The following is a 472,334-nucleotide window of genomic DNA, read 5'->3' as shown; positions in this document are numbered from 1 at the left end:
ATGGTAGTTTCGGGATCATTAAGTGTGATCACTCTGACACCTTCGTGATTCTCCTAAGTGTGTAATATCACATCTTCTCTCACTTTAGAGGTGTGAACGGCCAGTAGCCGAGTCGATCCTGTCTCTTACTGGCAGCCTCCACTGACAGTGGCTAAATGCAGATGATCATGGGTGGACCAGCAAAATTTACATTGGAAATATATTAGTAGTATTTGGAACAATGTTGCTCCTGCTGTGAGAGTAAAACCAGGCGAGGAAAGGGTGACGTTGCACTACAGCTACTGCTACTATGTAAGGCAGTTATGGGTCACATAATTGCTATTTTGTAAACTACTGGAAAAAATTTGAATAATGTGTACCCTGTGGCAGAATAAAGACATAAATGAAAAGGTACTTATCTATTAAAGTGCTTTCAAATAGACAATCACCTAAACCATCTAGTACTTTGATGAAGTATTTTTTCTGCCATAAAGTTTTATTTGCTGTTTTCAAAAGGAAACACATGGCTATCTTGTCTACAAAGACTATAAATAATTTAGGTTTATGTAGCATCTGTCTGATCCCATTTTACCCACATTATAGCCTATTGTTAGCTTTAAACTTTAATGAATTGTAATGGTAGGAAAAAAGATTTTGTTATGAACTGGAAACAAATCTGAAAGGATGGAAATGAAGAGGGATGAAATGGAAATGAAGTGGGATGAAAATGAAGAGATGAGGTGCATGATGCATCAGGGAAGCCAGAATTAAGAAGGAAGGATGAGGAGAAGATAAAGAAGCAAACAGGAGCTCAGAGGGGAAGAGGGCTAGTTGGAAAGAGCGCAGTTTGTCCCCGAGTCCTCCCTGACAGGCCAGCTGAATGGGGCTTCTGTTCTCCCTCTTCTCATGTAAATCGGCCCTTCAGTCTTGCAGCCATCCGTCACTGCACAGAAGGAGCCTGGCAGGCCCTTTACGAGCCTCCCACTCGCATAATCCCCCCTGCCACAATTGCGCCCCCAGCAGGGGGGTGAGCTGTGTTGGGGGAGGAAGGGATGGGGGGATGACCGTGGGGGTTGCCATCCAGACACGGTGAAAGTGTTGGAAGGGCCACCTACACTGAGGACGCATAATCAAAACAACATCCAACCTGGGGGGAAGGGGTTTCGGGGGGCTCTTTCGGTTTCACTGGAGGCCAGCAATGGTAAGAGCAGAGCAATGCAGCTATAGAAAGCCTAGGACAGGGGAACAGTGTGGAATGAATGAAACGGAGGAAAATGAGACAGGAGTACATGATGCGGGAATTAGCATAGAGTTTCTTTGATGGATAGATGAATGAGACTGCGTCTTTGTGAGCAGCACATGTGTGACAGAGGATGGTGGTGGTGGGGGTGATGATTTGGCTGAAGTGATCAGAAGTTGTTAGCATGGAATTAAAATGACATACACGCAACACCACAAAGCATTGGCATGCAGGGAGAGGAATAACACTCTTTTACAGAGCCAGGCGATTTGGTGGACTGAGGTGCCTTGCTTAGTACACTGTCCATTTAACCTTTTCTCACCACAACCTTTAACTGCTTGTCTGCCCCCCGGTGGACAGTGTTCTAACAAGGTTTAGTGTAACTTGACAATAGTGAATGTTCATGACTAACATTTATATCAAGAATTTTAAACATAAGCTTCAAATCTATAATGTAAGGTGCTACAAAAATCAACTTGGTTAGATTTCACAGTAGGTCATGTAAATGACAAAAGCAGAAAAGATGTCTCTGAAGCTCCTTGGTGGGAGGTGCAATGGTTTCCCATTGTCTGTGTCTTATTCGTATCCCACACTTCATACATAAATAATTCGAAATACAAATTATGTCTGGTGTGGTTTGTCAAGAGAGCAGACAGGGTCATGGCGCAGCAGAAAAGTTAAGCATTTCATCTTTTTTCAATACACCTAATTCAACAGTCAGACACCTCATTATGAAAGCCATCACAAGGAGCAGAAATTTTATTTATTTTTTTAATAGAAGAGTAAAAGCACAAATAATTACAGTCAAGACTCATGACCTCAGTGCCTTGAGCTTGACACTCCTTTGGTACTTTACCCTATCTACAATCTACATAGCCGCATTCACTTCTATAAATAGACTAAACATGATGCACAACTAATTAATGGAAAACAGCATTCCTCCTGCATGTGACTTCATACCAGCATGTTCCATAGAGGACACACCAGTTACTTTCCATGTCTGCTTTGTCACCGATTGTCCATGCTGACTGGTCATATGATTATCATCAGGTCCACCCAACAGTTTATAGAAACAGTATTTAGATTTCAATTAATAAAAAGAAAATAGGACCCCTAATTTCCTCATTTCTCAGCTATAATAAAGCTTAAATCACCACTGATCTGAGTTTTTGAACCATTTTGTACTAAAAACTCAGGCCATGCCCTAGCCTGGTGCCTCAAAAGGACTCCCAAGAAAACATGTTTGACTTGTTAAAAAGAAATACCTTTATTTAAGAAAATTAAAATAAATACTATACAGAATCCAATGTAAAAAAGTTTAATACACGGCTTCTGTCTGAAAAAGGTTATCACATTTTAATAAATTCATTTAAAAAAAACAGCACTGAGCAATGTAAACTGCACAGCCAACCCTCCATTCCCACTCCACAAGACAGGCTTCTTAAACCAGGAAAAAAAAGTAACGTTAGAATCTCTACGTAATCATTTGTAGTTTGGTCCTTTAAAAGACCCCTCCAATCTCTTTTGGTGAGGTAGGTTACTGGAGCAACACTCCTCAATACAGGACTCACACAGATTCTATACAATACACTATGTGGTGATAAGGTCCCAACACCTAGCCCTGTGTGGCATGGGTGAAGTGAGAAATGTCTATTTAGAAGGAAATGCTACTGTAAAATGGCACTATACAGGTTAAAGATGTAAAAATCATGTCCATAATACAATGCTTATTGATTCATCAATTTCTAACAGAAGTGACGGCAGTGTTTGTTCAAGCACTGCAAAAAAATAAAAGCACAAAGGCTTACACTCCACCCTGAAAACACAGAAGAGTTAATACTTTGAATGCATGACAGAACTATACCAAAATACCCGGCTGAGTAAGATGAGTTTCAAGCATCACCTTATGTTTTCAGCCATATTTCTCCATAAACTATTAGAGCAGCCACAACGTATGGCAAAATGGAAAGTTAAATAAACAGGTCCACTTCAACCATTTGGTGCTCAGCTCTTTAGTCAATAGATACAAATATACAGAACAATAAAATAGATGGATGGAACATGTCATAGGTATAGGGTCACTGCACAAGGTTCACTCCAAATTAATCAATCATCTTTAAATGCTAAAAAAACACAAGAAAGTCTTTTCAAAGACACCCAATATGCATTTTATAATGTCTTGCTGTGAACAGTGACAATCATTGGGGCAGGGTGGTGGATTTAGAGGGGAAAGGAGCATGTACAAGTCCAGACAAACAGGAGACAAAGAAACGAAGTGGGGGAAGAGAGGAGTGGAAAGATGTTTTCAGATCAAGTCAGCCACATTCATGGGCATCTCCTCCACGGTGGTGTTGTAGAAGGTCTCAATGTCCCGGAGCGTGCGCTTGTCATCCTCAGTCACCATGTTGATAGCAACACCCTTCCTGCCAAAACGGCCACCACGCCCAATCCTAAAAAAAGTAATCATAGTTAGAATTGACAAAAAAAAATCTCTAATTCCTTATTCACCTTAGGATACAGAAATATTTCAAGGATAGTTGTGGTCAATACTTGCCTGTGAATGTAGTTCTCCCTGTTTGTGGGCAAATCATAGTTGATGACCAGGGAAACCTGCTGCACATCAATGCCACGAGCCTGATGGACAGAAAAGTGGGTTTATGGGTTTGCTCCAATTCTATTTCAAGTATATTCTAAATTACAATAAACTGCTTGCATGTTATATCCATGACACTGTCCCTAAGCATTTTAATTTAGAGACAACCTACCAGCAGGTCAGTGGTGATGAGGACACGACTGGAGCCAGAGCGGAACTCCTTCATAATTAAATCTCTCTCCTTCTGGTCCATATCACCATGCTAAGAAACCAAAACAGTGGTCAGTTTATGGTCATCAAACTCACATTTTCACATTACATAATTAAAAGAAATTGTGCCCATAGCATGAAACAGTCTTTAGCTCACGGTGCTGAGTAGACTGGGATGAATATGGACTGCATTTATTCTTCCCTTAGCAGATATAGAACCAAGTGCCACAGACCGACACTGCCTTGCCCAGTTGTTAAGGGTGGACACATCGCCTCTCCCCAGCACTCCAATAATTCACTTACCAAAGCAGAGACTGTGAAATCTCTAGCATGCATCTTCTCAGTCAGCCAGTCCACCTTCCGGCGAGTGTTAATGAAGATAACAGCTTGAGTGATAGTCAATGTCTCGTACAGGTCACACAAAGTGTCCAATTTCCACTCCTGTGACAGGAATAAAGGGAACCAGTTACACACCAAGTACCAATTTAAATGACATCTGTAAATCCTTACAGGAATTAAATTCGCAACAACTGTTGAATATATGGCAATAAGAGTCAGTCGACCGAGATTTAGGCAAGTCTGACTGCACTGACAATGTATGGCCACCAGATGGCGCTTTTCAGCCTTGCATTGGTGCTAAAATTTAATACGCATGTGCAGAAATCAATGGGAGAAGCTCCTTTACCTCCCTCTCCACATTAATGTAGAACTGACGAATACCCTCCAGGGTCAGCTCCTCTTTCTTGACCAGGATCCTTACTGGATCACGCATAAACTTTGTGGTGACATCCAGCACCTCCTGGGGCATGGTGGCTGACAACAGAATAACCTGTAGGAAGACAAACATGTATTAGCGTAACTGTAACTGCTTAATAATGCATTTTTTTTTATAATCTGTATATGCACAATGAAATGTCAACTGCTTTATAGTCGTGAGGAGGAACAGGGAGACCCAGTCACTGTGGAGAGCAGTAGGAATACTCTACCAAAGAACTTTGTTCCCACCACAGCAAAGACGGCCAGGGGGAGAGGGATCTTTGGCCAATAATACACGCTAATAAGCGCACATAGTGGAAAACAGGTTATATGATAGCCTATATAATCAATACGAGTATATATATATATATATATGACATTTTACCTGAATGTCAGTAGACAGCTTCTGGAAAATCTCGTAGATTTGGTCCTTGAATCCGCGGCTTAACATCTCGTCAGCTTCATCCAATGCAAACATCTTGATGTATTTGGGAGCTGATGGAGGAAAATACCCATTTTAGTGCTTTACAGAGCAAACCAACACCACACCAGGACAACATACCTCTGAAAAAAAAAGTGGGGGGGAAAAAAAAAAAAAAAAAAAAAAAAAAAAAACCTACATACTAAACACAGTTAACCAAAAATTTACTAACCAATAAAAATCACTTTGGCTAACCACTTTCCCATAAATCAAGTAACACTAGAAGGGGCAATGCTGTGTTCAGGTCAGTGAGGTCAGATCATGCCCCCAGAGAGCTGTAAACCCTGCACACACCCCAACAGAACGCAGAGATGTGGCAGAAGAGCACAGGAGACTCTGGAGTCAGTTGACACGCATGGATATCATCATTACAGCATTTAAGCCCTTTGATATAGATGCATGTTTTGGTATGGGTGCTTACAGAGATAGCGTCGGTTAAGCATGTCAAAGACACGTCCAGGAGTTCCAACCACTATGTGGGGCACGTCAGCCTGGAGCTTCTGCACCTCGTTACGGACGTTAGTGCCACCAATGCAGGCATGGCAGGTAGCACCCATGTAGTCTCCAAGGGCAAGAACCACCTTCTGGATCTAAGTTTAGATAAAGACAAGTTTGATTGGTTAACCATTTCAGTTTCTAAAATCCATATACATTAGGTTAGGCTTTAAAAGGTAGATACTATATGATCAAGTCAGTTAGTTGTTTAAAGATGAACTCCACAAACCAGATCCAAATACAAGAGGTCAAGGTAATACCAAAAAGCCAATAATGAAACAGCCTTTAGCTCAGAGTACTGAGTAGACTGGGATGCCTGCTTCTCTCTTATCAGACATAGAAAGGTGCCATTGAGACACCATCTTACCCAGTTTATAAGGGGATCTAGATTTCTACAGTTTAAGTGCTTGATACTTAACACAGCTCAGCAGAAGACTAACTACATGTATCTAATTGAAACAACTCATCTGTGGAGTCTTACCTGTTGAGCAAGCTCTCTGGTCGGAGCAAGGACCATGGCTTGAGTGCCCTTCAACTCAATATCAATCTGTTGCAGGATGGAGATGGCAAACGTGGCTGTCTTCCCTGTTCCGGACTGAGCCTGAGCGATGACATCATACCCTAAACAAATAGGACTGAATTAAACACCTGAGCAAACAAGGCTTCCCAAACAAAATAGCGATTTTTTTTTTTTCTGTGCCCATAGCATGAAACAGTCTTATGCTCACGGTACTGAGTAGACTGGGATGAATATGGGCTGCATTTGCTCTTCCCTTACCAGATATAGAACTGCGTGTCAAAGACAGACACTGCCTTGCCCAGATGATAAGGGTAGCAGAAGAGCAATAAAACAACAAGTCTTTACAAATACATACCCTTGATACAAGGGAGAATAGCCCTCTGCTGAATGGCAGAAGGTTTCTCAAAACCATAGGCATATATTCCCCTGAGAAGATTCTCACGCAGGTTCATGTCATCAAAGCTGTCGACAACCTCCTTCCAGTTGCCCTGTAACAGAAGAAACAGGAGATATCCACTTGTTTTAGTTTGAACAAAAACCTGCTCCTTTGTGGAGGTCAAATTAAAACAAAGCTCCAGAACAGGTTCAAGCACAAGTTCAGTTATCTGTGCTGTAAAGTACACACATTGAATATATAAAATAAACATACATTAAACATTTAATTTGAACTCACCTCAATGACTCCATCTGGCTCCATGCCCTCGGGGCCATTGTCTCTAGGTCTGAACAAACAAGAGGAAAGGGTCAAACATGTAATGAAAATCAAGCACTTCCAAATCATTTCATTGTACAGCCCTTATAATTGGCTCGAGATAAGCCAAATGATGGCCGATTGGGTCGTAAATCACAAATGGGTTATGAATAGATCTGAAATGGAGGGAAGATTTTCCCCTGGACAGGAGAGACACGTCGCAGGTTTCTGTAGGAGGCCTCTGTCCAGACCCAGGTTTACAGAATTATTATTTCTTGCCTCGCCAAAAAAATGGAAGTATAACCATTTTTTTTTAAGTGTATTATTCAAACATTTGATCGTTAACGTATAAAGAAGTGAGACATAAATGGAATAAAGTCAGCTAGCCGAGCTAATCGTAGCAGCTAGCTAAAACATGTAGCTAATGTGATTAGCCTGGCTTATATAACTCGATATTACTCAATTTGTGATCACACAAATGTAACAGGTTTAAATATTAAATTTCTAAGTTTATTTGATACAGAATCAGTGTCGGTGTGTTTCAGGCTCAGGCTCTGGCCTACTCCCGCTAACACACTTCTCTTTTGTCTAACCGGTAGGCCATGTGCTCGTGACTCATTTTCGCGAAATATATTTAATCCTGCGTAGCACGGGGAAGCTTAAGAAAGAATCGCACAATAGGGCGCATTTAAAGGTTATATCGTTTCTTTACTTCGCCAAATATCAAGAATCAGCGGGTGATATTAATACACGACACTGAGAGTCAGGAGGCGGCCATGTGCATGAGGCCGAGCCGGCATTTAGCGGAGATGTTAGCATTCGGCTAGCGACCCGGCACATTTTTATTCGTTTTCAATGTCAGTGAAATCCAATCTATACACACCCAGGATATCTCGATACTTAAAGGCTCTCTCAAAGAAAAAATATTACTCAACTAAAAACACGAGCGCGGTTATTCCTAACAGCGGCCTTCTCCCACTTTCACATGTTAACGAGATATGACCAGCGAGGCTATTAACGGGCCACGCCGGCACAGAGCCATCATTTTCGTCACGAAATATACCAGTAAAAAATCGCAAAATCGCCTCGTTTGCTTCCTGTGCTTACGTACAAACACACTAAAACTAGCGTTTCGGTTTTTTACAAAAATGAACCCGACTAAACCGTTTGCTGAAGTAAGCATTTACTCACCTATGTTCATGTTGAGCCGACATTATCACAAAGAAAGGCAGAAGGGCGGAAAAGTGCTAAATACGTGGGCTGTGAAGCAGAGTGGAGAATTTTAATTGGACCAGTCTCCTGTACATCAAAACTGAGGCGGGCATCAACGACTGCTTATTGGCCGAATTCTACCGTAGAGCCAAAGAAATCCCGCCCACACCGCGACTCACGTCGAGGCAGCGTGACATCACCGGAAATGTTGCCTCAGTAATTTCCGACAAATTTCGGAATTTGGTAATACAGACAAAACCGTAAGATCTTGACTCATAAAGTAATATTCAGTAATATCTATCTATCTATATGTATAGATAGATAATGTATAGATAGATATATGTATGTTTGTATGCATACATGCATGTATAGATAGATAGATAGATCTTCAGTACTCTCTGTATGGTCAGACAGTTGTACCATTTTATATCGTTAGAGTTTAATTCTAACCAGAATGGTCAATCCTGTGTTCAAGAAATTTGCTAATCTTAGTCAACAAACCACTACATTAAATATAATGAACTAACTGGAGGCACAAAGCACCATACATAAAATGATTGTCATAGTGGTGTGAACAATTTTAGGCAGGCATACAAAAAGATAGACATAATAGACTGTCCTTTCACTCGTTATGACGCCATTATTTAATCTAAGTATGTCTTTTGAGAGATCTCCAGAAACAGTCCAAATCTCATCACATAAAGAGAAAGAAATTCTATCAGCAGTTAACAAACTGCACATTTTTCCAAAAAACTTGCATACAAACACACAAAATTGACAGAATGACAATATTACAGTCAATAGTGATCAGACCAGGCCCACTCATTATTTTACACAGGACATGGTTTATTGAAAAAAAAAAAAAGTAACATGATTATACTTGCACATTTGAGTAACCTAACACTCTTCTCAACAATTAATAAAAAGTCTCATCAGACCTTTACAGATGGTGAGAATAATCCAAGAAGGCTTTCTACCCCACTGATGAAGCCTTTTACAAGAGTCCAAAAATGCTGTCACCAAGATGTCAAATCTCAAAAAGGTAGCCATAGAAAAAGCCTGGCCTCTGACAACCACAAGAAAAAAAAAAGAACACTGATACAAAACAAAAATATTAAAAAAGTGGGTTCGATAATGTGATATCCTGTTTTATAGTCTCTCTCTCTGCCTTTTTGGGAAGGTGAAGGTTTCCAGCTGTTTCTTCCTCCATCTCTTGCTGCATCACACTTAAACAGTTATCACAGTGAGAGCTTGCAGTGACAGAGCTCTTTGTACATGATTCTTCTCAGTTTAGGCATATCCTGCTGACTGAAGCTGAAGGGCTGTCCCAATGCCAGACACTTACAGTACTAGAAAGGAAAAGTGAAAGTGAGTGAGGTGGCACACAATATGGTGTATTAATGCTCCTGTAAGCTATATTTTAGTTTTTTATTCAAACATGTATTTGGGCATGATCCTAATTCAAAGTCACACCACTCTGGAATGACATGAACTGATATACACAATAGGACACAAGACAAAGGCAACAAAGTTTTCTTGACTCACCTGAAGGACAAAAGCCCCACAGTCACTGTCATTATTCTGCCTTCCTACATTCTAAGACACAGATACAGCACCAGTAAAGGACTATGAAATACAGCAGAGTTGTCTATGAAGCAAAAGTTCCTGTGATTCAATACATTCACACTCACACATAATATGTAATTGTTAGAGTTTTGTGTACACACACACTCTCTCTCTCTCTCTCCCTCCCTCTCTCTCTCTCACACATTCTCTCTCTCTCACACATTCTCTCTCTCTCACATTATCTCTTTCTCTCTTTTGTACATAGCAGTTTGTGGTCATTTGTCCTAAAAGACTGCAACTATGACTCACCATTTTGAAAAAGCCTCTCCACCCAGTGAGGAAATCTCTCTGCTGTTTTATAATAGCTTCTGCCTGGAGGTACTTAAAAATATGCTAGAGGGGTAAAAGAAAGTAGAATGTTTTAAAAATAGAAGCTGTGTGAATGTTAAATGAAGATGTATGTGAAATCACTGAAGTAAAGGAATGCTCATCATTTCAGACCTTGGGACACCGCCGGTTAAGAGTTCGCTGGGAATCGAAGTAAGTGATGAAACGCTGTTTGATATCCACTGACACAAGTGACCAATGTACTTCCAGGTGAATGGGAATCAACAGAAGGTCCTTGCTAAAGATGTCAACCTAAAAGCAAACAATACAACATACACATTTGCCTTATACATACACTTTAGTGCTGAGTGGAGAATCTACACCAGGAGTTCAAATATGTGCTTGTAAAACTACTAACACTTAATGTCATAATAATTACATGGCTGCTGAATGAGGGCTGCACAGACACGCTCACCTCACCTTCCTTTTATGCATGCCTCCCTGTCGGACTGTCCATCTCAGGACACATCATCATCATAGAATCATATTTATTTTCCTATCACAATTACTTCCTCTCTACTCCTAAATTGCTTTTGTTAACATTCATTAGAATATTCCACATGACTGCTCTTGCAACTGAGATTAGAGGGGAAGAAAAAAGCTTACATTTTTTGTCCACCTTTTAACTCCTTCGTAACCTTTAGTTCGCAGCTTATCATAAAAGAAGCTGTTGAAGAAATGGACCTAAAATAAATGGAAAAAGAGTCAAATTTGAAATGAAGACATTACAAAAAGCGGCATGGGCATAATCGAAATCAAGGGCTCAAACATTTTGGAGTCAGGGACTCTTAACAGACAAAAAAAAAAACCCAGACCCCTTCATAGAGATTTATAACACAAATAAACTATTCAAAAGAATTAGTCACAATGCTTAACAGTGCTGCATCATCTTTACATGGTGGGAAGTGCCAAGGACCTCAGGGTTTCCCATCAGACTTTTAGAAGTAATTCTGGCACCAGTTGTTGGCACCCATTTTAATGAATGCATTTAATCAATCTTTTAATTCTGGCCAAAACTCGTTTAACTCCAAACTCTCACCCAGCTTCTTTTTTTCCTCCTGCTGTAAAAAAGACATAGATCCGTTGACCTGCACCTCTTCTCATCCAATTAGCTTGTTAAATGTCATCTTTATATTATTAAACTTATTGACATTGTGCCTGGAAACATTCTCCCATCTATCATCAGACCAAACATGCTTTAGTTGTTGTAGAAATTCTTTTTCTAACATTAGACATCTGTTCAATGCAATTTATAACTTCAAGCTCAAAAGACACTGCAAGTTCCTTGGATGTGGAGAAAATCTCCGACAGAGTAGAGCATAACCACCTCTTAAATACCTCAGAGAGGTTTGTTTCTGGAGCAAAAGTTTGTCTCCTGGATCAGACTGCATTGATTATTCTCTACAAGCCTCGGTTACAACAAACAATATGCACAAGGAGTATTCTCTCTTTACTGCCCTAGTTTAAAAGACAGGGCTGCCCTATAAGGTCCCTATTAGATTTAACTGGCTCTTCATTCTAACCCTGTGGGTAAATATACATTGCTGCTTGAAAGTTTGTGAACGCCTTGAGCAGTTCAGAGTTTTCTGTTGTTTTACCATGATTTTATCATCACCATTTTTCATATATTAAATGACAGATATATGTTTATCAATTTTATGTATTTGTTTAGAGGGAATTGTACATGTAGCCAAAAAACTACATTAAAGATGGAAATAGTGTATGTGCAAAATTAAGTGAACCCCTAACTGCATTAGTAAAGTCAAGTGGGTAACAGATTCAGGTGAAACACATTTGGGTGCTTAATTAATCAGTTGACCAATCAAGTTAGACATCGGTAGAAATGGGGTTGAGCAACACTTATAAAAAGAAAGAGGAAACCAACCAATCCAATGCAGTGCCCACAAAGCCCAACAATGCCAAGAGGAAACCAGATAAGAAGGTGTGACAGCCCATCAGTCTGGGGAAGGCTATAAGACCATCTAGATTCCAGCTCCATCCACCCACTGTAAGACAAATCATCTACAAATAGAGGGCATTCAACATGACCACAACTCTGCCTAGAAGTGGATGCCCATCAAAACTATTAACAAGAAGCACCAGAAATATAACACATGAGGTAAAGGCCAACCCACACATCACCTTTTATAGAGTTGCAGAACTCACTGGCAGCATCTGGGGGAAATGTACATATATTCACAATCAGAGGAAAATTAAACAGACATGACTTATGGGAGGGCTGCTAGAAAAAATCCTCTGCTCTCAAAAAATAAGAAGGATGCCAGAGGCCTTTTGGAAGTCCATTCTCTGGACAGATGAGTCCAAAATAGATTTATTTGGTCATAATCAAAACTGCCATGTTTGGAGAAAAGCCAGCACTGAATGCCAACAAAAGAAACTCCTCCCAACTGTGAAACATTGTGGTCGAAATGTGAAAGTCTGGGCCTGCTTTTGTGCCTCCGGGCCTGAATGACTCCATATTATCCAGGGAAACCTGAATTCTCAGGCCTATCAGCAAATTCTTGAGATTCTCCTGCCATTAGTCAGGGAGCTGAAGCTGGGCCGAAAATTGGTGATGCAACAAGACAATGACCTAAAGCATTCAAGCAAAACCACTCAGGAATGGCTTAAAAGAAAGAAGATTCATACTCTGGACTGGTCTAGTCAAAGTCCAGACATCAACCTAACCAAAATGTTGTGGCTAGGCCTGAAGCAGTTTAATCTCTCTCAATTGGCATTCTGCAAGGAGGAGTGGGCAAAAATCCCCATAGGGGATGTAAGACAGTCAGTGGTTGGAGAAGACGTTTGGTTGAAGAAATGGCTGCAAAAGGAGGTGTTACAAGCTACTAAATAAAAGGGTTCACATACTTCTGTACAAGTCAAATTTTCAGGGTTTTTTTTTTGTTGTTTGTGTCCATCATTCGGAAAGTCTGCTTTACAAATTGGCGTTTGGATGTACATTTAATAAAGTTATTTGATTTTTTTTTTCCCCAACACAAAATCAATGACCATGTCTGAACAGTTCACAAACTTTCAATCAGTACTGTAGGTTCTGAGTAAAACTGACTGGCCTCTATTTATGTGGAGCCCAATCTTCTGTATCTTTAACCTGCCCATTTCTGTCCACTCTTCAAACTTTAAGCCTAAGTATCTGGATATAAATTAATTAAATAGATTCCATTTGAGCATTTATAAGCATAATAACCTTCATACTTGTGGGTTATATTTTCCACCATAATAACAAAATTAAGAAATCACAGACCCCCTGGTCCCTGGATCTCTCTTTTAGAACAACTGCTCTATAATGCTGGAAAAATAGTCTTATTATTTATCACCTTCTCTGGCACGGAATCCATTACAAGGTCTCCATACATGTTCATAACCTGAAAAAATGAAAGAAAAAAGGTCAGAGATTCAAAGTGTTCATACAGTTAGATTTTAAAGAAGTGTAGTTGAAATTTACTATACTTGGTCATTGAGCCAGTTTTGTCCATAGAGAGTGCTGAGATCATCCATAGTGAGAACATGGCGCTTGTAGTTAACACTGAACCCTCGCACCATGCTCATACCTGGGGACCTCTGGTAGGACTGGATTATCTGGTGCACCTCTGCTTTCCTAAGACGATCACCACATGGCCGTAAATACAATGGCTATGTGTACCTAAATGCACTGAATATATCTAGCTGCTATCCATGCCAAACAACTTTCTTTTCTTTTCTTTTTTTTATTAATACATTTGTGTACTAATTGTGCACTGAACATTAATGTCTGTTGAGCTTCACCTGTAAGCTTGAGAGAAGCTCTCATTGAAGATCTCCTGTAGCTGCTCCACGATATCATCAGTATGTATAGGGATCAGACTGCCATATTTATGGAGAGACTCATCCAAAATGCCTGGGAGATTGGGGGCAAAAAATACATTTACCTGATAATATTGTATCGAAGCAAGTTAAATCTGTATAAAAGCAATTTAAGGTACGAAATACAATTGCATACAAAAGTCTGCATAGCCTTCGAATATACAAGTAAACAATAAATAAATAGATCAATTAAACAAAATGTACAGAAACAAGATATTTCAATGTGGTGCCTTCACATATGCTTATTTACAAGGTCAAGGACAGCCGAATTGTAATGCAGAGGAACATTTGCATTCAGGAACCATGCAGATTGCAGACATTTGCACATAATGGTAGATTCAGGACAAACCTGTTGGAATTGCCAGGTTTCTGAAGGTAACTTCCTCCTAATACATTTGAATCCCAATGATCCTAAAAACAAGTGCCTCTCATAGGCTTTTCAGCTTTCCTAATTAAAAACTCAATTTTATGCATTAAAAAATTTGCTCCACATGTAACAGATTGTTGGTTCCTGCTTTCAGAAGCACATCCAGAGGTACAATGAACTTAGAAATAAGTGAATACCTTATAGTCTGGTCTAGAACTGAGGGTTTTTTTTTTTAATCCAAATTTCTGATTGTTGTTTTCACTGCACAAGAGACTTTAAGGTTCTTAAAGCTCCTGTCAAGTCATTTCATAATTCTTTTTACAGTTATTTATAAATTCTGTGGTGATTTTAGCACTGTCTTTCTATCATTTCTTTAGAATGATTTTTTCTGCCTTTTTCTTCAGGTTTATTCAAGTTGAACAAGACTATATTTGGTAGAAGTGGCATCAAAGCTAATCATATTTAGCCACCTGTTTACATCAGCTCTGCTTTTGCCCCAACTACAGAAACTAAAGTAACTTTTCCTGCTAATTGTAGCCTATTTGTGTCGAGAGTGTGCAAAAAAAAATTTCATCTTGAGGAAATCATGAGGATTTTTATCATTTGATATAACCTACTTGTTGTAATATGTAGTAGTAATAATGAGCAGTTCTGTGCAGCTCTTCTTTTAAGGAATGAGAATTAGCAGAGTGGATGTAAAAAGTATTATGCTAATTCAATGCTCATTTTAATAGATTTTATCGAACAGCATCACATGATCTGCTGATCAGTGTACATATCTTTAAACCAGTTTCTAGTTTTAGCTTTATCACTCCGAGATCTAGAGTTTGAATCCCAAAGATGTCACAGCTGTTCACAGTCAAGAGTCTAAGAGAGCAATGGTGGCCATGTTCTCTGTGTAGGAGGCATGTTATACCCTCTCTTCTCTATAAAAACAGCAACACTGTTCATGGGCATCTATATGTGCACACAGAAGAGTGCAGACATTGCTTTACTCTGAAGATGTTACGCTGCCATTTCATGCAGAAGCTCAAAAAAGGTTGGTTGCTGTTGTATGATAGGATTGACCTAACTGGTAGGTTGGAATTAGCAAAGACTAATTTAGGTAAAAAAAAAAACTAGCAGGATGGGGGAAGCAGCAGTGATCTTAACCAGCAGTGAACATGTGAGCCTACATTTGAACTTACATCTGAACTTCACTCACAATAATCATACTCTTCTTCCACGGCTATGCATTTACTTATACATTTTTATATTTTTCCATGTACTTTCTTCCCTTTCCCATTTGTATAATTAATTCTATTTTTGTTATATCATTATTCTTTATTTTTTAATAAGTTCTCAGTGATTCTATTTCTATGACACAGACAGTTGAAAAGTGCATGTCATACTGTATATGGTTGTGAAAAAGTGGGAAAATAAATTATTTGAACATTTCTTTAAAGTATCATTGGTACATGCTTACTTAAAGACAGATGTTAGCATCATATTTTTTTAAACATCTGAAACAATGCTATCAGGGGCTTTAATGAATATAAACCTTTACCTTGGACACAGGACACATGCTCTTTAGTGAGGGCCATCTCCACTCTTTGCATGGAAACTGAGGGGAAATCTTGCCTTTCGCTGTTTCCAGCACTGACTACTGAGCTGGACTGGGGAATGCCGTGATACCCGTTCAAATCGCTAAAAGGAGCTTCTGTGAAGAGATGGACACATTTTAGTTTTTAGGTTTTAGTTTAAAATCATACTGAATACTGCCATAATGAAAAACACCACTGCTCATCTATGAAATATTAGACTTACCTGTCTCACTTTCATTTGCAGTCTGTGCTCTAGAGCTGTTTGACCCTTGATCCCGCCTCTGCCTGCTTTGATAAAGATTATACTGACGCCACCGCCTGGCCCGTCTGTATCCAAGTGTGCCGACCCACTGTGCCCGCTGCCGCCATGTTTTCCAGCTCTGAGCCAGCCGGAAACGCAACCGAGTCGAGGCCCGGAGCCTCCTCCACCGCTTCAGCCTTTGCTGCCTGAGGCCATGAAGCCGAGCCCACAGGGATCTCTCAGGGACATCTCTGGCTTCAGGTTTGTCTTGCTCCTTATTTGATGGTGAAAAGTTTTGGTAGTAATGTGCCATTTGTGGCAACGATTCGTGTGGGTCTTGCCAGTCCACCATTCCCTCCTCCTCCTCTTCTACTGGAGCACATTCAGAGCTGATCTCCTCACCTTCATCCAACTGGTCCTCTTCTAACTCCTCCTCTTCTTCTTCTTCATCAAATCCATCCTCTTCATCCATCTCATCAGTCTCTATGTATTCTCCAGTCCACCCCCTCTCCTTGTGGCCCACTTTGAAGTCCATAGCACTTTGGGCATTAGGAGGGGAATCAGGGCCCAATAGGTGTCCTCCTGCCATACCTCCACCACTGCCTTCATGGCTGACAGTCAAAGAGAGCTCACCCTGCCAGCGGTTTGGAGCCAAGCTTGCCCCGCTGTCCCTCATGGTCCACGGGCACCCTGCTACCTGCGCCAGCTCGCCGTCTGCAACAACACAGGTCGAAGGAATTGATGGGCTGCACAATGCATCACTGATTGAGTGTTAGGGGATGTGGTAGCTTAGTGGTTAAGGTGTTGGACTACTGATCAAAAGGTTGTGAGTTTGAATCATGGTCCACAAAGCTGCCACCTCTGGGCCCCTGAGCAAGGCCCTTAACCCTCAGTTGCTCAGTTGTATAAAAAAATGAGACAAATTGTAAGTAGCGCTGGATAAGGGCATCTGCCAAATGCTAGAAATGTTGGGGGGGAGATTATATACAAAAGAAAGCTGTTTTTATTCCCTTTTACAATAAAGTATTGATAGTGTTGATCCATTTTGTTTCCTTTAGGAGATATTGCTTACTTAAAATATTTATATTGCATGATTTTTAAGCATTTAAAAAAACTTCTAAAATGCTGCAGAAAATTTAGAAAAGGTTGTACCATGAACAGAAATCCCTGTGTGCAGGTAAGGATTCATGAATTTAAGGCTGCCCGTCTCTTTCTACATACTCAAGAGGGATATTAAGAGCAAACACAAGTGATATGGTTTATTATCTTTAAATGAGAATTACAATTAATGAATTATAAATTTAACATAAAACTGATATCCATGCTTGCAAATTACAAATGTATACATTTCATATACACAATGAGACTTTTCAAAGTATTTGGATTGCTATTGTAACAGGAGACTACTATGGTATTGGATTAAGAAAAATAAATGCAGCCGTATATCACAGATCCCTAGCAATACGTACAGTGTTTTGTGTATTGTGAGCAGCCTCAAACAATCCAAGTATTGGAGTGATTTGAATCATGCCAAGCAATGTTTAAACATGCTACATGTATTTTTCAATAAAGTACAAATCATATCAGAACGGCAATATGTATTAGTGTACACCAATCATGCATAACATTATGACCACCTGCCTAATATTGTGTGGGTCCCCCTTTTGCTGCCAAAACAGCCCTGACCTATCATGCACTGTGTGTTCTGACACCTTTCTATCAGAACCAGCATTAACTACTTCAGCAATTTGAGCAACAGTAGCTCGTCTGTTGGATCGGATCACACGGGCCAGCCTTTGCTCCCCTCGTGCATCAATGAGCCTTGGCCGCCCATGACCCTGTCACCGGTCCACCACTGTTCCTTCCTTGGTCAACTTTTGATAGATACTGACCACTGCAGACCGGGAACACCCCACAAAAACAGTTGGAATTGCTCTGATCCAGTAGTCTAGCCATCACAATTTGGTCCTTGTCAAACTCGCTCAAATCCTTACGCTTGCCTATTTTTTCCTGCTTCTAACACATCAACTTTGAGGACAAAATGTTCACTTGCTGCCGAATATATCCCACCCACTAACAGGTGCCATGATGAAGTGAATAACACTGATGATCTCCTCAGCTGTCACTGCTCATAATGTTATGCCTGATCTGTGTAATTGCCATATAGTATTGTCAAAATCATGCAGCAAATTCTAGCTTCTAGTGTTTTTTGTTTTTGAAACCAAATCAAATAGGATATATAGCATAGGTCTGGGACGACTTGTAGTATAGAATTTTTTTTCCCTCTATTCTTGTGGTCAAAATAAGACGACACATGATACATAATCCATTATGTATATTACGTGTTGTATGTTTTCCGACATGAGAGTGTTAATAACTCTATTAGTCAGCTGATCAGTAAGGAAAGAAATTAGAAATGAAAAGCTCATCAATGATGAACCTAAAGTGTTTCACTCGAGCCTTATTGGTAACCGACTTCGACAATCTAGCTAATAAAATAACGCGAGAGCACGCCAAATGAACACTCTCCTACAGATTTGTCAAGAACAAAAGTCCTTCTTGCTCGGAAGAGCAAATTAAATGCGTGCGTGTGTCTGCGGAAGCATCTACTGTAATTCACCCGCTCCTACTAACAGGTTAGCATTTAGCCGCAGCCGAACATGTTTATAAACGTGTCTTCGTTCGGCACGGCTGGATTTGCTCATGAAGAAATGATTGATTTTTCAGATGATGTTATGCACTGTTAAATAATCGCAGTGAATCTCGCCATGACTCGCGTTAAGGATCCGCGATCTGTTTTTTTTCTCAGTCCCTGCAATGAGACGTTAATAAAGCGTGCATAATTAGCAGGCTAGGTAGCTAGCTGGCCTAAACATTGGTCATCACACCGTATCCTTTTGCATATTTGCTTATCAATATCAAGGTAACACTCACCGTCTGAGTGCAGTTTTGTATGGGTTTCAGTAGACGCGTATTAACTGTGCAGTTCACTGGGTGTCTGATATTTTTTTTCGCAGATTTGGTATGAGGAGAATTTCAGCCCTAATCAATGAAGCCCGTCGCCTTCTTTCAACGAAGCTGTGACGCGGCTGTTGCCGAGCCTTTGTTGATGACGTCAGCAGCTCTCCCACCGCGCTCCTGCAGAGGTGATGAGTAGTTTGGAAATCTCTCTGTGTGTGTGTGTGTGTGTGTGTGTGTGTGTGTGTGTGTGTGTGTGTGTGTGTGTGTGGTTTTACATTGCAAATAGTCTTGACTATCTACATCTGACTCATCATGCTAATGTATTTATGTAGTAAGTAGTACCTTTTTTTTTTTAAATAGTAGTTTTGGCATGCAGTTTTGAAAAATTGTAAAGGTGGCAGTGTATTTAACATGCACAATACACTATATTGCCAAAAGTTTTGACACACTTCCAAAAGATTAAATTCAGGTGTTGTCTTTCAGAGGTTGGGCTTGGCCCAGTTCCAGTGAAAGGAACTCTTAATGCTTCAGCATACCAAGACATTTTTGGACAATTTCATGCTCCCAACTTTGTGGGAACAGATTGGGGATGACCCCTTCCTGTTCCAACATGACTGTACACCAGTGCACAAAGCAAGGTCCATAAAGACATGGATGAGAGAGTTTGGTGTGGAGGACCTTGACTGGCCTGCACAGAGTCCTGACCTCAACCTGATAGAACACCTTTAGGATGAATTAGACAGAGACGACGAGCCAGGCTTTCTCGTCCAGCAGTGCCTGACCTCACAAATGCGCTTCTAGAGGAATGGACAAAAATTCCCATAAACACACTCCTAAACCTTGTGGAAAGCCTTCCCAGAAGAGTTGAAGCTGCTATAACTGCAAAGGGTGGGCCAACTCCATATTACATTCATGTGCATATATGCTATATAGCAAAAGGCTTGTAGACAATAACTCAATACCTTTGACTTTTAATACCTCCAGTCTTCTGGAAGCTTTTCCACTATATTGTGGAGCAAGGCTGTAGGGGTTCGTGCACATTCACCCGTAAGAGTATCAGTGAAGTCTGCCACTGATGTTGGGTGAAGAAGCCCTCAGAGCAGTCAGCATTACAGTTCATCCCAAGGTATTCAGTGAGTTTGGGGGTTAGGGCTCTGTGCAGGCCACTCAAGTTTGTCCACACAAAATGTGGCATACCATGACTTCATGGGGCTTGCTTTGTGCATGGTATTGTCATGCTGGAACAGGTTTGGGCCCCTTAGTTTCAGTGAAGGAAAATTACAACACTACAGCATACAAAGACACCCTATTCAAAGACATCCTATACAACTTTGTGCTCAGGTGTCCACAAAACTTTGCCCATTTATTATAGATCAGTTATTTCCTAGAAAATGGGCCTTAAATCCTATCTACAAGTATAACCACAGGCTCATTCCAGCCAAATGTGAGGCTAATATGGATAAAGTTAAAGAACCCTAGAGTATTCACAGGTAATTAGTGCAGGGTTATAGAAACATAGTTACATACATGACCCATCTTCCATTTTAATTTTAATCCAAAGATATATAAAACCAGGATAATGTGTACAAACAACATTATGAGGTACAGGACTCACTTTAGGACTGCCTTGAAAAGTGCTTAAAGATCAACACAGTGCAGCAGTGGCATGTCTCTGTATAAGACAATATATATAAGCCAATATATATAAGACAATATATATATAAGTTGTCGTGTCTAAAGGCCCCTTGTGGTTCATTTGTCCATGCTTGTTTTTTGTTTGTGATTCTAAATTCTGCATGCTCCTATCTAGGGCTTATTTGTTGGCAGTCCCAAAACGTGACTTCATTGACACTTATTAAAGACATTAGCAGAGAGTCACACTAAAGCCTGAGTAAGATGTCAGTCTGATCTCTTACAGATGGTCAGCATATCCACATTGCAGCAGCAGAGACTGGCCAATGTTAGCAGATGAATAGCCAATATATTGCCAGTTTATTTCAGTATGTAAGATTTTACCAGGAATCATTAGTGTATTTATCTGTATTTTCCACATGGGCAATGCAAAGTCAATTAAACTAGCCACAGAGCTTGGACTGGTGAAAGTATCAGTCATGCAACACAACTAATAATGGCAAGCACATGGCTAAAATCTACTCACTTTTCATTCAGTTCATGAGCTGCAGAGCCTGTTGCAACTGAGCTGGTGACCTGCCAAAGGAAACTGTGCTGCCACAGTTGCTGAGCAGAAGAATGCATTTGATGTTTTGGGTTGTGTTGCAGCATCCAAACCTTCTCAAGCCACAGGCATCTTCAGGCTGGCAGTCAAAGCAAGTCTAGAGCCTGGCACAGGAGGAACACTGCAGAGAATGAAGTTAAAAGTGGTGACTTATCTTGTCGGTGGTTATCAACCTGGAAGAACCATCAGATGCAGGTATGAGCAAGGCATACTCATCAGATAAGGTGCAAGAAGGATGCCTGTCCTCTAAGCTACAGGAAGGTTCTGTTTTCCAGACTCTTTGGTGTGCTTCTTGGTTGTATAACATGACTGGGGAATTTAAGACTAGTAAGCTGTTTAATGCCTTTTTTACTAGACATTATAATTTTTTTAAATGTAATTTAATTGTGTTTAAACTCTTTACTGTGTTAGATGAAATGTAATGTTTTTCTAGTTTTTCTAACTTTTCTATTTGCTTTTCTATTCTTTTGTGTGGCTTTTTAATTTTGTTTACTAATTTTTGTTACTTTAATTACTAATTTTTGTGGAATCCTTTCCTTTTTCTCACGTCTTTTAGTGTAATCAACATAACACACACTTAAAACACAAGGAACAATAAAAAGGTGAATTTACATACCGGTATATTTCAACTTGTACAGTGTTCATTATAAGATAATGCTTATAATAGAGTATAATCACTGATTTTAGATTCTTAGAACCGGAAGATTCAGTTTTAGAGAGATATCCATCTTACAGATGTTCCAGGCCGTCTAATGCTGAAAACACAAAATATAAAAAGGTTTGTGTATTTATATAAATATAAATATTTATATTGTGTAACTCTATCTCACATTACATGGAGTGAGTATCCATTAAAAATCAAGAGAGAAAGTTTTTTATTTTATATTTAATTTTTTTCCCTATGTGTTCAGGTTTTACAAGATTATGAATTTACTATTCAAAAGCATTAATATAACCCATACATCTTATATGGATGTCAGCATTGGACATGTAAAAATACGTATAATATATATTTGAAAGATCCTGCTTGTTACTGCTGCCTTTTGTCTCTTTAGAATGAAGGTTTTGACAATATGACATTCTAAAAGGGAAAATAGGTCTATGTAAATCAAACTTTCTCTTAAAACGGAAGTGGGGTCTGAAGCTATTATCTGGGCCAGATTTGGTTGAGACAGAATTCAAATCTGTGTCAAGTTGTGCAGAGTGTTCTTTGCTGTCCACAAGATTTGTTGTGATTTGTCCTAGACAATATAGGAAGGGTATTAGGGCAAAAGCATCCTTTTTAGCCCCAGAAAGCCCCAAAGAGAGTCCTGGAAAGCTTGTCACTGGTCTAGCACAGTTGATTTAGTAGCTGTGCCTTAATATGGAAAGTGGTTACTGAGAACTAATGATCAAAAGATCCCAGAGCTGAAAAGAATGATGAACAATGTTGAATTCTTGAACAAGCAACTCGGCCACCTGTGTTGAACTCCACTTTTCCAGGACTTGATTTATGGCCTCCGGCTTTACCCCCCAGGCACATGCTAATGTGGACTGCAAGAAAAAAAGCAAACAGGTTTTTTTTTTCTAAGACTGAGTGAGTGATGCAGAGAAAAGAAAGGGGAAAGCTGCGAAGAACTGGAAGAATCTAGTCAGACTGGCGTGACCAGATCAGGTAGTTAGGAACAGAGCATGCGAAGTAGAACTTGAGACAAGGTCTCTGTTTTTTTTCTTTCGTTTTATTTTTATTTTTTTCCTCCCGTTACGTTTCAGCATCTAAAATGATAATGATGATGATAATAGGTACAACTGCCACTAATAATACAGTTATAAAGACATTTAATTGAATTAAGTGTTTTATCATGCATCTTTTATAATTATGCATCTTCACGTAAACCAATAAACACATGTATAAATATATATTTGATTGTGGCTAAAGTTTACTTTGGTGCAGTGTTAGAGGAAGTGATCAAGATGGCTGGAGAAGGATGATGATGGCGCAGGTGTATGGCGGTGGGCGGAGACAAGGAAGAGGCGGGGTCCACCGAGAGAGTTTAGGACAACTTTGGTGAGCAACAACTTCAGGTGGAATCTGTTGGGTTACCGCAGACCACTGGATTACTCAAGATCCCAAATACTATTACTAAGGGACATACTTGAGTAAGAATACGACTCCAGAGCGGACTGTGCAACTGTTTTCCACTAAAGTTCGCACACTAGATTTGATCCAGAAATACGAAGGATAATCTGTGAGCTTCAGTTGCCGAAGTTAAACCTGTGAGAAGTTATGGACAGAGGCGAACAGTCTGCTATGTAGTACTTTTGGGAAGAAGATTCCTAGAAGAAACTCGGACTTCCTGTTTATCTACCTGTAAGTAGTTAATTGTTATTGAAGGGTTCACTAAGGGTCGCAGTTTCGAGCGGTGACGTCAGAGCGTCACTCGTGCGTGCTGTTAACGCTACCCGGAACTATAAGGAACACCCTTGTTTCTTTTATTTTTATTAGATTACATTGGTTCATTCGGTCTGCCCCAAACCTCCATAATACGTTTATTTATTATTATTTTAACTTTTCTTAAATAGTACAATACAAGCCTGTGTATATATATTGTAAAAAGCTGTTGTGGCAATCATTGTGGTCACTAATATAGCCTCTTAGCAACAAGACTAAGTAAATACAGTCAGTGTGTTTAGGAGTCAAATGCTTTCATTACGTAAATAACATGAAATATATTTCAACTTTATGATCATTTGCTGTAAATCCTTTCATATGTCTTATGTTTAGTAGTAGTTACCACAGACTCCTTGTAACTATGGAGAAATGCTTTATTTATTCAAATAGAAATCACCAGGAATGCCTACCTACATGTTTTGCCAAATAATGGTATATAGGTTTATATTGTATTATGTTATTTTTTTTCTGATAAGTCCCCATCAACATACACATAAGTTTTGCTCTGTTAAGAGCTCAGATTAATTAATAATACTCATGCTTGAACTCTGGTAATGCTGAATGTGATATTATTTTGGCAGTCATATACATATCTAACTAAATTATAGGCCACATTTGTCGTGACTCATGTTTTTACAAAACCGGTAACAGACCTGCAGTGTCTGTTGCTAACTTGTGCCAAATGTTGGATGCGTGATGATGAACAATGCCTGTATTGGCGTTTGTGGTAAAAGGTGTCAGTGGATTGGATCGGAGAGGAAAATATGACAGACAGATGTGTCAGATGTTTATCATCGTAGATACCAACCTAATTTTGTCAATTAAGTTACATAGACGTCACTGATCTCTCATCTTGTTAGTTTCTGCTGGGAAGAGAATAGCATGGTAAAGTGGTTACTCAGTTTATTTTATTGCTTATTAAAATATAAAAAGATCTACATTCTTGTGTGTAAATAGTAGCAGAAGAACCATTATACACATACAAGTGTAATTTTTGCTGGTTAGGCTTTGCCTTGTTTCAGAAACCTTGATGAATTTTGCTTTTGAGATTAATTTGTGTCTTGTTAAAACAAAACAAAAATCATTTGAATGACCAAATGGCATCTGCCCATGTTATAACCTATTACTAATTAATTATTCTTTTATGAATCTACCACACCTCTGTATCAAGATTTTGGAATCTGACGGAAGCATGTAATGTCTGGTAAACACTAGACACACCTATTTTATCATACACCTTAGGACATAGTCACCTCTGCTGCCTTTTATTTTTATGTACTAGGGCTGGGCAAAATGACAAGATAATGTAGAGATCATAATACATTATTTTCCAATCGCGTAACAAAAATGTGTACAAAAATGATAGTTTCTGATATGTTGCAGCTATTGGTAGTATTTTATAAGAATTAAAGATGGAGTGAAAGATTAGAAATTTGAAATGTTTACTTCTATTTATTTCTGTAGAAGATTTGTTCACACTTTTTTTTTTTTTTTTTGCAACACTGCTCTTTTGCTGGTTTGTTTGCAAGCTATGTGCATAGATGTGTGCAAATATTGTAACTGATTTATAGATATATAGTGATGTAATATATTTGTCCTATCACCCACCCTGGTCTAAACAAGTAATGCCAAGGTCATGCTGCATCTGAGTTATCATGGATCATTAACCATCCTTAGGCTGAGAAACTGATTTCACATATGCAGTGTCTCTGTGAAACTGTGCTGTTTAACACGGTATTTTTCTTCTCTGTTTTTTGGGCGTGGGTTTCTGGGTGTATCCAAGGAGAATCTTATGTTCATAGTGTCAGTTTTTCTGTGCTTGTCTGAACTGGCCCCCATGTCTTTGACTGAGACATCTGCACATAGTAATGTTGTTGCTTTGGTTTCGTAATGTTTAATTATTCACTAAATACTATGTGTGAGGCCTTTGTGCTCTATCTGTTCTTCCATTCACAGGGCTGTTGCCAATGTCTGTATTTGGAAATGAATGGAATTTTTGATATATATTTTTTAACACTTCTTTTTTTTTAATTTAAGATTTGCATTTGAAGAACTTAAGGCAGCCCTTTTCTCTGTGTCTTTCTCAGCCCTGTCTGTGATTTATTGCATTGTTTAAACCAAAAACATCATAGCCAGGTACAATACGATACAAATCATCAGAAATAAACCTGAATAGCAACAACCATGTAGACATAGTGTCCATGATCTTTAGTACTTTGCCCCTACCTGTTCTTACTCTTGTTCTAATTCTAATCTATACTATAATAAATGTAATTTACTACTATTTAATAATAATCATACATCATTGATATCATCACAGTTATATACAGTTACATGTGATAATACTGACCATGACTCCAGCTACTAATGTTGCTCTATCTTTAGTAACTTTGGTTTTTGTGGTCACTCATTAGATAAAAATGGTTTCTGAATTTGTGAAGCTTGCTGAACAATTATGATGAGCAGCCTGCCAGCTGTTGACTACTTCAGTCTTCCTCTGAATTTTTAACAAAGCAGCAGTCATTAGTTTAGTTTTAGGTAAATGCTGGTGCTGTTACCCTTAGGGCATACTTTTTAAAAGCTCTCTGTTATCTGTAAACATGTTATTTACCTCTTTATTGTTGCTTCTGTCCTGTTTGCCATCTGTTGGTAAATCAACCCAATTATGCTTATGCCTTTAGTTTGTTTTCACAAATTGCAGGTATTATATTCAGTTTATAAATTCTTCTTAGGAAAGCCAATTACTTTGGGAAGATACTTATAGTTGTCTTAGTTTAAAAACATTTCAAACACTTTAAATTACTTTGTTGAAGTTCTACTAGATTTATAATTCTGATGTGCTAGAAGATTGGTTCTTTAATGTCCTTTACCATAAAGACATTTGCTGTCAATTGTTGTTAAAATGATGATGATAATGATAATAATAATAATAATAATAATAATAATAATAATAATAATGTAATCATCATTATTAGTAGTAGTAGTAGTGGTAATAGTAGTAATATAATAGTATTGATATTTGATAAATGTTAAGCAGTGTATACCCCTTTCCCAATTTGCTGTCAGTTGCCTAACAAGTTCATAACATAAGTATTGCTGGATTCCTGTCTGTTGCCTACAGCAACCCAGCATGGCTCCTCAATATAGTAACAGCAGTAGTAGAAAATCAGCCACTGCAAAACATAGCTTGCCGTGCTCTAACAAATTACAAAGGCCTTTTCTCCAGCTACTTCTGTCTAGTTGCAATTAAATATCAGCATGGCATTTAAATGTCCTTGGGAGCGAATGTGCTGAGATTTATGACTGAGGTAAGCGTTGGTTTTCCTACAGGACATATATATCTAGACTATTTGCTCTCATTGCTTTATATTGGTGCAAGATAGATTCAACCGATTTTACAGAAGGTGCCTTGTGACCTTGAATCACATTTCTTGTTCCTATTGAATTGTGGTGGTTGTTTTGTTTATAACAGCAATATTCAATGAATTGAACATAGAAAAAAATTAAATTGTTGTGCTCTTTATCTTAGGAGAAATTGCTGTTCTGTAGGTACTAACAGTAACAGTGTTAGGTCCACTAAATTAACAATAAGCCCACTAAACTGTTGACACTGTTTTAATGTTCTGCTTTAGAACTGAATCTTGCTCTGGGCCTTACATATTATACACAGTACCACTGGGTTAAAAGTCTTGAATGTGTTTTTTTTTTTTTTAAGGATTGACCACTTACCAGTTCTTACATCAGTACTTAAATATAAGTCAGGTCAATTAAAGTCTAACTTTCACCATTTAGATTGTCTGCTGTGCTGAACAGAGTCATGGATATATGATGGATCCAGACACTCAGTTGCTATACCAGCTTCTGGCAGAAGTGCAGCTGGAGAGATTTTTCCTGAAGATCCGTGAAGAACTCAATGTGACGCGTATTGAGCACTTGGATTATGTCAAGGACACAGATTTGGAATATATAGGCATCAAGAAACCAGGTTTTTATCAAGCATTATTTCCATAGACAATATGATGTCTAGTTTGAATAGCTCTTTAAAGCTCTTTTTATACATACTGACTATCGTGTGAACAGGGCAAAGACGATTATGGGAAGCAGTCAAGCGTTACAAAATGAATATGCGGCCACGGTCATGGATGTCGAAGGTAAAGACTTGAAACTTTTGTCATGTATTCTCAAAAATAATCTCATGAAATTTGTCCAGACCGTCTGTTAATCATCCCATAACAGGTCTTTCCTGGCCGTGGACAAGAAGGAGGTGACCAGTCCGCTGGTAGTACTGTGCCTGGTCCAGGTCCAGACACAGTACGAGCTCTTACCTGCCTTATCCGGGACAGTGAGCTGGTGTTTGGGGAAAAGCTTGGCTCAGGCTCCTTTGGGGTGGTGAAGAAGGCAGAGTGGCATACACCTACTGGACAAGTGGTGCGTTTGCTTGTTCCTGGTGAAAATTGTTAACATTAATGTAACTGGTTAGCTTTACTTAACTTGCATTCACAATCACAAGTAACAAGGCAAGTCAAGAAGTTTTTACTGTCATTTCAACCATATACAGCTGGTATAGTACACATTAAAATAAAACGGTGTTCTTCCAGGACCATGGTGCTACATAGAACACAAAACACCAAGACAACATAGAACTAAGTACACTACATAGACATACATAAAGTTCATGTGTGTAATCGTGAGCAAAGTGCATAGAAAAAGAATGGTTTGTCACTTGCTAGTGTGAATGCAGGTTTAAGTATCGCAGATAACATGCAGCCTACACGTCCAGATTTATATATACTCAACACCAGAAATATTGGCACTCACCCAGAGAATGGACCTTTTCCCTCTTAAAAATAAATCACATTTATGTTATAATACTTCAAATAAAACATGTCAGGAATATAAATCCCCATGTCCTTGAAAACATATTATTATTTTTCATTTTCTCTCAGGCTTTAGAAACTCTGGCAAGTAATAGTCCTGTAGCCCTGTAATAACTAAAATAAACCTTTGATGTGGATTTGTGGAAGAGCTGAAAAAGTTTAATCATAATCCCTACTTTATTCAAAATTTGGATTCATATATTCATATTGTGGGTATACACTTGTCCTTTAGCTGCTCCCTGTTCAAGGCGCTGCAACAGATCTTCCGGTCCACATATTTTATTTGGCACAGGTTTTTACACTGGATGCCTTTCCTGGCGCAACCCTCTCATTTTATCTGCGCTTGGTACCGGCACTGAGGGTTAACCCCCTAGTGCCTGGCTTGTGAATCAAACCCAGTATACACTGATCAACCATAACATTACAACTGCCTGCCTAATATCATGTAGGCCCTCCTGGTGCTGCCAAAATATCTCTGACCACTTGAGGCATGGACTCCACAAGACCATTGAAAGTGTGCTGTAGCAGCAAATCCTTTAAGTCCTGTAAGTTGTGAGATGGGGCTTCCATGAATTGGACTTGTTTGTTCAGCACATCCCACAGATGCTCGATCTGATTGAGATCTGAGGAATTTGGAGGTCAAGTCAACACCTTTAACTCTTGTTATATTCCTCAAATTATTCCTGAACAATTTTTGCAGTGTGGCAGGGAGCATTATCAGGGGGAACATATCATATTGACTGGGAACACTCCACAAGACCTGCTGTTTTGAAGATGCACTGTCCCAGTCATCTAGCCATCACAATTTGGCCCTCAGTCAAAGTCACTCAGATTCTTTTCAAATTTTTCCTGTTTCCAACACATTAACTTCAAGAACTGCTCACTTGCTGCCTAATATGTCCCACCCCTTGACAGGTGCCATTTTAAAGACATCAATCTTATTTATGTCAGTGGTTTTAATGTTATCATTGATCATTGTATGTTCATATGCAAACACCTGCTTAAGCTAACCAAACATACTAAACCACAATAAAATCACTTCTGCCTTCCCTTTTTGCTCTCATGTAACCATCCTATCTTCTTGCTCATAGGTGAATGTAGCAGTGAAGACTCTCAGGACCAATATGTCCAGGGAGGCAGATCTAATAACAGACTTTCTGCAGGAGGTCACTATCATGCTCTCTCTGGACCATCCCAATATTATACGTCTCTATGGTGTGGTCCTTACCCAGCCTCTAAAGATGGTAAGTTGTGGCTCGCTGGTGCTGTATTGTAAATGTTAGTTGCTCAGTAGGCTGGGTTTTAAGTGTATTGTGGAGTTTTAAAGCTTTTTAATATAAGGAAGATGTTTATTCATTAAAGGATGCTTGGAACACTTGTCTCATCATATATGTTTGTTTTATGCTTAATATTGAATGAATATTGATGCCAGAAGAGGCAAGCCCAAAGACCTCATACCCTCAACCAGCTTTTGATTTTGTCTATTTCAGGTGACTGAGCTGGCTTCTTTGGGTTCTATGTATAACATGCTCCGCACATGGCGGAGCAATTGCCCTCTGTCTCGTCTCTGGCTCTTCAGCACCCAAATTGCTGCAGGAATGGAGTATTTGGAGTCACGTCATTTCATTCACAGAGACCTGGCGGCCCGCAATGTGCTTCTGGCCTCTGAAGAACTGGTGAAGATTGGAGACTTTGGCCTCATGAGGGGCCTGGGTCATGACAAAGACCACTATATTATGGGAGCCAACAGACGTATCCCATTTGCTTGGTGAGGGGTTAACACTTCTTTTGTTACTGTTGATGACTAGAACCTACCGGAAGTTTTATTTTTGCTTTCCTTTGGTACAGAATACTGGCGGAAAAAGCAAAGAGATAAACAAACAATAATAGACAAGCCTAGTTTTGTGGACCATCATCAGCTGCATGGTATTTGTTACATAATTCTAAATGCCAACAACAAGCAAGGTAGTCATCTACATAGGGGCTAAAATATATACTGTATAGTTCTTATTAAAAGTCTTTTAGACATAATTTACTGTTTTCTGCAATGCTCTGTGTTTCAGAAGAGGTGCTGTTAGATCACAGAACACACATACATGTAAATAAACAGTTGAGATAAATGTCTGTAGCAACCACCACATTCATGCCACATTCATTCATTCTTCACACTCTTAATAAATATAGTTTATTCGCTACAATAATATTTCAAGCATGGACACACTCCCATGTATGTAAAGTATTTCTATTTTCAACAGCTATCAGTAAATGATGCAGAAGTTGCCTTCTTGTGAACAAACTTAGCAGATTCTTAAGAATTAGTGCAGTGGCTAAAGATTGGCTAAAGTTCTCTAAATGTAAATGTGACAAACAACTAGTCAACTGAGCAAAGTACACACATTTATGTGAGTAAATACTGTCATAACTGTTAAGAGATATGTATGGCAATTATGCAGCTATACATGCATTCATTCCACAATACATCTTCACAACCCTTCATTTAACATAAGTTACTAGATTTAGTAGTATTTAAAGCAAGGAAATATTTTAATGACACAACTTAAGCTATCCTACCTCCCTCTCTGCAACCATCACAAAGTGATATGGAGGAAGGCTAGTTTGTGAAATGCAACAGATTTATTTATATAAAAATGTCACTTTTATCACTCCCTGCTTGCTAGCTTAAGGTAGCTAGATTGAAATTTAGCTAGCTAGACTCGTTGTGCGTGCACGTTTCAACAATCGGACTCATTCGGTCTGTCAATGAAAATGCATCTTCTAGGCTAGAACTCTAGGCTGTCTGGCAAAAACAGTGACAATGTGTATACTCTTATTAAATATTCTCAGTTAAGTATCTTCCTAAATCCTACATGAAATGAAACAGAGTCATGCCAATTTTAAAGACATTGTTATAGAATTGGTTGTTGTACATTTAGATATTTCAGTTTGGAGCATTTTAAATGTTCGTTATGAATATAATCCATCTCTCCTGTTGTTTATCATAAATGTCAATTCGAATCCTTATCAGTCCTTAATGTACAGTTTCAAACAAATTGACCAGATTATAGGACTCTTCCACTGCCCTTTCTGTGGAATAGCTCTTCTGCCCACTACCAGTTGTTTTGTGAATTGATGTGTTTTTTTTTGTGGTTTACATTAAAAGTAATTTGCCAGAGATGTGGATGGCCCATTATCTGTTAAATAGATGGTGATTGAATAAACTCTCTCTCTCTCTGTCTCTGTAGGTGTGCTCCTGAGAGTTTGCGTGTGGGCTTTTTCTCACATGCCTCAGATGTCTGGATGTATGGGGTTACACTGTGGGAGATGTTCACTTACTGTGAGGAGCCCTGGCTTGGGTTGTCTGGAAGACAGGTTTGTGTGTATGGATGTAATTGTTTGTGTGTATGGAAGTTATATGCAGGAATTTCACACTAAAATTTGACTGCCGAAGAAGCTGACCTGTCACAGTGCTATTAGATCAGACAGACGGGTGCTATCTGGGGCTGTGCTTTAATTGCAGTGTAATGCAAGGAACTCATGAAACCTCACAGAAAACCTGTTTTATAAACAATGGCCACTAAAAACACACTTTTTTCCGTGTGCAGATACTGTTTCGTGTAGAGAGAGAGGGAGAACGCTTGCCAAGGCCTATGGACTGTCCTCAGGAGCTTTACAGTGTGATGCGGAAATGCTGGGCCTGCAATGCATCAGATCGGCCCACATTCTCCCAGCTCACCTCTTTGGTGGCTGAGGTCAGTACTCAGACAATACCAAAACTGTGTATAAAATTGCTCATTAGTTCACATGTTGCACATAGACCAGTGTTCATTACATGTATTTTATATGCAGGAAGTTGGGTAAAAGGCTAGAGTTGTGGTTTTGTTTCAAAAGACTGCTTGGTTCATGCACTCAGAAAAACATGTTTTGATTTGTTTTCATGATTTACTTTTCTTCTTTATAGGCTAAGCCTTTGGAAGTGTGTGCAGTACGGGATTTTGCAGAGGTCAGAAAGCTCACTCTCCGCGTCAATGATGCAGTGACCGTCATAGAGCATGGGTAAGAAATTGGAGGGGACCAAGAAAATGTGCTAGAAATGGAAGAGATTAATTTATTCAGCATTCCAGCGTTTATTTCGAGTCTTTAAGCTCTTTGCAGAAGAGAGCAAGCAAAAGCTTTCTCATAGTTTACACTTGACAGGAGAAAGACTGGAATTTGAAAATTATTCTGTAATTAAGAAGAAAAAGGAGCTTTGATTTAATGCTTGTGTGTGGAACTCAAAGTCATAGTGTGCATATAGAAGGATAATTGTAATTTGATTGGCTTGTCTTTTCATCACTCCCTATTCTCTCCCTAGGATGGATTTGTGTGAGTGGAAGGGTCAAAACCAGAGGACACTCTCTGTTGGCTGGTTTCCTCCAACACTGACCGCTTCTTTCACTCCCTCACCGGCACCACCAACCGGTCCTAATTCTGGAGCTGGTTTTATTTCTACACCAGTCAGAGGAAGCTTGCAGCACACTGGACATGGAGACCTCAATCCAGAACGCAGCTGGGGAATACCAGAACGACCTGACAAGTGAGTGGTGCTGTTTTATTACTTTTACCTACATGAAATTGAATTCTTGGTAACCTGATTTGTTGTGCTTGCAGTCTGATTTTTATCTCTCTGTTATGGAGGTTTCCACTTAAGTAATGAGTATGTGTTATTATTTTAGCCATGGAAACTGGAGAGCTCCTTTGGTGAGGGAGAATCAAGAATCCAATCTAAGGAAAATGGCAGGTTAGAACAAGGATACAATGTCTTCACAAATGGTGCCACCAGTAATATGATGCATTTTTATTCCTTTCCAATAGTGTTGAATACCTGATCCTACCTCCTCATTTTTTTCAGGAATGTCCCGCAGTCTAGAATCTGTCCTGGGCCTTCCTCATAACAATGATCAAGGTGGTAATGGTAACTTTGTTCAGCGAGCTAATGAACGAAAACCCATCTCACCCGCCCATGTCAAAGACACCCGCAGGTTCAGTGATGCAAGTGGAATCAACCCTCCTCCACGGCCGCCGCCACCCAACTTCAAGCGCCCAAAGCATCAGAATATGATTTTTGATCGCCGAGCTGCTGGAAATCCAGCTCCGGGTCCTTGGATTTTTCCTCCTCCTCCTCCTCATCCAAATCCACAGTTTCCACCTCAGCAGCAGGCTAGAGGTCCTACCAACCTAACCAAGATGGCCCATCTGGCCAAATCAAGCCCCCAGCTAGATAGTGAGAAGGAAATGGAGAAAGAAAGAGAGCGAGTGAAAGAAAGGGAACGGCTACGGGAAAGGTACCCACCACAACAGAACCAGGTAGATAAGGAGACCCTGAAAGCACAGGTATGGAAAATTTCTGTCTTTCTTTCTCTTTCTTATTATTAAAAAAGACTATATATTGCTTTCACAAAGCATAATTTACTATTACACATATAATTTACTGTTATGCAAATACAAAATCTGAAGAATCCACCAGAAATGTATTGTATTTAATTCATTTTTTTTTTTAATGTGTTTTGATTACACAGGTCCAGGCAGCGGTACATGGAGTAACTGATGAAGAGGTTGTAAAAGCCCTACAACGCAGTGACTGGAATCCAGTGAGGGCAGAGCAGCAGCTGAAGGTGAGGACAAGCTTTTTTTTTTGGCTTTTTAAATATATTACAAATTCATAGAACTTTCACTCATCCACTCCTGTGCTCCATTTAGGCAGAGCAGCTTTACCACTTGAGGCAATGCTCGCGAGAGGACTGCTATAAGATACTAGCTCGCTACAAATGGGACCTGCAGCAGGCCAGCTGTTTCGTTATGCGCATGGCTACTGAGAGACGCAATGACCGACCTTAGAAACGATATATTTCAACAATATAGAAATGGTATATTTCATAGGGTATATCTTAGTGGAGGTATACTCCTGTGAGTTACACTTCAGGATTCAAGGGGCCTGTGCCAACCAGCAAAAGGAGAGCATGACTAAATTGCCTTATTGACCACTGCTGTGCCACTGTGGTGCTATTCTCTCTTTGTGGTTGGATCATTCCCACGTGTTGGGGGTCATAATCTAACACCACCTCCAGACAAGCTTCAGAACAAGTAACACAATTTTATAATGTGTTAGTTGCATTTTTGCAACTAAATGCAAAAAAAATAAACAATACATGAGTGCAACATGCAGGAACAGGATTTCTGATTCATCACCTTTCAAGTTTCTTTGCTGTACACCTTGCATTTTGAGCAAACAGAAAACAGCTAGTCGTGCCCTATCACCTGTTTCAAAGTGGCTGATTCAGTCAGACATTTTACATAAGATGTGTCCTTTGAAATAAAACCTGTCCGTACATGGCTTAAAAGCAGCTTGCTTAGCCAGCTCCTACTTCCAAATATGTAGCAACTCAGCATTGCCCCCTACCTGCCAAACAAACGAATGGGGCACCCTCATTCAACTTGCAGTATCCAGACCATCCTATGATGAATCACACACATCAGCACTCTGTACCAAAAATGAAGGATTTTTAAAAATGTTTTACTTCAGTATAATTCAAGAAAAACTGTGGGGGGGGGAGGGTGGAACAGAAACTCAGAACTGTGTATAATTTTATATATAAAAATGTAGTTCATTAAAGTGCTTTTTTTTAATATGTATGTAATAGGTTCATAGAAAAATGATTTTTAAATGTGTAGATCTGAATTAAAACTAGTACTTATATGAATGTACATCAATGCCAACAGTAGACAGAACTAGTAGGGTGTCATCAATTCTGCCTCCTCCTTCTTCTGCTATGGAGAAAATAAATTTTCTTTTTTTTTTTGTAATCGCTATAATGTTATGCTTTTTGCTATTCTTGTGTGTTGCAGACAAACTTAAATAATTATCAGTCCAAAAATGATCCAGTGACTTTCATAATGCATGAAATATATTATATTCTGAAGGAGGATCAGAATATAATATATTTTTTTACATCATACCACAAGACTGGGCAAGAAAACAATATTTGTATCATGATAAATAAACCTTTTGAGTACCTTTTATAAAAGTAACTGTTACTTACAGTAGCAAGTAGGTGATTGAATGTTGAAGTACATTTTCGTTCTAAATTGTGCTGCTTTTACATGTAAAGAATGTGTTTTGTAGAGGTTTTAAATAAATAACATTATTCACAGCTTATTTAATGGTACTAGTAAACCTATAGATCATTCCATGTATTGTGTGAAAATGTCCAAATATTTGACCCACCTAGTGCAGAATCCTTTAGTCCTAATCAATCTGCAAATCATGTAAATGTCTGTAAGATCAGGCAACCATTCACATGTGCAAAGTCACAGAACACAAATTATTTGCTATTTGGATATAAAATGAAGACAATGATTCACAGCTAAAGATGAACATTTTTTTAGTATCTTTAGTAATCAAACAAACAGGAGGTGGCGTACTGGACTGTATTAAAGCAGCAGTCATTGTTTTGGACTGGGTTACATTAGCTATTTTAGTCCTTCCATGGAAATTTGTCTTTTGAATACAAAAGCATGTACATATCACACCCAGCAACCTGCTTATAAAAATTTTTACCAGTAGAATGAGACAGAACTTTCCAAATACTTGAAAGAGTGTGGTGCTGAATGATCAGGTTATGCAATTGTACAGTAGCTGTGTAGGAATCAAACTTTTGAATGAATCATTAACATAGTAAATGTTTATTAGTTATGTTAATTATATCACAGGTAAATAAAGCCTTCTCAGAGTTAAGGTTATCATTTTACACTTTATGACATGCATATTTTAACATATAATGACAAAGGTAGGTTAAGTACAGGATAATGTAAGCCTTCTTCAGGGACATACCAATACCAGCATACTTAATTTCTATGAAATCTTTGGAAAGCCTTCATTTAACTAATATATTATGAAGAATTTGGCTAAACTTTAGCTTTTGGTGAAAAATATGGACAGCTCAGACAGCACAAAATTAGTAGCATAAATTAGTTGTGTGTACAGGCAAACATTTGGACAAGCAAATTAAACCACATTGACAAGTCACATTAACATCGGGTGTGTTTACATGGTTCGATCATGTACATGGTGAAGATAAAAACATTGCAAGTTGCTTGCTTTCATACGTTTGTTAAGTAAGAAAGCGGTTCCATTTCCAGTAAAGCAAACTTCCGTTTCCTGTTACACTGGACACTTTTGACCAAGGTCTGTTACTGTGCACTCTATCCTTTTCCATACACTGGTAACACAGTGGGTTCTTTAGGCATGTCATCCTCCACCACAGGGAATACAGAAAAAGAACTGAAATAAAAGAAATAATTTCCAGTAGGCGTCCTCCCAGTTACTGCTCAGATTTTCCCCTCACTAACTGGTACAGTATCCAGATGTGTGGGAGCCAACAATTAAACCCTTAACTGCCCAGGTTTTTATTCAGTTATACATCAGCTGTATTATTTAGTAAATCCTGTAAGTAACTATAAATTAGTGCCAGCTAATAGGAAATATGCAGTTATGAAAGTAAGGAGGTGCATATATAAACCTGTGAGATTAAGAATTGAGGATATAATTAGTATACTAATTTCTAGACTACATTAGATAATTTGTCTAAACCTATATAATGAGGTTATAACATGTCACAAAAGAAATCTTCACAATTTTAGATAAGAGGTATGATGTAGCACTGTTGGTGTAATCAGTAAAGTCTACACAATCTTTAAAAAGTTGAAGACTATTTGATGGTAACAAAAAGTGGTTTTTCAGCAAGACAGCAAAACCTGATTCATGAAAGTCTATACAAATCATACGATACAATTATACTTTGTTATAAGTGGGACAGTGTCAGAAAACTCAACACCACTGAATACAATACAGTTTAAACTAAAAGGCATTAGTATTGTGGGTGTGTCAAGAAAATGGCATGCATATCACTTGTGAACAAACATGGATGTACGTGAAAGACTGGTTTGGGTTGAACACATTCCTTTGTCATACAAATGTCCTTCTGTTTCCTATGGGTCAGATGTGAAATTATAAAGTGAGAGAAAGCAGTAAGAGTCTGTTGAAGGCCTAATAATGCTGGATTTGAGCAACAGGAGATGGATAAGGTATCTCAATCTTTTGTGGTATTTGGGTCATAAAAAGATAAGAGGAATGAAGGCATGTTGAATTTCAACTTCTCTAAGAGAAGACCGTGTTACGTTGGTTGGAGTCTCCCACTTTTTCAAAGAATATAAAATCCTACAAAAGACAAAAGAGAACATGAGTCACAAAACCTGCATTGTTTACATATAAAATACCATGACCAATATATTTGAATATTTTGCTTGTGTGTATTCTGAAATCACAACCTGCTCTCCATTACATCTCATGAACACATGGTGAAACTCACAATAAGGAAGCAAGCTCCCATCAGGACAGCTTTCATTTTCACGTCCATGTCCAAGGGAAACTGGATGCCGAAGTTGTCTGCGTCAGTGAACGCCTCCTTTAGTAGTCCACTCCACTGCTTACTGATTCGACCAATAGACTTTCCTCCATCCTTGCCCTTCAGCTGAGGGAAAAATCATGGATATGAATGGAAATCAGTACAACCAAAGCTTTGTAACATCACAACAGCATGCAACACTTACGACTAGTAAAATTCTTAGTCACAGAAAGATTTTAAAAGTCATCAAGTCTGTCCATTACACTCACTGTAATTTGTCTATGCAACGATTCTATTTAGTTATCTTTAAAACACAAACTTTCATAATTAAATGTAAAATGTACTGTAACTAACATTCTGCTCCATTCATACCTCGAAGTTGACATCACCACAGCAGTTGCAGGCTAAGCAGGGTCCCTCTAGTTTCATCAGAGTCTCTTTGTTGGCACCCTTGATGGAGAATTTTGGGTAACAGGGATGCCAGTCTTGGGTCACATATCCGATGGTAGTGCCAGGGGGTGCCTGCACTTCCAGCTTAAGGAAAGACACATACACAGCAGAGATAAAAAACTGGAACTAAACTAACCAGAGCAAGCAGAAGGGGAAAAAAAACCTCAATCCCATGGCAAGTGAAGCAATTTAAAGTCACAAGTTATGTTGGCTTTAAAACTGTACAGGTCTCAGCAAAATCATAAACACAGTACTAAACCCTTCTTCACCTTTATTACCATAATCTATGCTCTTTTTCTACTCAAGACAGGAAATCTTTCCACTTTGAATTTACAAGACAAACAAATGAGTACTGTTTGTGCTAAATTTGAATAAGTAACAATACCAGTAAAAACAGATCTAAAGTTTAAAGATCCATGGACATTAACACTGCGATCCATAATAAGGATTATTTGCACAAATACACTCTGATGAACAGGTTTCTAATTCCTTGATTGATTAAAGCAGGTATGAGGCTTGAACGGGTTTAAAACTGAATCATGGAGCTCTGAAACCTAGGTTACAGAAGTACAATGGTCTTTTTGGTCTTTATAAAATGTATTGTGACCTGGCTAACATTAAAGCTACTGCATTAAATCATGCTTTCAAAAATCAAATCTTCTGTTTCCCGTTACACTGGACACATACATCTGACCAAGGTCTGTTACTGTACACGCTATCCTTTTCTATACACTGGTAACATGGTGGGTTCTTTAGGCATGTCATCCTCCACCACAGGGAATACAGAAAAATTGAAATAAAAGAAATAATTTCCAGCAGAAGTCCTCCCAGTTACTTCAGTTTTTCTCCTCACTAACTGGTACATTATCCGACGTTTGGGAGCCAATGATTAAACCCATAACTGCCCAGGTTTTTATTCAGTTATACATGGTGTACAAAAGTTAAAGGTGGTTATAAAACCCACCTGAACAACCCTGATAAACTCCTACCTCTTGCATGCAGCAGGGACACCAGCAGGAGGCGCAGCGAAAAGGGCGAATCAGCCGTATGACCTCGCGATCACTGTTGTCTTTAATCTTCATGTCAAAGCTCCTCAGTGAACCACAGCAGTTACGTGTGCAGCAGTCGTTCTTCTCCTTGGCCTTGTAGATCTTCTGGCCCACGCTGTTCTTGATCTCATATTGATTGTTGGTCTCAAAGCCAATGAAAGCTGATGGACAAATGAAGCGGTTCTAAATAATTAGAAGACTACACAATGCCTCACAAAGTAACTATGGTTTTTAGTCAGACTCACTGAATACTTAAGAATTCAGTGGCTGTTTGCTCATGCATTTCTTGTTTGTTTTTTTTTCCATTACCTTATTCTGAATCATTTAACTGAAAGAATATCCTCAGCTCACCTTGTTTGTACTGTAAATAGTCAGGCTAAGAATAGTATAAACAAAAACTCACCTTCCAAAAGCTCTACTTTTTGGTGAATCAGGATCTGGTCAATCTGAAAATTTTAAATGACCATGCTTGGTTATTGAACCCATGAAACCAAGAGAATAATAATAAATTTAAAAAAAAAAAAAATGCAATACTACCTGTGTTAAATATTCTAGACCTGGTGGTACTCCTACTGGCACTGCAGAAGGGCCAGTGTGTAATGGAGCATCACCTAAAAGTACAAAAACATCATTTTGAGTTTGAATGTTAACTGGACACTGGTGAATATATTCCATCTAGCACCCTCTAAGGTCCCATATAATCTTACAGAGGGTTGCCCTTCGAGAAAGGGCTACAAGTAGACCATGATTAGACATTAAAGCAACTTAAACCAGGGGTCTCCAACCACCGGGCATTATTTTTACATTATTATATATATTAATAATTATGATATATATATATATATATATAAAAAAAAAAACTTATTTTAACTAAAATTACATGCATTTCTGTCTGCGATTTCCATACATCAGTAATGCCATCGACCATTTGGCTCGTGAACTTTTTGCGGGGTACCATTTCCAGTCTCGCATGAGAACTCACGTGTAACCTTGTGTTATTACCTTATTTCTTGTGTACGTTTGGTTGTGAAATGCAGTTTATGGACCAGACAGTTGTCGGCAATTCTTCCTATTGTGAAGTCATGTAGTGTGTAACTTCCCCGTCACCGATCCATCGTGCAGTGTGAACACCACAGCGAATGAATGCTACCCTAGATAGTCGTGCAGTGTGAAAACAACCGTGATCCGACCACGTCATGCAGCGTGAACTCGGCATAAATCTAGCTAAAATGAGCTCCCTCAATCAATCCCCCCTGGCCACAGAAAAATTGTCCGGTATCAAACCAGTCCATGGTACAAAAAAGGTTGGGGAACCCTGACTTAAACTATCAGAGTACCCCAGATGCCAAAGTACCTACTGATTATCTAGCATTTGTATGGAACAGTAAACTTTGGTAATCAAAAAAAACCCTCAAATTCTGATCTAAATGAATTCTTATCTTGATATTTGCCTCCATATGCAGTCATCTGGACTGGTTGCTGTGGTGGGCCACCCGGGCTTGGCTGGTACATGACTGGTTGATTTGGGTTGGCTTGATACCCCATATAGAAACCTGCAGGTGGGGGGGCAGAACCATGATCCCCGTAACCCCCTATTGGGTAGGGGGGTACAGAGTCACCCATTTGGGGCATGGGGTATGGAGCCTGGTGTGGAGATGGATAACCTGAACAGAAAGAAGGAACAAGTCAGAGCATTAATTCCAGGACACACAGGTATCATGGTGACTTTACAACGCAAACTACATTGTTGTGTAATGTTCAAAGCAGAACAGGTCACCAAGTTCATGAAGAAGGATTTAGGAGTGGCTTTTCTCATTACTTTCTCAGGTTTGAACACTTTATAAAACGTGTGCTATATTTAGGGATAGAGCTGACAATTTTAAAAACAGAGACAAGTAACTAAACATAATTCTGTGAGCTTGTCTGAGTGATTGTGTGCGTGATTCTCGTGTTTCACAACTCACAGTATAGGAGAACTTTTCAAATTTTTCCTCACTCAAAAGTCCAAATGGGTTTCACTGAATTAAGAAAAGCTTAATGCGTAAATAGAAATTTACATTCATTTCTCTATTGTGGGATCTTTTACACCGAATCCCACAAAAATGTGTTTGACAGCCATTAGCTGCCTGATCCAAAATACGGTCACAAGAGCACAATGGTTACTAACATGAGCCCTAATGGGATTTGAGAAGTCACTTGACTGTCCCTGCAACAGCAGAATGCAGCCATGATAAACTAGAGACTAGACTGCTTTCTCACTGGTGACAGGCTGAGAGTGACACAGCTGTACGGTTTGCTCCAACGGTTCTGCTAAGATGAAAATATCCGAATTAGAGGATTGTTTAGAATACTATGATGTAAAATACTCCCCATTAACGACTCTAATGATTCCTAAAAGCAGCAATTGCACAAAAGTACTTTCTTAGAAAAGTCTTGAGCAAAAGAAAATGTGGAATTCGGGGACTTCTAAAATGTTCCTGCAAATATTCAACACACAAAAAGTGAGTGAAGCATGATGTGTTGCTCCTACTCCCCTTTATAGATGAATTTCCATTGTTGTTAGGGTCAGGTCAAAGCACATTCAAGTCATATAGACATAATGCCACATGTTGTGGAACTAATCCTTACTGACAACTATTCCAACGTATTCATGACTCATTCCATAATGAGAGTCTATTTACTCCATTTTGGCATGGCACATAACATATATGGATGTTTTTTTTTGTTGAAAAACAGACAAAATCAAATGTTGCATAAATTAAAAGTTTTGAAATCAAACGTTCAAAAGCATTTAATAGAATATTAAGAACCAGGAGAATTTTGATGCAACTGGTCGGGTCAATCACCACCACAAAGCCAGTGCACACATTGTAAATAATTATTTTAAAAAGGTCACATCCCACTCGAGGTAATACAGCTTAAAAATTTGCCACCTACGCCAAACCTGAGTCACAAACAATTTACCTGGAGCCGACATGTTGCAGCAAGATGCGCAAGTGATCTACTTGTCCTAGTAGAGACTAGCGTCTGCAATACAGATATACAGAAATAACATTTGTTAAAGGAGAAAGACACTAAAGAAATAACAAATTTAAAAAAAATAAATAAAATCAGTTTTAGAGATTTAAGGAATAAACTGTAGATACCAAGGCAAACTGAATATTTATGGAGAATTGTTTACACTTTTACAGTATGTCAGGAAAACGTGGGTATTCCACAACGGCAGTTAATCAACTCCAGTTTTTAAATAGACTAGTTTAGACTAGGCAGACAGGTAATTCTATGTTAAAGGTGTTTCACTAACAATCTCAAGCTGTAACCTGACTGCCAATTCAAGTCTGCCTATAGTATTCGAAGCACACACATGCACATGATGCATGAGAAGGCCTGAAAATCTATGCCAGTAACAGCACGAGTGTCCGTTTGCAGGAAATACTCATTACACTTTACAACACATACAGAGGTATAAATGCAAAACAGGAAATTTTAGTTCTATTAAAAAAAAGTTCAACAGTAATAATAGCATCAAAATAAATGCACTCTGCTTTTAAGAAGGCTATGGCCAAGTCCCAGCACAGAGACATTAATTGTAATTAGACCAAAATCTGATGGTATTATCAAATAAGTGTTTATCAATTACCCCACTAAAATTTTGGCTTGAGAAGCAGAATGAGAAGGGTGAAAGGCTTAGGACAATGTTAAATGTAAATAGACCCAGATTTCTAAATGTGAACTTGGTTGCTTTTATGTACTGGATAAATACACTATATTGCCAAATGTTTTGGGACACCCCTCGAAATCATTGAATTCAGGTGGGTTTTTTTCAGGGGTTGGGCTTGACCCCTTAGGGGAAGAAACTCCTAATGCTTCAGCATACCAAGACATTTTCAATAATTTCATGCTCCCAACTTGAATGATGCCTTCCTGCTCCAACATGACTGTGCACCAGTGCACAAAGCAAGGTCCATTAAGACATGGATGAGCGAGTTTGATGTGGAGGAACTTCAGAGTCCTGACATCAACCCAATAGAACACCTTTGGGATGAATTAGAGCGGAGACTGTGAGCCAGACCTTCTCGTCCAACATCAGTGCCTGACCTCACAAATGAGCTTCTAGAGGAAGTGTGGAAAGCCTTCCCTGAAGGGTTGAAGCCGTTATAGCTGCAAAGGGTGGGACAACTCCATATTACATTCATGTGCATGTAAAGGCAGACGCCCCAAATCTTTTGGCAATATAGTGTATATAAAAGCTCAATAGTGTAAAATAGGCAAACATGGATGAATAAATAGTAGCGTGACTAGAAAATACAAGTGTGAACTTCTGTCTCTTGTTGATCGATGGATTCAGTATTCCACATCAGTGATGATCCTGTCCCAAACGTCAAAAAAAAACCTGAGGACTCTACGCACCAAGCCACAGCTTCTCAACCCTGGTCATGAAGTCCTCACTGTCCTGTATACATTTGAGCTTAATGCAGTTACTAACCAATCAGCTATAGGCTCTGGCATAGTTTGGCTGTATTTCCGAGTCTCACTAGTGCATACAAGTTAACGTATACTGTACCAACAGGCCAACATTGCTCTAGCCCTCTGCAAACAAAATGTCTGTCACCGTGTTTAACATTATGAATTGAAATTCAGAAATGAACATTTTCATGTCTCGTATGAAAACAAACCAGAAACTCCGTAGTTTTATTTGCTTATTTCGAAAAAATGGCACTGGGAGAGCAATCATGGCCAAAAAAAGAAAAATGTACAGCCAATATCCGGGTTAATTACAAACATTCCAGATAAGCGAGAACAACAAGCATAAGTCTGGTTTCACTCACAGTGTGAATGATGCTGCTCCGGAATTCTAGCAAAAAGATGGTTACAGATATTCATTTGCACAAGTTACATTATTAATAACCTGAATTGTTTAATTGTAATTAAGAATAAACCAGTCGTCAAAACCAAATTTGAATAAACCCGACAAAACGAATTAGGGAAAAAAAAGGAGAGAATAGAAAAACAGACATATTTGCTGAAGTGTATCGAGTTAGCTGGCCTGGGGGGGGGATATCTTCCTTCCTGTGTGTGGGGATGCTGAGAGATCTATCTGTGTAACACACAACACACTGGCTGCGCAGATAAGTCTCTGTAACGACACTGCAGCTTCATGATGTTTACCAAGCATATAGTTTTAAAAGCAATAGACGTAAAAAGGTAATAATAAGGTTGAAGTCTAAAAAGAAGGTTTGCACTTGGAGGAGAAGACGAAGAAAAAAAAAATCTCTAGACGCGATAGTGTACATGTTTTAATTCCCTGATGAGAGTGAAAGCACTACATTCAAGAAGTCTACTTTACAACAGGAAGAAGACGCCATTGTTTAACATACTAACTTTACTAAACCCAGTCCAACACGACCCCAATATTCAGATCTAACCAGCAGCGTTTTCCTGGAAATGCAGACCTCCTCCCCCCCTCTAAGGAGACTGTCTGAACATTCCGCCTTTACATACTACAAAACATGCCTGTTTTATCTTTTGCTTCTTAAAACACTGGAAAACTGATCCAAAAAAAGATTCTTACCGCTTAGCAGACGACTTCAGAAACACAGCGGGGAAGTTTCTCCGTGCCAAACTTTTCAGACGATATGGATGTGAACACAAAACCAGGAACCTGCTTCTTTGATTTGTGCACACGGTGGACCTGAGCTTGACCGATCAACACTCACTCCGCCCAAACAAGATATTTTCCCCCTTCAAGCCCTGCCTTTGTAGCCTATTCCTCCATTTCTGACGCGTTTTATGGGAGAAAAGTCACCGGAGTTTAATTAGCCAACTAGCTGAAACAACAACAAACAACAAAGATCATCCTCTAATTACTGTGTCGGTCGATAAATAAATGAATTAACGCGCCACACCTTCTGCGCTTTCCTATGGTCTCTTCGAAGCAGACGTTATCAAACAACAATCATTTAAACGTTCCTCTAACGCTAAATAAATCAGGCTTGTGTACTTGGATGTTTTTTTTTTGTTTGTTTGTTTACACGTTTCAATAATAGCCCTTTATAACGAATTTGTTCAGACGTAATTGGTGGGAAAGTGCGCCATCTACAGGGCGTGGTGTGTTGCTCTTGTTCACACAGACGCGCCTACACCAACTTAATTTCGCTTAGCTATAATCTTTTCCATATTTTAAGTTTTTTAGGTGGGTGATTTTTTTTCTTCCCCAAGCTAAAATCAAACCTGTTATATAAGAGAATGAGAGACAGTGTGTTAAAGTGTTTAAGGTGTTGGGGATGAGTAGTGTAGGATGGGCTGTGGATGACTCTTGGTGTATAATTTATATGAAACTATTATATACAACTGTTCGTTTTTAGGATAAGTCTTTTCAGCATTTCATACGTTTTTTTGGCTGCTATGAAAGGCTTTTCTTTCTCTTTGAGAAGTTAAATCCATCTAATATATTTGGTATACACTGATCAGGCGTAACATTATGAGCACTGACATGTGAAGTGAATTATAACACTGATGATCTCCTCATCATGGCACCTGTTAGTGGGTGACCATTGGGTGGCCATGACCTGTTAGTATATTAGGCAGCAAGTGAACATTTTGTCCTCAAAGTTGATGTGTTAGAAGCAGGACAAATGGGCAAGTGTAAGGATTTGAGCGAGTTTGACAAGGACCAAATTGTGATGGCTAGACGACTGGATCAGAGCATCTCCAAAACTGCAGCTCTTGTGGGGTGTTCCCGGTCTGCAGTGGTCAGTACCTATCAAAAGTGGTCCAAGGAAGGAACAGTGGTGAACCGGCAACAGGGTCATTGGCGGTCAAGGCTCACTGATGCGTGTGGGGAGCGAAGGCTGGCCCATGTGATCCAGTCCAACAGACGAGCTACTGTTGCTCAAATTGCTGAAGAAGTTAATGCTGGTTCTGATAGAAAGGTGTCAGAATACACAGTGCATGACGGGTCAGGGCTGATTTGGCAGCAAAAGGGGGACCAGCACAATATTAGGGAGGTGGTCATAATGTTATGCCTGGTCAGTGTATATAGACTATATGGCCAAAAGTATGTGGACACCTGACCTGTACAGAATTGTTGGACATTCCATTCTAAGGAATAACTTTAATATGGGGTCCCTCTTCCTTCCCCTGCTGCTATAAAAGCGTCTTCAAAAGAGCTTTATTAGGCACTGATGTTGGGCGAGGAGGCCTGGCTTGCAATCAGTGTTCCAATTCATCCCAAGGTGTTCAGTGGGGTTGAGGTCAAAGCTCTGTCCAGGCCAGTGGAGTTGCTCCATACCAAACTCAGCAAATCATGTCATTATGAAACTCACTTTGTTCAAGGAGGCACAGTCATGATGGAGCACAAAAGGGCCTTCCCCAGACTGCTGCCACAAAGCTGGAAGCATACAATAGTCTAAAATGTCTTTGTATGCCGTAGATTTAAAGTTAACCTTCACTGGAACAAAGTGGCCTAGCCCAAACCCTGAAACCCTGTGCATTCCTTAGTGTTCTCCAGAGAATATGTTTCCACTGCTCCAGAATCCAGTAGCGGTGTGCTTTACATAACTCTGCAGTGTGTTTTACACAACTCTCCAGCTGACGATTGGAGTTGTGTATATTGATCTTAGGCTTGTGTGCAGCTGCTTGGTTATGGAAACCCATTTCGTGAATCTCCTGTTGCACTGTCTTGTGCTAATGTTGCTTCCTAAGCAGGTTTGGAACTCTGTAGTGATTGACAAACTAAAGGAAAGGCTATTTTTACACATGCTTGGCATCCATGCTCTGTGAGTTTGTATGACCTACCACTTCATAGCTGAGTTGTGGTTGCTCGTGAGTCCTTCCAGTTCACAATAAAACACAGTGCAGAAATTCCATAAACTGGCTTGTGGCAAGGAGGGCATGTTATGGCATCATGTCACTAAGCTTTTCAATACAACATATTTCACTGCCAGTGTTTGTAAGATTTCATTGCTTTGTGCTTACTTTTATTCACCTGTTAGCAATGGATGTGGTAGAAAAAAAGTTTAAAAAAAAATCTTATACTAAATATTAAACAGGGTATACCTGCGTTAATTTCCAACCCACCTGACTTTGGGAGGTCTCACAGCTAAAACAGTAGATCTATTTAGTATTGTTGTCAAGGAACTGCCCCTGAATCTTTAAGATTAAGATGTATCAAATACATCATAAGGAATTAGATCTTTGTTTTTTCCGTGATTAAATCGAATAATGGATTACATCATGTCTATGAGCTTGTATGTTTTCGTCCATATTGACCTCTGCTGGGGGTTTTACTCGGGGTTGCCAGAAAAATACCAAAATCATCATAATGAAATGCGTAAAAAACTAAATTTAATCCTAAATGACTTTAATAATAAACTACTGTTTGGTTGTTTAAAACAAATCACAGTTAAGAATTTACCATGTCAGATGACGTTGATGGCCGTTCAAGCAAATGCTTTATTTATTTATTTAAATTCTTGAATTATGGTAGTTTCATGATCACATGCATTCAGAAAGTTAAATAATATTGCAATATCACTTTCCCATTCGTGTATTTGTCCCCACATGGGTATAATGAGAGTCAGTTGATAAAGGATTAGTTTAGCTCTCAGTAGGTGGGAATATTGTGTATGTTTGATAACTGAGTAGATACAGAGAGAATGAATGTAACCCTCACTATGTAAGAATTTCACTTTCACCTGTCTCATTACATTATTACGCAATAGAGTTATTTAATGTGATGTGTGCTTTTAAAAACCAACATCTTGGCAACCTAGCCCAATTTTATTCAGCCGCTAAAAACACGTTTTCTCTCACGCGGAATTCAAACAAACACTTCCGCTTTCCACTTCATAACACTCTCAGTTTTACTGTTTTTATCCATCACAAATATACAAACAAGAAGTGTAGGGAAGATATAAAAGTATGTCACACAGTTTAAAGTAAAAGAACAACGCATAAAATAAAACATAAACATAGATATGAAACAAAACGAATGATAAATTAAAATAAATAAATAGATGAATAAATACCAAGGCAAAAAAAGAGCTATATAAGGGCAGTTACATAAATTTGAAAAGCTTAACAGTTTAAATAGATAGATAGATAGATAGATAGATAGATAGATAGATAGATAGATAGATAGATAGATAGATAGATAGATACTTTATTCATCCCAAAGGGAACTTCACAGTTTCCAGCAGTATCCACAAACACAGGCAATAGATAAAATAGGAAGGAATATAACAAAAATACTAAAATACCCAAATTAGGGTACAAAAATATATCAAATAACAAAAATATAAAATATTACCAAATATAGCAGAATATAACAATATAATAAAATATAGAAAAAAAATCTAAAATACCCAAATTAGGGTACAAAAATATAACAAAAAAATATATCAAATAACAAAATATAGAATATAACAAAAATATATCAAACAACAAAATATAAAATATTACAAAATATAGCAGAATATAACAATATAAGAAAATATATCAGAAAAATACTAAATACAGAGATTTAGAAATAAATATGGAGAATGAGATGAAAAACAAGTAATGTGCAAGACAAGTGTTTAAGGTTACAGACCTATTCGATGTGCAAAAACTGCGTGTTTATGAGTCCTGTGCAAATCTCAGTTTATTGAGAGTGCTGTATAAACTGGAGTGTATTGTGTGTAGTGTGTAGTGTTTTTATTGTTTTGATAAGTTTCTTGTTTTGTGATCGCATATTAGGAAGGGCTTCAAAATAAAAAATTTTAAGATCAGTGTTATAGAAGGTGATATATGATGGTTTCTTTTGAATTATTTTTGTCTTGTGAATATAATACTTTGCTAAAATAATGAACAGATTAATTATGTAACTTTATCGGGGAAAAATATGGGTTTTGAAAGCAAAGTAAAATATCATGGAGTTCTAAATCAATCAATCAATCAATCAAATCTTTATTACAAACTCAAGGTCCAATAATTTAAAAAAGCAGAAAAGAAAACACAAAACACACACAAGGGAACAAAACAACAAAAAACAGACAAACAAACAAAAAAAAAACACATTTAAATCAATGCATTAAAAAATACAAATTAAGGGCTTTGTTTCATTTTTTTTTGGTATATCTATTTTTAAGTCAACCCAAAATGAAATAGAAAAAGGGCAGTGGAAAAATAAATGTTCAGTGTCTGAATTTTACTGTTGTACGTTCGCATTAACGCGGAAGTAAGAAGTCGAAACACGGAATGACGTCATTTCCGAATGTTTGTAGTAGGAAAGAAACATGGACGCTTCCACGAAAGCTTGTCTCTTGTTAGCTCTCTCTGAGCACAGAAAGCTCATGAACAGGTACATGCTCCACATCAATGAAGAGTTGGAAGAACAAAAAAAGCGCACAAGGTACTGTTTTTGTCTTTTATTTGTTATGCTTCTGTTTGTTTCGCAGCGATAAAGCACTAGAGTACTGTTAACAATACTACGTACACTATATTGCCAAAAGTTTTGGGACACCCCTTCAAATTATTGAATTCAGGGGTAGGGGTAGGGCTAGACCCCTTAGTTCCAGTGAAAGGAACTCTTAATGCTTCAGCATACCAAGACATTTTGGACAATTTCATGCTTCCAACTTTGTGGGAACAGTTTGGGGATGACCCCTTCCTGTTCCAACATGACTGCACACCAGTGCACAATGCAAGGTCCATAAAGACATGGATGAGTGAGGTTGGTGTGGAGGAATTTCACAGAGTCCTGACCTCAACCTTTTGGATGAATTAGTGCAGAGATTGAGCCATTACAAAATTGTGACGTCTTGCTTTACGTGCACATGAATGTAATATGGAGTTGGCCTTCCATTTGCAGCTATAACAGCTTCAACTCTTCTGTGAAGGCTTTCCACAAGGTTTAGGAGTGTGTTTATGGGAAATTTTGACCATTCCTCTAGAAGCGCATTTGTGAGGTCAGGCACTGATGTTGGATGAGAAGGCCTGGCTCACAGTCTCTGCTCTAATTCATCCCAAAGGTGTTCTATCAGGTCAGGACTCTGTGAAGTTCCACACCAAACTTGCTCATCCATGTCTTTATGGACCTTGCTTGGTGCACTGGTGTGCAGTCATGTTGGAACAGGAAGGGGTCATCCCTAAACTGTTCCCACAAAGTTGGGAGCATGAAATTGTCCAAAATGTCTTGGTATGCTGAAGCATTAAGAGTTCCTTTCACTGGAACTAAGGGGCAGGGGCCAGGGCCAAGCCCAACCCCTACCCCTGAATCCAATCATTTGGAGGGGTGTCCCAAAACTTTTGACAATGCAGTGTATGTATACATGTAATCGAAACAAGGCTCCAGGTTAGAAATGTTTCTCTCCATGAACAGACTATTGTGTCTTAACAACCATTAACTCTGCAACAGACTGCTATTGAAAGCTCACTGTATTCTGTATATTTTACTGACTGCACACTTTTTTTCTTTTTTTTTTTGCAAGTACACTTCAGTGTGATGAATGTAAATGTAAACGACAGAGTTTAGATGTATGGTTTTATTCACTTTTACTTTCATTTGAAGCCCTTATTTGTTTAGCAGCTTTAAAATAATACAGCAGGTGTTTAAAACTACACACTCTGTGAACCTTCAGTCTTAAAATATTGTTTGTAGAATCTCCGTTTTTGCTCACTTCACACAAGTAAATGTGTTTGTCGTCTTATTTATATAACAGTACTTATTTGTTTAATTCCCTTATGTATAAGTAATATAATATTCAATGATGATGGCTGACTGTGTAAAACATTGAAGCATTCAGAAGGTCTGGTGCACACAGTATGGACCTTAAATGTACATATTTTTTTATAAAATGTAGAATTGTTTGCAATTAAAAAAAATAATGGTCGTTTTAGCAATATTTGATCACCAGAGAATATTGATCTTGATTTTTTTTCTCCCCTCTTAGGATAGCGACAGCTGCTATACTCCGCTCACCACAAAGAGTGACCCTGAAGACTGGGCCCAAATGGGAAGTCATGCCGAACATGGATGACGACACTTTTTTTCATCCTTTCAGAGTCACCAAAAGACAGTTTGATTTTCTCCTGATGGTTCTGCAGCAGCATGGACTGAAACGACAAAAAGCCAGAGGTCAGCCAACAGTACCTGTAAGGATGAAGGTCTTAATGTTTCTGTGGTACATGGCAAACCAGAACGGATTCAGAGACATCTCGGACAAATTTGATGTCTCGGAATCAACGGCACATAAGTCTGTTTTGGAAGTGCTTGCTATTTTTTCCACTCTAGGGCCATCCTTCATCTCCTGGCCAAACCCTGGGAGAAAAAAAAACACCTCGGCTGCATTCCAGAAGCTCTGTGGCCTTAGCGGAATCATTGGTGTGATCGATGGGTGCCATATCAAGATAAATCGACCAAACATAAGAGGGGGAGACTACATGAACAGACAGTCATATTATTCTGTCCTCCTTCAGGGGATTGTTGACGAGAAAGGACGATTTATTGACATATTTGTTGGCCCACCAGGCAGAGTTGATGATGCCAGAATGTTGAGGGCCTCCGACTTTTATACAACCTGGCAGGAAAAAATGGGTGAATACAATTTGCTTGGAGACAGCGCCTACACCGGGCATGCTGACCCATTTATCATCACTCCGAAGACTGATAATGGGGCCCTGAGTGAAGAAGACCAGCTCCAAAACTCCAAAATCAGCTCAGGGAGGGTAGTTATAGACCAAGCGTTTGCAAAAATGAAGTGTAAATGGAGGCGAGTGAGAGACCTGCAAAACACCCGCCTTGAAAACGTGGTGATGATTATAATGGCAGCCTGTTTCCTCCACAACATGTGTATAGGTGACAATGAAGCATGTGAGGAGCACCCACAAGGCTGTCCAAGACAGGCAGATGAGAATGTTTAGGCTGGGTTTACAGTTTATGGACAATACAATTAAAAGTATACTTATGTAAATGTGTTGTCTATGGAGTAACATGTTAGATTCATTAATTTCCCTTGCTTCAGTGAAGTTTGAACCATAGGTGTAACTTCAGTACACCAACCTGAAAAAACCTACCTGAGTTACTATGACAACATATACTTTCAGTCAATTCTGCTCCCATTGTCCAGTTGGGTTTAAAGCTTTAGCTGGATGAATTCTGTTGGCCAGTCCTTGTGTTTTTAGTTCTCAGGAACAATTGTTCCACCATATTGTATGTGTATATAGTGCAAGTGGGTGTGTAATGAAACAAAGTGCTGTTTTTAATAAAGTAAAAATGCTTCTTCTATTTTTTATACAGAGCAATGGTGTACCCTTTTGTCATGAATAACTGTTAGTGATCTTAGATACAGCATTTCACTAGCTTAGTCCTTCAGATTTATCCTTAATGACAGGATTTGAACATTATTTATTTGCAGTGTAACTTATTTATGGCACCAGAATACTCACATTTCAGTAAAAGGGATGAAAAAATCTTCAAATCCAATATGTTCTACTTGTATGTTCACACACAAGGCTGAGTAAAATTGAATACTCATTAAGATAGTGGCCCAAATAATATTCTACAATTAATTTTACAAATCTGACAAGATAATTCAACAAAAAAAAAAAACACACATTTAAAATCAATCTTGTCTAAAACTAATTTAACAGTGGCTTAACACAGGAATAAAAAAAAAAGTCTCTAAAATGATATAAATACCATCAGATATTTTTAGATAAAAATCTGGCTTGAGATTAATCCAGTTACCTCAGGTAGGTGATTTGGTCATGGTCTACTATACGTACCTTTTACCTGAGCTCAACTTTGTATTAAGCATTATTCATTTTTACTACAGAACCAGTTTATCATCATTTGTAGTATTATTAGTTTTTCCATAATGTCTTTATGAGTTTAATTAACCAGCTTTATGGAATACCCATTTGTACAGCTGCTGTAGATGGGTGAATTAAAAACAATAACATGAGGTCACTGCATAACTGCTAGAGAACACAACACACTATACATTGTAAACTTAAACATGTTTACTGGTTCTCGGAATTGGGTCAGTAATTTAACCTGACCATAAAACAGGTTAACATTTCATAAAAGCAAACCTGATTCCTACAGTCTTTTTGGTAACAACAGGAAATGATTTTAATATGAAATGAGCATAAAAAATTGAGTAGCTTTAACAATGTAAATCTAAGGCTATGCTAGGAAACAAGGACAAGAAAACACAAGTAGTAGTAAACGTTGGGGGGGAAAAGGTAACAGCAGAATATCAATGCATGTGTTGTATGTGCACATAGAGGTGGTCACATTTTCTCCAAGAATTTGCACATTAGCTCCTCAAACCCTTTCTGAGCAGATTTCATTTGAGCCAGCATTTCCTCATGGCGCCGCTGACTAGCCGCCTCAGATTCCCTTAAAAAGTCCAGAAGAGTTGAATAGTCCTCTTCTTGCCGTCTCCGCTTGCGCAGAGGTTGTGTTGGTGAAGCTGCAGGTGTTTGTCTTGCTGCAGGTGAGTCTCTTTGACAGTCAATACCCAATGTCTTTCGTCTGCGCCCCACTACACCTTGCACCGTGCCAACAGCAGACATATCAATGTCATGATGGCCATCCAACAGCTCTTCCATCTCTGTGAAAAACTGGAACCGAGTTTTTGTTGGACTACTTATACTATTATGTTCTAGGACTTTCTTGTATCCATCCTCAAGCGTGTACCATTTTCTAGCCACCTTACTTGGGTCAAAGGTCTCCATAAACTGTTTGGAGAGTTTACTGGCCATATCCAACCACAAGTTTTTCTTCTGGCCTTTGGCAGACTTCAGTCGGTAATTCAGCTCCTTTAAAGTTCTCGGGAGACCTCTGCCATCAGCCTCCAGCTGGCTGCGGACCAAATCGATCAGGAAGCGTGTTTGCTCTTTATTAAAAGACTCATTTGGTGGGAAGGGTTCAGCTGAGAGAGCTGTTTCTGTTTCCAGATTGTTTTCTTTAAGAGCAGAACAGAGATATACATCAGCAATCAGCACAATATTATTTTCTCAGACACATTTTATACTGACAGTATATATTTGTATATTGGTATACAGTATACACTGATGAGGCATAACATTATGAGCAGTGACAGATGAAGTGAATAAATAACACTGATGATCTCATCATGGCACCTGTTAGTGGGTGGGATATATTAGGCAGCAAGTGAACATTTTGTCCTCAAAGTTGATGTGTTAGTAGCTGGACAAATGGACAAGCGCAAGGATTTGAGCGAGTTTGACAAGGACCAAATTGTGACGGCTAGACGACTGGATCAGAGCATCTCCAAAACTGCAGCTCTTGTGGGGTGTTCCCGGTCTGCAGTGGTCAGTATCTATCAAAAGTGGTCCAAGGAAGGAACAGTGGTGAACCGGTGACAGTGTCATGGACGGCCAAGGCTCACTGATGCACATGGGGATCGAAGGCTGGCCCGTCTGATCCGATTCAACAGATGACAACTGTTGCTCAAATTGCTGAAGATGTTAATGCTGGTTCTGATAGAAATGTGTCACAATACACAATGCATGACGGGTCAGGGCTGTTTTGGCAGCAAAAGGGGGACCAACACCAATATTAGGCAGGTGGTCATAATGTTATGCCTGGTCAGTGTATATTTTAGTTTGCATGAATGAAAGTTTTTCAACACTATTTGTGGACAAAACTATATACAGTGTGTGTATATACACACACACTATTTATATAAACTAATGCTGTGAGACCCCCCTGTGCTCTTATATGAAGAAAACTAACACAGTTTTTTCAGGTGTGTTGAACAGTGAGTCAGGACACTCTCGAGGTGTTTCAGTAGTTGTGAATTTTGCACATGTATTTAATGCATTGGCCACAGTGGAGGGGAGTGTATTTATGCATGTATTCTGCAAGAAATTAAAAACTCACCAGCAACATACACAGTTACTCCCTCAGTCATGGTTTCGTCCATGTAGCACGCAGTGGCTTCGCGCGCTGCCTGGTACAGCTGGTCAGTGAGAGGTATGTTCCTCTGTGTGTCCACGAACAGACTCATTCCACTGTCTGCCAGGACTAAAGGGGTTTAAACACACGCACATAATGATAGTCAGCGTCCACAGCAGCTACAGTGAACTGCATGCAACATTTCTGAACTGCACTACACCAACAACAGCGAACAATAGTAGCGAGTAGCGTTAGCAACAAGCTAGCCAGTTAACGTTAGTGATATGAGTGATGATAACGCTGATGCATGTCCAAGTCTTAACCGCGCGTGGCATATGGTCAGTGTTCTAGTTTTAACTCTCTCTCTGTGTGTGTCTGTGTTTGTGTGTGTATTAAGGAATCGAAAGCAAATACTGCTATAATCTCACAGAAAAGTAGAAAGTAGAAAAGGACTACTTTGATGCGTTCGACTTACCTCGGAAGTAGGAGCTCGGAAATACGTCATTTTCGACCTCCGTGCAGTTAATCGATTTGCGCCCTAACAGGAGTTGCTCCGCGCATGCGCACAAATTTTTTAAACTCAATACGTGAAATCTTGATTTGTACCACGCATCTTATTTCATTAAAAAAAACGAAATCGTACAATTTATGGATCGTAATTCCAGATAAAAAACAAAACAAAACGCACCTATTAACTCGGAGTTCGGTAATCGGTATAGAGACAGCGCAAGAACAATTAATTGGGTGTATGATTTATACTCCCCATTAGTAAATACATCATCTTAATGTAATTATATGGGATAAACTTTTAGGGATATTTATTTTTTAATACAGTGAAATGAAATTATAAATTGATATCTATAGAATATAAGCTTTCACATATTCGTATTTGTATAAGTATTAAATATATACATCCAACAATTTAACCGTTTAATGCAAAAAAAAAAATGAATGGGATATTATCAGCAATATGCTCATTTAAAGTGAACTGATTAGGCCTAGTTATATAGCCCTCACATATCAGCTAATCTTGTAGCAACCTTATTGGTTTAAATAATGTAGGCCCAGTAATTAGCTTAATATTAACTAGATTGACAGTGTCTCTGTGACTAGTTAGCCCAAGAGCCTAATTATTTTATAGTAATGTACTCACTATATAGTAAGCGTAAAATTGTCTGTTAAATAAATTGTTTCCCAGGATTTATGAACATGAAAAATATTTTTTAATATATAATATTTCTAAATTGATATAGTAATCAGTCAAAAGCCTAAATAAAATAACTGAAGTAATATCGCAAAATGATCTCTAAATAGAATGCACACTCCCCATCACCTTCAGAGAAACTTTTAAAAGGCATGAAATTATTGTCAAAATTATTGTCCAGTTTACAGAGTGAACAGCTTCCCAACCCTGGTCCTGTAGACATTGGTGCCGTCTCTGCTCCCAACACACCTGACTCAACTAATCAGCTGATTAACAGCCTTTCCTGAGATGATTTTACCGTATTCTGGTAAGCAGGTTGGTATAGTTTGGCTCCATTTCCCAGTCTCACTAGCACATACAACTTAATATATACTAAACGTACAGGCCAACATTGCTTAACCCACTGCAAACAAAATGTCTGTTACTGCACTGTGAAGTTCATTTTGATTTCAGATTGTATGTTGACTGGGGAAAAAATAAACCAGAAAGAGAATTGAACAAAAAAAGTGTTTAATTTGCCAAAAAAAGTAATATTTAAAGGTGCTGTCAGTAATCATGGTAAAATAAAGTACAGCCAGTATCCAGAGTAATTACAGGCACATATCAGATAGACGAATTAAACCCAGCTCTCAAACAACAGTCTATTTTCAGTCTGTCTGATTTAAACAGATATTGGATATCAAAATATTTGCATTTTTATCATATAGGGATATCCAGTCATATCCAGAAAGGGTTCTATATCATTTCAACCATACATGAGCCACACCTGAGCCTATGGAAAGCAAAGGTCAACCGATTAAACATGTGGAATCTGGTGTGGCTCCTGATGGATTGAAACGAAAGCCTGCACCTACACCAACCCTCTGATATACTATATTACCAAAAGTTTTGGGACATCCCTCCAAATAATTGAATTCAGGGGTTGGTTTTAAGGGATAGAGCTAGACCCCTTAGTTCCAGTGAAAAGAACTCTTAATGCTTCAACATGCCAAGACATTTTGGACAATTTCATGCTTCCAACTTTGTGGGAACAGTTTGGGGATGACCCCTTCCTGTTCCAACATGACTGTACACCAGTGCACAAAGCAAGGTCCATAAAGACATGGATGAGAGAGTTTGGTGTGAAGGAACTTGACTGGCCTGCACAGAGTCCTGACCTCAACCTGATAGAACACCTTTGGGATGAGTTAGATGGAGACTGTGAGCCAAGCCAAAACTGGGATGTCTGCCTTCACGTGCACATGAATGTAATATGGAGTTGGCCTGCCATTTGCAGCTATAACAACTTCAACTCTTCTGGGAAGGTTTCCACAAGGTTTAGGGGTGTGTATATGGGAATTTCTGACCATTCCTTTAGAAGCACATTTGTGAGGTCAGGCACTGATGCTGGTCTGGCTCACAGTCTCCACTCTAATTCATCCCAAAGGTGTTCTATCAGGTTAAGGTCAGGACTCTGTGAAGTTCCTCCACACCAAACTCCCTCATCCATGTCTTTATGGACCTTGCTTTGTGCACTGGTGTTCAGTCATGTTGATACAGGAAGGGGTCATCCCCAAACTGTTCCCACAAAGTGAAATTGTCCAAAATGTCTTGGTATGCTGAAGCATTAAGAGTTCCTTTCACTGGAAATAAGGGGCCAAGCACAACGCCTGAAAAACAACACCTGAATTCAATGATTTGAAGGGGTGTCCCAAAACTTTTGGCAATAGTGTATGATAGGACAACCCTGTGCTAAATCCACCTGTTTTCCCCCCGAGTCCAGATCTAAAAGCGCTATAGATCTCTGGCTCGGAACGACATGGTCACCCAGAACATGCACGGCCTCTTGATCTCTAGAAATGATGTATAGTGTCCTCACGTGTTAGTAAATCTGGGCTGTAAGCAACAGAATTATTTTACAAATCTAAATTTACAAAGCATCTAAAACCTTTATATATACGAGTTAAAGAGTATAAAAGTTTTATCAAGCAGAAATTAATGCAAAAAGTAATTTAATTACCGTTGGCCGTGCGCCGCCATTTTGTTCTGACGTCAGGTTTGTTTATGTCAGAGAATTCGGGGAAGGTGGATGATGCTCCCGACATGGAATTTCGAGTTCAGTGGCCGTTCAGTTCCACTTTTCCGTGTGGAAGCTCGGGGTTTTCCGACTTCCGAGCACCATGGATTGCAGCTTTTTAATGAATTTGTCAGATGCAGTCTGTGGAAAAGCGCGCCATCTTCAGGCTGTGGTATTTACATGTATGTTTCTGGCGTTTGGCAGACGCGCTTATTCAAAGCGAGTATTTCTACTTCTACAACTGAGCAATGAGGGTTAAGGGCCTTGCTCAGGGGCCCAGACCCGGAATGTGAACTCACTCTTCTGACCAGTAGTCCAACACCTTAACCACTAAGCTACCACATCCCTGGTATATTGCTCTTAATGAAAGAAGTTAGTCACCATCAAAAACATGTCCTCATGGCTAGAATAAGTCTGTTGTTATTCTATTCTATTGTTTAATTTTTATTCTATTTTTATTTGTATATACTGTATAATGATAGTCTATTTTTTTTTATTATATATTATATTATATTATTATATTTTTACACTTGATTTTCTACACTAGAAGAAAGATTCTTCTTTCTTCTAGTGTATTTTCATACATTTTATATTGTAGTTTTTACATTTTTATTTCCGTCATAGGACAGTTGAAAAAAACAAAAAACATTTCACTATATCTCCTACTGTGTATGATTGTGTAGATGACAAATAAAATTTGAATTAGAATTTGACAGCAGAGGTCAGTACGGGCTACTACACACACAAACCTGCAGACACTCTCAGGACCCATATACGCACATACAAATGCCTAGGCATGATAATAAATTACACATTACTCAAGCAATATACCAGGATCAGATCAAAACTCATCATAAACATTATTTTAAAAAAATCCCACCAAGGGAGAAGTGGGGAAAAACCTTTTCTGTGCCAACCATTCATTTAATCACAGATAAAGCATATGACTAATTCCTTATTGATGTATTAATCATGGTGAATTCCAGATTCAAATGTAAGCACACACAGAGCAAATGTAAGAAAAATCAGTGATTTAGCGATTAAAGAAAATTTAAATATTTACTTGATATCAGGGGAAATAATGCATTTCTTAGAAGATTGTAAAATACAAGTATAGTATTTCTAATATTATCCTAATTTTATTGTGGTAACCATTTGTAACAACCATACAACATCAACCCTGTTAGCTATATTTTGAAGACATAGATTTAAATGTAGGAATAAATAAATTAAAAAGTAGGGGTAAATACTGTATATGTAAGTAAGGTGAGTCTAATGAGTCTACGTTTTAACAGATCAGAGAAAATAAAATAAAATGTCAGCATGTTTAATAAGAAACAGTCTTTCAGCCACCATACTGTCTTTATACTTATATATATGAGAACAAATGTGTTGTACTTACTTATTTACCTAGTAAGAGTTAAATAAAAGCAATTTGTTTGAAAAATGTGTACTTACCAAAATGGTAAAAAATAAATAAAGGAAAAAGGAATAAAGGAATGAATGAATGAATGAATAAATGAAATGAAATAATAATAATATATAATGAAGTGAAATGATAATAACTGACTTCTAATATACAGTGGTGTACACACCCCTGTTAAATCGGCAAGCTTTTGTCAAATGAAACCAGTGTCATTCATGTCAGATGTTTCTCCACACACTATGTAAAAGTATAAAGTATAACAGAGAAGTAAAAAACAATCATTATCCTTCTTAGGGAAAAAGGAAACATTTTTCCAAAATTAATGTAAGGACTATAGAAAAACTTACCAGGAAAGCTGCTAGACCAACAGAAACAATAAAGAAGCTGCAGGAATATCTGACAAGTACTGATTACTCTCTGCATGTGACATATATATATATATATATATATATATATATATATATATATATATATATATATATATATATATATGTATATATATATATATATATATATATATATATATATATATATAAATCTTGTATATTCATATATATATTCATAAATTCATTTCAAAATCATTTGGGACAATGGCCTCATGTTTTTCTTTGTAGTCGTGATGTACATGAGCATACGTACACACACACACAAACTCAAACACTCAAATACACACTATTCAGACATGATTGGTCCTTTTTCACAAATTCTTCATGATTTTAATTTTGGAGCATTGGTAAAGGTAAGAAAATACACGGTCATGACTTCTACCTAAATATAAAATAAACACAAAAACATAACTATAAACATAATTTCAGAAATTATTTCTTAACTAAGCCACATAGTACAGAGCTTCTAGCTAATAATGAAAATATTTAACCTAGCAAAAATGACAGATATCCTTCTGATGCCGACCCAGCAGAAAAAAAAAATGACTTAAGATTAGCTGGAAAATGGAAAAGGGACAGAAATGGCAGATGATCTGAATGGGAAGTGAAAAAAAGGAATGGAAAATGGATCAATGTTTTATTGGATTTGAAGGTATCCTATGCACACACATTTCTCTGCAAAATATCATTAATGTCATTGTAATATCTGTCAGTGTATGTCTCACAGTAGACAATATGCAACAATAATGTTCCTTAACAGTACCAGTAATAGTAATAGGAGTCATTTAGTCATCTCATGGTTTATTAGTATCTTATTAAAGTCTCTATAATTATTTTATTATATATTTAAGATTATGATTTGATTATAGCGCTGCATAAAAGCATACATGCCTTAGTTGTTCATTTTGTAGATGCTGAATTACACAAAATCACACAAACTTGCTGGACAAATTCACTACTCCAACAAAACAAACAAATGTATAGATATACAGGATGTTGATGTTTATTCTTCAATACATTGCAAAGATCCAAATGACACACAATTCAAGTATTACCTCTATAAACCAAGCATTTGTAAAATCGTCTACATTATCAGTCCTTGTGGACTCAGTAGTGAAATATGATCTATAGGAGATGCGGTCCCGGCTAGACATGCTTTACAGGCAACTACTGTTCTATATTTGGCTCTGCTGATCGTTGAGGGGTACTTATAGGGCAGAGACCCGGAGGTGGGCGACGGCAGAGATGATCATGGTACCAATTAGAGTACTCGGCGCCATGTATCTGAGCTCAGATTGTGTTGACAGACCTCTGGGCGGGCTCGGTGGGCATTTGTAGTACACCGAGTTTATTTACACCGTCCTTTATCTGTCAACGACCTCTCAGTGTTTGGTGGTCCCACAGGCCAGAAATAGCATTAATTAGGACAGGGAGGGAAAAGAGGAAGAGAGAAAACGTGTGGAACCGCTGGTAGGCCATCAACAGAGGTCTACAGGGTTCTCGACCTCTCTCTTTTCTGTCTGTGTGTGTATGCCTGGCAGTACTACAATCCCTTGTGGATGATAAGGATTGAATCCAGCAATGAAATTGGCAAGACAACATTATCAGATGCTGTGGGCTGACCACACACAGAGTCATCCAGCTGCACATCCCAGTGCGCTTTCATAAGGTGTGCTGAACCTTTAGTTTAAGGTAGTAATATGTCCCCATAAACAGATATATGGGGCATGTTGGAAGCGTCTTTGAAATTAATTCACACAACAATCTTGACTGAATCTTTTCTGTGCAGCTGCAATTGTTTAAAACAGAATCTGAAAATGCATTAAATGTAATAATTGTACAGATAATGCAGTTTTACATTCCAGAATTATTGACACCCCTGAAGCGAACAAGGAAAAAAATATTAAATATAATTAAAGATGATTATAATGATTCATCACCTATACCTTAAAAATAATACATAAAATTATATGAAATTAAAAATAACAGTTTATTTCTCCTCAAAAAAGTGGCAAAACTATTGACTACTATTGAAATTTTTATTTTCGACAACACTTAATAATTAATAAATCATTTTCAATTGGGTAATTTGAAAAAAAACTATTTTCTTTTTTCTGTTTTAATGCAAAAAAAAAAAAAAAAATGTTAGTCTGGAAAAATAAAATTTAGCTGAAGCCAATTTACCATTTGTTTTCCCAGTGGTATTAATATGGTTTGCACATAAAATTGCACATGTAAAATTATCTATGCTTTCCATCACTATGAGGAAAAGCAAAGTGCAGAAGCAGTTTGCGAAACAGATAAAGAATATAACAAATAGTTAAATTGGCCATAAATAAAAATATTTGAAAGTTTTTGCCAGGGCTTGGACCCATGAGCATCCTGACCTCTTGTTCAGTGAGGAAGGCGGTAAAGGAAGTGCCAAAAAAAGAAAAAAGAAAAAAAAAGATTCAAAGAAATTAGCTGATTTTTAGTGTTTTAAAGTTTCAAAATAAACTATTAGGCGCCACATTCATAACAAAAAGCTGTTTAGGAAGGGTTGCACTTCCTTAAAGCAACCCAAAAAAAACCTGAACGGAACTTCAACACGCATGATTGGAGCTATATATGGAATATTTGTCAGAGGAGACAAAATTGACTTCATGCACAGAAAATAAACAGTGATATGCATTGTAAAACATGGATTTGGATCAGTGTTGCATCAGGTTTTTTGTGCAAGTTGTTTAGGGCACAAATTCTTCTGATAAAGTCCAGGATATTTTAACCAAAAAAACTGGCCATCTTGGCAGAAGATTAAGGCTTAACTGTATCACCATTTAATTATTTCCTCAATTCTATATCTTAATCTGCACAGAAATGTCTGCAAGAACGAAATCAGTGTTTTGTAACATTACTCTCTGAATTTCAGTCTGTTGTCTGAACTAAAAAGTTTCAGTCTGCATGCAAAGAGTTTATAAAGTCATGTTTGTTGAGCAACTATTCCTTCTACAATCTCTGAATGTTCATGTTTAGGCTGCAGGTCTACATTTAGCAGAAAATGATGTGCTTCTTATTATTTGCAGACTTTAAACTAAACTATCACTTTTTGCTCAGTTGTATGAAGTTTGTGAATAATTGATTGCTGGCGTTGACCTTCGGTCGTAGTGTTTATACAGCCGTGATCTTCAGGATCATGGCACTGTGGCCCTATTAAATTGTTCTTGAACCAAATTGCTGTCCTCAAGGTCGTTGTTTACTCGCACATTCTCATTTGTGCTTGTTCTGCTTGAACTGGTGGGTGGGTGAATTCACCTCATACACACACACACCCTGGCCATAATCATCCCACCATCCTTGGAACATATAAACCCACCCCATCTTCATGTCTACAAATACTCAATGCTCACTGCAGACCAACAGAGGACAGCATCACTGAGACCAAACTGAAGCCTTCCTTCTGCGCACCAGTTCCTGAATAAGCTGAGAAGGTAAGGCAGGAAATTTGCTTCAAATACATTGCAATTTCAGAAACTTTTATCCTTGTATTTGACACTTAAAAGGGTTTACATGCAATACGTGCATGAAAAATGACCATGTTTTTAGACATGCAATTGGTCATGCTAGACAATTTTGTACTTCGTAACTGAAAAAGAAATGATTAAAAAAACAAAACAGATAATTTATTATATTTTGCACAGTGTATAGTTAATGTGATTTGTATTTCATTATATTTGTTGCAGATGTTGTCACACAGGTGTTTTCTGCCCATCTTGGCTCTGTGTTTTTTAATGGACGAGGTGTATTCATTCCTTCTGCCAGACAGGCTACAGCTGACCCAAGTAAGTGCTGCAAAACATCAATTTCCACATGCCTTTACACTTTAGTTATTATATAAAAAGACTTGCCTTTATATAATTGAAAAGGACAAGGATCAATCATTTATCTCCTCATTTTCAGTCCAATCATAGGGCTTTGCATTCACCATTAATGTACAGTTATGATGATCAGGTTATTAATATTAAAAAGCTTTTTGTTTTTCTTCTCTCTCTGTCCTCTGTAGAGCAGCCACAGGTCAGGTCGAGATCTCTCTTCTCACCTGTCAGAGCTCTCGGATCTGGTAGAACTCATTCCCGATAACGGCGGGGAAATGACCCGTGACTGGGAGCCTAACCCAGCTCGATCGTCCACCGCCTTCTCTGTCCCTGTGGAACGCATTTCAACACCTCACACCAACACACAACATCACAGGAACAAAGACAAGAGGTGAGGAAAGCCGTGCAAAAACAATAGGCATTGTGCTAATACACTCAAGTTCCTGAAAATAGAAACGTTAATGCATTTTGCTTTGTGTTGGGTCAGAAAGGGCCCTTAGTTTTCAAAGTCAACAGATGAATGAACCCAGAGCCCGTTTCACATTTATTTCACTTTCCTTCCTGTAGGCTGAGAGTGACCGTTCCCTTGGACCGCATTGGTAGCTTATACTTACCAAGCAGAAAGAGCAGAAAGGTAAGCATTCTGACTTAAACACCTCAATATGCTTTTACCATTATCTGGAAAAAAAAATAGCCATTGTATTTAGATTTGAACAGATGCTGCTTGTCCAGACGCATCTTGAGAACAATTTTTTCCCCCTTCCCTTCAGGATGAACCAGAGGAGCAACGGGACTAATCCAACACTACTACTACCACCACCACCACCACCACCATAGGATTCATGTAGCATACAGACTGGATGTAAAGGGACAGATTAAGCCTAGTCTTGTAAATAACAGATTACTAATAATAAGAACACTCCGCAATCTAGGATTAGGCTTAACATGTATTTAGAAATTTGTATTTAACATGTGTGGTTTTTTTTTTTATTATTATTTTCTAAAAATCTATTTATTGCTATTTAATGTCACCCTGTAGTGGTATGCAAACTGACAGACACTGTACGTGTGTGCCTATGCTCAATAAAAATCTAACAAAAATATTCGGATACATTGAGCCATTATTCATTCATTGACAGAAGTTAAAAAATAAATAAATAAAAATAAATAAATGTAAAAATAAAACAGCAAAGTAAAAAGTAAAATAAATATAGTGAAGCTTTGGATAGGATACCCAATAAAGAAAAGGCTTTATTTCTGCAGGTACAGTTAAAGAGAACATCAGATGCCAAAAATATAACATTTGCTTGGCTTTTCTCTTTGTTTCCATATTATGTACAGTTCTGAAAGGATATGATATTTACAGAGTAAAATAGGAGAGAAGAGGGTCTTGTGTTTTGGGAATTTCAAAACCCCTCACAAAAAAAAAAAGAAAAAAAAGAAACAAAACAAAAACAACCAAAAAAAATTATAAACAAAACATGCCACAACACTTGCAGCATAAACTCTTTTCTGTACACGTGAAGATCTGGTCTCCAAACTACTTTCAAACAGCAAATCAGCGAGCAGCTCCACGACGAATAACTCTCTGGGTGTGTGATCTTAACCAGATCCTCGACAAGAGATTAAAACCCAAATTAAACTCTTTTTTTAAAAAAGAAAAAAGAAAAAAAAAAAAATAATAATAATAATAACAGAACAAATAATAATTACAACTATTAGGGGTGTTGAGTGAGACTCGACACTCGGGTGGCAGTTGCGAAGCTCTTAAACATCATTCATTCGTCTCTGAAAATGTCCTTCGAAAGTAAACCAAGGAAAATAATTAACGCACGATCTGAAACTGCCTACACTCGGTAAGAAGACAGCCAGCAGTGCAACCAACGGAAAAATGTTCCAATCTGAAAAGTTCCCATTTCAAGTCCAACATCTCATGTTCCCCACACAGAATGACCTCGAGTTGATAGTTGATAGCTAAGTGCTAGGTTAATGACAGATCTGCCATGGTGCTGACATGCACTGAGATTAAAAAAGAGCTAATCATTTAATAAAGACTATCTGTTAATATGGAGTATCACAAAAAAAAAATCACAATTTGAGTATCACGATATGGATGTCTGTGAAAATGATAAGCAACAGAAAGAACAACCTATACACACAGACCACTTCTTCATGTAAAGAGACGAACCTCGGCTGCTAAGGATCTCTGTTGTAAAAAGGTTTTTACATCGGAATACGTCGCCATCTTTTATCTTTTCTATAAAGCCAGCACTAAAAACACTGTCTGATGATTTGGACCGGACTGGCAGAAGAGAGCAAGAGCCTTGTTTACAAGTTTGTCTATAAACATGAAGAAATTCCCATTTTGATATTAACCTTGTATATGATTGTCAAACATATGAAGAACTGATGCGCAAAAAAAAAAACCCATGGGCCTCGAAAGAACATCCCAGTTCAGAAACAGTGTTATCGTCTCATACTTGATAGAAAAAGTGGAGGACGGAAACGTTGCGCTTCCATGGATTTAGGCGTCTTCTCTAACTGTCTTTTTTATGGCCTGATCGCCTCGCTTCCCTGCATTTGTGACAGTAGAATATGTCCGGGACATTGGACTTCTTGATTTTGGCGCAGGACAGATGCACCCATATGCTGCACTGGTTGCACTCGATCATGGGACGTCCTGCAAAAGGTTTCCCGCAGTAGCAAGTGATCAGATCCCACGAGTCATCTCCTGCAGAGTGGAAAGACCAAACATTAGAGATATAGACAGTCCAGCCGTAAAGTCAGTACACTCTAAGACTCTCTATGTGAGCGACAGTGAAACAAGAGGACTATGATTAAGATTTATTGATATACCAGCTTCAATGACTATTTCATAGCAAATACAGATATATTTCTAAGATATTTAATACAATTCAGCTGATTATAAAATCAAACACTTAGAGTTGTACAGAAAAGATTCTTTAAATTGCAACATATTCCTCCTCATTAGTCATATTTTTCTCGCTTAGCTACGTGTCAGTAGTTCATGAGTAGAAACCGATTCTATATGCGGCGCTTGTGTGCAAATTGCTGCTCTGACCTCAATACAAGAAGCTAAGTGCGAGTGTCAGCAAAACAAACCACCGTAAGTGAAGAACTAATAGAATGTGTCAAAGTCAGCTAGCCTAGCAAGGTCTGTTGAGCTTAGCTATGACAGACCACACGACGTCAGAGTAAGTGTGAAGTGAACAATACTATTGATCACAGGGGGAAAAAGATCAAAGCAACACTCGAGAAGATGCATACAGAGACGTTTCAATGACTACCAGAGCAAAATTTCCACAGTCAGGGTACTCATGGAAACTAACATTTCTACTAGTTAACTGTTCTTTTACTTCTGGCTTGGACGATATCTCTTAAATCAATGATTTTTCTCCTTCACACCACAGCTTCACAGTTAAAGTCAATTTGTTTTCTCTTATTCCATGTCGCTCTGTTTACTCTCAGTACTCATTCTACATTCAGTGCAAAACTCCTCTCTCCCACCCATGTGAAGTCTTGCATGTTGTATCTGTTCACTTGTTTGCACACACTATCTTTTTGGATGGCTTTGTGTTCTTTGACTTTCAGCAATGTTTAAATACGTTTTAAATTTTCATGTGACCATGAAAATTGTTGAGAACAGTCCCAAAACTACAGAGGTCAGCAGCGTTTGGTTCCAGGCCGACAGGATTTTAGTGCCAGATTAAATTTAGCCAAATGAAACCTGGCTTTTATGCGGACCTACGGTTCGCTAAAAACCTGAAGTGTCTAGAAAGTCCAGTGCAAAAGAAAACAAATATTAAACAGGATTAAATGTTTCAGGAACTCTTCACAGTGTCTTCTTTTAAATCAGGACAATGATATGTATCCAGGGCTGGTCAAAAAACACCAAAAAGTCCTAAACAAAAAAAAAAAAAAAAAGGTATTATACTGGATTCAAATGTTTGTTGATGTTTCCAAAGGAGGATCTGTTAAACAGGCTCAGTTTCATCCTGCAGTTCCAAACATGTCCAGTAGGTGGCAATAATGTATTAATATTTTAATACCCATAGTGCAATGCAAGCCAAACCAGTATTATTTCGTCACACTAATTTTATGTACATCTCTGGGTTTTCAGAAAACCAATAACAAGACATACTGTAAGCAAAAACTTCTTAAATACATACGATTAAGATGTTGAATGAGCTCTATTTGTCTGGTTGTGTAACAATGACAAGGAAAAAAGTTTTAAGAAAAAAAAGGGCAGTCATGCAGCTTATCAACAGACTAAGCTTGTAGGATAAAGACAGACCACAGTGATTAACACAAGTGCTCTCATGGAGACGTGTAATGATTTACTGCCTCCGTTCCTTTTCAGTAAACTGCTTCTTCATGGTCAGAGAAGCTGTAGTCTAAATAACTTATTTTGTTGTATTCCAAGCAACAGAACCGAGTTATTTCATTTTAAAATATTGCATGTGGGTACATGATCACTTTAATCTTCCTAGAGATGTCTGGGTCAAGCCCAAACAGCTTGCATTGTGAACATATATGGTGTATTACATCGAGTAAAGAAGCTATTATTTCCTTTTTATGTGGTGCAACTGCAAACAACATTAACAAATGATTTATGACCAGCTCTAAAAATATCTACAAGTTCATTAGTCAAGCCTCCTAAACTTTGTTTGTAAACTTTTATACTACCTGCACCATATATAATAATCATTCCACTGTGATCAGGTTAACTATGTGAAAGCTGTCCGATTTCGCCATTTCCAAGGTTATATAATAAAACCACTCACCTGACTCCACCATGATATCCTCATCTGCTATCCACGTTTCCCCTTCACTGGAGCTCATTTCAGCATCTCTGCTTGCTTCATCACGCTCAGACTTCACCAGGCTGGGTCTCGGAGACTGAAGCCCTCTTGGCTGACCTGCGTGCTCCTCTCCATGGCCGAGTCCAGTCTCAGAGTCTGTCTCGCTGAGTGCCGAGCTCTTAAGCTTTTTAAGGCTTTTGGGCTGCTTGGAGTTTTTGCTGCGCTTGATTCTGGCACGCTTTTCCCCGCTGCTACTGCTGCTGTCTCCGGCACCTGAGCCAAGAGAGAGGCGCTTCAGCTTTTTGTCCTTCTTGCGCTCCGCTTTGCTGCTTGCTTGGCCCTTGTAGAGAGAGTCTTTTAACCTCATTTTGTCCAGTAGGGTGCTGTCAGAAGGCAGGCGCTGCATGGTCTTGACACTTTTGTTGGCGCGAGCTTTCTGCACGAAAGTGTGAATGGTGTGTAGGTCCGAGTTGCCATCTCCCCAGCTTGCAGACATATTCGAGCTGGCACCACCTCCCATGCCTCCTTCTCCTGAGGTGCCAGAGCTGTGTGGTGAACTGGAGGAGGCTGGAGACCATGGTCTTTCCTACAAAGGCAACCCAAGACAGTGAGTGCTACACAGCTGAAAGCCTACCTGTCAGTGGGTTCAATACAGTGTATTAAGTATAAAACATTAATATAGATGCCTATAAGACAACACTACATTTAGAAATACACACCGTTTACTATTTGTATCTTATTCTAATTTCACTCTAGAGGACACAAGTTTGAACTATTAGAAGCAGCCACATTCCTTCTGTGATATTTTTCTCCCAAAGAAAAGAATATCAGTGTCATTTTCAGAGAAAGAGGGTGAACATGAACCGGCCACACGTATAACGATTTTATTACTGCAGGTTGCCAGTTGCTGCACTATGATGCTGCCAGTAGGTGTATTCCTACTACAGGTTGTCATAGTAACATTTATAAGCAAGTAATACAACTATAGACAACAAATCAGTTTTCTTGCGGCTAAAAAGAAATATTCTGAAGGGAGATTCGGTGTTTGTGTATATAGATTGCAGCAGTGTGTATATGCATCAAATCATCTGCCTCTACCGTCTTCACTCCCATTCGTAGTCGCTGCACAAATACGCTCCATATTTGCATAAAGTTAAACTTTTCTCAACTTTGTTGCGTCACTAGGCACACCCACTTCTAGGCACCAAAGGTCACCAACACCCCTGTCGCCAGCTCTCACTGAAGATGAATGATCTCCAATCACATTTTTCCACAATATAACACTCGGGGACAAATAAAGTTTTTTGAATTGAATTTAACTGAATAAGTCGCTGTGCGTGTGCAGCATTAGCATATGGGTTTATTTCTCTCTCTTTTTTTAAGGATGTTGCATCTCAGACAGTGTACACAATCATTACTGGGGTTTTTTTGTGTTGTCATAGTAGGTTTGTTGTAAATCCTTCTCAACCACAGACTAATTGTTCATTTTTACACTGTTTCTGTTACACCTGAAATCTTTCCAAAATATACTTAACAGTTTGGATTACATGTACACTATATTGCCAAAAGTTTTGGGACACCCCTTCAAATCACTGAATTCAGGTGTTTCACTTGGCTGCTTAGTTCCAGTGAAAGGAACTCTTAATGCTTCAGTATACCAAGATATTTTGGACAATTTCATGCTCCCAACTTCGTGGGAACAGTTTGGGGATGACCCCTTCCTGTTCCAACATGACTGTACACCAGTGCACAAAGCAAGGTCCATAAAGACATGGATGAGAGTTCTGAAAGTTCTGAGCTCAAGCTGATAGTACACCTTTGGGATAATTTAGAGCAGAAGGGGACATCCCCAAACTGTTCCCACAAAGCTGGAAGCATGAAATTGTCCAAAATGTTTTGGTATGCTAAAGCATTAAGAGTCCCTTTCACTGGAAGTAAGAGGCAAAGCCCAACACCTGAATTTAATGATTTGGAGGGGTGTCCCAAAACTGTTGGCAATATAGTGTATCTGTATATACCTGAAACAAGAGAAGGTGCTCTGTGTTCCCATTTGCATACATTTTTGCTTGCTTACTATGCTCAGACGACATCAGATTTCATTTACAGGCCACGACTTGCTCAAAATAGGAAGTAATATTACAAACTTAACATAATTCGTGACATCTCACATAGCCAGGTCTGAACCCGGGCAAAACCCAGGTTCAGAAAACACATTTTTACACACAAGCAAATCTCTCCTGATAAAGTTTCAGAGAAACAAACCTCCTTTGGAGATGGGATATAACCAGCATACGCCAAGACAAAACTACAGAACTTGTTGAAGTCTTCCACTGTCCTCTTTCGTCTCTCTGGTGGCTGAAAATGACATTAGACACACGTTAGAAACGCAATCACACTACTGATAACTCCAGCGAGATACTAAAGGGTTAAAAAGGGGTTTCTAGATTGTGCGGCTTACCAGAGACTCCGTTTTGCGTTTCAGTAATGAATCTGTAAGAGGAAAAAAAAAAGATAGAAAGAGAGCAAACATGGGTTAAGAGGAGGGGAAAATTCTTTGAATTGAGATTTAGTCACATTTAGTTTCCGTGAAATATTCGTATTGTTTGTTTTTAAGCGACATTAATCTGGTTAGGCGTGTGGCTGTAGCGTTAGCAAGCAGCTTCAAACAGCTCATGCTAACACCCACAAAACCGCACAGAAAAGGACATTATTATTTTAATGTCCACTCGAGCCTTAGTTCAGATCAATTTCAGGACAATTTCACCTGACGTACAATCCCCTTTAGTCTAATCGTCGACTCGCAGAAAAACAGAGGAGTCTAGCGGGATAACACATGGCAAGAGCCTACGCTTTATTTTCTGAAGAGCCTCGGCAGCGTTAGCAGTGCGGCTACACTAAAAACAGTCGACAACTGCTCGATCAAACGCCGATTAAAACTCTCCATCTTCACGGATATCTACTTTATTTTGAGCCCAGCGTCAAAAAAAAATCACCAAGTCCATCTGTGTAACTTATCTAAACCAGCGCAGCTAGCTTGAAAATAAACGCTAGCGAGCTAGCCAGCTAGCTAGCTGCTCTGCTTGCTAAGAGGCGTAACAAGTTCAGGAGCTATAATTAGTAAACGAAAAAAAACACCACCACAAATATATACCGCGGAACAAACCGAGTCAATTTTACGCAAAAAAACTAACAAAAAATGAACGAAACAGCAGCAGATCTTTAATTAAAGTGGATCCAGTGAAGAGGAGGAGGAGGAGGAGGAGGAGGAGGAATCCCTCTCAGCAGCCGCAGAGAGTGGATCTGCTATAGCTGTTTCAGCTCAGGCTAAGCTATACATTAACAACAGTGCGTCTTAATAGATAAGTCACCGAGCACACGGGTTTTAATTAATACAATCCTAGACAACTTTGATTCATTCACCTCCGTTCACTTTTATATAGCTTTGGTCGTTTAAAGTCTAATCGAAATCACTATATATCCAGTCGACGTCACATACTGAGCAATGTTGTCAGCTCGCTATATTTACCAATGATCACGACATTAGTGGATACAAATACAAACACAGATTACAAAAAACCCACAATAAACGCATAACTCTGCAATACTGAGCAGAAAGAAACCCAAATGTGTCTAACTTATAGTCTTCCCTTCCGTTTAGTTAGCATGCACAAACACTACGTGGCTAATAATAACCGGCTAACGCAATGATCACAAAAAAAAATCTAGCAATCCTGGCTGTAGCTAAAGTTAAAGAGTTTCTTTGAAAAAGCGACCCCAAGTTGTTCTTACCTTGGTGTTCAGACATTATTTCGAGCATTGTCACCTCAGCGATGAGGTTCCGCTCAACTTCGATGGCACTCTTGAGCAAACGTTTTATTCCACCGGCTTGTAGCTAGCCTGCTAAACGCTAACACACTTTTCTTCACGCGCACCACAAAAACAACCGATTTCCCCCTTTTCTTGTATTGCGTGAACAAAAAAAGTTCTTTTTAGAAATGTCGCGATTTCCAAACGAGTCCAATGTAAATTAAATCAGCTAGAGAATTAACTAGGCAGATCATTTCTTCGTCCCACGGCGTCGCATAAATAAAGTGAAGCCCGACGCTCCGAGTGCGCGAGCATCCTGCAGCCCCGCGGCGGTGTGTGTGTGGGAGATCTCTCTCTTCCTCAATCACCGATCTGTCCGAGTGATTCGGTCAGTAACTATTATTTTTTACTTTTTAATCAAAAGTGGAAAACTTCTGGAAACTCCGTATGCGTATATGCCTCGCCGCGCCTCCCTCAAGCGGTCGATGTCACCGGAGCAGATAGTACTGAGCTGGAGAGAAAAGCCCCTTGCGGTTGAGCCCCGCCGTGCAGACCCGCTTAGACTATGGCCTTATGGGAAATGTAGTCTCGTGCAGAGTTGGGGGAAAACACAGCGCGAGAAATGGTTGGCTGTAAGGACTCACAGGTGCAAACTACTTTGGAAATCGTGTCATTGAAAATGTTTGTTTGTTTGTTTGTTTGTTTATTTATTTATTTATTTACTTAATATGACATAGGAACCAAGGGGGAAAAAGCCAGGGGTACAGGTGTAGACAAAAAACTCCACAGCATTCTGTGACAATAAACAAAACAAACGAACAAACAAATAAATAAAAAATAAACTAAAAAAAATAAAGTAAATAAATGAAAATGGGTTAGGTTTTCAGAATGTGACAAAATGTGGAATACCCGAGGTATGATATACACAGGGCGGTTAAATGGTCGAATCTGATTGGTCAGTATTGGTGTGTCTGATCTGCGTAAGATAGCACGTCTCGGACAGTAAGTAGTTCCGGTTGTAAATGTAAACGATGGGTTGATATCAATGCGCTCATTCAAAAAACGTTCTTGTCTATGTAGTAACCGCCTCACACACAGTAACATCAGTGCCTGACCTCACAAATGCGCTTCTAGAGGAATGGTCAATAATTCCCATAAACACACTCCTAAACCTTGTGGAAAGCCTTCCCAGAAGAGTTGAAGCCGTTATAGCTGCAAAGGGAAGGCTAACTCCATATCACATTCAAGTGCATGTAAAGGCAGACTTACCAAAACCTTTGGCAATATAGTGTATATTGTGTCTAAAATGTCAGTAAACAGAAAGCGGTCATCCCCAAACTGTTCCCACAAAGTTGGGAGCATGAAATTGTCCATAATGTCTTGGTATGCTGAAGCATTAAGAGTTCCTTTCACTGGAACTAAGGGGCCAAGCCCAACCCCTGAATTCAATGATTTGGAAGGGTGTCCCAAAACTTTTGGCAATATAGTGTATGAGAATTGCACTGCAAGGACCTCTCTAATTTCGCTGTACTCAGTAGAGTGACAATAAAATAGTCTTGAATCTGAATAATAATAATAATAATAATAATTGCATTTATTTTATTTTATTCTATTTAATATTTCACAACTCTTTTCTCGTATTGTGGAATTAACATGCTTACTCAGCAGATAGCAGTTAGCATTTGGTTCCCATTTGCTTATTTTTTTTTAGAAACCATGTTCAGTATTTTAATAGTCAGCACTGTTCCCAAAATGTTCTGGGAACTTTTCTATAACAACTGACAAGGAACCGTCGCCAATCTTTGTTTTAACTTACTATTTTTGTAACTAACCTTCAGTGAACATTCCTGAAATTTTTCATGTTGTCATAACATGATGTTTGCAAAATAGAGATAACCCTAACTACAAATTAATGTTACAAGAATGTTAAAATTTTCAGTTTTGTAAGTAAGTTTGTTTTTGTATGATTCTTTTCTGTTGCTTAACAAGTAAGAGAGAGAGAAAGAAACAGTGGAGCCATGTTACACTAAGAGCATTAAGAGTTCCTTTCACTGGAACTAAGAGGCCAAGCCCAACCCCTGAAAAACAACACCTGAAATCAATGATTTTGGCAATATAGTGTAACATGGCTCCACTGTTTCTTTCTCTCTCTTTTTCTTGTTAAGTTGTTATAGAAAAGTTCCCAGAGCATTTTGGGAACAGTGCTGACTATTAAAAAAAATCAAGGCAAGGTCCATAAAGACATGAATGAAAGCGTTTGGTGTGGAGGAACTTGACTGGCCTGCACAGAGTCCCGACCTCAATCTGATAGAACACCTTTGGGATGAATTAGAGCGGAGACTGCGAGCCAGGCCTTCTCGTCCAACATCGGTGCTTGACCTCACAAATGCGCTTCTAGTGGAACGTTCAGAAATTCCCATGAACACACTCCTAAACCTTGTGGAAAGCCTTTGAGTTGAAGCTGTTATAACTGCAAAGGGTGGGTCAACTTCATATTACATTCATGTCCGTTTAAAGGCAGACGTCTCAGTTTTGGCCTGGTTTGCAGTCTCCGCTCTAATTCATCCCAAAGGTGTTCTATCGGGTTAAGGTCAGGACTCCTTTCACTGGAACTAAGGGGCCAAGCCCGACCCCTGAATTCAATGATTTGGAGGGGTGTCCCAAAACTTTTGCCAATATATTGTATCTGTGTCTGTCTATGTTAAACTCCAGTACACCAGGGGGCAATATGCTGAATAAAGTCATATCTTAATGAATCCCAGAGTAAACGAAGAACACAGAAACAATATATTGAGAATTTTGGTCCAAATACAGTAACAAAAAAAAAAAGAAAGTTTAATGTTTTATTCGTTAATTATTTGTTAATTATTTGTTAGACCTTCATCTGAAGCTAAGTGGACTATAAACGGTACATAACCTGCTTGGTTGCTGGAGTTTATTCACTTTCAGACTGCACGCTCTGGAGCGCTCATAATGCTGTCAGAGGTACTACAGGGAACGGAACCGGGAGGATTCGTTATTATTCGAGGTGATAATATAAATATCAGGCTTAGTACAATTTACATGATACCTTTACGAACATTTACCTTAAACTCTTTGGTGTTGTTTCTTTTCCAGACACCGCGTGTTATTCTGGACGACGTCTGCTTAAGTATTACATAAACTGCGCCTTAAAGAGGTAGTGAATGGCTGCCCTACTGGGTCGAAAATAAATATTTATATTTATATTCTGTAAATTTTTTTTTAGCATAGACAAACACAACTAGACAGACCCATTCCATGCCAGTTTGCTAGAGCACCCCCAGTAGCAGTAAGAAAAACACACATAACGGTGTGAAGAAATGAAGCTGGGCTTGATGTCTTTCTGTCCCAAACTATAGCTGTATGTATCAGTGACCTGTGAGCTCCATTCCGTCTAATACTTTTCAGCCTATGTAGATTAAACACTTCTATAACACGTCATCATTGCTGATTGACAAGGAACATGTGAAATACACCGGTCAGGCATAACATTAAAACCACCTCCCTAATATTGTGTTGGTCCCCCTTTTGCTGCCAAATCAGTCCTGACCCGTCATACACTGTATATTATGTCACCTTTCTATCAGAACCAGCATTAACTTCTTCAGCAATTTGAGCAACAGTAGCTCGTCTGTTGGATCGGATCACACGGGCCAGCCTTTGCTCCCCACATACATCAATGAGCCTTGGCCGCCCCTGACCCTGTCTCCGGTTCACCACTGTTCCTTCCTTGGACCACTTTTGATAGACACTGACCACTGCAGACCGGGAACACCCCACAAGAGCTGCAGTTTTGGAGATGCTCTGATCCAGTCGTCTAGCCATCACAATTTGGCCCTTGTCAAACTCGCTCAAATCCTTACGCTTGCCCGTTTTTCCTGCTTCTAACACATCAACTTTGAGGACAAAATGTTCACTTGCTGCCTAATATATCCCACCCGCTAACAGGTGCCATGATGAGGAGATCATCAGTGTTATTCACTTCACCTCTCAGTGCTCATAATGTTATGCCTGATCGGTGTACACTCAGATGTGTAAGTGGTTCTCTCAGATAAAAGTAGATAAACTATGCACAAATTGTCCATTTGAGGTACAAATTACTTACAAGTAATGAAAAAATTATTTCATGGGTTTTTGTTTGTGTGTAGCTTGTTCTTTTTTATGCTATTGATGATACTTTGTGAGGTAATGATTTTTGTATTTGTATATTTGTATGTATTTGAAGAGTTTTGTATTGACAGATTTTAGTTCTCCAATCTAATATCATGACCAATTTTACAAGTCTATATAGCTGACTCTCTCTCCAGATATATTAAAGTTGTACTGTTCATGCTTGCTTTAAAGTACTTATGCATATCTATTTCTATACTCACTCATTCTCAAAATACAATTTGGGATTAACTCTGTTTTATTCCGTTTCTTTTTTCAGAGGAGAAGCTGTCCATGTGTTGGGGTTTGAAGTTCCTGAGCATGAGTTGTGTGCTAAACTGGACAGCAGTTGCTTGAATTTGTGAGTTAATTATCAATGCTCTAAGTAGTCACATATGAAGTTAGTTTTGTATATAGTATACAGTATTTTGTCAGCACAAAACAGTGAGCAGTCATATAAGATGAAACTACAACTTGCTTTTGAGCCATTAACTTTTTTCTTTCATAGGTTTCACTTTCACAATGCATACACCGACCCTCTGGGCTGGACCAAGCAGTCGTCGTTCACAGTGCAGCACTTCAGTGCAACAGGCGTCACACAACTACTTCAGGAGACACAACATGCCAAAACTTCAGTACTTGTCATTGACTCTTTGTCTTTCATTGTAAGACATCATGACCCTGTTGTCGTCTGTCAGGAACTTCAAAAGCTCAGGAAAGGTTTGTCATCGCAGAAGTACTTTAATCCCAATCCCTTTAGATTAGATTATGTGTAATGCAACTTATATTTGAAAGACAGTTCAATGGATAAATGATTAAGGTCTTTTGGATACAAGTTTGTGATATTCTGTCTGCAGAATAGATGCAGACCAGCCAGGGATAATGTGCAGTTTAGGGGAAGTCCATGCTTTGGAAACATGATCCTCTTTTCTTCTAAACATGTTTGCATTATTCACTGATTATTAGTTGGCCCTGTTTGGAAACCGCCTTAGTGTATGTTGAACAGAAGAAGAAGCCTTAATTTGTCACATATTGAAAAATAAGTGTACCCCCCCACCACCACCTATCCCTGCTTGTTAGGTAGTTGTGGTCAGAGCACAGGGTCAGCCATGATACAGCAGGCCTGGAGGAGAGTAGGTTGCTCAAGGGGCCAACAGTAGCAGCTTGGAGTGATGGGGCTTCTGACCTTCCGAGCATTAACCATTGCCCAATTATTGAATAATATGTCAGTTGACAAAAATATTTCTCTCCTTGACAAGCAGGAGGCTCTGTAAGGATGATTTTTGGTCTCCTACACATGGATCTTCATCAGCAAGGTGTTTTGGGAGCTCTAAGCCACTTAGCATGCACTGTAATTTCTGTTACACCTGGGAACATTGCACGCTATGCTGTGGCCAACACATCACAACGTAAAAAATCTGGAAAGGTTATGCAGAAGGTAATAAAGTTAAAGGCTTATTGAAGTTTGATCATTTTATAGCTGTTGGTGGTATCAGTTTTGTATTTAAATTCTGATGATTTTTCTTTTAAAGGAGGAGTTTTTCACTTTAACAGAGGACTTGACATTATCAATAGAAACTAAACCCAACCAGTCTGGAAAGGCTCAAGCAGACCTGCACACTGAGTCGGAGGTAAATTCATCAGAATTTGTTTCTAAAGCAGAACCTTTACTTCTGTAAACTGTATACACTGGTTGGCAGACATATGTTCTAGTGGAGTATTTTAGATGTTGTTTGCCTTTGTTGGTATGATAACATCCACTCTTCTAAGAAGGCTTTCCACTAGATTTTGGACTGTGGCTGTGGGGATTTGTATTCATTCAGTGACATTAATGATGTCAGGTAAGGAATACTGGGGTTCAGTGACTCTTACAGTTCAGAGAAGTATCTTCTGCTTCCAATTATGTGGCAACAGTTTGATGAAGACCCACAAATTGGTGTGTAGATCAGGTGTCCGCATACTTCTGGTCACATAGCATACATACACCCAGCGATTGTGAACATGTTTTGCAATAGTGCCCTCTTTCTCCTTTCTTTTTTCAGGTGGATCCAATGTCAAATTTGACTTTTAATCTTCGTTTGTCTGAGGTTGAAAGAGAGGCGAAGGAAAAAGTTGCTCTACCCTTTGTCTTCAGTGAAAAAAAGTAAGATGAATCAATGATGGAGGTTCAAACTTTCTTGCTATTCTTATATTTTTCATTTCTTTTACTCAGTATCTCAAGTGTTAAGAGGAAGAGAGGAAAAAATGAATACTGATGCAGATATCAAGTTCCCTATATTTCCCATATACACTCATATTTTTTGTATTACCTCTGTTTAATGGTGTATAGATTGAATTTTATTCAGTATTGTTAAAAAGAATTTAGGTAATGTATATGTATAATATGTAATAAGTAATGTTAATCTTGATAAATGTTTGAGTGTTCTTTCTGCTTTTTGCTTTCTTTAAACAGAAAGTCTGCTCTCTTGAGCCAAGGCAGAGGTTCTGGACGCATTATGTATGAACCTGATGCCAACGATGACTTTGATGAAGAAGACCCAGATGATGATCTTGATGTCTAAAAGGTCTCTTTTGAACATTGTTAGAGATTCCAAGCGTTCCCTGAAGTCTGAGCTCCAATGTTTTAAATAAAAATCTTCAGTACTGTCTATTCAAAGGGACTGTTAATTAAAAAAAATCAGACAGTTTTATAAAGGTTTTTTCCCTGAATTGACAGGATTTTCATAAATACCAAATTACTTGTGTAATATTTTTGTTATTTGACATACACTGGTCAGATTGCTTGACCAGCCATTTAAATCATGTGCTGAATAAAACAGCCTAATGTCTAACTTGTAATTCTTTATCGCTTTAATTTTTTTTGTATATTGCATTGCATATTCTGTCATCACATGTCGAGTAGAGATACACTTTCTTTTCTACATGAGTCACTTTGTGAGTTTTATTTATTTATTTTATTAATGCTTGAACAGCAAAAACAACAAAAGTGCCAGGGGTATACACAGAAAGATATAAATAAATAACTATTAACTATACATGTGTATATATAAAACCTTAACATAACTTAAATGTACTAAATAAATACACAATTTTTACAGCTTTTTTGTTTGTACTCTCCTTAATGGTGTTTATGTAATTATCTAATTCCTTAAATACCACAGAAATAAGGGGTTTCTGATTGCTGGATTTACAATGATGTATACACTATATTGCCAAAAGTTTTGGGATGCCTGCCTTTACATGCACATGAATGTAATACAGTGTTGACCCACCCTTTGCAGCTATAACAGCTTCAACTCTTCTTGGAAGGCTTTCCACAAGGTTTAGGAGTGTATTTATGGAAATATTTGACCATTCCACTAGAAGCACATTGACGAGAAGGTCTGGCTCACAGTCTCCACTCTAATTCATCCCAAAGGTGTTCTATCGGGTTGAGGTCAGGACTCAAACTCACTCATCCATGTCTTTATGGACCTTGCTTTGTGCACTGGTGTGCAGTCATGTTGGAACAGGAAGGGGTCATCCCCAAAGCCTAACCCCTGAAAAACAACACCTGAATTCAATGATTTGGAGTGGCGTCCCAAAACGTTTGGCAATATAGTGTATGAAACCTTTTTTTTTTTTCCATTTCATTGTCTATACCACTTATCCGATCTACACTCGGGTCACGGGGAGCCTGTGCCTATCTCAGGCGTCATCAGGCATCAAGACAGGATACACCCTGGACGGAGTGCCAACCCATCGCAGGGCACACACACACACACACACACTCATTCAAATATAATTAACTTCTTATCATAGTTCTAAAAAGCCAAATATTACATGTCCATTTAGTAAAAGAACACTCTGTCATTTATATTTTATATCCATAAATCAAAAATAATTCAAAAGAAGAGTGTCATATATTACTTTTTATAACACTGATCCTAAAATATATTTTGAAACCCTTCTAATATGAGATTACCAAAATAAGAAACTTCAAATTTATGTAACTGCCCATATATAGCACTTTTTTTTTTTGGTCCTGGGATTTCATTTATTTATTTTTTGTTATTTAATTTTATATTTAATATTTAATTTAATAATTAATTAATAATTTATTATTAGTTATTTAAATTACTAATAATTATTAGTGATTTAAAAATAAATTTTATATATATATATATATATATATATATATATATATATATATATATATATATGTTTATGTTCAAGTTCATTTTATGTCTGTTATTCTCTTTTACGTTAAACTGTAAGACATTACCTTATATCTGCCTTGTACTTTCTTTGTCCTGTACCTATATGTGATGGAAATAACTAAAAAAAAGTATAAATAAACAAATAAATAAATAAATACATTTGTCATTTATGAACAAACCCGATGTGAACTTTTGCGTCTTTACGGAAGTGGCGTATTTAGACGGCGGCGGTGTTGCAGCGTAGTTCCGGGTTTGGTTTGAACTGTCTCTCAGCACTGACTCTATATTAAATGAACTGCCCCCTTCAGTGGTGAGGAGGGAAAAATACCGCATTTAGCGCCACGGTGTTTGGACCATTTGTGTTCTGGTTGTACATTGGATCTCATGTCACCTCAACAACTCTGCTGCTCCAGCGCCGGTTCACACCGTTAGCTAGCTAGGTATTTTTGGTTTGGTTAATTGAGCTGGACAGAAATCCTGCTTCGTTCTCCACAGAGAAACCGCATACATGCACTTTTAGTTCCTGGGGGTTTTCACCGCTGTTAAGTAATGAGGGCAAATATGAAAGGAGATTGATGTTCACAGACTTTTCTGGAAGTTGTAAATAAAAGCTCGGATCTCGTAAGGCTTCAGCTTCTCCCGGACGAGTGCACGGAACTTTTCGGGGTTATGGTTGACATGTTAAAGACTCGTCAGTGTTTGTTCTGTGTCCGCACTTTCTTCAGCGTGACGTCCAAGTTATGGAGTTTATTTCTGTACATCCTCAGGAAACCTCTGAGAACGGTGAGTAAGCCTAGAAATGGGCTTTTTAACAACAGTGCAGCTGATCCTTTCTCTTTTACAGTACTGTTTGCAGGTTTAGCCCACATGTACACTACTGCACTTGAAGGAAAACAAAATCAGAGTTAACAAACAGGTGGGGGAAACTCTCGCACCTGTTAAAATATGGTGATTTAATTTATATGTGTGTATTAAAGTAATTGCTCGAATGTGTTGAGGCAAGTTTTCAGTAATTGTAACTTTCCATCTGCCATTAAGTGTGTTAAAGTACATCTCTGCTCTGATTGGCTAGAAGCACAGGCTCCGCCTTCTCTGAAGAGCCGCAGTGTACAATTACAATTCTGCTCTTGCAAATGGAGCACACACTAAATACACACACAGGACCAGATGACCTACAGAGAAAGTTCAGAGTTTTAGTTTCCATGTTGGCAATTAAATCTAAATAATTTGTTATTCGTGTCACTTAAAACAAGGACGAAACAAATCCAGTCTCTTTAGTAGTGATGCGTTTCAATAATATTTTGTATATTTAATTGAGACACACTAGGTTTAATAACTAAAAGATAAGCATAACTTAATAACTTTTAACGGTTGTCTTATGGTCATATGATTTTCAAATTATTGAATTCAGGTGTTGTTTTTCAGGGGTTGGACTTGGCCCCTTAGTTCCAGTGAAAGGAACTCTGAATGCTTCAGCATACAAAGACATTTTTGGACAATTTCATGCTCCCAACTTTATGGGAACAGTTTGGGGATGACCCCCTTCCTGTTCCAATATGACTGTACACCAGTGCACAAAGCAAGGTCCATAAAGACATGGATGAGGGAGTTTGGTGTGGAGGAACTGCACAGAGTCCTGACCTCAACCTGATAGGACACCTTTGGGATGAATTAGAGTGGAGACTGTGAGCCAGGTTTTCAGTCCAACATCAGTGCCTGACCTCGCAAATGCGCTTCTAGAGGAATGGTCAAAGATTCCTATAAACACACTCCTAAACCTTGTGGAAAGCCTTCCCAGAAGAGTTGAAGCTGCTATAGCTGCAAAGGGCAGGCCAACTCCTTATTAAATTCATGTGCATGTAAAGGCAGACATTCTACTTTTGTAATGGCTTAGAGTCTCCGCTCTAATTCAACCCAAAGGTGTTCTATCGGGTTGAGGTCAGGACTCTGTGCAGGCCAGTCAAGTTCCTCCACACCAAACTCACTCATCCATGTCTTTATGGACCTTGTTTTGTGCACTGGTGTACAGTCATGTTGGAACAATTTCATGTTCCCACAAAGTTGGGAGCATGACGTTATCCTATAATGTCTTGGTATGCTGAAGCATTAAGAGTTCCTTTCACTGGAACTAAGGGGCCAAGTCCAACCCCTGGAAAAACAACACCTGAATTCAACGATTTGGAGGGGTGTCCCAAAACTTTTGGCAATATAGTGTACATGGGCCCAGATTTGAAAGGCACTTATTTAGAAAGCCAAAACTTTCATATAGTAGCTTACAGTTATGATCTTTTAAATCTTTGAATGTTAGTGTTATTTCTCATATTTGAAAAAAGTTGCTCATAAACAGTAAATTTCAAGGTAGGCCATGCCAGATCACATAACAGTATGACATAAATATTTTTAATATTTATTATATTTAATATTTGTTATTTTTCTCATTTTTTATCCCACCTTATTTGCGTGAGATATTCTTAATACATTCTAATAATAAATAGGAAATAAGAGAAAAAAGCACAGTAGTTTGATGTGCTTTTGCAGGATGTTAATGCTTTAACAATGTAATGCTGGTCAAATTATATTTAAATTACTTAGCTTTCAATATTTTGTTTCTTTGAACAAGTAGCCTGATAGCATATGAGAATCATTAATAGTTATCCTGTCTTTATTTGCCTTGAATTATGTTGGTTGTGTTATTAAAGGTGTTAAAAAAAAACAAAAAAAAAAAACCCTCAGTTGGCATGCATCACCTTTAGGAAATGAGGCAGTAGGTGCAAACACATTTTAACTGCCTGAATATATTGCCTTCTGTTGTGACAGGAAACGTTTAAACCACAGCAATAGCATGTTTTGTACGCATATATTTTTAGAGTTCTTTTCTCCCATATAAAGACTGGTTAACAGGGGTAAAGTACCACATCATCATTGTAACAGTTGCCATTTAAGTGAGCTTGGCTTATCCTGGTCTGTGCTAAAGAGCCCAGTTATGTACAGGTCAGAAGCTGCTGAAGTGTGCATGAGTGAAAGGATGTGTGATTCAAACACATCAGCAGAACTATCTATAGCTCATATTACACAGAAACTGAGCAACTGAGAAATTGATTTTCTTGTTTGTGACAGTCAGTCTGTGCTTGTCCATAAAGTGAAGTGTTGCATTGCTCTTATATATGCATACATATAGACATCATGACTTGTCAGTTGTGTAACAGTCTTTAAGATGACAATCATGAAGCACAAATGTCCATCACCTCCACTAATGTTGTTTTCTGCCTAAAGCTGCAGGATGTTTTAGGCATTTTGTCCTCTCTGGTGTCTTGCTCAGTTTCAAACCAAGTTTCAAAAGCAAAAATACATAAACACACCTTCTCTCTTTCAATACCATTTGGTCTTTTAGACTCTCATGCTTGTTCACTCTCTCTTAGTACTGATTGGCTGTGACTCTTGCTAGTCATCTGATTATCTGACTTCTTTCAAGTGGGATATGACGTACAAATTTCCTGCCAATTTCGACCCTAGACTCTTGCAGCAGCTTAGAAACACATTATTCTTTTGGTCATGATTCAACTATATAAGTACATCTTTTTTAAGAAATATCCTCTGCGATGAAGCTTTAATAAATACGAAAAGGTTGACCACTTCTAAGCAGGGGTTGCAGTCAGGTTACAGTGAGCCCAACATCTGATGGGGTCAGCTTGGCTCACAGACTCTGTGTAAGTGCATTCAGTATGTGTCCAGCCCCTAAAGGCTAGAACAAAACCTCCCTTTTAAAACGCCATTCACCCTGGCTACCCCTTCTGTTTGCCCTTGCATTCCCACCAACTCCTGCCCTTAAAGCTAAATTTAGCTTGAGAGAGAAGAATTCAGGGGGAAGGAACAGGGGACAGAAGTATAGACGTCTCCGAAATAGAGGGAAAATGTGACAAGTATGGACTTTTCCCAACACTGAAGTCTGAGGTCATGTCCCTTATCTCTGGTCATTTTTTTTGCCTGTATAATATGTGATTGGTTTCATTTTGATGACATGTCCAGAAGTGAAAAAATGGATGATGCAGCAAAATGTTTGTGTAAACAACACAACTTTGGATAAATCCCAAGTCTGGATGGATTAATAAATAAATAAATAAATACATTAATTAATTAATGGATTGATGGCTATTGGACCACATTTCAGGATTTGTCTAATTGCTTTGTTTCCTTTATATGTATTACATTTCCTTCAGCCTTTTAAAGTAAATAATAGAAATAAATCAATTCTCTTGATTTAATGCATTTGAGCTGGACATTGAATCTGTGTAGTCCAATATTCTATAACAGAGGCACCTTTTAGAAAATAAAGGTTAAAACTATTAAATTAAGAATTTTTTCTTCATCCCTCTTGGGGAACCTATAAAGGCTTGAATATTTCATTTCCATTTCAATTAATTATTAATCATAATAATAATTATTATTATTATGTACAGGGTTTCTAACGTTAGACATCATCAACACTGGCACTTTTGCTAAGAATTTGTGAAGCCTTCATTTGTCTAAGATTATGTATGTATATTATGTATTATGTTTTTTGCTGAATTCTACTTAACAGGTTTGTAAGCTTACTTGTTTCTTGTCTCTTCCTTATTCTAGATTATTCAATATCAGACGGTGCGATATGACAATTTACCCTTGTCACCGTTGTCTAGAACCAGACTTAGTAAGTATCTCTGTCTTTCTCTCTTCCTTTACAAAACTGTTCAGAGTGACTTGTGAACTAAGGAACAATTATATTTCCAGGTCGTTTTTTTTGTATAGACATTTTCACTAAGCAGCTTTAAAGAAATCCAGGACTAGCTCTAGATTTTGAATGATGAAGGAGAACCTTTGAGAGGAACCAGACCCAAAAGGAAATCCAGCTCTTTGGAATTATGTGGCAGTCATATTGGAGCTTGCCCAGTACTGGGCACACAGCAGTAGAATGAATGAATGAATAAATAAATAAATAATTGAATTCATTATATATTCTTCAAGATTCAGAGATAATATCACGGCAAAGCTTGCAACAAATATCTATCAACTGAAAGAGCAACAATACCACAACACAATCGAACAAATCCTTGATCATTTCTAATAGAACATTAGTTTATTGGACATACATTAGAAGACTCACATAATCCAGATGTGAATGGTAATTTGGAGTTATTTTTGCTTTATCCCATTACCTGGAAATGGAAACCTGGTAATATTTCATGACATAGCTATGTTACCATGTCTCTCTGATTGGTGTTTAAAAAAGATAAAAGTTTCTTTTATTCAAATTTTATTTTTTCAGTATTGTGTTTCTGACATTTTCACATTTCTGTAAAGACTCTAGATGGTGACTAAATACAAGCTTTGCAGACAAGAGCTTTGACAGCAGCAGATGTACTCTGTCTCCTAGTAAATACAGCAGTCTATAGAGATCTGAATGGGCAGTTGTTGATTAACATGTAAAGTGAGGTTTTGTTTTGCTGTACTGTTTTCAACAGCTCTAAATGGGTCGCATACTGTGACAGAAGAGTTTGTATATATGCATCAGTTCCTGGTCAATGTGTGTGTGTGTTTTTGCATGTTTTGGCAGATGCAGTAAAGCGGAAGATTCTAGTTTTAGACCTCGATGAGACGTTGATTCACTCTCATCATGACGGGGTTCTGAGGCCATCAGTACGGCCTGGCACGCCACCAGACTTTATCCTTAAAGTAAGGAATGCATTATGTAATGCACACAGCTGAGGACATTGTTCAAAGAAACCTTGTAGAAATTCAATGATAAATTTCAGTGAATTAAAAAAATATTTTTTCTGGCTGGGTAAAAAGATGCCTAGCATAAGTCTACTGTCCTAACTCCTATGGAGATATTATTACATTTGCTGCATTATTTTTAATTATACTAAATAAATTTGCCTTACTGCGTTATTCTAGTGCTTCCCAGTCTTAGTATTATTTTAATTATATGTGCATATTATTTGTTTGTATTGACCAGGTCTTACATACACTATATTGGAAAAAATCATTGAATTCAGGTGTTGTTTTTCAAGGAGCTGGGCTTGGCCCCTTAGATACAGTGAAAGGAACTCTTAATGCTTCAGCATACCAAGACATTTTGGACAATTCCCAACTTTGTGGGAACAATTTGGGAATGACCCCTTCCTGTTCCAACATGACTGTACACCAGTGCACAAGCAAGGTCCATAAAGACATGGATGAGTGAGTTTGGTGTGGAGGAACTTGACTGGCCTGCACAGAGTCCTGACCTCAACCTGATAGAACACCTTTGGGATGAATTAGAGCGGAGACTGTGAGCCAGGTCTTCTCATCCAGCATTAGTGACTGACCTCACAAATGTGCTTCTAGAGAAATGGTTAAAAATTCCCATAAACAGTTGAAGTTCATGCTGTTATAGCTGCAAAGGGCGAGCCAACTCCATATTGCATTCATGTGCATGTAAAGGCAGACGTCCCAGTTTTGGCCTGTCTCACAGTCTCCGCTCTAATTCATCCCAAAGGTGTTCTGTCGGGTTGAGGTCAGAACTGTGCAGGCCAGTCAAGTTCCTCCACACCAAACTCAGAGAGACGATGGCCTGTAGCCAGATTAAATTTCATTAAGATTTTGGTAATCAAGAGTGGATTCCTTCATATTACTACAGGAAATTTTATTCATTAAAAAATAGATTACAGTAACTCATTGTGTCTTGAACCACATCAGAAAGTTGAGCAGTTTTAGCCTCATAGACTAGAGAAGTAAAGCCTGGAGACCAAATGTGTTTTTCCTTATTAACTCCTTTTAGGGCAAATAGATTATTAGATGTTTTACTAGAGTGGGTGGCTTAGTGGTTAGCATGTGCTAACTAGTTAAATCATTAGTATTAGCCACTAGGTAGCATGCAGTCAATGTTTTCTAGTTGTTTAGCAACAGTATTGAACAGTGAGAATATTGTACCCTTGCGTTTCGCAGTCAAAAGAAGTACAAATCAGGAAATACTATATATGGCTAATTGATAGTGGATCCCTGATTATAACACCCTTGCTTGCTGAACATACCATTACAGATTTTGTTATAATGCTCTCTTCTGGGAAGGCTTTTCACTAGCTTTTGGAGTGTTATGTCGATTTGTCTATTCAGCCAAAAGAGTGTTAGTGAGATTGGGTGAAGAGGCCAGTTCATCCCAGTTCACTGGGGCTGAGGTCAGGGCTCTGTGCAGGGCTCTCAGGTTCTTCCACTCTAACGTTGGCAAGTCATGTCATCTTGGTGCTCTATTAGTGCACAAGATTATTGTCATGCTGGAACAGGTTTGCGCCCTGTAATTCCATTGAAGAGAAATCTTAATCCTACAGCATACAAAGACATTCTGTACAATTGTCACTTCCAACTTTTGGGAGTTGTCCAAATACTTTTGAAACATGTTTACTTTATTGCCTAGTTTTTGTTATTGTTCTCAAAACCAGGTATTATCATGCACCCCAAAAGATTGAGTGGTTTGTTGAGTAAAATTTGAGTAATATTTTGCATAGATTTTCATAATTTCAGCGTGCAGCCAAACTCTAATACCTACTTTTTTTTATTAATATCATCACTCTGGTATCTCAAAGCAGCCTGATGTTGCCAGCTTTCATACCCTTCCAATGTGTCTTTTTTTTTTTTAGGTTGTTATAGACAAGCACCCAGTCAGATTCTTTGTGCATAAAAGGCCCCATGTGGACTTCTTCTTGGAGGTTGTCAGTCAGTGGTACGAGCTCGTAGTGTTCACTGCTAGTATGGAAATCTACGGATCTGCGGTAGCGGACAAGCTGGACAACAACAAAGGCATCTTGAAGCGCAGATACTACAGACAGGTGACTGACTGAAATGGCTACCTTGTACACACAGTCATTGCTCACTATAGACAGTTCTATATACAGCACTATAAGGCCACAGTGAGGCAGATACTGGACCAAATTTAGACCCTGCTTACATAAGGGTGCACAGCAAATACATCATTGTTTATATGATGCTGAATTACCTGCCAACTGAGGTTGGGTTCCTCGGTATCCATCCTGAAGTGAATTTAAAACTGAAAGAAATCTCCATGGATTTTGTACAGCTATGCATGTTGAACTACAGCACTACAAAATGGTTGATAGTCAAACAGGGCCTGAATTCAGTCACAGTGCATCTCTCATGCCATTCTGCTAACATTGTTGTTTATTTTGCATTTATAGAAATTCATGCCTAAAGCTGTCAACACTAGAGATATTAATTTCCTTATTTTGTGTCTCTGTCAGCATTGCACGCTGGATCTGGGTAGTTATATAAAAGACCTGTCAATCATACACGGTGATCTTTCCAGTATAGCAATTCTTGACAACTCTCCTGCAGCGTATCGCAGTCATCCAGGTAACATATCAATCTATTGTCTATCTACCCATTACTTACTTTATTTATTTTATTTTTGTTTAAATATAGGAGAGCATTTGTGTGATTGTGTGTGTGGGTGATGGTGTGTGGGTGACTGTGTGCACATAGTCAGTTTAGCCTGAACATTACAGCAAAAACGATATCCTTTTTCCATTTTTAAGACCAGTTTGTCCATATGCACAGGGTTTTCTGGTCATCACATGATCTTGTTAATTCCTCACAAGGATTAGAAACTATTAAATGAGTTCATTGTGTTTAACAGTACTGGAGTTTATAATTTATGTCAAAGCAAAACCATAACAAAGCATATCGATGGTTTTTAACGTGACTTAATGGATTTCAGCAAAATGAGTAGCTTTTTGATGTGATATCTCTTATCAAGCTCCATGTCGCACTACCTGCTAGCTTAAAATACTCCTCACTTATTCACTGGGCACAAAGTCACACAAAGACATGGCTATTAGTGGTGGTCTGTTCAGTTTGTTTCTTAAATATACTAGTTTTGTGATTTTACTGTGATTTCCCTATATATAGGCTAATCTATATTTAAAAGGGTATGATGGGAACCAAAACTCACCATTTATCACACTACTGGTTCCTTAGCCAACTACAACTTTAATATCAGAGCTATCCTGGTTTTAGTAGGTTGTTTTTGTTTATTTATTTAATAAATTTTTGGACAAAGCAGTTTTCCGCCATAATTGATTTAATTGTTGTTCTTACAGATAATGCAATACCCATAAAATCATGGTTCAGTGATCCCGGTGATACAGCACTTCTTAACCTTCTGCCAATGTTGGATGCACTAAGGTGAGGATTTAAGCAGAAATGGCAAAATATCACCATTTTCCTTACCAAATTGTTTGTTTGTTTAAAATTTGTCGTCTTTCTGCAGATTCACAGCTGACGTTCGGTCCGTCCTTAGTCGAAACCTGCACCAGCATCAACTTTGGTGAGAGAGACGTTGTGTTGTTAAACTTCTTCCCACAAAGACTCTGCCCCTCAGTTCCTATCCCTCTTTCATACAACACCAGCATGATTGTGTGATCAGGTGAAGGTACAAACTGAACTTGCTTGAAGAAAGGAGAAAACGCACTGGGAACGTATTCCTTCGGTGTATTTTCCGTCTTTATACTGGAGTCCCTGTCTTGAAGTTTTTTCTGGAATACTGTGTGATGACTGCGCTCAAACCCTTGAGCACAGATGCAAAGCCCTGAAGGGACAGTTTTATTAATACAGTGCCATGGTTTTAATACAACAGACTTGATGAGTCTGCATTTCTCAGGTTATTGGAGATGGACAGTGTTCTTCCCTCATGTGAATATATGGATGAGAGAAAACTGAGCAATAATTTGGAGTCCTTGTTTCTACCCGCCTTTCTTCTTTCTTTTAAGTAAAGTCTTTGTTGCCATCAGCTTGGGAAAGTGAGTGTAAAGAGGTGTTTTTGTTTTTTCTTCTTTTTCTTTCCCCATTTTTTTTTTTTTTTTTTTAATATTTTTTTAAATATTTTTTTTTAAATATTTTTTTTTATATTTTTTTTAACTTATACCAAGTCTTGAGAGTACTTAATGGATGAGCATTGGGGGGGAATTGAACGTTATTAGGCTGTTGTTGACGTTTCATGTTTAAAGACCGGAGTATTTAATGGTTTATATTTTAACAGGACAAATTTAAGTTGGCAGTTTGACCTTTAAATTTTTTCATGACCTTTTTTTTTTTTTTTTTTTTTTTTTTTTTACTGAACAGCATATGTTGGATGCTTTCAGAGAATACAGTCTCCGGTACAAACGTCAAAATAAAATAAAAAAGCGGCATATTTTTCACAAACATTTATAAAGACATGCAAGGGATGAATATTGTGTTGTAAGTCTGTATAAATGTACTCAACAGTTGGATAAGCAACTGCTACTATTTTGATTTTGATTTTATGTTTATCTGCTCGATAGTATGAGATTCTGCTCAAGTCTCAGGGCAGCTCCCTTGGACTCCAGTCCTGAGATTAATAAAACACATGACATTGTGAAGTTTGCTTGGTGGGTTTTTTTTTGTTTGTTTTTTGTTTTTTTATTACCTGCAAGTTAACCATTATTTGAGCTTGGTTTTGTACAGTATGTACCTTCCATCACTGTAGCTCAGAAAGAGTTCACTTCAAATGGAAAGATTTTTAAACCATTTTAGTTACCTAAAACCATATGATGTACAGTTCTGAATTTTAGCAGTGGCCTGAAAATGCTGATTAATCCCAGACAGCATGCCCACATGTTTGGTAATGTGAAATGTCCATCTTGATTTATTTATATACAGAATCTCCAAAATGCTTAGAAAAACGTACCAAATTCCTTAGAAATCGATAGAAAATGTACCCGAGACGATTTTGCTAATTTATTTTGTCTTTAGTGCTGTTAACTGATCTCTACTAAATATTTTAAATATAGGAATGATTTAATAACTTTTTATTTTATTTTATTTTTTTTATAAAAAAATAAGCCAACCCCTTCTTTTTTTTGCCACAATGCTGTACATTTATTTATGGTTTACATGCAGCAGTTATTTGTACATTAGACTCCTATCTGGCATGGCTGAATGAAACTAGGCCAAATCAGAATATACTTAAAATGAAGGGGAATTTCAGTGCTGTTTTTTTTTATGAATATGACGTTCACCAGAACACACAGGTGTGGCTAACATGAGTGATGTATATACAGGGGAGATCAAAATTAGAGAACAACCTACAAGTTCCTAAATTTCAAGGTCATTTAGTCCTATTTGAAATGATCTAAACTGGAGTAAAAGCGTAGTTTTTTTAAGCATGTTTCATGAGTTACATGTGTTTTGAAGCGCAGAATAAAAAATTTCAATGACATTTGAAAAGGAACACTGATCAAAATTAGAGAACACTTTCAGATACCTCCCAGGTATTTGGTGTTAACCTAATGGCACCAGCTGTTAATTTCTATAATTATCTGACAAACCCTATTTAACTGGCAGCCTAACTTTCCAGTTTTCACTGACTTTTCAAGATGGTGAGTCATTCTAAAGTGACTGAAACCCTCAGGCAGCAGGTTGTCCAGGTGAAGGCCAAAGAGATGACCCTTTCAGCCATAGCAAGAGAAGTTGGTTGTTTGTGATTTTTTAGAATATTGCATCATTACAACATCACTTACAGCTCATTTAAGTCCCCCAAGAAGGCAAATGCACGAAAGACAAATGCAAGAGAAGACAGGATAATGCGGAGAATCTCAATGGGCAATCGGTTCAACACTGCAGCTGGGATTGCTCTCCAGTTCAGCGCTGAACAGAGTAAGGATCGGTCTCATCAGACAGTGTCTCGACATTTAAGAGAATTTGGACTAAAAGCCCAATCTGCAGTGACCAAAACTCTCAGTAGCAGAAAGAATCAAAACTCTAGACTAACCTTTGATGAGGAGCATGTTGTGTGGACAGAGAAGAACTGGTCCAAAGTTCACTTTAGTGATGAAAACAAGTTTAATTTATTTGGGTAAATTTTATGTTTGTCATCAAACACTTTATGTTCGTCATCAAACTGGGGGAAGACTGAATCCAAAGGGTGTAAAGAATACACTGAAAGGTGTAGGGGAAATTGTCATGATTTGGGGGATGTTTTCTGCAGAAGGATTTGGGCTCTTGTACAGTTATATGGCAGAGTGAATGCAAATGTTTATCAGGCCCTTCTTCGAGATGTGGTTCCTTCCCTGCATTTATCTCCCAATCAGCCAGAAATTGTCTTGCATGACCCTGCCCCCGTCACACAGCAAAGCAGTTAAAGCAGTTCCTTGAAGCTGAAAACATTAAAATAATGAAATGGCCAGCCCAGAATCCTGATCTAAACCCAATAGAAAACCCTTGGTGACAAAGTCATGGCCAATAAACCCACTACAGTCACTGAACTGTGGAAGAGACTGGAAGAAGCGTGGACTAAAATCACACCAGAGCAGTGTGAGCGACGAGAGACTGGTGATGTCCTGTGGCTGCAGATGTGCTGAAGTCATTCAAAACAAGGGCCTGTACACTTCCTACTAATTGTTGACTGTTGTAACCTTCAGATATGTTAGTTGTAATCTTTCTCTGTGCTATAGTCATTGCTGTTCTCTCATTTTGATCTACAAAATAAAGTTTTTTGCCTTGGTTATTTTGTAAAACACTGCTCTATTAGCATGGTATAGCTATAACAAAGATTCCTATAAATGTTGAGCAGTGAAGATTACATTATTCCTGAAAGAATCAAGTGTTCATAAATTGTTCTCTAATTTTAATCTCCACTGTAGAGCACCACACAGTGTTTAGATGATTTGGGTTGACATTATGTGGCTGAACTACATAGACAACTGATTGTAGGGAATCATATGGGAATCCATACCTCATAGCCAACACTGATTTAGAGTATTATTACTGATCAGCAATTTAAAAATGTGTTTTATTGATTTAAGTTTTTTTTTTTTGCTGGGAATTTTTACTTACTTTAGGGGAAAAACTTGCTTCACTGCACCCATAGGTGACAGACAGGTATGGATACATATTTCACTAGAGCTGACAGAGACGACAGAGGGTGGGTAAACTGAGGGAGGAATGTTGTTATGCTGGTGTTAATGACCCTTTACTTTTATTCTATATTTACACTAAAAATAAAATACATTATCTAGAAATGTTGTATTTGTACAATTAGCAACAGTCTAGCCTTAGCTACCAGGGCCATGAATGTGGTTTGCTAGAGTAATACAGAAGTGTCAATACTGTCCATATTGTGTTTTTTATAATTAACTTACAAATAGTTCACATTTGTTGTGTATGTCTGTAATTTGGTGCTATTTTGCAAATATTTGTTGTTGAAAGTATTTTTATTAGATTGGTGTCATATTCCTGATGAAGAACACGATCAATATGTTTTTGCCTCCCAACATGATAAGTGAAGACTCATTTATAGCATTAATGTGAGCAGCTTTTTATTGTTGCAAAGTACACAGTTAGACTATTCCTTAGAGTGTTTTTAATTGCACTGATGAAAATTGGAATGATGCAACAATTCGATCAAATGCATTTATTAAAAGAATAACATTTTTATATTACTACTATTAATGGTTTGAGACTGTGCACACAGTTAACCGCTGATGAACTCAAGATCCCAGAGCACAGAGAAGGGGAAAAAATGACCTCAGATGGCCGCTGAATGCGCTGCAAGTAGACGGTGTGTGACCAGTTCATTTTTTTTTGTATGTTCACTTACCTATTTGCACATGACTGAGTACTTTCCTTTTTACTGTATCCTGAAATAGACACAGAAGCACTGAATCCTTTCTGTATTTGGTTTCAAATTTTTTTAAATCACTGAATAGTAAACATGTCCATGTAACTGAGTCATTTACATAATTATTTACATTAGAATTATTCTATTACATGAGAATTACTTACATAATGTAAAGAGTGTCTACAGACTACAGATGTGTCTGTTAAGTGTTATACATATAAACTATATTTGATCCATATTATTTTCAGATATATTGTTATTCATTGTATTCATATTCATATTGTATTCAGATTGACTTGGATCGTTCTGAATGTAATTGTAGGTTTAAATACTGAGCACAACTGTTTGAGGTATGTAGCTTTTTGGGTGTATTTGATGACTTGGTGAAAATGAAACCGGAATTACATCTACATTATTTTGCACTCTTGACCAAACGTAACTTTAAAATGACAAATGACACATCAGTGCTGTCTTGCTGTTTTGTAAAATTTCCACTCCCTGTCATAAATATGCTCCACTCATCTTAGAAGTCTAGTAGTTATCAGTTCCTGAGAATAATGGGCACAAGGTAGTGGGAAAATTCATCCATGTTGAGAAGGCACCACTAGGACACTACTTGTACACCAAGTTTAGGATCAAACCCAGGACCTGGTAAATATTAAAAAAAACATATCACATTGTAACTTGGATTAATATGACATTTTGATTCTGCCTTATACTTATTATACTGATTTTGTATACGTATTATGGTTAGGACCACATTAAACTATAGAACAGAAAGCATTTGTAGTGTCACTTGCTTTGGTGTGTCAGCCACTGGTAGCCACCTATGGGCCACATCTCAGCTGTGTAAACATTCTCCCAGTCCCAGATGTAGTTCATATCAACTTTTTTTATTTTAAACATGGTTCACTTCTTGCATAGCTCATGCTGTACAGAGATGAAACAATAACAGTTTTCTGATAAGGACAGTTGCTTATGTGGACCAAATCTAGGCCAAAGGAAAATTGTGGATCGGATTGGTACTGTTCATGTTTTGTTTTCCACCTCTGACCATGGATACAAAGTTGCCAGGTAAGCATGATAAAGCAGCCCAAAACTAAAGACAAAACAATATCTAGTCTAAACTTAAAAATAACCTATATTTCCAGGAGTAAAATCATCTAGTGGCATTGCTTTTCTGCCTCACAGAAATCCCCAAATCCAAGTCCTGAGTTTGGGTTATTGACGGTGTACAGTTTTGTGCGTTCTCTCCATGTTTATATAGATCATCTCTTGTTTCTCTGGATTCCTTCTACCCACCCCCAAAACACATCATGTTTAAAACCAGACCTGTCGTGGTAAAAAGACGGAACTGGCAACCCTGTGTACTTCTCCCCACCCACTTAATCATGAGGACAGCACAAACATCGACCTAATAACTCTGTACCTTTCCGCGCTATGGGGGTTTACAATGTGGGCCATGAGAAAGTAGTGCCTATATCACTAACGTAAATGTAAACCACAAGTATCACTATTTATATTAGATTTAGATCAGATGTCTTTTTTTTAGAGTATAGCTTCAAAAAGCGAGATGGAAAGTCACAGCAAGTCTGTGTGACATCTAAGCTTTAAAAACATTGTTTGACGCATGCGTTGTTATTGTATTCATCCGCGGAAAAACCACCGTCACAAAACAGCGCTGCTAGTTGAACTGTCCAATTTTGCCTTTAGAGATCATCGTTTATAAGCGACATTTAATTACATTGCAGCCTGTGACACTGAGCTGCGATGAAGTTCCAGTATAAAGAGGAGCATCCCTTTGAGAAAAGGCGATCAGAGGGAGAGAAAATCAGGAAGAAATACCCGGACAGGGTTCCTGTAAGTAGCTGTAAACAGCCGAGCTTGCTAACAGCTGGTTTGTTCAAGCCGTCGAAACTAGAGGGTGTAACGTTCGTTTTAAAAAAAATATACTTATACACTTTCTGTTTTAGTTGCTTAAGTGTAAATGGATACGTGTGAGATCTGTATAGGTTTATTAAACACGGGATTGCGTCACTCGAGCTGAACAGCGACCTAAGGACACGAGTAGTTAGCATCCTGTTAGCAGCTTGTTTTTACTCTGTGATCTGCGACATCACACAGGACTTTTATTAGTCAGTGCTAGCAAATTCAGTTGATTTATTTAATTGACATATTTGGCCGATGAGCCAAATAAATCCGTCCAGCTGAAACGTCGATGGGGGGATGGGGGGGTGAAATTTATAAAACATTTGACGTGTGGTATCTTAAGTTGATTCATAAGTGACTGATCCGAAAGATTCGATTCAGGGTCATTCACTTTCAAATCAGTCACTTATGAATCAATTACACTGAATATAAAAGAATCGATTCACGTAACATGAATCGATTCATGACATTTCTGTTTTGTACGGTTATGTTCTGTGTAATAGCAAGACGGCTAGCTAAGGTAGGTGACATGCTAATGCTTTTGTCTTTCTAATCGATATACACAAAGCTAAGCTAGTAACCTTCATGTACCTTTTTGGTATTTTTTGTATATAGTTTAACAATCAGCGTAGTTAACTGCTGCATATAGTAACATTTAAATAAGAATAAGATGTACCTTTCTATATAATATTAACCTTCTCTCCCCCACTGATCACTGTTTGTTGTTCCCCAACACAGTGAGAAAATACATCGTCGACATTATAGCAAGCTCTTTGTTAAGGAACATGTGAGATTCAGCCTGTTTCTTTCTTTCTTTTTTTTGTTACTGACAAACGTTAAGGGATGTAAACACTTTTTATTTTAAGGGATATATCCAGGATAACAAAGAACTTGTTCCACTTAACAAGGTGAATATGAAGTTATATCTCAAAATGGCTGGGATCAGTGCACATAAACCCAGGAATGAAAAATACACTGAAATCCTTGTGCAAAGATAAAACTGGACACTAGGAGTGTTGGAATATATGATAAATTAGGCCAATAATATCATGGTATTTATGGACTGTTTAAAAACACACAGTCCAGTTGTGAAAATTTAGCCAAACAAACAAAAAAAAAGACATAAAATCGTTGTATAAATGTAATGACGAAAGAAATTTCTAAATCTTTTTTTTTTTTTTATTCGTAAAGACGTTTTTGATGACAACGTTTACATAAAACCCTTTACATATCAGCATTTTTATCGTGTTTTCAATGAAATGCTACGCACAAACAGTGATTTTGTTGCTGTAAGTCTCCACGGGCTGTACTGTGAAGTCACCAGTAGGCGGTCCTACTACAGGTTGCCATTTTAACAGTTTATTTCTTTTGTTATAGTGGGTGGAGCAACTAGCGTTCCACAACAAATCAGTTTCCTTGCACCTTTCATGAAACGTTCTAGAGGGAGGTTTAGTCTTTGTATATAAAATTCAGCAGTGTATTTATGCTTCACGTCATGCAGGACGATGGTGAAGCAGCGTGCGCTCTGTGCTACGGATCACGTGCGCTCTGGCGTCTTCACTCCTCTTGGTAGTAGCTGCCTCGAATCGCTCAGTATTTTCATAGACTTTTCTCAGCTTTGTCATGCATCTGGACACGCCCACATCAAGTCACCAACGATTGCTGTTGATCATGTCAGCAGAAGTCACCCAGAGTTGTTGAAATTAAAAAAATCTTTGGTTGAATTGTTGCTTCAAGTGGTTTTGATGTGGACTCCTTTTTGTCTATATTTCTGACATGCCTGTGATTGCTGCACACAAACCCAGGAATGACTAAAACCCTGAATATATATTATATATTTATATATTATATTTCATACTGTCCTACAGTATGAAAGGACCATTAGTTTCTTCTATCTGTAAATTTTCTTTAGTGCTTATCCTACCCAGGGTTATGGGGAACATGGAGAATATCCAAGGGGAAGCCATAACACGCTATGGATAATTTAGAGAATCAGCCTAATATCAGTATGGCTACCGAGAGGAATCCCAAGAACAGGGCGAACATGCAAACACCACACATGCAAAGCAGAGGCAGGAATCAAACCTCCAACCCTGAGTCAAACATATACTGTCTGCTAAACCACCATACAACTGGTTCATCAGTTAGTTAAGCTAAACTGAAGTACATGTACTACTTGTAATCGTTTCCCAACACACCTCAGAACCTATGTGACCTCTGCTTCAGTGCTGGATCATTATAGCACATGTAAAAGTTTCTGCTTTTTGTTTTGCCACTAGGTAATTGTTGAAAAAGCTCCCAAAGCCAGAATAGGAGATCTGGATAAGAAGAAATATCTGGTCCCCTCAGATCTCACAGGTAAGCAATGCAATACAGCCAAAAAAAAAAACACCTAAATATAACCTGTAAATTATCGCCTGTTAAATTGTTAATGATTGTCTATTACTCAAGGTTTAACCTCTTTACCATGCATGTATAATTTACTCTGAGAGAATTCTTACACTGAAATCTGAGACCTGCTTGGCTGCAGTTCATGTCGAGCGATATAATTAGTGAAGGCATTATTCAGCTTCTGATGCTGCTGTAAAAATAATGGCTCCCTCGTTAGCCAGACCAAATCGATTATACAACCAGGCGCTGTAGTGAAACCAGTGGAATATATCGCTGTTTTCTTCACATCCTTTGTGTTGGTCAGAGTCCCATTATCTGTCATTTCTGTTTTTCTGCAGTTGGCCAGTTCTATTTTCTCATCCGAAAACGAATCCACCTAAGGGCTGAAGACGCTCTATTCTTCTTCGTAAACAATGTCATTCCTCCTACCTCTGCAACCATGGGCCTGTTATACCAGGTAAGCCACACCTGAAATGCCCTGTATCAAAGAAAGAACCCACATCTTTTCACATATTGCTTTCTTTTTTAAAAAAAACCTGAGTAATAATATTCCTTTCTCTCTTTTTTTCAGGAGCATCATGAAGAGGATTTTTTCCTCTACATCGCGTACAGTGATGAAAGTGTGTACGGAGAATAGAACCAAAGGGAAAATAGCTTCCCCACCTCCTTTCCCTTCCTTTTACAAGAGTATATAAACCCATATCGGCAGCCTAGAGTTCAGAGCTTCTGACATCAAATGCACTTTTACTCTTTTCTTTATTCCCATTTCATGTTATTTCCTTCAGTCTGGAATTTTTGGTATTTAGTCATTTACTACATGAAGGTCATTTTTCTTTATTACAGGGTTTCCCCCCCTTCTAATATTTGTTTTATAAGTGGCCCCAAGCTGATCCTCATTATGATCCTCACCACTTGGCAGCAGTAGACTATCAGATGAAGCTTAATTGGTAAAAATGAGTTTGTCTAGATTTTGCAGTTAATCTTTTGTTTCACTAAACCTAGTGAATTGCTCTCCCAGTGCTTAGAATATAGATTTTGGGGCATTGCACACTTAAGTGCTGCTGATAAGTGGTTTGTAAAAAAGAAATAACAAAAAACATCTCTTTCTTCAGTTCTGTTTCAAAATATTCCTTCAATATAATATGAATATTTAATGAGAGTTATTGTACCTGGATCATTCTAGGTAATTTGATTTGAGATTGTATATCTTAGTTGGTTTATTTAGCTGTTTTATTCTTTTTTTTTTTGAACTCGGTATTCAGCTGCATTTCTGATACCCTTAACTTGAGGTGACACTATAAACTAAACATAGATAAACCATCACTGTCTACTTGTCCTGTTTGTTTCAGTAGACTCAGTAGATTCTCAGTCAATAAAAATGAAAGTAAGGGAACAACTTTAAACTTTAGTCATGTTTGCGTTAGTTGCACTCTTAAATATATCCAGAAATCAGAGCATTACGTAACGTGTGTGTGTGTGTATGCTTTCACACTCCAATACATCTCATTCACACACACTCATTCATACATAGAGGTAAAAACAGATTGATGTGTTTCGGAGGTAGGATGAAACTCACACTGACAAAGTTGACAAACAGGGTTGACCCGAGGACCCTGGAGCTGTGAGCAACACTACCTGTTACACCACCATGACAGTCTATAAAGTGCACTGAAGGATAAATGTAGTGGCTCAGTGGTTGAAGTTCTATGAAATATATCTGCAAGTGTAAAATACAAGGATGCAAGAGCCATTGTTGAGCTTTTTGAAAGAAAAAGAAAAAAAAAGGTCAACCTACAGCTACACACTTCTATGAATGGATCTGCAAATGAACTGTATGGATGGTATGAGGCAAAATTGCAACTTGTACATTTTCGAAACCCGTATATAACAAGTGTTCCAGCTATAATGCTCACTTCCAGTGGAGATGTAGCACTACACAGTCTGCCAAGATTTACAGTGCAGATTATATATTAAATTAGGACACTGCAATTGCTTTTTATTGTGACTGTGTTTACACCAATCAGGCATAACATTATGTATTCACTGTGACACCTTTCTATCAAAACCAACATTAACTTCTTCAGCAATTTGAGCAACAGTAGTCCGTCTGTTGGATCGGATCACACGGGCCAGCCTTCACTACCCACGTGCATCAGTGAGTCTTGCCTGCCCCTGACCCTGTCACCTGTTCACCACTGTTCCTTCCTTGGACCACTTTTGATAGATACTGACCACTGCAGACCGGGAACACCCCACAAGAGCTGCAGTTTTGGAGATGCTCTGATCCAGTCGTCTAGCCATCACAATTTGGCCCTGGTCAAACTCGCTCAAATACTTAAGCTTGTCCATTTGTCCTGCTTCTAACACATCAACTTTGAGGACAGAATATTCACTTGCTGCCTAATATATCCCACCCGCTAACAGGTGCAATGATGAGATAATCAGTGTTATTCACTTCACCTCTCACTGCTCATAATGTTATGCCTGATCGGTGTATATAGCACCACTCCCCTGCTGTTTGAAAGTTTTCCTCCGCAGCATTTGTTTAAACAGCTCCATGTTCAGAATAAATCAGTGTAAGGTTAGCATGCATCAGAAAGTCTCTGATTCTTAACATACTAGATTAAAAAAGTTGATCAGTTTTACATAATTCTTGTCCTGCATTTCAAATTGTTCATGACTTTAAAGAGTTCAAATAATTTCTACAGTCCTAGAAAACTAAGCTTTGGACCTAGCAGTTTATTCCCTTTATTATTAAGATTAAACACTTATGCTAAAAATGGCATACTATATCACAAGTGGATCTTCCCCAAACTGTTGGGAGTAGAACATTAACTGTCTAAAATGTCTTCGTATGCTGTAGGTTTAAGATTTCCCCATCACTGGAACTTGAAGTGGAAGAGCTCGAGTGTCCTACACAGATCCCTGACTTCAACCCCACTGAATACCTTTGAAATTAACTGGAACACTGACTGTACTCAAGACACACCTTGCCCACTATTAGTGCCTGAGGGATAAGGTGTTGGACAACTGACTGGAAGGTTGTGAGTTCAAACCCCAGGTCCACCAAGCTGCCACTACTGGGCCCTTGAGCAAGGCTCTTAACCCTCAGTTGCTCAGATGTATAAAATGAGATCAAATGTAAATAAGGGCATCATGACAGAAATGTAAACGTGACCTCTTTAATGCTCTTGTGGCTAAATGAACACAAATCCACACAGCCACGCTCCGACATCTGGCCTTCCTGATAGATTTTAGTTTAATATAACAGCAAAGAGACATTTGACCACACATTTTGCCTTGCTAAATTATACCACTGTTTCTAAATATCTATTTTTTCATTACTATTTTCTGTTATGCTGTCGTCCTAAAAAAAACAAATACAACAGAAATCTGATTATAATAGTAAGAAACGCTTCAAACTATTATAACTACAAATCCCAACATCCCATTTCCAACTTCCGGTGTGTACTTCCTGGTTAAAGGGAAAATAAAAGCCTCCAATAAAAATATAATGAAATACCATGGAAACGCGACGCTATGTTGAATTTACATTGCGCTGTATCAGCTGTGTCAAGGTTCAGGAAGTCAGTGTTTTATTTTCTTCTAAAATAAAGGTTGTAAATCTAACCTTTTGAATTACAATTATTTAAACAATGCCTCCTAAAGCAGTAAAAGTGGTGGCTGAACTTTATGTTAGAGCGGTAAGCGGCGTTTTGCCTTTTTCTCTTCTCTCTAACCGAAGACTTATATAATTATTTGATGTTTTATATAGTTATTCCATGCTTATTTGCACGGTATCAGTCAGATTGTGGATTTTCTTAAAGCAACAACAACAAAAAAGAAATATTAGTAAATAATAAATAGACGTTTACATAAAAATTAAAAAGCTATTAGGTAGGGCTGTGATATTGGCTCAGTCCAATAAGAATTTGTACTCCCCTTGTGAGTGCACTAGTCCACTTAAAGCATGAAGCTGAGGCTTACACACCATTGCTAGTGTACTACTTTTATATTGTAGCGCCATTTGGCTTTCAGCCTATATTCAGTGTTTTTTAGGCCACAAAAACACTGTTCTGACAGGTGTGTTTTAGTAGTTTCCATGCTCTGACAGGTGTGTTTTAGTAGTTTCCATGCTCTGACAGGTGTGTTTTAGTAGTTTCCATGCTCTGACAGGTGTGTTTTAGTAGTTTCCATGCTCTGACAGGTGTGTTTTAGTGGTTTCCATCCTCTGACAGGTGTGTTTTAGTGGTTTCCATGGTCTAACCTGTGTTTTAGTGGTATTAGAGCAGGGAAAACACTAACAAGGAATGGGGGTATTTCAGGGCCATATTTCAAGATATTTAGATATGTATCAGGCATAACATTATGACTACCTGTCTTATATTGTGTTGGTCCCGCTTATGCTGCCAAAACTGCCCTGACCCATCGAGGCACGGATTCTACTAGATCCCAGACGGTGTGCTGTGGTATCTGGCACTAAGATGTTAGCAGCAGATCCTTTAAGTCCTCTAAGTGGGACCTTCATGGGCTCTTACAACTTACAGGATTTAAAGGATACTTTTGATAGATACTGACCACTGCAGACCGGGAACACCCCACAAGAGCTGCAGTTTTGGAGATGCTCTGATCCAGTCTTCTAGCCATCACAATTTGGCCCTTGTCAAACTCGCTCAAATCCTTACGCTTGCCCGTTTTTCCTGCTTCTAACACATCAACTTTGAGGACAAAATGTTCACTTGCTGCCTAATATATCCCACCCACTAACAGGTGCCATGATGAGGAGATCATCAGTGTTATTCACTTCACCTGTCTGTGTTCATAATGTTATGGCTGATCGGTGCTGCTGTTTGTAGGTGACCTGTCCTGGAGTGCACCTACCGGCGAAGGATGACATTTACCTCAGTGTGTGCCTGATGAACCAGTACAGAATGTCACAATGTCTACCAGCTGTGTTCCCATTACTGTTTAAGACGAAGATGACGTTCGGCAAGGTTTTATAATTAGTGGACATTATTATTATTATTATTATTATTGTTAATATTAAGGCACTTCTTTTTTAAATTGCACCCATACCTTTGATCTGCTTCACTTTATTGACAGATATTCAAGTACGCCAGTGATCCTGCAGATGTTGCTGAAATGTTACAGTGTACGATATTTTCTACTGCTGTAGATTTACATGCAGATTTATGATGAGCTGCTTTCTGTCTATTACTAATACCCATTGCAAGACAAACACAAAAATGCTTTGTAAGAATGTTTATGTATGGTCCTATTGCATTACATGCTTTTTCATTTACTGCAGGTGAAACTGTTAAAGTTGAGCTCATACAGCTGATTCCTCCCGGTAAATTCTGCCAATTCATGGCACTTGATATATCAGGAACAAAAATTATTGATAACAGAGAGTACTGAAAGTATAGCGAGTAATATTGTGGTGCATTTCTTCTTGCTTGCAGTTGGGGAAGTGTTGGCCACATATGAGGTCGATGCTAGAAGTTTTCTTTTCCCAGAGCCTAAGCTGGTGCCTTCTTTTTCTGGAGGAGACCGTGAAGCGCTAATGACAAGAGACCCTTCTTTCCCTGTAAGTCACATACTAACTGGAATTTATGTGGTAGCTGTTTGGTTAAGGTGTTGGACTACTGATAGGAAGGTTGTGAGTTTGACTCCACCAGAAGCTGCCACTGCTGGGCGCTTGAGCAAGGCCCTAAACCCTCAATTGCTCAGTTGTGTTAAAATGGGATAAAATGTAAGTTGCTCTGTTTAAGGTGTATGCCAGAAAAATAATATACTATAAATATATAATATATAAATATAATATATATACAGCAACATAAATATAAAGTGAGAAAAGAAGGAGAAAATGCAAAGCCTTCAGAAAGCATTGGTTTTCTGCATTACTAGTAAAATGTACTCTGATATTCCTCCAAGTTAAACACCATCTGTCTCTCTCTCTCTCTCTCTCTCTCTCTCTCACACTCACACTCACACTCACACACACACACACACACACACACACACACATTTGTCTTGCAGCAGTAACCTCCATCAAGATCAAGTGACACCATGCTTCACTATGAGGTTTTTGGTGTTAATAAAGGAAAGGCACTACAGAGGAAATGCACTTTTTCCAGTCAGGAATGTGATGATTAATGTCGTCATTCATTCATTCATTCATTCATTCATTCATTCATTCATACACTTCATCCTGGAAGGAAATTAGTACTGTATAATGTTATTAGTTTCAACACATATGTAATGTAATAACGCCTTTGTTGGCGCTTCCCTTTCAGGGTATTTCTCCAAGATTAGAGTTCTCCACCAGGACAAAAATCAGCGAGTGTTCTGAGAGGGATCTTTCCCAGAGTGTCCCTGTGGTATATTTCTGCCTTTCTGCAATTTCATCATATAAAACAGCACATATTACAGAAATAATTTCTACTGCCACTGTCTCTTTATTAATTACCAGAGAGTAATAACACGGAAAAGAGCAAAGTTGTCCAAGCATCAGGGCTGCTACTCTGCACAACGAGGTCTCAGGAGCACAGGGATGCCGAGGTCCCGTTCCCTCTCCCCATTCAGGAGCTCCGGTTCAAACTGGAACAAAACTGAAATTGTAAATAGACATGTAAGTCTTACATGCTCAAATTACACCATTATTTCAGGTAAATTAGCTATTAAAATAATATAATTTCGTCTGTATGCTTGTATATATTGTTGCACTTGTGTGTTATAAACAGAAGTGTCCAGCAGGGGGCACAAAGTTCATTACTGCGGATAGAAAACCATGTACACATGGAGAATAAACAACAAAACACTTACTAATCAGTGAGCAATTTATATACTGATATTCTGTTATTTTGTTCTACCCCAGAAAAGATCAGGGCATGAACACTCATCCCATTTTTTAACCTGACTGTAATAGGAACAGCAGTTTAAAAACCTAGCACCTAAAAACTGAAGAATTGTAATAAATCAATAAATGTAATAACTGTTTTGTATATTTTGCACAGGAAAGTTTATATGAATCCACACAAGTAGCTTGGTAGTGCTATATTCAATAGTAGAGAGCTTTATAATCATTACAAGTATACAGTAGAACAAAACAGCACTGGCATTGGTGCAGTATCTTCTAGAAAGGTGACAGCATGATACAACATAGTGCCTGGACAACATGTAGTGCAAATCAGTGCAAAGTTACAGTACAAATCAACAGCAAGATAAAAGACAAGAAATACATGATGTACAAGCAGTACCACAATTAGCACAATACAATAACAGGCAAAAGATACAGTGTGGAACATGCAGTACATCAAGTAACAGGCTACAGCAACATAGTAACTGGAATGTTCTGTGATGGGTAATGTCTTATCACCTCATATTCACTGCCCAAATGTAACATTCCATGAGTGTTAGGAAGAAAGTGTCTCTTGTCTCTTGATCAGAAATGAAATAGCTAATTAATGTCAAGCACAGCGTTTCTGCTTACCACAATTGACTTAAAAATAGCTACCGCTCTGTCAAATTTATTACTCATTGTATTTCTCATTTAATATTATATTTAATTTCCACTCATATAATTGTTTTAGTATAGATGATTCAGTGAATGGCCGGAATATGACCTAATGAACTGACAACTTGTTTTCTGTTACATCTGATGGTTTTGAAATCTGTCTCCTGTCCATGGTGACAACTATGAGACCTGACGGGAACCACAAGCCTATTCTGGTGTACGTGACAAATATCATAAAAGCAGCCAGAGATCTTGACTATAAAAAGAATAGTTAAAACAGATAAAACTGTCAACCTTGAAGGTGTTTTGAGGTGAAGGTGTGGTTTTAGACATGCAGTTTGTACAGTGATAAACTGTAACTATAGAGATTTGCTTACATATGAACTACATTAGCTTTATGGCTCCAAACTTTGGACACCAGGTGTCTTGACGGTTCAATTTGAGATCTAAACATTGTGTCTTTTGTAGGCAAATCCTGACACACTGATGAACCTTCTGTCTGTTTATTATTTCAGCTCGCTGATGATAACTCCTCAGAGACTGATGAGCTCCTTGACAACACAGAGAAACCATCCCAGTGCAATCATCTATCGAGACATGAGGGATCTCCCAGCTCAGTTGCACTGAGTCGCTCCAAAACGGCCTGCCCGAAGCTGAACAGGTTTGAGTGAATGTGTGTGTTTTTTACATTCTTGAATGTCACCATCTCTTGCTTTTCATTTATGGCTATGTTTCTTCTAGCTATAGTACATGATATATGTTGCAATTATGTCACTCTGGTCAATAAGAGGAATCTAAGGCTACAGTTCATGCAGGTTCATCAATACTGTACAGTTGTCACTTAGTCTTTCTCCAGTCCTGTTTTACAGGACCTGTGCCCACTTTAGCATCTATTCCATTGCTGGAGTGGAACATTTTGGAATTGATATCAAAAGATTAATATAAGATAATGTACAGCTTTCATGTTTCAGGTTTTTGTACGAACCCACACATTTTCAAATAATCTTTATAGAAGACATTCTGTCTGTATATTTACAGAGAAATGCATCCAATCTATAAATAGTTGTCTCCTCATTTTCTCTTAAGCTTAATAAAGGAAATGCAGCTTAAATTATGTGGAGCTTCCACTATAAAGTCCCTGTGAATTAGTGGTCACTTTAAATATAATAATGTATTAGAATAAGTTCATTAATCCATAGATTTGCCTCGCAACCTTAAATATGTTAAAAATTGCATATTTTATTTCAACAGTTCTTTACTGTATTCACCAAATTCATGGGAGGAGGTTCAGGAGCGAGTGCGCAGTCTCCTCATCTCTCCCCAAGCCATGCACAGACTGGCCTATGTGAGTAACACACTCTTACACACACTGATGCCATATATGTGCCTTGTTACATGTTCTTTCCTCTCTGATGGCAGGGTGCAACCAAGTCTGAAAGAGATGAGGTGTTGGAACGCAGGTCCATATCACAACCCTCGACTTTCTGAGAGCAAGGGTAAAAATAGATGTAAAATACTAAAATATGGATATTTATGAACATGTTCACAAGAATGCTTCAATATTAAAATGAAAATGATTCATTATATAATATTATACAATTATATTATACACTCACCAAACCCTTTATTAGGAACACTATACTAATACTGGTTAGAGCCTTCCTTTGCTCTCAAAACAGCCTCCTTTCTTCATGGCATGGATTCTACAAGATGTTGGAAACATTCCTTTGAGATTCTGGTCCATGTTGACATTCCTGCAGATTTTTAGGTGCACTTTCATGCTGTGAATCTTCCGTTCTATCACATCCTAAAGGTGTTCTACTGGATTCAGATCTAATGACTGGGAAGGCCATTGAAGTACACTAAACCCATTGTCATGTTCATGAAACTGTGTTGAAAAGACTTGTTGCTTTGTGACATGATGCATTGCCATGCTGGAAATAGCCTTTTAAAGGTGGTAAATTGTGGCCATGAAGTGATGCAACAATACTCAAATAGTCTGTGGCATTCAAGTGATAATTGATTGGAATTAATTGGACCAGTGTGTGACAAGAAAACATCCCCCACACCATTATACCACCTCCACCAGCCTGCACTGAACTCATCCTGTTGGTGCCAGATTCTGACTCTACCATCAGTAGAAAGACTCATCAGGCCAGTCTGCATTTTGATAGTCTTTAAATGGCCAGTTTTGGTGAGTCTGAGCCCACTGTAGCTTCAGCTTTCTGTTCTTGGCTGATAGAAGTGGAACCTGACTTCTGTTGACCAATGAGATAATCACATGAATAAATATGTGTACAGATGTTCCTAATAAAGTGCTCAGTGAGTGTATATAATATCATGATTTAATATCATTTATATCTCAAAAAAAATCTTCTCAGGAAGCTCTCTCTGAGTGAAATGCTGCTGTTTTATTTAAGGTGGATACTTGAAACCTGATTTTTTTCCACTCTTCTCTCTGAAGCAACCAAAGATCTCTAATACATTACAGCACTAAATTAATTGCGTCACATTTCATTCAGGGGTGTGCACTTGTATGTATACATGTGAGTACATTCTATTGTTCTTGATTAATATGTGATAATGAATCATTAACACATGCTGTTCTACTCATTGTGACGGTTGATTCATTTCCCAGATAATAATAAAAGTATGAGAACAAAATAAGAGGTCATTGAGTTTGAGCTGATTTCCCCTAAGGTACAGAACCTGCTTAAAGTAATAAGATTTGTCCATTTAGTAACCCACCTCTGCACTGTTTAATAATTTAATTCACTATACAATTGTTCACTGTTTATTATAATTTTATTATAGTGAATAAAACAAGCTTTAAAACTGTATCCTGTAGAATAAGCCAGTGTGTATGGCAGACACAGAGAGAGAGAGAGACAGAGAGATCCCTGATTCAGAGCGAAATTCTTGGTATGTTGACTACAAGGCCATTAATAAGCAATGATCTATGACCTGTAGCTGTTCATCACTATCTAATATTGTTGCCCCTGATAGCATTATAATCATTCAGTCAAATAATATTATATAAAGTGAAATATCTGACTTTTCCCAAGTTCAGGATTTATAGAAAGAAGCTATATATTTTATAAATGATTTTCATTAAATCAAGAAATGCGCTAATGCAGCAACCAATGAAGCAAAAAACCAGAGTCAGATTTGTTGTATTTTATTCATCTGTAGTTACATAACATGTGGAATTATACTGTAAGCTAACTGACTGTAATTGACTGAGACTCTGACAAAAATGTGCTTTGAACAGCCTATACAATGTAAATTCTCCCCATATTTTATATCAACAATTTCCTCTACCACTTCCAGCCCGGCTCACAAATCCAAAGTCGTATGTGTAAATCAGGTAATAACAAAATAAATCGATTGGCAATAATACACATATATAACCACATCAACTGTAGTCACATTGATGGGAATATTTTAATAACACTTTATATTCTCTCTGCACCTGTGCAAAGTGTCCCAGTAGCTTTTTCATTGTGTTTCTAAACACCAGGAAAATGAAAACCGTAAAAAAAACCATGGGAATGGCTCCTCGCATTGAGATTCTTCTAAGAAACGTCAGCATTGCTCCATGACTATAGCATGCTTTGGGAAGAGGAGTCCATTTGCCTTCATCCTCCCAGATTGATGGCGTTATCATGCGACAATGGCACTGTAAAATAGCTACTGAGAAGGGAAACAAAATGATCCAGGATTCATTCATTCTTTGAAGGCCACATCTGAGGTGTTCATCATATTGCTTCATGCAATACTTCATTAAAGATTAAAAGCTTCCTCCATACTAAAACATTCAATTTGGCACAAGTTAGTGATCTACAATGCTCATAGCTTATGCCTTTAACAGCAAATGTTTGGACAGAATGGTAAGATTCATGATTTGAGGGAGAGATGCTTTAAAGCAACCCGCTAAAAGCCAATTACAAGGCTGAGCAGTACCATATTGCTTTTTTAACACTACAGGTCATAAATATAATAGTTTTGTTAAGGACATGCTCTTCGTTGCAATACATACAGTATACACAAATCTGCTTTGTTGGCACAGTAGAAATCACACATTTAACATACTTCTAAAGCAGAACAGATTGTTGAGCATTTACATGAACAACTGTTAGTATTAAACCATTAAAAACCACAACGCAGGTAAGAAAAATGTTTAAAAAGTGCCTTTGCATATCTCTTGGCAACAGGACAACACATTTTGGAAGCACTCACAACATTTTTTCCTCAATTCCATGAATGACTTGGCACAAAGTAAGTAGTAGGTTCAGCACAGTAATAGGGCAAATGTGGGGAGAGAACAGTAATGACAGCTATTGATAATGTCTGCATTTGAACGTGTCCTCCCGGAATGAGCCTCCCCCCTTGTAATGGCACTGATTTCATTTTTTCTATACCTCTGAATTCTTCTAGAGGTAATTTAATTCACTCATCCGTAACTGGCTTGGGACTAAAACTGTGAGGTCTCTGTGAAAGAAATGGCATCACTCTTGTCCACAGTGAAGCCACCATTGACGTAGGACTTCTTCTCGCACTCTTCATCATCAAGAGTGGTCTCAAGGGCGAACGGATTGGCCACATCGACATCAGAAGTAAGGTCCATCCTTTCCAACTCTCGCTTTGAGAGCTTCTGGACTATTCCAGCACCAAAGGCGTCCCCCAGTACATTGACCATGGTGCGGAAACGATCACTAAATAAAAGAATGATGGGGATAGAATAAACGTTTCACAATGACAAGATTCAAGCTGAAAAAGAATCTTAAACACATAGATAGTAACTTTTAACAATGCTTAATTCTTCTTAATAAGTGTAGGCTTCAGGGGTGTCCTATTTCTTAAAAATGCTAACTTTTCAATCCAGGCCACTTGAGTATCCCCTCCATCTCAAAGTGCTAAGTATTAAGCTCTAATTTCCCCCTCAGATGGCAACATCAGCTGAGGATTAGTAAAGGTCGGCATTCATGTGGTCCATTAAACCACCTAATGCCAGCCTCTAAGCCCTAAACTGAATTAACACCCTACACACACACCCTCAACACTAAAGGGCATGGGATGCACAAGTTCTGTGTGAGACAAGACTGCCAAAGAGCTTCCTGACATCAAGTCGCCATAATTCCGGCTTTGTAGTCATCTGTGTTTGAGTAACTTTAAAGGTTTTAAATCTGACTGTATTATTCACACCGGATTACAAGATTGAAGTTGCCACTGTTGGGCCCTTGAGCAAGGCCCTTAACCCTCTCTGCTCCAGGGGCGCCGTATCATGGCTGACCCTGCGCTCTGACCCCAACCTCCAAGGATGGGATATGCGAAGAAAGAATTTCACTGTGCTGTAATGTATATGTGACAAATAAAGGCTGTTTCATAATTGTCCAGACAAATTCTCAGACACTGCGTCTAAAACTATTGATTCAACTGTATATAATGCAAATACGTAAACTAACTCTATACAATAAGTAAATATTGTAAAATCCATCACTTCTGAATATATTACTCACCCTCTACTTTGTTAGGAACATTTGAGCAATTATCAGCCAATCATATGGCAGCAGCACTGTCATGCCAAATCACGGAGATTAGACTTTTTCCCCCCAAATTCTGATGTTTGATGTGAATATTAACTGAAGCTCTTGCCTTGCATCTGCATGAATATATACACTGTACTGCTGCCACATGTTTGGCTGATTGGAAATTTAAAATAGATGGTAAGTGAATGTGGCCTAATGAATGGGCAGTGATAACCCTGACCTGGAAGACTGACATTATTCCTTAATGTATTTTCTACCACTCTCTGCACATAGTGTGTAGCCTACTGTTCTGATTTATACAGTTCTGAAAAACACTGTTGTGCTCTATGACAGCTGTTCAAATGCATGTGAATGTGAATCTGATTAGTGATTCAGATACGCACATCAGCCAATCAACAGCCACAATTAGGGTGACATCACTGGCAGGAAGGCCCACTGCTGTCAGCACGATCACCATGGTTACCAGTCCGGCATTAGGAACTCCAGCTGCTCCGATGCTGGCTACTGTTGCTGTAATACTGCAGAGGTAGCATTAATTAAATTACTGCTGAGTCTTCTGGTTTTCCGAAGACATAACAAGACATAAATGATTAAAACTAATCACTGTTGCACTACAATTCCAATAAAATATTAACAGAATTCTAGCTCGAATTCTTTTTTTCAGTTTTAGAAAATACACCTTAGGTGTGAATGGATTTTAATCTATACTTACCTAATTGTCACTATTTGTCCCACATCAAGGTCAAGACCATTTAGCTGGGCAATAAATATGGCCGCCACTGCCTCATAAAGTGCCGTACCGTCCATGTTAATGGTGGCACCCACTGGAAGGACGAACCGGGTGATCCGCTTGTCAATCCTATTATTTTCCTCTGCACATCGGAAGGTGACTGGTAAGGTCGCAGAGCTAAAAGAAAGAAGGTTTAATATTTAATGTAATAATAATTCTAGATCTCACTTCACAGTTTATAATCCATCTTATACATATCGCTGACTTTAATATTTCACGGACATACATATAGTGATTAAAAAGAACAAAACTAGTGATTATATTCCAATTTTTTCCCCCACAGAAAAATCTACTCAGTGTTAAAAACAGATAGAGATCACCCTTCTGTATAGGTTCATTTATTGTATTATGATGACACACTACACACGATCCACCTAGTCCTTTTCATTTGTCACTCATACACTCAAACCAGGCTCACAGTAATATGACCACAGCTTAACTGACTGAGTTACACAACAGCCTTAACTTTTAACTTCTGATTACCAATTACATTTCACACTGGTCAGACACTGTAGAACACATTAGAAGCTGAGGTTCACCTTGAGGAGATCATTAGAGCTGTTACCAACGCCTGTGCCATCCCCAGAGCAAATGTGAATGGATTCTTTCTTACAAAGGCGAAGTAAATCAGGGGTAGGAAAATAATGGCATGGATGGCAAGTCTGTGAAAACAGAAATATAAAAGCATATATTATTATTGTGCATAGGTAGGTAGGTATCTATCTATCTATCTATCTATCTATCTATCTATCTATCTATCTATCTATCTATCTATCTATCTATCTATCTATCTATCTATCTATCTATCTATCTATCTAAAGAAGGGTCATCATTAAGTGAAGTGAAGGCAAGTTGTAATACAATGGATCAGAGAGGAGTGTTCACTTTTAAGCACACCCCGCAATTTTAACAAGGTCATGATAGCACTTTATTTATCTTCTCTCCAGCCATGTGAGAATCGAAATGTTCTTGGTATGACTCAGCGGCAGCAGTTCTCTAGCCTCTTTCCTTTCCACTTCAGTTAGCTGCAGCTACAGAATCTCCTCACAGTTGTTGGGTCAGCAGCATTATTCATGTCATTGGAAATTTAGGGGAGCGTACATTCATTGAAAGGTCTTATTACTGTATCCGCAGGTTGTGCAATTTTAGAAGTCCTTGCCTCTTATCTGGTCACGGACAGGGCCAACCAATATAACACAGTATTGTGGACGTAAAAGAAACCGTGACTACAGTAGTAAATCCACTTCACTGACAATCAATAAGGGAACGTTAGCATTTCAGCAGATACTCACCCACTAAGCACAGTCACCATGTATAAGCCCATTTTCCTGAAGATATCCCAGTCATCTACTTGAATGATCTTAGCAGCAATCAGGAACAGGATACCCACAGGCATGTAACTATAAAGTCAAAAACAAGAATACTGTCATCAGGACTCAAAATTTAAAAAGCACATTTATTAAATATTACTATATTGCATATTATATGATGAAAGATTGAAGAAATAATACTGACCACATAATGATATGGACCAGTCTCATAGTGGCCTCATTCAGGGCATCAAAGAACTCCAGTAGGATACGACCCCGTTCCCCCATTTTGCCAATAACCAGTCCAAACGCAACACAAAACACAATGAGGCCAAGAACATTGATGCCATCTGAATATGTGCCCACTATAGTGTAGTCTTTGGTCAGGTTCTGGAAGTAGGCGGACAGGCAGATATATTATGTGCAAAAAAATATACACTTGTACCTTAAGTCTTCTATCTGTGTTGTTTTACTAGAACTGTGTTTGGGAAAAGCCTGTTTTCTCCTTTACCTGTGCAACAGTTGTGATTATGGTGGTTAAAGGTGGGAATGTTGTTGTAACCATATTGCTGGTGTTTGACACAGGCAGTTCAATCTCCTTGCGCTGAGTCTTGTACTAAAGGAGAGATATAGATGGTTATATAATCCATTCATTCATTCATTCATTCATTCATTCATTCATTCATTCATTTATTCAAGAGATATATCATTTACCTGCTGAAAGCATGCCTGCACCAGATTCTCTGGAAACATATTCCTAATTAAATAAAAAGGACCATAGTTGAGTTTTCATATAAGATATAGATTTCATATTTTATTTAAGATTAAATATAACTGGATAACCGAGGATAAAAAGAAAATGGTTCCAAACTTGTATATAGCCTGAACTGTAGGATGATATAAAGCAGGTTAAAGTAGGAGGTCATATTCTAACAACAGAAAAATAATCAGTAGGTTTCAGATTTCAGTATAAAAAGAAAACATGTCATCTTATCCTTTTATATTATCAGACTTATTATTGGATTTGTCAGTAGAAATGTTATAAAATATTGTTATTGTTAATCTCAAAAACAAGTTGTGTAATGATAATTAGTACAATAGTTGTTGATTTACTGACATATCAGTGGCTTATTACTAACCAACATTTTTTTTTTCAAAATACTCAAAATTAATATTTGATGAAAACATTGATAAGAAATTGATAAGGTTTTGAATATAATTTCAAGTTTATGGAACTCTTCAGGATGTTTAGACAATTTTGGGGACACGACTGCTTTGTATGCGTATGAGTTTAAGAAAAAAGTGGGAGAGGTCATGTGATCAAATACAAACACACTATTAGTCCTCTTTACTTTTTCTCCTTTTTACAAAGAGCATTTATAACACTATGTAACAAATTTTTACGTTTTTCTTGTTCCTGGGAAATAAGTGTTATTTCCCCATTCTTTGTAACCCAAATAAAGAGAAAAAACCCATCTTAGCCATGAAAGTTTGGGTTAGGTATTGGGCTAATTTTAAAGCCCAAACCCAAACCTCAAGGGGCTTAATGGCTATTTTTTTTAATCATTTTCCATCAAGAGTAATTGGAAAATGTCACTGACTACCCAGGAACAAAAATCATGTTACAAAGTGCAATCGGTGTCTGCTTTTTTAAAGTTAATGATACTAAGTGAAAAAGTAAATAGAGATGGGTAGATGTGACAAACGATCAAAAAATGAGGAAGTAGTTACCTGACAAGATCCAGCAGTGTGTCAACTGTGGTGACATTTGGAGTGGATCCAGCTCGGTCAATATTGTCTGCTGTCTGAGAGACTCCAGGTTTAATAGTCGTTACCAAGATTATACCTGTTGGGGATATTAGTTTTTTTTTAATGAATTGTTTTCATGTAGAACACAAATGTTTTCTACATCATTATCATTAAAACTGTTCCTTTGACTCACCAAGAATAACAGCTATGATCGTGGTGGAGAAATAGTAGATGACTGCACGCAGTCCAATGCGGCCTGACACTTCTGAATCCAGAGCTGCTACTCCTATAGACAAAATGCTTTATTGTCTTTTATTCCTAGTGCTATTAGTACTATTTCAAATAATAGCTATCACTCAATATTAAGATAAAATGACTAGACACCTGCAAGAATTGTGCAACAATACAGATTTATTTGCACACAGTGTGTTATTTCTGTGAGATCTGTATACTGTGACTTGTTTAAAGCAAGCACACTGATGAACCTGTTTGGAATTGACCTGCATTATTTTGACCAAATCAATGATGGGAGTCATCAGCACTCACTGTGCCACACATCTGAAAACCTCTTTGAAACAATCAGGAGGTCCAAAGCACAACCATGGTTTGTTATTTGTTTTAAAGAGCACATTATATTCTGGATAAAGTGATACTGTGATAATGATTAACAAACACTGTATTAAACAGCACACCTTGTTTGGAACAGAAAAGCCTTGTCTTACATGAATGTTCAGTACAAGTGTCTACACTGCAACGTTTATCATTACTTAAGCATCTTATCCACATTTTCAAAAAATAACCTAGGGTTTCACCAGATATGCAGCCTTTTCATGGCCTTTCTGTCCTTTCTGTCTATTTGTCCTGTACACTCTGATAAAGGTTGATAATTGGGCTCCATCAGCAGCAGCTGCCGCAGTGAGAGCAGCTCTATTGAGTGGACGATTTGTTAATAGTCACTCTAAGGCAGAGTAAAGGAAATAGCATACATACGTTTGCATACTGGTGAATAATTTAATGAAAGGGAGTGAGTGCCTGTCTTTTATAATAAATAGCTGACTACATGTAGATGAATTGTTTTCTTCCCCTTCCCTCTCTTCATGGAAAACTAATACTGTTCTGTAAACATGGCCTCTGTACAGAGTGTGATGCTACTATATGAAATACTATGTAGCATCATGTAACGTCACGAGCTCCTGTGACTTCTTGTGCATCAGACATAGCCACCACTGACTCAAATTCCTAGTAGCCACTAAGCACTCCCACACTCTCAAGCACCAGACTTTTAATCACACTCACCTGTTCCATGTTATGTTTGTATGCCATTTACCCTATTTAAGCTTTGTGTCTTTCTATCTATCTATCTATCTATCTATCTATCTATCTATCTATCTATCTATCTATCTATCTATCTATCTATCTATCTATCTATCTATCTATCTGTCTATCTATCTATCTAGATTTACAGATATCATTTATGCAGTACAGCATTCTGTTGCATCTGAGATTTCTTAAAGGTGTGGTTTGTAATATTATTTCTAGACTTCATCGTAAAAGCTGTGTTTCACAATATTTCAATGCAACAGATCTTACTAAATATTTTTCAACATGGAAATAAGCTCCACCCCAGCTTAAAAAAATGTTTGGCCTCCTTTTTTTCCCCAAAACTAAATAAGGCAGTGATTGCTGGAGTGGAGGTGGGGTTGTTTTGGAAGAGTGAAAAGGTAAAAAGCCTGTCAAAAGTGGATGCTCACTTCCTATAATTTTTCATTACTTGTTAGATATATTACCTTTTCAGGATTTCCAGATCACCCTCCACCCCCCACCCCAATAAAACAACAACAACAACAAACTTTTTAAGTAATACAACTTAGAGTTAAATATCATAAACAATAGATTGTTACCTGTTATCATGCTGGAGATGATTAAGGGCAAGATAACAAGCTTTAACATTCTCATCAGCAGTTCACCAGGAAACCCAAAGTATTGCTTATCAAGGTGGGAGAGTGCAGCATACTCCCTTACAACCACACCCAGTCCAATTCCTGTTAAATAGAATGTACAAACACACAAACAGAACTTGAATAGTAGTAAAAATCCACACAAGTACTAAAACATTGCATGACCTTTTTCTGGTTGAAGAGTCACAGGGAATTCATTAAAACAAAACATTTGCTTTACAACAATAGGTTTTTCAGAACGATCCCTAGAGACTGTTGTCCGATTAAAAAGTGAAAAGTGATGGGATGTTCAAATCCCAATTAAGCTGTTGACAAGGGGAAACTTTTACAGTGTTGGTATAATTGAATGAAAGCCTCAGATTTACACACATACAAAACTGATACTATATCAACACATTGAACAACACATTGCAGTAATGAATAGCTCTGTATAGTAACTCGAAACTGATAGCACTGATATCACTGATATGAGTGAGTCTCCTACACTGAATTACAGTCATTCTGATGAAATATTGGGAAATTCCTGTCTTTAAAGCAAACAACCTATCAGCACATAGGAGTAACTTTGATATACTGAATAAAATGATTTGTTAATCAAACACCATGGAGACCTAAAGTTTTTTCGGGAATCTTAACTTTGATTGTAAGTAGCATTATCACAGAGGAATGAAGCATAATTTTGTAATCATATGATAAGTCAAAGTATGATGATTGCTTGGAATGGATTGCTGATAATTTTAACATTTCAGACTCATGCATGACATTTGTACTGCTTGTAATCTATACTTCCATGGTTTTGGTGATGATGATCAATTGTAAAGATGCAAAACCCCAGAGAAGCCAGCGGGTCATTATTACTTCTGAAGTGCTAGAAATCTGGAAATATTGCTGTTCTCAACCTTCCACTTTGAAAACCTCCAAGCCTGTAATTTAGTTGCCTTTTTATTACCTTATTTGATGAACCATAAATCTGAAATCTTTCTGCAGTCTATAAACAAGGCTGACCTGCTGGTTTTACAACCCAAAGTCAGCCTAAGTTGCCATCTAGATGAAGGTTGCTTAATATGTTATGATAGTAAGATGGCACAGTGGGTAGCAATGATGCCTCACAGGGCCTCAAAGCTTGATCCTTATCTCAGGTGAGGCTTTAAATGTTCATGATTGCAATTTTGCATTTAACTTCATATTTACAGCATAGTAGTAGCAGAAGTGGCAGTTTAGCAGTGTCAGGATGTTCTCTCTGTGTCTGTTTGTTATCTAGTTCTCTTGTTACAATTCCAGTGGAATGAATACTATGATACTAACTGCCTGAAAGTGTAAATGTGTGTGTCTACTGTGTTAGATCATGGCTTGGCATCTCGTCCAGGGTGTATTCCAATCCCTCAGGTGTTTCTGGGAAAGGCTCCAGATCTACGCTTAACCTGATCAGAATACAATGAGTACTGAAGATGCTGAATGAATAGTTATTTATATAAAAAGGTTTTGTATTTTTTTTTATTTGTAATTTTTTAAATTTTACATATTTTGTAGAATTATAAGATTCAAGAGATCAATTTGAAGGTTGGATACCAAAGCTGGATGTGTTACCAAACAACTTTACTGTTCTACATTGCTTATACATTACCAATGTCATCTATATAATCTGTGTTTCCATGCAAATGTTGTATAAATGTTGTACAAATGTGATGACTAAATCATCACATGCTTGTCTCATACTGCTCAGCTATTATACAATCACCAATATTCATGTTTATGTTGTGTCTGAATAGATGTATGAGTCACTGACAGAGTGCAAAGTGCAACAAAGAGCCAAACACAGCTGTTGCAGCCATCTTGAATCTGGAGCTCACTTTTAGGTGGAACATGCTGCCCAAAATATGATGGAGAATTGATTTGAACCTCAATTTAATTTATATAACATGATCTTTTATATGGAAGTTATTAAGCCATATAAATGACAATTGTCAGCCAAACATTTTTGAGTTAAGTGTGTGATTAGTTAAACAACTCCCTATTTGTTAACAACATTAAGCTCATAGCTCCAGGCACATGTGTTTGCATCTTTATTTCCGAATGGGAAAACTACATAAAATTAATTTTTGAATATATATAACTATAACTTCAATAATAAGCAATTGGTATTGCCAGCATTTTGTGCTTTACAGTTTTTTTTTATATGTCACTCTACAAGTGAACTGCTGCAATAAAGTGCTTCTAAGTTATCAGCTGGGCAATACAAATATGTAGAAATATGTAGAAAAGCAGGATATGCACTTATTAAAAGATGACGTTTGGTATTACAAAATATATTTGCAATCAATTCAGACCATATTCATGAATCATCAGAATTACAGGAAATCAGTAAACACTTGACTGGCACTCAACACAACTGACGCTTATCTTAGTTTTATCTAAGTTGGAAATATTACTTCACAACATAGTGTGTCAAAAATCAGTGATTACCAAATCTGTTTTGTTTAGGATGCCTGACTAAACGTTGCTAGTAAACATACATGTGATCATATGACTTTCACCATGATTTTTGAAGAATATATTATCACAAGGGAAAAACACATGAAAGTGAATTTCACCATGTTAAGTCTTGAAATTGAAAATGACTCTTAATGACTTTAATATAAAAAAAAATACATTATTGAATAATATAATTAACATATTAAAAATAAAACCACATGACCATGTCCATATGGACAAATTAACATGTTAAAATATATTAAATTCACTGGATAGATAGATAGATAGATAGATAGATAGATAGATAGATAGATAGATAGATAGATAGATAGATAGATAGATAGATAGATAGATAGATAGATAGATAGATAGATAGATAGATCTGAATGTAATACTAAAATTAGAGACGACAGGAGCAAGGAAAAAACTCCTTGACACAACATGAAAGAGGAACCAGAATCAAAATGGATCCCATCCTATTCTTGATGACAGCAGGTAGTTAGATTATATATCATTATTCTGCTACAACCGTATATTATAAGTCAAACTGCACTAACTGTATTTAAACGTAGTCCTTTTGGATTACAGCAGAAGTATTTAGTAACAGTTCTAGAATACCCAAGTGAAGTTTTCTGCTGAGGCAGGGGTTAGTCTCGAGCATACACTCTTCCTGGTAAGTGCAATTTTTGGTGTATTCATGTGGGACCACTCCCAGCATGAGAGAGAGATTAACAAGTGAAGGTGACTTAATCATGTAGAGAAGTGTCAACCACATGTGTAATATTAGTATGTGAACCATATGATGATGTGACATGATTTTTCTGCAAGTATTATTATACTGTAGACCATTGCAGTAAATAGTGTGTCAGGCTGCTGTTCTAGACAGGTTCATAGTCCTGGGAATTTCGAAAGACTCACCACTAACAGAATAATTAAGACCAACACTGGATGTTAATGTGTGATGAAGAAGACAGTCACGCTTCTCTGTGGTGGCTGCTAAATGTTTAAACAGCCAAGTGAGACTGGGATACCAACCTTTCTCTCTCTCTCTCGCTCTCTCTCTCTCACACACACACACACACACATACAGAGAGACACGCCCACATACTGAGACCATGGGAAAGCTGATCAGTGATTAATCACCTACGAACACATCCATCTGAAACATCTAAAACACCAGTGCTGTAAATAACACACTAGTTCTTGCAAAGACTCTGATATGAAGCTACAACCAAAGACATAGGAATTGTAATGAAAAAGGCAAATAAATGTCTCATTTTGCAAGCCAACGATGGTGAATAATTTGAACAAATAGCATTCTGTGGAGACATTAAAATGAGAGAGAGGGAGAAGGAGAGTGCTGCAGCTGCAGAAGAATGGAGGTGTTCTCTGTCACTGCACGCTCGCATGCGGCACACACAATAAACCCACAGGAGACAAAGCAACCGAAAGACATCATTATTTCTGGAAACATGCAGCTCATCACTACAGAGCCACCTGTCCTGCCTTACGTTACCTATAATGTTGTAGCAGACTTACCCAGCAGCACAGAGGCGATGGTTGCTATGAGAACCCAGTTCCTCTTCAGCATGCCTTTCACATCTCTGCCTCTCCGCTCCTTCTTGGCCAACATGTCCATGCTCATAGTCCAAAGCAAGGCACACAGGCAAATGATCAACCAAAATGTTCGTTCCTACCTCTCAGTAGCTCAACGATCTCTGTCAAAAGGGTGCACAGGGATGAGCAGAGAAGGAGCTTTTTTACAAACGCAACCGAGGCGGCTTTATAAAGGATGCTGCTGTCAGTTCCAACAGGGTGGGGGGTGGGAGGCAGGAGCAGCGAGCAGTAACTGAAGTGTGTGCAAAATGAGTGTGTGTGTGTGTGTGTGTGTGTGTGTCGAGCTGCTCGGAAGGATTTGGTACTCATGATAACCTTTGGCCAGACTGTACTGCTTGTTTTTTTTTTGCAGTGTGACTGTAGATTATGTACTGCTGAATATTATGCCACCTTACACAAAAGGGTGTTCATTATTCTCCTGTCTGCTAGTTTATTTCTTTCTTTTTTTTTATTTTATTAAAAATTGTATGTTGGTAGTTTCATTAATCTCTATTCGGTCTAATATTAAAAAGAAGCATTGTGAATGTGATCTTGTAATCAAAATATAACCACAAGGAAGAGAATTGACAAAATTGCAAAAAACAAACAAACAAACAAAAAAATCTCTTCTTATTCTGATAACTGAAACACATTTGGCTACATCTTTCTGTTTTGATAAATAGGCTTTTCAGTCTAAATAATTATTACTAATGTAGAGTAAAGCTGGTTTTGGTTCAAATATCCAGGGTTAAACAGATTACTTAGGAAATCCAGCACTGATGTAGGTACCTAGGTAATCCAGCACTGTTGTAAATGACATGACTTAAATGTTTAATCAGTCATTTAACCTTTTAGATGATATTAAAAGGTATCCTCTAAACATATCCAATCCAATATGGGTGACATCTGAAATGGTTTATTTGGGATCTATAATTCTGTAACCTGGCAGCACAAAAAAATAAATAATTAAAAAAATTCCTTGAAATTTTGTAATAAATGATACCGTGCATTCATTAGTAACACCATGGGACAAATCCATACAACTTTATAACCTGCCAGTTAAACATTAAATCATTTTGCAAGGGCACCTTTGTTTTAATGTATGAGAGAATGGGAGAGTGTTGCATGTCTGATAATGTTGTAAATATCCAGCGTTTAGTAGATTACTCTGTTTAGTAGATTACTCAGGAAATGTAATCCAGCACTGCTATAATTTACATAACAGCAAAACAACAACAACAACAAAAAAAACATAAAAACACTAAAGCTAGAAACATGCCAGTTAAACATTAAATCATTTTGCAATGGCACCTTTGTTTTATTTTGTGAGAGAATGGGAGAGTGTTGAGCCTCTACTCATATTTATACAATACAGGAAATAAAAAAAAAACTTCTCATGTGTCATAGATTAGATACATTCTGCTATACATACAATAATTATATTGATTTGGATGACATTGATTTTTTTTTATTAAGAGGATTAAATCTAAAGCATGTGCATAGTTTTTTTTTGTTTTTTTGTAGGGCTACAGTTTACTGCCCTCGTGTGCCAGAGAACATGTTGCAAGTAATATCTGTTAAAGATCCTTTTTATGCAACTTTATTATTATTAAGCGACCAAGCACTAAAGGTGCGTAGACATCATATTGCTAGCTTTTTCTTCTTCTTCTTCTTCTTCTTCTTCTTCTTCTTCTTCTTCTTCTTCTTCTTCTTCTTCTTATGTTTTTCATCAATCAAATGCAAAGCAAATAATGCATGTGCAGTTGTGATATGTGACATTATACAATTTCCCCCCAAATAATTTGTAAATTATCTGTGCAATATGTAAGATATTTCATGTTTCAAGGTGATTCATATGCATGGATGTATAGGCTTATTGTAAGGGTCTGTACTGTAAGGGTCTGTCTCACCTTGGCAGAAAATTCAGCTGCATTCACATCACTCATTTGTGTAATAGCACCCAGACAGATGCAACTGTAGCAACTCTGCTCGTTCTTTTTCAGATAGCTCATAACTGAAACACATTTTGTGAACATCCCTGTGTTTTGCTGAACCAGCTTTTCAGTCTGGACAATTTGAAGTATTACAAAATGAACAAATCTGGTTTTAGTCTGCCATGTAAATATCCAGCGTTTAGTATATTACTCAGGAAATGTACTCCAGCACTGCTATAATTTACATAACAGCAAAACAACAACAACAAAACCCCATAAAAATACTAAAGCTAGAAACATAAAAAAAAATATTAAAGCTGGAAATTTTCTCTGAAATCTTGTAATAAATGATACCATGTATTCCACAGTACAGAACACATAAGACTTTATGGCATTTAAATAATTTTGCAGTGGCATTTTGTTGAAGAAAGGTGTGTCAAGCCTTTAACAAAATCCTACTTATCTTTATATGATGCAGGAAGTAAAAAGCCTGCAAGCATCGTAGATTAGATGCATACAATATTTAATTAGATTTTGGTCACCTTGAATTTTTTTTATTTTATGATTAAAGCTTTAATGTAATTTTGTAGGGCTAAATTTTACACTGCAGTTATGAAAGCTCCTGTTCAGAAAGCAGTGGTAGTGATATGGTGATGGTATACTGCCCCCGTATGGCAGTTTCAGGTAATGCATTATAATAGATCCTTTCTCCTTGAAGCAATACTACTACTACTACTACTACTACTACTACTACTACTACTACTAATAATAATAATAATAAACATTATTATTATTATTGTGCCACTGATTGCTGTATGTTTTTTTTAACTATTGAATCTCAAAGCGATGAGTGCATTTGCAATTGCGCTTTGTGACAAGACACAAATTACATCTCTGTACCAAATAATTTGCAAGTTATTGTGCAAGTTTCAGGTAAGATCTGGGGTTTCAATGGATTATAGATAATATATGGATTTCAATGGATTATAGATATACATAAACATTCCTCAAAAAGCCCACATCTATTAGAGCTGTGGCAATGTTGCAGCATTGCTCTGGCTGTATTAATGTGAGCTATATGGCATTTTCTGATTTGCTTGACTCTTGGTAGATATATGGTTGTGTTATGGCATTCCTCTGTCAGAGCCTAATTTGGCCTGTCATCCTCTCCCATATGTGGGCCTTATTAAAGCCAAGGATATTTTTTTTTTAAATATGCTGAACCTAAATGGGTCACCTTAATATTTACAAAATCACAGGGGGAATAAATGAGCACAAATTGATTAAACCAGTGTTATGTAACCATGTATTTATTCTTAGGCTGTTGCTGTTGCTCATTAACAGCAGAATAAAGCAGAACTATTATGATAAATATACTGTGATAACTTATTGTAAAAATATATGGATGTATATAAGACATACCACAGAAAATCGCAAAAACAACATTATGTTCTAGATGTGAAAAAGAAAGTAGGTTTGGTGCCACAGTGTGTTTGAAGTATTAGGTAGATAGAACTTGTATCATACAGTCTAATGCACAAAATGGCCTTTGGGGGGAACTATTTCATAATCCCACAGGCTTTATCTATGAGACTGGCAGTCTATGCTTGTTATTATGGTTAATGTCAAGAGGTTTGAGGTGCTGCTATGCCATGTGGAATATTCTATACTATTATGAAACAGTTCCCTGGCTCATTAGGATTATGTTGATGTATATTTGCTAGGATATAGCAAATATACATCAGTTCAAATTATTTTTTAAGTCTCAGCAAAGATTTCTAATAAACAAACTTGCTATGACTTACCATGATTATGAATTGTTGTCATGTCACCAGATCTTTTGGGATTTTCATTCCTCTTTCTTTCATTCCTCATAAAAGATAAGATGAAGGAAAAATTCATTCATTTTACTGAAATTTAGACACAAGGTCACTGTCAATGTTTTTGGAGTAAGTTACCATGGACACCTCTCCTCACTAGTTGGAGCAATTTGGTGAACAGAAGAACAGGAAGTAGATCCCAAGTGTGAGAGTAGAACAACCAGCAGACAGTGAGGGTAGCCTTTAAAATTCTATTTACAGGTTCTGAGATATTACATGATACTCTATTTTGACAATATTGTGTAGGTCACATAGATCAATTAATAGGGCAGCAGGAGGTCAGATGACTCTCTCTGCTTTTTTTTTTCTTTTTCCTCAGGTCAGGTTAGCTTAATGGCAACAAATACTGTACACCTAGGAGAGTGATGTTTGTGCCCAGATGCTGTATCCCAGATCTGGGAATATTTTGGCAGGACACAGATGGGCTTCTTGTCCGATGCCAAATCGACTTACTGTCAACTGTCAAGCTGGACAGTAACACTAGCTCAGAATACACAGCACTTCGTACTGTACACATTTCTCCCTTTACCCCTGATTCTGTGAACATTGTACAGAATTCAGCTCAGTAAACCATGCTTCCACTGCTACTCTGGCTAGTCAACTGAAGCTAGTGAATAATATGCTTTACTTGTTCTTTAATGGGCTTCTGTGCAGCACAAATTTATGTGCAAAGCTTAATCATCCTGTACTAAAAAATGAGGAAACCAGCCTCTCTAATGGAGGCAGAAGCATAAGGATTTTGAATATGTCATGGCAGCAGCTAGGTCTCCTCTTTTATCAAATCCTAACTTTAGCACTCTTAATGGCTTATAAATGAAATCATTACATTGTAAACTATCCCTGCCACTCGCACGGATGAATGGACCATGGACAATGTTCATTTTGCCAAGGCCAGGATGTAGTGCAAGATTCAGTACTGCTGCTGTGCTCCTGGTTTAAACTCCAGTCTTCATTCAGCTTTGATGTAGAAGTATCAGAGCTCTCTGCCAACATGGACCTCAGGTTGAATGAGTGAATGAGAAACTGCCACTGATAAAATATCAGAATGTGAGGCTGTACTAGGCTCCTTCTAACCCTCTTGGATGTCTGCTAACAGCTCTTGCATTTAACCCAGGCCCATAGCCAGCACATATAAAGTAAAGGCACTCTTGCCTCTTTCATGGAGTATTTTGCCTACTTTTATGTCTGCCAATGCAACTTGGTGAAGGTGCTTACATTATTATTTACTTCATAGCAGCCTCTTCAGCTGTTCCTGCTTTGAAATGAACACAACATGAGGACATGAGGAAATTTGCCATGGACTTTCTAAGATTTTAAGATTTTAAGAATAGTTACTGCAGCACCCACACTTCTACACACAAACTTAAACCATATGTCCTCTTTGGAAATAGTCAATTGTTACCTACTGTTACCAAGGGTGGGCCTCAACATTCTCTCTTATGGTATAAATTTGAAAAATAACAATAACAAGATGAGCAAAAATTAAAAGGATTAAAAGACTGCTGTGCTCAGCATCTTGAATCCACATTCTATACAAAGCTAGAATAGGACAGAGGATGAGTGTGATAGGCTTTTATAGGCTGCACATGTGAGGTCACGGTCACAAGGTGATGGCTTTGCTAGTAGTAATAGTAGTCAAGGAAATGAGGAAATGGAAAAATTCCACTTGTTTGGAAGGAAACCACCTTGAGCATCCGGAATGAAAGGAAATAGAACAACATACATGTGAAAAGATTCAGTATTGTTAATGGGTTTAATTTTTAAACCAATGTTGAAATATTTACCAATCAGAAAAAAACAAATAACACAGCAAATTTAATGGAGAGAGGAGCCTTTTCATTTATTGGGATAAGTAAGATATAAATAACTATTAAAAAAAACATATCAAAGGGAGGTAATCTGTTGTTTACACATTTGATTCAGACAATACACACAAAATTGCACCTTATTTAAAATTATTTAATTTAAATATTAAAAATGAATATTAAAAATATTTAAAATGAATATCTGATATACACTATATAGCCAAATGTTTTAGGACATCCTCCTTTACATGCAGACGAATGTAATATGGAGTTGGCCTGCCCTTTGCATCTATTACAGCTTCAAATCTTCTGGGAAGACTTTCCACAAGGTTTAGGAGTGTGTTTATGGGAATTTTTGACCGTTCCTCTAAAAGGACATTTGTGAGGTCAGGCACAGATGTTGGACGAGAAGGCCTGTCTCCACCCTAATTCATCCTGAAGGTGTTCTATCGGGTTGAGGTCAGGACTCCTCCACACCAAACTCTGTCATCCATGTCTTTATGGACCTTGCTTTGTGCACTGGTGTACAGTCATGTTGGAACAGGAATGGGTCATCCCCAAACTGTTCCCACAAAGTTGGGAGCATGAAATTGTCCAAAAATGTCTTGATATACCGAATAGTTCATTTCACTGGAACTAAGGGGTCAAGCCCAACCCCTGAAAAACAACACCTGAATGCAATCACTTGGATCGGTGTCCCAAAACTTTTGGCAATATAGTGTTGCACAATACAATAACTGTAAGGAAGTAGTCAGTTGTTTTTCAGTGTACCTATTCTATAAAAATATCACATCGGGAGAATTTAGTAGATCTACTGTGTGTTAACAGTTTCACTGATCTATCAGATTTTCTGCCTCGGACCGCAGAACTGATGATGATTCTCGCTTGCACACACACACACACACACACACACACACACACGGTGGCCGTCAAAATGGGGGCCGGATCACGTCCGTTCGAAGGCGTAGCCCGAGTGCGAGACTTCTATCTGTATCCAATCGGCGTCGAGCTGAGGACCTCGGCGGGGGCTGTTGGCCAATTAGCGGAGAGAAAGGCGGTAACTCGTCTCTTGCGGTGTCGGTGCTTTGAAAGCAGACTGCTCTCCGGCAGGAGGAAGTGCATACTAGTACGCTGTGTTATTTTCATGTCCGTATTGGTTCATTTATACGAATAAACATATTTATATATATTTATATATATATAACCGCAGAAATCTGATTAGCGGGGTGCTGGGATTTTTTTCCGCACTGTCCGGAGAGCTTCCAAGGCTTAACTAAATCGGAGTGGACAGTGTGTGTAGCTGGAGCAGCGTGGGTTAAGGTGGGCCTTGCCCGGATATCTGTCTTGACAAGCAAACTGAAAAGAGCACAGCGTTATCCAAGCGTCACCTGCCTGCTATAGGAGTTGAAAATATACATATATATATAACGCATTTAAGTTGGAGCTCTGAACCCATATACAAGAGGACCTACGACACCCTCGTGCAAATGGGTAAGTGTTGCTTTATTACAGTTTTGCGAATGGAGATGGTGATGATTTTACTCGAGGTGTGATTGAGATTTGGATTTAAACAGTCGATCTGTTTTTACTGAGCATCAGTGCAAATGTTTGTCGTTTCAGTCTAGCTAGGTGAAATATCTTCCTTTTTTTTCCAATCTAGGTACCTTTGCTTGTTTGTTTCTGTTACTGTGGCTGTCAGAGCATCAAGGGAGGAGGGAGAGAAAACATGAAGCAGCAGTTTAACTGTACATGCTCAGTGGGACAGAGCCAGGTTACTGCACAAATAAATCCCTACACGCATGCCTGCTGTTTTACTGTAACGATTACTAGATACAAATCAACCACGCTAAAACACAGGCCAGAGTGAATTTTGTCGTAAATGTTGCTACTGATGAGAAAAAGAGAGAGAGAATCAAACATCAGTGATCTGAGATGAATCGCATATATATGTCATCCCTTATATCTACCCTGTTGGATCATTGAGGTTTAATCAGCAACCTGGTTGTTTTAGACGATTTGGAGATGTGAGAAACCCTTTCAGTGTTCACCCTGCCCGATTTCCCTCCCTTCAGCCTCACGCTGGATGTTTTGCATCAGGAGATGTCATTTTCTACGTGATGTTGAGCTTCTCCATGTATTCATAACAAGCATGAGAGAAAAAAAAATGGATGTGATCAAAGAAAAAATGGTGAATCTGTTTAAAAGAGGTCACACTCATCCACGCCCTGCACACATCCATCTCTGTTGTGACTGAGGGATGAGGGATGTGCTATCTGGAGAGGAGACTGGTGTAGGAAGAGCGGGCCTCAGCTTTCACTTTATTTTAACCACATACTAACCACTTTCCTTGAAGCAAATCACAGCAATATGTACGCCGATCAGCCATAACATTATGAGCACTGAGAGGTGACGCGAATAAGTCTGATTATCTCCTCATCATGGCACCTGTTAGTGGGTGGGATATATTAGGAAGCAAGTGAAAATTTTGTCTTCAAAGTTGATGTGTTAGAAGCAGGAAAAATGGACAAGAATTTGAGTTTGACAAGGGCCAAATTGTGATGGCTAGATTACTGGATCTCCAAAACTGCAGATCTTGTGGGGTGTTCCCGGTCTGCAGTGGTCAGTATCTATCAAAAGTGGTCCAAAGAAGGAACAGTGGTGAACTGGCGACAGGGTCATGGGCAGGCAAGACTCATTCATGCATGTGGGGAGTGACGAGCTACAGATGAGCTACCGTTGCTCAAATGGCTGAAGAAGTTAATGCTGGTTCTAATAGAAAGGTGTCAGAATACACAGTGCATGATGGGGCCGGGCTGTTTTTGCAGCAAAAAGGGGACCAACACAATATTATGCAGATGGTCATAATGTTATGCCTGGTCAGTGTACATTTTAGTCTATTCAGTCACTTCAGTACATTTTCATTGAGCACTTTCTTTCAGGAACACCTGTACACCTACTCATTCATGCAATTATCTAATCAGTCGATCATGTGTCAGCAGTGCAGTGCACAAAAAAATCATACAGATACACTTCAGCAGCTTTAGGTAATGTTCATATCAACCATCAGAAAGAGGAAAGAATATGATCTGGATTGTGGCATTTTTGTTCTGGTTTGGGTATTTTTGTGCTTATCTCCTGGGATTTTCATGCACCACAGTTTCTAGAGTGGATTCAGAATGGTACAATTAAGAAAAATCATCTAGTGAGACGGGATTCTGGGAGCACAAATGCTACAATTGGTTAGGGAGGTCAATAGAGAATAGCCAGACTGGTTCGAGCTGACAAAAAGACTACTGTAACTCAGATAACTCATCTGTACATTTGTGGTGAGCAGAAAAGCATCTCAGAATCAATCAAACATCAAACCTTGAGCAAAATGTTTCTCAACCTGGTTTCGTGAATGTGACCAATGAATGTTCTTCCCAGTAACCAGATCTGAATCCAGTAGAACACATTTAAGATGTGGTAAAAGGGGAGATTCACAGCATGAAAGTGCACCTGAAAAATCTGCAGGAATTGTTCAAGATTCAATAAGCTTTATTGTCATTTTAACCACATATAGCTGACGCAGTACATAGTGAAATGAAACAAGGTTTCTCCAGGACCTGGTGCTACAGAAACATACAACATAAAGATCAAACACAAAAAAAACACCACCACAGAGCTAGGACCGAAGTTTGTCCAAGCCACGTAAAGTGCACAGTGTGCAGCTAGGTGCAAACAAAGCAAAGACTACAGTGCAAAAGCAATAAGTACAATAAAAGACAACACAAAAACACAGGACACTTAGTGCCGAAAAAAAGAACAAGAACATGTGCAATGAAATGTAAATGAAATGAAATAAAATGAGATGATGTACAACTTTGAGACCTGACAACATGTATTGTGCAAAAATACAATAGCAGCGGTTGAGGTAGTTGTGTGACGTAATCATGTCAACATGGAGCAGAATCTCAAATGAATGTTTCTAACATCTTGTGGAATCCATGCTGTGAAGAATTAAGGCAGTTTTGAAGGCATGCTCTGACCAGTATAGTATAGTGTATAGTGTTTCTAATAAAGTACTCAGTGAGTGTACACAGTGTATTCAATCATATTTGTCTTAATATGCCATTGAGGACCTTTAATTATTAATCCAACTAATTACTGCTATGTATATGCCTACATCCAAACTTCACCTTAATCCCCATAACTAAAAGGAAACATTTAGCTTTTTTTTTTTTAAAAAAAAAAGAAAAAAGCTTTAATTAAAGCAAACAAACACCGCAGGTTTGCGTCTCAGTGGTTCAGGGTTCCTGGGCTCAATCCTGAGCTCAGCTTCACAAATGTGCTGGTAGGTATATTGTCTGTCTAAACGTGTAAATGAGTGTATGAATGTTTTTGGTGCTTTGTAATAGCCTGGCTTCTGATGTGCACTGAATTCTCCCTCCTCATGCCAAGTGTTCCCTGGACAGACACCGAATCGGCCGTGACCCTGACCAGGACATAGCAGTAACTGAAGAGGAATGAATACATTTTTGTTAGGAGCAGTTTTACTCACGGAGACCAGCCAGATGTCCTTAGAAGATCAAACCTGACAGATATTTTTAAGCTTGTGGGAACATTTGGTCCCCACCAAAGTATAAAACATGCCCCCCCCAATGTACACACACTCAGTTATATACACTCACAGCCAGATCAGTCTTTTTATCCTCAGCAGATCCTTTTAAGTTGATTTCTTTTTAAGCCTGATGCTTTGTTGGCTTTAAATCACTGTGATTATTAGATTTGGCAGTGGATTTCAGGTGTCCTGTCACTGCCTGACAGAATGCCACTTGCAGTTTAGGATCGAGCAAAGAGCGCTGCTTCTGAGGGCATAACAGTTGTCCTGTCTAATGGATCAGATAAGGCCAAAAATGCACTTGACCTATGTGTACACCATGTCCTAAAGAGTGATCCCTGACACATATTCCTGATTCTTTAAAACACAATAGACCATACTGACCATGACCCAAACTTCAAGCACTCTGCAAATGAAACCCTGTTGAACTCTCACTCATTCCATTCTGTAAGCTTGTCTCTATTATCTCCATCTGTAAAGCATTGTTCATAATGTTTCTGTGTAAAGTAAAACTAGATTAAAAAGGAGAATACTCTAGCATCAGCCTAATGTAAAAGTCACCATAGGGTGCATTGATCTCCAAAATTATTGGTACCCTACATGACATTGAGCCAGATTGATTGTGTAGATAAGCAATTGGTCCTTGTCGCAGGCTTAGGCATTGAAAGTGTTGAGAAGAAAATCCACTTTAATTTAGTCAGTATACAAGCAGCAGCACTGACATTGAGTCCAGGTTTATAAAAGCATGTAGAACTAATGCAATCTGGAAACTCTGATAGAGGAGTGGCAATGGCACAGAGCAGTCACGTCGTTATTTTTACATTGTGATGTACATAAAACAACTTAGAATGTATCTTATTGTTTTCTTTTGCAGATAAATATATAGCTACAGCATGCTGTATGTAAACCCTGGTCTCTATCACTTGTTTCCCTTTAAATCCAGGCTAATCTGGACTAACGTTATGTGTTTTTCTTAAAGCTTACTTATTTAATACTTCACCCAGAAATGGCTGGAACTGGCACAGCTTCACTGATTTATTTTCATCCCATTTATTTTCATCAGAAAAATACTAGGAGGAATTGCAGCATGTTCTCTTTCATCACTTGTCCGTGAAGAATCGCCTCCCCACCATATGGCCATTCTCAAATCCTTCATTTGCTTACCTATTTATTATTTAGTAAAGTCTAGGCTTTCTGTAGTCTGTAGTTCAGCGGGCTTGTGGGCGTGATATTGCTTCAGCAGCAGTTAGGTACTGTGCTAGTGTTTCAGACATGGTTTTTCATTGTAATAAAGGAGTCTGACAGGCCATTTGAAACATGGCTTATTCTTTTCACCTGCTGAGTCGTCCTACTGACCTTAGCTCAGAGATGAGTGAAGTAGGCGCCTTAATAGTCTCTGTACAGATCTATCACTTTTAATGCCTCTACTTTGACAAGCAATCCCCAGCATTGCCATTCACATGATTTTAATTGGCTTCCCCTGTGTCCAAGTGACATCATCATGCCTATTGAAATAACTGAGATTCATTACCTACAGAGTGTGGATGAAGTTATTTGTCCTGTTTTGGTATTACATGTCTTTAATATAATAATGAGACTTAAACATTTCATAGAGGTCTTTATTTGCAGGTTTTCCTTAAATAGAATGTTCTGGAAATATCTGTATGGGATATTTATTTCCTGAGTTTCTAGGAGTGAAACAGCTTATTTAATGTGTTCATTCCAACATGAAATCAGAGGACTTGCTTGAAAAATATGACCCCCCCCCACCAAGTCTTATTCTCAGATGTGCATGATTCGAGACAACAATCATACAATGATTATCAACTGTAGATGATTCTAAATTGTATATTGTTTGCAACTGGTGTATATATTTTTAAAAAAAAAACGGTTGTGTAAATAATTTAATAGTGTAGCAAGACGATTTGTCCATTAGTCTGGTCATTTTTTATCATACTTCACTGTCATGATTGTCATTTATAAATTAACGTTAGGCTTAACCCATGGATCAGGGGCTACTAAATGAAATAGTTTAAATAATTTAATCAATTGAATCGTTTCCTTAACAGTCGACATTGCTTCTTGTGGAAGCTTAATTTCTACGCATCTACTTTTTAATGCTGTAGTCAGAACAATCACACTCGTACATCAATTTCAACAGGAAAACCACTCCACCTTTTTCCTGATGTCTCAAGTTTCCCGTGATTTTTGGCGGAAGCCGGTTTCGTGTTTCCAAGTCAAACAAGTCATTGTTTACATTGTCAGTGATGGCGGCTAGTGGAATTGTGGCATTTATTTTATTTTGTTATTTTCTGCTTACAGGAAATAACATGAAATGGTTAAAAACAAACACAGGCGGATGAATAGCAATGAATTTTTAAAAAGATAATTAAGGGATTAGTGCCCCATCCCTCAAAGTTGACCCTCTGGGAAGATTTGAAGCTCTATCTGGAGATTACCTAAAGTGGGAATGCGGTGCTCTGTACACTACATCAACATTCTTGCTTTTCTGTGTATATTCCATGAATACCTGATTTCACAACATCCTATCAGCCACATTACTTTTAAACTGGTTGAATTAAGAGCAGTATCTTTCTGGAGACATACTCACTTGTATGCGTTGTAATTATTCAGACCACATATTCAGCAATGAAGCGAATTGTATATTGTAATCTGGCATTTCTTGGCATTTCTTTGATATACTGTATACTAATATATCATAACAGTGTATTTTCTATGAAAGGGTCTTCTACTAAACATACAAAGTGCAGTGTTCAGAACACTTCGGTATTATGTACACTTGACCTTTTCCAAGTGTAAACTGGTGAAGTAATAAATTGAACTTGCTGGTCAATATTATTGTTATTTTTTCCTTTTTATTAAAACAGTTACCCTAAACTTTCTGTAGATTTTCACTGAACCCCTGCCTGATATGAAAATTGGGGAAACGTTAGAGATGCTATTACCACGAGGTAGGGAAATCTTTGTGCCTCTAATTAGATACTTAAAAGTTCCTGCATTAACTTATTTACTTAGTCAACTCTTTGGCTTCTTCCCAGCATCTGGAGTGGAATTTGTACTAGTGTGATGAGAAAGTGAAAATCAATATGGTAACGGTGTTGGATTTAAAGACAGAAAATGAGCTTTTTGGATCTCAGCACATAGAGAATTTTGTTTAAAACAGTTTGTGGAGATTAATTGCAGTTTCAGTTCAGTCGCCTCTTGCTGTAAAATTAGGCAGTTTTTTTTGTTGTGTTTAGTTATAAGACTGACTCATGAGGCTGGCTTTTTCCCACTCTTTGAGACTAGTTTTTCTAAATTCATCTGTGTTGCGTTCTCTTAGCAGATAACCTGGACGAAGCCCTGAAGTCACTGAAGCTCTCCTCAACGGACAGTGCGTCAGACAATGTGGAGAGCTGCCTGGACTGCCTGCTCAAAGCTCTGGCCAATAACAGTAAGCATGTCATCCTCCTGTATCACAGCAGATTTTTATTGCATCGTTTCCTGCATTTAGCCTTTTAGGATAGAAACGGACTTACCGCATGTACATTATGCCCTGACAATTTGCATATTGTGTATTGTGCTGTTTGAAAAAGTGTCAGATGGACATCCTTAAGTCTAATGGTCTGATCTGGCAGTATTTTGTCAACGTATGCTGGATGGGTGACACTTTTTAAATATTCTTCTGCTCATATTTATTCAGATGGGTGCAGTGTTTTAGTCTCTGACTTGTTGCTCTGATGAATGTAATTGCTGAATGCTGAAGGCTTTCTGTGGTCTGAGAGGTGCTTCTGTACTGATCCTCAGGGCTCTTATAAATAATGATGGCGCATGCCTGGGAAGGAAGAGTGAAACCGTTCCTTTGTGCTTCTGCATGTTAGTCACTCATTAGTCACAGCATATGTACAGTATTATGGGTTGATTTTCAGATTTCTTGGCATTACAGTTGAAGTGAAGCAGGTCTTTGTGAGATTCATGTAATATGTTCATAGGTGTAAACAAGAAGCATAAATGAGTTCCTCCAGGATTTTTTTTTGAAAATGTAAAGTTCTTATTTGCCATGCAGCTTGCAGAATTTTTTTGTGCTTTTAATGAAAAGCTAATTGAATTGCAAAATTGCAAGCACAGGATGCTTCATTTAAACTTCTACAAGTGAAGACGCATATAGAATTGCCTTCTGTGATTGCTGTACTCACATTCAACTCTCATGAATCGAAGAGGCATTTGGATGTGTCTGAGTGTGTGCTGTGAAGACGTTCACACAGCGTACCTTGTCCCAAATTGGTAGAAATCTGTGGTAGTTTTAAGTAAAAAATAAGAGTATCTGTGATTTCAAAATCACAAATTTCTGAAGGTAGAGATAAATGATCTCAAATTAAAAGAAATGTGATGTTTTTTTTTTTTTTTGTATTATTAGTATTACAGTGTCATGAGATTAATTCTTCCTAATTCATCTTTATTTCCAGATGTGGAAGCCAGTGGAAAGATCCAGGAGATGGGTGTTCTTCCATTGATGCCTACTTTATTGGCCACACAGAACTCCTCCACACCCAAAGTAGCCAATGTCATAGCGGAGGTGGCCAAAAACGGTGAGGACTTCTAATCCTGTTTCACAGTGAGCTGAGCTGTGATCTACCTGTAACAGAAATATATCTACTTGTACACAAACTTTTCGTAATTTGTAAAAACCCACAGCTTGTTATGTTATTGGGAAACCTCAAAGCCCTCCATCCTGAAGGCTTTCACTCTGGTGACTCCCTCCAAAGCTGCTAAATAAACCCAGAAATCTCACGATCATATACATATTCAAATGTAAATACTGCATTTTTCTTACAGTCCCTGTGTAAGCTGTTACTGTAGAAAAGATAACATTAGAAGGAGTGTATTAATAGAAACATTGCAGCTGAAACTACAATCAGAGCCATGCTGGCTTAGAAAATGATTTCTAACTATTTTTGACCAGTCAGAATTGAGCGTTCAGTAATAATCTAATAATAATAAACTTCACTACCCTCTGTTATTGTACATTCACCTCTTGTAAACTGTAGATTCACAGAGAAATGTCATAGGAATCTAAGTCATTTGTAGGAAATATGTTGTATTTTATGGTTATTAACTCCACACAGAATAGTAAAACAATGGCATTTAGTGATTTTCTTTGCTCTAAGAGTATAATCTGAAGGCTTGGGACATTTCTGCAGACTGTAAGTCCCCGAAGTGCAGACACAGCCGTGTTGTTCCTGACGGTTTGGCAGGCTGTCTAGACTGTGAGACTGTTCTTTTAGCGAACATCTACAGCAGAGGCTTGTTGTTGAAGACATTTGGATTTAGGCAGGCTAAATGTTCAGGGAAACTCAAATGCTTTGTTCAGCACAGCAGGGTTTTATTCAATTTGAAGCTCAAATCTTGGTTTTCTTTCAGTGTCGCCTGAAAAGCAGTCGGTTTATTGGAATAATTATTCTTTTCAGCTATCTACGACACTAATTTTCAGCTCAATACAATAATCACACACAGTGAATCAACTCAATATTCACTCCAGCTACTGCATAAGTTTACATCCCGCTATGCCGTGCTTGCCAGCCTGCACAAGCTATAAAACCTAAATTCTGCCGAGTCAGTGCTTGGCCTACTTCCCTGCTTTTAGGCTAATTATACAAGCGCTTCTTACTGCAGGAAAGCTTGGAAAGGACAGGCTGGCAACGAATTGGGTTTGTGAAGGGTAAAAAAAAAAAAAAATGAATGGGCTTTTAGCGTAATGTGTGGTGTCTAATGAGGCTAGCCCGTTGATGTAACATGATTTTGGTAGCATCCTTCTGGTAGCAGCATTGCACCAGGAACATCTGGGTTCTGTCCGTTTGAGGCGTTAGCTCTTCATGGGGAGTGGAGACATTTAGAAGATGCTATAACTGATGTCCCAGTTCTACAGAGCCATTTATGTGACCTTCTTCTGAATGAAAAATGCTTTTGACTTTCTACCCTTTTTACTTTAGGTTTATTTTTTGAACGACGTGTTACATTTTTCATAGAGTTACGTTTCGTTATATGGAACAACCATGAAGCAAGTTTGTTCCTGTTATCACTTATGGTAAAAGCAGCTGTAAACTTTTTTTTTTTTCTTTTCATTTTTTCTTACATAATTACCCAGGAACTAAAACATAGCACTAGGAATCATTTTTAAGCTTTTATTTACCTGGTAAATTACTTAATTAAATTAATCCTGATTCAATATACTGTAAGCCTTTCTCTGGAAATGTATGCTGTATGTCTAGCAGGTCTTGATTAAAAATGACCTGATTTCCTTGATTACCTTGATTGAAATTCAGGCCAAACCCGCTAGTAGGGAGTAGTGACTGGTCTTAAACCAAGAAAAAAAAGAAAAGAAAAAGACAGAAAACTTCCTATAACCTTACATTGTGTAACCACAAAGAAAAACCTTTACTGTAGTACTTTTGAAAAAGATAAACACACACACACACATATATTACTATATTGCATTTGTAATACCTGTTTTATAGATTTCAAACAATTCTGTAGAAAAGCATCTGTTAGTTTACTGCATGCTTTTAACATCACTTTTGACAGGAGAGACAGTTGCTGCATTCTGTTTAACAGCAGCTGTGAGCTGAGCACCAATAGCAGCTCACTGTAGCATAACTGTAGTTACTTTAAAAAATCTTCAAGCCCATACATAAGTTTTGTAGCATAATCGGAGCGTTTTAATGCCTCCCGAGTGTTAGTACAAGTGACGATTGATTTGTAATGTATTTGTCTCATTGCAGAATTCATGCGGAGTCCCTGTGTGGAGGCAGGCCTCATCCCCCCACTGGTTCAGCTGCTCAACTGCAAGGACCAGGAGGTGCTGCTTCAGACGGGTCGAGCCCTGGGAAACATCTGCTATGACAGCCGTAAGTCCTCCTCCCCTGCTGCTGTCGCGTCTATGAGGAACGTTATTGGGGTCTTCAGGAAATTTTAGAGCATTATTGGGAAAATGGATCACAGTCAAGGCTGGGTTCATTATATTCATAATATAGCGAATCAATCTGAAGCCATGGTCTTTTTGTGCCTCGTTTAAGTCTGTCTTTTTGAGACACAGCAAATAACTCGCACCCACTCACTCACCTACTCATAATTGCTTTGTTACTATGGATCTGATTTAATCTGCGGATTCAAAGTGCAGAAATAATAACAGCCTACTGTTTATTGCTTCATTAGAGTTCTGCTTACTTCTCCCTCTAATTATTCACATTGTACGCTTGCTAATTAGACCGGTCCTTTCATGGTAACTTGATATATTTTTTTAAATTGATAATTAGAAATTGGAAGTCACTGCTGCTTCGCTGTCTCTCGATGTGAGTTTTCATGCTAAGCGCATTGCGAAGGGCTACGATAACAGACCAGCGTACAGGATGTGTATACCGATAAAACTGTTTTATCTGCGAACAAGTCTTTCACAGTGTAGACTTGTGTGGGGGTGTGTGTATCTTTAGAGTAGGACCACAGAAGAAAACATACACATGTGCATAGCCAAACACACTGCTATAGTTAACTGTTTGGCTGAGAAATAAAAACTGTGCTGCTGGGTCAAGTGTTTGGAAAAACAGTAAGGGATGAGACTCATTTCTGTTGGAGTTTTGTGTTAAACTTGTTGAGCTGTGGAAGTTGGACTTGAAGGTATATTTTATTAGTGATCATTTTTACACTAAACCTCAAATAAATACCTAAATACATATTTAGGGTTCACCACTTTATATCTAGCTCTGTTTTTCCACCACATATTTTTTATGTCCTGTGTTACACAGTGATCAGCTAGAACATTAAAACCACATTCTAATATTATGTAGGTTCCCCCTTGTGCTGCCAAAACAGCTGAGATACTGTGAACCATGTGCTCTGATATCTTTCTAGCATAGGCAGCATAAACTTTTTCAGAAATTTCTGCTCTTCTGTGGGATCAGCTTAGGCAGTCTAACCTTCGATCCCCATATACATCAGTGAGCCTTAGGCACCATGACCCTCTCACGAGTTCAGCAGTTCCTTGGAGAACTTTTTTGTAGGTCTTAACCACTGCATCCATGCTCCACAAGACCTGCTGCTTTGGAGATGCTCTGACCCAGGTGTCTAGCCACTTAATTTGGCCTTTGGCTAAATTCACTCAGATCTTTACACTTGCCCATTTTTCTTGCTTCCAACACGTCAACTTTGAGAAGTGACTGTTCACTTTCTGCATAATATATCCCACCCCGTGACAGGTGCCATTGCCCTGATGTCTGTGGTTTTAATGTTATGCCTGACCAGTGTATGTAGGACCTACGAGGCACTTTAGTATACTTTCTGTGTGTGTGTCTGTCTGTCTATCTATCTATACTCTTATACTCTAAATTGAGCACATAATTATCTAAAAAAGTAACTAATTTGGGATTCTATCTTACAGTTTGGTTGTGGGGAGCAAAAAATAATTTAAGGCATTTGGCAGAAGCCCTTTTCCAGAGCAATTAATAATAATCATTCAAGCTTAGTGTAAACTTCTGTTAAAATGCAATGTGGTTTTTATCAGAGTGGACATTTTTTGGCTAAGAACCCGGGAATGTTCACTCCTCACAGTGTGCCTGCACGGCAGTAGCGTAACCAGGGGAGGAGAATGGAAATTTCAAATAGCATCTTCCAAGTGAACAGATATAAATAATCAAAAATGAAAAACATATAGAGAGTGAGCAAATCTTCCGAATAACAAATGTAAGCGTAATCCTGTAATCATGAGACACAGAGAAAGCTGGAGCCGGATACATTGCTGCTTGTTGGGCTTCATATATTGTGCTTTTAAATGCACGGACCATAACCATAAGAGGCAATGTAAACAGTGGATAAAGATGTGGATATCAATCTCAGTGTGTTCTCCATTTTAGCAATCCCATGGCACATGGCGGGAGTACTTATGCATCTCTTCAGTATTTTCCCTCCCAAACAGCATTGTCATAAGTTATTGCCTGTATCAGTCAGCCAAAGTGCAAAAGGAAAAACTGATAAAAGAGAAGTGTATGTACAGCATTAGTCTGGTGAACCCCAGCAGTGAAATACATGAATCATGAATGCGTTGGCTAAATTACTGGCAGTTGAATTGCTCATAAATGTCTGAACCATGCGGTTATGAGCAAAGAAAAGTGTTTCTCCGTCACTCCTGTGCCGTTGCTCTGTAGTGAGCTGGCTGATGTAGCAGCTGAATTGGAGCTCAGCTGCGAATGACCCTGGGTCTAAGCCAACACATGTCATCACAGCAACAGCCAGTCCACTGCAGGCCTTTGTTGATTTTAGAACCCCAAGTGAGATTAATCCTGCTCTGTGTCTCAGCCTGGTGAACATGCTTATCCAGTTAATCTGCATGTATGACCTTGAATATTGTATAATATCAGAATATACAGATCAATCAAAAAAAAAATCACGTAAAGACACCTTCAAGGCTGAGCACAAGCAGGACTGATGCTTGGAAACAACCAAAGAGCCTGATCATGAATTCTCTCTCTCTCTCTCTCTCTCTCTCTCTCTCTCTCTTTCTCTCGTTTTCTTTCTTCATGATTCATGCTGTGTTTATGTGGGGGTTGTGGGTAGTGGGCAGCTGTCCTAGACTCTGCGTGGGCATGGGTGAGTGAGACCTGGAGCATTTTTTATGCCAAATGGAATGACTCACAGCTCACACGCATAGCTATAGCTATAAACAAGAGAGAATTCCTGAGTTATAAAACATACTGTGCATAAACACACCTGCTCATGGATGAGCTCTCTCTCTCTCTCTCTCTCTCTCTCTCTCTCTCTTTCAATTATTTAAATAGTTTTTTTTCTCATAAAGCCTTGGGCATGCTTGACATTTTCTCACCAGCTTCATGAGGGGTGTGTGACTTAACTACTACTCATTTGGGGGAAACAGTTTATTTTAAAGAAAAAAATAATAGACAATAATATCAGAGGCATTCCTCATCTTCATTTTACATTTAACACAGTTTTCAACTAAAAACCTTCATCAAGATGTCATTAAAATAACAGAAAATGCTCTCCTCTACAATTGTATTAGGAACATGAGTGCATGTGCACATTTATGCAGTTATCATGCACTCATGTGGCAGTGGATACAGTGCAACGTATAAAACCTTGCAGATAAAGGTCACAAGCTTTACTTAATAGTCACATCAAGGAGCAGAAGAAGTGTTTTTTGGGGATTTTTTTTTGTAGGATGTGATTTTGAAAGGAAAGAAAACTAATGTGGTCCCCTGTGGTTTGCTCAGATGCCTTGAGGTTCTGTGAATTCTGCACTGGGAATTTTGAGATGCTTTTTTGCATGCAATGGTTGTAAAGTGTAGTTGTTTAAGTTACAGTAGACTGCCTATTAGCTCGAGCCAGTCTGTCCTTTCTACTCTGACATCTCTCTCATCAACAAGCCTCACACTGACCTGGCTTGATCTAGGACTGCTGTAATTTCATGTTTTGTAATTCCAGGCTACTAATAGGCCCCTTTGTCTATATTGTACACCACCCACCAACTGGAGAGAGAAAGGCTAAAATGCACTTCTGCTTTTTTGGAGACATGTGAAACCACCATATATTACCCAGGCTATTGTTTATGCAACATCATGGGGCAGCTGAATATGGTTAGGGGAAAGCTCTTTTCTGAATACAGGAGTTTAGAGAGATCCACACAGATTAAGAAAGGCCTTTTGGCATTTTCAATGTTGTATACAGTGGATTATATGGAGTTTCTTGGTCTCCTGTAATGGTAGCTTGGTGATTGTAAGGTTGTGGTCCACTGATAATGATAGTGTATCAGCTTTCTGTCTTCTACTGCCATGCTCTTTCATATTCTAACTGTATACACTGCAAAAAATGGCATCTTGGCAAGATAAAATATCATGAATATAGTCAAACTAATTTAGCATTTCCTGATAGAAGATTACAAATATAAAACTAATAAAAAAAATAATAATTTTGAAGCTTGAAATTGTCTTGCTCTATTAAGCAGATATTTTTGCTAATTTTCAGGGGTTTAATTCCTGTCTCTTCTCTGTGTGTGGAGTTCGCATGTTCTCCCTGTGCTTCAGGAGGGTTTATGTTTGAACACACTTAGTCAGGTCACTTGGGGAAAAAATTGGGATATCATAACCGTATATAAATAAAACATAATCTAAAGTGTATATATTGTACCCAGGTCCAAACAGCAAAGATTTCTGTCCCTGCTTGAGGTTTTTAGTAAGAGCAGACACATGAAGATGTGACACTTGCTTCTGATTTCTTAGGATTTAATCAGACTGAGTTAGTTAAAGCTAGTGATTAGTGGCTGTAATAATCCTGGAGACTACATGGAGAGTGGTGTTATAAAGACTGTGATAGAGTTACAGATTCAACCTGCGATTCCAAAGTGGGATATTTAAATTTTTTATGTTTTTCATGTGGTTTTGGGCTTTGATGCTTGATTCCTGCAGGGGATTCCTTTGGATACTTTGGTTTCCTCCCCCTGCTAAAGATGTGTCTGGTAGGATGTTAGGCATCTCTAAATCCTTTGTGGTGTGTGTGTGTGATTGGACCCTGCGATGGATTGGCATCATTCTCCCCAACCTTTTGCCCCGAGTTCTCTAGGATATTCTCCAATCTCCAGGCTCCATGCAACCCTGTGTATTATAAGCAGTTCAAAAAATGGATGGTTGGATTTCTAGACATAGGCTTTAATAGTCTTATATTTGGTTTGTTAGCATCATATAATAGAAAGTAGTAAATAAATTGAAGTATATTCAAGACATTTAAGATTTCACTTTGAAGATATCATTTTTGCTGTGTAACATAAAGAATCTTCTACAATGAGTCCACAGCATGACACTCTTGAGGTATGTGTGTGTGTCTGCTGAAATACATTCACCCTGCCTGCGAAAAATCTCATCAGCAGCAGACATTTCCTACCGCTTAGCTGCGTTTCAGACACTCACACTGCTTTGGCTTGTCCATAAAGTGTATACACTTGTCTATACACTTTGGAACCAACAAAATAGTTTATTGTCCAATCAAATCTGCCTGAAGAAGATTAAAATGGATTTAAATGGGTATGTTGACTCATATTTATTGTCAAGGTTCGATAATCAGACAAATAAAACTCAAATTTTGTGAATATTATTTATTGAGTTTGAGTATCAGAAATCCGGAGTGCATTTAATGTTTTGCTTTAGATTCATCCCCAGTGTCTGTGACCTGCATCGCTGTCGTCTCCGCAGCTGCAGCTTTGAGTGATGGCCTGTAATTTGCTGGGGGGAGAGAAAAAGATGTTTCCTTCCTCTAGCAGAGTGGAGAAGATGTGTGAAGGAGGGAAGGGAGTTACTGAGTTGAATGGAGGAGTGGGAATGAAGAGAGAAGTGCAAAAAGTGGGGTCGGGCTAGTGACATTCTATCTGATATGATTTTCACTGGTAGTATATATACTCTAGTAGAAAAGATGAGAGGAATGAAGAGGTGTTTTGTATGACATACACAGTACTACTAGTAGTGCAGGTTTTTGTCTTGCAATCACATTGTGTGGGGTGTCACATGTGTCTTCATGTGGGGGATCAGATTTACAGTCTGGAGCTAGCTTGTCTTGTTGAAAATGACTTCCTCACTTCAGGTCATGGCAACATGACTGTAGCCTGACTCCCTGGAGAAACAAGAGACACCAAAAAGAAACCATCAGTATAAAGGGACTAGATGTGCTGTGGTGCATTTTTATGTTTGACTATCTTTTCTATTTTTTTTTTTAATTATTTTTTTTATTTGAACCTTATATACAATTCTCCTGTTCTAATAATTACCTGCACTTATTTTGTAATATCCCAATCCCATCATGTGTAATTTAAGTTGCGTTAATGCCTCCTTTTGCTGTCATTTATGATTTGCAGGTTGTTGTCTTTTTGTTGTCCTGTTTATTTTTACGTGACCTCTTTGTTTTGCAGATGAGGGCAGAAGTGCAGTACACGAAGCGGGCGCTGCTCAGATAGTAGCAGAGCACATTAAGGCTCTGGCCCATAACACTGACCCGGCCACCGGGAAGCTCTTGACTGTCTTTTGTGGCATGCTGATGAACTATAGCAATGATAATGGTAATGACCGAACCCCAACTGGGGGAAACATACGTTTGGATGGTTCCCTATAGATGAATTCTGAGATGCTCAAGAAACTGTCAGTGATGTATTAGGCTAGTTGGAACTGGCAATTTAGTTTCCTCTTTGAGTCTTGGCTTAGTAGCTAATAACTATTTGGCTTTGTTGGTTTTAGTGTGTGTTATATCATGTGGTAGGCTGTTGACAGGTTGTTGAGTGTCAATGCTCAAGTCTCTAGGGGACCATTCAAACGAGGATAAATGTTTGTTCTAAATGATGGGTCACTAATCACACTCCAGAAAGTTATATGCAATAGTCCACTAGTAATATAGTAGTAAAAGTTAACCAATGGCCAGATTTTTGGTAAATAAAAGGTTCAGGGAAGTTATTTTAAAAATGCATATTGTGAGATTTTAAAGCTGTAATCATGTTTTTTTAAATAAATTTTATAAGCTTATTATAAACATAAATAGGATATGTGAGAAACAGGATCTGTACAAGTAAAGTGCTCTACTACTGCATATAAATATTATTATAAATACATATATACTGAACGGGGGTTCAGCGAACTTTATTTTACATTTCCCTGATGCAAAGAAAGCGAGCTCTCCTGTACTAGATGATAATGTGCTAGTGGCGTAGTGGGTCAGCTGTGATTTAAAAATATTGAATATTTACTCTTAAATGCCAAATCTGACCACTCTGGCTTTGAGAAAAGTAAGCAAAGGTATTTGAGCTGTACTCCCCCTTCAGCTGCTGAATGCACATTCCGTTTTAAATTGAGTCCTGCTTCAGGTAGCATCTTATACCTTCAAAACCAAGACAATCAGTGTCTAATCTAATCAGTGTGGTTGTGTGATGGTATCAGCAATGAACGAAAGTCAAGCTAGAATTTTACTTTGACTAAGAATGCATGCTGAGTGTTTATCTGTCTGTTCCTGCACTGAATAATGAACAGACAGGCCAAGCTCCATTTTGTTCTCTGTCTTGCTGGCATTGTAGCTGGGCATAAAATGGTAATTACTTTCCAGCGACTTACCTTTCACAGCAAGCGAGCTAAATTAGGGTCAGAGTTTCTCATTCTGTCCTGCTGCTTGAAAACCAGTACATAGGAAGACTTGAGAAATATGACTTGATTTGTAAAGTGCACACACCACTCAGACCTGTCAGCAACTCCAAGCTTGCACAGCTCACGCTCATAACTACAAGCTTGAATAAATCACAGCAGGGTTTGGAAAGCCGAATGTCTGAATACTAACCTGGGGTTCATATAAGGGGTCCATATGTACACATTTCTTCCCAGTCTCTGACTTTTTCTGTGCTTCTGCCTTCTTCCTTTCCCTTTCTGCACTGATCTCAGTCTTTAGTCTTTTCAGGTGCATCTGTGTAATAAGGCTACAATGGAAAAAAGCCTAATTCAATGAACCGTATTCCTCGCTTTAGTGTACTTGGATAAAAAAAATTAAACAATTTCTTATTGCCAGAGACGTTTCTAATTGCCAGAGACTCATTCCTCTTACTCAGAGATGATTTATAGTCATTCTGTGCTGCAGTAATAGATTAGCTTTAATACTAAAGCAAACCTTTTCCACACTGCATTATGCATTGCATTAAGTGGAAAGCTCTTATAAGTTTAACAGGTACGGATTCCTGATTTTTCCCCCGATGTCAAACCTATAATAAGTATATGAATAGTTGTGCGTCATTTTTATTTGCCATTGCATCCATTACTTTGTAAACACTATATAAACACTGATCTGTTATTTGGTGTTTGATGACAAATAACTGACACTGTAGTTAAAGAATAGAAGATCAGAATGACTGACATTTGTTTTTCTTTAAAACAGTTGGATCTGCTGGAGAGGTTTGGAAATACTTGATTTGTTCTCATACTAGAGCTTGTTACTGTGGTCTCTGATTTAAATAAAATGAAATGAAACTTACAGTAGGCTGTAAGTTTGATGCTGTCGTTTCTCAAACCCCAAATCGCCGATTTAAAGGCACAAATCAGCACAGACAGCGTTGACATTAGGTGTCATTGTCTGAGAGTGATGAAATAAACAAATCAAACAAGTATTCACTCTTGAACAAATGAATGGCAGTAAATTCGGTTAAATTGGAATTAGTTGTTTGTATTGTAGTTGAATGAGGATTGATGTCTTACAAATCCTACTTATCCCTCCTGTAGTCACAGAAATCAAACCAGAGATTCAGACACAGCACACAATAGTGCCACATTTTATTCTATTGTTAATTTTTCGTTTGCTTCATGGAGGCCTTACAGATCCTTCTGTGGACGCATGTGGTGAAAGGGAGAAGTAACATTCCTGGCCTTACACTTGGCTGAAGTGGGGCGGTCTGAAAAAAGTAGCCTTTCAAGTGTTTGCAATTATATTGTGTAAATGAGTTTGTGCCCATGCCAGTGACTCAGTGTTTGTACACTGTGGCTAATGTATTTTGTTTTAATGCTGATGGAGGCTATAGTACTGCAGAGCTTTGCCCAGTAGCTGCCAGACTAAAGGAATGCAGAATGAGGCAAAACCTCTGCTTCTTGTGTCAAAAACATCTGGAAAATTCCTGCTCAGATGGGAGCTAAAGGAGGTGCTCACTGAGGTGTGTGGCAGATGTAGACACGAGATGGAATTCCTAAACATTAATGCTAGAATTTCATGTGTTCTTGTGTGTATTTTATTACGGAGAGACCCAGAAGCTAAATCTGTTGACTCCTTTTGGTTCCTGGCTGTAATCCTGTCAACAATCAGAGCTGTAAAGTGCCCATTTTTAAAGGGATAACTACAAATAATTAGTTGATGACTGCACAGTGTACAGTAAATTAATAATCTGAGCTAGCCAGTGTCTATTGCTGGACTGGTGCATGGTAAAATAGTGGAAAAATAGAAATTAATGAAGAGACCTTAACTGCCAAAGACTTTTGTTTAGTAGGTAATAATCCAGTAAGCATAACTTGGAATGAGATCAGAGAAAATGCTACTTATCAAATCCTACATTGCTTTTTGTTCCGTGGTATATTGCCATTTATATCTCAGTTTCCTCTCCGCTCTCTCTCTCTCTCTCTCTCTACCTTTTTCATTAGGTCTCCTGAATTCTTTAGTCTCTCCTTCCCATACATCTTTTTTTATTGCTGCCTCTTGACTGGTCTCCTTTTTGTCTATTCCTATTCTGTTCTTTCTTGCCTCCTCTGTCTGTCTCTATCAGGGTTGTTGAGTACAGTTTTGCAGTCTTGACTGTGCAAGAAAAGGTTTTTCTTTTCCTCTTAGGATTTATCACCCTTTTACTGCATTGAGGGGGGGATGTGCTTGCTGATAATGTGATGAAATTGAATGTGACAAGGCTACCGATACTGCAGTATTACGGGACAAAAACAGTGCCATCTGATTCGTTTCATTACACAGCATAAAAATACATGTGATATCATGCTGCTGGCGTGAGACATCTGAGACAGAAAGGATAATGTCATTGAAGGCCCTGAGTTGGTCCCTGTGAGATCTTCTGTAACAGTCAGATCATCAAATCAGGGGTTTGAGCTCACACTGGTCTGTATGTTATTGCTATTTAGATCTACATGATTCCTAACTCGGAGTGCTTCATTACCATTTGTGAACATTTCTAAATTTATGTTTAGGTATCTCCATTTTACTTAACACTCAAATAAACAACTGGTTTTAATTCATGTGTTGCAGCAATGTCTGCAATGTCACAATGATGGCTACAGAAACATTTTATATAACATTAACGCTTATATCTCCATTTTGGTGCACTGATGCATGTGAATGCTGAAGTTAATATGGTGTATTTAATCTCTTTGCATCCTCAGACACATTGCAGGCCCAGCTGATTAGCATGGGAGTCATCCCCACCTTGGTGAAGCTTCTTGGAGTCCATGCGCATAACACAGCACTCACAGAAATGTGCCTCATTGCTTTCGGAAACCTGGCAGAATTGGGTAAATAACTGACAGACATATTCAGTCCTCTTTCATTCATTCCATGTGACTCCTGATCTTATGTGTTGTCTAGAGAATGTTCCTCCCCATTTTCCTTTACAGAGAAGCACAAAAGCATCCAGAAATACTCACCTTGCCTTTAATTTGGAAGTATCAGGTCTAAAATGTTACCTGATAAGATGACTGTTTTGAAGATAGAATGCTAAACTCTTCAGTGTTGTGGCCAGACTCTTACATTTCTCCTTTAATCCTTTCCATCTTGATGCTCTTTTCATTCTGCTACCTTACTCTGAAACCAAACCAGTACTGTTTAATATGTTTTTGAGTGAGAACTCGCAGAATGTATGCACAAGTATGTAACATGAATCATCAACACCTACTGCTGTTTGAGCCTTTACATTTCTGAAAAGATGAAAGGACTAAAAATGAGAAAAATCAGAGCAATTATTTTTTCCCCTCGCTTTTTCCTGGAATTGCTTTTTGAGACAAAGCAGAGATGATAAAGGAGAACCTTTTATACACACAATTTGCCAATAATGACATTTTTTCATTAATTAACACTATCAGGGGCCATAAAATGCAATTTGTGCCCGTTTTGTCGTCCATGTTCAGCGTTGACTTTCTTATTATCCCAATAGAGCTACAAACATCTCACACTGAAAGCCAGCCTTATCCTGACTAATTGTATATTTATAAAATTAAATGAAACAATTTATAAAAAATTATTTGTGATAAAACAGTTTAGTTTAAACTGATTGCAAATGTCAAATAAGTCGATTTCCATTCTGATGGAATGGCATGCCATTGTCCTGGTAAAAAGGTTAAAGAAGCAAACTTATTGATTTTTAAGGTTACATTTATAGTTTGTGGAATGTCTGCATAAAACTAGTTAATTCCTGTAACCACTTATAGCATCAATAAAAATCAGTCCCTCACCAGCTTTACTCCCTCCCCCCCTTTCCCATGTGCTGACAATGGAAACAAAAGGCTTCTCACAGGAAACTTCATATCTACAATTACACACATTATTCAATCCAGTTATTTCCCTATGTAAAATCTATACAAACAACAATAACATAGCTCATTAATATAAATCTCTGATTTGTCTTGCAGCTGTTTTATTAACGTATCAACACTTTCTGACCAATCAGATTTGATTTTATATACAAGAGACATACAAAAGACAGACATTCCTAACACTATTCATGCACGTTTAATTGTAACTGTACTGAGATGTTGTATCATTCTATTTCTACCTGGCTGTTTAAGTGTAAACTCTCCAGTCCTCTGCATGGAGTGTGATGTTCATTTAAAGCTTCATTAACACCTCTGTGATGATTCTGATGTCTTTTGATCATTGTGTCTCTTGTAGAATCAAGTAAGGAGCAGTTTGCCGCTACAAATATCGCCGAGGAGCTAGTGAGACTTTTCCGTAAGCAAGCGGAACATGAAAAGAAGGAGATGATCTTTGAGGTGCTGGCTCCTCTGGCTGAGAACGGTAAGAGTCAGACATGAAATGTTTTATGGTAAAGTATATTCCATGGAGTATTAGGGTAACAGTAGTGGGTGAGTGCTGAGTGTATACCAATGTTTGTTTAAAAGTCATTCATTACTACAGTAAAATGTGTCAGAGGCAAGTGGGCCAAATTGTGATGGCTAGACGACTGGGTCAGAGCATTTCCACAACAGCAGGGATTGTGGAGTGTGCCTGAGATGCAGTGGCTAATACCTACCAAAACTACTCCAAGGAAGAACAACCAGTGAACTCGTGAGAGGATCATGAGCACACAAGGGGGAGTGAAGGCTAGCCTGTCTGGTTCAATCTCATAGAAGAGCATCTGTAGCACAAATTGCTGAAAATGTTAATGCTGTCTAATATAGAAAGAAGTCAGAACTCACAGTGAATCATAGATTGCTGCATATGGGGCTGCGTAGCCACAGAATGGTCTGAGTGCTCACGCTGTTTCCTGTCTACTTCTAAAAGCACACTTCAATGGGCATGTGAGCGTCAGAGCTCTGGTCCATGGAGCAATGGAAAAAGATGGTCTGGTCTGATCAATCGCATTTTCTTTTGCAACATGTGGACTGCTGTGTGTGTGTGTGTGTGTGTGCGCGCATCGTTTGCCTGGAAAAGAGATGGAGCCAGAATGCACTATGGGAAGAATTCAAGGCAGTGTGATTCTCTGAGCAGTGTTCTGCTTGGAAAACTTAGGTCCTGGACTTTCATGTGGATGTTACTTTGACATGTACCAGCTCTTACATAACAGTGTAGCAAACGGAGTACACTCCTTAATGACAACGGTATTGCTTAATGGCAGTTGTCTATTTCAGCAGGAAGTAATTTTATTCAGAAGACACTTTAGAAAATATCTTCAAGACAGCTCCACCGTACAAGATTCTGAACTTCTTAACAAGCATAAACCTCAAAACACTTATATAAACTTCTTCTTGCTATCTTACATATCAATGTAACCCTATCTATTGAATATCACCCTATGTTTTAACTACATTCAAACTTTTGCCATAATATAGCCACTGAAACTAACATGGCATTAAAAAATCAATCAAAAGAAAAAAAAAACGATTTCAGCAGGATAATGCATCCTGCCACAAAGATTAAGTTATTTGCTTGACCTTCAAATTTTCCAGACTTCAAGCTGATCGAACTTTAGGTGTGATCTATGGAGACCCCACCCCACAACTTACAGGATCTGCTGCTAATGACTTGGTGCCAGATACCACAGCATACCTTCAGAGGTCTTGTGGAGCCTATGGCTCAACGAACCAGAGCAGTTCTAATGGCATGAGGGGGACCTACAAAATATTAGGCAGTTGGTTTTAATGCTATAGCTGATCACTGAGCTAGATTTTTTTCATAGTCTAGAATAACTTTAATCTGTTTGCTAGTTCAAACAAGTAGAAACACCAGAATTATATACCAATTGTGCTTTGGGTCTTTTCTAGGCATAGCACTGGTCTACAATTAGCCAGCTGCTGGAGTTGTTTGAGTGTAGTCTGTGTTTGGATAATGGGTGCTGTCACTTGCTCTCTCTGCCATCGCGCCCACATTAAGAATCAGGGATCTGCGAACAGCTGCAATCTGCACCAATTTTGTGACGTGAAATCTGCTCTCAGCTGCCGGTTTTTTTTTGGTTTTTGTTTTTTTATCCAGGAGACGGCCTGAATTTTTTTAAAAGAGAGGCATGCACGTAAACGTAACATTCTGGAGAGCTTGTGATCCATTTTTAGATATGAGTACCTATCAAAGAGTGATTGAGAAAGGAGGAGAGAAGCCATTAGGAAATAAATAAAAAGGAAGTGTGGATGCAAGTGTGTGTAACATAGAAGTGTAGATAAGCCACACGAGGCGAGCTTGTGTTAAAGGTACATGTGAGAAATTTGACAGAGTGAGAAAGAGAGAGAGAGAAAAAGAGCAAGAGAGGGTGGGGGTGGGGGTGGGGGTGGGGGTTCATGGCCCTGAACATATAAGGGATGAAATGGAAGAGGAAAATTATTGTGATGGAGTTTCCAAGTGTGTGAAAAAGAAAGCTAGGGTGACCGTCTGAATGTTTCTTATCATTCAGTGCACAGAACAGTGCTCTCAGCCTGCCAGTCTCCAAGACAACGTCCTACTTAAAAGCTACTACATTGTACTACAGGAGAGAGAGCGAGAGAGAGGGAGAGAGAGAAAGAAAGAAAATATTTCATGAGTTATATATTTCAACCAAGTGCAAGAAAAGAAAATCAACAACCAGCCTTGGACCATGTATTCAAATAGACTTTTTGTTTCTTTTCTTTTTTTTTTTTTTTACTTGTAAGAAATTTCTAGTCATGTATGATGGGTTGCATACAAATTTGCTTCTGACTGTGTTTTGTAACTGTTACATAATATAGCGTATTAAATTCTAGACATGTAGCACTGATTAATATGCAAATTACTCATATTGTGCGTGAATAATAAGTCGTCGAAATCACAGAGCAGTGCAAACATACAAAGGCTCAGTAACTGATTATTACTGTTTTTCTTCCTGTTGAATTCATACAGTTCTGTTCATTTAAAGCAAGTGTCTCTTACTCTATTTCTCTCTGTTTCTGTCTGTCTGACTTTCTGCCTATCAAACTCTCTCTCTTTCTGCACTTCTTTCTGTCTATCTCCGATGTTCCATCCATCCGTATGTCCTTCCTGCCTGTATCTCTCTCTGATGGTATCTCTCTCTCTCCGTCAGATGTTATAAAGCTGCAGCTGGTCGAGGCTGGTCTGGTGGAGTGTCTGCTGGACGTTGTGGCTCAGACGGTGGACAGTGACCGAGAGGAAGACCTGGCTCAACTCAAAACAGCGTCTGACCTCATGGTGCTACTGCTGCTGGGAGGTGCTGCTCAAAGCTTCAGCCAATGATGTTTAATATTGATTTTGTAGATTTATACAGGAAAAGAATTGCTGTATTCTCATTTATTATTTTATATTTATATATATATATATATATATATATATATATATATATATATATATATATATATATATATATATATATATAAATTCTGCTTATATCTTAATAATAAGTTAACTACACAATAAATTTGAGTGGGGTTTTCAAATATCCACTTCTCCAAACTCATCGTTTGGTACTGATCCTAAAATCCTCACAGTTACTAAGCCTTCAAGTCACTATCAGTCCTGATACCACCACTGATAATCCCTACTTTGTTTAATCAGATATTTGAATATTGATCATTTTTAGTAACTGTGTGCTGACACAATCTGGCTCTGCAACACACACAAACAGCTACAGCAGACGTACAGCAGACTTGGCTATATTTAGCTGTAGCAGCTTCTTCTGTCCCGGTGGAGAATGCAGTCTTTCTGCATTAATAGTCTCTAGTCCCACATCACACCTGAACATGTGGGCCTGTTTATATTGTTTAACAAATTTGCATTTGAAAAACAGGGCCACACAGTGGAGTTAACGATGTATTATAGACAGAATACACAGTTTGATATGTAGTCTGTTTATCATGTATATGGGTTGTAGACATTTTCTGAAGACTGCTTTAATAGCCAGTTCAGTTTGACACTGTTAAAGCTGTGTTTAACAAATGAATGTTAAATCTTATGGGTTTTTTTTTTCGTAGCTGAGCTACTGAAATACTACTACTTGAACTAAAAATGCAACATTTCAAGAGCAAAGGAATGTTAAATCTACACAAAGAGATAAGAGAAAGAAAAGAGAATGGAGACCTCTGTGTGGAAATGAATGTGCTCCGTTACTCTTTCTTTCTCACTACTTAGTAGGCAGCAGACTGTACAGGCAGCAGAGCGGGGTGAGTTTTTCATCTCACTCTGAATAATTAATGCAGGCTGAATGGGTCGTGGGGTGCTAACACAATTCCACTTCCACTGTGTGGCATTTTATAGATGGAGCGAGGTCTTTTCTCTGTGGTTTTCGAGGAGAACAGAGGGGCTTCTGTTATACTCCCGTGAATTTAGATGCTGCATTTAATCAGGAGAAATGTACTTCAACTCTAATGGAGCACTGCATGGTTTATGTAGCCGTTTAGTTTGTGCTGATGTGGCTGCCTGAGTCCCTGTTATCCTTTAAAGTTCACTGTAGGGGTACTGTATGTAGGCCTCTATGGATGGTAATAAATCACTTAATTTCTTTAGGAGAGCAAATCTGTGAGGATATTACATATCATGTTCCGGTGAATATGGCATTCAATGGTACCTCATAAACTGTCTCACATAGTACTACACTGTATACAATAGCACAGTAACTGTATACAGTAAATTGATGACCAGTAGATTTTGGCTGTGATGTATGCGCAAGGCTGGTGACGGTGATTTCTTTCTTTTTAAGATGAATCCATGCAAAAGTTGTTTGAGGGAGGTAAAGGTAGTGTGTTCCAGAAGGTTCTCTCTTGGGTTCCATCCAACAACCACCAGCTCCAGCTAGCTGGGGCTCTGGCTATCGCTAATTTCGCCCGCAATGGTAAGAGTTCGGGTCTTATTTCAAAAATATTGTAAAGTATATGCCAAACATGTAAAATGCTCATTAATAGACAATACTTTTGTTCTCTTTTGAGTGTGACTGTTTCTTTCCAGTTCTGTGTACATTTGTTGCGACTAGCTTTACAGTGACTAAGTGTTACATACACCAGATACACACAGTCATACCATGTAATGCATTGCTCTGCTGCTCTTTGACCAAATTAAGGCTTGGACACTGCAGTGAGGATTCCTGTGATATTTCTCAGTGTTTATAGAGATATGTTGCTCAGTGAGGTGTATCCGCATGTGCCTGGATAGACTAGAACCGGTTAATGCTCTGCAGGATTCATTTATGTTAATTGATATTACTGTTATGATACCGCAAAGCAGCCGTCACATATTGACTGGAACAGGCACTGCATGGGACTCCAATCGATCTCGAGGCAGGGGACACGCGCGCTTTCACACCTAGGGGAAATTTAGCATAGCCAGTCCACCTACAGGCATTTTTGAGAGTCAGGAGGAAACCTACTGAAAGCCCACGCCTCATGGGGAGAACATATAAAACACTGTGAGGTAGCATCACCACACACTGTGCCACCATGCTGTTATATAAATGTTGTATAATTTTGTTGGCTCCTTCCCTTCAGATGGGAACTGCATCCACATGGTAGACACGGGAATTGTGCAGATGCTGTTGGACCTGTTGGACAGACATGTTGAGGAGGGGAATGTAACTGTGCAGCATGCAGCCCTCAGTGCCCTGAGGAACCTGGCAATCCCCGGTCAGTGTTAACACTCACGTCTTGCTCTGTATATCAGCAGCCCTACAGAGGCTTTAAAATCCTGGTGTGCGCAGCCTTTTACTCATCATTATTTTATTTCCTTCTAATCATCAGTGGTGAACAAGTCTAAGATGCTTTCAGCTGGAGTGTCTGACGTGGTGTTGAAGTTTCTCCAATCAGAAATGCCACCAGTTCAGTTCAAGCTGCTGGGAACTTTAAGAATGCTTATCGACACGCAAGGTACCGATAACTAACTAAATAAAATGCTTTATCTAGCCTTTGTTTATTATTTTCTTAACCCCTTCTGACTACTGTATTCTGTATTCAGGTAAAACACTCCAGAGTTGTGTTCACTGACTACTACAAAAATTGACAAGGTAGCCCTAGATGTAGATCCTTTAGGCCAAAAACCTACAAAACAGCATTTCCTGCATTAAAGGACTGCATAAGCCATTCATTTATCCTATTACTGAGGCTTTGTCAGGTATAAGCCAGTTCCCCTCTGTCCTGTGAATTAGAAAGCCGTTATCCTTTAAGTGAAATGGACTAAGACAGGGATCCATGCCCCGGTGCTGAGATTTAATTGCTATAGATTTTGAGTGACGCTGCAGCAGCCAGCAAGGACGGCAGCACTTTGCATTCACAGCACGCGGCATGTAGCCAGAAGCTTTAGTTTTCAGTGACATATCAGCAGTACTTTAGATACAGCTCTAGTGCACTTAAAGAAAGCAATTTCTAAATGTAAATGATTGGAATTTTATACGCATAATAATTGAAGGCAGTGCTTTTTTTCATAAAGGACAATGATGACCAAATATCCTCAGAATGCTTTTTTTTTTTTTTTTTTTTTTTTTTTTTTTTTTTTTTTTTTTAATTAAATTGTGGGTAGATTGTATTGGCTCTCAAAAAGAAGTGTTCCTGTAAGCAAAAAAAAAAGCCTTAGTTGGAAGAACCAGAGAGATTTATTTTATAATGCTTTAAGTTAATTAGCTGCCCCATAAGCTGAATTAAGCATTGATTAATTGATTAATCTAAATATCTTAATGTAATATAATTGGTTTAAATGCATTTTTAAGGGAGATTTATAGCTAGATAATGACTAAATATGGCAAAACTGTTAATAATAACTTGACTGAATTAAAGTGTTGTTTGTAGGTTTCGGCATAGAACTGATAGATAATGTGTGTGTGTGTTTGTGTCTTTGTGTGATATAGTGGATGCTGCTGAACAGTTGGGAACAAACCGTAAGCTGGTAGAGAGGCTGGTAGAATGGTGTGAGGCCAAAGACCACGCAGGGGTGATGGGAGAGTCGAACCGCCTGCTCTCTGCGCTGATCCGACACAGCAAGTCAAAGGTCAATACCTTACACACATGAGCATTATGAACATGAGAAATTTAGAGATTCTGGAAATTAAATTGTGTTTGGATGTTTCTCGGCTTTGAGCAGGAAGTGGTACGGACGGTCATTCAGTGTGGGGGTGTAAAGCACTTGGTGACCATGGCAACGAGCGAGCACATGATCATGCAGAACGAAGCGCTGGTGGCTTTGGGTCTCATAGCAGCACTGGATTTGGGTAAAACAGACATAAAACTCTCCAGAGGTTAAAGCTTCACCTGATGTGTATCTTTCATTAAGACGCATATCAGCCCATTCGCATCAAATATTCAGTGTCTTAATTAAATACATCCAAGGGCAGGTTTAAAAATGTCCACATTATATCTAATCCCTGACTTAATTAGCTTTCTACTCACACACGACAGCAACGGAAAGTTAGCATGAGAAACACAAAGCCTGCCAGCATAAACGGTTAACAAACCCCTGCCCTAATCTGCACGCATGAGCTCACGGAAACCCACAACTAGCTAAACACTGGCCAGCTTAATCAGTCATTCCTGTTTTGTGAAGCTGAGTCATCTAATAACGTTGAAAATAGTTAAAATTCCTGTGATCCATTTAGCCTCAGATGCCTAAATTGGTTCTTTGCATTTTTTTTAAAATAACATTTTACAGTATAAATTGTTAAATTCAGCTTTGTGTTAAGAGTTTCAGGAATATGTTTAATGCAGATTTGTTAGTAATAAGAAAATCTCACTCTGGATCCTCAGGCTTTATAAACAGGAGAAAAACAAATGGCATGGATCAACAAAATCTGACTAATTGGAAGAGGAATGTCAGTCATTTTCCATGACTGACTGTTTTGTTAAAATCGACACAAACCATGGAATATTGAAGCCAGGGACTGTATTTGTTTGAATTTTGAGTTTCTGTCAAAATTGCTGACCAATTGTTGATCCAAGAAAGGAATCTTTAAAGCTAATTTTAACATAACCCACAGTTGCAAGAATGCATTCTTTTCATTCAGAAATAAAAAACAGCTGTCTCATTCCTGACAGATTCAGCAGAGAAGGATTTTGTGGGAGCCACACTGGTGCAGGTTCTACATAAGCTGCTGACAGAAGAGAAGAGCGCTCCTGAGATCAAATACAACTCCATGATCCTCATCTGCTCTGTCATGGGCTCAGGTGAGGAACATCTTTACCATGGATATGAACTAGATCTAGATGTCTTCATATGATGTAAAAAATATCTGATTATTAAGTCGAAGTACATTGTTCAGTAACTATTATGAATTACCTGTGTAAGTAATTGTAGTGAAACTGATGAGTTTTGATGTGAACAATAACTGAAGCTCTTGACGTGTATCTGCATGATTTTTTATGTATTGTGCTGTTGCCACATGTTTTGGCTGATTAGATAACCGCATGAATGAACAAGTATATTCACTAATATAGTGAATACACTATATGGCCACAAGTATGTGGACACTTGATCTTTACACCCCTATATATTGTTTTCCCAAACTTTTGCCACAAACTTTGAAGCCCACAATTGTCCAGAATGTGTTTATATGTTGTAGCATAAAGATTTTCCTCTCACTGCATAGCAAAATGAGCTTCATGAAGACATGGTTTGCTGAAATTGCAGTGGAAGAGCTTGAGTGCACAGAGCCCTAACCTCTCAACCCCACTGAACACAGATGAACTAAACGCACCTGACTTCAATGCCTGATCTCACTGATGCGCTTGTGGCTGAACTACAAAAATCCCACAACCACACACCAAAATCTATTGGAAATTCTAACCAGAAGTTTATTAACAGTAACAGCGAAAGAGCGACTAAATCCGTAATGTGATGTCCAACAAGTATACGGTGAGGGAAAAATGTATTTGATCCCCTGCTGAGTTTGTATGTTTGCCCACTGACAAATGATCAGTCTATAATTTTAATGGTAGGTTTATTTGAACAGTGAGAGACAGAATAACAGCAAAAAAAAATCCAGAAAAACTCATTTCAAAAAAGTTATAAATTGTTTTGCATTTTAATGAGTGAAATAAGTATTTGACCCCTTTACAAAACATGACCTAGTACTTGTTGGCAAACACAGAGGTCCAACGTTTCTTGAAGTTGGCCACCAGGTTTGCACACATCTCAGGAGGGATTTTGTCCCACTCCTCTTTGCACTGCCTCTCCAAGTCATTAAGGTTTTGAGGCTGACTTTTGGCAACTTGAACCTTCAGCTCCCTCCACAGATTTTCTATGGGATTAAGGTCTGGAGACTGGCTAGGCCACTCCAGGACCTTAATGTGCTTCTTCTTGAGCCGCTTCTTCTTGAGCCACTCTTCTTGTTGCCTTGGCCGTGTGTTTTGGGTCATTGTCATACTGGAATACCCATACATGACCCATTTTCAATGCCCTGGCTGAGGGAAGGATCCTGTCACCTGGGGATGGCGTTCTTGGGGTCATAGGCAGCATTCCTCCTCCTCCAAACATAGCGAGTTGAGTTGATGCCAAAGAGCTTGATTTTGGTCTCATCTGACCACAACACTTCTCTTCTGAATCATTCAGATGGTCATTGGTAAATTTCAGACTGGCCTGTACATGTGCTTTCTTGAGCAAGGGGGACCTTGCGGGTGCTGCAGGATTTCAGTCCTTCACGCCGTAGTGTGTTACCAATTGTTTTCTTGGTAACTATGGTCCCAGCTGCCTTGAGATCATTGACAAGATCCTCCCGTGTAGTTCTGGACTGATTCCTCACCGTTCTCATGATCATTGAAACTCCATGAGGTGAGATCTTGCATGGAGCCCCAGACCGAGGAAGATTGACAGTTATTTTGTGTTTCTTCTATTTGTGAAAACTGTTGTCACCTTCTCACCAAGCTGCTTGGCGATGGTCTTGTAGCCCATTCCAGCCTTGTGTAGGTCTACAATCTTGTCTCTGACATCCTTGGACATCTCTTTGGTCTTGGCCATTGTGGAGAGTTTGGAATCTGATTGATTGATTGTTTCTGTGGACAGGTGTCTTTTACACAGGTAACAAGCTGAGATTAGTAGCACCCCTTTTAAAAGAGTGCTCCTAATCTCAGCGTGTTACCTGTATAAAAGACACCTAGGAGCCAGAAATCTTGCTGATTGATAGGGGATCAAATACTTATTTCATTCATTAAAACGCATATCAATTTATAACTTTTTTGAAATGCGTTTTTCTGGATTTTTTTTTGTTGTTATTCTGTCTCTCACTGTTAAAATAAAACTACCATTAAAATGATAGACTAATCATTTCTTTGTCAGTGGGCAAACATACAAAATCAGCAGGGGATCAAATAATTTTTTCCCTCACTGTACATAGGAGCTATGATCAGGCGTCTGCAAACTTTTGGCCGTATAGTGTCTAGTTTATAAACTAAATCTGTTTACGATTGTTTCATGATGCCCTGCAGCAGCTTGATAAATGAAAGCTGTTCAGTGGCATGAAGACTAACAAATGAAAGACTTGGGATTTGCAGCTGTGTTACCCAGCATGATCTTTGTAGACATTCTGGACAAAGCTAACTAACGCCAGTGAAAACATTTCTACATTGTTTTGGGGAAATATATTTATGTTTAAGTAAAAATGTTATATAATAATATAGGCAAAACAAACAATTTTGGTCAAAACCAACTGAGTTATTATGTTGCCATATTCAGCCATAGCAACCTTTTTATTGCATATGACTAAGAATTATAATTAAAAACACATATTGCTCGAAAATTACGAGCGATCATGAATTTTGATCTTGTACCTTCATTCTTTCTTTTCAGAACCTCTACATAAAGAAGTACAGAGCCTGGCTTTCATCGATGTGGTGTCCAAACTACGCTCCCATGAGAACAAAACGGTGGCCCATCAGGCCTCGCTAACAGAACAGAGGCTAACGGCGCAGAGCTAAAAGACTCTTTCTAGACACAGCACACACTCCATCCACTCTCTGCCTGCCAGCCCTCCTTATACACACTCTCCTACGAATCCCACCGTTTCCCTCTGTCATGTGCCAAGGTATCCAGTCCCACTCTGGCTTATCCTCCTTGCTATAACGTCCCCTCTACTCACCCAGCTCGTTTCACGCATGCGTTCAACACTTCGTAGGACATCGTAGACTGCCTTCTGCAATAGGTTGTGCGAGCGAGACAGGGACCGTGCAACACTTATAAAAAAAAGACCATAGCTGTGATTAAACGAAGCGTTTGCATCTCATTGAGGAAGACGAGAAAAAAAAAACAGACTAGACAATAACTACATGAGGGCTAGAGGAGAAACTAGCGCAGCCATATGTTCATGCCGTGTAAAACACACGTGTTCTGTGTAGCTTGAATACCTGCTGATTTTGACACCTGCATGTTTTTTTTTTTTTTTTTAAGTAGTCTAATTTAATGGTGTGTCTGTGTTCAGCTAGCCAGACCTCGCTCTTTACAATACACTCCTCCCCTTTAATATATATATATATATATATATATATATATACACACACACGAATACCTGCCTTTGACATGTTCAAGTAGAGATCAAATGTGTTTGTACTGTATGTGGGAATCACAGGACCAGAGAGAGACCTCCTTACATTTTAATCCCCCCTCATGGTCCTAGTGCCACTCATGTTCATTCCATGAGTCCAGTTCATTTCACCAGTCCACTTTCCCACAACGAGCTTATTCCATATCACTAGTCTGTTAAATTTTGAAACAGATTACTACTGTCATATGGATATGAATAGCGTCTTGTTAACAATTAACTAAGTATTTCTATTCGCTGCCCTTTGTCAAAGAGCTGCATACACTTAGTCAGGATAGTGAAATTGTTCAATGACAGTACAATGTTAATACCTTTCTGCTATAATGATCTGTTGGGATACAGCACACTGTTTAACATGTCTGCTGTTACAGCAGGTATAATAACTCAAACAGACATGGGTCATTACAGGTCCATATATAAATAATGCAATCATGTCAAGTGTCAAGAATGGACTCAGACAAGTCGGTGTGTGTGAGTGTTTTATGTACTGAGGTGGTTGAAATACTGCCAACAGTTCCATAATCCATGACCCTGGCATTGAGTAACAACCTATTCTGAGTGTCTTAGATAATGTGCTCTCTTGAGTGCTCTCTATCCAAGGTGTACATTTGATACTGTGGTACATTTTTATTTCCTGAGCTTGATTTTGCATGTGTACAGGTTTGTCTTTTAACAATCCACCGAGTATCACAAAACATGCATTTCCACTGCATGTTGGGATACCGTACCACTCTGATGTGGCCACTTTATGTTCGGTAAATGTTATTTATCAGATTTGTAACCTTGAGGAACCACTCAGCAATCCAATATATCTATATTAACTGCATTACAGATATTTAAACTCGACTAGTTGTTGTAAATGTCACTGAATAATTGTACATTTGGAAGATAGAAAATGATTATTAAAGACAATTGCTGGCGATGGATTCATGTTTTTATGTCTTTTTTTTTTTTCTCTTCTTCTTCTAAACTAAATTCATTTTAAACAATTAATTTTAAACCTATGCAATCCTTAAAAGCTGCTTCAGGAGCACTTCAATTAAACTGCTTTTCTATTCTGATAGCTATCATTACCTCGCAGGGAAAATTTTTTCAGTAAATGTTTTGGGCCCTGTGATCAGCAGCTACAATATTAACACCATCTGGCTGAGACGTGTCTGCAAGATGGCACCCTTCCTGTCTGTCAGTTATTTTGCACTGGAACATGTTTTACTCTCTCAGAGAACCGTGTTGTGTTGAAAACGCCGATGCCAACCATTTAAACAGTAGCACACACGTCTAAACATTTGGAATACGTCAGTAGATACAAGGCGTCAAGGCGAATGTGATGCATTTTTGTTTAAAAATGAAAACTGCTTTTTTAACAAAATGTAGTAATAATAATATATAAAATAATTAATATAAAATAACAAGAACACAAGCTGGTTCTCATGAATTGCAGACTGAAAAGTAGAACAGAGAGAGAGATTGATTACTGTGCTCTAGTATTTGCTGAGGTTTTTACATCAGTGAAAATATACTATACACTATACCGATATACAGAACAGCACTACACAAAATATGCGACAGTTTTCATAAACTTCGTTACAAACATCATCCAGACACTGTTTAGAGGAAGAGCCACATTAATGCCATTTTCACATATTTCCCTTCCTGCATCGCCCATAAACTAAGCTCTGGGAAATGTGGATATGTGACTGAGAATGATATCATCCATAATCTAATTTTAGGGCTGATTTTACACCACAGCAAATTCTTACTAATAATAAAATGATGCAATGCAGTCACTAGACTAACTACATACACAATCCCTTCCTCATCATTAACATGAGACACAATGTGAGCAGGTGAAAAAGGCTTTGTTTATTTAATAAAATGGTTTTAGTACAGCACAGAATCAAGAGATTTCACATATTCTGTCTTACAATATTAGTTCAGTTGATTACAGTATGCCTGTGTTAGAGACACATTCCCTTATACATTTAACATCCTTTATATTTAACATTTTACACATTTCTGTTCATTATCTGACATTAATTCATTAATTCCATTAGACTGTTTTAAATAAACTGTAATATTTTCCCTCATGGAAAACCACTATGAAATAACTAAAAATACTTGTTTTTTATAGAAAGTGTGGACTGAATACTTTTTGAATTCGGTTTGTAATCTAAATTGATATTCTCTGCTAATAACATGTTACATCTGTGCCATGAGCAGGACCTCTGAACTTTTATACATCATCATTTGACAATACTTTCATGGTACATTCTGCTGGTGTCAGAGGTTGTTCACTAAAGATTATGGACTTTCACTTTATGGAGTGTACAGGTACATACATTTTGACATATCAGGACACAACAAGTGCTTATCAAAATTGAAATGTGTGAAAAAGGAAATCAGAAGTCACCGTCCGAAAACTGGACCAAAATAGTTTCATTAGTATAATAATAACTGTATATGTGTCTTTAAGAAACATTATCAGTTGGAAAGAAAAATGATGGAACATGATGTAAGAGTGTGTTCTAATATTCAAACATCTCAACACACACACACACACAGCATTTCATACACATGTCTGTCATGTGAAATACTCTAGAAAGATTTGGAGTCATACAATAATACATGATAGTGCAGATTACGTCTGTAGACACGCACAACCTGATGAACCTGGCATGTTGAGTTCTGCTGCTGGGGCCATTACTCCCTAGTCCTGTAAGCAAAAAAAGTAAAGAAAAGAAAAGTGTTAGTTGTGTGATAGTGTAAATATAATAGGATTTACAGTGTAAAAGGGTGTTTAGTTTAGTCAGTTACCTGGGAATGTCTGAAGCAAAATTATCTTCAGGTGAACAAACTGTGAAAGAGAGAAAAAAGAACAAATGAAGAATAAGTAGTAAGTCAAATGTGTTCATTTTCTGCTTCACATCACTCTTCTGATCAGCTAGTTGAAGACAAGTTGCTGTGATGCCAGTTTGCTAATATCTAGTAGGCCAGCATGATTCTATAGAGATAATTTATCTTTTTCACATTAACGACAATGACTCAAACACAACTATTACAAAAACACGTTCTCCAGAAGGCAACACACCACAGTAAGAGCCAGGGGGATGGAAACTTTTGAACAGGATGATCAGTTTAAATATAACTGTAGCTATATTACATTATGCTTACTCTTCTACAATATTTGGATTGATAAATCAAAATTGCTTGCTCACTGATGTAGAATTGCAGTGCATTATGAGGTTCATTGAGACTAATGCATATGAACAACTGAATCTAATTACTAATCACTATAACTAGTGTCAATAGATTCTAAAATGAAACTCGAAACATTAAAATGTACAGTATTTCTGCTGCTGCTTCAGGGCTGAAGCTAGTCATTGCTGGTATAATCTACCTCATATTCTTTTTAAAAAGCCCAAATTTTACACCTATAATGCATTCAGAAAGCATTCAGCCTGCTGAATTTCCTGTCTGACTTTTGAACATTCATTACCTGACTGAGGTAATGAAGTCAGAGGTTCCATATCATGATGCCACCACCACTATGCTTCATCATACAGATACAACTGGTCATGTGATCAGCACTTCCTGGTTTGCTCAAGATGCAACACTTGAGATTCAGGATATAAGTTTTATCACGGTCACATCAGACAATTTAATCCTGTTTTCTGAGGCCCGAGATTCCTTTAGGTGTCTTTTAGGAAAACTTGTCAAGTGCCTTTTATAGCAAGAGCCAGCTGTCAGTCTGGATTACTATAAAGGCCTGTGTGGTAAAGTGCTGCAGAGATAGTTATCCTTCCAGGACTTTGTCTCATCCCCACATAGAACTTCTGGAGTTTTGCTCACCAGCTGTGTACTTTAGGGTCTTCGAAAATGGAGAAATTCTTTATTTTCCTTCCTCAGGTCTATCCATTTCCATAATCCATTTGTGAAGAATTCAGTATGTTTGGCTTTATACAGACAGAGGTGCCTTATGTTTGTATGTAAATGATGCTCATTTAACTGATTTTACCACAAGTCAGATTTTACTCAGGCTGTAGAAACATGTATAGATATTCACCTGAATTTCAGGCGTCACAACAAAGGCTCTAAATGTGACAGGTTTCTGGTTATATGAAAACCTGCTCACTGTTTTATAGCACAAAGACCATGAATCCATTTCATAGTTCTGATTAAATACTTTGTGAATGCACTGTAGGCAATCAGGAACTTTTTTCAATTTCACCGAAAAATCTACTTTTAATCATGTTCTTTGTAGGCAGTGCATGCACTATGGTGCAGTTTTGGCTCTGTACTCCAGCACATGTTGTGAAGAAAATAGGTACAAAATATTAAAGGTTATCCTATAAAAGTCAACAATCGCTATAGCAATAACAAATGACCTGGAAGGCCACAGTGGTGAATCGCTCAGGACTACATTTAAAAATATATATTTAATTTGCTGAAGATTTCAGGAAAATTCTCCAGAATGAAGAATGTGCAAAAGATTACCAAAAACTGGAGAATGAGTTGAGAGTTAACATGAAAAAACAGCCTTTATTTGTCACATATACATTACAGCACAGTGAAATTCTTTCTTCGCATATCCCATCCTTGGAGGTTGGGGTCAGAGCGCAGGGTCAGCCATAATACGGCGCCCCTGGAGCAGAGAGGGTTAAGGGCCTTGCTTGGCGGTGCTGGGGCTTGAACCCCTGATCTTCCGGTCAACGACCCAGAGCCTTAACCACTTGAGCCACCACTGCCCACTGTTAAAATGCCTGTTGATCGGTGCAGACCTCCACTGAGCTTATTTCACTTACTGAAGGCAACAAGCCACTGAAACAAGCAAATGGCTGGCTGAATATTTAAGAGCTTTCTGAATGAACATGCAACAGAGCTGACAAGCAACTATATGTTTAGCTTCCTATTTTATTAGCAGCTGCTAATATACAAGGAGACCATCGCCAAATATTAGAAATAGTAACCTGACTTTTCCAAGCCTAAAAGTTATTGTTTCAGATCCAATGTGCTGGAGTACAAAGCTGAATCAACAACAAAATATTGTTCACATAATTACACCCTTCACTGTAATGCTTATAAAAAAAAAAAAAAGAGTATGGTATGAAACCATTCAGGAAGGCAAGATTGATATGAACATGTAAGAAAGACTTAGCAAAGCAAAGCCAGCTTTTATCAGGCACAACGAGCAAGAGACATGGAGGATCGAAATAATAAGTATGATATTTTAATAGCTTTATCATGTTAAAAATCCATACTGAGAAGATCTGTGGAATATTTTACAGTTAAAGGTGATGCAAAAGTCCCTGTACATGCTGAGCTGCTGCTTAGTTTATTAACCTGCATATATACATCAGTAATAACAAGCTTACACTGAGCTGTGATCTGTGAATAAAACCCAGTCAAATCTGCCCATGTTAAAGTTTTACAATTGTCTGATGTCCCACACCGTACATCTCTGAAAGGTTTGATTACTAATTGTGCCTGACAAGACTGACTACTGCTGAGTTAAAAAAGTTGCCACACTATGAAAGAGAGTAGGGAAGGGAGAGTCTTGCAGGGCTTTCCACATCCAAAGATTGCTAAGTGGCCTACAGTTGCACCCACCAGGTGAGCGCCTCCCTCACAAGTACACTGAGGCTTTCTCGCTGGAGTTGTACAGAGGGCGATGGGTAGTGAAAGAGGGGGGCGGCACCCTGATGGAAGCATGAGGAGAAGTAATGTGATGAGGTGAGTTGGCATAGCTGTGGTCATAGTAGTGTGTCACACACCTCAGACACACATTCTCGCATGTAAATGGAGGAGAGGTGGTGCTGGTCAGGGGGATGCCTTGTTTATCAGCTAGGATAAATAGTTAAAGGTGTAGTTATAGTTAAAGTATGACTGTAATAAGATCCTAATGGTGTCTGCAATGAAGTATTTACAAAATCACTTATTAAAAGAAAATGAACTGTCCATTGCGTCTAGGATTAATTATGTTCATAATAAAGCCACAGAGGTACTTAATTATTTATGAATATTAATATAAAGAAAATGAAAAGGAAGACTTATTTAACTTTCTTATATGATCCACATTCTCAAAAGCCTCTAGCAGTAGTATTCCGTATTTTATATCAAATCTGAATATCTATGAAAGCAGATGGAAAATAAAATATGAAGGTACAGGGTCAGCGTGCAATGAGTTGCAGATGCAGCATGCATATGAATAAGCAAAGAGCTCTTCACTAATTCGAATGTTATTAGCATGATCATGTTCACTTACCAGCTCGCCTGCACAGCTTCAATATCACTCACTAGATTTTGGGCCAGGCACATTCCGAAAATCTGCCAAACAGAAGGCAAATTTAGACATGCTTCTCACCTTTTAGAAACATTAGACCAATTAACACTGTGTGTACATCATTCCTTATAGCAATAGAGAAAATATCATTAAAACTAGAAAGAATTAGAAAGGTAAATAAATATATTCTATGACAATGCTGCTGCCTCTGCCATACTGCACATTTGCACACAGTGATCGTATTCACTCACAGAGCACTTTATTAGGAACACATGTACACCTGCTCATTCATGTAATTATCTACAGAGCAGTGGAAAAAAAAAAAAAAAATCATCTGTAAATATGTGATGCAATGTGATGTCCACATGGACCAGAATTTCTAAGTACATCTTGTGGAATCCATGCCACATTTGAGGCTGTTTTGAGTGCAAAAGTTCACCCAGTATTAGTGTAGTCTTCCGAGTGAGTGCTAAGTGAGTGTATGTTTGCACAGGTTCAATCCTCTTCTTCAAGTCAAGAAAAATAACAGTGCACAAATACATTGTACACAACTGCATGACAACAGCTGAACAGGAAAGAACGACATATGGGTGTGAAGTTTAGGTGTCCACATACTTTTGACCATGCAGTGTATATAAAATTGCTTGATGGGGAAAATTGCGCTGAATCACCTTGTACTTATACAGTGACAGTCATGGCATTTCTATTTGTCAGAGATAAGGGGTAAAAAATTAGCTATAAATACAAACACAGAGGAGTTCATGAACCTTACCTGCAGCAGGGCAATTCCTATAAAGATGCCTGCTACTACTGTCAGGTTGTCCTGTAACCACTTCTCAAACTGAGGCACACAGCCCTTCACGTATATGTAGGTCTTTTGCTCTTCAGCCTGCAGAAACAACATGTTTAATTTACACATTTATTGCATACGACTCTTTCAGAATTGTTGACTCTTTCTTATTATGTTTATAATTGGGTTAAAAGGCAGCACAATGTTAATTTATTTAGTTTGACTTGCAACCAATATAATGAATCTGTGTTATGATTCATGGCCTGCAGGGGGCTCCTCATGCTCAGTGTGAAATATTTATTCCTTGACTTGCAACAGATCAGGGTTAAATCAGGGTTATATTTACTAGCTGAGTAAGCATGGGAACAATCTTTTCAAATCAGGATATGTTACAATAGATGGATTGTTTTCTATTGTTTTTGTATAAAATGTGACTTCATTCTTCTAAACATGAAATTTAAGGAATGGACTGCAAAAGAAAAGAAAATAACTCAACGTACCATTTTAAACCGGACATCATATCCACATTGTGTGTTGATGACATCCTCCTAAAAAAAAGGAAGTAGTTTATAAATAATAGTTCCTTTTTGAACAGCAGCAAGCATTCAGAAGAGTTGACTTAAAAAGCAGTACTGTGGTACATGTACATGGTTCAGCTGGATGAAAAAGGTTTCTGCTTCCAGCTAATGCTTTTCGGACATTCCACTTTTTATCTTCAGTATTCACTAAAATGACATGCGGGTTAAGCAAATCTTAGTTTCCCGGTCATTTTCCCATTTAACTAGAAAGAACACTAAATGCTACACATACCTACTAGGCCAGCCTGCTGAAGTGATTTAATTACACACAGGAATGAAAAACCGATCAGCCGAAATGTTTAATGAAGAGTTACAGCTGATTAAACAATAAAAGGATTATAGCTCGTGGCATATTCTAATGAATGCTCTTTACCTTAAATGGCCTCCTCGGACTCACTTATTTAGAGGAGTGTTTTTTTTTTTTTTTTTAAGATTATGTATTGTAATCTGAAACTGCAATCTGTAAGATAATTCTGTATATCCTTCTGTATTTTGAGATTCGAGTTTTGTGATTTGAGGAGTTTTGTCTGACAAGACAAGTTTTGACAAGTGATGTCTGGTGGGATATAGGCTTGGCTCTCTCCTTATTCCACCATCTAACACCTCCTTCGGAAAGTTCCCACAGTCTCACAGGTTATCACTGCTATGCTTAAGATTTTCAGCTCAGAGACCTGTGTCTAACCTCAGCATTTCAGCTTGTTTCACTGACATTTCAAGCCTAGACGAAGGATCGGTTTAACCTTTTCGAAGGGAAAACTTCTTCAACTGAAAATGATTATGGTTATTGCAGGTATGCTCTGTAAGTAAGATCTGCTGTGTGAGAAACGTGTGTGAACTCATCATCCAGGCATTCCTTATCTCCTAACTTTATGAGTCTGTCTGTTGCCAGTGTGTACTATTAAAAAAACTGCAATAGCTCCTAAGTGGCACAACAGATAAGAAGTCATCCAATATATCTCCTGTCCAGAGATCCTAAGCTTGAAATTCATATCCTGATGATGCAGTAGCCGTCCATGACTGGGAGACTACAATAGAGAAATCTCTCTCTCTCTCTCTCTCTCTCTCTGATACTAGCCAATCATGCAACTGTGTATGCGGAAGAGGGCAGATTTCTTCCGTCTTATGCAGCGGAGCAACAGTTAGAAAAGACATAATGACTGAATTAACATATCTCTCAGAAAGCACATGCTAGTCTTCACACTGCCTGGTTTGTAGCAGTCATGTGAAGTGGGAACTAACTATAGGCAGCTGTACTAGCTTCAAGTGATTGTACTGTAAAAGATCAATGGGGGAAAAAAAGTTTTTTGTTTTCACAACAAAATCGAACGCAAATCAAATACAACCTGGTAAACCATGCTCTTCCTGATATCCATCTGATCTCTCTTCCCCCTCATTTCTCTCTTACCGCTGGGTCCTTGGTGCAGCAGGAGAAGGGAACGCCACACTTCTCTCGGCTAGGGTTGGTGTCTGTGCAGTTGAAGTATACGTTCAGATCCCAGTCATTGGCTCCAAACGCCCCACAGCACTCCCACTGCACACATCAGATCATTAAATGGTTGAAAAGCCCATGAGAACCACTCTTAAAATAAGAGCAGATGTTTACTTAATGCTGAAAGAATTATTAATTAAAAGCTGGGAGTGAAATGTGTTATGAAGGTTTTCAGAGGAGTTTTTAGGGAGGAGTAGGAGTTACTCTTAAGCATAAAGTCTGACAGTAGCTTTCGAGTAAATACACTGAGCAGGCAGATGACCACATACGTAGTATGTAGTGTTTCCTGGTTGTGCCTCAATCAGCCAGTACTGCATTGCTTCTCATAGTGCTGCTGGAGATATGATTTCTTGATCAATTCTATGACTAGAACAACATCTGCATGAGCTCTGCATCACCTTAGATCATCCATCATCAATTGCAAGGGATCTTTATGGGTATGGAAATTACTGGGGGCATATCTTCAATGTTTCAGGGCTGCTACCATTTGCTGCTTTCAACAGCAATTTTCAACAACTGTTTGGCACTATTTTACTCTGAGAAGATTTCATTTAATATTACATATTAGTCAATAGAAGTTGTGCAAAATTTCTATAATATGATGCAGCAAAAAAAACAAACAAACAAACTAAAGGGTCATACCAACAAAGAAGCATTTATTTTTCGTTGTCAATCTAATGCCTTCTCAGTCAATCTATCTCTAGTGTTTAGTATATACACTTCTTAAGGATGTCACTTAAATCAATTGCTATGTTAGCTTATGTTAATACAGAGCGCTCGATCACCTCTTTGACAGCGCCAGGCTCCGCTAAACTCCAATACTGATTTATATTCCTAAGCAAGTCCTGGGGTAGGAGCTGACCTGGCAACTGCAGTCAGATACAAAAGGCCCCAAAACGGAGCTGAGAAGTTGTTTTGTGATGTTTTGTACTATTTGCATGCTAAAGTGTAAAACAAATGTGTGTTTTATCTTTAGAGGAAAAAAGTGGACACATTTTGTGATGTGGCATAAAAATGCTCAAGTACTAAGTTTGCCAACGTACTATTGACAGCTTCCAGTTTTCTAAGGTGGCTTGTTTACCAAGAAATAACTGTTAGTGTCAATTCTGTGAAACAGACAAGTTTCAGCAGTCTGCTGGGATGAACATATCAAATCTGTCAGCTAATAATAGAGAAAATAAATAAGAGCTGTGTTGTGGGGATTCTGCCTATTACAGCCAGCATGATGTGGAGCAGATTACTGTGGTAACTGGCTCCATGAACTGCCTTTGAATACAGATATTCTGCAATCATGGCATCCAGAATTCTTGTCCTAATCTTCCTCTTACTTTCTGTCTCACCCACTCTCTCATTAAGCAACACTCACTCCTTTGCTTCTTATCTGTTGGTTTTACAGCGTCATGCAATGAACACAGCACACACTTTCCACACTTACATATTCCTGAGTGAAGTCGATGAGATTCTGTAGGTCAATATCATCTCTATAGGCTCTGATGTTGTTATTAATGAAGAAGTTGAGCTGGTCTTTGATCCAGTCCTTAAAGACAAAGGCAAGAACCCCAGCCGTCAGTTCCAGGAAGAAGATAATCCCCAGGAACACTGAAAACTAGAGTGGGCAAAAGCAAGAACATGAGATATTATTATTATTAGTTCAAGACTTGCTTTTGTAAAAAAATTATTTTGTGATACTAAAATAACAACAGATGAAATGCTTTATGATATAAAAAACTGCTGCACAGGAAAACTGGAAAATCTACAGAATTTCTGGCATGAGTTCAAAAATTTACTTAGATGTAATGAGTCATATTTCAATATAGGAATGCTGTATGGATTTATTTTTATAACTGCATTATCTTACAAAGTTAGACACTTTAATGGAGGGATCTTGGACATGTCTTTCAAACGTCTTTATATTGTTTGGTGTGTGCATGTGAACTGTCCTCATTCTTGCAAGTCTGTGGCTGGAATTAGTGTCCAGATCTGGAGAGTAAGATGTCCAAGATGTGCACACAGTGATTTTCCAACCATTTTACTGATGATTCAGATGTATACCTAGAGACTACTAGGTTTTGGGCTGAAATATCATGCACTTCTTAATCAATCTTCACAAATGTCCCACAACAAGTCAGACCAATCTCCAAGTATTGAAGTAAGTATCAGCTGCTTTCCCCTAAGCACAGAGAGTTTTGAACTGAAAACTCCAGTTAGTCCATTGTGGTGGACATCAGATGCATCTCAATCAGCTCCCTAGTTCAGTAGAAAGGGGATGAGCAGTGAGCCAGCCATTTTAATTAACTGTCTCAATTACAAAATCCTTCCAAAGCATTAGAATGTTTGTTGGTTGGGTTGGAGAGCAAAGGATAACATGAAGATAAAAAAAGACAGACTCACAAATTTGAGGAGGACTGTGTTCTCTCTGAGAGCGCCGATGCAACCAGCAAAGCCCAGGATAAACATCACACCCCCGACCACCAGAAACAGCCAGACGGGGTCAAACCCACCCAGATCAGTGATGGAGGAGATGTTTGAGAGCACGCCCTAACAGAGAGAGAAAGGGTTAGGTCCTGTTCAGATTGAGATCTAATCAGAAGTGCACAGCTGAGAAGGTTCACATCTGCTACAATATACACACGTGTCCTGATTGTGTCCACACTGACCACATGGTGATTACCTGACATATAACTTCTTAAATTTCAGTTTAAAACAAGCAGAGAATATAGAAATGCTGTTGCACAGCATCTTTTTTATTAAACTGTTGTGCAATTTTACTGACTGGTTTGTCAATAACATCTTATGATCAGTGGACTTTATGAACACCACCACCACTGAGGAATAAAGGAAAAAAAATGAACTCAAAAAAGAAAGTAAAACTTGCAGACACATATTCATTACTATGTAGGAGGGAGTGTAAGAGTCTAGGCCTGTGCTGTCAGTGTTCAGGGAATTAAAAAATTTGACTTGACAACTTTATGGATTAACAGTGTAATGTTTTGTTTAAACAAAAACATCTGGCAGCTGAATATAGACTGCCAAACTCTAAATACTCCCCTCCCAATCCTTACATATTTTAAAGTCCAACAGCAAGACCAACACTGCAACTTGTGTTGTAATATTAAAAAACAAATTTATATAGAATTTCTTAATGAAGTAGTATTAATGTGTCAACAATCCCCCCGCACTTGTACCTTCTTCACTATAGTCCACCTGTTCACTTCAGACAGATGTTAATACTGAGTGTGAACAGAGAAGAATTTAAGTGAGATGTTACAGATGGTCGTTTATGTGAAGGACTGAGTTTACAGTATAGGGAGCATCATTATGTAATAGAATAATGTTTTATATGTCATTCGTAGTGCATTTGTGCACTTTAGTAAGAAATTGGCTTTGATTCAGTCTAAAGTGGTTTCAAAAACAGAGCAGACTAACTCACAATAAGCAACTGCAATATCTGGTCCTTTGACATGAATACTGAGAAGTTTCTTAAATTTCAAGGAGGTGTCCTCAGTGCTTATCTTTACAGTTACATCCTCCCCAGGGTACAATGTGAACTAATCAGTAAAAATGTGAAGCAATGCAGTCTGAAAGCAAGACAGAATGTAGGCAACTGATAAATACAGAAAAGATTTCTTTAGACGCACTGGCTTGAGTGAAAAAGACTAAAATATCTACCACTTGCATACAGAGATGTCTCCTATTGTGCTATAGTCCTACTCTGCACACTTTTAGGTATAAAGCACCTGGAAAGCTTAGGTCTCTGATCATACCCACTCTGGGTTAGCAAACAAAGGCAGACTGACAAAGATAGTGCAAATTGACTTTACTCAAGAGGTGGATTTGATTGAATACACTGCTATAGAAAGACACTCAGATAAAACTGAGATGTGTTTGACACCCCTGCTGATCAAATGTATATCTACATTAAGAAATAATGAAGAAAAAATCAAAACGAATAGAACAATAATAAGAATACACTTTATTATGCAATCATTTTGAATACAGTTGCTTTTAGGTGAGCGTGTGTATGTGTTTTTTTGCCAAATCACCACTAGCTGAATAAAAATTAGCACACCTACTATACTACTTGGATAGTTCCTTAACCTTCAGAACTATTTTAAGGCTCCAAGCTTCAGAAACCCTGTCATATGAAATATTTTGTTGCAGGGTTCAACATGGAATCTATGAAGGGCTTTTCACACTGCACCCTGCACTTAACCCTGGGGTATCGCTAATCCCTAGATTTAACCCTGGGTTAAAGAACTGGTCATTTAGAAGCAGGGTTAGTACTGCTTTTTACCGGGGTTATGAAACCCTGCTCTGAAGCAGGGTTAGCGAGAGTTTTGCAGTGTAGGGATGCACAAAATACTAATTAAAATTAAAATACTAAATTAAAATACTTTTTAGAGAACTGTGTGTCCCAGCTCATGCTTTGTGACTGTACAAAGCATGAGATGGGGCACTCGCTGTTCAGTTTCTTTTTGGGTGCCTGTTGCTAAGCATCTAGTTATAACACTCCAACACAGCATTGTTGCAAACTGTGCATGTTTACCACAGTTTCTTACCACAGAGGGTTTCATAACCCTGGGTTAAAAAATGGTGCTCACTCCACTTCTGTATTACAAGTGTGAAATGTACCTCTACCCGGGGTTAAAAGCAGATTTTAGATAAACGATCATTACCCAGGATTAAGAGCAGTGTGAAAATCCCTTGAGAAGCAGCATTTACAGTGAGCTCTCTCAGACCTGTTGCATAACAACACTTGCTTAGTTTCTGTGCAGTACCTGAACGTACAGCTCCATTTCATTATATTTCAACACTACTTTCATCATGGAAGTTGAACACTCAAATGTGTTTTTTGACATTTTCTCACCTTCTCACTCCATGCCCATAGTCCAATTCCCAGGAAGGTCACCCCCAGTAACTAAAAAAAAACAGAAGAAAGTTTCAGTAATTCAACACTTTATTCTAATATACAACATGCGTTCAGGATTTGACCTGATAAATTCAATTTAACATCTCACTTTACAGACATACTTATAGAAGAAATCTAACACAGTCAAAGAGCAAATCTTGACTCTCTTGACTCCACCAGGAAAATGTAAGGAATGCACCAGGAATAGGAAATGAGACCAGTGGTCTCTATAGAGTGTCAGAATGTACTGAATTTATGATTGTTTGCAACAGTTCACTGTGGTAACAGTCAGGCCTTAAAATAAGGGGCGTTAATGCAAGACATCTGAACACATGTATGAACACATTTAGAGGGCAAAGATCAACTGATATAATTCTAATACCTAGGTGATGTTTGAGTCAAAACAATCCATTATGTTTTTATGGACAACACAGCAAGGTTAAGTTTTCTATAATGAATGTAAAAGGGCGTTTAGGGATCATTTTAACTTTTCATTACATTTTTTATTTAACCTTGTTTGGTAAATATAAAACAAAATTCCTGTATACCTGCCATCAAAAGGACCCAAACATGGTGTTGTCCATTTATTTGATGTTTATATACTATTTATACACTAATGATTGTGATTCTCTCTCCTAATAAATGTTACAACAGTATAAAATCAAGAGTACATCATAGCTGAGTAACTAACATATGAGGGTTTAAACTGCCACTGCCAGATGAGACCAGATGAGGATGCGTTTCGAGTCTGGTTCCTCTCAATGGTTTGCCCTCATATCACCTAATTGAGTTTTTCCCTTGTCACCTTCACCTCTTGCTTTTTAGAAATAAACTCAAATTTTGAATTTATGTATTGAATTCATATATTTCTATAAAGCTGCTTCTTGTGTTTTTTTCTTACAGGTTCATGTATTGGTGAGATGAACAGTTTTGTTTCATTTTTTGTGAACTGCTGACAATATTTCTCCTAAATTCAAAATATAACTATTGTTATTTAGAGTGTATATTTAAAGGAAATGACAACACATCAAAATAACCCAAGATCATGCAGGATTTGCAGGTTTTCAATAGGGTTCAAATCTGGAGATTGGGCAATGGTCTCATTTTTTTCCAGAGCTGTATTTAGAGGAAGCAATAAAGTGTGCCAAGCTCTCCACAAAGTTCCGGTAACCCTAATCTAAAATAGTGTTTCACAGAAATTCAGTTCAAAAACCGTCCCCATGACATGACATGACATGCACACTAGCATATCGAGAAAAGTATGTGGACACTAATATTTGGCCATTCCAATATACAGTGGAACCTTGGCATACGAATGCCCTCATTTATGAATTTTCACCTTAAGAATTAAAATTTTGCAAGAAATTTGCATCAGCATACAAAGCATTTTTGGCATATGAATAGACCAAACTGAATGCTAAGTTGCACATACGTCCAGGAGCCATTCAAAACTTAAGCAAGTTTACAAATTTTACGATGTTTTTTTCCCCAGTCGGCAAAAGCTGTTTCGAAAGAGTCAACCCACGATACTAACATTGCCTTTGGCATGCGTTCAAAAGCTACGTGATTTTTCGCGTGTTTTTTTGTTGACAAATTTGTGGCAAGAGAGGTCTGTTCTATTTTTAGCCCAAACTTGGTGACATGGCATCCTGTCAGGACCCTTGGCATATAATGCTTGGCTTGGGTCAGTTATTTGTAAGCAGCCATACAGTTTACATATGCTTCATATTGGTATTATTGGTAATCAATTTGGGTGGCTGGAACAGATTATCTGCATTTACATTATTCCTTACGGGAAAATTTGTATCGCAATACAAATTTTCCCCTTAACAACTCCCCTTCAGAACGAATGAAATTTGTATGCCGAGGTTCCACTGTACAATTTGCTGCTAGAATAATCTCCAATCATCTGGGAAAGCTTTTACTAGATTGTGGAGCGTGGATGTGGGAATTTGTACTCATTCCGCCACAAGAGTGTTAGTGTGATCGAGTGCTGATGTAAAGTAAGAAGACCTGGTACACATTACTGTTCCAGTTCATCCCAAAAGTATTCATTGAGGTCCAGGTCAGGGTTCTGTGCAGGACACTCCCATTTATCAGCAAACCATGTCTCTATGGAGCTAGATTTGTGTACAGGAATAATGCCATGATGACAGGTTTGGGCCTCAGTTATGGGAAATTGTAAAACTACAGCACATGTGGGTGTGATTGTCAGATGTGCAAAAACATCTGGCCATATAGTGTAGTTCTACAGTGTAAATAATGACATGTGATCAGGAAACCCCCTGACACTAACCAGTTTTTACAGGAATCAAACAATAACCAGGCTTTTAACAGTTTGTTTTTATAATAAATACAGCTGCCGGGTTTTTAACACTTTTCTGTATCACATCAATAAGAACTCAATGTACACACACCTGGTCTGACAGTGAGAACAGCGATGCTTGACCAGTGTGTTTAATGTTATTAGTAATCTGATGCGGTTTGTAAGACTGGCTGGAGTTGTCATGGGAAACTTTTGTCAGCTCATATTTCAATCATTAACATTTCTGACATTCATTCAGGCAATACGAGTTAAACACAAACACCTCGTCCTAGCTATATTACATATATTTGATCTTAAAATATTAAATACATTTTGTATCCAGCATTAGTGGCTGCACTATTCTTTCTGTAGATTCTTTCAGTAACATCTATCAGTTGATATATGCATTTGTGAATATACCTTCGATATTATACTGTATAGCATTACATGAATTACTTTTAACATGTATAATTTTTTATTATATTAGCTGGTATAAATAGTTTTAGTGATAATATGTCCTTATATGGGACTCAAGTTGAACACAGGAACTTTCAAGAGGAAAACAGGAAGCATTCAGCTCAGAAGACCGGATGCTTGGCTCCTCAGAACTCCTTTTCTGGAGTATTTAGAAAAACAAAAGCAAAAACAGAAAAACACACACACACAGAGAGAGAGAGAGAGAGCTATAATCTACAACACTGAGCATGGTGACTGCATGGACAGAGAACGAGTAACTCCTCTTCATATTTCCAAGCTGTATTTGTTTAGAGATCTGCTCTTATTTTAAAGGGTGTGTGCAGGCTTTAGTGGAGACAGGCCCTTTTGCTTGCTGAGGTCTTTTTTTAGCTCATGAAAAGTTCAAAATCCAGATGTCCAAACTGCTCCTCTTTTGTGTCCACTTGTTTCACTTTTAATGGTCTTTTTGTCTGGCATAATGGTAATCTTTTTTATTTTATGTGCTTCAGGTTCAGAGAACACTCATTATTGCATGCAGTTTCAGTTTTACTAATAGGACATTGAACTCAGGATGTAACCAATACCTGATAATATTTTGACATTTAAGAATAACGAAATAATTAAAAAAAAACCCCAAAAAACCCATCAAATCGTACATTTTTTCTTGCAGTACAAGCAGATAACGTGAAAAAGTAACAAACAAAACTGCTTAAAAAGATTATAAACAAAACAAAACAAAAAACTGTCTCATTACCTTTTTGGAGTGATAAAAGAGATTACAAATCTATGCTTTTATCTTTTAACATTAACTTTTATCATTTCTGTAAAAACAGAATACAGTGTTTTAAAAGATTGCTATTGGGACTACATGATAATTGTTCAATACAGGTGTCAATCAAACTAATTTTCTCACTTCTGTAAATTTAGCTCCACAAAACACATGATCAAAAAAGATGAAGAAGAACAGAGACCTGTTTGAGAGACCAAAGGACCTTTTCAAACTTATTAGAATACAATACACTTTCTAACGAAATGTAAACCACGTCAAAATGCTAACAATTTGAAAACAATCAAGTGCTGATAGCATATTACCATCCATCTGTGTTCTGTATAGCATTCCCTACATATTTTCCAGATTTTTAATATAAGCGATTTATGTTTCATTTCATTGCCCTTGGCAGTCTGGGAGCAGATGATAATTGGTGATGTGACTTGCTAAGTTGTAACAAAGAGATTTTTAGAAGGTGCTCAAAACTCTTGTTTTTTAAAAACCATTTTAATGGGCATCATCTTTGGCCAAGTAAAATGTCACAGCATGACTGATGCGTTTCTAGTTTTCTCACTGCTGTTCAGCAATATTGCTCTTGCAGTGCTGTTACACTTCACATTCACATTTCTGGCATTTGGCAGACGCCCTTATCCAGAGCGACTTCTCATTTATCTCATTTTATACAACTGAGCAATTGAGTTTTAAGGGCCTTGCTGGGGGGCCCAGCAGTGGCAGCTTTTGGTGGACCTGGGATTCAAACTCCTGACCTTCCAATCAGTAGTCCAACACTAATCTACCACATCCACTTAAATGAATATCACACGTCATCTGACTTCTGCCATACTCTTTGGGGTGATTTCTGAGGTGGTTGAACAGGTTTGTTGTGTTTTCTAGATGTGCCCAAACTTACTTTTGCAAAATTTTGTGAACAACTGTCATTTGCACCCTGTCTGGCATATTCAAACCAGTTCCATATAACTGATGCTGCCAAATAACACAACTTAAGATGCCATGTTTGAGCATTTCGTGGAGACATTTAAAACTTTAAGAAAACCCCCCAAAAAATCATCATATCATCAATTTCTAGTGCTCTGTGCAATAAAACCAAAAACAACCAGTGCATATTAGGCATTACTTGAATTCCTGTATCTGTACCAGGGATAATTTCTCTAATGATACCCTATGCACACCTTACATATTTTAATGTCCTTAGAGGTCCCTGTGTGAGAGCGTCCTAGAGAGTGAGTAGCACACAGAGCATGAAGTTTGAAAGTGGGATCCTAACTATCTCGAAGCATGCTTACTTAACGATTTAAAAAGCTATGCTAAGGAAGGGAGGAAGTGTCATGGCACGTGTTGGCCCGCATCCTCATTTTCAATTTATAACCTGAAACAAACACAGAAATGAATAGAAGAAGCCTTTATTATTTTTTTTAATCACATACACATTACAGGGCAGTGAAATTCTTTCCTTCACATATACCAGCTTTAGAGGTTGGGGTCAGAGCGCAGGGTCAGCCGCATGATACAGCATCCCTGGAGCAGACAACGTAAAGGGCCTCACTCAAGGACCCAACAGTGGCAGCTTGCAGTGCTGAGGCTCAAATAACAACCTTCAAATCAACAACCCAGAGACTCAATCACTTGAGATACAACTTAAAAAAAAAAAGAATATTACATACCGAAAGGGCCTGAAGTCCAGATTTCACAGCAGACCCTTGTGTCTGTAGCCAGCAGAAAGGTAGTTACTGTAAACCACTGTATACATGCACACTCTTGTTCCTTCATGCTTCATTGTGATTTGCACTTCTGCTTAGATGCTAACTGGATTTTATTTAGCTTGTACTTGTAATCGGCACAACGACAAAGTCGAACCTAATGCAATCGAACGTAATCTAATTCTGAAGCTGACTCTACATCCACATGTCCAACCCAATTAAAGTAGCAAAGGTTTATTGTAATACAATTTTGGTAATTATCATGCATTTTCAATTCCTCTGCTGTAGCATGTTAGAAACTCAGGTATTAATGTATCAGATTCTGTGGGGACAAGACTGTTTCATTAGTTTAATCTGTCTACAGCTGTATTAAATGTCTGGAAACAACAACATGCCCATAACTGCTACTGAGGAGTAGTCTCAATATACTGCATGAACTGCATGCAAAGATATAACCAGATTATCTCCTGTCCGTCTTGTATTATAACTTCAAATAGTGTTTACAGATATTAGGGGACTTTATAATCGTATCAGCCCATTCAAGAGCTCGGCTGGCTTATACTCCTAATCGAATCCTCCGGTTATTGCACTCTGAACACCTCCTGTACTTCAGTGAGCTTGGCAGGACTGTTTGTCTAGTAGGATTACTAGCCTAGGTTTAAGTTACAGGCTTGGTTTCTTTCCTGTAGCTTAGTTACTATTGTTACAAAAGCCAGATGCACCTAACTGCATAACATAATACTCATAAGGAAAATTAACAGGAATAGTCATATCTGAGGTGATTACACAGCATTCACCTAGTGTAGGACACAGCTAGTGTATTACAGAGCAGCTATTTTTAGTGAGAGTAGTGCGAGTGACAATTATACAACCATTGCCTTGATGAGACTTGATGCTAAAACATGTTTCAAATGCTCCACTGTCTCCAGCACCCATGTGCATGAAAGCCTCCTGGTGAAGGAGAACAACTCTTAGTAGATCTTATAAAAATAAATCTTTTGTCCGTCATGTCCTCACGCTCCACCCTGGCATACATTTTTAAAATGGAAACAAAATGGAAAAAGCGCCATGCCTCAGAAACTGTGCATCATGTACCCAGGAAACTGTAACTCAGAAAAACAAAGGAGTGCATTCATTGGAAGGAGCGAGCTAGTGGAGTGCGACACTGGAGACCCGCTCTGACGACATACGGAACATGGAAAGTGCATCAAAGTGCAAGTGTGAAGCTGAAAAAATTGCCGAGCAAAGCGAGAGCAATCTGGTGCAATGTGCACAGTAAAACCATGCTGCATGAACTGTATTCAATTATTCAGGGTTTTTTTTATTCTTTTGTATATGACAAAGCATTTATTCCAAATCATTTCATAATTAAACAAGCTTTCGTTTTCAGTCAGAATTTACCCTTACAGGCCAATTTAATGTATGAACTGTAAAGGATCTGATGAACTATGAAAAAACTCATCATGTTATTGCATGTTATTTCCCCCAAATGTTGCAACATTTCACTGACATTTTGTTGGAAAATAGGACCATTTTATTTTTAACCTTATGAAAAAAGCTTTGCAGGCTTTTTCCCATCCATGCATTTTTAGCTCTAATTAAATATTTAATAAGGTTTGCCTAAGCTTATCAGGATTCTGAGGAAAAAGAGCCAACAGCAGCAGAAGTGTCAGGGCTTACAGGAGGAATGAGGTCAATAAAGGGTATTCCATCAGCCTGCAGTGGAATCATCATAAGCCTTATAGTTACACGACACCAAATCTATACCTGATTTTGGAAACTAAATATTAACATTATACCATTCAAGTGTAACCTGTGCACATTTCATGAACAAATACATTCACTGCAAGACCTTTATCACAAATATGATAAAGAATATTGCACCAGAAATACATGGTACACTATACTAGCCTGATCATAAGGCTACAAAAGAACAAAGTTGAACTGAAACTTGACCCATGTTGGATGGAAACAAAAATCGGCCATATGATTACATGGAAATGATGAGTGACCTGATACGATGTAGGATTAACTGTGCAGTAAAGGTGTTGATGGACAGTTTTCGGTTTTAGCACTATGCCCATTCTGAGGGATGCGTGATGTTACAGTGACACTGTGATGCAGATTTGCTGTAGATAATAAACCATAAGTCATGCATTATTAACAGATTTTGTTAGGTGAAAAGAAAAGTCAGGCCTAATATCATCTCAGGGAGTTTTTTTTTGCCACAGTCACCTCTGGCTTGCTCATTAGGTATAAATTTATACACATCAAATTTTTCTTTGCTTTGTGATACTGTCCATTGTTAAAATATATAAAATGATGGAAATAAATTTGAACTGAATCAAATATGGAAAGAAACTTGTCAGGAATGAAAAACATAATAATGATAGATATTTATTATTATTATTATTATTATTATTATTATTATTATTATTAATATTAATGCATTAGACAGACACGTCTGCCTCCTCCAGCACACCTGTTTTCTACATTGCTTGATTTACACACTTTAGGAGCTGAAAGACAGCAACAATATGGACCAGTTTTGAAAATATTGCTATAACATAAAACAAAACAAAACAAAACAAAACAAAAGCGTAACTATCAACTGCACCTAATACAGTATGTAACCTAAGCTCATGATAAAGCCGATTAACATTGTGCTCAGAAACATGCTCGGCACAGTGAACGCTGCATGTAGGCTGGAAAATACACTCCTGACTTAAATAAAACAATACTAGGGGGAAAAACCTTTTTTAAAAAAAAGGAGGAAGTTAAAAGTTTTATCGGTCCTCGAAGGACGTAGAAAAGAAGATCTCGTATAGGGAGATGGAATATAAAATGGACGGGAAAAAGACGGTGAATATATACGGTCATATGCACTATAATATGAATCGACTTCCATCGATCTGTCGATGTTTACTGTGAATATTTCTTCCAATATCACTATGAGTGTCCGGTGTAACCGAGTTATGGTCATTTCTCATCGTCGAAAACACAGACCCCTCTGACAAAGAAACACTACCGTTTGAATAACATTAACTCAACAAACTAACATCCGAGCACGGCCTTTAAAAGAAAAGAAAAATAAACAAATAAAAGTCAATAAAATGTGCACTCACCCAAAATATTATGTTAAATCCAAATATAAAATATTTGATGCAGCAGCTGACTTCTTGTCCATTGTAATGCTTTCCTGACATCATTGATGCTCGTCCACATAAGTCCCTTCTCCGGCTACTTACATGGGAAAGGAGAGGAACAGTGTAGCAGGTTCAGCTTGATTAACACCGCTTTTTGTCTAGAAAGCGCCACCAAGCCCTGCACTGTGACTATCCACTCAGAGGCATTATTCATTGACGCAGAGACTTTAATGTACTGTATATATTCCCGAGACGTTGCTGATGGTCAGAAGCCTGTAGTGAATAATAATCGCAAGGAATCTCGGCCTGCTTTTGCGCTGAATCTAAACCGTTGTCTTGCTTCTCCGTTTACACTTGACATGGTTGATTTGGATGGGCAGAAATCTCGACCAATCGAAAGGCGCTCTCATATAAAGGAGGCGGGACTAAAGACTGCATCACTGTGTTATTCATATTCGGGTATATTGTACTCCACTATGTGGCTGTACTTATTACTTGCATGTGAAACTTCTCCATCATCATGTGTTTAATAGAATTTTTAATAATAATAATAATAATAATAATAATAATAATAAATTAATTTTATGTTGATGCGTCAAGTTAAGCCTACAATAGACCGAATTGGTTAAATAAGGAATGCATTACATTTAAATTGTCAGCCAGTCAAAAAGTGCAGCAGTCATACATACCTTCAACAATTAAAAAAAAAAGTACTAATTAGTATATAATTAATTAATAAATAAATAAATAAATAAATAAATAAATAAATAAATAAAAGCAAGTTCAATCACAAACAGCTGCACAAATTTATGATCGAATACAGTTTAAATAATGTCTGCAATGCTGGCATGATAATTATTACAAAATATAATGAAAAGACAGATACATATTGAAACTTTCTCTCTCTCTCTCTCTCTCTCTCTCTCTCTCTCTCTCACACACACACACACACACACACACACTGAGTACCTCACCATATGTATAATGTTTATTTGTGATGATCGTTCAGTGTAAAAGTTGATTATATGATTGTATGACATGAGTCCTCCTATAAGAGGGTCTCCAGTGGCCTCTTTAATGCGTGACCTGTAAGGGGACGTGAAATTCAGAAACTCTCCTGCAGGGGGAGACAGCAAGCCATTGGTCCAAACCGCGCAACTCCTTTGAGTGTAAACCGTAGTGAAGAATATTAGTGAGTCGGTTCAGTTGAGCAAAAAGAGTCGACTCTATGACTCACCATACAGCTCATTGCCAGTTTTCCCCGAAATCCACCCAAAGATCCTGGTCTTTGCTAGTCGACTATTTACATTTGTTTAAAACTGGTTAAATCCCAGCTTTTTTTTTTTTTTTTTAGCTGTAATCATTTTTGTGTCAGACACTACAGACATATGTAATGAAAACCATCTCACAAATATCACAATATCATTTGCTAGCTAAGCAACTTGCTGTCATATAGTGCTCTGAAATGTTTCAGGCCTTATACTGTGCATATGAATGAGAAAAGGTGAAATCCCATTTAAAGTACTGACATATGAAAGCTTTTTAGACAGCGCTCGTTTTCATGCTTACATACAGTATAGGTAAGATTTAATGCTGAATTTGCTCAATTTAATGTGTGTTATAATACTGCACTCAGAGAGGAAGGATAACAACTCAGAGCAGAAATGACAAAGCAAAAGAATTGCCTATCAAACAGTAAAGCTACTTCAGCCTCAGTTTTCAGGCAGTTCACATGTCTCCCCACCTCTGAAATGCTTAACCATTCTTCAGTCTTGGCAGATTATGTTCTGGACACTTTAGTTTCTGCATTATTTGCAGTGTGAGTGGTTCTTGACAGTGGTTTGAAGCCGTTGATTACAAACCTGTTAAGAGGACAGTTCGATTTTCCTCTGTTTACTTTCCATTACTCGAAGGCGAACAGTGTAGAAAGCTATATTTATTTTCACATGGTCTATAATAGGTGCCAAGAGAATAAATGTTTACTTAATCATTAGAAAATGGTTCTATTACAGTAATATCACTTTGCTGTAGCCAGGTCCTTCATAAGTTCAGTACTTAATGTTTCCTGACACTTTTTTTCTTCTAAGATTACCACCTAAACTTAACATCATAGTTAATGAAACTGAATATTAATTTAGGTTTATAATGCACAGAATAATACAAATTATACATAGTTAGACATCAGAAAATTGACAACGTCCTTGTAAAATTGTAGGAATTCCTGTCCTCTTGTGGTCGAAAGTGTGAACGTACATCCATGCAGGCTGTCTTTTAAATGAATTCATTGGCATTGCATAAATATTTTATAATGCTCTACTGGAGGATTTATGTACGCTTTAAAACCTTTGAGATGGCATAACAGCTTTTATGATATATATTGTTTTGTCCTTATTAATAGTACATTTATGGAAGTGTAAAGTGTCCACCTGTCATCTTAACTACTGAGAGGTGTATTGATTGTATCTCAGTCTTATAGGAGCGTGAAGTTGAATGCTGCTCAGCTGAAATGTTGGTGTTTTATTTTCATTTACTATGTAGTGCCATTCTAATAGTCAAGTCAAGTCAAAGGCTTTTATTGTCATTTTAACCATATATAGCTGATACAGTACACAATAAAATGAAACAACTTTCCTCCTGGACCATGGTGCTACATAAAGACACAGAGCTACATAAGACAACAGTTATACATCTTTACTTGGAATTTAACCCTCTCAGAATCCGCTGTTAAAAAATATAATGTTTAAAACAAAAGCAGATGCTATTTTTGTAAATATTTGTATGATATCTTCTTCATCTTTGTATACTCATTATATACCTCCTTACAAATCTGAGTATCATGAAATGGTTGAATGGTCATTAAGGGTGGTTCTCTTTTCTCTATTCCAGGTCACATAATTACCTTAATGTTATTTATTGAGTTTTGATGAGACTATAAAATATTTTTATGCAATGTTTTTGCATATTTTATGAAGACCCTAATGTTGAACCATTCATATTATGTCACATAAAGTGTTCAGTCCCCAGTGAACAGCTTGATGGATTTCAGCATCTTGTTATTGTAACCAGATGCATTGCCCATTTGACTCATTCTTAAAAGAGATCATAATAATTGAGGTAAATTCATTTGGCCAGAACATGGAACCATAAACAAGTATTGGGTGATTATATTTGGTATTAGTTATCATTGTCTTAATAATAATATTATCTTAATAACTCATGAGCAAGTCTTATTAATGAGTTAAACGACTTCAGCTAACTTATAATTCTTACTTTATCTGTTAATGGGTTATATTTTACAGTGCCATAACTTTTATGGCTGTGTTAGGTCATAGAATTACAATCACACCCTCTCTGCCAAAACATTAGCTTGGCATTAGTAGACGTTAATGTTTTATTTCACCCATTAATACTTGATCTAATATTGTCTGAGCAAACACATCTTTGTGCCCTGATATCTCTTAACTGCTTTATGATGATGTCATTTGTGGCGCTCCGATACATCACCGTGAGAGGAGACGTCTCCTGTGAGGTGCAGTGTGAACTGGAATGAAGCACAAGATTATAAACAGATTTTGTTTCACAATTCTGTTTTAAATACAACTAAAATGTAGGTGACACATAGTTTTAAATGCAGATACCTTTTGTTATTTTCCAAGTTCTTATCCTTCGTTTCCTGATCAGCCAGCGAATGATTTGCCTGTTCCTCCATGCACAAACCCCTTTGAAATATATATATATATATTTATATACAGTGTAATGTAAAAGAATATGTACTTAAATAGATGGAAAATCAAAAATCATCATTAAAGAAAATTCAATAATTAATAAAACATCTCAGCTACCTGCAGAAGCTGATGTTAAATGCAGTTGGCTGTAGTATCCATTGACTCAGTTCAGTTTTATTTATTTCAACAAGACGTTCATAAAGCTTACAGGTTGTGTCATTTGTGCTTCTTTGCTGTCTCAGCTGTGGATGCTGTTTTAGCAGATGAGTGCTTTCTCCACAGTACTGCCTCTGCCTGCGCTCAAAGATCGGCCGCTCTGTTGGTTTCACCTTGTAGGTCACCAGCAGAGGTTGGCTTAGAGAGCTTGTGTTTAAGCAGTACAAGCTCTGAGTTAGGGCCTCATGGAGCACCAGGCTGCCACTTTCATCCCTAAAGCGCAGCTGGAAGCCCAGGATGTGTGGTCCATGGATGTGATGAGGTAGAGACGCTGTCACATTGAACACATCATAGCCTGATGGGGGAAGCTGGTCCAGGGTGAGCAGGTGCTCAGTGAGGGGGCCACTTATGCTCAGGTTTCCTGCTCCAAATGAGAGGCTGTGTACAGCCACGGTTACTGTAAGTGGTTCAGGGTGTAGGGTTTTTCTCAGTAAGATCAACTCGGCAACAGTCATAGAGGGCTGCAAGTATGACAAGTTGAACCAGATCCAACCAGGTTTGCTATATTTTGTGCCTAGTTAGCAGAGATATGAATAACTATTCCTGCAATAACTTCATTTACTTCAATGAAATAAAAATGTAACCTTTTACATATTATAAAAATCAATGTATTCTGTGCTAAAGAGTAAACGGGGAGTTTCTTACCTTGTACACTACGGAAACTCTGCACCAGAGTCCCATCTGAATCACTTCTCATCCTCGACTCCTGTGTACTCAGTAGATGGTAAATTTGCTTCATATACGGATGTGGCTTTGCTTGCTGAGGGACCGACAGCTTATTGATGTGAAGCATCTCCAAAATGGCCTTGCTAAGATCCCTGTTTTCAAAATCTTCAGGAAGATTCTCTTCCAACTTCAAGCCACTGATTGCATTCAGAGTTATAACCACATACAACAAACAGAAACATCTTTTGCACGCCATGTTCAAAACCTTAAGACAGATAAAGAAGAGATTCCTGGTCTGTACCTCACAAGATGAGATCACAGTAGGAAAGCTGAACCTCATTTGCTAATTGTGGGTGTAGGAAGGATTCACAAAATGCACACCACACAGCCAAACTTAGAGAGAAAGCAATTACCGCTCACACTGAAAATGCCTGGAATGTTACAGTCCATTTGACATGCATTGTGTCCGTGCTGTTTCTGGCAGCAGAGCAAAGCAACAAGTCTTGTTTTGGTTTGGGGGGTGATCACTTTTCTCTCTCTTTTTTTGTGGATTCACAGTCTCTTTTCAACTTTATGAACGTTTTTACAAGCTTTTCTATATGACTATTGTTTATTACAAGTAGAGATACTAAACATTTGATTGTGGAAATCTCACTTTTTTCAGGTAATGTGTTTTCATATAGTATGTGGTTGTTTATGTATTGGTTATGAATTAAGTTAAAGGATAAGTTAAAAGTTAAAGGATTAAGTTCCAGTGTTCTGGGTTTGTGGACTTTTTGGATATGTGTTATTTCCTCTTGGATCCACTGTCAGAAAACTTCCAGGTAAGTGGTTACTCAAAATTTTACCTGTTGTTAGACTGTGATGCCCTGCCATAGACTGTCATCCCATCTAGGCTGTGAACAACCAATGTCTTCCTATCAGTGTTCTTGGTATAGGCTCTGGATTCACTACCACCCTGACCAGGATAAAGCAGTTAGTAATGTACTGGGCCACATGTTAAAACAGTAGATGTCAGTGTTGATTAATTCAGTCACTGTGTTTCTCAGTATTTCATAGTTACTTCTCAAATATTGTGCTTTCTTGCAACTGAATTAATACAGTATGATTCTAATACATATTGAAACACATTTTATTCACCTGAGCCAAAATGTAATGTCACTAAAAGTGACAAAAATAATAATGCAGAAAATAATTAAGTGAAAGTTGGATTGTGTAAAAATGTTTAAAATGGTCTGTTTCAATTAGGTGTTTCCTTTCAATTGTTTTTACTATTTATTTTGCATTAGATACAATCAGAAAGTTTAAGTAGCAAAACACTGAAAGTAGTTTCAGTTTGGAAGTAGTAGTTTCTCTGCACGTTTTGATGATTCCCTTCACCTTGTTTGGCTTCTTTACTCCCTCTGGTATTCTCTACTACTATTTAAGTCAGAAGAGTCAGAGAAAAATGATCAATGTCTTATTCCTCCTCTCAAACAGGGGCTTGGTCGCAGAAACATCATCTTTTAGCGTGACTGCTGACATGTTTTAAGAAAAGGGTTTCCACTTGCTGAAAGGAAATCAGCAGGTCAAACATTATCTTGAGTATTGAATTTCTGAGAATGGTTAGCTTTCAAAATACTTCAGACCTGTTCCAGTAGTCTGCTAAGGGAGCATCATTTCTTAAGTACAAATTCAAAATGAATCAAATGTTTATTAATTAATAATTTAAGAGTTAATAACTCTTCATTCTTGTTATGTATATGTCGAAAAGTAAAATTAAGAGTTATTTAGGCCATATATTGCCATGGATATAATTTCACAATTTTTTTCTATATAATTTATATCATTTTTCCTATATAATTTTTTTTCGTAAACTACTGGATGAAAGATTACGTTTTGTGCTTCAGTATTTAGTACTAAAATATTTAGTAATAAATGATTTATTATATGAGTTTTTAAACTGTATATCCACACTCACCAGTCTGATCCACCACATTCTGATCATTCTCAGTTAGTAATTCAGTTATCTGGGAAAATAGTTTTGCCCCCATTAAACAGAGTGACCTGTTTTTTTCAGTGTGAGCAAGGTGAACCTGGATCTACTTACTTCCTAAAACATTGTCATGTGCCAACAAGCCCCAGGGTGTGAAAGAAGCAGATAATAGGTTGTATGTGCATACAGGCTCCTTTCCTGTAAGTAGGGGAGACTGGGTTTGAGACATTGTATGGGTGGGTGGGGGGTGGGGGGGTGGAGGTGGTATTTGGAGGTGGTATTTGTCCTTTCTGCAAGCAATTGGTGTTGGTATTTGGATCCAGTTTTTATTGTCTAATTGAATTCAGATTTTCAATTCTGAATTCGCAAGAGTGCAACAGCTGTTTGTTTTCTATTTATTTATTTATTTTAATCAGTGATTATTTGGTAATCTTCTGTAATTTTCTTTAAGCATGTTACCAAAAACATTTTATACACTCATGTGGACCTCTATAGAGAATAGTAACTTTTTGCTCGGCAGTTATAGCTTTGCCCTCTTCCTCATTAATCATACACACCACACATACAGAGGAGAATGTTATTCTTCATGATTAGATTTAGTTGAGCTATTAACTGGCAGGGATTTTTAAGTCAAATGGAAACTGGTGTCTAGACTTGACAGCTGTTGGTTTAACCATAACATACTTCATTTACATCCAAACATTTTGGTATTACTGTTGAATAGTTCGCTGATGATGGTTTCAAAAAGAAAGTGTTCATCACATCTGGCTTGGTTCAAAACAGTCAAATCTCTCTCATGGCCTGAGTGGAATTCATTCAGCAAAACACAATGAAAAATCAAAATCTAAACAAAATCATGTTTTCTAGAGACAGCATTAAACCTACAGTAAAAGTGTTCTTTGTTTAACTGTATACACACATTTTGCCTGCATTCCCGCACAGTTATGATGAAAGCTCTAACACTCGTCCTTCAGTCTTTAATTATCAAATGGTGCATGCTTTGTCATGTCCTGCAAACATTCACATTTCTCTTCTCTTTGATCTTACATCGTCTGTGTTTGTGTCTCTATTCTGCTTGCTTCTGCATTTCTGTCTTTGTTAGGAGACTCTGTACTTCCATGCACTCCTCCCTCTGTACTCTGTGGAGTGGGACAACATCTCTGATTCCCTCCCCGTGCTCACACAGACTGCCTCCCTCTTCCCTCCCTCTGTCTCTCTGCAAGCTGCTTCAGGCTTTTTGCTCAATTAAGCAGTTCCTGAGCAGGGTAGAGGAGTGCTCAGGGGCAGTGGAGTGTTTTTGGAGATAGAGAGTTGCTGTTTGTGCTTTAGGTAAGTTTGTTCTTGTGTCTATGTCTAAGATAAATGCAGACCTGATGATGGATTAGTTCGATGTAGTTGTGACTGGTTTTTAGAAAAGTCCACTGACAGCTGTCAAGCAGAGATGTGTTGCTAAAATTAATGTGATCATAAAGTAGAAAGCTCATAACAAAATAATAGAAAATGTTCTTATGCTATATGCTTTATTGGCTTTTAACATTGCAATTAAATAATCTTTGGTCATTGTTTTTTAACCCTGACAAAAACACAACGGCTTTAATTGAGCCATGATATAAATATTTCTTTCTGGGTATTACTTTGATAGATTTTCCATAGACTTTATACACTTTCATGACTGCTCACAACTTATTGACTAGTTTACTTCAGGCGTTTTAATACTGGCTGTACTGGCATTCTTAAGCAAAAGATTAGCTTCACAGGGCCAGAGTCATGTGTAAACTTGAGCAGTGTTTCTAAGACAAGTGCACAACATCCACTTGAATTTGGCACTGGCCTTTTTGCCCAGGAGTCTTTAACATTTCTGCACACTGGACAAGGCTATCCTGGTATTCTGCCAAAAATGGAGGCTGAGGCTATTTAGAAAGAGGAGAAGCAGCTTTTTTTTTGCCTCCCCCTTTGCACCCCTTTGTGTTTTACTCATCTTTGCTTTGGAAACAGTTGGCTGTCTGGGACCCTGTCATTAGTGAGATGAGAAGCAGGGCTCAGCGCTGTGAAGAACAGGCTTCCGATTTTGCAGGCTCCAGCCGGTGTCTCCACTTGTTCCCAGCTGTAGATAGAACCTACTTGTCAAGAGAGGAACAGCACATGTTTTTCTCTGTATGACTTAAACTTGTCTCTTCTGGAACGTATAGTTTGCTGTGCTGTAGCTTTAATTATACCCAACGATTTTACACTGCTAGAGATGTTGTGTGTACATTGTATTCTTTTATGAAAGTATTATACATGAATTCTAAGCAATGCTTTTAGTGAAATCAGCAACATTTTGTAATTTCATTGATTTATTTTTGCATATATTTTGATGTTGGAAACTCTGCCCCCACATGCTTGAATGGAATTTGAGGTTAAGATGTGACAGTTCAGAGAGCGTGCAGACTGTTGGCCACCCACCCTGCCTGCCTTTAGCTTCCCTCTCTCTCACAACTTCTAAATGTCATCATCAATCTGAACCAACATTCAGGTTTGTGTATAAGGGAATCTGTAGCGAATGGTTCTGAAGTCGAGTTACATGTTCCATATAAGTGTAAGATATTTTCATTCCAATGTTAATATACTGCCTTTAATTAGGCAGAGGGTATGGGCTGTTAACTATTAAAATTTTGTAATGTGACTTTAAAATATGTAAAAACATGTCTAAATGTCTAAATTTAGATAATGTACACATTTTTCCACGCTTCTTAAGTCCAAATGTTATTTACAGTTTTTACTATATAATCATATATTCCTTGATTCAGTCTGTTTTCAAGCTTTTTATTAAGTAGGAGGTATCTTATTGAACTCATGAATGGATTTCCAAGTAAGTTGCCCAATGCAGACCTTGCAGTGTCTTTTCAATGATGGGTTGTTAAACTTGGTCCAAACCATAGTGAGATCACCCTAAACAAGGAGAATGGTGTAATCATAGACGACGTCTTTACATGTTGAATCTTGCCCTGAAGAACAATGTTTGTGGTTGGAGAACTGTGAGATCTTGTTGTGCGATCAGGTAAAGTGTTGGGAATGTAGTGGAAAGATGCATTGTGCTTACTATTGTACAGCACATCTGGGCTTTGGACATTCTTTTTTGGTTCCTTTTTAGTATATCATAATCTGACAGAAAAACATTTCTGCTTAGTTTTTAGCTTTTTCTGTTTTATCATCTGCACCAATTATATCTATGATTTAATAAACAGATTCTCATCATATCCACTGATCATTCATAAAAAAAAAACACTGAAAATGGCAGAAGCATGGTTTTTTTCACTTCAGATAGTCAGAAGTTTGCTTACCCTCATCCTAAACCCTAACACATACCTAGATACGATCTGTGCTTCAACAAAACAATTACTTCATGTATAAGAAAGATAGAGTTTTTAAAAAGTTTGTTCATTGTTCTGTAGAACAAAGTCGAGCATCATCTATAATCTTTTGGTTTGGGGAATCTCTTATGTCAGTGGCCTGTGTTGTGTGTGTGTGTGTGTGTGTGTGTATGTTTTGGCAGATTTAGGGAGTTATGTTTATTCTACAGCAAGCCCACAGATTGATTAAGAGTAATCACAATAGGTTGTCAGAGAGTACTTTAAAGATGAGAAAGGTCCCACTTCTAATCTGCCCCAAGCACAGTAAGGAATTTGTCCTTGTTTTTGGTGAATAACCCACAGACCTCACACTTAATCCTCTCTCTGTTATAGGCATCCTGGCCTGCAGTGCTGTGGGGCTCAACTTACATTAGGTCTCTGGACATTGGCTTCACTGCTTATCATGTTGGAGTTAGTGGTGTAAATGTTTGTTGGCGACTTTTCTAAGCTTTTCTTCTTTTACCCAAATCAATTTTGCTCTTTCGGGATAGTTTTCTATGATCCTCAAACACATAGAATGCATGTACCACAAGTTATTCGTTTGCTTTCCTAGGCGCAGTCAAGCTGTGATTAAATTTTTCACTGTGGAGTCTGAATAATGTGATATTAGCATGAGTTGAAAACAACTTTTACTGGTATTGCATCAGTGAAAAGGATTGACAAGGACTAAAACTGATGCTCACTTTTCACCAGTGTTTAATTGATGTCTTTAGGCTCTGAAAGGATTTACAAGGAACTTTACTTTGTGATCTCCATTAGCAACACCTACGTGCCAAAAAAAACCAAAGTCTTTTCTATTTAAGACCCTAAACCACAGATTCTGGTTCAAACCACATTTTTGGCATTTTATACTATCTCCCTGTCTTATCTTAAAATAAGGTGGTGACTGACTTAAATCTGCTGGTCTCCAGAGCACGCTGTGCTTCTTTGGACTTCAGCCATTTCAGCTTCATGGTAGTTTTTTGGTCTAGTCTTGCTGCTTTCCATCAAGTGTAATAAGTCTTGGCAGTGAGGAAACACGAATTACACATTATCCCTGTCTTCAGTCATTATAGTTTGAAAAGCAGCTATAAAATATCATGTTTAGAGGTTGATCTTATAGTCATCTGAAGTCTGTGGTATTTTTTTTAGGTTGAAATCTATGATTGGCTTGGAAAACAAGTGAAGCTCCCGGAAGATGTTTGAGCTTTCTAAAAGTTCTGAGACTTACTGCACTTTTTCTCTTGTTGACCAAATTATACTTCTGAACTAACTGAAAAAAATCTAGTGTGGCTTTTGTTCTTCGCAAAAAAAAAATCATTTAAATACAGTATACTTATATTTAAATAACATTGTGAAATATTCACTGTTTGCAAATAATTAAAAAATTTTATTATAGAAATAAAATAGATGTTAAAATGATAATGGGATTTTTTCTTAAGGATACTTATGTAAGGGGAATTTAAATGTAGTGGCGGGCTGTGCATTTCACACCTAGGCCTTCACTGGTGTCCATCCTGAATTAATCCACCTCTATACCATCTTTATGACACCACGGCAATAGATACTATTCAACCGTTAAATAAAAAGGTAAAAAAAAAGTAAAAAAGAAATTAGGCTACAGTATTTCACACCTCACAAGGAATAGTCAATTTTATTACAATCTGCCTTGAAAATGCATTTGTAAGGATGTCTGTGACCAAATCGATTTCTTCTCCTCTGTCAGCCATTGTGAGTTAAAATATATATATTTTATTTAGTTTTTGCGGTTCGCCGCCTCTGACTACTCCAATTATCCAATCAAAAAACGGGAAATTTCTGCCGTAATCGTATGCCTGCTAGATGGCCCCAGTGACACCAACTCAAAATCTGATTGGTTAATGGAACAGTTTCTGAAGGTCTTAAGGCAGATTTCTTTCACCCTGGCAACATATGATGTCAGCTACTGGCTGAAATATGATTGGATAAATACTCTTATCATAAATATACACTACTGGAAGCAGCATAACTAAGAGAAAAGCTATGAAATGTAGAGAATAGACTATTGGGAATAATTTAATACACATTCATGGATATAATGTATATAAAATATATTAAATGTATTAAAATGCAAGTCAGGGATTCAGATCACTGCTGTTTAGGCCAGCAGAGAAGGCCTTGCTGGCCCAGCACTGTTTAAATGTGTACCATGTGTATAAACAGCCAGGTGTTAACATGTGCACTCAATGAAAAGTATGATGTCATTCCAAAGAAAGACTGGAAGTGGTTTGAACAATAGTTTGAGCTTGAAGGAAGTGTCTGTTTTCCACTATCAGGCATGTTTCTGTTAAGGTGAAAATACATAACCAGCATATTTTAGTGTTATGGGATTCATCACACATGGACAGTTAGAAACAGCAATACATATTCTTCTACTTCTTTCAGCTTTTCCCTTCAGAGGTTACCACAGTGAATCATCTCTCTCCACCTATCCCTATCCTCTGCATCCTCAATACTTGCACCCACTAGCTTTATATCCTCATTTATTACATCCATATACCTCCTCTTTGGCCTTCCTCTTTGCCTCCTGTCTGGCAGCTCCATGTCCATTATTCAATATACACACAATATACACACTCTCCCTCCTCTGAACATGTCCAAACAGCAATACATACTAATGCATACTAAACTTATTACCATACTTCCTACACAATTATTTACTTCATACTGTTGTCCTAGACGGCACACTAGACTGTCAAATCGTCACATTTAGTGTCCACAACAACCTCTGAACCTTTAAATATATTGTTTTTCCATCTCAGTGGAATAATATTTTAACATATTTTTTGCATGACATCTGTGTATTTTCCCAAACACTATTTCATTAGTACTGTTTTTTTTTTTTTTTCATAAATCAAAACCTTATGGAGACTACACTGGTATCTTGTTTAAAGTAGATGTATGTGTTATCATACAACTGGAGTGTTAGAGAAAAAAGATATCAAGTTTCACAAAATCATTTCCACAGGAAAACACAGGAAAATATACTCTATGAATATTATTACTGTTTTATTTACAGATCTTTTCTGAACATAACTGATAATATAAAGAAGATGTCTGAAAAATCATTTCCACATGAGAAACCTTTTAACTTTTTTTCAGCTAAAAGTTTTACTACCAGGCAAAGCTGATAGCAACCTTTTATGTGCTTTCAGACTAGTTTATTAAAATCATATAACTCTGAAACTGGTCTCAGCTTTGCAAATATCATCTTCTGTATCTAGATTTGTACAGCAAACAGTCACATTGTTTTTTTTTTTAGCTGTTGTTGTGTAATGTGACATAACTGATGACGAGTAATTTGTAAGCCATATACATGCAACAGCAAAAGGGGAAGCCATTTATCAAGTCTTTGAGGTTTTGGAAATTAACTCTATTTAGAGAAATTTGTGTTTTCTATGCTGACACATTAGTAAACTCTCTCATGGGTGCTAGTCTAGGACTTGGGGTCAAGGATCATCTTTTAACTTGACACCTCACCTCGTTGAGACTGGGCTTTATTTTCCTGTCTCTCCACAAACACTTCAAGGAAAAGTGTCAGTGAAGTATTTCTCAGATGCAGGAGGAAGCGTGGTCCACTATACTATCAACAAGCTTTTTCCATTTATTTCCTTCTGTATGATGTATCTATATGTTTATTGTTGCTTAAAGTTAAAAATGTTTAAAAACTTTAACATTTCCTTAAGAAGCAAAAACACAGGAAAATATACTCTTTAAATAAATATTTTTACTGTTTCACTTACAGATCTTCCCTGAACATGTGATAATATATTGAAGATGTCTTAAGATGGACATACATCATCCATTTTGAATCAAAACATCCAAAAGGCACTCCATCCAACTGAAAAATATATGAGGAACTTTGAATTTACAAACCAAGAATGGTTCTTCAAAATAGGACCCATATGTGGCCATTTTGGTGTCTCTTTTTGTCGGGACTTTTGCACTTGTGCATGTGCTCCCTGGTGAAGACCAACCATGGCCTGCGGGTAAAGAGAGGAAGGTCAGCTTTCTTGCAGGAAGGAGATCTGCAATTCCACATACCCAGAGAGAAGGATGCCTGTAAGCTGGAAGTTGTCCTTAATGAACCTATAACCCAACGTGTTGGCACGCTGTCCCCTCAGGTACGCTCACTGTTTATATCTCAGAGCATACTGATTTATGCTTAAAAAGCCTGAGCTGAATACCTAGTCCAGCTAATTATCAGTTCTGCCTTAACCGAAGGGAAGTTGTCATTTTCCCTCCGTTTCACCTGGCACAATTTATCTTTTTTGCTCTAAACATCTGGAAGTTTAAGACCCACAGGCTTTCTACCAAAAATTCGTATTTTAAACAGTAATCATATTGTAAACATCATTTAATCTGGCAGATGTGTAGGTGTGTGCATGCTTTACACCAGTTTTTATTGGTATGAGGTGAAGAATTTCTCAATCTCTCCATGACAACATGGCGTGTAAATTTCAAACCATTCAAAATTCAATTCAATTCAAACTGTATAAACAAGGAAGATGATATTTTTTATATTTTCACTGTACTTATGCCATTGTCCAGGCATTGTCTTAAACAAAAACTGACATCTTTTAATTGTGCCAACAATAATTATTAATATGGCCATAAACCATTTAATCTAATGTCTGCATCTGGCTAAAAGCTTGACGAAACTATGCTTTTTTAATATGTTTTTGTGCCTTTTTGTTATTTTATGTGGTTTGCAAAAGCACTTTGGGAATGTGGTGTATCAGCAAACTATGCCATAGTTACAGAATAGGGCTGTGAATGAAAGAATCATTACAGCATTATTGTGGTGCCTCTGCTAATTTAACAAATGTGTTTTTGCACAGCCTTGTGAAAGGGATTTTATGTGCATTTCTTAACTGCTATTCATACATCAGGTTTTTGACTGCCACTATTTGGCTGATGAGGTGAAATATACTCATAACGGCTGTCCGATTTTAAAAGAAGATATCGTTAAACTTCGATTGTACAGGTATGTCTTTGGTTTATGAATGGTGCAATGTTTATCTGCAGAGAATATTTTGTCTTTACTAAGTCTGCTTACAGCCTTCATTTTTAGCTATTTACTTAAAAACCCTAAATGTATTGCATTTTAGATTCACAGAGACAGAGACATATAGCGAACTGGTCTCACTCCATATTGAGATCATGGAACCTGACTGTAATGTTATAAAGTTGGGACCTCAGACATTGCAAGTTCCAGAGTTCTATGGCCTTTCCAATATACTTGATGGTAATGTGATGTCCTTCCACTATGAGCATCGACCCAACATAGAGTGTACTATTAGGGTGACAACACCAGACTCTGGTCTACCTGGACATGGCCAGTTGGTCACTGGTGACCCTGACAAGCTAGAAGGCCCAAGAGGAGATGAACCAGACAGCTTTGTCTCAATTCGACAACAATTAGGTATGACATCTTTAAATGGAAGTTAAGCACTATATACCAAATATGCTGTTTAGAGTCAACACAGCACAGTTTTTGTTGTTATACTTTTGATTCACATTCACATGATATTTTATTTCATTTCCACTATTCTTCTCCAGAAAATAAAGCCAGAGCCAAATGCAAGAGTGAAGACTGTTTGAAAGGACTGAAACTGGTGACGATTACAAAAGTGTCTTGCGAAGAATTCTTAATGATGGGCATTCGCTATCAGCATACAGATCCTCCATCACCTGATATCGATTACATTGCTATCAAACTGGACCTCACAGACACAAGAAGTGGGAGCATAATCCAGGTATATTCTGTATGACAAAAGCATGAACCATTTGTTCCACTTATCATCTCATCACCCATTGTGATATCATATTATATGTTTTAACATTCCAGTCAGAGCAAGCCTGGATACCTGTGACCATTAAAGGTGCAGTTCCTAACCAGCCCCCAAAGCCTGCCTTCATGTCCATGTTCATTCTGGAAGTAGATCAGTTCATCCTGACGCCACTGTCCACAGCCATCCTTGATGCAGAAGATGCTGAGACCCCAAAGAACAGATTGGTGTTCAATATCACCAAGCCTCCCAGTGAAGGCTTCATCACGCATTTATCTGATCACACCAAGCCTATCTCATCCTTCACCTGGGTGGACCTTAATGAAATGCTTATCGGCTACCAGCCTCCCAATTCCAGCCATGTGCAGCGTAGGAACTATGAGGTACTCTCTAGACACTTCACAAGATACCAGTAAAAGCACATTTACTCATTATTGGGATAATCCTGCTGCGTAATGTAGTAATGTAGGAGTTTTTTAAGTTGATTTGGAGTTTGGTTAATTAAGTGTTTTGGAACCCTCTGATAGATTAAACCTCTGCTGTACAGGTCTACATAGAACCTTCAATGCTTTAGACCATTCAGTGGTTACATTTATTTCTTTATAAATGTGTAATCAAACATGTTGGTAGTTTGTCACCAATGCTTTATCCTTTACTCAATTAGGTAGAGTTTGAAGTCCATGATTTCTACTTTGAGAAAAGTTCACCTATTGTGGTACATGTGTCAATTAGGACAGCAGACACAAATGCACCACGAGTGTCATGGAACATGGGTGAGCATTATTTATGCAGATTGACCACAGGTTTAATTACATGCCTGAACAGTAAACATTACTTAAATAATGACCACTGTATTCTATTGATAATAATAATACGGAAATTTCCAAAGGTCTCAGTCTCCTGGAAGGTCAGTCTCGGCCCATCACGTGGGATCAGCTACAAATTGTGGACAATGATGATCTAAAGGCTGTAAGAATCATTACTGTGGATGGCCTTCAGCATGGAAGACTGACAGTCAGAGGTATGTGATAATCAGTAATTCTTCCAATAATGACTGATGAAATTATCCAGAAAAGACCATCATCCCTTCTTTAAACTGCATTAATGGTTGATTAAAACTAATATATTCCAGGTGGAAAAGGGTTCATGTTTACTGTAAGTGATATCAAGGATGGAGTGGTACGCTATTACCATGATGACAGCGATACCACCAAAGATTTTGTGGTCTTTCGGATCACTGATGCACGCCACCAGACCAGACACAAGTTCCCCATAAACATCTTACCCAAAGATGACAGTCCACCATTCCTCATCACTAATATGGTCCTGGAACTCTCTGAGGGACAAACGGCTCTTCTTAGAGGTTCTATACTACAAGCGTCAGATATGGACTCCAGTGATGACTACATCATGTTTAACATCACTAAGCCACCTCAAGCAGGGGAGATCATGAAGTTGCCAGGGCCAGGAATCACAGGTTAAAAAGATTTTTTTTCATAACTTTTTTGGACACCTGTGTATGCTGTCTAACATCTTGAGGGATTAATGTTTTCTTTGTAGGTTATCCTGTAATGCGTTTTCTTCAAAAGGATCTCTTTCATTCCATCATCTACTACAGACACTTTGGCACTGAAGTATTTGATGACTCTTTTGAAGTGGTGTTATCTGACTTCCATGATCCTCCCAATCTCTCAGAGCCTCAGGTATAATTTCTTGACAAATCCAACACCAATCCTGTAAACACAGTCTGATAATCCTGCTATCACTGTTACTAGACGCAATCATTATTTGATAAAGACTTTCTTTTGCTTAACGTGACATTTCACATTGGATTTTAAGACAGTAATATGGTTATGAATTAATTCCTATGCGTCAATATTTATTTTTTAAACGAATTCCTATGTGCCTTTTGCAGGTCGTTGTGATTCAAATTCAACCTGTCCCAGATCAGCCACCTAAAGAGGCCCCAGGAGTAACTCGACATCTGATAGTCAAAGAGACAGATGTGGTTTATTTAACAAAGCAGCAGTTACACTTTGTTGATGTGGAGTCACCTGACTGTGAGCTTACTTACACTGTTACCACCCTACCTTTCTACACTTCCACTTTTGGGTAGGTGGTAATGGATTATTCAAAGATTTTATGAACAATATTACGTTGGTTGCTGGCAACCAACAAGAAAACGTAACAACAAAACAAAAACAGTGCATCAAAATTTGGAAATTTGGATGTTTTAGTTTCAAATCTGACATCGTATAACACAATATGATGTCAAATCTGAAAACAGAACAGCGAAAGCAAAAGCAAGCAGGACACGTTCAGTGCTGATTGGCTACAGTGCGAATCTGAGAGAGTGCAGAAAAATAGAAAGTTGGAGTTTAGAGAAAGGGAATACATGAGCCTACATACATCTATTGATGCTTTTAATCTTGTTTGTTTTAGTCAAGGGCATTTATATCATGTTATTTTGGATATTCTGTCAACCTGGCACACCATTAATATGAGTGTGATGAATATGAGTATGTGAATGCTTAAAACCCACCTAAAGGAAGATCTGTTCAGAAGAAGAAAGAATTACACCTCACTATAATAATATAAGTAGCACCGCATTAAATCAGTTATAACTAAACCAATTATGTAGATAACAGACTTGAAAAAGTGCAATTCTTTTTCCTTGTTATAGTCATATGCCTTGTCCTATCAGCAATGAGCATGCTCAGAATGAACTTAATGATGCATTTTCTCATGTTTTGGTCTATTATTTTGTTCTGCACTTGAAGACTAGCATACAAACAGCCTATATTAAAAAACATTTGTTTACCTACTTCTGTTTGCCAGGGGACATGATGCAGGAAGGTTGTTCCTTGTTGACAGCATCCCAAAACTGGCTAAGGACCCCAATGCCCCTGTTCTTAGACTTTTTACACAGGTAAAAAAAAAGTGTTTTACTTTTCTCACAGTTTGGTCATTCAGGGACATGCAAATGCTAACAGCTTTCTTCTTTTCGAATAGCATGCTGTCAACTACATGAAAGTGGCTTATATGCCTCCTTTCCAAGATATTGGGCCTTATCCTCAGTATATTCAATTAGTGCTGTCTGTGACCAGTGAGCAAGGCCGAACTACCACTGGAATCTGTTTCAACATTACAGTGCTGCCTGTAGACAACCAGTCCCCAGAGGTAGCCCAAAACTGTTTGTTCAGACCACAGAATTTGATTGTGTCTATTAAATACAATATTCTGTATGTTAGGCATTTGGTAGGAAACCTTTACTGGCAGTTATAGCTAGATAAGATAATACTACTCTACATCATATTTATGTAAAGCATAAAGAAAAATGAACAGCACCTACATACAGGTTTGTGTCATTGTGTTTTCTGTGATTCTTAGGTGCACACAAATCAGTTGACTGTGGATGAGGGGGGAGAATGCTGGGTCAGTGCAGATTACTTGCATCTGACTGATGTGGATTCTGTTGAGGACTCGCTACGTGTGAAACTGAAGAGAAGGCCTCAGCATGGAGATGTGTATTTGGATGGTGCACCATTGGATCAAGGCCAGACCTTCACTGTTAGAGACCTGAAAAGCTTAAAAGTTAGGTCAGACCTGACAGCTTTTCAGTCACTGTTTTAAACTATCAGAGCATTTTTTTTTTCTCATATTACATGCATAACTGGTATTATGAACTTATAAATGAATTTGTGTATAATTTATGATGATGGTCATGCATTTTCCCCACACAGATACCACCATGATAGTTCAGAGACAGAGAAAGATAACATTGAATGTATCGCCACAGACGGGGTGAATTCAGTTGAATTTGTTTTACATATTAAGGTAAAAAATACATTAAATCATTGCATTTATTAATAAGCCTGCTATTAAATGGTATTTAACAGTAAAACGTTTCTATTCATTGACAGGTAACACTAGTCAACGATGAAATACCAGCACTGGTGCCAGGCTTGAAGACTGTTCTAGAGTGTGCAGAGGGACAGGAAGTAGTGATCACCATTGAGTACATCTGTGCAACTGATGCTGATAGTGATGACAACAAACTGATCTATCTGATTGCTCGTCAGCCGTATCATGGTGTAGTGCTAAAGAATGGTATAGTGGTAGACCGGTTCTTTCAAGAAGATATAGAAGCCAGGATCATCAGCTACAAACACACAGGTAAAGCACAACTTCATGCTTCTTATTTGCATTATGAAAACAAAATTCACATAATTCCATAATAATGAAAATCTATTCTCGCCAATTTGAAAAATAAATATTTGTCTGTATTTGAATGCATCATGGTGTCTGATATGAGAAAGGTTACTAATTTAAATATCATTCCCAAGGCCTGGAGGTTGGATTGCTCCCTCGTCATGACACCATCACATTTGTCATTTCTGATGAACAGACGGATTCAGTTCCTTCATGCTGCTTTGACAGACCGTCTCTGTTTAATGGTCAAACAAAACATCCCCAGGACTCCTTGCTAATCTATGACCTCAATATTACTGTTTATCCTGTGGACAACCAGCCACCATCCATTGTTATTGGTATACCTTATTTAATCCATTCTAACTGCAAGGCAAACTATCTTTAATTTAATGAAAGTGATTTAAGCAGACCTTAAGCTGTATGAAAGGGTACTAAAGCATAGTGACATTCCATGAATAATATATTCTTTTTAAAATAATAAATACTTCATTTACTTCATGAATTAAGCTACATTTAACCAGTAAAATGGGGATTTAACATAGACTGGATATGGCAAAGATTTGGCTACGGACACTCACTCATTAATGTCCCTGCTGTGTTGAGGATTAGAATTGGCACATTTGTTTAGCATTGGTCATATGGTTTCTGTTTTAGTGATGATTGAGGGTGTTACAGTTTGTGCACTCATATGTTAAAGCACCTGATAGAAAAGTCGTAAAGAGTAGTGTAGATTCAAGGTACAGTAGATGTGCTTAGGTAATCATATAACCTTTATGTTTAGCAGGAAATATATCTATAATTCCAACAAGAAACATTAATAATTAATATGGGATATTTTCCATGAAAAAATCTTTCTCTCTCCACAGGTGAAGTTCTTCAGGTGGATGAAGGAGGTTCTGCCTCGATCACTGTAGCACATATAGAAGCCTCTGACCAGGACACACCTTTGGAGGAGCTGCAGCTTGTCTTGGTGACTCCACCAAAGTTTGGATATATTGAGGACATTTTGCCTAGTCCAGGGTTTGAGAAGAGCAACATGGGAATCAGTATTGGTCAGTGCTCATGCTGTCATGCTTTCCAAAAGGACTGCTCATGAATGAGGATTGTGTTTAAATTATTCTGCTTTAATTAGAGAAAATAAACACAGTAACCAACATTGGTGGCTTTTATCCGCTCTATCTTTCAGCCTCTTTTTCCTATAGAGATCTACTGAATGGACACATAAACTACGTGCAGTCCAGACATCAAAGGATTGAACCCACTGCTGACCAGTTTATGCTTTACATCACTGACAGCGAACACCAATCCTCTGCAATCCCCTTCTACATCATCATCAAGCCAACAAATGATGAAAGCCCAGATTTTCTAGCCAGGAACATTAGTGTGAGGCTAACATATACAAATCAGTAAATATTTGAGTTTTTTGTGGCTAGCACAATGGTGGACATCATATGATTGTATTTTTTTTTTTTTTTACACAATATTAAAATTTTATTCACTTTACCATATTGCAATATACCTGGAAGCTGCTTCTGCAATCTCTATTTTACATTTTCTTACCTAGTGGCTAAAATAATTGTGAAGCACACATCTTGGTTTATGTGCTACATCTGGTTACAGAAATCACTGTCAGTCTTTGTCATAGTAGTAAACATGGAGATGTGTTTTGCAGGTCCGAGAGGGAGACATGAAGGAGTTGGATGCCTCCATTATTAATGCTGTGGATTTAGATGTTCCCAAAGATCGATTAACATTTCGCATCATCCAGCAGCCCAAACATGGGGCTATCATGGGGGGGTTTCATGGTAATGATGTGGCCCATTATAGAAGATCCATCCGGAATCAAGGAACAGAGGCTCAGGTCCAAATCTTCACCATGGAAGATCTCAGAAATGGTACAAAACCATGCAGTGAATGAATTAAAGAAAGAATTAAAGAATGAATAATCAATCAGTCAGTCAGAATCTGGTACATGGGATATGTACAGCAGTTTCTGAACCTCTTGGTGACTGTCCTCACAGGTATGACACTGATGTACTTGCATGATGACTCAGAGAGCGAAAAAGACAGCTTCATCATCCAGCTATCAGATGGAAAGCACCAACTCCAGAGGCACATATCAGTTAAAGTGATGCCTGTCAATGATGAGAAGCCATGCATCATTAGGTATCTGATACAATATGAAAGTACTCTATGTTTTTTCTTTATACACACAGATTTACTTTGAAGCTTTAAATAAAGACTTCAGTTTTAATAACACTCAAGTAAAGTATAAATAGCCCAATATAATACTTATTTAAAGTACTATTACTCAAAGCACAATTACTGACATTTTTTTCCAGTCCTCAGCACATTATAATCATTTGTTAAAATAATTCTTTGATGGATTTGAGCTAATTGCTATGGTGTCTGTGTGTGTGTGTGTGTGTGCTGCAGGAACACTGGCATTGAGGTGGAACCAGGAGAAGCCAGACTTATTTCCAGTGCTGTCCTAAATGCTCATGACAATGACACTCCCTCCACTAATATCATCTACGAGTTTGAGAGTGTTCCTGTTCATGGCATGCTTCAGATTAAGGTCAGTGCACAAGAAAGACTTTTCCTAAACCTACATTTCATTAACAGATATTTTGACTAAATATCTGCAATATGATGTGTAGGCTGCAGTGTGTGTTATATGCAATTCTCAAAAATTATTAAGGATTCCAATAAGAAACTTGAACAGGATCATATTTTGGAACCATTCCTATATGATTCTTATAGTAACAGTCTTATAGCACAAGACATAAAGCTCCTTTTGGACCATTCCAAAGGACTTTCTAAATTTGTTTTCCTATTCAGATTTATATGGAGCATACGATCAGTTCCATGAATTATTAACCGTTATTGACCAATAAAGATTAAGATTAGGAATGTAAAACTCCCAAGTGTAATTTCCAAATAATTTTCCAATAACAAGACATTATTTCCAATATAATACAAAAGCAGAGTTCCAGTAATATTCTAAAAATCAAATAAGATCCTACTGTACAAGAGAAACTGAAATTCAAATAAGATTTTTTAACTATGTCTTTGTGAGATGCCAATGATTGTACATCATCATGTGATCATATAATAGTTTATTATCATAAAATAATAACCATAATTAAGCCTATTTCTCTGGTGGCTTTTCAGGCAGGCCTGGACTGGATGACACTGTCAGCAGGAATGAACTGTTCCCAGGAAGCTGTGGATATGAACTTGCTTCGCTATGTACACACAGCTCAGGCAGGAGCTCACACACAAGACTTTTTTGTCTTTTATCTACAGGATGGAAAGAACCGTTCCCCTGCACAGCACTTCTACATCTCACTCAAGCAGCTAGAGAAAGGTATCTCTCTATAAGGTTATATTAGAAAACATCTAATATAAATTATAGTGGGTCACTTAACAATTTCTGTTCTCCAGGAGACATAGCACTGTTCGTAAAGCCGGTAAGAGCTAGCCGTGGAGAGCATGTAGTGATCACTACAGATGTCTTGCTGGCTGTAGATGGCACTGAAATGCCAGAAGAGCTGCTCTATGTCATCACTGTGCCTCCAGTACACGGTCATATGGAGTACATCAAACACACAGGCATTCCCATACACTCTTTCAGCCAGCTGGATGTAGCGGCTAATCTGGTGTGCTACGTCCATGACAACAGAGCTACCTCACCTAGGGAGACAGTGCAGTAAGGACCATGCTTGTTTTGCTTTTATGTTGTCAATTTGTGACCGCTGTATATTAGGGTTAATCAGACTATTAAAGGAAAAATCCAACCTGAGAGATGTGTAATCATCTTTATGAATAACATGTGATCCCTGTGATCTGTGAACTGACATAAGATTTATTTTGTATTGAATTCTGAGATTACTTTTTGCAATCAACACATTGCCTTACTTTCCCTTTGGTTACTAGTTTCTTACACTACCCACAATGGTACTTATCTATCTGCTTATAACTGCTGAATGGTGGCAGTGGGATTTAGCCGTTGCTTCATTTCTACCTAAAGACTGTGATGCAGCAGTACATCATTCCTTAAGTATGTCAAATACTTAAGGGTTCCACTCTTCCTCTTTCATAACAATATTGCTGTCAGTGCCATTGTACTTCATTGTACTATAGGGATCTCATAGATGGCTAACTAGCTGATCAGAGTCGCTGCACTGCAGACTGAAACTGATTCCAACATTTGCTATTAGTCCAAAGAGATGTTTTTCTTTTAACAGCTTAGTGTCCATGCCTAATGTTTTGTTGAAGATTTCCATCTCTCATACTCATAGACAGAAAATTGGAATCTAGACTAAGGAGAAACCCTAAACAGTTCCCATGTGTTTCCTATCAGGGATGGTTCCTTTAAAAAGCTCAGATCCATTAACTGTTATAAGAATCTTTGAGAAACCTTTTATTCTGAGAATGTATACAACTCTTGGTGTGTGCAAATTTACATGTTGATTTTTCTAAATTGTTTTTAGGTTTGTCATCAGTAATGGAAAATGCACACGAAATGGTACTCTGGAGATTTTGGTGGATGTGACAGACAGAGTTCTCCCGACACTAGTGCAGAAAGCTGGACTGCAGGTTCCTCAGGGTTCCACAATTACTATCACCACAGATAACTTGCACCTGTCTGACCCAGATACCCCGCCTCATTCCCTCGTCTACATACTGGTGCATGCCCCACAGTATGGTTGGCTAATTGTGAAAGGTTTCCCCTTAGCTCCTGGGAGCAACTTCACCCAGCAGAACCTTCAGGACCTGGATGTTGCTTACAGACACTCAGGTGGAGCTTCTCAGATCGATCACTTTACTTTCACTGCTGCTGATAGCACAGCAAGAGGGTTCCTGTCGGGAGGGAAAGTGCAGACTGAGCCAGTCTTCTTTTCTATACAGGTGTGTGCAGTTGAGTGTGAATTTTTGGTGCTAAAGAAGGCCACTTTATAACACATTTTTACTATTACAATCATTGCTATAGTATCTGACTTGTCCGTATAATAAGTAAGAAATAATACACAAGGGGCTATACTGTTACAGGATAATAAAGATTCACCATGTGAATTTGTCAATGATTATCATTTTCATTTTACTAATCATGAATGAAACAGCATGCTTTTTAGCCATTAAGGCATTTATGGTTATGTTTGATGTTTTTGGAGGACCGTGAGAAAGTTGGTTCCTGTTATCGGTTACATTATATCAGATATATAAAAAAAGGCAACAGTGGAAAAAGATACTGTTTGTTCCAAAGTGATGACATCTGAGACTACTTTCATACATGTAAATATCTCAGTATCTTGACCAAATAATGAACTGTTAAATATTAACATTTTAATTTAAAAACAACTGAAATAAAAAAAACAATGAATGAATGAGAGTATTAATACAAACCTGTCAGCCCTGCTCTCATTAACCAACAACTACTGACCAATCAGATTTGAGAATTCAGTAGCACTCTGGTAAAATAATTAATACAAAGCACCTTAGTGTTTCAGTGAAGTACCTATACTATAGTCCTGGTACACTGTAGAGGTTTTTTTAAGGGCAAAATGTATTTTTGACCATAAATATGTGTGTGTGTGTGTGTTTAGATCGAAACATTAGACCGGTCTGCTCCAAGTGTGATGGTGCTTGAGACTCTGTGGAAAGTGGAGCTTCTAAAAGATGGACGTTATGGAATCTTTATCTCATCCCGAGAATTAAAGGCTCAGGATACAAATGTTGCAGATGAGAACATCATCTTCCACATACTCAGAGCTCCTTACTTTGGATACTTGGAAAACATCACCAATGGTAAGAAGATGATGTACAACAGTTCTACAAGAAATGGCCATTATTTCTGCTTATAATGAATGTGCAAATTGTGTAATGGTGTAATGGTCAATCATCAGTGATGAGGTAATTCACCATCAGACTTGCTGTTGTGTCTCCAGGTGCTTTTGTGCGTCAGAGGTTCACTCAAAAGGATTTGAACAAGAGGAATATTCTGTATATAATTAACCCTTCTCTGGAAGCATTAAGTGACAGTCTGGAGTTTGCAGTTTCTGACCCACTGGGCAACACTGGATCATCTCACAAGTAAATGCATGCTTAAAAGTTTGCTTATACACCACATGCTTATAATGAAGACTGGAGGTAGCTCAAGTGGTTAAGGCTCTGATTGTTGACCGGAAGCCCGGAGTTCAAGCCCCAGCACTGCCAAGCTGCTGCCGTTGGGCCCTTGAGCAAGGCCCCCAACCCACCCTGCTCCTGCATCATGGCTGACCCTGCGCTCTGCACTCTCATGGATGGGATATGCGAAGAAAGAATTTCACTGTGCAATAATGTATATGTGACAAATAAAGGCGACTTTAACATTCTGAAAGAAGCAGGTTGTAATTTTAGTGCCCTCTGTTGCCTGTGAGGTGAATTGCAATTGCAATAGAAACAGATAAGAGTCCCCTTTCTTCCCACAAAGCCATGTCCTAAAAAGCTATGTGTGCCATGAGATTGGCTTTTTCAAGAAAAAAACACTTTTGTTTTGACCAGAGCTCATTTCCAGGACAGAAGATCAAAATGTTGCATTGCAAATTACTGTTTTTCAAAAATAAAATATAAATGATGATTTTTGCAGATCTAAATCCCTTTCAATGTTGCAAACAGCACCTCCATGCTGCATAAAGAAAAAAAAACCCATCACTGTTCATCTTGTCATTTCTGTTTCTCTACCTGTAGATTAGAGTTCAGCTGGGCCAGTGTAGCATTGGCCAAGACAGAGTTTCGTGTGTGTGAAGGCACAGGACCACTCTCTCTCACTATTCAGAGGAAGGGCAATATGCAGGATTCATCATATGTTACTCTCAAGGTGAAAAACAACAGTGGCTCCCTATTTTCAGTTAGTTGGAAAGGGAAGGTGCACAATAATAGTGAAGCACACTTCTTTAGTATAAGCAGTATGAATATTTTACATAGTTATATGACTTTGTCCTCTTCACTCATCAGGTAAAGGAGCTAACAGCAGCTATAGGAAAGGATTTCATATCAGCTCCATCAACTCTGATTCAGTTTGATCCTGGTACTGTACATTTGCTTGTTCTTTTTTTTCTTTCTTTGCTAGCACCTACAGCTACTGCATCAGTGCCTTGTTAATAATATACCGAAACATGAAGGTTAAAAAGACTTTACTCTGTACTATCCGTGTGTGTGTCCAGGCGTGGCCAGTCGGGAGTGGAAGGTGGAGCTTGTGCAGGATTTTCTTGAAGAGGCAGAGGAGATGTTTGAGGTGACACTGGATTCCCCAGTAGGTGCAATACAGAGAGGAAACAACAAAGCTGTCATTACAATAATGGACAACAAGAACGGTCAGCTCATAAATTAATAACAAAGTACCAAATAGGTTTCTATGACCTAATAGCTACTTTGTGTTCTTTGTGGCCAGTCTTTACCATTTGAATGCTCATTTAGATCCTGGCTGCTTCCACAGGGCAGTGTGATGAGAAACTATCCCCCAGAGGCCCAGATCTTCAGGGTAAGGTGTTGCAAGTAGGGCCCTACCCCAAACATGGCTCCATTAAGGTAGAGACTTTACCGATCACCTTGAGGGATGTGCCAGAGACTGCCAGAGGTGACAACTTGCCTCAAGTTATTACTCCTGTCTCCAAGAAAAGACTAAGACCCAATGGCAATGGAAAGTCTGTGAGTTGGTATTCTTAAATGGAAATGTGTGTCCCCAATGGGTTATGTATACCTTGCTCCAGTGTTATTTGTGTAATAGCTTATTTTCACACACAGATTCGACCATCTTCAATCATTCGGAGCGGATCTGATGTTCTTTACACTGTAAGTCAATGTATGATGGTTTTTCCTGCTTAAACTAGTATAATAGTAATTGCCACAAATCAGAATTACTTATATATGCATCTAATTAAATTTTATTTGTACTATGATCATATACTATAGCTATAGCACTATGGTCATTGTCATAAAGCAACTTTGCATAAACGTACAACTTTCCATAAACTCAGGATATAATGAGGGTTAGGGGTGACAGTGGTGGGGAAAAACACCCTGAGAGATCCTGATGTGGAAGAAACCTCGAGAGCAACCAGACTCAAAACGAATCCCATCCTCATCTGGGTGTCTCCGGATAGTGCTATCATAATAGTTTCCCTATGACTGTGTACTATAAACTCAAAAAGTGCAATTATCTAACCAGAAAATTTTACTTTGGCTAATTTTAGAAAATCTGTTGTGATGAAGTTATAAACTGTTTGTGGATGGAGACTGTGACAAATACATTCTCAAATTGTAGTCCTAAAGCCATTGTTTTCATGTTTGTACCAGTGTTGGAATTCAGACTTAAATCAATAATGAGCATGCCAGAGGTGATAGCAGCAGGAAAAACTTCTTGAGATGCCATGAGGAAGAAATCAAATGCAAAAATGAACCCATCCAGTTATACAGGATAGTGCGCTGTTTTTTAATTGTAGAAGAGTAAAGAGTAAATTCAAACAGTACTAAACGTTGTTTAGTGTGGCCGTATAAGAATGAATAAGAGTCCTTTGCTAATAAAAGCTGCTATGGAGCCCAAGCCTTTAGCTGTCAGACTTGGGCTGGAGGTCTGGACACCATAGCAGCTATTATAGGCCAAGTACCGTCCAAGAGGGCATCTGACTGGCATGTAACGCAATCAGTCACAGTCTGTTTTGTTCAGCATCATGTTTAGGGGCATGAAGTCAGTGACCCTATAAAAACAGACTGGCGTGCAACCATAGATCTTTCTTTAAAGAAAGTAGTTCAAATTGAGCTTCACATAATTTGGAAAATCCAGTGTTTGGCTGAGCCTCATAAACGCTCTTTGTCTCAGTTGTAAACACAGCAGCTTCCTTCTTCCGTGAGGGAAGTAGAGCATCACAAGGGCTTTGCTTGCAATTGAGTAGAACTTAATCAAATAAAGACTTCGAAACTCTTTAAGTTTTTCCAATTTTGTGTGCCACATGCATCAGATGTTCAGCCAACAGTTTGTTGGCTTGACATTTGAGGCTAAGACTATGACCATTTCTGCATATGGTATATCATCTCCTGTTCCTTGGAGATGACTGCTGTCAGCTAATGTAACATTTTTTTGCAGTATCATGGAATAATGTCACTGACTGTGGAAGATGAAACAGCCATGAACTCTGGAAAGAAGGCTCAAGTGCATGTGACCAGTAGAGGGCAGCAGCGTTCTCTCCCAGCCAAAATCTCCAGCCACCTCACAGCACTTCCTACAAATAACCTGAGAGGAACAGCTCCTCAGGTATAAATCCAGTGTTGAGCATTAACAGCACATACAGAAATGTAATTTATAATAATTTACAACTAAATCAGTACCTGTGTGTGCAGGATATTTATTAACCAATAGTAATTAAGGTATACATGGGTATGTGCTCAGAATGTTTTCTCTAGGCCCGAACCTAAGGCCTGCACTCCACAGCTGGCAGGTTTATTCCATATTAATGCAAGCTTAGGTCAGATCCTGCAATGTAATGGGATTTCCTGGAAACCCTGGGCTGCTACAGATGAGGTACATCAGCCTAAAACAGACGACATATACCAAACTTCAACCCTGTAACATTTACATCAAATTTCACCTCGTCTCATACTTCTGAATGAATTAAACTGATTTTTTAAAGTTGTTCTTTACTATTCCAGGCTGTGAATGCACAGAAGTGTCCACAGGGGTGGACTTATCATAGCCACCACTGCTATCTGCTGAGCACAGAGCGAAAAGCTACATGGAGCGATGCTGCCAGGGCCTGTCGAGAAAGGTGAGATCAAACGTAAAACAATAACCCACAACAGATATTACACTTCTTTTTAGTTCTGCTTTGTGTCATAAGGTCTGGTTGTTATTTTACCCAGTTTCCAAGGCAACCTTGTTAGTGTGCTATCAAAAGCTGACATGGATTGGCTCTGGGACTTCAGTGAGAGAAAGCCCTTCTGGATTGGTAATTTGTTTGGTACTTGTCATACAAATTTATGCAAATTGTGCACATGTCTATGCTAAATAGCATTCTAAGGGACACTTGTGATACTATGTGCAGGTCTGAATGACCGGGAGAGTAAAGGCCGGTGGGAATGGGTGGATGAAGAGCCGGTTACTTACACCAACTGGAGGCGTGGTCCACCCCGACCCAGACTTAAGAGCAACAGGAAGTGTGTTTTGGTCTGGAGGAAGACAAAATGGCAAATCCGAGATTGCTTTACTGGAAAGGGACACCGTTTTGTGTGCTATGTGAAAACATGACCTGCTACTGATTACCAAATAATTCATATCCCCTCTTAAGATCTACTTGTTTACGTCATGATATAAGACCATCCAATATACACCGATCCGCCATAACATTATGAGCACTGAGAGGTGAAGTAACTAATACTGATGATCTCCTCATCATGGCACCTGTTAGTGGGTGGGATATATTAGGCAGCAAGTGAACATTTTGTCCTTAAAGTTGATGTGTTAGAAGCAGGAAAAATGGACAAGTAAGTTTGACAAGGACCAAATTGTGATGGCTAGATGACTGGTTCAGAGAATCTCCAAAACTGCAGCTCTTGTGGGGTGTTCCCGGTCTGCAGTGGTCAGTATCTATCAAAAGTATACTTTAAGTCCTGTAAGTTGTGAGATGTGGCCCTTGGAGGCCCCACATTGCAACTTACAGGACCTAATGGATCTGCTGCTAACAACATCTCGGTGCCAGATACCACAGAACACCTTTAGGGATCTAGTGGAGTGCAGGCCTAGATGGGTCAGGACTGAAAGTGGGGACCAACACAAGATTAGGCAGGTGGTCATAATATTATGCCTGATCAGTGTATATTAGTGCTTATGGTACATGATGAACTTGGAAGGTAAATGGTGTATTATTCTTCAAGTATAATAATATTTAGAGAGGCACAGTACACAATAATGACTATGTGATAAGAACATCAGAAGTTTGAAAGTGGATGCAGATATTAGTACCTCAGCTGTGCAGTGTTATATCAGATCTCACACTGAAACTGAAATGATTTATGTAATGAAAAGCAGCACTGTAATACTGTAAATGTACACTCACCTAGATACATTCTTTCAGAATTATTTCATGTATGTATGTACAGTGAGGGAATATTTGGACAATTTATATTTTATGTAACCTTTACATATATACTGTCCAAATATCTTATTTCCTATCAATTTCATTTTTAAACATATCTTTGTATATGCTTATGAATACAGAAATTTTTGTTCCTATTTATAAGTAGAAAGTCAAAAGACATTAAGTGTGTCAATTTCAAGTGGACATATGCACTGGAAGTATTATAAATAACAGGAAAAAAGGGTGTCTGAATGCTTACTTCCTCTTATTGTCTGTATATATGTATGGGATTTAAACACATTATAGACTTGATGTACTCAAAAAGTCTCGGGCTGATACAATCACAGGCAAACAATACACTCCCTGCTCACTGAATCGGAAGTGTTATCAAACACTTAGTAACGCTTTGTTATTTAAAGCCATCAGCACACTGATGCAGGATCACCATCAGATGAAAATCATTTATTAAACATTTGTTGGTCAGTAGAAATGAAACAATACGACGTACGAAAGACATTACAAATAAAATCGGCTGTTTTCAGTTCCGCTTACATACAAAATAAGGCACGGTTTTATTAGTGTCTGTCTAGTAAATGTACAAAATGTGATCACACAAACAAAAATAAAATATAAAAAATGTACATTAAAAAAAGACTTTCAAAATAAAACTGTACAGTGTACCCATATATTTTGGAGCAAATTATAAGTCATGTTCAAGCAAATCTTTTCGTCATAACCTCTATAACAGACGACAAACTCGAAGGGTCCAGTTCACTCTTTAAAAAAAAAAAAAAAAAAAAAAAAAAAAAAAAAAAAAAATGTGCGACCTTGAATTGATCAATATAAGGAGATCAGTGTGTCAAAGTGCAATCAAAAAAAAAGGATACAGCAAAAACAATCACGACTGCTGGGTAGCGTTCAACTGGTTTTAATGGATGGAAAAACAATCTGTGTGCTTTAGTAAATTAGTCAGTGTTTCTCCTTCCATCTGCTACACATAGAGCAGCACGTTTAACCGGCATGTCTTCTGATTGTAATAACTGGCAGGCACATGAAAGAAAATGTAGTTTAGTGCATGTAGGCTTGCTTAATGGACATAGTGAACTCAGAAACAAACCCATTCCATCTACAACCATGATAGTAGAAAATTATGTAAACTCATTAGGGGAAAAAAAAAAAATCATTAAGCAGTATTGGCTTTATCTTAAAAACAAAACAAGAAAATATGAAAATATATTTTAAATCATTTCCCATTCCAGAGAGGACCATCATACATAGCAGAAATAAATCATCCATACATTTAAATAATCAACGTTCTCATCCAGTTGCACTGGAAACATCCCGAAACATACTAGTGCGATCAGAGCAGCTCTTCCATGCCATAGGTCTTATAGTAGTTTCCTACATTCTGAGTTCCAGGTTAAAATAGACTGACTGAAAAACATTGCATTTTTCATTCTATAATGGCTCATAAATGTGCAAAGATGTTCATTGAATTGTTGCTTGAATGATTCTGATGCAATTAGAAGGTGAGCAATGATGATGACAGCATACAGTAGGTGTCTCCGGTCTTTGTGTGGCCTGAACTCTTTGGCACTAGGTCCATTTAAAAATCACATCTGGTAAAAGAAACAAAGATATTTAGAAAATATGGTTTTACATTTGTGTATGTATTGTAAATAAAAAGTACACACACACACTGCTCCAAAAGCCTCCGTACATCGCAGAAATGAACACTTTTTAGTCTTTGTAAAAAATGTTCTTGCTTAGTATATGTTATATATATTTATTTTCTGCTAGCCTTTAAGAACGCCTTTAACTAATGAAGAATGCATTGAAGTCATTCTCATGGCAGGGAGCTGACTCAAGGTTGTGATGGAAATTACATGAATAACACCAGATGTGTTAACACGAGTTTGCCACGAGTAGGAGAGACGACTGCATGCGTGTTTACAAAGAAATGTCAATCAGCTAGAGGATGTTTTGTAATTAAAAGGTACATTTTGCAAAAAAAAAAAAAAACAAAAAACCCCAGTTAATTTCCCCTATGTATAGAGACTTTTGGGTGTTTGCATACGTACATACACACATCATGTAATAATTACCTTTATGTCTGGTGGGAGTCATGTTCGGTGTCATAGGAAGCCATGTTCATCCAGTCCTTTTACAGACACAGGATTCCATTTTACGATGGGTTTATTGCTGGTATGGGCTGAAAGGAAGGATATTTGGGGGGTCAAATTCAACGTTTAACACTCAGCAGTTTCGTCTATCACATGGAGTTGGATGTCAAAGAATTGAGACTACATGGTAATAATACCTGTGTCTTTCTTGGTCCTGTACAGATCTGGGATCTTTAAGTCTGCAGGAGATGGGGATGCCGTATCCCCGTGATCACTCTCGCTAGACGATGTGTGCTCTCCTGTTTTAGAATCTGACGCTGCATGAAGAGCAGATCTTTTTTTATGGTACTTAGCCCGGTAAGTGTCTGTCATGCAGCTATCAACAGAAAAGTAGGTGGTGGGGATTGCATACTCTCCTGTGACAGTGGGCTCGACGTAGCAATCAGGGTTGCTGGGACACTTGTCCTCGCTCTCGCTGGCAGACAGATCGTTCCTCTCCTGGTCGGACGAGCCGGATTTAGAGCTGCTGTCTGATGAGGAGAGCATATTTGGCTCAGAATTCTCGAGCCATATCTCTGAGCTCATCTTTGACAAAGTTCCTCCTCTATAGGCCGGGGATTTGGGTCTTGTTTGAGTAAAGTCTTGGATTAGATCTCTCCTGTTTTCAGATCTCAGGGCTTGGGGTTTGGGCGGTAATGGTGGAGGTGAGGATTGAGAAGGACTCTGGACTGGTTGGTGATGAACAAGTGGAGACACATCAGTTTGAGATAGAGAATCCTCCTGCTCTGATACAGGACCGGCCAAATCATCAGAGCTGTTCCAATCAGAGCTGCTTGTTTTGCTGAATAATGCAGTCCCACTACTTCCATTCACTCCATCTGTTCTGTCTCTTCTGTTTAGTCTATAACAACATAAAAATATCAATTAATCATGTCCTTGAATTTGATTCAAGTGTTAACAAAAGACATAATTCATATAGACAATATATAAACAAAATAACACAATTTGAAGGTGTTTCAAAGACAAAACAGTTTTAAAACTTTCACCAGTGCTTTACCTGAGATTATATTCATGGGTTTTCCCTTGCAATTCACCTATAAAAAAGCAAATAAAAATATAAATTAGATTCTTAATAATTTGTTCAAATTGATTGACATACCTTTCTACTGGATATAAAATTAGTATGAATAGTATAACTTCAGCTAAATATTTTGCACATTTACAAAGAAATGACAGCAATGCATATGTGCTAGTATAAGCCAGCCGCTTAGCTACCACAAAATAAAATTTTGAATGAATAAACAGAAAACGAGTTTCACCTTACTGCAAAATTCCAAGGATTAAACAACAAATTACTGAGGAAATCAGTTTCCATCAGCTCACCAGTGTAGAAGATTTTACCAAATCTAAATTGCCATAAAATATCAGCATGTCTCATTCTAAAGGGTCGTTCACACACACTGACTCTCAGAGTCAAAGCGACTAGAGATTTTCAGCAAAAGCCATCAGTGACCGTTGGCGACTAGATGTGGGGGGCGTGTCCAAAAACACAACAAAGTTGAGAAGCGTTTGTCATAGAACTCACATTTACATATCCAAACGCCAAATCTCCCTCCAGAATATTTCATTGCAGTGGTGAGAAAACTGATTTGTTGTCATAACTGGAATGCGAGTTCTGCCGTACTGATGGTGGTTTCTATGGCAACCAGTAGTCGTTAAGCCTACTGTCGACTTCATAGTGCAGCCCCTAGCCATAAAACCACCGCATGTGTGAATGTAGCATGACGCACATCATCTAACAGAGCAACAGAAAATGTGAATGCAAATAAAACCACTAGAGGACGCTCAGGATCCAGCCAAAGCACGGCTGAGCATGCACACACTGCAGATACAGCTGAGGTGGACTGGGACTCAATATAAAGGACAAACATAATATACACCGGTTCATTAGGTAAGTTCGTAAACTTACTAAACATTTAATATATAATAAGAATAAATTCCAGCCAGATAAAACTAAAAATATCTTTTAATATAAATAAACCCTTAAACTGATTTAAATAATGGGGAATATGTGTAAATTATATTGTCATTATTTTACACTCATCAGTGCAATGGAGTTTTCTGCACTTTATATCAAACAAGATACAAAAATGAGCATTCTGCAGATATGCCTGCTAAAATAAAAGTATAAAAAAACAAAAATATGTGAGGGGGGAAAAAGCACTACATGTCCAGCATTCGAGCAGGATGGTACGAGTTCTCCCCGGAGATGCAGCCTGCAAACCCAGAGACGTGAAACTGCACTAGCCTGCGCGAAAGAGATGTGATGTGTCAGCACACTGCTTTCCCCCACCTTCTGTTGTTATTATTTTTCTCAGAGCATTAGCAGCAAGTCTGTTTCAGCCAGTGCACGATTATGACAGGACTTTAGACCTCATTTTGGGTTCTGCTCTTAACCTGTTTCTTCCAAGCCGATCATGTTTAAGCTGCTAGGTCTCCTGTAAAGGATCTCTATTTGAAAGCCACAACTTAAAGTGATGGCAGCAGATTTAATGCTAGAAACAGAGAACAAAATATAGACTTTGCACTTGTACAAGTGAAAATTTACACAAACCATTTGTGGGTTTTTGCTGCTTGAAGGCTGACAGGCAGTATATTTTACTTCTTAGTCAAATAAAGCTGTTGAACTGCAGACATATCCAGACAGAAGTACAAACTGAAATACGATCAGTGTTATTTAATCACAGTACAGTCATCACTGCACTAATGAATATTTCTACAGAATCCAAGGGCTTAGCTCCGAGTTTTCTGGGAAGGCCAAAAATGTTCTAACTAGAAATCACATGACTAGGCTGCTCGTGATCGATTTCATAAGGATAAGGATCGAGCCATTAAGCTATAAGAAAATAATTCACTTTGGGTTAGTATTACACTGTGCTATAACAGCATTACTGTGCATGTTTAGATTCCTCATTCACCACAACTATTAAAAATGTAACATTTATTAATAAACAACACCTCATGCTTTTTAACCCTCCATATACTACATGGCCAGAAGTACATAAACACCTGACCATTACACCCATACGTGCCTGTTGAACATCCCATTACATATTCTAGGTCTTTGCTGTTATAATAAAATCTACTCTTCTGGGAAGGCTTCCCACTAGATTTTGGAGTGTGGCTGAGGGGATTCGTTGATTCTTCCACAAGAGCTTTAGTGAGGTCAGTCACTGATGCTAGATCAGGAGGTCTGGGGTACAGTCAGTGTTCCAATTCATCATGAATGTTTTCACTGGGGTTGAGGTCAGGACACTTGAGTTTTTCCATTCCAATCCTGGCAAACCATGTCTTCATGGAGCTCACTACGTGCACAGGGGCATCATCATGCTGGAACTAGTCTGGACCTGTTAGCTTCAGGGAAGGGGAACTGTAAAGCTACAGCATACAAATATCCTATACAACTATACAATCCTGTACATGTTGGACAACTGTATGCTTTTAAGTTTATGGCAAAAGATTGGGGAAGACCCAATTATAGGTGCGATGGTTAGATATAGTCAGCCTTTGGCCATATAATGTAGTACAGTAATAATGTGGAATCCCAACAAGACAAGTTAGGTCCTGTCATCACTCACATAAACTGTAAACAGATGCTCGTTCACCTGCCTTAAACACTCACGATTCCTAGAAACCACAAAGCTCAAAGTCGTGAAGTCGTACCAGTCACAGAAAACTTACTGATCTTTACTAACCCAAAACTCAGAACACTGATCAACGATTATAGTTTCTGCTTTGTTGAACATGTTTTGAACAGGTTTATTATTAGACTTGCTTGACATAGTCCTTGTGAATTAGTCATTACTATCAAAACAATAATGTACGTTAAATGAGCACATGAATATAAACCAATCCTGTGATCAGAACTGCGATTACAGAAAAAAATACTGTAACTAATATATATATATATATATAAATAAAAGGAGAAGCACAAACCAAAACAATACTTTTTCTGAGCAGTGAAAACAATATCCACAGTTTGAGACATGATCTCATCTACACTGCCCCTGGGAGGCTGTTCCTTCATTCATGTGTACACACCTTCACTGAACACAGCCCACAGCCCAGAACACTGATATTCTAATGATAGTCTCACACTTGGAGAAGCATTAATTAAGGACATAAATATATCATGTGAAGAGACAAGCCTGCGGCAGTGCTCTTGGCAATGTGGGAGCTTAAGATAGACTGGCTGGAAGGGCAGGGCTACGGTTGGTACAACTGAAGCCATAAATCAACACTGGTCTGAACTGGGAGAGTGAGATCACTGACAGTGTCACGGCTCAGCTCACTGTCTCACACCTGTTTTGTTAACTCAGTCATACTGAAAATCAGAACCATGAAAATACAAACAAAAACAAACAAAAATGCCAGATAACATGGTACAAGCATATGCAAAAGACATTTAATACAAATGTATTTGATCCTAAATTTTTAAACCAGGTCTTGGCATTTATTTACATTTGTGACGATTTAAATGACAAACTAGCACAAGCTACTGTTCTTCAAAAGTGAAGAAAACCTAACTGACCTCCAACTTAACCGAGATATATTTGGAGGCCAAATGCTACAACGAATCACGTGTCACTAGCGGTTTGGTCCGAAGAAATTCTATTCCAAAAACAGCCATCACTACAAAGCTACAATGAGCAGCTCTCAGCTAGATCAGATTGCTGTCAGATATATGGATCAAGTTCTACTTATAATAATTTTTTGCACACACATTTTTTTTTATTATTAGAAGCAGATCTCATTTAATGTGAAGATGCAATACTAAATCAGACCCAATAAAGGCTATGCCCATTGAACAGGTTGAACTTTCAGTAGTTCCTGCTGACTTGACCTTTAGCTACAGCTGGTGGGACACAAAGTGCAGCTCTCAGCCAGGAAAGTAATGAGCGCAGCACTGAGCTTAAACAAATGCAAGCAAAATACACAGCAGTTAGTATGTGAGAAAAGAAATCACAAGAACAAGCAGCTTTTAAAAGATCCTCTTAAAAAAGGAAAGTTAAAGCAATAACATTCTGTAGCCTAACAAAGGCTATGCTCCGGCAGCTAGGCTAAAAAAACCCAATTACCTTCAAGTTCCTGTGTTTATTTTACATTCAGATTTCTAAAAAAAAATGTGGTTTAATAACAGCAGTATAGTCAGATTTTTATATTTGTGTAATTCTTGAGTAGCAGACATTTTTGGCAAAAACACAAAACTAAATGCAAATGCAAGGCATGAGAGAAACTCAATTATTGATATGTTGCACTTTTCAGATTTTGTGGTTGTGGAGTTTTTTTTTTTTTATGTATTTTAGGACAAAAGAAACACACAAGATAATGTTAAAATGGGTTTTTACTCACTCACTGTAGATCTACTTAAATATTAATGTTAATAAAGGGGATAGTGATTCATGCCAACTGTGAATTTCTGCACAGTGCAAATATCAGCTAAATAAATAAAAGTAAAATATATAAATAAAAAAAAACTGGATTATTTTTATTCTAATGATACTGTATCCTGATTTGGCTTAATTCTATACATTTTTTGCTTAAGTAGACAAAATAATTATCACCTTCTGTGGTGTATATATAGTAAATTTTGTTTATTTATTTTGTTTATTATACAATTACAGACTAATTAGCATTTAAATGCATTTTGATATAAAAATCCTTTTGGCGAAATCTTCATGTAGATGCATATAACGATCAAAATCAGCTATACTGTAAAACTAATCGCTTTTGTTGACTCGTAATACAGTTGTCTAAAATTAGATTTAAAAAGATAAAATCAGATTTCCTACAAAATCCCTCTCAACACAGCGAATACGGCTGATCCAAAAACATGTGAAAGGTTTTATTTTCGTCTGCAGCTTTAAGCACAGGATCATAACGCTCAGCAGAATGAACACACTGAAACTCACACTGCAGACACAAAGGCCCTGAACGGGTGCCAAATTGGCCTGTCAATACAATCTGCAAAATGGAACAGAATAAAATAGAAGGGAGGAACACTAACCACACATACAAATCAACATCAAACATGCAATAACACTGCAAGAACTGCTGAGCCCACAAGCCTTCAGAGTCACAACGATGCAGTTTGGGATTAATTGCAAAATGGTCAATGTTATTCCTATGATCGACTTTATGTGACTTTTATATATCGCATAAGAGAACATCTCACAGAAGATACAGAGAACAAATCTTTAAGGTCAGCAAACAGCTAACATGTCTGAGTACAGAGGCGCTCCCAGGCCAGCATGAGGTCAGCTCTAAATGCTGCTCTTTCCACTTCAATTCATCAAGTCATAACTGTTACATAAACCACCTTCAACAGGACAAAAACACTGAAAGCTCACTGGCGGGACTAACGCTTGGCTGACTGATGCAACCCCAGTTGCCCCTTTAACGCATCAAGTCATATGGAATATGATCATGCGGAAGATCGATGAACAAACAGAGACGATGCAGAAACACTTTTTATTTTCATGTGGGCTTAAATGTCACCTTCCTGACAACCCTGCTCTTGTCATTTTCTGGCCGTGTGGGCACAGCTGGGCAGCACCGCTCTCTAAATCCTGTATCACTCCTGCAGAGAAGCAAAGAGCCACTGCCCTGCGTCGCCATTCGGAGAACCAGAGAACATTTCTTTGTCTTCGTTGTTTACTTTCTGCTGAAACTAGAGAGTAGGTTGTGTTCCTGCCTAATCTGTGGGTGGATGAATGACATCTTTATTGTGAGGCATGTGCCAGGATGAGCAGACAGTGTGCATCCTGCCCTCTCACACACACTCCTCACATCAATCAGGAGGCAAATATCCTAATAAGGATATTTATTAAGCTTACCCTTTTTTGCTCTAGGAAAAATGCTCTACAGTACAACCTTCTATTAAATACAGTTCACCTTATACAATGTGCAATATGGCTTTATGGTATGTGCAAAATATAGATTCTCATAATTATAATTTTAATAATGAAACCAATACATTAATGTGCAATCTTGTTAATATTTTACGCTGTTCTTTATTTTTGTATTCTGTCCTTAATTTAAATTTCAGTCATGTTTAAATATCCTTGTTGCTTTCTGTGTTTCGCCACATTACTGTCATTAGATACAACAAAATTGAAAGTATCTCTCATCTTATACACTTACCGAAAGAAAATGGAGTCTGTGAGCCGTCTGCCTTCGAGTCCTCATACCTCCGCTGGTAATCTGGGTCCCTAAGAAGTACACAATTAATAAACTGTGTGACAAAACACAATAGCTAATCTCCTCATGTGGATTTGCAGGTTACAGGTTTTTCCCCCCACACCCTGGCTTTTCAAGAGCTTACTCTCACACCAAACCATTGCTTCACCTCAGTGGAATGTGATCACCACCTCTTTACCTCTTTTCTCACAACAAAAACTTTTTCTTTTTTTTTTTTTTTATCTATCACTGTGGAGGTATTGGATAACACCTCACATTACAGGCTGTGAAAGATTGATCAAATTACAAACCAATTATAGCAAGAACTGAAACACAAAGCATTTAATTCCACTTGTGTTACACTCCCAGGTCACAACATTTTATTGTGAGACTAATAGTATGTTATCAAGTACTAATCTAAAGAGAAACAAATGGCTTATTTATTTTATTTAAGCTTACATCTTGTTACAGTAAATTATCACCACAAATATAAAACCATGAAAATATAGATAAAATGCACAGACGTCTCTGAAAATGCTGATCTTTGTGATGACAAAAATCATGGAATGGGGATGTGATATGGGGTTTACATTTCTATGCCATGTATTTCACTCTAAGCATTTTAAATTGAGGCCTTAACTAGGCGGGCTTTAAGGTTTTATGATTATTTTAGCTGTGGAATACTGCCAAGCACCACAGACATTCAATTTCAATGAGTGAGTCTGTAAATTACTGCAACAGCAATTCTCCTCATCGAGCTCGACTGCAGGAAGAGAAAGCTTGCACAAAGCTTCAGCACTTCAGCACACTCAGTAACCTGATGTCTGGATGGAGGTGTATTAGGAGTTGGGGTTTAGTAAAAGGAATCATAAAGAAACAAAAACAAACAAACAAACAGACAGACAGACATATAGAGGGACAGACAGACAGAGAGAGAGGTCGAGATAGATCGACACAAGCAGAGACAGACAGACAGATAGAGAGAGAGACAGACAGACAGAGAGAGAGGTCGAGATAGATCGACACATACAGAGACAGACAGACATATAGAGAGACAGACAGACAGACAGACAGACAGACAGAGCGAGGTCGAGATAGATCGACACAAGCAGAGACAGACAGACAGATAGAGAGAGAGAGAGAGAGGTCGAGATAGATCGACACATACAGAGACAGACAGACATATAGAGAGACAGACAGACAGACAGAGAGAGAGGTCGAGATAGATTGACACAAGCAGAGACAGACAGACAGACAGAGAGAGAGGTCGAGATAGATTGACACATACAGAGACAGACAGACAGACATATAGAGAGACAGACAGACAGAGAGAGAGAGCGAGGTCGAGATAGATTGACACAAGCAGAGACAGACAGACATATAGAGAGAGAGACAGACAGACAGACAGAGAGAGAGGTCGAGATAGATTGACACATACAGAGACAGACAGATAGAGAGGTCGAGATAGACTGACACATTCAGAGACAGACAGACATATAGAGAGACAGACAGACAGACAGACAGACAGACAGAGAGAGTGAGGTTGAGATAGATCGACACAGAGACAGACAGACATATAGAGAGAGACAGACAGACAGACAGACAGACAGAGAGAGAGGTCGAGATAGACTGACGCATTCAGAGACAGACAGACAGAGTGGTCGAGTTAGATGGACACACAGACAGACAGACAGAGAGGTCGAGCTTGTTCAACACATACAAAAACAGACAGATAGAGAGGTCGAGCTAGATCGACACATACAGAGACAGACAGAGAGGTCGAGATAGTTCGATACACACACAGACAGACAGACAGAGAGGTCCAGATAGATCGACATATACCGAGACAGACAGACAGACAGACAGACAGACAGACAGAGAGGTCAAGACAGATCAACAGATACAGGGACAGAGGTCAGGACAGATCGACACATATAGAGACAGACAGACAGAGAGACAGACAGACAGACAGAGAGGTTGAGATAGATCGACACATACAGAGACAGACAGACAGACCCCATGGGGTGGCTAGTGTCTACAGCCTTACTCAGGCTGTAGACTACTCAATTAATGAAAGAAATTAACATAAATTTGCAATTTCTAAAATTTCCAAAAATTTAATTTGCAATAGAAATGCAGACACCCACACCCTTACCTCAGCAGGTGTAAATCAGGGACACGCCGAAGCTCTTTTGCACCTACGTTGTCCACCACAGGAGAGTCCAGGCTAGCTGAGCCGTTGCTGAGCCTGTCGCTGCTCTCATAACCAGATTCTATTCGCTGGTTCTTCCAGTTTTCCTTTTTTTGCGTGAAGTGGTTAACAGTCCCTTTAGTCCTTTCCCTTTCACGGCTTTCGGATTCCAGGAAGGTCCTGCTGCCCAGTTCGTGACGCTGCTCATCCTCGTATATAGTCATTAAGCTTTTAGGTTTACTATCTTCACGTGCTGTCCTGGACTCCCGCTCATAGGGCAGCCTCCTCTGGCCAGAGGTCTGCTGACCCAGGCTGGGGAGATGGTGCTCATTGTCGTTGCTCAGTATGCTGTCAACATTGAGGACCTGACGCATAGGCTTCCAACCTCGGTTAGTATGAGTGCGTGATGCTCCGTTAGGTCGCTCTCTCGAGTCATAGCTACTGTCTGTATCGTAACCATTGGAGAAATCGTTTCTCGAGGACACATTGCTGGACGGAGGCTGAACTGGGATGCGAGGCTGAGAATGTGAACGTGGTGCATGAGCCACCCGCCTGTTTGTGCGGGGCGAGCGCTCTGCCCGAGTCGGGCCCCTGCCCTGACTTCTATACAGCCGAGACTCTGTGTTTTTAAATCCGTTCTCAGGAGGAGACAGCGATCGCGAGTAGGATCTCTCTGAGGCTGTGCCTGGGAAGAGCAAAAAAATACAAGAGATGTAAATAATCATTTACTGTACTGTTACCTATTTTCAAAAACTGAATGAGCAAAATCTCAGGCACGCGCACACACACACACAATGTGTAAAAGCTGTTTATGATTGGCACTGGGATCCCATCCAAGCTCATAAAAACATCTCAGTGAAGCAGACAGTAGAAAAGAACAGGAGTAAGTGTAGTGCGATGACAGTTATGTGATATGATACGAGAGTTAATATCGCCTGGGATGCTGTATCAATCACTGGATAGGAAACTACACGGTTTTCACTCTGGCTACATTTGCCATTTAGTTACAGTTTGCTGACAACGCTGGAGAAAGGCTTTAAATCATGCTATAACCACTTTTAGGTGTGTGTGTGTGTGTGTTCAAACTTGTACATAACTGCATTTAACACTAAGAATACTGAATTAAAATTCAAAAGCTTCTCTCATAATTATCATTGATTAAATGGCAACACGTGTGGTCAGAATTACTCAGACTTCAATTTGTGGAGAGAATATGCATCATAAACATTTTGGAGATGGATGTCTATGGTGTATTGGGAATGGCGGATGGATTGCATCCAAAACTCATCAAAATTTCAGCACACATTACATACTACACTACAATACTGACACTAGTTCCCTAATATTTAAAAACAAACAAACTTTGAAGAAGAAGAGGATACATTTATCTGCTACATCTGCATTACAGCAGAAATTCCTGAAATTCTTTTCTTTGCATAATTCAGCTTGTTAGGAAGTCTGGGTCCGAGCACAGAGCATGCCCGTAACACAGAAAAGCATAAGAGACTTGTTCACGAGCCCAACAGAGTCAGCTTGGCGGTGCAAGGGATTGAACCCAGTAACCCGGACCCACAGTGTTGAGGCAGCACAAGCCCTAGAAAACAACTCCTGTGAGCACCAAGTGGGTATAAAAACCTAAACAGGAATGTGAATACTGGACCCTCAGATTAAAAGTCTGATGCTCTGCTATCTGGGTTCTAATAATTCTCGGTTCAGCTTCACCAATACTGGTCTACTTCTAGATACAGATATTTGTTTAGTGGTAGTGGGCTAGCGGTGGCTCAGTGATTCAGGCTTTGGGCTACTGATTTTGAAATTTGTGTATTTTATAAACATGTCAGCAGTAATAAAATGTAACATAGTGCTCTTTGAAATTGCTATCTAATGCTCGATAACATCAGTGGATATTACAATCATGATACAATCTGCAAAATAGCTCATATTTGGCAATTCCTCCACCAACTAGCTAAAAAGCCTCAGAATATTGTACATCAATAACTAGAAAACACCAAGGGGTGCCTCATGTGTAAAGCCCTGCTCAGGCGATTTGTAGCTTAGTGATGAGAAACTACTTAATATTAATATTGGCTTTTAGTCGTTAAATGTCATCCTCATTAAATGAACATGTTACAAGGAGGCACTTATTCCTGCTGGGAAATCCCACTTACCAAAAATGCATGACAGCATCATTAGAAAAGCATTATTTATACAACACACAAGTGGAATACTGGGCTATTTCTTATGCCTGAGACCTAAATGACAGATCAGCGTGAGCAGATCTTTTAGTGCCATAGCCACACACTTTTTCTTGCTGAGCAAAACCTATTTCTATTGTTATACAATAATACTCATTATATTTTTAACTTAAAATGTACCTTTTCGCCAACTCTTTCCTTTTTTTTTCTTTGTACTACCTTATATTGTACAATGTTATCACTGCTATATAAAAAAAAGTGTGTGTGTGTTCTCCATCTCACCTCCTTGTCTTGGTGTTTCTGGCCTCTGGTGCGATTTATCATTGTCTCTCTTTATGATGTTAATGTTGCGAGCTTCTCTTGCTACTTCTCTGGAGAGTTCGCGCAAAAAGCCCTTTGGATCACTGCTCATTTTGACTGCAATTAAAATAATAATAATGTTTTGGTTTAAAGAAACAACTCAACATCATGGTTCAAAACAGCTCAGACTTCAGCAAATGCTTTTAGGTCCATTAAAAAGACAGGTTTAATGCATGTTTATTCCCTCTGCATGGATTTGCTCTTTCTACAGCAAGATTTGTGAGACTCAAATGGTCTGATTTTACTAGATTTATAGTTCACAGGACATGCAAGACAAAGCTTATAAAAGATAAAACTTGCCAAACTGGACACATCCTCAGAGTAACATAGCTAACATAACTTAAATATCACAGTCTGTGTGTGAAAGTAGCTGGTCCACATGAGCTTGTATTCATAACATGTTAATATTTAGTTATAGACTGAAGGAGTCACCTTGTTTTATCACTCCACAAGCAGCATCTTCATGCCCTCATTGTACATCTAACACTGTGTTTATGATGCGTCTTACACTGAACATTACTTGGACAACAGGAAGAAATATCTGCTACCAGACTCTTTCACTACACCCTTGAGGGTTCTGGGATAGCCTGGCGAGACTTAAAAAGGATCAATGTGTGTGTGATGAATGCGAGTGCGTTGCTGCATTTTGCTGTGTGTGTGAGAAAAACAAGTATTGCAGGAATGACGACACAATTGCATTTAACACCTTCTTGCTACCAAATCAAGAGAGAAAACGAGAGGTTTAAATATTTCATATTGCAGGGTGTTTTAAGAGCACTGGGGAAATACGAGTTGTGTTCTGTGTGTTGTGTGCTGACAGGATGGGAGTGTGCAATAGTCTGTGAAATTTTCGGCTTCGAGCATGGCTGCTAAACACTCGCACGGCCAGTCAAGCAGCATTCTTCTCTCTGAGCATACTGAGGAGTGTGTACAAGATTTCAAAATATGAGTCTGCAAACGTCATGCACCTTGTTAAGGAAGCATGTTCATCCTCCACCCTTCCAGTCTCACAGTTGCATTACACTTAAAGTAGAAACTTTCAAGAACTGGGAATTGCTATATCACTTGTGGATTTGTCTAGTCACAAGGTTTCGGATAAAAAATAAGAAAAAATAACCACTAACAGCAGTCTTCTACTCAGAGTGAGGCAAGTCACAGGCATGCGATGGCCTAGCGTGGTATTTTGTTATACAATAATAAAACACTTTGCATTTAATACAGTAGTTACTTTTCTCCTAAACGGCACAGACCCTGTAATAACTCAACCTTGGTTTACTGATTAGCTTGAGGTCAGAAGCATAGGATTAGTTGAATGCTTATGTTATTGGAATAATATTGACTATAATAGAGAAGGCATGATCTGATCACAGGTGGTAATACGAGAGGAATGTCCACTAATAAAAGAAGATGCTATCCTTCTCTATTCTTTATTGCTTTTTTTTTTTTTTTTTTAAAATAGCTTTTTGGATGACCATATTTCCTTAAGCCATTCCTCTCTGCTAAAAACTTCAGGATAAGCTGAGTGGAAACAGATCACTTTGCCTGAGTTATTACAGACAGAAGAACTTATTGCACAACAGATACACTAAATAAAAAGCCCGTTAGAATGATTTCACACTTCATGTCAAGTTCTACTTGGAAAATGGAACTAAAATAGCAATGGGTATAAAAGATTAGTGGCTTTGTCAGAGAGATGAGCAGAATTGTGCCTGTTATATTGCTTAAGATTAAAATTAATCAGCCTTTTTTTTTTACTGTTCGGTGCTGGTTTTATACCTGGTCCTCTTCCCCCGCTGGTCTGGTTGGTCCCACGCTTGAATGTTGACAGAGGCTGGCTCTTCTGCTTTAAAGTACCATGACTTGACAACATAGCACTCAGGTTTTCTCGGGTCAATTCCAGCTTCTTGCCGCCTGGCTGGGGGGTGCCTGTGTGTGTGTGTGTGTGTTCAAACAAAGAAGTAAGAGATAATTAGAATGCAGTTATTTGTAAAGTTAATACATTATATAAATTTAAACATGCTCATCACTGACATTACTTTATTTTAAAGGCAGATTGAAGAGCAATGCTGTTAAGCAGGTTGTTGTTCAGGGTATGCAAGGACAACAAGGTCCATCTCTCAGTGAAAAGTACTAAGAACACTAATACACGTTACTTCCAAATGACTGCAGTTGCACTCTCAGTGCATGGTACATCAGCTTTTAGGTCTGCCCTCTGTCCAGGTCAGCATTATGTACAGTATGTGTCTGTTTTCAAATAAAGCTATAACCTTCCCAGGTGCTGTGTCAGACACCAATGTCATCATTATCATTAATCCGGAACAATACAAGAATATAGCTCTGGGAAATTTGACCATTTACTACAAGGGTTGAGAATTATTATACAATAACACGAAATCCTAAACAGACACACAAAGAGCCAAATGTAAACTGACTGCACTGACACCAAAAGTAGAATACAGTAGTCAATTTGTATGATCAATACATGTGCTCAGATAAACCACATCACTGTTTGTCCTTCTTAAAACATTCAACACAGCTCTAAGCTCTATCGAACCACCTGCACAGGATTCTATTAATTTGTAATGCTTTATCCATTCTGAAGCTCAGCAGTTCATCCTAGAAATCTATAGAACGTGAACATCACCACCAACTGACATGGCTGAATCAGCACTAATTAAAAGCGACTATTTTCATCCCACACCAGCTGAGAACAAATAGGCCACGCTTTACCAAAAGGTCAGCAAGCTGCTGGGTCGCGTGGGGTCAATCTAGGACAGCTTTGATGCTTTCCAAACATTTCTACACATTTGAGATCCTCTCTGTAATAAACTCTGTGAAAGTACCAGCTTCTCAGTGCTTCAAATGTTTTTTTGTGCAATATATTAACACTGTAGATTAGTATACAGCATATGATACTCTACCTGGGATTTCACCATTGACGGAGGGCTTGTTATGGCTAGCAGAGCTGTCAGAGCGAGGGACCTCGGCTCCTCTCACGGCGCTCCCCTCAGGGTCGGAGTAGAACAAGAGCAGTGGCTGAAAGTGTCCTCGGATGCATTTAGTAACAACATCCTTCCATTTGGAGCCCACCTTTATAAACACACCCAGAACACACACACACACACACACTTGAAATATAAGGAGGATTGAGCACTAACTCTGCTATTCTCTTTCATTCATTCATTCACTCATTTAGTAAACACAACACCCTGTTCAGGGTCAGATTGGATTCCGTCCTGGGAACACTGGGCATGAGGCAAGAACACACCAGTCTCCACACTCATTCACACACTCCTTCACACCTAGAGTCACTGATTCATTTGCTGGTGTTTATGGGAGGTTGGAGAAAACCACTAAACCTGGACTAAACCCTACAGGTGTGAGATACTAACACAACCACGGTACAACCATGCAACCTTAAATCTGCTATCCTGCTAACCTGCAAAAATATTTTAACAGATGTGCAATATCATAGACCATGTCAGCTTTTGATTAAATCTTTAACATCTGGTAAGTGGGGCCATGCAGTTACCCAAATATAACATTAGTAGTAAAAGGAGCAGGGATTACAAGATTTTTTAATATATAAAAATTTATATATAATATAATATAATATATATATATATATATATATATATATATATATATATATATATATATATATATATATATATTATATTATATTATATTATATTATATTATATATATATATATATATATATATATATATATATATATATATATATATATATATATATTATATTATATATATATTATATATTATTTTTTATAAGAATCTATATCTATAAATAGTGTGCCTATGTATTACTATGGAGCTTGTTACTTTATTTAACAGAATGGATTAAAGAAACTGTATGAGACTGAAGACTAGAGAAGAAGAGTGATAGTATCCAAAAAACAGCACATGTATTCTCTGAACCCAGTTAGGGGATCACTGAACAATCAGAAGGCACAATTATGTACATTAGAGACATACAGTACATACTACATGTAGTATCTAGGTCTCAAGAGTATTAAAAAAATAAACTTACATAGCAAGGCTAAAATATACATAGAAACTAAAAAGCACTCTGATGCTATGAATCCATGTCCTTATTTAATTAGACATTAAACCCCTGTCCTATACTATGCTGCTTTAAGAAAAAACATACCTGTCCTGAGTTGTCTGAACAGGCAGCAATATTCGATTGTGTGTGAGTGAGTGAGAGAGAGAGAGAGAGAGAGAGAGAGAGAAAGATGGGGTAATTCATCTTTTCTGGGGAGACGAGCACTTCCAGCCAGGCAAGTAGTGAAGTGCACACACAGCACAAGCGCTGTACTGCTGATAGATTGATAAAGAGCTACATAGCTAGCCGACTCCACCAGGCATCTCAGTGCATGAAGCCAAATGCAATATTAGTTAATATTTATGGAAATTTGGTAACAGTTTAGGAATTAAGTTCCAGCACGAGAAGTGAGAGAAAGAACCAGTTCTGCATGTAATTCAGGCATGAGATAACAAGAACTTAAAGTGTATAGTTACAGAATTAAAATGAAAACAAAAAAACAATGTGAGCTGGTTCAATAGAGGTTAATGCATGGATTGTATTATGGAATACGTGTGCATACCATCCATCTATCCATCCATTTGCTGTAGCACTTATATCTAATACAAGGAACCTGGACCATATCCTAGTGCACAAGGTGGGGGACACCCTGGATGAGGAGCCAATCAATCAGAGGGCACAATCACCCCACCCACACACACACACACACACACACAAAACCATTCACACACTACAGACAATTTACAGATTCCAATCCACCTACACTGCATGTCTTTGGACTGGTAGAGGAAACTAGAGTACCCCGAGGAAACCCCCAAAGCAGAGGGAGAACAGGAAAACTCCCCCCACCCCTTTACATTGTGTAGGACAAAGCAACTTTACATTAGGAAGCTGGGAAATGTTTTAGACGATGCGCTTTTAAAAGACTGTGGTACTTTTAAGATGGACAGTATTTCTCGTTCTGTTTTTACGCAACTGAAGCATGTACCTCTTTGACTGTGGCGTCATCAAAGAAGAACCATTTGGAGGACTTGGTGTGGAAAGCGAAGGCGCAGTAGTGTTTGCTTGTGTAGCAGATCATCCCAACCAGCTGCAGGTCACTCTTTTGGGCTTGTTCATCTGTGACATGGTAAAAAACCTGGAGAGAGAAAAAAGGAGGTGGGGGTTGAGGGGCTATGGAGAGGATAAAGAAATTATATCTGCAATGAGACTTCTTTAAAGTTTTAAGAAATTGTCTTCATGAGCTGAGAATTCCGTGTATTTTTTCAGTCTAGTCAGAGGGACACCTTGCACACACACATTCACAAACTCATTCACACATTACACAACCACTGTATGACCACACCACCTTAAATCTGCTATCCTGATTTGATCAGACGTTGAAGATCTGATCACCTTTTGATTAAACCTTTATTGAAAATGGGGCCACACAGTTACCTAAATTTAACATCAGAGCATAAAGCTGTATCGAAGACAGATTTTAAGATGCATGATCACTTTTTTTTGTTATGTATCTATATTATATCTTACATTACTATAGCAGAGTAGCTATACTTGCCTTGCAAAATGATGACTTGTTTGCTTTCTTAAATTACTGGCACATTTGTGCCGCAAACATCTACAGCAAAAGTAACTACTAGTGAAGGTTAATCATGTTAGTTCTTCCTAGAGTGAAATACATCCTCCCAAATTTATAAAGAATCCATCAGAGTTAACAGCTGGCTAAATATGTAGTTTATGCAATGGTCAGGGCAACATATAATCCACCTGTGGGTAAAATTCGGTCCTGGTAAATGCGTTCTGTATGTAATCCATCACTGTCAAGCTTTGAGTGAGATGAAACAGCTCAGACTCCTTCACTCCATTTATTTTATATCTTTTGTCCCTGTGTGTTTAGTAACTGAATTAGAAAACTGAATATTCAATGCATGATACTAAACATTACCGACAAAATTTGTTCCTTAAACCTTTGACTCATTCACTCACAGGTTAGCTTTCTGACATGGTTATACACCAAGTCAGAGGAAAAAGGAAAAAAAAAGCAACTACGGTCAATGTGAATGATGCTCTGTTTATGCATAGGTCGAATCAACACAGTTCTAGAAACAAACTTTGATCAAAATTTTAATAACATTTTGTTGAAGTTCTGGTCTGCTTCAACTGCATTTCTGCAGGAAAAAAAAGTCTTTAATAACAACAAGATTAAGGTCCTGTCTCCATTATGAAACTCTTAAGCCCTGTAATGAAAAGAGTAAAATCAGCTTGCACAAGGCCTGGGTCACTTTGTCCTCCAGCCCCAGTTCTCCATGTGCTGAATTTTATTGAGTCGTCCTAAACAATGGTTCATAGCGCAGGAGGGGAACTATTTTCCTGCACACCCGCCAGCATCACATGAACAGCTGAAGTATGAATTGCAGCCTTTGTAGTCACCCGTGGGCTTCCTGAAAGACTAACTCACAACCACAGCATGCTCAGATGTTGAGAAAAGGGCGTTGGGAAGAATGTGTACTTTCTTGCCCCTGGGAAAAAAAGAAAGTGTTGAACAGGGAACTCTTCCCTTGAAAAGTAAAGAATATTTAAGAATAGAGAGCAGTGTGAAGTCTTGTAAGGAGCCAAGCCTTACACCATACTGCTACATGGAGCTAAAGAGCTGCAGCATAATAGAGAACAAGCAGAAACACAGCAGATGACACCCACACACCACATGACACAAACACATCAGATGACCCTCCATCAAGAAGGTCTGGTCATCAGTGTGGGCCAACTCCACCCACAACGCTGTCCAACAACTTCAGCTTTTTAAAGGGGATTAAGTCAGAGTTTCTCACATATGCTTGATAGCACCAAAATAAACATCATTCAGTCAGTGTGTTAAGTCAGCCTGAACTCCTGTGACATCAAACAAATCGCTTTCTATTCTGACTGTAAACTACAACGTTATAACTACATATACACTGCGAAGACAATAGACAAACAGCTTTACGTTGAAAGACATAAATTCTCCATTGTAGGCTCAGTTGCTGACAGCAGTGTTATTTGGCCTTGTCTTGTGAGAAGCATAATCAGACTGGACTAATCTGCTAGCACAGCCAGGCACTGTGCAGAGTAAACATGAACTTTAGAGTGCCTTTAAAGCTCCTGTATTTGTAGTCCACTGATCAAATAAAAAAAAGCAGGTTTTCTGACTTTGTGAGCAGGATTTCAGTATTACCCCTGAGAGGTTGAGGTGCGGGCTGAGAGATCTGACGACGTTCTCCGTCTCGTCCGACTGCTCCGAGTCCCACACAAACCCGATGGTGACGATTTCTGGCGAGTTCATCAGCACGCGCCGGATCTTGATCACCTGACCACACTTACTCTGGTGAAAGACGTGCACATTTGTAAAGACAAAACACTTTTTTTGTACACAATACAGAGTAGCATTCAAAAAAAAAAAAGTTTCTCTCTAGGCAAAGCTAACACAGAACAACAGAATGAAGAGGAATGAGGTCACATGATTAAGTATTTCTATATGATTTAGCACTACTTCTATCATACCGTATATGACAGTTCTATGTATAAAGCAACCATCAAGCTTGCCCTAATGCCTAGTTAAAAATGCAGTGTATTTTAATATTTTATAGACGTCGTTTCATGTGACAAGTCGCCTTTCTCGGTCATGGAGCAGTGTTAAACTGGAGGAGTTTCGGTCTCTGATACATGCTGTAATGTAACTTGATATGCAAGTACAATGCCTTGCTACAATTACTGCTAATGCCAAATGAAGAACTTGCGCCGATAAATTATTAACAAAAAAACGTTCTTAATTCATTCATTTATTCAGCACAGCTCCCAAGTGATGTAGATTACCCACATTTACACCACAGTGCTGTTCTCAAAAGACTTGATTAATTTGCTAACAGCACGGCTCTGATGATAGCACTGACTGTAATTTAAATGATGGGTTAATATTAATGTACTCGTTAATATACATTATAATTCTCAAAACAGCAGCTCATACACAGGGAATTGTATGTGGATGTAATTTAATGAAGGCAAAATCTAAGCCTAATAATGATCTGCAAAGAAAAAAAAAAGGAAAATGTGTTTGTTTGATATAGTTTGGCAAACATCCTCTTCCAGAAAATAATAGTCATGGAAAGAGTATAGAGTGTCGGCACTTTGTATCTGTGAGTAAGCTTTCCACCGTGGGAAATTCATCAAGTCAGAGGATGCTAAATGTTTTATTTGTTTTTTTGTTGAAAGGAGAGAAAACAAGACCCAAGGCACGTACGCACTACTCTACACCATTTAGTATAGATTGTGTGAATATATAATAGTAGTATAAATTGTATGTATAGTGTTTACTGTGAAAATTCTAACAAGAAGAAGTGCACTTTAAGTACCTGAATGATGCACTTATTCAACGGGGAAAAGAATTTACATGGAATGTCGAAGACTTCACGAACTTCACAGCTTTGGTTACATAACAGAAAGGGATGGGCTACCAGTAAAAAAAAAAAAAAAAAAAAAAAGAAATATGGGAAAGACATCTTAAAACCGTCTTTTAAGTTAGCCGATGTTGTGTGATTTATTTACCAACGTTTTTAAAAAGTCACTGTATTTTTGCATGCATCATTTGCCACTGACTGGGAAACGACTTATTCTTAGCGTTCCATTTGAGACGATACTACTTTTCAAAAAATTCCTACACTAGATGGTAGAGTACACAGTACTTAGTGTAAGTGCGTGTACAGTATGGCATTTGGGACAGGCTAATAACGGAACTGCTGTGATGTCAGTGATGATGGGAACTATCTTGTTTCATGAACGTGGCACAAGTTTAATAAATCACTTCAGAGAACTGCTGTTACTGTGAATTTCATGATGGCAAAAACATGCTCCATTGTGTTTTAAACCTTACTGCACTTTCATTTTATTTTTATTCATGTAACCCAGACAAGAGGTCACCTACTGGGCATTCACGTTGGTCTCCAATCGTGTTGGCTGCCCGGAGCAGTTCACCAAACATGTCAGGACGTGGCCTTTCTTCTCTCCTTCTTAAAAACTGTTGGCTGAGCAGGAAAAATTGATGAGAGAGAGAGAGAGAGAGAGAAAGAGAGCGGCAGAGAGAGAGAGAGAGAGAGAGAGAGAGAGAGACACACCGAGAAAGACAGAGAGAGAGAGAGAGACAAACAGAGAGAGAGAGAGAGAGAGAGAGAGAGAGAGAGGCAGAGAGAGAAAGAGACAGACAGAGAGTGAGAGACAGTGAGTGAGAGACAAACAGAGACAGAGAGAGAGAGGCAGACAGACAGACAGACAGAGAGGAGAGGAGTGGAGTGGAAGAGAGAGAGAGAGAGAGAGAGAGAGAGAGAGAGAGAGGGGAAAACAGAAAGCAAAATAAGCTTTAATACATAATGTGTAAATATCTAAATCTAAAAACGAAACCTGAAAGTGCTAATAAACATCAGAAATGCAACAATCATCCTTATCATAAATCAGATGGAAGCTTGTTTCATTTTTATAAGAGTACAAAGTTCAAATGTTGAGCTCGGGTTTCAGCTGTTGTTCTTGATCGTGTAGAATCACATCTAGAAGAGAATTTCAGCTTACCAAAGCGCTGTGGTGGAAACATAGTTCACTAACTGAGTGAAGGGCAGAGGGTCAGACGAGGCGCCGCAGCTTTGACATACAGTCTGCCAAATACACACACACACACACACACACACACACGCTTAGCTTGGTGCCACCTGGCAACTGCTAAATGCAAATTACTTCTTCAGCCACGTCATTATACTTTAGAAGGGGACTTATGTGTTTAGGTAAGATTAAATTGGTTTCTTCTCTAAGCACTTTCTACACTATAAACACTGCATGTTGAATACAGCATGAATGACAGTCATTGCAAATCTCAATATCAGCAATATAATACCTGTAAACAGTAATCTAGAGTAAGACTACAAACACAAATATGTAAATAAGGTCTTACAGCACTGATGGTTTTTCCTTACTGCCAGTATGTGTGTTTATTTGGACAATACCTGTTCGTACAGAGTCATGGCAAACTTCTGATGTGTGATGCACACTTTAGACGTACAGGCATCTGTATCATCGTCATTAACAATATGTTGGTGGATCCTCTGTAGAATGTTCTCCTTTAGACACAATAATAAACACATGCCGTGTATTAGAAATAAAATCAAATGCAAAACAAAGGGGGAAAGAAATGAGATGATGTTTAAACATATGTTCACTGCTCATATTAGGTATTTAGAAATATATGTATATGCTGAGAAAATCCATTGGATGTCGCAGATGTTTGATGTTTTGGCATAACAAAATAGTTTTCTGTCTAGAATATAATGCGGTGGTAGCTCAAGTTTTTAAGGCTCTGGGTCGTTGACTGGAAGATTGGCGGTTCAAGCCCCAACACCGCCAAGCTGCCACTGTTGGGCCCTTGAGCAAGGCCTTTAACCCTCTCTGTTCCAGGGGTGCTGTATCATGGCTAACCCTGAGCTCTAACCCCAACCTCCAAGGATGGGATATGCGAAGAAAGAATTTCACTGTGCTGTAATGTATATGTGACAAATAAAGTTAACTATGGACATCTTTAGGTTAATTCTTGAACACTATATAGAAATTTGCTGTGTAACCATACACAGATGTTTACTGGATAAGGAGTCAGAGTAAGAAACATGGTGTTAATCCAACTTGTGAATGTCTCTAACGTGGTGAATGTCTCACACAGTGATTATGTTGTTAAACAGCTACTAGTCCTAGTGAAATAGACATTTCAGGTTACACTCAGATGCCAGCTGCCTAAATGTTCAAGTCCCATGTAGTGTAATAGGAATGCAATCTATCTTTCTATATTTCTAGATTTATAAAATTCAACCAATTGAAAAGAAAAGAAACAAGATCTTCATCAGGCATCTATATAGCTTGTTAATGATTTATGGAGGTGAACAGGTTCTACTAGAACAAAGAAGCACACCAGACTTGGGAGACTATGTTAACTACACATTTTCGGTGCCACTGATTAACTAGACACGCTGTAAACAAAAGCTGCCCAAGTGTATTATTATCTACTCGTACACTCTTCCAGGCAACACAGCCATGCCCTTCATGATGGTGGTATTTGTAGTACTTTCTCCTTTGGTTGTTTATGTGTAAACAGAGAAATTTTGTAGACACTAGATCAACAAAGGAGCTATTCCTAACTGCAGCTGTAGGAACAGTGGCGTCAGAAATGACTGACTTCTACTGTACACTGGTTCATTTGCACCCCACCTAAACCATGATAGACAGATTTCACTGAGTATCTTGTTGTGTGGCAGTACTGTAAATGAATGTGTACAGCACTAATGACCTGCTCTGAATAGTACTGCTAAAGTAATGATGATGATGATGATGATTACAAGTCTCCTTGCTAAGCAGGTTTACTGCAATTATGCTGCTTGAGAAAAATCCTATACAGGCTTATGAGAGGACAATACCTACTTCAATCCCTTGGGCTACGGAGACCGAAAAGCCTGAAAGCCTGTGGAGACTGGAACAATGATGTAATACAGTTTACACAGGCCTCCCTCTAATAACTCAATACAATAGTTTGGAAAAAGCAGATTTTACACTGTTCTTATTTACTCTAAAATAAATTGAATTTATATATTCATTACACTGATCTTATTTAAAAAAATATATATATATCTATATATATAGATCTATCTCTCTCTCTCTCTCTGTCATATATTTATATATATATATATATATATATATATATATATATATATATATATATATATATATATATATAGATATATATATATATATATAGATATATATATAGGCATAACATTATGACTGGGTGAAGTGACTAACACTGATTATCTCCTCATCATGGCACCTGTTAGTGGATGGCATATATTAGACAGCAAGTGAACATTTTGTCCTCAAAGTTCATGTCTTAAAGGCAGAAAAAAAGTTTCACAAGGGCCAAATTGTGATGGCTAGACAACTGGATCAGAGCATCTCCAAAACTACAGCCCTTGTGGGGTGTTCCAGGTCTGCAGTGGTCAGTATCTAGCAAAAGTGGTGAACCTCCAACAAGGTAATGGGTGGCTAAGGCTCAATGATGCACGAGGGGAGCGATGGCTGCCCCATGTAGTCCGATCCAACAGACGAGGTACTATTGCTGAAGAAGTTAATACTGGTTCTTATAGAAAAGTGTCAGAATACACAGTGCATGACGGGTCAGGACTGATTTGGCAGCAAAAGGGGGACCAACAAAATATTATATTATATTATATTATATTATATTATATTATATTATATTATATTATATTATATTATATTATATTATATTATATTATATTATATTATATTATATTATATTATATTATATTATATTATATTATATTATATTATATTATATTTTTATATATATATATATATAAAATTGTGTTGGTATTCTCTGTGTATGTGTGTGAAAAATAATTATGAATGTTTTCCAAAATGCCGGTCATCTTCCAGACCTTTATCTCTCTCAGTCTCTCACACATACTTACAAAGCATTCTGCAGCATCGTCCATAAAACCTAACTGGAAACGTTGCTCATCCTTAAAAGTCTCTGCCAGGGCAATGCGCAGGTTGTCTGAAGGTAGTGCTCGCTCTCTGCTGTCCTGAAACTGTGAGAATATTCCCTGTAAAAGAAAATGAAACAAGACCTTAATACAAGCACTAGCATCTGACATTACAATCATTTACACCAAGTATTTGAAGGTTAGTAGTATTTGCACCTTGAAGACAGTACCTTTAATGCACAGAAGATGCAGGCTTCCCCTAAGCAGTTATGGTTGGGAACTTGTCGTAGACTCCGTCTAAAAATGTCGAGTTGCCACAGCACCTGTGTAAAGCATTGTTGGAGATGTTAATGTGGAGATAGTAATTAAGTCACTGTGTGACCTAATAAGTTAAAAAAAAAAAGAAAAACACCACAAAAACCCCAAAAGGACCTAAGTACAATCCCTAAACATTGTACAATACACACAGGCTCACTGAGAGTTTGACTCTACCTACTAATATGATATTTAAATACTCAAATTTTAGTCAAAAATCCATGGTCACATTTTCCTTCGCTTTGCTCTTAATAGTTAGTTCATTGTGTGTCAGCCTGCTCAAAACATCTGTACACAATAGAAAAATCTTTATCTTAAAACCACCATAGATGTTTGCTTCTCTTTTTCCTCTTTCAGGTCACTCCTACTTGCATGTCTCAGGCTGAAGGTCTGACATGTGGGACTGAATCATACCCTGAGTATGTCCACATTGCAATGTGATGAATGACGGGGAAAAAAAAAGGAAGCGATGCAAGAGATGGTCAGACATAGTGCCCATGCACCCACACATCGCCTTCTAGTAACAAGCAGACAGATTGGGAACATGACTAAGCGTACCCTCTGAGTCACTTGTGGGGGATTGAGGGCGGGGAGTCAAGATGGAGTAAATATTTGTCTGTTGAAACTAAGATGTACATTCCCAAGAGAGATAGCAATGAAACAACAAACAGGAGTCTGACATGTAAACAGGCTAGAATATATAAAACAAAACGCATACCTGCACTGCGCTGTTAAGGAAGCAGCTGTTCTGTCCCGGCTCATTGAGAAGTCCTTTGGTAGGAGCCAGGGACAGCATAGATCCTGGCTGGTAAACCCTGCCAAGATTGCTCCCTGGTTTCCTGAAGAACTTTGCCCATGCCATTTGACTGTGAGAAGGAAGTCTGCCTTCCAGCAAAGACACAATTCTGCTGTTACTTCCTTGAACTGGATGAGCCTCAATGGGAGTCTATGTAATTCCACAAGCAAAAGCCGAAGTGTTGCTGAACATCAAAGTAGAATTTTACAACTGCTTCACACATGAGGCCGATGTCCATTGATAGTATCTAAAATTTGGTCTCCAAGTTTACACCAACCAATCGAATGACCAGTGGCCTGACCAGAAAATGTCTTTTAATGGTTTGTTCATTCCCTTACTGAAGTGGATCCAGATTCTTATAAGTCAGTGACCATATCTGACCTTTCACAGTTTAGTAGCTTGTATGGAAAGTCATCCATATCCTGGCTGTTGCTCCATGAGGACTCCAGTAATGAATCCTCATAAAATCCAACCTAGGAGAGGCAAAAAGACATGGATGTTATTAATGATTTAATAATGCTGATGAAACATTTTAACAGCTTTGTTAAAAGACCATACTAATGCCAACTACCACAGTTTTTCCTAAGGTTTACCTTACAAACCACTCATGAGAATCATCTACCTCTCATCTCTGTAGTGAATAAGATGACTCATTATCTTGTATGATGATTTATAAGCACTAACTTATTATTAAGGATTAACTAACTATAACTTCCAAAAAAGAAAAAAAAAACATATTCCTCTAGCAATCTGAAAAGTTAAAACAAGCTCTGACATTCATTGGATCATTTTTAAATCTCATATTTTACTCTAACCAGGCCCACTTCTTTCCAAGTCTGTATGGGTTTCCTCTTGGGTTTCTGGTTTCCTCCCAAAAACACACCAGTAGGTGGATTGGCTATATTAAATTGCTCCTAGGTGTGAATGAGTGCGTAAATGTGTGTGCATGATGTCTTGTGATGGAGTGGCACCCCACCCAGGGTGTGTTCCCGTCTCACGCCCAATGTTTCCTTGGATGGACTCCCGGGTTCACAGCGACCCTGACAAAGATAAAGCCCTTACTGAAGATTAATGAATGAATGAAACAACCAATTCCAATTACTGCAGCTCTCTCTTCTCACGTCACTCTACAATTCTACATGGCTGTATGATTAATTTATGTGAATAAATCTTTTCAAATTCATACAAAATTAGCAGTATTAACAAGTGATGTAGTAAAAGTGATACCATCATCATTATCATCATGGTTCAATTTCTTGCATTCGACTTTTGCCTCCTGTTCTCTCAGTCACGCTCCAGGCATTCTCATTGACTACCGTATTCCAATTAATGCAAAAGAAAGGCCTGTTACAGTTCTTCAAGCTACCTAATGTAAACAGACATTTCTCCATTATGCTGTCGAGAAAGAGCCAAGATCCAGAGACTGACAGGAAAATATTTCAGGTTGGCTTACTGTCCATGTGAAGAACTGATGTCTGGAAGTTTATATTAACTTGCCAAACCATTTGCCTCACAGCACATTTTGGTAAGACACGTGTACCCTTATAAGCTATCCTTTAAACTATGAAGGATAAACAGTCCTCTGTAGCATAGCAGCACTTCTCTTTTTATCCACACAAACCATGTGCACTTCCTGGTTTGGGGTTTAAGCCTTGGTTAACACTGTGGAATGAATGTCTGCTCAGTTTCAACACAAAAACAGGTTTCTTTGGTGTTAACCTTGCCAAAAATAAGAAATTTATAATCCTCTCTCATTAGGAGTACTTTTTCCAAAGAATGGAAATGGACAAGTTGTTCAGGCTTTCAATTTCAACATCTGTTAAGGGTTCCTCTACTGAATAATAGTCAAATTAATGTTTAGATTCGTCTATTCTTCATTCTAGGGATGCACTGATACTGAAACTGGCATCAGGTAGAGGCCCAAACTGTGTTCATTTGAAATGCTGAGTTACTAGCATCTCATACCCCTTGACACCATATCAAAGCATGGCAGACAGAAATCTGTGCTTTTTGAAAACAGCAAAAGGATCAACTCCATCTTCTTTCAAGAAAATTAGCGATAAAAAATCCCCAAATTAAAACTCAGCATGAGGAGTGACAGCAAGCACACAACCATCAACCAACATGGCAGCAAACTCTAGTTAAATAGCCTAAGTAAATGTAAATTACTTACAGTTGTACAAAAGCACTTTTCTGAAATAAAATAAGACCTGCTCTCTATTGTAAGTTAAATAATATAGCGAGATAATGCACTCAATTTAAAATAAACTAGAAGCCTAAATGCATGATCATGCACGTTTGCTATTCAAAGCCACTGTTTTGAACATAAGCAGTGCCAGATACAATTCTCCATGACATCTCTGATTAATTAATACTAAGTAGGTTAACCTTTCAGTATTGATAAGGTTACTGATGAATACCAGAACAAAAAAACCTCAATGTACTTGTACTCAGTCTGAAATAAATTGAATAGAAAGATCCCTACATCTGCCCAAGATGCTTTTGCAATTTCCTGTTTGAGTGTATAAGCACCACATTGTCACACAGTACACATAACGTCTCATTTACCAACCAGTTCAGCAGCATGCTTGTGCCAATTGTACTTGTTCCCAAGAGACACTGGGCGAGCAGTTTCACTAGCCATGTTCTTCTGGGTTTCAATGTTCTTAACTTAACAAACAAGAAGTGATAAACATCACCAAAAGCCAAAAAGAAGGCTCGAAGTCTGAGGCTTGGAGGCCCTCTGCACGCTTGTAACATGGCCACAGCAGACCATAGCAACAGCATTCCAAGGTGAGCGCTTAAGCCTCTCGCTGCTAAAGAGCTCTGGCCTTTAAGATTAAGATCAGTGCTTCGAGACTGGACATGCATCTCCATGTTGGACTTGCAATAAAAAGGGATTTGTTCGGAAACTAACGAGCCAACAATTAAATTCATATAGCTGTTAGAGACAATGCTTAAGAGTGCAGAGCAAGAGGTTTCCAAGAAGAAGAAGAAAAGAAAAACTACCAAGGCAACCAGTAAATCACTGCAAAAACACATTCACTGTCCAGACGTTTGCAAGAAGCAATCATGGTGATAGAAACACCAACCTGAAAACTCATTGGAAGCGTGTGATAAGGGGTGGAGCAGGCAAGCTGAATGAACATTACTGAATACATTTTTTCCAATCCACTATCAGCAGCAGCGCAGTATGCTTTATTTCCCTCACTCAGTAGTGATTCTGTGTAGTAAACAGGTGAAGTAAAGAGGCAGGCATAGCCGCCAAATAGACCCTGACTTATGTAGCAACCAAGCACACATTATCCACAAATTATTTTTGGCTGCCTTGCTGTGCTCACAAATGATTAAGGATTAATATAAAAACAGTAGATTACAACAGCAACAATCCTGTCTACATTGAACGTTCGAGAATATATATATATATATTATATTATATATTATAGAATATATATATATATATATATATATATATATATATATATATATATATATATATATATATATATATATATATATATATATATATATATATATATATATATATATATACACACACACTATATTGCCAAAAGTATTCGCTCACCCATCCAAATAATCAGAATCAGGTGTTCCAATCACTTCCATGGCCACAGGTGTATAAAATCAAGCACCTAGGCATGCAGACTGTTTTTACAAACATTTGTGAAAGAATGGGTCGCTCTCAGGAGCTCAGTGAATTCCAGCGTGGAACTGTGATAGGATGCCACCTGTGCAACAAATCCAGTCGTGAAATTTCCTCGCTCCTAAATATTCCACAGTCAACTGTCAGCTGTATTATAAGAACGTGGAAGTGTTTGAGAACAACAGCAACTCAGCCACGAAGTGGTAGGCCACATAAACTGACGGAGCGGGGTCAGCGGATGCTGAGGCGCATAGTGCGAAGAGGTCGCCAACTTTCTGCAGAGTCAATCGCTACAGACCTCCAAACTTCATGTGGCCTTCAGATTAGCTCAAGAACAGTGCGCAGAGAGCTTCATGGAATGGGTTTCCATGGCCGAGCAGCTGCATCCAAGCCATACATCACCAAGTGCAATGCAAAGCGTCGGATGCAGTGGTGTAAAGCACGCCGCCACTGGACTCTAGAGCAGTGGAGACGCGTTCTCTGGAGTGACGAATGACACTTCTCCATCTGATGGACGAGTCTGGGTTTGGCGGTTGCCAGGAGAACGGTACTTGTCTGACTGCATTGTGCCAAGTGTAAAGTTTGGTGGAGGGGGGATTATGGTGTGGGGTTGTTTTTCAGGAGCTGGGCTTGGCCCCTTAGTTCCAGTGAAAGGAACTCTGAATGCTTCAGCATACCAAGACATTTTGGACAATTCCATGCTCCCAACTTTGTGGGAACAGTTTGGAGCTGGCCCCTTCCTCTTCCAACATGACTGTGCACCAGTGCACAAAGCAAGGTCCATAAAGACATGGATGACAGAGTCTGGTGTGGAGGAACTTGACTGGCCTGCACAGAGTCCTGACCTCAACCCGATAGAACACCTTTGGGATGAATTAGAGTGGAGACTGAGAGCCAGGCCTTCTCGTCCAACATCAGTGTGTGACCTCACAAATGCACTTCTGGAAGAATGGTCAAAAATTCCCATAAACACACTCCTAAACCTTGTGGACAGCCTTCCCAGAAGAGTTGAAGCTGTTATAGCTGCAAAGGGTGGACCGACGTCATATTGAACCCTATGGATTAGGAATGGGATGTCACTTAAGTTCATATGCGAGTCAAGGCAGGTGAGCGAATACTTTTGGCAATATAGTGTATATATAAATATATATATTTTTAAAAAACTCTTTGCCAGTAACTCAGCCAACTGCTAAATTATCTCATTTTGCTTTCGCATCTCTTTATCCAATATCACCAAATATAACTGGTGTCTGAGTCAATGTTTAGCTTCCAATAAACAGCATACTCAATCATTTCTACAGGAACCGGAGGCATCAGAGAGAAAATTATGGCTGCAACAGTGAAATGATGATGATGATGATGATGATGAGTCACAATTAGAGCGGGAAAAACACTATAGCTCTGACAGAAAACAATTATTTTTCCTGTCAGCTCAATTCAGTGACAGCTCCCACTTTATAGTTCCACTGTGAGATCGTCTCGGGCCTTTGAAGGAATGTGAAAGACGATGACAAAAACTGTATCTCATATAAGACAACTAGAGATTCCATAACATCCCTGGTGTAGGTCTGGTCTCCAGTCAGTCAATGTTAGGACTGATTTAGCCTAGTTTTAAGCTCCTACACAGGAAGACTTGCCTTTTTCTTAGATAGATGCAGACTAATGACTCCTACACAACATTAAATTATGACACAGTCACCATGAACATTACCTTATTTTACTCAGGATCCTCTGATCCTGCTCCATCTCACCTTATTTTTCCCTCCGCTGATGAGATGAGGTCACCATATCAGCCCTCGTTTAAACCAAACAACTCTGCCCGCACCCTTCCTACAGAGGGCAAGTCTGCATGCGAGACGACTTCCTGCAGTTCACTCATTAAGCCTTTTGATCATTACACTGAAAACTTCCACTGCTTAGGAAAATAGCCCACTAGTGGAAGAAGAACTAGAAGGGGGAAAAAAACAACTAGCATCTGAAAAGTTCTTCTTTTCTGCCTTTGGAGGAATTTATAATTGGGTCAATTTGCAATTGTATACAAAACTGTGTGTCACATTAGATTACATCCTCGAGGGCAGCATTATGGTACTTCCGTGCCATCTCATGAATTAAAACAAGCAAAGTAACAAACAAACAAACAAAACGAAAATAAAAGTGATTAATGGCACAAAAGAGGTCAATAACAGTAAACAGTCTAAATTAGGAATCACACACTCATATTCGAAGTGAAATATGCCATCACAAAAGGCATGTAATATAGCAATGCTGCCCTGACTTTTAAATGCATTTGGTTTTGTGTATTCAGCTACCATCACTTTATCCTCGCCTGGATCACAAGTGGAACCTGAGCATATCAAGTGAACAATAGGTGTAAAATAAATACACTCTGGAACGGACATAACTCCATCACAAACCCAGTGCACCTACTTGTATGATGTTGGGAGGAAACCGACATGAACATGATGAAAACAGAGTACAGAAGAGCCAAACAGACAGTAACAGCAGCTCAGGATCAAACAACAGACCCTGGTTCATAACATATATGAATGACCTAATTGCTAAATAATAGTTCCTTATTTTCTGATCAGAAATTTTTCTAAGTGATTCATCAGAAGTCTGGCATGTAAATAACTTCACAAATGCAGAAGGCCATTTTTAGTGATTCATTTCTTTCACCAAATAAACAAACTACTATTAAATAATAACTATTAAAACTTAATATGATTATGAATCTGAAACATCCTGAAAAAACAAAGGAGTGTACACTGACCAGGCATAACATTATGAACACCTGCATAATATAGTGTTGGTCCCCTTTTTGCTGCCAAAACAGCCCTAACCCATCATGCACTGTGTATTCTGACACCTTTCTATCAGAACCAGCATTAACTTCTTCAGCAATTTGAGCAACAGTAGCTCGTCTGTTGGATCGGATCACACGGGCCAGCCTTCGCTCCCCATGTGTATCAATGAGCCTTGGCCATCCATGACCCTGTCACCGGTTCACCACTGTACCTTCCTTGGACCACTTTTGATAGATACTGACCACTGCAGACCGGGAACACCCCAGAAGAGCTGCAGTTTTGGAGATGCTCTGATCCAGTAGTCTAGCCATCACAATTTGGTCCTTGTCAAACTCGCTGAAATCCTTACACTTGCCCATTTTTCCTGCTTCTAACACATCAACTTTGAGGACAAAATGTTCACTTGCTGCCTAATATATCCCACCCACTAACAGGTGCCATGATGAGGAGATCATCAGCGTTATTAACTTCACCTCTCAGTGCTCATAATGTTATGCCTGATCGGTGTATGTGCAACTAAAACAACCAACAAATAATGAAGATAAAGTGAGAAATGCAAACAGGTACAAGGTGATCATTGGAACGAAGTTCTGAAATATCCACAATAATTACAGGTTTGCACTTAAACAATATTTGCTCACCAAGTGGTGAAAAGAGCATCGTTCTAGCTATTGGTCCAGCATGAGTGCAACAAACAGTAAGAGTGTCATTGTTTTAAACTGACAAGGAACTAATCTGAGTAGCTGCTGTCAGAATGACAGCTAACAGCATTATGGAATTCACAAGAATCATAAATTACATACAACTTTATGCTGTAAAGTAAAAATGTCAATAGACAATAGACCGACAAGGTTAGTTAAATAAAATAAAGAAAAAATGCACAATGCCTTTACATGCCAATAAAACAGGAATGTAAGAAATATAGGAAGCTCTACTGTAGAACAAGCCAAGACATACTTCTGCTCTCTGAAAAAATATCCTCTTCCTATTCACACACCTATGCCAGATAAAGTCCAGCAAAAGGACATCTAACCTTTGTACGAGTGTGTGTAGGGGGCGAAATGTGACACGCTCCTGAAACTCTGAAACAACACTGAAGGAGCAGCTGGATTCCCGGCGGACAGGAGCGGTACGTATTGGCTTCCAGCAACAATGCAGTGGCCGTTTCCTGTGTGGGCTTCCTGTAGGCTGTGTGCCGTGTTCCAGCATGCAGTCAGCACTTCGAGTCCTGAGAGACTGTACAGGTAGTGTGTTTGTACACGCACGCACACACACACACTTCACGTCACCACGTCTTGAAAGCAAACACTCAAGACCAAGACAAAATCTTTCCTGCACATTCATTCTCATAGACACACCCAACCTCAAGAACAGTACATGACATAACCCAGTGGTTTTCCTCGAACACTTCCGAGAGGCAGAATAATGTCCCCTAAATGCGGCGGGCCACTTCCTAAACACGTTCTCACTTCCATGTGGCTTGATAATAAATGTCAGTACTACAATGCAGCCAACGGCTTTTCTTTCCATTCATTTTCGACGTGATTAATGGGATTGCTCAAACAGGGATTAAATGTTCATTCAGCGTCTTTTACAAAAATCCATACTTCTTTAACAGCAATCAATTTCTTTTTTGTTTTCAGCTTACAAGCAGCCCTGATCATGATGATCGAACACTGTGTTTTATTCCTTGTGTCTCAAATCTCACTAGACTTGATCATTTCAGGCAATCATTCAGAAACCCAGCCTTACTGGAGCGATATGTAGAAATTGACCAGCATCAAGATATATATATATATATATATATATATCACTTCCTCAAGGAGGCAAGTGACTGCTGTGGGACTGCTTGATATGTCAGGACTGTAATGAGGCAACAGCATGAAAAGCATGATCCTAAAGCACATCGCTGCAGCATGGCACATACATCAGCCAGTTTTTCAGCATGCCTGTGCATTCTCTTCACTCTCCCCACATAAACATGCATAAACGCCGGCCACATGAACACTTTTCGAATTTTACAGTAGATTCATACATAAGCCTACACTTTCTTACAGTCTAAGTGGATTGCAGGATCATGATTAAACTTACTTTAAATGATCGGGGTTGTTCTTGCCAGACATGAGAGGGGCCTGGGATTCTTAAAGGTTATTAAAGAAAGGGGGAAATATTCTTGGTAAGTTTATTGTGGATAAATATCTAAATGAAAAAAACTAAATTTATTTGCAGCATTATTTGCCCAGCTTGAAGAAGAGTAACGCAACTGTCTCCCACGTCTTTCACCACAAAATATCTGGGCTGTGGAAATGTTTATGACAAGAGCAAAGCCGAGTTCAATATGTGACTCAATTAAAACACAGCTGCTTGTTTGGAAAAGCCCCAATAATCGTTCATTTACTATTTATCAACTGAGCATAGTTTAATGCAGGATTCAGTTTACTTCTAATGTTCAACTTATGACTTGTGCTTTCTTCATTTAGATATTTGATGCTTTTGGATAATATACACTGGGGTGCTTTTTTAGTAGTTTGGAGCTGTGACAACTTACTCCTGTCACACCTCTACGTACTTATTCAGCACCTTTACTTACAATGTGTGTTACTTATTAGACAGATTAATTCGGGAATAAGCTCCTGAAATATATTTTAAGTATTTAATGTTTGACGTAAGGCGAGATAAGGGCACAAGGCTAGGAGCTAAGAGAAAACTCAAGAAGTAAACAAGAGCAGTTCGTGTCGAAATTCCTGGAGCTCCTGTGGTACATGGCCGTGGTATCGATGGGAGTTTCACAGAATCAACGTGAATAGAGAACAAGTTGTCTCCAAAATGACGCCCAAAAGACACAAACACTGCGCACCTTTACACCACTGAGAGAAAAGAGCAAATATTGGACGAGGGTTAAGAGGCATAATAGTGTATCCTCATTTGTTCCTGTGTTCCTCGTGCTTTGAGAGGAAGCTACGCCAAGCTGTCGAGGTTTCTCACTGAATTAAAATGTCTACAATACAGACAAAGATTATTTTCATCTTTAATTGAAATGATTAATATTGACACAAAAAAAATCCACTCTGTAATATATATATATATATATATATATATATATATATATATATATATATATATATATGTTATGTGATGGTGAGCTCTTCTTCTCAGCTATGCTCGAGCGACAAAACCTGATCACCTGAATCAGGTAGATTTCCGGCTCCGTCACATGCGCAGTGGGAGGCATAACAATGGCGAGGAAAGTTTGATCAAAAGACAGCAAATCAGTATCAGAACATGCATTACTCACCAGTAAACAGGGTAATTTCGCCTCAATTCCGAGAGATTTAATCAGTGAATATTCCCAAGTGTCAGCATTTTGCTTCTCGGCGCCAGCTCCCGAAGTGTCAAAGGCGGAAGAGCCGAGTGCGTTAGTAAAGTTGTCACTTAAGTGAAGTACCAGGATGATCGGCAAGATATAAAATCACTTTTCGTGCTGAAGTAGTGACTTCTCTGCCTTTTCATTTTTTTTTCTTCACATAACTGTTCAGTAGAACCCCCTGAAACGCAGCTTCCCGGTAGGTTTTCAGGTCCCTCTACAGTGAGCGCGTGCGGCAGTAGCGACTCACTGCAGCCACCTGAAATTCAGGATTAGTGATGTTTCCAGCGCTGGAGCTCAAGCCCCGCCCTTCCCTGTATACAGTTCCGCACTCAAACCCCGCCTCCTCGCACTGTACTGAAGCCACGCCCGTGTATACAGCACAGGGCAGAAGCTTCGCCACCCGTACAGTGTGCCATGTTTTCTGTAGTCTCGCGCGCTGACCGCGCACAGCGCACGTGCGTAAGGGAGGATCTTTCTGGTACATATCTCAAAGGTAGTCTACTCATTTCAGGAATGCACATGCACATCCTGTTCCAGTGCTGCTGTACTTTGCTGATGTGTCGGTTCATTCTGTTTGCAAATTTAGCAAAAAAAAAAATAGTATGGCCAAATCGAGAAAAAAAAAATTTGCTCCTTAAAAAAAGAAAAGAAAATGAAGTATGCTCGTGGTCTAACACAGAGCCAGTTCAGGTTCGATGAAAAAAGTTTGATTATTAAAGAAAGTCTGGTCATGGGAGCAACACAACTGTAGGAGGGCGACTGAAAATATAAATAAAACATTAATAATAAATATATTTCGTTTTTCTGTTTTATTTGGTCTGTTTAAAGGTTATGATTTCTGTAATGTAATCTATAAATGACTACTATATAGGAAAATCTTTATCAATTAAATAAATAAAATAAGCAGTGCACATAATGCATACTGTATGATCGCAAGGATATCTGTGTAAAAATGAAAGGTTTTATTATAAATCCTGAAATTTATTACTATAAATCATGTGCATCATTTTGCTGCGTGTAAAGTAGCACATGCAAGTTCCTAAAACTTGGTAAACTACATCCAATAAACCTGAGCTAATAAATGCAACACCTAGGGCAGATTCTTATCAGTCATTTATTTGTGTGTCTGCTGAGCAGGAACGGCTTAACACTTAAAAGCAATCAGAGCAAGTAATATAGAGTGCTTAGTGAGAGGTCATGGTATATCTGAATGGACCAGGCTTTTCCTCAGGAAGCACTTGAGAAGCCCATTGAAGAGTCAATGCATTTCCCCTTTGTAGGGTCACAAACAGGGTACATAAATTTCAGTGCAATGAATGAGAGTCACCCACACTGATGGAAAAAAATGAGTCAGTTGTTTGAGTCAGTATCTGTTTGTATATCAGCTGTCAAGATTTCATCTTGAGGTGTGACTATCGTTCTTAATTGGTTATAAACCCGAGAATAAGCTTCCCTGTTGTGGAATAAGAAAAACAGCATTCCACATTTGTGATGCAATATTGTAGGCCACAGGTATAGCAAGCCTAATGTGTATGCAGGTTTTATTTTTGCATTCTGTAGCCAGGTATCAGAATCGGATGAATATCTTTGCAGCTAATAAGAAAAATTAGGAGTGCAAACTCAGTTCTTTAATAAAATCTTGAAAATTTTTTACCTATGTAGACTTTGGGATAATCTATTTTGACTGTGATAAAATGTCAAACACTGCACTTACACTGTGTTGCACTACACTGTTATAGGAACTGGAATAAAGACCCAAGCATATATTGACTGAGATGCACTGAGACCAACAAAGAGAATACAAAACCCAAATACATTTACTCTTATGTTGTTTGGCAGGTGCCCTTGTCCAGTGTTTGAGTTACAGAAGTACTTAAAATTTTCTATCAATAAATACATCTTCGTTTTGGTTCACTATGTGAGAACTATCAGTCTAAAAATTATATGAGTACTAGAATAAAAAAATTCACAAGACAACATAAAAAAGCATATGTACATCATATAATGCAGGTTTAATGTGGTTGCTTGGTAACCCATAATAATGGCATGGTAGTCTGTTTGATTAAACTACAGGGAGGCATGATAATCCATGATATTTAATTTAAAATAGGTCTTTTTCTCACTGAACAGCTCTAATCCTTGAGTGAAACATTTTGTCTGAACTCAGGAACAAATTTCTGGCATTTGACCACGTTACATCAACCCTGGAACATTGTTAAGTGGTGATGGTGATGTATTTTCCTTTTAATGTTTGCTGTAGCCTTGGTAGCAGAAGCTTTCACTGATACAGCTAGAGCAGACGAGCAGTCCCTGACATTTAGGATAAGATACAAATAATTTTTTTTCCATTGACGCATCATTGAATAAAACCCTTGCCATGCATAGCTTTGTGTGGAACAGATTGCTGGGACAGTTTATCAATTAGACTTCCTTGTTCCTTCACAACTGATGTGAACATGGTAACGTGTGGCTTGGTTTAACATAACTAGCATATAAAATCGAAGCATCAAAGTTCAGTTCAGTTGTGGTTTAACCAGTTTAAAACAGCTATATACATCATTCACCTCAGCCTCAGGAGAACAGGTCGTGCTTTATTAGTTGGCGTTGTGTAGGCTTTAATTGGACTCTGGAGGATGTCATTTCCATTTGCAAAACAAGGAGGGATTTTGACCGTGACTCAGTTGAGCTCTGTGCTGCTTAACATGAATTTTATTTTTCCCATCCCAGTATATATTGCCACAGTATATTTATAGAGTGACTGTACCGGCAGTGATTCACTACTAACAGCTGACATTTTTAGTTATTTTTAAATGCTCATGCATGTGTTTGTTTTTTCTCTAGATAAATGAAAATTTAGCTTCAGAAAGGAATTGCTTTAAAAGCGGAAGCTTTACCTGACATGTTTGACACATTACACCCTGCTGCTAAGTCCGCTGAAACCCAACACCACCGTTTTAACCTTGGATATATATTTTTTGGGCTGAATCCAGGTTAAAAATCACAGTTCACTGTATCTAGATGACCACATGCTCCTGGGTCATTTGTTGACGTGCATGCTTTATATTAGAAAAAAACACTGTGGCAGCATAGTTTACTGTATATTATTTACTATCATTAAAAAGAGGAAGGCAAATAGGATGTTTTTACCTTACTAAAGTTCTATGGTAATATGAGATTTGCAGTGTGTTGAGTTCAGTCTGAAGTCCAGTCATGCTGCTCGGTATGCTTTTAAGACTTAACAGAACATTTCTATGCTATTTAAATTCAGAAAACAGCATTATAAACATAACAGAACTTAGCACAAGCAGAACTTTATTGATTTAATTATAATCGCTGTTAACACCATGTGCCAAAATGAATCCTCTCAACAATAAACCAGAAGGGCAGATAATAACAGAAGAGAAACTTTAGATTCAAGTACATATGTGTACAAAATCAGCATGGTTCAGGTCCAGTCAAAGAACTATCGAATTCTGGAGTCAAGCACATTAAACAGGCAACTCCCAACTCAACCCTTTATGCCTGGTGGGTCTTTAGTTACCTTTGCTTGCTTGCTCATGAAAAAATAAAACACCACCATTAGAGAATCAGCCTGTTGTGAATGACCAAACTGGCCTTCAAAATATTTTCTGCCATAAATTCTTGTGGTGTTCATAGGGATTGGAATCCCAGCTATGATAAATATGCAGTAAAGAACATCTCTCCTGAGTCAGAAGTAATTTCCAGTAATTTTTTTGTCAGAATCAAAACAGCCTATCATATGTCAGTGAAATGTCTGTTGGGAATAATACAATAATGAACTTAGGATCACCCCTCAATTGTGGTTAGATTTTCAAAATTTCCTGCTTCCCTCTGAGCACTGTACAACTCTTGTATTTTTTCCTGCTTTATCACATTTAACATTGAGTCATTAGGCAATTATCAAGTCCAGGTTTGAGGCTGAAAATTGGTGTCATGACCTTAAAACAATTTGCTAGCAGTTCTGTCAGCATCAGCATCTTGAGTGTGTGTGTGTGTGTGCGTGTGTGCTTCAGCATAGTACATTGTATGATAAGAGGTTGTGCATCAATCATACAGTTGCTCAAAGTATATCATTTGTTGTCTGGTTAGATGAATGTGTAATCTACTACCTTTGATGCAGGGGGTCTCAGGCTAATTGGTTGGCTTCTATCCAGCAAGAACTCTTTCACCCATGAGATGGATATATTGTTGGGATACACTGAATTAAATGCAGTGTTCAAGGATTTGAACGTTTTTACTTACATTTTAATGCTTATTGTAGGTAATATAAACATTGCACAATTACAACTGCACAATTTGTAATATTGCACATATAGCTAGGGTTCAGCTAAAATCAGTGTAGGCTGCAGATCAATTGCACAGAGTCTTTAAAATCAATATGAAACTGCAGTCTTACTTAAATGTATATTAACACGGATGAGGCCTTTTAATTATAAAGCATAATTCTTGTGTTGGTGCTATTTTAAGCCATTAGCTAATACTGAAAAAACAGCCATATTAAAGTTACTGTCAAATCACAAAGAGAATTACTGTAAACTCTTCAACTGTAAATTACATGAAGATGCTACTAGCTAAAGAAAATTCATGACCACAATCAAACATTTCTAAATCTGCTTCACTCTCTCAGGAAAAACTGACCTGCTACAGTGCAGCATGAGGTCCATTGAGCTGTGACGGACATGCACTGAACCCATCGCTGTCTGCTTGACTGAATGCAAGGGACAGCAATGTAGCCACAAGGCAAGACACATGTCACTTATCCCATCTTCTCAGTAAAACAGATATGATTTGTCAGGTCTGGAGATTGTAACCTTGAACACACATGCTGACCTGAGCAGCCTGAGTTGTTCATAACAAGCCATTCACTGGTAGTTGTTCCAGTGATTACAATACAGCAAATCACACTCATTAGATGGACATAGATGGAAGATTAGAAAACTGAATCTATTCAGCTGAGTAAATTCTGTTTTTTTCTATTCAACGTAACAACAGGCCAATATTCTGTATTTTTTCAGTATTTATCATAAATAAATAAATAAATAAATAAATAAATAAATAAATAAATAAATAAATAAATAAATAAATAAACAACAACAACAACAACAACAATAATAGCCGGTCTTTATTACAGAAAGATGTTTATGTAGGGCATTTGTTTTTTATTTTTGTCACATATTATTCACATTGTGATACGTGTTTACTTGAGTTTCCATGTGCAAATTGGGCATAATGTGTTTGTAATGCTGTTTTAACATGCGGTCAAACATTACATACATAATCCAGTGTGAAATGTGATATTTTTCAAGGGTGTATAGGTGAATAGTTATAGTGGGTGTAATAGAATAAGTTATACTGTAAGGGGGTAGCATCACATGACATTGTAATTAAACAATTATTTGTAGAAAGGAAAACTCTTACATTACTTATAGCAGATAATGTGTGATACTACCTGCAATGCTTTTCTATAAAAGAACTGAAACAGATACAGTGATGGTCAGTCACTGAGACACTGTAAACAATTTTACATACCATTTAATATTACCTGAATATGCAACCTAAATTAGATTCAATTATATTTATCACACAAGTGAAATTCAAAGTTCTTCAGATTCAGGGATAAACATTGGCAGCCTGGATGATTTGGGCTCCAGGGTGGCAGAGGCAAGAAACAGAGGGGCACTATCATTCACCCAGCCTAGAGCTGTCCTGTTGAAGGAGGGTCGTGAGGGCACAGGGCCAGCCTCATCCTCTGGGGGTGGAAAAGTGGAGGCACTTGGGAGAATGTTCACTTCAGCTGACTTGACCGGAGTTTTAGGAGCATTTCCAAAACCACCAAACGGAGTTGCCACCCTAGGAATCAAACAACAGGTTAGATGTTAATGCTCCTGAAACTAATATGACTAAAGGAAATTACTGCCTGAAGACACATCTGCTCTTTAAAAAAACAGAAAAAAGCATTCCTCTTCGGTCAAAGGCAAGCTTGAATAAATTTGTGGTGGAACATTGTATTCTACCCAGTCAATCCTAAAATGCTGAAAATAGTTCTAGAAAAAGGTTCAAATATTTTCATGCGGCATTTTTTTGGCTCGGAAAACGTAGTTGTTCCCCTATAAAGCAGCATTCATGGAATCTGCCATATCCCCAAGGAGTGTTAAAAACTGCATTTAATGAGACAGACAGATGAATAATAGGTTTTCTTTATAAAGAACAGTACTCACCGATTAAAGCTCTTGTACTGTGGAATCTCAGGTGTGGGCTCAGATTCAGGCATTTGTAAATGCACCATGTCTGCTAGAGAGGGATCACTGATGAGAGCCTGCTCCCACAGAGAGAAGTAGGATTTAGGAACAGCTGTGCGGTTGAATTTCTCTGCTGGAACATCCTTCATGGGACCTCCATAACCTAAAGAATACACATCAAAAGTGGGAAAAGCTCCTAAACTGTCCAAGCAGTGAAACAGCCACGGGTCAGGAAGATATGTTACCTGCAATGCCTTCATGGGAAAAGAATGTACCATGCCAGCAGGCTTCTTTATGAAATACATTTCCTGTGAAAACATTCCCTAATGTTTGCTTATTATTTGAACTGAGATCTTTTATGTCAATGTATCTTCCCTAGAAATAAAATAAATTCCTAAACAATATCCTAGAATGAGCATAAAAAAAAATCTAAATAATTTGTCTTAATTATTACATTTATTGAGGAGAGCCCCTAGAGGATCAGAAAATATTTTGAGAAATTTATATAGTCTCTCTATATATTAATATTATAACAAGCATAGTTAAAATGTGGTAGTCTCGTTTCACAGTGAAAAAACTTTTTTTTTTTTTAAAGTTGTGCTTCCTGCCAATAGAGTTTTTAGACTGATGATGGTATCCCAAGTCTGTGACCTAGTGAACCAGTGTTGATCTATTCATTGATAGAGACTTCAAAGCACTGTTGCACGTCGCTCTGGATAAGGGTGTCTGCCAAAAATGTAAGTGTAAGTGAAATGAAATGATTTTTTAAAAATGTCTGTGCGCATCAATAGATGCAGCCAAGATAATTCACATGTAGCAGACTTTAAAAGCTGGATAAAAGCCTTAAATAACTGATTTATATAACTAGGAAGTGTACAGTATATTTGGTCATGTTTCATATAGCGAGTCGTCAGGAGGTATGAGTTGCAGAGAGTAAGTCAACAATTCTTTGCTTAGTGGTTGATAGCATATCGAGTGTGATATGCTTTTAGCCTGATTTGGTAATGACAAACAGCCACCTGCTTGATATGTAATGACACACTGATACACTAACTAAGATTAAAATTAGTCAAGCTAAGATGTTTGTATTAGTTTTAGCCAATTGTGTACAGCTGTTGAATGCCAGTGTCTTCCTTGTACTCTGAAGTATGATAAAGTATGATGTCCATGCGGTAATCTTTTGTTTTAAAACTGCTTTCTAAGCAGCACTGGATATACTGGAGGCCTAAGACCTAAGATAAAGTTGCTCTACCATAAAGTAAAAGTATCAAAGATATTCTTCTTGTTTAAGAAGGACCTCCATTTTTTAGGTAAAAGCAAACAAATTAAACAAACAAACAAAAAAAACCCCTCTTCATTGACTCAGTATGATGTCTATACATAATGTCAATGCAACCCAAGTGGAAAATGAAAACAACTTAGCTCAGAATGTTCCAGAGGGACATAAATAAGTGTTCAGTATATGTAAGCTTAGGTTTGGTGCCATCATTTGGTCAGACAAGAAATTGGTGGAACATGATCTACATGTCATCTGGGACATGGTTTTACTCCATATTCTCTACAGTTTGATCCCAGAGTAGCTTGAATAATGTTCACAGGCCCAGCTTGCTAAGAACAGCCATATGGACTGTCATTCAGCCACACCGGCCTGAGCCCAAATGTTCTGGTTATTGACTCCTGCTTAATTGTTCTCTAGCGTCAATTTGATTTTGACTCCCTTTCTTCCATACCACAGACGTGTATTGATCCTTGTCCCAATATCGACATTACAGTATAATATGCTTGTATTTTGCCCCATTTTAATTCCACATTTCATTCTTCACTGGATACTCTCCTCCCCTACAGCTGAACAGTTTGAACTTGTTCACTCTAAAGGGCCAATCTCTGAAGTACTTTTATGCTTTGTCCCCCTTGTTTTCCTTCTTCAGTTTGTTCAAATTTACTGACATTCCCAGTCTCTGACATTCTTAGGAATGTGCTATTTATTTACAAGCGGCTCATAAGGAAGTGTTTTCACACAACGTGCAATCAGATGTAACAATGTTTGTTTTAATCCACTGTTGTGCCATGTAGCAATATTAACTCCAAACATAGCCAGATTTTAGCTTAAGAATATGCTTAATATCCTGAACTACAAAGCAGATGTGACTTTATATTGTTACCATATGATGTCCTTGTACATGAACATTTACAGCATTTGACAGTACTGCACATCAGAGTACAGTAAAGCCAGTAAGTACAGCTTACAGGCTCAGTAAATCAGTGGATATAAAAAGATAAAATCTGTTAGAGATACTATTATGGACAGCTGCTGCAATTGGCCAGCTCCTCGAAGATACAGGAAATGCCTGACAAACTTCCTGGAGAGGCTCAGGGCTATTACAAAGGAATGCTCACAGTGAAGAGTGTAGCAGAAATGCTCAACTCTCAACTCAAATCCAGTCATATTATTATATAAATGTAAGACATTATTATATAAAATTAGATTCATTTATTATATAGACAGGCTCCTGTTGGTCTGCATAGATATTGTTTGAGCAGTGGGGTCTATGCATTTGTTTTGTATGAGCACTAACCTGGGGCTATACAGTCAGGATTAGGCATGGTATGTGGGTCAGGTGTGTTTGGAGGAGTTTTTGATGCTTGGTCAACTCCTACACCATTAACTGTGGTTTCAATACCTGGTGCAGGAGGAATCACACCATCCTGCAAGAATGATAAATGAGAGGTGCATTGAACACAGGACAAGTAGGAGAGGACATTTTTTAAAGGAAATATGTTAAAAAGATTCTTGCTTGGAGGTGCAGTTAATTTCAGATTCTTACAATACATGATGCCTTTTGCTTATTACTTTCCCCAAAGCAACGTGAAGAACATTATGGTCAAGAAAGTAAGCTGTTAGAGAGAATGTTCAATGTGATACTCTACTGTTTGAAAATAGTACCCATGCATCCAAGCTATGATATCTAATAATACATGGTCTTTTTCACATGGTGGTCTGTGTATCATCTGCATGTCTGCATTATGGCAACTGAAAAGCATCCCTCGTTCTGGTCTATGCTTTTGCTCAAATCTAATCATTGACATTTAGCTTAATATTTAAGATAGCATTTAAAAAATATATATATGCTTATGGCAGAATAACTGGTAGAGATTCAAAAGCAATATGCCATATAAATGTCATCTTCTATTGCTTAAATTATTGGATTATTTTGATCTATCGATAGACTGGTGAACTTTTCTTAGTCTACTTACAGTCATACGGAGAGATGCATTCTGAATGCTCTCAAATGTGTACTTCTCAGAGCGTTTCTGGCGCATTTTGAAGAGTCGAGATCCCCTGTTTGAAGCTAATGAGAGTTCTTCCAGCATGATTTCTTTAGGTGTGTTTGCCTTTCGGCCAAGATCCATCCTAGACCCTGTGGGAGTCAGAAAATGATATGTTAATTGTACAGATTCTGTAAATGAATAATTTGAATTTGTCAGTTCAAAAGTTCAAGATGTCCAGACTGTGTATGATCTCACAAACATGTTGATTTTGACAGGTAACCTGGTTTATGTGAAGTTAAACAGTATACTTGAGGAGTCATTAACATATAATAGTAATCATTTTAGTCTAAATATACACTATATCACCAAAAGTACATGGGCACCTGACCATCACACCTCTATGTGGATTTTCCCGATTTCCACAAAGTTGAAAACACACAATTGTCTAGAATTTCTTTGCATGATGTAGGATTACAATTTCCCTTCACAGGAACTTGTGCAACCTGTTTCATCATAGTAATGCTCTTGTGCATGAAGCAAAGTCCATAAAGACATAATTTGCCAAAGGGTGGAGTGTCTTGCAAAGCCCTTGACCTTAAGTGTCCTGCACAGAGCCCTGACTTCAACCCCACTGAACACCTCTGGGATGAACTGGAATGGCAGCAATGCACTTAACCTTTGTGCCCAACATTTTTTCTTGACTTTTCTAATGCTCTTGTGACTGAAGGGCCCAAATCTTCATCACCACATTAAAAAGTCTATGGGAAAGCCATCCCAAAAAAGTGGTGGTTTTTACAGCAACAAAATCTACAACAGTGAATGGGATGTTCAAACAGTCAAACAATCAAACAGGAGTGTGATGGTCAGGTTTCCACAAAGTTTTGGCTATATAATTTATATAACTAAAATAAATTCTTAATGTTTATTAAAACTACTTAATATTACTTGGATTTTGCAAAAGATCCATTTAATTTTGCAGAATGGCCAATATCATATCCTTTTTGTATTAGTTATGCACTGTATAAGAAATAAGTATACACCACAAAAACATTTTAGGATATAGAATATATTTCTATTTCCATAACATTTCTATTATGCGTTTTGTATAAATCCGTACAATATTTTACCTAGATCTAAATTCTTTTCCAAGACCTAAACTACATTTGTTCCTTAATCCTTTACTCACTTATGCTTCCTTTAACCTGAGATCTACCATTAGGTTTCCCACAGAGGTCTTTTTTAGGCCCTGGTCTTATTTGTCCAGTTATACTCAACGCTGTAACACTGACTAATTACGGAAGTGTTATAGATCTACCAAACATTGTGAAATATACCCCATTAGCATATTTCAACAGTTGGTAAGAATCTTTATTCGCTCAGCTGCCAGTTTTCCATGACCAGAAATAGTGCTTCCTATGGACAAGTACAAAAGTATTAGTTACTTTCAGTTGTAAAAACATCTCATTGGATTATTTACAGCCCAGCCAGGGTGTGGCAGAGGGTGAATTACAAAAATAAACCTTTCAAACTAGTGGGCTGGCTGTCTGTGGAGAGCGAGCATGTCATCGGCTATTGTAAGAGTCCATAGACAAATGTAAGAAATATTACTGGATTGTGTATAGCTCATTTTTTAATTAATCTAAATTGATAGGCTTAAATATTCAAATCACTCCTTACACTACAAATTACTTTTCACATCTGATAATAATCATGTGATCAGATGTGAAATACACATGAAAGTGTGTTTGTGCCCTGAAAGTGCACGTGATCATGTGTTCATATTGTTCACAAGTCCATTTTCGGGGCATTTTCATGTGTATTTCACATGTCATACATGTTAAAATGAAAAGAATTACAGATAATAAATTATAATTATAATTATATAATTATAATTATAAACAGCGTTTAGCATCAGCCTGGGTTTAATACATGCGAAACAAGACAGTAAAAGATGAGTGTTCAGTAAACACTAGCATATCTTTTCTTCCATCCTTCAGGAACCTAAATATTGTCAACCACACACATCAGTAACTAGTCAGGAACCAGTCTAAATGGCTAGATATGTTTATTTTTGTTAATAGCTAAATAAAGATCATACCATCAGTGCCTTGGATTTCTCTGCAAATAGCTGCTGCCTGCATTTTCCTCTCTCTTATTGTCATTAAGGAGTGCTGTGACATTGTGTCCTGTGGAGAAAAGAAAGCAGTTACAGGCATATGGTTTATTCAATGGCTCTATATCAAAGACAGTAGATATTTTCACCCGCAGTTTAGCATGTGTAAATGTATTGTATGTGTTTAACTGACAAAGTCAGTTCATCCCTTAAAATAACCTCACACTATTAAATGTGATGATCATGTTCAACACACACTATTCAGACACACTATGTCATACAGTCAATCAAAACGCCTGTAAACCTGACTTGTCCAGACAGTGTAGCCAAAGGGACGTTACATTAGGGACATTACATAAGGCCAGTGAAACAGATAGAGAATACAGTAGAGTTGTACATTTATGTCTCTATCATTTGTGCACTGCTATTTTCTTCCCTTATTCCCATCTCAGATTCAGTCCTTGAACATTTAGCCTGAGATCTGCACAACGCAAAGATCGGCAAGCAAAAAGAAAATGGGAAAATATGGTTGAATGAAAAATTTAATAAAGACTCTGGAACCATTTCAAAGTAAGGAACACTAAAAATAAACCTAAGCAGATTTTCACATTTTATTAAAAAAAATAAAAATAAAAAAATAAATAAAATAAAATAGTGCAATAGATTTATCAAAGTTACAGAAAGTGCAGCCAGGGTGAAACAGAAAACAATGTAGCACTTAATTACAAATGATAAAACTCTCTATATGTTATATATAATATGATTAATGATGTTTAAGCCTTACAGTATATGAGTGTAATTTTTCCTATACCTACTTTAGCACAAGTACAGCCGATGATAATTGTAGAGCATGGGTCTGATTCAAATACTCTCTCAATACATACACTTAAAAATACACCTGAACATGGAGGGCCTTACCTGTGCTTTGGAGGTGTCTGTAGGTGACTTTGGTTGTATATGGATCAGAAACAGACTGAGTAATGTGACCCGGCTCGTCCAAGGACCGAGGGGGTCTGCCAAATACACCATGGGGGTTAGGGGGAGGTGGCTCATTGGGTGGGGGTGACTTACACTGAATGTAGTTAAATATAGCATGAGGTCAGACACATATATACTATGCTTAGGTTTAATGAAGCTAGGTAATGTCAGCTGGATAATGTAACTCTCATAGCAACGTTTGTATCAATTTTCATAGATAAATAAAGCATTTATATGTAAATATTTGTACAGTATATGGCTAGAAATTTGTAGACTCCTGACCTTCACACTCATATGTGCTGTTTTAATTCCAATGTTAGTCCAGATTTATTTGCTTTTGCTGTTATAATAACCTCCACTCTCCTGAAGGCTTTTCACTAGATTTTACAGTGTGGTTGTGAGGATTTGAGCGTTCATTAGTCAGATTAAGTGCTGATGTAGCGCAAGGATGCCAAGGTTCATTCAAATGCATCCCTAAATTGTTCAGTGGGATTGGCTAACCTTGGCAAATCATGCTTTCATGGAGTTTGCTTTGTGCTCAGGTGCATTGTCATCCTGGAACTGGTTTGGGCCTCTTAGTTCGAGTGCAGGGAAACTGTAATGCCACAGTCTACATTCTAGACATTCTAGACAATTGTGTGGCAACAGTTTGGGGAAGATAGTTTTGGATGAAGTAACAGTCCAAAATAATCTTCACCTTGGATTTTTTTCTGTAAAAATAATGATTCATAATAAAAGGAATGATTGAAAAGCAAAGATTTCCTAAATGACCTCACGTAAAAACCTAAAAGCAAATTATTAGATAATATCTATATAACATTTTGAGAGGCTGCACTATTCTCAATAATATAATCTCTTAACATTTTTTCTCGTAACCCTTTTTCAAGACTTGGGCATGTTAAATGTCCGGTTATGTACGGAATCTTTCTTTGTCTAAGGGTATGAAAACTCCACTCAAATTTACACATTTGTTACTATTTTTCAAGTTAGGGCAACAAAGAAGAAAAGTATATTTCTTATTGCCCATGGCACAACAGAAAATGAGGAATGTTAACGATGCAGAGGAGAACATTAACAAAAGAATAGGCAACATCTGAACTTCAAATCTCATTTTAATTGTGGAGTTAGAAGTGATTTTCTCACAAATGTTGTCTTTGTCAAAGGAAGTGCTAAAAGCTAACTAACAATTGGTAAAATATACATTGTCAGTTTCAGTGACTTTTGCAAATCACAGTACGACAGCATGCAATGTTGGGAAATTGGTAAAAAGACTGTGACAATTAAAAAAAAAGAAGAAATGCACAAGTTGTCACCCTTGACAAACTAAACTGTGTGCTAAAATAATTTCACACAAACACATGATTTCCTGTGGCTTAAAACTCACATAAACTGAACAAAATTGCTAAAGGGGCTTAACAGGCCTCATTGAACTCCTAGTTAAAAGTTACAATAATGACACCTCATGTAAAAGTGGGACTTATGTAACTACTACAGACAGTAGACAAATTAAAAGAAAAAACAAAACAAAACAGTGGCTGTTATGCTGTGTGGGATATTTTGCTGCCATGGTTTTGGCTGACCTGTCCCTTCAGAGGAAAGGATAACCGAAAATCAATGCAAAGTTACTTTGACTGATCACATTTACTCTATGAAACATTTCTACTCTCATGGGAGTAGTCTGAACCCCCATTCTCAGGGCATGAGAAAGCACTGGATGGTTTGATGAGAATGAAAATTATATAAATCCAATGTGATCACCAGATATTAAACTAACTGAATACTAATGGGAGGTTTTGGATTGATTTGCTCTCCAAAATGCAGTAATGTGAGTAATGCTGTGCCTCCCCTAATACAGTTCCAGAGATGTCCCAATGTGCATTGAGACTGTTCACCCAACACATTACTAAATAGAGTATATTATGCTCGTTTTTTCTTTAATTTGTCACCTGTCTGTCACATAATATATCACATGTGCCACACTTGAGTTTGTGCTGAACTAGCAGTTAGTCTGAACGCATGTGAACCAGTGCATGCATTGTCAACCCTATGAGAAAGAAAATGCTTAATTCAACATAAGCCCATGTAAATTGTGTTAAGACTCTGCTTACAGTAACATTAGGTAGTATTGTAATGTAAAGGAATGTATTTGCTAGTATGAACAACACACAGTGAAGGGTAGTTCATATTCAGTAGATATGTTCTGTAGACATAGCCAATATTACATTTGGTGGTATTAAGCTGAAAGATTTATAACAACAAAAAAGCTTATAGATTTAAAAAACAACGATGTCTTAGAAATGTAGCCCTACAACATATTCAGCATTAACATAAAATGATATTTGTGCAACAGCATCAGTACCACATAATAAGCGTTACTAAACACAGTTTTTAGGCATTGTTCATTTTATTTAATTCATGTGCATCATTTAATGTTAATCAGTCAACACTAAACATGCACTAGCCATTACTGAAGTGGTAGCTTATTTGTTGTTCATGATAACAAATGCATTACTTAATATTACTCAAGGCTGATTTCAGTTACTGAAATTGTTTGCATCTTTTAAAGCACATCAACATGCCACTTATGTGATGTAGAAATCCAGAATGTGCTATTTATATGCCACTAATGTGCTGTGAAAATATGGAACATTTTCCATGTAACCTCTCATCAAGTCTCTTCAGTCTTTCACCGATAGGCCACGTTATTTATATGAGTGATTACTGTTTATATGAAAACATATAGCAAAGCTGGCAGTGTTATACTGTATTTTTTGTGTTGTATACACATTGTATTACGATATTGAAGCATGGCAATGTTTCAAGCATTTGGAAGTTCATGCTTCATCACCAGCTGCTAAGCTATCTCTTATTCTGCACTTTACATTTCCATCTTTCAGACTTCTCTTAAATCCCTTAATATGTGACATTTCAATACTGTTCAAACCTCCTATTTTTTTAATTTTAGAAATTACAGTGACTAGTCATTTCTTTCAAGGATACTTTTAGAAACAACTTTGTACAAAACCTTTCAGAACCTGCTGTATTTGCACTGACTTTTGAAGCCGAAATATTAAAACTCCTACCACGATTTTACCATCTCAAGGTGTTACTGTATGTGCTTCTATATACTGGCTGTCCCAGAGGCCTTCTGTACTGTATTCCAGACACAGAAGAGCCAAGACTGGCCTCAGTCATAGATCTGGGTGGCTGAGACTGTCTAAAAGGTGATCCATATGGTACGGGGGCCGCAGGGGCAGATGCTGTGCTTTTGGTTGGGGAAAGGAATGACAAAGATGGCTGATTCATTCTCCACCCCTGGATCTTTGGTGGAGGCTCATATGCAACCTTGGCCTTCCACTCAGCTGGAGGTTCAGGTAGCATTTTGCGATGGGCTGCTGAGCGCAGATTAGAAGCAATAGAGTGTTGCATGTCCTGTTCGGCAAAGGCTTCATCCACTAGACCCAGTGGGTGACGTGACGCTGCCTCCCATGGGGTTGGTGGCTTGCGTCCCTTCTCCAGGAAGAGTACCTGTCTCTCTGTTAAGTGAGAGGTGTAGCTCGAGAAAGGTGTAGTGTAAGATGAAGGTGTGGGTGATGGAGAAACTGATGCAGACCTGGAACCAAGGCCCAGTGGTGACAGTCTAACTGGCGGAGAAAGAGATGAACTTCTTCCAAGTGCCTGGAAAAAATATTATTTAAACCATTAAGAAAAAAGGCAGTAAATTAGTAAACTTTTTAGAATTAAAAAGTTATCTTCGCATGCATATTACAAGTACATTACATTTAATGAACTATGGCAATCAAATGGCTGGGTTTGGGCCTTTTCTTTGAAGGAATTCAAATTTTATTTTGCCTCAATAATGGCACGAAGGTCTTTGGCAAGTCGGATTACAATTACTCAAACAAGATATTTGGGCCAAAGTAAAGTGCAGAGGTTTTTTCAGATGGCTATTGACACATAAGAACACTACTCCCTATCTCAGTTTTACCCTGGTCAGGATAAAGCAATTGCTGAATGAAGAGATGAATGAAAGAACACTTTCTCCTTATTGCTGAGTAATCCACATTTAGACTGTCTACTGGAAGCTGTAACCTTGTAGATGTGTTCAGTAACAGCATCCAAGGTTCTCCTTTAAAACTTATACAAAATGGTGCTAATAGAGTCAGTGATTAGCCAAAAGAACAGCATTCAAGGCAGAACTTAACCAGAAGGACTCTGCTACCACCTGCTGTTTAAAAGGTGTAAAATTATGCTGCATTTGCTTGCCAGCTGCACCATGAGTCACTGCACTACTAGCTCCTGCTAAGTCAGCATTTTAGTTGGGGTACAGGGTTTTTTCAGGCATGAATAAATGCGTTAATGTTGTGCAAATATAGCATAATTCTTCTTATATTTGGGAGTCTGTAGTAATTATCAGTCTATTTAAATGGTACAATGAAAAAAGGGCTCTATATACAATCCCATTTGTCTAAAAATCTAATTTATTTTGTACATTTTTTATAGTCGTGGATTTTAAATATTTTATATTAATCAGCCAGTATATTCAATGTCTCTATCTATCTATCTATCTATCTATCTATCTATCTATCTATCTATCTATCTATCTATCTATCTATCTATCTATCTATCTATCTATCTATCTATCTATCTATCTATCTATCTATCTATCTATCTATCTAGTCTTACCAAAATGGTATGACATGGTCCCAACCAAATTAATGTACAATGATTGTGACCTCTTCTTCTCCGTGTATCATATTCTTCCCAAAATAGCCAGTGCTCAGCCTAGCAATGGGCCTTGAGTCATATTACTTCAATATTTCAGCAATGACAAGCGTTTGCACTACTCAACTGCATGATGCCATGCAAGTCCATGTTTAAGGCATCTATAATAATAACTTGTCCTCTAAGGTTATGGATATAATGGTCTTTATTACTTACCACAATTTAAAATGGTGAATACCATGATTTGGCCTATCATTTTAATACCTTTAAAAAAAAAACACTTTTGCTAGACCAGTAAGCTATTCAGTGCTAGTCCAGTTACAAAGTAGTGGTGTGGCTCTGACTGTGACAGTTGATTTCGGATAGCAAGCATACTAACCAAAGCATTGAAGAAGGATATGACAATATGAGAGAGAAGCTAATACAAAGCATGGAGAAATCAAGAGATGCATGCAAAGTGAAACGAAAGAAAGCTGAAACAGAATGATGTAGATTCGTTTTAATAGCACTGTGGCAAGTCTTACAGTAGGTGCACTGTGAAGAAAACCCACAGAAGAGAAAAAGGAAGAAAAAACATGGGGAAGAATGCAACAAAAAAGCAAACACGTTACAAAACAATTAAAATGAATGTTTTTCAATTTTTCAGAGTCTTTACATTTAGAAAAGCCTTGCTAGTTATTTATGTTTAATTCATTAACTCTTTCTGTATCTGAAAATTAATTTGTCCCAAAGAATAAGAAATGCAGAAATAAAGAGTGAAACAGAAAAAGCGCCCAGGTGGCCGGAAAAAATAAACCCTTACTTTTTAGTTAAATTGTTGTTAAGTACATCACACAGTATCTACAAACCTTAAAATAAAGCACTGCTCCAACCTTAAAATTAAAACGTATCATTTGATAGCTTACACTCTATATCACATATATATTCCTGCATACTTAGAATGACTAAAAGCCTAAATATATTTTTAACTTTAAAATGACAAATTTGTTTTCCATAAATTAAATAAATGACTGTCTCTGACCGTTTAATGCTTTACCTGCCGAGGCTGCACAACTTCTGTCAAAGACTAACTCAATCGTATGTTGTAATCCATTCATACTTTCTTATAAAACCTTCTGTCAACTTGAACCACTGACATACTATAAATGTTTATTCATACCATACAAACAGGTATAGTTGTAGTTATAATTGTCTGTCTTATTGATTTCAAGAGCTTTCTAAACTGAGTGACTATTTGCCTCATCATACAAACTCAGTCCTTACATATTTCCCTTCAATATATATCTATTTTCTTCATTCGCCATCAGATGAACATCCTAAATCATTAACTTGCTCTTTACAAACATTTCATTAAAGAAACTATCCAAAAAGAATACCAAAACAATATAATATAACAGTTAAATAATTACAGTTAATGTTAAATACTCTGTCATAAAATATTTACTGTATTTTTTGTGAAATCTCTTTCTATATAGCTCTGGTTTCACATGTTGCTCGGCCAATTAAGTGAAACAGACTATTTATTATCACCTTCAGCTGCACTAGGTTTCCACACCTGTGCATCACATTTTTTGGCTGAAAACTTTGGTTTCGGAGCAGTGAGAGTGATACTTCCTGTAGCTGACTCTGCTCTTCCTGCTACTGGACAAGTAGGCACTACATAAGAGGCTGGAGCTGGTTGATAGCATGGTGCTTGGGAAGCTGGATATGGGCCAGCTTGATATGGAGGTGGCTGCTGGTAGGGGATATTTGGTGATTGTTGGTAAGAGTTGGAAGGAGGTTGTTGGTAAGCATGTGGTGGATTATATATTTGCTGATAGGGGATTTGTTGATAAGCATCAGGGGTGGGTTGATAGCTGTTAGGAGTGTGGTGATAAGGCCCATCATGCATAGCAGGAGAGGAAATAGGAATAGCATAGTGCTGCTGGGGAGGGTGGGGTTGCTGTGGTATAAAAGCATAGGAGTCAGGAACTTGAGGCTGAGCTTGGGATTGGGCTTGAGCTTGGGCTTGAGCTTCTTTTTCAGCGGCAAGCTTTTCAGCTGCTTCTTTTTCTGCAGCAAGTTTTTCTGCTGCTGGCCCATAAGTGAAAAGGGAGGAATTTAGTTGGTAAGGTTGATGCTTCATGACATCCAAAACATTAAGTGGTTTGGGCGCTGGTTTCTCTTTGCCTGTGACTTTACTTTTGTTCTTTAAGGAAGGGCTGGAAGAGGGCGGTTGCTTGACAGCACTTAGTGGATAAGAGGGTGACTGTAGTGGATTGTATGCCAAAGGTGGAGGAGCACGACAATTAGGTGAGTATTTCCATGAGGCTGGTAAAGAAGGAGAAGGTGACAAAGATCTTGCCTTGTTAGCTTGCACTGTAGATGAATCCACCACATATTTTTCCATTCTGGATTGCCTCTTAGCAAAAAGTTCAGCACCTTTCCCTCGCAAGGCTGGCATCTCAAAAGCTGGACCCATTCCAGAGGCTGAACCCATTCCTGGCATTCCTGACATGTGTGATGGTACCTTTGATCTAGGTGTATTTAAGTTCACTTGATGTGGAGGAGGTTGAGTGGTCTGAGGTGGACTCCAAGGTTTGACTGGCTGAGCCAACTTTTGACTTTCAGTAGAACCCATGGTAATGGCTCGACCTTGCTGGGTTCGTGGTGTCCATGTACTTAAAACTGTTTGAGATTGAGACTGTGGCTGTGTCTGTTGCTGAGGTGGATGAGACCAGGGAGGTTGTGCCTGAGCTGGAGATTGTGGCTGATTCCAGTGTGTCTGTATTTTGTTCTGCTCTGGTGCCCATGAATTCATTATTTGCTGTGGATGCTCTTGAGGCTGTGGTGCCCATGCCGGGTGTGGTTGTGACTGGGGGGGTACTGAGGTCCAAGGGTTCTGTTGCTGCTGCATTTGTGCTGAAGGCTGAGAGGATGGTTGTGCCTGATGAGTCCATGGGGGCTGCATTTGAGCTACACTCTGAGATTGATTCCATGTATTTACAGGTGGTTGTGGCAGGGTTTGCTGTTGGGTCTGAGAGGCCCAAGATGGTTGAGGCTGTGGCTGACTCTGTGGTTGAATCCAAGGAGCCTGGGGTTGCTGTTGAGAGGCTGTCCAAGGTGGTATTGGTTGAGACTCTTGTTGCTGTTGGGCCCAGGATGGCTGTACTTGGGGCTGATTAAGATCTTGGGACCAAGTACTGACAGATGCTTGCTCTGGCACTTGACTTTGGGCCCATGGGGGTTGGTGTGGTGATTGAGTTGGGGCTGTTCCCCATGTACTAATTTGAGTTTGAGGGTGGGGTTGATGTTGGGGATGACTTTGTGTCACCCAGGAAGGCTGGGGCTGTGATTGTGCAGGAACAGCTGGGTGTGGTTGCACTTCTGAAAGGACTTGAGATTGTGTCACCCAAGGTGTCTGCATCTGTGACTGATTCTGGGCAAGGACTTGTGATGGAACCTCAGCTGAACCCCAAGCCGTTACTGGTGGCTGCTCAAGAGCCTGAGTTGAAGATGGACCCCAAGAACTGACATCTGGCTCTGGCTTAGAATGCAACTGTGGCTGGGATTGATTCTCATGCCAAGTATCTATTTGCTGACCTGACTGTATTTGTGTTTCAGATAGACCCCATGCATTGACTGCTTCTGTTTGAACCTGTGAGTGGGGTTTGGTAGAAGCTTCGTTTTGATCAGTAGCATGTGCTCTGGAGGTCTCTTCCTCTGGTATGGCTGAGGACTCCATTTCAGGGACAGGATCCTTGGAAGTAACAGGGATGTTATTTTCAGCATCTTGAAATTGCTGGCTTGCAATTTCTGGTTGTGGTGACCATGGAGGAGTACCTGGGTGTACGTGTGGTTTGGGAGCAACTGGTGGTGGGGTTTTGTTCTTTAATTTAGTGGACTGTAAAAAGTTGCAGGCCTCTGCCCCCAGGCTTAGATAATCCTCCTCTGTACCAGAATCAAAGCCTGCCCTCTTGTCATTCCTGTTGAGAAGATTCAGCAGCTCTGGATTTGGGGAAACTTTCTGAGGCTCTTTAAAATTGAACATGGGTTTAGCTTTGGTCTTTCTCCTTGTATCTTGTAAGATTCCTGTTTTAATTGCAGGTACAGAAATTCGCTCATCTCTGGATGCAATTTGTTCCCCTTGTCCATCTGAATAATAAGACTGCTCTTGGTTTGCAGAAGGGGAAAATGGGGCTGCTGCTCTATTCTGAACTGAGAATGGCTTGGCACTTCTGTTAATCACTGATGATTGCACTACATTTGTTTGGTGACTAGACTCACCATTCAAATTATGAAAGTATTGTTGCACCTGCTGCTGTTGTTGGCATTGTTGAGACTGATATTGTTGACCCTGCTGGCATTCCTGCTGTTGTTGATAATGATGTTGTTGCTGATGGTACTGCATCTGCTGTTGGAATTCTTGATATTGATGCTGCTGTTGCTGTTGATAATGCTGTTCTTGATATTGTTGGTATTGCTGGTGTTGCTGTTGGTGGTGCACATTTACATCAATATAATTCTGGCTGTCATTTGTCTGAATGCAAGAGTGCTGATTTGGCTGTTGGTACTTTTCCTCAGCTTCCTGTATACCCTCAACAGGAATCCCTTTACTTCTCATGTCTTCATGTTCAGCTGCTATTTCATCAATGCGTTGCCTACGCTGTGCAAACATCAGGGCCCCTTTGCCCTTAGTTTCAGGGAGTGCGTTCATATCCTCTTGGTTGTAAAGCTTGCGTTCTATCTCAAGAAGTCCAGTATCCAAATCAAAGGTTACAATGTTCTTGTGGCCTGAAGAATTTGTGAAAAAATCTTCATCAATTTCAGTTTCACTGGTGGCTAGAACTGTGAACTCAACAGCATGTGTTTCCTTGTCATTATATTCGTCGTCTTCGTCCTCAAATTCTGGTTCATTCTCTCCAGTTCCGTAGCTTACAAGTGTGTACTGCTTGGCCCTTTGTCTATGCTTCTTGAACATCAACAACCCCTTATTATTAGGGTTAGGGGCAGCAGCAGTTAGGAGGAGGGCAATACGCTTGCATTTAGACTTGGCCTCCTTCACCTGCTTTTCAGACAGGCTTTCACTTCGTCGGAGCCCTTGGAAAAAGAGAGTAAAAAAGGGGATTAAAGTATTATGAGAATATTAAGGTCAGTATTAAAGAGATGTTTAAAATGATTTGTTTTGGATGGTCCACTTCATTGATTTATAAATACAGAATGGGTAAACTAAAGCAGACATTAAATAAATTAATTAAAGGATACACAATCAATTAATTATAGTGGTAAATGAATTAAAAAATACTGGTGGCTCTTTTATGCTTTGATATGCTGGCATGGTTGTCTCCATTTGTCCTATTAAAGGGAAAATCAATCAAAGGTTTTCCTGACTGACCAACTTTATCCTATGATGTACCATTTCTATCTTTATGGGAGTGGGCATTTCCAGGATGAGAAGGCCAGATTTATTTAAAGGTGTCACTGAAGGGTCTGAGTGATAAGAATGAAAATCACTTGGAACATTTGCTGTGGCCTTCCCAGTCACAAGATCTCAAGCCAAATTAACATTTTTGGAAGATTTTGAACATTAGACAGCGCTCTTCACCACTACCATGAACAGCTATTGATGTAATTTCTTTTGGAATATTGCTATGTGTACAGTTGTAGGCATTTTTTGAATCAGTGGCAAGTGGTATAGAATCTGTTTTGGCCTAAAACCTTACTTAGATACTTTATGCACTTCATGTTGTTTTTGTTTGACTTTAATTTCTTTACTGTCAAAGCATTTCTAGATTAATTACATGCATGACCTACAGAAATTTGGGTGACTAAGTCCAAATTAGCACCATTGTGGCATTTCAGCCTCAGGCAAAAGGTCGTGGGAAAGTGACACCTTTCAGTCCACAAACATTTCTACATTTTAAAATCAGTTTTAGAATCATTTGATTATAGTTTTACATTCTTATAGGTGTATTGTCAACCTCATGGTGGGGACAGCTACAGATGAGAACGGAACAGTTCCCTTTTCAGTGCTGCTATGATGGTCGTTTTAAAGGATCAGGTAACTAGTCAGTGTCACACATGTTGGTGTCTATCAAAGAGCTCTCCAGCAGGCAGCATTAGTATACCCATGTTTTATTATTATCCTCACCACGTCACCCTCTAGGCCCCGTCCCAGTTCTAGCCATGCATGACGACAGTACATTTTAGCACAGATATTCATTCCAGTTTATTTTCCTTGTGAGTACAACAATAAAAAACAAGACATAGAAAACATGATAAAAAATTCAAGGTAATGACTATAGATATTTAATTAGATAATCAATAATATAATATAATAATATTATATTATATTAATATAATAATCAAAAATAAATTACTCTTTTTTTACATTTATTTTTGTCTTCATGTCCTTACATTTATTTTTGTCCCTAAACATTTCTATATGTAACCATGTTACAAATATGTAACCATAACATTGTTCATATAATTTCTTAGAACATGCTACCCCATTAAAATGTATATAGCAAAACAGATCAAATAAACTTTCGCAAACATGGATATATCTAATCACCAAAGATAATAAATAGCACAAAATTTAAGTGGTTAAATGATAATAAAACACTTACTGGCGTGCCTTGGCCGGTGCTTGTTGGGCTTGTTGAGCTCCCTCTCTGACTCCGAGTCCTCCTCTTCTGATGGAATTCCAAAGGAGACAGAGAAGGAGGTGGGCTCTTCATCCGTGTGCCCTCCTTCCCCCTCAGCATAATCCTGTTGTTCATTAGCTGTTGCCTCAGTCCCACCAGCCCCCACTTTTTCTGTTCCAGAGTCCCTCCCAGATGGCTGTATGGTAACCTCCACCTGTCCCAGCAAAGCAGAGGGAGAACTGACAAGCACACCTCGCTGACCTAGAGGCTCTCTCTCATGCAGTGGTATATAGAAAGGCGAGCTTTGTGCACTGGTTGTAGTGTCATTTTCAATGTTTGTTTGATGGCACAAGTCTTCTGTAACTCCCCGGGCACTTCCTAATGAGGTACAGCCTGTGTCTTCCAAGGTGGTCTGAGAGAGGGACAACTGCAATTCCACTACAGCTCCTGGAGTGATTTCTATCCTGGGGCTTCCATCACTAGCGTTATAGTTGTCTGGTCCAGTTCTGTCCTTAGGAGCTGGAATGCAGAATTGAGTTCGGACCATGGTGTTCCCTGCAGGGCGCTCTGTTTCACTGTTTGTCCCTCCATAATGTGCCTCATCTACCTTCTCAGATTTGTAGGATTGCCTCAATTCCCTCCAGGAAGCCTGGAGTGTGGTGTTAACTGACTGAGACTTTTGTTGAGGGAATAAACAGCATCTGTAAAGGAGAAATAATGGGTAAAGCAAGAGGGGTCTGGTGGTTACATGGGTGTATGCTGTTATTATATTGTTCATACTTGTCTTACAAATTATGTTGAATCATATAAGTTGTCAAATGAGAGGCCATTCAGAAAAGTCATTGTGTTTAATGACCCAGACTTTAACCAATCAGTGGAAACTGTAAAGTCATACTTAAAAAGAGGTATATAAACCATTCAGCAATTGTTGCCAATTGTAATGAGAATAAATGAAAATTGATAAAGGGTGCCACTGAGTGTGGGCTATTTTTGCACAGAAAGCACAATCCACTGGTATATCACCAAACACAAGCCAACTGCTATCTTAAGCTGGGTAGTTAGTTTTAGAAGCCAAACACAAAGCAACTGTTTTGCCATTTGGTTGAGTCAAAGGTCATATCTGCCATTAATGAGACAACAATTGCTCTCTCTATAACAGAAGCAATCAAAATGCAAAGTGGATGTCAGACTAGATACATCACTGGTAGCTGTGATATAATAATAGTCATATTAGTTCTGCCTTTATCCTAGGTCTATGTATCAATATGAGATGAGATTAAAATATTAGCATTGGAATTTAGTGATCTTGAGGAACTTTCTGGTGGCTGCTTTAAGTACCTTTTTACCAGCAGTTGCAGGCAGTCAGTGGCTTTCTCAATGAGAACAATAACCTCTGCAAGGCTGAGGCTGGAGCAGGATACTCCATTAACAGACACGAGCTCATCATCCTTACACAGACCAGCCATGGATGCATGGCTGCCTTCTTCAACCTTTAAAAAAGAACACAGCCAAGAGTAAGCCTATTTTAATATGATAATAAAATCACTGTTGACATCTGAATCTAATAGGTTAGATAGGTATTCTGACCTGCATTAGCAACAAATCAAACCTACAAAAAATGTAGATAAAATAATGTATTTTATTATTTTTGGATCTATATATGATCTAGTGACTCAGACATTGTTATAGTTAAATGGCTAACCCAACAGATCCATAAAACAAACGAAAAAAAAAAACATTTTTGTTGAGCATTTGTGTGGTAGCTTTCACATGTGCTCCTGTTTTACGCAGCACGACAGCTGCATGTTACTTGACCAAACAATTCTCTTGCACACAGAAGGCTGTCCGTAATGGAGGAGCAGTAGTGGCACTAAAGTGTAAAATTAACATTAACCTTTAAGATGACAGAACACATGGCAAATCAATCCTGACAGCCAGCTTGTACAATGTAATAAACAATTCTTCCAAGATGGTTCCCACACCTAACACATTGTCCAGCATATGTGATGGTTACAATCATTTGTCTTGTGGCATTTGTAGAGTGCATTGAAGATGGTTGTAACATAAAAAAACAGACACACTTCTGGAGGTCATTACTTATACACAGTAAAGTGGGTGTGTGTAATTTACCTATACTGTATAATGTATCTGTACAACATAAATTTTCATTAAATATGAATGTCGCTATGTGTCATTTTAACAACCTAGTTGCTCCTAGTAGTTAAAAGAAGTGCTGCAGAGGCAATCAACTGAGATATTAACGCTGTCATAAAAACCATATGAGCTATTTTTGACTTCCTACATGTAATAAATAAAGTCATATTAGACAACTGTGGCTCCTGCTCTTTTTTTTTCTTTCTTTTTTTAATTTCAGCATTGATCATTTCACATCGCATCAGAGATCCATAGGTGAACAAGTAAATAAATAAAACCTGTTTTCAAGTAACATGTAGTAGTAACATGTGTAAGTAAGATGGTTCTCATTACAGGAACAGCTTACCCTGGAACCCTTTCTGTAGCACACTGGTTTGTGCCTCCAGGATTTTGCCAGTAATCAGTTCTTAAGTTCATAACTATATAAAGAGACAGTTAAGGTAGAATACTAAAGTTTCTTTATTTTCTTTAGATTTGTAAAAGACTAATATGCAATTGTTGACATAAAATTCATATTAGTATCGTACATTTGACACACTTTATTTATTTTTAGTTAAGAATCAATATGCTTTAGAGCAAAGACAATCGAGTTCATTTATCAGCTGATCTTTTGTAAGAAATAAATAAATAAATTCAACTAAAACTGCAGACTGCTGCTTGTATAAATATTCAACCCCTTGTAAGAACCACCTTTTGTTGTAATAATAGCTTTATGTTTTTTGGGGTAAGTCCCTACTAGCTTTCACATGGAGTGATGTTGGCCTATACTGCCTGGCAGATTTGCTCATGGTTCTTAAAGTTTATTGTAACGTTGTTAGTTGTTTGCAATTGTAAAACAGTGCCACCGATTCTCAATAAGCTTCAGTTCTGGGCACTGACTTGGCACTGAAAAACAATACCCCTTTTTATTGTTAACTGCTCTTGCATTGCTTTGGGACCGTTGTCCTGCTAAAAAGTTTGTGTATTTGTTTTTGGCAGACTGAATCAAGTTCTCTTGTAATTTTTTCCTGTACTTGGTTCATCCAACAAGAAGATCAGGTTCTGAGGATGCAAAGAATCTCCGAAGGAACACAATACTGCCACCACCATTTTCCACTGTAGAAGTGGTGTTAACTGAAGTATTGCCTGTGTTAGTTTTGCAGAAACTTGGCCAAATACAGAATTTGATCTTGGTCTCATCTATACTATATAGATGACTAATTTGACTAATACTAGCCAAATCTTCACTGGGTCACTCTCATGCTTTCATATACTGTAGCTCTTCTTGAGTGATGGTTTCTTTCTACCCATGCTTCCATACAGTCCTCAATTATTCAGAGCTCTTGAAATAGTCTAGAGCACCATCACTCCACTCTCAGCCTCTGACTTCTTCAGAGTGACTGTTAGCCTCAGTCTGGGTTCCCTTACCAGTCTCTTTCTTGTTTCTGTGTGGGTTTTGATGGACAGCCTTGTCTAGGTAGTGCGTGTGTGGTGTGATGCAGCTTCCACTTCCACTTTATGGAACCAGCCGTGCTTAAAGTTCTTATATATAATTGTTTTAATTTATTCTTATTTTAGTCCAAAGTAATGAAACTCTATTATATTATGTTTATCTTAATTAGTATTCTTCTTAGTCTGTATTTTCAGTCTTTCCATCAGGTGTTTTTTGTTCTGAAAATTTGAGCTGTTTTAATATTTCACAGCTTATATCCAATTAAAAACTCAAATATGTCCTTATTAACAGTATATTTCATCTGGAGCTTATGGAACTTGGGAGACTGAATACTCATGCATGCAGAGTTAACTTTGACTTCAACTCTGGAAACATGAATTTGCAATATTATTCATGAATTGCAATAATATTAATTAAAAGTAATAATAAAATTGTCCACTGAATATGTGTACTTATTATTAATCTAATATACAATTCTAATAAACTCCAGCTGGGTTGAATACTTTGTAAAACACACTAAATGACTCACAGACAAAATTCTAGCTTGTATCAGGTTGGTGTTTCCACCACTAGAGGGCAGTGCTCTTACAAAAAACTCTATTCTGTCATCTATCCCAACTTACAGTAAGTTCATGTATTAAGGCACCAGTTCCCAAATTTGGCCCTGGAGAATCCCATGTCCTGCACATTTTAGTATTCAGTCTTGCTCCCAACACTACAGATTCAACTAATCAGCTAAGAATTCTTCTTTAATTGAAGTGGGTGTGATGGTGCAAACAATAAAATGTATAGGACAGGAGGAATGTGAATTAAGGCATTCTGTGTGGACATCATACAGAGAGCTATAGTGCACAATGCTGAGAACACCAGCAGAGCTCAGAAGTTGCCAATGTTTTTTCAAGTGAAAACATTTTGACAAATTACAAAGCTATAATCAAAACCTTACCACTCGTTTAACCTGAACTTTTTATTCCCCCATAAAACACTTAAACACAACTAATGATACCATTATAACTATTACAACTTCACCAATAACAACCCAAAACAATTATTCACCATCAAATATGGCATGCTTCCAATGACTTTATATGGGCACTTTATGAGCAGCATGGAAAGAGTATACTGTTTTAGATAGTGATAAAACAAGGGTGATGTGGGCTTTGTTTTAACAACAGTAACAGCAGTGGTAAATGGAACAGTTTACGTTACCCATATATGGATCGCTCATAGATGCTGTGTGTGGAGTGATTGCTCAAACAGAAAAGGTTGATGTCTGACCTGCCAGAATCAGTGCTCACTCCAAAAAAGGAAGGGAAAATAGCTACACACTTAATTATATCTTAATGGTGACAGAGAAGAAAGACCTGAAGAAAGCCAAAGCTTTATGGTTATGTTATACATAACATAAACCTGTCTACTGACAAAGATAGCTGGTGATTAATCACCTATGAGAATATATATATATATATATATATATATATATATATATATATATATATATATATATATATATATATATATTTACATATATATTTACATATATATACACACACACACACACACACACATATATATATATATATATATATATTCAAAACCAATTCAAAACTCTAAACTTCATTAAAGTATTTGATTTAAACAATAATAGAATCACTGTTGATCCATTACATATGCACTATAAATAGCATGGAAAACATATAAAACACCTACTTATTAAAAAAAAAAGTGAAATCACCTCAACAAAAACTTGAACACAAGCAAAAACCTGAAAAGCACATTTACAGCTGTTTCTCTTGGCCAGTTTTAGACTGTGTATGTTTGCAATTCTCTGACTAACAACTTCCAGGCCCAGGGCAGGTTAAAAACTAACCACTCTATTCTCAGGCAAATAAAGTTTCTACAGTTAAACACACCTCAGCATTTTAATGCACTGCCTAAGCATAGTTATGCCATAAGGGGTAAATAAAACAGATGTCTAATAGAAGCGTAAGACTGATTATGGATTTACAACTGTGTGTGTGTGTGTGTGTGTGTGCACATGTTTGCCTCAAGGCACCAAATTATGTAATCAGTTTTAGCTGTTTTTCAGTTTAGGAAAATCCAGCTTTGATAAATTAAGGTCAGTCCCTGAGGAAATTGTTGAATGCACATACCCTTCATATGCCTTGACTGCTTATCATATACATAACTAGCACCATTCATAATAGTCAGAACATTTTTCTCATTTAACATGCTATGTTTATGAATTGTTAAGAGAAATATATTGTGAAGCTGAACAGATCAATAGTTTATACTCATAGAGGCAGTATTGATCAGTGGGGGCAGGTGGATCACTACTATGTATATCAGTTGCTTGTTGATAATAATCTTCATTAAGTTTACATTTACATTTCTGGCATTTGGCAGATGCTCTTATCCAGAGTGATGTATGAAAGTGCTTTAAAGTCTCTATCAATGAATACATTAACACTGGTTCAATAGGTCACAGACTTACCATCAGAGTTTTTAAATTCCATAAAATACAATATAACCAACAATTAAAAAGGTTGCTAAATGACATATGCAATATGTATATGACATATGCATATGTTCCACTGATTTACTTGATGTTGTGCTGCTTGGCTCAGATCCACACAGTCATTATTAAACCTAGTGGTCAAGAATGGGAACTACAAGAGCTAATAGAGGGTCAGTGTGACAGGATCCATGTTTCCTTGTGAATATTTTAACTAAAAGAGGAGTTATGGACAGGACACTTGTGACAGGGCTGCTAGGTTTGCAATATTTGGTGGTTAATTGGGTAGTTTAACCATGCTCTGCAGTCCTAAAGAGCTTGTCTGATAGCTATGAAAAACAAGAAAATGTGTCTTCCTTTTTTGAGTGTGTGATTTCATTGGGCCAGTTTCAGGTGTGGTTCAGTTTTATATTTAGCTGACAACTGAAAAGCCTGGATAATAAAGTAATCCAATTAATATTATTTCTTCGCTCTATGCCTCACACACTGTCACCTGGAAAAACTCTTGCTATATCAAATACAGTTTTTTCAACACAGACATGTTTAAAACCACTCAAAATGAACTACTAGACTGTAAACTGTGTGTCTGTATGCTGTATACTCTCAACTGCCTCTAAAGATCATGTCCACCATGGACTATTTCCCCTCCAGGATACCAGAGGGCTCCCTCATAGTTTAGATATCTTCCTTGGTGGCTTCACAGATTACACAGCTGTCTTGTGTTTCTCTTGATTCGTTCCCTTTTTTGTGTCTCTTTAGTTCCTTGATGTTTGTGTTGTGTTGGTGTGATTAGTTATCTAGTTTGCTACTGTATTTTCCTAGTTAGATTCTTATTTTGTACTCTTTCTTGCTTTTCTAGCCTTCTAAAACATGCCTCGATGTTTTTTCTTCAGTTTATATTTTGTTGAAAACATGAAGAAAGCCTTGCATCCACCTTGCAAACACCTCCAAGGATTTGTTACAGATAGTAGTCCATAGCATAAAAGTCAAACGTGACATGCTCTGCTTTTTGACACAAGCTGAAGCTGTGGGATCAAGCAAAAAATACTGAACCCATTCCTGTCCATATTTAACCCATCACTATTAAAATAACAAACAAACAAGCAACAAAACTATGGTGTATCGGTTAATACCTGAATCCAACCTAAAGGGAACGTAGATGTGTCTACAAAGCATAAAACTATTCCTGTGTCCAGTGACAGAATAACATGCTGTTCAATAGTGAGAGAAATAAATTGGCCCGATAAACAATTTGTTATATGTTACACTATGAAATGTGAACTATATTAATCAGCTATGGACACTGTATACTGTATGTACAGTAATGAAAACTGAGTGCCAGGCTCTATCTCTAGATTATGATAAACGAGTAATGACAGTTATGACATCATCTCTGGAATGCACAGTTAAGTTGATATTAGGTTATATGAGATCTCTGTCTGCTTCTCCAGGTGCAGGTTTTTCTTTCAAAGGCTACATTTGTGTTGTGCAACTCGAAGAATGTGAGGAGTTATGACTTCACCACATTTACAACAAAGCCAGAATTCCCCCAAAAGACTGATGACAAAGGAAGAAAACAATCTTCCTTATAAGGAAAACTGTCTCCTACATGCACCCAGACACACACACACACACACACACACACACAGCTGGACACAAGCACATATGCATAGAAACATAAACCTGAGTCTGCTTGCAAACACTTTCATAGTCAGAGAACATCTGAAATGTAGAATATTTCTCATGTTCATGTTATTTATTCGTTTCTGATTTTTTTTCTTCTGTTTGCCCTTCACCTCCTCAGAAAATCCTTAATCAGGTGAAGTTATGTCTTCCAGATGGCATGCTGGACGAACAGAGTAACTCCACAAAACTGTGTGAGGCGTCATTCTATCATCTTGAGCCCCTTCGCAGGGCTGCAGGCAAATATTTACCCACTCAGCTAAAACATCTGATCTCACACATGGCTTATGGAAGAGTGAAGTCAGACCTCATTGTTTTAATTTAGAAACCTCTATCAACTCAAATAAATACACTTTCAGTTGAACAGATGATTACTGTAGACAACACAACTCATTTTTACCCATGATATTACTTTAGAAATACCTTTCTTGGCTTATACAGAGGAATGATTCCTACTTGGCTGACCTGTAGTTGGTCAGCCATTACAGTTTGATCTAAGGCCAGCTAGCCACATCATATTGCATTGTTCTCATCACACAAACACACATTTAAGCCTCATACACAAACTGTTGAACACTTTTATGAACATCATCAACATCTCTTAAACTACAAACATCTTTCAGAACAGACTAGAAAATGCAGTGTGAATATAGACCGAACACTCAAATGCAATACTGTCTTCACTGTTTCTTTAAGACTGCTTTGATTTGTTCTTTGGCAGACATCCAAGTCAGTGGAACACACATCTCTGAAAAGTACAATTCTTTTGACAAGCTAAAGGCAGCTGGCCACAATCACTATGCGAGATAACACTCTCCGAACACCACTGACAATGTGGAACCACATAAGTTGTAATAGTATCAGCTTCAAGCAGCTAGAATTGACTAAACAACCCTAGATTATTGAACTGAACCTTCAGGAAACTGAAAAGACTAAAAAAAGTCATTGTTGCTCTCAAATAATAATATGGAAAGTATTCTGACTCTCAGCATGAGACACAAAGCACAGTGCCACCGCCGTCAGCCTTTTTATTAAATGAAAATAACTGCTTTATCCTGGTCAGGAATCCAGAGCCTAATCCAGGAACACTGGGCGTGAGGTGGCAATAATGCCTAGATGTGACATCAGTTCATTGCAGGGCACAGTGTGAAACTCCACAAAGACAGTAAACTGTGTTTGTTCAGGATTAACCTTGAAGCTTTGAGTGGGGAATGTGGACACCGATCAGCCATAACATTAAAACTACCGGTCTAATATTTTATAGGTCCCATGTTTTGCCGCAGAAACAACTCTAATTGCTCCAGGCATGGACTACGCAAGACAAGGTATTCTGTGGTATCTGGCACCGAGATGTTAGCAGCAGATCCTTCAAGTCCTGTGAGTTGTGAGGTCATGTCATGTCTGTCAAACCATTCCTAAACATTTTTTTTTGCAGTGTTATCCTATTGAAACAGACCACTGCCATTAGGAAATACCCTTGCCATGAAAGGGTTTCCTTGGTCTGCAGCAGTGTTTATGTAGGTGGAACCAATCCATTTAACTTCAACTTTAGTTTTAAGAACTGTAAGGTAATGTCTGATCAGTGTAGTATAATTAAAATGTTAGTGGGTTATTAATGTGAGAGTTTTTAAAGCAACATTTAAGCTTCCTGGGAAGAATGTGAAGTTCTCTGAGAAGCATGATGTTGTCTGCCACAGTGAACGGTCAAAGGCCTATGACTTCACTGTCATTCGTCACTAATAAAATATTAGTGCTGAGGATAGATAGTCTAAAGGGATTTTCAAGGCATCACTGGATGTTTAAAGGTTCTCCTTCGGAAAGGAAAACACTTCGTTAAACAGCTCTACATAGAACTTAGCACATAATGGTTCGAAATGTTTCAAGAGTGAACTCTAATTCTAGTGTTTCACAAGAGCATGACTGTTACGTAAGAATTTTTTTCACATGCAGTCATAGATAGAAAATTTAATTTAACTCTATAAAACTGAGAACATTTAGTGGCTGTTCAGTTGTTTCTCTGGGGGAATTGTTAAAAGATCTATGTAGGACACTAAAATAATGTTTTTTTTAAAGGTTTTGAAGGATATCATATGGTTCTTACAGGGAAATCTACTCTGATAGGCTAACACTCTGTTGTTGTTAGAACCCTTCTCCTAGTGGGACAAATGAAGAAGCAGCAAGGGTTCATAATGTTGTACCACCCAAACTGAATTATATGACTCAGGAATATGTCTTTCATAACATAATTCTATGACTGCATGCAAAAAAATAAAATAAAATAAAAACCTCTTACATAACAGACATGCTCTTGTGTAAACACTTCCTTAATGTCTGTTACAGGGCCCCCAATACTAACAGTTTTCACTTGTTTAGATTTTGATCATATCCATGGGACTGTTAAGAAGTAACATGCTACACTGACCCACTAGCAGCTGTTTATTACCTTATAAGGACTCTTGCTTGAGTGTGATGAAGGAGAGGGCTACTAGCAGTGTGCCATCACTACTTTAATCTGCTCCCATTTACTCACATAAGCTGATATATAGTATGAATACTAAAAGCTATTCTATTAACTTGAAAATGGAGCGCTTGCTCAAGCTTTATTATAAAAAGGGACTATATGGGTTAATCATTGTAGTTTCACATTTGAGCTCATCATGTTAATGCATGATTAACAGCATACTGAGTTTAGTGTCACCTCCAGAACTACATGGCTGTTTGCTGATGGCAATTATCTCTTTGGAAACAATCGTGCAAAAAATGTAATTGACCCAAACCCACAAACCTTTTTCCTATAGTTCAACTTTCAACTATCAAGTTTAAATTGCATGTATGAGTATGCTTCGAAAGAAAAACAGTGTTGTAATCAAACTGATGTCCCGACTACACAGCAGAAATAATTCATAAAATGTTAAACAAACCAATAAATGCCGCGTAATAAAGATGTCAGTCACGTTGTTGAAAGCGTCAATTCCCAAAATAAATGCATTGAATTAAGACATATCATGACTGCAAACCTATATAAAGACCCCGTGTGTAAATAAACGGATCTCACCTGGTGCACCTGAACACGACTGTGCGGCTCCGTGTCACTTTGGCGCAGCTGGAAGCCCCAGGGCGCGCGACCCCGCACCGTCACGCATGCGTAATCCCGCGCGCTCATCCCGCACCACGCGTGTCTGTCTCCGCTCTGAGTCTGTGTTCGGGAGAGGATGTCCAAGGGTTTAGGTGGATGAAGAAACACGTCCAGCCCACCGCTCAGCGTCATTCCTCTGAGACCTGCCCAAAGTCTCTCAGATCGTTTCAAACTAGAGCTTGAGAGAATTGTTAAAGCTTTCTGCCTCCAACATCGACTGATTTTCTTTTAACAGCCTTAAATATTTCCAGACCAAAACTACTGCTCCCTAACGCACATCCTGTTGCGTTAAGCAAACTCTAAAGCAACATGTTAGTTTATTAGCAAACATTACATAGGATATACTAAATATGCTAAAAAATAAGAATAAGAATACTAATAAAGTAAGCTAGCTTAACAGGGCAACAGTATTTTCTCAGAATGTGTGCTCAACTTATTCAACGAACAGCTAGCTATGACTCACAGTCTAGCAACTGCTTTATTGATGAATTAAGTACCAATACTGCTTTACAGAGACTTATATTCAAATCTGGATGTCTATTTCTACTGATTTAATGATTATTAAATTCCTCTTTTTCAAGTCCATCATGGAGCACCCTGCAAAAACTCCACATAGGACAGTCACCCAAGCTGAAGAATCTATAAACCTGCATGTGTTCAATATTTGATGCATTGGAAGCTGGGAAAAATGGTCAAGCATAATGATGTGAACAAATTTGACTAGGCCCAAATTGTGATGCCTAGTAAACCGGGTCATCGCATATCCAAAACTGCAGGCAATGTGGGGTGTTCCTGGTATGCAGCAGTTAGTACCTCCCAAAAGGGATCCAAAGAATGACAACAGGTTTGTGGGTGCCTAAGGCTTATTAATGTGGGGAGGGAAGGCTAGCCGGTCTAGTCTGATCCCACAGAAAAGCTAGTGTAGCATAAATTGCTGAAAAAGTTAAAGCTGGCTATTTTATTTTGAAATCTTGAGTTATTTATTTAAATGTTACACTGACACATACCACCTACCTAAACATTGTTGCCACAGTGAAAAAATAGTTAAGGGATAGTTTGAGGAACATGACAAAGAATTCAAGGTGACTTGGCTTCCAAATTGCCAAGATGTCAGCATCTTTTTGCTTTGCGAAGTCCAATCCACAGAGGCCACAAGACTTAAAAGATCTGCTGCACACAGCACACCTACAGAGGTCTTGTTGAATCCATGGTCAAGGGTCAGAGCTGTTTTGGTTGCACTTGAGGGACCTACAAAGTATTAGGCTGGTGGTTTTAATGTTATGGTTGATCGATGTATAATTAGGCGGTTACACCTCTTGGTTCAAACTAACAAACATAGATAGATAGATAGATAGATAGATAGATAGATAGATAGATATCAAATTCAAATCAAATTCAAATTTTATTTCAAATTTTATTTGTCACATACATAATCATACACAGTATGATATGCAGTGAAATGCTTACACGACTATTTGTTTTGACCCTTGACAAATAGATAGATGGACAGACAGATAGACAGACAAACAGGCAGACAGACAGATAGATAGACAAACAGACAGACAGACAGACAGACAGACAGACAGATAGATAGATAGATAGATAGATAGATAGATAGATAGATAGATAGATAGATAGACAGACAGACAGACAGACAGACAGACAGACAGACAGACAGATAGATAGATAGACAGACAGGCAGACAGACAGACAGACAGACAGACAGATAGATAGATAGATAGATAGATAGATAGATAGATAGATAGATAGATAGATAGACAGACAGACAAACAGGCAGACAGACAGATAGACAGACAGACAGACAGATAGATAGATAGATAGATAGATAGATAGATAGATAGATAGATAGATAGATAGATAGATAGACAGACAAACAGGCAGACAGACAGATGGACGGATAGATAGATATCAAATTCAAATCAAATTCAAATTTTATTTCAAATTTTATTTGTCACATACATAATCATACACAGTATGATATGCAGTGAAATGCTTACACGACTATTTGTTTTGACCCTTGACAAATAGATAGATGGACAGACAGATAGACAGACAAACAGGCAGACAGACAGATAGATAGACAAACAGACAGACAGACAGACAGACAGACAGATAGATAGATAGATAGATAGATAGATAGACAGACAGACAGACAGACAGACAGACAGACAGACAGATAGATAGATAGACAGACAGACAGACAGACAGACAGACAGACAGACAGACAGACAGACAGATAGATAGATAGATAGATAGATAGATAGATAGACAGGCAGACAGACAGACAGACAGACAGATAGATAGATAGATAGATAGATAGATAGATAGATAGATAGATAGATAGATAGATAGATAGATAGATAGACAAACAGACAGACAGACAGACAGACAGATAGATAGATAGATAGATAGATAGATAGATAGATAGATAGATAGATAGATAGATAGATAGATAGATAGATAGATAGATAGATAGACAAACAGGCAGACAGACAGACGGACGGATAGATAGATATCAAATTCAAATCAAATTCAAATTTTATTTCAAATTTTATTTGTCACATACATAATCATACACAGTATGATATGCAGTGAAATGCTTACACGACTATTTGTTTTGACCCTTGACAAATAGATAGATGGACAGACAGATAGACAGACAAACAGGCAGACAGACAGATAGATAGACAAACAGACAGACAGATAGACAGACAAACAGGCAGACAGACAGATAGATAGACAAACAGACAGACAGACAGACAGACAGACAGATAGATAGATAGATAGATAGATAGATAGACAGACAGACAGACAGACAGATAGATAGATAGATAGATAGATAGATAGATAGATAGATAGATAGATAGATAGATAGATAGATAGATAGATAGATAGATAGATAGACAGGCAGACAGACAGACAGACAGACAGACAGACAGACAGACAGATAGATAGATAGATAGATAGATAGATAGATAGATAGATAGATAGATAGATAGACAAACAGGCAGACAGACGGACGGATAGATAGATATCAAATTCAAATTCAAATCAAATTCAAATTTTATTTGTCACATACGAAATCATACATAGTACGACATGTAGTGAAATGCTTTTTACGACTGTCTTACATAAAAGAGGAAAGAGTAGAAATAAAATGTGTATTAGAAAAATGTGTAAAGAAAAAGTGTAACAGATATAAAAGTGTAAAAATATAAAAGTATAAAAACAAACACAAAAAAATACATATATATATATATAGTACAATATGGTATATGTGAAAAATAAAGCAATATAAATAAATATATTTTTAGACTCTATATGTACAGAAGATACAGTATATGAATATGAATATATGTAGATAAAAGGTCTGCTAAAGTCAGGCAAGATAGATAGATAGATAGATAGATAGATAGATAGATAGATAGATAGATAGATAGATAGATAGATAGATAGATAGATGTTTTGAAATTTGCTTGTTTATTTAGTTGACTGAGTTTTGCCTATACTACACCAGTTACATAGCTGTTGTTATTTTTATCTTCCAGGTGGTGTTTTCTATAGTTAGTTTAAAGAAACCGATGAGACCAGGCTTCCGAAAGTTATCGTCTGTGAAGAGCTTTTATATTTCCATTAGTGTCCATTTATTTATATTTTTATATTTCCAAGTAAATGCATTGCCATTTCAGTCTTTTGTCTATGAGGATAGCAGCCCTTCGTGTGTTCCGCTTGCACGCGCGCACAGTCAGAGAGGAGTTCTCTCTGCGCACGTCTGTGTTCGTGCATCTTTGCTGACGTGTAGCGGTTCCCACCGCTCCGCGCATGCGCAGAAGCAGCAAAATAGCCGAGGCCGGTGCCGGGAGTTTGACGTGGCACTCCCGTTAGGCTCGTCTGCGTTCTCAGTAGTCGGGTACGCGCGGCGTCATCTCTACCTTACAGGTAATCGCTCTTCATATTTCTTCGCAGTTACGTTAGTGAACAGACATCTCAGACGCCTTGTGAATATCCTGTGACTATAATGTTTTCGTTGTGTTTTGTTGCGCGTGTTATAATAGACTTGCGCAAACAGGAAAGTTTGAGGCGTCCCTGAGTTCCGTCCGTGTCAGTTAGCTCAGCCGCAACTCTACAGCTGTCTACAGACATGTACCAGAGATTATTATAAAACATCAACTCCTCACATACAGGCGGCTAAACTGATGCTGACGGCTTTTATAATGAATAAACATCGGTATCGCGTTTTTCTTTTTGTTATTGTTTTAAAATTGCTTATCGCTCATCTTTGACGTGGCAGCCGTGGGCAGAGGTACAGCACTGCTTCAGGCTCACTGCTGACAGCATGATACTCCGTGTATTGTCCATCATTCAGTATTTCCTACAGTTATTGCTTTACTTAGGCTCATATTTGACTTTAGCTAAGACATGGCAAACAGTTTGAAGTATTCACCATCTGCACAGGACAGTGTCGCATGTCAGTCAGAGGATTCATCCTGTGGTCAAGGGTTTGCGACTTAAAAAGTTCTCAGACTAAAGCTTTACATTTAAGCCAAGGCAAACACATTATATTTATATACAGGTTTCACTTTATACACACACACACACACACAGAGAGAGTGAGATCACTCTGTTTTATCACTCTCATTATCACAGAATCACTGGTAAAGGTCCATTTACACAAGATCATGAGTTGCCTCGCATTATGGCGTGGACCAATTTCATATCACAGATGACATGTTATTTACCTAAGCTACAGCAATTTAAACGCCGCAACCATCATCACTAAAGGTGGAGACATAAATGTTGACATAATGGGAATGGTAATACTGTATAGTGACATTATCATGTTTGGTGTTACTAAGAATTTTATTAACTCTCCAGGTTGTTCTTCTTTATTTGTGGAATGAAATACATCTAACAGGATGAGCCAACAGGGTTATGTTGCTACGCCTCCGTACTCTCAGGCGCAGGCGGGAATGGGGGGATACCCTAATGCATTTGGGGCTTCCCCTCCACAGTCCCATTATGGGCATTATGGAGCTCCACCACAGTCTTTTCCTCCACAACCAGCAGGTAGAGTAAAATTACCTTCACTTTCTATTTTCAGTTTTCTTTCACTTTCACAAGTATTCTCTTGCTTGCAGCTCCTTGGCTCCGGTGACTTGTATTGTATTTTAATACAAAGCTATATTTTAAATGATGACTTTCTGAATTGTGATTTATAATATACTGTGTGTAATTATCTACACAGTTGTGAAAGGCAGTTGTAGCAACAGCTTGGCATTTGGGCCATTTGTCCAGATGTTTTGTCCTTGTACAACTGCAAGTGCAATATTAGTGGCTTCAATTAGAGACAATGTGAAATGTGAATTTGAAAATCTTCTTTTTGGGGTATAATATGCTTTTTTGCATGTGTTTAAAGAGCCAGTCACTGATTACTTGCTGCTTATTACAGTCTTGTAAATGTTATGTTTCAGGTATGCACAAACCAGCTGGCTCCTCTCCTTCTGGGATGCCTCCACCACCTGCATCTAGCCAATATGGATCCCCTATTCAACAAAATGGCGCACATCCACAGAAGTAACTTTCCTTGCCCAATGTTAGATAAAGGATGTTTTGTGAATTTTATAAGTTTTATCTAGTTAAAATTGACCCTCATGATGTTTTTTTATTATTAGGTACCCTCCACCTCCAGCAGCCTCTGCATCTGCCATGTCTCCCTATGGACAGCCCCCTCAAAAACCACACCACAGCATGGCTCCGGCCACTCCTTCAGCCCAACAAGTAACTAATCAGATGAATGCTATGAACATTGATGGATATGGTAAGTTTAGGTTTAGAGGTTCTCTTTCAGAATATAAAATTTTGCTTGCAATTAAGTCGTCTGTTTATTCTGACTTGTTCTCTTTTCATTGGTTTATCTAGCTCAAAGGCCCTTGCATCCTCCCCAGTCTTTAGCAACACCACAGCCTTTCCTAATGTCTCCACCACCCACAGTGGGACATCCACCTATGTCTTCTCCAGGTACTCAACCTCTCTTGATGGGTACATGTCCACCAATGGCAGCTAGCCCACCCATGAGTGCAACAGGGCTTGCACCAATGGGATTGTCTAATTCACAGCCTCACCCTCCTCCATTGAGTGGAACTGGATTTCAACAGCCACCAGGACCTCAAGGTTTTCCTCCTCAGCAACCAGGTAAAGGGAGATTTGGCAATTTGTTTCAAAACAGTAGTTTAAAATGGATATAAAGCATGCTCTTCAATCAAATACACGCTGAGCTGAGGCAGTTTGTACCCAACATATCTTTGCGACTACAGGATTATATGGAGGACAGATGCCAGGGTCACCCATGGGAGGACCGCAGCCAGGCGCTTTCCAGGGAGGCTTCCCTGGAGGACCTGCCAACATGGCAGGACCGCCTCAGAAGAAACTTGATCCAGACTCCATACCTAGCACAGTAAGCACTGATTGATAAAAAAAAAAAACGTACAGTGAACACTGTAACTGTCTTGGTTTGTGAGACATGTAAACATGTAATTAAATACTCAGTAATTACCTAATTGTTGCCAACTTGGGTTAAATAGTTATTTATAAATATTAAATAGTTCAATCAATAGTATAATCATAATAATAATAGTAATAATAATAATAATAATAATAATAATAATATAACTGTACTTATATATTAATAGATGGGGAAGATTTAAAATGTCATGACCTGGAAAAAAACCCTTCACATGGTTATACAATTATTATGTTTTCTACTTCATATTTCATAAACCCTGTAGTTTTCAGAATTCACAATCAGAGTTAAAGAGATTGTGTTTTACCACTTAAAGTAAAAACAGACAATATTGCTTTTTAAAATATTGCTTTTTAAAAGGCCCCACCTGCCTTGCTTAGCATCCACATCAGTCTCTCGAAGCATTTAGACACAAGCCTCATCATTATTTCTTCAGTCATATGATCTGTTAGTGAGGAAACAATTGCTTATTCATTCAGTCAGTTTTATTCTGTTGTCTTAATGTCTTGCTATTAATATGTTATCATTGCCATTTTGTAGGTTATCTGAAATTCAGAATGCAGTCTGTTTCCTTAAAAATCTCATTACATTTCACTGTATAGATACAAGTGATTGAAAGTGACCAGGCTAGAAGAGGTGGTCAGGTCTACACTACCAATCTCAGGGGTCAAGTGCCGCCCCTAGTCACGACTAAGTTCACTGTTCAGGATCAAGGTGAGTTCTGGGGCGAAGTATGTTGCCATTCATTTACTATGTTTGCCCTTTTCCAGAATGGCTTATTGAAGGGCTTTGTGGTCTCTTCCTTACACTTGTATTGACAACCCAGGGTCAAATAGTAGCATTAAACCGTGACACTGGAACCAGAAGTTAATAAATACATAAACTATAATGAGTCTCTTTACAGTAGTATAAAAAGCATTATTTCTTATGCAAATTATTATGTTGTTTCAGGAAACGCTAGCCCAAGGTTCATGCGATGCACTACCTACTCGTTTCCCTGTACCTCTGACCTTGCCAAGCAATGGCAAGTGCCGCTGGCGGCCATCATCAAACCTTTTGCCACAGTGCCCAAAAATGAAGTATGTGTGCTAGATCATTGTCAGTGGTCCTGACCTGTTATGTAATTACACATCAGTATGCATATGGGTCACTAATAACTTGTGTAGCTATAATTTCTCCTTTAAATATAAGGTAATAGTTGATACTAAAGTTAAAAGATAAGGTAACTTGTAATTGTACATATGATAGCCGTGTTAGATAACACCTTTACATTAAATGCATTATTTTATGGTGTCTTGTATGTGGCAATGACAGTATGTTTGATTGCTGAGGTCTGCAAGTGTTGTGTGGTCCAGGAATCTTCTGTTAGTGTCACCTATCTGTTTGTGACAGCACTATTGCTGTAGGTCCTTTTTAGGTAATGTTAGTGTATTCTTTCACTAGAGGCTAATTAGATTAAGATTCATTCTCTGGGGAACAGCCTTGGTAAAAGACAAGGTGCCAGGCCCCCTAACTGACTAGTAACTTCAACAAATATGATTCGTTTATATTAATTATGAATATTAAGACTATATTTGATCATCTTTGCTAAATGTAATCATACAACATATGTTGCACTGAAACCCCTTCTCTCAATTCTTGTAAACTTCGAATTGAACAACAGAAGACAACAGAGCATACTAGCATAAGTTACAACTTGTAATTACTACACTTTTTATTACTACACAGAGAAGATACTGCTCCCTACATGTGTTTTTTAAGCTAGTGATTTATGTATCAGTTATAAGAAACATAAATTTGTGGGATCTTATATGTACCTGATGGTTTGTATTGCAGGTCAAAATGATAAACATCTTTGTCTTCTCTTAATTCGTTTATGTCAGACTCCTCTATACGTAGTAAATCATGGCGAGGCAGGACCCATACGCTGTAACCGCTGTAAGGCCTACATGTGCCCCTTTATGCTCTTCATCGACGGAGGAAGACGCTTCCAGTGTGGCTTCTGCAATTGTGTTAATGAGGGTCAGTACCACAGGCATACGTCTCTGTTTGTTTTGAAGCTTTTTTGTCTTAGGAACAAGATCAACAACCCCAAATTTTTTTTTTTTCAATGAAGTTATTACTTTTGAGAAAAAAAGAAGTAAAAACATATATCCTTCCTTAGTTCCTGTCCAGTATTTCCAGCACCTGGACCATATGGGCAGAAGAGTGGATGCATATGAAAGACCAGAGCTGTCCCTGGGTTCTTATGAGTTTCTCGCTACGCTGGATTACTGCAAAGTAATACTCTATTTACAGCTCCTTCTCAAAAGTACATTATACACTGGGCACTGCAGTATTATTTGTGCAGGAAATGTTTGAATGATAGAACATTTTACAACAATTGTGTATGGTATAACTTACTAAGCCATTCAGCATTAAATGTAGAATTGAATACTTTTAATATTTATTTACTTTTAACAAATACAGTGCTTGAATTGTTTATTTCCTTACAGAGGTTCAGCATGCCCCAGGAAACATCTAATGGAACTACATTTCTTGGCAGTCATATTGTATTTCTCATTTGCTGAGACACTGCAGCAGGTTGAAGACATGCAATTCAAAGAGAAAGCACTATATATCATATTATAGTATGTTACACAGTAGCTTTATGCAGTGGGAAATTTACAGCATGTAACTTCTTAAAACTGATGCTTTAAGTGGACTAATTTGAATGGCTTGCCCATGAGAATAGAGAGGCATACAGTATCATTAAATCTTTTGCTTGTGGGGCTTCTGTCAATTGTGAAAGTGTTAAATGAAGCACATTCACTTGCAAAATGAACAGGGGAAAACACAACAAAATTCACAAGGCACATAGTCATGGTTTTTGAGGTTCACCTTTGTATTGAACTTGTAGCCCGCATTAATTACTCCTGAAATGTGGTTGGATCTTTAGGTCAGTGTAATAAACAGAATGTTTAAACTAATAATACACAGTGCTGAACACTTTCGAACCTCATTCACAATGGAACATAGACAAAGTATAAGAACCCTTGCATTTAAAAACTGATAGAACCACAACTGCTTAGCAGACATGCACAACGTCTATCATTTTTTCAGTTGTGCATGAACAGCCTCTAAGTTGGATTTAAGTCTGGACTCTCACTTCCAAAATGTGACTGCTGTCCTAACATTCTGCTGTAAAAATAATTGTAACAGTTTTTAATTCATTGTACCCTCAGTGACTATAAGCTGTCTAGGCCCTGAGACAGCTCCAAACCATGTTGCTCCCTCCATCTTGCATCAAGGGTGGGATGAGGTTTTGGTGGGTTTTTGGAAGGTTTTTTTCCCCATCCAAATATAGTGCTGTGCATTTCTGCCAAAAAAATTGAAGCCTTGTTGTAGGACAAGAATATGAATTTAAGATGTGCTGTATTTCTCTGGAAGATCTGTTGTTGTTTTCTTCTATTTATAGTGGGAAGTATAAACATGTTATTTCTGCAAGTCTTTTCCTGTTGAGATTGGGTTCCTTTTCACCTCCTTCAGCACTGTACACTGTGCACTTGTTGTAATTTGCAGGACGCCCCCACCTAGGAAGAATAGCATCAGTATTAAATTTCCTCCATTTGAAGATAATGTGCTTTATTATGAGTTGGTGAACACCCAGGGCTTTATAAAGTATGCGTTGCCTTTGTGCACCTTCATGCAACAACAATCTCCAACCAGTGGCTTCCTTCCCAAATTTGTTTAGCTGGAACCTAAACTGTGAGCATTTACATTGTACATTTAGTACTGGCAAGAAAGAGTAGAAGTGTTTGTTTTGTCAGTGCTTTAAGCAGATTGTGTTTGTTACTTAGACAGCAGACAGTGTTATTACTTTAGATATTGATTCATAAATCTGGTGTTCTGTCAACTTGTACCAATAAAGAAAACCAGTGAGCCCTTAGTGCTATATTTTGTAATAATGTACAGTAGAAATTGAGAGTGCATCAGCTATGATCATCATATTGGTGTTGATATGATTATATTGTACCTAATGGTTCATTTGGTCTGTTTTAAAGTTAAGAGACATTTCAGAATCAAAATGCTTCAGTGGTATTGTCAGTCAAATCAACATGTAATTGATTGAGTGGCCAATGCAGCAGAGGTCAGTAAATACATTTGTCAGTGTTATCTATAATTATCACTGAACTTTCAAAACACAGGTGCCTTTGTGCCTATAAGTGATGTTTTTCTTGCCAATAATTTGACACAGTTATGCCAAGGTAAGTCATTTTTTTCTTAATCTCTTTCTCAGAACAATAAGCCTTCCAGTCCTCCTGCTTATATCTTCATGATTGATGTCTCCTACAACAACATAAAGAGTGGACTTGTCAAACTGATATGTGAGGAACTGAAGACGCTGCTGGAACGACTTCCAAAGTAAGTTAAAATCCTACTTTTATTGGACACTTGTCCAATTTTTTTTCATTTGGTCTGCTTCAAGACATTTTACATAGACTGTCAAATAAATCGGCATATGACTGCAAAAGTAGCTAATAAACATTTAAACATAATTTTAGAATGAATGAAAATGTGTATAGAATCAATCAGAATCAGTGAATTAGTTGTACAATATATATATATATACTTTTGTCATACCCTCAAGAACTCTAGATTAACATACACCATTGAAGCTTGTTTGTCACTCAAACGTAACTTTCATGGATTTGCTCTTATAACACCACTCTGGCATTGTTTATGCAATGATGTGTATCAGCATGAAATCAGTCCTGATAATCAGTTTATCAGGACTGTTTTTATTTAAATCTCAGGTGTAACTCTGACATGTTTTAGCTTCCGTCAGCTAAGAAAGCAGCTCACTGCACCCGAAAAAAGGCCCCCAGTTCCATGCCAAATATGGTCAGTAAAATGAGAGTGAAGAAAAGCAAAACTCCACCAAGCCAAGTACTGCTGTATCTCATCATTTGAAAATTTCTGCCTACGTGATTTTTGGGGAGGCTGATCGAGAAAGGCCAAATCTTTGAAATCCTCATGGAGCACAATGCTTTTGTATTTACCAAATCTTTTGGCATGGAAAAAGACAGGCTTTTCATTTACCACCTAGTACTTCACATGTATATCTCCTGCAAAAGTCCTTGCTCCTTCTCCACCAGCCCCTGTGGGTATGTCCGTGTTTGTTTGGAAAACTGACCTCACCTCAAAAGCATGCTGGAAGTGCACTCCAAATAAGCCTGCGGTATTAAATCTGATTTCTCCCCTCTGTTCCTGGCTTTGCTCACTAGAGTGCATGCATTTAATGAAAAACACATTGGACACCCAACGTTTTTATATGGCTGAACTTACCACTCTGTGAGCTCCCTTAGTAAGGTAGACTCAAAGACCAAGGAGTTGGTAGCTGACCGTGGTGCAGTTTTACATCAGAATTTTACATTTTCTTCTTCTTTGTTTTATCAGGACCCATCACTGATTTGGTTCTGTTCATTATGTGGATAATGACAGAGCTGTTGCCTTTAGGCTGTGAGTTATTTAAACTAGCCCATGATTTCAGAATTATGCTAGAGGAGTCTACAAATCCCAGATACAGGACATGTAGTTTTTCTCTGTAGGGCCAGTGCTTGTTCGCCTCAAGTTTTAAATTCAGTTAGCATTTTCTCAGCCATTTGTGAATTATGTACAGTCATGTGCACAGAATAAAATCTCATAGAGCTTTGTACCATTTCTGTAGCTTTATTTACCCCAGAATTCATTAGTGTTAGAATGTATTTGTAAATATAGCACAAAAAAAATCAAAAGTAATCAGCTAAATTTCTACAGTAAATTCATTTAGTCTATTCGGCATCATTTTATAAAAAGGCAACGCTGTGTGCCATGTTACGTTTTTCTGTCTAGTTGGAACTTGTGTGAACCTTTGACTTTTGCTCTCTGCAGCTGTTTCTCTGTCAGCTAAAAGATAAGGTGGACATGATAAGAATGTTTTTATTGCTTTCTCTTTCCCCTTCTTTTTTTGTTTTTTTAAAAAAATCTCCTCAATTCCTTTATAGCTGTGATTTTACACAAACCACTTCACCCACCATTATTCAAAACTTCTCAAATGGTCAAAACATTTAAACCTATAAGCAAGCTTGTTTGGTCAGTGCACAGATTCTGATGGTATTTCTGGCTCCACTGACCAGCTTTCATAATTATATGTGTTGAGGAAGTGGCTCTGGAACTATAAACACACAGTGCTCTCTTAACCAGTCACTGTGCAAGAGAATATGTTTCTCTCATCTTCCAAGTGGTGTCATACTTGGATAGATTGGTTAATACCAATCAATCATTGCTTGAATGCCACAGCCTATTTGATTATTGTTGCTGACCATGTGCAATTCTTCATGGCCACAAATTACTCATCTTCTAATGGCTACTTTCAGCATGGTAATGCACCATGTCACAAAGCATGACAGTAAGATTTGTGTTTTTCAGTGGCCTTCCCAGTCACTGGATCTGTACCCAGTAGAACACCTTTGTAATATGGTAGAATGGGAGATTCACAGCTGAAAAATCTGCAGGAGTTGCATGACGCAAACATGTCAGCATGGATCAGAATCTCAAATAAATATTTCCAACATCTTTTGGGATTTTTAAAGAGAAAAGAAGGCCCTACCTTGTGTTAGTATAGTGTTCCTAATAAAGTGTAAGTGTATGAATGTGTATTCTGGTGTATTTAGTAAACTCTACATTTTCGCCATCAGCCCAGTGTTCAGCCTGAATAACAGTAACGTTCCCTGATTCTTGATTTTTAGAGAAGAGGGAGCTGAGCACTCAGCCATTAGAGTGGGCTTTGTCACATACAACAAGATTTTGCACTTCTACAATGTAAACAGTGCACTCGCTCAGCCCCAGATGATGGTGGTCTCTGATGTGGCAGATATGTTTTTGCCTCTTCTGGATGGATTCCTGGTCAACTTTCAGGAATCGCGGGCCGTCATCAACAAGTAAGTTTATCAGTTTTATTTATTATTATCATTATGATTTCTTAAGCATGTAACCACCCCTCCCACCCCCAATATTTGAAATATTATGTAATTTGGTTCTATTTTTTTGCAATGCATACATTTTGCAAATGTTTATAAGGATTAAACATTTAATTATCTCTGTTTTTGTTTCCCGTATTGTTAACACAGTCTGTTGAGCCAGATCCCTGACATGTTTGCCGAAACAAATGAGAGTGAAACTGTTTTCGCTCCAGTTATTCAAGCTGGAGTGGAAGCACTGAAGGTAGAACAAATATATGGGCACTACTCTGATTCCATACTGACTCAGTAGGCACTTTATTGTTTGTGACTATATAGTTTAGTGGTCTTCTTCAGCTAAATTACACTTTGACTTAAACACAGTATTTTCTAGATAACCATTTCCTGAGTCCTTCTCTGGTGGTCTGAGTGGCTGTCCTGTGTGTAATAACCCATTAAACCCCATAGCCTATCATAAGAATGATGCATTATTAATTATTTGTTAATCCCTAATTCATTAAAGTGTAAGTCATTGATCATGTCCAAACCCATTGTGCCCTCAGGCTGCTGAATGCAGTGGAAAGCTCTTCATCTTCCATTCCTCCCTCCCAACCGCAGAGGCACCTGGAAAGCTGAAGAACAGAGACGACAGGAAGCTGGTGAACACCGAGAAAGAAAAAGTTGGTCTATTAGTTATTTCTCTGTCTATCAAAGATTATACTTTGAACATATTTGGAATGCTATTTGTGTATTTGTGCATTTGCAGACTCTTTTTCAGCCACAGCGTGGTATTTATGAGCAGCTGACTAAAGAGTGTGTGAGCCAGGGATGCTGTGTGGACCTCTTCTTGTTCCCTAACCAGTATGTGGACTTGGCCACTATGGGTGACATTCCCACACACACTGGTGGCTCCGTTTACAAATATAGCAACTTTCAGGTGTGTAATAACACATGCACAAACACACCCTGTTGATGTAATAAATGTTACATTCACAGCATTTGGCAGACACCCCAAATTACATTTATTTCATTTATGCAACTGAGCAATTAAGGGTAAAGTATCTTGCTAATGACAGCAGTGGCAGCTTGGTGGGCCTGGGGTTCAAACTTGCAAGCTTCTGATCAGTAGTCCAATACCTCTCACTGAACTTCCTCTTCCCCTGTTAAACATTCTGTGATTAGATACAAGAATTTTGATGTAGTGTAAAATGTGTAGTAATCTTCAAAACCATCTTATCTTTCAGGTTCAGACAGATGGTCAGCATTTCCTCAGTGATCTGAGACGAGATGTGGAGAAGACCATCGGATTTGATGCCATCATGCGTGTTCGAACAAATACAGGTAAAAGCTGGCAGTCTCAAACGACAACACCAAAAATTGGTCACTCAGAGAAGCAGCACTCTCTGTGTCTGATAAGTAAAGGAAGAAATATTTGACGTAAAGATCACGTACCTGAGTCTGTGTATACTGTTTGTACGTAAGGTTTCAGAGCCACAGACTTCTTTGGTGCCATCTATATGAACACAACTACAGATGTGGAGATGGCTGCAGTGGACTGTGACAAAGCAGTTGCAGTGGAGTTTAAGCATGACGACACACTCAGTGAGGAGGCTGGGGCACTTATACAGGTCAGTGCAGCACATACACCACCAAACACTAGACACTTTGTATCATCAGACACCTGAACATTAAAGCTATAAACTAAAATTTATGTTTTTTCTCCCCTAAGAATGCATGTTGCCACATTCTAGATTTTTAGCCTTGTTAGTTTACTTATAAGAATCCATTTTATATCACTAAAGTTAATACCTATAATTTTGTATCTCTGTAGGTCATTCTTTTATTTCTTTCTGTAGTAGAAACTGTTATTAATTTTAACAGATAAGTGACCTGCCTCCCTCCTTTAAATTGCAAATAGGCACTATTCTGGCTTTGGTATGAGTGAGAACTGAAATATCACACTGAATACAACAGCAATGAATGTCCTGCAACAAATGTGTTACACATTAAAAAGTAAAAACACAGACACAGTACTCTCTCCCGGTAATGTTTGTTGCCAAACTGATGTGTATCTGAGCGCATAAACAATAGCCACAACAAAAAATGTAGTTCTTGGTGTTGGATAGGTGCCTGGTAAACTTTCCAAGCAGATCGAGTTTTTAAGCTGCAGCATTCATAACAACACACGATTATTCATTGATTCATCTTCCGTAAGTATAATAATAATCCTGGTCAGGGTTGTGGTGAATCTGGAGCTTGTCCCAGGACTTGATGTGGAAATACAAAGGGCAGTCCATTATAAGGCAGCATGTGAGCACACTCATTCATATACTCATTCACATCTATGGGCAATTTAGTGTAGCCAGCTGATGTACTGACATGTTTTTTGGGAGGTGTCATCATCATCATCATTATTATTATTATTATTATTAGCAGTAGTAGTAGTAGTAGTAGTAGTAGTAGTAGTTGCAGTAGTAATATTAGTGGTAACAGTAATATTAGAATGAGATGGCTGAAAAATTCAGGACTGAAAAGACTAAATTATTAAATCCCTAGCATATCTAAAATAAAACTCAAATGAAACACATTTTAATGTCAAGTGCAATTCAGTAGGGGAACGCAAGAACGATTGTATTTTTTTATTACAGGCTGAAACATCAAGCACATGTGGTTGTTTTACCTTGTGCAAGTTCCCCCATATTACTGTACATTGTTACTGAAACTAAAAGGAGTCCTGTGCTACCTGCGAAGCAGCACTTTTGCATGGGTTGATTATAACACCATTCAAAAACACTTTAAACTGACATGCTCATTAGGAAAATCAACACTGAACCACCATGCATTCACAACTCCATGTGATATGACTCTGGAAGTGACTTGGAAAATATTAATTTATTAATCATGAATGTGAAACATATTTAAACATGTATTATAATGAACTGGTTATGCAGAGCTCATAAAGATGTTATCCTGTGTATACATTTTTTACTGTATCTGGCAGGATTGTAAGTGGCATGAACGTAGTTATAGAAAAAGAGTATGTTACTGTTTTGCCAGCTCTGTCCAACTGTATGTCTGTCTTGCTTTTTCAGTGTGCTGTCCTGTACACCTCCATCAGTGGTCAGAGACGGCTGCGCGTTCACAATCTCAGTCTGAACTGCAGCTCTCAGCTAGCAGAGCTCTACAAGAGCTGTGAGACTGATGCACTCATCAACTTCTTTGCCAAGTCAGGTAAAACATTAGGTCTGATTTTTCAGTCAGAATTATATGAGCTACAAAAACCTAGAGCCATTTTTTATGCCTTAAGCTTAACCCAGTACTAGACTAAACTGTAAAGTGGAATAGGCTAATGAAATTTCTGTCTTAAATATTGCCAGAAAATCAACCCTAAACATTGCATTAGACTGAAACTCACAATACATGTGTCTATTTTTCGTTGTCCAGCATACCATGCTATTCTAAGCCAGCCAGTGCGGACGGTGAGGGAGATCCTGGTGAAGCAGACAGCCCATATGCTGGCCTGCTATAGGAAGAACTGTGCTACACCCTCGGCTGCAAGTCAGGTCTGACAAGTCTCAAGAATTCTCAGAGAAAACTGCTTTAGCTTAGCAAGCATCATGTTGGGCCTCACTGTTGTTTGTATAATGCACCTCTGGTTGAATTATTGGATATTAAGAAATTATCAATGCTAGCCATATTATATCTGTATTAACTTTTTGTCATTGTTGTATAAGATTATCTTTGACTTTTTATATCAACTGACATTTTCTTTTCCTTATAATGACACCATGTGCAGCTGATCCTGCCTGATGCTATGAAGGTGTTCCCGGTGTACATGAACAGCCTGATGAAGACTCCAGTTCTGGTGGGCAGCACTGAGCTCTCTACAGATGACAGGGCTTTCCATAGATTCAACGTCATGTCCATGGGAGTGGAGGAGAGCCAGGTCCTGCTATACCCACAACTCATTCCAGTGGTGAGAACACATAAAGACGGAAAGGAGAAACAGAGAAATACACACCACATGTACACCATATAATTGATGCAGTTTCATTGGCTGTTGGAAAACAATGCAGGCTTAAAAGGATGTGATTGTATACAGAGTCCAGTGCCAAAACTGTTAGGCTGATTTGAACTATTACTTCATTTGTCCAAGCCACAACTAAATGGTTCATGGTGTTTTGGTTTGTAACACGGTTCATGCACATAAGTAAATGAACCAAAGAAAAAACCAGAACAAAAAAAAGTCTGAAAATCTCTCCTAAATCTTTTTAATTTATTGGTCATAAATACTGCGATTGGAAAAAAGGTAAACCAACATTTTTTTTTTTCCATTCATGTATTTATGACCAGTAAATTAGAAATCACATAAATTGTGCAGGAAGAGAGAACACCAAGCTGGGACTAAATAAATGTTTTTTTTTCGTCAGCCCAAATATTTAGACCACCTTTCATTTCTTTTGACTTTTGGCTTTGTTTGCATCTCATGGATCAAATTAATGGTCACATCTACAAAACACTGTCACCCACAATGCAAAATATACTCCATTTTTGGCTCACTTCCTGCAGTTGGCTCAGAGTCAAATCACCTCCTTGCTGCAGACACACCACTCACTAGACAGTCTCAGACTGGTATTTTGGTCTGCAGCTAAGTGTGATTTCTCTGTTATTACCTGCGTAAATGAACTGCATCATGGAGAAAATGGTAAATGCACATGGTTAAGCACCCTTAAAGACACAAATGCAAGTACTAGCAACACTGGCAGAATGCAGCACTGCTTACAGAGCAAAGCAGAAAGGGTAAGGCTCGATTAAAAGGCAAATTTTAATCGGTTAATTTAAAATGAGTGGGCAAAGACAACACATAGTTTGTCAGTATATATTTGTATATACACTTTTCCTTAAATGAGTTAAAAAAGTTACTATTAAATAAAACATTTTTGCATGCCTTTGGTCATGAGCTCCTTCTCTGTCTCCATCAGCACTCCATGGACGTGGCAAGTGATTTGATTCCGACAGCAGTGCGCTGCTCTGAGGAGCGTTTGAGTGACACCGGTATATTTTTGCTGGAGAACGGCCAGTCTATGTTCCTGTGGCTGGGCCAGGCCTGCCCTCCTGACCTCATCCAGAACCTCTTCAATGTGCCCTCCATGGCCCACTTCAATTCAGATACGGTCAGATACACCAGCATCATATAAAAAAACATATGCAATCAATGTCAGTAAACTTTGAGTTAAATTTAAATAGTTTTCCAAGCATTGAGCATCTAAGAATTCAATCATTTCTGTGAAGCTGACCTACTGATCACTGACTGATATTAATACTAATATATCTGCAGACTACATTGACAGAATTAGACAACGCTCACTCTAGGAAGCTTCACTCCATCATTTGTGCCATCTCCCAGCAGGGGTGCAAGTCCATGAAGGTAAAACTTTTTATATTAACTCTGTTATGTGTTAACGAAGTAAATCTTAGATTTCTAAAAGCATTTTTATTTAATTGGATACACTAGAAAGTCAGAAGGCTGCATCTGGGATTCTTCCAGGTCTTTGTTGCTGTAGATCTTTAGCAGTATTTTCTTTTTGTAGATGGTGATTGTGAAGCAGAAAGACAGATCAGAGATGCTCTTCCGCCAGCTCCTTGTGGAAGATAAAGGCCTGTATGGAGGAAATTCATACTTGGAATTTTTATGCTCTGTTCACCGTGAGATAAGGCAGCTTCTGTCCTAACATACACGCAGACTCATATACAATCACCAGCCCCTTTATTAGGAACATTTATACACCTGCTCAATCATTCGATTATCCAGTCATCCTGTTATGTACGATGCAAATAATTCGTAAAACGAAATCAAAACTTGTTTGAGCTGACTGGAAGGCTATAGTAATTCAAATAACTACTTTTAAAATTGTGATGAGCAGAAAAAAATATTTTAGAACATACAACACACCAAACCTTGTTGATGATGGGCTACAACTGCAGAAGTTCTCATTAGGCTCCACTTCTGTCAACCAAGAACAGGAATATGAGGCTGCAGTGGGCACAGGCTCACTAAAACTGGACATTTGAAGATTCACTTCAGGCTGGTGGATGTGGTGTAATAGTGTGGGGAATGTTTTCTTGGCACACGTTAGGCCCTTTAATAGCAATTGCTGACCTTGTGCCTCCCTTTATAGCCATTATTTACCTTTCCTATAATGGCTACATCCAGCATGATAATGAGCCATGTCACAAAGTGCATTCATGAATATGAACATGAGTTCAGTGTGCTTCATTGGCTTCCACAGTCACAAGATCCGAATTTAATAGATGTGGTGAAACTGGAGATTCGCAGCGTGAATGTGCAGCTGAGATATCTCAGAAAATTGTGTTACGCAATCATGTCAACATGGACCAGAGTCTCAGAAGAATGTTTCCGACAACAACTGGAATCCATGCCAAGAAGAATGGATGTTGTTTAAAGAGCAAAGGGGACGGGGGTGGGGGTGGGGGGTATGGGGTTTAGTAAGGATTTGTATGGTGTTCCTAATAAAGTGGTTGGTCTGTGTATAAACAAAAGGTATGCAACACAGTACACATGACGAACTTTTTACTGTTTCCAGAGCTGCCTTTAAATGACTGTACAACTCCATCAGGACTTCACAAGTGTTCTTATTTTCAACTTCACTTAAAATTTTAGTTGGGGATTAAGCTTGGCTTGCTTGTATGTAATGCTATGTATTAATGTCTCCTAATATATAGAATAATTTTTTTCAGATGACAGAGCAAAGGAAAGAATTCTCAAAATGAAAGTGACATCTTTTAAAAATGGTTTTATTAAAAGGGTACCAAAGAATGAGAAAAAAATAAAGTAAGTAATAAAAAAAACCCCACCCTCATTTAGGCAGGCCTTTTTGCTTATAATGCTTAAGAGGGGAAAAAACTGTCTATTAAATGAGTAAATTAAATCATTGGATACCTTTAGAAATATTAGAAACATTACAATTGATTTATTAAACTGCAGTTATATTAAGTAATATTTATTCAAACCTATGAGAAATTGTTTCATGTATACCTGTTTGTACTCCTAATTCTTTGGCATTTTTGTCTTGGTCATTCCATTCATGCCGTAAATCTGTAAACAGTGAGACATTTATATTGAGTGTTGAGTGTATAGTTCCAGAAACAAATCATATACAGTGTAAGGGATCTTTTTTATTTTTTATTTTTTTAGATGAACGTTTTTCTTTCCATGCGCACACAACTTGCTTCATGGCTTTATCAAAGTAAATAGAAAACTTTTATCAAGTTCTTAATATTCAGTATACCTTTAATCTTTTTTTTTTTTGGTACATCACCAGAAGCAGTATTTTGTATTACTTCTGTGATATATTTGAAAGATTATGGCTTATATATAAACATAGCTCAGGTAACCCATTTAGAGAGGTCAATGTAACTGCTTACACTAGCTTACAGTGGGGGAGTAGATGAAATTTGCTGAGATAAGGATGCTGTGCCGTATACATTCCAGTTTATAAACATCCCCTTTCCATTAAAATAGTCTTCATTGAACTCAGGAAACTTTTTTTTTCTGTTTTCAGTGAATGGTTTTCATTTGTGTGAACGTTGAAAATGACCAAATGTTCAAAGCTCTATTAAACACATTCTGCATGGCTGACCTAAGTATATCAGACTCGCACCAATACTACACTGATTAGACTATTTTCTGACCAACAGGCAAAACACAAGCAGCCACATACAGTACATTCAGAGCTGTTTATTGAATCAATGTCACCTAATGCCTCTATGTCTTCTAATAGCATTGGGAGGTGTGAGATGCACAGAGAGCCCTAGATCTGCTTTACTCAGTACTATCCCTTACTAACCATCTGCAGCATTCACATAACATGCAGCTGCCAGTCATTTCTACTGCATTCTCAATGCAAAAGGTCTACAGCATATGACATGTTTCCAAAGACAATTGGAGTGATGCTCAATCGTAAACACGTTACAAAGTATGTGAACAAATCCCAAAACGAAACAGGCTTGTGAATTGAATGTGATTTGGTCCTGCACATATAACAAATTTCCAGTAGGTGGCACCATGTTAATGTAAATACAACATCTGTACCACATATCGTGGAGCTTTCATTTAATGCAACATTACTTGAAAAAATATAATCGTATTGACTTTTTTTTTTACCTTGAGAAGACAATAACTGACCTATAATAAAGGTTACTGTTTAATATTAAATTGTCATTGCCATCAGCAAATTTAGGGGAAAAAAACATGCTTTTTAAATCAATATAAAAACTACAAAGTGTATTTTTTTCTACATTTCTCATGTTCACAGTACCAGCTAAAAGATGTGGAAACAATTTTCTAACATAAAATAGCAGTTTTTCCACAAATCAGCTTAAATAAACCAGTGCCTGCCATGAAGCATATTGCTGGTGGTAAGTGCATTACATGGCAGTTGGAAATGATGCCTTTGGACAAGGGCTATTAGATGCTGCTGGGAGACAGAAAACATACATCTGCTACCCAGCATGCTCGCTGTTCTGTCTGTGCTGTAGCAAGTCACAGCTCTACCTACATCTTTGATTCAGTCAGCAGGAGCTAATCAGTTTTAATACCGGAAAACAGGAGAGAGAGAGAGAAAAAAACATCTGAGGGGGAAGAAGGGGCGACTGCTTTGGATTGACATAAAAAGGAAAAATATGAAAGGATGCTCTTTGTAGCTTGCGACATAATGCAATGAAAAGCAGCAATGTTCATTGTTCCTATGCCAGAACTGGCTAGAAATAGAACAAAAAAAAATGTACTTCAAGTGTAAGTCCAAATTAAAGACACTGAATTTGCACAAATTAGTTCCTCTCCTCTGACTTTTGATGTTATGTTCTTAGCACACACACACACACACACACACACACAGTCATAAGAATCATGAATCAAATCAAATACTGTGCGATTCAAATAGTGAAATAGTGCTCTATATCTGGTACAATGTTAGAATCCTAGTAAATAAAATCAATCAGCAATGCCATTGTTTTCGGAATATAGTTACTCAAAACATCAATCTAAAAATAAAGACTTATTGTTTATATTTTCTATTACTCTGATACCGTTGGCAAATATTCAGTTATTAATCAATTATGTCAATATTCAATTATTTAATATACACTTTTAAAAAAAGGAAAAAATAAAGGATATAGCATATATGAAAAAAAAAAAAAGATTTATATATATCAGCCTTTCAACTAAAACTCTTGTCTCTAGAACTTTCTGTAATCAAAATGTCTGTGCCTTTGGGCATAGGTTTCAATGCTTTGACAAATGATAACAACATACAAACTAAATTAAGGATCAACATGTCTGTTAGGGCTCTTATTTACAGACTTACAGTAAAATTAAACCCTAAAAACTGATTCCACATGCATTGTGTATAAAACATGCTCTCTGCAATACATAGTTAAAACTGACTGTTGCAACATTATGGGTAGAAATAAATGCTACTACTGTAAGAGGTAATGAAAACATTTTCATTTTGTTTCAGTATTACTGGTAACATTTAATGGAACATGGCTGGGAGATTAAAAGTAATCCGTTCCAGCATATCCTCCTATATAGGCGGCGTTCGGTATACTCCCATGCACAAAAACCTTTCAAATGGCAGTTGCTGTTAATTAAAAGCATGACCTCTAAACAGGAGCTGCAATGAAATGAACTGAAATGTAGTTTGAACCCCAAAGAAAGGTGTTGTCTTGGTTGAGTTTGCCTTCCATTCAAATACATTTCTCTTTAATGATATCGGCACACGTGGAGCAGAAAGGTGCTTGCATGAGCCGACCAGCCACCGGAGGTATGTCGTCCATTCGGCTATTAAATAACGTTTTCAAAAATCTGCATCGATCTCATGATGTTTTCGTCCTGCAGAAATGCAAACACGAGTGAGTCATTTTAAGTTAATCATTAAAAAGCTTGGTCTCAGTAAATTCATTATTTTTTCAATTAGCTTTGCTCTAGAGTAGGCGACGTGGATAGCGGAGTGAATTTTCCATTTTTTTCTAATAATCATTCCTATTCCCTTAAGTGATGTTGTGAAAATGATCCTGGTAACTATTGTAAGGAAACTTAACTCTATCTATGCACGAGGAACTTGTTAAAAATAATAAACCAGTCTTACATTTTGGCAGCAGTCTATAAACTCGTCAATGGTGACCACACCATCCTTGTTTTTGTCCATTTTCTGTCCGAAAGAAAAAAACATTTTATTTATCATCCAAGACCTCTAGAAATAACAAGCTGTATAATGATAAAGAATGGAGTGGTAGAAAGACTTCTTACCTGGAAAAATATCTCCACGTGTTGTCTTGGAGTTTCCTCTTTAAGAATAGGATATGTCCACTTGCCCATCATGTCATAAATGGCTTTCATGATGTCTAACATTTCCTGTGATGCACATCACAAAGGATTGTTTTTCATTTATTACATTAACATCCTTTTTTTAATTCATGTTATTTTTTTCCTACTGTATAACTTGTAATACCTCTTTTGTTATATATCCATCTTTATTAATATCATACAGGTTAAATGCCCAGTTGAGTTTCTCCTGAACTGTTCCTCGCAGCAGTATAGACAATCCCATTACGAAATCCTGCAATCAGATCAAGCACAATGAACCTGATTCATCCATCAGTGTAGTCTCTTAAGAGTAATTATACCACAGTGCTGCTTTAGGTGTTAATTAATAGTTCTGGCTGCAATGCAAGTCAAATGGTATCGTTTCTTTAGTAATTTATACAGAGACTTGCAACTCATACAAGGAATCAGACATTTTCAATCTGTATGAACAAATGAATAATTTTATCACCACATGTTTGTTATAAGATTAATCAGGGCACTGTTGGGTTTCTGTGTCAAGAGTGTGTTCAGCTGCTGGTGAGCAGGTCGATGGGAAAGGGGAGACGTGTGAGTCCACTTTTGGCAAGAAATCCACACTGTTCCATAATAACATCGAAATGGAGATAAAATTATTATAATTACAATTATTATAAGTAAGAAAAAAGCAAATAATGATAAAAAATACAAATTTTTAAAGCCCTGTTTATTTTCATCTAAGCCAATAACCATTGCTGTGGAGTGTGACATCACACACACAAAAAAAATGCTGTATGTATAAGGATCAAGCGATCCACAACATTAAATACAACTATAAATGGATAAAAGTATAATATGTCATTCTTTAATTACAAAAAAATATATTAAATAATAAAGCACAATGGGAAGTGCTGATATAGGGAAATAATGATCTTTTAAAGTACTATCACAGCACTCCACTCTATAACCACATTTGCCATAATATTTTTTTTTTCCTTGAAAAATACATGCAACTACATTTTACACAACATAAAGGCTGTAAAGCGTTTCATTATTTTTTAAGTAAACATTAAAACCAGGCTGTGAGATTTATGAGAAATAACCAACAGGCCTGCAGACGTTTGTGAAGAAGAAGCTCATAAATTCTCATGATTCTAATTAATATACAAAGCCAATTTTCATTCATTTCCAATGCTGATTACAATTTAACTGCCGACATACTGTAGGCTATGCAGTTTGCTAACAGATGAACTGACATCCATATTTATTATATGTGGAAAGACAGACAATGCACCCAACAACACGGTCAACTGCGATCGATAAATATTTATAGCAAACTATGAACATTCACAAGACCAGTGTTAGAACAACCGATGATCAGTGTGAGGAAGCTTTCAGTATATGCATGCTTTAAATATGTGTGGAAACTTTTCTTACTTCAAAACTCACTGCGCCGTTGTGGTCTGTGTCAAATGCGTTGAACAGAAAATGTGCATACGTGGATGCGTCTGAAACAGAAACCAAGCACTGTAATTTTATTTTATTTTTTTTTTACTGCATTTTCTGTCATTTCTTATCCCACTTCTGACAAGAATATAGTTCCCAATTAATTTTAGTTTAATACTGGCGGCTTTATTTTTGTATTCAGCACAATCAGACTCGGCACTTTTATATATTTTTGTGATTATTCCTCACGCAGAATGCTAATTCATGGTTATAGAATTGCAAAGTCATATTTGAAGACTGACTTTAAAGAATAAGTTGCTCAGCTTGATCAGTTTGGGATTCATTCATAAAACTTATTCCACACTTTTCACTAAAACTTTCTCTTACATCTTTGAATAGCTAGCACACAAGATACAGCAACAACACACTGCAATATAGACAGGATCAGTTGCTACACGGGACTATGCTGATGGAACTATGATTCAGTGAAGCATTTAAAGGAAGGTAATATCCAGAGATATACTGACCTCCTTGTGGAAAGAACTGTGCGTAAATGTCCTTAAATGTGTCTTCATTGACCACACCACTTGGACATTCCTGAAAGAAAGAAAAATCATTATTTAACCATCTACTATAACCTTCAGTTAAAATGTTCTTTTAAAGTTATGTGCAACTGCTGTAAGAAATATTTACACAATAGTGCTGATTGTGTGTTGTATAAACCATACCATGAGCCCATTTTTTAGAAGCTGAAATGTATTTCACTTGGCGGAAATGTAGAGTAATAAGCACAAAGCAATTTTATATGATATAAACTTCATGTATGCAATAATGGCATCTCATACCAAATAGCAGTTCCCTTAAAGACCGAAGAAGCCATTCATGCTGAGAGGCTTTATTCATCATTCTCTTTGTTGTGAGAGTTGATTATTCTTCATTGTATCAGTGTAGCTGATTCAGCAGCCAAAATGAATAGGAAGGCTCACCCTGATTTATAGCAAGAGCTCTCAAATGGAATTGAACTAAGTGCTTAAAAGATAAGGCAGTGTCACTACGGTGTCATTAATAAAAAGCCAGAGAAAACACAAGCATGCTGTGAGAAAGAGCTGGGATTTAACAGAGGTCCATCTTCACTTGACTTATTTTTGTACATAAGAGGACAAATAAAACACTAATTATAAGACCATTTATACCTTTATAATGAAATCAGGGCATTGTAGTAGTTACATCACATAAACCACTTTGGGCACTCAATTGTGCAAAACACCATTGTGTGTCAATTAAAGGATATTGATTCTAGCTGTTGATTGGTGATAAACATAGCGGTGTTTAACAGCTACCTCTATAGCTGAATTCCTTGTACTGAATGTAAACATGCATGCCAAGATCTTGAAGAACTTTTTGGTGTAGTGGAAAGTATGGAAGTAATCTATCCCTAGTATAAAGAGAATTAAATGGAAGAGAAAATATGCACTTCCAACCAAGGAGATGTGAATTAACAGGAATACAGATAAATTACAAGGCTGAGCAGTAAAAAGCATGCATGGTATGTCAAGAGAGAACCGCTCAACAATGCTAGCAATTAATTAGCAAGAGGAAGGAACTGACATGGATGGGAAAGAGCTGAGTGATAAGTGTCTCTCACTATACAGTGAATAGAAGTGCAGACAAAACCCAAGAGATAATGATCCATGATGACTGGTGAGAAATGAATATATAAAGCAGGCCAATACTTTCTCGTGAAAGAAATCTGACGCCCTATAGCATTCTACAAAAACGCACATTATATAAAACGATATATATAACATTCAGTGAGGAAGACACAAATGAAAGAATGTTATTGTCAGCTTTCAAGGATGACACATGTAGCTCTGATCATGATAACAAGCTGTTAAGTGAATAGCTCTGCATATCACTGTAATATGCTTTGACATGCGGACAGATGGAGAAAAAGAACAGGATTCACTGGTGCTCGTGTAGTCGGACATGCACATAGGCAAGAAAGGGAGTAGAAGTGAGTGCTCTATCATGGCGGTATTTATTGCAAATTCTGCATAATGTGTCACTACATGACTTTGCTAGAAGTGCTCTCCAGGATTTATTCATAAGTTTATTCATAAATGCTATTGTTCTGAGTTATAAAAATAAATTAATTACGCAGCATGATTCTAGCTTAAGATTTTTAAAATCTTAACTTATTATTCATATTATTCAGTGATTACTATGAATTATTCAGTAACTACAGTAAAAGAAATAAGAAAAGTTTGTAGTTACAAGAGTGAGGAATGTAAATTTGGACCCATATTCAAATGTAGTAGTTCAGACAAGACATAACTGACAAGTCTAATGTTAAAGTAGAATATTACCATGTTTTGGTTAAACAGCCACAAGTCATGTCTGTTCTGTTGAATGCATTATTTTCTTGTTCTGTTTTACTTCTGGTATATTTGTTAGTAGACCATTTTAATGCATGTAAATGAGAGCAATAATTAGATGCATGACTTGTGGAGCTGTGAGTGTCATCACATGTAGACAAAACATGCATAATAATAACAGAATATGGTAATAGTTTGGTAATACCTCTAGACATTGTACTACACCTGTACATAAGACATCCATTCTCCTGTACAGATCATCCCCATAGCTGTATATCCTTATTGTAATTTATTGTAAATAAATAAATAATTATTCATAACTTCTAGAGGACTGAGCTGATTATTCAGTTATATACATTAAATAATATTATTTGGCAACAACAGGAAATCTAATAGAAAGTATTTGTAGTTACAATAGCGTGTAATGTAAGTCTGGACCCAGTGATGAGGGGTTAGATTCAATTTCCCCATTTGCACTGTGGGTGAAATACAATGGTCCATAAGCACATGTTTCTCAGCAAAATCACTTCTTAGAAACGGAGCGCTTCATGGTTTTATTCACTTAAGTTAGTTCACATTGGTCTCTGGCTCTAAATACCAACAGGGGGCAAATCAATCAAAGTACATTAAGCACTTACTTTTTAGATGCATCTTTCCAACTGTCTGTTTTATGAACACAAAAAAAAAAGATCTGAAATGGTCTTTCTAATTGCACGTCTGGGGCAGAATTTGCTCATGCATTAGTCTGTCCATTATTAGGCTGAAGCACTAACAACAGTTAGAAGCTCCAATTCATTATCCTCTATGGAGCAGCTGGGAAATCATGAGTCTCATAACAAATACAGTACAGTGGCTTTGTAGATAATAATGTACGATATATAATACCTGTGTGCTAACTTATGAGAGTACACTGGCGGTTTGGCTTTCAGCACAACTGGTGGTGCACAACTGGTGGATAATTTGATATTACTATCAAATAAACGGATTAATTTCCTGTTCTTTCTCCACTCACTTGACATGGTCACTACACAGTATAATTAATATAATCATAGACAGCATTAGTTTTCAGCTTTCATGTGCTTCCTCCCTGTGATTGAGCCTAAATCACACAGACATGCACAACAGACTCTTGTAGTGAACACTGTTTAGCTGTGTACCCGTAATGAACAGTTTACTGAAATTTCTAAATTAAATTGCTTCTTCTGTTTACCAAATCTGCCCCATTAGCTAGCATAATTACATAAATTTGGCCCTCTGCATATTATTTCCCTAGTTCCAAGTTAATGCAGGGGTTTTCCTGGAACCAGTTTTAAAATAAGCAGATGAAGGGTTGTTTTTTGACTAAATTTATAGGGCAATAGAACTAGTTGTATATACAGTATATACGTGTGTGTGTGTGTGTGTGTGTGTGTTTTATACAGTATGTCACTATCTGAGAAACTAAGAGTTCATTCAAAGCATGTGTGTTCCTACTTGAAAAGAATAAAGTAGTGGATGTTAAGCAGTCTGTGTGGCTAAATGAATCCCTTTTCACCCAACAATGTATAACTTTCTAACAATTTTGGATTGTTTGGTTATAATTTGAGTTTTGGTGTGCTTTCTACACAGACTGTGGACAATATTATTATACACCTGTAGAATAACAGCATATTAAAAGCACATGGATTCTTAAAATAAAGTAACTACAGGGATATTATATTTACACCAACAGTCTCACTTAACATACTGTACCTATCTGTACAGCTGTACCAATAAATAGAGGTGACAGAAATGGTGAGTGTGTCATTAACAAAACAAACAAAAACAACAATGAAGGCTGGATTAAACAAAACTAAGGTAAAGTAAGTCATGCATGAATTCTGATTAAAACATACATACAAAAATACATTATGAATGTAAAAGTGCACACTTGAATGTGTTCTGTTCATAAAATGTAAGTGTTTATTGATAAACGCTCTGTTTAAACACTTTTAGAATCTGAAATCTTGTAACGTCCGGACGCCCTGTGCGGGGCTCGAACCCGGACCTCCATGGTGCTGCGTGCGCCGGCACGCCATGGAGATAGACCCATACGCAGGATTCAATTAAGCGCTGCTTTATTAACATAAACACAAGACTGGGGGAAACTAACGTGAACACTAGACATGACACTAATCAAAGAAAACTTGAAACAATAGCAGACAAAGACAGGTACAAAAGGATCCCTATTTACAGGGCACAACATTAGGGCTAATGGAGAACAGGTGATACGGCACGAGAACAATAGGACAGACGTGGCACAAGATACACACAATAAAGCAGGCTCCATAGAGTCACCTGCCAGCCCCCTCTCCAGGCCTGGCAGGTAACTGTCCAGCAGTTCCTGACAAATCTTCTTCAACCAGCATAATGTCTAAGTACTGGTATCAAGTTCTATATTTTAAATTAAATTTCATTTTCATTTCATTGTCTGTACCGCTTATACAATCTATTCTCAGGCGTCATCAGGGCATCAAGGCAGGATACACCCTGGACAGAGTGTTTTCACAGTCATGATCATTTTGTGACCTGTCCAGGGTGTACCCCTGCCTTTCGCCCTATGTGCGCTGGGATAGGCTCCAGCAGACCCCCGTGACCCTAATTAGGAATAAGCGGTATAGACAATGGATGGATGGATGGATGATCATTTTGCCTCAATAATGTATTTTAAACTTGAACTGTTCAAATACAGTAGAATATTTCAATCTCAATTCAATTTATTTGTATAGCGTGTTTAACATACATGATAATACATGTATGTTAAACGCACTGTACATTGTAGTTAGACAAAATACATGTTTCTCTGCATCTACACATACTGTACATGTGTCTTTTAACCCTCGATATAGCACATTGCATGTGTCTAACTAATGCGGACAGTATGAAGGCCAAGGCCAAGCTTTTTTTTAAACCATCTTTTCTCCCTATAAGGTCATTTTACCAATTCCAACATACTGTATGAAGCTAATCGTACTGAGGTAAAGTCATAATTGTAAGAAATTTTCTGATCCTTTTAAAATATTAAACCATCATTCTGATAAACTTCTTGGTACATGGTATACTTCTTTTCAAGTGTCTACCACAAATATAATACCTCCTTCTGGGACATATTAATTTTCATACAGATTTGTGGCTCCCAAAGACAATTCCAGGTTTAGTCATTCACACTATAGATACTAAACTAATTTATTTGTATGGACACTACCCAGTATTTTGCAGAAATGCTCTAAAAGTCAGTGAGTTATTGTGAGGAGAATATAGCAACAGTAAATAAAACTTCTATTGTTGCCAAATAATTGCTGCGTCCTTTACTTATTCAAGACGATTTTTTTCGTATTTTTGTATTTAAACATGTGTGTACCAAATCTGTTCCAGATCCAGTGCTAAATGTTCCTTGTAAAATAACCTACGGTAAAATAATAACTCATTTTTTGCTGTGTCCCTGGGTTATTTTGTAAGTCTCACTTCCCAAATGTAATCTGCAGTCATAATCTATGCACCATTGCTCATTATGTCATCAAATATTATTATGCCCTAAACATTTATTTTCACCAATGCTATAACTTCAGAGTAATTGGCTTGTGCTATGCCAGGTAAATAAACACAGCAGCAGCTTATGGTATCTAATTGAATGGCACCCTGACTGTGCCTGAGACTGAACAGGTTCTTTGTTGCTGGATTGAGCTCTGGTTAATTAAACAGGAATATTTGGTGTAGTTGTCATCCTTCGCCTATTTTGCACACAGGATTGCAATTACCATTTAAAGAGCCAGTGCTTCTCTCACTATGCCATCACATTATTTGACTCTTGACAAGTCAAAAGTTCTATTAACATCATTTAGCCTGGAGGAGCAACACACGGTTCATTACACTTTATAAATAAGCAGAGTGTAATTAAAAGTGTTTTTCTGTCTTGTCACCCATGATCATTCAATAATTAGCTTACATAGTAACAGGGTTGAGCTGTGAAATGAAGTCATGTTTGAGCATGAGTCTAATGTTTATACCTCTGCAGTGTAACAGACAAAAGCCAGAACATCATATCTATAGAAAATGCTGTAGTGGAAAAGCTAAAATATTTGGCTAAGAAAAATACTTGAATACAGAAAATCAGAGTTATGACATGGCTGACACCTGAAGTTGTCTCTTATTGTGACTGTGAGAAAATTTCCAAAGCAGTGCGTCAGTCGGTCCGAGCTAGGCTTCAGGACGTTGCTACCTGAGTTATATCAGCAGAATTAGGGGAAAGACAGAACACACTGGGAGCAATATTCACTTGATAATGGGCAAAACTTATCTCAAGCCATTCACAAAGTCTTCAGGTACACTATGATATGCTGTCTAAGCCTATATTATTTAGGTCCGTCTTTTAACACAATGACAGAAGGCACTATTATAACTGTATAGTATTCAGTAAATGCATGACCAAAATATATATCATAGGTAACAAACTATAAATCATTAAATGCTTTTTTTTTTTTGTCAATTTATAAACATCAAAATCAGAACAATAAAACTACTTCGGACCATGTAATTAAATTAGAAGAATAATTTAGAATAAATACCTTTAATAATAAAAATAGCGCAGGCATATTTCTTGTGTTATTGAATTTAGCAGGTTTTTAATTACAAATTTCACTTGTGACCCTTTTGCAGTGCAATTACGTCCCAAGAATGCAACAGTAGTTCAGACAAGGCATGTTTATGTATTTTAATAAAATGAAAAGCAACATCTTAGAGTTGGAAACACAAAGTGAAGAACAGGTACAAGGGTCCCACATTTCATTTTCAAGGCTAAGGTTTGCTATTATAAGCCATCTTGTTTGCAGAGACAGCATTCATTGACTGATATTTAAAAGAGAATTTTATTATAACAAAAGAGCAGAACTCTTTTGATTTCAGTCTTGAGATGTTCAGGACGCAAGGCCAAATGTTCTGACTATAACTGTCATAACGATTTTAAAAGCATGGCTATATATACATCTGCTACTTCAGAGAGGATGGCAAATGCCCATTACTTGATTTACGCCTTTGTGCTCTGGTTGAAAGCCAGATAAAGACTCAAATTGAAACATGTTCTATCTAAAAACGCATCTGTAGACCTGTAAAGACCACCAGATCACTTAGAATGAGTGAGACTGGTGCCCGGTGAACTGCCCGATTAAAAAAGGGAGAGGCTTTTAGCACTTTTAGTACAATCATTTCACAAAATGCTAGGAGTGAACTATCAGTGTTCTGCCATTGACTGTAATTACAGGATATCTAATGTATGTTTTAGGCAACAGGGTGATTAAAAGTAACCTAAATTGGTACTTAGTACTAGCAGACATTTGGTGAAAAGACACTGTGTGTATGCTTTTGGTCGAAGGTGCGACCTCAAGGCAGGGTGCAATACTTTATCCTTTAAAATAGTGTCCACGGGAGATGGTGGTCAGATTGTTGGTACAGCTCCCAGAATCTTCAGCCTCTGGATATGCCCACTTCCACATGATTTCTTCCAGTTTTCTTACATGTTCCAGTTAAGACACATGAACTTTGTATTATAAGCTACTATTTTAACTGTTTTGAGATATTAAGATGTTAGATCTTCAACTAGCATAATGTCTCAGTACTGGTAACAAATTCTATATTTCAAAGTTAATTCAAATTTATGTTAGGAAAATATTATTGTATATGCCCAATTACTGGTTTCGCGAGGTTCTATCTGACCTCTCCTTTCTATTCCATGTATATTCCAATCTTAATAACTCATAAATGGCTCAAAGTTTTAAAATGGTTTTTAGAAAGTTTTTCACAGGCATGATCATTTTGCCTTAATAATGTAAACTTGAACTAGTCAAATTAAAATACAATAGAATATTTCAATCTCAATTCAATTTATTTTTATAGCCCGTTTAACATCGGACAAAATACGTGTTTCTGTACAACTTCACCAACTGTACATGTGTCTTTTAACCTTTGATTAAGCACATTGCATGTGTCCAACTAATGCAGACAGTATGGATGCCAAGGTCAATCGTTTGTTCTCCCTATTAGGTCATTATACCAATTCCAACATGCTAGCTAGCTCTTCCCTATCACACAACAGGCACCAAGGTGAGATCAAAAATGAGCTTTCAGATACACATGAATCCAGTCACTGCATCTTTTAGAACTGTTGCTCATGCTACATCACAGGCACAAGCACTAACTGTTCTCTTCTGCATTAATTTGCTCACAAACAACCATGACTGTCTAGAGTCATTGTGATTAGAGACTATGGCATCCTTCCTTAAGGATGGAGTGGCTACAGTAGTTTTGCTGGCTTGGACCACACACCAGTATTGTTTTGTACAGTTTTTTACTTGTATTGAGGGTATCATAAATTATCTACAGCTAAAAGGTCTTCTCCAGCATACTGTACTGATGCTTAAAGTCTGATCTTATACGTGCAAACAAAATGTGGACATTGATTGCCCATAGCCAGTTTTATTAAATATTCATATCTGATGACTGATGTCTGTCATAATCTCAGTTTATATCATTTTAAGGTTCATGGTTTACAGAGTGCTACTGGCATGCTATATTTACACATCCTAGTAAGCAATTATCTGAATCAATCCTTAAGACATGTTCAAGTTAAAGATGAAGCTCCAGCTCACATTTTTGAAGCCTCGGTAGAGAATCTGTAGCTCTTTGCGAGAAAAGCGGGTCTGGGCCTCCAGCTGCTCCAGGCCTTCTGGTCGATGGCGCACGGCTGACAGCTCCAACTCATCCTCGGTACTGTCTGTGGAATACAACATTATACACATACATCAATCTAAATGATAACTAGGCTTTTCTCTGGATAACAGCACATCTGCAAAATATTATCAAGAATTACGAGATTGCAGAAAGATCTTTAGTTTAGCAGCTGAGACTAATAACTGATGATAGCTACTATTGACATATATACAAGATAAAGAAGTAGACAAACGTCTGTAATTCTCTGTAATTCTCACCACAGGGTGCCTTTTGCCTCTGCATTTTCTCAGCAATTTTAGAAACCTGTCATTCAGCCTTATCCTTAATTCTGAATCAAGCATTTTTGGTGTTTTTGAGGGAAACCATAATGAATGTTAACTTGTTCCAACAATGTGTGTTGGAATGTTTTTAATTCCAATCTTAGCCCCTCCCACATTCTGACCCCTGCTAGCTCCTGCAGACACTCTTGACTCGGGATACAACCAAATACTTATGCATTATTTACAATAAAGAGATAGTGTGTCCTAAACAGCTACACATTAGCTACAAATTTTTAGAGGAGGCAGAATATCCATTTTTTCATTCACACTTTCTAATAAGTTAATGGGTTATGTTTCACAAACTATAAACAAATATAGACAAAGTGGTCCTGATCAGGATAAGGCAGATGAATGAATGAATCTATAAACCCATAACAACACAAACTGTCTCCACTGCAGTTTTAAACCCCACTTCTTTCATAGCTCAAATGAGATTCCTTGTGATATGAATAAAGCACTGAAAACGTTCAGAAATGCAATGCATTTATCTTTTTTTTAATCATTTTTTGGCTACTGATAGCTTTTGTGCACATCTGCTGGCTTCATGCTGACAATGCATTTCTGTCCCTGGGGAATAACATTATGAAATAACACAATTATAATAGGTTTTTGTTTATATAAAGCATTTTGTTCATCTAAAGTTATACTTTTTGAATGGGGATTTACTGAATGTTATTGGAAGCCTCTTTCTTTGACCCACATACTGTATCACCTGCTCTACCTGCATGAAAGTAAAAACATTTCCTCCTTTTTTTGATCTCACATGAGCTCAGACCTAATGCACACAGCCAATTTACTTCTACAGCAGACAAACTTATCTAGAGCAACTTACATGCATATCATTTATATAACTGAGCACTTGAGAGGTTAAGGACCAGGAATAACATTTTGCCAGCATGGGGATCTGGCACACCATCTGATCAGTAGAATAATGTCATAACCACTGAGCTACCACTTACCTCAACAGGCACTGTCTAGTAAATTTATTTACATTCATGCCATTTGGCAGATGCCCTTACATTATCTCATTTATACAACTGAGCAATTGAGGGTCAAGGGCCTTAACTATCAGTAGCAGCTTGGTAGCCCTGAGATTCAAACTCCCAACCCACTGATCAGTAGTCCAACACCTTAACCACTGAGCTACCACTTCCTGTGAGTTTCCAAGTTAAAATGAATCACTTATGTGTTAGAATATCTACAGTTCTGCCAAATACCAGAAAGTGAATCATCATGAATAAACCAAATCAAATCAATGAGTCACTTCAGACTTTTAATGTCTCTTATACATGTGTCAGTAAGCAATCAGACACTCTCACATATGCATACTCATTCTTCAAAACACTGGTTTGATATTCAACAACTTAAAACCACTGATGCGTAAATTCAGCCAATCTGTGTATTTAGGGATTTGTTAATTAGTCAATTATTCCAGTTCTTTGATGCTGGGAGAGCTTAACACCACATTTTCTTTTTAGACAAATTAATCTGCCTCTGAAAGGCATTTTAGACAGTGAATATGTAATAATTATTTTGAAATAAAAAGTTACTAATACAAAAATACATATAATGAAATCAATAATTATAACATTAATTGGTTATGAGCAAATGTACGTGGCTTTTATGCCTTTGACACAGAGTAAATCAAAGGGTGAAAATGTCCTTTCTGGTCAGTGCTCAAAACATATCTTCTCTCTTACTGCTCCAGTGTGTCTTGCTTTCTTCACATCCCATTAGACACCTGATAAAGCTAAAATGAGTTCAGTGCAAACAGCCAACTCTCTTCAGCTGTTATCAGACCTGATAGCCCAGGGCTTTGGGGCTGGTAAGAGGCACTGAACCATAAAACATGTCACCATGGTAGTGAGGTCTCTCACAAGTACAGCTGTATGACTCAGAAGACCAGTTAAAGGGCCATCTTATATTTCAAATACAGCAAGTGAGTCAATCAGCTTAGTATAGAATGCAAGAGAACAAAAAATCAATTGAAACTTCAGATCTGAGCTTTCTTTATTTATGTACAATTGTGAAGAGTGAAGCTGTTGAATAAGTAAAAATAAGTACACAATTAATTAACCTACTGTCTTATCATTTTGTTCTCAATTAATTTAATTGTGCAGAACAGTAAAAAAAGAAATTGCTGTGACTAAATTTGTTTAAAATCTACACTAAGACTATAAATAGTATTAATAGCAGTTAAGCAGTTAATGCTAATTATGACCTTACAGCAAGGGCTAAATGCCACTGGCACCACTATAAGCAAGCAGTTGACAGGTATAGTAGTTAATGCATAAAACTGCTAATTAAGAGACAATAGACCAACATGCAGATTAAAAAAGTCAACTTAGAATTTCATTACAAAATAAAATGTCATTCAGGGTGGAGTTTTCCTTTTAAATCCTATCTTATGAATATGTTTTTCATTTTACAGAAGGTGAGGTAGTGGTAGCTCTTTTGTTTTTGTTTTTTCAGTAGCTACAGTAAAAATAATAGAAGAGGTTTGTAGCGAGAGTGAGTACTGAGAAACCTCTGGACCTGCCCATGGGATCTGGTGGTTTTAATGGGTTAAAACAGTTGTTTAAAATTAACATGCAAGCAGTCCATGGCAGAAAAGTCCCATCTTTTTATTCAGTTATTCATTTCAGAGAAAGTTGTTGAGTAACTAATATGAATTATTCACTAACGTCTGTGGATATAATAAAAGAAGAAAGTTTGTTGTAATGAGAGTGAAGCATAAGAAAAGTATGGATGTGCTCATTTGAATTTGGGGGTTTATGGGTTAATGCAGTTGCTTAAAGGTTGAAAATTAGTTTCTAAAACAAACATGAAGAATAATATCCTTTTGTTGTCAAGTCCACTGATCTCTAGGCCTGGCTGAGAACAGAGCAGCTGTCTGTATGATAAGATCAGAATACTAACGTTATAATATAACACAACCCTGGTGCACCAGATACATAAGCAGAGGGAAACAGTGATGGAGAGAATACATAAAATTGAGAGAGTGACAGATAAAAACAGTCTATGCAGAAATAGAGACTGATAAAGTCAACAGAACAGCGCAGTGAGAGGAGACGTGAGCTCGGAGAACTTGCTTTGCATAGTGGGAGACGGCTTTGAGGCAGAGGAGCAGAGGAAGAGTTTGCGGAGACGTGCTCTGACTCCACTCCTGCCACCTTTCTGAAGACAGAAAGAACCTAGAAGATACACCAGGATTATCAACATGGCTAGCAACGTGACATGAAACATGCATGACAGGTGGATCTGGAGCAGGAATGACAGGTTTCCACTGAGTTTGAAATCAGTCATAGTTAATGTTGCATTGATGAATGAGTGTTGAGTGGCAAAGAGAATTCACTGTTAGTCAGATCCAAGATGCACCATGCCTCGCAAACTTTAGCAAGTCCACACTACTATATACACCAATCAAGCATAACATTATGACCACCTGCCTAATATTGCGTTGGTTCCCCTTTTGCTGCCCTGACCCGTCATGCACTGTGTATTCTGACACCTTTCTATCAGAACCAGCATTAACTTCTTCAGTAATTTGAGCAACAGTAGCTCGTCTGTTGTATCGGCTCACACGGGCCAGCCTTCACTCCCCTCCTCTATCAATGAGCCTTGGCTGCCCATGACCCTGTTGCAGGTTCACCACTGTTCGTTCCTTGAACAACTTTTGATAGATACTGACCACTGCAGTCCGGGAACACCCCACAAGAGTTGCAGTTTTGGAGATGCTCTGATCCAGTCGTCTAGCCATCACAATTTGGCCCTTGTCTAACTCCCATAGTGCCATGATGAGGAGATAATCAGTGATATTCACGTCACCTGTCAGTGGTCATAATGTTATGCCTGATTGGTGTTTACACACACACACACACACACACACACATAAATAAATCATGTTAGAATTTTAACATTTTTTAGAAATTGTTGTAGGGAAAAAAAAGACAAAATATAAAATGACAATAACTTGGTTGGATAAGCATGCATGCCCCTGAACAACTACTTTATTGAAGCATCTTTTGATTGTTTTTTACACCACTCAGTCTTTTAGGGGAAGAGTCTCTCAGCAGGGCACATCGTGACTTTCTTGCAAAAACATTCTAGATCCTTCAGACTGTAAGGACATCTCCTGTGCAGCCTGCTTCAGGTCACCCCACAGATTTTTAGATGGATTCAGCTCTGAGCTCTGGCAAGGTCTTTCAAAAACATTGATTTTCTCTCGGTTAAGACATTGCTTTGTTGATTTGGATGTATGCTTTGGGTCATTGTCATGCTGAAAGGTGAAATTTGTTTTTCATCTTCAGCTTACTAGCTGACACCTGAAGGTTTCCTCTAAAATCGATTGGTATTTGTAGCTAGTTATGATTCCCTCTTGATAATAGCCAGAGCTCTGGCTGAAGAAAAGGAGCATGATGCTGCCACCACCATGCTGCACAATGGATAGGGTGTTCTTTATGTGCTGGCACCAAGCACACCTTTTGAAATATGGAATTATTACCTTTTGGAATTGGTCTTATGAGACCATAGCACATTCTGCCACATGGTATGGGGTGATTTTGTTGAATTTGGATGTTTTTTGTGAGAAAGAGCTTCAGTCTAGGCACCCCACCCCTAGCTCAGACATGTGAAAAATTTTTGAGAGATTGTTGTCACATGCAGAGAGTAATCATTTCTTGTCAGATAATCCTGTAGCTCCTCTAATGTTGCTGTTGGTCTCTTGGCAGCCTCCTTGGTAATTTTTTTGGAGGGACGTGTTCTTGGTGAAGTCATTGCTGTCCTTCATTTTCTCTATTTGTTGATGATGGCCTTTATGGTGTTCCATGGTAAAACTAATGTTTTAAAAATTCTTTTATAGCCCTCCCCTGAACGATAGTCAACAAATGAAATGCTTTATGTATATATTTCTACCTCACAAAAACCATTAGACATCTTAACAAGGGTGTGTAGACTTTCTGTATGCATTCTGTAGTCCTCTCTGAAAGGACTGGAATGGCAAGGCCAATTACTTTGTTTTTGCTATACACAGAAGACATTCAAGTTTTAAGATCCAAAGTTAATATATAGCTGAATTTCAGCTTTCATTTCCTGATATTTACATCTAGATGTGTTAAACAGAAAAGAACATCACGTCTGTGGTGGCTTCTGAGATCACCAAATAGTTATATAAGCAAAAGTATCGGAACAGATATTCTTGAAGTATATTTAAAAAAAAAAAATTAATAACAGCCTGCATCAACAAATAACTGAATCAATTTGGTGATCTACTGACATCACTAAACTGCTACATTCTTCTACTGCACCTTCTTTCAGTTGTATGTTTTGAGGTTGGTATCCTCTTCAGTAGGTTAAATGCTGCTCAGGTGACTTGAGGTCTGTGATTGACTTGGCCAGTCTAAAACTCTTCCGCTTTTTTCCCCTAATGATATCCTTTGTTGTGTTGGCAGTGTGTTTTGCGCCATTGTCTTGCTGCATGATAAAATGCCTCCAAATTAGATTGGATGCATTTGTCTGTTAACTACTCTGCTGCTACCATCATCAGTTCAATCATAAATATGTATTAGTGAACTTGTTTAAGCAGCAGCCATGCAAGGCCAAGCCACCATATCCATCATGTTTGACCGTTGAACTTGTATGTTTTGGTTCGTGAGCAGATCTTTTCTTTTTCCACACTTTGGCCTTTCCATCACTTTAGTAGAGGTTTCAGAACTTTTGTAGCTCATTTCTGTATTTCTTTGCTTATTTCAATCTGGCCTTCAGATTCTCACTCCTAATAAGGGGTTTGCCTCATGTGGTATGGTGTTTATATTTTTGCTCTCGTAGTGTTATTCCAGTAGTGGTTGTGATACCATCAACCCCTGCTCTTTGAAGGTTGTTGGTTACTGACTGATTTGTTTGGATTTTTCTTTATAGCTCTTACAAAGTTTCTGACTTTCCAAATTGTTGTATTCACTTTGCATCCTGGAGTGTTGCATTGTGTGCGTTTGTGTGGATGTGGATCCCTGGGCAACAAGAAAAAAACCTGTATGAAATATGTTCCAATATTTTTGATCAATTGGAAAATAAGTGGGTTCAAACAAAGGGTGCCGTGTCTTAAGTTGTTTAACACATCTAGGTGTAAATATCAGGTATATTCTGATATATCATCTCATACTTTGATCTCAAATGTCTTCAGTATATATAGTACACAAATTTAGAAAATGCCTGCACACATAACATTTCTCTATTGCAATGGAAGAATGCTCTATATAGCATGTTTTATATAAGGTTTATGTTTTGTTTCTTTTCATTTTCTTTCTCCACTTCTTTTTTGTGGCCTACACTTTGAAGTGCCTAACTCTTTTTATGTTTGCCTGTGCAAATATATCCTATCTCACCTAGTGCTAGCATCAGTAGTTTCAGCAAAGCGGGATGGTAAAGCTTTACATGACCCTGAAGAACTGCTGAAAATCCCACTGTAAGGTTTTAAAGACAGAGTGGGCATAAGACGATGAGCTTTCCTCCACAGCTATAGCCATCCATCACCACACACCTGCTCAATTATCAGAGCAACACAGATAGCAAGGAAAAAGACACTGTGATGGAGTAGATGTCAGAGCTGAAAGGATGGTAAACTATTTTGGCAGCTATGTGTAATTGTTTAAATAGCAGATAATTGGAGATTGCTCAAATCATTATTTGGCATGAATGCAGGTTGAACTTGGAGTCCCTCCTGAATTGATTGGCTGGCTGGAATTGACATTGGGCCAGAGTAGAGGAAATTGAAGTACATGCAATATCAGTGTTAATAGACCTTGAGAGCTTATACTGTATACCCTGGTTGAATGTATTGTAAAGCCATAAACACATAATGCACAATAAATGTTTGTTGAAATGCTCTGAAAACACCTACATTAAAGTTCTCTTGGAAAATAAAACACGAAAAAACCCAGCATTCATTTCTTTTCACGGTGTCTCTCAGTAATGTGCTGTTAAATTAAAAAAAAGCCCTATATTATGATAGATGATTATGTTCATTATAAACAAATCTTGCTCACCAGACAGAATATATATATATATTTACCTACATGCAGCAGGTTTTAAATCATGCATACTCATGCACACTCTGAATGCCTTTAATCGTATAAAGAACGGCTGGTGACAAGTTCAAGCAACACAAATTGAATTAGATAAACCTGTTCATGATGATTAAATGTTGACAAGATGTTAAAAGGGAAACTGGCGATGTCTTAATGAATATTTTATGAAGCTGCATCTAGCAAGAAAAACATGCCTGATGCCCATTCAATAAAACAAATAAACAAGAGACCGCTTGACGCACTCATGACGTACTTTTGCCATTCTGTAAAGAAGCCTTGCTAACATTTGACTGAATTCATAATGTTTAGATAGACAGTGTGTGAAATGTCAGTACATGACTCAACCTGATCTTTCAACCTCACCATAACATCACCACTGTCTAGAACAGGGATTTTGAAGTAGAAATGGAGTCAGATACTCCAGGCAAAGGATAAATATTTGGGGGTGAGACACAAGATCACAGCTATTATGTAAATGAATTGTGCATCAGAGTACACTTTCAAGTTTATTGATAAATCCACATGTGCTGTACGTAAGTGAGAAAGACGTGTATCAACTGCAACACACTATGAAAGAAAATTCTATTTAAATACATACAATGACAGGAGTAACTACTTACTGTTCATGTAACAAAAAATGTATTTTTTCAAGAATTTTTTTGGTATTTTTGAAACCTGAAAGAATATTTAACATTCTTGAGAAAAAAATCCTTGTAATCTCCACAAACTGTCACCGGCTTTCCCCCATTTTATACGTCAGCTTCCCTGTAGTCTAATCCCTTAGACAAAATCAAATAGATATCAACAGAAAAAAGGTTGCCGAGATGAATAGGTGTGATAATGGATTTATAAACTACGTAGGCAGTCGACAGAAAACAGAATGCCATGATGCATGAGCACCTCACTGAGGTGAGGTTTGTTGTCAAGTTTCAACTATCACATTATTATAACCATTCCATGGTTCCAAGGGATTCATGAAAGTCCTTCCTTCATGAAACCCACACAATGAAGTGCCTGAGAATAATCCAAGTATTACAGGAACTACAGATACAATATTCAGCAAGCCATCCAGGGCTTCTTCTAAAGATTAAGGGCTGAAAACCTGGATCACTCTTGTCAAGAGGGTAAGCCTTGTCCATAGATGGCTCTATTAATTAGAGTGTTTCTAAACATACATCCCAATCAATCAGGAAATCTTTACTGGACACAAAATCAGTGTTTCCCAATGGCCAACTGAGTTTCTGGATTTGAACCCTACTGAAAACCTGTTGTCTGATTTGAAGAGGGAAAGCTACATGCACAAACCTAAGACTATAAAAGAGCTTTAAGTGTTTATTAGCAAGCTATCCTTGTACCAGTTTCTCTAAACTTATTAGACATTACACAGAGGCTTAGTGCTATTATTCTCTCCAGGGGAGGATTCAGTAATTAATTGGTGAAGCCATTGTTTAGCAGAAAAAAGGCACTATTTTAGAAACCTCTGAAAAATATTGTGTACAAATCAAACTGTGTATATTTTTCATTTTATACTGTCAAGCCAGTATGGCCTGCTGGAGCTGACTACACCAAATCAATTCTTCACTCAATGGAGGTTGTGCTGATTTCAGGTGCTGGGTTTGCACTTCAGTAAATAGCAATTTTCTTCAGAACACTGATGATGATTATTATTAGGACTGGATGGCCATTGACCTAATCACACTGTGTGTTATCCTTCAAAGAACTGCACAATGAGGCAGTTAAATTTTTTCCTACTTCATCAAACACCAGAAAGAGTTCTTCAGTTGGTTGCACTTGGAAAACCTTGAAGGATTTACTGTATGTAAAACCTACAACAATTTCCTTTTTTAGAAAAGGTTCTAGGTAGAACTTCTCTTCTCTCTAGAAAGCTAAATGTGTTCAACATCTATAACCCTTGAATAACTCCCTCTCTCTCTCTCTCTCTCTCTCTCTCTTACTTTTACTTTCAAAAATACTTTAATAAGAAAGAAAGTTTACCAAAGCAGGTAAGGTTAGCTCCTTAGTTTAAAATGAACACTCTGAGATTGTCAGAGAACAGCTCATATTTAAAGAATGTCTGGTTTAAACCAAACCAGTGATGTACAGTATGCACTCCAGATCCCTGATCAGTGTGAATTACCATAGCCTGTGTAAAATCAATCAAAACCCATGCAGGCATTGACATAGTAAATTACCTATGAAGCTCTGTAATTATATAATACAATGTTAAGTCAGCTACAATATATGCTGTATTTATGAGTCTGGAAAGTTTCATTTTTCTGCACTTCAACATCATCTCCAAGTTCTGAGTGGATTTATAACTTTCCATTTCCTGCTGGCATCCATCAGATTTCTCACTGCTCTTCCACATATATTATGTACATAGTCTGGGCCAATGATGCATCCACATTCTTAGGGTCTCCATTACTGTGTACTGTATGATTTACAAACTTTAATGCTCCACAACGGTCCCTGCCTGTTAGAATAGACTAATTTATGATCTGTTCTCAGGCATAACCACCTGCCCATGGCGTCAACAGCAGATACAGTTAGAGCACATGCTCTGGTGAGCCACAATTCAAAAACCCGGTGGGCTTTTAAAAAGCTACAACCAAGCATGATGTAAAAGTACTTCATAAGCACTGCAGGAAGACGGAAACAATATAATCCCCCTCCCCTTACTGTGGCCATGTACACCATATTTAACTATAGGAAACTGTAAGTGTAGGAAACAACACTTACTCTCATTCAATCAGCATGCCTTAGTCTAAAAGCCTTATATTCACTTATATACTTATATTTACTTATAAAATTCATTTATTTTCACTGATGTTCAGGATGTGTAATTCCAAATTCCAGTCCAAGCTGTGCTTATGGAGCTGCTCCAACAAAGTAGCTAAACTAATTCTAGGTGATTTCTCTCACAAAAGATGGCTCTAATTTTGGGTTCTTTAATGTAATTAGCCATCAAAGACACATTGATATATACCACAAAGTCTTTCTCATGGTTAATGAAAGAGCAACTGCACTGTATAAGGCCCGCTCAGTGTTTGGCTCTGCATAGAACCTTCCATCTCTTTAATTGGCAGAGTCATAAATAAGACAATAAATGAGCATAAAATGAGGTGTCTGATTAGTAGCACACTTGATCTGTACACCTCCAGATGGACTTTGGAAAATGACAAAGAATTTGACTACTAATTGATAAATTGTGCAGATGTTCAAAAATTAAAAACCCAAGATCACATCTGTTCTGCTCAGAGATGGACCAGCAAAGACACACTCAAACATAGCAAACCTCCGAAGACACACACAAAAACTCATTTAGTGCTGGGTCGAGAGAGCAGAAAATCATTCGCCAAGGTCCCTATGCCAAATATAACATATAATGAACATGTAATGTAAACCTGTAAGATGGTTTATTCTATAGATTGGAAGCCTGTCAAGAAGAGGACCTAATGCTTACATTAAATAAAATACTGCCTAAAGCATTTACCTGGGGAAGAACATGAAGAACATTCATCCATTCCACAGCTATTTCATTCGATTATAGCTTTTCTTATTGACAATTCAAGTTAAAGTGGAGGAATGTAAAGAATCTTTTTAGCATCAAAGTATTACTAAAGGTTGTTTTGCTCTTCTTGTCCAGTTCTTTCACATCAAATAAGTGATCCATGTGGCAGGACTAAAGCAAGATGCTTATCTGTTTGGTGAAAACTCAGTTTTACTAGTAAATAAAAGCAGGCATGCAGAATAATTTACATGTTAGTTAGGCTCACTGCATGTTTGCACATGCATATTCCCGCAGTGTGTAGAGGGCAGACTTTCAAATTAGAGATGAATGACAGAAGCAAGCTGCCAAAAGCCGAACATTAATAAAGCACAGATGGTCACTAAACCCAAGAGATGTATTGCGTTTCTCAAATGTTAACTACAAGTGACAAAACACACAAACACACACCTGTCATATCCACCATGGACAATTCCCCTCCAGTTCACCAGAGGGCAACCCTCTTTGAATGTGTTGCTTCGTTGTTTCACTGATTTCATGTACACACACCTGTCTTGTATAGCTCTTGATAAGTTCCTCTATATAACTTCTGTGTTTTGTTGCTTGCTGTTTGTTTTATTGGTTGTGGTTGTGTGTGTAGTTAGCGCCTGTTGTGCAATCCCATTTTGAGCCTTATTTGTTTTCAATGTATATCCTTTCTTGTTTTGTTTTTTTTAAACCACTTCACTGACATCCACCTACCTGGATTTGTAACAACTATACCCTGTGTGAAAGCCTTAAATGGGGTTGTAAAATATACATAGAAGTATTATAAAGTCCTTGACTTTATAGTAACATATTTTAATGGAGAATATTGAACAATAGGTTTTGCCATTGCTTTGACCAAGAATATTTAACATGAATTAACTGGCATCAGTTCACAGACAAGAAAAGTATGAACCATATGCCATGTAATGATGACAAATAGTTCATTACAAGCCATGATCCGAAATACAAACCTGACAGAAACATTAATCATGGATTATGAAGAAATTACCTCAATGCTAGAAAATCTGTATTTAAATACTGTTTAAATCTAACAAGCTGTTTACAATCGTATCACTTAGTAGAATTTTGACTGAGTGTAAGAAATTCAAGCCTGTTTTCAATCTCCATAAAATTGCACTGGAAGGATGCAATATGAAAAGGGAATGCTGATGTAGGGCTCTAAAAAAAAATAAATCACTTTTTGTTTGCCTTCACATAGAGCTCAGTTTGATTCTCATGGCTTGCATAATAGCAACATTATTAGAGCTGATGATATACATGACAACAGGCAGAATCACACATAAATTATGAGGACTGAGATTATTATTTAAAGATCAGCTCATTTACATGTAAACATATGTTCTCACTGAAAGTCGTATTAGTTACTGACTTCAAATATTAAAAAAAAAATGTAAAAGTATTAAAGTTGTACCCAAAATCATTTAGAATCGGTTATCCCAGACATGATGAGATTTAGGTTTTAATCCTGTATCTCATATCACTAACGAAGAGAAAATGCAAAGTCTCTTTGAATGATGAAGCCGCAAACAAGCAACAGCACATTAAGATAACACGCTGGCTCTTTAAGATAAGGAAGCTGAGCTTTGAAAAACCCAGTGCGGTAGAAAACTGGGCTAAAATTAGATATGCAATTATCAAGGAAATTTAAATGGAGATGAGACAAATTCACTCAGGGCCAGACATAATAAACACTCCAAATATCCTAAACAAGGAGAAGTAAAAAAAAAAAAAAAAACAGTCATTTAAAATGATAACATGTAAACAAAATATAATTCAAAATTGATCATTCGGAATGATGAATTATTAGCTAAGATATAATCTATAAACACATCTCCAGCCTACATATCACACAGCCTGCACATCACAGAGGATTTCTGGGGACGTGTTATTCCACATTTAGCTTTGAAATGAAACTAGAGATTAATGCTTATGGTGAAGATTCTACCCAGACTGTTTTGATGAAAAATTTTGAATTTGTCCCTTAGGCTCCAATCTTGAAAGCCTCCTTTGCATCCCATTTTAAATATATGTGGTAGGAGATACCAGTGTTTACAAAATCTTGTGTCAAAGCCAGTCACATTGAAACGCTGCAAGAATGTATGCTAACAAAGGTTTAATCCACATCCTTTTTATTTTGAGTCTTGTTTCTCAACAAAATGGAGCCCTTTTAGACATCAAGGCTAAGCTATAACATATCTGGCATTTAAAGCAATCAGTTTTGCTGTTGTACAATCTATGGTCTGAATTCTTGCATTTAGCCTATGGCATTGCAAATGTGGGGATTGCTGAATAAAGAATGCATTCGGAATAAGACCAACACGTATTGTGCTTCAGGTTAGCTTTATTGGAGTACTCCTAAATCCAACTTGCGTGACAGTCCACTTATATTGTATCTTCCCCTTAATGTGGATTGATACTCAGAAATAAGATGTAGGGCCTCATAACTGTGTGTATCTCTGCTGCACACCTGAGTAAAACTGATGAGAATGTCTTTCAGTTCGCTTGAATCTAGCTGCTGAGAAAGTGTCCTTAATGTTCATTTCTCAGACTGGACAGCCATTAGCATCCATTAAGTCCCTGTAATTCTAATGGATTGAGACAGTCCTCACTTAAGCTTCCACAAATGTGTGGGTCAACCTTCTACCGTCTGTCTGATTATAGCTAAAGCCACCTGAGGGGAAGCACAGAAACTAAACTGGAAAGGTCATGTCAGTCTTTTACCTAATGTCTAAAACCTCCAAGCTTGAATTAAAGATTGGAAAAAGGAGTTAATAACAAATTGCCCTTTATGTTGTGTGCAATAAAAGCTACCATAACTTACATTTACACATAAATGTAGTCGCATGCCTCTCATACTAATTCGATACGGTTATGGCTATGATGGTTTTCCGTCAATCTGATCATTAAAATGTCTAATTGTAAATCAAAGCAACTAGTACTGGGGTGTCATTTATCAAAGCATCCGTAGAACAGGTTCTTCATTTGGGAATAAGAGCTGCCATTATACATAATGAAATTCCCATTTATCACACAATACACACAATCCTGTGCTCATTTACATAAAGAAACACCCTCGATTCACCATATATGCTAAAAAACCTTATACGTCATCTTTGAAAAACCTAGTTCTCTGTTCATGGTATGCGTGGTGCAAACAACATGGAGCATGTTGAATAGACAAAGAAGATGAAGTAGAGATACTGTGGCAGAAATTAGAGTGAAACAAAAATGGCGTACATGGTACCTAACTGGTGAAACTACTGGACTACTGATTAAGGTTGTAAGCTTAAATACCGCCATTGCCATGCTGCTACTCTTGGGCTCTTGGAAAAGGCCTTTCTTAACTTTACAGTTGAATAAATGAGATAACTGTAAGCCACTCTAAAATGTAAGTGTAACCTCCCTCTTTAGCATAATTAATGCATCATTTATTCCACTTGTCCACGAGGCTAAACAACAAACATGACAAATAACCTGTATATATTAACTGAGTATCACTTTCAGACTTCTTTCATGAAAACTGGGAGATTTTTATATTTTAACCTATTATGCAATCTGTTCACTAAAATACACTATTCACTAATCACCTTATTTTGTCTTTTCCTATGTGTTTTGTTGAGGCGAGCTGCTGGCACAGACCATCAAATTTTGAACTGGTCAAACAGAATCAAAGTGATGAGCCACTCATCAGTCTCAGCAAGCAGAGCTCCCTGAGCACAGCTGTGAGTGCCAAATCATCAAGTGAGGCAGTATCAGTCATTATCTACCGCATCCCAATCAATCTTTAGATGTGCCTTTTATGATTTTACTTTACATTATATCTGTCCCCTATCTACACCTCGCTGTCAACGCCACAGCCAGCAATTGCTTTGTCGATTATGCTGATGTTATTAAGTGGGATTAAAGTGGAATGAGAGCTCCTCATAAGCAGATTCCTGTATGTGCATCTAAATTTAAATCCATCCTCACACACAAGAACTTGATAAATAATATTCTATGCATAAAAATGTGTGTAAGCATGAGATATGCACCAAATTACTCATGCATATGGTTGATATATTGGTGACGAATAAGAGTTTCATTTTGATATTTACTTAACAACTTTCTTCAAGATAACAATTATAACAATTACTAGGACGTATGTTACCAAAGGCATTGTGTCTATAATATAAAGTTTCTGTGGTACTAAGAGGCCATGAGAAAAAACGCTTTGTATACTGTAAAGCAAACATTGACTATGAAACTAGTGCCAAATAAAGACTTTATTTCAATTAGGGCTGCAACATTAATAATAATGATCATGGTTTCTGTTTTTCTTGGGATTTTTTTTATAATCAATTGCAATTATGAATTATTAGATTATTCTAGCTAAAAAATGTAACTTGCTTATTTCGTAGATTTAAGTTTTGAGTTGTTGTTCTCTTTTCAGCTGCTCCTGGTAGGGGTCACCAGACTGGATCATATGATCTGCATATTTGATTTAGCATGCCCTTCCTGACGCAACCCGTCCATTTTTATCCAGGCTTTGGGACCTGCTCTAAGAGTGTACTGGCTTGTGCATCCCCCAGTGGCTCGGTTGGTTCCCTGCCCAGTAATGGAACACAGGCCATGGCTGTGAGAGCAGCATCTTGACTTATATTCCTTAGTCCTACAACTTTATAACTTGTCTGTCATGTTGCTTTCTACAGTACAGTTATTGTGCTTTCAAGAGCAAAATAACTATGATGCTTTTTATTGCCCAGCAATAATTTCATTTAAGTAAGTAATAATGCACACAATAATGCACCTTGGATTCAATGGAGCCAGACTGAACATTCAGCATCCAAAAACTGCAACACGGCACAGATATTGCGAACAAATTGTGAATAAAACTTGTTCTGATTTGTCAGAGATGGTTTTCTTTTGTCCTACTCCCGGTTCCATTCAATATCCCCTGGCTCTTCATAATTTCCAAGTTCCCTGAGGTAAGTGTTAAAGTGATATTAGAAGTGTGAAGTGTGTAGCTATTACAACAGACAACCCTTTTCTGTCACTACTTATTTGGTTTGAACTCACCATCATGAGTGCAGACTTTTCAGATCATTAGGCAGACAATTTAAATTTCCTACAAATCCTACATTAAAAAAAACATCTTGTTCATCCGGGTTTCCTCAAAGGTCACAAGATGTTACAATGAAGGCCATTTTTAAAAGGACAATCATTGAACAAACTGTGTCTCTGCTAATAATCTACTTACCCATTCATTTTAAAAAAGAAAAATAAAACACAATATGACTGAGGTGAAGAAAAGGTCCTCTCAGGCATATAAGCTTCTGACAGGCCATTATAATAACTCATCTCCTGTGGCTCTTTAGTGTACAGTTCGGACTCAAAGGTGCTGTCAGAGACTCGTGAATCTTGTGCAAGGACGTGTCTAAGACAAAGGCCAGGAGAAAGGGTTCTGTGACCTTCATGAATGCAGTGATCCCTTTGCTAATGGCCGGCGCCACTGTTAATCTGACATAAGCATCCTCTGTGTGTGTGTGTGTGTGTGTGTGAACACAAGTGCTCTGCTGAGCTAGGCAATATTTATCTTCACTGACACACCAATTAGTCCTCACCTCACAGTTTCAGCTATGAGACAATGGCTCTGTTTAGATCTACTATGCTGGGCCACACACTAATCAAATAGGGATAATAACATCCTTAATGTCCTCAGGGAAATACATATTAACACTGTTCAGTTAATAACGACTTACTGGTTATTTTGCATATTAATGGTTAATATGCAACTCAATTAAATTCAATCTTATTAATATGGAATTTTTTTTGTTTTGTTTTGTTTTTTTACATTTTTGGTCTCCTCTCCATTAGTGTAAACATTCACTCTTAGACCAAATCATTTCTTACGAAGTTCAAAACTGCTTACAAATGTAACTGGTTATGCTAATTTAAAAAGCCATATTCTTTATGATTTTAAATTGCAGCTAATTTCACTTGTCAAGGTGTATTTTATTTGGTTTGGCTTTTGTCTTACAGTGCTAATGTTTTTTTTGAAGATTTTCGTTAGGATTTATTCGATTTTCTGTGTCCAGTAATCTAACTCTAATTAGTTTAGTAATTGAACTATAAAGTGAAGTGTTGTCCAAAAAACAACTACCCAACCAAACAAACAAAAATATCCCAGCCACAGCATGTGTGCACATTCAATTAAACTAATCTAAACATCCCTTAATGTAATTTGTCACATCTTGAAACATACTACCGTCCTTATTTTCTCAAATCAATAATCTTATGCCCAGGAAAAGAAAGATAATCCTTCACCTCTACACCATCATTAGCTGCAAGGCGCACTGTCAAAGTGCAATCAGAGACCTTTGTGGCAAAAACACGCCGTTCTGTTTTGGGTTCAATACAAACCCACTTTCTAGCTATACAACCCTAGTGACCACATCCTTAATATTTTTCAAGGAAATAGAAAAATCAAGAGCTAACATCATTTCTGACCACCTTGCCATAGTCTGTTTGAAAGCAAATTGGCATATTGGCACGGTGGTGAATTTCCCTCTGGGATGACTAAAATGATCTCTCAATGAAATGAAATCCAATGTGGCACAATACAGGCTTCAGTTCAGTCAGATGGCTATCTATTTTTCTTTCCTGCTCTTCTCTTAAATGTCTCCTTTCAATGTTGAAATTATCTGTCTATAGCCTTTCCACTCAGTTGCTCTCTAAAGCATCAAGCAATGAATACATTCAAGGTTCTACTCAGAAATTCTATAACGTTTGACAAGTTGTACTTGTCATGAACAGAAATCAGTAAAATATCAACCTGCAGCTTCCTAGTTTCCAACCTGATGCAGTTATCTTCCATGCAATGCTACTGGATCATTGCGATTTATTTTGTTTTTGTGCCTTTTATTTGATCTAATTTCTAAAGTGTGTCATGAACTGTTTTCTTACTACAACAGTATGACCTGCATTTTATGTTAATCCTTAAAAAATGGCAGTGGCAAGACCAGTAGCAACAGTATAAAAATAATTTATTCGGTGATTCATCTTGAAATATCCATTGTTGTCTCTGAATAAATCAGGTATCTGAGCTACTGCTGTTAGTCAGACAGACCAGCTTTCTATATGAATAACAGGATGCAGGCATCTTTAACTAAACCGAGGCAAAATAAACACTCAGAATAGTCAGAGAATTGAGACTGCTAATTGTTTGATATAAGAAATAGGTTCTGTATTTCCGAATTTCCGAACCGAAGTTAGCAACCTTCGTAGATACAGCCAACGTCAGTAGCTAAGTGAAGAGAAAGTAAAAATGGAAATGTTCCGTATGCAAAAAGATTAAGCCTAACTGAGGACACAAACAGCTCTGCTTGACAGCTGGCGGCTGAGCTTTGGCTCATCTTGGCAAGCACTGGCCTTGCTGTCGACTGATATGCAAGAAACGTTCATCATTGGGAATGAGTTTTGAGAAAAAGAGGAAAGAAGTAAAAAAGGAAGGGTTCATTGAGATTCATAACCACCTCTTTCCATATACCGTTACTTTTTCACCGTCAGTCTTGACTATAAAAATACCTTTGGGGTCCCAGTGGTGCTTTTGTAATCCAATGATAAAAGTTGGATTAAACAGGGTTAAAGGTGATGATGCATTTGCCTTAACTATGATAATTACAGCACACATGGTTTATATAATTCACCATAACCATCTCACCAAAACTGTACAAGATATAAAAGGTGCTCGATTTTTTTCTAATGTATAATTCTAAAAAGTAATGATTGCTGGAATGTTGAGAGATTCGAATTTCTAGTCTCTAGCTGTCCGCAGGAGGAAAATGCAGTTTTTGACGAGACAGAGCGTGAAAGATGAAGCCCAACCGAGGGAGCAAATAGCACTGCCTCACAGTTTCAGGCAGGAGGTTAAAAGCATCCCCTGAATCACTGGCCTTGCTGTGTAATTGTGTTAAATGAGCCATTTAAACAAAACACTACAGCTATGACACAGAATAAAACCTGGCAGTGTACTTCCCTTTAAGCAGCATTTCAATACAACATAGTCAAATACACTAACACACATGAGTCAGAAAGAAATTTAAGAACATGGAGACGATTCTGTGCCAGAGATAAAAGCTCTTTGCTATGACACAGAATCTTCTCCATATTAAATAGCATAATCAATCAAACAGATTTGTCAAATGATGGATTACACACGCAAAGAGAAACAGATTAACACAGTGCTTTAAACCTCAAGCCACTATGTTTTCTAAATTGCATTATGTCATAAAAAAAGGCTGTGTATTAACCAGGTTAAAATACTAAGTGTGATTACTTTATGTAATACATTGTAGATGGTCAAATAACTCCAACAATCAGTAGTTAAAAACATTTTAAAATTGGTTTAAATTAAGTTGAGTAAACCAAACCAATGTGAGCAGAAGCCCAAAATCTGAATGTCAGAAGTTTCAGTCATTTCACAGGCTGTCAGATATTTCACAGACTGATTAAGGGAAAAAACCTGCTGTACTCAACCTGCCACATCACGTCAAACACCCTATTCACACTGTAATATTCACATATTTATCCTGCCTGATGGGTAGGCTGACGCTGTCAAGTAAAAAGCACTCGATTTATGCAAAGGTTGACAATTAGCATAGGATGATGAAATGGAAAATTGGAACAGAGTTGAACAGTGTGAGGATGGCTATAAAAACATTTGATAAACTTATGATTATTTACAACTGTCCTTGAGCCCCAATAAGTCTGAGAGAAGGCTCACAGCATGCCAACTACACATACCTACTCTTTAAATTAAACAATATCAATTAGAGCTCTTGAAATGTTTGTGTAAACCTGGATCTCTTCCTTTCAACTGCTTGCCAAAAGTTTTAAAAATTGCCCTTTATTCTATCTCTCATCTTTGCCTCATCTACAGAGACTAATCCATTTGCAAACTCATACACGTATCCAACACACAACTCCACAAACTTCTATTACACTAAAAAACACACTTATTATTCCTTTTATTAAACTCAGCGTACACTAAATAAACACTGCTCCAGCATCTAAACTCATATCTACGCTTACCCTCGGAGAAGCTGATGAGGCCGAGCAGGTGTAGCAGCTTGAGCGAGGCGCACACAATCACCACGATGCCCAGCGTCTGCAGCCCCTCCGTCTCCCACGCTGTGCCCAGCATGGCACCCTGCCCTGACTCATGCCAGCCCCCTGGCTCCTCCACCTCTGCGCTCCAGTTACCCAAAGCCCATGTGCCCTCCTCCACAGACTGGCATGGGCCCTGTACCCCAGGGCACCCACGTGTGCCACTCAGCTCCTGTCCCAAATCCAGGCTGCGTGGCCAGGGGAGAGTGCTCGAGATGACACCGGACAGAAAAGGCACAAGAAACAGGGGAGAAGAGGAGAGGAGAGTTTGACCCACTCTGCTGTGTTAGTTGTACTGTGCTCTTATTTGAGAGACTGTACTCAGGCGTTTAGTCTCAGCAAAGGGGAGGGCTGGGAACGAAAGAGAGGAGAGAAAGAGAGAGGGAGGGACAGAGGGAGGAAGCGAGGAAAGTAGTAGAGTACAAGAGGGAACGGTGCAGCCGCACAGGAAAACCTGATCTTTTTAACATGTACCAAAGGTATGATGCACTTTTTTCTGTTATTTCAAGATTGTATGACTAAATTCTCATCATATATATATATATATATATATATATATATATATATAAAATAAAATATATATAAAATAAAATCTTTATAATATCAAGTTAAAAACATTCTGCTCCCTGACTTTCCCATTTACGGATTGTCTACTCATACTAGATAATGAGAATGTTGAAAAAAAGACATTCTGCCAAATTGTTCACATTATCCTCATTAGGCAAAAGACAACATTGACAGAAACTGTCAATTCACATGGATTCATTTGCTTTTAAACCAAAGATTTCATCGACTCTGCTAGCAAAGCGAAGTGAACACTTATCGATAGTCATTGACCATTTCCTAGAACACTTAAATACTGCCCCCTGCTGGTCATTCAGATTTGCAGTTTTGTATTAGTTGTATGTCTGTGTTTTGTTCCAGGGATAATTCAATTACAAATTTTGGAAACAGTAAATAGTAGATATTTACATAGTATGGCACAGCCGTTAAATATACAGAATAAATGAGCTGTCTCAGTTCTACATTTTACAGCCAGAAATATGTATATACATAAACTACAGTATGTATGAAAAAGTTTGGAAGAAATTTTGCTAAAAAAATGTTAATTATGTATGTATGGAGATTTTTAAGACAGCTTGTAGACTCTGTGACTCTGAATAATCTGTAGACAGAAAGATTTATTTTTTACCAATACAACACACCTCTAGCCTCTGTCCAACTCAAACTCCACCTTTTCATGCCTCAGACTTCCAACAGGTTTACCCATCAGGAAATGTCTATAGGTTATCTCTACAATGTCACTAGGAGTGGTAACAGAAAATTGTCTTGTTCTTATCACCATCCAGCACAGGATACATCACTCATTTGAAAAGTTGTTTTCTAATTAATGATGCCGAGGGAATTGATTTTTAGTCTTCAGAAGACTGTCAGAGTTTCATGGCAGCTGAACTCTACCTAGTACTTGATTCCTATCAGCACTTACTCCAGAGAGGATGGTAGAAAGGAAGAAAGCTCTGGGCTCTATATCACCTACAGCGTTTCATAAAGAGAGAAGGGAAACCATGTAATCCATTTTTGATTACACAATCAATGGCAAAATCTAATAAGTCCTATGAAATCTATTTGATTAAAGTGGAGGGGGAAATATCTAAACTCATGGGTGACAATGATTCAGCTGCCTCACAGCTCCAGAGTCTGGGGTTGGATTCGGAGCTATACCAGGGTAGCTGTGATCTTACTTCTAAGGCAGCGAGGCTTCAGAAAGGAAATCTGGTAGCATCTGTAGAGGTAATGCTTGCTTGACTGAGCAGAAAATCTCACCTCAGCATGCTCCAGCAATTTACATTTTTAGATGAAAAGGAGCAAAGTTTCTCACATGTTCTTCTTTTCTCATCAATGATAAAACTCACTGACTACCATCTAAAAGTACAAGTGAACTTTATTGCTCACATTTCCCTCAACTGAATGTAGGCTGGTGTTTACATAGCTTCTTTAATTACATCACCTCTAGAATTAACTCTAAGTCTTTTGGTAGCTGTCTTACGTACAATAACACCAATAACACATCAAGCCAACCAAGGAACTGTAAAGTGAATGCACTTTTTTCTCTATTTGCTCTCAGTCCCCAGGAGCTCTATTTCCCTGAGGTATTTGAGGCTGCATGCATGTAAAAAAAAAAGGCCCTTTACAAGTCACCCTTTACCATTGATGGGGAAAAACAAATATGTTTCTACACACGTGAGACAAATGGCAACAGATAATACAGAATGAGTTCCATTAAATACAATTTGGGCCAAACAAAAAGTTTCTTGTCAGAAAATTGCACCCACGTGCAGACAGTGAAGGTGATGGTAAAAGCAGGAAAAAGAGTTCAATCATCACAGTTTTTGAAAAGTTTGTTTGATTCTTGTGGTTGTCAGGTTTCAAAATGACAACTTCATAACACTTCATAATATCAACTTTCATAACAAGGAGTTTGGAAGTGTTACAAAAAAGAAGCCCCTCCTGAGAGCATCAGCAAAATTCGGCATTTAAATGTCACCAGAGCTACATTTAGGATCGTGTTTCGAAGTTAAATGAAACCAAAATCAAACTTTTTGGTCATGTAAACAGTCAGCAGCTTTGACCAAATAAGGAGACTGCATACAAGCAACGGCACATGATAGACTATGTAAAATAGGATGGTTGGGAAACTGGAAAACCTATGTGGACATCAGAGAGAACATATGAAATTCATATGAACACATATGATCTCAGGACTGGAATGAAGACCTGACAGATAGATTTACTTCCAAATATTTCCATTTAAGTGTACTTTTTTTTTTTAAATCTGGAGTGTCAGGATTAGGCCTTCCACTAACATACCGAGTCAAGCACAGTTAGTTGAGTCTCTTTCCACTCTATACTTTCAAATTATACCATTGAAAATTCATTAAAAGCACCCAGCTGTTTAGTGTCATGCTCTAAACTGGTACCGTTCTAAAATGAGGAACTGCTGCGCCACAAAAACATCATTCATCATATTGATGACAGCTACATGACATGAAAGAGAATCTATAACAGGGTCATTAAGCTGTGTGCAGACCAGTTGGGTAGTCTTATGGGACTAATTACATGCCACTCAGTAATACCTGTTATGGTATGCAAATGGGATGAAGTCTCCAGTATTTGGGAAACATTAAAATTAGCCTGTCATATTTATAAAGGCACCTGGTGTGAAATGTGAGCAATTAAAGTCTATGATCTGTAGCCGCCCTGACCAGAGCTGCATACACAATACGGTGCAAAAGGACACATTGTTTTTTTCTCTGCACACACACACATTTTTTTTTTTAATTATATACCTGGTAATGAAAACAAAAGCCATTTTTTGTGAATGTTCATCTTCAGATAGCCTAAAGACAGCAATCACTAAGAACACGTACAATTTCTACTCACAGTCTCAAACATTCAACAGTTTAAAACTCTAATGGTGCCCAAACTCAAGTTTTCTTTAACATACCTAGCATTGCTTGACTTTATAGTCTACAGATATAGAAGAGTAATGATTTAGAACTGCACTGTATCCGGTGTCACCCAGAAAAGGATGGTTCCCTTTTGAGTCTGGTTCCTCTCAAGGTTTTTTCCTCTTGTCACCTCAGGGTGTTTTTCCTTGCCAGCTTCGCCGCTGGCTTGCTCATTATGGATAAATGGATAACTTTGGAAATTTCCTATCCAGATTTCTGTAAAGCTGCTTTGTGACACTATATGAATAAAACTGCACTGATTTCAATTCATTTCCGTAGCTTTCTTGTGCTTAGAGATAAATATTAGTGCTATGATTATTTGTAACTCTTTCAGTCTGCACTTGCACTTGATGTGCTGTTGATAGGATGATGAAGTGAACAAACTAAAGCTTCACCATTGTCCTGGTTCTGGAGAGCAGGATCGGGAAACAGGGCTTGATAACAAAGACAAGTATCTCTATCTGTCTCAGTAGGACAGCAGCTCCACTGAGAGAGAATCTCTTTGTGCTCTTCACAAAAAGCAGGCATGAGCAACAAACCAGATGTGGAACAAAGATGGCTGAAATAGCAGACAACACCAGAGACTTTCAGAGAGGCTGTGTATCAAGATATGTGCCTGCTGTGTATGAGGAACTAATCATACAGACATCACTAATACCTCCATCACACCTGCTGAATATGTGATTAACAATCAGCACACTGAATCAGCAACCGTGCGTCTCAGTTCAACTGATTTGCAGCAGGCAGACTCTGGGGAGATCTCTGATTGAAAGCTGAGCCTTCTGACAAAATTCCTCTGAATATGGAAACATATTCAGTGTACATGTAAGTGAGATAAATTGCATATTAATTGGCAGTTGTGTGTATGAGAAAGGCCAGATATAAGATATAAATAAAATATGGATGGTTAAGGTTTGCAGAGAGAGAGAGAGAGAGAGAGAGAGGGAGAGAAGAGAGAACTACAAGTATTCTAGACAGTTCTGAATACTTTAAATTATATTACTCTGATTATTGTTTTAATAATTTGTTTGTTTTTATAATCATGTAAAATAAATGACATAGCATCTTTTCTCTACTAAATAACATTAGATGTCTACTCTAATGTGTATAATGTATACTATAAAAAAAACAAACAAAAAGAAAAAGCCTGTATAGTTGCAATACCTGTGGGGTTTTTTTTTAATAAAAAGGGAAAACCGACTTTATGATTTATTTACACAGACCCAATGCAATAATGCTAAAAACAAAATGTAAAAAGACAACAAATCATGATATAAAGCATGAACAGAAAACTAGTTTGAAATAGTTTTGCATGTGCATTTGTGTCGGTTCATCTGTGGTAAAAATGTTCACTGAGCAAACATTTAGAAAATCAAACACAATGCATTCATGCAAGCACCAGTCAATGTGCAGCAATAGAGCGCTGCCATGCTTTAATGAGACAGACTAAACAACCATAATGGCACACATGCACGGACACTCATACAGAAATAACTGCTGTGTTTATCCGTTCATCACAACACAAATCAGTCATGTGCAATCAATAGCCTGGCCATCTTCAATACACCCCCAAACACCAGACAAGTGCCTTTGTATCTATGTCACTAAGCAAGGTTACTGGCATCAGCTATACAACAAGCCTCCATGATTAGCAATGTTCAGACTACATTACACACATCAATCAACAATCTGAGGACAACCCTATTAGAGCTGGGGCTTAACTTTATTGAGAAGGACCTTGAACAACTATTTTATAATAGAGTAATCTGTTATGAATTTGTCTGGTGTGGGAAATGAATGCCAAGGAATTGCACTCCAGCACAGTTATGTGTAAAACTAAATCATCTCTGTGGGGCTAGAGCTTAATAAAAATAGTGAGAGTTAAGAGGCAAAAGGAGGCAGTGGGGTGCCCTTACAACAAAATGGACTGAAACATTCAACAGCCTGAAGCTGATAAAGGTGTTGACAAGAGCTTGAAACATTATTCAACATAACTGCTGCAAGAATATGAACCACTCAGCATGGCTAGCACTATCGCTAAAGCCATTCATATAAAAGAACTGCTTCATTGAGCTTTAAGTTTAAAAAACATGTAGAACTCAATACCATGTCTGAATGTCGATAAGTTTCCTCCACCCCCAAAGAGTCTACTCCTTTTTATTACTCATTTGTATGCCTCAAATACAATGCCTTGACTTCAATCAGGATAGAAGCTAGTGAAGTAGTTTTTCAGACATTTGACTTTGCTGTGAGTTTTTCCCTGATTAGATCAGTTATAAAAATCTGCTAGCTAGAATGAAAATTTATAAATAATACTTATTAGCATAATACATAAATGGTCTCTAAATTTTGCCAACATATTAAAATTATGAACATTAAGACCGGCCACCTTCTTGGCTCTTTGAGAGGCCAGCTTATTGGTTAACTACTGTGTTTTATTTAAAAAAACACATAAAGTAGAACAAAACTGTAGTGCAGTAGTTGGAGGTTCAATTCAATATACTGACCTAATTCTTTCGAACTGTCCATTGTAATAAAGTTCCAGTTTGACCAATTAAATTTCACTTGGGTGGGCTGTGGGTTTTTATTACTTTATTCTACAAAAAAAAAAGGCTGTAAATTGTGCCGCATGTATTATTTCATTAAAAATTGAATTGCATTAAAGGAGACCTAGCTCAATGATACAATGTACAGATATGTTCTTTTGTCAATTTTGTTCTTTGGTGAAAAGAGCTATTCGATCATTTATTTTTTAACTCTGAAGAGTTTCACTTTAAAATATGAAATATATTTTAAGAAATATCAGAATGTAATAAGAAGGATCATCCACTTTTATCAGCCATGTCTACTTTCACAATGTTGATTTCAGTATTTGCGCTTCCACTAATATAATAAATGTACTGTTCTGTGACTGAGATTGTCTGCTGTATTTTTCTCCTACTGGGTTCACTGATATCCAAGAAAGTACTATTTCAGCAGAAATACTCAACAATAAAAGGCAACCTCAAAGACAATGTTGAGGAAAAGCTGCTATGTACAGCTCATAAGACGAGAAAGCATTTGTTAAAGGTTAATTTTGAAGCAATTGTTTAGACATTAAATGCAAAATTACAAGAAAGTGTAATAAAGTCTGTTTTGGCTGCCATTATATTACACCTGGAGAGAAATTCTGCTTACTATTAGCTGAGAACAGTTGTAACCTAAACAAACTGAAACTCTCCAAGCATACACCTCCTCATAGTTTCTCCTGGTTTGATTATTTCATCAGGAGATGATGTTCCTTTAAAGCAATAGGAAAAAAAGTTTAGTTGGAAAGTTTTGTTATTCAAAGCATTAGTACCCAGTGACTACATAGATTCGATCTGATTGAAAAGTAATGGGTAGTCAAACACAGCCCCAGAAAAGGCTCTGGATCCTCCGCGGCTCTGACAAGAACAGAGGTTACTGAAGATGAATAAATGTAGTCCAGCAAATTTGTCAATTACAAATATTGCTGAAGAAGCAAGTTTGTGTAGGTGTTGTATTGATAGATGCCCTGAATTTTGTATATTTGCTAAATATTGACTTCCTGCCCAAGGTACCAGCAATAAGTTATAATATGACATGCTCCTACTTCACAGTTGGTAAAGAATTACACCAGTAATCACCTGGACAATCATATTTGAATGGCCGATAGAGATTAGTTTGCGGGAACTCTAGAACTTACAAACTTTGCTTTGAGTAAACTTATTAGACTTTAATTACCTCGACAATAGATTAAAGACAAAACTGTTTACTCTGCTGTGTAGCCCTAAATGCAGTCATGCATTCCACTAAGGCCAAATATTGATGTCCATTCATGGGTTTTACAGCATCTGCACAAGTTTAGATTACTTTTTAGAGAAAGAGTGACGGTCTATTTGCTGAGAATATCATTACCAACCTAAAAACACTGCTTTTCGAGTTAATGTGGTACAACTGAGCTATTAGTTCATCTAACAATGCAGCTATGTTGGTACAGCATTCAGGAATCAAACCTCTTTTAAACATATTCTTAGTTGAATCCAATCACCACTGAGAATGATTTTTGCTAAATAGAATATACCTAATGAAATATGATACTAATAGCACATGAAATGATGCAATATTAAAGAAGATGAAGTACTGAAGCCCTGTTGAATGCTCAATTCTGATTGGTCAGAAGTTATTAATTGATTTTCAGTAACAGCATGGTCAAATCTCAGGTTTACATTACGTTATGATTTTTCATAGCAAAGACATGACAAAGACTTTTTCAGTTTCTTGGTAAAATGAAGAGAAAAAACAGAGAGACTGGTGATGATTAACTGTTTATCGCTGCTTTAAACTAAGTTTTAACAGGAAGTTGGTTTGCAGATGCTCCAAAATATGAAATGATGTCATAAAAGCAATGAAACACTTTTTTTCCCTTTAACAGCATGTCCCGATATAATGCATTCCTTACTTATTTCATAATGCTATACAGAGCTTTATTTCTTTTCACAGTGAGGAAGGTAGTATGGCATTAACACCATGCATAAATACAGCATGATTTTTCCATTAAGAAAGTCTTCACAAACAGCATTAAAGAAATTATAGAGGAGCTTCATCCTATATGGTTGAGCAAATGATATCTGCAGAATGCAGAAGCTCACTGGGACAAGATGGATGAAAAAGTACAAATTAATGTTTGGAGAAAGACTGCCTACTCCAGCAGAATTTAATAACACCAGGCAAAAGTCTGTCATTTTACCTAATATTATACATGTACACATGATAATAAATTGTAAAACATTATTAGCTGCCTACACAGTTAATTGGGTTTGTCTCAAAGTGCATGCTTATAAATGACAAATGCAAATCAGTCATGGAACAAATAAAACATACATATGAGCTGCTTCTTCTCAAATAGAAATCCTACAAAATTAGCATGATGTATGAAAAAGGCCTGCATTTTTTTTTCCACGAGTAAAAACCATTATAATGATGAGGCAGTGCTAAAATGAATTAGCTGTCTTATCTAAGTAATGACTTGTATGAAATTTCTTGTGGATCATTTATTGATTGGTTATAATTATATAAATTAAATGGCCATCTTTTTTTTTCATTGTCCTCATGGATCACTGAATATCATGTGACATTTTACAAAATTGGTTTCTCTAAAAAAAAAAAACCCCAAAACAATCAATAAGTGTTATTGTGTGTGCGTGTGTGTGTGTGTGTTTGTGTGTGTGTGTAAGAAAAACAAAAGCTACACCTTCCGATAAATTGTCACTACACAGTGCTGTTCAGTACCTAGAGAACTTAGTAAAGCTTAACCTTAGGAACTACTGTTGTAGATCTGAAGGTAGATTTTCAGCACTTCTCATTTTTCCCTTTTATACTCATTTACTCATACATTCATCTATCCGTATTAAACTATTATGTTGTCATTTGGTTTGTGTAACAAGTACAACCAGCTCCAATGATAAAAAAAAAAAAACACAATCATGAACACTGACCATGTTTGATAATACACTCTACTGTAGCTCCATCTAATGGGCTTGTGAGATAACACAGCTTAATTATATTTTCAGCATTTAATGATGGATTTATACATGCCATGTGTGTAAAACAACTACATGAACACTGCCTATATAGCACTTTAAAAAAATGTTTTTAAGTTTCTTATGATTCATACAGAATACCCATCTGTTTATATACTTAGTTTTGTAATAAATACTTTTATAACATAGTGCCTCTGTATTATAACAGTGTGATGCTTATATGTAATGGCTCTATAAAGAAGATGCAGTAAAATTCTATCCACTGTATAGTCAGTAGTATATATGATAGCCAATTTGGTATAATATTTAGTATATTTACCAGAAAATTCATTGCACTGTGTTTTATCTATGGATAAAAGCACCAAGTGGCCATAGGGGAGCACTGCAGTATTAATTAAAACCATCAATAATTTTTTATTTCTCTACAATATGACAATAATCCTGACTGTAAAATACCTATTTTTAGATATTTATGTATAAAGTTCCAACAAATATGCTACTGTCATGCATCTTTCCTGTAGCATGTATTTAAATCCAAAGCTTTTCCCAGTTTCAGTCATATTATAGCTATACTGTGGACTGGCTAGTGTGATAGTATAGAAAATCTGCAGTATGCAGCTATGAAGAAGTGTTATTTGTGTATCTTTGACCTACACAATACATGAATGAACAGCAGATGGTCAAGCAGTAGCCTGACAGGAGACTGATTGGTTACTGTGTGATCTTATTTTTGGTTTCACACTGATTCACACACAAAGCAACACCTCTCCTGAGAGTCTTATCATGTCAAGTTCACATAAGATGCCTCCTCGAACAAATGACAGAAATGCTTCTGTGACCGAAGTGTTGTGTTTTCAAAATTCAAAAAGGTTTATTTAATTATTACTAAATTGGTACAATAAAATTGCATTTGTGAATAAAGGTTAAAGCACTGTTAGGCTGATGATTGTACCAATCATAACTGCAAACCCCATTCATTATTTTCCATGAGATGATAAAGAATATCTGATGCTAAAAGAAAAAAAAAAGAAAAAAAAAAGAAAGTTTATTGTAATACTATTTATTTGAACTATTATTATAGACCAGGACTCAGGACCAGAACATTACTCTGCATGCTTCTCAAATGGTCACTGTTGTATCATTAAAGTCAAATAAAATATGCTCTGATGACAAGTAATAATAAATGTGACAAGGTGCTGCAGGCTTTTAAGCGTAATTTCTCCATCTGCGTTATCACAAATCTCAGCGCCTTCTACATTTGGCTAGTAGCTCTTATTCATAAGCAGTAGGTCTCTTGGGCATTCAGGAATGTTTTTCACATCACTCTAGATTTGCTACTGGGTCAATTTTCCGCTCTTAAAACTTGTTGAAATGCCATTTTTAATAATGTGGACTTCAATAAAAAACATTGTGATTTGAAAACTCGACTCATTTAAATTATGATTAAGGAAAAAAACAATACATAAAAATAAATAAGTAATTGGTCATCTATACAGCCATCATAGTATCTACAAATATCCCACAGAGCCACTGGGCTGAAAGCCAGTGCCCTGTTTAAAGGCTCGTCTCTGTCCTCATCTCATCACCTGTCATATCAGCAGTGTTTTGGTGACACTGCTGTCACTCAGTGTCACTCCTCCGGAGAGACCGCCATCATTGTGAACAGAGCCATTTCCACACAGTGGCTATTTTTATCAACAATAAACAAAAACCAACCAAATATCAAACTTTCTCTTTAAGATATTCCTAAAGTTTTTCCTCAAGGAATGCATATTTAAGTGCATAATGCTAAAAGCTACGTTCAAAGTGTATAGCTATTTGAATTTGAGTAATTATACTGTATCGTCTAGTCAGGGCATTTTTATAAGTGACTTCCCAAAAGATAAACCAGATCATCAAAGAATCTTCATAATAAGTCCATGATACTTCTGAGAATTGTATGTCTCACACATTGGAGCCAGTCACATACTACACAGCAAAATAAATAGTCCTAAAAATATCTGTTTCAGCAACAGACTAAAATATTAATCAGGATCTAATTAGAAAACACAACAAAAAAAAATACACAATTAAATTAAATATATTAAAAAATATCAGATAAACCCCAACTACATTTGCCAAGTACTTTTTTGAACAGCTAATTACTTTTGAACTAAGGGGGTAATTTCATCTGTATTATAGACTGATCAGCCATAACATTAAAACCACTTACAGGTTAGGTGAATTATCTCATTACAGTGGCACATGTCATGGGGTGGGATATATAATGCAGCAAGTGAACAGTCAGTTCTCAAAGTTAATGCGTTGAAAGCAGGAAAAATGGGCGAGTGCTAGGATTTGAGTGACTCTGACGAAGACCAAACTGTGATAGTTAGACGACTGGGTCAGAGCATCTCCAAAGTGGCAGGTCTTGTGGAGCATTCCTAGGATGCAGTGGTTAGGACCTACTGTACAAAAAGTACTCAAAGTAAGAACAACTGGTGAACTGGGTCCCTAAGGATCACTGATGCTCATAGAGAGCTGGCTATAATAGAAAGATATCAGAACACACAATGCATAGCAGTGTCAGATGTCCCCCTTGTGTTATGTCAGCACAAGGGGGACCTACACAATATTAGCCAGGCGGATTTAATGTAATGGCTGATCAGTGTATGTATTATACTGTATTATACACCATTTTTTGTATAGTCCAGATTTCAGAGCACAAGCAATCCATGTTTTTATCTGATTTATCTGAACAGGTATGTTCCATAATTAAGTACCTAATCAAAGTTAAGTGTCTAGATTATTTTATACCATCTAAAAAATATTGAACCTGACCTACTTTGACTCATGATAGGATTATGCTAATGGAACTGGGCCAACTAATAATTTAAAGTATCATGTCTTGAAGCATTAATGGGTACAGAGATCTAAAAAAAAATCGACTAGTCAGTGCATGTGAATGCCTAATCAATTCATCATTCTCTATACAATATAACCCTGCATAATTAGACTGTCCCTGGACTATATCAACTCCACACCATCCTAGCACATGACCTGTTATCCTGCACTAAACTGCAGGTTAGTTATTTAAGTAGTGAACTAAAAAAAAAAGCAAAATCTGTGATCAATGACTAGAACAAACTTCTACAAAGAAATCCTACAGGAGACAAAATTCTGGCATTATATAAGTATCCTGTGCCGAAGTTTCAGTTTCCTCTACTCCTAGCACACGTTTTTTAAAAAGTTCTTAATGAGATGAATCAGTTTGGCTGAACTTCAAACTTTCTACTGTACTGCATTGAACAGCTGCTGTGATTACATTGAAACAATATATAGTTATAGTTCCAGGATAAGTATTACTTTAAAACAAGGTGCTAAATGCATTTTCCTGAAGTAATTAAGAAACCAGTTTTGTCCAATTTTTATTTCTACGATTATTCTGTCAATCAATTCATGCAAGAAAGCAGCTTAATTAAGTCTAAACTACAGGTAATGTTATCCAGGAATTTAATGTTTGCTAGTGTGTCTTCTCAAAAAACATATATTTAAAGTAAAAAAATAAATAAATACACACAGATTACAGGATACTCAAAGTTTCAAGCAAGTATCAGAAGCGCTCTGCTGGAGCTGTCACGGTGGATTTTAACAAGAGCTTTAACAGTGGAAGACTAGGACATTTTACACATTAAGAGAAAAGCATCGCTAAGTTTGATCACCGCTCAAAGAAGCCTTAAGTGTTACTGTTTTTACACAGCTCAAATTCTAACCATAATTATGATATTTACTGTGTAAACATGACTTAACATCTCAGGACATTGCCCCTTTTGTAACTTCTATTGGTTGTTTGAGAACCTTTCTGACATTAAAATCAACCACCATCCAAAATTTGAATCGATTTTTTATTAAACTCTGGAACAGTATTTTAGAAAACATTGTGAACTTATTGGGAATTGTGACTTATTTTTAAATCCAGATTAAAAACATACTTGCTTATAGATTGTGACAGGACTAAACACTCATGTCTTGTGTGAGGAAAAGCTGGAGGCACAATTTTATGATTTTTAATTTTCATTTTAACAGTATATCACAATTTTCATTACTTATACACCTAGCATAAAGACACTGAGCCTAACCACCTGTAGGTAACAAATTTAATAGAGAGGCATGTTTGCTCTATATAAACTCCAAATATAGAAATTCCACCACAACACTGACAAACCCAACAAGTCCTGTTTTTAAGCAGCATGTTGTCTGAGACTGTTCAACATAACAGGTTATACATAACAGGTAGCCATGTGTTTGCAGAATGAGTGGTTCACACATTCAAAATAAGAACTTCCTCGCTGTGATTGCAGCACCATTTCCCACAAAACAGCTTGTGCTCAATATAAAGAAGCAGAGACGCTTATGGCCAGCAAAATATGGTCATTTTATAGTCATTTTTATAACAGAGAAATGCTGATAAACAACATTATCCTAAAGCACAGGTGAACTTTTCAGAGAACCTTTCTATGTGTGGAATGATGCAAAATTGTTTTTCTTGACTTATTTAACAATAATACACAAACATCTGCCATTTACCCTTATTATTTTAAGACAACTACAATATAAAATATAAAAAATACTCAAATACTACATAGATTTGAAAGACAAATGTTTCTGCCAAATGTTTCTGGTTCCTGGACTTTTGGGTCTCAAACAAGAAGGTATTAACAGAGAATAATTTTATGTTTTTGCTTAAAATACTTCTTTTCCAGATTTGGACATCAACCATTTGATCATATGGTAAGCATGTAATGCAATTAATACTTGTCTAACAACTGCACATTAGACTTGTGTTATTATTTACAGCACAATGCCTGTCATTCATTTGAAGAACTGATGCCAGAAGCATTTACAGATCCTTTATCTTTTATTAATGAGACAAAAACAAAACAGGCTTTGAGACACACCTGTTGACTGTTCATTTGTATGTTAAATGGACTTCACTCCGTAAGTTGTAATTTCTAACTAGTAGTAAAGCTATGGAATGGAAATTTCTTAAAAACCAGAACTAAACACCTTCTTCAAAGTGTGAATACTAATCACATTAACAACAACAAACCACTTTTTTTCACTTACCATCGTAGCTTGCCTCTAAAAGTCCAAACTGTTCCAGAACCTTTACAAAGAGAACAACTACCACCAGCACAGCGATCATCTCCAACCCCTCCAAGTTCATGGTGTTGACTGAGTCATGTCATGGTGTGAGCACAGCTCTGGACACAGAAAGCTCTGCTGTGAACTACATGTAGAGACTCCGTCTCTTCACATCCTCAGTGAATACAGAGGAGAGGAGGAGTGATGGGGAGGGGCAGAGCTGGAAAAGGAGCAGGGAGGGCAAGGTGGAGTGATAGAGAAGACAAAGACTAAATAGATAAAGCTAGAGGGGACGAGAGAAAGTGATAAGGTATCTATGGACAGGTATAAGGTAGGAGGAATTGAACAAAAGAATGAAAGACTATTTTTTCCCTCCCTGTGTAATATTCCACAATAAAGAGGATGTTTCTGGAGAGTTTATCTTATCCCCCAATGGACACACAGAGAATAAGATAATGCTTCAGTCCATCTCCTGAGACCCGGTGTCAGACAATACACAGGGTGTATAGCTCTGAAGCTCTACACACCTCAGGACGCTGTCACATTGAGCATCTGTTACCAAGGAAACTGGTCCTGAAACAAATACAGTAAGGATCCATGCTAGACATGATGACTGTTCCCAAAATATTGCACTACACTTCATGCCAATCTCACTATTATTCAGCATCCCTGTGGGAATTACAACTAATATAAAGTGCAACAATGGTGTGTTTAAACATGAAGCTAAAAAAAATGACAGTACAGCACAATCTTAAAGGCAGTAAAGCAAACTGGATCCTTTTTTTTTCTTGCAGTAAACATACCTGTGGGTGTCCAAGCCTCTCTAAGAAGGTTGAGTCAGAAGTTAAAAGGACAGCTCATTCTTCTTTAGTGCTGTTATAATCATGCTAGTCTGTTGGATTTGATTACAGCAACAGTCCGTTGATTCCTCAGCTAATGAAGCTGGATTAATGCAATTAAATGAGCAGCAACCTTACCTGATTGCCTACAAGGTCAAGCTGTCACACATGATTAATTAATCTCTTTCTGTAACATAAGCACTGAAAAATCTGGGATTACTAAGCAATAGGAGCATTTATATGTGCCCGAAGAATGAAGTTCTGGAACAGCTACCTTTGACAGAAACGTAAATTACAAGCCAAACTTTTATGTGAGAGTTATATTAGCTACAAATAAAAGGCTCTGTTAGCTCCACAAGCATCAAGGACACAAAACCACATTCAGGCTCTGGGTTCACAATGACTTACCCATAAAAAGGGGGCTTTGTGTGGGACTGAGAGATACAATTACCCACCATTACATGTCCTCCAGTCTGATAAGGATGTTCAAAAGCAGAACACATTCCTTTGGTCCACCTTTAAAACCTGTTTGAATGTTTTGATGATTATTTATAGATCAGTTTATCATGGTTGTGAGTTTAATGAATTTGAGGTATACAGATTGTGAGGAGAAAATCAGAATTTCTAATAAAAGATATTCACAATGCCGCTTTTTCCACACATTTATCCTCCAGCAATTTCTCTCATCAATCATGTGCAATTGAGAAGACAAGCAGGGATTAAAGATTAGCTCATCCCAGGTTTTGATTGCCATCATTATGTGCTCCCATTGTATTCAATTATCCTCTCTATGGTCTTAGAGTCATACACAAGTGCATGTTAAGCACACAGAATTTTTTTTCTTTTTACTCAGTAGAACATTTCTGTGCAACTGGCCACAGTTCTAAAAACAAAATATAGTTCACTGTATCAATAAATAAACTTATTCTATACACAATGTCTTGATGTGATTGTTCACATTTTATCATCACTTTACACAAGTATGAAAAGAACCCAACATGATCAGGTACGTAAACACACACACACACACACATGTTCTGGGTGATTGCACCATGCAGCCACACAAAGCCTGCCATCAGGGTCCTTATCTATATTTAGAGTGAGCCCAGCTGCCACAAATAAAACTGTAACAGATAGCTCCCTAATCACAGGAGCCACAAGTGTACCATTTTTGCCACAGTTTGTTCCTCTAATAGTGAAAAAAACCTTGATTGTTTTAAACCGCTTTTAATAGCAAAAGAAATCCCATAATTCAGTTCGCCAATGATAGAATTTGAACATTACTATTATTATTTGAACGTTTTCTACCCCATCACAAATCTTTCCACTCAACAACAATAAGGCTAAAATTCTGTATCGTAATTCTGATAATACTAATAATGAATATTATGATTTTAAGCAGTTTTTTTGTTACATTTGATGCATTATTTGGTTAGTATTAATGAGGATAACTATTAAATATGCAGTAACCATAACCTTGAGAAGCAATAACTATTCATTCATAGCAGCAGCAGCAGCATGTCTAATCTCAGTCAATGAAGATCAGAGATTATTCATTAGTCTATCCATCCATCCACTGATTATGGTAGCCAACCCACCTACTGACACATTTTAGGAAGAAAACCTGACAAGCTGGAAGAAACCCATGCAAACAATGAGCTGAAGAATGGTATACTCTCTTTCCACTGTCAATCACGATGATAATAGCCTTGAATAACGTGGGTGCCTGTGGAAGAAAATGGATAGTGTTTTCCTCCAAGAGCATTATGCTGCTTGTGACTCAGCATGATTCTTCAGCATGATTTGGTTACATAATTTAATAAACAAGGTTGTTAAAAATCTTATTCCTAGTATGGAATGTGAGATTGAGATGAGGGAAATCATAATATTACGATGGCTACCAGATTGAACATGCAAATGAAGTCCATGCAAGAGCGGGTTACCAGGAAAGCAAAATAATATAATCTGGATTTGGTTATTGGTTGAGTTGATTGGATTAAAAGTGTCACTTTCTTATGTTTTTCTGTTGTGCCTTGTATTTACCATGTACTATTCAATAAAGAAAAAAAAAAGGGCTAACGGTGAATACAGATTGTAATGTTCTGAATCTGTTAATGTTCTGGACTGAACTGAGGTGTCAGTAATAAAGGCAAAACAACATCAACTTCTTTTATAGACTCTGTTTTGATTCAAAGCACAACACAACCATTTATTCAGCCTTCACCGTGTAGCTTAGTTATCATCCATCCATCCATCCATCCATCCATCCATTGTCTATACCCACTTATTCCTAATTAGGGTCACAGGGGTCTGCTAGAGCCTATCCCAGTGCACATAGGGCAAAAGGCAGGGGTACAACCTGGACTGGTGCTTAATTATCACTGAATGTTTAATAAATAAATAAATAAATAAATAAATCGTGATGAATGTATCGGTAATCATGTGGAGTTAGTAGTGTTAAATTTAATTGAAATACACAACTTGTTACTGTGTTTATGTTTCTAACAGCTTTACCAATGTGATAAATGCATGTGTTTTCTGTTCAACAAATAAGCCTTATGTAAATATATATTTGATTAATAGTGGATTATTGAGTAAATGTAAAAAAAAAAAAAAAAGTTATATTAAGTTATATATATAAGTTATATAAGTTTTGTTAATGTGCATTAAGTGTCTCAGCAAACCTGAAGAAACTTGCATGGCCAGACATGGTTCTGCTGCCCTCAACTGGACAATGAGGGTCAATAAAAAAAGGTTTTTCAATTTCCTGATTTGTCCATGTGTACCAAATATGTATATGTACATAGAGAGTAAATTAAAAAAGTAGATGAAGAGCACTATAACTATCATTTACAATGGCATAAATCTTAACTGTATAACAGACTATGAAGTTTTTTACATGTATAAAGACACACAACAAAATATTAAGACTAATAAAACAAACTGAATAAGAAATTGCCATTTCCTGTCAATACTTGTTTAAGAGAGTTTCCGCAAATAGGAATAGAAATCTTACTCTTCGGGAATAATATGAGCTTTTAACTTTGATATAGATTACTTATTCAGATGGGAGCTATGCATCAGTAATTCAGTCTCATCTCATTTCATTTCTGAATTACAGTTCTCAATAAGACCTCCATGTTCTAGAGAAAGCTTTTTGTAGCATTAACTGCATTAGCTTGTCAGACACCTAGCAAAAATCAAACAACCTTCTCCCAAAGGTTGGCAGTCAATTACTGCCACCTGTAAGAACAAGCACAAGAAAGGGTTTTTCTCCTTGTATTCCTACAGGGGATCCTGCTCTATAGTAGACCTGGATGATATGGTCAAAATTTCAGAGATAGCTTCTTATTACACAATGGTAGGTGGGTTGGCAACTCTAAATTGCCCCTAGATGTGAATGAGATTTGGAATGAATGTGAGCAGGGTGACCTGCAATGTACTTGTGTCCAATCAGAGGGTGCAATGTTCATCAGAGTGTATACCTGCTCCTCAGCCACTGTTCCTGATCAGGATGAAGCAGTTACTTAAGATTCTCAAAGTATTCAGACCCCCATGCCTTTTCCTTATTTTGTTACTTTACAGCCTTATTTATATTTGTTCAAGCAAACTAAACAAACCTATAAAAACAAAGAATAAACCGTATTTTACAACCAAAATATCACATATGAAGACCTTTGCAGTGTCTCATAAACTGAAATGGTCACCTCTGTGCAAACAATGCTGGACACCTGATGCTAATACAAGAGGGAAAATGAATTGTCCGTCAACTTCTAAAACAGGATCAAATCACCAAGAGCCAGCAATAGCCAGTGCTCGGTCAAAAAGGATGAAGGGCTTTAGTCAGCGAGGTGTCCAAGAACATGAGGTCACTCAGAGGTTCTGTGTGGGGAGAGAACGAGCCAGAACAATAACCACCATTGCAGAACAGCCCCAGTCAGGTCTTAGGATTTGAGCCATACTGTACACAGACCAGTAAAAGACACACTTGCCGGAGTTTGTAAAAGGCATTTTAGTCATCTGTATTAAACACATCTCTCAGAAATGTCATTTTAACCACTTTCATTTTAACCACACCAACTTCTTCAGAAATCACAGAATGATGGATGCTTTAGAAGTTTTTTAAAACGATTTGGTTCTACATAATTCTATTATTCATTTCACATTTACAAAACTATTGAATCAAAAATGCTTCTTTTTTTTACCATCTCTGTGTAACAATAGCAGTGTTCTCAAAAAAAGTATATTTTAATGTCATTTATCACAAAAACAATATTATATTGTCATATTGCTGAGTGCTACTTTAGAGTAGAGCATGTTTATAACAGATATAGCCATATTTTAATTTTTTATTTTGGTCACAGTGCCTGTGGAGGTTTATTGCCTGCAGCAGCTCATAACCTTAGATTTTGGTGAGGCAGAAGGACATTAACTATGGCATAGCACAAACAAATGTTTTTTCATTAAGCCGAGAGATTGTTAAACTGGGTGAGGCACACACAGAAGGATAATATCATTAACCAGATTTCAGCTAAGTTTCCAGTCAGTGGAAAAGGGAGACACATGCAATGATGCACATCTGATGTATAGACAGAGACTACTTCACCTTCACAAAACTCCACTTTATAGTCTTTCTTTCTCCCAATCTTTTCAGTATAAAGTATAAATTCAACAATTTACATTACAATACCATTGACAGCTCCTTTTGACATCCCCTTTGGACTACATAGTTTTATGCAAAACCTTTCATTTCAGATCAAATCCATTGTGGTGTCGTGTCTGATCACAACACATGCTTCAGTAGAATAGTGCATGAGGAAAATCTAACCTTCATACTATCAGAGACAACCCCCAGGACCACAAGAGGGCAAACTTACCTATTGTTTTAACACTGTTTTGTTTACCTTATTTCCCACCTTGATTATGCTGACCGATTTTGTGTCATTTCATTGGACACACTATCTAAGCTCCTGTTTCTTTGTCTAGCTTTTGTTGATGTGTCATGTTTGTTGGTTTGCCAGTAATAGTCTTGTTCCTAAAGTCTATTTTTTGCCCCTTGGGTTTATGTTTCATTGTTTATTTGTTCCCTTTAAATTGAAAAAGTACATCTCTGCATTTGCATCTGCCTTCACGTCTATTAAGTGTACAAAGTGAGTTGAGACGAAATTGATTTATAGACTCAAGATATGAGTCTTTGTTTTCAGTATCTAGAAATTCTAAAGCCCTCTGTTTATTTCTGAATTTTCAAATGAAAGGAAAAAAAATTCCAGATTTTTAATGTTTTCTTGTTGTATCTTCAAATTGATGGTTCTATACATGATAGTCACACTGAGATTAAAACTTTATAACATTTATTTACTGAAAAATTAGCTTTCTTGGCAGCCGCAGAGTATTTGTAATGTAGTCCAACTTGGCATAAAAACGTCGGCCTGTGATCAACTTTCTAATCCGCAGTTTCTCCTCCATAGAAAATGGTCACAGACCGAGCATGAAGCAGTTTGCTGCAATTGCAGGCCTCTATTAGCGCTTGTTGCAGTTTCTATTTGTGCTCATTTTGATCATTAGATGCAATAACAACACTAAGAAGGTTGTAAGTAGGTCAGGTTTTTGTCTTTAAAAATGCATTCATTAATATTTTAGAAAAAATAACACTGGCTTTAGAATATGACTGCCTAAGTAAGATAAAGTGGGTTTCATAACCTCACTTCAGGTGCACTACACGGTCTTGCTGGTGAGTGCGTGTATGAAGAAGTGTGCAGTCACTACCATGCACTGAGTGACAGCTGCTCTCCCTGCAGTGGGCACAAGGGATCGTGTGGGTTCTGTTTGCCCTGTTTATCAGTGTAAACACCAGAAGGACCAGGGTGGAACTGGAGCCAGCAGCAAAGGCCAATCAGTGGGTGACCAAGGAAACAAATTCAATTAGAGGACACAGCAAGAGGAATGCAAGTGGCCCTGACACAGGAGAGCCATGCGCCTTCTGCTACTACTGTACAAATACACAGTGTGTGCTCCTCCCACCTGCTTAGTCACTTTCGGTTACGACTGAAGCTGAAGAATTGAAGTAGAAATGTAAAGTAAGACACGACACAGCTAAGAGCTGAAGAGCTCTCAATAGCTAGAGTAGGACTGTAGTCCCTGTAGTGTTCTTCAAAATGCATCATGTGTTTGCCTTTATGCATTATGCCAGCATAATTCTGCTACATAAGAGGCACCACTGAAACACAGGAGCTCTTCAGAAAGGACAGTGTAGGCGGGTGAGAGGATGGCAGCACCGCCATCTGAGTGGCAGCAAAACATTATGCTCGGTGTTTTTGAAAGCAAGTACACAATATTCAAAGGCCACTGGATACACTCATATGAGGGTGTTTCACTAAAAAAAACAAACCAAAAAACATCTAAATGTCCACACAAGGTCAAAAGTGTCAGATGCTGACCTTCTCTTTACACCAACCCAAAAAAATTACTTAATTACTTGAATTTTTAGGTAAATATATGGCTAAAACATGAGTTGTATATGTTATACACTTTAACTGGGCAAAATATATATATATATATATATATATATATATATATATATATATATATATTCAAGAGGTTTATTGTAATATGCACAGTGAAAACACAACGGTTTAGACCATACAATAAAATTCTTACTTTGCAAATCTCAGTTACCAAAAGAATATAAATAATAGAAATATATGAAAAATCTGATAAAAAATAAAAAGATACAGTAAATACAGATTAAGACTTAAGTAAGGTGCTCAGTGTGTTGTGTGGCAGCAGTCAGTCGGGGTGATGGGGTGTGAGGTAGTGGTGTTAAGTGTTGTTCAGGAGTCTAATGGCTTGTGAAAAGAAGCTTTGTGAATAATAATAACACAAATTAAAGAAATTCTGTAAAGTTTTCTTGGTTTACCATCTTGTGTTTCTCAGTAGGTGCATGGTTTGTTTAAGGTATCAGTGGCCCTTAAGTAGTAATGATAACTTTAAGATAATGTGTTTGTTTGTTTTTTTTAGTTGTTTCAACTAATTAGATTTCTTTTTTTTAATCAAAGGAACAAAAGTTTACTTTTGCACTAGTTAAACCATATAATTCAAGTTTGAGTAAAATTTTATGATTAAAAAGCTTAGTTGAAATTGCTTAAATATTTCATTAGAACAATAATGGTTCCATGTAAACCTTACTAAAATGTAGCTTAGTTATTTATAGCTTAGTTACTCTGACCCACAACAGTGAGTGTAATATACAATATTTTAAAATGGGTCATGTTTCTGAAAAACAAATAAAAGCTCAGCTTTTTACATTTCATATTATACCCAGGGAAATTTCTTTCCTTGCCTTCCATTAGTGAATTGAATACCAGGAGAAATAAGAAAATATCAGCTTATATACATATGTACGTATTTTACATTTTATTTATTATTTATTTTGATTAAAATATGCGTTTGATTGGCCTGTCTTACTTGAAGGACATGAAGGTATTTTAAAATAAACATATACATGTTGCATTTTCATTAGTATGGGATAAATATATATTTAGTAATGAATACTGAAATATAAGTAGTCTAGAGTATCAACATCCACAATGTAGAGATCCCAGGTACTGTACCACACGTACAAAAACAAAACAAAACCCCAAACTTTTAACACAATTTCTCTCTTCTTGACATTAACAATGTTTTGGTGACAAAAAGTCAGACACAGTTAAAGTAAACATAGTTCCACTGGCAAACTGCATGAACACTACAGTGGCTGCAGTGGAAACTGGGTTCCCCTCATTTCTGCTTACAGTGCAAAGAACTGTCTGCTCTGTGATCTATTGCCTGCGAGAGCTCTCCCATTCATTTTACTCTCAACCTGTTCCACAAAACATCCATAAAATATAGGTTAGAAATGAGACACTAAATATAACCTTCCATATAGACACAGCTCTTACTGACGATCAACACAGTGAACAGGACAATATTATCTCTGTAATAAAAATAGGAATTGGTGTTCAGCTGATCTGGACATTTCATTAGTCTAATCTTGGCTTAATAAAACTAATAGAAAATAATAACCACAACAATAACAGGAAGTTCTTGTTATAAATAAATAATAAATAAAACTTGGCTGTATTCTAGCTGCCATTCTTCTCCATCTTTGTGACTCACATTCATTGCAGGATTGGTAGTATATATATAAGTCAGTCTGTCTTATATATATATATATATATATATACAGGCTAAGGTCTGAGGTGGTGTTTTAGAGCCACATACTGATCTTAAAGCAATAACAATAAGTGGCCAGAAATTTAGCAGCACCAGCTATATGTTCAAAACTATATTTCACTTCATACACATTTAACAAAAACATGCTGAAAAACCATATACAAGCCATATACAAAGGTGAGTTTTTGAAGGTGAGTTCCTGTCAATATACTGCTAATATTTAGATAAAACCTGTGATCATGACCAGTCTAAAGCTGTTACTGAAGATGAATGAACGAATGTGTACACAAAATTTTTACATATAATAATTCTAAATCAGCATTATTAATAAGCAACGAATAGAAAACTATTCGTATATTACAATATTAAAAGTATGCATTAAAACGATTTCATCCATGCCACACTCCATCATGTTAAGTAACAGCTCTAAATAACCTACCTTTCCTTTTTCTTCTTTGCTTCTGGTTGATGGAGAAAATGACCATTAGTGCACCCATGCTGCACCTTCTCTGTCTGTTAATGTGTCTTTTTTCCTCTGTATCTGTTTTGCTGAGTGTTTCAGGCGTCCTGCAACAGTGTGTTTCACCTCAGAGATCCTGCACTTCTCACACTTTTCAAGAGACTGATCTGACCGATTCTTCACTCCCGCCTCCTCACTCAGTACGACGCTCTGACACGGACTCTAGACGGATCTGGTCCTCTCTAAACTTTGGCAAGATGATGATCAGTTTTCTAAAAAAGCATTGTTAACTTTGTCTCAGTTGTGTAACTAGATAAATGAGCTGTATGCGCTTTCTGCTACCTCCTACTGTGCATCTCCACTCTTTAACAGACGCTTCACAGGAGGAATGGGAAAGAGGGGAGGGAGGGCAAGAGAAGAGGGAGGGAGAGAGTTGATAGCAACAAGCATATGGGCTGCTTTTAAATTGTCTATGACTAATCATACATATCATTCCAGTAAGGCCATTTCAGCAACAGTAAGCAACTAGTCCAGCTGATTTCAGATTCATATGCAATTCCTCCAGCTGAGAGTTGTGCCATTTAAATCAGCACTATTTAACATCTTTATGTCAGCAACCTTCATCTGCAAATCTGCTCAGCCATTTATCCTTGACAGGAATGTGAGAAGACTGTATTATGCATCAGAGATGGCGAAAAAGTGAGAAAATCACTTGGATATCATCACTAAATGACTAAAACAGCACTGTGCTTTTTAATCAAGATTATAAAGGTTCAGGATTATAAATGCCATCGTTCGTTGTAATTACAATCTTGCAATCACAAGGAACTATGCATAATTTCCGGGAGCTTAGAAAGAATATAGAATGAGATGCAGGATGAGATGACTTTCTCAAAAGTGTGTTTGCATAGATTGTGTTAACAGAAAAGGCAAGTTAAATACTTCAGGGCACCCTGTTGGGATCTCTATGAACACTACTGGTTGAAGGTAATACAATGATGAATGACTTTGACTATAAACAGAAAATAATAAAACTAAAATCTAGACCTCCCTGAGGTTAAGATAAGCTTCATTCAAGTGAAGGTAAGCTCCTCAGAACTTCACAACCCCCCCCCCCTCTCTCTCAAACACACACACATGCAAAATAATTATACAACACTCTTTCACCCACACAGCAGACAACAGAACCAGTGACTCTGGGCAAATTAAGCAGAGTGCCAGTTTTTCTGGAATGTAAATAGGCTCTTGAGAAGGCTTAGTCACTGGGCAATTATTCCCAGGGACCCCACTAACACAGAATGGAAAATGGTCCTCCTTTAACCAGATTCATGCTGCAGCTGTAATCAGTCATTACTTTGTTGGAGTAATGATTGTAGGAATATGACAAGGCTAGATCTAGTAGTGTTTTTGATGTTATAGTGTGTTTGATGGGTTTGATCTGTTATAGATGTTATGTGTTTGATGGTTTTGATCTTGCAGTGTTTCAAGTTTAAGCCTTTAACACACTGCTCAACCACACAGCTACACACATTTATATATATATATATATATATATATATATATATATATATATATATATATATATATATAAATTCGGTATGAAAAAATGGTGATATGACCAGCACTACTCTTCACTCAAGTCACCAAGCTAAACTGTCAAAGGTTAGTAAAAAGGTAAAACACATCCTTGTTTTTGACCTTCCACTCTTGACCTTGTGATTGTATATTACAGTCATGCCCCTTTCGTTATGTAAATTTATGGATTACCACATGTTCATTAAGTCAAAAAACTGAAGTGACTTTCACTAGCAGGAATTCACTCTCTGCTGTCTTTCAGCTGTGACTTAGATTCATAAGCAATTTCATGAGCATCGCATTTTATAAAGATAGGTTGTATTACACGGATTATTAATAAGACCCTACATGAATCACAGTCAGGGTTTATGACCCATATTTAACAAAAAGAAAAAAGTGACAAAATGGACAGCTTCATAAAGTGAGTGGCTATGGGTTAAACCAGGGATGTCCAATCTTATCCATAAAGGCCCGGTGTGGGTGCAGGTTTTCATACCAATCAAGCAGGAGCCACACTTGATTCCACCTGTATAATCAGTTGATCTTGGCTATAGACTCAATAGACTCAGGTGTGGCTTCTGCTTGGTTGGAATGAAAACCTGCACCCACACCGGCCCTTTGTGTATACGATTGGACACCCCTGGGTTAAACTTTTTACTAAAATATGTTAAGTAAAGTATGTAGAATATGTAGGATAAACTGTGTTAAGGATATGTAGCATATTTTATTTTGCTGCATTTCTTTGTAGGCATTGTCTTGTCCAGTCTAGCGTGTGTAAAAGACATTCTTAGAAAGGTTTACAATCAAAATTAATTACATTCTGAGCCATAAAACTTACACTATATTACTATTGCTCCAATGTGTGTCTAACATAACCTTAAGCAGGCAATTTAACTGGCTGGTTGATGTCTATAAATCCTGAAATACAATTATATATATATATATATATAATTGGGGCCCCTAAGTTCCAGTGAGAGAAAATTATAATGATACAGTATGCCAAGTCCCACAATAAAATTAGTGGCAAGAGTTTTGAGAAGACACATATAACAGTGTGATGGTCAGTTGTTTCCATAATTTTGCCCATATAGTGTATAAGAATGCTCTCTACTGAAGTAAATTCTATTTTACAGCAGACGCAGAGTTTGCAGTCTGCTCTTTGGTATTATAAATATTCTAATCATCTAATCCCATACACAAACAGCTATTCCCTTCAATTAAAAGAAAAAGTGTTTTGGCAAAGCAGAGAGTAATGAGGGTGCTAATACCAGATAAACAAATGACACATTTTTTTTTATTAATTCTGAAATTTCAAGTGTTTTTAGTCAGATAAATCTAATGTGTTCATTACAATCACTAACTGGATCTGTTCCCAAGTAAACAGAAGAAAGCAGCAGGACATCCTGATGGATGCCAGAGAAGGAGGCTATATAATGCCACCTGCATAAATATCTTCTTTTGATCTGAAATTCAAATAATAAACTAAAAAAATATAATAACTAATAAAGTAAACTAAAACTGCTAAAGGTCACTGTGTAAAATACTCAGATATACTGCAGCATCAGAGAAAGTTCAGCATCTGATATTCAATTATGTTTAAATTGATTCACATAGAATGATTAAGCAAATACTGCACAAATGTAATGTTGGGGAAAAGAGAACAGAACAGATTCTTTACTTCATTCTAGCTTATGAAATGTGACACAATACTGATGCAAATGAATCCCTGGAATTCCTAACAGCAGAACTGTGCACAGTATGTGAATAAAATATGAAAAGTATGGTACAAACCAGCCAGTAACATTGTTAGATAACTTTTTACATATACCACAAGTTTTAGCATTTTCATCTACTCTCAATCACATGAAGAGTACAAATAATAGTAAGTCAAAGTAAATATGCTAAATTCACCCCAAGCTTCATCTTCTAACCTTAATATCAAGAACATAATCTCTCTACTGTGATGGACTGGCATCCCATCCAAGGTCTATTCCTGCCTCATACCCAGTGCTCCTGGGATAGGCTCCTGATCCACAGTAACACTGACCAGGATAAAGCAGATATCAAAAGTGAGTAAGTGAATGAGATCCTCTCTGTAATATAAGTAGAATTTGTAAACATTGTCTATGTTCATTACAGTAAATTGATCTGAGATTTCTGCTATACAAACTAGAACTGGTACACTTTTAGTAAATATGTACATCTTGAGCAAAGCAAGACATAAAGGTGAGAGTTTTGGACAATTTCAGGAGATAAAATATGTGAATAAAAGATCATCACAAGGTCAGAAATTGTTAGCTTTTATAGGTAACATTGGAAAACATGACACAGGAACACACTCTTGCTAGAAAAGTACAAGAAGCCAATCTGACAGTGTTTTAAGTTACCACACAGGGGCAGTATAAGACAGTTTTTTTCAGTGCTTGAAAAATTCTGGCACAAACCAGTGCATCACCTTTTTACCAGACTTCACATAATACTGCATTCTCAAGCAAAACATTTCATCACACACAGACCTGGGAATCGTTGTGACAGGTGGTTTTGCCAACAATCTGGCTCTTGGAAATCTATTTTATTATAAAGCCCTTGGCCCTTGCTCAAATCAAAGTAAAGTAGTGAAATTCAATATCCAGTGGCAAGCGGCAAAATGTAGATTATTTCAGTTTAATGATATAAAGGGTGTCAGAGACTAAGATCTCTGCCTGATCTCAAATTGGATTGGATTTTTAACTGAATCAGCAAAGAACTTGCACGCACTTGGATTATTTCCAGTTTTCTTGAACACGGCGCATCTGAAGCATTAGGTTTTAAAGAGAAACGATCTTTCTTTTTACATTTAAATCAAAGGACACCAGATAGGTTCCATTTTCTATCTATTTTTAGGCAGGTTATTTTATACTGGTGAAGCTCTATACTCCACAGTGATATGCTGCTTTGTTTTTGTGCCAAAAGCTACACAAGAAAAGCAATAACCAGAACATTGAAAATAAAGTATATACCTCTAGGCTGAGGTAAAGTCAACAAATAAATAGGAAAAGGCACCTATAACATCAGCTGCCACTACTCCACGAATTGTGTGTGTTTTGCCTAACCAGGTACATAAACACTGGGTTGCATCTTTGGTGCTGTCTGTCAAAATTTACTGGGTCCCTTCAAACTGTCTCAAAGCATTTATAAAATAATCACCCATTGCTGTGTTACACATTTAACCAATCCTGTTTCTAGATATTACAAGATTTACATTCTTCTTATAGCCGCTCTTCAGCAAAATAATCATAATTAATATTTTATTTTGAGGTACAGATATCATAAACCTTGTTGAGCGATTAGCAAAAAACTGGTAGTCTACACTGCCATGTCAAAGTTAAGCCAGGAAACTAAGCATTTGATATATTCTGGATATATCATGGCATGCTCAGCCCTGGGCTGACTATGTGATATTATGTTTATGAATTCATCTTATGACAGTGATATCCTTTGTTTTGACCTAGAAATTCTTTCTGCTCTTTTTCGATAAACATGTGCCAAACAGACACCCTGTGACAGTTTCTTCTTCTGTAATTTCGATAATCCTTTTCATAATAAACTCACTAAACCACCAGTGAACACATCAACTACCTCCTCTGTTTCTGCTGAAGTCTTTTGTTTATTAATAGATAACACAGCATACTACACCTTTATTCTGTATAAATACTCCCTGTTGGTCTCAGAAAACCTTAAAGAGATTTGCTATTCAGTCACTGTCTCTGTGTGTTTTTTTTTTTTGGCACAGTCTTCCCTGATATCAGCAGAGGTAACAGCAGCAGCAGGCTTCGTCTCTGAGTGAATGCGAAAATTCTAACAGCTTTACAAACTGAAGCAGATCAAAAGGTATATATAAAACCTCCGAACCTTTCAAATTCAGTCAGTCTTGTGTGTGTTCATGCACAGGAGTGGCAAGTGTAATCACAATGGCTTGTGCCTTGCAAAAGTATTTGCTGAATTTCTTGGACATATTGCTGTTTTTACATCCCTTAGGGAGCAGAGCTGAGGCCAAAATTATAACCAGTGTTGCCAGACCTCAAAATTTTCAGCTTATACACACACACATGGAGTTCACCATGGTGTACATCTTTTTGTCATTATTAAGCACATACACACAACATGACTTACAACAGAAACAGATACACATAATTCTGTCCAAACTGAAGTTTCCTTTATTTGTGGAAACGTATTAGATGTGGAAATGATTTGCTTTTTTAAGTTCTTATGGTCTTGAATTATTTAAATTTTCATACTACCTCCCCACCCCCAAATGATACCTTCAGAATGAATCTAATTGATACATCCAAAGCACAGAAAGGCTTAAGAAATTTCAAAGTGCTTCCAGGTCACAAATTCCACTGTCTAAATTATGTATATTATTAAGAAAGGGCAGTTAAGTGGAACTGTGAGGAAATGTCAAGGCAAGATCTGGAAGACCAAGAAAACTTTTTTTGATAGAACTGTCTATAGACTGGGCAGAAAGACAAAGCAAATATGACATCAAGGACCTTTAAGAAGGTTTTGCTGGCAGATGATTGCTGGTGCATTCTAATTTGCACCTTCCGCATGGAAGAGTCAACAGAAAGAAACCTTTGTAAAACCTTTGTTATCGAAACAATATCAAGAAAAGCCAAAGGCAGTTTGGAAACAAGTGCTGTGGACCCATGTAAAAATGGAATCTTTTGGATATAGTCAACAATGGTACAGTACGTTTGAGAATAAAAAGCAGCATTTGTCACCTTGTGAACATTAACTATTAGGTTTATCTATTATGGTTAGAGGTTGTGTGGCAGCCAGTGGCACAGCAGAGCCTGTACTGATAGATGTAAGTATGGATTCCAGTCAAAACACTGAAAAAAAAAGAGTTTGGCTTCTACAACAGAACAATAATCCAAACCATAGCTGAAGTCACTATAAACAACTATAAACTGTAGCTTTTGAAATGACCCTCACAGTCAAATAATTCCTGTCCAGGTCCCAAAGCTTGTCTTGGAGTACCCACTCTCCTACATATTTTAGTGTTATGATATCTGCCAAAGGTGTTACTGACCTACTGACTAGTAGGGTGCCCAAACATTTGATCACAATGCCAAAATCACTATTTTATTTTTTCTTTTTATCAAATTACTTAAATACACAGCAAATGTGCATTAATATTTGTAGAGAAATGATCGTTTAAGCAGGTTTCATACAGAAATACTTTACTTCTGTTCACTTTGAAAATATGTGATTTGGCCTGGTTTCAGTGCCCACATTTTTTTTAAAAAAAGAACTGTAAATAAATTTACATGAAGAAAAAGCAAAGGCATGTTTAGAACAGGAATTATTAATGCAATATTTATAAAAAAATAATAATTTTGTTACTTTCCCTAGAATGTACAATTAAAGTAATTCTGTATTATATCCTAACAGTAAAAACTATCCTGAAAGAAAGTTTTGGATGTTTTCCGTGAAGAATCTGTTTATTTTTCACAGCATTCATAATTCCAGTGATTCTCACCAGCGCTGTCACTGTGCTTCACAAAAACCTTCACACATACAGCCTTCCTTCTATTACTTCTTCTGACATAGCTGTGCCTGTGGAAACCAAAATGTCAAATTTAGACAGTTTCTTGAATACAAACTCTGTCACCGGCTAACACCATGCATTAAGCTCTTTACATAATGTAGTTATTTTTTTTATAACTACATATTTATTGTTGTTTATTTATATATTTCAGATGCTAAGCATGCATTTTAGTAAATTTCTTAAAAAATCTTATTTTACTATATTTCTTAATTCACTGTATTTCCTGTCTTCAATTTGCCTAATTTATTGTAAACATTTTTACCAGTTTGATCAGTATTGAAATACCAGTTTAATAAGCTATTGCACTATTACAAAAATATTACTTTATATTAGTTATAAGTGCTTTTTCAAACATCTTCTGGAGACACTTATTTGTAACTACTTTCTACTACATCAGAAAATTTGTTCAGCTAACTTGTGGATTAATCTTAAAGATTTATGCTGGTGCTGTAAATACATAAATCCAGTCTATATGGCCAAAAGTACATCTCTGGACACCTGACCCTTACACCTTCCCCAATATTGCTGCTACAATGTTGAAAGCACAAAGCTGTGTCGAATGTCTTTGTATGCTGTAGCATTAAGATTTCCCTTCACTGGAACTAAGCAGATGGGCAAATTGCATTTCTGTCTTTTTCTCAGATTAATCTGTATTCTTGGGAATACAGAAATGGGAAATGATACATAAATGAAAAAATATTTATTGTAAGTAGTTCCTAGACAATGAATTGCTATTTCTCATTATGAGTAATTAATGCTTTAAAAGAGGTGTGTTAAATAGTGTTTTATGTGTTGGGGTGCTGGTTTGGTACTAGCATATTGATCGAGGCTTTACACATCTTTTTTTTTTTTTTTTTGGTCAGTCAACAAACATGGCCATAAAACACAAGTACATGGTGAGAGCATCACAGCCATCAATCAGATGGTTAATCAGGTATATCAGGTACATTAGCATAAATTTCACAGTCAGCCTATGGTGAGGTCTGACAGGCTGGTCTGCTTACCTATTTATAGCTCAGCTCATGTGCCCGAGGGAAACCCTTTCCCCTAGAGATGACTTACAAACTGTAACCAATACATCTGTATGTCTTTCAACCTTGTAACTGAGCACTTAGTGTGCAAAGCTCTCCTCCCCATGTCCCAGTTTCCACACGGAGACAGTAGCTGTGTTACACAGCCATGTAATTCCTAGAGAGTGATGAATAAATATATTTAATTAGGTATATGTTACATCCTTAAATATTATTAGAGCATTTTAAAATGATCAGTGAATTATCAGTTTATGATAGAAACAATGTTGTCTAGCCTTTTTTTATCCTCACATATACAGTATTTAATAAACATCATTTTACAGCATTTTTATAGCTCCTGGCTCACCTGGGCCCACTAGAGAATCCAAACAATAAAAAGGCTATTTAGTGTAGCTTTAAAGTATTACATTGAAAATGGATAACTATTTTAGCAATTGTTTTACAGTACACAGCTCTACAATAATTAAAGCTTGCCCTTTGTAAGTATGCATACACATTTAGCTCCTGCTAGTTAATTTGGTTAAGTATTGATTCCTGAGGATTGTTTAGCTTTCCTGGCAGGGAAAATAACAGTTTAGCAGCATGCCGGCTTAATGCAGACAGATTTGTTACTCATTCAAAGACAAATATGATTCATGATAATGATTTAAAAAATAATTGAACTAATGCTCTGGATTATTTATGCATTATGATATGTTTAGCCAACAAATGTGGTGCTTTTTACACCAGCTTGATTGTGAAAAACAATCAATAAGTGTAACCAATACAAAGAAGACAAGACACAAGATGAATTGTGTTTACAGTATGACAGTATTCCTTACTAGATTTTGTGTTCCTATGTGGACTAATGACAACAGAACTGGCACCTTCTACACCAGACTGAAATTTGATTATGCCGAAAAACAATCAATATGTGCAAACAATACAAAGACAGCTGAGGTGAAAAATAAGACGCAGCACAAGATGAACTGTGTATACAGTAACTTTCTATGTATACGTTTCATGTTGCTATGGGAATTAATGTCAAGAAAGCAAATCAATTCTGCACCTTCTGCATCTTCAGTATCTGACAAATAAGTTATAGAGCTTAGGATCTCTCTGAATGTTTCTCTACATGACCATTCATCTCACGTGTATAAGCGCACATGATGCTCTTGCCTGCACACATAAATACGACCCATTTATCTGCACTGCTCATTTGTAAGTCATGAGCCAGAAGGAAAATCCTGTCAGACTTTTAGACAGCTTAAGGATAAAACTGCAGGAAAAAAAAAAATGCAGCACTGTAGTTTTATTGACACTTTAAACTATGACCTCGACTAACCTTGGGCTATATGATTTCTAATATTTCTTGGTGCTCTCTGGCAATGTGAGAATCCATAAAATGTGCAGCCTTGGTAATGAAATGGTGGGAACATGAGAGATGAGGAAATGGACAGAGTTATCAGACTGAACAGTCATCAACTGGAGCATAAAAGAAATTTAAGATTGAATGAAATGATTTTTGGAAGTTAATATTCATGCAGTGACTGTGAACTATGTGGACAGACTATAATGAACTCTTTTCCAGTAGTAAGTATTTTACAGCAAATAATCATTGTTATTCCATCCAGCCTCACAAATAGAATCGTTTCTATAGAAAATATCTAGCGTGTACAGTCTTGCTCCATGCCTGTACAGTTACAGTGAGGTTGGGGCTGAGAGTCGGCACCTCTGAGTCATTCTGCATCTGCTCTGTGAGCAAAACCAAACCATTGCCATTTTGTGGTTTAGGAACAGGAGTACAACACGCTCATCTGAAACTCTATCAATGTGGAAACTTGCTATAATGAAATCTAGTCACAAAAAGAAACCCTGAATTAAAGTGTGGCTGCAAACACCTCAGTGAATAAATTAGGTACTGCTATTATTGGTATTTATTGCTTGTATTATTGGTAATTTGCTTAGTAATGTTTGCTTAGAATGTGGTTTTCAGTTGCTTAACAACAATATTAAGCATAAAGCATCTATCGAATTGCAATATCTAAATGGTATTTTCCCCATGTGGCCTGTTGATACACAGCTTTCCGGATACATCTAAAATCTACTTGATTGCCAACGTACAAAACTCACAACTCTGCTTTCCTCTGCATATACATTTCTAATGTAATGATTACTTCTACTCATAATATAAAACAGCAAAACCATCCAAACACAGGAAAAGAAGAACATGCATATAAACTATACTTATACTTAAATCAGTTTAGAAGTGAATTGAAAGGCAAACCATAACAATAAATACACAACACACAGTGTATTTCTGTGTATTGTAGTTCTAAACATTGTAATTTCCACATTGCACCTTGATTCAGTTTTCATGTTCTTAAATGCACATAATGTGTAACATTAAACCAGCCTCACAGAATCGCAGTGAAGATTCTCGAACCTTCAGTTCCAGCATGTTGTTTAGTGATTCTTCTAGAAAAACCTATTGTTCAATATTTATTTTAGAAATGATTATACAGGTTCAGAAAAAAGGAATTATTCCTAGTCTCTTTAATGGATATTAGTAATTTTCAGGGATTAGCAATCCAAAGACTGCTTCTTAATTATTAGTGGCTACAATTTGAATAAGAAATATGTAATGAGAAATATAAATTGTATTGTTTTGCAAATTGTGGAATTCATTTTAATCCTGGCTCGAATGTGACTGCACATTTTATTCATGTAAAAATGTTAGGAATGTTATTATTTCTTAAACTGGAAAGTACCTAGAAAGTACCTAGAAAGATCTTTTTTAAAATAAAAAGTACCTAACTAACACATTACATGCTGCCAATTCCAATTCAGCACATCCTTATAACAAAGAGGCAATAATGTCCATTAGCAGCAAAAAGAATTTCTCTATTTAGATTCCTGTAGTGAGGATCAGTCTTACGCTGTTTCTAAAGTTCTCACTCTCTCTGAAATTGACACTGTGTTAATGTATTCCCTGCTGTTCAGTACCTGCAGCCAGCAAGCTACTTTTCAGACTGGGCCTCGTGCCTGAATGACTAATGCATTTACAGCTATTACTGTTGCTCCTAATGCAGTTTTTCTCCTTGATGGTGTTTTTATAGCCACAGTACAAGACCCTGATTTGATGCTCCTGATCATCAGAGTAGTTTCATTTTTCACTTCAAATTCACTCCTTCATTACACATGAAAAAAAACAATTTAACCTGGTACGATTACGTATAGGGTTCAACCTCAAAACGTGCTTCACCGCAGCGCTACATACATTAACATGCTACTGTCATCCACTCATGGTCCACTTTATTAATAACACATTCATGCAGTTATTTATTCAGCCAATCATGTGGCTGCAGTCCGGTGCATGAAATCATACAGATACAGGTCAACAGCTTCAGGTTATGCTCACATCAAACATCAAGAATAGGAAAAAAAAAACTGTGGCATGGATGCTGGTAAAATACAGGCTGTTTTGAATATTTCAGACAGGGCTGATCTCCAGGGAATTTAACACACAACAGTCTGACCTTTAATCACATGGACCCCCTGCACTGATAAACACAGACAAACAGTAACTATAAGCGAAAGCTATGTTCAGTCATGCTGCTTTTGTCATTATATAATAGCTACACTAAAACAATTATTATTATTATTATTAGTAGTAGTAGTAGTAGTAGTAGTAGTAGTAGTAGCAGTAGCCATCAGGCTCCTCAACACCCAGGACCGAATTGCACAAAAAACTCTCTCTCTCTCTCTCACACACACACACACACACTTATACACCCCAGAACTGTACAAGACTAAAGACTTAACTTAACTTAACTGTACAAAACTCTCTGTCTCTCTCACACACATACACACTCTCTCTCTCTTTCACCTGTGTGGACACACACAGACACATAACTGATATTGTTCACTATTTATTGCACTACCTCAAACCCTGTTATTATTTCATTACACTGCTATGTTTGTATTTATGTTTATGCCAATTTCTATTTGCACTATCTCAACCGCTGCTACATCATTTCATTTTTATTCCATTTCATTTTTTACATTTCATAGGTACTTTTGTACCTACTGTTTTTGCACTGTATTGTCTTTGCACTGTTTGCACCTAGTTGCACACTTTGCACTTTATGTGGCTAGGACATAAACCTTGGTCCTAGCTCTGTGTTGTTCTTTTCGTATTTGATCTTTATGTTGTATGTTTCTGTAGCACCAGGGTCCTGGAGAAACGTTGTTTCATTTCACTATGTACTGCGTCAGCTATATGTGGTTGAAATGACAATAAAGCTTCTTGAATCTTGAAAGTAGTACCAGTGGATGTATGCTACTGTATAATACTTATAATGCTGCTTTTTACATTAACATTCCCTGTCACTTTACATGGCAAAAGCAGATGTCACTGGAAGTGGAATGATGTTCTTATCATACCTGAGTGTAATATCACTTCAGCATTATTTGCATTAATAACCGATGATGCCGTTATAACTTGAGCATTCAATGGTATTTTGTACATTTCCTAATATTATGTACAGTATTCTATTATTTTTCATGCATACACATTCTCTATGCATATTACAAGTGGAGATGCCATCCTAATTTCATTGAAGTTGTGATGATTACTTTTCTAATAAACCAATCACCAAAGTTAGCTGTTTAGGATCCAAATCAGTAGCATAACCTCCAGCTGCAGTTTGATGTACAGTAGCAGAGCAGCAGAATGTGAATTAGCCAGAAGTACATGATATTTCCAGAGCTGCATGAGGTGACGGTCCAGAATAAATGCATTTCACTTTGCCATGATACTGAGTGGGAAAACAACTCAAGTGGGAAATGAAAACGCTGCTGAATATTGAAACAGACTTACAAAGTATACAAAATGGAAAGGGACTCCAGGCTTTAGTTAAAAGTAGCATTGCAGCAGACACTCTGTAACAGTTTTCACTGGGTTGTAACTAACAAGTCTCTTCCAGAATTATTCTTTTGACAAATGACCCTGGCAAACACTTATAGCACTAAAACAAATGATTCATAATTAATAGTGGTGAAAACTATTAGATTTAATCACAGCTCAATAGCATTAGTTACTTAACTCTCCAACATCCCTTGAACAAATGTAACTGACAATGCTTATGCTATATCTTATGCTAATATAATGGCATCATATTCAAACACAACTTTATTATTATAGTGCCATATCTTTGCCATCATAATTTATATGGAAAATGATCCTGAGCAGAAATATACTTGAACAGACAGTCACTGAGTTACAAAGCCAGTAGAGAGTCAGCCCAAAAATGTTGCTATTAACAAAAATCTTTCATTTGACTTACTTGTCTTGTGAACATCACGTTAAACAACTGACAGAAGAATTTAAGCTGACATCTATCGCAACAGCCTTTATAAATTATACAAATTATATGAATGTTTGTCATTATTTCAGTTGGATGGCTTATGTAGCCATGATGTAGTGCTATGAAAACTATCAATAGATCAACTGGCATAGACCTAAAAATCCACAATTTCCAGAATACGAATATTGTATTTATAGATTTTGTGGGTGTAATGTTGTTGCTGAAAAGGGTATAAAAAGACAAAGACAGTGACTACTGTAATATAAATGTTTTAATTTCTGACAAAATTGGTGTAGGCTATACTACTGGATTGCTTACAAACACGAAACAACAAAAATTTAATTAAAAGTTCGTCCAGCAACATTTTGACAGAAAGACATGGAGGTAAGTGAGGAAACACTGATGCTGCACTCTTGATGGGCTGATGCATCTGTCATGGAGATCTACAGCAGTGATCGTTAAGAAGCAGTCGAGCAAGGCTGCCAAATAATAGCCAGCGTTTAATCAATGTTATAAAGCATACAGGGCCAGGAGCCCCAGAGTGCCACATTAATGTCAACAAAGACACCAAGCGTTTGGGCCCCGTGTAATGAAGCTTGTTCCATTGATTTCTATTTATACAGGGAAATCCTTTGTCATGACCCTATGCTGTTATTGTATCTTTGGTTGTGTGTGTAGGCATGAATTTATCACAACATAGGGAATATAGGATGTTCATTTATGTCTAAAATTTTACATAGTTATCTCATTGGTGATTCCTTTAACATTGAAAGTAGAAGAAATAGGACTTTTTTTTTTCAATTATAATATTTACCAGCTTATATATTCATGTATTTATCCTACCCTAATAGCAGCACAAAGGTTCAAATTATATTACACTGCTTTACGAAAAAAAATTGCAAAACAAGAAAAATCAATCAAGCTGTAGTTTAGTGCTTGTCCATTTAATTGCAATCCACTATTTAAGCAGCAATGTAATAAGCTCCGTCTAACCTAAGAGTCTAATCTAATTGATTTCTTGTGCAGCAAAAAAGCATGTACATTCACACTACTGTTGTTACTCTGCATTTTAAAAGATTTAAAAGAACTACATAATATTCCCATATCACCACATTCACATACAGATTGAAATATGAAAGCTTATTATACCTACAAACTATATAATAATTACACTCTATTTCTTTTCTAACAAAGAGTGCTATTTAATTACACTATGTAACAAATTTCTACTTTTTTCTTGTTCCTGGGAAATAAGTGTTCTTTGTAACCCAAATAAAGAGGAAAAAACCCATCTTAGCCATGAAAGTTTGGGTTAGTTTTGGGCAGTTTTTTTTAGTAAAATGGGCTCGTTTTCTTAAAAGCCCAAACCCAAACTTCAAGGGGATTAATGGCTATTTGTTTATTATTTTCCACCAAGAGTAATTGAAAAATGTCATTCACTACCCAGGAACAAAAATCGTGTTACATAGTGTTATTGATCACCAGTTAAGTCAAAAACAGAGACATGATGATCATGCTAATGATAAATACCACTGTTCAACCAGTAAAGACCAGTGATGAATTTGTTTTTTAGTAGCAGATAGAAAAAGTAAACTTTTCTATGCACAATAATGACATTGCACTGCTTATACATTGCAGAATGTGTACAGGTCGGCTATTCTGTCTTTACTGTGTATTTTGTGTATCTGTCCTGTACTATTTTGTTTTGTATTGTCTGTTTGTACTGTCTTCTGTCTTGCACTGTTTGCTCTAGGTTGCACTTTATGTGGCTAGGACAACCTACTCTCTGTAGTTAGCTCTGTTGTTTTGTAACTGTATGTTTTTATGTTGTTTTAGGTAGCACCAGGGTCCAGGAGAAACGTCTCATTTCACTGTGTACTGCATCAGCTATATATATGGTTGAAATGACAATAAAAGCTTCTTGACATGACTTGACTTATGTTTAAGCTCACCTTTCACTTTGCTGTTACTTCTGATAATTTAGTAACTAAATGAGCTTAATTTCATATTCTATCCATTCATGAAAAGCATTCTACAATGATAGAGATTCTCACGTTAGGATTAATAAAAACATTTCATACAGAATTAGTAAAAATGTCTTTGTCTTTATACAGTTTTTACAAAAATAGAGGCTGCAGAGTCTCAGTATCCCTCAGAATTAACACATCAATACTCCTCAAGCTGTGACCACAGTGCACATCAAACTGAACTATACTAACTGCATTCTGATTTCATTTCAGTTGAAAAAGAATAGATCTTTAATATAATTCATGTAGTGCAGTAACCAGCACCACAGGACTGCCAATAAAAATCTCCACAGGAGTATCAAGCATAAAGATTTTAAACAACCATGAGGCAACTTCAGGAAACATTGTTTTACAATGAGTCCTGCTGTAAACGACAAATGTCAAGCTGACATGGCTTTAATTTTTTCTTTGTTAATACAATGATATTCACAATCAAATGATGAAAATACTAAGACGGCACAGTACTTGTTTTACTTTGTGGAACATTTGCTAAACAACTTGTATCCTGTTATAACATACACTACTCACAAAAAGTTAAGGATATTTGCCTTTTGGGTGAAATTTATGGAAAATGTAAAAAGTTCACACTACAGTGATATTATATCATGAAAGTAGGGCATTTAAGTAGAAGCATGCAATGGTGATTTCCTCATCTCAAACAATTTATTGAAACAAAAGCCAACAACAGTGGTGGGTATACCACAACAAAAAATGTCAATGTCTCAATAATTTGTCATGTGCCCTTGACCATCAATTACAGCTTGACAACGACGTCTCATGCTGTTCACGAGTCGACTTACTGCTGAGGCATGGCATTCCACTCTTCTTGAAGGGCGGCCCTCAAGTCATTGAGGTTCTGGGGTACAGGGTTATGAGCCTCTACATGGCGACTCAGCTGATCCCATAGGTTTTCTATGGGATTCAGGTCTGGAGAAAGTGCAGGCCACTCCATCTGAGGTACCCCAGCCTCCAGCAGCCGTTCCCTAATGATGCAACCTTGATGAGCTGGAGCATTGTCGTCCATGAAGATGAAATTAGGCCTGTGTTGTTCATGCAGGGGCACAATGACTGGATTAATGATGTTATTCAGGTAGTACTGGCTTGTCAATGTACCATTCACAAGATGTAGGGCAGTTCTGTATTGAGTAGACACATCTGCCCAGACTGTAACACCACCACAACAGTGGCTGATACATAGCGCTCTCCTTGACGTCTCCAACATCGTTGGCGGCCATCATTTCTGCTCAATGTGAATCGACTTTCATCAGAGAACAGCACTGAGGCCCGCTGGTCCCTCTGCTCCCTGGCCCATGCAAGACGATGACGCCTGTGCCTGGTGGTGTGGTCAGGTACCCTTGCAGGTCGTCTAGCACGCAGACCACGCTGATGTAAACGGTTTCGAATGGTCTGACGTGACACTTGGGTGCCTCTCACCTCCCTTAAATGTGCCTGGAGTTGAGTGGCATTCATCATCCGGTTCCGCAGGGCACTGTTCACAATGAAGCGGTCATCAACGTGGGATGTGGCCAAAGGATGTCCACTTCTATGCCTTTCTGTGACTCTTCCAGTCTCTCTGTATCTCTGTCACAACCTGCTGATGACACTCTGTGACACTCTAAGCTCAGTGGCCACTTCCCTCTGAGAACATCCTGTTTGAAGCCTTGCAATGGTGAGGTACTGTTGATCAATTGTTAGGTGTCGTCTTGGTCTCATGATGTCAAAATGTGAACAGCATGATGAAGAGGACTGTTTAAATACCAATTCTAATTGAACCAGAAAATTTATTGGTCGATTCATGGATCAAGCCGAATGTCCTTAACTTTTTGTGAGTAGCGTATGTTATAGCAGCCATAAACACTCAATCCTTCACTTTTACATGAGGTTAATAACCTTAAATACAGAATCTGCAAAGTATAACATCTCTCTCTCTCTCTTAGTATAATTTGTAAAGCCTCAGGGAAAGAAACCACAATTTTGAGGGAAATACAGTAAAGGATATTATTAAATATTAAATAATATGGATTGATGCTTGTCTTTAAGGATTAAATCATTGCTGCAGCATTCCTAAAGTAACAATAGATTTAACCTACAAGAGTGAGCTCTTTAAAATTTCTAGGCTGCTCAATTATAAAAACTGTAAAAACATAAAAAAATAGTGTCCACTGCTTTGAACTACATTTCTGTTTTATAGTAAAATATTGACCTTTATTATATTAAAAAAAAGTCTTCATTAAATGTGCATCCCCTAACCCCCAAACTCCAGGGGATATATAACATAATCAATGCTATGCAACATTACAGTCAGGGAGATAATAATCAAACAGCATTAAATTTTCTACAATTTATGTGTATAATTAATAAACAACTTAAATATATCTGCATATTAATACAACCAGAGAAAGTACATCTAATCTAACATTTTAACCCTGTGTAACTGGTCAGGTGGTGTGGGCAGAATGGTCAGGAGAAAAAGCACTAATGGATCGAATCGATGAATATGATTATACATACAGTATACTTTAAAACCTATTTTGTGTCTCATGGCTATAAATAAAGGCCTGTAAACTTTGCTATTAAAAGTAACCTTTTAACTAACACAAATTTTACACAGTTAATTCTAAGTAGTACAATTGTTATAGATTGTTAAATATGTATTTAAGGAATCTGTGTATATTTACTGAAAAGTTCACTGAAAGAGCCCCACAACCACACAAGCTCTGCAAGTGAGCATTTCCAAAAATACACCATGCATTTCCTACACTGAGGCGCTGCTCATTTTCAAACATTAGTGGGAATTAGGCAAATGAGAAAATTAAGAGAGACAGAAGTGGATCTTGCTGACTGAAAGCTGAACTGAATCAAATGGAAGAAAAAAAAAAACAATTAGAGTACTGACTCCCCAAGGTCACAAGCAAGACTCACATGACTGCATTGCAGCCAATGTTGTATCACATCCTAGAAAGTCTACAATTTTTTTTTTTTTTTTTTTTAGTTTAGCCCTGATGTTATTTTCAGCACATTGCTTATGAAATGGCCACGATGAGATTACAGAAGTAAGGATATTGGTTTTGTGGTAAAATATCTGAAATCTGTAGACTGTTCAGGATCAAACTAGGGATACTGGAGCTGTGAGACAGCAAGAGTACCTGATATGACCGCATGTTGCCACGTAACATTTTTAATCACAATTACAATTCTCATGAAAATATGTGACACCAGGGGTTCAAAAAGGTATTTACTTAAAATTTTAAATATATTACTGGTAAGTGTATACTTTTCTTCTATAAAAAACCTTCTGAAAGGTGTAATTAATCCATTACATTTATAGTGTTCATTATTTACTCTACTTTCCCAGGGTCCCTCTTAGTATGTATGGTACTGATTGTATCCTAGTAGACATTCTTTATATCTAGGCTTGTGGACCCATGACCATCAAACCTATATGTGCTTGTTGAACATCCCATTCAAGATTTAGACACCTCCTTACATCCACTGAAGGGAAAATGTAAAGCTATAGCATGCAAAGACATCCTATACATTTGTGTTTCTTTGGGGTATCAGTTTTGGGAAGAACCCCATATGGCTGATTGTCAGATGTCCACATACATTTGGACATATTATGTATTTCATGTACAAAAAACAATGTCTCTGTCTAAAGCATGCACCATATAATATTTAATGACGTCTCAAAACACAGAGGGGACATAATATCTTCATTAGTTTCCAATTGTCCACATGTAATTAATTATTCCCAGACAAATCTGCCTAAATGATATCTGCTGAGAATCACAATTAACCCATGTATGCTAATGAGCTATGCTTTAGATAGCATCTCAAGTGCAAATCTATTGTTGACAGCATGCTGGAAAGAAGCTACAAAAGGCAACACGAGTAGATACAAGAACCAAAAGGCTCCTGTTCCTTTACCTCAGGTAAGTCATTAGCAATTCATAACCAAAAGAGAAACCTGGGTCTTAGTGAATGGGAAGGATTTCAGTGTTCTAGACTTCTCTGCTTCTATTGTGACTAAACCTGGCAGTTATTTGGCATCAATCCAGTTGGCAATCAAGGAGAATGCCAGCCAGTCAGAGTGACACAATAGCCATGTAACACAATGAGGCAAAGAACACCTCTACTGACAAGGAGCTGTAGCACTATCCCTCAGTTGGGGCAGCATGTAGAAAAGGTTACAGGCATATCTCTCTTGGCTCTGGATGCTGCAGGCACTCAGTTGCCACAGAGGCTACAGGTAAAGGTTAAGGTCTTGGGCATGACAGCATCTGTTATGGATATATTTCAGTGAAGGCTGCTCTTGTGCCTTAATCAGTGTGCTAGGTCTTGTGACAGATTTTAAAAGCAATGAACCACAATATGGATGTACTTTACTTTGTGTGTATGACTCTGAACACATTAGAAAACACATTTCATTTCAGTGATATCTGTTACCTGCTAGACACTGGGAAAGTGGGCAGGGTTACTTTAAGAGTATGATATAGCAGAGCTGTATACAGCTGCCTTGCCTGTTGTGTGTGTAAAGGAAAGACATTTAGAACCAGACCACAAAAAAGTCTTTTTTTTACCTCTTGTATCTTGTATTACTTCCCAATAGTGTTTCAGACTGATGGTATTATTAGTCTGTGACCCAGTGAACCAGTATTGATGTATTCATTGATAGAGACTTCAAAAGCACTTCTTTAAGTCACTCTGGATAAGAGTGTCTGCCAAAAATGTAAATGTAAATGTAAGAGCATACCTTCTTCTACATTCTGACTCCTCAGTTTCCAGAACAATACCAAATACACAGTATTGGATGGAAATCTCAATAAATCACATTAAGCCAATGCATTTACTAAGCTTTTACCTTATCCTGATTTTAGACATGAGGCCATTTTGACTACAACTTACAATGTTTATATTTGGGCTTGGATATTTTCTACTTGCTCTGCCTGATTGACAGCACAAACATCCCTCTGTCATGAAATATGTGTTTACTGTGGATGCTCGACTTTGTAGTATGTTATCCTGTGAGAACAAGTGCAACATGACCTTGCAATAACTGTGAGGAAAACAAAGAGCAGAAACTGAGACGACTTGTGTCTCAGGGTTCACATAAACACTGCAAACACTTACACAGTTACACTGTCCAAATACTTAGACCTATGTCACTCACTTTGTCCTCCTGATGGAGGCCAACATAAGATTGTTGTTGTTGTTGTTGTTGTTGTTTTAAATATATAAATATAGTTTAATACGGTTGCTTCCAAAAGCTTCAAGTGGCACAGATGAATGCCTACACCTTTACCCTAATCATAATCATAACTTTTTTTTTAATAAATAGATCAGTGCCATACACACTGAATCCTAACAATAAATTGTTTTAAAACAAAAAAAGAGGAGCATTAGCTTTCACCACAGACAAACAGCCACTAACAAAATGCATAATCACTAAAAGGTCTCAGTCAGCCCTGCAGCAAAAACATCACACAACAACCAGATGGCAATTTTCCGTTGTTCAAATCACACTAGTTCAAAACCATTAATGCTGCTAAATGAAGGATTTGGGAATAAGGTAGTTAGAATTGCTATTGCTAGTAGTGGCAATGCTAGTAGTATGGCTTGTGCTGAGCCCCTTGTTTTCCATCACATGCTTTAGAGGACTGCAGAGTTTACATTTTGTGATCTAATGCGATTGGAAAAAAAAAAAATTAGCTAGCTAACTCAGTAAAACAACAGTGTGAACAAAATGTACCAAACTGTTTATCTGTGGCCACATGTGTATTGCTATATCTGTTCACTTATCTCAACATATTTGTGTTTTCCAATGTTATTTTTTTAAGCTAAGCAATTCCATTATGAAAATCAACTCCCCTCTCTCTGGCATTGCAATCATATGGTACATGTAAATTATGTTTTAATGGACACACAGTAATGTGACTATCTATCCATCTATCTTCTTTCTCACTTTCACCAAAAATGCAGAGATAAGCTGTACATATCAAGCACTATTGTGAAAATGAAGGCTTGCTAATGGTTAGGCTATGTAGTCAGTTCCCAGAAGGATCTACAGAAGTACTAATAAATGAGCACACAAAAAACCAAAATGCATAATTTTATGTTATTGTTTCAAAGCCCAACAAAAACAAGCACCAATAAAGTGAGACTAATAGTCCAATATTAAATAGAGCATACTGCACATGATAAAACAATGAATGAAAAAACGACAAATACTTAGATTTTTAGTTTCCAGAAATCATTGTGTTTTCTGTGCTGAACTAGAAGGCCCTGAGGGTTTCTTTTCATCTATGAATACAACACACACACACACACACACACTCTGAACTATTATTCTTAAATACAGTTAATTCCCTGTAAAGACATGGGTATGCCCTTGAATATAAACAAGTAAATAGCATGTACAAGTAAAGACTGTGACACTGCTGTTACATGTGCACTCTACACACTCTTAACACATTCTGCCATCAATTCCTCAAGGCGCTACTGGGTACTGAAAAAACGGAGCGAGTAGCCGACCCCTTTCTTAATTATCTCTGTTGTTGTAATAGGATATTGGTTCTGAGAGTAAGAGTATTGGCAAACTAAATCATATCTCAGGCTACAGACAACTGCACTGAAAAGCTAAATCAAATCGTGATTGATTTCCTATTGACAACTATCCACTAAGCTGTTAACTAATCACTATGTATATGAAAGGTCTGCTTGACAAATAATTGGACATGTTTGCTGGCAGTTACGCTTGAAAACAGAAATGGAGAGGAACAGAAAGCCTGCATTGTGATGGAAAGTTTTCTGGCTGCTTATGCACAGTGTCAGAAACATTATGTCCATTTTTGTTTCTTTTCTCTGGAAGACAAAAGACAGACAATATTCCAGAATGTTTGCCAAGTATTTGGACCTACTGCCCTAAAACACTTAAGATGTGTGACAACGCAAAGTCCACAAGGGCATTGCAGAGGACTGAAAAGACAGAAATATCATTTTTTGAACATAAACAAGTAACTTCCCTGCAAAACATATATTACAATGTACACTGGACATTTATTTACATAAAAAGACTAAGAAGCTTTTACAAGCAAACCATAGTTAAACATCTATTGAAGCATTTCTTTTATCTTTCTATCTATCTCTGTATCTGTATATATATATATATATATATATATATATATATATATATATATATATATATATATATATACATATATTGAATATCAGGGTGCAAATACCAAGTAGTCTGAATAAGACTAACTATTAAGCGTTTTTTTCACACATCACACAGCCAGTCTTAAGTTAAATCATCTAAAGGATTGCTGTAAGTCAAACATCAAAATGGTTGCTGTTTAGGTCTGTAACATAATTAAAAAACTTCAATCTTTTCATATCAGAGCCTCTTCTGAAAGCACCTAGTACAAACAATATTTAGAAGAAAAGGAAACTTGAGACAAAGGATTTTGGTCCCCAAACAAGAGAAGCACACAACTGAAAACTGGAGAGAAAAAAAAACATCTAAACTGCTAGACACTCTGGGGAAATATAAACAGAGAAATCTAGTAAAAATAAATACTTGTGTAACAACAATTATAGTCATTATTAAAAATGACAATTTCTTACATATTTTATTTTCTACAGAAAAAATAAAACCAAAAAAACTTATGAAAATTCATAAGTTTTCTCTGTTTGTATGACAAATTGTTCTTGTTAAACTGTAAAGACAACAAAACACTACGAGTTAGTCATGTTAGAAGAGCTACAGAGAGGATTTTACATTCTTTCTAATCAGTCAGTACTATTAAACACAAAGCATGACAAAAGGCATTCAGAATAGTTGGTTTTGTTCAGTAGGTTTAGTTGAGCTGACCTTTGTGAAAGTGCTACCCAGCACAGTATAATGCAAAAGAAATGCTTTAGTTTATTCATCGAATGTTAATTAGATTTTTGTTTCTGTATGCAAATGCATCAGATCGGTAATGCTTCAGGTTAATACGCAAGGCAATGTTAGCTTAGCTATACTCTGAGGCTCATGGGGAATGTGGGCGTCAATAACAAACGTACACTTTCGGTGATTCAGCAATAAAAGAATTTTTGGGCTTTATCCAAACAGCACTACAGCTAGTAATTCCAGTGCTACTTATTTATTATTGATACATGCTGGTTGCCAATGACAAAACCAGAAACCTGCAGTGGATAAGCAGCTAAATCAGACAGTGATACATTTTATACCCTGTATCAATTACATTACATTTGGCAAGGATAATACAGATAATGCTCACACCCAGGATCTCTGCAGCAGTTAGAAACTAATGGATTTCCTCCAACTGTCCATAAACCGTAATATTATAGCATCCTACAGTGAGACAAATCTTTCAGTCTATTAGAGTTTAAAATTATAAGACTAAAAATTTTTCAAGGTTCAGCTACATATAACTTGATATAAAAGCAACTAATACAGTATGACTGAATGATGATAGCAGTTACCTTAACGCTTAACCATTACTGGTTAGCTCATGGCTATAAATAAGATGCAAAGCAAAAAGGAAATGCATACTTCTCCGTCCACGAGTCTTTAATCATTGTTTTCCTGCAGTCAAATCATTAATCAGTCCAAGGAATGCAAAGGTAACAACAAAATCTGTGAATTCTTTCTCTATGAGCTGCCTTCAGGTAAATAATACATATACATTTAATATACATATGTAAATGGCTATGCTCGAATCTGTTACAGGAAAAAAAAACAAACAGATTATTGAATTACAGCAGTTCTGCTACTTTTGAGTGCGTGGGTTGAAATAATTTGCTGGATGTGCCAGTTAATGACCCCTGCATAATCCAATTCTGAATATTCAGTGTGCTTAAGTGCTTCAAAGTGAATTTCTGTTTTCGCAGAGTCAGAATGAAACCTGCCAGCTAAACTGACCTATGAGGCCCAAACACAATTCTATAGCATTCAGTCATACTAACCCACATTCTTATAAGAACCATTTCTGTTCCTCATTGTTTTAGACATTACAGGTTCAGCGTTAAAGGATGTACCAGTGATATGTATTCATTCATATGATGTGTTTTCTCAAAAACAGTAAAGCAGAGGATATTAATCCAAAGCAAAATTCGTGAAATTCCCATCGTCTCCCGACACTCACTCGTCTACACACTCAACCATTTGATACACTCTCCATAGAATAAAAAACATCAATAACGAATGAAAAAGCACAGACACCAAGTGGTTTGTAAGTCATACCTTAGGCAAACCTCTTTGCTGCAATGCATCAACTTACACTGTACATACAACCAAGCTAGCAGTTGCCAAATAAACCACTGCAATATTGATTGCAAAAAAAGGGAGAGACAAAGAACACAGACATGCAAGTTCTAATAAGATTTTCTGTCACATTATCCTGAAATAGATCGTGTTGTGGCTCTAACCTTCAGAAATTCAATAGAATGTAGCCAAAACTAATTTATTTCCATATTCTCATTTCCACCCCAGTCACTGAGGTAGAGCAAAGTTAATACAGCAGCACAACAGAGCATCTGGATGTAGCCTTTTGACCACCTTCGATTACAGCAAGTTGCTAGCGTTTTATTCTTCACATACAGTGCAGAGATTCAGGTGGAGTCTATCTTTATCTTTAGAGCAACAAATTCTATCATAATTTATCAGTTCCTCACAGATTGATAGCTATACTTGAGTTATGATAATACAAGCCATCTATCAAGGTCAACATGGTCACTACATGATCATTGATTTATTTCATGAATTTACAACAAGCGCATCCATTTCTGAAATATGATACACTGCTCAAGCCCTGGAACAAAAAGATATATTTCTATATATTTCTATATATATTTTTATATATTAAATCACAGAGTATATTTTCACATTCACAGTACATTACAGTTGACAATGGATGACAGCGATATAATAACCAATAATGAAATGTTTCAAAAACTGGAGGACTCCCAGTAAGGTTGCTGCAATATGTTTGTCTTCAGGGGTTTAGTTTGTATTCAGCCCATCATGATGCAAGATTGTTTACCTCATCATAATTCAATCAAAGTCATTCACTGACCTAATTAAAGCAATTATGATGGAAGGGCTCGATAATGAACAAGGTCAGAATCAGATTTGACTGCCTGCAGACGCACATGTGCACTTTGTGTACTGAACTAGCTTATGACATGCAAACAATACATTCATTCACAGCTGAATTTAAAACAAACCCATGAATTCACTTAGAATATATATATTCTATATATAGAGAGAGAGAAGTGAAACTGCCTTTTACAGTGACATTCACAGCTATTTACACAAACGTAAGCACTCTAATGAGTATGGGTATGTGGTGTAAACTTCTATCAGTCAGGGAACTTCTCCTAACTTTACCTGTGTTAAGTGTGCCAGTGATGAATCTGAAGATGTACCCAGCAAACTTTAGGATCTCCCTCTTGCATCTCTTCCTGCAGCTCATCACTGAAGATGTTGCTTGCTGTTCCTTTCTTTGTAGGCTCTGTGTAAGAAAACTTTTCCCCTCCTGCAGCCGTGATCCCAGCGTGTACACTTGGCCTGCTGTGTGTGTGTTACAGGAGGTGGCACGCTCATACGGCACGGAACGACACTGCCTCTCCTCTTAGAAATATTTCCCAGAGGTGCAGAGTTCTCCTTCCTTCTCTCCTTCAGAGCTGCGTTTGTCTCTGCGCCTGCAGTAGCCTCGGTTCTCGCAGCTGCCACTGCGCTTTCACACCTCGTGCTCCAAGCTCTCACACTCCCTTTCTCTCTCACACACACACACATACACACTTTCGTAGTAGTCTGACTGCTCATGTGGCTCAGAACCATCTGTGGTGCTTTCAGCCTCCCCCTGACCACTGCTGAGGAGGAGGGACCGGCACGGCCTCGGAGTGGAGGGAGAGAGAGAGGGAGGGAGGAGCAGGAGTGGAGAGGGGAGGAGAGGGGTGGAGGGAGAGAAAGAGTGGCACTTGGTAAAGTATCAAAGCTCATGAATCAGCAATGACAGGTGATAATGGAGCTGTTCTTATAGAAAACCAATGCTTATCTGCAGGACTGAGCTGAGTGGAAGAGCTGACAAGAAGCAAGCAACTGATGCGTTAACTCCATGGAGAACCAAAGATCTAACAGAAGACGGTTGGTTGGACCGGGTGAAAGAAATAAGTAGTATGCACTGAGAGATGAGGTAAATAAAACTAAAGACAACTACATTTAGATCTATTCATGTGGCTGGAGATTTTATTCATGTTGACTTACAAATGAATTGAAAAAGTACACATCTAACCTGGTTCATGCTTGGTGTATGTAAGAAGAAAAGCACCAACACTACATGAGGGTTCAGGTGCGAGAGACAAATTAGCCACAAAGCAGTTTAGTGTAAAAATACTTGTGCAGTGTATATTTTATTTGAAATGTCAGAGTTTGTTCATGTTCACTCAAAACACATGCTGTGTTTTATTTTTTGGCTTTACATATCATACAAAATCAAGCAAATAAAATCAAATGCTATCCGACCAAATTTGTTTATTCAGATCAAATTTAACCCAGTAACTAAAGAGAATATACCTAAATAGTCTCACACACTCACTTACTCAAATGGTGAGCAGGATCAATGTTTATCTAATCTTTTGCCATGGATTGTTGTGCAGAAAAATGCGGAGCCATAGCAGTGTACTATCACATGTCTGGTGAAGTGTCTGAATTTAGTGATGCCGCCTCAACCACAATATGCTGGTATCAGCAGATGTTGTTCACTTGCAATCAGGATGTAATCTGTACTTCATAGTGTGGCGTCATTGGGGGAGATTCATTTCTAGGAACGCAGGGAGAATAAGTAACATTCATTCAACTACACTAAGCACTTTATTCTGGACAGGGTCATAATGGGTTCAGAGCGTTTCCCAGTAACACTGGATGTAAAATTGGAGAATTCACACTGCATGGACTGCCAGTCCATCACAGATATAACAATGAAGAAAATACCAACAGTGCAAGCTGGTAGACTGGGAGGCAGAAATATGAGACAAGCTACAAGATGTCAAGTGCCTGCATGAGGATTTGTGTAAAATATTCCAACAGGTAAAGTCCTGAAGTTATTTACACAGAACAAATCTGCAAAGTGAGCAGATCACTACAGGTTTTATGTGAGTGCTAGCTGGACATCAGTTGTTACTCCAAGATTCATGCTGAAGTGTTGAATCCAGTGACTCATATAACACAAAGTTGTCTTAAGTAGCTTGAGTTGGATGTCAATCCAGGGATTAAAGCCTTATTTAATGTTTAAATCAACTTCCCTTACTTCTTAAAATTTATGAACAACAAGCTCTTTAGGAAATCGATTGGATTTGAACCACTTGCACCTGGCAAATGTTTCATCTACACAGTCAATACCTTAATCCTCAAAGCAACAGAGTTACACATGGTAGGGAAACAGAGAGGACTGGGAATACAAAAGGGGAAAGATGGTGGACGAGAGGAGAAAGAGCGACAGGAAGATAATGATCCAAAGTATGTGAGGGAAGGAGGAAAAAAAACAGACATAAATATATTGACGGGAGTCACAAAGAGGATCAAGTGATAAATACATTATGGCTAAAATAGAAAAAAAAGTACCTAAGGTCAAACTTGATCATGACGGACAGTGTGGAGCATTTCATTTATTGCATTACCTCTTAAAAAGACAGTGGTGCATCACCTTCATCACTAATCATCACAACGTCAATTATCATCAGCCGTTCTCTCCATGAGTGCTGTCATTAACTTCAATTACATCAACCCTGCAGACACTTTCTGATCTCCGAGCTGACAAAACCGCAGCCTTCTCCACTGATTGTTACATTAATGTGTTTCTATTCAAACACAAGTGGCCGCTCCCGTTCATCGTGGCATGACTACACAGAGAAACCGCTCAGCTATGAAATGAGATGCTTTGTGTTCTATGTAAAGGAATCCTGAATACTGCGGGTCATTTCTGATAGAGAAAAGCCTGTTTCAAGAAGAGCTCTTAAAAGGATTCAGATCCCTGTCTGTTTCTTCAACCAGTTATCTGGAAAGAGGAAAAGTTTTCTTTTCCATAAATAGACTTGCATCCTACAGAGAAACGTATACACATCATCAGCTCCCAGGCCAGCTGAACAGTTTATCATTTCACACATCAATGTTTGACATACTAGGGTCTGTTTTTTGTATTTCACAGGATCTAAAAAGACACTTAAAGTGACAAACACATCATTGAAAGCCTTAATTCTCATGCAGAGAAAGAACCAGAATTTATGCTGATTCAGCTTGATGGTGGAAACAATAAACACAAAACAAATATAAGTCACACACAAAGAATGACAACTTCAATGTGATATGCAGAAGCAGAATTTGACACTCTAATTAAGAAATCTAACTCTACACCTAAGAAAAATAATGAAGATATATATATATATATATATATATATATATATATATATATATATATATATATATATATATATATATATATATATATATATATATATATATATATATATATATATATATATATATAAAATCAATTCAGGTAATATGTAAAAAAAAAATCAGATGTGTTCTGATTCACAGTGTGTGTACTAACATTCACAAGCTATAATGAAAACACAATATAATGTCTCATTAACCCCTGAGGCCTGAAGAATGTAATTTGCATGCATTTTGCATTTTCCTAACTCAGCATATAAGTCAAGCATTTATTGAAATGGAATGAACTGCACAGATTTAGACAAGAAGGACTTCCCCATTTGCACCAAAGCATGATATGGCAACAGAAAGTAAACAGATTTGTAAAGACATAAATATTAACTACTACTGTCAAAATGCACACTGCATACTTGATATTATCTTGCTCTTCTTCCTGTCTGGTTGAATCCCACTACATTTGGTGTAGACTGAACACTCATACATCAGTGTAATGGCTCATCTTTTGCGAGGTCACACACACACACACACACACACACACACAAAAGCATGATGTATGTGAAATATAATGTGATTCTAGCACCTTATAGAGTAACCCCCCACAAAAAAAAAAAACATATTTATGACCTTGGTAAGGAAAAAATCAAATATCACTATTTTCACCTGCTGAAGATAATTCAGATACTTTGTATACATTACCTGAGTCTTTGGACATTTTAGGATTTTAGACTTTATTTATAGTACTGCTGGGCAGTTTGATAAAAAAAAAACGTCTTCCTATGTGTCAGAATGCATGAAACAGTTGCAGAATGTAAACAATTTTTAATGTACAAACTGCAGTAGAAAAACAGAACTTAAAAATAAATAGAAAAACAGACCGTTGAGAAAGAAGGGTTCAAGCCATGATTAAAACAATGGATTCAAGGTATGTCTTATAGGGGTGAGCATATTTCTCTATGTCCTTGCATAGGTGAATTGTTATTGCATTTATAATGTCGTTCCACTGCTTGCTTCTCCTCTCATATACACTGCCGTGTGCAAATGCCTGACACTTTACTGGTTTCACTGACACAGTCTTGAATCGTACCATAATAGCATACATTCCTGATATTCCACCAAGTGTTTTCTGTTGAGGTGATTGAATGTGTTGTTACCACCACCTGCAGCAACAATTGTGCGACAAACTTTGCAGTTTATGGTCAGTTGATTTACGTTAGATTTTTCAAAGCCAAAAAATGTCCAAACAGTGGACACAGTGGACAAGTTCTGCTTTTTCTGCACCTCCGATCTCTCTTTCTTTATCATCCATCTCTTTCATGAATTTTAATGCATTCACTGAAGCGCTAGTGTCTTCCAGCTGTTTTACTACCTGGCTATTAGCTAGCATTCCAACATCCCAGCATGCCGTTTGGACATGCTTTGTAAATTTTAATTATTAAGCTAATAATAATAATAATAATAATAATAATAATGTTACAAATTGTTTCAGATTCCTAAATTGTTGTGTGCTGTATTATTTGCCCTGTTAAAGAATGTTCTATATTATTAATAATTCTAAAAGTGCTCTAAGCATTAGTCAGAAGTGTATGCAGTTAACAGGGATCCCTTCTCAATGTACAACACTTCCAACGTTTATTAGCTATTTATGCCTGTAATCACGTAATTCATACGTAATTATAGTATTATCATAGTATTATCACTTCTCTGTGTCTTACATTTACAGACGTCTGTGTAGATCTTATCAATACCCACCCCATACCACCTTCTCTAATGTAGATGTCTTCAAAATGCAGCACTTGTATTGCTGGCATCTAGGTATGATTGCAGGTATCCTGCTTTCCTGGCCTAGTTTTCACTCTAGCCTTGGGGTAATGAGCGGCAGCAAAGCCCTCTGCATGAGCCTCGTGCTGAAATATTAAAGCCATGTCCTGCATCCCACAGCCGCACATCCTGACCCATCTGGCCACTAGCACAGCAAGAGCATGTGAAACACTGAGATGGAGATCCAAAGACAGCATAAAAAAGGGAAAAAAAAGCTGTGACCTTGCAATTTTTAAATAGGTTACTGGGAGCAGCAAGTGATATTTATATAGATACCTGAAATTAAAGGCCTTACAGGAGCAGAAAGGCAATACAGATGTGTAAAGGGAAAGCAAAATGTATGTTGTTCGCTCAAATAAAATAAATAACGCATAAATACATGACTATAAAACATTAATTTCTACAGCATGTTGGCTAAATCACATTACATTTTAGGTCCATTTTAGCAGTGAACAAAAAGAGCTCAAAGAAGGCTTCCTAATTAATTGCACAAAATTAAGTATAAAATAAAATACCTGCCGAAGAGACCCATTATACATACCTAGAGACTACATAAAATATTGCTGACTTTCTAATGTGCTTTCTATTCATTTTAGGCTGTTGCCCACAGTCTGAGTTATAACACTGTAACAAAACCATTTGTCAACAAAAGTTCAAGACACCCAGACAAATCAAATTATACAGACAGAAACACTGTCCTCAGCTAAGAATCACTTAGCAATTAGCTAGAGTTTTCTTTTCCATACTGCATGCACATTGCTGTTCACTTCCCAGAGTGCTATAGATCGGAGAGAGTGCTCAGATTAACCCTCCTGTGTACAATCACAACACACTTAGCTACCACACCCTGGATAATTGGAGATAGCCAACGAAAAAACAACAAAACACAATAGGTTTATAACATTATTAGAGAACTAATAAAGCTTGGCTAGTTTATTAAAGTGAGCAGCTTCCATGATAGTTTTTATGCTAGAAATCCATATTTCCCGTCTACCCCACAACCCTTATATTGCATTACTGAGATGACTTTAAAGAGAGTTGAAGCAAAATTGAAGCACAATTGAACTGATGATGATTGTGTTGACTTCTCATTATTTGTTTTGCTTCCATTTGTATAAATACATAATTGAAGGCAATCTTTGTTAAAAGCAATCTGTGTGTAATTTAATTAGGAAAAACACTGCTTGACTTGCAATTTGCACTGGGCGATGGTCACATAGAAACGAGGCAGGCGCTGCCTAGTTTAGACTACACAAACTTCAGTTGAACGTGCATTGACATAGCCATATATGTTATTGTCCTAACATTTGAGATATTAGAGAAAAGCAGCTATGGTTTCAGTTTGTTTGAATTGGAACCAGAGCACAGTGTTCATCACCCACCTCCTATAAACATTTTGATTTTAGAGAAGGTCAAGTTCAAGGTCTGTTAAAAAAGGCCCATGTTTACCAGCCATAACTGAGTTTAACAGTGAAGGAAAATATTATTACTCACACTCGCATGTTTCCTGTCCTAGTGGTCATTAGTGTCAGGTACAAAACAAAATGGAAACCGTGTAAAACGGTACAGGAAGCAAGCACCAAAGATTAATCAATTAATTAATGTGTGTAAGAAAAACTATAAGTAAAACAGAACCAATGAAAAACTGTATGAGCATTTGTATTGTTTTCAACTTTTAATTTAGTTTTTTAAACTTACAACTTATTTTCTGCAGAATGTAATACTGAAGTTAAAATAGGTCAGAAGTTTAATCTGCATCATAGACTGCTAAGTGCCACCACAGCTGATGCCAGACCTTTTATAGCGTTAGCTGAAGCACAGCTGGGCAAGAACATCCCTGAGGCAAAATGCTCAGTGTCTGCCAGACTATGCGGAGAGTTATCAGTGGCCAAAAAATAGCCTTGTCTCCAGCTGTTTACTACAAACCCAATGAAATCCCAAGGCAGGGCCAGAACCATGTGATAAAGCCAAGTGCATCCATCATTAGTTTTTACACTAAAATTGTATGCAGGGGCCTCCATTTAAATTCTTTGCTATTAATCTGATATACGAGGTGTGTGATGTGCTGTTTAATTAAATATCGGGTTTCCTGCCCAGTCCAGGCATGTGATGAAGGCTGAACACACCTACAAAATGTTCATAGTGTGTGAATGGGTGTGTGATTTTGCCCATCCAAAGGGTCCCTTGTGTGCCCGGAGTCCTCTGAAATAGGCTCCAGGTGTCCCATAACCTTGTATAGGATAAGCGGTATAAGGCTTGAATGAGGGCTTTATGAATGTTACGACACAATGATGCCAAAGCCATCCCTAATAATGCTTGTGCTCATGTTCCTAAAGTCTTGTTTTAACATCTGTAACTCTGTATTAAAGTTTTTGTTTAAATCTAAAGAAATTAGTTCAAAGTCAGATTCTTAAGGTTCAAGTCAAATAGTTGAGAAATGGTTGTCTTTATTTAATTGGAGCGCAACCTAAACTGACAGATTTTTGTAATTATAACTAGCATAAACTTATATATGTGTGATTGTATGCATTAAAAAGAAGAAGAATTAAAATTTATTATAAGCAATGTCACATAACATGCCTTCATTGACACTCTGTCTATTTTAACTGACTTAGTTAACTAAAGAGAGAGTTTGAGTGTGTGTGAGAGACAGAGAGAGAGAGAGAGAGAGAGAGAGAGAGAGAGAGAGAGAGTGGTGTGGCAATGAGAACCTTAAGGCTATGAAGAATGATAATGACTTTGGCTTATCTATCCATCATCCCTCGAGGTAGTGCAGCTCTGTATTCTGCTTAAACCAAACACTCTCTTCTCTCCTTCCCCTCTGGCCAAGGAAAGATATTAAATACAGTTTCCCACACTGGAAAAGTGCACTCATCAATCCAAATCTATCACAGGATTCTCAAAATTGGACACATTATCTATAAAGGATAGAGTTTGGTTTGTTAACCTGTGAATTTAATTTACTATCTTCTGTAGTAACAAAGACAAGGAAACTAGAAGAGAAAAACAGACTAAGTGTTATAGAGTCTGCATAATTGTGATGTACTGCATGATTAGGAGTTTGTTTAAGTTGAGTATAGTCACAATCTGATCATAAAATAGGTGTACAAAAATATTATTAATTACTAAGAAAGTCATAAATTATATTTATTAAGAGTTGACAAATTGATAAATGTGTCAAAAACTGGCTGGTAACATTTTAAAAATATTTGACTTTTTCATTAAAATATTACTATAAATTCAAATAATTGTACAGTAGTAGTAGCTAAGAAGTAATAACAATAAAATAAATATTTAAGAACTATTAATAAATAATTCAGCACTATTGCAGACACAGGAACTTCACAGTAAAATATAAGGGGATTTAGTATAACATATAAAAATGAATCAGAGGCATGAACTCTTTATCAATTCATTGATACCTTCTTCATCTTCTTCTTTCGGCTTTTCCCATCAGGGGTCGTGACAGCGAATCATCTCTCTCCACCTATCCCTATCTTCTGCATCCTCAACACTTGCACCCATTAGCTTCATATCCTCATTTATTACATCCATATACCTCCTTTTTGGCTTTCCTCTTTCCTCTTCTTCCCTGTCCCTAACTGTCCCTCTGATGTACTTGTTCCTAATCCTGTCCAACCTTGTCACTCCCAAAGAGAACCTCAACATCTTCAGCTCTGCTACCTCCAGCTCTGACTCCTGTCTCTTCCTCAGTGACACTGTCTCTAAACCATACAGCATGGCCGGTCTCACCACTGTCTTGTACACCTTCCCCTTGATTCTCGCTGAAAGTTTTCTGTCACACAGAACTCCCAACACCTTTCTCCACCCATTCCAACCTGCCTGCACTCGCTTCTTTACCTCTTAGTTCATTAATACCTCAGCTCTGACTGGGATTTTGAGTCAGGAAAACTATTCTTTGATTGTTTTATACAGTTATTACACAATGTCAAATCAGCAATAAAACATGCCATAAGCATTTTTGTAGCCTGTTTTTAAATGTCTGGCTAATTTCTTTCAGCTTTTTTCTTTACATATACAGATTTGTTTATTTACTCAGGATGGAAACTTGAATGGCTCAAATTTATTCATAAATAATACTTTAATTAAAGCTGACTTCAAAGTAATCAAGTTCTAAAATGAATAAAAACACAACATTACCATATATCCATCTCCTGATCAGGTTAGAAAGTGGTTCCATTTTCTACCTGATTTCAGCCATAAACAGTTTCATATAACAAAGCACATTTCCATAATTGTTCTACTGAGACCATATTATTAATTTGGGGGGGGGGAAACAATAGACTGCAAATATTGGCCAATTGTTTGCTCAACTAAAAATATAACAGTTTTATTTTCTTGCAGGTTGTTTCCAAATTTAATTTATATAGTGATTTCTTTTGATGGGCTCATGATACTGAAAACCTAATTTATCGGAAGTATTTCATGGAAATTAGATGTTTATGAGGCTAAATTGGGGCATGTTATATGCAAGGGACATGCATCTACACCGATGAAGCAGATTCATCAGTTGCATTCAAATCACAATCATTGTTTTGATGACGTACAACAGGTTCTGACTCATACCCTGATTCATTTGTGTCATTCTCTGTGCTCCTTTATATGCATCTTGATGAATGAGTGCAATTGTGTTCAGCATAAAGTATTTCTCAGGCCATTACAGCCCACTGCAGGTTTTGCATTTAGTAACCCTTTGGCTAATGTGCACCACAATCAATAACAAAATGCTATTTAAGGTTTTGACATTTAGGAGATTATGAGATAATTAGTTGTTAGTGGCAAAACCATTGAACACATATTTAAACATGTGCATAAAACAATGTTGCTTAGTCATGAAAATATAAAACTCACATGTCTCACACTGCCTGCTCATACTTCTGACCATTCGCGTGCAAGGCATCAGCGTTACAGGTAACCGTTTCACCATCTGACCGAGAATAGGAGCCCATGGGATGGCCCCAGTGTTTAGTAGCTATGGCACAGATCATGTCTCAGTTCTCTAAATGAGCCTGTCATCACAGCAATGAAGATGTTGCTGCATCTGACAGCTAAGGGAATTAAAGCTGTAAATACAATGACATTGCTAAAGGTATGACCTTCCCAGTAACGACACAGCTTTGCCTCATACTCAGACAGCTTTCCTAATGTAATGTATTGGTATTTGATTAAACCTGTTATGCAGATGCTTTGTCGCATTTATTACTTATCTGGGGAAATTATAAACCGATGAATAGAAAGACCTATGCCATGAGAATATGTACACAAGGTGACCCTCACACTGAAAAAAATAAGATAAAAATCATTTTCAAGATACTAACAGTGAAGGGAATTTTCTTTCTTTTCATTTTACAGGAAATAATATTCATGAAACACATATCAAGTAGACTGTGCTGCAGTTACTGTTATAAATATATCAGCAAATAATACAGATAATAATATTGCCCATCATTATTAAATATATAAAAAGGGTTATTTTTTTCTAAAATATTACAAATATAATTATGCAAATATTTCTTAGACTGCTCTCAGGAGACAGAGATTCATAAAAGATTATAAATGTATAATAAAACCGTTTCAGTTCATGATGTTGATGTGAAATGTTTATGACTGATGTAATGAGTGCAAATCTATTGAAAATAAGCCGTGATGGATTTGTTAACATTCAATAAGATGCCACTGCTCTTGGCAGCCTGCTGTGTTTGTCTTGGTCAGGGATCTGGTTACGATTAAAACTGGATATACGACAGCACCCAGTACATAGCTCTTCTAATAACACAGTTCAAGTGGTTGGTGATAAAGCACATTTAATTACCTTTGCATGATGTGTGCCTTAGGGACTGTAATAATCTGTACAGAGAAGGGGTAATATGTATGAACTTCAAATTATACCATCACCTTCATTTCAGACAGCTTGACAGAAAAGAAATTGTACTAAAATGCAAATGTTTATGTGACTGTGGGATATCAAGTGATGTAACTGTCTTAATGTTTGCCCTATCACAGGACTCGGTGAGCTCATATATTTAGAATAAGACAGTTCATGTTTTCTTCCAAATGTCTTCAGCTGCCCTAGGGTGTTACACGAGTAGCAGATTGCAAGAATGTGAAAGGGATAAGCAAGTTTGCCTTTCAGGGAATTTGAGGGAGAACATAATGTTTTTGCATATAAGGGCTAGTTTTAGGCAAATTAGCTGGCTCAGTGGTAAGTTTCCCATTCCCAGGCAATGCCCAAACCCCAGCCACTGGATACAGTGCCAATCCCAAGCCTGGATAAAAATGGGAGGGTTGTGTCAGGAAGGGCATCCAAGTTGTTGTGCGGACCAGTGCAGACCCCTCACACACAGGGAGCAGCCAAAAGATCAACGACAACAACACTATATGGCCAACAATTTGGAGATGCCTGACCAATACAGCCAGATGAGGGTCTTCCCCATACTGTTACCATACACAGTTGGAAGCATAGAATTGTGTGCTGTAGTATTAAGATTGATGTCCGTGTGCACAAATGTCAGAACCCTAACCTCAGCCCACACATTTAGGATAAACTGGAATGTGGCTATATCCTATACTGATGTCCTCACCTGACATCAGTGCCTGACCTCACTAATGCTTTTATGTCTGAATGACCACATATCTCCACAGCCACACTCCAAAATCTAAAAAAACACTTTTACATAAAAGTGTCAAGACAACTAAATCTGGAAAGGGCTGTCCAAAAAGCACGTATGTATATGATGGTCAAGTGTCCACATACTTTTGGATCATATAGTTTCCAAATTCTGCATTCTGACAAAACTCTTTGGCTGGGTTTATCTTTAAAGACACTCTTTCAAAATGGACTGGAGTCAGTCTGCAGACATTCCACTTTTAAGCAGGTCTGCTGAGCAGTGACGTAAATAAGTCTGTTCTGAACTGTTTTATTACTGATAAAAAGGAAAAGATGACATTTTCTACACTGGGAAAAAATATATATCACGGAGTAGAAAAACAGGTCACCCATTGTTTCCAAGGATGATAAATAACCTAAGATTCTTCAGTGTCTGACATTTGATCTCATCGTAGGTTTAGTAAAAAGACAGCACATGAAGCTGGTTTTGTCTCTGATGCTAAACAGTATAAATGAATATATCTGAGCTTGTATCAAAATCAGAGCTTGTATACTCCACATTGAAAAGGGCCGGCTGGTGTAGACATCGTTTTTCCATGGCCTGATTTGTTTAGCTGAACCTTTGCAGCAGGTTTGGAGTCGTGTCTCGACCTACATTCCCACAGACCAGACTCTAGTCCCAACCTAAACACCAGAGCCATTCTGTCTTAGAAATCTAAACAATCATCTGCACTTACAGATAGCAAGACATGGGATCAGCAGTGATTCCACTTATCAGGACCCTGCATTATGACTCCGACTGTGATTTTGATTAAAGACAGTCATTCACATTACATAAAAGCTTGGAAAGGTTTTACGTCAGTGAAGCATCTGGATTCAAGATAGACTATTCCTGTGATTCACTTTGTATCCAATGCTGTAGCTTAATTCTGTATTCACTATACAAGACTTTATTCATGATTGTATGAAAACTCTATTAGGTTTTCATCATGAAATGACACCTTAATGCTATCTTCAGTGTGACATTCATCATGACTTATCGCATACTTGACAGCTTGCTTGCTACAGCTTTGTCATTCCAGTACAAAGGAAATGACCTCAGCAAACACCATCAAAAGCTAATCCCAGAAAACCCTATAACACAAACACAAACACAAAAAAAAACCACAAAGAAGGCTCATCACATTCTGCTGACAAGGAAATACACCATGGTACACATCCAGTATTCTGGAGGAAAAGTGTACAGGCACCAGCTTGAAAATTCTATTAGAGATTGTGTCAAGCTCCCTAAGAGACAACTCCCTTTGGATTTATCCACATGGTTCCCTGTGGACACACAGTACCTGTCCATGTCTCCAGCTCACAGCTCACGATCCTCATAACTCTCTCAGTTCACTTATATGGTGGACACATAAATGCATTCAGAACTGTTCATTAGTTGAGAAATAAAAAAAAAATGTAATTGTTGACATGGTTAAGCTTTCTATAAGGGGACATCACTGTCAGTGCTTTCTAACAATCACAGCTAAAGCTGTTCCATTAAGCTTGCAGTCACAGAAAATTATTCCTGATAGCCAGCTTTGGGAATTTTGACTCATTTTTCTTTAAGGAGAAAACAGTAAGTAAGAGTAAGAGATTATTAATAGCTTATGCAACAAACTAGTTTTGTGCAACTATAAGTGGATAAAAAAATATATGGCAAGTTGATGTGGTATATATGCTTCATATATATATATAAGTTTGTATATATATATGTATGTGTCAGAGACCTATATGGACTTGTGTACAGTGAACAATCATCATCAATCTTCTGAACGCATTTGTTCAACGTCTTAAGTGTTGATGAGGCAAAGGAATCAATGGTAAACAACCCGTCTTATTAATTATTCATAGCAGTCTGTCCTAACTCTAGCATGCCTGCCAGGATGTTGAGTACATAATCGCACACACTTCTGTATTCCTGCATCCATGCATGGAAACATCAGTGAGTACATCTAAACCTGAGGTTCACCACATAAATTACAGATACTATGTAAAAGAATCAAACCATGTTTTGCAAGAATAAACCAACATTCATCAGAAAACAAGTAGAAACCGACAAGACAGCAGCGAGATGCTTCACTTCACAAAACACTTCACTTAATTGAAAGCGCATATGCATGCACATAAGTGACAATACAACATTGTGATATTTGAAAATGATGCCGCTATAATACACCACATAAAAAAGGCAGCGTATTTCACATTTTTCTATTCATTACATAAAATGCCTTTTCGCTACCTTTGTGTAAAGTGGCCTGGGACAAAACACCTCTGCCAACTGCAATAAAGTCACCTCCATTTAACTTCTCCTAATTAAAAGATCTTAACTAGGGGGCCCCCTGGGTTTAACAGGCTGTTATTTAAAGTCACAACTCACAGTTCATAGTGTGATATTAAAGTGTAACATATTAAAGTAAAGCTCTCACAGCAGGAAAAAAACTTCCTGATGTTATAACATTGAATCAAATTACATTTTAGACACACACTGAGTGAGTTATAATAACGTCTAAAGTAAGCTGAATAGAATTTTATCACAATCACCATAAGCTCATTTATCAAGTTCAAAATATTGTTATAACAATTTATTATTATTATTATTATTATTATTACTATTATATTGTAATATTACTGTATTATTGTTTGTAATGTTCATGTAAATATTACATGATTTACATTTATACAAGAAATTCATAAAAATCCTGTTATTCAGAAAAACAGCTGTGGCTTACTTAATGCTCCTGACTGTGTGTAAATATACACAAGAACCTCTACTTGACATCATATAAATAGCTTATTTTTAATTAAATATAGAGCATTTAGTAGATGCTCTTATCCAAAGTGACTTATAGAAGTAGGACAAGTGCTACTAGTGAAAATTAATATTTTAAGTTATTTGCTTTAATTATGTAACAAATATGAGAGTGAGGAATCACAAAACCCATAAATTACAACTAATAAAATGAATCATTCACTTGTGACAAAAGAATTGCTGACGTATTAATGGAGGATAGGCCCATCTGTCTGTGCATAGCCGTAAAGCATCATCAAATGCCTCAGCTGTCAGGTTTTGTTATTTGTATTGCCGTAAAAGTGAATTAAAATAACTTGCCCTTCAGCTTTTACCCAGATCTTTTATTTCATGCTCCCAGCTTGAACTTTTATATACTTTGAGTGTCGCTACATGCAAATAAGCTGTGTCAACAACACGCCCTGCACTGTATGTGTCATCAACATACACATGCGGGATGGTGGTAACTCAAGTGATTAAGGTTCTGGATCGTTGACCAGAAGATCGGGGTTCAAGCCCAAGCACCACCATGCTACCACCTTTGGGCCCTTGAGCAAGGCCCCCAACCCACCCTGCTCCAGGGGTGCTGCATCATGGCTGACCCTATGCTCTGACTCTAACCCCCAAGGATGGGATATGAGAAAATTCCCAAGAATTTCACTGTGCAGGGATATATATGTGACAAAATAAAGACAGCTTGATATGTGAGTATGATGAAAATCAAAGTTTATTTATACTCATTTATACTCAACTTTATTTAAGATTGATAAATGAGGCTCATAGTATTAGTTTCTATGTCAGAAAGCTCATTAGATCCATGCAATAAAATCATGCTGGATGCAGCAGAAAAGAAGCAGGAAATTCATCAGGTTGTAGAAGATCTTCTGTGGCTTCAATGAATGAGTGACAATACTGTATTGAAAAATCTGCTCAAGCACTGGTGTGTATAAACAGCATGTAGATTCATGTCTGTCTCTGAAAATGGCCAGGTTTCACTGTACCCTGTATTAATCTGCCACTATTTATAGATTGCTAGGTCACCAGTGGAATACGAAAATATGGGCAAAGTAGGTTACCTGAAAAGAGGAAAGAGATTGCATTCTTACATTTCTCTCTCTCTCTCTCTCTCTCTCTCTCTCTGTGTGTGTGTGTATGTGTGTGTGTCTGTGTGAGAGAGAGAGTGTGTGTGTGTGTGATGAGGAAGACTTGTTAGGCTTGTTCAGTATTCAAATGTTATACACGTCTATGCAATACAGTGGAATGCTGCAATACGTTTACCATCCTGTTAGTCAAACGTTTATTTTATTTTATTTATTTATTTTTAATTTTTTACTATTATACCCTCATTGGGGGCTGAGCCCCCTTATATGAAAATCCTAGAATTGTCCCTGGGCCCAAGGAAGTACAACCAGAAAAAAAGTGATAGGGTTTTTTTTAAAGATAATTTTTATATTAAATTAACTCCAAGATTTAAAGATGAAGGTAAAATTCAATGCAATAAAAATCCTACTAGATTTTGAGAATAAATTTATTTCGCATACTTTCATACAAACCTATTTTTTTAGTATGCATACTTAAATTCAGATTGAATACTTAATTCAAGTATGCATACTTTTTAACTTTATTTACTTAATTTACTTTTTTTTTTATTTTATTATACTTAAAAAATAAGTATTTTTTAAAGATTTTTAAGTAACATTAAAATTACTCTGCATACTCAAAAAACAGGCTTGTAGGAAAGCATGCAAAGTAAATGAAATTTCATACTGGATTTTGTGTATACAAAGAAATTAGGGAGAATGTCCACTATCCAAGCAAAAGAAAAACAAGCTGAAAACAAAACCTGGAGAGGAGTTGAAGAGGAGTAGCTATACATACATTCACAAATGGACAATAGACAGTAACCCTAAAACTAAAAAGAAAAAAAAAACTAGAAGATTGTCAATAGATGTTTTTAGAATAGCTATTGACATAAAAGATATAAAGGAGGACAGCTCAGGATGAATAACACCCAGTGTAAGAACACACTACATTAGGAGGGCTGGTGATGACATCCCTAATACTGCTAAGTGTCAACTTTCCATTAGGCTAACAAGAGGGGGCCCCAGGAAACAGGAAGTAGACATGTTAGATTTGTTAGGGTCTAAAGACCTACTATGCAAATGACTCATATGTAAACTATCAAAGAAATGGCTAAAATAAGACATGAGCACAAAATGGGCAGAAAGAGGAACATTTGTGGTGGCATCGGGTGAGGAAATATATATATATATGTAAGAAATATATACACTATATTGCCAAAAGTATTCGCTCACCCATCCAAATAATCAGAATCAGGTGTTCCAATCACTTCCATGGCCACAGGTGTATAAAATCAAGCACCTAGGCATGCAGACTGTTTTTACAAACATTTGTGAAAGAATGGGTCGCTCTCAGGAGCTCAGTGAATTCCAGCGTGGAACTGTGATAGGATGCCACCTGTGCAACAAATCCAGTCGTGAAATTTCCTCGCTCCTAAATATTCCACAGTCAACTGTCAGCTGTATTATAAGAACGTGGAAGTGTTTGGGAACGACAGCAACTCAGCCACGAAGTGGTAGACCACGTAAACTGACGGATCAGGGTCAGCGGATGCTGAGGCGCATAGTGCGAAGAGGTCGCCAACTTTCTGCAGAGTCAATCGCTACAGACCTCCAAACTTCATGTGACCTTCAGATTAGCTCAAGAACAGTGCGCAGAGAGCTTCATGGAATGGGTTTCCATGGCCGAGCAGCTGCATCCAAGCCATACATCACCAAGTGCAATGCAAAGCGTCGGATGCAGTGGTGTAAAGCACGCCGCCACTGGACTCTAGAGCAGTGGAGACGCGTTCTCTGGAGTGACGAATCACGCTTCTCCATCTGGCAATCTGATGGACGAGTCTGGGTTTGGCGGTTGCCAGGAGAACAGTACTTGTCTGACTGCATTGTGCCAAGTGTAAAGTTTGGTGGCGGGGGGATTATGGTGTGGGGTTGTTTTTCAGGAGCTGGGCTTGGCCCCTAAGTTCCAGTGAAAGGAACTCTGAATGCTTCAGCATACCAAGACATTTTGGACAATTCCACGCTCCCAACTTTGTGGGAACAGTTTGGAGCTGGCCCCTTCCTCTTCCAACATGACTGTGCACCAGTGCACAAAGCAAGGTCCATAAAGACATGGATGGAGTCTGGTGTGGATGAACTTGACTGGCCTGCACAGAGTCCTGACCTCAACCCGATAGAACACCTTTGGGATGAATTAGAGCGGAGACTGAGAGCCAGGCCTTCTCGTCCAACATCAGTGTGTGACCTCACAAATGCAGTTCTGGAAGAATGGTCAAAAATTCCCATAAACACACTCCTAAACCTTGTGGACAGCCTTCCCAGAAGAGTTGAAGCTGTTATAGCTGCAAAGGGTGGACCGACGTCATATTGAACCCTATGGATTAGGAATGGGATGTCACTTAAGTTCATATGTGAGTCAAGGCAGGTGAGCGAATACTTTTGGCAATATAGTGTATATGTAAGAAATAAAATTTGATTTGATCTTCACCAAAGTCAAAATAATCAACAAACACAATATCTCTAACCTGATAAAACCCACAGTCATGATCTTTCATGTCTTTATTGAGCACAGTCATTAAACATACAAATTGATGGTGGAAAAAGTAAATGAAACACTAGGCTTCTGGTGTCACTAAATGGCAGTTGGAGTCAGGTGTTAGCAAACCCAGAGTCCAATCAATGAAACAAGAAATAAAGGTGTGGTTTAGAGATAAATTGACTTATATAAACAGTGTGCTATTCACAAGCAGCATAAACTAATGTGAGCCACGCCTCACAAAAAAAGAGATCTCAGAAGACCTACGATCAAGAGTTGTTCATATGCATGTAGCTAGAAAGGGTTACAGAGTAATCTCAAAGACTTTACATATTCATCAGTCCACAGTTAGACAAATTATCTATAAATGGAAACGATATGGTACTGTGGCTACTCTCCATAGAAGTGGACGCCCAGTCAAGATCACAAGGCACAATGCAGAATGCTCATTGAGGTGGAAAAGAACCCCAGAGTAACAGCTAAAGAGTTAAAGGATTCACTGAAGCTGGCTAACATCTCTGTTCATGAGTCAAACATATGCAAAACAATGAACAGGAATGGTATCCATGGAAGGACACCACAAAGGAAGCTACTGCTCTGCAGCACACTTAAAGTTTGCAAAAGACCAACTGGACACTCCACAACACTAATGGGAAAATGTATTGTGGACAGATGAAACAAAAATAGAACTGTTTGGGAAGAACATGCAGTGCTATGTATGGCATAAAAAGAAAATGAATTCCCAAGTTTATCAGGATATCCTGAAGGATAATCTCAAGGTGGCTGTCCACAAGCTGAAGCTCAGAAGAAGATGGGTGATGCAGCAAGATGGAGGAAGAACATTTATTGAAAAGCACAAAAAAGGTAAGAAAAAAATAAATAAATAAACAAAAAATTAAAAAAATTAAGGAAATATCTGCTAGAATTTGTGGATGAGAGCTGAAAAGGCAGAATAAGGAGAGATAAATTGACTCCCAACTGTACTCTTTTAAACATGTGAAGGAGAATTTAAAGTCCCAGAGAGTCAGTAAATTATGAGAGACACAAAATGATGCAGACAAGGAAGATGTTTACAGAAGATAGATGCAAAAAAGAAAGAATCGGATGAAACAGAGCATCAATAAGGGACAAATCAAAGAGAAATGTTAATAAAAAAGAAGAAAGAAGCAGAAAAAAGACACTTGTAAGGAAACAAATTATGGGTCATATCTTGATGGATGGGGACAAGGATGAAAGAAGGGAAAACTCAGAGAGTGTGTTACACAGCTTCCAAGCCTAATCAAAGGGACACAAGGGCAGTATGTGCCTTGGGCTACAGGAGATCTCGATGGGCTGGACACTCACTTCCCTGACAGCCACACCTCCCCTGAGGGGGCAGGAAAAGGTGTTTGAGTAAGACACTATGGGCACTTTACTTGTTGTGGGGGATATCAAGGCACTCCTCGCTAAAAAACTGAGAGGAACAAAGATGAAAAAGGTCTCCACAATGACTGGCCTACAAGAGGGAATGGGTTCTCCACAGATGGATGGTTTTGCCTTTGATAGAATCTGTTTAAGATTGTTGGAAGGGTTTGAAAGGTGAGCAACTGAGCGAGACAGAAAACCCAGCAGCTTATATCCAGAGACAGCTAAAGAGGTTGAAGCAGAAACAGGAGGGGGCCTAGAAAGAGATCCTGTGACGACCACATTGTTCAGAGACCCAATAGTGGGTGCAATGCCACAAACAATAAAGAACAAATTAGAAGGTGTGGTCAGCCTTGTGTGCATGTGTCCCATACAGCACCGCAATATAGTAAGCATGAATAAAAGCCCACGTAAGGGAACTGAAGAGAATACAATAGCAGTAGCAGATTTCTTCTAGTTCTGTGGGGGAAGACAGTTGAGGATCATATTACCCACCGGATGGACAGGGATATGTGCTAGTGTACGAATATTCAGGAGATCACAACAGTAAAGTGGAATATAGGCCAATCTGCTAAGAAAGATACAGACTGCAAGCTTTACACATTGCTTTTCTCATACCATCTTCTGCTAAAATAGTTAAGCATTCACACAAAAGCAACACTCTGCAACTGTGAGATGCTCATATTATTCCTGTAATGAATTCTAAAATGAAATATTTGTATTTATTCTCTGTAGACTATATATAAGATTAATTATTTGACATTTTTTCCATAGTGAGGAAACATTAGGATGAATAATACATCGATTTGTTATATACTGCACAAACTACTATTGTACAGTCCTACCTGGCAAATATAGCAATATTTATTCCATTCTAGTCAGTGGGACCAAATGACAACAAGGCTGTCACTGATATCTCCATATTCATGCCATCATCATTTATTCATTCTGGCCCGGTGAGCATAATCAGTACACAGAGGCCATTAATCAACAGTACAGGCCTTGGAGATGGGGCCTGAGGCTAAAGACGAATAGCCATGGGCTTCTGATGCACAGCAGAATGTTAATGTTTAAATTTGTATGAATGTGTGTGAAATCCATAAGGTTAAAGCTTTGTTGCAATATTCATAGAATATTTTCTACATTTTAAATTTAACATGTATTCCTTTTCACTACAGACCTCTATATACATCCAAGTATACACCGTATACAAAATTGAATGAGTAATTACTTACTTATGGACCTATGCTTTATCACAATAAAATCTCTCCCTGTACATTTAAATCCCATAGATGTGTCAAGTTCAGGTGAAAACTGAAACAGTATAATAGTGGTGTGTGTTATATTTTATCCAGCAAGTCTCGATTCATCTCAGTCCTGTTACTTCAGTGCCACCTAGTGGCCAAATGTCACTTACTACATAGCTACAAATTATTATTTCTGCAAGTTTGCTAAAGCAGTATGGAGATGCAAAGGATAGCACTGCTGTCTCACAGTTCCAGTGCCTGGGTTTCTGTCTATGTCTTCGGAGTTGTGCATTTTCTCCCCTGTCTATATGGGTTTTCTCCAAGTTCTCACCCACATTTTTTAAGATGGACTGGCTATGCTAAATTGGCCCTAGGGCTGTGTGTGTGTGTGTGTGTGTGTGTGTGTGAATATGAGTGCCCTGTAATGGTTTGCCATCCCATTCAGGATGTGCCCTTGGCATGAATTTGATCATTAACACTTGCTATGCATAGCCCATGATATGGTAATCGTTTATAGTCAGGGAGTCTCTAATGAACAGAGACACAGCACCCTCGTCTGGTGAGTTCAGAGCATCATCAGTGAAAAGGTTTGGTTGTTGTACCGTGTGGTACTGAGTCATGTAGAACTAAATGTCAAATCTAAATGACTAAGCAATCCTGCTTGCTTACTGGTTTGCTAGATATGATCTGCCTGTGACTGAAGCCTTTAACTCTTACTGACTCTTCATTAGGTAGAAATTTAATTTTCTTCGATTAAAGTGTATTTATAAAATATGATATGGTAATGTATTCAAGTAAAACTAAAAATACCATATCACTACTGTACTATAATCTCAGTCCAAAACTGCATGTATTTGATTACATAATGGGCTTTACACTATAAGAGCACACACACACACACACACAAAAGCCACTAGAAAAGGCAAAATAATACAGAATGGCAATTAAACAAGGAAACACGAATCTTTGTGGTACTTAATAAATAAAAATGTGCTCTCAAATCCTGCTGGCACTTGGAAAGTAAACCCATTAAGCCTACAGGTAAAAGACTCATAAATGTTAGTGCAAACTGAAAAATGTGAATCTGTTTTTTACTACAGTTACCAGCTGGACTTTGGCCCCTTTGCCCTGGTTCGACTGGATCTATATTATTCCAGTAAAATAAAGGCATTTCTGAAATTATTCATTGAATTAAACATTTCAGAAAATCAGTTCCTGATACACTTATACTAGTAAAAGTTCTAATAGTTCAGAGTTTAGGTAATTTGTTTCAGTCATTCAAACACATATGCTGAAATATTGTGTTTAAAATCTTTACACCAGCACTGTATATGTATGGATAATTTCACGTCTGTGGGTGTCACAGGTTTAGTTTCCCCACACCTCTCTGCAGCCTACAAGCATGGCCACACCAGACTCACCTTCCCAGCAACCACCTGCACTTCCTCGTTCCCAGTCAACATCCTTCTAATTGTTTTTATCTGTGTTTGATTAGTGTGTTCTGTTTAGCACTGTTTTAACACCTCTGTTTTAGTTTGTATTTTGCAAAGTAATCATTTAGTTCTTTGTGTCTGTGACATTACCGAGCCTGTCTGTTTAATCTAGACATTCAACTTTTGACTTTGTCTATTTCTGCTTTTCCTGATTGATGAATGATTTCTATCTAGCCCGTGTTTTCCTGTTTCCTGTTTTTTACTTGATGTATTTTTGGATATCCCGGTGAAGTTGTTGATCAGACATAACATCATGACCAGTGAGAGGTGACATGAATAACACTGATGATCTCCTCATCATGGCACCTGTTAGTGGGTGGGATATATTAGGCAGCAAGTGAACATTTTGTCCTCAAAGTTGATGTGTTAGAAGCAGGAAAAATGGTCAAGAGTAAGGATTTCAGCGAGTTTGACAAGGACCAAATTGTGATGGCTAGACGACTGGATCAGAGCATCTCCAAAACTACAGCTCTTGTGGGGTGTTCCCGGTCTGCAGTGGTCAGTATCTATCAAAAGTAGTCCAAGGAAGGAACAGTGGTGAACCGGGGACAGGGTCATGGGGGGCCAAGGCTCATTGATGTACGTGGGGAGTGAAGGCTGGCCCGTGTGATCCGATCCAACAGACGAGCTACTGTTGCTCAAATTGCTGAAGAGGTTAATGCTGGTTCTGATATAAAAGTGTCTGAATGCACAGTGAATCGCAATTTGTTGCATATAGGGCTGGATAGCTGCAGACCAGTCAGGGTGCCCAGGCTGACCCCTGTGCACCAGCAAAAGAGCCAACAATTTGCATGTGAGCATCAGAACTGGACCACGGAGCAATGGAAGAAGGTGGCCTGGTCTGATGAATTATGTTTTCTTTTACATTACCTGGGGAACACATGGCATCAGGATGCACTATGGGAAGAAGGCAAGCCGACAGAGGCAGTGCTTTGGGCAATGTTCTGCTGGAAAGCCTTGGGTCCTGCCATTCATATGGATGTTACTTTGACACAAACCACCTACCTAAGCATTGTTGCAGACCATGTACACCCTTTCATGGAAATGGTATTCCCTGATGTCTGTGACCTCTTTCAGCAGGATAATGCGCTGTGCCACAAAGCAAAAATGGTTCAGAAATACACTATATTGCCAAAAGTATTCGCTCACTCATCCAAATGATCAGAATCAGGTGTTCCAATCACTTCCATGGCCACAGGTGTATAAAATCAAGCACCTAGGCATGCAGACTGTTTTTACAAACATTTGTGAAAGAATGGGTCGCTCTCAGGAGCTCAGTGAATTCCAGTGTGGAACTGTGATAGGATGCCACCTGTGCAACAAATCCAGTCGTGAAATTTCCTCGCTCCTAAATATTCCACAGTCAACTGTCAGCTGTATTATAAGAACGTGGAAGTGTTTGGGAACGACAGCAACTCAGCCACCAAGTGGTAGGCCACGTAAACTGACGGAGCGGGGTCAGCAGATGCTGAGGCGCATAGTGCGAAGAGGTCGCCAACTTTCTGCAGAGTCAATCGCTACAGACCTCCAAACTTCATGTGGCCTTCAGATTAGCTCAAGAACAGTGCGCAGAGAGCTTCATGGAATGGGTTTCCATGGCCGAGCAGCTGCATCCAAGCCATACATCACCAAGTGCAATGCAAAGCGTCGGATGCAGTGGTGTAAAGCACCCCGCCGCTGGACTGTAGAGCAGTGGAGACGTGTTCTCTGGAGTGACGAATTGCGCTTCTCCATCTGGCAATCTGATGGACGAGTCTGGGTTTGGCGGTTGCCAGGAGAACGGTACTTGTCTGACTGCATTGTGCCAAGTGTAAAGTTTGGTGGAGGGGGGATTATGGTGTGGGGTTGTTTTTCAGGAGCTGGGCTTGGCCCCTTAGTTCCAGTGAAAGGAACTCTGAATGCTTCAGCATACCAAGACATTTTGGACAATTCCATGCTCCCAACTTTGTGGGAACAGTTTGGAGCTGGCCCCTTCCTCTTCCAACATGACTGTGCACCAGTGCACAAAGCAAGGTCCATAAAGACATGGATGACAGAGTCTGGTGTGGATGAACTTGACTGGCCTGCACAGAGTCCTGACCTCAACCCGATAGAACACCTTTGGGATGAATTAGAGCGGAGACTGAGAGCCAGGCCTTCTCGTCCAACATCAGTGTGTGACCTCACAAATGCGCTTCTGGAAGAATGGTCAAAAATTCCCATAAACACACTCCTAAACCTTGTGGACAGCCTTCCCAGAAGAGTTGAAGCTGTTATAGCTGCAAAGGGTGGACCGACGTCATATTGAACCCTATGGATTAGGAATGGGATGTCACTTAAGTTCATATGCGAGTCAAGGCAGGTGAGCGAATACTTTCGGCAATATAGTGTAGCTTGATGAGAACAACAATGAGTTTGATGTGTTGACTTTTCCTCCAAATTCCCCAGATCTCAATCCAGTCAAGCATCTGTGGGATGTGCTGGACAAACAAGTCCGATCCATGGAGGCCCCACCTCGCAACTTACAGGACTTAAAGGATCTGCTGCTAACATCTTGGTGTCAGATACCACAGCACACCTTCAGGGATCTAATGGAGTCCATGCCTCAAAGAGTTAGGGATGTTTGGCAGCAAAAGGGGGACCAACACAATATTTGGCCTGATTGGTGTATATGTACATATACAGTATGTAATGCACTAATGAGAAATTTATTTATGCATGTACCAAGGAAAATGTTTAAAATTTTAAGAATTGCTACAGAAAAAGAACTGACCATTTCAAAACTGATTATTTTTCAATGACAGCACATCCCAAGAAATTTTATTTTTCTCATACCAAAGAAAGTTCCCAACAATTATAATTAACCTATTTACAGCTTTAGCTAAATTGTTTCTGTGAAAAAATTGTGAAAATCTCTAATGTTAGTCACTTTCATTATAATGGTTATACACAGTCATTATCTCACCTCCTAGTCTCTCTCTCTAGGTAATAATAATAAGATAAAATTTTATTTTGTTACAAATTCGCCATCATCGACACCAAGTAAATTGATGGAAACATCCAAAAATAGTGAACAGAGAAGAAAAACGGGACAGAATGGCCTCAGGCTCTTTCCCAAGCTGGTGTAATAGTAAAGGTGTACAGTCCCATGATGTAGAACCAGCAAATCTGTTCATTCTAAATCCTTCTAGATTAATACCTATTGTTCCAAGTGGAATATTCAAAATAAACAAAAGCTGACTAATCAAAAGTCTGATTAAATGCACACTTAGGGTTCAGTTAACAAATCAAACAAATGAGAAATTATTATAACCAGTATTGTAAATCAACCAGCAAACTCAAACTCATCATCATTTGTTCTACTACGACAGTCACACCTCTGAACACACAAAGTCATTTGCTCTACTGAAGACAGCATAAATTTAGAAACACATGGACACTGAACAGATCAATGCCGTGTCAGCGTTAATGCCGGTTTGTTAGAAATACTCTGGTTAAAAACTAATGAATGGTCTAGAGAAATAAACTAATATTTTTAGAGGGCTAGTATTAGCAACATCAGGCTTTATACACATGCATATTCAAAGTGACATAAAGGAACCTGTTAAAATCCAGAAGCTTGACTATATATACATCTTTCCTCTATGACCAGAAAACTTACACTGAATATCCCTACACTGAGCAGCAAGGTTAAGGGGTTAAATACTTTTCATGTAGGATGCTATTTCTGCCAGGAAAAGCAAGAAAAAAAAACTTAGTCATCTGCTATAATGCCGACAACAGCACCTGACACAAGGCCCCAGCTGTTTTCCACACCAGCGTGATTACAGAGAGGATTTAATAACAGTAGAGAGAGAAATAGTGGGCAAATATGAATATATATATATATATATATATATATATATATATATATATATATATATATATATATATATATATATAGCACACATACACATGAACAAATACTAAAGAACAAAAAAGCACTTGAAGTGACTGTAATGATCAGTTGCTCCATACAATACAATACAAACTAACATGCATTTTAATACACTGAGAAAACATGTACTAAATGTAACGTTTGCTGAATTTTAATTATTAATAATGTGACAACTGTACATAGAAGTATTGGGTGATGCTATTATTATTAATTTTTTTAAATTCGTATTATTATTATTGTTGTTGTTGTTATTATTATTCAGAATTATATAAATGAATATATTTAAATGTTGATCAATTGTCATAATACAGTCTCCTGAGATATTCTCAGTATTCAGTATTTTTTTTACTAAATAAGATCAATCTGAATTTATTCCAATAATAATAATAATAATAATAATAATAATAATAATAATAATTATAATTATTATTATTATTATTATTATTTTATTGTATTTTTTTTTTCTTTTATCTTTAATAGATATGGAGACCCTTTTCAGTACTGGAATGTATATTTTGTAGACATACAATTCAAATCTCAAGTTTAACAGGTTTTTTGTTTTGTAATGAAGCCCTTAATTTAAGTCACCATTTAGTTAGCTAAATTATATAATCGAGATACAAGTCATGTGCCGTAGAAATGTTTTTGTATTATGTATCGATTGATATTTTTGTCATGTTGCCCACCCCTAGTTTATAGTACCCAAAAAGCATAACACAGCTAATCATTCTCATCAGTTATTATATTTCTTTAAATACAACCTTAACAATACAATCCATCTTTTTGTAGGTTTAATCCTGATATAAACATTTTTGGGTTATTTTATTCTGTTACTCAACTCTTCATTTTTATAATCTGCCTCGAGGAATCTGCCATAAATACAATATATTCACAGTGTTCCACATTCTAACTGCGATATGGCTAATGGATTGTGACTTGTTCTAACTCATTTAACAAATGGGGAAATGCTAAATTTACAACCAGTGTCCTGCAAAATCCCACCCAGTGCCATGGTTTATTACAGCTGTCACTCCACACAAAGCCCATAGTGATTTACTTCACTGATGGAATCATACAGGGACACAAACTCCATATTATATCAGCATTTATGTGTATGTGTATTGTGTAGGCCTTTAAATCCTTTAAACAGTTTGAGTCTGTTTGGAAATCAGACTTTTTAAAGGCATTATATGTTAAATAAGCTCCTTGTACAGTCTCCCTTTTCCCCTCAATCCTAAAGTTACAGACAAAACAACAACAACAAAAAAAAGACAGCTTGTCATGCTACTAAGAAATCTGAAAATAACAGTACTCTGTCCTGAAGACTTTGCTGAAGGTTACAAAACAACATTAGAGACTCCGTCACCATCTCAACAATTATCAATGTCTTCTTTGTTAAATAACAAAGGTTTCATCCCAATTAATTACTTATTCAGTTTTTTCCCAATTAAACCCATTAGAATAAATAAGCTCATTGTTTTCAAAGGCAACTTTACTGGTTAATTAATTACATTGTGGATACAAGAATATCTAATTCGTGATATTAAAGGAAATGACTTCAAACATGCAATTAAATGCAGAAATCTCATTAATATTATACAGAACTATCATATCTGTCACAATGTGAAGAGATATTTCTCGGTCAAGGAAGTTGTTTAAAAGCCGAGGGTCTAATTTCTCAGTTTGGAAGCCAAGTGTACCAAACCATATTTTAGTCTACCAGAACCAAAAAGGAAAAGGCCATCTTCAGTGTAGCATTTTTTGTTGGCATATTGCACACACTTTCAATAGGACACTTAGGGACACTTTCACCATGACAGCCTTCACTAATTCAACGCTAATAATTACCTCTTTTAACAGGCTGGACCCATGAGATGATGCGTCTCACCAGACAGCAGTTCAGCAGTACTTTCTTCGAAAGCCTATGATTCCTGGAAAATTGGCATAGCTCCTCTCTCCACTGGCTTGTCTTGGCTGGTGTAGACATGGTCAAGCTCGACTGTTTAAATATCCTCAGTATTACTATAAAGAAAAAGTGTTAGATTTAATTTAACTTTTTTTTTTCCCATATCAGCACCGTATAAGGAATAGATTCATATTTGTTTAGGAAAAAACTTATACTGTAAAGGGCATATTCTTTTCTGGGCTACAAGTCTCTACCCTTGGGGATTGTTTGCCCTAACCTAAAAGTGTCTCTCTGCCTTGTAGCTTAGTTAAATCATTCAACGCTCCACGAGCTTGCCCTACCTCTGAACAATGCAAACAGAGCAGACCTAGAATGCTTTGTTTAATAAATCCTGATTCGTAACTTAAAAGTATAAAATAAAGTCATTTAATTAATTAATAAATATATGAAAAGCATATGATTAAACATTATACCTATATTTTAGGAACTATTATAAGTCTGATACAGCATGTATGCTGTATTTCATAGGTAACATTACTTATCGCAAAACTCTATACTAATATTTGTATCCCACTATAATAAAATATCAGTGAAATGTTTTTTATATTGCACTGTAAACATTATATTGTTATGCACACATGTGAACAGAATGAATATGCATTTAATGTAGCTTGACCATGCCCCTACCTTACTGTTGGATGAAGTATGTGTCTTTATCGTCCACTGCTAACACAATCCTCAGGTTTCACTCAACTGACTGCAAACTCCTTTGCCTTTCTTCAAAGCGAGTGAAATAAGAGTGACAGTAAGAGCGCAGGAGAATGAGAGTGGTTCCTTGTGACCAGATCTGCAGCCAATGGACTCTCTCACTGGAGAAAACTGCAAGCAGTGCATCATCATCATCATTAGTGTCCCAGAGAGAGCAGCGGGATCTATTCACGTCAGTGCCTGTCACCTCTGTTACCTAGTGAAGAACTGCATGAACATATATAGACTATATGTTCACACAGATGGATATTTATCTGCCTGCCTGGTACATGTGCACATACATGCACATAAAAGGCACTTAATAAACTCCCATTGCCCACATTTTCACCCTGTATCCCCTCCTAACACACACAGAGGCTCATAACCCCTACTGATCTGCTGCCATAATTAGCAACACTAAGCCCCCACCTACCCTCTACCCCAATTAAAATCACACAGCCTATGTGATCTGAGTCTGAAAAGCTGAAGGAGGAACTGACAACAAAAATATATATGCATAAAAAAAATATTATTTAGTTAGTTGGCTGCTGTAATAATTTGCATTTGCTGTGTGGAAATGCACACACTGGTGTATCAGGAATACCTGTACCCCTCATTAATGCAATTTTCTAATCAGCCAATCATTTTGCAGCAATAAAACCATGCAGCATCGGGTAATGTTTACGTCATCCATCAGAATGAGGATGCAATGTGATTTTTTAATGTGTCATGATTGTTACTGCCAGATGGGCTTCTTTAATTATTTCTAGAACTGCTGATCTGGAATTCTCACAAACAACAGTCTCTCAAATTCACTTAAAATGCTGCAAAAAAGGGGAAAAAAATCATTGTTGTTAAGAGAAGTCAGATAACTTTGAGGTGCATGTGCTACAACAGCAGAAGACTACATCTGATGTGTTATGTGTTCTGATATGCTTTTTTTGCAGCATGGGCACCTAAGACATGCAGGTTTTATACCCAAAGTATTAGTTTTTTGTTGAAAAGACAGTTTTAATAGTAGTTTTAATAACCAAAAAAAATCTTCTATTGGCTTTCATGAAACCAAATCTGGTACATGTTCAAATATAATTCACTTCACAGTAGTGCAACACTCCTTGAATTGAATTAATTGCATCCACATATCGTCTCACTGCTAAGATCTCTGCCAAGGTGAGATCTAGCTGATGCTATAATATAATGATATAATCATTTTCTTTGCTAGAGCATTCAGGTAAAGTAAATACCTTGACAAAGCCTAGCAAAATAAACAACTCTCCAGTCCTAAGTAAAAGTCCACCCATAGATAAACATATCTAGAGAAATACTCTCAATCTTTCACATGCAAAAATGGAGCAAAAAAAATATCAAAGCTGAAAAAATTGCTGACAAGGGCTAAAAACTACACTATTTGACGATTTGTGTTCCTTGTAATAATGAAGGTACACCTTTGAAATCTAGCGCATTAAATATCCTGTTGTGAATATTAAACGTGTTTGTCTTTTTCATTCAGTCTTAAGGATATACAAACTATGTACATTATGTACAAACAAAATAAAGTATGTAGATTTATATAGCCACTATCTCTCTATTTTATATGCACACATAGCCTCACAGTTTTATTAAACACCTCTGTTCAAAAGGTGACAAAAATAAATCCTTCTGATTGAAACTGTGGCTACACCACCACACACCTCTTTAATTACAGAACGTTATTGATCTCAAGCTGAACACTGCTCTCATTTATAGCAATCAATACACACCAAAATTCAATGCACACACAGACACACACACACACACACAGTATATATATATATAGCTCTGTAAAAAATAAGAGACCACTGCCCAATCTCCAGATTTGAACCCTATTGAAAACCTCTGGAATGTCATCAAGAGGAAGATGGATGGTCACAAACCATCAAGCAAAGCTGAGCTGTTTACTTTTTTGCAAAAAGAGTGGTATAAATTTCCCCAACAGCAATGTGAAAAACTGGTGGAGAGCATGGAGCCAAAACGCATGCAAATCGGAGTTATTCCAACAAATACTGATTTCTTAATGTTATTTAGCCAAAGCATTAACACAATTTGTTTACAAATGATTTGCATTGTGTTTTATTTGAGTTATTAAAGCTCTGCAAATACTGCATGATCTTGGGTTATTTTGATGTGTTGTCATTTCCTTTAAATATACACTCTAAATAACAATAGTTATATTTTCAATTTAGGAGAAATATTGTCAGCAGTTCACAAAAAAATGAAACAAAACTGTTCATCTCACCAATACATGCACCTGTAAGAAAAAAACATAAGAAACTAATTATTTTGCAGTGGTCTCTTATTTTTTTCAAGAGCTGTATATATACAGACACTTCTGAAGATTAGATTTTGTATAATGGACACCACGACTCCACATATGTAGAAATCTGGATTTATCTATTTACATACATGTATAGTTGGTAGTTGGTATGATCCTGAGCTATACTCACACTAGACTTCAGAGTCAACTGCCTTATTCATGTAAAAGCGAATAATTAAAAAATGTAAAATGCAAATATTTGTATAAACTAAAATGTTCATTCCCTTTACATCGTACTTACTGTACTTACAAGTAGGAATTACATATTTAAATATATTTAAATCTACCAAATAGTGAGCCAGCATATAGGAGTTGAAAATTACAAAGATTCCATCAAATCCAAGCTGGATGCTGGATGCCAGGATATAACAGCTGAGATACACTCCAGCTATCTATAGAAGATTCAGATCTTGAGAGAGTCAAGTCCTGTGCTATTCCATACACTTCATCTCAGGTACATAATATATAATACCAAATTCAAATGAACCTATATCAGCAAACATAATTGTGATTTCTCCAATGAATAATTTTAAATAAATCTGGTTTATTTTTGGTCACATATGACTTAGGTCTGCCTTATAGTATATCATGTGGTAATAATCATCATAGTATTGGTTTGAACACAATATTACCATAATATGCAAATGAATACCAATCCCCAAATTGTCCACTGTGTATTATGAGTCCACCCTGACCAATATGCGCAGAGATGAGTTGAGATGAGTGCTTTGAGAAAAGATGTAACTCAGTCCTGTAGCATTTCCCAAGTCACATTACAGTAACAAAATTGCAATAAAATCTTTTTCAATATCATTAAGAGCCCTACATTGCATGCAGAGTAATCAGTAAAATTTCTTCTGGGGTCCAATAAATAAGAAGAAAATAGTATTATTTTGTACAACATAGGCTTGTGAGAGTTATATCACAGCAAGGTTCAATTCCCAAATCTGAACATGTGCATTTATTAAGTTTTCTAACAGTTAGGTACCCAACACTGAGGAGTCTTCAGGACAGAGACACTTGTGCTTTCTTCAAGAAACAAGAGAATAGAATAGGAGAGGCTGGTGAGTGTAAGCAAACAGGCACTTTACTCAGCTCCAGAATTACTGACACCCTTGGGAAAGACGGTTATATAAGGATCTAAAAATGTTTGATTAGTTTGATCTAACACCAAAAAATCATAATACCATTCATATTCATAGTACTGATTGCTTTACATTTTCCAGATTATTGCCATAAATATGGTCATTTTTAGTCATATGACTATTTTATAGCTAATGCCTGATTTATAAATATACTTCAGTCTCATGTCATTTGTGTATTCCATAATCTCCCCAATGCTACATATGCTAAAAGTTCATGATAAAGTACGAATACCTCATACTGTATTTATAGCCTGATAAGGCATCAAGTCCATGGATGATTGCATAAGAGTTTCTTAACACTCAGGTGAACTTGTTGATGGAAAAAAAGAGGAACATGCCTTAGTTATATATTGTTTTTCGTAACATTTGGGGGAGGACAATAACTGTGACATGGTGAGACAGGGTTAAGTTAAAAAAACATACTCGTGATTATTTTTTGTTTGTTCATTTCAAATGATTAGTTTAACAATTTAGCGAAAATCATTTTTATAACATGGCATTTTTAGAGCCTGTTAAAAATTCCATAAAATTGTACCTTTCCACAAAATGGGATGACAGCTATTTTACTGATGAGGTGCTTCACTCACACACAGTTAAGCCAGGACCTTGTTACTCTATAAATTTAGATGATCTATATACAGTAGCAGACGATTAGATTTTTGAGGCTTTGTCCTAATATTCAAGGTCTCAAGTGAAAGTTAATGTGAGTGACTGGCAAAGAGCTCTTCCCATCTGGTCTTATGAAGTCACGACAGTTTGTTCCACAGCCATTATTCAATAGGTTCTGCTGTGTTTGGAGTGAGATAGAGTGCTTTGAAGGCAGGCCAAACACAGGTCAGCTATTAACACTGTGACCTTGGCTTCCATTAACCCACCAGCTAATGGAGGAAAAGCTCAGAAAAGCATTGAAATTAGTCTAAACTAATGCTCCTACAGCATAGCCATTCCGGGTGCTTTAATACAACCTCTTAAGAAACTGTTGGAATAAATACATGCATAAATCGTTATATAAGTAAAGCATTAAAATTGTTAAATAGCAGATAAAGAACCATGACTAAGTATTGCTGTTCACAAAAAATTTGGGGATTATCCATCATGCTCAAATACTGGCACATCAAATCATTAAGCCTCCTATCACTGAATTGTGTAAACCTCAAAACAGAGCCATCTCATTCAAATGCTCCTCTTTTATAAAAGTTCATATTTGATATTGACATATATGAAATATTTATGTATCTATGGGCAGTTTCACAAGGATTTCACAGACATTACATTTCACGGACATTACATTACGCTACATATACCGTGTAGGTGTAATGACCTGCTATCAATTTTTCCTTTGTATAGATGTGTATACATTTTTATTTCCATTTTTCATCATTGCTGATGTCTGAATTTCAGCCATTAGAATTGGAACAGTCTGTGTTTTGACACATGCAGACAAATTCCTAAACCTTAATCCATGATGCTGGGGAAAAACATGCACATATTTATTTTTTTTTATAAATGAAAAGCTAAGACTGAATTTAAGTTAAAAGAGACAACAACTTACAGTATATTCATGTAGCTTTGTAAATCCAGATACTTCAAAAAAATATACCAAAGAAATCATGTCTAAAGAAATATTTAATGTACTACATGTCAATTTTTACATTTCTTTCAGCATAATTCTAATAGTGAATGTGACTATTTCACATCAGTCCTCAATCATTTCACAGTAGGGGTAACTGCCTGCTATTTATTTATATTATAAACATAATATAAATAAATCCTCATCTTTCACAGGGGTTCATTTTATAGCATCTTTTCACTCACTGGTACTTTCGATGACTGCATGTATATTTATGGCCTCCACACAGGAAGTTTTATCATGGCACATAACTTTTCCTGTACTAACAACATTACCTGGTTACAAGAAAATTCAATTACAACCAAAATTACACTGTGAGTTATGTCTTGGGTTAGTACAGGTCTGAACTGAACAGTCTAGGAAACTAACTGCTTAATATACTATATACAAGACAAAAAAAACATTAAAATCCTAAAGCTTTCAATTTATTTGCTTTTTGTCAATAATTTAGCATGCAGGTTTGCTTGAAGACCTGATAGAGAACTGATGGACCATGTATACATTTTTCACAAGTTCACAAATTTTCAATAAATCAGTTCCTTAGACTTGTGTCACTCTTAAAAAGAGAATGAAAATCATGATCATTCTAAATACCTACAGGATGTAGTCTTGATTGTCTATGAAATATGGTCAATGATACCACCAGGCGGTGTTGGAGAGAAGACAGTGACAGATGCATAATCCACATAATTTAACTGTGATTATTATAAACACACACTGAGTGGAGCAGCAAGTATATGTGCAATGAACACTACATTTTACACACAAGATACCCTTGCTGCTCAACCTACCGTAGCCCAATTACAGTTAACAATACTTAGCTTATTTATATTGAACAGCAATATATTGGTTGATAATGTGAAGGGGAAAAAAAGGTTATACTACAGCTATAATAATTTAAAAGTAATTATAATTAATGGGGGAAAAAAAGAAAAAAGAATCAATCAGTTTTAGTTTGATTATCATTAAATAACATTACAATGAAATACAGAAGTATAGTCTGATAGTCTGGACTTTTTTGAAGGCTTCTGGGAGTTTATTCATTGATTCAGATACCACTTTATACCACTGCAGTAAACACTGAGCGCAAGGTGAGGAAAATCCATCTAAATTTATGTTTATTTCTATTTGCACTGCCTCATACTGCAGTTTTGCACAATACGTGTTGTCAGGCCGCTATATATATATTGTTATAATCATATATGTTATTAGTTACCTGTTTTTTTCTACAGTTCAAAGGTTGTACATTATTTCATTTTATTTCACTTCATTTTACATTTCATTGCACAAGTTCTCTTTTTCAGCGCTCTCCTGTTTTTTTGTGTTGTCTTTCTTGTGTTTTTTGTGTTTGTACTTATTGTTTTTGCACTGTCTTGTCTTTGCTCTGTTTGCACCTAGTTGCACACTTTGCACTTTATGTGGCTTGGACAAACGTCTGTCCTAGCTCTGTGTTGTGTCTGTGTTTAAACATTATGTTGTATGTTTATGTAGCACCAGGGTCCTGGAGAAACGTTGTTTCATTTCACCATGTACTGCGTCAGCTATATGTGGTTGAAATGACAATAAAAGCTTCTTGAATCTTGAATCTTGAATAGAATTCCACAACCTGGAGGATTCCCACATAACACTGCACACAGGCAGTAAGCTGAGAACATGGTCAAACCCTGGACTCTGAAGCTGTGATGCAGCAACACTACTCTTCAAACCATGGCTACCCTGGAACTTAAAAGATAGCTGAAATAAAATTGGTAGGATAAACATTCATGAAGCCATACTTTTTGTGAAAGTAATGTCATGCTCATGTATCTGGATTATCCAAGTTTAATTTCAGACAGATGTTTATTATAGTTTATCATTCTATCAGTATAATATATGAATGCATGATAAGCATGAGAGCATGTACAGAGTAAACTTTGACCTTTTTTCTTGTGATGTGATGTTATGTGACGTGAGCAAGTGAGAGTTATTCACAAATTTGTTCTTTAAATTTATTTCATCCAGATTATTTGCAGTAGCTCTATAGCTCCACATCTTATCTGCATGTGCCCTTAGAACCGCTCCTCTTATTCTCCTTTATCTGATTTCTTCAGTGTTATGATAATCTCACCCCACAGGGGGCTATTTTTTCATCTATAGAGACATTACACTAAAGCTTAGAGCTAAATGATTACATTTCTGTCTGTAGGAATTGTAGGGTGGCTGCAATTCTTTGAGCTAGCATGTAAAAAGATCAGCCACTGGATGTCAGTCTTACACACAATTACACCACCTAACCCAGATTACCACAGTAACACACTGGACACCAGGCCATTTTCATGATCAATGTATTGAAGATTAAATCTCCTGAGATGTAAGATTCTAGAAGAAACATGCTACTGCAAGCTACATGAGATAATTCCATAATGTCCTTGTTTGCATCCCAAACCACATAATGTGCACTAAGAAGTATGCTTGATAGTAACGACACAAGTGGTGTAGTTACTATCTAGTATAGCAGTATGCAGGATGTGCTACTCTGAGAATATAGTTAAAAAATACAAAGCATTAAAAAAAAAAAATTCCGCATAGCAGTGTGTCACTTACTCAGTATTGAGAACATTCCTGTGTTGGCTCTTATCTTTCCACATCAGAGATGCTTCCACACACCTGAAGCATAGCTAAGCTACAGTGTAGCAAACAAAATTATTATGTCTAGTCACTTCTGGTGTGTGTACTCATATTCCTCTTTGTATTTTATTATTTACATCTATATCCTGCCAAACACAGACAAGATTGTAGAGCAAGATTGTATGACCCTAGCCAAAACACAGAGTAATAAATCTAAGTTACACACAGAAAAACAAGCAGGTGCCCCAGATGACTCACACTCACCCAATATATCCAAGTTGGAAATAAGCCCACAAAAATACACAGAAACTCACCAGCACCTCACAGCTATCATGAGTTCTCTAGTTTAACAACCTCACATGATTCAATCTCCATAACGAGGATAAATCTATGGCCTATAATCTATTACTTACTAACTTTCAACCAAATAAGACAACAAATGCCTAGACAGGTCAGAAAATAAAAAGCTAAATGCTGCCAGGTGAACTGTGAGCTCCATCATTGTAAACTGGATGATAGAAAATGGGACTTTTTGGACTGAACTCCATGTGTTAGTTCTGCTCATTAACTGGTTAATACCATCCCTAGAGTGAAGTGTGACCTGAGACCTGAAGATGGCCATTTAAACATGTTCCCCATCCAATCTGACTGGGCATGTGAGGATCTGCAGGGAGGAATGGGAGAAAATGCCTAAATTCAGGTACATGAAGGTCTTACCCTATAAGACCCAAAGTTGCAATTAATAAAAAGGTTCTTCTAACAAATACAGTTGATTTTTAGGAAATTAAAAAAAAAAAAAAACGTATTATGGAATATTGTATGTAGATTGATGGACATATTTCAAATTAAATGTCTAACACAAGTGTGCACAAAAAAAAAAAACTGAATAGCTCTAAATACTTTCCAAACCCACTGGAGTATAACAGAATCTTTTCCTCTTTGCATTGCTTTCACTGTCACATTCTCTCCTCTCCATCTCTATCTCCTCTCATCTCTTTCGCTCATCAGACAGGCCGTCGATCACCATGTAGTCAGATATCTTCTGATCCTAATGTTAGTGTATGATGATGTTTGATGTAGTTGAGTTAGCGGATGAAACATGCGTAAATAATTCCCACTAAATTCAACCTGACACCCCTGACAGAGCACTAACTGTCAATTACCATTACAAGACTGTCAAAGCAACTCACAGAAGCTCATGAACCTCATATTACACAGTATTTTCTGTCTATTAAATACTCAGTAATCTCAGTACCCAGTACCCAGTAAATGCAGTCCAACTACTGAAAGTTAGCGAATCCTTAAAGTTCCACATCAGTTTGTTAATGCATTTATTTCCATAGAATATGTATGAGTGCTTCAGATTCTTTGGACTGTGACTATGATTCAGTGCTGAACAGGAAAACTACTGAATAAGAACTATATTCAGATGACAGACTATTGCATCAGCGGCTTTGATCGTCTTCAGTTGTTTGGTCTTTGATTTTGTCACATCTTTGATTTAACTGTAGTCTATACACACATTCTGAAATGATGGGTTGTGTAATGTACAGCTGCAGTTAATAAAGCTGTATTACATCAGATGAGTATACTCAGTTCAAAGCCAGCATCCGATCAACACACAGCTGTACAAACAATTGTACCGAATAAAACTGGATATCCTATAAGGAAAAAAATCACAGAAAATACTCCGTTAAATTACATGCTATAAATATTGCACACAAATGTAAACAACTTTACAACCCTAGAAAGTCAAAATGCAGTTTAAAGTGATGCTCAGAATAAATAAAGAAGGATATTTCTGGCAGTAAATCTGTACTAGCTGGCACGAAAACTGAATAATCAATGAGGGAGTGAATACGTGGTATAAACAAGCCTGGCAGGAGATTCTAAACATGAAAGCCTGTCCACTCTCATTTTGGCGCAAGGGAACCATAAACAAACGCCTTCTGTTGGTTATTGCGTGGAAGTTTATTTCTGAATCTGTCCTGTCTCACCACCCATCTCGCCTGGCACAGATCCGACACCAAGCAGCCATATTAGCAGATGCTTACTAGGCCAGCACATGACAAGCAAAGACACAACAATTGGCCACAAACCAAACAAACCTTATCCGATAAAGCCTGAGAAGGAAATAGCCACTGATTAAAGCAATTAATGCTTGGTTTTCTGGGAGCTGAGATGAAATGAAGTCTAAAGCAAAAATCAATGGTATTTTTGGTATTATGATCATTTAGAATATTAATATTCTGTTTGTACTGTATGTGTTTGTGATTAAAGAACTACTAAATTACTCTCATTATGTTGCCAGCAGTATGTTTGAAGTATATAATTGTCTAAAATGTCTTTGTATGCTGTAGCATTAAGATTTCCCTTTATTGGAGCCATGGCTGCTTAAACATGTTTCAGCAAAACAATCCCTCTGTGCACACAGTACGGCCCATAAAGACATGGTTTACCAAGGTTATATTGGAAATGTTCTGTGCAGAGCCTTGACCTCAACCTCACTGAACGCTTTTGAGAAGATCTGGAACACTGACTGAGCTCCAAGCCCATCAGTGCCTGACCTAACAAATGCTCTTGTGGCTGAATGAACACAAATCTCCAACCTAGTGGAAATCCTTCCCAGAAGAGTGGAGGTTAACAGTAAAGTGGGACTAAAACTAGAATTTGATGTTCAATAAGCACTTCTGGGTGTGATTAGTCAGCTGTCAACATACCTTTTCCCACACAGTATATGCCAATGACAAGAAAGTTGAATCAGTGGCTTTGTTTGATCTTCAATGGCTATTTGGCTTGAGTAATAAAGGTCTCGGTTCCCAGAAATTATACCAACTAAATGGCTCTTATACCATAATCATTATATCTCTGCAATCACTGGCCTTCAAGTTTTGGCAGTGTTTCATTTTCATGGATGGAGGTTTGATTCAACATGATATGAAGTTTTAAATTGATTTGTATGATTATGTTCCTTTGTGTAGTCTCTGTAGACACTGATGCAAAATTCTGAAGTGTAAAATTCATCTTCCCAAACTGACATAAACTTCCATTTTATGACAGATTCAGGACATGCTATTCATCACTGTTTTGGAAGAAACACAGCACAGCTTCAGTAAAGTCATGAGACTGTAAGAACTGCTTGTTAGAATGCATCTTTTCATTACATATTAAGACTCCTCATAAACTGACAACATGGGGACTCAGCTTGCTGCAAGAGGAGCTCAGAATCAACATACTTTAAACTTTGCACCCACTTCCAGACTAAAGCAACAAAAAAATCACTGTAAAGTCTACAGATAGAAGCACAATCTAGTTCTCTGTGTAACTTCTGAGAATGCATTCAGACTACAACTTTCACAAAACAGTTTATCAGTTTGTTTCATTCCTATTTGGAAAAAATAAAAAGTAGGTTGAATTATTAGTTCCTCCTTACAGCTGTGTAAACAATAATATTCCACATTTGAAACCTTGAAATGTTGTGATTTACCTGATTTTTTGACTTGTCAAGCCATATACAAATTTCCAGCTTTATATTTTTCAAAAATAAAGTTTAGGTTCTCTTATACAATATATTGCCAAATGTTTTGGGACACCCCTCCAAATCATTGAATACCGATGTTGTATTTCAGGGGTTGGGCTTGGCCCCTTAGTTACAGTGAAAGGAACTCTTAATGCTTCAGCATACCAAGACATTTTGGACAATTTTATGCTCCCAACTTTTTTTTAGAAACAGTTTGGGGATGACCCCTTCCTGTTCCAACATTACTGGTTGAGCAAATCCTGACCTCAACCCAATAGAACACCTTTGGGATGAATTAGAGCAGAGACTGAGAGCCAGACCTTCTCGTCCAACATTAGTGCCTGACCTCACAAATGAGCTTCTAGAAGAATGGTCAAAAATTCCCATAAACACACTCCTAAACCTTGTGGAAAGCCTTCCAAGAAGAGTTGAAGCTGTTATAGCTGCAAAGGGCGGGCCAACTCCATATTACATTACATATCATATCTTGCAGGCATACTCATTATATTACTGGTTAAGTCCTAACAGTATTTTCTCAAACACTACTACTAGATTGGACTTTTCTAAGATATTACTGGAGTCCAAATGAAGCATATAAAGTAAGAGATTAATTGCTGGGACTTTTATGGTGAGTTGTGTGAGATTCCAATGCCAATGCACACTTTCAAATGAGAAAAATAACCACTGATAACAAGGTGTTTGTTACCACGTTTATAAAATTAAATACAGCAAATTGTCAAGGATTGTCCTGCATTTCAGTCTGTTGTAGTCCGGAATGTGACAAACTAGAAAATACTGCTTCTAGTAAGTAAAGAAACAATGCTTATATTCATGGATTATATGAGAATTGAGTTTTATATGTATGCAGTTATGATCTTTATTACACTGCACAGCACATTACTGCACAGCAGACAGTTAACTATGGCAGAGGGATGAGAATTTAACTGCTTTTTGAGCATCATGCAACACATCATGCAATGTGCTTGAGTCTAAGGACATGATGATTCATATGCGGAATGCTAAATGGTACTAAGAGAAAAACAAAACATAGGTGCAATATATCAGATAAGCTGAACCACTCAGAGGCTCTTAACTGTCTACAGTACTTAATGAAGTAAACAAATGTATGCACTGCATGACACTGTTATTGATACAGGTGATGCTTCCACCATTTGCTGTTGCAACACCGAAAAGTAAATATTTCCTCATGTGCTGTGAGGAAATCACACCATTCAGGAATGACAAAGCAGATAGTTAAAAGTTCAATGGAAAAGGTTCGATTTCTTTCTCTCCTTCTCAGTTTATGTGATTTTCCAGGCATGATGTTTTCGCCGCTGATGTGAAGAATTAAACAATATGACTTTCAGCATAATATGGTTAGCAGATCCTTTAGAGAATCTTTGGCACTGAAATGAAAGGGAGAAGCTGAACTGTTGTGACAGTGCCTTGCAGGAAAATAAAGTTTTTACACATGTAAATAAAAGCTTTAAGCTAAACTACACAGAAAAACTGCACGCTGAGAATAAAGTACTACATTGTTACATTCCTTGTCATTGGGGTTGTACCCTTAGTGGCACACCTTGTATACATTTTTGGGGTATCTTAAAATAAAATGGGGTATAAAGTGTACATTTAACATACGTTTCAATGTGACCGATGCATAATAAAGGTGCAAAGGCTGTATACTTACCAGTGGAAATGAAAGATGAAGACAGTTAGTGCTATTTGTCTTAAAAGTGTCCAGCACCAGTTTGACCCCATGTTTTACGCCCATACTTAAACGTTAACAAGAAGGCAAAAGTACAAACATGACTAGACCTTCAACAAAACCACATGCAGGTCCACATTTAACTTCACACTATATACACCCGTGCTCTGGTAAAAGGCTTTCATGCACCTTTGGTCCTACCACTCGTTGAACTCGCTGTGGCTCCCCGAGCACGACTGCTGCTCTCCGTTATTTTTGCATCCATTATTTGCAGAGATGTTGTTGTGTTAAAGCTACATTAAAGACGTCTAGCGATGCCCCACACGCGCACTGTTGCGCTGTCCCGCGCGCTCCAACTTCGGCTGAATGATGCGAAATGCGCGCGCGCGCACTGGCACATACGCGCCTGCAATCCAGCGTCGCGCGCACTCGTCACTACACAGCATGCTAAACCAGTGTATAGAGGCTTCTCTATTGCTATGTGCTCATTGCCATTTTGTTGAAAACAAAAACACAAAATACACAGCGGAATACAACACAACAACTGTCTCGAACATTTCATGAAATAGGATGTGAAGTTCATTTGGTGTGTCCAGGCTGAAAACATGGGATGGAAGACAGTAAAAGTTCAAAATATAACTTTTTATATATAATATAATCATGATTTCTCCTGAAGCTCCCCATTATGTTGGTAGGCAATGTCTGTTTTATTAGAATCATTATTATCATATGTAAGTACCGGTTGTGTGAAGAACTCCCCTAGACACCTAGAGCCAGCACCATCCTAAGAACCCTTGAGGAACCATTTTGTAAAATTGTACCCCTGAAGCTGCTCTATAGTATAGTAATGCTGAAAAGATTTGGTCAAAATACACACAAGGCTACAATCTTTGTTGGCATTTCATTTCATTCAGCAGAAGTACTGTTCACTGGATATTTTTTAATTGCACTATTCTGAGTAAACTCTATATAAACCAATCAGGCATAACATTATGTCCACCTGCCTAATTTTGTGTTTGTCCTCGTTTTGGTTCCAAAACAGCCCTGACCCGTCGAAGCATGGACTCCACTAGATCCCTGAAGGTGTGCTGTGGTATCTGGCACCAAGATATTGGCAGCAAATCCTTTAAGTCCTGTAAGTTGCTAGGTGGGGCCTCCACAAGTTACAGGACTTGGGACCACTGCAGACCGGGAACACCCCCACAAGAGCTGCAGTTTTGGAAATGCTCTGATCCAGTCATCTAGACATCATAATTTGTTCCTTGTCAAACTCGCTCAAATCCTTACTCTTGCCCATTTTTCCTACTTCTAACACATTAACTATGAGGACAAAATGTTCACTTGCTGCCTAATATATCCCACCCACTAACAGGTGCCATGATGAGGAGATACTCAGTGTTAGTCATGTCACCTCTCAGTGGTCATATTGTTATGCCTGATCAGTGCACTGATGTGTGTGAAAATCCCAGGAAATAAAAATTTATAGAAATATTCACACCAGCCCATCTGGCATCAACAACCCTGACAAAATCAAATGTTTATGTTTTATGCATTGCTCTGCTGTCACACAATTAACTGATTAGATAGTATGAATGAGCAGGTGTTCATGTGTTCCTAATAAAGTGATCTGAGAGTGTACTTAATAAACATTGTGAGTGTATGGTATGCCTATTCCTAAAGCAAATGGTATATTCATAACTGCTTATCTCAGCTATCAGTGTTAAAAGTATTGTTATTCCTGTGGTCCATCATGCCTTCATGGCATATTCAAACCAATATAAATAATCAGCTCTCAGTGGCTCAATGGTGTAATGGCTCAGTGGCACCATTGAATGATCTCCCATTCTGACTCTAATTATAATTAGCAAAAGAGGCCAGTAGTGATTCTTCTTTCTCAAGAGATACTGCCTTTTAACTTTGTCTGTTCTACAATATACAGTATTGTCCTGGCAGGAAGAGAAATGAAAAGGGAATGAGAAACCCTGCACTCGAAATCTGCCAGATGGTGCAGTTGTGTTCCCTTTTGAGAAATTGTTTATAGGCTGGAAGTTGTCGTGGTAAGCTGAGATAAATCTCATAGCAGCTACTACTAAAATTAATAGAACATCTAATGAGAAATGATGGAAAATCGGTATAAATAGATTAGACTGATACAGATGTTTTTCACATATTTGAAAAACAAGTGGATTATTGTATATCCTGTAATAAAATGCTGATTATCAATCAACATAATTGCACCCAGCATTCTGGAAAAACAAAACAATTGTACTTGATGATTAATAACCTAAACAAACTAGACTGTTTTTAAAGCTGGCTATGCTTCCATTAATTCTAGTGTACCTTTTGTTTGTTATTTGGAGACACTTAAATAGGACATGCCGGGATTTTATCTTAGTATCTGAGCGATTAACAATGAAAAGCCTATGTAGCAAAAAATCTGATTTATGCAATATATTCATGCAATGTAATACACCGATCAGGCATAACATTATGAGCACTGAAAGGTGAAGTGAATAACACTGATGATCTCCTCATCATGGCACCTGTTAGTGGGTGGGATATATTAGGCAGCAAGTGAACATTTTGTCCTCAAAGTTGATGTGTTAGAAGCAGGAAAAATGGGCAAGTGTAAGGATTTGAGCGAGTTTGACAAGGACCAAATTGTGATGGCTAGACGACTGGATCAGAGCATCTCCAAAACTGCAGCTCTTGTGGGCTGTTCCCGGTCTGCAGTGGTCAGTATCTATCAAAAGTGGTCCAAGGAAGAAACAATGGTGAACTGGCGACAGGGTCATGGGCAGCCAAGGCTCATTGATGATTTGGCAGCAAAAGGGGGACCAACACAATATTAGGCAGGTGGTCATAATGGTCTGCCTGATCAGTGTATAGAGTAGTCAGCCTTTGCAAATATTGCTCTAGCAGCCATTTGTTGCCAAGTTACGCAGAAAAGAAAATAGACTCAAAAAAGATGCTTATCAAGTGCTGTAAAAGGACAAATGTAATCCACTTACATTTTACCACAATGTGGAGTAAACCAAATGTCACTTTCAGTAGAGGTTTATTTGAACTAAGTCCTGTCCCTTTGTACAGCTAGTCCTAAATTACAGCTGTTTGAGTAAACCAAGCTCACATCCTTCTAGAATTTATTGGGAAGGTTTTAATCAACATGATGTTGTTTTTTTTTTAATTAAAAACAGTAGTAGTAAATTGGTGTAAACACTCTTTCTGGCTGAAAAAACCTTAAATGTCATTTTTTTTATTATTATTTAGAACAGGACTTTCTAGCTTTTCTTTAAATGACATCTAAACTATTCTCAACCAAAAGCTTAAAATAAATAACCAACCCTGTTTATTTCTTAAAACACCAATTAAATGAAGACGTAGAAGACACAATAAGTAAAACTGATTTAAACTGGATGCAGGGATGAATGTCAGGAATTTCCAGTAATTTTTTTTTTTTATAGATGCTTTATGTAAATATAGTTAGATTTTCAGACATTGTTTTATGCCCAATTAGGCTGCTGCACCCAAACTATTTGTTCTTTTCTAAACTTTTACAAAACTTATTCTTCCAGGCACAGATGGGAGGACAATGGAAAATATCACTCTTCGTTTCTGAGACACGTCTTCGCACCACTGCCTCTTACATCCACATTTGCTGAGCGCTGAAATATGCAAAATCATTGCTTCTCTGCCATCACTCATAACGTGTTTAGTACACATGAAGGGAAAAAGTAATAAAAAATTGATGGATTAAGAAAGTGAAACACTGGCCATATTCAAGCCATAAACATGTATCTAAAAAAGATTTTGTTAATGTTTGCTGCAATCAAAAACTACTGCCATTTCTTCATTCATGTGTAATTCCAGAGAAAATGCTGTTCTCAGACAAATATAACGGGCATAGAGACTTCTGCTTATAGGCCATTGTGAGCATAAAAACGACATATGGGGTAAAGCAACAGATTGATTCCTTTTGTCTTGAACATCAGCATGATTACATGATCACACCCATCACTAGTCAAGTCATAAATCTTCCATACACAATTCAAACCCTTATTCAGTGCTTTTTCAAGCTCACAGATAGCCTGGCAATATATCTTTGTCTGACTGAAATGTCCCTGTAATCGTTAGAAGAGTGAAAATGAACATCTAGTTCCTAGGGTTGCTGCCGGCAGGCGACAGTAACAGATAACCTGCTTTTTAATAGTTTTCATATTAATTGCCTGAAACAGGCATGGGAAAAGTTCTAATCCAGTCTACCAAATGAAGTTCTTATGGACCATAGCTGAAGGATTTAGAAAAAGAGAGATAGAGCATAAACTCTGCTGATAAATGTGCTAATAATATATAATTCTTCACTGGCAAGCGAAAACGTTGACGCTGTAACCAAGTTTCTTTTCAAAAGAACTGATTTAGGTTTCAAGGTAACAGGTAAATATTTTCATAATAATAATAATACTTTTTTAAATGTAAATTATTAGAATTTTAATATGTAAATTTTTTTTTTTTTTAGATGAATTGTAATGATCAGAAATGTATTAAATTTGTTTTGAATTGTTCAAGTGTCAAAACATTTGTATGTCCAGTTTTGAATGAATAAAATATATACAGTTCCCTCCAGAAGTGTCGGAGCACATTTGGGTTTGAGAGCAAAAGTTGAATAGGAGATGATGGATCAGAATTTCAGCTTTCACTTACTGACATTTATATCTAGATGTGTTAAACAATGTGTTATCATGGTACATCCAAGTTTCATGTGAACAAATAAATATTAGACAAGTGTCTTGGTTTTTTTTTTTTGTTTGTTTGTTTGTTTGTTTCCCAGGTATGCCCGGTTAGATAAATTTAACACCAAGATAAGATTTATATACACTACCAGTCAAAAGTTTGGACACATCTTCTAATTCCATGGTCTTTCCTGATGTTTATTTCTTTCTACATTGTAAAACAATGCTGAAGGCGGCCGAAATACACAATAATGTCCTTTGAACAGTTGATATTGAGATATGTCTGCTACTGATGCTCTGTAAAGCCTTCATAACGGGGTTTTGCAAATGCACTTGACAATACTGTTCTTGCAAGAACTATTCCAGAACACCTGACCTTCGTGTCTTAAAATAACAACTGACTCTTTTTTGTTGTTACATATGGATTACTTAAGTCCATGTGTGTTATTTCATAGTTCTGAAATCTCCAGTATTGTTCTAGAATCTAGAAAATAAATCCCTAAACAAAAAACATTGAATTAAAAGGTGTGTCCAAACTTTTGACTGGTAGTGTATATATATATGTGAACAGATAATTTGGATTTATTTATTTTTTTTTATTTTATAGGTGATAACACACCTTTCAGATAAAATATAATGAAATATTTTGGAGGAGTGGATGATTGGAACTGCTTTTTTTTTCTAGTTCAGCTCACATGACATTGGCGTGATTATAGTGTAGTCTGTTACACAAAGTTTGACATCCCTGCACACAAGAAAATTCCTGAACTTCACTGCTTCATCTATGTAACTTAATCTAAATAACTGAATCAACCCCATAATCCCCAAAAGTAAGTGGACACAGGTGCTCAAATACAATATATAGTTTTTGATTTCCATTAAATTTCCTTTTCGCAAATCTTCTGAATTCTAATATTAATAATACAGATGGTGTGTGAGAGCTCAGATTGGTTGAAGGAAGCCGTATAAAAATGTGAAATCCTCACACTACTCAGACATGGGAATAAAAATAGTGTCGAAGAAATTTGAGCTATTTCTATGCCCTGCTTCAGTATCTGTATGACTGCAAAAACAGTACTGTGCAGTTTGTGAGAACAGTTAGCACATGCATGCTCATTCAAACTAGGATTTCGAGTGGACTCACTAGCAGGTAACTAAAAATAAGAAGTTAAATGTCCAGCTAATTATACTGGACAAACATTACACATGTGTCACTGGAGACTTGCAGATAAACTTTCGAATACAAAAAGAATTAACTTCCATCCTGCTTCCACTGAGCATTGCTTCCATTAAGCCATAATCAGAAAGAGTAAAATTGGAGAAAATGTATGAGACAGAGGGGTTTTCAGTGGGCAAGTACGTTGCAGGCACTGATTCAGGAAGTAGTCGCCCAGGATATTCTTAACACTGCGGCACTGGCACGTCCACATTGGGGGGAAAAAAGCACAGTCGCAAAACTTCAACCTTAATTAAACATTTAAAGTGTGTGACTTTTTTGGAAACAGATACTATGTTGTATTGTGAATCAATTACATTACATCATGTCTGGATAATGATGCCTGATGAATGCTTAGCTATTAATCTGATGAGGTGCAGGATAAAACACAAGCAACTTAGCCTTTTTTTTTTAATTTCACAAATGCATTTTGCAACTGCTTAATTATACCAGAAAAGGTTTGAACAAAAGAACCAACCCTATACATGCCCACATTTTGTGCACCTTAGCATACAAAATCATGCGCACATGTGAAAAAGAAATAATTGATATAAAAATAGATCATTTATAGATCGTCTATAACAATTAGCAAGTGGTATACTAACAGGTGACTTCTTCAAAACAACTAATTTATAAATTCCATTTTCTTCAAAACACTTAAAATATACTGTCGAAAATTTAAAAAAAAAAAAAAAAAAGGTTCACAGTTAGACAGAAAAGTGTAAATAGCAGTCACTGAGGTTGGAAATTCTTCTACACTGTAGTTTCATGTTTCCACAAACCAGTCTTAATGGTGGCTGAGCTGTCTGTATTAAGAGGTGACAGGTTCTGTTGCCTCTCTGAGCTTTTAGCAAGTCTGTTCTCTGATGCCAAGTTCAGCCCATATGACTTTGGCTGAACTTCCAGTTCAACGGGGAGGGGCTGCTTTGGGCAGTCTTTGACTGAGCCTGACACTTCAGTCTCAGCTTCCTCCCCTACTACACATCCATTACTAACCCCGTTGCTTTGGCTGTTAATTGTCCCACTACCAAGGCCGCTTCCCAGACTGTTCCGGAGACGTCTGTTCCCGAGGCCATTGGCAACAGCGGTGCCTGTGCCTTTGCTGGCACCCCTGTCGAACTGGCGTGTGCGACGTGGCAGGCTGGCACTAGCATCGCTGCTGTCCTGCTGGAGTTGGCTCTGCTGGCGTTCACGGTATGCCAGGTACGCAGCACGGCGGCTGTTGCGGGCATGTAAGCTTTCGTGGTGGTGGCGTCTCTGGGGGGCACTATGCTCACTGCCCTCCACACTGGTGGGCACGTCGTAGGCGTACTCCCGCAGAACAGTGAGTCGGCTCGCACGATGTGCCCGTGCTCGGTTCTTGTGGTGCCTCCCAGGGGGTCCGTTGATGTTGCCATTGGCACTCCCCATTGCAGGGTGGCCATTGCTGGTAACATTGGGACGATACTGGACTTCGACAGGAGCAACATGCATCTTGATCTCATTATCCAATGAGTGCTCGGTTAAACTGTTGTCTAATATAGCAGTGCCATTGGTCGGTGCAGGAACTGCTTTGCACTGAGCTGCTTCTACTTGCAGATTGGTCAGCTTGCAGCCTTGGGTGGAGTTGCGCACAGTTTGTGCACTCTTATTGGTACAAGATGACTCGGTTCCAGTAGTATGGCAACGTGCTACCTCACCATTTCCTGTATTGGTTGACCCATCCCCAGAGGCCCCCGTCATCGGTGCCAGGAGGGCATCAACCTGCATGGTATACCTCTGATGTCCAAGGCAGCAGGCCTGTGCCCAGTGGCGGCGCATGTCTTGGCGTGTAACACAGTGATGGCCAACAATGAAGGCTCCCAGGGCCAAAGCAGCCACGCCAAAGAGGCAGGAGAAGGCCAGATCCAGTGGATGCTCCTGAGATACAGCAAGCGCACCAAACAGCCACAGCAGTGTGTACAGCGCCAAAGCTCCGGCCACGCCAACCAGCTGCGCTAAGAATGTGTGCTCATTCTCAAGTGCTGACAATGATATTGGTCCAGATGTTTCAGCATGGGCAGAGGTACTGCCTGCAATCTCAGTCACAGAGAGCCTTTGCTGCTCCTCTGGCTGTTCCTTAAGCTCAAAGCGTCGTTCTGGGTGACGCCGTAGCTGAAGAAGAATACTCAGGAAGTACATGCAGTCCACAAAGATGATGAAGGCCACTGGACCATAGAATGCGCCCAAACTAGGCTCCCATGCCATCCAGCAGCTGAGGAGATAACACATGGTTTTACTTAATTAAGTACAATAAATTACGTGCACACCAAATCCTAGTACTGAGTGCATTTACATTTATTTAAAACTATTCATGAGTAGAGAAAGATGTAGATCAGGCCACAATGGAGCTGAATATTAATAATGTACAATTAGGCATACAGTGATGCATTTCTGTTTCATTTTTTCCTTTCTAATTAAGCAGATGTCTGCTTAGTGTTCCTTATCCATATATTTAATCACACTGCTATTGTTTAAGTGGAACAACTTAATTAAATGCTAAAGAGTTCAGATGGTACAGATGTCCAAATCACTCTCCTCTTACACAGCCCAAACAGTTATCACTACTGAGTAGTGAAGAACTGAGAGGCTGGAAAACTGGCAGACACGGGATGGCTAGGCTTTGGCTAAAAATAGATCGTCATAATTAGGCTCACATAACTTCACAGTGCCTCAAGTTATTGCCTCAGCAAAGTATTCATTATTCACACTGCAGCATGTGGGCAGCATATGCCAAAAAACATCTTGTAGGTATACAAAACTATGAATATGACAATTGTGTCAAGTAAAAGATTTAATTGCTGTCTGTTCCCTGCATCACACTGGCAAGTACATCCACTCCCGTGCAAGCACAAATATATATATTTGCGTCATTCTGACCAGAACTTACATCAAAATACGTGACAAGTTTTCTGCAAATGCACTAAAAGACTTTTCTACATGTTTGAACAAGCTATGAAGGCAGTTCAACAAATTGCTTTGCATAATCTTTTTTTCCCACACAGACACACAGGAGTCTCATGAGATTCATGCTAATCACCAGAGCCCCTTTCAAATAACAATGGTGATGTTGCTCTGAAACAGCATACTTACTAAGGTGCACCAGGCCGACTTCCATAGTTTTTGATGTTAGCAGCTGCAGTTATGCCACAAACGATGATGGGAATGCCTCCACCTATTAAGTAGAATCTAAAGAGCAAAACAGAAAAACAAAGCAAACATTTAATCCTGACAGTATAAACAAACAAATGCCTTTCAAAGCAAAATACATAAATTTGTTACACACATCTTTGATAAGACAATAATGATGGACATTAGCATAGATATTTATTTTATGGGAAATGGTTTTTGTGGTTACCTCAGCATGGGTCTGGGTGGAGGAGGAGGTTCGTCAAGCTCCTCGTAATGCTTGGTCTTGCGTGTGACCTGCTTGTAGATGTTCCGAGCTGTGACGCCTGACCACAAGGCTGTAGCCAGTGTAGAGTAATGCAGCACTATACCCACCTGACACAAACAGGACACACACACATTCAATTACAACCAAGCTTAACAAATTCACACATACACTACCAGTCAAAAGTTTGGACACATCTTCTAATTACATGGTCTTTCCTAATGTTTATTTCTTTCTACATTGTAAAACAATGCTGAAGGTGGCCGAAATACACTATAATGTCCTTTGAACAGTTAATATTGAGATATGTCTTCTACTGATGCTCTGTAAAGCCTTCATAACGGCTCTAATCTGAGGTACTGTTAACTGGTGATTTCTGAGGCTGGTAACTCTAAATGAACTTCTCTGCAGCAGAGGTAAGTTTTGGTCTTGCTTTACTGGGATGGTCTTCATGTGAGCCAGTTCCATCATGGTGCTTGATGGGTTTTGCAAATGCACTTGACAATACTGTTCTTGCAAGAACTATTCCAGAACACCTGACCTTCGTGTCTTAAAATAACAACTGACTGTTTTTTGTCATTACATATGGATCACTTAAGTCCATGTGTGTTATTTCATAGTTCTGAAATCTCCAGTATTGTTCTAGAATGTAGAAAATAAATCCCTAAACAAAAAACACTGAATTAAAAGGTGTGTCCAAACTTTTGACTGGTAGTGTATCTACACAAGTATTAGATGCACCTCATAAACAGGCTCTACATTAAACTAAGGATTTTATGTTTATCAACAAAAAGCTCATACCGCTTGGCACACACTGGCGTAGGAAGTCTGGTTGATGCCCCCAGCGAATGCAGCACAGGTAAGGAGCATATGCAGGCACACATTAATCAGCATGTGCCAGCACTTCTTACTAATACACACAGATCTGTGAAGACAAAAAAAAGTAAAGTAATGAGGCAAGTTCGTTCCAAGCTTTCCTGTGACTGTAACAGCATTAAGCAGACAAACCATTCAAGTCCAACTTCAGAGATTGATTCATGCTAGTCTAGTGTGTCAGTCTCAGTTCTGTTCCTGCCTAAATACCTCAGCATTTTCTGTGCAACAGCACTGCCAGGGCTCAATAAAGATTAATAGTCTCAAGTGAATTAGACAGAAAACACATCAATATCCATCCAAACTATTTCAGTACTCAGATTTGGCCACTGTGATGCTAACTGCTAGCTCCCTTATAGATGGAAGGACTCCTTACTTGTGATGATAAATGTAGCTGAAGATGATGGCCAGCAGACAGAGACTAAGCATGATGGCTGAGATGTAAATGACTGGGTGAAGAGGCTTGAAGCTGTGCATTGTGGGCTCCGTCCTTGTCAGATCCTGTTGAAGACGAGCACCAAATAAAACATCTATTAATACACACGCTTAATATCTGCTGCCATTTTTGATTAGCTTTGTGTTCCTTGTTGAGTCACACTTATTTACTGTTAGAACACTTACTCCTTTACTCCACCAGACATCTACCTAGAATGTCAGTTTTTTACTTTTATAGACAAAAGTAACAGAACATTTAGGTTGTAGCCACTGCCTCATTAACAACCCCTCTGACAAATCCCTTATGTTAACAGCCTATAAATGACTTATATAAAAAGAAAGTCAGCCAGTCAGTTAGTACTGACCATCAGAAGGGCGTAGTTACTAAGTGAGTCACACGAGAGTGTAGTGAAGTTGCCGTCATGCTGTAGGATGGTGCAGCCCTCTGACTGCCAGCTGCCCTGACCCTCCTGAGCAGTGAAATCCCAGCGTGCAGCCACAGGGTCCAAACCATGCACAAAGCGCCGCAGGGTCACATTCACTCGACTGCGCAGAGACTGCAGAGAGAGTCCCTCTGAAAGTGACACACAGGAAGACATTCATATCAGCTCATTTCAGTGTGAACAGAAATGAAATTCCTTGAATCCTTGAAGTAAGTGTCATATTTTCAACATTTCGGTTTCTGAGCAAAATAAAGTGCAAAACAAAGAAACATTAAAGGAGATGAAACAAAGATGCTAGCCTGACTTCAATAGTGTCTGTTATGTGTAATGCACAAAAAGAAACACTGGATAATGACCAAATACTACATTAGAAGCTCTGGTAGAAGTGGATAATCATATACGGATATGTTTCGTTCAGTCTGTATTAGTGCAATTAACTAGCTATCTAGCTTATTACAGAGTATTATATTACATTACCTACCACTTTTTAAACCTAAACAGTTTCCAGGCAAATATAACATGTAACAGTGCAGCTAGCTGGACTTCACTATGCTGGTAGGCCAGGTATTAAATTTATGATTTGTTCACCCCTGCACCAATCTCTCGGTCATGAAAACGTAAACACCTCCTACTTAACACTAATGAGCAAATGTGCTGAGGAAGACTCTGGTTTAAGGTGATGTAGTTTTACCTATCTTGGTGAGGATGACAGGAGTGACAACGCTTCTCCTCTTGGTTGAGTTGCCTGTAGGGGGGAAAAGCTTGCCGTTGCGGAAAGCCAGCAACTGCAGCTTATAACTGCCATCATCAGCTTGACCGGAGCTCAGCAAAGAGGAAAAGAGAGATGGAGGTAGCTGCACTGATGCCTCCACTATAGTGTTCTGCACATAATCAGAGACAGAGGAGTATACTGTTTACATACAATTACATCCTAAATTTTAATGTTAAGAAAACAGTTCTTTACACACAATTCCTACTGCTATTTCCACTTTTCTGGACAGTGCTTAAGGTATTTTTAAGTATTTATTTTATAAAAACTGATGATTTCTTTGGTGGATAAGTAACAAAAAGCACACCTTTAGAGCCAGGGCAGAGAGATTGCTGGTCACATTACATTTGAAGCTAAGCTGCCGGTCGAGGTTAATGTCAGGGTTTAAATTTCCCAGGTGGGGAATCAAAGTGCGCTCTGGTGCCACCTTCTGGAACAGCGTGCAGGTCATGCCGTTAAAACTGCTGGCTTTAATCACATGCGCCTCCACTGCAATGTTGTGGGAGTTCTGCTGAGGAAAATGTCAATCAATACATGTACAAACAGACAGAAAAAAAACAAAACAAACAGACTATATTTTACCGGCTATGTCCATAAACAGACTTCATCAAACACATACAAGGTAAGACAGTAAAGCAAGTTGTGTACGATATTTACAGTGTAGTATGATCCGCTGGCCAGCCGGAGAACTGCGATCCTTTGTAGACTCTCAACGATGCGTGAACAAGCTCGCGCCTCCTTCTGTGCCATCCATAACACTCGCTCATCAGTCTGCATCAGATTACTAGAGATATCCACCATCACATCCCCTAACTGACAACACACATGTACACACACGAACAATGCTCCATTAATACTCCAGTAGTATTTCCCATGTACACACATTTAACCCGCAGTTATGGTAAAAGATCCTGAGACTAATAATTAATTTATTAGTCCAGAATCCTGAGGAAACCCATTGCAATACAGCTCTGCATTGGTGGTCAGTTTTTTAACAAATAATTTCAGAAAATCACTTTGATTTGAAAAACCTATTAAGTGGAACTACATGCAGGTGTTACATGGTGATGTTTCCCTTCAGCACAGTGAAATCCAAATCCAGAAGAGCAGGCTCACTGTGACTTTTTGGCTAAATCCCTTCTCCCTGATCTTATCTCCTCCATTCATGCCATTTTCTCTGTAAACTGAATCACAGAAAGCGTGCTTTGTCTACAGTAAGGAAGAATGCACTAGAGGAAACAGAGGCCTTGCCAATTGCTCGTTTTAAGCTGAAATTGATTAAATAATATCTTTTTTAGGGTTTAGGATTAATTTTAGACTCCTGTGGAAGCACAAATCTCTTTCAAGAGATTTAAAAGTTGGTGCTCATCTAGGATTAACAATCAAGATTTAAATAAATTTAGTCAAATAATACTTTAAACTAATTTACAGATTCAAAATATAAATATGACGCACATATATGTATATATATGATGTTCTTTCATGTTTGTATGTGGCTACATTTCCTGTCGGATGTTTCACCTCTTTATATTTTTCAGCGAACGTCCCAATCTTCTCAATCATCTCAGCCACAAAGATCACGTCCACCTTGTCCGAGAAGTTAGGAGCTTCTACTGTGTAAGCCAGAAGCTGCTGTGCTGTGTGCACTGCATTTGTCAGGTTCAGGGCCATCTATTAGACAGACAAGACAAAAATCAATAAAAACGAAGAATGTGATTGCAGAGTTCAGCAGATAGAATAATCCATCTAAAAATCATACTAGTTATCTAGAAAGAGGAGATAGATGGCACAGCAAGTTATATTAGTAGATTAAAATGACACAAGTCATTATTGTTTTTGGCAGTTGTGTTTAGAATTGTGTGTGTGTGTGTTTACTAAGAGAAGTGTGAGTATTATGGTGGGAAGGTATAAACAGTTCTGCACCTGGTTGATGATGTGAAGTACGCGGGTTGTGTCCTTCATGTACTCGCAGCGAGAATAATCCTCTTCAGCCCAGTGCCCACTGCGGTCACACCGTCTCCTGGCACGCCGGTCTTCAGCTGAGCTGCCTGAGTAGATGCCTGTGCCTGTTACTTGTCGTGCGCAGGGAAGGTACGCCATGATGCCTGCAAGTGTGCGAGGCCATCTGCAGAGACATCAGTCATGATGGAGCTTAAGCATTAAAAGTGATTAACATAAAATCTGTTACCTAAATCCTTTCTGACTAATCACTGCAAGCCAAATAATAACGTTTCTCTCTATTAGGAATATAATCAAGTAGATCATGTGTTCTAAATGGATACAACTACAGATATGACTGCACTATTTTCATAGGACATCTGGTTAAGACTAAAGATGTGCCTCTGAACTGGAATCCTGCAGGACACAAAAAAATATTGCAAAAGCAGGAGGTTTTTACATTTATTTAGTCATGAGAGAGGCTGGTTATGAACCTTGTGGGACAAACAAGGACCATACCCAATGACATGAATGTGTAGCACTGTATGAGTTTACAGGATCTTTGGTCAGGTTGGGTTTTGCAGGACTTTACGTTAGGCTATGTTTGCAAAATAGATGTTAATAAATACAGCGCTGTTTACATCTCTAGATGACCAGTTATAAACTCCACTGATGTTGCTGATTCGAGGAACGGTCAGAGCAAGAAATCATAGACCATGCTGACATTTCTACCTTTGTTTTTTCCTCCTCAGTGTTTCTGGAAGCGTAGTCATACGGCTCAAAAGAAAATTTATTTCAGCCCATGCTCACACTAAATTTAAACTCAGATGCAGATATTTGGAGCAGTAAACATACAGATATTATTATTCCATTACAGTCCTGCACTCTACTCAAGACTGATTTTCCAGCCACTAGATGGCAACAATGAGCTGCGATTTTCAAATGTGAACCAGTGCATGTTTGTGTACAGTTTACTTAAGCAGTTCTTCTGAGGAGAAATTTAACTGGGTTAAACTCACCTGTAATCTCCTTTATTGTTGGACACCCTTTCAGGTACACAGTATTTGGCAGAGCTCTCTAAAACAACAATGTGCACCGTGCGAGTGTTGTTGCCTCGGCTGGTGCGCACCCGACATTCCCAGTCTCCCGTGAAGCCTGGCTGGATGTTTGAGATAGTCAGAGCACTGTAAAAGGACAGGAGAGAGAAAACAGGAGACTGAATCAAGAGATGACACAACAACAATCATATCACATTACACAAGTGGACACATGTCTTGAACAGATATACCTGTATACAAACTTGTATGATTAGGTATATAATGTTTGGCTTCAGTATATACAACACTATTTAATTTTCTTTTTAAATCAAACCTTGACTAACTACTCTAAAATGAAAAAATAAATAAATCTTTATACCAACACCATCCTTTAGATCCTTTATGCTGCATTACCTGGCTATAAGGGAGCAGTTCTGCACCATGTGCTTTTCTATGTATATTCCCTGCGTGGCATCGGACTCCACCATCTTGCCATCCTGATACCAGAGTACCTGCATGTCCTCATCCACGAAGGAGGCCATGCACTGGAAAGGCAGGCTGTCCCCTTGGAAAACTATTTGATGCTGGGAAGGTGTCATTTGGAAAGAGGGGAGCTCCAAAGGTGCATCTACGGAGAAAACAGTCAAGAGTGAGAAACTGGGTGTGTTTGCGGTCAAGAGATTTGACCTATTTTGAAATCTGCACCTTTCTGCTCTTTTGTAATAGTTACTTTGTTTTTTTCGTTGCCATCCGAGTGCTTCTCAGAAAACACTGGACTCTTTCTCCAGACTGATTCAAGTTAACCAACCTGAGCAGCCAGAGTGAGTTTAAAGTGTTTTTTTTCAGTGTGTGTCTGAAAAAGCAGCCAAAAAAAAAGGTCATCACTCAGCTCCATTTATATCAGAGTTTTCACTGCACAACCTCCACAAAATAAGAGAGCTGTGATGAGTATTTGTCGCCAAACCAGGGTTTTTAATCTTATCTTTTAGAGCGGCCAGCTTCGTGAGTGCGAGGGCCAAGTACTGGATATCTGTTAAGCACTACAATGTGTGTCTTGAAATCTTCCAGCAAAAACTGGCTCAGACTTCCAGATAACACATCATTTCTATTTATTAAGTAATAAAATGAATCATTAATTACATTTACATGGACCATTTTCTTTAAAAAAAAATAATAATAAAAATATGGGGGAAAAACGTTTGATTTCAGATGAGCTTGTAAGAAAAAATGAGTTGAACAGTTCGTCAAAAAACAAAACATAAAAACCAATACACAAAACCCCAAACCTCCACAAACCCCAGGGCAGTTGCTAATGCTACATTATTTTCTAAAACCAAAGGGTGTAATGTTTATATGCATTCTCTCTTATAATAATAAAAACAATAACAATAATAATATATTTCCAAAAATTCAGTGCGGTTTGTAATGGTTACATTTTTATTGACGGCCCCTTAGTGAAAACAATTGGCCCTTTATGGTAAGTAGTTACGTGTCTGTTTCCTTACCACAGGTGAGCATTTCAGGCTTGAGGGAGGTTATGAGCTGGCCCTGTAGATTGCGAGGATAGGAGCACCGTGTGTCCTTCACTGCTATACCCTTCTCTTTAATCCAGCGCACCAGCCATTGCAGGTTACAGTCACATAGGAGATAAGGGCTCTGAAACTCCCTAAAAAACACACACACACAAGAACAGTGTTAAACCAATAAATTGTAGGCAAAACTATCACAATAACTACTTTTCTATAACAGCACTGACAGTGCTAACATAGAACTAATCCAGTGTCACATCTCCTGATGTAGGTCTGATAATAAAAATGTCATTAAAAACATATTTCTTTGTTATAGTGAGGCTTTTTTCAGGAAGCTAAATTTATAGAATGAGTCTCGAATGTCAGTGCCTTGTAACAGTAACAGTACATGTTTTGCCATAGGGAAATGAGATGAGAAATTCAGCTTAGAGTAATTAGTTCTTTCTGTCTTCTGTTACATGACAAGCTATAGGGCTTCAAGAAAGTGGGGGAAAAAAAAAAAAAAGGTTCGAGAGTCTGGAATGTTTACAGAAGATGTGATAACAAGAACTAACTTGTTTTGTGGACATTCCATAACATTAACTCTAAATACAAACTGATGATAAGTAAGTTGAGTTCTTTATTTAATAATAAAATATAACTGCTGACAGATAATATGGTGTAAGAGAAATAAAACAGATTGAGGGTGTTTTAGAGCAAACTAATAAACTTTAGCCTCCATTATTCACACTTTTGTCACATTATCTTCCTATAACGGCATATTGAACGTGGTTTCCTGTTTGTGTTCCATAGTGCCATAACAGGAAAAGAAAAGAATCATATGTGTTACATAACATCTGGGGTGAAATCACCTAGGATTCAAGCGTGGACTGAAATGTGGGGATATAAATTTCGTTTACTCACAGTGTTTTCAGAGAGACGAGGCTGTCGAAGGTCCCTTGAGAAAGAGATGAAAACATGTTCCCTGAAAGGTTGCTGAAATGACAACACAGGTGAATTACTACTACACTGCATATGAGAATGATCAGGATCAGCTAAAACTAGTATCAGCAACATTACTGTATCAGCCACCTGCTAGCCAGTGCACCAAATTCGAATGATTTACCCCAAAACACTTTATTAGCTGCAAATGTTTAGCTTTTTATAGCAATAACAGAACACAGCTCAGAGTACGGCTGGCCAAGATGATATAATACTCATGAGAAATCATGAGAAAACTAACACAATGCACTTCTATTTATTTATAAATAGCAGCTACAAACCCTTCAAATTTAATGTTTCGATTTTTAAATCTTTGAAAAAGAGTGTAAAATTCATTCACTCATTTTTCATAAAATATTTTTCCTTTTTACTAATTTTATTTTAAAAGTAGTTTACTTTTACACATGGTAGACAAAAGCTGTTCGTGTTTTTTTTATGCAATGCTAATATTTTGTTTATCAACCCTCTACATCATGAAACACATCACCCACCTGTAGTTGAGAGAAGTGTCTCAGATTCCTCTTAGCTGCTGCTCGACAGACATTTACATAACAGCTTAATCTATTCTCATCTGAGAGTTTTAATCAGAATGACAGCTTTATTTTCACATGGATAGCATTAGCATCACCTTCACGAGGTGGCGAGGACACGCAGGTGTGTGCACTGCTGTTGCGATACTCGAGGGAGACGAAAAACTCACGTGCTAATCTTACAACATCTGTTCCTCAATTTAGAACCCAGTGAAGGGCAATTACATTCTCAATTTCTAGCCCAATGCCTAAAACACTTCTAATATCCTCATTAGGGAGCTTTAAACGTAACTATTGGAACTATTAAAAGCTATTAAAAATACAAAACACAAAAACAGCCCCCACTGGCCACCAACCTGATGCTGATGGAGTAAAAGATAATAAGGAGATTTACTTACAGTTTAGCGAGATTTGTGAGGCCTTTGAATATATCCAGATTGAGGCAGCCAATGCGATTATTGGACAAATCTCTAAAGAGATGGGAACAAAAAAAAGATTTCATCAATTACACAGCCATATTAACATATTCAGCACTAAGCAGATGCATTTAAAAATCTACTGAGGCTAGAATCTAACAGAACTGTGTCACTGTAGAAAACTGACACATACATGTAGCATTTAACAATAAACCCTTCTATTGGTCCAACTGATCAAAACACTGGTTACGATAATGACTTATGGCCAGTAGGTTCTAGCTGTAACTATATGGACAAATATTTGTGGACACCTGGCCATCACACCCACACATGCGTGTTGAATATCCCATTCCAGATTTAGTCCCGTCTGCTATATAATACCCATTTACATTTACACTTCTAGCATTTGGCAGACCCCCTTATCCAGGGCCACTTATAATTTTATCTCATTTTATACAACTGAGCAATTAAGGGTTAAGAGCCTTGCTCAGGGGCCCAGCAATGGCAGCTTGGTGGACCTGGGATTCGAACTCAACCTTCTGACCAGTAGTCTAACACCTTAACCGCTAAGCTACACCACCCTGACACAAGACACTCTTTATTCCATCAGGTGATGACTGAATGGAAAGAATTTTGTCATTTGTCTTTTTTGCACATCAGTCCATCTGCATACCTGTCTACTCTTGCACATATGACTACCTCAGTATCGGTCTTTTTTTTTTTACTGTACAGATTCTCACACCGAGTCCCCACTGCAATTTTTTTTCTATTACTCTGTGCTCCATCTCATCATCCATTTTTCTGCTTTTTTTTGTATCCCTACTGTCGACTTAAAAATTTACTTTCCCCTTTCCTTCTGGTGATTAATAAAGTTGTTCTATAATCCTAAAACCATTACACATGTAATGGTTTTAGGATTATAGAACAACTTTATTAGTGGAAATCACAGAAACTAGAAAACTATTAATTGTTTTAACTGCTGAACTACTCTAGTTTTGTAACATTTAATTATATCTTGTTATACACTATATCGCCAAAAGCATGTGGGAACCTTGACATCACACCCATATGTGTTTGTTAAACATCCAGTTCCAGACTCCATCCCCTTTTGGCAGTTATAAAAGCTTCCACTTTTCAAGGAAGGCTTTCCACTAGACTTTAGAGTGTAGCTGTTGGGATTTGTGTTCATTCAGCCACAAGAGCATTAATGAGGTCAGGGTTGATGTTGAGTGAGGAGAATTTGGGTGCATTCATTATTCCAATTCATCCCAAAGGTGTTGAGTGGGGCTGAGATCGGGGCTCTATACAGGACACTCCACATCTTCACACCAGTCTTTAGACATCGCAGGGAACAAGTCCTGCACAACTTCTAAATCAAAACCGAATATCATTTCAAAGGAATGAATACAACTGATCAGCAGATGAAAGCAAAGCTGCTAGCACACCTTGGCAAAAGTCTAATTTTGCCTTCAGCTTCTTCACATCAAAAGAGAGTGTGGTGCTGTAATTATAACCGTCAGGATTTCAAGGTCTTTAGCATCCAGTGGTAGATAAATTTTGTGTGATGTTTCAGAACGACTATTTAGGTGATTCAGACCATACCCCAGTATAAAAATCAACACTTATGCTCAGTTACATTCCATAACAAATAACACACATACAAATTCAGTTAGGCCTTCCAAGTATTCATATCAAATCCATGAATGTTTTATCTACTAATTTGTGCATTTAATTTTAAATACATTAAATATATAGAAATCATAAAACTACTGATATTTCCATAGAATGTCTTTTACACCCCACAAAAAGAGAGAGTGAGTGAGAGAATGTTATCACATGAACACAGTCATGTGAAAAGGTAGGAATGCTCACCCTACTCTAACTCCTGTAACCTCCCATACAAAATCAGACATGTGAATTATAACTAATTTGCTAAAATTGCTGTTGGGAAGAAAAATGTCCTTCTTCAACCTCTAATTTCAGTGAAAATAATTCACATTTAAATACTACAATTCAAGTAGAGTGTACTTCCACTCTCAATTTACTAAGATTTTGATACGATGACTATACTTGCATAATTTTAGTATAGCTATTCTGTTCGGTATGCATTTCTCTATTCTCTTTAAAATCCTGTCTATCTGGAGCAATGTATTTCTGTCATGACAAATATGCTAGATCCGATCATACAAGAAGAGAATTTCACGCTGCACAATTCAGCACAGAAAACTAGAGATCTGTGATTTATTACTTCCGCTGAGAAAGTTGGTGTTGTACAACAAAAGATATCGGAGTGCTATTTTAGACCTCTGCTGCTGAATAACGATTTCAGGTTGGTTAGGGGTTGTATGGAAAAATTCTCTGGATTATTTAAGTCGGGTGGGAAATCTGATCCCAGCTCTAAGGGAAGGAAGTAGACAGAAACATGTTACATATTTAAGTCAAAGAGCTCTTTCATCTAGCCGTAACGATTCCAACATGCCAAACGGGATGAGGCTTGGTGTTCAGCTTCTCTCGCTAACATGACATGTTGGCGTCAGAATGGATTTACTACGCCCTGCAGACAGCTCTCCAACTCAAAAGCAACTGCCAGAATCACATGTTAGCTTCTTGTTCAGCTGATGTCTGCATGTTGACTGGGCGAACAGTAGCTGCCTTTTACTATTGTGGGTTTTAGAGAAGAGCTTGGGAATTTACGACAAGGAAATTCCAACTCTGAGAAGAAGCCACTGGTGTGTTATAGCAAGGAAAGCATACTGAGCAACTATTTTTTTTAACTCTAGACCCAAAATAAATTGGAGAGCAATGGTGCAGGAGCTACTGAAATAAAAACAAAATACTCAGTAAATCAAGTCATTACTTAGTTAGAATTTGTACTGGATGACTTTCAATATGATAGAAGCTTATAAGATTAATATTAATACAAGTCTAACATTAAAAACCATGAGCGGCCTTTTACCTGCTTTTTCTTTGTTAGAGAAAGCACGAAAAGCCGTTCTAGCAGAAGAACATTTCTTCTCTTGTACTTTTTCAACTGTCTAATTCACATACTATCTTTACTGGCCCCTCTCTCATCACCTGTATGTCTTTGAAGCCCTTTTCTCCTGATTCATTCCTTTCATTATCGTTTCATCTTCCTTCTCCAGTCCTGACTCAACTTTCCTTCATCTCTTTAATCTTTCCATCCCTCTCTTACACACTCCTCCTCTAAACCCTGTGTCTATCCCTCTATCCCGAGGCCAGTGACGTGTCTCGAAATGTAACGGGGGAAATGTAATTAGCTGTTTTGAGATGGGGGAAAAATTAAATGCAGATGTGAATAATTAAAGTTCAGACTGTGGAGCGTATTTGCACACAGGGACTCTTTTGTTAGCAGGCTCCTCTACTGGCTGAATTTTCCCAGCTTGTGTGCTTTTCATGTTCCGTATGTAAATGAAAATGATTTCTCCTTTCCAAAATCTAAGATCTTTGCCAATTTGCCTAATCACAAAGAACAACACTGTTATTACATCTGAAAATACGTATAATAAAGGGAAAAAACTTTGCATGAGAAAGTAACCTATTTGAATATTTCAGATAAATAACGTAAAGCTTTAATAAAACCTATAACCCTATAACTACTACTATATTTAACCTTAAAGAATTATTAAAATGCTACAGAACAAAAAGGTTAAGAATCTTATTTGAATCCATTTCACAGGTCATGCTTCAAACAGCCTCATGACATATCCTTTTTTTATGTTGTTGTTGTCCTTCCGCTGCTCTCTGTTCCGGGTCGCGACAGAGGATCATCCGATCCGCATATTTGATTTTGGCACAGGTTTTACACTGGATACCTTTCCTGATGCAATCCTCCTGTTTTATCTGGGCTTGGGAGCAACACTGAGAATTAACCCTTCAATGGCTTGATTGGTTCCCTGCCCAGGAATCGAACCTGGGCTGTGGCAGTGAGAGATATTCATTTTCTATAACCTTTTTAAATCTATTTTTTAGTTTTTCATTCACTCAGTGTCACTACCTGAACACATTTACCCCGACAAAATATCTTAAATCTTCACTCATAGCTGCATCACTCAAATTATAGGAAGAAAAAAGTAGCTTCTCTTAACCATTAAAAATAAAGAAGAAAATGAAATGATTATACCATTATATAACAGATTATTACTGATGAGGTCACTTTGAAAGTATTCCATTGTCCATCCCATGCCCGTATAGTTAGTAGTAACGCTAGTTATTTGCTAATTTTATACTAAAAAAAACCTCAAAGCTGTTATTTTATCCACAGCAAAATGCAGTTACTGTCAGTAAAGAGAGTTTACTGTGTGAGATGGGTTGCCACATTCTTGACAGTTGAATGCATGTTTCCTTGGATTCAGGTTTTCTAAGATTATGTGATGGGTCTTAAAATGCTCCGAATATGAGAACTATCAGAATTTGCTCGACAGGAACTGGCTAATGTTAATAAAGAATGTTATTTTGGAGCAGATGCATAGTTCTCCACTTACGCAGCCAAGAAGTACTTTATTCTGGCTGGAAATGTGACATGCTAGCAGTTTCTTTGTGCACACAAGTGTGTATGTGTACATTCACAGTCTCACCACACATATATCCCAACTGATCAAATCCCTTCTTATTACCACCCACCCATCCACCCACACACACAGCATTTAACCTCTGTGCAAAAGGTGTGCCAAAAAAACTGAAAGGGGGTTAAAAGTGAATTACGTTTAAGTTACAATTCAGTTTTACTGCCTCAGTGATAAAACACCATCAATATACTTCACCTAAACAACTTGAAAATAATTTACTTTCTAACCTTACCCACACAAAGATCATACAATCAGTATATCAAAAGCAGCCAGTCTATCTTTGCTATAAATGTATTTCTGGTTATGAAATACAGTGCAAAAGAGAAACCTATAGTTTTCAGAACAATATCTAGTTTTTGTTTTAAAACCCCAAATTTACTAAAGTAATACATTAACAGTACAAAAAATAATCTGAAATTTTACTTCGCCCTTCAGTTATGAAACAATAGACTTGATGCTTGTTTTATGCATGCATATAACATCATGCTCAAGCAACTAGACAAGGTAAAAGTATATAAATAATAAAAGTACATCACATCATTAATTAACTATAGTGTTTCTAAAATCAAAAACAGCACAATGTTTACTTACAGCCTTTTAAGAGCAGTAAGTCCGAGGAAAGCTCCTGGCTCGATGCGGTTGATGATGTTATTCTTTATGTCCCTGGAAAAAAGAAAGCAACAAGACGGAAACAATAAATATTACTATTCTTCACACTTACGTAACATTTATTAATAATTATACTATCTTCAACATGATTACATTAAAAGGACAGACCAGTTGTTTATAAATAGTTTATAAAAAGAGTTTAACCTGTCATGAGTACAATCAATGCTTGACAAAACAATATTAAAAATCACACGACCACCTTTGTAATGCTAGCCGAAGATTCAAGAATGTTAAAGTCAACACCTTGAACTCTGTCGTGTTATTCCTGAATAACATTTGCAGTGTGGCAGTGTGTATTATCCTGCTGCAAGAGGCTACCGCCATTAGGGAATACTGTTGCCACTAAGGAGTGTACTTAGTTTGCATCACTGTTAGGTAGGGGGTAGAAAAGTAACATCCATGTGAATGCCTTTTCTAGCAGGACATTGCTCAGAGCATCACACTGCTTTCCTTCTTCCCATAGTACAAAAATAAGGAGACTTTTGGACGGACAAACGAGTGGAAGAATGGACACAGACAATCCATAAAAAAAATATCACTGATTTACATAAACCTACACAGTTTGAACAGACGTGTGAAACATTTGCAAAATTGGAACTAGACAACTATACAACCAGCCTGTACCTAAATGGCTGTATTAGAGACACTCCAGACAAGCAGTGCACCAATACACAGTACATAAAGACACACTCCAGCCCTCAGAGTTCACAGGGCAGTGATGTGATGCTTACAGACCACACCTGTGCTAGTCAGCCAACAGCTAGCCCTGTTCAAAAGCTTCAATACACACATACCGCCGTCTCAATGGCTCAAAGGCCCAAAGCCTTTTGAAGTCCTCACACTGTGGTTAGAGTAGAGGACAGAGAGAGGGCCGGGCTGTTCACTGAATGGTTTTGATGTGCCGGGTAAAACATGATGAAGGAAGAGGTGAGCACAGTGTGGAAAGATGAGTGGAATGGAATGCTTCAGTTTTTAAATAACACTTTTATACAAATGTAACTAGACAAACAAAACAGGCACACGGTCATCTGTGCAAATGAGGACTTTAGAACAAGAGATGATCTATCAATTTTCTGTTACTAGTTATCTTCATTTTGCCACACACACACACCCCCCCACCCCTCTCCAAAATTCTTGGTGTCTGATCTCACTGCACTTTTCAGGGCCTTCATCAGAACCTGGATTTGTGCCAGTGTTTGCTTCATGCTAAAGATTTCCACCAGGAACTAATGCTGCAGTGTGACGCCGATTGGTTACACCTACCATGTGCACACAGAGTGCAATATTATATTACATCTTAAAACACTAAAACAAGTAAATAAAATAGCAGCACAAATGACACTGCACAAGCAGACATGCAATATTTTTTTTCACCCCTCCATTGAAACACCATTTCAATGTTATTATTATCAGTAGCATGTTTCTGATCAGGACAGCTCTGTGGCACAGCAGTGCAATCCTAAGCTTGGGTTAAAGTCTTTGCTGCGTTTGCATGTTCTCCCCATGTCCACCTGGCGGTGAGTATAATGCCAGTTTGAAATCACTGGCAGGAAATGACTTCATCTGGCAGTGGTGATGATCTTTCAGTAGCCCACTATGATGCAGGCCCGCAGACGACGACGACTACAATGAGAACGTCTGCTTCATTTTATCTTATTAAATGGCAGGGATAAAAGTGAAGAACTGCATTCCAGAAAGCATTCTGCTTGTGGTATTCATCAGTAAATAAAAATTACTGGGGCAGTTAAAGACAAATTGGTTTGTCCTTTGTTGCACTAATGCATTCCACATTTCTTTTAAACTGAAAGAGCTAAGCACATGGACTACTTGGCATCCTGGCCATTGGGCTGTTAAAACAAATAAACGAGGATAGAGTTCTTATTTCACATATGGAAAGTTTGTCTTAGTCTTTCGTTCAACAGACCAGCAAAGGCTCCTTCACTTGAACAACACTGAGCGCAACATCTCTCTGGAGAAGAAAAACAAGCAGAGATTTCAAGGTTTTACTTTACCAAATTTCTTTACACATGGACAACACAAATAAGCTCTTTGCCTAAGCACCCCAGGAACAAACTTCTGGAAAACATTCTTGCAATCAAACATGAAAATACTTTTATTAAAAGCATCATTATATAGAAAGCAACTACAAATCAGTACATTTTGGCTGTTCAGAAGGTTTAAGTGGCCCTGTGAGACTGGTAGTGTGTGCATTTCAGTAACGACAGCAACAATATGGAATGTCTTTGGATTCTGAGTAAAAAACAGTAAAGTGGCCACAGTCAAGCTACAATTTCATGGCTGTGGGTTTAAGGTGAAAGGTGGGCTTTTATTGATTCTCCCATGCCTGTCACTCACAGAGCAGAGAACAGCTGCAACGCCAACGAGCTTTGCTGTGGTGTGAGCTGGAGACTGCAGTGAGGCTTTATTTGCCATGAAAAGGGACGGTAACTCAGCACTCACTCCTTCTTTCCAGCACACAAAAGCTGCCAGAGGCACAGAGTTTCGGGGGAATCAGTCTGCGACACCTCTGGCCCATGCTAGAGACATTAGCATAAGAAAGGCAGCGTGTCGCACACTGTTAAGAGAAAGTGAGGCCTGAGTTATACTTCTGAGTGTGAGAAACAACAAACATGCTGGCTTTGTGCACAGGCATTCACACAAGTATATATGCACCTACTGTTAAATTTACCAAAGCAGGATGCACAGGAAATTTCACCTATACTGCACAGGCAGAACTCTAACTAATCTTTTTCCACAGAGTGCTTTTTTCCACAAGATAATATTGTTTAGTTTCAGCTTAGTATCTTGTCCCACCCAGAAACTTGTGCCCTGGGTTTATGTGCATAATCAAGTCAAATAACACCAATGAACAATGTAATATCTGCATTTCCCCAAATACACTTCATACCAAAAACCAACCTTTGTTTAGGCAAATAATCTCACCTCATTACTATAGACTTAACTGGCAAGTCTGGACTCTGAATTATTTTATTTTAGCGGTCAGTGCTTAACAGCTAAAAAAGAAAATAAAACGTTGAGAAGGTTTTTTTTTTTGTTTGTTTTTGCTTAGTTCCCAGTTAGGAGCTTTAGTCGAATGCAATCTAGTACTTAAGGACCTAGAAAATTCCTGTGCTCAACCCAGGACTAACAATATGCTGATACTGAAAATCAATCTGTAGTCCAGGATGTTAACCACTAAGCTACCACATCATGCACAGTTCAGAGTAACAATTATAATTCGGCGTCAACAAAAACAAAAGTATAGCGGTTCCCTTTAGTGTCTGGTTCTCAAGGCTGACACAAAGCTGTGAAGCTACTGTGCTTTACTAAAAGTGCTATGAAAAATATCATTTAATTGAACTGAATCACATAAACAGATAGAAACAGAAGATATCTTAATTTCTGACTGTAGTGTTTCAGGTGAATAGCAGACCCCATGCTGGATGTATACTGTTAAAGGTACACCTGGCCACTTACCAATAAACCCCTTCTTTGCATCTTTACCCAAACACTCTTATGTGCTCTGAGAAGAATGTACGGATGAACGGCAAGAAAGCAAAATAGCAAGAGGAAAAGAGCTTCAGAGACTGTCTGACTAACAGACTTAACCAGAGAAGCATAGCTCATTTCCCCAGGCTTCTCGGGTAGAGGAGGATGGAAGTGTTTATACTTTTAATGGCCCCTAAAAGACATTTGTTTAGCTTACGCTCGTGAGCTGTGCATTTTTGTCTACTTTAGAACAGGAAAGTTCCTGAAAAACACACACACATCATATATTATATATATATATATATATATATATATATATATATATATATATATATATATATATATATATATATATATATATATATATATATAAAACAAACACATTAACATAGATTTCTAATCTCAGTACCAGAGTTTTCAAGAAGCGGCTTTTCACCTGGTACACATCAGGTTTTATAAAGGGAACGGTTCAGAATTTAGGGGACCAGTGAGCACTGATCTCAACCAGCCTTCATAATATGTCTCGTACAGCACAGTGCTCTTCAGATGTCAATCCAAATAAATCAAGCTCACTTTCAGTCTTAAAATAACTGGCAGAAATGCCTTTGGAAATAGTGAAATTGCTCAGCATGCATTTAAGGGCATAGAAGGGTCAAAGGGAGAAGAGATGGGGATCGGCATGCCAGTGCTGCCAGAAAAATACCCAGGAAAGGCCCCTTGCCTTGTGTCTTTTTCCTTTTCACACCCAGGATTGATTATAATGACAGAAAATATGCCCTTGGAATTCCAGTCTGATTGCGTCATGTTATTTTAACCCTCAGTGAAACACAAGGGCTGCTAATGAGCTGGTTATTTTTTTTTTCTGCACAAAGCCATTTTCAAGCAATAAATCACCCAATAGCTTCAAAGCACCACATACACATTGGTCTCTTATGCTTTGGGAAAAAATCAGGCACACACATTTTTAGTGCATAATAAGTAAGTGTGTGCTTTATAGCTCTTCATAAAAGAATAAAAAGTGCCAAAGACCGAGACAAATTCATGCATGACTTTTTTTTTTTTTTTCCAGAAAACTTAATGTTAACTAGTGCATATGTAGTATAAAGCAGGTCAGACAATAGTGCTCCCTAAGGGCAGTGTCTAAAATTAACTGTCCCTTCCACCACCCTCTCATGACAGACACTTAAAGATGCCTCCACTTTACTGAAGTCTTTCCTCCGGCAGCTGACAGGCAAATATAGTACAAGTTCCCTCTGAATGTGAGAGTCACTATAGTAAGCCTGCACAGACCTGTAGCCATTTCCTTCAAACAAGAAGTGTGTTGTGTTTGTTCGGGATATTTCATTCTTTTATGCCGTGTACAATTATCAGTCTTCTTTATTAACAGAGAAAAGGAAATTAAAGTCAACTTACAGTCTTTCAAGCACGGACAGACCAAGGAAGGAGCCGTTTAGGAGTTCTTGGATTTTATTGGTGCTTAAGATCCTGTGAAGAAAAACAAACACTTTATTAATACATAGGTAAAAGCAATGTCTAAACAGGTTACTTCACTGACTAGACCTACATTTATATGCAGAAAGTACTGAAAGTGTTATCTTCACCGTTTCAAAAGCATCATTAAGCGCATTTCAAAAAATGAAAATCCACACAGTTTTACGATATCAGACATCAAGCAGTGCACTAGAAAATCCAAAATCCCGCAAAAATATGGTGGATATTTTTCCACAAAGACCACGCAGATGTTGCTTAAGCAGAGTAAGCAAGCATATACAAAATCAGTGATTTTCCACTAGAGCTGAAATGCATGTGTTAAGCATTTAGCTATCATGTGGTGAAATGCATTTGTTTAATGTTTGAGTACATGTGGCACAATCTCCTTCAAGCACCAGAAAAACTCCGCTGCATACTAAACAGTTCAATTATAGTTACTAGATCAGCAAATCATAAGAAAGTGCCATTGAGGAAGCAGCACAGCATGAAGGAAAGTCTATCTCGGGCAAAACGCTCCCAGTCAGAGTTACAGGATGTAGTGGCTCACACACTCGCCCTTTACTCACACAGACATACTTTTATTATGGGGTGCTGAGGGCTGGTTTTATTACAGGCTAGCGCAGGGATTTAATCCCCCACCCTATCTCCATTCCAGGAACTTAAGAGTTTGCGAGCGTTAAGAGATCCTGTGCGCTTGCCATCACACTACAGCAGATATTAGAATCTCAAACGCCACATGCACGTTTTGCAAGATACACAATCACATCTCGTCTCAGAACATAAGCTGCCCAAAATATCTGTGTTGGAAAATATTTTCGCTGGGGGCAAAAAAATCTGTATTGTTGCTTTGCAAACAGCAAGATTAAAGTAAATATGGTTTGATAATGAGGTAAAAAAAACATCACTAGTGATAAACTACAGGTCAGCTTTAACAGGTTACATTCAAAATGCCTACTGTCAATCAAACACAGCTATCTAAAGTTTAAGAAACTTGCATCAAAGTCAATGAGGGAATCGATTTAAAAAAAAAAAAAGAAGAGTAAGCACATTAATCAATATTAAAATTTTAATTAATAGAGCTGTCTAGACTGCCTGTTAAATATAAAGCTTGAGTGGACATATGATACACAGCTAGCCTACCAGACAAGCAAAAGATCCAGTGTGCAGCCTACTACCATGTTTTAGTTCTCCGAAATCTGACTAGAAGGTGGCAGCTAACCTACCTACACCCCCCCCCCCCAAATGCAAACTTAAATAATCAACCCCTCCTTTTTACCTTGCACATGAAATCCAGACACAGAGCCTCCTTCTTTTAACTGGGAGTTCAACACCACACAAAATATTCCAGATTATGAGCCTAACAATGAGAGGTGAAATTGGGTAGAGAGGGTATGTGTCAATGAATGACACAAAGGTTACACTAATTTTTTTTTTTTATTTAAAAGGTTAAATAGATAAATATCTTCAGTTTTAATGAGAATTCCAAACGGTGCTGTTATCTCTGCAAGCAATTTTAGCAATGTGTTTCGCTTTTCAAGCTCCGTTGTCAGGATCGCTCGTGATGTGCGATTATAAATCAGCTTCAGATGAAAATAAGGCTGGTGCTTGTGTACAAGTTTCATTTCATGGTTGGTTTACAGAGACCTAGGCTAGGTTCTAATACAGAGAGAGTGAGTACAAGCTATTACCCAATCTGCACCGCTCAGCTGATTCATATCACTTTTTCAGCAAATATATATATCTCCTTTAACTTTCACCAGTACACGATACAATCCATTCCCTTAAGTCAGGAGTGGCCAAATCCAATCCTGCTGTTTCATCACCCTTGAGAGTTTAATTTCAACATTCCTGGCACTAAAATTGAGGTTTGCCTAAAAGCACTGATTATCAGAGATAAAGGTGTTACATTAAGGTTTGAGCTAAACACTACAGGGATGAGGAGCCCAACAACTGGACTTTAGCCCCGCCGTCTTAAGTCTCTGTGGACTTGCTTTAAGGATGAGTAAAAGACAAGCATATAACCTCTAATAAGCAGCTTAAAATGTCTAGAGAATGGAGAGACTGTAGGAATAATGAAGTGCAAGGGAAGGCAATTCTGACTGCAGCTCTCGCTTGTGGCCTCTCTCGGGAAGTCCTGACAATTAGCATGTAAATGTACGATCATTTGCGTTGGTGCCTGCAGGCCTCGTGGTCCTGGAGACAGGAATCTTCTTATCTTCCTTATCTAGATTTTTTAAAGGGACTCGGTGCCTCAATACAGCAAAGCCAATTCAAGGAAATACAAACAAACCTACTAAGCAACGGACCGTAAGAATACCTAATAAGCTCCATATGTTACAAATCATGGCAGAAGAAGGGTTAACGTTAAATTGAATTATTATTTACAAGAGACTTTTACATTTACAAGACTAACATTGGTTGAGCTGATAAAAGCATGGAGAGGCTAAAGAGGCTCTTCAAGCTTTTTGGAGGCCCAGAAAAAACAAAAAGCCAGCCACGACTTGTTCACTTTACAGATGTCTATCAGAGACAAAACAACCCCATTTATGTAGTCCCAGCTTTTACTAAAAACATCCAGCTAAAAGACATCTGAGGACTGACAAGATGCAGATAACACCGTGATACTTGAATGTACACTGCATCCTGAAGACACTTGACAGATGCTCAACACGTCCCTGGTTAGACTCTTGTTCAGATGTTCACATGTGGCGACTTGCAGCAAAGTGACCAGAGACTCACTTATTTCATTTTCAATGAAAGCTGGTGACTTCCAGTAACACGAGTGATGACAACCGTTGGCGAATAGATGTGAATGTGTCCAGCGATGCAACAATGATGAGAAAAGTTTTACTTGCAAATATGGTGCGAATGATGGGAGTGAAGACAGTACAGCACGTCATCCGTGTCATAGAGCACACGTGCTTCTCCTTTATCTCGTGATATGATGCATAAATACACTGCTGAATTTCATTGACAAACACCAAATCTCCCTCCAGACTGTTTTAGCAACAAGAAAACTAATTAGTCGTTAAATGCAATGCGAGTTGCACCACCCATTGATAAACATTATTACTATGGCAACCAGTAATAGGAACACCTTCAGGCGACTTCATAGTTCACTGTAGATAGTATACAGGTATAATAGAGTAGGTGAAATGTTACTTTCACAAACACTTTAGTCCAAGAGACATTATAACGTCACCTCAGTTTAAGGTCAAACTAACAATTACAGTGTTTTTATAAGATTATTACTCATCATGCTGTAGGAGGTGATCCTACTAAAAGTCTGAAATTTATAAATCCGAAGTCTAGATGCACGCTACAGGCGCAAACACCCATTGATTTTTGGCCAAAAATTTATACCAGAGATCATTGTGCATTCTAAAACCAGCAATATCAACTTGCTTTACTTTACTGTGTGATTTTTGTCTGTGACAACAAAACCGGGCTGAAAAACAAACAGCGTAAACCAGGTTTAACCATCAGCACAGCAAAATGTCACACAACAGTATTTTCTGGTCAGCTGGCAGTCAAATCACACAATGTGTTATGGAAGCTGGTGAGTACTGTCATGTCTCAGTGTGGTGAACTCAGGAAGTTCTATTCAGTACTGAACACTGCTTACTGACTAGCATTCAGCTTTTTACATGCAGACACAGCGGAGCTCATAGAGTCATCTTTTGTCCACACTGAATAAGTTTAAACTGAATAAGCTGGTGTCATGCTGGAAGTTTAAACAAGGAGACTCTTCCTCAACAGGAAGCTCTCGAATATCCATTCTTAGTTGGCTGCGCACTAAATGGCCAACAGCATTAACCTTAAACCACATGGGTGTAAGTAACATCCATCTACTAACCAACAAAGTTAAACTAAACCGTTTATATTCCTTTGACATGCGTACAGTATGATAATGTTAGCATTTCTACCACATGATCATCTTTTCAACCCTATCCACAGAAGAAATCAACATACTCCATTATCCAAATATTTCACACAGATATATGCTCATTTTATAAGATAACATAAAACATATCATTTTATTCAAATAAGAAGGACGCCACGTTTAATCTCCAGGAATCAAACAGCACAAATAAAGCACCCAAACCAAACACATCAGGACACAAGAAGTAAAGAAAAGCAGCTGCATGTTTGTCTGGGCGCAGCTTAGAAAAACACTCGAGAAGATCCCAAGTTCACCTTTCCAGCAGACAGCGGCTACACAAATCAAACCAGCCAGAAAATTATTCTACCACCTGAAGAAATACCTACTAGAAGCAAAAGGCTCACAGCCTCAGAAACAGATTCATTTCTTAATAAAAAAAAAAAACTATACCTAAACCAGACTGAGTGTTATAATACAGCAGAGACAAAGGGACATTTTCTGTTGTAGTTGGACAGAAATGCGACTAGGCCTGGAAAGGAACGAATTCGTGTTCCCATGAAGCATGCTGATCTGGTCTCGCTGTGAACTACAATATTTAACAGGACTCGGCTGGACTTTCAAACTAAAGCAGTGCTTCCTGCAGTGGGAGGAAATCTTGTGTCCCACAGTGCTTTGCTACAGGTGCCAGGTGTGTCAGAGAGAGAGAGAGAGAGAGAGAGAGAGAGAGAGAAAGCTCAAGAAGAGTTATTACCCTCATACTGAACAACAAGCACAGGTGTGTGCACTCGTATTCATACACATCCACACAAACAGGATGTGCCATTGTCATCTCTTTCCACAGGCATATTTTAACAGGGATAAAATATTCTTTCAAATGAAATGAAAGAATAAATACCTTTTAAAGAAAACAAATTATAGTTATTATATGCAGTAAAAACACAATAAAGGAATTATTTAATATAATATTAACTGTATGTTAATCCGCTCATGTGAGAAACCTGAAAAATATCTTGCTTACAGAAAAATCCCCAAAAACACCTCCGGAGAACAAGTATACTTTTCCCTATGTCATTGTTGTGGACAGCAGAGGAAACCTGATGATCTCATACTGTGGGCTTGTGTGAGTTGGCTTCAATCTAGATCAGCGGAAATATCTGTCTGTAGCTGTCAGGGGAGTTACAGCAGGACTACAGCAACTATCAGTTCAACAATGAACAGAAACATACAAGTTTGATAGGTGTGTGTGTGATAACACTTCACACTTAACTAGATCATTTGGACCGAGTTAGACAGTCACATTCTCCATGCTCATGCAGTCAGTGAGCTACTAAAAGCTAAGTGTGAGCATGGAAGAATCACTAAAATGTGCAGTTTAGTAAAGTTTTCATACAGAAGATGTTTCATCATTTTTACTACTCTAAAAGCACCAAGATGTAAATCAACATTTCATTACAGCGACTGCAAATGAGGGATGCATCTATACCAGTGTTATTGTCAATAACCAAGAGACTTAAGAACGATATACTGATTAAGAGACATTTTTCTCTCTTTATGCGGAGTTAAGGCATTTTATCAAGTTAACTGTTTTCTAGGAAGATGCTTTAGCTCCTCATTATGATGTTTTATTAACACCAGGCTGAATCGGCGAGGGAAAGGTGTGTGTGTTAGTTGTATGTTTCAAGGATTACATTGTACACATATATGACGAATTAGACACACTGTAACGTCCACAAGTGGCTTACTGCTTACTGGTCAGGCGAAGTGCTTTCTTACACCAGATCTTAAAGAGGAATATTCCAGTTACGACTTGCTACTGATAGTAGGATCTCGTATGCAAGTAGATCACTTGTGAAAACAATAACCCGACCTCTATAAAGACGCTAAGAAATTTTATTAGCGATAGCCTACTCTATAATTCAGTCTGTATACTGTGTATCAATACACTGTAATATCAAAACCTCATATTGAACAAAGTTGTACAACAAGTCGTATCATTACAGCCCTAAGTGCAGCAAAATAAATGGAAGCACATCACTTGGATGGAAGTAGCAGCATCCCAACACTGTTTAGCACCAAAACAAAACCATTCTGGTATTTCAATCAGGCAGTTTCCAATAAACTAGAGCTTATTCTTGGCTCAAAGAAATAAACACTGCTTTATTCAGGCAAAAAGTCATTTTCCCAAAGAAACTAATTTGACTTGCCGTTAAACAACGTCCTTGAGCAAAAAAGGGAAGAGCTAATTGCCAGTTCAGAAGATTCACACAGTTTTCTCCTGGAAAATGAGACACTGTTATTATTCAAATGTCTATATAAACTGCCTGCGTACATTTTATGTGCGTTATTCGGGCAAATCATCAGACAAATCAGCTGAAAACACAATTACGCAAAATACTAGACAAGTCTGGAAATGTACTATCACTTTAGCAGATTCTTATGACACAGACAATTTATTATGAGACACTGGTTAAACCTGAATGCAGCCTAGGAGATATATCATCTGAGCTGATTATTGTTTTAAACAACAGGGCTTGAACATGTGCAGAAGAAGACTGTATAGGTTGGGCATAAAATCCATCCACACACTTATCCATTAAAGTGATAAAACTGAATGATGCAGTCCATGAACTCCAGTAAAAAGGCACCATGTCTGTTTGGGATTCCTCACAGCAAATAGATATTAATGAAGCTTTCTGACATAAATGCTCCAAGTTCAAACAATGATTCCCAGACTGTCTAACAAAGTCTGATGCTGTAAATTGCACTGCATGTTGTGTAATGCCCGTAGAAAGGTCTACTATCAGAGCACACACACAAGAAATTCATACATGCCATTTACAAAGCTTGAGTACCAAGTTACAATCTAAAACTGTCTCTTGATGTTTAGAAATAGTGCTATCAATTTGTCTACAGTCTCATATTGCCACACATTGCATTACAGCACAGTGGAATTCTTTTCTGCACGTATCACTTATAAGCTAAAATCAAGGCAGGGTTGAAGATGAAGACTTAATGTGTCTGGGGTAAACCTCCAGGTTCTGGAAATTCACTATTTCAGAAAGTGTTTGGTGCAAACGTATATTACATGCAAACGCACTGACATGAAAAACTCTCGTCGGGTGCAGAATTTGGATGACGGCTCGACACCTACCCTGTTGTGAGCTACCAGCTGCCAAAACACAAACTGAGCTGATTAAGCTGCTAGACCTTCTTTCCCAGTGGGTAGGATATTTTCCAGATTCTAGATTATGGGACTAACCTTATTAATGCTGGACAGAAGGACATGTGCTATCACAATCATTTTGGGTGTCTACAGTTCACTTATAGCCCAAAATCGACTGAAGATGGAGAATGAATGTATTGTGTGACAGCTCTGTATCTAGGTACAAAAAAATGTGGTTCAGGTGATACTGAAAATTCACCACTCCAGACTCAAACTGAATCCGTCCTTATAGTGGAACATTAAAAGAGATGAAATAACAGTTTGTATTCACCGATCAGGCATAACATTATGAGCAGTGACAGGTGAAGTGAATAACACTGATTATCTCCTCATCATGGTGGGATATATCAGGCAGCAAGTGAACATTCTGTCCTCAAAGTTGATGTGTTAGAAGCAGGAAACATGGACAGCGTAAGGATTTGAGCGAGTTTGACAAGGACCAAATTGTGATGGCTAGATGACTGGATCAGAGCATCTCCAAAACTGCAGCTCTTGTGGGGTGTTCCCGGTCTGCAGTGGTCAGTATCTATCAAAAGTGGTCCAAGGAAGGAACAGTGTGACAGGGTCATGGGCATGGGCATGGGGGGGGACCGTGTGATCCGATCCAACAGACGAGCTACTGGTGCTCAAATTGCTGAAGTTAATGCTGGTTCTGATAGAAAGGTGTCAGAATACACAGTGCATGATGGGTCAGGACTGTTTTGGTAGCAAAAGGTGGACCAACACAATATAAGGCAGGTGGTTATAATGCTATGTCTGATCAGTGTATAAGCTCTGTAGTGCCATACATATTTAGTTTCAAGCCCAGGATTCAAGGGTACTAAAATGTGTAGCTATATATGTGCTATCTACTAAAGCTGTACACACAGGTACACAGACTATAGGCCTTCATTCCTTCCACCAGGAGCCCTACGTGCCACAAACCTGGTGGTGTCACTCAAGCAAAACCGTGAGGTAAACAAGAAGCCAGCATGAGAGTGGTTACTTACAGTGTGACTGTTCTGTTGGGGAAAGAGGTGACAGGTAGCACCTGCTGGAGCTCCATATTGCTACACACCACCTTCTTGTCCGCTGACCCTGACCGACCGCTGGTTTTCGACCGTTCTTCATAGGTTTTACATTCAGGAGAGACTGCACAGTATACGGTCCTGAGCAGCACAAAAGCCAAGAAAATCCCACACCAGCCGCTGGGAGACATTTCCTGCTTTTTCTGTCGAAATGCACGAGATGGGCAATTGAGTGAAGTTAATGTAGCATCGAAATGCTGGGTTGTTTGTTCAACAATGAGTTTGTTTGTTTATATGTATATAATATATACACACACGCGCGCGCGCGCACATGAAAGAGCTCCTTGCCTCTTCAAGAAACGCACATCCAGGGCAACACAATTAAAAATATACATGGGAAAATACGCTCGACGTTGTGGGTCATGCTGAAAGCTTGGTATCCACATTTACATTTGGATGCGCCATGGCTTTGTGTGCTCCACATGAATCAGTTCAGAGAAGCGCTCCGAGATCCTTCCTTTGTTTTCCAATCGGCTTGTTTTACGACTCGGTGCCATCGAGTCGGTCCAGGCTTACGATTATGCTGCTCAAAAAAGTCTTTTTTTGCAGGGGGAAAAAACTTTAACTCCAGCATACATTTCTGTAAGCGAGCTGCCCTTGCTGGCTGTAATCCATGTCGTGTTGCGCGCGCGCGTGTGTGTGTGTGTGTGTGTTTAGCTAGGCTCCTGCGCGGTGAAGAGACAGCTGCAGCCAACACAGAACACAGAAACTTCAGGAAATCTAATCACGCTTCAGTCAAGAGCAACTTTTGACGGTCTTCTGATGTGCACAGACTCCCAGCAATGAAAACCAGTTAGGGTTAAAAAATCAAACACAAGCGCCAGACTTGGAACTTCCCAAGAAACTAAAGTTGACCGCACGCCGAACAGATCCGCACCGCAAACATAGTGTCCTATGTCGCCACACAGGTTTACTTTAGTTTCCTACGATAAGTTTCGAGTTGTGTTTTTGTTTTGTACATTAAAAAACGACGCTCGAAGTAAGCTGATCGACTTAAAACAAAATAAACCCGTAAAGCGGCGATGAGAAACACAGCAGCTCGCAGTTGTTGAACTCGTTAAAGTCCGTGTGAATCCGAGTGCTCCACTTCCGCTGGTGACGTCACCGCGGCTCTGCTACCTTTCCCATAAAAAAGTCCAAGACACGGAGGATAGAATTTGAAAAGGTAAAGAATAACATATTTGTGTTATATATATATACGTATTATATATATATATATATATATATATATATATATATAATATACGTATATATAAATATATTATATATATATAATATATATATTTTCCTAGTAATATATATATATATATATATATACTTTTTATACTTTA

At 37.8% G+C, this 472,334-nt stretch overlaps 22 protein-coding genes and 1 non-coding gene across 45 annotated transcripts; 9 read left to right on the top strand and 14 right to left on the bottom strand.

Annotated features, from left to right (window-relative positions):
• Nucleotides 1-2,461: 2,461 nt before the first annotated feature.
• On the bottom strand, nt 2,462-8,261 carry eif4a1a (eukaryotic translation initiation factor 4A1A). The gene is made up of 11 exons (XM_058394939.1): nt 8,157-8,261; nt 6,948-6,996; nt 6,630-6,762; nt 6,236-6,375; nt 5,681-5,849; nt 5,164-5,273; nt 4,708-4,851; nt 4,326-4,463; nt 3,985-4,074; nt 3,774-3,853; nt 2,462-3,669 (listed from the first exon to the last, which is right to left on the bottom strand). Exons 1-11 carry the CDS (start codon nt 8,177-8,179, stop codon nt 3,525-3,527), a joined length of 1,221 nt encoding a protein of 406 aa, XP_058250922.1. The 5' UTR covers nt 8,180-8,261; the 3' UTR covers nt 2,462-3,524.
• On the bottom strand, nt 5,493-5,634 carry LOC131357012 (small nucleolar RNA SNORD10). The gene has a single exon (XR_009205210.1). It is a non-coding gene; the product is annotated as a small nucleolar RNA SNORD10 (small nucleolar RNA).
• A 576-nt stretch (nt 8,262-8,837) lies between the features above and the next one.
• On the bottom strand, nt 8,838-19,277 carry senp3b (SUMO specific peptidase 3b). Its single transcript, XM_058395741.1, has 11 exons — nt 19,117-19,277; nt 16,165-16,896; nt 15,905-16,057; nt 13,914-14,025; nt 13,599-13,746; nt 13,466-13,513; nt 10,737-10,814; nt 10,245-10,382; nt 10,053-10,136; nt 9,723-9,773; nt 8,838-9,526 (listed from the first exon to the last, which is right to left on the bottom strand). Exons 2-11 carry the CDS (start codon nt 16,856-16,858, stop codon nt 9,416-9,418), a joined length of 1,617 nt encoding a protein of 538 aa, XP_058251724.1. The 5' UTR covers nt 16,859-16,896; nt 19,117-19,277; the 3' UTR covers nt 8,838-9,415.
• A 4,109-nt stretch (nt 19,278-23,386) lies between these two features.
• On the top strand, nt 23,387-37,242 carry tnk1 (tyrosine kinase, non-receptor, 1). The gene is made up of 14 exons (XM_058395740.1): nt 23,387-23,729; nt 27,603-27,795; nt 27,891-27,961; nt 28,047-28,238; nt 29,779-29,931; nt 30,178-30,455; nt 31,930-32,056; nt 32,290-32,436; nt 32,646-32,740; nt 33,039-33,260; nt 33,400-33,464; nt 33,576-34,057; nt 34,243-34,338; nt 34,424-37,242. Exons 2-14 carry the CDS (start codon nt 27,636-27,638, stop codon nt 34,559-34,561), a joined length of 2,226 nt encoding a protein of 741 aa, XP_058251723.1. The 5' UTR covers nt 23,387-23,729; nt 27,603-27,635; the 3' UTR covers nt 34,562-37,242.
• plscr3b (phospholipid scramblase 3b) lies at nt 36,089-45,579 on the bottom strand. Of its 2 annotated transcripts, XM_058395743.1 has the most exons (10): nt 45,199-45,579; nt 44,456-44,481; nt 42,591-42,653; nt 41,078-41,290; nt 40,164-40,237; nt 40,030-40,072; nt 39,567-39,787; nt 38,500-38,661; nt 38,092-38,253; nt 36,089-37,940 (listed from the first exon to the last, which is right to left on the bottom strand). In XM_058395743.1, the coding sequence occupies exons 3-10, from the start codon at nt 42,601-42,603 to the stop codon at nt 37,881-37,883; spliced, it is 948 nt and encodes a 315-aa protein (XP_058251726.1). In that variant the 5' UTR covers nt 42,604-42,653; nt 44,456-44,481; nt 45,199-45,579; the 3' UTR covers nt 36,089-37,880. The 2 variants fall into 2 exon arrangements, with proteins under 2 accessions (XP_058251726.1, XP_058251725.1); XM_058395742.1 differs by lacking the exon at nt 44,456-44,481 and having other exon boundaries at nt 45,199-45,575.
• A 4,301-nt stretch (nt 45,580-49,880) lies between these two features.
• LOC131356685 (uncharacterized) lies at nt 49,881-52,891 on the top strand. The gene is made up of 2 exons (XM_058395860.1): nt 49,881-50,019; nt 51,560-52,891. The coding sequence occupies exons 1-2, from the start codon at nt 49,904-49,906 to the stop codon at nt 52,527-52,529; spliced, it is 1,086 nt and encodes a 361-aa protein (XP_058251843.1). The 5' UTR covers nt 49,881-49,903; the 3' UTR covers nt 52,530-52,891.
• Nucleotides 52,892-53,612: 721 nt separating this feature from the next.
• LOC131356686 (uncharacterized) lies at nt 53,613-58,883 on the bottom strand. Of its 2 annotated transcripts, none has more exons than XM_058395861.1 (3): nt 58,740-58,883; nt 55,522-55,665; nt 53,613-54,580 (listed from the first exon to the last, which is right to left on the bottom strand). In XM_058395861.1, exons 1-3 carry the CDS (start codon nt 58,822-58,824, stop codon nt 53,904-53,906), a joined length of 906 nt encoding a protein of 301 aa, XP_058251844.1. In that variant the 5' UTR covers nt 58,825-58,883; the 3' UTR covers nt 53,613-53,903. The 2 variants fall into 2 exon arrangements, with proteins under 2 accessions (XP_058251844.1, XP_058251845.1); XM_058395862.1 differs by lacking the exon at nt 58,740-58,883 and adding an exon at nt 56,012-57,736.
• Nucleotides 58,884-65,685: 6,802 nt separating this feature from the next.
• On the bottom strand, nt 65,686-73,573 carry phf23b (PHD finger protein 23b). 3 transcript variants are annotated; one of them, XM_058395057.1, is made up of 5 exons: nt 73,072-73,573; nt 71,741-71,772; nt 71,545-71,637; nt 69,265-69,868; nt 65,686-67,190 (listed from the first exon to the last, which is right to left on the bottom strand). In XM_058395057.1, the coding sequence occupies exons 1-5, from the start codon at nt 73,097-73,099 to the stop codon at nt 66,997-66,999; spliced, it is 951 nt and encodes a 316-aa protein (XP_058251040.1). In that variant the 5' UTR covers nt 73,100-73,573; the 3' UTR covers nt 65,686-66,996. The 3 variants fall into 3 exon arrangements, with proteins under 3 accessions (XP_058251040.1, XP_058251039.1, XP_058251041.1); XM_058395056.1 differs by lacking the exon at nt 73,072-73,573 and having other exon boundaries at nt 71,741-72,448; XM_058395058.1 differs by lacking the exons at nt 65,686-67,190; nt 73,072-73,573 and adding an exon at nt 67,200-68,381 and having other exon boundaries at nt 71,741-72,464.
• A 47-nt stretch (nt 73,574-73,620) lies between these two features.
• On the top strand, nt 73,621-80,356 carry elp5 (elongator acetyltransferase complex subunit 5). Of its 2 annotated transcripts, none has more exons than XM_058395059.1 (8): nt 73,621-76,117; nt 76,207-76,267; nt 77,540-77,620; nt 77,768-77,979; nt 78,519-78,697; nt 78,792-78,890; nt 79,302-79,402; nt 79,712-80,356. In XM_058395059.1, exons 1-8 carry the CDS (start codon nt 76,063-76,065, stop codon nt 79,818-79,820), a joined length of 897 nt encoding a protein of 298 aa, XP_058251042.1. In that variant the 5' UTR covers nt 73,621-76,062; the 3' UTR covers nt 79,821-80,356. The 2 variants fall into 2 exon arrangements, with proteins under 2 accessions (XP_058251042.1, XP_058251043.1); XM_058395060.1 differs by having other exon boundaries at nt 74,817-76,117; nt 78,522-78,697.
• Nucleotides 80,357-81,736: 1,380 nt separating this feature from the next.
• ctdnep1b (CTD nuclear envelope phosphatase 1b) lies at nt 81,737-91,348 on the top strand. 4 transcript variants are annotated; one of them, XR_009204880.1, is made up of 8 exons: nt 81,738-82,241; nt 86,079-86,145; nt 87,049-87,167; nt 89,111-89,299; nt 89,729-89,840; nt 90,396-90,502; nt 90,587-90,671; nt 90,757-90,809. XR_009204880.1 is itself a non-coding variant. In XM_058394002.1 (7 exons), exons 1-7 carry the CDS (start codon nt 82,128-82,130, stop codon nt 90,815-90,817), a joined length of 747 nt encoding a protein of 248 aa, XP_058249985.1. In that variant the 5' UTR covers nt 81,740-82,127; the 3' UTR covers nt 90,818-91,348. The 4 variants fall into 4 exon arrangements, 1 of the variants encoding a protein (XP_058249985.1); XR_009204878.1 differs by having other exon boundaries at nt 81,737-82,241; nt 89,729-90,502; XR_009204879.1 differs by having other exon boundaries at nt 90,396-90,671; nt 90,757-90,820.
• A 5,411-nt stretch (nt 91,349-96,759) lies between these two features.
• On the top strand, nt 96,760-100,764 carry gabarapb (GABA(A) receptor-associated protein b). The gene is made up of 4 exons (XM_058395285.1): nt 96,760-96,984; nt 99,333-99,411; nt 99,783-99,901; nt 100,016-100,764. Exons 1-4 carry the CDS (start codon nt 96,895-96,897, stop codon nt 100,079-100,081), a joined length of 354 nt encoding a protein of 117 aa, XP_058251268.1. The 5' UTR covers nt 96,760-96,894; the 3' UTR covers nt 100,082-100,764.
• A 140-nt stretch (nt 100,765-100,904) lies between these two features.
• Nucleotides 100,905-109,661, top strand: spata6l (spermatogenesis associated 6-like). 3 transcript variants are annotated; one of them, XR_009205004.1, is made up of 10 exons: nt 100,905-103,148; nt 104,301-104,438; nt 104,548-104,596; nt 104,753-104,794; nt 104,907-105,031; nt 105,741-105,824; nt 105,917-106,075; nt 107,476-107,633; nt 108,212-108,305; nt 108,380-108,423. XR_009205004.1 is itself a non-coding variant. In XM_058395283.1 (10 exons), the coding sequence occupies exons 1-10, from the start codon at nt 103,101-103,103 to the stop codon at nt 108,446-108,448; spliced, it is 954 nt and encodes a 317-aa protein (XP_058251266.1). In that variant the 5' UTR covers nt 100,905-103,100; the 3' UTR covers nt 108,449-109,661. The 3 variants fall into 3 exon arrangements, 2 of the variants coding, with proteins under 2 accessions (XP_058251266.1, XP_058251267.1); XM_058395283.1 differs by having other exon boundaries at nt 107,476-107,621; nt 108,380-109,661; XM_058395284.1 differs by lacking the exon at nt 108,380-108,423 and having other exon boundaries at nt 108,212-108,329.
• A 461-nt stretch (nt 109,662-110,122) lies between these two features.
• On the bottom strand, nt 110,123-122,607 carry slc1a1 (solute carrier family 1 member 1). The gene is made up of 12 exons (XM_058395989.1): nt 122,328-122,607; nt 118,260-118,400; nt 116,552-116,644; nt 116,341-116,455; nt 115,324-115,366; nt 115,121-115,225; nt 114,815-114,999; nt 114,592-114,699; nt 113,839-113,961; nt 113,222-113,416; nt 112,893-113,027; nt 110,123-111,675 (listed from the first exon to the last, which is right to left on the bottom strand). The coding sequence occupies exons 1-12, from the start codon at nt 122,431-122,433 to the stop codon at nt 111,435-111,437; spliced, it is 1,590 nt and encodes a 529-aa protein (XP_058251972.1). The 5' UTR covers nt 122,434-122,607; the 3' UTR covers nt 110,123-111,434.
• A 6,482-nt stretch (nt 122,608-129,089) lies between these two features.
• rap1gds1 (RAP1, GTP-GDP dissociation stimulator 1) lies at nt 129,090-163,254 on the top strand. 3 transcript variants are annotated; one of them, XM_058394033.1, is made up of 15 exons: nt 129,090-129,494; nt 135,950-136,057; nt 137,070-137,192; nt 139,383-139,508; nt 145,559-145,705; nt 149,541-149,669; nt 151,042-151,167; nt 153,896-154,039; nt 155,525-155,656; nt 156,306-156,440; nt 156,555-156,680; nt 157,655-157,794; nt 157,888-158,014; nt 158,835-158,963; nt 161,581-163,254. In XM_058394033.1, the coding sequence occupies exons 1-15, from the start codon at nt 129,491-129,493 to the stop codon at nt 161,706-161,708; spliced, it is 1,824 nt and encodes a 607-aa protein (XP_058250016.1). In that variant the 5' UTR covers nt 129,090-129,490; the 3' UTR covers nt 161,709-163,254. The 3 variants fall into 3 exon arrangements, with proteins under 3 accessions (XP_058250016.1, XP_058250015.1, XP_058250017.1); XM_058394032.1 differs by having other exon boundaries at nt 135,947-136,057; XM_058394034.1 differs by lacking the exon at nt 145,559-145,705 and having other exon boundaries at nt 135,947-136,057.
• Nucleotides 163,255-164,171: 917 nt separating this feature from the next.
• Nucleotides 164,172-185,130, bottom strand: tspan5a (tetraspanin 5a). Its single transcript, XM_058394035.1, has 10 exons — nt 184,748-185,130; nt 176,333-176,383; nt 173,857-174,003; nt 172,901-173,071; nt 171,382-171,507; nt 169,899-169,946; nt 169,381-169,497; nt 168,591-168,652; nt 165,143-165,182; nt 164,172-165,041 (listed from the first exon to the last, which is right to left on the bottom strand). Exons 1-9 carry the CDS (start codon nt 184,829-184,831, stop codon nt 165,170-165,172), a joined length of 819 nt encoding a protein of 272 aa, XP_058250018.1. The 5' UTR covers nt 184,832-185,130; the 3' UTR covers nt 164,172-165,041; nt 165,143-165,169.
• Nucleotides 185,131-187,336: 2,206 nt separating this feature from the next.
• Nucleotides 187,337-189,819, bottom strand: LOC131356366 (bone morphogenetic protein 2). The gene is made up of 4 exons (XM_058395321.1): nt 189,355-189,819; nt 188,611-189,223; nt 188,407-188,487; nt 187,337-188,309 (listed from the first exon to the last, which is right to left on the bottom strand). Exons 1-4 carry the CDS (start codon nt 189,713-189,715, stop codon nt 188,165-188,167), a joined length of 1,200 nt encoding a protein of 399 aa, XP_058251304.1. The 5' UTR covers nt 189,716-189,819; the 3' UTR covers nt 187,337-188,164.
• A 2,716-nt stretch (nt 189,820-192,535) lies between these two features.
• On the top strand, nt 192,536-216,636 carry frem1a (Fras1 related extracellular matrix 1a). Of its 3 annotated transcripts, XM_058395763.1 has the most exons (37): nt 192,536-192,679; nt 198,506-198,884; nt 199,653-199,747; nt 199,872-200,185; nt 200,323-200,519; nt 200,612-200,935; nt 201,217-201,325; nt 201,442-201,573; nt 201,685-202,029; nt 202,113-202,255; nt 202,468-202,664; nt 203,391-203,481; nt 203,565-203,732; nt 203,943-204,151; nt 204,296-204,389; nt 204,476-204,728; nt 204,899-205,102; nt 205,631-205,816; nt 205,951-206,147; nt 206,437-206,659; nt 206,786-206,930; nt 207,201-207,342; nt 207,939-208,134; nt 208,212-208,476; nt 209,261-209,678; nt 210,374-210,575; nt 210,716-210,860; nt 211,497-211,626; nt 211,764-211,836; nt 211,973-212,122; nt 212,245-212,456; nt 212,553-212,600; nt 213,892-214,059; nt 214,195-214,326; nt 214,455-214,570; nt 214,665-214,750; nt 214,847-216,636. In XM_058395763.1, the coding sequence occupies exons 2-37, from the start codon at nt 198,642-198,644 to the stop codon at nt 215,047-215,049; spliced, it is 6,555 nt and encodes a 2,184-aa protein (XP_058251746.1). In that variant the 5' UTR covers nt 192,536-192,679; nt 198,506-198,641; the 3' UTR covers nt 215,050-216,636. The 3 variants fall into 3 exon arrangements, 2 of the variants coding, with proteins under 2 accessions (XP_058251746.1, XP_058251747.1); XR_009205049.1 differs by lacking the exons at nt 204,899-205,102; nt 205,631-205,816; nt 205,951-206,147; ... (16 more) ...; nt 214,665-214,750; nt 214,847-216,636 and having other exon boundaries at nt 203,943-204,146; nt 204,476-204,613; XM_058395764.1 differs by lacking the exons at nt 203,943-204,151; nt 204,296-204,389; nt 204,476-204,728; ... (19 more) ...; nt 214,665-214,750; nt 214,847-216,636 and having other exon boundaries at nt 202,468-202,612; nt 203,565-203,721.
• Nucleotides 216,637-216,680: 44 nt separating this feature from the next.
• Nucleotides 216,681-253,838, bottom strand: LOC131356630 (inactive ubiquitin carboxyl-terminal hydrolase 53). 2 transcript variants are annotated; one of them, XM_058395765.1, is made up of 18 exons: nt 253,486-253,837; nt 243,645-244,195; nt 242,842-242,934; nt 242,597-242,731; nt 240,074-240,187; nt 239,646-239,728; nt 239,008-239,107; nt 237,265-237,411; nt 235,042-235,191; nt 232,908-233,076; nt 231,763-231,912; nt 229,909-230,043; nt 227,396-228,116; nt 225,205-225,272; nt 219,059-219,095; nt 218,199-218,902; nt 217,984-218,090; nt 216,681-217,497 (listed from the first exon to the last, which is right to left on the bottom strand). In XM_058395765.1, exons 2-17 carry the CDS (start codon nt 243,786-243,788, stop codon nt 218,014-218,016), a joined length of 3,027 nt encoding a protein of 1,008 aa, XP_058251748.1. In that variant the 5' UTR covers nt 243,789-244,195; nt 253,486-253,837; the 3' UTR covers nt 216,681-217,497; nt 217,984-218,013. The 2 variants fall into 2 exon arrangements, with proteins under 2 accessions (XP_058251748.1, XP_058251749.1); XM_058395766.1 differs by lacking the exon at nt 229,909-230,043 and having other exon boundaries at nt 253,486-253,838.
• Nucleotides 253,839-258,680: 4,842 nt separating this feature from the next.
• Nucleotides 258,681-267,126, bottom strand: LOC131355762 (myozenin-2-like). Its single transcript, XM_058394238.1, has 6 exons — nt 266,119-267,126; nt 265,186-265,273; nt 263,073-263,236; nt 262,394-262,523; nt 259,797-259,980; nt 258,681-259,428 (listed from the first exon to the last, which is right to left on the bottom strand). The coding sequence occupies exons 1-6, from the start codon at nt 266,293-266,295 to the stop codon at nt 259,173-259,175; spliced, it is 999 nt and encodes a 332-aa protein (XP_058250221.1). The 5' UTR covers nt 266,296-267,126; the 3' UTR covers nt 258,681-259,172.
• A 146-nt stretch (nt 267,127-267,272) lies between these two features.
• On the bottom strand, nt 267,273-288,574 carry LOC131355761 (synaptopodin-2-like). Of its 3 annotated transcripts, none has more exons than XM_058394236.1 (5): nt 288,369-288,574; nt 278,868-279,019; nt 277,512-278,230; nt 273,248-275,982; nt 267,273-269,856 (listed from the first exon to the last, which is right to left on the bottom strand). In XM_058394236.1, exons 1-5 carry the CDS (start codon nt 288,474-288,476, stop codon nt 269,269-269,271), a joined length of 4,302 nt encoding a protein of 1,433 aa, XP_058250219.1. In that variant the 5' UTR covers nt 288,477-288,574; the 3' UTR covers nt 267,273-269,268. The 3 variants fall into 3 exon arrangements, with proteins under 3 accessions (XP_058250219.1, XP_058250217.1, XP_058250220.1); XM_058394234.1 differs by having other exon boundaries at nt 269,729-269,856; nt 272,434-275,982; XM_058394237.1 differs by lacking the exon at nt 278,868-279,019 and having other exon boundaries at nt 269,729-269,856; nt 272,434-275,982; nt 288,369-288,503.
• Nucleotides 288,575-292,261: 3,687 nt separating this feature from the next.
• sec24d (SEC24 homolog D, COPII coat complex component) lies at nt 292,262-308,819 on the top strand. Of its 2 annotated transcripts, none has more exons than XM_058394568.1 (23): nt 292,262-292,409; nt 293,346-293,537; nt 293,942-294,044; nt 294,143-294,288; nt 294,390-294,662; nt 294,785-294,924; nt 295,593-295,704; nt 295,942-296,069; nt 296,874-297,012; nt 297,155-297,270; nt 299,270-299,394; nt 301,761-301,952; nt 302,142-302,235; nt 302,534-302,650; nt 302,737-302,907; nt 303,215-303,311; nt 303,453-303,598; nt 305,063-305,201; nt 305,415-305,533; nt 305,767-305,946; nt 306,953-307,144; nt 307,309-307,398; nt 307,562-308,819. In XM_058394568.1, the coding sequence occupies exons 2-23, from the start codon at nt 293,387-293,389 to the stop codon at nt 307,700-307,702; spliced, it is 3,111 nt and encodes a 1,036-aa protein (XP_058250551.1). In that variant the 5' UTR covers nt 292,262-292,409; nt 293,346-293,386; the 3' UTR covers nt 307,703-308,819. The 2 variants fall into 2 exon arrangements, with proteins under 2 accessions (XP_058250551.1, XP_058250552.1); XM_058394569.1 differs by having other exon boundaries at nt 292,300-292,409; nt 293,386-293,537.
• Nucleotides 308,820-310,362: 1,543 nt separating this feature from the next.
• On the bottom strand, nt 310,363-434,631 carry kcnip4a (potassium voltage-gated channel interacting protein 4a). 5 transcript variants are annotated; one of them, XM_058394574.1, is made up of 8 exons: nt 434,476-434,631; nt 322,814-322,938; nt 314,307-314,376; nt 313,771-313,841; nt 312,503-312,610; nt 312,301-312,405; nt 312,140-312,202; nt 310,363-311,883 (listed from the first exon to the last, which is right to left on the bottom strand). In XM_058394574.1, the coding sequence occupies exons 1-8, from the start codon at nt 434,549-434,551 to the stop codon at nt 311,836-311,838; spliced, it is 666 nt and encodes a 221-aa protein (XP_058250557.1). In that variant the 5' UTR covers nt 434,552-434,631; the 3' UTR covers nt 310,363-311,835. The 5 variants fall into 5 exon arrangements, with proteins under 5 accessions (XP_058250557.1, XP_058250555.1, XP_058250558.1 ...); XM_058394572.1 differs by lacking the exon at nt 434,476-434,631 and adding an exon at nt 392,654-393,121; XM_058394575.1 differs by lacking the exon at nt 434,476-434,631 and adding an exon at nt 366,663-367,054.
• Nucleotides 434,632-440,629: 5,998 nt separating this feature from the next.
• On the bottom strand, nt 440,630-472,092 carry LOC131356454 (adhesion G protein-coupled receptor A3-like). Its single transcript, XM_058395505.1, has 19 exons — nt 470,926-472,092; nt 462,753-462,824; nt 457,773-457,844; nt 452,578-452,649; nt 451,572-451,643; nt 450,645-450,805; nt 449,554-449,767; nt 449,122-449,286; nt 448,088-448,289; nt 447,686-447,835; nt 446,822-446,977; nt 446,472-446,672; nt 446,087-446,276; nt 445,318-445,526; nt 444,894-445,018; nt 444,446-444,569; nt 443,609-443,754; nt 443,344-443,439; nt 440,630-442,465 (listed from the first exon to the last, which is right to left on the bottom strand). Exons 1-19 carry the CDS (start codon nt 471,132-471,134, stop codon nt 440,986-440,988), a joined length of 4,116 nt encoding a protein of 1,371 aa, XP_058251488.1. The 5' UTR covers nt 471,135-472,092; the 3' UTR covers nt 440,630-440,985.
• Between the last annotated feature and the right edge of the window lie 242 nt (nt 472,093-472,334).

The sequence above is a fragment of the Hemibagrus wyckioides genome, linkage group LG07 (genome assembly GCF_019097595.1).
Source record: "Hemibagrus wyckioides isolate EC202008001 linkage group LG07, SWU_Hwy_1.0, whole genome shotgun sequence".
In the NCBI taxonomy this organism is placed as follows: Eukaryota; Metazoa; Chordata; class Actinopteri; order Siluriformes; family Bagridae; genus Hemibagrus; species Hemibagrus wyckioides.
The sequence above is the reverse complement of the archived record's forward strand: the minus strand, read 5'-3'. Positions and strand labels throughout refer to the sequence as shown.

Excerpts from the sequence above, each read along its gene's own strand:
- eif4a1a (XM_058394939.1), bottom strand. The coding sequence starts at position 8,179 with ATGTCGGCTCAACATGAACATAG. Across the intron at positions 6,763-6,947 it reads AGCCAGATGGAGTCATTGAG|GGCAACTGGAAGGAGGTTGT; the intron begins GTGAGTTCAAAT and ends CTTCTGTTACAG. Across the intron at positions 3,854-3,984 it reads TCATCACCACTGACCTGCTG|GCTCGTGGCATTGATGTGCA; the intron begins GTAGGTTGTCTC and ends TCTGTCCATCAG.
- senp3b (XM_058395741.1), bottom strand. The coding sequence starts at position 16,858 with ATGAGGGACAGCGGGGCAAGCTTGGCTCCAAACCGCTGGCAGGGTGAG. Across the intron at positions 10,383-10,736 it reads TTAAAAGGTGGACAAAAAAT|GTTGACATCTTTAGCAAGGA; the intron begins GTAAGCTTTTTT and ends GTTTGCTTTTAG. Across the intron at positions 10,137-10,244 it reads TTAACCGGCGGTGTCCCAAG|CATATTTTTAAGTACCTCCA; the intron begins GTCTGAAATGAT and ends TTACCCCTCTAG.
- tnk1 (XM_058395740.1), top strand. The coding sequence starts at position 27,636 with ATGATGGATCCAGACACTCAGTTGCTATACCAGCTTCTGGCAGAAGTG. Across the intron at positions 27,962-28,046 it reads CACGGTCATGGATGTCGAAG|GTCTTTCCTGGCCGTGGACA; the intron begins GTAAAGACTTGA and ends ATCCCATAACAG. Across the intron at positions 34,339-34,423 it reads GGGCAGAGCAGCAGCTGAAG|GCAGAGCAGCTTTACCACTT; the intron begins GTGAGGACAAGC and ends TGCTCCATTTAG.
- plscr3b (XM_058395743.1), bottom strand. Across the intron at positions 40,238-41,077 it reads CCAGATGACTGCATATGGAG|GTGATGCTCCATTACACACT; the intron begins GCAAATATCAAG and ends TTGTACTTTTAG. Across the intron at positions 38,662-39,566 it reads GTCCCTGCTGCATGCAAGAG|CTGGAAGTGCAGGCACCCCC; the intron begins GTAGGAGTTTAT and ends TCTTTCCTTAAG.
- LOC131356685 (XM_058395860.1), top strand. The coding sequence starts at position 49,904 with ATGGACGCTTCCACGAAAGCTTGTCTCTTGTTAGCTCTCTCTGAGCAC. Across the intron at positions 50,020-51,559 it reads GAACAAAAAAAGCGCACAAG|GATAGCGACAGCTGCTATAC; the intron begins GTACTGTTTTTG and ends CTCCCCTCTTAG.
- LOC131356686 (XM_058395861.1), bottom strand. The coding sequence starts at position 58,824 with ATGTCGGGAGCATCATCCACCTTCCCCGAATTCTCTGACATAAACAAA. Across the intron at positions 55,666-58,739 it reads ATGGCGGCGCACGGCCAACG|TCCTGGCAGACAGTGGAATG; the intron begins GTAATTAAATTA and ends AAACCCCTTTAG. Across the intron at positions 54,581-55,521 it reads AGTAACTGTGTATGTTGCTG|AAAACAATCTGGAAACAGAA; the intron begins GTGAGTTTTTAA and ends CTGCTCTTAAAG.
- phf23b (XM_058395056.1), bottom strand. The coding sequence starts at position 71,812 with ATGTTTGCTCTCTTTCTATCTTTTTTTTTTCCTCTTACAGATTCATTA. Across the intron at positions 69,869-71,544 it reads ATATCCCATCTCCAAAGGAG|GAAAGACCATGGTCTCCAGC; the intron begins GTTTGTTTCTCT and ends TTGCCTTTGTAG. Across the intron at positions 67,191-69,264 it reads GGATATCATGGTGGAGTCAG|GAGATGACTCGTGGGATCTG; the intron begins GTGAGTGGTTTT and ends TCCACTCTGCAG.
- elp5 (XM_058395059.1), top strand. The coding sequence starts at position 76,063 with ATGCTGTCAGAGGTACTACAGGGAACGGAACCGGGAGGATTCGTTATT. Across the intron at positions 77,980-78,518 it reads ACTTCAAAAGCTCAGGAAAG|CAGGAGGCTCTGTAAGGATG; the intron begins GTTTGTCATCGC and ends CTCCTTGACAAG. Across the intron at positions 78,891-79,301 it reads ACCTGCACACTGAGTCGGAG|GTGGATCCAATGTCAAATTT; the intron begins GTAAATTCATCA and ends TTCTTTTTTCAG.
- ctdnep1b (XM_058394002.1), top strand. The coding sequence starts at position 82,128 with ATGGTTGACATGTTAAAGACTCGTCAGTGTTTGTTCTGTGTCCGCACT. Across the intron at positions 82,242-86,078 it reads TCAGGAAACCTCTGAGAACG|ATTATTCAATATCAGACGGT; the intron begins GTGAGTAAGCCT and ends TCCTTATTCTAG. Across the intron at positions 89,300-89,728 it reads AGCGCAGATACTACAGACAG|CATTGCACGCTGGATCTGGG; the intron begins GTGACTGACTGA and ends TGTCTCTGTCAG.
- gabarapb (XM_058395285.1), top strand. The coding sequence starts at position 96,895 with ATGAAGTTCCAGTATAAAGAGGAGCATCCCTTTGAGAAAAGGCGATCA. Across the intron at positions 99,412-99,782 it reads GGTCCCCTCAGATCTCACAG|TTGGCCAGTTCTATTTTCTC; the intron begins GTAAGCAATGCA and ends GTTTTTCTGCAG. Across the intron at positions 99,902-100,015 it reads CCATGGGCCTGTTATACCAG|GAGCATCATGAAGAGGATTT; the intron begins GTAAGCCACACC and ends TCTTTTTTTCAG.
- spata6l (XM_058395283.1), top strand. The coding sequence starts at position 103,101 with ATGCCTCCTAAAGCAGTAAAAGTGGTGGCTGAACTTTATGTTAGAGCG. Across the intron at positions 103,149-104,300 it reads CTGAACTTTATGTTAGAGCG|GTGACCTGTCCTGGAGTGCA; the intron begins GTAAGCGGCGTT and ends TGCTGTTTGTAG. Across the intron at positions 105,825-105,916 it reads TTTCCCAGAGTGTCCCTGTG|AGAGTAATAACACGGAAAAG; the intron begins GTATATTTCTGC and ends ATTAATTACCAG.
- slc1a1 (XM_058395989.1), bottom strand. The coding sequence starts at position 122,433 with ATGAGCATGGACATGTTGGCCAAGAAGGAGCGGAGAGGCAGAGATGTG. Across the intron at positions 116,645-118,259 it reads CATCTCCAGCATGATAACAG|GAGTAGCAGCTCTGGATTCA; the intron begins GTAACAATCTAT and ends TTTTGTCTATAG. Across the intron at positions 113,028-113,221 it reads GGACAAATAGTGACAATTAG|TATTACAGCAACAGTAGCCA; the intron begins GTAAGTATAGAT and ends CTACCTCTGCAG.
- rap1gds1 (XM_058394032.1), top strand. Across the intron at positions 157,795-157,887 it reads TCCGACACAGCAAGTCAAAG|GAAGTGGTACGGACGGTCAT; the intron begins GTCAATACCTTA and ends GGCTTTGAGCAG. Across the intron at positions 158,015-158,834 it reads CATAGCAGCACTGGATTTGG|ATTCAGCAGAGAAGGATTTT; the intron begins GTAAAACAGACA and ends CATTCCTGACAG.
- tspan5a (XM_058394035.1), bottom strand. The coding sequence starts at position 184,831 with ATGATGTCAGGAAAGCATTACAATGGACAAGAAGTCAGCTGCTGCATC. Across the intron at positions 169,498-169,898 it reads ATGATGTCCGGTTTAAAATG|GCTGAAGAGCAAAAGACCTA; the intron begins GTACGTTGAGTT and ends TTGTTTCTGCAG. Across the intron at positions 168,653-169,380 it reads TAGGAATTGCCCTGCTGCAG|ATTTTCGGAATGTGCCTGGC; the intron begins GTAAGGTTCATG and ends TCTGTTTGGCAG.
- LOC131356366 (XM_058395321.1), bottom strand. The coding sequence starts at position 189,715 with ATGAGGTTCAGCTTTCCTACTGTGATCTCATCTTGTGAGGTACAGACC. Across the intron at positions 188,488-188,610 it reads TTTAACATCAGCTTCTGCAG|GGGTTTGTGCATGGAGGAAC; the intron begins GTAGCTGAGATG and ends TATATTTCAAAG. Across the intron at positions 188,310-188,406 it reads AACTTGGAAAATAACAAAAG|TTCACACTGCACCTCACAGG; the intron begins GTATCTGCATTT and ends GCTTCATTCCAG.
- frem1a (XM_058395763.1), top strand. The coding sequence starts at position 198,642 with ATGGTTCTTCAAAATAGGACCCATATGTGGCCATTTTGGTGTCTCTTT. Across the intron at positions 199,748-199,871 it reads GTTAAACTTCGATTGTACAG|ATTCACAGAGACAGAGACAT; the intron begins GTATGTCTTTGG and ends ATTGCATTTTAG. Across the intron at positions 202,030-202,112 it reads GCCAGGGCCAGGAATCACAG|GTTATCCTGTAATGCGTTTT; the intron begins GTTAAAAAGATT and ends TTTTCTTTGTAG.
- LOC131356630 (XM_058395765.1), bottom strand. The coding sequence starts at position 243,788 with ATGGCATGGGCAAAGTTCTTCAGGAAACCAGGGAGCAATCTTGGCAGG. Across the intron at positions 242,732-242,841 it reads GCATCTTCTGTGCATTAAAG|GGAATATTCTCACAGTTTCA; the intron begins GTACTGTCTTCA and ends TTTCTTTTACAG. Across the intron at positions 218,903-219,058 it reads ACCCATGAATATAATCTCAG|ACTAAACAGAAGAGACAGAA; the intron begins GTAAAGCACTGG and ends ATGTTGTTATAG.
- LOC131355762 (XM_058394238.1), bottom strand. The coding sequence starts at position 266,295 with ATGCTATATTTAACTACATTCAGTGTAAGTCACCCCCACCCAATGAGC. Across the intron at positions 265,274-266,118 it reads CAGACACCTCCAAAGCACAG|GACACAATGTCACAGCACTC; the intron begins GTAAGGCCCTCC and ends TTTTCTCCACAG. Across the intron at positions 262,524-263,072 it reads ATGCATCTCTCCGTATGACT|GATGGTGTGATTCCTCCTGC; the intron begins GTAAGTAGACTA and ends TCATTCTTGCAG.
- LOC131355761 (XM_058394234.1), bottom strand. The coding sequence starts at position 288,476 with ATGAGCGCGCGGGATTACGCATGCGTGACGGTGCGGGGTCGCGCGCCC. Across the intron at positions 275,983-277,511 it reads GCACCGGCCAAGGCACGCCA|GGCTCCGACGAAGTGAAAGC; the intron begins GTAAGTGTTTTA and ends TCTTTTTCCAAG. Across the intron at positions 269,857-272,433 it reads GAAACCTAGTGCAGCTGAAG|GCACTTGGAAGAAGTTCATC; the intron begins GTGATAATAAAT and ends TATTTTTTCCAG.
- sec24d (XM_058394568.1), top strand. The coding sequence starts at position 293,387 with ATGAGCCAACAGGGTTATGTTGCTACGCCTCCGTACTCTCAGGCGCAG. Across the intron at positions 294,289-294,389 it reads TATGAACATTGATGGATATG|CTCAAAGGCCCTTGCATCCT; the intron begins GTAAGTTTAGGT and ends TGGTTTATCTAG. Across the intron at positions 301,953-302,141 it reads TCGCGGGCCGTCATCAACAA|TCTGTTGAGCCAGATCCCTG; the intron begins GTAAGTTTATCA and ends TTGTTAACACAG.
- kcnip4a (XM_058394570.1), bottom strand. The coding sequence starts at position 343,034 with ATGCTGGGCACAGCGTGGGAGACGGAGGGGCTGCAGACGCTGGGCATC. Across the intron at positions 313,842-314,306 it reads ACAGTTCTTTCCACAAGGAG|ACGCATCCACGTATGCACAT; the intron begins GTCAGTATATCT and ends TTTCTGTTTCAG. Across the intron at positions 312,406-312,502 it reads ATGGATATATAACAAAAGAG|GAAATGTTAGACATCATGAA; the intron begins GTATTACAAGTT and ends TGTGCATCACAG.
- LOC131356454 (XM_058395505.1), bottom strand. The coding sequence starts at position 471,134 with ATGTCTCCCAGCGGCTGGTGTGGGATTTTCTTGGCTTTTGTGCTGCTC. Across the intron at positions 445,527-446,086 it reads TGTCATCCTCACCAAGATAG|AGGGACTCTCTCTGCAGTCT; the intron begins GTAAAACTACAT and ends TGTCACTTTCAG. Across the intron at positions 443,440-443,608 it reads CCACCCAGACCCATGCTGAG|ATTCTACTTAATAGGTGGAG; the intron begins GTAACCACAAAA and ends TTTGCTCTTTAG.